This window comes from Acanthopagrus latus, chromosome 2, assembly GCF_904848185.1.
Source record: "Acanthopagrus latus isolate v.2019 chromosome 2, fAcaLat1.1, whole genome shotgun sequence".
NCBI classification, from domain to species: Eukaryota; Metazoa; Chordata; class Actinopteri; order Spariformes; family Sparidae; genus Acanthopagrus; species Acanthopagrus latus.
Window position 1 is genome coordinate 4,681,359 of NC_051040.1, and position 576,716 is coordinate 5,258,074.

The 576,716-nt window shown below is 42.1% G+C and overlaps 4 protein-coding genes and 1 long non-coding RNA gene across 10 annotated transcripts; 2 read left to right on the top strand and 3 right to left on the bottom strand.

Moving 5' to 3' along the window:
- Positions 1 to 90,513: 90,513 nt before the first annotated feature.
- Positions 90,514 to 142,511, bottom strand: LOC119006131. Its single transcript, XR_005070677.1, has 3 exons — positions 142,284 to 142,511; positions 138,715 to 138,830; positions 90,514 to 90,838 (listed from the first exon to the last, which is right to left on the bottom strand). It is a non-coding gene; the product is annotated as an uncharacterized LOC119006131 (long non-coding RNA).
- Positions 142,512 to 163,697: 21,186 nt separating this feature from the next.
- On the bottom strand, positions 163,698 to 404,838 carry nectin1b (nectin cell adhesion molecule 1b). Of its 4 annotated transcripts, XM_037122980.1 has the most exons (12): positions 404,747 to 404,838; positions 404,237 to 404,355; positions 403,820 to 403,927; positions 331,068 to 332,189; positions 276,705 to 277,076; positions 274,784 to 275,083; positions 273,386 to 273,503; positions 267,174 to 267,325; positions 204,568 to 204,715; positions 194,639 to 194,732; positions 187,021 to 187,122; positions 163,698 to 165,985 (listed from the first exon to the last, which is right to left on the bottom strand). In XM_037122980.1, the coding sequence occupies exons 4-12, from the start codon at positions 331,117 to 331,119 to the stop codon at positions 165,746 to 165,748; spliced, it is 1,578 nt and encodes a 525-aa protein (XP_036978875.1). In that variant the 5' UTR covers positions 331,120 to 332,189; positions 403,820 to 403,927; positions 404,237 to 404,355; positions 404,747 to 404,838; the 3' UTR covers positions 163,698 to 165,745. The 4 variants fall into 4 exon arrangements, with proteins under 4 accessions (XP_036978875.1, XP_036978904.1, XP_036978885.1 ...); XM_037123009.1 differs by lacking the exons at positions 163,698 to 165,985; positions 187,021 to 187,122; positions 194,639 to 194,732 and adding an exon at positions 202,834 to 203,038; XM_037122990.1 differs by lacking the exons at positions 163,698 to 165,985; positions 187,021 to 187,122; positions 194,639 to 194,732; positions 204,568 to 204,715 and adding an exon at positions 247,791 to 252,717.
- Positions 404,839 to 405,349: 511 nt separating this feature from the next.
- ttc36 (tetratricopeptide repeat domain 36) lies at positions 405,350 to 407,948 on the top strand. The gene is made up of 3 exons (XM_037123022.1): positions 405,350 to 405,466; positions 405,701 to 405,889; positions 407,621 to 407,948. The coding sequence occupies exons 1-3, from the start codon at positions 405,361 to 405,363 to the stop codon at positions 407,887 to 407,889; spliced, it is 564 nt and encodes a 187-aa protein (XP_036978917.1). The 5' UTR covers positions 405,350 to 405,360; the 3' UTR covers positions 407,890 to 407,948.
- A 142-nt stretch (positions 407,949 to 408,090) lies between these two features.
- Positions 408,091 to 413,925, bottom strand: LOC119033199 (F-box only protein 40). Its single transcript, XM_037122965.1, has 5 exons — positions 413,841 to 413,925; positions 413,492 to 413,527; positions 411,115 to 412,989; positions 408,808 to 408,951; positions 408,091 to 408,237 (listed from the first exon to the last, which is right to left on the bottom strand). The coding sequence occupies exons 2-5, from the start codon at positions 413,492 to 413,494 to the stop codon at positions 408,175 to 408,177; spliced, it is 2,085 nt and encodes a 694-aa protein (XP_036978860.1). The 5' UTR covers positions 413,495 to 413,527; positions 413,841 to 413,925; the 3' UTR covers positions 408,091 to 408,174.
- A 47,561-nt stretch (positions 413,926 to 461,486) lies between these two features.
- Positions 461,487 to 566,250, top strand: cntn5 (contactin 5). Of its 3 annotated transcripts, XM_037082599.1 has the most exons (25): positions 461,487 to 461,635; positions 462,453 to 462,894; positions 492,194 to 492,313; positions 505,441 to 505,647; positions 511,337 to 511,460; positions 511,580 to 511,755; positions 520,776 to 520,871; positions 524,715 to 524,918; positions 530,684 to 530,786; positions 537,009 to 537,190; positions 540,136 to 540,272; positions 540,440 to 540,569; positions 543,928 to 544,072; positions 548,566 to 548,693; positions 549,100 to 549,299; positions 551,361 to 551,481; positions 553,201 to 553,359; positions 555,807 to 555,956; positions 556,959 to 557,029; positions 562,860 to 563,094; positions 563,196 to 563,305; positions 563,435 to 563,621; positions 563,793 to 563,905; positions 564,570 to 564,738; positions 565,335 to 566,250. In XM_037082599.1, the coding sequence occupies exons 3-25, from the start codon at positions 492,259 to 492,261 to the stop codon at positions 565,436 to 565,438; spliced, it is 3,306 nt and encodes a 1,101-aa protein (XP_036938494.1). In that variant the 5' UTR covers positions 461,487 to 461,635; positions 462,453 to 462,894; positions 492,194 to 492,258; the 3' UTR covers positions 565,439 to 566,250. The 3 variants fall into 3 exon arrangements, with proteins under 3 accessions (XP_036938494.1, XP_036938503.1, XP_036938512.1); XM_037082608.1 differs by lacking the exon at positions 461,487 to 461,635 and having other exon boundaries at positions 462,131 to 462,894; positions 549,100 to 549,287; XM_037082617.1 differs by lacking the exon at positions 461,487 to 461,635 and having other exon boundaries at positions 462,131 to 462,894; positions 549,100 to 549,275.
- The last annotated feature ends 10,466 nt before the right edge of the window (positions 566,251 to 576,716 follow it).

Sequence of the window (576,716 nt, forward strand, 5' to 3'; positions counted from 1 at the left end):
GTCATATTATTGTCAGTTTTTTTCAGGGTAGCTATGTGCAGTATGACATCATAATGATAATGACCTGACATTAAAGCTCAGGCCCATAAACTCTTAATCTGTGCTTTGTAAATCTCAGTATCAGTGCAGCCTGTTCAAAGCGAATACAACTCCACACCACAGAAGCAGATCAAGCCTTCAGGCTCCAAACATGACAGCAAAGCAGGAGGTTGTGAAGTTGAAGAGACTAAATAAGGCAACATCTACAATCCCCTCAGTTGTTGAAATAAGGATTAATCGCTGTTATGTGTTTTTTTTCCTTGAGGCCAAGCAGCACTAAAGCAGGTTAATTCCTCCTCTGTTTGATCAGAGTCAGTGTGATATAGGGCGGTATCCCATACGGCTTAACGCCAAGAATGAGTTTGATCTGCTAAATCAAAATGCAGGAATGCTATAGGACTGTCTGCCGACACTCTCTGGTGCTTCTGGTAGGGTTTAGATTCCCTCAGCATAGTAGATTTATCTCATAACCTTCTTCATTTTGTCTCACAGTGTCTAATACTATATGAGACACACCACAACAACTGTCTCGACAACCAAGTCAAGGACAACACAGTATATATGCATATGTATGAATGTATGTATGAATGTATGTATGTATTTATGCATAAAGCAGCTGCTGATGAAGATGGTAATGTCGCTGATATTCTCTTGATTACATTATATGTTGGGGGCTTTTGGTCCAGAGGGAATTTATAGGACCAGAAATATAAAGTGACCAAATCTGATCGTGAGGTTTACTTATTAACGTTTCCACGAGGAGGAGAATTGGAAGAAGGCACCTGAAGAGTCATGTGGTCAAAATTACATGCAGATTTTCTGTGTTTCTGTGCTGGATTCTTGCATCTTGCTGGTTGGAAACAGCTTTTTAGGTTAATAAATCATTTATTAACACTTATTACCTCAGAAACAGGTCTCTAAAGCATATTTAAATGGCAATTAGTCATATTTAACTGCCAAGGAATGCATAATAAAGTATGTGTTTATCTGAATAAAGCAACAAAGAAGTAGCAAATGTTTAAAGATGACCAATGAAATTATTAAAGTCAAATACTTGGGTAATAACGAACAATTACAAGAAGCTAATAAAGCTTTTATTAACACTGTTATGTGTCTATAAACTGTTACAAGCGTCACATTATTATTAACACTTCTACAGTCCTAATATCTTAATAATATTATGTTAAGGGCAATTTTACCTGTTAACTAACACTGCAAAAACAACAAACAATACTAAAAGTGATTAAAAGATATACTTAAAATATAGATAGAAATGAAAATACAAACAATAACACACAAGGTGTAACATTGCAGCACTCGTCCAGCACTCGTGTCCAGCTGGACGTTCAGTACGTTGGAGACACTCATAGATTTGTCATGATATAGCTAAATATGTTTTTGTGGTGGAGCTTCAAAGCTTTGATGAATTAAACAACTTACCATGGAAGCAGAATATTGAGTCTGATTTTGGCAACATGGCTGGTTTTTTGGAACAGACTGAGCGTACAGATGGACAACAGAGGAATGGACGGTGAGTGGTCTGTGAAGTTGTTTTTTTTTATATTCAGTATTGTTTGTCATCATAAACATTTGTCACTATCCATTGTAACTGTTTGAATTCAGGCTGACAACAGATGCCGTTCCTAACGAGAAAAACTACAAGCTGTGTTTACCGTCACCTTCAAAGCCGGCGGGGCGGAACGTTTATTTGTTTACACAAGTCCTGTTTGTGTTTGTGGAGCCCACTTCCAAAAAAGCAGGTAAACTAAACTGCCAATCGGTGAGCTGGCAAAACAAAACGCTAAAAAAAAGTAATCTGGGTTTTTAATCAATCAACAACGGTTGTGTGATTATACTCATGAGGATTTGACAAAATTATGAACAACATGAACTCTGGCACACCATGGCATTTCATTCCTCCAGCCTAAAATGCCACTTATGCAAATTTAATTAATACATTTCTCTCCTTTGTCAACAGGCAGCGACTGATGTTTTTGTGAGTTGTCATGGGGACAGATAGACGTACCCATGACAACTCACAAAAACATCAGTCACGTTGAAAGTGTGTGATGATTACATGTTTGCATTGACCGCTGACACCCCTGTTCCCTTTATTTTGTGTCTGTCTCGACATGCTGAGGCTTTGTGAGCTATGTACTAATAATAGTCAAGTATTTATATATATTGTGCTATATCCTGTATCTAAAATGACTGGCATTGCCATCGGCTGGCTGCTCTCACCGCTACGTTAGCAATTTATTAAATCTGAAACATCTGAAAGTCTTATCTACAAGTTTGTGGTGCCTGTGTCATCGGCGCTCTGAATGTCTCACATCCTAATTCACCTCGTTTCCTCCAGGCTGTTCCTCCCTATGTGCCCGACAGAACACTTGAACACTCGTTTGTTTGTGAAAATCTTGATATTCAGGACAACGACATGGCTGGCAAGAATTGGTTTACTGGGGTATATGCTACCTGCTGCTAACTGTAAATGCTATTAGCTAGTTAGCCCAGTTAGCTGTGCAGTTAGAGGTCCAGTGTTGGTGTTTACACTGCTAGCACAGTCTGAGCTTTGGCATTGGACAGGCTGGGGCTAGCTGGTTAGCATGCTAACTTAAGTAGATCGCCCTGGAATCTCATGCATAGATATCAGTACATCAAAACCCTTGTTTCCTTGCATCCTGTTGAAAATTTTAGCAATGTTATCAACTTTGAATGTCAATGTTGAGCGGAGAGGTTCAACCTCGGCTGCTACGTCGTGTCTAAGGTCGGTCCTTTTTACTGGATTAGTGAACAATGTTTCCCCTGACTCTGAAAAACTGCGCATTTAAAAATGCATGAAAATTAAATCGTCTTAATTTTTTGAATCTTTGGAAAATGACCACAGGATGAGCATAATAAAGGTGCGTCTTTGGTTGGAATTAAAAACTCAGAAAAACAAGGTGAGCCCACACAAACCTTGACTCTTTTAAATGAATAATACTTTCACTGAGCATTTTCCTCTGATAAAAAAAAAACCTTCATGTGTCAAGGAAATTTCAGGTCTTTTCTGGTGTCTGTCAGCGAGCTCACAACAGTTGGAAGTACAAATGCTCCACACACCGTAAAACCCATTAACACATTACATGAAGAAGAAGAAGCTGAAGTAAAGGGTCAGTCTGATGAACATGTTTTCTAAGACATGAAGTCAAACAGAGAATTGAATGAGCTTGTTCTGCGTCTCCTTCGGGCATTATAGGAATTACAAACACATTAGTGTAGCGTGTCTGCTGGACATCACTGATCCTATTCACTGCAGTCATTTCTTTCCAAAATGAGGTGTTCAGATCAGGCGACTCTGGAGGCAGGAGGGACTTTTGTTTCCGCAAACATGTATGAACAGACGCTGCTCCTTTCTCTACAAACACACCGGCGTCAGAATCAATATTTACTGAAAGGCCGTATGAGCCATTTTGTGAATTGCGTCTTGTTCTGGTCATCCCTTGCCACTTTTCATTTACCTTCATGGTCCTGTATTATTGAGGACTGAGTCTCATATGGACCCCTGTGGCCTCGGCGTGAAGAGCGCACAGCAGAGGGACACGAGCAGGACACAAATCCCTGAGGGAAGAGAAAAGATCGCCACTCAGACACAGACCTGTTCAAGTCCGCCGTACATGGCTCATGTTATTACCTTCGCCAAGGAGGTTATGTTTCCACCTGTGTCTGTTTGTTTGTTTGCTGATTGGTTTGTCAGCAGGATTACACACACACACACACAAAAAACTACCGAACGGATTTCCATGAAACTTGGATGGAGGACGAGTCTCAGCCCAGAAAAAAAAGACCCCATTAAGTTTTGCTGTGGATCCAGGAATTTAAAATGAAACTGAAGGCAGTGTGTTTGCTGTTAAAACAGTCAGGTAGGGAGGGACTTGTCGAGGATATTGATTAGTGTTTTCCATTAAATGTGAATTAAGCCCCTCGCTATGCAGCCACAATTCAAAGTAGCCAGTGTCTGAGACTGACAACTGCCAATTAGCTGCATGACTAAACGAGCGAGCGGTAACAGACATACAGCAACAAAACTCTGTGAACTACCTCGAAAGTGTCATCAGACTTGGCCGCATTTGGTTCTCAGAGTTTGTGTTCGCTTTTCACTTGGAGCCTGGTACATTTAGCTGCTGTTAGCGGCCACTGTAGCGACAAGTAAAGCCATCTGTTCATCAGGCAAATCAGCAAGTCACAGAGGGTTCAGACAGAGCAGCCGGAGGACATAAGTAGCCATAAATACAAACCCTGATTCACCCAAATCAGAGAACAACTTTAAAAATCTGTGTTTCTGTCCAGCAATCAGTGAGGCCTGACCCCCTGAAAGACCTTGTTACAGTGCCGTCTTTCAGACATGAAATCTGAGCTCGGTGCCACTCGATCACCACTTACAGATTAATAATGATTGATGGGTGGATGACACGATAATAACTGTTGAAATCAGCTGGTTCACGTTTACATAAACACTGGATTAACTGGATTTTGATATGAAAATCCAAATAAATAGATTTTTGGGGGCAGATTTTGTGAATAATGACTGTGGATGAGATTTAAAATGATCAAAGAGGCATGTTTTAATATCTGATAATATCTGAATTGTTCTGCTGTCTGTTGGTTCCCTGTCATAGATCAGGGCTACTGAGTTTGATTATGGATTAGGCGTGATTAAACTGGGTCATGGCGGAGGTGTGCACCCTACTAAGCGCCTTTCTAGTCTGAATTGATCTGACCAAAATGACTGAAAATATGGTTTACAAAAAGGGATAAAAAAGGCACAAACAGCTTAAAAATGAAGTTCAGGACACGTGAAAGATCAATAACCCTCCCTGAAATATAAATCCAGCCGACAGTCCCTCCTGGCATCACTAATGTGCACTCGAGGAGGCCCCCGTCAACAGCACCAAAGAAAATCTACAGATTACAAATAGCTGTGGTTCAAGAGGAGCAATCAGTATGACGACATGTTGCGCTGAGACGCGCGGGGGGCTGATTACCTCCAGTCGGTTCGGTCTGGAAAACTGATGCCAAATCAATTCTTCAAGGTGCTCCTTTCACAAACACGATGCAATGGTTTTACCAATTGGAGGAAATTCATGGAGCTCTTCCAAAGTAAGTATGCTGGCACCTGGCTCCATCTGATAGCTCTGTCAGCGTCTGCAGAGACTGAGAGATGTTTTGTGAGTGTTTTGTTTCAAGGATTTGTCACTGTAAACCCCCCCAAAACATGTCTGATGTTGAAATGAAAGCAAATAGGGAGATTAAAACCAATGACGAGATAATAATCGGATGAAAGTTGACTAAGTAGTTCAAGGAACATGCCGAACAGCTCATTTGTAACAGGATGGAAACATCTGGACAAACCACAGCAGGTTCACGACGGATTAAGACAATTTATAATAAACCTGACGTTCATGCTCGACTAAAAACTGAAAACATTGTGATCATCTGTTTCATTTAGATTGAATGTGTTCAAATGTGTGAAGCCAGAAGTTTGAATGTGTATGTGAGGAAGGTAAACCAACATTAGACATCCTCCACACTCTACTGTATGTACTCCCTAAAACATAACATGACATTTTTGGTGCCTCTGGAAACTTTTGGGAAGGTGTAAAATAAAAACATCTTGGGGTTTAAACGGCAGTTTGGCTTCACAGTGTGAGTCTGTATCGATGGAGACGCTGCAGGGTCCGGCAGAGGTTAAGTGAGAGGGGCTCCGGCTCTTTTGCTGCTAAATGCTCCGCTACGTTCACCAGCTCGCCGCTAACAGCTTCTCGCCTCTGTTGGCAGCTGCAGCAGGTGGTGAATACTCAGTTTTGGGGATCTTTTAATCAGAAGTGCAGTGAGAGTGAAGTGAAACAGTGAAGATGCAGCTGGAATAATGAGCTGAGAGTGATCTCTGTGGGTTTAATCATTTATCTACATATTTAAAGAGCACTTTTACTTCATTTAAAATAAAAGAGCAATAAAACTTTGGGACCTGACAAACGCCTCCTCATCCAGTGGCTAGTAGAATGAAAATCTAAGCTCACTAAAGATAATATTACCCCCATTTTATTATTTTTATTACATCTTGTTGATGCAATTATGAAATAAAGTCGGTGTTGTGTTTGGCTATTGTTAGCTAGCTAATTTACATTTCGTCAAACTTTATTCGGCACACATCAAATGTATCAAACTAGCAAGGAAATTGTTTTACAAAAGTAGGAATTCGATACAGACAACAGTGATGGAGATGATGTTCCGACACATCTCATCACAATATAGAGCTGACACTAAATATAATGTCATGCTGCAGGTTAAGACAAAGGATATTTATGAAACAAGGAAAATGCAAAACTAAACAGTTGAATAAACAAAAAAAGGACAAAGGATGTGGATAACTCGATACTCGAGTTAAGAGTAGAAGTGACTCACATGATTCTCACAGTCTGGAAATTTTCCGTTGTTACCGGTGCAGTCATGGTGAGCTGCTGCTCAGAGGGGCGGCGACTGAACAACTGCAATCCAATTCTGCTCAAACCCCGTGTTTTCTGCCGGAACGACGCATTATGACAGGCTCTCCGTGGACCAGATGACTGATCTCGAAACAACATTTTCTCGTCGGCTGCGTCTGAGAAGCGCTCTGCTGTAGAGGACTGTGATTACTGATTGACAGAAACAACAATTTCCCCTCCGAACCCTGATAGAAACCAGGGCGATTTTCCAAAGTCCAAAGTTTGACTCCTGTGTGCCCACTTTAGACTCCCGTGTATTTTTCAATTTTCTCTGTAGCAAGTAAATATCAGGGGTGTCAAACTGGAAGTGTAAGGGTAACCTGAGGGCACAGTGCTGCTATCTGGCAACACACAGAGCCCAGCGTGACACTGTCTCAGTCCACAGGAGCTGAGGGCTGATTGATGGTAAGAGCCTCTCTCTCGATTGAGGGAAGGAGGAGAAGACCAGAGAGCATCAGGGAGAGGATGGTGGGGGAAAAAAAAAAAGAAAAAAGAAAAGGACAGATATTGAGCGTGAAATGAGCATGGAAGTCTCATTAAAAATCTCCATGTGGCTCGCCGATGTTTAACTTTATGACGGACATTAGATCTCTGCGGTGTGCGGATACATATTGGGGATGGCGACGGTGGCGGCGGGTGGGGGGGGAGACGCACCTCAAGCTAAATCAATTGGACAGGTATGAGATTAGGAGAGGCTGTAGCTCTTCTTGTGTGGGAAAGTTTCCCTGTCAGCCGTCCCCCCGGAGACAGAGGGGGGCAGCATGTGGCCCTGCGTGATACAGGTGGAGGATGTCGGAGGTCCAGTAGCAGGTGACCCAAGCATCCCCCCTCTGCTGCCGCTTGTTTATGTACTGCTCCCTTTTTTATCACACCTCACCACAGGTCTAATTAACAGGCTTTTCAACGGAGTCCAGGGCCCGTCCAACAACAAGGTGAGCTGTGCATTACTCCTCTAACACCAGTAACCAGAGTCCCTCAGACCCCAGCCAATTAATCCTAATATAATTAGAAAGTGGTGAGGTGCAGGGGAGGCGGGGATTCATATCAAAATCAGCAGCTTTCGTCTCCGTCATCACACCTTGCGGTTTTATCTCCTGGAGGCTCTGGTTGGTATGAAACTCACAGATTACTGTTTGCGATTCAATGATACGTCCTCTGTTAAATGATGAACCGGGCTCAGGGACCGCCGAAACCAGCTGTGGATTACGCTATTGACAGCATACCTAAATGTCAGTTTATTCAAGGGCAGATGTTGTGTGTTGTATTAATGTTTTATGTTCTGTTCGCTCACGCTACACATTTTAATCAGTCTCTGTGCAGATCCGACACATCGCCCGGCCATCGTGTAGCGCTCACACAAGGACGACCACAACCTCGACAGTGTTTAGTGTTTAGTGTTAACTTTTGGTAGAGATGGAGCTGGAAGACGCAGACAGACAGTCAGTGTGTTGTGCAGTGGAAAATTATAAAATTCAAAGAGTGGGAGGATGAAATGTTGCGCTCCTGTCATCTAGTTTGCGAGCTGTTTAGATGTAGACAATCTAACAGATGATTATTTTACCGCTTCCTGGTTGATCATCAACTAAAAAAAAGATTATGGATAGTGAGAATCAGGTCATATTTCAAGGTAAAACAACATTTTCAATAAACCTTTATCTTCCCTAAACAACAGCTAACGTTAACATCCTGCCTCCTCCTAGCTTATATTGATTTTGTTACACAATGCAGTAGGAAAGGAGTACATTTATTTTCATATCATTGCACATCTTCACACGTTTACTGAAGCCCGGACGTAATCAAACATTTATGTCAGCAAGGAAGTGGTTGAATGCTAAAGATAGCTAGTCAAATATGTTGTTTTACTTTGAAATAGATCCCTCCAGATCGTCACTGTCCATCATCTTTTCAGTTGCTAATCAATTAGGAATAGGTGAAATGACAATGATTTGTCAGATTCATGATTCATTCAGATTCAGATTAATGGTCTTTAGACGCTACGGTATGTTACCTTCATTTTCGTTTAAAGTTTTTCATGTCATGTTGTGATGCCGCCGTGCTTATTGTCATGTCTGTTGCCCAAAACACGGCTGCAAATGTCCCAGCGTCAGAATAATCCAGGTGCTTTGGAGCTCACAAATGTTGAAACACAGTCTTCAACAGCAGTCTCTCCTTGAGGTTCCTGACATTACAGTATCGTGGACGTGTTGATATTCGTATGAAACCTTCAGACTTAATGTATTGATAGCTGCAGAAATGTCTAATGCCGATTTTTTTTCTTGGCCACTGGGCTGATATCAACGACCATGAAAATAAAAGGAGAATAAAAGAAATCGACAGAAAAGAACTGCCTCATTGTTCCAGTTTTTAGTATTCAATTCAGCTGACGAGCTCTGAATAATAAAAGCCAGCGCATCACTTCCGCTGGTAACGCTACAGAAAGTCTTTCACATTCCCTCTCCTTTATGAAACTGTATCACCAAGTCTGGCCTTTTGTGCAATCAGCGACCTTTTTCTTGTGACACACATTGTGTCAAAGATCGGAGTCATCTCCGGTCGAGAGCTGGAGGAGCTCGATTCAGGAGAACGAAGAAGGTTTCCTCGGAGACGCAGCTGAAAGAAAGAAAGAAAGAAAGAAAGTGTAGACGAGCAGAAAGTCGGTTCTGAAAACACTCCACATTTTATTTCCATCAGACCCGTTAATCCCTCGGACCCACTCTCCACAGATCTATTTGACATGAGCCTGCTCTATTAGTCGGATTTGGAGTCCTGAGCAAGAATTAAATGGAGAATAGGTTTTGAGCAGGCTGGTGGTTTTTATTACTGCTCTCACTCTCAGCAGAGAGCTTCACCCGGCTGCTGGTGACCTGCACTGACTCCAACTGTTTGGGGTCATCTGTAATCTTTTAAATGGTGTTTTTTTTTGTTGTTTTTTTTGTTTTTTTATTCCAAATGTCAAGTGGAATTGATTACCAGAAATAACTGCTGAATGGTTCCAATAGAAATAAAAAGGACACAAATAAAAAAAAAAAAAAAAGAAACAACATTTGACAGGCAGCGAGAAATCTGACCGGCCACATTTACTTACTTTAGTTATTTAGTAAATAAGCTTCTTACAGCGGTGTTAGTGCTTAAAGTGGAGATCAAACTCACATTACCACGGTTTCAACCTCTGTTCACTTAGCTAGAAATTACAGCTGTTACTCCACTGCAGGAGGAAAACACTGTTACTGTTTGCTGACTCTGGGTGGAATCATGCAGTGAAGATGTGATGACACTGTGATATTGTTCTGGTCTCTGTTGTTGAAATGATTGATGCTTTTATTGTTGTTGATCTGCTGTTTTGTTTTGTTCATGTCGATGACTTTGCTCTCGCTTGGCTTTATATATTTATATTTATAATATTAAGATGATTACTTTTTTCCCTCTGGTGCTCCATGTGTGAAACAGAGTAAATATTTTTTTTTTTTCATGTTTTAAGCGTAGTTAAAAAAATTTCGAGCAAAGAGAAAACTTTTTTATTTATTTATTTATTTACATATAAATTTATTTTTCATCTGCTGAGCCGAGTGAGAAATTGTAATTTTCATGTTTCAAGTCGAGTGAAACATTTTTTCTTCATATTTTTCGAGCCAGGTTTTTATTTTTTACTCTGTTTGACACAAGAAAAAAAAAGATTTGGAATTTTTTTCTTAATATGTCCACCTTGCCCATCAGGACTTCTGTACTGATGGGAGTCCAAATTAATAAATAATTGCATAAATTAAAAAACAAGGATACAGTTGATTTTGCATATATGTGTCATATTACAATAATAATAGCTGAATATCAGTTATGAATTACTGAAGCATTGGATGTCACATTCTGTTTCTTTACGATGATGAGTTTTGGTTTTTACCTTATTATCTTTGCTTCATTATGTGAAGACTAAATCACAATTTTTCTTTGAGAAATGAAAACAATAAAATGGTCCATGATTGAACTCCTCATAGATACAGCTAAGAGTATCTCTGCCTGGACCGATAGCTGCTCTGAGTTTTGGATCATTTTTTTTGGATCCTTTCCTTTAGAAACAAAAGCGTTCAGTTCGTTGAATAAGAAAAAAAAAATACAAACCTTCAACTTCACCTGAATAAGACGGTCGCTTGGATTTCAAAGTTCGATAAACATTTTGGTCGGCACAGGACTGTCGAGGTTCCATTTCTGATACAACACTCAAAATATTTTCAGTACTTCTTCATATTGATTTCTTCTGCGCTGCATCACTAACTGAAACTGTTGACACGAGGAAATTCAGAAAGCTTTTTTTTTTTTGCTTTTCAATTGAATTTGTGTCACAACCTAATTATAATGTTAAAACTTGTAAGCCTTTGCAGTTGGTTGATAAATGGTTTGTTAACAGTCAAATTGCTAAAGTTTCATTCACAGTACTGTATATTTTTACCATTTATTAATGATGGTTATTGATTTTAGGAGGTTTTGCTTCATGTGTTGTCATGATAATTGCTGGACTATCAGAATTTTTGATGATTTTCTTGAATGTGAAAATGAAACATTTTCTTTGAGGAACATACACACTATTTTTTCTTTACAATAGCTCATGAAACATTAAGCTGACCTTCAGTATCCTAATATAATGGTCTGAAATTGGTGATACTTTTATCTCCAGAGCAAACGGTACAGTGAATGTGGCTGAGCGTTGAAAGCCGGCTTCTACGCAGCACTTTAACGTTCGATACTCTGCGTCATCAATACATTTTGGACGGCGCAGGTTCAATACATGGCCCCTTCTGCGACATAAAGCTCAATATGAGACAATATTCTTATTTCTTCTTGCTATTGATCTCTGCTGTGCTGCCTGGCACCACTAAGCACTGAACGTGTCGACACGAGAGCGCTCCATCGTTTCAACAACGCGCTCTGCTTGGATTGTTGGACCTGGAGTGAAATTTTACACGAAGCGACTCCGTGTCACGACTTCCACCTTCTCGCTGGGAGCCCTGCAGGTTGCATGATGACACACGGGCGTTGGCGTATTTATAACCGAGGTCAGTGTGTGCTGTCAGCCTGTTCGTGCTGCCGACTTCAGCGCTGCCCTCACCTCCCTGTTGATAACAGCCTTTACAGCTCTGGAGGTGAGGTTTTACACTTCAGCTGCAATCTCAGCTCACTTCAGCCCGTTGTCTCACCTCCCGCCGCCACCAGAGCTGTCACCTACATTTCACTCTCACCAACCCCGTTTCCCCCCGTCCCTCCAAAGCCCGCTGTCCCACAAGCCATTTATCACCCTGTTTGGACAACTCACCCTCCCCCCCCCCACCCTCCCTGTAGCAAAAGCATGATTTCTAATTAAACCCTCTAACTGTGAGGTTAAGAGCCAATTTCATGCACCTTACTCCTGATAAATAGGCAGTGGGCCCTTCCCTCCTTCAGTCCTCTCCCTATCTGTTGTGCACAGGCTATTCCGGCATCACCAGTCTTTAGCCTGCTCCCTTCCTCTGAGTTTCACTTCTCCCAGATAAGTTTCATCAGTAATAACATCTATTATTCATCCTTCTTCAGAAAATGTCATTAATGGTGAGTCAATGGGGGAGCAATGAAGTGAAAAGACACGAGTGTAGACCATTTATTGCTCAAATAATTCTAATGGGCACAATAGGAAGCGTATCAATTCAAACGGCTTCCAAGCACATTTCTGCCAGCTCCAGGGTTTTAAAACAGAAGAACTGTTCTGCAAGAATTCAGATTCTTCTCAACGGATTGTGCTCAAGCATTTATTATTTGGCTCTTATAAGATTCATCGATTCTCTGAGATGGAATGTAAAACTAGACCCCCCCCGCCCCCAAAAAAAAAGAAAAAAGAAAAGCAGCGCCTCATTTTCTAAAAGTGGAAGAATAGGCAGAGGCATTGATTAGGGTCTTTGACGAATAGTCATGCCTGAAGGCTCTGTTGGACCGGGGATTAATTACTATCTTTGCTCAGGAAAAGGAAACATTGATCTGAGTGAGGGAAGAAAAAGAGGATTAATGACAGGCGGCTTTATGTTGATTGAGATTAAGTGAGACAGAAAAAAAAAGTGTCAGATTTGAATGTCTGACACGTCAGAGTGAGATGATTAGGCCTTTCACTCTGAAGACCGCACACGTGGTGGAAACCGAAGATGGATGCTTAACCTGGCATCTCGTACGGTTTAGATCTTTTCAGTATTCCTCAGACATCTTTACGTCGACTTTTGGAGCTGTGAATCCTGATGATCTGAGCACCGTAGACTGACATGCGTTCATGATAGCAATCCATCAATTCATCCCGTCTTTCCAGACGTCGCACTGACAGTGACAAACTGGTTGCTTGCAGTGATGAACCGACAGATTTGTCACGTGAATCTGCAGCTCACCTGCTGCAGAGTGAGTTTCAGCTCATTGTTTGGCTCAACTCTACCGTTGGAGTCCACTCACTGATCTTGTTTTTTTTCGGCTGGCAGGCAGCAGTCTTCAGTGGAAAAGCTCTGCAAACCCACAGCACAACTACCTGCCCGGCAGCAAACAGCGAGAACATGGAGTGAAGAGTAGTTGGTGAACGTAGTGGAGCATTTAGCAGCTGAACAGCCAGGTGCTTCCCTCGGCAGATTATTTTATCTATTTATCTGATTTGCCTGGTGCACAGTTTCTTGCACAGGCTTACCAGAGTTAGCATTATGCTAATTTACCTCTGTATTCCCCCCTGGAAGCTAACAGAGGTGCAACCTTTGGGTACAACAATAACATCGGCAACCTGAACTCCAACAACAATAACAACAAGTATTGAAAACCCTCAACAATGACAACCAGAGTGCATGAGATCAAAATCTGAGTGGAAACAGAGAGAATACTGGACTGAAACTCAGCAGGCGGCCACAAACACGACTTCAGATGGATGATCGCGTTTCTCTGTGACTGCTGGATGTGTAAAATAAGCAACTGTGCAGAGACGGCATGTCAGCGTAAAAGGTGATGGCGTGTGTTAGTGTTGCGCATCACGAATTGTTCCTGCTGCCCAAAGGTGGCAAACACAGACGTCTATGCTACAAGACATCATCCTCAGGACTCTGTGAGAGGAGTTTCACAATTCATCCTGAGGGCGACGTGAAGGCGTGAACCACATTTCATTTAATCGGCAATCCATCAAGGGCTGCAGTCTGGACCAAATGATCGAGGCCAGAGGATGAGAGTGCAAACAAGCCAACAACAAGTCATCATCAGCTGACTCCGGTTATCTTAACCACTTTATTTGGAAGTAAATCTCAAATTTAGTCAACCTGGGGGTTTGTTTTGATCATCTGACAGCTCCTCCGCCTTGTCGGAGATCTCAGAAATGATTTAATTGAGTACAACTTTATCATTACGACAGTGTGATGATGCCATTCATTCATGTCATTCCGTGTCTCTCACACATAGGATCTATAGTATTTCTTCATTTCGATGCAGAATCCTCTCAGCTTCGCTGCGATGGCCACAGCTCCCCACAGAGATCAATAAAATTTAATCTCATCCCATCTCATGAAGATTAAATCTCACAGTCCACTTAGTGCTCACAGAGGTAATTTAGGAACGTACACATGACCCAGCACGATGTATAATTAAAAGAAAAAAGAAAAAAAAAACAATGTTGGTGTAGTATTTCCTTTTAATTCCACATAATAAATGGATTTCATGTTATTTGAGAATTTCTAAGTTTGAACATTCATCGTTCTGAACCAAAAGCAAAAAGTCGACAGAGCGGTAAGGGTATGAAGTCGGCCTGGAGAAGCTGTCAGGTCCTGGATTACCTCAAAAGGTTGTCAGCCAGGTTGTGTTGTTGCTTCATGACAAACGCAGAGTGTGTATTCTTGAATAACACCTCTAAAAGACAAACTGACAAACATCTGCCTCTATCAGTTCAGACTTAATTAAACTTCCATCACAATCAAAGTCTTAACAGAGTAGCTTAACCTCTAATTTCAAATAAGTGCTGTTGCTAAATGTACAGTTATGTATAATTGTGTATTTTTATTTTGAGAGAAAACCTTGTGATCCTCTCTCTGTTTTTCTCCTCTCTGATTCAATAACGTGACCTTAGAAATCATCCTTGAAACCCCTCCAGAGCCCCATTATGTGCTCTAAAACTGGGATGTGTCAGTCTAAAGCTGCAGCTGGTTCTTCCTGCTTCTATAAGTCATCGTCTGAGCTCTCAGCTGTAACAAAAAAAAGAAAAAAAAAAAGGGAAATCCTTTCAGAGCGCTCTGTCATCGGGGGAAAGTGATGAGTCATGCGTAGCAGATAATGATGGAGCCCATTTGGGAGGATAATTTCGAAATCTGTCATCGCGGAAAAAAAAAAAAAAAGAGCGAAAGAGAGGGAAGCTGAACATTCACAGATTTATATTTATAGTGAGATTCTGGTTGCCAAACATTCATTACCATTTTGCGCTGTATGTCCCTTGGATTTCTTTCTTTTTTTTCCACTTTGAAGGAAATGAAATCATATTTATTTTCTCCGCGGCTGTGTAAACGCAAATAAGATGACAAAATAAATTACACTAATAAAAAAAAGAAAGAAAAAAAAAGTGGAATATATTGTAATGGCAAAATAAATGCAGCAGGGAAAAAAAAAAACTGAATCAGCCAGATTGTGTGTTTGAGTGCAAACAGCAGCCATGACAATGCAGAAAACACAGTATTTATAATACAAAAGGGAATGTGCATCAGAAACTTTTGGAAGGTGCTGACCACTGAAAGCAGAACTGAACAAAAAAGAAAGATGGTAAGAATATTTTGTTTTTAACATCCACAATACTATCTTTCTGATGGAATATTTGAGGCCCTTCTTCTTTTATTGCTCTTTGGAAAGACCTTCGATCAGACACTTGACCTCCGTGTTGTCCTCCAAATGAATCACAAGGTTAGAAAAACCTGCACAGTTTAAAGAGGCAGAGAGTCAGAGGGATAATGACCATTTGAGCGGACAGAGCTTAAAAAGGTTCCCTCTCATGATATAATGACCTGCTTTTCAAGAGAAATGTAATCTGCACGTTTGAGGTCTCTTCGGGGTGACATTCACTCCGAAATGTGAAGATTATTAACCCCGTCAGACGCCACACACTTACTGCTGGAATCAGCTCGAGTTCAGCTGGATTTATACCTGATGCGCTGGGTTAAGTGGGATTCCTGCCATAAATATCTACAGTTTTGATGTATAGTTCAGGGCTGGTTTTAAAGGTCAAGCATGAACTTCTGCACTTTAAGCCCAACATGGAGAGTATGTCCTCAGGTCATGCGCCAACACATCCCACTCCATTACAGCAGCTTCAAACACTGACAAAGATGTCGGCTTGAAACTCACAATATACATTTTCTGATGCTACAGGCGTTTGCTCAGTGTTGTGTGGGAAGAATAATCATCCAACGTCAGATCAGGTTCTTTGGGATTATCTTCACTCCTGTTTATCGAGCAGCGATGACCTCTATTTTCAGGCATTTTAGGTACTTTTACGTGTGAAATGTGCTTTAATTCATGAGCGTAACGTTAAAGGAACCAGGAGTGTCTGGTGAGTGCTGAGTCTAGTGGGAGGCTCACGCTCTTTTCTCTATCGCTACTTTACTGATCTTGAACATTGTTTGAAACATTTGGGATAAGAATATATAGCAAAGGTCATTTTTAGATATTTGAATGCAGAATTGTTCATGTAGTATTTATTTAAGTTGGGATTGTTTTGTCAAAGTCAACCACTTAAAAGTTGAATCTGTGCTGGCTGCAAGACATCCATGCGTCAAAAGTACGGTGGTGACTTGCTGCAGGGCCCCTTTAAGCCACATGATGGTTAGAATAAGCCTGTAAAATAAAGAGCGATAAAACACCCCAGGGTTCAAAGAGGTAAATTAAATTAATCAGTGAGGGCAATTTAAAGTTGCCATGCCATGAACATTTACAATTATTTCCATTTCATTACGTGAGGAAGCTTTAATTGAAAGTTCCAACACATAAATGCCTCCACATCAATCTTCCTCTCGTCCTTATATATCAGGAAATAGACTTTGTTAGGGTTTAGAAAGCGGTGTCTAGACTGATGAGACTGTAGCAGGGAGGCAGCATGCGCTCTTGTTATGATGTCACCCAGAAGTCCTATTGACTTGAAGTGTTTGGATTTTACCAGGTGCAAAGCAAATCTCTTGGTTAAAATCATAACAGCCATTTGCCATGTGGCCGACAGTGGCAGTTTGTAGTTTCAATTGAATTTTATCTCAGCAGCCAGCTATTTGCAGATCATTACACAGGGAGTGCAAGCCCTAGATTGCCACTAGAGCGGCGTCGGCCTTGTGCTGGTTTGTTTGCTCGTTCATTTATTTATGCTATTCAAATCTCAACACCGTTGCTGTTCATTTGGGATGCTAACAAACTGGTTCAAGGTTGTTGCAGTGGGACAGAACGAGAGAGAGAGAGTTAGCAGTGCATTCAGTGCCAGCTTGCTTCATTTCTGTGCTGGCAAGCTTTATCACACACCCACACTATGTTGCCATCATATAAAATGTTAATTTGAGAAGTGTAACGTTGTGGGACGACGGCTGAATCACTGCCAAATCATGTAGGGCCAGGACTGAGGCAGGCAAAGGCCAACACCAATGAACTGGAGAGATACACCGCTGCTAGTTTAACTGCCTGAGGCCAGCTGGCCACAACAAAACCTGCTCTGAACACAGATGAATATTTCTACAGTGCTGACAGTCTTCAGCTATTTCTTCACAGGAGCTCTTCAGGGTATTGTCAGCGCACACGTCTCTGAAGCCACATAAGCCCACCGCACGCCGCCTGATACGGGAACAACCGCGACTCAGTCTCCTCACTGGCGGCAAAACAGTCTGAACAATAGCTAATGTGAAGCCGATGTTACATCTTTGTGACACATTTTCCATTTTCAGTTGGCACACCTCCACAGATGTTGAGAGACTGTGTAGCTCCAGCGCTGATGGCCCCGGGGAACATCTGGCACCACCCACGATCTGGATCCGTCCTCATGCAAATGTGTTAGTGGAAGAGAATTACAATCATCAGGAGCCAAAAAAAAAAAAAAGTGCTGACTGCAGGTCCACAGAGGAGACCAAGCTGGTCTTACAGTGGCTTGTCTAACTTAAGGTGACTTTAAACACTGAAGTCAGTGCATCAATGAAGACCAGGTATGTAGCTAACTGAACTACTCTGGAGCATGACCACACTCAGAATTACCACCAAAAAACAAGAAAGGCAAGATTGTAAAGTGGCAAGCTCTTGAACTTGACCGACTTGAACGACACATCCCACCCTTCGGTGGACCTATGGGGCAAATAACACTTTTAAAGTAGCCAAAACTATGGGATTTGGTGACAAAAAGACAAATAACCAACCAAGACACTAAACTGAGACTAAAAAAGAGAAAAGGCCAAAATCTCTGGCTGAGAGGCTTGAAGGCCAGCAGTCCCCACTCCAGAGGCCTCTGTCTTCTGAGGCTGGCACAAGATCTTATAAGTACTTCCTCCCCCGGGCCAGGTCTACCTCACTGAGCAATCAGGGCAGAGCTGGAGATGATGGGCTGGGGAGAAGGGACAAACAGCACCAACACATACAGCCGTAACAGTGAAAGAAATGTTGGCTGCACAATGTAATTCTGTGCTGTTCTGTCGGCCACCAAGCACGAAATCTTCTGTAAAAATGGAGGCCGACTAAACTCATGTTTTGTCCTGTTGCGTTGGTATTTGCTACTCTTAGGAAACAGAAACGATCTCTGTTTCCAAGCCACCAGCAATAATACCATTTGGAAACACTAGGGGAGTAAAAGTTGCCTGTTTCCACTTTGATAACGTCGTCATTAACCACTAGTTTGACATAAAGTAGGTACTGAACCTGTTGCTTTCAGTCTGTACATCTATCCTCCACCCTGACTGTCACATCATTTACATTTCAGCTGGAAATATGAACATCACACTGCTTCAGGCGTTGGCACTAAATATTGCTACCAATCATAAATTGCTAATGTAGACCAGCTGCATATCCTCCATCTGTGTGAAAGTGGTGTTCTCTGAGAGTCTGTTCCTTGCTGTCTTTTGCCATTTGTGGTGCAAATATTTGGCCCATTATCTGGCACCCGGTTCATGCAACAGGCTGATAAAGCTGAATAAAAATCCAATCCACAGATATTTTAATGCATTCAAACCGAGAGACGAACAAGAGGATGATAACACAGACAAATAATTATATGTATTAAAATATTACATCCAGATAAGCGCAAGAGTCGTGTGTGTGTGTGGATCTCACAAGATTATCATAAGCTGTGTTCGCCTGCAGTGTTTAGGGTTGATTAGCACAGCAGCAGTGTAGTCCCACATCACTGTCAGTTACTGTTCATGGTTCCCAGATGATGAATCCTGATCATTCTGGGATTCCCTTAGTGCCACCAGGTGGTTGAGGTGTGTGGTTTTGAGTGAAATGGCTTGATAACCTTTAGAGAGATCGTCATGCAGTTTGATTCAGATAAATCTTCAGAGCCAGTTTTACAATATAGTGGAAGGATGGATGGATGGATGGATAGACAGAAAGAAAGATAGATGGATGGATGGATGGATGGATGGATGGATGGATAGACAGAAAGAAAGATGGATGGATGGATGGAAGTGCGGATGGATGGCTGGATGGATGGAAGGAAAGAAGGAAGGAAGAACGGGATGGATTTCCAAGTCAAAGAAGGTAAGACGGTAAGATGGTCCGGTAGGCCTCATGTTAATCTGGGAACGATGTCATTGTTTGTCATCCACCCATTCAGCTGCCACATGTGATGTGTTGTTGACGTCAGCATGTTACTGTCGTCGCTCTGAACATGTTAGCGTGCTGATGGTAGCACTCACTGTCTGAGGACAAGCTGGAGCTGACTGCGTGGCTGTAGACTCTTCTCGTCTCTTTTACATGATCAACAGAACTTTGTTGTTCTGTTTGTCAACATTAAAGTCATTAGTGACCTCAGTGAAAATGTGACGATGCATCTCAAGGAGGTTTTATGGTTACATTTGTCAAATAGATAGATTGGATAGAATAGTCAATCAATAAACAATTTGTTAGTCTGACTACTAACTAATTGACGTATTTCTCATTGATTTGTGCAGATGAACATCTGATTGGAGCTGCAGGCAGATGGTGCTCAGCTCCTCCTCACCAGCAACAGCTAAAGGGAGAGAGGAGGAGGACGAGGAGGAGGAGGAGGAGGAGGAGGAGGAGAGACGGAACCGAGCCGCGTGTACACTACAAAACAGGGAGTCCTTAACAACCTCCCAGCTGGATAAGACAAATGGTGGGAGTGATCAAGTCGAGTCAACTTTATTTCTAAATCAATTTCAAGAAAAACATCTGTGACAGAGAGCTTCACAGACAATAAACACTGAGGAAAACAAGGACACAGTGTCACAGAGGAGACGCAGAGAGTGAGTGATGCTGCTTCACTCTGCTGTCTGTAGATGTACCATATGCGCCCTAATGGGCACTAGGGGGCAGATTGACTTATCGTGTGTGTGTGTATGAATGAGTGAATAAATGAATGATTATGTGAGCGAATTACTCTGTGGATGCACAAGAGGCCTTACATCAAATAACGGCCGACAGTAAAAGCGGGACGAACAAGAATAAGAGCATCAGTAAGTCCAACAGATGGGGCCAGAGCTTGTGTTCAGGGGTGGAGAAGCCTTGTGTAGCCTTTTGCACATGTGGTTGTGTGTGTGTGTGTTTGCATTTGTGTATGTGAAAGGGGGATGAAATCATATTGGAGCTCACTGGAGAAATAAGTAAATGACAGACTGCAGGCGAGTAGATAAAGCGAAACGAGGGGCCAGCGGCTGATGTTGTGGAGGGAGGAGGCTTGGTTGAGGAGGGCAGTCAGACGGACTCCTGAAGTGCTTCTTGGCACGCCTCAGTGGAAAGAGCCGCCGACAGAAAGCGCTCCATCGCATTGACATTTTGTCATTGAGAGGGTGGTGGACACTGGCCATAATAGCAGACTGCAAACATAGTTTTCTCCACCGCTCACTACACTGGCTTCTCTCAGAAATGTGTGTCTCCCTGAAATGATACGGTGTCCCGCCCACAAACACCGCCAATCCTGTCAGAAAAGCTTACGGACTCAAGACTGACAGGCACGGGATTAGTGCTGAACCAACTGGTCCACTAATTGATCAGAATAAAGTCGATTAACTTAAAAGGAAAATAAATTGATTAATCCTCCGAATGAATTATCAACAAAAGACAAATTCTGGGAATGGACGGCCACGCAGCAGCTCTGCGAGAATGTAATTAGGCACAGTGGTGCTAAGAGCTAATGCTAATGTCGGTATGCAAACACGGTCACGATGAGAATGTTAACAAGCTAAAGTTACGATCGTCATGACACCATGTTCAACAGGTTTGTTTCAAAGCTACTTATTTACCCCGAACATAAAGTACAGCTGACAAATTATAAACCAAAGTGCTGGATAGTTTGAAACTTGCTAGCACGACTTTATCATCGTAAATTCATTAAATCTGGACTATTTTTCAGACATACCAAGCAAATTGCACATTTTTGATATTCTACTTGAGCCCTACAGAGGACACACAGCAATATTCAAGTGTCATCCTTGAAGCTTCAGTTATTCAAACATTTCAGAGCTGCTCTTGAGTCGGAAATGATCTCAAAAGTTGATTAAAACCTCAGTGAGTGGAAGTAAATCGAAATCAGAGCCGTTGAGCAGAGAGAGAGTCGTGTCATCTCGTCAGTCAGCGCTCAGCAGCTCAGTAGAGCTGCAGCAGAACAGACCGTTGGGACGCTCTTTTAAATGCTACAAGCAGAAAAAAAAATCAAGTCACTCTGTAGTCACTCATGAATGTAAATTATCTGCTACGCGCTTCTGGGAATCACATGACCGCTAAATATTTAGTCGCGACTCTTCTCTGCTGTAGGGCTCTGGTCCAAGTCAGCACACTGAAGGGAAACTGTAATACACAGAAATAACCATTACTCAGTTATTCATCACAGTTCAATAATCTCACCACTTCCTTATCTATTACCGTGTGTTTGTACCGGAGTTTGAAAATAGCAATTAGGGGTGGACTAATTACCAGCTTGGCAGATTATCTGATTTCTTTTCTGCATTTTTCCTGAATTTCAAAATCTGTAAGTCTGTGGGTTTTTTTCCCGATTGCCAACAAAATTGATTGATTAAAATTTAGCTACTTTGGCTGTGATGTAGCCACCTCTTGTCTGCGGTCACCACTCTGTGTTCTCACCCAGTTGGGGCTGTTTCAATAACAATGCCAAAAAATGTGTCTGATGCTGTTTAAAATGCTGTTGGCAGTCTCAAATCTATGCGCCAATCTGATATAAGATTTTATTCGAAATGGGACCCTGCAAGTTCCCGGCAGCATCGTGTACACCTGTTCACAACTTAATTTAAAAATGATTTATTACTGCACAAACAGCAACACTAAAGGACTTGTGTAACTTTGAGGATGTACCGACTGATACTGGCCGAAACACAGAGTTCAAGCTATTGGAACTGGTAGTGGAGAGGGAAATATCAGCACATCTAGACTCTCAATGTGCGGCCAACAACTATGTGATTGGTTACACATCATGAGTAACAACCGAGCCAACAATAACTAGTCACTAAAGGTATCAAATAAATATAACAGAGTGAAAGGTGCAATGTTTGTCTCCAAAATGTAGTGGAGTGGAAATATTAAGCAGCAGAAAATGGAAATACTTGGTTGATTCCTAATTGAAATCCATCACAACTTGCTAAGTTGTTCGTAGAAATAAGAAGTAATGAATTCGACAGTATATTCATAGAGAAGCTGCCATCTTCTCTGATCCTCAGTGTAACAAAATACACATGAAGAACTCGTGCATTATGCTCTGCCCACTGAGGTTTAACACGACTAAATTCAGTATTTCTGCCTGAATAAGAGCCCTGCCTCTGTGCAGCCTGTGTCACCTCATTTCATGCATTAAGTGCCAGTAATCTAGTTTTCTATCAAAGTGCCTCTCCAAGTGCTCAGAGGATTGGACTTCCTCCACACGGTGCCTGGAATAAGGGGCTCCTTGTCCCATCAGAAATCTACCACCAAAGGTGAAAATTACTGTGTTCCTGCCGCTTCAGGATTGCAAATGTATTCTTATGCCCCAGGACAGTTTTGTCTGCATTGGTAAGCAGCTTCTGTCTTCCACGGTCAGAAGCAGGAGAAGTGCCCGTGTTCATCAGCAGTGATGCCACACTGACAAACAGCTCGCGGGAGATTTTGTTACAGGGATTATTTGAGACAAAGAAACCGAGGCAAATAACAGCGTCTTATAAAATAACTCGTATTTTATATTTCTGTCAGTGCTGATTTACAGAATGAACACTGAAGGAGCTCTAAGATGAGAGAACAGTGAGGACAATGTCGAACTCTGATATTGTTTGAAGGGCGTCTTGGTCAAAGTTAAAGGGTTAATTAGCTTTGTACCTCGGATGAGATAGAGAGAAATGTTTAGACTCATCCTGGCATTGATTAATTGTCCTAATTGTGTGTTTCTTGTGTTTTGTTTGTAATTTGTGAATAATTAAAGGGGAAGAAACTCATACAGAATACATGAAGAGAGATCTTTAAGTCTATAGCCATCAATTTTACACATTATAGTGTGTTTACAGGTCTTGGGGGAAAAAAGAGGAAGCTGCATGTTATCTGATAAATGACCTCTGATGATGTCACTCAGTGGGTAGGTTGCATTGTGGGTAATGAAGGTGTCAGGTTTGAAAAACAAGAAGCAACATCTCCGGTTTGTTTATGATCATCTGTCAGTAATGAGTGTTACACTCGACCAATGAACTGCTCTTCAAAACCTAATGACTACGTTACCCAGAATAACCACTGAGTGACATCACTGGAAAGCAGTTTATCAGATTGCATGCAGCTTGTTTTGGAGTCACAAAAGGCTTAATGCTAATAATGCTTCATGCTAGTAGCACTCCCCAAGACCTGTAACCACATTCTAATGTGCAAAATTGGTGACACTTCTTCTTAATGTCTTAACGATTTAATGCATAAACGAAACAAAATGAGGAGAATAGTGAAAAATGACCCTTTTAAGTTGCCATAGCTCATAGTTAAATCGTATCTGATTTATAGTTATAAAGCCAAAGACATTTAATTTGAGAAAAAGGCAGCAAATCATTGTGTCTGACAAGCCGGCACCAGTGGAAATTTAACAGTTTTGCTCGGGAAAGTTCAGCTTCTGTTAAAGGTGACATTGTTTGTATGTATATTAGTTTAAACCAGGCATCCAACACACATTTCACAAGCACAGACACATGAACAAACATAACAAGTCTCCATGAATAAATGATCTAAATGAAACATTCATGTGGCAACAACTGAAATCCCCTTAAATGTACCTGTAAAACCTCCCACTTACTGAGCGTCCTCCTGAAATAACTAGCTGCTGTGTTGGTGAGAAAATGCCTGCAGCCATTTGTTCTGCCAGCCGGCGTCTTTGCCACTGAGTGTCACTGTTGCAACACAACACAGCTCTGAGTGCTCACCCTGTGTTTGTCTGAAGAGAGGTGGAGGTGGTGGTGGTGGAGGTGGAGGTGGTGGAGGGAGATAGACAGACAGAGAGAGCGAGAGAGGCAGCTGCTGGGCAGATCATCAGTCTGTCTCTTACTGTAGTCGCCCTCTCTCTCTCCCTCTCCCATGGCTCTGCATGCCCCAGAAACAAGGTAGTTCCATCTAATTGCTCTAATGGCGTCCCATCCTCATTAGACTCTTGACCTTGGCTGTGCGTGATAAGAGTAGGTCAGCGTGGATTAGAAGTGGCCCCCTAGGTCTCCTCCACTCTCCCAGTTACCAGTCAATACCTCCCGACTTAATTCACTTCCCCTGCAAAAACCACAAGTGTTTCCCCATTTGAAGCTGGGCAGCATCGAGAGAGGCGGTCATGTTGTTTTCCTGTCTGTCCACACTGGATGTGTTGATGCTCGCCTTGCACGTGTTACCTCACAGCAGCGACAGCACACGTTGTTCAATAATACATTTTTTAAAGGGTTTTTCATTCTGTTTGGGACAAAAACCAGACAGATAAAAAAAAAAAAAAACCTTCTTTTAAGAATCTGCTCCACTGACAGACTGGCTATGTTATTAGAATTAAGTGAAGAACTATAATCTTTGTGTCACATGTGGCTGTTCTGCGCTGCTCTTGGTGTTGGTTTAATACTCGTTATGTGTTGTCATGTCTCAAATCAGGAGGGAAACCAGATCATCAGACACTCTTATGATTCAGCTGCATCAATAAATCTGCCAGGACAATATTTCGACAGAAATGAGCTTTTGTAGATACATCAGAGCGACGAGTGATATGTTAAAATAAAGTGCAGCACAGACTTGATGAACAAGGTTTGAGGGAATTTAGATAAAAGTGTCCCAATCTAAAAAAAAGAATAAATCAAATTACAAGTCTTGGGATCTTTGGGTGATAATGACGGGAACAACAGACAAACGCAACCATCGTTTCCTATACCTAGCTAAGTGGATTCCGTGCCTTTATTTTGAAAGGCTAACCGGTCGTAAAGGACGTTTGTTATTGATTATGATTATTGATTACTAGACCATGGAAGATATGCAACACAGTGGAGTGGTGGGTCTGTTTGTTAGCTGACCATAATCTTCATCTTCAATCTGCCAGTTATTTTCTAGATTAAGTGAACAATTGTTTTGTTTATAACATGTCTGAAAGGTGAACAATGTGTGTTTGTGCAGTAAATTAATAAACGGGTCCAGTGATACATACCACTGCAATCATAGCCTAAGCTAATTTACAATTCCTGTTCCTAAATGGCACTAAAATTGTTGGTTTTGTCTGATCAGTGGTCCAGAGGCAGAAATATTAGATTCACTATCGCAGACGACAAAGAAAAGCAGCCCAGTCGCAGTACAATGTCAGTATAACGTTACGGTTACCACATACCACAGGTACAGCACGTCTACAGTTGAAATTTATACCAAATGTGGTGCAACATGTTCATGTTATGAGCTTATTAACTGCCTTTCACATTACGAGGGAATAGCTGTGGTGTCATTACGAGCCAACGAGGCTGCGAAACAGCCACCTCCAGTTTGTTGACACCTGAAAACATTTCCAGCCATTTTTGTGGCGAAGTCGAATCATCTCGATCTGTGACTGGGCGACCAAAACAGGTACTTTAAAAACCAAACCGTGATGTTTTCCTAACCCCCCAGCCAAGTGCTTAAACCAAACCCGAGCCTGTCACAGCCTTGTGATGAGAGAGAAATAGAAAATCGACTTAAAAAACATCGAGAACCATTAACTTTTAAGTGAGCTGTTGGTTTGAGTCATGTTTGGCTGTTTCGGCTGTTAGCTGATAAGTTAAATGATTAATTGATAATTAAATCAGTTTCCGACTCATTTTCTTCCAACCAATTAATCAACCAGTGGATGTTACATTACTGCTTACATGACTAGTTTATTGTCTGTGGCCTCTTTTGTTTTAAGCAGTAATAAATTAGACATAAACAGAATCTACATCTTTGCTTTAATGGTACCTTAAACCACAGTTTGTGGAAATCCCTAGAAACTCTGAAATCACTTGGGAATCAGGCTCTCTGGACAGGATATTTGATTGGAGGAGATAAGAGCAGAGGTTTTGAAGAGACGGACCAGAAGAGGACCTCGACACAGAGACAGAACAAAGGGTGGAACAATGGCCGCCTCTTAAATTTGGATTTGGACAAAGCCTCAGACAAGCAGGACATGATTTGTTCTGCCCTGCAAGAAGCAGCATGAATGCCAGATGATGTTTTTTTCCCAGTATTTTGCCACACAAATGCTGAAAAATAAAGACATTTGGGTTTCTGTAATAGGACCGGTCATATGATAAAAGGACAGAAGGAAACGGTGGCTCAGAACCTTGAAGTGCTCGCTGTAATGATCCCCTCGCCGTGGGACATAATATTCACACCTTTTCCAATTCGTGGCTCATCTCGGCTCTAACAGAGTCTGTGTTTGAGGGGGTGGAGGACGGCACAGCGAGAGGAAAAAAAAAAAAAAAAAAAACCTGGCAAACAGACAGAGATAGACAGAAAATGTTGAGATGTAGCCCCTCAAGACAAAATGTAACAAGTACATGAAGAAGACCGCGCTGGAGAATCTCTGCAGGCCAAAACAGCGATAATTTGGTTCCATAAGAACGTTATTAGACTCCGATCCACCTATGAAATTACACTTAGCCCGGCTAAGCTCTCCGGGAGGAACCACTCCCTCGTTCTGCCTCGTCTTCACTGTACCTAGAGGCTGTGTGTGTGTGTGTGTTTGCTCAGGTGCTTGTATGTGTGTACCCTACAGTAGATCACAGTGTCTGTGGCTAAGTATATATGAGAGACGAGCAAAGGCAGTGACACAAAGACAAAGAGGGACTGTGAACTGCATCAAAAGACAACGACAGCACTTTCATCCCTTCAGATTCAGTCCCTCAGACACGGACAGCCCAGAAATCCTCCCAGCACTTCCTGCTTGCAGAAGGACCTCTGCTACCGAGTGCTTTGAGGCTCGAGGTAAACAAGTGTTAATACGCCACCTCTGCGAGAAACTGCAGCTTAATGAAGGATTTACTTCCTATAACCAGCGTTGAAGAGGGACCTGATGATTAAGAATCCTCGTGGCCTTTGGCTATCATTATGTTATGGCTGACCCTTTTCTTCTCGCAGCAACGTTTCCAAAAATCAGCATTAATTAATTAGCTGCGAGCTGCATCCATTCTGCGAAAGCCAAGACGTGATGGGAGAAAAAAACAAAACAAAACACATAGTCATAAAATAATGGGCAAAGCAATTTGAGAGACAATCAGCTGTAAACTTGTCATCTGTGTGCTGAGGTTCCTGCTTCCTGCTGTTCCCGGCGTGGGCACCAGACCCAGAGACTCGGAGGGGGCCAACATGTGCGTGAGTCCGGAGCCAAATACAGCTTTAAGAACAGCTCCTCATTAATGGTTTGAAGTGAAAAGAGTAAAGCGCCGTGTTCTGAACAGACACATTATAAACACAGATATCGCCGCATTTTGAAACATAAAAAATCAAATGTAAGCAAGCAGCACGTTCTGCTAAATGTAGATGAAAGTATTCAATATTTGAACTGCTTGAATTCGTGAACATATTGACTTGAAGCGTAAATAAACAGTTCAGGTTGAGGTTACGCCCATCAACCTAGCTGCCAGAATAAGGCCGTATCCACACGTACCAAAATGATCTTTTTTTCCAAGTGTTCCTCGGCATCGTTTCAAGAATATTTGCGTCCAAACGGATCCATTGAAAATGACTCAACACGCTGTAGTTCATATTCCAGGCCTATAGAAGAAGAAGAAGAAGAAGAGATGGCGCATGCCAAACTGAACACAACAAACTGAACACAACATGAAGAAGACGAAAATTGCTAGTCGGTTTTCTATGATCCTTTTTCGCTCAGTGTATTTGCAGAGGAGCAGAATATTTTGCCAAAGTAACCCTGATAAGCTCAGTATCTTCTGCAACATGAACACAAGCATGTAGTCCGCCATTGTTGTTGTCGTTGTTGTTATGAGATGTCGCGGGGTTAAGAGTTCGAAGGCTAGCGGTCGAGGGGTGAGGCGATGGCGTCATTGATACGCAAATTATGGAGATTTCGATTTCAAAAAAGTGCGTTTACAGGATCCATGTGGACGATCGGCCAAAAACGACGCAAAGCGTTTCCATGTGGATGCCCCCTAAATGTTGGCGATGTTAGGATGTATTGAAACTTTAAATTTCTTTATGTAACAACTTGAGGTTCAATTGGCACCGTGCTCACGACTTGGTTAGGTTAGGGTTAGGGTTTAGGCATGCAAACCACCCTGTTAGGGTTGGGAAAATACTTGTCGCCAACACGTTGAGAAAATGTCCTGACGTCTTTTCAAAAATAATCAGCTTTGTTGCCATTAAAGTTTAACAGCGGATCCCGCTTGGCAGCTTCTCACCTCGCTGTTACGTCACCAGCTCGCACTCATGCAATATATACACAACTCGACACGTGATGTGAGCCTTCACGGAGCTCAGGCTGTCGGCTGTCTCACTTCCGATGAGAGTGAATCCTTTGTGAAGACATGCGGGAAAGAAAAATTGTCAGATATGCTCACGGTCTCGACGGGAATGACTGTATCCTTTTTTTTTTTAAACGTGACTGTAGTTCCCTTGGTTTGCAATACTGTGCAATACTACAATCTTATGTTCATTTATTCATCTCTCCGTCCTCCATTTTCATGCGTTTAACCCGTTCTAGATATTAAATTCGGGAGGACACTCTATAGGAAAGAAATATACATGGAGATGTCAACAATAGAAAGGAGAAGGTCTTCTGTCACATGATAACACATTAATAACAGCATTTCTAAGGACTCGTCATCTGAAGACATTTTGAATATGCTCAGTGACGTGCCAGTCTTTAAATTGTGTTGTTTCACAAACTCCATATTAGATTTAATTTGCATCAGTGCTCTTATTGCCTATCTGTCTTTATTTCTTTGTGTTTTTTTTTGGGGGGGGGGAGACATCTGGAATAAAAAACAAAATGCTTCAACAAACAAGAGACAACGCTGCCTCGACTCATTATATGAAATCAACAGGGAACAAAAACTGTCTGACTAAATTACATCTCAGCAGAAATGACAATGAAAGTCTCAAAACAAACACCAGAAAAAAAAAGAGAGAATTATCACCGCCATCACGCTGCATCAGAGGAGAAGTGAATCCACTCGTTCGGCGCTTTACGGCAACAAACCGTGAAGCAAGATGATGTCCTCGTTCAAAGAAAATCAATTTCAGCTGAAAATGATGGAACTGAAGGATACCTTCAGTTGGGAGATTCTCCATCCTTCATGCTTTCTGTTTCAATCTCTCTTTCTCTGCCGGCGTCAGACTCAGTTTCCATCACATTTTCTTTTCTCTCTCTGGATCTCTCCTCAAATTGCAATGGAGACATTTCCTACCAGCGAGGACTGAAGACAACAATGAGGGTTATTAACGAAAAACGCTCTCCGTTTTAAATCCACCGACTTTCGCATGTTTCGCACATTTTTTCAAGGTTGGCTGTACAAACATTGAAGACTGTTGTCTTGTGTTCAGTCTCACATCACCGGTAAGGCATAAATAAATAAAACTCCATCGTCATCTGCTTCAAGAAGGCAAAAACCTTTTGATACGTTGCAGTTAGGCGGAATATTAATGGCGCAGGGAAACAAACAAGCCTCTGAAACAAGGGAGGAAAGACTAAACCCTAACTGGTTGTTTACGCTGTAATCTGTGTGTGTGTGTGTGTGCAGAGGGGAGATGGACAAACCCAGGGGTCCGTTTATCTAAGCTGACAGAAACAATTTACAGCACTGCCAAATGGGGAGTAAGAGCCCCTCACACACAGAGTGAAGTGGAGGGGAACCAGACACAGAAAGCACAAACTGTGTGGCATTAAGAAAAGACCCAGTAACACTCAGCCGATACTAATAACACCAGAGTGAGGATGAGATCTGGCCCTGATATTCTCCGGCCATGACTGACCCATCCATCCATCCGTCTGTCTATCTATAGCTCCGTCTTTACAGGTGATGTCTCAGCTCCTGTTTGTTAGTCTGCTGGGACGTCTAACAGAAATGTTGGTGGATTTCATCACATTTTGGTGCAAAGTAAGACCACAGGTCAGGGTGATGACCGTTTAGTTGCAGCTCTGGATGTTACTGACATTAAACATGTTCCTCGAGGGCTGGCGATAATTTAGGCCCAAGCGCTGAAGCAAAATCTGGTTAGCATGTTAGCATTTTAAGCACAGAGGTCGGTTCTCGACCTTGGGAGGAGATATAAACTCACAGATCAACACGAAAGCTTTTAACGAGCTCTCAAACTAATCGTTTTGACATAGCGTGATGTCACAACGTCACGGAGTCAAAGGCGAGGCTACTGATGAGGCGTTCTAGGAGCAGTGTTTTCTGTGGGAGACGGGAGCTCCTTCGACCTTCTTAACTTTCAGCGTCTTTTACAAGCAAAAGAGCAAAAATAAAACGTTAAAGGAGAAAAATGAAAAAAAATAATGGCATTACATTAATTTACATGTGATTTACATACATTTTAGAAACTGATGTATACTGATTGCCGTAAGTTGAACTGTAATTATATGTTTTGATATTGTTGATGTTTGCCTGTGTTCTTTTACAGAGACACCAAATTATGAGGATTTTCAGACTTCATGGTGATTTGGATAAAGGGTGCATCCAACACTGAACCTTCAGTGTGAATATCTAAAACAAAAATATTGACGCCTCGGGCCAAAAAACTGTTTGTTTTTATTGGATGATTTCTCGAGGTTGGACAGTGCTTATAGGCTATGGACTTGGCAAACAAACTGGATTCAGCGTGGAGTGAAGAAGTATAAATAAAACGCTGTGATTGCTTTGAGTGTTTCCCGAGAGATCAAGAGTTCACTCCTAACATGTGCACCAAAATAAGGTCTCAGTTAAGAGCAGAATAAAACAGGAACACGTTTAAAGAAGGACGAGCCACTGTCCTTCCAAACAGCCTTTTGATGAAAGCGCATCCTATGATCTGCTAAATAAACGAGCTGTACAGGACTCGGCTTCCAAGAGACGGGTGCACTTACAGTAAAGGCCAGGACCAGCTTCACAGTATAATGAGGGAAAAAAAAACACATGATGCGGTCGCAGCAGATGCTGGCAAAATATGCATGATTAACACCGCGTCTGGTGGCGACAACAGCCAAGAGTACAATGTCAACTTCTCTCATATCTCTCACGGTGTCACTAGCAAACACACCCCCACACACACACACACACTCACACAGACACACAAAGGCAAAGTGAGCACCGCGGCAGCTGATATTAGACGATGTAATACAAAAAAGAGCAGAAAACAACTTAATAAAGACAGACTTTTACATGTTCTCCCCCGTGTCTGTGTGGGCTCCCGGCGGGCGCTCCAGCTTCCTTCCACAGTCCAAAGATATGCGGGTTAATTGGCGACTCCAAACTGCTCGTAGGCGTGAATGCGAGAGTGATGGTTGTTTGTACGTCGGCCTTGTGATGAACTGGAGACCTGTGCAGGGTGGACCCCGCCTCACGCTGAATGTCAGCCGGGATTGGCTCCAGCTCCCCCCCCCCGACACGGGGGCAAGATAAATTACTGAAAACAAACAAGACCGAGCTAAACTAGAATACATTACAGTAGAATAACACAGAATATGTAACAGATATTTGTCCCTGAGTTACGACTACATCTAATAAGCACACAATCATCTGGAAAAGAGTTGGATTGAGACCTCTCCCTCTCTCTTGGATCGATTGTGGGATTGTCCGACCCAAACTAGACATCGCTGATAAACTATAAACAGAGATTCTGTAACCACTACACTATTGTTTCGCTCCTCGAGCAATGTAGCTGTAGTAGAGAAAGTCTGGACACCGTAAGTGGCCGCCATATTGTTTCTGTGCCGTGAAAGCGGAGCCTGAATAAACTGACCCACGCTGTAAAACAAGGCGGCGCTGAACAAACACAAACCACGATCCTGTTCATCGTCTACTTCTCTCCTTCAGTGTCGTTAAAACATATTTCAGCGAACTGTTCAGCTGTGATATGATGCCGTTTTTTACTCCTTTACTGTTTCCTGTTTCAAAATGAACGAGGAGCCAAAACCAAGTAACACAACCCATCAGCGTGTTCGGGGTAGTAAATTCTGGTTGTTGAAGGTTTTCCACCTTTAGAGCAAAACGGACTAGCAGAGCCCTTTTTGTCTGATTTATCTCGTCATGTAGCAATCATTTCTTAAATGTCTGTATTTTGTATTAAGTGATAACTTTACGGTGAAAAAACTTGACTGGTTATTTAAATTAAAAAACCATCCAAATCATCTCATTTAAGAGGCTGAAGCCAGAGAATCATGTTTTGGCAATTAAGCATTAAAGTAGCTGCAGGTAATTTTTCTGTCAGCTGACTAAATCAGAGTAACACATAGTAAAAGAAGTAAGAGTGCAACAGATCAGACAAGAATCCACTGCACCTCTGTTTCAAGTGTCCGCAGAAGAACCAGAGAAATGCTCCTCTCTAAACTAGATTTCAAGAAAGTTTTCTCGTGTTTTCGGCGCCCTCTCCTGCAGTATTTCTCTGAGCGCTAACAAACGGCACTTTGCAGAGTGTGAGCGAGGTCACCGCAGCCGCCGGTTACACTGCTGCGCAGTAATGGAGAGAAAACAAAATGCTGTCGGAGGAGGGCGAAAGGGTCCGTGAGTGGCCTTGTCTTTCTCTACCAGTCTCCAAAGTCTCAAATTAGAGCACATGATTACTCTTTGCTTTCTTAAGACAAAAAACAACACACACACACACACTCTGCCTCACATAGCCGGTCCACTTTCTGTTGCATAATAACCCGCCTGAGGGAGAACCTGGCTGTGGGAGGTAAAGCTCCAGCGTTTGGAGACATCCGATTGAAGAAAAATGCGCACATTTGTACATCCAAACCGGCGCTTTGATGTTAATGTGATTATGAGAACGGCGAGGTAGACGCACTGCATGTCACGTTAATATGTTAATCTAATTATGTTGCTTCAATTAGGGCCAGATTCAGAGCCTCAACGGCGACGTTAAGACGTCAAGCGCTGCAGTTTATCGAGCAGTTTGTGCAGATGTTGATGCCCGTGCCCTGAGTCACATCCATCACGTTGCTTTCCACAAGTTGTGACACTTTGCCCGACAACATGCGGGGCTGTTAACTTTTATAGCCCCTATCTGTATTTACATTCACCCGCCGTGCTGCGAGCCTCAGCAGTGAAGCGTCTCAGGGAAAAGTTGCAGGGGAGGGAAATAATACACCGATGTTATTAGAAGGGGAATGATTGACGTGGTTTGTGTGCCACGGGGCAGCAATTATGTGACGGATCTATTGAATTAAAAAGCGCAGTGTGGATGATTGAGTGAAAATATCAACTTCTACTGCAATGCATTTAAACAGCTTACTGAAATTCTCCTCATAATCAACGCGAGGCTCAAACAATCGTGTGCACATAAACAGTGTAAGACAAAACCCCACTTGATGAGTTTTTTTTTTTTTTTTGGTGAATCAATAAACCTCATGCAAATAAATGAAAGCGCCTATGGAAGAGTCAGTGCATCGCTTCCATTCCTACATCAATAATGGACCGGAGTAGATATCGCAGCCTTTTTAAACCCCCCCTTTTTTTTTTTCCTCTTGGGAAGGCAGTTTCACCATGAATAAATTTAGTCATTCAGATCATGAATATAGAGGGAATATAGAGCGCTAATATGGGAGCAGCTTTGTATGGAAAAAAAAAAAAAAAACCTCCCCTGACAGAATATTGTTGCTGGAGAGGTTTTCTTCAGGAAACTGGAATCACAGACACTTTCAGAGCACAGCTGTATGCTACATGTATACGTTAGACAAACACATTAAAGGTCTATTCATATGTAGATCAAATATTTTATGACATTGTAGAGGAACAACGAACAATCTTTGGATTCAGAAACACGGGCAGTGACGGAGGTTTTAGTCACTCGTGGGCAGCAGATAAAAAGTTGCGCACACAACATCGACATATTGCCATTTAAAGTGTGAGAATACGACCCCGATTCAGAGGTGGATCCATAAACACATGGAGTTACTCTCTGCTAGCTATCCTCGGTTGTAGCTAGCTCCCGGCCTGTTAGCTGTGGAACCAGCGAAAGACTGTTTTCATTTCTTAAAGTTCATGTCTACCAGCTGAAAGCACATGACGTTTTGAGACTTTAAACTCTTGCTGGCACAAAGTGATATTATCAGACAGGACGGCAGGCCGAGGCTAGCTGGTTAGCATGCTAACTTAAGTAGATATCTCTGAAGCGCTATAAGAGGACATATTTGACGTTTCTTCACTAGATTAAGTTACTTAATTTTTTATTATACATATTTTATACTAAGTTCTACGTCCAATATCCTCTGTTAAGTCTTTTCTTGGTCTTTTCTACCACCAGTCTCTTTAGCTCAGTGGTTCTCAAACTGGGGAGCATTTGAGGAACTGACGGGGGGGCGTGGATGATGCTATAGTGTCGGCCTTTATTCCGCTAAACTTCGACTTGAAAGAAGCAGAAGGAACCAGCACTGTAGCTGTTAAATGCCTCACTATGTTCACCAGCTTGGGCGCTTTCCCCCCCGTCTGACTCTGTAGGGTGGACGTTTGGAGTTTTTTTTTTTTTTTTTATCTAAAAACAGCTGCCTGCTGCTTCTGAAAATGAGGCTGTGAGAGCAGTGAGAGTGAACCAAAACAAGTTACATGCCAGACAACTTAACAATGAGCCGCAACTCCCGATGAGGCGAGACGAGCTGCAGGCGCTTTACGATCACTGCGACTGACCTCTTAATCATTGTTTTCATATTTCTCTGGCAAAACAAATTAGTAACAGCGCCTCAGAGACACGGTTACATAACCAGATCAGATTGAAATTAGTACTGGTCAAAAACAAACCTAATGTTATGTAATACTTTTAACCTAATAATAACATAAAACTATATATTGTCTCTATTGGTGTTTTTGTTAATACTTTTAAAGTAACTTTGAATGTGAATATAATGACGAACCAGTCAAACCTTCGTATTTTCGAGGCACTTTTAAGATTTATCGTATTTTCATTTTCGGGTCAAACTAATTTTCAGTGGAGTGTTACGGGCACTTTAGCGATAGCATCAAAATGTCTAATTTTAAAACAGTAAGAAGTCTCGACACAACATGAAACTTTGCTCGTAGCATCACCAGGGTCTCTACACATGAACACCAGCATCGAGAACATTGTTTGTGTACACAGAGTTTACCAAAAAGAAAGTTTTTTAACAACTCACTTTAGCAGTAGCTTGTTCCGCTCGCCGCCGTCCTGCCAGGTGAGAAGTATCGATCTCTGAATGTGACGTAGCATGAAGGACAGTTCAGGTGGAACTACTGTCTTCTGTCTTCATATGATATCCACACGATATCATATGACTTTTCTGGCTTTCAAATTTTAGTATTGTTTCTTATATGAGGCTCCTTTTTCAACTTCAAGGTCGATATTGTTTTTCGCTAATGACAAAACAACAAATTATCAGTGTATTTATATGGAACTAAGTTTTAGATTGATACTGGCAGGACGGCAGCGAGTGGAACAAGCTACTGCTAACGTGAGTTGTTCAAAAACCTTTTTTTTAGTAAACTCTGTGTACACAAACAATGTTCTCAATGCTGGTGTTCATGCGTAGAGACCCTGGTGATACTGCGAGCAAAGTTTCATGTTGTGTCGAGACTTCTTACTGTTTTAAAAATAGAGATTTTGATGCTATCGTAAATCATAATAATTCATCATAATAATTATGCTTTCATACTAAGGTTTGACTCAGGTACATTCACAAAAACAGCCTATGTTGCATTTTGGTAAGAGTTTCGCTTTAAGGAACGTGGTTTGACTTTTTGCAGCGTCTCTCACTTTAAAAGCAAAATTCCAGGAAGTGATGGAGCCTGGCAGGGAAACAATCCCATCCGTAACCCCCTGCAGAAGCACCGGCTGTTGCCTCTACACTTCTGTTGTTGAAAAAAAAAGGATTAAACAAACAAGTTAATCAGTGAGTTTTACAGGTAATGGGTGGTGGATTCCGGTCTAAAGCTAAAGCTAAGCTAACCAGCTGCTGGCTGTAGCGTCACACTTTCATACCTTCGTGTCAGTCTTCTCATCGACCTCTCAGCACCGAGCCAGACAAGGTTTGTAATATTTTCTCTGTGGCCTGCCGACGCTGGCTTGTCGAGCCAAATGCAAATATCAACATAAGTTTATGTTTCTTTAACTGATAAGTTGCATCAGCAGCCTTCATACAGGGATGCATCACTTTTAACAAGGTGCAGTGTATAACAAACCCCCCAGATGATATTGAATCATATATTTTGGTATCAACATAACATGAATGTATCTACTGCAGCTCCACTTCCTAATGATTAATGGACAGATATGTGTTTAGTAATTACATATATCTGTGAGCAGCCTCTGACCTCCGAGTTCAGCCGTCTCAACTGAGTTTAAAAAGGGAAAATCAGTAAATGATGCTCATGAAACAACACAAGCGCTCATCGGCCTTTTGTGGCTCACTGTCTCATGTTATATGCTGAGAGATGCGAGATGAAACATGCAAATGAGCCGTGTCTTTCCCTTTAGCGAGCTCCTCTGACCTTCATCCCACTCACGCCTCATTTTGAACAGGAAACGGTTCATCAGAGGGTTTTTTTTTTTTCTTTCCAAGGGAAAAATAAAATGTGAATGCAGCGACTTTAAAAATAGAGCAGATGGAAAAAAAATAAAAATAAAGAGTGGGGGTTGGGGGGAGAAATCAGCGACCTGGATTCTAGAGAGGATGAAATCCACAATTACTGGTAATTCTCCCATTTAATTACAGCCCACAAAAACATCTTGACAGGAAGCTTGGAAGATCCAGAGCCATTATTGTTTGCTTTGCTGTTTCGGATGAGCCTCAAAGTTCCTCCCTGAGCCTTTAGGTCCCACTCGCTCGTACTGAGATTATCTCCTATGGTTATCGTGTGGGTGCCACTGGCCTGACAGGGTGCGTATAGGAAGGCGAGTATTTAATAAAAGGGTTTCTCTCGGCTCTTCATTTCCATTTTTATAACAAGTCGTCAGCTTTGCCCCATGTAATCAGGGTATTTACGCCGTACAAAAGAAAGGGGAGATTAGAGCATCACAGGACGGGATTATAAAAACCTGAGACCACAAAGACAGCCAATCACTTCCAGAAAATCCCTTAACATCTTCAAGCTTTCATCTGCCATTTCCCTGTTTACTCTCCACAGCCCTTCATCCCTTTGCTTGTCTTCGTCTCTGTAGCTCTCACTCGGCTCTCTCTTCGCCGCCTCTGTTTGTTGCCTTTTAAATTTTTTTTAATTTTTTTTTTCCCCCAAAATGAAACAGCTGTGATTAATAAACTTATAAAACTATATCTGATCCAGTGAGGGAACACAGATAAATATTGTTTACTTGGCGAATACGTGCGTTTTCTGACAGTTCAGTATTCAGTTCAGCTGATTACCGCTAACAAATTGTTCAGAGAAATATAAAGTCACTCCAGACCAACAGAAAGTCAAGGACATAGAGAGAGAGAAAGAGAGAAAAGAGGAAGTTGCAGAGGCAGTGATTGTAAAATGAAAAATTGCCTACAAAAGTACAAACCGGAGAGAGAAGAGAAAACAGCTCCACTGCCCGACTGCATAACCCATCCAGAGGCTAAACAATATCAAGGCAATTTCAGTTCAAATTTAAACTGCCCACTTGTCCCTTTTTTCATGAAGCAGATAGAATCTCAGAGCACAGGCCTCGAGAAAAGGTCACAGATAAGAACCGGTACTCAAATGATACGCGGCATGCCACTCCCTTCTGATTCAAACTCCTCTTTCAGCGAATTGATGTGAGAGAAGAAAAAGACGATTCACTCCGTTAAACCAAAGACAGAACGCACAAATAAAACAGCATGATGTCTTTCCATTTCTGTGATGACGAGTTATCAGAAAGTGACAGGTTCAGATATATTCGTACTGTTTGACTGTGGGATCATTATGAAGGGACAAAAACCTCCTGTTGTCTGAAGGAAGGAAGGAAAGAAGGAAGGAAGCAACAACCTCAGTGGACGTAAGAAAGGGTTGAATGATCTCAGAATAGTTAAGCTAACAGTGGGGAGTGTGGAGGGAAATCGATGAGAGGAGCAGCAAATTCACGCATGATGTGCGCTGAAACCAAATGTTTTACTTTCACAATGAAGGTTTCAAATCTGCATCGACGTGCACACACCGATAGACAAGGTACTTGTCACGTAAACACACAAAGAAAGCAAAAATATTAAAAATGGTCAGAGTTGTAAGGTTTATATCTGTGTGTTAAGGGGTGATGTGGCTGATGTGCACCTCAAAACTGTAACGACAGTAAAAGGACTTCATGAGGGAACCACAGTTCACAGACCTGCAGTTCATTAGCTAGGACGGGTCTCACAGTGTTGACTGCATGACAACAAAGATCACCTGACCATTGATTCGCTCACCAGAAGTTGAGAAGGACTATTTAGACCCTGGTAGGTCAGCACTGCTCAGTCCTGCTTCCAATCTCTCCCAGAGACCATTTTCCCCCAAACCCTTCTACTATCAACAAAAAAGAGCATTTAAACTATTGACAGGACGACTCCAACTGCAAACAAGATCAGTTTCAGCTCTTTCTAGTCTGAAGTCTTCATCCATGGAGGTTTAATATCTGTAAAACACAACCAGGGAGTGAACCAGAATGAATTGCCATCTTTGCATTCAGTATAAACCTATGGTACCACCTGCATGCATAATAGAACGTCAAGGCTAAAGTCATATTATGTATACACAGACTGATGAGACGTGGTTTGCTCTTCAGAGTGAGTGAAGGACCACGCTGACTGCACGGTGGACTCAACAGCTCAGCTAATGACACAAGATGAAGTAGAAGTTACCTGAATGATACTCCAGCTCAACAAGCCCACGAGTTCACTCTTTATTACAGTAAATGGAAGAAAATAAACTAAGTCACTGTTCCAAGAAGATGTAGCCGGATCATACATGATCTTAGCACTGCAGGTCATGCAAAACCCAAACCATTAGCTCTGTCCAGCAGGACAACTACAACAACTACTCAATAATAAACATAGATGTGAAAAATGTACGTTCAAAAATGTTCAATACTTCTTTTCAAAGTGCCTTGGTATATATTTTGGTTGGAAACTATGTTTGTTTAGCTCAAATATCTGATGTCAGCCTGATAGATAAATATCTGCAGATCTTTGATTTATGTTCCAAAGAACACAGAAGGACGGCAGAAGTTGTAAACATGTAAAACGAGGTTGTGCGAAGCTTGTCCCTCTTCATGCTTTAACCCACTTTGCTGCAGTCCGAACTTCGCAGGATGAAGACTGTGCACTTACCGGCTCGGCGTCAGACACAAAGCTTCGCCCGTTCTTTGAGCAACACCTTTGGGTGTGGAATCTTGTTATCGTGTTATTGCTGTGCCAAAAAAAAAAAAAAAAAGAAAAAAAGGAGAGCTTGGCTGAGGAGGATGAGACAAAGGGGGGAGGGGGAGTCATTCTTGGGGTGTGCCTCTGTCTGTGAAACTCAGCAGGACATGCAGGCATCAAACAAAACCAATCACTTTGTAAATGAGATCAGTAGGAAGCTAATAATATATCCGCTCCCGTGTCATTGTTTCAGACAGTCTTCCACCGCGGGAGTCCGCAAACTTTTGTGTCATCTCCTTCCAGTAAACAACAGAAAATACCCGGAGCAAGTCCTCCAAGGAGGCGCTGCCAGGCTGCTGCTGCTGCTGCTGCTGCTGTAGTTTTTGGTTCAGTGCTGACCATGATGGATCGACAGCAGCACAGCCTTTCTCTCGGTCCCCCATGATAAAATTAGGTGAGCGCTGTGGATGGATCTATGGACACTCATCCGTCTGTCACTCGCTGAAAACACAATATCTAGGGCAGCACCAATGAGATTTTACCAACACTTTTTTTCTCTGCCGTATTCAGAAATTTTACTGATTGGCCCAGAAAAAGTGCATCATCATGCGTTGCTGCCTCCACTGATCGCTCTTCTCTCTGTCTCTGTGTCCTTCCCCTGCTGTAACACGAGGTAACACACTTTCAGCTCCTTGCCACATTACTGCTCTGCATCATTTGCAGGGGGCGACATGTGTTTGTTGTCTGTGTTTGTTTTTAAGTGCTTTTTTTTTTTTTTTTCCCCCACAGACCAGCTGCTCTCGCCGTCTCCTCCTGCAGGTTTGTCCTCCCTGTAAGTCACCGGCTGACAATCATTGTTTCCAGAAATACTAACAAACAGCAGCTCGCACGAAGCTGCTGCATGATGACTGTAATCCATCACCTCGCGGCCTCCTCCCGTCTGTCTGCGGCCAACACTCCTCTGAAACTGTGAGCAGTGGCATGAAAAGTGTGCGTCGGGCAGCTTTGACTACCTTTTATTTAGTACAATGTTGAAGTTACAGTTCAGATGTGCCCAGATCTGCAGTCTGATTCTGCTCTCTGCTGAGTATAGCTGCAGCCTTGATGAATCAATTACATAGTTAATGTAAATTGACAATATCTGAACAATACTGTTTGTTGTTTCAGCTAATTTTTTACTGCACTTCCTGCACTTGGTCCTCAGCAACAAACCTGGCAACTGTGAAGTAAATTGCATGAACTGTTGTTGAGATATGGAAGAGACAGACAGACAGACAGACAGACAGGCAGATATTCTTTGTGTCATAGTTAGATAAAGACTGAGGGGCTAATAGGATGACTCCAGGAATACTTTCAGCATTTCAAGGTCTCGGCTCCTCATTGGCATGTAGAACTGTAGAGCGAGACAACATTAATATTGCTTATTGGGCGTGAACACTTCAGCCTCTTGAACAGCAGCGCACGTCTCGTCCTGTGTCTCCTGTCGGAAACAAAGCAGCCCGGTTGGTAAACATACAGTAGGTGTGCTCTCCCGCAGTTTACTGAAAACGACTTTAGTTCTGAACACTAAAGGTCAAATTCTGAAAGCAGCTTCCTCGTGTTGCCTGTTGAAAGCTGCCAACATGCCAATCTTTGACTCTCACTGCTCGATTACACATCTCTGTAACCTCACGTGTGCAACCGAGGAGCGTTTTAGCAGCAGAGCGTCGCGTCGGCCAGATTTTGTTGACTTGCTCAGATTGCATTTTATTTTGTCACTTTCTCTTGATTCGCGCGCTTCAGCCACGGCTGAGTGGGCCTGGCCTGGCTCGATCTGCTCTGTGCAGATTGATGCAGCTGTTGTCTGCTTCCATCAAAAATACATTTGGCACCGAGTTGACAAGCGTCCTCTAGAAGAACCTCGCTCACATAGGAACAGTTTTCTCTCAACTGAGCTACACAGTGTCGAAGGAGGAAAGGATGAGAAGCTCGTGCTCGTGAAGCTGAAACGTTAGCTAGGTTCGTTAGCTTAGCTGGCTAGCCTCTTGTCAACGAGTAGATGCATGTTTCCTTCTGCGCAGTGATGCAGAACGGAAACTGTTTCTACATAAAACTGCTCTGTAGATTATTTTGAGGAACCTGGTCACGATTTCTGAAAAAAGACACACTGCAGTTGTGCTTCTCCACAAGCTGAGCCAATATCTCTAAAACTCTGCAACTCACACCAAAACAGTCTACATGGACAAAAAGCACCACAAGTAAAAGAAAAAATGTGTGTTTTTTTAATTTCGGTGAACTGTCCCTTTAAACAAACTCTGTCGAGATGGCCATTAAAAAGTTCGATCCATGTATTTTGAGGCAGACGATTTTTTCAGACATGAGCCGCGCCTGAAGTCGCTTCTCTCTTTGCTTCGTTACACTTCATTTCATTTCACATGCTGGAACTCGAAGTGTTAAATGTGTGTGTCGGGCTGCAGTGGGACCACGGTGTGTAACGCTCCTTCTGCTCAGGCCACACAATGTGACGCCTCACCTCCTCGTCTGACACGACGGGCATGTAAATGACATTCATCTCAATTTTTCTTCCTATGGAGAGCCATAGTGAGTGTTTATTGTGTAGCTAACAGCGAGAGTGAGCGCTTTCTGTCAGCGTCCTTAAAAGCAAACAGCACATTTCACCTCTCAAGGCACAGAAGGAACCATAACAGCACATGCTTCTCCCTCAGTGAAGACATTCATTTCAGTCATCTGAAGGCAGTGAAGCAACACGCTGCTGTTGAGGGTCATGGAAAGTCAACAGTGAATATATGCCTCATTTATCCCTTTCAGTTAGAGAATATACACAGCGGCACAGTCGCAGCAGCAGGTTACTGTATGTCAGAGTATTAATTTGATGATAAATTTATCCGGGTCTGACACGCGTCTCAATTTGTGACAACGTTACTCAAGGCCATCACTGAAGGCGTCATTCAGTCCGTGTCATCTTGTCCCCAAAATGTCACCGTGTGCACTCTTACAAGGCTGTCTTTGGAAAAATGAAAAGACCGCAGTGGAGGGAGGCGGCTGTGTCACAGTGCTGCATTTGAAGCAGGAAGGGGGGGAGAGAGAGAGAGAGAGAGAGAGGGAGGGAGGTAATGAGCGAAGACAAATGAGGAATTAAAACATGACATCTTCCTCTGCACTCTGATTAAAATAAAGCATTGTTATTTTTTTTGTACTGAGGTTTGTGATTACATCCACATCCTTCCATTGTAAAAGCCAGATGCTCAGTCAGCAGTAAAAACATTTTCCTTTTTTTTTCTCATGGGGGGGGGAGTTGATGATCGCACATGCAAAGACAATCCTGGAGAAAAAAAAAAAAAAAAGAAGAAAAATAAGTATGAGACTATAAGACAATTATTGCTGGCAAACAACTAAAAGCCGTCCTAAATCTGGTGACACTGCTGAAACAGCTGCGGCTCCGTGGAATGAAATAAATTGAATAAGGAGGATCTGCATCGAGCCTCGTTTTTTTTTTTTAATATTTCACTCAAGTTTCCATTTTCATTATGCATTCAATTACATCTGGGGATAAAAATCCTTTAACTATCTCCTCTGACTACAAAACCTTTACCTTTGCTTATAAAGCAGCATTCAGTGGCTCTTCTCCTGATTAAACTGTGTGCACGGATCACTGAATCAGCTGGATTTTCTTATTAATACATTTTTATGGTCCAGTTAATGTAGCATTACTATTAAATATGCATGGTTGAGCCAGGACTGGCTGGGAAAAAAAACAAACAAAAAAAAACTTTCCAACACAGTGACCGCACGATCCAAAGGGGACAATAAACGATTCTGTGAGAACGGTGCAGCAAGTGAGCAAGTTTTGAGAAATGATAAAATCAGCTGAAATCATCAGGATTGTATTTAAAACTCCTCTGTATCTACAAAAAGTTTGCCGATAATAATGCAAGGATAGAGCGGTTTTACATTTTGTGTTGACTGCTTTCCCCGCTCAAGGTTTTAAGACAAACTGCTGGTAAGTCACGATTAAAGCTGCAGATATCAGATCTGAGTTGATCCGGGTGGAGCTGCTGAGCTAACGGTGCTGACTGACTGACTCCAAACGTCTGGCGATCCCGATTAAGGTGATTAAAATATTAATGTGACCGACTTAAACGGTAACTGAGGGATTCCAACGATTGTCTCTGCTAGCTTCAGCCGTCCGTCAGTATTTGAGTGGTATCTAGATACGATTTATGTGGCTGCAGAATGAAGCGATTGTTTATTGAAGGACAGATTCATCACTCTGTTGGTTTTTGCTGTTTTCTTTAAAAATAAAAACATATAGCGGTCTTTCTCTCAGTAGAAATCTCAAGACTCAAGAAGCACATTTACCAACAGTTTGATGTTTGGCTGATAGGGATGAGTAAGTACACTATTATCTGTTTTATTATTTACAAACAACGGTTATTTTCATGATTAATTACTTGATAAAATGTAGTGAAAATGCTCCTCACAGTTTCCCAGAGCTCAAACTGACGTCTCCAGTTCGCCAAACTTACAGTCCGAAACCAAAAACTTCTCGTTTACTTTACATCTAAGAAGCTGGAACCAGAGACTGTTTGACATTTATGCTTGAAAACTGATCCAAATCTATTGTTTTTTTTAAATGATATTCATGGGTCCTACTAATCGAAGAATCCTCGTCCCCGGTTAAAGTCTCTGGATGCTTTGAGGGAACATCGTGGTTGAGGGTCAGGCTGCATCAGTGTTTTTTCAGCCCTACATTGTTGGAACAGTGCAGCTAATCTTGCCGGTCAGCAGGTTGCTGAGTGAGATATCCTGTTTCCTCTCTCTGTAATCCAAAATATGCCTGCACTGCTGATTTCTTCCTGAGAGGAGAGTAAATAGTCTGGTTGTCTCGCTGTTGGCTGCTCGCGACTTCCTGCCTGGTGTTTGCAATGATTAGTAGGTTGGAAGTCGACTGGACGGATGAAGGGATGCAGAGGAATTTCAAAATAAAGGCGCATGTTGAAAAAATGATGATCGATATTTTGACTTTGCATCGATCGCAATGGACAGTCGAGCGTTTAATCGACCAATCAATGTGGATCAGTAGATCACTGCAACTCTACAGCACAAACCAGGTGATACGGTACTCTTTGTATGTCTAAGACACAACAGAGCAGCTGTAACAGAAGACTTCTTCATTGTTGGATTTTATGCAACAAATCCATCCATCAAAATCCCTGGTTTCATTTCCCAAGATGAGAATTTTGCTGGAAATTTTTGAGCTGAGAGAAACACGTGCCTCCTTCGCTCCTGACCTACTTTTACTACAGTACGGATTCCATTTAAAATCCAAAGACCAATTTAATGCTTCCTGCGTATGTAAATGTCATCTACTGCGTTACAGTATAACCCCCATCCAAAAATGTCCTACCACTCAATTAGAAAAGGTCACCTGAACACCATTCCAGGTCTCACTCAGTTTTCATTCAAGCATGTCTCAATTTGGCACTTATACTCTCTCGTCTCGATTTCCCTCAGTATTTACCTTCATAAAAAAAAAAAAAAAAAAAAAGTGCCAAATGTCAGCGGAATAATAATTCCAGCCCAGGAATCGAATGGCAGCGAGGTCAGATTAATACTAGCAGCTACACTCTGAAAATGAAAGGCTTCCCTGCGTTTCTCTGGAAGGAAGATTCTAGAAAGCAGCATTAAATGTTCAGTCAAACCTCAGGGATTTTTTTTTTTTTTTTAGAAATAGTTTTCATTTAAGGCAACATCTGAAGAACAGGCAGTGTTTGAAGCAGCGGTGGGAGCCAGTCGGAGGGGTCATGCACACAGCTGCAGCGAGTCCTCCTCCCCCCCCGAGTATTGAAAGGTTTCAACAATTTGTTTCTCTGAAGCATGCCGACTGCTGCCTTTTGTTAGGGGGAACTGTATGTTGGCTGCTGTATTGATTTCTTCACAGATTGACACATTTGCTTGTTAGATTCTTATTTCGTTTGTGGCATGCTCGCTCAGTCTGCAGCGCCCTGTGTGACAGAGTGACGTGAGTCGGAGGTAGCATGCTCTGGCAGGATCCGTGCTGGCTGAATTGTTTTAGGACTTTGTTCCCTATAGTGATAATAACTTTTTGTTGTTTGTGTGCTGCAAGCTGTGAAACTGTTTATAGGGACCACTGTGTGCTTTTTTTTTTTTTTTTCGCCCGGCTGTGGCTCAGGGGGTAGAGCCAGCATCTTGTTATTGGAAGGTCACGGGTTCGATTCCCCTGGTCTGCATGTCAAAGTGTCCTTGGGCAAAGTACTGAACCCCAAATTGCTCCTGATGTGCTGGTCATGGCAGCAACCACCATCAGTGTATGAATATATGAACTACAGTTAGTCGCTTTGGACCGAAGCGTCTACTAAACACCCTAAATGTAAATGTATTTGCAGCACTCAACAATAAACTGTGGTAGGTGATGTTCCTGGGTTGCTGGCCAACATGACTGGAGCTGAATACTTCAAACACACCGGAAGTGGGCCGATACACAGCAGTAGAGTTGGGTAGGTTGTCAGTTTTGCCCGAACTCAACTGATGATCGAACCGACATTTGTAATTAGGTGGTGAGATCTAGCTGCACCCTGGGATAGCCGATTAGCTCAGCTCCACTGGCGGTGTGGTGCTTATGTCTTGCTACTGAAGGTGGTGCTCATGGTGTCACTGCACCTGAAGTCCACAGGGGAGAACTCTGATCAGCACACAGTGGGTGCAGGTTCTGCTGCGGCTCATCAGCATCACACACTGGTTCTGTAGGCTGCAGTGCGAACGCCTCGTTTTGATCCGCTGCTCCTGTTTGCTCTTAAAAGTTTCCATGTTGTGCCGTCAATAAAAACCCAACTCTCTCCGTGTCTGTTTCAAATTAAAGAGGGATGCGCTGCGATTCATCTCGCACACAAACCCTCACCTGTCACTGAGGGGCTCTGTCTTGCACGGGTGCTGCAGCAGTGATTTAATTCAAGGCACAGACTGACTTTAGTGTAGCATGGCAACATATAGACGCATGTCACACTGTAGACTAATTAACAGATGGATTAAAATAGAGTAGCAGCGCCGCGTCTCCCTCGGTGCTGCAGGAGAACTTGTTAGCGTCACGCTGTATCGAAACTCGATCTTGAGACATTGTCTGGCGCTACAACGGACGGACGTGAAATGCGTGTCAGCTGCAGCGTGCGTGATCATATGTGATTAATCTTTGTCCGTGGTTTTGTTCATCTCATGCGTTTATAAATGGCTCATCAATCACGGGGACGTATTGTGATTCACACTGTGAAAGTTCAGCATGCCGCTGCACAGGAAGTGACAGCAGCTGACGTACCTGGATACGGTCATGATAAATTCTGTTCGATGTGCGATAGCATAAAGTCCACATGAAGTTGGTTGAGGTTGCCATCACGTCTACTTGACTAGATACGAAGTCTGTTATTCCACTTTCCACTTGAATATAACTTTATTAGACAGCGACTCACCAAAGTCAGATCTCTATAAGGTCAAATATAAGATCTATTTTCTGTTCGAACCTCAGCTAATACAAGTCACGTCTTTGTTTTATTCACCTTTCAGCTGTAACACATCCTGCTATAGTCTGCAGGTTCATTATAAATGAGTGCTACATGAGAACTAGTTTGTGTGTGGGAACTTTACTTTAGCGATGGAAATACATGATAACTCAGCTCAGTGCAACCTAATGATCTTCTGCTCCAGCTGTCATACGTAACTGATAATTACGTTTACATTAAATATAATCAGTGGTAATGATGGTGCCTGTTTAATCGCTCTGATCAGTTGTTTTCTTGACATGATAAACACGCGCAAACATAAAACTGTATCTTTAAAGATGCATGTAACTGTCTGAGGCAATATGAGAGTACGTATTAACGCGACACTCTAGTTCATGTAGTTGATGCATATTTTACCGGACAGATTCTTAAAAGTTTAATTAGGCAAAAAAAAAAAAATCTATCAGGCTTTGAAAAGCTCTCACAGATACTTTTTGGATCGTCAATTCAAAGGAGACTCCCTGCAGAACGTCTCATTTTCACGGCGTTCTTGTTGTCATCTGAAGCTCCGATCAGACTGTCATCCCTTCACAGAGAGCAGCTGTATGTATGTAAGTGGAAATGTAGGCTGGTCGATGATTGTAATAATCATTTTTGCCCCTTTTTTTCTAAAAGTATACAATCATTATTCACCAGAACAACCCCATGACCAGGTACTAATGTAAAGTGGATCTTTAACTGTGTGTGTGTGTGTGTTGATGTAGAGAAGCCCGTAAAATTAAAATGAATCACACTTTCTCTTAATTAGTAACAAGGATTTGGCATTTCAGTGGCATTTAGCTTCTGTTATTATTTCTGTTATGTCGACTTCCAGCTGAAAGAAGTTATTGACTTTTCTGCGCGTGTAATCCAGAGATAACATTGAAATTAAGTTATTTTTGGGATGTTAAATGTTATTTTTCTCGAGATTAAAAATTAAATTAAGATTAAATTAGCCGTGAATAACAGGGTCCTGTATATTACACTTCGGTTTGATTATGGAGTCATAACTCTGGGCCGTGAGAGAAAGTGGAGTCCAGAAAAAGGAAGAGTTAAAATATGCAAGAGGATAAAAGTTAAAGGGCCGAAACATAAAACCGCAGTTGTGCGATCTATAAATCGTGAGGTAATGGTTTTTAGTTGTGAGGGCTGGAGATTGTTAATTAGATCATTATCTCACATGAATGGATCCAACCTCATCATGAGAGGCCATTGTTGTTGCTCCTGGAAGTATGTATCGTCAGGTTGGTCACTTTAAAGGGAAGCTCCACCAAATTTGAATCATTTAAGTGTGTTCACTTTGGGAGTATTGCTACTTATGTGGAAAAAAAAAGTAGTAGCAGCAGGTTTTGAAAAGAAAGAAAAAAGGGTGGTATCTCGTTTGGTCATTTGTTTTTAAATCCTTCCATGTTTTTGTTGGCTAACGTTGGGTTCTGGAGTTAAACCAAGAGTAAACGTTGATAAGTTAATTTTAATCCAAACCATCTTTCATACAACCACTTAAATGTTCTTACGAGGCAGTTTCACCATCACACATACACATAGACTGGAGGTCAAACATACAAGTTATTGAAAAGCAATGTGCAGCCACCGTAAGGGCTTAAAATACATTACTTTTTTGTGTGAAACTCGTGTCATGATACCGTTCTGCCATCTAGCGACTTTCCTTTTTGTTTTTTGTATTTGACGGCTATTTGAATTTGACCATTTGACCTTCACATTGTACATTTAAATCACACATGTTGATGGTAATACATTTTTAAAAGGAGAATTTGTTTGTTTATTAACTGAAAATTGAATCGTGGGATGCACAGCTGAACCACAGTATTCTGCTCTCCGTGAGCTGAAATGGGAATTAGTCACATTGGTTACATTATTAGAACAATATCAGTCTTTTTTCCCCACAGCGACTCCGGTCTGTCTTTTTAATATAATTACATTTTTGATAAAACACTTGAAAGGTAGCTGTGCATATTATCAGTAGACTGTTTTTCTTGAATGTGACTGTATTCCTGGAGATTTATGACTCCCACTTTCTCCTTGAAGTCTGTATAATAGTAATTGTGTACAGATTTGCATGTCATCAGCATGTCACTTCCCAAGGAATAATCTCCTGTATGCACGCTGGGATCTGGGCGAGTCTGACAGCTACAGCAAACCCTTCATTATTCACCCCACACATGCGGTTTCATATTTATCTTTGTGTTCCTGCTCTCCTGAAACCCTGCGACGGTCGGACTGGCAGCGTGTGACAGCTAAACACAAGTTTCGCATGTATTTGAGGGCTTGAACGCCTCTGACAGAAATATATTTAGGATGTGATGCAGACTGGAGTTGATGACGAGCGCCTTTTTTCCCCATCAGCAAAGTCAAGCTCATGGAGGATGCTTGAGCATACGCGCAAATTTAGACCGTCAAATAAATCTGATTTGGCTCCTCAGAAACAATCATGTCTACGGCGCTGGAGTCCTGATGCTACACAAACGATGATGGGAACTAGATCAGAGAACTCTGCACCAAACAGCAGGTTCTGCACACAGGAGGAATGATGTCCCACGCTGGAGAACGCACGAAGACAAGTTGAACACACACACACACACACACACACACAGGCTGACAAACAGCGGTTTCCCATTATAATATAGAGGAGGACTTACAGTAATGCAGTGTACATGAAAAGATAAAAAGCCTCGCATGTAAGCCGACATGCTGCACATCACAACTCGGGGAAATACTTTCCATCCACATCCTGTAGAACAGAGCAGTCTGTGTTGTTGCAGAGATGGCTGGGACGACTCGGACAGCTACTTAAAGCACAACGTGTCTCTGATTTTTCGACTCATGCATAATGCTATTATAGAGCATATGTTACATGTAGATTAAGCTCCAATTTAAATTAAGATGCATGTGTTGTGTTTTTCCCTTTTTTTAAACACATCGAGCCTGAACAAATCTGCATCACTGAGGCCACACTAACACAGATACTGACATATTAACAAACAAAGAAAAAAACAACAGAAAACAAAATATATATTTTTTAACATAAATAACGAAGATACAGATCACTTAGATGTTAGCAGGATGCTTCACAGTGTAAGAATCAACGTGTCAGCAATCTCTGTTGGAAAAACTACGTAATGGCGTCACTAAACGACCGCAAACGTATTTTATTCTTGTTGCTGATCAGCTAATGGATCCTCACACAGGTACAGTTCATCAGCAGTTAGCTCATGCAGTATCTGCTGAACCGGTTTACTGGTCTAGCCGGACCAGTTTACAAATGAGAATGAGACTCTGGAACTGGTCTGAGTTCACGCTTGATTTCCAGGCTTTATAAATGGCCGTAGAACAAAACGCTTGACTCGACTGACTGACAGACAGACTTGCAGCCAATTGGTGCGATGAAACGTGTGACAGAGCGGCGAGCTGCTCGAAGTGACAGCAGAACAGTCACAGTGCGAAACACAGACGAGATGTGAACCTGTTGAGTTCCACTAAATCATCATTAACGTCTAGTGTCAAAAGTCTTCAATTAAGATGCTCACTTGTAAACTTCTGTAAGCACTTAATAGTGTCAGAAGTCAGAACAGACTTTTAAATTAGCCCTTTTTGATCTAAGACGAGTGAAGATTCAGCATCTTGGTTTTCTTATTTCTTCAGATTTGTTCAGAAACAGATTTTAGTCCACTCACCATTATCCTCCTTCACACAACCAACCTACTAATGCCTGAAACCCCCTTTGGGTGACTGAACACGTTAATCAAGTGTGTATCAAAACCCACAATAAACCAGGACTGAGGGAGATCGGTCTGAAAGGGATGGGGGTGAAAATCAAACATGCCCAGCTCACAGTTTTGACAAATTCTGGTCAATTTTGTTCCATTCTGATAAAAGCGAATAATTCAGCAGCACCTGGTTAAACCTTTTGGAGTGGTTCCTACAAACGCTCTGGGTTATTATCTTATTTACGGTAATTGGAGGGGACACTTGGGTCAGAGCAGCACGAAGCACTTTTCATGACCTCCAACGCCTCAGTCCCCAATTTACACAACGGTCCAACGGCCAACAAACCGGCAGCCAACATCCACTCCAACAAAACAACATGACGTGCGCCACTAACTGGGCGTTTAATCACTTTGCTGCAGCGGGAATCGTTTTTTTTTTTTTTTTTTTTGTTATCTGCTTTACATTGTCGCAATCTCATCTACAGCAGTCAAGCACTTTTTAAAAAAAAAAGACGAGGGGACTCATTTGGTTCTGTGTTGCGTAACATAAAACAAGAAGCTCAAAGTTAAAACTAAACAGCTGAGCAATTCCTAACCTAATCAACAAAGTAAATTTATCTTAGTCCGATCTAAGTCCATTATCAGCATGAAGCTAACAACAGCTGCTCTGTTGTAATGGAAATCTTAATTACACACATTAATTATGCTGGGATGAATGCAAGAGAAATGATATATAAGCCATTATCATCAAAATCAATTGAACCATGCAAGACATAATGGACTCTTGCACTACATGCAGAAATGTGCTGTACTTTGAGCCGAGTGTGTTTTACATGGAACCCCCGCCGCGCAGACAAAAAGCCGTCTGAAGACTCGGCGCCCGACTTTGTTTCTATCAGTCCTCACCTTCGCCCGTGATGGGATTTTTATCTGGAGGCCTGAGGGAGGGATCTGTTTGAATAGAATCTGGACAGGCCCTGAGATAGCCTGCTATTACCACCACCCAGCACTGCACCAACCATCAATCTCGGCAGGTTTCTCTGTTTACACACAGGACAGCACAACAGTCATGAGTCATTGGTGCTCAGGATGCAGTTAGAGTGAAATGATGTCTCCACACCTCCTCTGCCCATCGCCCGGACGCTCCTAATCAAGCTCTGCAGCGAATGCACTGTCAGCGACGGGAGTATCTCGCAGACATCGCGAGGAAGAGCCGATATCCAGCCAGTTATTACATCCAACATTGTTCCCCCCTGATTGCAATCACATGTCCTGCCTTTGTCTCTCTCGAGCTCCGGGGGCTCAGAGATCTTTGTGATTTGCTGCTTCTTTACAAAGTGTCAGATGCACCGAGTCTGTCTGATTTCCCATTTCTGGCGGCCTTGCCATCCCAATTCATTTTCTTTAACAGCAGAAGATTACTGGTTCTCGACAATGTAACCCTGATGAGACAGGTTAGAGGGTGTGCACCTCCAGGGAGCAATCTGTTGTCCTTTTTTTTTTTTTTTTTTTTTTTTTTTTGGCTTATTTGGACCAAATTGAGACAGTGTGCTCTTGAAAATGCAAGCAGTTCATTCATGAAAACAACATGTTAGAGAGTTAGTTAATTCTGAGACATCTGATGGAAAAATCATGGACGGAAATTGGATTGAAAAAAGAAGAATAAAGTAAAATAACAGATGTCTCCCTGACTCCCAGTCACGCTGGGAGAAACACAGCGATGCACACGGGCACCCCGGCGCCGCATCCCACTGAGCGATAGATTACCATTACTTCGCAGGGAAAGGAAGGAGCGTGTTGCCAGGATTTTAATTAATTTCATTTAACTTATGTTGGGAGTGCCTCGCTGGCTTTGCTGGCAATTCATCATATGACGATCATGTCAGGAATTTGACAATTCACATGGGAACAGAAGGCTGTGTGGGAGACGAGAGCTGAACACAAACATCCGGCTTACATCGCTTCAAACTAAAGACACCGATCAAAACAATCAGATCAGGTTCCTTCTGGTGCCGGATTCTTCTCACTCCCATCTTATGTTTTTATTGTATCCTGGATCTCAAAGTCCGGAGGGAACAATTCCTCGTGTTACATCACAGATCTGGGTCTAATCTTTTATAACCATCTTTATTCCTGACATCAGCAGCGACATCATCCAACTCATCCATCATCCGATTTCAACGACATTTATCTCATCGTCTTATTACCGAGGACACTTCAGGTTTCAACAAAAAACTGTGTGAATGAGGTAAATATCTCAGAGGCTTTAATAAGTATCAATCATATACATATAAACAAGGAAAATATAAATATTAATAGAGGACACAGTACCTGCACTTTCCTTCAGTCCTCATGTCTAATAAAACTGTTCTGTCATATGAACAGGTGCCTTTAAAGTCACCGTGTTGTTCGGATCAAACTCTGTCAGTAGAATAACGAAAAGACTGAAAACAGAAACCTTGAAGCTCTGCAGTGTGCGCTGGGAGTGCACTTTACTCTTTGAGCGGTTTGACTTTGACTGACGTGTATCCAAAGTCACTTTACAGCCACTTCTCCACACACATGTGCTCGTTTGGCTTGACTCACTTTGCCTCAGCGTGTCATCACGGTGCGGCGGGGATTTGCATCTCGATTACAACAGGGCTGCCCTGCTGGAAGCCTTCTGCTGATGACACGCTTGTCTCGAGTCAACGACATTTAAAACTTGACTCTGCGATGCCGCCTGTTGCTAGAAAAAACAGAGACAGAATGACACAAATGGATCGAGAGGAGCAGGAGAGGGCTGCCATCCGTGGCGATGAATCCCATCTGAGGTCATCACAACCTGCTTAGCACCGACTCTGACGGAGATGGTCCGTTTCTGGCGCGACTCAGCACAACTTGGCACAAGTCAGTGTGTTTAGATTGGCAGTGGAAGTAAAAAAAAAAAAAAAAAAAAGCTGTCTGGTTCGATGCAAACGTGCCAATGGAAAATAAATATTATTTATCAAATAAATAAATAATTGCATAAAGAACAGCACATGTTTTGGGAATGCTGTGACAGCAATTTAACAGAGATCTTGTTAATTGGCCACGAGTCTATATTCTGTGAATAGATGCAGACAGACTGAGTGATTAATAAATGTACTCTGATATGTTTCAGGTGGAGTTTTTCTTTGAGCCGACTGACGGTTCAGCAGTGACACGTCAGTATGTTGAATGACAGAGTGAGTGAGCAGCCTGGAGGCTACAGCAGACGTGTGTTGTGGGACTGAAAGGTTTGATTACTGTCTAATCTGCTCAATATGAATTAGAATTCAAATGGGATAATATGAATAATATGAATATCATGGCTTTTAAGATACTTGGTTTCTACTGGCTGGTTCTTCCTACACAGTTACTTAATTCTTTCATTTTATGTTTTTTTTTGTGAGCATACTGAGTAAAATGGGATTCTAGTCTGTTACATTTTTCCTCTGAACTGAGCTAAAATCACACAAATCTTCCTTTTACAAGCTCACCAGAGACGGGCTACACATTTTATCCTTTTTTTCCTTTTTTACACCGCAAACTCGGTTGGAACATCATAATCTTCATCTCTGTGCAGGAGGTTTTGATGCTCTAAATATATCCCATCATGAATGACTTGTGCACATTATGTATCTCGCCTCTCCTAATTGCCGCGGATTGTTCACAGCAGGACGGGGAGTCAAAGCCAGCGCACCACTGCTTTTTTAGATCACGCCAGGAGACAAGACTGCGGCTCATTGTGCAGAGAGGAAAGCAAATCATTCCTAATTATTTTTCAAAACAGAACTGACTCTGAACGTGACGATGTATTTTTAGATATCCACTCACCTTCTTAGGTTTCAGTTAAAATCTCATTTCTGGGTGTAATTAGCAGCGGTCGTGTGCCTTCTTTATTAAAATGACTAGACCTTTGCTATGTATTTTGTTGAGTTGTGCAGTGATCAGTGTTCAAACCCGGAGAAACCTCCAGTTTTATTCGAGGTAATGACGCAGGTTTTATGGTCACTTTAATCTTCCGGACATAAACATCCGATGATAGGTCGGAGAGCGAGGAGCTAAGTGGGTAAACGTGACCAAACGTATCTTGAAAGAAACTTTAAAACATTACCATCATGGACGCGGGAACTCGGAGTGCTGAGGGGCCTGCAGCACCCCCTTAAACCAGGAATAATAAACCCATCAGTTGATGAGCACAGTGTAATGCAGGCCTCGCAGCGGAGAGAACTCCCATGTGGATGAACGGGAAACATCTGTACCGCCACTGCGCTGAATTATCATAAACTACGAGTCTGTTTATCTCCGTCGTTAACATGCGTCTTTAGCGATCCGATAATAAGGGAGCAGCTTCGTCAGCTCACGCCTGGAGTCTCAACATGCATCTCCAGTGACCACAGATCTCTCCTCTGCTCTCTATACGCAAATAATCATACACAACTTTTTTTGTTTTTCTTGGAGTCCAAGAAAGTGTCACAGATGTGCAGAAAGCAGTTTCGAATGCAATTGACTGAAGGCACTTCCAATGATAGCATGAGAAAGAGATCGATCAGCTTCAAAATGACCCAAAGATGATCTTTGTACCAAAGTGGTGTACAGCTTCCATCAACATATGAATAAAAGCAATATTTCCCCTTTTCTAAGGTTGGGGTCACTTTAGGTCATAGTCATACAATTTTAAGTTGAAACAAACAACATTTAGAGCGTTTTCTCTGCTGTTAAACACAGTTTGAGACAACAGGAGGATTAATAAAGTTTCTCCTGACTCAACAGCTCACAAAACTCAGTGATCTTTTTAAGGGAGTCTGGAGGATTCCTCTCCCTCCTCATCTCCTCACTGTAGTATGTTGATGTTCACGTTTTTGCTGTAGCACAAAAAAAAACAAAAAACATTCTCAGTTGACTCAGTTGTTGGAAACTGATGGTAAGTTAAAATGACTTTACAATGTCTGACTAACCTCCAGGACAAAATCACAGGCTGACACCTGAACGAAACTTTAAAAGAATGACGTCATCTGCGAACGCTCCTGCCTGAGTCACAGACTGATTCTCATCAGCGGTCGCGGTTGTTCAACAATGCAGACGAGGCTGATTGAGGAGCCCGTCATGTCAGAAGTTACAAACTGTGTTTAACAGTAACAAATGAACCCTGCCGCCCATTACTCCTCTCCACCTTATCTGCTCCGGTCATGGATTATTTTAATGTGACTGTTGAGCATCTGAATCACATTTATTTTCCTCATCTCGCACAGTTTGGTCTCAAAGTAATTTCCCCCTTTTTGAACCATAAGGCCTTTATTACACACTTGCCATTCCGGCGTGTTATTTATCAGTTTAAGGGTCTGAAGACACATTTAAGATTCAATTCACATTTACAGGAACTGTCACACACTCTACTACTATTCTTCACTTTATGAACTCAGCCAAGCAATTTGAGAGTGCAAAATTGTCTTTCGACGAACGGAATAAACATGAGCGGAGCCATTATCGGGGAAATGTTAGCGCCACGAGTGACACTGAAGCACTTGCTCCTTGATTTGTTGCCATATGACTTTACATTATCGCAAAAGCTGCTGCTCTGTTGTTGACTTAATGCTTCTTGGGAGCATTTTTTTTTTTTTTTTTAAACGTCAACTAATTTATGACAAAGAGATCGTCCCGGTTTGTTGACGCGGCTGTAATGAAGAGCTGTTTTGCTTTAAATCTCCGAATAAATGTTATAATTGGTTTAAAAAGTCCGTAAGTGCTGCTTAATTCTGACATCGCTTCTTCATATATTCAATTTCACTCCAAGTCTGAGAAAAACACAAAGATAATTTGACTTTTAATGGGGCTGCACATGTAAATAAAGGTTAAAGAAAGGTTAAACAAAAGTAATCTAACAAACTTATTATCATCTCACCGGAGAGACGCTCCATTTTACAATGTCCTGTGAATCTGTCACGCGGTGATAGACTAATTTCCCCCCGCTGATTCATTTTTCCCTCCCCTGTTACTATTTTTGAAGGCTGTCCCATCTGGCTGCTCTTCACAACAATATTGCCCAATGAACTTTCATTTCCTCTGTTGTTAAATAGAAATGAATCTGCTCTCCATCACAGGTGGGAGGCACACTTAATTGACTCGTGTTAACATCCTCCCATGCCTTGTACACCTGGTCTCTTTCTATATGCACATTTTATCAACGCGCCTCATTCCAATCGGGTGATTTGACAGTTTACCCACTGATGGACAATCAAATCACATCAACGGTCCGCTGTGGCTTCACATTTGCATGGCAGCTTGAACCATCTGGTTTGGGGGAATGCTTGTGAGCTCCAATAAATGTGTGTGTGTTATGGTACACAGGCTGGGTGTCAGTGTGATTTATAGTTGGTGAAGTGTTGAAGTGAAGTGCCAAAAAAAAAAAAAAAAAAAAAAAAAGGACCACCAAAGCTCCACATCAGGATAAAAAATGAGAGAAGTCTGACTTTAATTTGTCTTTCCAGAGCTCTGAAAATCTGAAGCTGTATAAATGAGAAAGAGAGAGAAAAAAAAAACAACAAAAACCCTGCAACATTCATTTTTGATTGGCTATCTGTATATCACGGGTTTTCAAAATGAACGTCAATTTCATCTCATTTATTGCCTGACAGAACTTAAATTGGATCCCAAAGAGAATAACATGATAGAAATGAAAAACATTTCCATTTTCTACTCTCTCTCTCTCTCTGCCACCTATCATAGCTGTTGATTCTATGAGGAAAGAAGTGTGTGTTTTTTTGTTCTTCTTTTTATTCAAAATCACAGGAACATAGTTGGAAAACTTCTCAAACTGAAATTCAGACGCCTCTCACACAAACGTCATGTGCTCGGCAGTCATTCATGGCTGTTATCGCAAATGTCTGACAACGTCTGAGTCGAGCGGGGGGAAAAAAAAAGGCTCGTCTGGTATGCTCGCGCTGCATACCAAGTGTTTACAATTCTTCTTCTTCACTTTCCCCTCCTGAAAGAATATTCTTACAGCCCGGTGATTCCTCTGGAACGAGCGGCACTTTATGTAGATTCTGAGTAATTTTAATAATCTGTAGTGCAGCGCCATGACAATTACCACACAATGCAAGAAGAGCTGATTTATATTAAAGTATCCCCTTATTTCCTACACAATTAACCTTGGGCTAATGCTAATTTAAGCCTTCAGTGCCCACAAGATACTTCCTGGAAATGATGGGTAAACAGAGGAGGGCCAGGAGCATAAAACTGTAAAGATTCAACACTAAAGTAATATGCATATGCAATTTTTCACAGCCCCTGAGTATAACCATGCTCTGTATTATACATGTCAGGCATGGTGAACAAATGAGCATATGCATTAGTCTATTCCACCCCCACAATGATCTATAATTGGATGTGGATGCAGATATATTCTGGCCTTCATCAGTTTCTGCTAACATCCGTGATACATACTGGGCATCGTATATTCCACATCGACACGACTCTGATTGCTGATGTTTGACTTGTGCATCTGTTCATTACCAGTCAAGCTGGATGACCAAATGACATCTGAAGTTACTCTACGCACTCAAACTCCTCAAATGAGGTTTCATATTATATATTTCCATATATTTTCCTCACGGTCCGTGAACTGATACTGCTAACATGACGACATGCTCATGGGCACTGTAGTCTGCCTTCTTCAAACCCATGTCCATCCCATTTGTGTGCCCTCGCCGAGGGTTCGCCACATTAAATTACAATCCCAAACCTGTTTGCCTCGCGGGGAAGTGGGTTATTGAACCCTTCAACAGCGAGTCTACATCGCTGTGACATGTTGCGTTCATCATGGAAGAATCACCATTTTAATATACGTTCTGTGCGACCGAACTGCTCAAACTAATGCAGATATTTCAACATCCACTTTGCAGGAAAGTAGATTTTTTTGGTCCCATTCTTAACTCGTCAAAAACGATTTGTGATGGCGACCGATCTGACTTACAATCTCAAAGCATCAGTCTTTGATGAGTTGGAACTGAGACTCCAAAAACAACTTACAGAGTGAACCTTAGATATTGTAATAAAAATGTTACTACTACAACTACTACTTCAGAATCGGGAACCAGAATTGCTTTTATAGCAAAGTAAGTTCATGCATATGAGGAATTTGCTGAAGTCTGAAGTTGCAAAACAGCAAACAATACAAAAAATACTGAAACAAAACAAGACAAAACACCAGCACCACGTTTCATTGTATTAAAGATCAAATTTACTTTTCACTCGGGTAGAAAATGTTAGAATGTAAATGTATGTAAGGTTTTAACAAAAACCATGTAGCTTGTATTCATCAAGTTTACAAAAAAACCCCCTGCCACATCTGAAAGATACCGCAACGCAACTGTTGAAAAGGTACAAAAGTTCCTGTTTCGGCTAATAAAGCGGAAGTCTGTCTCGAAGCTCATCGCTGCTCTACACCTTAATGAAAAGCGCAGGACACTGATAGGCTGTACGTAACGGACAGGGTTTTGAGAGGGTCAGAGGTATTTTCCCCAACACTTCATGCGTGATTCTCATACTGAGGGACTCGCAGCATTATTGTGAGAGGCCGGGCTAAAAGTAGTGAACAGTGACTGCGTACTAAACTAATATATACTGCCTCCTGTGAAGTTGCGTAAATCACAGGGGTAATCATTAAGATGGTTAAAGTAGTTCACTGTGTGCTCTGTGATTATCCTCCGAAAACAAACCGTGTGGTGGGCGGATTAATACGGTCCGGTGGTGTTTTTAGATCAGGAGAGAGGGAGAGAGGAAGCAACCTGCAACTCAGGCCTTTGATCATGTGTGATGCTGAGTGTGGTGATTTACTGCACCCACAAACCCTTTGAAGGCCCCCCTGCTGAAGCGGAGGGCCCGGTCAGTCCTCTGAGCTTCCTTTATTTGTGTATTCATCCCACACAAGATGATACTCACGATTCATTAGATTTTGATCTGAAGGACTTTAATGAGATTCAGCAGTATCAGCTGTTCCTGACAAAGAAAGTGCTGAAACTATTGTTCAAATAATTGATCAGTCAATTTACAAAAAAATGACAGATGCTTCACAGGTGGAGTGTTAAGAAAAAAGATTGCGAAAAAAGACAAGAGTGCGTCATCTGGTTCAGCCAATCAGCGACTCATAGCCAAGTCAGCAAACTACTGGCTGGTCAGAGTTTTTTCGATGGGGGAAAGAGAGGATCACCTCATCAATTCATTTGTGAAACAGCAGCGTTAGTACGACTCAAGCCTTAAAATTTGATCTACTGCTGAGCTCACATCTTCGCTGCCAGCTGCAGCAAGTATCCCATGACTTATTGCTTATATCCAGCTACAAAACAAGTCCGAGAAGTCAGCCCTCAGAACAGAAGTAGCGAGAAGTGTTGCTATGAAAGTGATGCAGCCTCTCGTCTTGTCCCATTGGTTTAAACTAGCGGGTTTTCAAAACGTTGCAGATCGGCAAATTGCTAGTTTCAGCTCGTCTTGGAGAAAATCTTTAGGACTGATGAGACTTAAAGAGTGAGAGACTCCGGGCACGATGCAGTTTCAAACAAACACAGGTATTTTACCCAGGAGTCTGGTGCTTGTGTCCCAAGTGGAACCAAAAGTCAGTGTTGACTTGTTTTAATCATGTCCTCAAGTTAAAGGACGTAAAGTAAAGAAAAGTTAAAAATGCTCAATTCCGTTCTATTCCATGTCCACTCTCGATAATAACTGTTATAAACTGGTTGGCAAGACATATATGAACTTTGATTGCATTTCCATGGAGTAATAATCATACAATTTCATCCTCGAGCTGTGGAACTCGGTAATCAACTCGTCAGTGCTTCCCCACAATGAGCAAGCTGCTGCAGGAGAGTGGTGAGTTGTGTTCACTTTTCAGTAGAAATCCGGCAAAGCTAGCAGACGTTTGATGCCTCGAACTATGTTCTGGGTCCCTATTTGTACTGTTGCTGAAGTTTGGTGCTGTTCTGAGCATTATTTGTGGCTTTTTGATGGCGGTTTCTTGGTTGGAGTCATAGACTGCAGTGTATTGTTATCATGTGGTCTTTTCTGAGGTTGCTAAAACAACATAAGCTAGCGGTCGGAAAACATGACCTCTTGAGGGGGTCTCTTGTCATGATGTGTTAGACCACGGATTAAATTTACGCAGGAATATCCCTTTAAAATACCTGTTCTGGTCACCACAGAAAAAGCTGGAGTTGGTTTGCCTTCCTGTGGAAAATAGCTGGTCTTGTTTGACACAAGACCAACTGCAGTTGTTCGTTTGTGGCCTGTAATATCTTCTGTCTCCTGATGTCAAAGTCCCCTCACAATCAAATAATGCGAAGGAGATACGCCACATTTGGTACAAATGTCAACCTGTGGTTGATTATCACAAAACAAGTTATTTATAAAGAAACCAAGCCAACGTGATCGTCTCCATGGTTGTCAAATCACAGCAAATGATCTCTTACTGTACATCCAGACGTTCATTGTTTTTAATAATCAGCGTGATAGCACTAATGACAAAGGCCTCCCACAGGTATGAAAATAGCGAGCAAGGAGCTAAATCAAGGCTGACTGTACCTTTGTGATATTTCAGATTGTCACGTTTTAATGGAACAGCTGCTCTGTTGCGTCATGTGCTAACATGAGTGTCAAGTTATGTTAAATGTTTGAGTTTTGAACGGTGGATTGTGCCTCTCGCAGCCCGGCACGCCGCTTGGTACATGATCTGGGAGATGAGTCATTGATGAGAAGCAGTCTGTATCTTTGAGAGTTTGTTCCCTCAGTGACGCGTTACACAACATCTATTGGCATGTTCCTAATACAAATAAAGATCCAAGGAGTTTGTGGATATTTTGGGGTTTTTTTGGCCAAGAGCGAAACACGAAGTCTACGAGGCATCGTTACTTTCATTATATAACCATGAAACACCTGCAGTTCACCTTCCTCAGAAGTTTGTTCTCTGACTTCGGAGGCACGTTCTCCACAAGGACACGAGTATCGACTTCTCTGTTCTTGGACTTGATAATTACCTTTTATCTCCAGCAGTGGGCTGCACAAGGACCGATTAAAATTAATTTAATTACTATTAAAGTATTACAAGATGTGAGGGCCCTGCTGGGAAAATACCTTTATAACTCTGTTGTCCTTTAACTTGATTAGATTTGATTTATTGAAATTATCAAGTCAGTGATGGATTGCTGAAGAGTCTAAAACCGACCACAGAGCTCAAGTCAGGGCTCTAGTAGAAAAGCATTGGCAGGGTTGAAGTCCTTGTGTGGCGAGACAAAATAACTCAGCACGTTGGTTGTGATGGATAAAACCATTATAGTTGTGTGTTAGCTCATGTTTTATGTGTTAGATTGGATTTTTGTGTTCATACAGTGATTTATTTGCATGCATGTTACAAGGATTGGAGCTTCTGACTGAGAATAGTAAAAGACTAAAGTTAGCAAGTAAAATAAACCGTGATAACTCCAGCACTAAACCAACTCTGTAACAGGATCTCGGTTTTTGATATGGTGACTGAGCATTGGGTCAGCAACCACCTGTTGGTTTTATCACAGGGAGAGAGGATCATTCATAATTAAATTGTGCTTTTTACGATCTTTCCCTATGACATCATAAAGCAGCCTCTAATCAAAATGAAAGACAGAGATAAGGAATGAAGAATACAGATGGAAAACACATACAGCATGTAAACTTGACTCATGATGAGCCGTGTAAAGTTGGTCTATAATCATGAGGCTTAAAGCAAATACACTCATTTTCCATCTGGAAAGAACAGTCATTTCTGAGGCATTTCTTGATCAAAGGTCACATAATTTAGATAATTTGGATTTTGGTCACATGCATCTTGGCTAGACTACAACAGATGTGGTACCAAAACCAGGCACCAACCAAGAAAGTTCTGATGTACTGTTCTGTCTTCTACAGGTTCCTCTGCTTTCTACTTAAGGCACTGTGGTGGTCACATCCTGCCACTTCCAGGCCTCTCACCGGGAACAACTTTAAAAGAAAAGACATCGCACTGTGAAGAGAATAAAGCGACGGGGAAACAGGGCCTCAAGAAAAGGTTGTAAACTATCTGAAAACATCCATCCACTTGAAGAATATGGCCTCTTTTCTTGCATCACCCTTCAGTTAACACAGAAAGCTGTAAGGCTCCTCTTAAGTATCCAACCATTGTTTAAGCTGTGCTTCTTTCCTTTGTGGACGCCTGCAGTGTCTCTGCTTTTTACTTTGAGCAGCTCAAAGCTCTGCAGGCAGATGTATGAGGCCAGTACGAAAGGAACCTGAGAACTGTGAGCATGCTACAGTAAGGGAACGCTCCAAGAAATCATATTTGTGCTTTTCATGCCCTAAGCCTCTTGTCTTTAATCTATCCCACTTGACGCGTAGGTGTGTATGGGTGTGAAATACGCTTTTCCTCCATGGAGAGGATTCCGCATTGTTCTTGCCAACAGGAAGGAGAAAATGTTTGGCAAGATTTGGCACGATTTTTTTTTCTTCTAGAAGCCAAGCACCTACAAAGCAAGCTTCAAAAGGAGGAGAATAAATAGCAGCGTTGCTCCGAGCATTCAGCGGCTTTTGTGCGCACCATGACATCATCATTTCGTGGTTATGAACAATTATGTCAGCCACAATGCAGACGTGAGTAGATGTCACGACCCTTGGATGATTGCGGAGTCTGCAGGGGGTGGGGGGAGCCTTCGGGAACCAGACAGAAGTCGTTACATTGCATTCTCCTCATCAAATACCGCACTTCTCACGAGCGGTGTGCATTCCCCCGGAAACATATACATATACTGTGATTACATGACCCACGTACAATCCATCTCATCAGCTCTGTCCAGTAGAATTGTTTTGTTCGATATGTTAAAATGATGAAACTGCAGTGAAACAGACATAAGGATGGAAACGTGACGCCTCCCACTGAGAACAATAATCCTCTCAGCAGGTAAAATTCTCTCTGTTTAATAATCCTCGTTCTCAGATTAGACCTCTGCTGGAAACATTTAAGAGCGGTGTTCACTGCAGCCCACGCTGGGACATTTTTTCTTTTTTTCTTTTTTTAATTTACAGCCTTGAATTATAAATATCCTGTTATTCATAATGAACAGGTTGAATCTGCGGGGTTGTTTTCGCCTGGGTAAAAAAAAAAGTGCTTGGTGCAGATGAGGGCGACATCCGCTCAGACGGGTTGATGTAGCAGATAAATATAGCAGCGGTAACGAATGTTTGTCTTTTTTCACTCACAGCCGGAGTTAAACCGTCTCCACGCAGGTCAGGTACATGGTCGGGATTATGCTTTCGTTTCAATACTGTATTCCTGTGCAGTCAGCTGATTGTTTGTTGCACTGACGGGTATCGGGGCCCATGTGCACAGACGTTAAAAAACATCCCGCACTAGAAATAAAATCCACTATTGATCCCGCGGAGAGAGAGAGTCCAGAAAAGGGAGACTAAACCTCTGCAGATGTGTCTCTTTGTAGCTGTTTGGCATCTCCTCTGATTGTTTTGTGTCTCTTTGTAGTTCTTTTGTGTTTGACACTGTTTTTGTCTCTCTTGTCATACTGTATCTGTTCTGTGACTCTTTGTAGCCGTTTGTTCTCTCTTTATATTCGTTGTGGGTCTTAGTTTACATTTTGTGTCCCTTTGTGGACATTTTGCGTCAGACTGTCGTCCCTTGTGGTCTCTTTGTTGCCGTTTCATGTCTTTCATATTGAATTTGTCTGCCTGCTGTCAGATTGCCTGTCTTTGCAGACATTTTGCTTCTCTTTGTGGTCATTTTGTGTCTGTCTGTTAGCTCTGTGTCTCCTTGGAGCTAACTTGTGTCTCGCTATATCTGTTTTGTGTCTTTGTTGTCATTTTGCGTCTATTAGTGGTCATTCTGCCTCAGTTTGTCATCACTTTGGATCTCTCTGTAGCAGTTTTTGTGGCTATTTATATTTATCCTTGTTGTCAGTGCTTGTTTGCTTGTCGTCAGTTTATGTGTCTTCGTCGTCCTCTCCATCTGTCCTTCATCCCTTTCTGTCTCTTTGTGGTTAATTTCAGTCTCCTTGTGGTAATTTTGCATCTGTTTGTCATCACTGTGACTCTTTGTAGCTATTTTGCATTTCTTTGTAGTCACATTGACACTTCTGCGTAGTTAATTTCTGTCTCTTTGTGTTTATTGTGTGTCTCTTGTTATATGTTTACTGTGTTTCTGTAAGAGATGTTAACAGTGTTCAGAGAAGCCCTGGCCCTGAGGGTTTGGTGCCCGTCCGGCCCGTCCAGTAATCCATGCCTATTGATGTCCTTATGCAAAGTTTTACAGCGTTAAATATCCTCTACCCATCATTTTTTTTTCTCCTCCACGGCAACTTTATGACAACCTGTGCCCTGACAAATTGGGAAATGTAAACGAAAATTTATGCTGTGAGGTGCGCGCCGAAGAAGCATTCCATGTTCAATTGTAAAGCCATTTAAACTGTCTTTCAGAGTAATAAGTCTCAGTGTTCAGTGCCTGAACAAATGAGATTCACAGTGCTATATTAGATAATGTTAAATGAAATCCATAGATCACGTTAAGTTGCTGCTTCTGTCGGGCTCCCGAGAAGAAAAATCAAATATTCTTTGTGGAATTAATGCTCCTTTGTGGGTAAATCTTTAGAGCATTATTGAGCGTTTGTTTGCCGGCTTTGTGCTGTATCCATTTTTCTAAACACACACAATCCATGTGTGTGAAACACTGAGAGGATGCAGATCGCCTGCAGATAAACCCTCCACAAATGCAACAACCAGCCCGAGCGCAGGGTAAAGGTTGCCTGAAAAATAAACTGGACTGATGAATGGTGGTTATAGCAGGGTGCTGTAATGGTAAACGTACCTACTGCATCATCTGATATCTGACTGTCATCCTTAGCTTTGGACATTTATAATCCAATTTGAACCTCAGCTCTGTGGGTCAGCAGGGGGTGGCTCATATTTCAGTTTGTGTGACCAGTGTGTCTGTTTCAGAGTAAGAAAACTGAATTGTACTTTGTGAAATATATAAATAAATCTCTTGTGTATGCATCAGCATTAATGCTGGAAAGGCTTTAATTTCTTGTCCACTCCCACAGCGGCCAGCGCTCCAATTAAGAGCCATGAATACTGCTGAAATGCCCTTGAGCAAGACACCAAAGGCCTGCCTACTCATTTATTGTAAGTGAGCATAAGTTAAATGAATTACACTGTATGTAAATCAGAAAAAAGCAGGAGCAGGTGATCCGTGCTGAGACATTATAATCAGGAGTCCGCGGTGTGTAGGTGGACGACTTAACGCAAAAGTGCAAAGGTTCCCTCACAAGTGGAGGGAGCCCAGATTTAATGATGACGGAGATACAATTCATGCAACACTAAGAAATATAAATTGGTGGTTTGTGCGCGGAAGGTGTTCAAAGAGGACTTAAAGACAGATGCTCTCATTTACAACTTCATAAAATGTAGAAAAATTATGTTGTCGTGCCAGAAATCTGTGTTAACTGTAAAGTCTTCTTCTTGCCAAATGCAATAAGAAAACTGAATTGAAGGCCATACGTTATAGCTATATAAATTATTATGGCTACAATCGTATTACTTTAACACCAACATTAGGGCGTATATGCATATTTAAAAAGTGTGAATAAACCCACCAAAAAGGAGGATTGGTTGAGTTTTTCTTTGTGTCTTTTTTTCCTGGTGTGTCAACTTCAACATGACAAAAGCAACAGAAAACAGGGATCAGCCGATCATGTACCTCAGACTGCATCTACATGACATTAAACTTGTACAAGTTTTGATGGCATTCTGCATTAAACACAATTGCTGTGACTCAATTCAGGGTCTGCGTCCTTAGGAGGAGCATTTGGAGGCAAATTACGTCACAACGCCGCACGAAGGCTGTCCCAATCCGAAGGCTCCTCCAAACGCTGCCTTCTTTCCCCTGTTTTTGGAGGATGCACCGCTACGATCCTTTGTGGCCTCACATATCCCAAGATTCTTTGCGCGCCTCCAAAAGATGAAAGAAAAAGGGAAAATGGCGACATTGCATGGCACAGATCGTCAATTTCGTGGGCCTGGGAGGCAGAAACCGTGAACTACGGATAAACTATCTGCCGATGAAACCAGGAAATGCTCCAAAGGCTCGCCTTCGAAGACTGCAAAGGCCGGGTCCTTCGAAGGATGCAGACCCTGAATTGAGACACAGTAACTATTTAAGAGAAGGATTTGCACATACGGTACCGAACAGGCAGCTGGCAGTGACCTGGCTCTGACATGGATGCCGATGATAGTAACAGATTCTTTTACTTCGGTCTCTCAACACTGACTGGACGATGTTTCAAATGTTTTCAGACGAAAAATATTGAGGCGCCAATGTCCTGAACACAACAACACGTTACATGACTGCGCTAGAAAGGGGGTGGAAATTAGCGTGTCCTCCCAGGTTCTGTGTTGACATCACAGCCTTTTGCATCGAAGACGAACGGCAGATTTCAGGTGTTGTTGGTGCTGGAAAGGGTTTTCACACAGTGTACTATGCAATTAAGCACATGGCAAAGAGAAGTCAGGCAGCAGCGATCTCTAAACACACAATGGCAGACGGCTATGAAAAGAAACTAGCGCAGAGGGTTGTTGTTGCTGTTTCCCTGCCATGATTATTGTCTGGTACTTGTTAACGATGGTAACCTTTGGCCCCCATCTGCCGCTGAGTGGACAGTGTTTAACGCTCAAGTACTGTAAACACAAATAATGCATGCAGGTATATAAAGAAGGCGGCTCGCACAGCTGCAAATGTGAGCAAGTATATCTTGAGCCTCCGTCTCTTCTGAGTCATGTTGTTTGTTGATGCCCTGTTTTAGAAAGTGTGTTCACAGCTAAAAACGCTCCTGACTGAAGACAACTGACGATTCCTTCGATGAGTCATGAAACACGCTGAGAAGTTTCATACAGACGATGTGATTTCTCTGCAGTTGCCTCTCAGGTCTCTTCGTGCATCCACACATTCAGAACGTCCCCGTGACGGCGTATGTAAAACTCTGTCGGAGCCGGTATGGATTACGCAATGATATCTGGCTCAATCTATGCGGCGGCACAGAATTTTCCTGTCTGTTTTCATCAGCGGTGTCGACGTGATAGGCAAAAGCAAATTTGGCAGGCCGGCTCGGGCAGGGGGCTCAGAGGGGACCGGTTGCAAGGTTAATTGGCAATGGGAATAATTGGCCACTGGGCTCAATTTGTCTGATGGGAGGAATTGGAAACCAATCTTACTGTCTGTTTGGAAGCATTCCATCCAATTCCTCAATGGAGGCATCTTTATCTGATGCTTCCCCGCTTGAGATGCATCCGTCCTCCTCCTGCTCCTCTGATCACACTCGGAGCTGTATATCAGCCACAGATCTGTAAACAACTTGGGGAAAATTCGAACCGCAGCAGTTTTTTTTTTTTTTTTTTTCTTTTTCCAAATCAATATTCTTAAATGTCTCAAATTACCTTTTCTGTGCACAAAGCAAAAATACATTACTGGCAGTGGTTTTATGTAAGATGGAAAAGCACAGAGTAAAACACACTTGAGTCTCCCCACATATATATATTTGTATTACTGTTGTTATGTTACTGTAAACTTCCTGGATAAAAAAGCGCTGGTGCAAAATAAAAATGCAGGAGCACTCTGCCATGAGAAGGAGTGGGTTTGATGCAGCGTCCTTTCAGAGGATCTGTGTGGGTTTCACACTGCAGACCCCCTCACTTCTTGCTGCTTGCTAAGCACAGGCTTGTCTCGAGGGCATGATTTGCCTGCCTCTCTGTTGATGGCTATTTGTATCCACAAAGAGGGGATCAACAGAATCAGCATGTGAAATTGATTTTTCTCTCTGACTACATGTAAATGAACTTTCCAATGATTTCCAACTCAAAGCTGATGATGCAAATTTAATGCTGTTTTGGCCTTGTTTTTTTTTTTTTTTTTTTTTTTCTTACTCTAATTACACTCACACAGCCTAATGTGATGACATGTGTCAGACTGCGTTTCTCCTCGAGATAAAATGGAAATAAAATTAGTCGTGAACGCTTCAGTTGAGAATTTAATTCCGATTCTGTCTGTTTGCAGATACAAATTGACACCTCCATCTTCACTGTTGTTACCTTTGCTGGTGTGATTATCTAACTCCCAATTGTTAAATATTAGAATGATAAACATCAAACAAGGTTTTATCAAATGTTAAATCTTTGGTGCTCAGTGGTTCACATGATATTCATAGTTTTAAACTCTTTATAGGCTCAAGTCAGTTGATGTTATACGACACAGATTGGGACTCCTCAGGGACCCTTGATGGGCTCTCAGGGGATTTCTCAAAGAAATGAGAAGCCGTTCAATATACTCTCTCCTTATCAATCGATTTATGCCATCTTGTATTTTCTCTTTCAATCTAAATGTATATCAAACAAACAAAATACACACTCACACAGATAGCTAAGAGATATTGACAGACGTAAGTAATCATGCATGACCAAACCCTCATCACAAATGTTTAAAAGTTTATATCAGCTAACTTCACAAACTGTCAGTCAAGTCATTTATCTGGTCTGAAAGCATCTTATTGGGATTCCATGGACGAAGTTTCACAGCAGCTTTCTGTCATGCCACACAATCAGGATAAACATTTCAATCACTACTTTTCTTTTCTTCTTCTTTTCTTTCTGCAGTCTGGGAATTTCATAAAGAAGAAGGAAATCTTGGTATTCTACAATGTTTCTGAGACCCACTGACACGACTGTGTACAATCTTTAATCTCTATTTCACCATTAGATTATATTAACATGCCTCTGATTAACTTTGCGTCACCATGTTTGTGGTATTTCAGTGACATAAACCACACAAAGTCGTAATTTAGAGGAAATATTAAGGGGCCCGAAATCCTGCCCTGCGGGATCTCAGTGTCACATACAAAAGTAATGTTTTTCATTAAATCTCTTCACAGATCTCTTTAGAAAGTTACAATTAAGATATATGCTTTCTTTTTTTTATTTATTTTATTTATTTATTTATTTTTATATATAAATAACATCCTATGGGGTAGAGACACATGTTAAGAGAAAAACCTTGTCAAAGGTGAAGAATTGGATAATAAATGTGTGACAGTTATTACACTGTGTGAAATCTTAATTAAGCAAGAAAGGTGAGAGCAGGAACAGAACTGAGAATTAAAAACCAGTCAATGTCATTATCTTTCACAACCAATGTTTTACCAGAGGGGGGGAAAAAAAAAAAAAAAACTCCCTCCTGTCTTAACTTCTGCACATAGCGTTTCATAAAGTTTAATTCCGTGTAGCAGGAATGTATGTTTCTGTGTGTTTTGCTCCATTAATCATCTCGGGATCCTCTCAGATTTATCTGGTGTCCGGGGCTGCACGGAAACCTCACAGTGTGCAAACTTCAATATCCATTGAGGATTAACAGGCTCATTTTCCCGTGGGATGTATGGTCTCTACTATCCCTCTACGCTCTTATCGAGCAGTAAAAGAAGAAGAATTGAGATGCAGCAGCACAGATCAGGAAAAAGAACTAACCGAGCACAGAGGCTGAGAACTACTCACAGCACTCAGGTGGCGTTTCATTTAGTGCCGCACAATAAATCATATTGCAATTATTTTGACGGATACTGCGATTCTAATATGATTCACGGTAAGTGGGAACAATCATTTTTTTGCATAACATTTTTTTTTTTTTTTTTTTTTTTAATATTCACAGTAAACGCTATCAACTTCATGATGATGTGACATTTGTTTGAGGTCTGCACCAAACTATTGTGCTTCTCTTCCACCTCGAGAATAAGATTTGTGGGCCTCTGCAAGCACCACAGAACCTCATTATTATGCAGCTCGTTACACATTTTACCTTAATCAAAAAAAATAAAAATAAAATAAAAAAAAATTGCAGCTTCTTGCAGTTTGGATAGAGCACAATTTCAATTATATTTCCATTAATTTTGTGGGGCTAATTTCATCCACTCGCTGCTCCTTCTTATTCATTCACTCTCTTGTGTTTACATTTATTAGCCCAATTATTGATTACTTAATTTGGCCCAACAGTTGGTGTGATAAGAACCCCTTTATGTATTCGTCTTGTAATAGAAGCCAGCGTACACTGTGTTTTCAGTTCATCGTTACACCTTTAATCAGTCTAATAGTCTAATGTGTTGTTGTGGGTTTGTTGATTTCTCCGTTCGGTGTCGTGTCTGAAGTAACGATGATCTGCATAAACACCACAGCCGTCAAATATGAAGTATATGATCTACATTGTATGAAATGTTTGATATCTAATGAATTTTTATAACCATGATGTTGTTTCAGGACTGACAGTGGAGCTCATTGCTGGACGTGTGCATCAGGACGCTGGAGGCTTCCGTACGTTCTGCATCTTCAACACATAAAAGTATGAACAGCAGCGTAAATTGGCATCAGTATCTTTAACGGGGCGTTGATGTAGAGACACCTTTTGATGAAAAGTGAAAGGTGATTTGCATTTATTGCTGCACTGCAAACTTCCTCGCTAATGATAATTAATTCCAGATATTTATACCACACAGAGAGCTGAAGTCTTTTTCACACGCAGTTGCATTCCTCAAGGCGCTCGCACTTAGATGCATCTGGGGATTTATTTACTCTACTTCCATGATTCAGCTGACGTATGATATCAACTTGGAAGAAATTAATTTAAGATGAAGTTGAAGATGAAAGTCAAGTACGAGACTCCAGGTCCTGTTTTAGTGATTACACATCGTCATTTATTAGACTCCGCAAATTAACTTTTGCACGAACCTCAGCAGCAGAATTCACACGTCTGTTTCGCTGAATATGCCACTTCTAAAAAAGGTAAGAGTGTTAGACGAGAGTTAGGAAACCTTTTTACATCTTAAAAAAAAAAAAAGTAATACGGTGAGAGAAGTCTTAATTTTCTGTCTCTTTGAACACGTTCAGGAGTTCCAACCACTACATTCATTTCAATTTCCCTCAACCTTCTCCGGCTACATTTAGTTTTTAAAGCTAATCCGAATGTGACCGCTGTACATTTAAGTATCAAACCAGAATGAACGAAAGAATCAACCCATCATTAGAAATAGACTGAACATGAGTAACACAAGTTTACAACTTAGAAGAATCGGAGTTAAAACTTGTTCAATGTCGTCCCCCTTGTAGAACAATTTAGTTCATTATGCTGCAGTTGTGGGATGTTCACCTCACTCTGAGTCAACCTTTCATCCAAGAGCTCTGCTAAACAATGCTTCCCTAATCATTAAAGTGGCTAAGCCTGCAGATGAGCTCATCGGGTATAACGCACCCATCACGATAATCATTACTGACAGGACATGCAGCTGCTAATGATCTTCTCTTAATCACACTTAATCAGGTAATAATGATTTTGAGGTGAGAGATGAAGTGCTCGCGCTCCGCTTTCGCCATGGAGAGGCCTTGTTTCACTTGACTGGGTTTGATGTCAGCAGGGGGGCTGGAGGGGGGGGCGGCGCCTCCATATGCTGCATTTTCCTCCACTCACAGGGTCACTTGTTGGGATCGGAGGGAACGGGGATTTATGAGTTAGGTCCTAAAACCTGCCAGGCTGTGAGACCTGAGATCATAAAGGAACGCCGAGAGACAGGCGAGCACAAACTCCGGTTGACTCTGCTGGGAGGAGAAGAGAATTAAGTCCTACACAGACATGATGGTTCCCAGAGACGATGAGGTCTGAACCCAAATGCCAGGATACGTTTTTGGTAAACCACAGATATGTTGGAACTTTCAATTTCTCTCTCATTTTTTGGGGGATTCAGTTTTCTATTTCAAGTCGTGACAACGCTGTGTTTACTGCCTGGTTAAGTGAGGCACAAAAACAACTTGAAGGAGGGAAAGATAATTTCTTGGCTCACCTGGTTCTGTTGCCACGAGCATGGCTGGAAAAAAAATGTCCCCATGTGTTGTTAAAAGTATGCAGCGGTTTCGTGCTTGGCAGTCTTCCAGTTTTGAAAAAAATGTTGTGATGTTTTATTGGAAATATCACATTTTCTTTTTGCCTCTAACGTGGCTGGAAAAAGTCCCAGCGTGTTGTTGAAAATATTCACTGGTTACGTGCTTACAAATGTTGAAACTTGCCTTGAAAATCTTCCGACATCCGTTTTGTTGCCAACAACACGACTGGAAATTGTGCCAGATGTATTACTAAAATTATTCAGTGGTTTCATGCTTACAAATGTAAAAACACTGCCTGACCTGAAAGTTTGCACGTTTTGAAAAAGAACAGCACATTCATTGATTCATTGTTTACTTGATGCAAGTTAAATTCAAAATACACAAATCCAAAATTATGCTAAAAACCTAGTTTCTGTTTATTCTGTATTTGGTGGAAAATAGGAATATTACTAATGCAAAATATATTCATTATTAATCAAAGTCATATAAATTACGAGCTGTGAACATCTTTACGATTGTTTAAAACACCTTGTTATTGTGACACAACAAAATGTTTCTGTAATTATAGAAAAATGGAGACTGTGGTTGTAATTTCTGCCCCTTCATCATAAACCGAATCTTGTTCTCTCTCTCTCTGATTGTTTGCACTCTGTTTGCACTTTTATCACTTCTGGATTTTAATGTTTTATCCTGGCTAGAACCTTAATTTGGTAACTTCAATCAAAACAAAGAGATTCAGTTTAATGAGCAAGCACAGCAGCTCCTATCTGAAATACTGAAACACTGCACGGTGTAAATACAACACTGTGGTTCATGTCTGGTGACCTCTTTATACAGTTTGTAAAAGCAATAATGACATAAATGTACCAACGGTTACTGCAGTCCTGTGACTTCTGACAAATACAAGATGTGTGGTTAGGGTTAGAGAAACTAAATGATGTTTACTGTTTAAACATCACCACGCTTTGACCAGCCCTAATCCTAAACCTGTACCTGGGAGTCTGGAGTCTCTCCCTGTGGAGCAGGCGGGGAAACCTGGACGGGTCGGCGTTCTGAAACACAGACAAACAAGCAGAGCCGAGCTCTCACCTGCGGGCGATGTAGAGGATCCAATTACAGACACAAGTCTTTGTGTGATTTCTGTGTGTTTCCTCCCACAGTCCAAACACTGAACCGTCATACAAATTAAACCAGAGATAAAACGGTTTGGCTGTAACTACTGAGACTCAGCGCCCATTATAGTTGTTTTTTTAACAACTTCTACTTTCCTGTCTTTATGTTTTGTTTTGTTTAGATGTTTCATGTAAAGAGCCAGAAGAAGTCATACTGTTTTGGTTTTTTTTGCAACACAAAAGGCTTATTACTCTTGCTGAGCACTGGCTACTGTAGCAACCGCTGGTAATTATAGGATGATGTCTCGCACAGTTTCTCTACTTTCCCTAAAATAAAAAAAATAAAAAACTGAGTGCATGGCCTGTTGGTAAACTCCTGGGAGAAAACTTTTAATATTTTATCTGTCGCATGTTTAAAATGTAGCACAAGTAGATACAAGTCATTACGTCAGCTAATCGACTCACAATTCAAATAACACACTATAATATGAAGCTAGTAAAATAAAAGAAGTGGTGGTCGTAGCTGACTAACTCCAGCCTGCAGGGACAAACACGAACGTGGAGCAGTTTAGTTTGTAGCTGTGAGCATTTGAAGATACTCTGAGACATCACAATCGGCAATAATATTATATAATATTAATATATAATATAATAATAATAATATATAATGATAAAATGTATTGTTGTCTGGTTAAAATAAATAAACATTTAGCTTTAGCTGTGCAGAACTATAAGACTATCTGAAGATACCCCACTAAATGACATCACAATAACTACAAATACAATACAGTTCAATTGAATATATATATTTCAATACATATGAAGATGATGCCAATTTCAGATATTAGCAGGTATCTACTCATCATCACAGTGTAACATGTAATGACATGGTTTAAATATTTTCACAACGCTGATAAATTGACAGAAATAATCAAAAGTGTTAAAATATTAGAGCTTCATATATGGAAAATATATTTCAGTTGCATAAAGGAAGGTTAAGCCGACCACAGGAGTGTTGAAAGTCAGTATCTTATTTCCAGTTTTTCCATTAGAGTTGATTACAATACATCAGATATTCATACTATAGTACTGAAAGCGAAACTGAGACCTGTTGGATCTGTATTCATAACTCTTCTACACAATGATCCTCGACTCACAGACTAAAATCCAGACTCTTCTTTACACCCTGGTTTAAAAGAAAAAAATAAACGAAATAAAAATCAGAGAGCGGTTATCACGTCTATCAGCCTCTCAGTGGTCACACAGCCCGGCACTGAACCGTGGCCTTTACTAATTGTAAACTCAATGAAGCATTCTTAACAGATGCTGGTGGAACGGCTCCATTAGGCCGTACAGGCGCCTGTCGTCCACATATCAAAGCCATGAAAAGTCAAACTGTCATTATTGCGCGGCTCAAACCGCATCTATCAACCCGCCAATTTAATTCTTATTAAATGCACATTATAAGTGGAGATGGATGGTCTTGGTCGAGTGGAGTTGCTGCTTTGGGAAGACTTTTTTGTTGGACACACACACACACACACACACACACACACACACACACACACACAGGACTCAGCTGTGGGAGAGAAACATATGACTCTCCCAGGACGTTCTGTCTTCATACGGTAGGATGCGGATGTGATACGTACGCTGTATGAATGATTCGGCTAAGATAAGAGCATGGTGATGTCTGCTCCATGAGTTTATATCTCACTGTCTTTACAACTTAGCGATTCAGAGCTACCGTAGATATTTCTACAGAAGAGATGCCCGACAAACTAAAACAACAAACCGAAAACAAAGCTGACCTTCGATCTGCCAGTGGTAGCTTTCTGTCTGCCCACCATTTCCTTTCCATTCCTCTCTTGACCAGAGGTGAGAAGCCCTGCAGTAACTCCTGAAACTGGAGAAGGGTCGGGAGGAATGACTTGGTTTTACACTGGGCACACAGATCATCAAGTTTGGATAAAGTACTTCAACGTAGGTAATCGGGGTCTCTTTGTCTTCCTCATCTCTCTGAGCCGAGATTCCATAACATCGCAGTAGCACCGCGGCTGTTTTTTAAAACGTTCAGCATTTTTAAAGCATTTAGGCCTATAAACAGAAAAATAAAGCCCATAATGTTGCCAGCATTGGAAATATGGAATATTTACAGCTGTGGGATGAGGTTTAAATGGATTAAACAGATAAAAGGTGGTCCAGAGGGTGTGCGGACCCTCTTTGGAGAGCGACTGTGCCGGGGAAAATAAAGCTGTGACGGTCCTGTGTTGCTCTGCCAGCCTGAGTGAGAACAACCACATGTGACACAACAAATAAGCTGTGTGATGCAGAGGTTACACCAAATGACTCCCAGACCACAGTCCCTTATCTCTATGCAGCTTTATTTTTTTTTTTTTAATAAATGAGGGATTAATTATTGCCTCCCAAAAAAAATAAATAAATAAATAAATAAAGAGGAGGAAGCTGCATTCAGCAGATAAATCTACTGTAGTTGTCGGGCCGCTGAGGGTCCTGTGTGAAGAAAAAAAAAGGGGGTGGGGTGTTTTAGCAAAGCAAGCAAAGTAAATAAAATAAGCACAACACAATTTAACTCATATTTCTTTTTTTTTTCTTTAATTAGCAAAACCAAATAGAAGCAATTACTCCTGCAGATTTCTCAACTGGAGAGTGATGAATGTTTTTGCAGTGGTTGTTTGTGTTTAAATGATTAATTGATACACTTTACAAAGTAATTACCATGCAATTATCATTTTCTGTTCCAGCCATCCAAGACAAATCAAACCGATAAAAAACTATTATCTTTGTAATATCCGGGAGATTCTGCGCGGCGCCGTTGGGTCTTTTCTCACGTTCCAGTTTCCATTTCCTGGCGCTGCACGACCCAGAGTTACCTCCAGACGGCCTCCTCGTGATCTGCAGCACCGCCGCTGTTTCAAACAATCATGTGATTGAGACGAGGTGTGTGGCGAGCGTCCCGCGTGTGCGAGTGTAACAACAAGCCAGCTGCTCCTCAGGGATATTACCCCAGACAATCTCCCTTGAATATTCATCAGACGCCATTGCTTAGCACACACAGGTCTGCACACACATATACACAGATGATCATCATATACAACAATGTTCCTCTGATCAAAGAGAGCTCATTATCTCCCTGTCGTGCCGCAGAGTTCTGCTGAAATAACCAATCAGTCGACGCTTTCAGAGTTGGGCTCTCTTTCTGCCTGTCTCAGCACACCGTTTCCTCTGGTAGGCAACACTTTAACCGCGGCACATTTGATTCCCTCTCCTCTCACCAAATGTTGATTCGAGAGTCTGTTCAGTGAGAGCCCTTTGATTGCATTAATGATAAATGAGAAAGCGTGTCTGATTTATCTCTAGTGTACCGTTTGATTCCGCCCCGGTGAAGATTTCTGTCTGATAATCAGCCTCTTGAAATGAACGGTCAAATCGCCCCTCAAGATGTCCCATTTGATATGCGTGGGCTGGCATTAATGCATACGTGATGACAGTCGATTTCTGAGGAGTGAGAATGAGATCTGACCCGGATGATCCACTTTTGGCAGCGCCTGAATGACTGCGATTATCACAGATCAGATTTGTCAATTGACCTCCGCTCTTGTCACACAGACTTGCTGCAGATCCGCTAATGACGACACCCACGGGAAGCAGCTCCAGCCAAACTTTAAAGTTCTTTTCTTGACTTGTTGGAAATAAAGTGACACCAAAAATGGGAAACGGTGGCGTCAACAGTGAGAAATCTCTCAAGAGAGATTTTGTCATGACTTGTGGAGGGGACATTTGATCAGACGGGAGAGGTTTCTTCCCTGAAAACTCAAAGAAGTGGTACTGATGTAGAAACACAAGATAAACAATATTTCAGAGGGTAATTTATGATAGAAAAGGCTGCGGAAGGCATTAAGATGTAAGATCTAAGTCAATCTAAAAAAGTAGCAATGCAACAAGAAAAAAAAAAAATGCTGTTAAAAGTTTTCCTTCACTAGGGGCGTCACAACTGTGTTTCTAAATTGAACATCGATTCAAATTATCTTTCAATTTTTCTTATAATTGGATTCAAAAGGCAGCAGCGACGATCCTCCTGATGCCGCCTTTGGCAAGACGGTTTACTCGAAAAACACAAAAAGTACCCCTATCATTTTAAAGAAGAACTGAACATGCAAAGGACATGAATCCTGTTGTTCTGTTGATCTTTACTAATCCAGACGCAAAAGTCTAAAGCTGTCAGTGCTGGAAAAAGCTCGACTCGTGGAGCTGGAGAATGGTGACACACCTAGTCGCCACCAGAATGCAGTTAAACTACCCTGAATATGTCTGACTGCCTCTTAAGTCATTGAGAAAACATTCAACAGCCACTTTCAAGCCTCATACTTACAATCAGTAAGTGCTGAGTGACACTCCAAAGTAGATTTTGAGTAAATTATAAAGTAAAGCTCTGTGTTTATTAGTGATTGTTAAAGAACAGGTCTGCTTTAAATTGTCATGCCGCTGACCTCATTGTTAAAAGTATTTGGTCGGCACGTATAATCACAGTCTGTGCTGAACTGTAGATGAGGTGTAATTTTTCACTTCATTTATCCACAATCTGTGACACTCACGCTGTGCAGGATCACAGGGGACGACGCCCCCCTCGATAGCAAAGTCGCAAAAAATACATCCCCCTTTGTTAACTCACCATCGCCCCTCTCCTGACTGCAGAGAGGCTGTTTAATTGAACGTGTTAGTCTAGTCGTCGTCCTGACTCATTGATCTTCTGGCTGAGGGATGTGAAAGTTAGAATCTGAAATATCAGGAGCAACTGTGCAGCTGACGCTGACGCTGACGCTGTCCGTGGTGCTGAAGTAGCAGACGGCATCTTTTTCTTTCACCCTCTCTTCTTGTAACCACAGTACTCTATAAATTATGTCCTATTCTGTAAATACTATATAGAGGAGAGCCACCTTCATGATTCAAGTAGGGATGTGTAGTCGTGAGCGGATCATAGAGACGCGCTGCTGCCTGTAGTGTTCCTGCTGACAGTACAGCCCAGAACCAGGCCACCTCCTAACTCTCACCCCGACCATCGAACCAGCCCCTTGTCAGAAATGAACAAATCACCGACGAGGCAGAGTTCACTGAGCAGGTCACCACTCTATCACAGCGCTGATTTGCATCACACAGACAGACAGTCGCTAATGTTCGCATGCATATTTAGTGGCGATTTAGAGTGAGCTGCATGCTGCTGGGCTGTGCAGGGAAACCAAAGCTCCCAGTAAACCCACACAGACAGACAGACAGACACGAGGGAGGGCGCAGACTCCACACAGACAGAGCCAGCAGATCTGAGCCCAACCCGTTTTAAAACTTTAACACCACAGTCGGCTGTCAAGCTGCGTGGAAATCAGCATGCCAGCAGCACAGCAGATCTCTTCTGTCCCACAGAAGGGACATTTTTTTTGTGTCATATTTTATTTTTGCTGCATAGAAACAGATATTGTGCAATCAGAATAAATCAGGAAATCAATATGTGACTGTACGTTATCTCACTAGACGATAGAGGGCTTCACGATCATTTTAATTCACCTCATCCTGAGGGTTTGTTTATATTGCGATCAGTAATATCCTGTATCGTCCCACCTCTCCTACATAATGAAATATTATTAAGTCAGTGTCTGAACTGTGCAGCTGCTAATTTAGATGTTATTTTCATCATTGATAAATCTGCAGATTTGTTCTTGGTCCATAAAATATCAGAAACGTTCAAGTTGTCATGGAGAGCTAAGAGAGGAAGAGAACATTTACATTTATAGAGGCTGGAAGAACATTTTTGTGTAATTTTCTTTGAAAGTTAACTAAAATGATTACTCCATTATCAAAGTTTTTGGTAATTAATGTTGACTAAGTACTGTGATTAATGTTAATTGTAATTAATCCACTAAAGCTGGATGAAAATGGAGTTAAAGCCTTGTTATAAACCATAAAGCACCAGTGTAAACTGCTACTTTAATTAAAAGTGAAGTGTCAGATGAGATGAGACGACTGAAGAACAAATTTGAAGCTCCTCCCCTCAGTCTGTTTTATTTTAAATACCTCTATTTATTAATCATCATTTTCTCTACATTAATCACATTTGACTGAGAGATGGAGTTACGTTACCTTATGGCACAGATGGATGGATTTAACTGAACACAGTAACTACCTCAAACTGTTTATATCGGCTCGTTGTTGATATTTTCTTACTCCCTAATTTAGTTGATAACAATCAGCTGAAGCGGTCTGGATATAAGAAATAAGCACTTGGTCGGAGAGCAGAGAGACTCAAAGTGATGCTCAGCAGACAGATAAGGAGCTCTGGATGAGATATTCACAGACACGTGTACGAGCTGCTGACTCTTTCATCATGTCCACTGGTTGTGTTCATGTTTCTGAACCGCAGGCAGCAGGGCCGCATCCAAAATCCACACTGACCTGGAGTTACATTACTCGGTTAGCTTTTCATCCTGCTCTCGTCTGATCCCGCTCCGCCTGAAACGGCAGCCTTTCCATCATTGTTTATTTGCCTTAATTTAGTTTTATTTTCCCAGTCCAGTCCAGCTAATGATGATTCTCCCAGAAGCCGAGCCCTCCTGGGGTGTTTCAAAGTAATTTGGTTCTACCTGAGGAGACACTCACATGCTTTGCTCAAATGCAGAATCAATATAAATCGACTCTGTGGGGTGGGGTGGGAGGCATGTCTTCAAGTTGATGTTGCAGCCTGGAGATAATATCTTAGGTGGGTTGAAGTGTTCGGACAGTGCTGCCGCGGTCTCCGCCGGGGTTATTGATGACCTCGCGAGGCTCTTTGTCTCTATGTTTATGTCTTATTCATTTTCTCGCTCCCCTCCAAAAGCTCTGGCACCGTCGTTCCATCACTGTGAGAATTTCCCCTCAGTTTCTTTCACTCGGGGCCCATATCAATAACCCGAGATGGATTGAATGAATGCGAGATGTTGCTCCGCATTCAAAAATAACCATTTTTCAAGGCTCCTGTTCGGATCCGGGAGATAGAATATTGATCACAAATGATGCCTTGATTAAAAGTTAACGGTTGCTCGAATGACTTCTGCTAATGAAAACACTGGATGGTCACGTTGGTCGGGTTTCTTGCTCCGCTGCACCACGCAATGACACATTCTCAACCTACATTATCTGCAAATTCACACATATTACTTTGTTGTATGTATGAAGAGTCCTGCAGAACTTTTCAACCATTCATAAGACAAACTGAGAAATAATTTTAAAGCATCTCCCCCTGTAGAAGCAAAAGGTAACAAAAACATTGTGATTCTCATTTCCAGCTGATTATAAACTAATGAAAAAAATAATTATGAATATCTTATTCCATTTCTGCCCCTAAAGCCGACACACCGGCCCTTGAATAATTGATTCATTAACAAGCAGAAATTAAAGCTGCCGTGTGTTTTTATCATAAATGTCAGATCGGCTCCAGCGTAACGCAATCTAGAATTACCGCCTCGCGTTTGTTCCGCCTTCACTTCAGGACTATTTTTTTTAAAAGAGGAGAACAGAGGACTGACAGAGAGCTTCTTCACACTAATGTTAAGCTCAATATCAGCAAAAACTAATCAAATTCCCTCCAGGCCTTCATGTTCTGATCAGTTCATTCTTGAATCCACGTCGACGTTGGCATCAAATTTCAAGATATCCCCTCGAGGTGTTGGTGTTCAAGAGAACGGGACGAACTCGTCCTCCATGTGACCTTTGACCACCAAATTTTACTCTGTTCATCCAAAAATACCTCGAAGGCGTCCTGAGATATTACGTTCAGCAGACTGGTACGGATGAACAACCCAACATCATAACGCCTCCGGTCGAGGCTGACGCTGGCGAGGAGGCGTACCAACACAGGAACCCACTCACAGACATAATTCTCTATAATGGTCAAAAACCCAGCCGGGTACACGTGACATACATTTCATTTTTTCAAATAAAGTTGTTTGATGCTTAATCCTAACTAGTTCTGATGATTTAGTATTTCAGAATGAAGGATTACTTTCTTCTTTCATAGCACAGATTTCAGATTTCCACGAAACTTGAACGGAGGATCGGCCCAGAATAGATCCAATCAGCCTTCACTGTGGGTCCGGATAAAGGGACAGAACCAGGACTTGTTTTCACACTTTCTTGAACATTGCCAGATAAAAGCTTTGACATTTGACAAGGGAATCATGCACAGACCTTGATGGTACTGGTGAATGAGTGTGAATGGGGGCTGCTGGGCCTCAGCAGAGGTATGCACTCTACTGAGTACCATTCATTTTCTGATACTCTGTCTTTACAAATTGGTATTTTTCCACTTGCAATATGCAAAGTGAAGTTTTGAAGCCGCACTCTGTTACAGGATTAGGATTTAATTTGTTTCAGTCTTGAGTTTCTCTCCGTCTCAGTCCGACATCGACTTTGTGTCATGTTGGGTGATCTCGGCTGCATCACATCATCAAAGTGTGTCACGCTGGATCTATATAATTGTTGGTTGTATTTATTTGAACGCCTCATTTGATGACAGCAGACGACACAACGTGATAATTAGCAGCTGCAGATTCTCACTTTTCTGTTTTGAGTTATTGACACATCAACATTGGAGTGTCAGGTTTGAGGGTTTTTTTTCCCCCTCAGAAGCAAAAGAAAAGGCTTCTTTATAGACCTGAGAGTTTTGTACAGATTTGTCAAGAGCGATCAATGTTCGGTACAAGCAGAAATTCATCAGCTGACAGCAGCCTCGATAGTTCAGAGGGCCGTGCAGCCGGACGAGATGTGTGTTTTGAGTAACGAGAGGGCGTGACCCGTCTGCTTCTGTTCTCCCAAAAACATCTGCTTTTAACTATTGATCTGTCTTACATGGTCACGTCCCGACCTTTACAGTGAACCGTCGGCAGGCGGTCTGACTGAGCAACACACAACTTTTCTAACCAGGAAGTCAAACAGTCCTTCAGAAACAGAAAACAGCATTTCGTTTCAAAATAATCAGCTAATGAAACATGATCCTGTCAGAATGTTCTCGGGTGGCTTCGTTCCTGTCGGTGCCTTGCTCAGGTGCACCCGTGCGGAACTTTATAAAAGGATCTCTGTGAGTCACTTTCTCAGCTTTGAACCCTTAGCCTGCAGCGTGTGTGAAATGGTGATCTCCTGGTTGTATGCCCACATTTTCTAACCTTAAGACCTGAGATTTCTAGGATTTTCTGAACTGGCAGGATTTCTCTACTTGGCATGACACACAGCCTCTGGCATCACTGCCAGCTTCTCACAGTAACAAACCACAGAGAGACTCAGAAATTCTACAGGAATTTAGGCTATAAATTGCCTCCTGGCAAAAAAAAAAAAAACATTGTTTCATTCACGATACGAAAAAACATGTAGGAATATCTGCACATATAAAGGTTAATATCCATTCCCTTCGCTTTATGTATTATATGTTAGCCTGAAAATTGGTGTAACCCACACTGGCTTAAAGCTATTTACACTAATCACTGCATTGCAAATGTAATGTAATTAACACGATTATCACTACCACTGTATTTGCTCACTATGTTCACCCACTAGTCACATAATCCAAGAGGGTAAACACATGAGCAGAAAGTTAACTAAAGCATCTCTCAGCTCCAAACAGTTTATTCAGAAATGACTGAAGCTGTAGTTCTGATCTACACCTACACTGTTTGAAGGTTATCTGCCCTCTCACATGCAGCGAAGTAATCTTTGCCGGTTCATTTTTCTGAGCAATCGTCAACGTTTTAGTTCAAAATCCCATTACACGTTAGACTCATTCAACTAGCAGCACACTGGGCCAAATTCAGCCCCTTAACAAACTCATTCCAGCCTGTTGATCATTTCGTTGGCAGGCTAATTAGCCCATTCATTAGTTATGTCTGCTGCTAAGCGCAGGAATGCTGTTATTTCATTAAAAAGTTTATAAAGAGAGTCAAATTGACAAAATACTTCTGAGATTAAAAAGGTGCATTGCTTGTTTCTTGTACTGTTAAACAGTTGTGAAAACTAATGAACAAATCAGAGAAAAAAGAAAAAGAAAAAAAAGAATTAAATCATGAGATTAGGTCAGACATGGGAAATTTTAATGTCTTGGGCACTTTTTTCAAATCCGGCCTCTCTAAATAAAAATTGGTCGAACATACCTGCTCACAGTAGGTATTCATGAAGAAGAAAACTTTCTGGGCTATCAGCAAAAAAAGAGTTTGGTCTGCACCAGGTGTCACCGACCTTTTTGAGACTGAGGACGCCTCAGGGAAGAGACGAGTAATATGGAGGGCAAGTTGTTTCACAAAATAAAGGCAGGCTGACATTAAATAGGAGAGGCTGCATCAGAATCTGTGTGTTGTCAGGAGGAATGTAATACCAGAGAGCATCTCTGTCTGCACAACATGAGTGACTGACAGTCGACTGACGGGGAAGAGCGAGGGCAGATCGTCCTCTGGTTAACTGATCGAGGATGGTGTCGCTCTCGCAGATGGCAAAAAAAGTACAACATGTTAAAATGGGTCGCCCACGCAAAGTATATGTGTGGGAAACACTAAACATTTAAAAGAATATGCGTCTCAGGAAGCAGTCTGAGGTTTAAGGTGACCTGTGGGTTACTCTTATACTCACTGTGGGCATCCAGGTGCCCAGGTGTGTGCTGCTCCGACTGAAAAGTGTCATTAAATAACTTTTGTTGTTTTTGGTGCTATATAAAAAAAACGAACTGAAAATTGAAATCCTTTGACCCCGATTAGTCTTGCATCCATAGGCTACCTCACAAGTACCATTAAAAAGTGATTAAAGTCAACATCTAATATTTACCTCACAAAAAACATCTTAAAGTGTAACCACTGTGAGACAAACGTCTTCTTCTTGGGCTCCGTTTTGGCCATTTCCTGTGGCAAACTGAGCCGAGGTCGCCAAGCTCTTCTCCGCTTTTGGGTTGTACCACATCACGTGTCCCACAAAGAACTGAGACGCTCCCATTTGATTTGTATTGGTGTGAGATTGTGACATGGAAATGGGTGAAAGGATGAGAAAATATGGAGACTTGCCAGGTATGGTTAAATATGCCTGTTCCACACACTCTGCTTTAACTATTCGTGACCTGTATTCAAGTTGTACTTTTAAGAAAAATCTTTTTTGAGGCGGATGATATTTTTCTACCTTTCAGAACAAATACTCAGACCCCCTGAGTGCTTTCAAATACGAGCTTGACAAATTCCCGTTTACAGTGGCGCAACATGTTGTCAATAGTGGAAAGTGTTGATTGATGGGACTGATGCACTCAAAGGCCTCTCAGCACACCCAGCGTGTCGACAGGTGAGGTTAAAGTGCTGTCACTCAGCAGCTCAACTCCCATTACTTATTCACAGCTCCTGTATTTGACTGGTGCAACAGAGAGGCGGATGAGCACAATTAATGGAGCTATCTCTTTCAGGATTAAGCAGTGCGGCACGCCGCGCAGTGTGTACCTTAAGTGGGATTCCCGCTGTATAATATTCCAGCATCCTCAAAACTCGGCTCATGTTATCTCAGTGGAAGAATGCCTGGAGGATAAACAGTTTCTTCTGCCCTTCAGGCGAAGCTTATTTCTCCGCATTTGTTTCAAGATGACTCAGTCAGCACATAGCGCCGCGCCGTCGCAGGACAGTCAGAATTGGTGGGGTAGAAACTCGCCGATATTGCAACAATCACAGGAATGTATGAGCGAGGTGAGATGTAGCCTTGTGTTCACGCTGTTGGTGTGAGATAAGACAAGGCCAATTTCATATTTTTTACCCCGTCGACAGCAGCTGGCAAGTTTTTATTCCCGCTGTATGCTTCGGCTATTACTCATGTGTCAGAAGTGAATTCCACTTGGCAAGATTCACAAACTAACACTTCACTTTGTTTTTTTTATGTTCGGCTTCTTCCAAAATGCCACGCAGTAAAATTGGGGAGAATGCAGATAAACACAAAACCGCTTTTCAACAAACACAAAATTTAAGGTTCCTCGAATGTAAAACAATGATTGTCAAGGCCACGACAAAAAAATGGGAAAGGATACAGAGCGCTTAAAAGAAAAAAAAGGAACTTATTATGATCAACATAAGAACATAAAACCTAAGCTGCATACTGAGGTGTGTATGTTAGCGGCATCGGCGGTGGAACCGTGGACGTCTGCAGGGATGCTGTGGTGAAGGTGTCGGTGGAGTTAACAATAGTTACACAAAATAAAACAGGTGGAGGCGCTGGAGAGAACTGAAGCCCAGTCAGAGGCCGGACGTTTATATCCTCCAGAGATCGGGCCCAGCTGCTCCACATCTGGCTGTCGGTGCAATCAACTTCTTCTGGTCACCTCAGAGCGCGACAGGGAGAGGGTGTCGATAACCAGCCTGCACAAACACTCAGCCAGCAGCAGGGACCGTCACACAACATTTAACAATGGACTGTTGAACCAGATGCAGGGATATAATATTTCTGCTTGATCATTCCATCCCTTTTGTTTTTGTCTCAAGCCTTTGTTGACATTAACGTTGACCTGGGAATGAGACTCAGCAAGCAACTGACCTCTCCAAATGTCTTGCAGCTAAAGATATATTCAGTTTACAACAGGAGGCCCTCAGTAGAGTGCATACCTCCGCCAAGACCCAACAGTGCCCTTGAATTCAATCAGACTTAATCCAGTATCAAATATAACACATTTGAAATCTGCTGGATCCAGATTTTTATTTGGATCCACATCAAATCATACTCACTCAAAGATACCAGCCACATAAAACACCCGATTCTTTTTCCCTCAAAATCCCTGCAAGAAATGCATCTTAAAGAAAGTATGAAAATAATTTGTCTGTTCATCTGGATTCATACCAAACTTTAATGGCATCTATCCCGGACCAAGACCCATCCCGACCAACACAGATAAAGGTGAAACTACATTGTTGGACGTAACAATGTAAAACAAAGAAAATGAGGCTGAAAACGGACTGGCACTCTTTTAAATCGTGTCATTTCATTTTGTCTGAAATGTTTTAATGACATCAGACTCAAGAATTAGAGCCACCGACTGTTCTCACTTCTCATTGCACCCGACTTGAAATACTAATACTGACACGCCTTTAAACCACGCACTACATTTGGAAATGAACCAGACTATCTGCTTAATTAGCGTCTCAGCTCAGTTTTCTTCATTTAAAGTACTTTTTTTTTCCTTTTCTTTCCACTTTGTTAAAGCCCATTTTCTCTGAACAGTGTTGAGGTGGGACTGTTCCCTTTACCACACACTGCCTCACCGTTTGATGAATGCTGACCATAAAGCAATGTCTTACAGTAAACAAGGAACCATTTCATGTTCTTCGTGTCAGGCGGGTTATGCATGAACACGCAGGCTGTATATTCGTCTTGTGTGAATAAAAAGCCTCTCTACAGAATGTTGCTGTATCCTGAAATGTAACTAATTAGTCCCCTGAGAGAAAAGTCCCTTTGCAACCTCTTTTTTTAAAAAAACAAAAACAAAACTTTTATAAATGATAAGATACGATGCGCCTGCATTTGTCCCCAGAGAGTAAAAATTCAGTTGTTGCAGCAGCACAAGGACGGAAATAAATGCAGAAAAAAAAACAAAAAAAACAGACAGTAAAAAATAAATAACCAGGAGGCGAGGTGGAGGGCACGGACCTCCGCCAACGCCGAGAGTCCACTCCTCTATGATATGCAAATATACAAGCACAGCCACTTTATATGTGTGTTTCTAAAACTGCTGGAAATATGGCAAAACATAGCCAAGTCTGGCTGAGCTTCCACAGCTCTCTTTCTTACCGTCTCTGGTGGAGTTTATTGCAGATGATTAACATTTGGATGTGATTTAGAGAAGAACCGGTTGCGTGATATTTGTGTATTTATGCTCTGCGGCTGAACATTAGTTGGAGAAAACAGTTATTATTAAAACTGTGACGACGGTAGAACGCTGTGTGCACGCAGGTGGGGGTGATCATTTTTTTAAATCCTCCTCGGGGCACTGCGCTTGAAAATGGCAAAATTGACAGCCAATCAGCTGATTAACACTCATAAATTATTCTCAACCATCAATATGAATCTCTGATTAATACATTCATTAATGACTACAACCAAAATTACCATAACAAATCAATAGAATGGACTTGCATGTATATTCAAAAGCATTCATTTAAAAAATAATGAGATTGAAAACACACACGTCACCTTACAACATGTACTGAACTAACAAACAAAAGGAAGTGTGTGTGTGCACGTTGATGAAAGTGAAACATAACTTGTGTATCCACCCCGTCATGTGGATCTCGTACAACAGATTATTGGATTTTTCCAGCCTTCCAAGAAATTTAGTTAAAATCCGCCCAGTAGTTTTTCCCCTTATCCTGCTGACAAACAGACAAACAAACCAAAACCTGAAACATGACCCACAAATCAACCCATAAACTATTAATTTAGAGGTTCCTGGGTCTCCAGGGCCTGAAATATAACATCAGAGTTCAACAAACTGAGCTTTGAATCCTACAGAATCCTCTTTTATTGCAAAGTGATACAATGCATTGTGCTCATTTTGCATTGAGACACTGCCGTCTTGTCAAGCCCGTGTAACAGCGTCTCTCGTACACCTGAAAGTAATCTTAACAGCCCTGCACAGCAGATGGGTAAAGCATTTCATTTCCATCTATAATTACCTCCAGGTTGACAGTTGCCAATCCACAGTGTATTGTAAATACAATCTTTGTGCGTGTTGTTTGTGTGGATTGTCGTCCCCGTCGCGGCGGCTGTGGGAGCGCTCCCTGCACCTGTCTCTGCAAGCTCGTCACAGAGCTCGGCAGCTACGGCGTCGCCTCGGCTCACTGACAAGAAAAGAAATCATTTCACATTTGATTAAGTATTTATGAGAGCATCTTTTTTATTTTTTTTCTTTCTATTTTGATCAACGCGTCCCATTTCATGCTGCTGTCGTTTTGTATGTCGGAGATCCTCAAATCGCATCTCTCGTCGACGTTACGGCTCTCCAGTCCCAGCTGATACTCAGGAAATCACGAGTGCGCTCGCTGAATCTCAAACGCAATTGCAATCTAGAGCAAAACGTTATCACGCGCTCTCCATCGTATGTTTCTCTGCATTGTTGCATTCATCAGGGCTGGAGAAATTACCCTCATTGTGGTTAAATGTGATGGAAATGGGAAATCATTAAAAGGCTGTTGTGTTCTCCGGCTCCGCCTCAACGCGAGGAGGTAAATCTCCGCCGAAACGAGGAGTCTTCAGCACGCAACAGCAATTACATGTGTGGGGGAGCAGCTAATAGGCATGCGTGTTGTTTAACTTCCTTTATGGGCGCTGTTGTGGTAGACTGTTGATTGTGTTTCTAATGAGGAATACATTCTGCTCAAGAGAGGCCGAGTTGGCCGAAGCAGACCCAATCTGTGCCACTCAGTCGTGCAGCGAAATCAGCCCCCGAGTGCTGTGATTGTTGACTTGGAGGCCAGCGGGGGGCTCTGCAGGATTACCAGTTCTGCCCGTCTTCTCTTTGAGCCGACCCAGCAGGACCCTGGCAAAACGGTTTGATCCTGAACCCGAACCGCTCATCGCCGCTGATCGGCCCGCGTTCCAGTGACCTCCGAGTAGAATCTCTGCGGTACAGTTGGATTGTGTGTGGGAGCTGTTGGAACGTGTGACGACAGGCCCGGTTTACAGCTGACACGGCGCCGGCCAAACATATCATATTCAACCCTGGCACACATGCTTTGGTTCTAGAGGATGCATAAACATGGGAACATCTTGGTATTTCTGGCACATATCAAAAAGCTGCAGAAATGCAGTCAGAATTGATCTCTTGCGAAGCTTTAAGAGGCATGATTTATTTATGAAATGACAAACTTATCTGAGCAAACTTTTTTTTTTTTTTTTTTATTTCCCCGAGCAGCCTTTTGAGTAAGAGCTTCGTAACAACTGCAGGGTACAAAGGATTAGAGAGCTATACAATCAGGATTCATTTGCAGAGCCCTCATCTAATTATATGTTATTTTTTTGGCGAGAGAGTGGAGCAGAGTGTCTATTTATTAAGACAGAGGAAAAATCACAATAGACAGAAAGGGAATGATCTCTTCAGCGTCACGGAGAAATCACTAAACGAGTTCCTTGAGAGACGAGAGTACTTGTTTAGGGAGTTCAGAACGAAATGAATGATCCTCAAAAAATCAGTCCCGATGACGCTCCATCACATCCGCCTAATCCACTCCTCTATTATCACGCACATAAAGCCCCCGATGTGTGGAATTTATATTTGATGCAACTCCACATTGTTCTCGTGGCTCGGGCTTTTGTTTAAAATATAATTGGTGTTGCAGGTGTTGTTTTTAACTTATTGACTATTGTTTGTCAGATCATTGTATGTTTTGACTATCACCCTGTGTAGCCGAGGATGAGATTTTCATGTATGTTTGCTGATGATTTACTGTGCTGAATTCATCCGTCAGTTATTTTTAATTGCATCAAAAGATCATTCTTGTTATTGTGATTATTTGTTTTCATGCTTGTGACGTGAAAGTCGCCGAGCTTGTTTTATTAAACCCTCTTTGGAAAAGAATCAAAACAAGTGTTTGATGACATCATGAAGTACAGTGGGATTATGGGAGTTGTTTGTCCTCGTTACTAAACATCCAGCATATGGCTGTACTGAGATTCATGGACGATGTGATTGTTCCGTTTCATTCACATTGTGTTTAGTCGTTTTCGTCGTCTTCCCCACTCGGCCTCCGATGCATCATCCAAATCAACCAAATGGAACGGTAACCTTGAATAAAATTAGAGATTCGTCAGGGTTTGAACAACGATGGGAACATTTGGCAGAATGTGAGTACACAACAACATGTTCCAAAACGCTAGACTTTGACATTTCAGCATTAAACTGTCTAAAGAAGAATGTTGGGCTGCAGCTAACAACCTTTCTTTCATTGTGACTCTGATGATTACTTTTTGATTTGAGGAGTAATTGTTTGGTCTTTGAAATTCCAGCGAAAGGCAGAGAGCACCAATCACAATCAAGATGATTGTGATTGTGACGCTTTTTTTTTTTTTCCCCTCAGCCAACAGTCCAAAACTCAAAGATATCAAATTTACAATTATGTAAAAACACAGCAGAGGAAACAGGAAATCCTCCCACTGGAGACGCTGGAACATTTCAGCTTTTAAAAAATTACTTTGATTATTCATCGAATCAACAGCCGAATAATCGACAAATCAATCCATCTGTCGAGTGAACACTTTGTGAAGCAGGGCGTTGTGTTCGTCCTTCGTTGAGAAATCCACAACAATCGTCTCGGCGTCGAGAAAAGCCGAACGCTGATGACAGGACTGCAGTATGTGAATTATCTTTCAAGAGTCAATAACAGAAAAGCCAACATACATAATTCCGTCCTCTGTGTGAGCGGTTGTGATGTGTAGCCTGCAGCTCTGTTGCTCTTCCTGTCTCGGCTGCATGCTGCTGCGTGTCGTCCATTAGCCGAGGAAGCTCCATTGATCATCTGTCCCTGCTGTTTGAATGACATCCTCCACCAACCAGAAGATTACAGCTTCATCTACAGGCCGCTTCTCGCCAAACGACTTTTATGCTGATTCTACGCTTTACTGGATTAGTCTGACACCCAGAGTTTGGAGCTGAAATTATATATTTTTTGAAGATATTTGCTTTTGGGGTTGAATTGTGACTTGACTGATGTTGTCTGAAGACTTTCATGAGGGTTTGACAGCAGACCGACCAGTAAATTGACATTTTTGCTCAGAGCTCAGCTCTGTCTCCTGCAGACGCTCCTAAATGCTGCTCGATCTCACGGTGGTTTTTAAATTTTTATTTTTTTTTTATCGTCACTGTGTAAAAAAGTCCCAGAGATATTCGAGGTCCTTCACTCGAGGCAGCTGCCTTCTCTGCACCACTCGCGGGTGATGTCGTCCATTCGGTTTCACTGGACCGTGAGCTCCTCTGTTGTGCAATGGAGCGGTTTCAAGGTTCATCGAAGGCAGCAGAGATGAAAATCAGCCACTCCAAGTCTGAGTCTGTTTGGTGGAGGGCGGTGACGTGCAGCTGCTCTGGTTAACAGTGCCGATGTTGTCTGCATCAGCTCAGCTAAGCTCATGGATAATATGTTGACTTTAATGTCGCCTTGGTGGACGACTTTCACAGAGCCAAGAGTGACGTAATCAGTATCAGTAAAGTATCCCAGATACGTGTGCGGCCATCTTGCAGCTGGTGACGTTGTTTGGAGCCAGAGTCTGAGCGGTAGGGATCGACCGGTGGAGCCGTGGTATTGAGTTCCTGGATCATACATCTGCCTGCTCAATCGTGAAAAGGGCTCAGCTGTCAATCGCAACAATTCAGCCCCTTGTTGTGGCATCAAATAACTAATTAACAACCTAAAATCACAGCAACCGTCTCTGAGGGACGAATTCATTTGCCTTGTACTTGTGTTTCAGCTTCTCTCCTGAGGCGCTGACTGAACCCAAATGTCCAAACCCTCTGGACCCGCTGACTGAGTTCCCGTGGACTCGGGTCGCACTCGGGTCTCGGTGAACTCCCTCGCCCGTTAATTACAAATCCACAATCCAGCTCACCTGACGCTCTATCGACACTCCGACTACAATGAGCCTCCTCGTAACCTTGTTGTTGTGTTCATCCATCCCCTCCTGTGCTGCGCTTCATGCTGCCTCTGTGCTCACTGCTGTGTGTGACAGAGGGGCCCTCGCTGAAGCCTCCTGGGGTGATTGAATATGTGATTTTTGGAGTGCCAGGATTTGAAAAGAAAGCCTGGGATTCTGTACACTGGATATAAATTCCAGCACCCTCCCCCCGCCCCCTGTGAGCTCGGTTGTTCGGGACATATCCTTACTCTGAACTATTGTGCCAGTAAGGTTGAGAAAATTGCTTTCTAAGAAAGGGATGCTCCTCTATGATGCATTTTGGAGCTATTTTCTTATCCCCCAAGGGCACTATCAGGCTTTTGAGACATATTGGAGAGGTGAATTAAATAAAGCCGGTGTCACGGCACAGTGTTCGGTGTTCTGTAGGTCAGTACCGTCCTGAGGTTCTGTCAGGAAAGCCAATTTGGGGATCGACATCACAGCGTTTAATCAGGTGTGTAATTCCGCGGTTGTCTGTGTGATTGTATTTTGGCTGTTTGCTGCCCTTCCTGTGTTTTTTTCCCCTCTGACACTCTCCCACCCACTCGAGCAGCTTCTGGAAAACTTTGCCTTGACAACCATTTCACCATTTGCACCACGCCGAGCAGGCCTTCGCTGTCTGAGCTCATTGAATTACTGCCTTTGAACTTCAGTGCCTTTGTCTTTTTTTTTTTTTTTCCTCTGCTGCACATCATGCAAAAGCTTTGGTGGGGGAAAAAAAAACCCACAATCCTACAGTCCAGTGAAGCTGCTCTGCTAACGTTCGCTGCTCTGCGTGTCGTTGATTGTTGTCATAATTAATGTGTCTGCTGCGCTTTGCTCAAATACTGCGACTGTTCCTTCTCCTCTCAAGTCAAACATGAAACGAAACAGCGGCGAGCAGCGGGATCTATTTCCAAACGAAGATCGAGCGCGGATGCAAATCGTGCTATTTTTTTGCCAAAGTGCTAATTTATGATTTCTTTCTCTCCAGCTGCCTGATTAACTGACATCCACATACAGTCACATACAGCGACGCTTTAACTACAGCTGTTTGTGATTCCTACACAATAACCATGAAGCCTCCACTGCTGTCAGACTTCAGACTGTACTGAAACACTTGTAACAACAGCTGCAGAGCCGTTCAGTCACACGTTGGATGAAATGACCAACGATGTGATACCGCTGAAATGTTGGACCGATTCACTCGATCAGCTGGGGACATTTTTGAAATGATTAACTGATGAGTCTTTTTCTCCAAACATGGTTTCAGGTTTATATCATTTTAAAATGAAAATCTTTGTTCAGACGAGACACTTGAGACGCTGCTGCTCTGTGCACAGTCCACTTATCCCTGAGATCTCTGTGGATGTTCTTGGCAATGTTTTTCTGTTTCAAGGTACAAGGTAAGTTTATTTTCTCATCAAGATTAAAAAAAAAAAAAAAAAAAAACATAACAAAAAACAGGAAATGTAGGCTGTAGTTCCTTCATGCTTCTCACAAAACAGGGATTCCAATATGAGTCCAAAATTGTTACATTTTTACCAATAAAATACTTGCATTCTTTATCAAAAGTGTAAATTGTATTTGATCAAAACTCAGTCGGTGATGGACATATGAAAGGATCCAGACTTCCAGGCCAGAACCGAGCAGCACTGGAGACTAGTTCCTGTTCCCTAAACCTTCCTTTTCACTCGCTCTACTACAGATTCCCAACAAAACTCTGCCTGAGGCGAAACTGTAAGGTGGTTGGTACGTAACGTACACACTGCGTGACACCGAACATGGACAAACACAAGCAGTCGTTAGTGTTTGTTTGTAGTCTAGTGGCTAATCTGGACGAACAACCAATCAGTATATATTATATATATATATAGACCCATACAGACAGGTTCATTTCCTTTTCACATATACATCTAATTGAAATCATGGAAATACTTCAATCACAATCATATCACGTTTTTGTTCAGATTAAATGCACATTTTGATTACATTTTCAGGAAATTCTGACATAATTTTGATGGCAGGATTTTGTGACGCTGCTGGAAGAACCTGCATGCGCACTGTAGTAACTCATAATTTAAATATCCACAATATCAATGAGGTAATAACACAAACTTGAATGTATTTTTTCCACCACTGAATAAACAAGCTGTAATCAGAGGAAAATAAGCCCCCCAGAACACAGTTTGAAGCCAGAAAAGTGTCAGGGTCCGCCAAATATAAACAAAGTCAAACAGTATGAACCTGCGTCGTCCTTGAAAGGTCAGTTTGTTTATTCAGTTTGTTCGGTCAAGAAAACAGAGAGAGTTTGTTAATTTCACATTTTTATGCATAAACAAAATGAGTCGATGAAGATCTTTATCTTCTGGTTAAAAAATTATTCTCTGAAACTACACAGTGCACGCTAAAGTTTAAACAAAAAGATATATATTGTTATCGCTCATTCCCAACTGTTTAACTGTGAGGGAGTGATCTGTGACACTGAGACACCTGTCAATCAAGCAGACGTCCCAGATCAGGGTTGTTCTTAAGCCTCCGTATCCCCGTAATGGAAAATGTATCACGCCGCTCACGGGAACGTTAGACGAAGCTGCTTCTGAGACTCAAACTTTCCTGAGGAAATATATCGACTGTAATTCAGTCCGCCGCAGAGATGGAGGATTTTTTTCATTTGACGTCAAATACAGTTTTCTTGGAGTCAGCATCTCGCAGCCATTAGAAAAAAAAAATGTGCAGCTGCAGTTGTCACTTGGCTCAGACAGCCGAATCAAAAGTTGTTTTTATCCATTCTTTTCTGAACTTTAAGGCTGACTCTCACCACTGTAATTTACGAGCGGCCTGCCAGGATCGGACAGCTTAATGATTTGCTGTCGTTACAACATTGATTGTCATCAATGATGCAGGAGCGAGTTCACTGAACAATGGGCTCCCTTTTTCTTTTTTTTTTTCCTGACCAACAAGTGGAGGCTGCCGGAGGAAAAGAAACATAAAAACTTCACGGGCGTTTGATGCTGCTACATGACGGCGTGTCCTCGTCAGACTGCAGCGCGAGCACATCGTCTCTGCTCCTCTGAGGCACGAGTGGTCGCACACTTTATCAGAGACGCCACCTGAATTACATTTCGCGCCACCTGTGATTTAAATTAGATCGGAAAAGTTCCAATTGCTTTGCTCTTTTTTTATCTGCTGCCGGCCTTAATGTACGTGATGACTGTTACAATAGTATCTTAGGTTTCATAATGAGGGTACACAACAATCATTAAAGTGTGAGACGTGATTAGTGTGTAAGTGTTCCTCATTCACATTGCGTGCAGACTAAGAGGAGTTTCCATACATTTTTGTTTCCCCCTTGTTCAGTGACTTCCACTTCACCTTTGGTTTTTGGGTCCAACCCTTTTGTTCGTCTATCATTTTAATAGAATCACTTGGTGGCTGAGTGTTTTATTCCATTGAGCGGATTTGTAAATTGTTCAATTTTTCTCAATTTGTGACCCCGTCCTTGAAATTTAGTTTCTGGGGAAACGTAACACCCTCGAATGTGACAAAGACACGTATAAGTTATGAGGCAGAATATTTAACAGTAAATATAAAACTTTATAGTCCAAAATTAAATCAGTGCGCTAGAACAGTGAACTCTGCTGGGAATTCAATAATAATCAGTTAGACCATGGCATTGGCATCATTTTCTGCGTTTATAATCTTAAAAGAAACCAATACAATGTTCCAACATGAATATTCTCGAAGTCAGAAAAGCACAATGAAGACAAACACATGTGGACACTCAACAATCCCAGAAATAAAATCTACTTTAAATCTCGAAACTAAAATGTCAAAAGAAAAAGAAATTGGTTGATTTAAAAGTAAGACTGCTAATTAAAACTGGTGGTTAAATTCAACACTTTGCTCTGTATTAAAAATGAGTAATTTCTTTTCATCTTCATCGCCCAGTCGTATCTGTACGCTCCCAAAGTCCCAAACCGAGCCTGGAAATGTCTGTTCATTAACTTCATCATAGACGTTGTATCAGAATCAGAGTTTGAAACCTAAATATAAGGCGCAGTTACGAGCTTGTTTCCTGATCTTCCAGCAACATTTCATCTTCTTACTTCAAAGACCGGAGCGCTGGTGAAAGAGGACACGAGCTCAGAGTTTTTCCTTTAATGTGGTGTGTGGCTCAAAGCTCCGTGTGACGGAGGTGAAGTTTGAACACGGCGACAAGGGGATGACAAAGGGACACGAGGACAACGGGGCGGCAGCTGAACAGCAAAATAAAGGAGAGCTGTGTGTTCACTTCCTGATGTGTACCTGACAATAATGTGTGTATGTAAACAAACATCATATGGAGGTTTTAGCAGTTTGTAGATTACAGTGTGCACACTTCAATTTGGCCTTCACTACTTTTTCTTATCTTAATTTATGTTGCCAAATAAACTTCTAAAGTAACACCAGCCAGTGAATGGCCCTTAAAATAAGGTTTGTTTCTGTCAAACTGCTGCTTTCAATGTCAAGCGTGAACTTTTATGCAACAGTTGTTGTCACCCCAAAAGGTTTTCCACTAATTATAAAGAATTAAAAGCATGAATGGTTTTGAAGAAGTTGTCCATTAGCGGTTAATTAGATGGATCGCACCAATTAGCTACAATGGATACAGTGTTACATCAAGTGAAAGTAAAAGAGTGGTCTGATTACTGACTCAGAGCCTTTACAGCGTATTTTAGAATCGTAAAAAAACCCTTTCTAATAAGACGACGAACATCATTAGCACAGATACTGCGACTGTAAATAATGAGCGAGACAGATGGTGAGAGAGAGGCTGCAGGTTCTGTCGGGCTCTGCTGCTGCTATAGTAACAGTGACGGGCCAGAGACCTCTCCTTTGTGGATAAATACTGGCCGACGCTTCAAAAAGATGAGTGAGTTTACTTAGTACCCGACAATACATGTCCAATAAATCAACAGCGTGTTTGAGAATAGAGCCGGCACCACGGGGACTCGTCCCACTCACTGCTCCGGGCTGTTCGCACGCAGTGCACTCTGGGTATTCTTGAATGGTATGCCTTCATTGGGATATCAACACAGTCACGAATCACACTGGGAACTCTGAAATCTGCTTTTTAAAATTTTTTTTTCCTTCTGCTTTTGCGATTTGGGGACCGGGGATGAAAAGGAAATCCAACGTTTCACTGTCGGTTCTGTAGTTTTATCTTTCAAGTATTTGATTATTCTCACGATCGCAAACACCATCTCCGGTGCACACTGGAGATAATATTGACCGTTATTCTGAGAGGAACGTCCCCGAGGACAAATCAACTCTTCCTCTGTTGCAGCAAATGGAAAAGTCCTTTAAACTGTTTTCGCTTCGACGCGGTAGAAGTGCCCTCGCGGGACCCGGAGCTGCGGGGCTGAAGGCGGGAGGACTGCATGTTTAGGCCGGGGATCTGATAGAAGGTCAGGATCTGTGGTAGGCCAGTGACGAACACAGATGCTATCAGGACGAGTCTGGAGAGCAGTGATAGTCCTCCATGACTGTGATCTACAGAGTGACAATACTGTCACTCCTCCCTCCACCAGCCGTCCCACCGGAAGACATCCAGCAGCTAATCGATGATGATGTAAACTACATTTCACAGCCTCTCTGCTCGGGTTTACAGCCTCGCGTTTTAATCCAGCTGTGACAATTTACCGAGAGCTTTAACGTATCTCCTTACTGTGTTGGAACCGTTGTTTATCGGCGCTGGAATCGAGCCTGGCTTCTTGCTTTTTCGCTTTGCTGACTGCGGTTTGAATTTGCTTGCAAGACACTTTTTTTCTAACTGAGGCATCGACTTGAACCCGTCCAACTGATCACCTGACGTTGACTTTCAAACTAGAAAAAAAAAAAACATGGTCGTTACTTTACAAAGACTGGTTAATTTCTCCCCAAACTATTCCAACAAAAGCAGGTTCTGAATGAGATAAAAAAAAAAAAGGAACGGGCAGAAGAGGCAGAGCTGTGATTATATTTAATAAGTCTGGTTGCAGTCTGGACGTACAGTCGTATCTGTTGGGGATGCATCAATTCAAAACACGGTTGCTTTTCAGTTCACCAGATGCAGTCTGTTTGTTAAAAGGCTGAATGAAATCGTATTGATGATTGTGTTCCAAAGATATATCTCAAAGTCATCCATTATTTACTCTGTGAAAAACTAGAGGGCAAAGTCAGACTCCCACGCAGTTGACAACACATCCACAAGCACAGTCGATTCTTCTCATATCTTCATATAGACGCAGATATAGATGTGTGCATCTTGTTAATGCTTATTGTCAGTTTTGCGATACTGTTTACTGGTTTAACGCAGCGTTGAACTTTATTCCTTCTTTTTGCATTAATTTCTAACGTCTCTGTTCTGTTTTGTTTGATTCCCTGAGCGTGTTTTCGTTGAGTTTCCACAACAGGCGTTTCGTGATAACAACTCAGCGAGTGAGAGAAGTTTTGGCGCACGAGTTGACGTCATGTGATGCTGACAGATGGCGGCTGAAAGTAAACATCACGGGGTTGATGGCAAGAAACTTTTTTTTTTCCTCCAAAGTCAAGTATTGGAGTTGTTTTGTTGTTTCCTTCCTCGTCACTCTGGAAAACAGCTGTTTTATTTAAACGCTCAGAGTGATGAAATGCTAAACAACTTCTATTAGCGTTCGTGATGCTCCCACAGTCAGACACATGAACACACCGAAGTCGGAAGAACAACCTCCCGACTCCACGACAAGGAGAACACGAACACAGCATCGGGTTTCAAAATAATCCAAAAGTATTCAGATTAAATTACAGTTTTTGTAATCCAATATTTATTATTTAGGAAAACTGCCACGTATTTGTATTCAGTAAATGACCACATGTCAAGGTATTTGACCCCAGCCGGTTATAGGATGTATTCATACTGTCCACTCCTTCATTTATGTCCTAAAAATGACTTGTTTAAACATACAGAAGTGTTTTTTAAATGAGGGGCACGAGGACACTGTTGCTCATGTTGCACACTAACCAGCAATTTCATACACTGTGTGACATAACATTGGTTTTCTATTAATGTCTAAAAAAAAAAAAAAAAAAAAAAAAAAGGCAGGAAACAAGCGTCTTTAAATATTAACAAGCACGAGAGAAGTGGCTCACAGAGTGCACGCTCCTTTGTTCAGGGTGGTCAAATCTCCATTCACATGTGGTGAGTGAGAACCACAACATTTGCATATAAACTACAAAAGAACAACCCCTGCGCCCTTTTTTATTTGTTACCATCAGTACGAAGACCGCGGTGGGGTACAACCTTGCTGAAAGGGAAACATCTGGGTTTAAAGCTTTTCTATTTTTTACTAATTGCCATCATTTGTTCACACTCAAGAAAACAAGCGGAGCCACCTCCCCGCTAAAACTGGACGGCACATGTTACGAGATGTTCACAGTGTGATTCGCATTCTTCCTTTCACTGCGTACAGTTTCCCCGTTGAGGTTTCAAATCAATTAAATGTGTCTCTCACAGGCTTCCTACTCAAACACCCATCAGGAGGAATGCAGTTACACTCTTCATCCGTCCTTGTGTATAAGGACGTGCATGAATAGCAGAAAGAGACGCAGCCTTCTATCGTCTAGCTGCGTTGGCATTTCTCTATTCACCACATGGAATACTTCCATTCGAGAGCTGAATTGCGTGTGAACATATCCTCGCTTCCCATGTTCCCCCAGGCGCTTTTCTCAATGCAAAGCTGGCTTTAGCACCCCGCTGACCTGTGTAGTTCTGCAGGAAGATGCTGTTAGCCCCCGGGAGAAACAAACATGAGAAAAAAATAAAAAAAAACAGTCCCTCTTTCTAACACAGTCTTTAATAGTAATGTGGGCCCTGTGGGTGTGCCTCGTCTCCTCCGAGCTCCAACACAATATCTCCGAAGACCAGCGGCGCCGGATTCACTGGATCGACAGAAGAATAGAGGACCGAAATCCCTCTTTACTCCTGTTAATCCAAAACGTTAAAAAAAAAAAAAAAATCAAGAAATGAAAACAAATTCTCTGGAAAATATACATGTTGTGTGTTGGGAAGCATCGTCTAAATCGTGTCAAGATGAAACAGCATTTGCTCTCTTTACTCATTATTCTCTGTGCTCGGCTGCCCGCGAGCTGCAGCAGGTGTAACAAAGACAAATGACTCAACATCAGACATGTGAGATGTCACAGCGCAGTTCATGAAATCAGTCAACTCAGTTGTCGGGCCCCTATGGCTTCATTAAAATCTGTTTAGTGTGTGTCCAGAGCACAGAGTTCATATTTTTTTTCTATACAGCGGAAGTACGAGAGTGCAGAGTTATCGTCCGTCTCATCAGAGAGGACAGCCACTCCACTTGACTTTGGCCAAGGACACACAGAAGCCGACCGGCGCCACATGGGACATCTGGATTTTCACACTTCTCAACACCCATGTGTAATCGACAGCGACAGCCAGTGAGTGACGGCATCAACCGCGAGTGTGAATACTCAGGTGGACAATGATTCCTCAATCATCTCTGTGGCTGGAACAGATCGGCGTCCTCGCCGCGCGGCATTAATACTTTAGTCACACGAGTCGGAGCGGAGTCCCTTCAGGCGGGATTGTGTCGGTTAAAAACCCCACGTTTACTTTGTTTGTTTTTTCGGGGAGATGGCAGGTTATTTAGAAGACGGGTGACAGCTGCAACGTGATGATAAGGTTTTCATGAAATGGGGGTCCACAGACAATAATTCCCAATAGAGAGCCATCTCTCTTCATATATCAGATGTGAGGGAGGGCAAAACTAGTTACGGATCAAAGTTAGGAGACGTAAATTAAATCTGAAAGAAGTTGGAGAAGAACATCAATATTGCACGTCTCATACTGCTATAAATATAATGCTGATATAAATACATTCCTGTTATACTGCTATAAATATTCAGGCACCAAGTAAAAAAAAAAAATAGAGGAGAAACACTGAAAGCAACAGCTGCTATAACCCTAAATATAACTTTTGGTATAATTCAGTAGTACCTTTTTTAATTTAGTATGTATGTATGTATATATATATATGTGTATGTATATAATATATATATATATATATGTATATATATATGTGTATGTATATAATATATATATATATATATATATATATATATATATATATATATATATATATATATATATATATATATATATATATATATATATATATATACACATACACACACACATATACACACACTCTGCACTGAACAACATTTCAAAATTTTGTGTTGCCTGGAAACTCTTTATTTGTTTAGTTTCCTTGAAGCCGATAAGTTGATGTAAGTACACTCGAAGCTTTGACGAAACTAAAATTGTGGAGCACAATTCAAACGCGATAATTGATGTGATTGTTTGGTCTTATTGCTGCTCCTGCTGAGTTTTCCAGCTGTGACATCGCACAGAGGAGGAATGCTGCACAACTGGCACTCAGAGCAACATTATGTAACTACTTCACTGCAGATTAACAGTTTGAAAATACACGAAATTGTTAAAGAGTGATTGTTGCCTCCGTCGTTACCACCCCCGCGCTCTGAACGCCCACTCTTGCACTTTGTAATTTGGGTGAGTGGAAACTACCTTCAGTGAGACGTGTGTGACTCTTTAAACAAAAAAATTGTTTTCTGGTTGTCCTCCTAAAGAAATCCAGCTGCTCTGCCTCAAGTGGTGCTAAAGTAGCCACTAACTGCTGCTCAATGTCTCTACTGTTAGCTACTTAGCTCACATAGCCATGCAGCTAGCTGACTCTCCTGAACTTGGACTTCCTTGGAGCACAGGGGGAGTGTTGGTTGTTTACACCAATTGCACAGGAGCTTAGGAGCGTTTGACCTCTGGGTGGGGGAGGATTTCCAGACCTGGTATAGAAAAAGCTGGCGGGAAGTGGCACCAAAAACAAGCCTGCAAGTGGACAACAGAACCAGGTTCATGGACCACTACAGACATCATGACACAAAGAGATCCCAGACGACGCAGACGGAGGAAGAGTAAATCTCAGACTGGGTTTTGGGTGTTTGGTGAGATGAGGAGGCCAACATTGAACCAGGGAGGTAAGGTGGGCTGGTTTGTGTTGTTTCACCTGGTTACCAGGTGTCAACTAGCTTGGTTTTATCATTGGACATACATATAACCATGACAACTGCTTGTGTTCAGCTGCCCATATTAAAACAAAAAATGTGGTGTACTTGAGGAGAAGAGAAACTGACAGACTGTCATGCCAAAAAAACAAAACAAAAAACAAACACCCCATCCATTAATTTGGTGACAATGATTCGGACTGTAGCCAACAACTTCCTTTTTAATCTGTTTAAAAAAAAAAATGGAGCTAACCTTCAAGATCAAAGTTTTCCCGTTGTTTCGTCATGTCGGCTGAACTTGAACTGATCCTGATCTACACAAAACCACAAAAAAGTTAGACGGAACACTGCTATTATTGATTGATGAAAAATTAGCATGAGGGTACGTGATTGGGTAGATAAGCACACGTCCTTATTTGTATGCGGCATGTAACAAGGACACATTTAAGACAGACTGAGCCCACTGTGGCAGCTGGGAGCCTGAAAAAAATACAGTTTGTTAACAAATGTCCCCACAAGACGGCTCGTTGAAGTTTGACTCACCTACCTGGCTGAAGTCTGCCTGACAACCTGGGAATGTTAATGCTCCTACGTAATAAATGAAAGGCACACAGGGTGAGAGAATAAACAGGTCCGCGCAGGAGTGCAGGAGACGCATCATTTCAGAAGCATTAAGCGAGACGGGATTCAATTTCGTCTTGCCTGCTGGAGCGTGTCCCTCTCGTCTGTCACTTCCGCTATTTACCAGCACTTTCTGAGCCAAAGGATGCCGTTGTCACATTTTCCCCATCACAGTGCTCCTTCTGTTCCATCACACGCTGGACTCGGTGACATGGTTAAATCAGCATACCTGACACCGATCATTGTCCTGTTGATGGAAGGCGACTCTCCAGCCTTCCGTGCACTGCCGCCAGCCTCTTCCCGTCGCAGGAGACGAACACAGCACCGGGCTTCGGACGACCATGTCAAGCGAAGCCAAAAGGACGACAATCACCGGTAACCTGAACGGTAATTTCAGGAAGCCAAATTTCAAGTTCAGAGTAGTCAGAGTGAAGGTGATTGTCAGCTTGGCCATCTGTTTATCACAGAGCCTGTTATTTTCACACAAGGACAGGTTGGAATGTGGAGACGTGCCCGATGACTTGGTGCTGTGTGATGGTGATGGTGTAGATGATGTAAGTTTGTTTTTTCAATCAAATCCAACCATTAGATCCAATAAAGAAAAAAAAAATGCTCCAGTAATTTAATACTTATTCTATATCGCAGCATACAAGAGCTTGGCATTTGAGCCAATTTCAGCCCGAAAATGAGTAAAAAAAAACAAAAAAAACAACAACTGTTGTACAAAATTTCTCAGAGTGAATCTGAGTCTTATGTGAGTCCAACTCTGGGTTATTGATTTTTTTTCGCACAGCCTGTCGGGAGAGATTATTGTGAAATGATTAAATGAGAAGTATTAGAGGAAATTGAAACCTTTTTCCTTTTTTTTTTCCTTTTTTTTCTTGAGCGTGAAATGTTGTAAACTGTGGTGAGCAGAAAGATTCAGCCAGGGGGGATTATCCTTTTCTGCTTACAGGGGAGACCTTAGTTTGCCATACAGATGGGGAAATAAAACCTTTTTTATGCTACTATACAATAAAGTTGTGATAGTTATTAGATATATGAAGGAAAATGGCCATGAAAGCTACTCTTTTGCTGTAATTATGTGTCGGGATGCATAATAATATCGGCACAACATCGGTATCGGTCGATAAAAAGGCTTTAAAATAGAACTGGCTTGAGTCCCAGAAATTAATACTGCTGCCAAATCTGATAAAACAATAAGATGACACTTTAATTATGCTCACACAGTGCGATCCACTGATAAAGAACTCACTGACAAAGACCTGCTTACTGTGCCCAGTGATTGTTTACATGTTGAAAAGTGTTTTACTGTATGTCTGCACCTGCCTGCGGCCGTCATGATAACAGTACAGATGATAACAGTAATACATTAATCCCAGTGCAAGAGAGACCAGTAGTCAATCTTGAGTTCAGGCCAGAACATTTTTTGCAGAATATTAAGACGTCACAGTGAAGTTGACCTTTGACCTTTTGGATAGAAAATCATCAATTCCAAGTGGACATTTCTTTCCCCTCAAGACGTCAACAGCTTTCTTATCCTGGTGTTAACTTGGTGGGTACATGGTCCCAATCCTGGGTTTAACTTTTGTCAAACAGGGTTACCCCCAATTTCCACTGGATACGTGTCTGCAGCGTTCCGTCTCCTCCACGCCAGCGGAGATGATAGGTTTCACTTCAGTCTATGTGTCAATTTCCAGCAGGTCCGGTGCACTGCGTATCTGCTCCGGCAGTACACGCAGGACTTCTGTTTCTGGCGGATGCCGGAGCATCACGCAGCAATTCAGCTGAATTTAGCATGGAGCAGACAGGAAGTCGAGTGCCAAAATATCAAACAATCTCCAGTTACTTTTCAAAATAAAACCCTCCGTGTTGACACCAGCACACAAATCTCAAAAAAAGAGACAAACACAAGCTCTTCTGCTGATCCTTCGGTCGGGAACACCTTCGTGTTGTTGTTTTCAATGACACAGACCTGCGGTCGCAAGTGATCATGTGATTATTGCAGGAACTCCTCGGCCTCGCAATGCCAGCTGACGACCGTACTTCTTCGTGGCAGACTCAAAACGCAACCGGTGGGGACTGCTGGGCGGCGGAGCAAAACCGGGTATGAGCTGTAACGCAGCGGACACATATCCAGTGGAAATTCGGGGTTAGGGTCCTTAACAACATGGCACGCTGTTAAACTTTTCACAAACTGACTATATTTTCATGAAACAGATGAAGAACAAAGACATTTGAATGTGAAACCTTAAAAACACATATTTCACTCAAAATAAAAATAAAAGGTAGAAAGTGACTTTTTGAGCAGCTGTTTCAAACAATCGCACAAAACTACTTTACTTTTTTTGGAGATACAGCACAGTGCTCATATTGGAGATGGCTGTTTGCTCTGTAGACATGTCCGTGGTGCTGGAGTGCTCTGCTTACAGCTCTCTTGTCAACCACAGACACCTACCGTCACCTGCGCTGTTGTTCTCGATGTGTTCAAGGTCAGTCTGCAGCCTCCTGTGTTACACTATAGTGCGTGACCTCAGATGCCTTTGCTGTTGTATTACCTCCAGCTGGAGAAGGAGGCCTTTACATAACCTGAGCCTTTTTTTGGAACAGCGCGACACGAGTGCACCCAGCAATGCATGAGTGACATTAAGTGAAAGGTATAATGAATGTCTGACCTTGGTTTTTATGAAGGCGAGGGAAGAGTGCACACATAAAAAAAGTACCTTAATTTACCAGACGAGCTGTAAAGGAGGGAGCTGAGAGCAGGAGGACTAACCACTCATTAGGTGAAAGAAAAAGACACTTGTTAGTGAATATACATACGGTATGCTTGTTTCTATTTTAAGTATCAGGCTCATTTTCTGGGCTTGACGAGCTTCAGGGAGGCAGCAGAAATGTGCTGCTGCTCCTCCTCCACTGTCTGAGGTCAGGGGTCCGTTCTGCCGGCCAGCTGCTGGATGAAACGCTGACTGTTTTCTGCTCTTGGCTCCAAAATCTCTATCAGTGAGTGTGTGGCGCTATCACAGTGCTTCACCGAGGTGGAGAGAGCAGATAGGGCCAGTCAGAGGGACTTTAGAGTGGGTTCGCTTCCCTCAGTCAGGAGTGGTGAGCTCGGCCCGACTCAACTCTGTTTACCAAGCTTTGATGTAAATTCTTAATGCGACGTGGAAACACCACCAATCAGACGAGCTTTAAGTTGTAGTTGTGGTGAACAGCTGGATGCATACACATCATCAATACATTTTGAATATATTACATTTATTTCACATCTCTGAAGTAATTTAGCTTCATCCCTACTGAAACATACCGGCGCTGCTCATCTGAATTATTTGACAAATATCAGCGTGTAACAGCTTTACAAGATGAACTCAGAGCAGCGATTGGGATGTGAGATTGCTTTCTTTCACATTAAGTTGACAATAATTAAATGGTCTCCAGATGTAACATCACGGATAGCTATAGTAGAGATGGGACAACTGGAAGCTCGCTCGGTGAGATAAGTCTAACATTCACTTTTTGTGCTGCTAATTAAATGGCATCAGTTGAGATGTGAACGCTTTTTGGCAAATCGACCTGTAGAGATGAAGAAGTCAGAGGCTGCTCAGAGATCCACAGGATGGGTTGGTTATTTCTATGCAGACGAGGCCCTCTCGCTACCCAGTTAATGACACAAGGCCTCAAGCAACAATTAGTTCCACTCAATTTTATTATTCTATTCCCAGAATAGAAGTGAAGTTCCCTTCGAAATGTATTTGCTGTAATTGCATAACAGAATCCATTAAGAAATTTCCATCCACCCTTTAGCTACACCCGCTTATCCTTAATGGTCTCGGAGAGGCGAGAGTCGATCTCAGCAAACTTTGGGGTGATTTTACATCCTGGACGACCAGATTCGCACTCACATTCTCACCTTCAACCGTCAACCTAAATGTTTTTTTTGACTTAAGTAAGAAAGCGTAGAACATGGAGTTGATCGTGAATCTACATATAAGACCTGTATACGACTGCACCCCTCAGCCTCGCCACGTGGCCACTCATGGTATTGCGACAGAAATATCGGAGAACCTGCCCATCCTCAGGAGGTCGCACAACTGGGGTTAACCTGTAAACTAGAAACCCTTCTGGGCGTATGCGCCAGGAGAGAAGTTCCCTTAGATCTTACCTATGGTGAAAACCCACAAAGGTAATGCAGGTTAATCAAGATCCTCTGTCTGCTACTGAACACATTCCTCCTGATCAATCTGGAAAACAGCTGTTGTGTCGATTCATTATGATCCTGATAATAATCTAAAGTGCTCCAGGAAATGTGATACATCTTCTCCAAAATCTGAAAGACTTGATAAAAAAAAACTGTGTTTTAATCCAAGAATGTTCTTATTCCAAATCCTACAAATTGGGAATGCCACATGCAGTCTGGGGCTTTTGGGAGTTTAGATTTCAGTCACCACAATAAAAGCATATTGACTTTTCTACAGTACTTCAGGGAGAGATGGCGGTGACGTTACAGCAGCTGGAGAGTGGCTGCCAGGCTAGAGTTCTGTAGGGACATTTTCCAGCTATGAACATAATCTTTTATGAACCCCAACCCCTGAAGTTTCAACATAAATGACTATGAAGTTCCAACTCGTCTGTCAAGTGCAGCAATGTACTTTGCCGACATTTATTCAGGTGAATGGGATGTAAATTTTCAGTGTATATGTAACATTGTGCTGGAGGTAGCGTCACCTTCTTTCATTGCCTCGGGCTACGTAGAGCAGCACAACGTTTCAGATGGTATTATCTGTCTCGTAGCACACACTCTGCTGGTCTGACTGCATATAAGTGTTTAAAAAATGTCAGTTCTACATACAGTATAGTCTACTTCAACACTGCACTCATTTTAATAGCATGTGCCACCCATAATGCAGCAATTGAACAAAAAAAAAAAAAAAAAAACGAGTGTTGTCGGCTCGCAGGCAGAGGCAAGTGCAAGTAATGGTGAAGGTCAGCGGTTTGACCTGCAGGAGCGTCGGCTTAGTGAAAGGAGAAAACTGCACTGGTGTCTGGAGAGCTGACAGAGGCAGCAAATTGGGGGTGGGGTGGTGGTGGGGGGAAGGTGTGAAATGGAAGTGCTCCTTGTTGGAACTAATTTCCAGAGAGAGCGACTGTTCTCAAAGTGCCAGAGCTTTTCAGCTGACGGCTGATATCACCTGAGAAACGGCTGCAGCAAAACCTCCGCTGCTCTGACAGTATCCATTTTACAGATGCCACTGCAATGTATGGTTCCCCTGCATTTTTTTTTTTTTTTTCCATGTACACTCTTTTTTTGGGGCAACTTTTCTTTTAAATCCCAAATTAAAATAGGCCCAAAGATCTTAACTAACCCCAACATTACCAGATGTCCAGATTGGATAAGTAATATATTATGATATACTGTATTTAAAGCCATCATGAGTATTTATGGGCACAAAGCGTCATTTTTTTTTGTCTTTTATCTTATCACTGTGAGCCACTGAGCTACACGCATAAAGGTTTGAGTGTTTTATCTCCTTCTGTCGGATTTAGCCTCACAATATGTTAATGAGGGCGGCTCAAGTGGACAAGAGCAATGAGGAAGATGCATATCGTATATGGCCAGATTATGAGCCGTGATATGTTAAATTAAAACTGGAACAAATCAAGTAGGAGTCCTTTTGGTGTTCCATTGAATATTAATTAAGGTAATTAACTGAGGTAAATTGCAATTTAGAATGTAATTGGTAGTGAGATGACATTTGAAGTTCAAACAGGACTGAGATGCAGTCACCCCTAACCATATGCTAATGGAATTTCCCTAATCTTTAGCCGCGCTTTTGAACGGATTGGATTTTACTGTCCAATTAGTTTTGACCAAACAACCTCTGGGTCGGCAACGAGAGCGGAACTGAAAAGAGTAGGTTGAAGTATAGGAGGACGTGTTGGCCGGGAGAGCTGCAAGATCGAGCGAGCGAACCCTATATACTAACTGTAATGAAGTACGTCAGCGAGCGAGGGGAAAATTCAGCACAGGGAGCGAACACGCTTGGCTTAGAAATGGGAGCTGAAGGCTTTGTGCTTATACCCACCAGGGGTAAGCTTTGTACTGCTCCCTGATTGAAGAAAAATCATACGGTATGGATCTGTTGCGCTGCCAAAACAAAATGTCTCTCCCTGCGCTCCAAACACAAGATTTTGGGTGAGAGAGGAGAGCCGATTGTCTGTTCTTTCACATATTAAAGTGGTCGCTCTGGAATAAAAGCTGTTTGACACATATAACGTTCTATTTCTGACTAACAAGTGAGAATCAAACAGGTCCTTTTGTAGCTTGTTCCCATCATGAACCTGCAGAAGATACATAATGAATATCATCTGGCAATACCGAGTCTAACAAGTAGCTGTGACACCGTCTAAAGAATAATTTGCAAAGTGCTGAACCTCTCTCCATCCTCGCTTGGGAGTAACTGAGGCTTTTGAGGACGCCACCTGCTACCATTGAAGCTGTTCACCTGTGGAAAAAAACCAAAAACAAAACAGGTGCTTTTGGAGCATTCAACAACTTTCAGAGTCTGTTGTTGCCCCTGGCCAAACTTGTTTGAACTGCCCACATTTGTTTTGACAAAACTTTACAGATGTGTAGTTCAGACAAAAATGAAAATGAAAGTTTGAGGATGGGTGAAGTCTGATTCACGAGTACAGAGTGCTCGTGTAATAACACTGTAATGACTAGTAGTCGTGGATTGGTTTGTCACTCGTCTGTGGTTATCTTTTTCTGTTTATTGTTGTATCCCTGAAGGGTGGTATTCTTTGTTAAACGCTAGAATCTTTATTTTTGATAAGTATTTGAACATACCAAACCCTACCAATAAAATCAAGCTGTTGTAAAATATTGATCTCTTTTGAACTGGAAAATGTGATTGACAGTTGTCAGGACATAAAACCATCATCGTCTGGTGATCATTGAGTCCAACAATGCCACAGCTCCTGCCGCTGAAAAAAAACAAAAAAAGTGTCTTTCTCGAAAATCAAATCAAACATATGGAGACTCGCGGCGTTGAAGTTAGCATCTCATCACATGCTGTTTTTTTTTTGTTTGTTTTTTTACACAGCGCCTCAGCTTTTTAAAAAAAATGACAGTTGTTAAACCTCAGTATTCATCAGTGTTCACTTTATGTGGCAATTTTCAAGCAGCAAATTTGGACCCAAGCAAAAAAAAAAAAAGTTTTTTTGGTCTGAAGAAGATAGCAGTGGCACACAATTCCAAAAAGGCTTGTGAAGAAAAACCATTGAGGAGAAAAATAAAGAAGTACAGGCGATAGTAAACCAGTTATCCATCACGCTGAGCTCAAATCAGCCGGCTCAGCAACGCGTACCACCACCGTACCTGCAGAACCTTCAGAACTCGTCCACAGCCTGTGTGAGCGTCACACTGCTCTGTTCAAGCCTCGCTAATAACATTCATGGAGGTTTGCAGGTCACACTTAAGTGCTACACACAACAGCCACATCGCAAAGTGTCGAAAGCCTTTGACAAGAATCCTTTGACACTTGTGGCACACATTGTATGTCGCATGACAGACAAAACGGCCTTGAAAAGATCAGGTAAGTGCTGCTTGTGTGCAGAGATGACGCACAATAACACTGGGAAAGAGGTCACTGGCACGTCTTTCACTCGTGTCAGATGCTGCAGAAAAAAGGTCATTTTTCATCCCCTAACATAATTAGAATATACTCATATAAGAGTCATCTCGTATATAAATGCAAAGCAAGAGACATGTATTTACAAGAGAGAGTCAAGTCAACAAGTGATAACAGATATATTCACATTAAAGCTGCAAACAATTCAGTTATTTTTTTTTCTATTATTTCTGAAATGCCCAAATTTAAAAGCAATTCCAATGTTTGGAGAGCCTGAAATGTGAAAACTCAAAAGAAAACAAACACTAAAAAAGGAAGAAAAACAGTTTGAGCTATAACAAGTTTGACATTTTTTTTTTTTTTTTTAGAAAATAATCTAAATTGTTGATAAGTTTGTTGTCAAGTCAACACAATTATCTTAGTTCAGGTGTGGAGGAAAAAAAACAAACAGTTTAATCATTGTGATTTTTCTACGATTTGTGAATTCAGTCTTTTATTCTGAATCCATTACATAATAACTAGTGCTACGTCTGTTAGCTCAATGCTAACACATAATGGGAGTTTCCATTAACATGCCAACAGAAGATGGGATATTATCAATCAATCCATATCACTGAACTGCATGTTTGACATAAAACAACTCACTCGGCTACACGCCATCAATTCTGACCATCTACAGGAAGCACAAAGGGTCAAAACTCAATCTCAGAAGACACAATAGGCTACGAAAATACAGCCACCACTAGCTGGATACTGTACAAAACATACCGGGAGAGAAAAGCACATTAACAGTTTATTATCCATTTTCACTTGTTATTCTTATAGTACAAGCTTGTACTGTATGTAGCACGTTGCAACACACATATTGTGATGAATCAAGTGTTGAATCAAGATATAAGCATATTTTCACCACCACTACTTGTGTTCAACATGTTGGGGGCCACAGTGAAAACACAGTGAAAAAAAAAAGCCACATTTGATTAACTTCCGTGACACTTCTCCTTCTCCTTTGTCTTCATCTTTTACGTGACATTTGCACATGGTTGTACTCGGTTCAACTGTTTGGTTGTGTGAGCTGCAGCACACTGCAAACACAAGCCGAACTGTAATTACAGCATGTTACTGCTCCCAGGAGGAGAGAAGCTTCCATCGCCTGGTTCTTCAAAAACATCACTGACCTCGTTTTAAGATTCTCTTTCAGCATTATAGCCACAAGGAGAAGCTGCTGCTGCTTCTGCTGCTGCCAGTCGGAGAGAAAATAAAAAAAAAAAGGTGGATCTTCTGTTTCAGCGCTGCCCGTCTGGACCGGCTGACACTACAGACTTATCGATTCATCCGTTGCAGGCTTGTTCTGACAATTTGCTGATCCAAAAGTGTTTGTGCTGGGGTATTTTTCTCGAATGAATACTTTGGGTCATTTTTATTTTGATACATGAAGCCTTTCTTTTTTTTTGACCAGTGTGTGTGTGTGTGTGTGCGTGCGTGCGCGCGTGTTTGTGTGTGTGGCTCCAGGGGGCTGCACTGTTGGTGGGTCAGTCCATCCCTTCGGTCCAAACTGGAAAATCTCAACCACAACGTAATGGGTTGCCATCGAATTCAGCACAGATATTCATGTTCCCCAGAGGATCAATCATATCTATTTTAGTGATCGCCTGACTTTCCATCTGTCACCGCAGGCAGGTCACATATTCACTGGTACTCAACACCCACAAAATGAACATTTTTTGGCATATGTGATTGTTTATCTGTTGAGGAGAGGCTCGTCTCGGCTGTACGCCAACAGTAAAATACACCTTAGTGAGACAAATAACAAGAGAGTTGATTTGCTGCTCTCTGGCCATACAGGAATGTCTGCTGCCGTACCACCAGACTACAGACCAGCTTCTTCCCTCAGTCTGTGAGTTTCCAAAACTCATCCTCAGCAGTCGGCCTTAACATTTTACTGGACTTATTTTTTGGAATCTGACCCAGTGGCAGGCATTAAGAATAACTAAATACAAGCAGAAATAGCTTCTCTGCTGACAGTCTCATTTGCTTATGTCACTCCTATAGAGGCATCAGTTTCATAACCAGTATAAAGTTCCTTGTTGTATGTTAAAAGGACACTGCACAAGTTGGTCCCCGGTGCTATAAATCTGTTATTGTAATTCATACACTTTTCATGAAAGTCAACAGACACAATATCCAGGTAACCATCCAAAAGTAACACAAATTATGACTAAATACTGAGATGGTTCGTTGAGATAAAGTGCTGCTGGTGCTAAATCTCCAGGTCGGTGCCATTAAATCAGTGCAGGGGAAGAAAGCACAACAAGGTGCCGAAATCAAAGCAGCACCAGTCAAACGTCGACCTCTCTTCCCCGAAGGCAACTTAAAATTCTGTCCGGACATCTACGCTTAAATTGGTACAAGTCTCCAAACTAAAATCACACACAGCATCTCTTATTGGATTTTTTCAAAGGTTGCTTTTTGAAGGTTTTTTTTTTTTTTTTTAAGAAAAACCTTCTTTTGCGACAAATTATCATGCACGTCTGAACAAATGTTCCACCAACCGGTCCGCTCTCGTCTGCGGTGACTCAGCCTATACACAGATCCTACACATAACAGTAATGGCCTGAAATAGAGCCATTAATCTCGAGCATGCTCCAATGCAATAACAAAGACAGAAGTCACACTGTGCGGTTCAAACAGAGAGAGTACATACATCTAAATTTAGAGGTTTTCAGAGATTGAGGCAGACAACAGCTCTGAGATGGAGGAAGTTAAATGAAGCAGCAAATGATGCCGAGGCCACTGATACCATCAAACCCCTGCATGTCCTTGATTATACATTCAATATCACATTGGATGTGTCAGGTGGCTGCAAGGAGCGAAAATCACTCGGCACTCCTTGATTAATCATTAAGCGCATGTAAAGTATTCTTTAAGTGACCTCTTTAAGAGAAATGGCACCTTTCACAGGGAACACAATGGTTCAGATATATCATCTTCGCACTCATCAGATCCAGCAGGCAATCAAAGGCACATACTTGAGAGGGAACAAATGAGAAATAAAGGGCAGCGCTCCAGTTTGACAGGAGAGCCGTCCTTTATTTTCCTTTTGTTTATTCACTACAAGAGGGATTCAGCAGCCCGTACTGAAGCTGTATACGTGAGTTGAGCTCGTTGCTCTTATTTGTATATACTTGCGAGGGCGATGTACAGTTTAATCCATTCATCCGCACGTCTCTGAAAGTGAAATTTCTATTTAAAAAACAGCCTTGAATTTTGTTTATGCCTCCAGTGCGTCAAAGTCTTTTGGCTCAAAGGGGATTTGACCAAGAAGAGAAACCCAGCAGAATGCTTCTTATACTTCACATCATTTTGATGTTTGTTTTATCTAGACTTCAACTATTGTACGTGTGTGTGTGTGTGTGTGTGTGTGTGTGTGTGTGTGTGTTCTTCAGAGTTTTTTTAAGGAGTTTTGGGAATCAAGAGCTTAAGAGCCGACATCGGTCCGAACGCACTGATCCTGAAAACAAAGGTTCGCTCCTGAGATTACCCAACACACAGCATGTCTTCATCTTAAATACGCCAGAAAATTAAATAGCTGAAATAGTTTTGAAACATTTAAACTTTTAATTATCACATCATTTAGAGAAGCAAAACACCAAACTTAAATATGAATAAAGGCAATATTTCCCTTTTCCTAATGTTGGGGTCACTTTAGGAAAAGTTGAAGAAACAACATTTAAGGGGTTTTCTCTGCTGTTAAACACAGTTTAGCATCATTTTTGACTCAATGACAACAGGAGGGTTAAGTGAAATACTTTATATATGTAATTCAAGATAAAATAAATTATTTAAATGAGGCGTCAGTCTGTATTGTCTCCAGACTTCCTCTCTGCAGATGAAACATCCCTCTGTGGAACAACAAGCTTCCCCCTCGACATGAAACACCACAAGCCAAGAAGCTTTCAGCGCTCAGCCTGATTTGAGTTTTTCTGGCGCGCTCAGGTTCGATCATCTCACACTGTGCTGAGTGCTGACACGTATCAGCAAATCTTTGAGCCCTATTTACAGCGATGAATCTTTTTTTTCCCCCATTGCTGGCTCTGGCTGTCATCACTCCTGACTGGTTGTGTGTCTAGAAATCTCATGTTGAAAACCTGTTTACTCGCTATACGAACAGGCACATGTGAGGCATCATGTTGTTGCAGATAACTGAATATATAGGATTTGTATGATGCTATTTTATTGACTCTGTCTTCCACCTTGATATCAGGACTGCTAAATTAATTGAAATATTTAAAAAAAAAACTTGAATATGAAGTATTGTGGTGCCCTGTCCTACAAAACCATCTTGTTTGTTTGGTACAGAACCCCAACAAACGTCACATTATCATGATTTTAATATGTGTTTGTGGTGGAGAAGAAAAATGGGTGGCATTTCATTTTACAGTACATTAATAAGAGGGTATTTTATATCAAATTAGATACAAACAATACACTAATAAGACATAACAAACTGTACTTTGTATCAAATTAGACAACTAGAAATAATGGAATCTTAATCAGACAGTAAACAAGAAAAGTTATACCGTACAGTCTATATAGTCTAATTAGAAATCACACACGATGCCATATCAGATCCAAAATATGCTACTTAGATGCTATTCTACCCTCACTGCCAAATTATGCATTCATTGCTACAAACATCAGCCTATAGCTTAATTAGATGAATGTACTGCCATATTATATCGGGCATGGGCTTTATAATAGTCGGACAAAACACAAAGTTTAGCGTATTGTTTTTGTCAAGTTTATACAAAGTACGAGTTGTTATGTCTTATTAGCGTACTGTAAAAGTGCGATCGAAAAATGTGGTGCAAAAATGATCATTCACACTGATCCTGAACCATGTTGCAATCAGAAAATATGTCAAATAATAATCTGAATATGAATTTCCACCATATCCTGCAGCACTATTTGACAAAACAAGCGATAGAAATGGAGTTAATGTAACCGCTTCCTTGTTTCTTGTGAGTGAAATTTTCAGTAAAAACAACGGAAATCAACAGATCCTGCAGCGCCCGGACCGACAGCACCGCCACCAGCAGCGCCCGGACGAGTCGATAAGAAAATCAATGATGAAAATAATCATTATTTGCCCCCATAAACATAGTTTTATAGCCGACCTCGGTAAAATAAACGCCAGTGAACGTGTGAGGATGTCCGTCTTCGTTTATCACTCTGAGGCACTTACTGCAGTCAGCACGGTCCACACAAGAGCTTTATAGCAAAATAAGCCATTAGGATCCTCTGTGCTGCCGTTATATAGCCTGTCTGTGAGATGAATGATGGGGATTATTCATGGTCCCTTGGAGACGGTCTGAACTGATGACTATTAAGGTGGGACTCATTGACCTCCTCTTGACTGGCAGTGACACAAGAGACCGCCTTGTGTGGGCCAGAGGTCAAATTGGATCAGTGTGAGGTCAGCGCTGACACGGAGTCCTGGACAGGTCCGCTGAGTAATTAGGTGAGGGAGCAAGGCGGGCTGCCTCAGACCGTTAGCCTCCTCTGCTGAATGCCACGGGATTTCAACTTACGCCATCAGTCTTGCCTTACGGGGGCTGTAAGTGAGAATTTTTTGCAGTCGCTCTGTAGCAAAAGAAAAAAAAAAATGGCCATAATATATCTGGAGGGAGTCGATAGAGTTGTTGATAAATACCAATGACTTCATGATTACTTCCCGAGGTGCTGACCTTTCTGCCGCTGAAAACACACACTCTCCGGACCAGTCTGTCTGTTTGGCAAGAGAAACGTCTCGCCCATGGGCATTTTGTGATGCCCCCAGCCCTCCACCTGCCCCCGAGACCCCACATCTCTCGCCCCAGCTGCCTACATGTTCAGCTTCTCCTCCAGACAGTGCTGCACAGACACTCAGTAAATTTACATCCTCACAAAAAACTCTCCATTTAATTTCCTGTTTTTGTGTGTTCGCTTTAGCCGATTAATAATCATGTTGAAGTCAAGGCGGCAGCGGAAGGGTCGGTAAGAAATAGCAGAATTAGGGGTTTAAAGTTGATGAGTTCACAGAGCACTTTCATACAAGGACACCCGCCTGCTGTGTAAGCTGTAACATAAAAAAAAAAACTAAACGCTAACCTTGCTGCTTTTTTTGTCAACACATGGCTTTTCATCGGCTGGCGTGTTACCTTTGTGGTGTGTAGACATTTATCACAGAGATTTATCTTCTAGGCTGATAGAGCTCCTCAAAGCCGGAGCCTCATGACTCTGTTATTATTACCACAGTACTTGGCGCGTTGATGTTACCTTGATACGCAAGACACTTCTCTTGGATCTGCAGTGAGACTGGCTTCACGTCTTTTACAGAAAATGTGAGTTTATAGCCGTCTTTGAGGCAGGCACCCGAGACAGACTATTCATAAACTACGAGACAGTCAGACGACGGAGTACAACATCACCCATAATTCCTAAAGTGTAAGAGAGACATTTGCTGATCAGTAGAGCTCCCTGTTACCATGGAAATATTAACCACAGCCGCAGAAGTCATGTCGGAGAGTGAGTTACTGCTGCCACGATCGATGGTTAGCATAATGTTTACCACAGAGCAACCACAGCTCCGCATCCTGACCCGCTGCTTTTTAAATAAATAAATGGAGGAACACTGTCCAAAAGGGTCGGATTTACTCCTTAACCATTATGTTTTTACTTCACATCAAATGTTTTATGCTCACGATTCATCGAGCAGTTGGTCGACTTAGTTTCCCATGTTTAAAACCCTTTTATGAGGATTTTCTGGAACATCCGTGGAGGGAATGAATGGGGAATTCTCTCCCATTGGTTTGGTCTGTGGAGACCATCGTTTTGAAGTTTTGAGTTTGGCGTTGCAGCCACGGAGGAGGAGGAGGAGGAGGAGGAGGAGGAGGAGGAGGAGGAGACACATTTCTATCTCCCTACCCTGGCTGGTCAATCACAAGGTGCCCTTGATCAAACCCATCTATATTGTTAATTCTGCTCTGAATGAGACCATCATCTGCAAAATGAACTTCATGCTGTAATGAAGGAGAATTGAAAGTAGCGATTGAGACCATAAAGTCTTTAGGAGAATGTTTAGGTGTGAGAGGAAGGGTCTCTACACATACAAACATATTTAATCAATACTTTGATTAATGACTACAAACCTGGAAAACTAATGACATTAACATACACCTCAGTTTTACTTTGTTATTCCTTGCTAATCAGCAAATGCTGGTTTGAACCCAGGCACCCGTTATTAAAGGAGAAGAAAAGGCAGCCGGAAACTTGTAGAAGGAGGTCAGTTCGATCAATACTACAGTTCATTGTGGTTGCTCAACATAAATGTAACAGATTATTCCTGCAGGAACCAGCAGCCCTCTTAGCAACACTAGCTGTTTTTGGAGTATGAAAAACAAGTAAATATTGTGTTTGTTTCGCTGGATCGTAGGTTGGTGAAAGTCAAATTCACAGCCGTCACTTTCACTGCAGGATTCTTGCTTGTTGTGCGCAGCATTGACCTTTGAGTGGCAGCGCTACACATTCAGAGGGGAAAGTTGTCCTGATGAAGGACTGATGGAGTCATTAGTATGCCGACACCTCGGAGCAGATAATAATCTGCTGTCGTCGTCTGTGTCGGCCGCTCGGTGCAGGCTGAGAATACGCAGCATCGTCTCTGTGTTCGACATCCTGAGCTGAGCCTTCACTGGACGCTCTGATATGCTTAGAGGAGCTCATCCAAAATTTCACCACCTCAGCGATGCCAAGTGTGCCGGGGGGGCCGTCCTGAGATGCCCCAGCACAGATATTTGTAAAAATGAACCGGACCTTCACTGACGTGTGCTTCATCACCTGTGTGGGCTGACCAGGGGGTGGAAAGAAAGCAGGTTTTTACCACAGTCATGTTTTAATCATCTCTGCTGGAAGCTCCACACAACAAAACTGATGCATCACTTCCAGCCTGTAATTAGGTGATTTTAGATGAAAAAGAAAATGAGGCGAGACATGTTGTACTTTGACTCGGCCACCTCAGCACAGTTAGGTCAACCAAAGGGTTTGAGATGACGCAGATGCAGTTCTCTCTCCTGTCTGAATGTGAACACGAGGACGCGGCTGAGAATACATGAGCGTCCTTCTGCTGCACAGGGAGAGATCTGGTGACACCCTGAATGTTCTACTTTTCGTGTTTTGGCTGATATTTTATGGACCCTCAAAAAAAGAAAATGAATCTCCATAACAGCCGTAGAGGCAGAACAGCATCCCTGAGCCTGACGGACATCTCTGTCTTGCTCAAGGACACTTCAGCGGAGCAGTTACTCGCCGTTACGGGTGACTCTGTGATCCTCCGATGGTGTTCAGTCTTTTACTACTGCGGCATTTTTGGATAAGATTTGATACAAGATTCAAATAAAAAAAAGACAAGCAGATAGAGCAAAAAACTAGTAAAACTAAACGTCATTTTGCAGACTTCTGTCCAGTCACAGTTCAGCCACGACTGTCGAGAGTGCAACTGCAGAAGTAACCAAAGTACAGAGCTGTCGATAGCCTCTGCAGGGGTCATCGATCTAATAACAAAACTTTAAGAGATGTGACTGAACTGCAACTTCATTCTTAAACTTTACTGCTACTTACAACAACTTGTGTAGCTCTTATAAATAATATGATGCTTCTTTGGAAGGGCAGAGAAAAAAAAAACACTGAGTGAAGTCCAGTATATCACCAATACAGCAACTTACTTGAGTTAAATCAAAATGGATGGAGAAACGGATAAATTAAGGGAAAAACCGTCAAAAATAAAATTGTGATATTAATAACAATTTAAACTGCATGTTAATTACAGAAAACATGTGCTGGGAGATTGTCTGCTGGAGATCCACTTAGTATCTGTCATTCAGAGCTGAGGTCGGATTTAAAAATGATGTGTGTGCACAAAAAAAAAAAAAAACATGCGTTCGCCTTTTCCCGTACAAACTGGTTTGTATAATGGGAGACGGAATTAAGGTTGTTTATCAGTTTCACTAATTGTGTTATTATTTTGCAGCCTGCAGCGGTCAGCACTGTCACTCAGAGGCACATTTATCGAGCTGATTTTAAATGTTCTACAGATTAATCACTGACCATCCTTCAGATGTTTATTAATGACGACTGAGATATTACCCCGATGATGCTTCACAGGTAGCTACGTGTCTGTGTGTGTTTGCATATCGGTTGCACATTCTGATGCCATTGGAGAAACTCGCTGAGAGGAAAAAAAAAAATATATAAATCCCTTGCACAACTTCTTTCCTCTAATGAGATTTAATGAGCGATGGAGCGGCACGAGTATCGATAAGCACACAGATGTCTAAGTTATGGATAAATGAAGCTCATGCATACGCGCCTCTTTCCATAACGACTGAGATTATACAACAGACATGAGAACAGCGTGACAATGCGAGAGTTGTAGTCCCACGGATTATCACCTGAATCTGCAGCGTCACGGAGCCTCGCAGCGTGTTTCAGCTCATTGTTCAGCACACCTTCACTGTTCTGATCCACTCGCACGACTCTCACGGTGAGACAGCCATTTTCTTTTTCCTGAGCAAAAACCTCTTAAAACCCACTCAGCACCAAACAGAAGACAGGCGCAGTGAGCGTCCACCTGGTGAACATGGTGGAGCATTTAGCAGCCGGAGAGAGATTTCCCTCAGGAGCTGTGAGAGACCGAAAAAAATACAGCAAACAGAGAGTGAGTTTGGACTTACATCGCTCAAACTGCCACTTCTGGGAGAGTTTTCATGTTGACATTCTGTATATTTCATACATGCGCTCAGTAAAAGAGATAAAGCCGCTCATGCTGCGACTACAAGTTATTAATTCCTGACTTGCAAACGGGCTGCATTTGCACTCCTGCATGTCAAATCCAGGCGCATCCAGTATTTCTCCAAGTTACCTGAGGCTTAGCAGTTGGATGGGAATGAATCTCCATGGAGCTACTCTATTTAAGTCAGGGATTCACATGCTGATGGCTGTGTTGAGAGCTGGGGGAACGCTGTAAATGGAAACAAAGAGAAGAGAAACACCTCACCTTCCTCGTGTGAAGTGAGGAGGGCGTGATACAGCACGCTGCAGCTGAACACTCATGCGATTATCATTTCTATTCCAGGTGAAGAGCAACTCCACGTCTCAAGACGAATTCCATCAAAAAACACACAGTAATTAGCAGCAGCCGGATGTACTGCAGGATTTCCTCTTATGTCCTGTTTGCTGAAAGCATAATTAAAAAAATGTCCCTTATCAGTGTTGACGTGGAAGTCTTCATTAGGTTTTCAAAATCAGAAAAAGGTCCAGGAAATCCAATTTCCTTCTATAACAAATGATTTGATAAAGTCGTCCATTGGAAACAAAGTAAAGTCGGTTCATTACAGCTTCCCTGAATATATGACATGTTTGATATTGTGATTCAAAAACTTTCTGAGCTAGATTGCAGCAACCAGTGAGACACGGTGATGCCAAGCAACGGTACAGATTCCAGCTCTTCAGGCTAATGTTAGCTAGCATGGTATATCCAGTACATCCAGAAATAAAAAGCCTGTGTTGACCGCGTCCCCACACTCATCCAGACTCGTTTGAGCTTCTGCTTTGTTTTTTTTCCCCACTGCAGCACGAGTTGTTGCACCACGCTAATCTGCACTCTGTTTACATCTGCTTCGCCATGAGATCGTGTGAGTGGGATCATGTTATGCTCCGTCTGGTACGATAACTTCATCTCTAGTGTGTAAAGTGACAGTGCATACTTGAGATCAGAGAGAAGAACATTTGTGTCTGAGTTTCTCCTTTCACTGTTTTGTGCATCCAAATTTATCTTGACAATTTCTTGGATCCTCAGCAACAAGCCTGTCAAGTGTGAGGTGGGTAAGATGAACACTTCCTGAGATATGTGAAGGACATTCAGTCAGAAAGCACTCTAGTTACACAAAACACACTGTATATGCTGTAATATATAATATATGTATTTGTCTCTTTGCTAAAATTGATTCTAGGAATTTTCTGTAAACCTCGACCTTGAACTTAAACATGATTGATTGTTGTGTTTTGCTTTAAGAGAGCAACTTTTGTAACAGTTTGTCTCAGCTCGTACGTTTCTACCTCGGGGCATGTTAATGTAGCTGCACCAGCGATGTCAAAGAGGAGGTGATATGCATGTGTCGGGAAACTTTACTCAGCCTTTTTCATGCCGACTGTCAAACTGTATTGATGCGTGTTTAGAAACCGGCACACAGGGCAGAGAAAAGCCAAAACTATGGACATAATTCAGGGAACATTTTGAAAACTCTTGAACGTGTCAAGGTCGTGAAATCTGACTGTTCACTTTGACTCAAGTGCTGCGCATTTCATCGTGAAGTTTCTTATTCTTATACTTTTCCTACTTTGACAGACCAGCCTTGAGAACACTTCTGCAGGACAATGTACTTGTACAGATTGTGCCTCATCATTTATTTCGAGGGCTATCAGAGAAACATACTTTTATTTTAGCGTCGAGGCAATCCTGGATTTCAGTGTTCATGTAAAAAAAACTCTCACAGCCGCCGTTGCCTTCAAAATGTCTACAGTCTGCATATACGCTATAACATGTATGTCTTTCACCAAGTTGAAAGCAGACGTTTAATTCTACCCAGAGCCAGCCGACTGGTAAATATGCCACTTAAATTCATTAGACATTGGCTCATAAAGAGAGTAATTATTTGGAGTCCTGTGCTTCCATCCGGTTAGCATAAGAGTCAATTAGGGTGAACAACTGAATGTTAACTGGCTCATTAGATGGCGGGAAACAAAGCAAATGTCACATTTCCATAGGAGTGCTGCCACTCTGCACAGTGCAGAGTTAGCAGGCCAGCTTTAAGTAGCTGAGACAATCCACACAGAGAGGATCTATTAACGTGTGTTCAACATCAACACTGCAGCAGCAATTATTTGTTTCCATTACGGAGGGAGAGGTGATTCAATCTGCAGACGTGCTTTTTTCTTTGTGAGAGTTTCATAAAAAACAAAAAAAACAAACTTGTATATCAAATTACCTTAAAATGTACCACACGCAAGCGAGCGAAGATACACATGTACTTAACTTTAGAAGTTAAAATGAGAACTGTTTGCTTTATAGAGGCCACTCTACATGGGTGATCAACAAAATGACTTCAACTGCTGTTTGAATTCAAGTTATTCAAGTCAGAGTCCACAGCGCAGTTTGAGTTTTTGCGTTGACTATCGCTGCCTGTTTGTGTTATAAACAAGTGGCTGTATATGAATAACAGGAAGAAAAAACATGCAGTACAGTTCTGCAACTAATGATTATTTAATTGTGGGTTGATCTATTGGAATATATGTTTTCATTCTGACTATAGTATCAGAAGTAAATGGTCAAAGTTCATTGTCTCATCACTTTAGTTCAACTGAGAGTCCGAATTCCAACATCCTTTAATAATTAACCTCAGCTTTGTTGAGTTGGAACCAACATTTGATTTTGTTTTTATTGGTAAATAAATACCTGAAATAACCTGGTCATTAAAATGAGGCTGCATGATGTGTTAAAAGCATAATGTTGCAATTCTTTTGACAGACGCGACATGAATCGTGATTAATGAGAATGACTGTTTTTTGCATCACAGTTATGATTTCCACAGAAAACAAATCACAATGACGTGACATTTTGTTTGCGGTCTTTATCAGACAAACATGTTTTCTTGCTCACTGAGAGCTGAATCGATAATGTGACACCTGACAATGCTGCGGTAACGTTCACATAAAATATAAACGGCATCCGCATTTGAAACTTGGTTCTGGTTCTGTCCTCGGCCACCTGGTATGATGTGGCGAGGTCAGCTTTTACAGCAGTGCACTGTAATCCGGGTTCTATTTTGTTCATGTATGAAAAATAAAGTAAAATCTGCTGCACCGATGTCACGGTGACTTGAGAGCGTTCCTAAACGTTCCTCAGAATAAAGACCTCGACTCGGTCATCAGCAGGTATTAAAAGGACTCCTCGACAGCCTCCATTGTGCAGTTCTGTATAATATGACTGTTATATCAACTTTCAAAGAAATCATGGAACACACTCATGTCGTGTATGAAAATAATTAAGGTTATCGTGTGAAAATTTGGATCCCTTTGACAAAAATAGGTATTTCCCCCCTGCGACTATCACGCTGATCCAACAGGCTGTGGAGTCTTTCGAGCTGCTCTGAATAGGCCTGAATTCAACAGAGGCGATTGACAGGGCCAGAAGAAGCAAGATCTGATCAGTATCGCAGAAGCAGCAGGTTCACTAGTCTACTCTAAAAAAAGTACACAAAATAATCTCACAAAATGTCTAGAAAGGATATATTTTTATACCACCTCCCTTATTGATCACAAAGATACAGCCACACACCTTCTGAATTCAAGTTTTTGTCTTTCGCTGAGCTGAGACGAAGTCTTCCTTGTTCACTCATCGTCAAACACGCGTCATTCAAGCTCAACAACGACCGCTCGGTCTCCGTTAGTCTTTCCACAATCAGCTACTTGCAAACTGCAGCTAGCAGCAGTAATGATGTCCCCTACAGAGCTACCTTTTTTAATTTCTATGACACCTTAAAACATTGATTTGGGGGCCAGTAATTCACACAGAGAGAAGGCCCACTACCTCCTGTTCAGATATGATCATATTATAAGAACACAAGTGAAGAGAGGAGAAACAACACCACTGTAGAAACTTGTTTATATCCGGTTGTCTGGATGAATTTTTTGTGCTTTGTGTGGATTGTTATCTGTGGCTCAGGATACAACTCAACAAATGACCCGACATCACACTCAGTTACACACCAGGGGGATGGATGATACAGAGCCTGACAGATGTAACAAGCAGACTTTTGGGGGAGGTGATAAAACACAAGAAATAGGAAGAGTCACTCTGGACAACAAAAGAAGCGCATTTCCTCTCAGGGTGGCAGAGAAGTTATCCTCGAGTATGAGGAGCACGGAGCAAAACAGCTTTAATATGAGAGCAAGAGCCGGCAACACAGGACCGCCTCAAAAGGAACAAGAAAGTGAATTCAAAAGCAAAAGGTTACCAAAATACAACAAAAATAAATTATCTCCAAATAAAACCACACTCAGAGATGATGCATCTGGACTCAATCAGGTTTCCTCTCCCTCGTCACCAACACAAGGAGGCTGGAGAGAGTGTGAGGTAAGCGCAGGAGAAATATGATTCAATTTTTATTCTCATCCATCAGCGTATATCCCCATGACTCTACCGAAAGTGTTTTCCTACTGGCAAATGTGGCAGCGCTTCGGTAATAAATCATGAGCAAAAGCTGGGGCACCCAACTCAGCTGACATGATTCTCAACAATTGGATTTCTCTAGCTGCGCATATGTTATCATGGCAGCAGAACCGCGAGGAAAAAGCAGTTCAGCCACCGTTACGGTCCAGGGGGTGGTGCCAACACAACGGAGTCGCAACGATCTCCGTTCTTCTTCCAAATGGAACTTCACGTCTAATATTCGTTTTCCTGTTTCGTGTCATTTTATCGTCAGGAGGTCAAATGAGAGTCACTGTGAACTCAGCTGTACAGACATTGTTGTGATAATGATAGTGATTTTGCATTGTAAGCGCCCAGTGCACTGACAGAATAACGTTTTCACAACAATAACATTCGCGGTCGCCCTCAAAATATCCATTAATAAAAAAGGGATGGATGTATTTCATTCCCCCGCAGACAAAATGTGAAGCTATGTAAATGAAGCCGATGCAAATACAGCAGGCACAAATTGCATATATTCAAACCCTTATCTTCCTTTCAAAATACAGCTAATAAAAACTCTTAAGCGTAACAATTGGACCTGCAAGCAAGGTTAAACATTTGCAGCTGTGCCCTCGGCCTGCACATTCTCATCTCTGTCCAGCAAAATGGCGAGAAGTGCTCAGTGAGAGGAGGCAGACGAGGAGAAAAAAAAAAGAAAAAAAAATGCAGATTAATCACCAGGAATTGGATTTGTGCTTGCCAGAAAAGCATCCTGAAAAAAACCCCCTCCAAAAAAAAAAAAAAACATGTGATGAGATTCACACAGCCGGAAATGAAGCGAGAGAGGGAGAAAAGAAGGGAGTGGGAGAGGAGGTGGGTGTGAACAACAGATACTGTAAGAGTTCTGAAGAGACGGCGAATGATCCACGGGGTGAGATGGAGAGCGCGGGGCCGCGTCACAGTCAGCAATTCACAAACATAACAGCCCTCCAAAGAGCAGGCTGACTATAATTTTCTCTTTTCCTTAAATTTAGTCGTTTGGGTTTGGTTTATTTATGAAAATGTGTGACGCCCATGAACAGTGTTTCAACAAAACACACAGTGTTTGTGGGGGGATTTCCTCTTGATGGAAACCCAGAAATCCTCAGTTGTGATTCCCCCCTCTGCCGTCCCTTCGTGCTTCATCTTGGTTTTTTAAAAAATAGAAAAAAAAATGCAGAGGCCTGTGTGAAGTTTGGAGTTTTTCCTGTCTGTTGAGTGCTCGTGTGCGCGAGCAGATGGGGAGCAAAAGAGTACCGGAGCATGACAATATAATAAGTCTACTAATCATAGCGTCCAGCCAAGCAGACAGTGGAGCCATTGTCACCAGTTACAATCCGGCAAAGAGAGACAAAAACTTTTGATGAGGACGGTCCTCGTGTAGGAATCAACAGGATCAGGGGGACGGAGAGACCACACGCTGACGAACACCAGCCGGGTCGATACTGACGAATGACATCGCTCACAGCACGATAACATCATAACGCTGTAGTGATGGGTTTTACGTTTGGGGTCGGATAGTCAGTGTTGTGAAAAGACCCAAAAAGTTGCAGTAAATACGATAAATTGAGTCAAAGTGAAGGCATCCTGTCAGAATATAACTTTTCCCATAATTAGAGAGTTTGTTTAAATGTGATTGCCAGTAAAATAAACTAAAATAATTAGTTACAAAAGGTATAAAATGAACTAAGATGTAAAATATTTGCCTCCAGTAGTGGAGCAGAAGTACTGAACTATTGTACTGTTACATTCCATCACTGTTAATATAAACATGTCAGATCAGCTCATCAAATCTGATCATCTTATGAAGTCATTTAAGTTTTTTTTTAAGATTCCATTTAATGTAACCAAACCAAAGTGAGTAAAAGTAATAAATGATGAATAATCCAGAGTTTAAGACCTAAAACTGAAGGTTTATCACATCGATTACATACGATCTGTTCAGTGAAGTCACTGCCTTTTTTATATTTAGCTAAGAGTTTATTGTTTATGGTTTATGGTTTACTTTCTGCGTCTAGTTTTTTACCTCTTGTTCTACTTGTAAGCTGCTGGAAATCCAATTTCCTTGTGGGAGTCATTCCAAAAGGATCAATAAAGAGAAGTCCAAGTCTCTCTCTAACTTCACATTGATCAGATGGGCAGAAATAACACCAAATAAATGAAAATGATCTGCTGGATGTGTATAAAAGCTAAACCATAACATCATAAGGTGACAATATGTTGTGTTACACTGTTAAACACTTTTGATGATGAAATGCTGTGAAGTCACTTTGGTGAAATCATATAATGTACCTTCAGTGCTGGTGCAGTTTCAGTAGCTGGTCTTTTATTCTTGTTCATCAGACGGATCCGTCCTGTGTGTTCAGCTCAGACACAGAAACAAGTGAAGCATTTTTCTTCCATAGACCCGATCTGTGTTTGATGTTTTTATCTCATCTGTTCACGCTTTCCACATTTTTCTCCATTCTGTCACATTAATGACATTTTTATTTCCTTCATTTTCAGCGTGAAGCCGATGACACTTCCCATCTCGCAGTGAACGTCTAATGATGCCAACCAGCTCTGACACTGTTAAATATTTTCCTTAGCGATATCAAATATTTGAGGTCACATTAGAAGACTAATGAACTGTCTGAAGGTCTCATTTCTGGCACTTGAAGTGACGCTGAATAAATGAACAGGTATGAAATGTTAAAAACAAAAATACTCCCACTAGAAAAATAAGAATTTTCTTTTTTATTTCCTTAGGAGTCTTTCTTTAAGCTGTGAAAACGGTTTCATAAATACGTTTCCTAATTAGTTTGGTCTCGACCGAAATGAACATTTTAGGTTTTAATCCAACAAACCAATCCAAAACTCAAAGATATTGAATTTAGGACATAAAACTGAGGGAAAATATAAATCTTCTCATTGAAATAAAAAAAATAAATTAAATAAATGAGCAAGTGATTAATCAACTACACAGATCCAGTTTGGACTAATAACTTTGCAAAACTAAAGCAGAGTGAGGCTGCTGCGCTATATTGTAAATTAAATCAAAGATAACGGAGATATAAAAATGTAAATATCAGTTTGTCTGTGCACAGAACTGCAGATACTCTTTAATCTCTATTCAGTACTGAAAAATATCCAATTTCTCTTCAGCTTTTCATTTAATTCTAACTTCCCTGTTTTGGGCGCTTAATTAAGATGCTTGTATGGATGTCAGTGGTTCAGCATCAGTTCAGCACCGAGGACAGCTCCTGAAACACCGCCGCCACACACTCCTGCCAGGGACGGCGGTTTAGAATAGTAAATATAATCGCGATTGCCTCGATGAGGCTTTTGGGAAATGTCCTATGTCAAGAGGATTGTGTGATTAACGTTCACATTTATACTCTGTTCCGCTTCTGTTCAGTCACCTTGAATAGCAGTGTTGCTCTTTGTGTTGTTTTGTTGCAAAGACCTCTTAAAAAACACACATGTAGACTGGATAAGGACATCGCTGTATTTCATCGCGTGAAGCTTTAATTCCTCCACAGAGGTTGTATTCTCCAACAGATGTTATTCAGATACATTTTTCCAATCAGTCAGGAGACACTTTCAAACAGTGTACAGACTTTATCATTAGCAGCTTATGTGAATGAGTATCTCAATCATCCTCCGCCTGGCAAATCTTATCAGTACAAATCCCACATAAGGCTCACAACATTAGAAAAAAAACAAAACATTACAGGATTAATTCCATGTCTGATTTTACAGAACATTACACTGCACATATGCACGCTGTCACCCCTGTCTGAGCCTGAAGGCAGGCAGGCTTACACATATTACAGCAATGGATTAGCCTTATAAGTCAATATCAACACACTGCCTACACTGTTTATGTTTATACATATTATGTATGTAAGATTCTATTTGTATTGTGGCACTAGCTCTTCTTCTTACCTATTTATTATATTGTCTAATTTTCACTATTACTATGTTAATTGTTGTATTGAACTGTCCATTGGCTGCTGTGATGCACAATATTCCCCACTGGGGGACGAATAAAATACATTTCTGATGATTCGTTTTAATGTTGGTGCACTCAATAATACATTTGTATCTAATGTGTGTTTTGTTTTTGTCATGTAGCTACAAAGTGCTGAAGTTTAAAGTGCTTGACAAACTCAAATATTATCAGAGGTACAATGAAAACCATTAATTGATGCAGACTTTTAAACTTAGTTTTCACACATCATACTGCGGCGCTGGCTCTAAAATATGGACGCTGGCAGTGTATTTAAGTTTTTTGTATCAATCACACCAGCTAAGTCTCAGGCACACACTGCAAACATTTAGTCACAGCTGACAGATGTTTGGGCACATGTGGCACCAGGACACCCTGAGCCATGAAAAAAAAAAGCTAAAACACAACCGGTTCTTGGAAAACACGGTGACTTCCTCCGAAACGCCAGTGAAAACGACTCTAGACTAAATATTTTCATAGCTAGCTATTTGTTTTACTGGGGTAACACCTCTGCAAGATGTTCTACTACATCGGCTATTATCGTATAATGATACTGTCATTCTTAATGTCTGTCACGTGGTCAGATTCCTACTTTAAGGGAATGAGGAGGAGAAGAAGAAGAACTAGTTATTTGGATTAAACCCATCCAGAAGGTGGTTAGCAGCCACCGCGCCGTGTATACAGGTTGGATACGTCTATTATTCCATGGCAAGATGACTTGATGTCTCACAGTCTGCGGAGTGAAGCTGCTCTGTAGTCCGATGGTACGGTGTCAAACATTCAGTTTGGTCTCAGAGTGTGATTATCGTCTGCTCTGTACAAGAACAGCCACGAGCCAGTGCGAACAGGCAGACTGCATTGGATTTCCACTCCATTCACCATCCTCCTGCCAACAGCTCCCACTGTTATTGGGATTAGTAACCAGTTAAACTAAACTCGGTGTTGTTATGCTCCACCACCCACTGTATAAGACATACCCACAACCGATGACAAGGGGTATTTACGGTCTCTATGCATATGACATCTTTTTCAGTCCAGCTTATCATCGCCTGCTGTAATGAAGACATCGACTGAGTTAAATATATATGTTTTGTTCTGAAGGTTGTAGCACAACCATTGTAATTAGCTTGACAATGGGGGTTATTTCTGGAGGGACTTATGCTACCATTTCATTCTGGTTTTCTTGACTCCCCTGCTGTGTTTTTCTGCGGCGGTGCAGACTCCTTTCTGAACTTCAATTACTGCGGAATGAAAAGAGAGGGGTCAGAACTACAGGACTTGACAGTTGGATGGTGCAGCTTTAAAGCTTAACTCTCTGTTCGTGGGTTGGTGCTATCGTCTGCGCTATCTGCAAACGAGTGATCTTAGCTTTACGTGGCGCTGCAGAATGACATCACTTGGATCCTTCTCATATCTACAGAAAGCTGTTTGATTAGGGGAATGATAAGCGAGATTAAATCTGCTGTGTTGCAGATTAACCCTCTTCATTCAGAAGAGATGACTTTCCAGTACATCTTGTAATCCACTTCAGACGCATTGCAAAGTTATATTCCCTTTCATCTCTCAGATGCCCTATAGGCCGAGAAATTCTGCACATGGAGAACCTTGAGCCGAACTGAAATCAAAGCTGAAATAAAAAAAAACAGCGGGGCTGCGCAGCCTTTTCCCATGACGTCTCCGAGGACAGGAGATGAGCGATGGCAGCATGTTTATACCACCGACATTTCTATGAAGTTTACAATAACAGTGTCTTAGATACAACAAAACATCTTGGCAGGGGTGGTTCTGTTGCAGTGAGACGGTGAGATACTGTAGCATTAACAATGTAGAAGTGAAATGCAACTGATAATCTATTCACACAATGGCTTTGAGGAAACTACTTGAGAATTCCTTTTGATTTTTCTTCTTTTTTTCAAAATATCTATAAGAACACAACTGAAACGCATCATATGTTGTTTCAACCATTTCAGAATCACAGTGTAAAACTCAGGATGTGTGATTAAAAGTGCCTGATGATGTTTGTGCAGTCAGTCGCCTCAGAACTTGTAAAGTCTTGTGAAGTCTCGTTAAAATCTCACTGGAATATCCGGGATGATTTTCTGGCCTGTGAGCTTCAAAGTATGATGGTTCAGCATTTGATTATTTGATACTTTGGAATCGTCATATTTAAAAAGGAAAAAAAAACAAACAAACAAACAAAAAAGAAATGGTGGAAACAACATGTTCAGGAGTGATTCTGACTTTGTGCTGTCAGGTTTTATGTTACTTAAAGTACATCCCATTAGAAATGAGGTAATGCCTTTGCTGCCAGGGTTTGTAGACCTCAGAGTAACCTGCCTTCGGCTGAAAAAGACTCATCATTTATTAACTTCTACAGTATCCTCCATCAGTCCCATCTCCCCTCCTTGTTTGTTTTTCCAGTTTGTTGTGCAGCGCATGGATGTTGCCCTCCTCTGCCCTTGCGATCAAAGAGCCAAGAGGAAGTCTTTCCCGGTGTCCTCTGCCAATGCATGCACCAGACAGAGGACCTGCATCAGTGGCATCCATCTTCTGCTATAGAAGCAATGAGTGGGAAACCCCATAGTGGCCAAATCACCAGGTGGTCTACCTTGTTCCTTTCCTGCAGGTAACGCTGGTGCCACTCAGACAGTCGACTGTGGCTGAACCCATCCAGACTAAAGGCAAAGGTGTCAGAGCAGCTGGGCTCCCACCTACAGGCCCCAGCAGCTCTGATGTTCAACATCCCCAGCACTGTGGGGAGGAGCACCCACGTCATCACCCTGGGCCCTCTCAGCCTCCCTTCCAGCTGGGATCAGCTCTGGGAGAGCGATGCTGGAACTTTTTGAACTTTAGTCTGACTCAGAAGAGTTCTGGAGTTGATGAAGGTCCCTCCCCCACATTTTACTTTCTCCCTACAAAGCTGAGCTCCTGTAGCACACTGAACAGTGACACACAGGCTGTTTGAGATGTAAACGCACCTTACCATGAGAGGTGTGTGCTCCTGACTATTGGGAAAATATTGTCACTGTTGCTCTGACCATAATTATTATTGGTAGAATCGTACAATACAATAATTGTATGCTGCTGTTGGCACCAGTCAGTCAACTACAGATCAGACAGTAAGTTTAATTCCCTGCTCAGTTCTGAGTCAAGAATTTTTCCCTCTGAACAAATAGTCACCATTTTCTGCGCTTGAATTCAAACAAATAAAAGGGACATGTTTCCCCTCTTGTTCCACTCCTATGAGAGAAGTAAGTGCAGCATTTAACTCTGTTCTAGCTGGAGGTAAGATACAGCAGCTGGAACACATACTCACTGTGCACCACAACATGAGAGAATAATGGTCTTAATCTTCACAAACTACCTCATTAGTATCATCAACCACACAGGGCGAGCAGGACCAAAGCGGCTCCCCGAGGTACGCCAAAAACATTGCCCACACGAAAAGCTCAAAACGTACTGCAGGTGGAAACAAAGGCCTGGGTGACGAACAGACTTTCAAACAAAGCCCTAATGGTAACCTCGTCCCGCCTCTCTCAGTAATGCATTACCTTCCCTAATTAATTCAGAAACAGCATAGGAAATATGATTTCCATCTTTATATAGCATTATGGAGGTGACTTTCTCGCCATTTAAGTTACTATTCGTAATGATGAAGTGCTATAATGGCCACATTATGGAAACAGAAGCAAAATAAACAACAGAGAACGCCCTCAGGGTAATATATATTCAATCGCTTTACTGCCGAATAAGCCGTCTGTTTCCTCGTTGTTGACTTTGCACTCTAAACTGGAGAAGCAGTCTGAGCCGTCGCACGTACTCCTCAGGATGTGTGACAGAGGCCTGCAGAGCTTGCAAAGCAGGTAGCACCGGCTCCTCACAGGCAGAAGAAACAAATAGAATTATTTATGGGTGTAAAATATTTATTTGGGATCTGTCTGTGCCCCCATTGCTAAAATATAACATCGGCGAAAACCCAGAGTGGGCTGGAGCATTTAAAGATTAATCCCTCCTCATTTCACTGCTATAATAATGGTGGATTTGATGGTTGGTGGCAGGAAACAGCCACGAGTAGCCCAATTAAAATGAAGATGCATGTAAATAAGTGAGCGGTGGCAAAGTAACCCAGCCTACGTAGCATCTAAAAATAATAATAATAATATTCACCATTGCTTGACAGCTTTGGTTAAAAAGTCACTTCAGATTACAGCTGTATCATATATTATACAGTGAATTAGAGATGCAGTGCAACAGCCACACTTACTTTGGTTTGGGTGACTCGGGAACAATATTAATGAACTACACTGTGCGAGGCAAAATGGAAATCAGGATGACCTTGTTGTTCAAATACCGCCGAGTAGCAGGAATACAGAGTAAACACTCTCCTCTTCCAGGTTCCAGAGGAGATTTAACAAGAGCTTCATGTTAGCTGCTGAAAAACAAGACGAATCTTAACACCAGCGAGACGTCTGCATCTGCATACTGAAGACTTGGAGCTGCGATTCTTTTGAGTCTGAGTGAACGTGGCAGTGGAAATGTGCGATTCATTTTGAAATGTGCTCTTTAAGAAATTAGCTATTCTTCTTTAAGACGTCGGACGATTCGGCGCGCTGACCTCCGAGTCGAAGCGGCGGCTGCTGTCAGTCATCTCTTGAAAATCAGTTTTTAATGGCAGCTTTACTCGCGGACTGAATGAGCTGAACATCCTTTTATGTATTTTGTTATTTTCTTCTATTCAAAAATGCGTGTGTGTGTGTGTGTGAGTCTGTCACAATGGCAGCCGAGTCACTGCCAAAACTGGTTGAAAGCATCAATATATCACTGCGAATAAAAAAATCCTATTTTTGTGTGTCCAGTGTGATTAAAAAAAAAAATGCTGTCAAATGGCAAAATGTACCCAGAGCCAATATGATATGAAACAGCGGCTGGAAATCCTCCACTCACACAGCAGATCTGATTGTCTCAGCTCTGTATTCACAGCACACACACAGCCGCCCACATTGAGACAAGGTGCAGTCACCAAGGTAGCGATGAGGAGTTCAAATGTGATAAGTTCAAGACTAAAAACAGACCTAATAATAGCAATCCATTAATAGTCCATCACTTTTGTTAGAATGACATGGCTAGGGGGCAGCCTGAGGTAGATGAAGCAGGAGTCCAAGGGAAAATGAAGGAGCAGTTTTATTGTATTTTATCAATTTTTGGTGAGATTTCTTTTGAGTGAGTATGTGTGCTGTCAGCCTGTCGACGTGTCTATTCCCTGAGCTTCAAAGTTTGACACTGTAGTTCCCCCTCTAGTGTCGGCTCTTGAAATACCCCCCAAGTGCAGCAAGAAAATCTGAGTCAGTGGCTGGTGAGGTGGGACATTCATGGGAGACCAGGGTTTGTGTCTCACTTGTGACCAAACATCAGTGGGGATTGTATTTGATTTATGTAACGTAAATTAAATAACTGGACACGTCTGCGAACGTAAGCTACATAACGTTACTTTGACCCAAAGGAGGACAAGGATGTTGTCCTGACCCGAACCGAACCGTGACCGTTTAACAACATTCCAACTGTCATACAGTGAGCACTCTTATTTTGAAAGTCTAACAGGATGTTTACATTTTTTCAGAAGCTTTTGCCCAAAGCGACTTAGATATTCATACAAACATTCATACACTGATGGTGGTGGCTGCCATGCAAGGTGCTGACCAGCACATCAGGAGAACTTTGGGTTTCAGTATCTCGCCCAAGAACACGTCAACATGCAGACCAGGGGAACTGAACCAGCAACCTTCTGATAACAAGCCACTGGCTCTAGCCCTGAGCCACAGCCAGTCATGTTGAATATCACCTATTGTTGCCAACTTGCCCTTTACTTTGAATATCGAAATCGACGGCAGAAAAAGCATCAGAGTTTGAAGAGTACGGACGCTGAATGAGCTGCTGAATTTGACGAGCTGGGAGTGAGAATGTGTTCTGCAAACGGACGACAAAAAAACAATTCACACAGGATCAGAATCTCATCAGAAACTGGGTGCAATAGTGAATCAAAAAACAGAGTAATGATCTTGGGGTTAATAAGATGAATCCGGGGGGACGGCTTCATGTGTAGCCTCTGTACTGGGTCAAGTGATTGCACCTGGAGGGGGTGTTTCTGTTCCACAGAAAGTAGTGTTTGTCCTGTTCTCCCTCTCTCAGGTGAGATCATGTGACCTCTTGGAGTTCTGGGACAGTCAGCCAATTCTAACACAGCAGGTTTATTATGCGAGCACTGTAGAGTTGATATTGGAGGCCTGACATTGTCACCATCAGCAAATATTCACAGAGCTCAGCACAGCAGAGACTGAGAAGTCATGATCATAAACTAAATCCCCATAACCAGAGTAAAAACAGAGCCGGATGCCAACTATAAAGCAGAATCCAAAGTACTGTGACTGTTTCTCAGTAAAGCTCCTCCGACCATTACAGAGAATTTACTATCCAGTGAAATGAGATGTATAAATCTGAACCCGGCACTGAACTTGCTATGCGGCGGCAGGTTAAGGCATGTCAGCTATGCAGCAGATAGTTACACACATTGAAAACCAAACAATTTCATTGCATGCGGCAGAAAATCTCTTCTTCAGAAGTGTGATGACTATCGGTGTATCGTAAGTTTGGCAGCGAGAGCAGCAGCAGTGCATGAGCTCAGCAGTTGAGATGTAATTACGATGTGCAGAATAATAAAGCAGGCTGTCACATAAACCGAGTGCTCTGAGTGGAAATGTTTCTTTAATGTGCAGCTGGATATTTCACGTGTGTGTGCAGAAAATGTGACTCCACACAAAGCCAAAATATTAGCGGGAGGTGATAACTGGGTCGTGATTTGGCTGAGTGCGAAACAATGTTTACATCTGAACAAAGAAAACACAACGCACCTGTTTACAGCGAGCGTCGGATCATCCCCGAAACCGAAGATGGCTCGGGGGAAATATGCTGCAAAACCGACCCAGCCAATAACATCACATGACCGTCCATATTTCACCACTTTATACAACAGTGTGAAAGTTATAATCATGCAAAATGCCAAACAAGCAAGAAAAAGCTCAGCCGCTACAGGAAGAAATTTACAATGCACGCAGCAACCAGGCCACTCGCAACAGGTAGGAACACGCTAGCAGCAGATGCTAAATTTAGCATCGTGTAGTATGCAAACCGAGATGTGACAAGCTGTAATATGCACATTTAATGAACCCAGAGAAAAACAGGCTTAATGGAGTTAAGTCAGACAGAAAAACTTGACTTCAGCACAGTACAAATACATGCCTGTGAAATTAAACCATTGTAGCTAATAGTTTAGCCAGTGCAAAGTGCAGAAATACTCAATCCCTGCGACAACATACATTCAACAATTCTTACAAAATGTTTTATCTATATGTGACATATCTATGTTAATACTGTACAGAGTAAATAAAGAAAGAGAAAAGTGAAGGAAATATTCTTCATTCTTTCAGATTCTTCATCTGGATAAAACAAATATGTGTTGCTATCCATTCATTTGATTATTGTAAACATTGTGCAACAGCATTTTAAACGAATACTGTCATAACTTATCCTAAAGATTTCTTGTATAATCAGGTCTAATTTCTACACAACCCAGTGAAAAATAAGCAGCTGGTGAGGTTAAGAATACCCAAACAAATTTGCTCTGAAGGCCACGCTTCGAAAATTCATAACTGGAGGAGAGCTTCAGGTTTTTGCAAGATCACATGAATTTTACATGTTGTTTCTGAGAAAATCTCCAACATTAACTGGAAAAAAAGGTTCCGACTTAACGGTGAGTTGGCACAAAGTGACCCGTGAGGATCTTCTGTGTCTCAGCAGATAGTAAAAAAAAAAAAAAAAAAAAAAAAAAAAAACCTTTTGGAGGAGCGGTGGGGTCCCTGTAAACACCACTAAACCCAACAGCTGATAAGCTGACAGGAGAGATGGAAGGAAGGTCTCTGAGCTGGTGCAATCTTGATTATCTCCTCCAGAGGCTAAATGACTGACGTGAAGGCATCCGGCTTGTGTAGAAAACCCTACATGAACAGCAACAGTAGCTACAAGAATACTTGGTGAAGTTACAGCAGACTAAACAGACACATAAGACAGCACACATCGAGTCAACTGACAGTGTAGATAGACAAGCTTTTGCTACAGAACATGTTCCATTACGTTTGCCAGCCTGGCTCTACTTGGTTTGACGCGGTGCTGCAGCAGCTTTGCATTTCCATCCGAAGGTGTGTCTGAAAGCAATGACGTGCTTGTCCCGATCGAAGAATTACCGGTAACAAAGTCGCTTGCCTAATTCAGCTACAAACACATTTCATTTACTATGATTTCTTCACAATAAAAGCATCCCATTACTTAGTAATTTAACAGCCTTTAATATGAAGCAGCATCTCATCAACATTGTGTTTTCACCAGTGGTAACGAGACATGAGACGTGAAACAGCTGAAAGTGAACATGATGAAACAGTAAACACAGCAGATGTCTGAGGGAAAAAACAGGACGAGAGAAACTAAAGAGATTCAGTAAGTAGCTACAATAGCACTGCGAGCTGAACATGCAGACTTCTGGAAACATCTTTCTCTCAGGTTTCCTGCAAAAATGTGAGTTAAGTATCGATTTTAGGGGGCGAGACGGTTGCTTCCTAAGGGTTTGCTGCAGATGTGAGACAACCCCGCAGCCCGCTTGGAGGCGGGGCGGCCGTGGCTTGGTCCTGCTCCAGAACAGGTCCATCACTGGCATGGATGCAGTAAAACCAGTGATGGAAAAGCAAACCAGCGCGGCTCAGTTTGACTCGGCGTGGCCAAAAGTGGTAGTGGAAAATGGCATATGTCTAGTGTGTGTCTGTAGTGGCAGAGTGTAGCTTTTGTTTGGTATAATGAGTCATTACCTCTCTCTGTATTCAGATAGGACTGTTTTTTAAAAAAAAGTTACATCACGTTGCTTTAAGGTACATCCAACAACATTAGTGGAACAACCTCCTGCCACCGAGGCCTCATGTAGTAAATTGCTGCAGATGGATGTTGCAGCCTGTGCATACCACTTATAAACAGGCCTATACAACAGGCTTGCTCTCTCTAGCCTCAGAATTATCCAGCCAAGAGGGCAGAACACAGTCAATTAAACACAAATGACCGACAATAAGTAGGCCTGAAGAAAGCTGCGGACACCGCGGCGGGTGCAGAAAACAACATTAGGCTCTGGAGATGAAATGACAGCAGACAACACAGACATGTAAACAGTTTAACCCATTTTACACACGGCCAAGTGCACACAGTCACAAAGGTACGCTGCCAGGCAACACAGCAGATGTACTCACCTGTGTGACGTCATCCTGCGAACCTCGCGCACCGCGAAGTCATCGTTAGCCTGGGCGCTAGCAGCAGTCAGCTCAGTAAAGAACAGGAGCGTCCCAAAAACAGTGGTCACAGCTCACTGGAAGAAGAAGTCAGACAGATAGCTGGGAAATTATTTGTTGTCTACAAATGTCATCATGTATTTTGAACACTGACTTTGGTGTGAACGTATTAGTCATGTATGGTAAATTTCACATACACAGATGTTAATTCACCAAAATGTCCCTTTACCTTCTTGGGTTTCTTGTGTGAATTTAAATAATATATTAAAACTCTGACACTTGAAACTAAAAGAAGAAACAGATATGTTCAGAGAGAGATGTCACTAGTCATTGATTTCAACTCTACAAACTGTTGTGGTACAAATAAATGTTGTAAAAGTCACAGTTTGATTTTGTGTTAAAATATTACTTCAGTAAAAGTAAAAGTTGCCCCGACAAATAAAGTTTCTGATATTAAAATGTAGAAAGAAAATTAATTTTCTGTCAAGAACTGTAAACAACACTAGTAGGCACTTCAATTAAATGTGAATTATGCATAATTTTAAAATTTACATTTATATCCAGGAAAACAACTGATTATCGTCCCGTCCGATGATCAGATCTGATATTGAGTATTTTTCTTATTAGCAGAATCAATGTTTTGCTTTTCTATTGAACTTTGCAGATTACAGTACACCACTCATCAGAGCCAAAATAACGAGTAACTAAAAGGTGAAAGAAATTACAGTACTTGCCTCCAAACTGTAGTGGAGTGGAGGTAAAAAGCAGCAGACATGGAAATACGCAAAAATTGATTAAATGTACTTGGTTATGTTCCTGGAAATAAAACAGGCCCACAAAAATCTGCATAAATTCAATAAAGTTCAATAAAGTTTTATGGAACCATGCAATAAAAATGATGTCCAACATGATTTTAGCCCATTAACAAAGAATAATGATCTATTTTCTTCAAGGTCATGAATAATACAGCCTGGAAGCTCCTGGAAACAATGCAGCCATAAAACACAGTGTCCTCATGTTTGTGTTCACTGCAGGGATTCTGGATTCCTCCTCACATGACTTCAGTTAAACATCATGTTTATCCCATTTACATCATCATTAACGACCCGGCTGCAGCGTCTTTTTTTTAAAAAAAATAATAAAATAAAAACAACACACAAATGAGATTCTAGAAATAAACACATCACAAGAAATTGGCCCTTATTGATCGAGGGGTCGCTCCGTCTGGAGGACATTGCGATACTCTAATAACATTTGCCTTCAGTGGAAATAATGAGCCGGTTCTCCTTCGCAGGACGGCACCATGTGTAAGCCATTAAGCGACCCTTAGCTTCTTCATCCAGCCGGCGTTTGTCAATTTGTTAAGATGACCTTTTTTTTGCCGCATCGCCTGCACCCATTATTTTGCTGTTTCCAGTCCATTCTGCTCGCCTCGTGGTCACTACAATCGTTAAAAGGAAATGACAACAATGACAGCTCTTCATTGCACATTTTTTTCACAGCTACAATGAGTCTCCTTCATTTGTATTAATAATGGCAAATCCCCAGGGGCGCAGACTGTATAATACCTGGGCTAATGTCAGCTGCCGCTACAAAAACATGTCAGTGTGTTTTTCAGGAGGCAGAGTTTTACAATTAGTCTGTTGATTAATCCCAGTGGCATCAGAGAAACAACGAGTATTATTATTATTTTTCTTCATCTGCCATCATTATTTGTCTGTGAAGCCTCCCGACACATTTATTGTGCGTTCACAGATACCCCAGCTCTTTATTCCAGTCGATGTTTGCTTTCAATAAAAGGAGTGATGATGTGCATATATTGCCAAACATGCCCCATAAAAAAATCTGTGTCAGAAACATACACATGTAATATTTATGTTGCATTATATTTTACATGTGCAGCATGATGAATAATAGTATTTCTTTCTTTGTATATTATCCGTGTCCCCTCGGTATGCGTGCATCTTTACTGTAGAGCATTACCAGGGACAAAAGTGTGTTTAGCCCAAACTAGTGCGCCACAAGGGAGCTCTGTATGAATGACTGCTGCTGCCGTGAATGGAGGATGTGACCCCCCTCCTGGCAAAGCGTTACCTTGCAATGCATCCCCTCTTCCTCCCTCCTCCCTCCCACCCCGCCTCCACTCCAGCTGTGTGCTCCCTCGGTCCGTCTGCATCCTGTCTCCTAAGGCTGCGAACCGTCATTAACAGGCAGAGTAAGCTGCGGCCCTTCTCTCTTCTCCCTCCGTGGTTTCACATAAACATAAGCCTCCTATGCCGCCGCCTGGCATTCTTGAAATGTCAGAAGAATTGTCCCAAGGCTTTCCGGCCCGTTAAATTAAGCCAGACATGCAAAACTGAACCTCTAATGAAGTACATTAACCTGGAGCACTCTGTGCCTCCATTCACAGTATTGTGTTGTTTGCTTACAAACCACCATGGGGTGTGGAGTGGGGGGGGAAAAAAAGAGAGGCTGTGGGGTGGAGATACACTTGACAAGCATGTTATTGAGGGAAAAGAGTGTGCAGCGACTTGGTGGCTGGGAAACACTGATGCATCACAGTGTCTCCTTCAAGGATTGAACAGATGAAACGCTTTGTCCAACACCACTGATACGACTGACAGAGAAGAGGAAGGAGCAGAAAAAAATAAATAAAACAGAGCTCTCTCAGGATCACATTTGTCTGGCCGACACTGCCGATGTGCCCACAGACTGCTGGGTCAAAATGAGCTATTGTGTGTCCGGCTTTTTGGAAAGGCTTTAAAAATGCATTCATCCAGTCGTTTTTTGAGATGATTTAGTGTCACTGACTTTCTGTGAGACTCAAAATGGCATTTAAGGTTCGGACTAACACTGAGATCTGTCAACTCTGGATTTCGCCATTTGTGTCACAGGGTTTATTATAAGTGCACTGAGTGCAATTTCACCTGTCTGTTGCACTAAAACAGTCATAATAAGTGAGGGTCTGCAATGCTGATCGATACTAATGACTGAACAATCACTTTAGCCGACCGCTGACCTTTCTAGCTTTCCGTCATCTTCCATTTACAACTGCTCAAAAGGTAAAAGACCGGGGCTAAAAGCAAACGCAGGGCCACAAAAAAGCAAATTAAAATGGATATCTTCAATTAAAGAGGTGGGTGACACAAATTAAGTGTCGTGATTGTTACCCTCTATAATTCTGAATCGATTTAAAACAGGTGGAACTCAACTACAAGGGAGTAGTGCCACCCCTGCACTCCACAGGGCTCACATACTAGAGTGATCTAGTGGTTCATCTTCAAGACAGGCAGGGATCTGGGCACATTTTAGACTGAACAATGATAAAGGTGAGGCTATTTGTAGGGGGTACTGTTACAATTATGACAGAAGGGTAGGGACCCACATGCAGAACTAAAGGTGAGCTTTATTAAACAAAAGCTGAATCCAAAAATGAGTCAAAACGACATAAACACAAAGCAGCAACAAGACAAATAATAACTTTAAGTGCAAATCAATGAAAACACAACAAACTACAAATTAGTACATACCGTGAGGTCAAACACTAGATAGCACTGGAGGATTCTGGGCTGAAACACTGAACACAGGAACGAACTGACAAAGACAAGAGGAGCACAAAGACTATAGACACACACACACACTGACGAGAGGATGAGGTGCAGGTGGGAGTGAGGTGTGGAGAGGACGGGTGAGGGATAGGAACGGAAAAACACTGGAAAGATGGAAATCACACAGCAACACCTGACACATGAGGGCACCATTTCAAAATAGAACAGGAAATATCAGAACAGCAAGAACCAGGATCATGACAGGAAGTTTGGTTGATGTGCAGCTTTTCCCTGGCAGTACACCAGATGTTGTCTATTAGCTGTAGCATGCTAGTAGCTCAGCCAGGTGAGCCAGGTGAGCCAAGCTCACGTAGCGTTGATGTCATCACAGTCAAATATAAATACAACGTTCACACAGCAAATGAAAATAAATATTGAGAGATGCAGATTTTCGCATCGCATTTTCACATCTCACTTCATTATGAGCCGGTTTTTAAGAACATTTGGTTTGTTGTGAACCCGAGAACATGATTAAAAGCAGTTACTGTAGTAGAAAATAACTGAATCATGAAATTGCCAGAGATTCCCAGGCCTACCACGTTAATGTTAATATTTTCTTGCTAACACGAGCTGTCAGAGACTTGATGTCGTCTCAGTTCCTTGTTGTCGACACAGACTGACACAGATAAAGACATCAGGGGACATCAGCAGGCAGCTTGTATATTACAGGTTACGATGCGTTCAGGGTTATTCACTCTGCCAGAATATAAAGTATGATATGTGACATTGTTTAGTATACTGGCCGTGCTACAGGAGAGAAGTGGATGTGTCCTTTCACAGATAGTGAAGCTCTAGTCACACACACACTGACTGAATATATGGATGAATGCAGCTTGGACGGAGGCGAGGAGCCTGGTCAGTCAGAGGTCGGCTATAGCCGAGGGGAGTTTCGTTATAAGTCATGCATCATTGAAATTACATCTGCTATCCTCCATTAACAGTTCAAAGGGCGAATACTGGCTCAGTAGGGTTCAGCTGGTTGTAATGATTATCACTTATTGATTAAATGATGTGATGTTTTTTTAATAATAAAATTGATAATCTGCTTTTTAATCATTTGATAATAAAGCGACAAAAAAAATTATTATTCATTTGAGGATTTTCTTTAGCTCTGACTGCTAACTGTAAGCTACAGTTTGTTGTATGATGCACCACTTTGGTCCAGATTGAAATATACAGACAACTAATGGACTGATTGTGTAATTGAAGACACATTCATGTCCCACTCAGGATGAATTGTGATAAACAATGGACAACTTTTCTTGGCACCACTTGCACTTACAACTGGATCATTTCCATTTTCCTCACTTGCCACTGCCAACAACACGTGAGTTTATCCATCCATTTATGGAACTATAAGGATGTGAAAGCAGATAGAAATGGTGCCGGGCTGCCAGCCTGACTGAATTGTCAGTCAGCCTTGGTTTTCCTGGGAGACTTTGTGCCCAGTGGAAGACAACGTTGTGTGAAAGCAATTAGTTCAAAGAGAAAGCGTCGTTAACGGAACAAATCGAAACGCAGATGGTGTCAATATTCTATGGTGATCAATGCGACCACACTCACAATGACACGTTAAAACAACAAAATGTGTCTGGCAGCAGTTGGGCTTTTCATTTGGCACAACTATTAACTCCAGATTTGAATTTGTCTTATATGTGTATGACTAAATATCTGCTAAACTAATGGCATGCTCATCAGTCTTAGCTGTGATTCTAGCGCACTAGGCTGAGATTGTTAACGAGTTAAACATCACACGTGCTGAACATCGAGCGTACGAGCATTGTGTTCGCAGGCATTGTATCATGGTAATATTATCATTTAGCTGTCACCACCTACATTCGTTATTGTGTTTGCGTCTTCCATCTTTGTTATTTCTTTCTTTCCCACGTTTCACTCAGCAGACATGACGACATGTTCATCCTGTCTCAGAGGGCAGGAAGAGCAGGAGGCCCTGCAGCAGACCTCAAACTTCAACAGACAACTGTAGTTGGCCAGTCAAATGGCTCCAGGAGCAGAATGAGGAGCTGCACAGCGAATCAGTCCTTGACAGCCCCATGTGAGTTAGCCTCGATTGGGAATACTTGGTAGAATTTATTAAGTATCTGCTCCAAACTGCGACTGCTCCAACTTAAAGTGGTGACTGACAAAATGTTGCGGTAATAGGTTCTTAAAGGCAGCCCACGAGGGCTTTCTGTGAACTCGTATGAATCCGTCATATTTTACCCAGTTCCACATTACTGTAAGTCCATGTGGACCACGTTTTCCCTCGTGAGATCAAAACACTTCGCCAATGTGAAGCCCACGACCGTCTTGACATCCAGCTAGTCCACATTATGGCTCACATTGGACATGTTTCACTTTTCTGCATAATCAGAGTGATGTGATAGCAGCACTGTTAAAGTGGAGCTAAAAGCACAAACTGTGCTTTGAATGTTTCAGCCTTTAACAGAGATTTATTTGGTCTAAGTTCCTTTCAGCACACTCACAGTCTCATTGTGTATGCAAAATGACCTTGATGCTAGTAATAATGGCGTTGCAGTGCGACATCATGTTGTGACTTCTGGTGTCTTTCCAAGGTACCAGAATCTATTTCCCTTAAAAAAAAATAGAAAGAAAAAACCTGACGGTGCTTTGAGCTCTTTGTTCCCTGTGAGCTATCAGCTGTAAGTGTTTGCCAATGACTCTGGCTTTGTGAGAGCAGAATCCAATTCTATGGGATCGGATGACAAAAACGAAAATTTGAAAAGATGTTGATGGCTTTTTTTTTTTTTTTTGTATGTGGCCAGGAAGAGACCGTGTCAGAGAAGTAATGAGAAAGGTGACAGCTCAGGAGGTGAGCTAACTGACATTAGTTAACTGGATTGTCACAGTTCTTCAGCGGCAGAACGTGCGAAAAGCAAAAACATTTAGGTGAAAATTGGAATATGGCAGAAGAGTTCAGGATTAACTGAAAGTTTCTACAAAGAACTTTCACTCTGTGCTCCAACTGACCTGGCAGATGTTTCTGGTGAAAAAAAAGAACCATACAAATGTGGGGTAAAATGTAAAATGCTTATTTTTTTACAATCTGAGTGCTGCAGGCAATCCCATCCCTTGTGCCCCCATGTTCAACACTGCAAAAGTGCCCCGATGGTAGATAAAACATTATAAAGTCTCCTCTTAGATGCCCTATGGTAGATAAAACATGCCCCCTAGGGTGCTCTGCCAGTGGAAAAAAGGTGCAGGTCACTAAAAAATATATCACGTCTTCATGTGTACCCCACTATATACACCCTTTTCATGTTTTTGGCCTTGACACAATACAGTATGTGTTTGATTTTGTTTTGGCTGTCCAAGGAGAAAAGTTTCATCAGCGCTGCATCAAATCACAGAACAACTGATTAATATATGCTGCACATTGTGTTCATGGTTTATGTATGTTCCATACTGCAGAACAGAAAAACATGTTCATATAGTTGAAAGCATCTTATTCACTTTTATCCTCCCTGATGATGCGGCGCTCATTAGAAACTTCGACAGGGAATCTTACGGCATCGCTGGAGCTCAATCAGCGATGCTGCGACACACTCAACACTTATACAATATGGTTTAAAATTCATCATATGGCTCCTTGTCCATCACTCTGAAGCTAGCTGTCAGCTAACATAAGTTAGTAATGGGGCCAGCACTGGGATAATTGGCTTCAATTTATTAACTTGATTAATCTGGCTCCTGATGAATTAAGTTTCCATGAGGCTGCTGATGCCGCACGCGTGGTCCAGCTTCACGCAGAGGTTGTCGAAGGGGAGGCTTTGTCAAGACATCACCCACAAGGAGCTCATAAAAGGGGCTGCACAAAGTCCCAGCATCAGTAATCAGATATATTAATATAGATCATTAGCTGTTGGTTTGATTTAATTCGGGCGATTGTAACTTTTGAACTGCCCTTTCATTTCATGTTGTAATGTAAGCTTTTAACAGTCATATTCGCTCTCAATTAGTGTTCATCAGAGTTACCCGCTAACAAAGATGTTCTAGCCCCCTCTCAGCAAGACCTGTTTTGAACTGAGGGCTTTTAATTGAAAATGTGCAGGCACTGAGTCTGTCATTTTATTGTCGGTACGATAGCTGCCATGTTTGAAAGGAGTCGTTCAGATATCTCTGGCAGTTCTCAGTTAACAGCAGAGCACCAGCTGCTGGTGACATTACCCAACACCTTATGTTGTATCGATAAAATATTACTGCCTATAAAAAGCTGATTTCCTCACACTGAGGTGCCTACATGGGACTGCTCTGTCTCTAATAGCCCTGAACACATTTGTTTGTAAGCTTGGCTGCTCGTCCCCTCTGTAAAGACCCGCTTTGTTAAAGCCAGCCATCGTTTTTTTAAATATGACACCATGTCAAATATGTTTTTTTTTTCTAGATGTTCTGCGAGGACCATTAGCAACGATTGAATTGCCATCGTAACATCTTCACGTGCATAGATCATCACATACACACACAGGCAAACTAACTTGAAGAAGTGCAGTGAGCTTGACACAAGCTGCTCTGATCTTCAGCTTCTGCAGGTTGCAGCCACTTTTGTTCAGTGGTAAAAATAGACAATAATGGCGGGCCCTGGACAAAAGGCTTCAACAAAACTGTGATGGACAAATTTTAGACTAGTTGACAGTTCTGGTTGAATAGAATGAGTAAGTCCAGTCACTTAAATCCGGGCCACAAAACCACACTAACTAGAGGTCTAAAGCTGTCATTCTAAACTGGCTGTTCCTCTACAGGCACTGCAGCTGTATGCACCTCCTCCTGGGTTAATGGCTGCACCTCTGTTTGATCCAGCAGCTTTATAGTTCTCTGTAGTGGCTCTCGCTCCTGCCTGGAACGGTCTTTAAGTACTTTCTCGGAAAAAAGGTTTTTACTGGCAGATGTATTAATGACGAAACAAATACAGAGTTTCTGCAATGTGCCTTTACTGAAGAAAGTGCTACTGCTGCTACTGGAGGATCTTCAGTATGAAGGCGCTGATGATGATGACGATGATGATGATGGAGGCGTTATCTGAAAAAAAAAAAAATTATTTCCACATTGTTTCACTCTGTCGTGTGAGCTAGAAGCCGTGTGGTTGATCAGATGTTTATGAATCAAACAAAGCCGCCTCAGTCAGCTCATTGATCAAACCACGCGACCTCCCTGAGCCTCTCACGTAGTAAAACCACAGCGTGACCTGCTGCTGACCCGCATCACCGCCTCCGTAACCACCGTAAACCTGCACCGATCCTTTAACCAGCTCGGTCGAGAGGGCTGACCCAACGTCCATTTATTTCACCGCAGCCTGTCGTACAAAACCAGCAAAACGTTCAAGTTAGTCTCTGTTCTACTGCACAGGAGGGATTTTAATAGAGGTGAAGTATACACATAATTATTAGTAATGGTCCAGTGTTTAAGATTTAAAGCGATTTGAAGGCAGAAATGGAATATGATATTCATAATTATGATTTCAATGATGTATAATCAGCTGAAAAATATGACTGTATCATTCTCGTATCAGACCGACCCTTTCCTATCTACGGGGGGGTGGTATAAAGAAACAATAGTGTCGGCCTTTTGAAAAGAAGACCACACTGTGCTGCAGAGATGACCAGTGAAGTTAGCATGCTAACCAGTAAAACACTCTAAACACTCTTGCTTCTAACTACAGAGAAAAATCTAGATCTTCTGAATTCACTCTCAGGCCGGAAAGTCCAGTGGAGCTGGGCCCCAAAGTCCACAGTGACTCCCTCTTTTATCCAAAGTCCCGGTCCACTCTGCGACTGACTGAGCCATGAGCTCACGTTAGCTCGCTGCAGCCGAGCCAAATTGCTCCACTTGTACGAGTTAAAGACTGGTGCTCTGCTTAAGGGCGCCGTGATGGTATCTATCAGAGGGACGACTGCGAGAGAGATCAGCATTCCTCGCCTCACACCTGGATTCTCTATCTCGAGTGTCAGAAGTCAGAATGAACTGTGGCCCGGAGCTGCTCATGCACCACCGTCCCTTCTGAGGGGATCACCTTCAATAGCTAATAAGAACATTTATGGAGCATTTGAATAAAAAGGCGAGACACTCACACAAAGTCAAATGACGATTAAATTAAATTAAATAACACCACATAACTAAATAAGAATTGCACCGTGACAGGTTTTGGTAATGTAATTATCCGCAGCTGGATAATAGTACTTTTATTCACTTTAATGACACAGTCCTCCCTTTTATGGGCACGTTTCCACTGGGTCTTAGATAAGTTAATTGAAATATAGCGCCGCAGCGATAGCAGCTCTCAGAATTGAAAAATAACCATTCTTAGACATTTGTCAATTATGGCAGGTTTACCACCAGGTCATGTGAAGGTTGATAAACTGCAGCGTGTTTTCTGCATTTATCAGTCGTTCTATTACGTTTCCAGGACAGGAAATTTAAGGTCACAGTAAATGACTGAAGACAGGTGCATTAATAAATGTGCTTCTTCCCATTAGCTCCCGTGAGTCTGCACAGATAAACTGTTATGAAACCTTCATTATGAAATTGAACTCTCATTTCAGTCTCCTTGTGCTCAAGTTGATAAATACCTTTAATAGATTTAATCAACCGCGCCAAATACCATGATCAAGATTTATAGCTAGCTGTCCCAGATAGACGGATACTTCACATGGAGACTTAGAAATCATAAAAAGTATTGAGCCTCTTTTCACTGCTGCTTAATAAGTACCTGATTTTCATATTTTTGCATATTTGGATGAATGCTTTTTTTTTTTTTTTTTTTAATGTCACCTTCAAATAGAGCCATCAGACTTTCACTTTGATGAAAGTCTTTTGTGGAATTGTCAGCTGGAGCCAGAGCTCCTGCAGAGTTTACACAAGGGGGCTGAGATTGGACTTCAGAGTGCTGAGGAAAAGAGATGAGCGACACAGGCAGAGTTAAGGTGAAAAGTTTCACCTGTGTGGTTTGGAAATTTCTTTTCTTGCACAGTTGCTCTCTGGATCGCTTCAGCTCCACAGATGCCAGCAGTCGATGCGGCAAAGTGGTCAGAAGCAAAGAAAATCTGAAAGATGAAAAATGGCACATTTTGCCTACACTGACACCTGTTTCCTTATATGGATCCACTGCAGATGCGGTAATATGCTGCTCGAGTGCATGAAAGCCTGCCACTCTCTGAGTGTAAATGCCACAGTGGAAAATACGATAAATATTCCTTCAAAAACATTCACTCAAGTCGCCTGTTTGTGATTCAGCATGACATTTTCATGACGTCAATTGTACAAATCAATCCCTAGAAAACAGAAGTGGAAAAAAAAGCCATCGGTGATTCAGCAACACATCCACACAATGACACTCAAAACGGCACCAGACAGAATGGACCTTCATCATCCGGTGGCAGTTTGGTCAGGTTCAGCCATTAAAGCTACAGAACTGCAGCGTGTTTAGGAAAACATCGTGGTTTGGGTTAAAGTAACAATCTATCAGCTGCTCCGAGTCCTGGTGTTTCCCTGTGGTACATTACTGTTTGTGCAGCAGCAGCGTAAGCAACATGGCTACCGCTTGCAGCCTGGCTGCATTCCAAAGCATGAAAACAACCATGAGAATCCCAATTTGAAGCTGCAAGTTTATTAATAAGCAGGATATTGTCATTAAGTCAGTTTGTTCCCTACTGATCTATAAGAAAGGGTGCTTGTTTTGAACTTGAGTCTTGAGTCCCAGTGGTGAGGGGAAACACATACTGATAGGGGAGCAGACTTTGACACAACACCAGCGCTCTCCATCAAGTTAATGCCCGTCTGCTGATTCCTGTTTTACTTCAGTTTCTATCACTCCATTGCCTCCTCCATCAGTGGGGCTCTTGGTTGTGCTGTGATTTGACCTTTTTTTTTTTCAGACAAACTGATTAGCGTAGCAGAAGGGAGGTCTAGAAGGGAACTCATCTATATGCAGCCATTACAGCACCAGTGAAATAAAAAAAAAAAAAAAAAAACCTCTTTGTTCCTGCGTTAGGTACATAACCTTAGTTTCAGCCTGCACTGCTGCTTCAGTGTCACCTAACAAGAATAAGAATATGGGTCATGATAAGATGCTCGCATTTGTTGACCTATGTGGGCATTTGTCTGATGAGGACAGGCTGCAGTACAGATACGAAAATTTTGCCGTAAAGAGACAAAATATGCCATCGGCATTAAACACCTCTGCAACGGTGTCAAAACACACATCTTAACCGGTGTAATGCTGTGAATCGTGAGCAAGAGAAAAAAAAAAAAAAAAGCAAGTGCTGAGTGGTGATAATGAGACGCTTGTTTGAATTCACATTAAGATCATAAGCTCTGAGCTGGCTCTATTATTCAGACTGACTCGCAGCCCAATGAGTTAAAGAGTCAGATTAGCTTAAAAACATCTCCCTCTCCAACATCATAAGCAGCTAAGAAAAAGAAGGGTCATCGGTCAGAGTCACAGTGCCCCGATAACAGAGCTAACAAAATATTAATGCTCCTCCACAATGATCATGAGCAATCAATCTTGTTTGTTGTCCCGCTTTCGCACGTACACACCCTCACACACACACACACACACGCTCATAGCTTCAACCTTTTGAAGTGTAATGTATGAAAATTACTTCCTGCGTGATAGCACGCGGCCAGCCTCCCCACACTTCTTATCTCTGGCCGTGTTTTGTTTATCTGCCTCCTCACCGTTGCTCTCCATTTATCAGCTGCTCTGGCATTCCCGTTAAAGCATCCCTGTGGCTCGTCTCTTGGACAATGATGGACACAGGTGGTCAGCGAAAGTGTCCACATGGCTGAGACCAGAGCACTGTCCTGGGGCTCTGGCAGTGGCCTTGAAGGCTTATCATTGCTCCACAGAAGTGCTCTTTCATGCTTTTGATCTTGTGTAAATTAGTTTCTGGCTTTTCCTCCCCGCCACTGTCAAGGAAGAAAAAAAAAAAAAAAAAAAAAATTCCCAGCGGCGATGGGTACGATGGGAAACTTATGTGCCATTTTTCTGCTGCCCTCATGTCTACGTACGTGATCTTAATTGATGAGCTTAAGGAGGGTCGCTTATGAGATAAAACACATCTGGGACCACTTCGAAGGCAGTAACCAGCCCGGTCGCCAGGATATAGTGTTAGTAGTTAGCATTGCTGCAAAACACTGATTTGTAGCAAAAATAGCACATCCTGTTGATGTTATAAGCTTAGTTATTAGGTTACTGTCCCATCAGCAGGTGGAGAGGATGTTCCAGTCACACCTGTACGTATTTTTAATGAAACCTGGAGATATTTCTAGCCTTCTTTTGGAGACAAAAAAAATGTAAATCAGGCAAAAAATTGTCAATCCACAATCACGGCCACCACTATGGGTATTTTAATTCAAAGCAATGCTGGTTTTTAACCCAAGCCAAGTGTGTTGTGTGCCTAAACCTAAGCAGAGCATAAGTGTGGCATTGTTATAAAAGAAATGTTTAACGATTCAACAGAAACAAAAGAAAAGCTGCAATATAAAGAAACATTCGGTTTGAACTTAATCTGTGGTTTAGCAGAATTGTACTTATCTAACATTTATTCTGGTGACTGTGTTTGATTTCATTTCATTTGTGGCCATCCATATTCATTGTAAATCATTGAAGGGTTTTTATCTCCAAGGAAGTGTTGAACACATAAAGTTCAAACAGAGACCTGGTGAGAGACATCTACTTGAATACGATCGTGAAACAAATCCCACAATTGATGAAGGACTCCAGACATCTTCAGGAAACAAGATCACGTCTGGTTTTAAAAGATGAATGTAGAGGAGTCTTTTTAAATCTCAAGTGTCCTAACCTCGTTCTTAACCCATGTTGTCTGTGTACTGCAGTCTTTAAATACCTTCTTTTTCTGCAAATTATATTAAAATGTTCTTGTTATTCTTCTTCTTATTATTTATTTAAATATATGTTGTACAATTTTATTTATTCCTGATGTTTAAAAAGAATTTGTTCTACTGCACTTAATAATATAAAAGAAAGACCCGTCTGTGATGGCTTCACAGCTGATACTGTGTATTTTATATTTACCATCGTCAGTGCCGGGACGATAAATGGTGTTTCACATTCGATCACATTCTGGGCAAATGAACATTTGTGTATTTGTACAGTCTTTGCCTCTCTGCTGCTTTCAGCAATCACCTCATTAGTTCACAGAATATAAATGTGTAATTTACCATAAAATGCTGCCTTGTGTTTTAAAATGCATGCAATTAACTAATTAACAGAAAATAGTCAAAGGGAAAAGCCTAATATTTGGAAAATCACCCCGAGGTAATGCAATTACATTTAAAAAGTGCCGTATAAATGATGCAGTCACCTAATGACACATTAGGTACATGACGCTGCATTAGTTGCTTTTAATAAGAATAATAAAAAAAAAACATTGGTTATTGGTATAAATGTTGATGTTTTTGTTTTACATGATTAAAAAAACATAAACCAGGTAGAAAAATCAAACATGGCAGGGTTTTTAAAAGCTGCATTTTTCAGTCAAAAGGATCAGGATCAACTCGACAATCACAAGAATAAATGTCGACAATCTGTCTTTCTGAACTTTGGTGAAACTTTTCAATTTCAGCTGTTCCTAACAGTGCTCGTGCTCTGGGTAGGTTTGGGAAAGATGATGTTTCGGCTGACCTGGTTCTGTCACCACTCAGGTGGCTGGAAATTGTCCTGACGTCTCCTTAAATATATCTGATGGTTTCACATTTGTTCACAGTTTTGACGCAAACAAATGTCATATTAGCACCACGTGGTGACAGTCAGCTCATACACATGTGAAGTGAACATGATACGACACATTTTGTAGAAATGTCAATATGGTATGTCATATGTTAACTGCAAATGGTAACACCTCATTTGACGGGTCTGCAAATGTGATGGCAAGCATAGATGATAATTACCAAGTACAGATCAGAGAAGATCTTAGCCAGAAACTATTGGACGGTAAGATGGCATAATCAGCAGAAAGTTTCCGGGAAAGCATGTTAAAGAAATAAGCAGCTATTTACTCATTTTTGGAATATTCTTGAATATTATCTTAAATAACATTGGGGCAATTTGTTCAGCAGATTTTGAGGTAAACATTGTGGTAATTTGGGGGGTAATGTAAAAAAAAAAAAGTCAGATAAGTTACTTGGTAACTACCACCGACCTGTAAAATGAAGCTCTACTGTGCAAATCTGAATGTATCCGTGTTTTTGTTTTTTTTTTGGCAGAAACATAAAAATGCCAACATTTCATTCTGCTGATCAACGGAGCTGAGTTAGTCTGACAGATGCTGGACTACATTTTGTGAGATATGCTGTCCGTATCTGGTTCAACGGAGAAAGATTGACAGACTGTCATGATTACCTTTTAAGCAATTGGTAATTGTCAGTGACCCGTGTGATAGCCGAGATAATCAATTCCATTACTGTCTGCGGCTGCGATGAGGAAAAAGCATTGTGTGCCTCTTTGTGTTTCACTGCAGAGGGGTGAGAAACACTTTTTTTTTTTTTTTTTTTTTTTGTGATCCTCGGGGGTAAATTAAATTTCTTGTTGATGAGCCCTTTCTGCACCGACGGGATATTTAACTGTTCTGCTTCTATGCATCCTCCCTCCAGGCCCCCCAATTTTTTATTTTATCTCCTATTCATTATTTGGCTTGTCATATCATATGAATTACCAGACAGGGGAACCACTTTCAAATAATGGGAATCAGTTTGCAAAACTTGAGCCGCAGTATCAATAAACTTCAGCCAGTGTTGGCTCACCAGGACTGCGCTCACAACAATATGTGATTAGGAAAGTAAAGAGGCGTTGCTATAGGGACTGGATATGATGTATAGCGGGAGGAATAATGCTTATTGGTTGTGGCCACTGTGAGGAAAGGGGCCCATCTCCCTCTGCTGAGGAGTGTCACATGGAATTTGTTTCCATTTGTGCAAGGCAGCGGATCAGTCAATTTCATCTTCTGTTTCCCTTCTCTCTTCTATGCATCGCAATGAGCTTAACATAATATTAAAATATGGCAGAGAGCTGATGAGAAAAAACGAGCAGAATGCCCAACCGAGCTGCCGCCCTCACTGTCCGTCCCTGTTTCCCTGCGTCCACCGCCGAGCCGCATCGATTCTGACTGCTGACGTTTCAACAAAAGCAGAAACACATCTACAGTGTGACGCATTAACACCTCCGCCCCGTCCAAACACACACACACACACACACACACACACGAACAGAGCAAAACAGATGCATTTAATATGCCTGTCTGAAAGGTCAAGTGTACAAAGGAAATTGCCTCGGCCAACTTATTGGAGAATGTAATGAGATGGAATTGTTTATGCGGGCACTAAACACTTGTCACAATTGATGCTTTTTCCTTGCTTATTTTAATGCGCAGCAGAAAAATGAGAAATCACTTCAGGTTCCTTTAATAGGCTCCTGGTCGCTCCTGTCTTTCAGTCTGGGCGTCACAGAAATCTCTTTAAAGCCTGTATACACGCTCGGTGCCTGGAGCCCAGGTGTAATTGGTCACAGACATGTTGCAAGTGTGCTGGTAATTCCCTTACAGCATGCCAGAGCTCAGCCTTCCTCATTGCTATGCCACCTCAACTGGGAACTGGGGAACTTGTTAGCAATTTTGTCTATTGCCGTGGTACAGGAGGTGGACAAAATAGCAGAAATGTGTTCAATATTGTACAATCCAATCTAATGCAATAGATCTGCGAAACCCCAGTCTTTGTTGAGCCTATGTGTCATAGAGGTGTTGAATCAGCTCTGCAGTGCAGAACATTTTGAGGCCAACCTTGTGGCGTTGTTGTGTCGGGTTGCATTATACTGCACAGAAACAAAATAATTTGGCGTTTCTTGACACAAAAAACAACCAAGAACCATATTCTCCTGAAAGGCGACCTCTAGTGGTCACACAAGTAATGTCTGTTCGTTCACAGGAGTCAGAAAAAGTGTCTTGTTCTTTAGTGCAACACACACACACACACACACACACACACACACACACTTGCATGTATGACCCATGTTTAAGCATCTGCACTCATTGTTTTATATTTGATATCTGTCATCTGTCACTTCTGTGAAGTGTTAAGATGAGACATATGTGGTGATATCATTATTATTTCATCACCAATCTAGCTGTGTTGTGACAATATCTTCATCCTGTAATTATCACGCTGATATGAGGAGTTGACACGGGCTCGTCATCTTCACATAACTGAAATGTATAAATCACACAACATGTCATTTCTTCAGCCAGGGGTCTTGATCAATTTGCTGATGGTGTGTGGGAAGGACCGGGTGGACTGGAGGAATAAACACCCAGTATCACGTTGGATTCTGCTCTGACCTGGAGCCATTTACAGATAAGAGTACGGTTCACAGATTCAAGTTTTGGGATTAAAAGTGGATTTATTTTCATCCCTTTTTAACCTGACTGGTTCTATAAATATATATGTTATGGTATAAATTGGCATATAAGATATATCTTTCCATAGATTATATTTTTTTTTTCAGTTCATGTCAAGAGATGCTTGCTCTGTATGTTCTTTGACTGCTTCTTCTGTCTGTTGTTAGCTTTGTGCTGTGAGCCAGTGACTCTCTGCAGAGTGCGTGGTGTATATTGCAGTTTTGAGACGAGGTCAGTAACGGCTGGTCGGGCATATAAAGCATCTGGATTTGCCACTGAAGGCCACTGTTTGCACCCCAGCTCACTTTCAGCTGCCTTCACCTGCCCTAACCTTAACGGAGCAGTGTGCCGATTCTACACATCAAAGTCTGTTTAGAGGTGTTTCAGAGCAACGCTGCACATGTGGAAGTCTTAAAGCCGTTTGTGGCTCTGGAGGGAGCGGTGTAAAGTCTGATAAATTGCCTCAAGTGATGTCATTCGAGGCAATGTCAGCTGGGTCTGAAGAATACGAAGCTCGCCGGACCTCTGCAGCCTGCTGCTTACCTCTGCTCGAGGCCAGCAGCTGGAGGCTACACCTTGCATAAACCTGCCACTGAGCTGTTGCATTGCGGGTAATACAAGTGAGAAGAACACATGGAATTAAAAAAAGAGATGATATCTCCGGTTTTGCTGATGCCTGTTTATACCAAAGGCAGGTGACGAAGGTTGTCTTTAGGTTGGCTGATCTGTTGACAGTAGAGCTGTAATTGGTATTTCTAGGGTCTCTGTGTTGCTTGCAATGTGTTAGAAAGGTGCTGAATCTGCTCTACAGTTATTTCCGAGGCTGCAGATTGCAGCAGTGTTGTTGTATCAGATGTTCCTGTAATTGTGTCCAATTATTGCTCTGAAAGCATTTTCTTCAAGCGAGCCACCTGGTTACACCTCCACTCCCTGGGGAATCTGTGAAATAGAGACCTTTGTCTTCGAAAAGAAAGGCCTCTTGGGTATTCACTCTGTAACGTACGGCAGCTAATCTACGCTGAAAAACTCGCTCTGTTCTGACGTTACACTATAATTGGTACTACTGAACTCTGTGTTACTGAGATGTCTGTTACCCAGATATTAGAGAGACAAAGCAAATTAGGGAAGAGCAAAATAGAAGCAGAGCGACGTGTTACATAAAAGTGACACAGCGGATTTGTTCCAGGAGACTTCACCCAATCCAATCAAGTGGGCTTTTCTGGATGAGTTCTCAAGCGAGTCTTGCATCTCTCGGGAGAAAGCTCTCAAGTTAACCTGTCCTTCAGTAATGAGCACATGAGCATTCTTGGTTACGAGTATGATATATTCAGCAAGGCCCTGAACCTTTTACAGCCCACACAGTCACACATATACCACCGTATGTTTTTGACAGAACATTAGAGAGGTGTGATCATGTCACATCGTGTTGTCATGGTGCTGTGTTAATCGCTCATCACCGACACAAACCGTTCCCAGGTCGACACACCAGGTTGTCGCGTTTGTGTCCGTTCAGCAAAGTAAGCAACTGCAAATCCAGATTGTTTTATCACGATTAAATGCTTTTACAAACATCAGCTGTGTGCAGCATCCTTTTGTCGAATCAGGTAAAACTCAGGTCCAAGACGCAGACGTTTGCTGCAGATACTTCACATTATATTGCGCGCTACTCTAACGAGAAGCAGAATGCAGGAACGTGATTGGATAATTGGAAGGTTTGTGTGTTTGTTTTTGTGTGGATTTCAAAGCTTGAGCTCATCGAGCCTGAAGGGCAGACGTGATGTATGTACCACTGCATAATTATAACAACAGGATATAAGAATAGTCTCCCAGATGATGTCTCTCATTATAAAACAGTTTGAAGGCTGGTTAAGTAACCTATACTGAAAACATGTGCCTGACATTTCTCAGCTGTATGGTCACTTTTTTACATTTCTTTGAGAAGTGTAAAATAAAAAGCAACTTTTGTATAACCTATTCCACAGTGACAGTGTGAAATTATTAAACTCCATGTGCATTAGAACACTTCTGCTGTGTAGCTGCTGGTGGTAGCCGAAAAAACAGAATTATCTGATGAATAAAAGGTGGAAGTAGGTTTTCTGTACGAGAGTCAGACATTAAAAAAGTCGATAGCGGATTTCAAATGAAACTTGATAAGAACATAAAACACAAGGGTATTTTATTCTCCACCATGCACCGAATGGAAACCCTCATTAAAAAACAAGATCAAGCTCCCGAGCAACATAGAGATGACTGTGTTTTCACATATTCTTATTATGAAATGTAGAATACGGCAAACACACACACGCACAGAATTTGTTTTGTGTTTCGTCCACTGGCGTTTACAATATTTAATCATCATCAGCGGTTGTGTTTGTTTGTATTCTGCGTTGACTCAGTGGAAAACAACAGAGAGTATCATTTCCAGTAGTTGGTGCATGGTTGCATCAACAGAACATCAGACGTAAACACTCCAGAGACCGCTGCTCATTTCCTGTTTCAAAACAGACAGATTTTTTACAAAAACCACGACCACGATCGTTCCTTGACTTTAATCACACGTTTATTATTGTGACCGTGATGAAAACTTTCCCCTCACTTTGACAAAGTAGTCATTTTTATCCCCGTACCACAATGTGTCACCCTCAGTGGTGGACCTAGGCTGTCTGGGGTGCAGAGGCAGATGAGATTAAAAGGCCACCAGATGCAGAAATACATTTAAGGCAAAACACTTTGCACTTTGCTATTTGAAAAGTGCATTTGTTTCTCTCGCATTCAAGATTCAAGATCAGTTTCATTGTGACTCTACAACACTAGACTGTATAGGTTTAGATATAGAAGGTTGTTAGTGGTGGTCCCTTTTTACTACACAGCAAAACAAACAAACTGATTATTGAATAATCACGTCAGAAGAAGTCAATGTTCATGGTGGAAGCGATCAGGAGTCACGCAGCGGCACCTCCCTGATATCACTGATGCTTCTGGGTGGTTTAAGCGACCCACTGCAGAGCCTTCTGGTCCCGAGCCGTGAAACAAACACGCCGGTTTGTGAGGTTTCCAGTCGGAATACTTTTTATTGTCCCTCCTTAACTGAGCGTGAACTTGGCACGGGAAGGTTAAAATTGTTTTATTACGTGACTCAGATTTAATGTATATATACTAAATCTCTGTAATAAAAACATACAGGGAACTATTAACTGTTAAACCATGTATTGGCATGTGGCACTATATCATGTTTTCTTCACCCTAGAGGGCACTTTCCATGTTTTCTTGCGCGTCGGGCCACCACGGAGGGCACTTTATCATGTTTTACCCTCCGCAGGGGAATCCAGAGGGCAACTTTTGCTGCGTTTTCTTTTTCTTCGAACATGACGGTACAAGGCTGTCAAGTTGTGAGGACTTCAACTACATCAACAGGTGAAGCTGCACACCATCCTGACCTGTCTGCGAGTTCTTTCACCTGACAGAAAATGGCAAATGGACTGTATTAACGTACCACCAAGTCTTCAGGCTCATCAGCTTTACAGCACAGGGCACATTCAGACAATCCTACACTGATGGCAGAGGGCAATTTCTAACCAAAGTGATATTTCTGTGTTCAGTTGTTCAGAAATAGACGGGAGAAGTCAGTGATGGGAATATGGGTCTCAGTATCTTGCCCAAGGGCACGTCAGCAGCTACGACCAGCTCTGCCTCTTGAGCCCAGTGAAGAAGCAGTTTTTATTTTGGTTTGTTGTTTGCAGTTCAGTCCAGCACACATGGCCTTTTCTGCTAAGATACTGAATTCAAAATGCATGTAAAAATAATGAATATTCAACACGTTGGGGAAACGTTGTTTGGACCTAAAGTGTAAGAGCAACCAGCGCAGTCGGTGTTCAGTTCAGATACTCTGAGACTGTTTCATTTTGATCAGCGTCCTCCAATTGCTGTGTAGGTGTTTCTGACAGAGTATTTCTGCTGACTTACCGACTCTCTGATTTCCCACCGAATGAATTCACTTCTGATAAAACTGCCTCAGCACTAACAACTCTCGGCTTTATACTGTATTCCACTATATCAGTCGCTTTAAGTTTTCCCCAGAGGATGATTCAGGATCTCCTTTCATAGCAAACAGTGATCAGTGTTACTGCAGATATCCCACCGCTTCAACAGTTTTTCACCTTTCCAAAAATACTGAACGGCCATGAAGACATTCAGTTTGTGTCTGAAGGATGAGACGTGGGGCTGACACAGGCGGGTCCGGCCGTAATGAATGTGCTCTGAACAAAGATCGCCTAAATGTCAAATTATTTATGCACAAAATAGAACTGAATCATTTAATATGAACACAATCAGAGATGCAATAAAGCAAAGATGGACGATTAAATAACAGATGCAGTCCATGTAAAGGTCAGTGCTTTTCCATTATTTGGCCAGGAAGCAACAGTGTTCTCAACAACAAAGTTGACACTAACAAAAACCTCATTTCCTAATAATGCTACCAGATTAGAGTTTAATTCAAATTCCAACATGTCCTACTTGTAAAAAAAACAACCGTATAGGTCGACGTGAAAGCAGCTTATTACGATACATTTTTACACTACATGTTTTGCCGCGGTCACCGTAATTAGATAAGAAGGAAGTAGGTTAAGTATAAAGTATAAAGTTGCATAAAGTCCTCATAAGGACGAGGTCGGGGATGGACGCAGGCCTTTCACCCAGGAGATTACTGTTGTGTAGTTGAGTTATGTCACTTACATTAAGCTACTGCAGATAGGAGCGCTCGTAACTGAGGTAACTGAGTTATTTCATTGCAAGCATGTGGGCCGTTACGCCTGCAGCTGGTACGATGCAACAGTAATGTTGCTTTGGGATCAACTGTCAGTTGACTTATTCAGTCGCCGGTATATTGTACCAGATGAAGCTAAAAGGGTTATTTTCATCTGTCGTCCCTTGCTAGAGGAAAATAATCAGCTGTACGACGTTATCACTCTGTGAATAAAACCACCAAACAGAAACACACATCATGTGAAAAACAACCACTCTGAAACAGCCGAAAACAAACAATCCTAAATTCATCATTACAAATAACAAAACTACCCGATTGTCCTTCAACCCTGTTTTCAGGCTATAACATTGATATTCAACAGTCCTGCAGTCTCTGACACTTCCTGGCTGCTTTAACTGAGAGGCAGTTTTGCCCAAATTAAATATGGTAGATTAAATATAACATAACAGTCCCCTCAGGAGGAGTTAGCTGTCCTTGAGTCAGCTCCATATTCTCACCATTTACTGTTGTAAACTGTTTAAGAGGCTGTGGCGCTAAATTATGAATGACTTTAAATAATAAACCAACAGTGGCCAAGAACAGAATATTTTCAAATGACAGAAGATTTCACTTTGTAACTTTATTTGACAAGGATGAGAATTTGCTTTGTTATCTATGATTTTCAAGGATTTGTCCCATTCTGTTTGTGTGAGACCAGGTTGTAATACGGTTTAAAAATGTGACAATATCAGTGCATATATACACACATTTGATTATTATTCAGTTAGATGTTTTAATGTCTGGTCTCTAGGTTGTCTTTTGGCTTTTTTTTGTTTTTTTGTTCTATGTATCTGCATGTTTTAGTCCATTAACCTGAACAGCTCACCACAAATATCACATTACTGCAGATAAACGAAAAGCACGTATTTTTTTTAAATGTATTTATTCATTTTTTAATTTACTCCTCCCAGGAAGCTCGTAATTTTATGATAATAGCATCAACCTTTTAATGGAACATGACGTCATGTTTTTATGACTCAAAATATAAAGAGGGGCTTAAATTCTTAATAATTCTAATAAAAATCGGGCCACTGAGAGCTTTGGGTACAAAGGACATTTGAGCACATGGACAGTCTCCTCAGAGGGAAACTGTTGGGCTAGAGGAGGCAAGGCTAGATGAATAACTACAGCATATTAAGGCCAAATTACCTCCTTAAACACAATACTTGGTCATATTCACATGCACGCAAAATGGCATGCTGCCTACAGCCGAGGGACCATCCACATTAGAGCAAATGAGTCTGTTTCAATCCAGCAATTTGCAGGCTAGCAGGACAAAAGGCCTCTCGAAAACAAAGCTAGACTGGAGGTCATGTGACACCCAGGAACCCCCCCCCCAGAAAGCACCATGAGCCTTATCAAGCACCACATAAACACTTCTACCAATGCATTATGGGTACCAGCAGCAAGAAGCACCAGGGAGGTTTTTTTTTTTACTAAATCTCTTTCTTCTTTCTTTCTTCTTCTTCGACCAGCTTTCAGAGGTATAAATGTTTAGATGTGCTATCCACTGAAAGATGCAACATTCTGCAAGCTTAAATGTCTAAAGGGAATTTTTTAAGAAGGATACAAAAATTCAAATTAAGTATATTCAAAGATTTTTATTTTATTATCAAATGCGAGTGTGGAGTTTGAGTCCTGTGTGTGTTTGCCAATATCCATAACCTATGAGACATCACATCTCACTTCATGAATCAGCAGTGCTCATCTCTGTTTTTTTGACAAAATGTTCTGATCATCCTGACGGAGACGCGATAATTAAAGATCCATCCATCCATCCATTATCTGTACATTATATGTACGCCGCTTAATCCTCTGCAGGGTCGCGGGGATAATTAAAGATCACATTTTAATATCCACAACTGCAACACGGGCACTCAGGAAACATTCCTCAACTTGTGTAATAAATGCTCATGGCTGGTCATGAAGTGTTTGGCATGCAGGTCTGACTTTGTCCAGCTCGGCTCCAGGGGGCTCGCTGCAGGCTGCAGGCTGCAGGCTGCAGGCTGCAGGCTGCAGGCTGCACGCTCTCTGGCAGCCAAACTAGATCCTGAGTGGCAACAAATGGGTTCAGCAGATTAAACTGTTTAAATGGAGCAATTAGAGGAGAATAGGTGCGAGTGGTTTAATTTTTCTCAGGATGTATTCTCTTCTGTTTGATTCATTAGCAAGCTAACTAAAGATAAAGAGGCTGTTGGGAGGTATCTCGTTTGTAAACCAGTTAATATGGCTAGAAGCTAATGCTAACTGGTTAGAGGTTAGAGGCTGGTTAGACACTAAAGCTCATCCAAAGATCCAGAGATTGTTCTCAGCAGCTGGTGGAGACCAAACAAAAGCAAAAAGGAGAGTGAATATTGGATATTCATTTGTCAGGTGGATACAAGAATGTCTCTGCTCTGTGTCTGGATGTGTGACAGTCAAATGTTTGTCTACTCGTTAGCATTTGCAACCATAATGAGGTAATATGTTGTTTTGTTTCTTACAATCGTTCTGCTGCCTCCAGGTGGTCACAAAGGAGAAATCAATGGACGCAGATTTAAAGAAACTGAGACAATAGTGACAATAGAATACGAACAACTCAGACATGGGTAGTTTGTGAAGTTTAATGTTAAACTGCATGACTTGTTTTTTTTTTTTCTTTTTTTCCACACACATTAGTAATATTTACATCAAACAGAACTTCAAATAATTAAAAAAAAAAAGAACAGATTAAGTTGTTTCACATCATTTCATGATTCGAGCCTGGGCGACAAAAGAAGAGCTCATGACCCTAATAATGACTCAGGGATTATCCTTCCACAAATGTACAATAACCTTCAAAAGAAATGTGCCTTAGGTCTATATATATGTATATATATATATATATATATTTAAAAAAATAAAAACTAAATGTTACAGTCTTACAAAACACAAAACAACAAGGTCCGAGGGTGAAAAACAGAACATGGCAATCATCTTCAGGACATTCAAAATAATTAAATGCAACTGAAAACATGAGGATTTGACAGTAAAATGGAAACATGTAAATGCCACTTTAAGCACTTTGCTGCAAGTCATCGCACTTACACATAATAATAATATAATTAATTCATTAATAATAATAATAATAATAATAATAATAATAATAGTGATAATAAAGGAAAGGAAGGATCTCATGTATAATAAATGTGTCACAAAAAGACAAAGTAGTGTTTCAGTGTATTTTCGCACAGCAGGTACAGCAATATCAAACTCCTTCAGCGGCGCGAGGCCACTGCTTAAACTAAATGCTAGCACACATATCGAGCCATTGCAAGACAACAAGGTGAGCACAGGAGAAAGTCTCACAAGTTTTACTCTATCCCATTAACCACCGTTAAGAGTAACACTAAATTACCTTCAACACCTCGAGGATTTTTTTTTTTTTCACATTGAGCACAAACACAAGTATTTTCTTCTTTTCTCTATTAGTTTTTTTTTTTCCAAACATACATCTGACATGGCAAAAAATGTGAACTTTCAGTTTATGCAAATGTTTCCGTGTCTACAGGGCTTGTGTGTAGGAGGCAGTATCCTGTAATTGGCTCGTCAAGCACATTAGCTTATGTATGGTTCTGAAATGAACAGTCACAGTGGAAAATGGACTCAGAAAATAAGTGGCGTGCTATCGTATATAACTAAGCATTCTCTACAAAAATACAGTAGCAAGCTATTCTCTTCAGTGTTTCTTACCGTTTCGAAACTCTTTAGGCTATATTAGTACAAATCATAGTCAAAAAAATATTCAAATATGTTAAACGTGTGGGCTGTCCTCGAAAAAGTCTTTCCCTTCAGGAATAAGAAAATTAACTCCAACAACTTAAACACTCTTTAATCATTTTTTTTTTTTTTTTCCCAGGACAACCCAGCTATGTGATTGTCTTCACCAATTGCACCTGCAAAAAGAAACAACTCCTATTGGTTGATAACTCTGCACAAACATAAAGGACCCTCGATGCAATGAGCCTTAAACCAACCTCCACGAGGAACTCAAGATTTCACACACAGATATGGAAAATACAGCACGTGGCAAGCGATAAATGTAAACTGGGAACGTTTCGCATGTTGCCAACTCTGTTTATTTCCCATCAGACAGTTGTAAACGCTGGCATTAACGAATAAAAGAAAAAGGATGAAAAGTGAATGAAACTATATGTCTTTGGCAACTATATAATAATAATAATAATAAAATAATAATAATGATAATAATAATACATGGAGGAATAGAAGAAAGTAGATACTGTCGGATCAAGCCCTTTGTTTTTTTTGTTTTCGTAGCTAATCAGGATAACATTCGCTTTATCTAATAGTCCAAAATATTGAGTCGACCTCCAGAACAGCAATGCTATTAGAAAGAGTAATGAAGGATTCAGTTGAGAGACTGCCAATTCACATCTTTACATAACACTCGGTCATTAACTGTCATTAAAGGGGTAGTCCATGTCATTATAGATTGATAATTAGCTTCACAAATCAAATGGCATTAATTGTTTGTTTTTTTTTGTTTTTTTTTTGTTTTCACCAGAACACACTCGATCACACATACAGTTTAGTATACGACTTTCAAAGAAGCAAGCATATGACTGATGGACGGAAAACAGAAAACAAACAAAAAGAAGCACGTCGCTACAAAAGGTCACTACCACCGTGGGAAATGTAAAAAATAAAAAGCAGACGGAGAGAAAAATAACATCTTGAGTGATACGATTCTGTACACGGCGGTTGGCAAAAAAAATGAAAAAGAAAAAAAAAAAAATCAACATATTCAAAGGTGAGGAGGCGATCAAAAACCAGACAGGATGCGTGGGCGTGTGAGGGGTGAAGGGTACGAGTGGTGGAGGAGGGGAGTCGGTGTCGGCTACGCTAACATCACAAGGTGAGCTGGGTCCTACAAACAGCCTCAGTGTGGAGCAAGCAGTGCACAATACACAGGGGACTCAGGGCCACGAATCACATTTTCATCACGTCGGATGAAAACACGTTTTAATCTTGTAAAATAAAACAGAAAAGGCGAGGTGGGGATGGATGCACATCCGTTCAGCAGAATTTTCCATGAAGCTTTTTTTTTTTTTTCTTTTTTTTTTCCTGTGGCACTATCATGTTGCCTCTTGCAGAGCTAGAAGTTATGTGGCATGTCACACGGATTGCTCCTTGGGGAACTTGAACGGCGCCTGAGGGCCCGGGGCGGGGAAGCTCGTGTTGGAGTACATGGGCTCGGTGGGTGGGTGCTGCTGGTAGGGGTGCTGAGGCAAGAACGTGACGGGAGGGTAGGCTGGGGCAGGCTGAGACTCGGGGAAGTGTTCCATGTTGCAGACGCGCTGGTAGCTCATGTACTCAGCTGGGTTCAACAGCTCTTCTGGACGCCTCCCAGAGTCCTGCGAAAAGGTGGGGGAGACACAAAAGAAGAAGACAGAGGATAATACTGCAGGGTCACACGGCTTCCTTTATCTGAGGAAGGCTGGCTGGACCTGAAATTGAAGTGTCATCACATCAGCACGTTATAGTGCACAACAGAATACAAAGTGGTTTACTGAAAAGACAATATCTGACAGTATCACACTCATATCAGCAGTATGTCTATCAGCCCAGTCGCCAGGATGAATGTTGGTGATGTTTGTATGTGTCATAGCCTACATACTGTATTGGCATCTCTGCCAAACGTCTCAAATAATGTTCACATGACATGTTTATGACCTGACTTTCATATCTTGAGGTGGTGGAGGTACAGGAGGGAATACTGGCATTTTATATCATGATATATTTAAGCAGACCTGGACACATTTCCAGCCGTATTTTTAATTTCCAAAACAACCCAAAACCTGACGTTTTCCTATCCCTAACAAAGTGGTTATTGTCCTTTAACATAACCAGAGCATAAACATATATATATATATATATATATATATAAATATAAAAGCATCTTGTCAGAAGGTGTAACCGAAAAGTGAACCTTCAACATATCTGTGGTTTTCAGAAACACAGACTGCCAACATTTTCTATGGCGATTGGGTTGATTTTTCTACTCATTAATAACATACAAACTCAGATTTAAACATAGATTTAATACATATTCATGCACATCTTCCTCCACGCTGAACAATCGTGATGCCAGAGGGGTCAGTTTAATTAATATCTACTGTATTCATGCTTTTTTAAAAATTGTTATTCAAATACAGTTTGGCCTGTTCTTGTAATATCCTCAGTATTAAGTCAGTTTATTATAATGTGGGATGCAGCCTGTATATATATATATATATATATTCATTTTTTTATGATTTCTTTTATGTTTACAGTAAAGCAGAATTCATTACAGCAGCAGCTGTGGTGTTAAAGATGCATTAAGTGTCTAACCAGCCTCTAACTTTTTACACCGAGGGCTCCATTTCCATGAATCAGAAAGGTGCAGATACAGATGGTGGTGTAACTGCTGTAGGCCAGCTGGAGTTTTTCTTACTAACGACGCTCCGTAGTTGTGAGAGGGGTCGGATACAGATACAGAAAATAGTGGATATTTCAGCCCCCAAATTAAAAAAAACACATGCTTTCCTCTTACATGTGGTGCTTTTTATCCAATCTAGATTGTTTTGGTGTGAGCTGTTGCGGTTTGGAGATGTTGTGCTTCTCTTGAATATAATGGAACTGATGTCAAAGTGGCAAAAAAAAAAAGAAAAGAAAAAAAAAAAGTTGTACATTGATTTTTCTTTCCAAAAATCCTGCCTCAGCTGCTGCAGTTAAGTTTGATGTAGGAACTATTTTCTTTTAACCGAACTGCACCCTCCAACAATATAACTGTGCGGAATGAAGCACGCATCTACTCATTTACAAGAGGCTCGCTGACTAAGCTAGCTGCCACTACAGCACAGTCGAGGACGACTCCATAAATGCTTACATCCCACACTCTCGTCCACGAGTAGACGCACGCCTCCTTCTGCACAGTTATAGGGTTGGTGGGTGAAGCTGATGGACAGAGAACAGCTCCTACATCAAACTGATCCAAACAAGGGCCGAGGATTATCTTGAGGGAACCGGTTCATGATTTTCTGGAAAGACACACTGCTGTTGAGTTTGTTGTTGTTGAAGTGTATTTTTAGTATTTTGAGCAGCACGAGCTGAGTGCCTTCTTGTTCTGTTATATACAAGAGAAAGCAAACATCCATTTGGCAGATATTTCCAAAACCCGCAAAGAAACACTAAAAGCTCTACTAGGTAAGAGGGACAATGTGTCATTTTAATTTTAGGGTGAACTGTCCCTTTGACTGATTTAAATAATTGCGAGGTTTGTCACAGCGCATGATGCTAACTGTCAAAATAGTATCTATCTAAAGTGGCACTCCAGCGATTAAGCGTTCACTTCGCTGCAGCTGGAGCGCTCGCATGAAACAACTGACACAAACAAAACTGCTCCATTCAGCTCGTAGTGATAATCCACGTCTCTGGAAACCACAAGATCCGAAACCACAAGATCCAAAACTTTTTGAAAAGTCGTATTAAAGTGTTTGAAGCCCATCGTGGGGTGCACAGGCTCACCTGCGTATCGAGGGTGTTAATAGGACACTCAGAAACACTGATTACGCTGGACAAGCTGTATGGAGCTATTCGTTTGGTTTTCCCCATCTACTTGTTTATTTGAATGCTGCAATGCTGTTTTGTCATGACGCTCCAGAAACATTGTGTTGACAATGAAAGTTTTCTCCTTCTAATTTTCATATTTACTCCTTCTCCAGACATAATAGTGAGAAGCTTCTCCGCAGCAGACTTTGTAAAATGTTCTCGTTTTCTTTCCTGCCGCCGTCAGTTTGAATCAAAACAACTGCCGCCGTTATTCTGCCCATGTTTGTGTTACATCATGTCGTCTGAAGCACCCATTGTCTCACTGTTTATCTATTGGAATTCAAAACGCTGTGCTTCTAGTGCCACTCGAAACTTGCTTTAAATGGCTTTAAGGCTCTTTAATGGCGCTGTGTTCACTGTGTCCCCCCTGTGTCACCCATTGTGATGCGTAAACTTGTGAATATGGTTACGCAGCTGTAACTCGGAGCTCTGAGTTAGAGTCAATAAGCATGTAGCAAAGTGCCTAGCTTATTTATTTTTCATCCTCCGCTGCTGGTAGTGTAAGTTTTTAATCGAGGCACCGGGACCGGGTGAGGAATGCCAAATGCTGCTGTGCTCTGTGACTGTGTGTGCACATGCTCAGAACACCTGCATAATGTAGATTTAATCCACCGGACCTAGAAGAAATCGTACGTCCCACTTGTGCATGAGAAGCTGACTTGATGATGACTCTTCTTCACTGACAGTCATGCATTTAGCGAATTAACACAATGCACCGGTATCAGTTCTGGGTGAGAGAAGAGTCGAGATCCAAACACCACAGTTGTATGCTGCTATTGAATTTGTATCGACAGACTGCTCCCTGCTCATTCCAACAGAGGAGATGTGATTCAATTATGCAGGAAAGAAGCTACTATTGTGGCAGTGTAAGGTCACCGATCCTGATCTGCACAAACATAACCACGCAGCCCTCACTCAGCCCTAAACTGTTTCATATGTCAGATTCTGGCCTTTTCCAAACATTACAGTCGAGGATGACACACGAGGACTGCTCTGAACGACTGGTTAACATTTCTTTGACTGTGTCTGACATTAGGGTCAGGGTTAAGGACAAGGATTATGAGTGAAACATGATTATGAATGACAGTAATGATGATAACACATGCAAAAAAATAAAATCAAAAAACAAAAACGATGAGAGTGAAAATGGAACTTACGAATATTCGTCAAGCATCTCTACATCTACGACAACGATGATCCCAACTCTGAAAATGTTTTGGCGGGGCAACAAAACCACAAGCAAACTTAAATCTGCCTACAAGTTGATCAGCCAAAGATGAAAATGTGAATGTTTACACCACACAATAAAGCTGTTAAAGGGTGAAACATCGGGAACAAAATAAGGAATTTTTAATTAGCAGGCCGTGAAACAGACGAAAGCGGTGGAAAAGCCGAACGCATGAGATCCAACTTACTAATAAACAGTTCAAATCATTTTGTTGTGTGTGAATGAATGAATGTTTTAGAATTATTCAGGTGCATTTAATGTGTTCATTTGACAGGTTGAACATACCATCACATCAACTCGAGTAAATCTGTGAATTTCTCTGAGTTAGATTTTAGTTTTTAATGTATTTAAATAAAGAATTTGTCACCATACGGACAAAGTCACCTGACTAATGATCCACTATCCACAGAATTTAATAAAAAGGATTTTGGTATCAACCGCAAGCGAGTTGGACTTTAGCCGACTACATACAGTTTCATAGTGTAAAGTTGTGTGATTTGTAAACACACCGATGAGACTGGATTGACTAACAACATGCACTTTGAGTGTCAAAGAAGTGAGGCTGTGATTCAAAGGGACACCGTGAGGGATGAACGTCAAGATAAGCACAGTGAAGACAAAAGTGTGAGAGGCGATCTCGTGTGAAGGTGAATTTGGTGTTTTCACAGCAGAAGACGTGCAAGTAAACCTCTCCTGACACACATGCTGGAAACACAGACAGCAGCGTCTGAAAATCTTATTTGCTTCAGGTCAGCATCAAGAAAAACGTTCTACTCTGTCAGGTTATTCATTTCTCTGCTTTCTGAGGAGTCTTTGGTGATTTCAGGCCAAATTAAAACCAACAGTCTGAGCTGCAGTTCTCCCAACTTATAAGTTTGTCTGAAGACATTTGGGATTCAGACTTGAAACTTAAGCAACCTGATGCTGATGAAAGTCCGATTTCACTTTGAAGAAATGTTCAGTCAGCCCCACCTGTAAGACATATGTCAGCTACAACTGCAACTGACCCTTTAACATGTCAAAACTAGTTATTTAAAACAAAAGTCTGACATTTTGATGAATGCGCTTATTTTCTTGTCGAGAATGTCTTTTATGTAAGAAGCTGGTGCCAGCAGACGATTAGCATAGCTTAGCTGAGGGGGAAACAGAGGGAAACAGCTAGCCCGGCTCCTCCAACAGTAAGCTAAACAAATCTGCCTATTAAGACCTCCCAATCTCACTATTAACACATTTGATCTCTGCTGTTTAGTCCAAAGCTTAACTACAGACATGTTGTCTGTGGCTCCATCATCTCTGGCCGGTCATACGGTCTTGCCCACCAACAAGATGGAGGCCAGGCTGATGACAGTACCAGGGTGGTTTTCTTGCCGGGTTTGGCTGCTGACAGCCTGAGGCTGGGTTTGCAGATTGGACGGAGTTGCTCAAGGCAGAGTGGCACAAGGACATCAGAGGGAAATCCAGAATCTACCCTCTGCATAAAGTATGTTCCACTTTCACCTTAAGCATCAGATACAATTATTCACATGTGTTTTAGTATAAATGTGTGTCCTTCTTTTTATACATCCATAGCAGATTTTGTTGGGGGTTTTTTTTTCGACAGAGCAAGCTAACTGCTATACTCGGCTCAGCTATCTGGCTGCTGCTACCTGTATACACGGCCACATTTATTGGCCAGATAAGAACTGTTCCTTTTTTTTTAAAAGGTGCATATACACTGAAATAAGGGGCTTTTACATCTTGATACAGATGTACTGTATAGCAGACAGACACATGAAACAAAGTGACTTCCTACAGAGAGTTTACAGCACAATGATTCATTTATTAGATACAAAATCGGATGTTAGTGCCTTATTTATTATTGACTAAGTGTGGGTACCTGCTATAGACTGCATGTGTCAGACTTGTGTGGGTGTAATGGAAGGTTCTTTCTATTAGAGGGGCAGGAAGTGGATTATGTCAAACACATGTCCAGAGGGCATTACAGTGCCTGATGGGAGAGCAGCAATAAACTGAAAACACCAATGAGAGTCTGCTGTCAGATTAAAAACTATTTCTGCACAGTGTCGTCACAGTGGCATCAAAGTTGGACCTTTTCACTCTCAGGCTTTAAAGTTCTCCCACCATGTACTTGGCCTTAAATTACCGTCTGTGATATCAAGAAGTTAGAAAAGTTCAGCCTCTTATTTGCATGTTTTGGCTTCTCGCACAAAAGGAATTTTAAAACGTGTTTTTCACTCCTGAATTTCATTAAAATCTGATGCCCTCATGCGCTTGTGTTCCGTTTGGCAACTGCTGTTTGACCTCTAACTTTTTGTTAATCGATACATTTTTTATGACGGTGGTGTATTTCACCGCGGGCTGAGTCTTCAGCTCAAGTCAAGCTGAATGCGTCTGATTCTGTTTCTAAGCATTTCCAGAGTTTCAACATCAAACTCTGGGCGGCAGGCCAAGGATTTTGATGATTAAGGATAACAGCCTATCTGAAGACATACCTACTTTTAAAGGGAGATTTAATACATAGAATGGCATTAATAGAAAGGGATGAGACTTTTTCTACTTTAAGAATTAAAATAGCACTTGGCACAAGGTTTATGTAAAGTTATACTCATCTTATCAGCCTAAATCTCTCATCAATGGATGGATATTGTTTTAAATAATCTCTGCCCGCAGGACGTGAAAAGCAAAACTCCTAGAAAAACAAATTACTGAGCTGCCTTTTCTCATTATGTGGTTGATAGAATTTGCTGGCCACGTAGAAATACACCGTTAAAAATAAAAGTCCTGCATTCAAACTCTTCTAACTATCTATGGGGAGACCCTGTTTTTTTTATTCTACTCCAGTTTTCTGATCTTCAGCCTGTCATTGCTGCAGTCGTAGCGTCTAATCGCGTCTTATCATCGACTCTGTATGTGATCTAGTTGTGCGAAATGTTCGCGCTGTGTTTTGTCCGAACACTCAGTAACATCTGGAGCAGAAATGTATTTTTCCCTTCACAGGAAGTTATACTGCACTGAGACCTGGTCCTGGAGTTTTATCGAGAATTAATTTGGAGTTTATCACTTTTGCCCGTTTTGCACTGAATTAAATTGACCTTAGACAGCACCAAGTGGGGTTTTTAATATAACAGCAGCTCTCCCGGTTTGCCCCATTTAACAATAATTCAGAAAATCTTTGTGTGGTAGTGAAACAAGAGAGACAAGCACATTTTTTTTTTATCCTTTTGAACTGTGAATGAATCACAGATACGGTGTTTGTCAGTTTAAAAGATCATTTTCTGATTCAGTAAAGTCTCAGCTCATCATAAAACCAATATAATATAAGCTTGAGGAGATATGTTTGCTATTATAAAGACTACACAGCCAACGGTCGTGTTAGTGATGCCGTCTCATTAAACGCCCTGTATATTAGCCGCTCTCCTTTCACATAACTGCAAGTGTCAATATGACCAGATTTATTGAGATTTCCATCCTTTTCAGTACCTCTAACTCTAGTTTTTCACCATCTTGGTGTTTGTGACACGTGTTGAGCGAGGCGATGAGTTCAGTGGACTTCAACCCTCTACTGAATAAATGAACAGTAATCTGATAATGCCATGCTGTTCTTCTCTTATATCTACCGTTCTGTGGTATCTGATCATCACTATTGTTGCACCTGTTCTGTTCTTTCAGCTTGATGAACATCCCGACTCCTCAGCACACCATTCGTAGGAAGCAGTTCATACTTTGTTTCTGTGAGTGCTGCCTGGATCGCTGATGATCCAGCGCTTCCTGAGTGATGTGTGATACTTGTCCCAACATTTAGTTAAACAGCGAATGGGACTCGCCGACTCTGTTGGTTTGATTTATTCTCATGATGCTCACTGACAGCTTCAGTAGAAGCAACATCCACCAAAAGAAATCACCTGTCAGAAGATCTGTCAAATGGGGGGAGAAAAAAAAAAAAGAATTTTTAAAGCCTTCATTTGGTTATAATAAGATCCTATTTTCATCCCGTAATAATCTGAATTGATTTCCATTCATTTCCATTGGGAAGCGAAGCATAATGTTATGCAAATGAATGGATATCATAGCCTGCCTGCTTTTGTCACTCTTCCTCTCACTTTCACATCTCTGTCTGCTCGAAAACAACAAAAAGTCCCTGAAAACAATGAAAGATGACATCATCTCGCATTCAGTCCAAATAAACAACAACTGTTACAGGAAATGAACAAGGTGACTTTGACACCATTTGACTACCTAATGTCTGTCCTCAGTCGTGGTGTTTGTTCTGCCAAACAACAGTCTGCAAACATTACCAATCAAACATGAGACCAAACATGCTTCAGGACGTCCGTCAGCTTCCGCAGCGAGAACAGAGACGACGACAGCTTCCAGATTGGTCTATCAAAGATTTGGCAATTATTCAAGCAGCGCGCTCAACAGAAGGCTACAGGTGCTCCGCTCTATATTCTTGTGGCTTTTCTGCTGTGTTTTTTTCTGAGTTTTAAGAAGCCAAGGTGTTAAAAAACCCTCATCAGGGGTCGGATCCATAAAATTGTGAAGTTTCATGTCTAAATGTGTGTGTACACACAAAGACAGAAATACGTATTCTTAACAGATTTATGAGGATGTACGAACACCGGATTCTGTTTTATAAATGTAATTGTTGAAACTGGCGCACATATGTGAGCTTCACAGTTATCCATTAATGAATGCAGAGATGCTCTTAAACACTGTGTGCTGACTGCTCCACCGCTCATTATGCGAAGAAAAAGTACACCTGCGTGTCATCATCAAGGCTCTCCATCAGCATCAGAACAGCTGTCGTTATGCATAACTGTTAGCACGGCTGCAGCTATTTCTGGCGCCCGAACATGTACCTGTGAACCGTCGCCGTGATGTTGTCTCGGAGGCTGTTTAAACAGGGTAGCAAGATGCATCCTGAGTGATCCAATCGCAAGTGGACAGCTCCAAGTACAGGTGTGAATGCCCGCTTGAGGACAGGTTTTAGATCCAATCACTCAGACCGCTGTTCAGCGGAGATCTGGGGCCGCAGGTGACCACATTCTGTAAGCAGTGTGTGCGCACACGGCATAATGGATTACACGCTGTCTGGTTTCCATGTGGTTCACTGTAATGGGAATAACATGTTGGCGCTCTCTTAACCTGCCCAGCAACAGATGTTTGTGAACACGCTGTCTGTTTCAAGAGGATCGAGGAGAAACACGCTGTTTAAAAGCACTGCTTCAACTGATTTCTACATTAACGCTACATTTACAAAAAAAGAACCTTTTAATACGTTAACATGCCAATTTTTTTTTTTTTTTAACAAATGCAGTAAATGGCAACCAAATCAGACAACATCTTTGGTTTCCCAGTGGAGAAAGCAAGGCCCCTTAAAACAAAATCACTCAATTTTGTTGTTGAGTTTGGAGGAACTTTGTAAACTTTGGCAAACTCTGTCTGTATGAATTCCTGACTATTTGGGCCTTCTGGTTGTTTAGGTAAATGTTTTATTTTAGGAAAATATTTCTGATTCATCTAGAGCTCATATTGAAACCGACCTCACAAAGTCCTGCACGAATTTAAGAGAGAAGCTCCAATGTAAATAAATGGAGTGATCAAATTCGTTTACTGGCTATTAATGACTTCTATTGTCTCCCTTGAGTCATCTTCTATCCTCTACCGACCTCCGTTACACGTACACATCATTATGCATCTGCCCAGCTGTCAGTTAAGGCCAAAGATCAGCAATCTTTCACTTCCTGTCAGGTCACATTTCCTCTGTCCCGCTGAAATAAAAGTTTTCGGGATTTCTGTCTAACTTTGAATGTAAAGCAAAAGAGGGCAAAAAGAAATGCATAAATTCAAAACTGAGGGGTTAATCTAAATGAAATCTGGCTCACCTTGAAGTCATTTTTCAGCACCAGTATGTTGGATAGATAGCATAACCTTGAGTAAGTGTAGCCCAAATAAGATTTTCTCATATCTGATAATGTAATAACTCTGTCAAAGCAAACGGATGCCAGAAAAATCAGGCTGTGATTAAAAGCCGGCAGATTTATTTCACTGATTACTTTAAAGTCACTGACTAAAGGTGAACTTAAAAGCCTTTATATTCCTCTCAAACAATAAAAGGAGGATTTTGTCACCCTGGATATGAACTTGTAGTTCAGTCTTTGGCTCGGCAAACAAAGATTTTATTGAACGGTGTAACCTCCTGACTGGAGCGCGTCAGGATGAGGCTTAATGCCGTATTACAAACAGGGAATGTCAACAGGCAATTCCCCGGAGGACTTTCATGTTGAGACACTTCTGCTGCTACAATATCCCATCAATTACAGAGCTGCCGACTGAACACCCTGTATAGCTGACATAAGAATCAAATTGATATTCATTAATTTGTCTGCTCTGTCTCTGAACAGTGTAATCTGATGGTTGAACATGTTCTGAGATCATGTATTAGATTTCAGACAGCCTTTCTGCTGGTGTAAACATGTATTTTTTAGCGTACAGAGCTTGAAGAAATGTTTAATGTTGATTTACCTATCCTCTGTTCTACATTGGTTAAACGGCCTTACTTATTTCACCACCCCTTTGCAATACCAAAAAAGTGCTTAATGTTCTTAAAAAGAGGTTTAAAAACTACCAATAAAACTAGATAATATGTTCTTCTAATTCAATTTTACCTGTTTTAATGATGTCCTTTAAAACATCACCATTTTGAAATGAGGCTCTTCTTCTCCACTCCACTAAAGTTAATGTTCACTTTTACCCTTATTTCATGAAAAATTAAGATAGTGTAATGAAGATTTTTTAAGACCCAAGTCCAGAATAAATTACGTGCTCCTATGGATATTTTTGGAAGACTTTGAAGCTTCCTCCCTCATGGAGCTGCCAAAGATTTAATACCAGAGATAAGTCAGGGGATGGACCGTGTGCACAAGGCTCTGTATTAAAACTATATTACTGCATGCAAGAATATTAAAATCTGATTTTCTTCAGCCTAAAGCGTTGGCAGAAACACATTTCTTCTCCTCGTTACGATGCCGTACTGTGTGTCCGGTCAGCTTGTGAGACAATCTCCGTTCAAAGTGACCAAATTAATGTTGATAAAATCAGGACAGTGCGACTATCGACACTCCAGAGCACTTGTGAGGCTGAATCTACAGTTTGGATAATAAAAGTAACGTTTGTGTAAAGATTTGCTGACACGATATATTCAGTGCAGCCACACCGCTCGCCTCCTAACAAACCTTTGCCAATGAAGCAGCTGTATGATCTGATTCTCATGCAGATTTTCATAAACCGTGCCTCCAATCTAACATTCACCTGTAGCCTCTGACTTTAATTGTTTATTGTCGTCAATCCCCAACCTCTGCTGTGCTGTTCCTGTCTGCTAGAAATTACAATAATGCACCCCTAATTTAGGAAATGATATTGTCTTTTTTTTTGTACTGATATTGACAGTTGACAAATTAGTTTTTAGTTATTAAAATTTAATTTGTTTTCCCTGCGTATAAATGTTGGCAATCAACATTTCTGCAAAGTACAGATATGTTCCAACTTTACATTTATTTAGTTTAGTAATTTAATGATTCATGATGTGAGATGGCCGTGCTTTTGTTCTGATTAGGTCTGTTCACTTGGTGAGGGTTGGGATAACATCATATTTTTAATTGCATACCTATTTTTGACACGCAAATATGTCCCGAGGTCTTGTCAAAAATATCTGTTTTTTGTCGTCACCAACACAGCTGTAAATTGCCCCGAGGTCTCCTTAAAAATATCCAGTGGTGTGACGCTTCCTAGTTAACGGTGCAGTGCTGAACTGCAGTCACTGGCTTGGCAGCTTTCTCACACATAACTTCCCCACTGCTCCCTTCCGAAAGTCACGCACATGTAATGTGGACACATGATATGACACGTTCTGCAGAAATGTCAGTATGGAACACACTCCAGCCCACGACACACTGCAAATGACCTGGCGATCCTACTGTCATCCTGGTGACTGGGCTGTGAAGTGTCACAGTGACTTGAATTCAGGACTCAACATGTCTTCTTCAGTAACATTTAACCAGAATGACAGTCTTTCCCTCACTCTACACAATGTGCATTTTGTTTTCTTAGAGTGCAAATCCCAGCCTATGGCATGATGAATTTGCTGCGGTGTGAGGAATCACAGAGTTTCTGGAGCTGATGAGTGTGTTTGCATCACGTTCTTGTGATTTCTGGCTTCTCAGCTGGTCTAAATTCAAACAGTTTCTCCTGATGCCATCTGCTGCTGCCAGTGACGGAATACTTATGTTTTCTAATGTGGCTTTAAATTCTCACTGCCTGGCGCTTTTACACCTGCAAATATCCTCGGCAGTGAGACCATAATGTGCTTTCCAGATGTTCCGTCCATCTTCTGTCCATCAGTTAAAAAGCTGCTCATTCGATGGTGTATCACACTCGCAGATTTAAAAAAAAAAAACACAAACACCTCATTCAGCTCCCAGATTTCATGTTTTAAGGCTTTATGTGCGGTAATGTTTTTTTTTTTTTTTACATCTACGTTTACTTCCCCGGGATGAAAATGTCTCTAAATGAGCAGAGATTGCTGCTGCACTATTTCAATAACACACACTTTGCATTGCACCTCGGCTTGTTGCAACAATTGCCTGAAGAAAGCCTCCTGAATTGCCTGCAGAATTACACGCCTTTGGAATTGTCATAGAAACCAGTCTCGCTATTCCAGCAACATGGTGATTTGTGCCCTCTTATAAGGCACTTTACTGTACGTGTATAATGACTTTAAATGTTTCAGAGGACCGTATGTGTGTGTGTGTGTGTGTGTGTGTGTGTGTGTGTGTGAAGGGAAGATTTCTTCCGGCTCTCTCCTGCAGGGTTCAGATGAGACATCAGAGCAGCATCTTGGAGATGAGAGCTTGTTTTGCCCTGCTACCAATCAGGGTTGTCAAGAGCTGCACAGTCACTCGAGAAACACATTTTGTTTACGACCGTTCAGGAAAAAAATATTCTCCACTATTTTACAATTTCATTGTTGTTAAGAATCTGCTTAAATTAGAGGGACAGTTCACACCAAAATAAAAAATATATATTTTTTTTTCCTCCTACCTGTAGAACTACTTATCCAACTGGATTTTTGTTTTTGTATGAGTTGCAGGTTTTAGAGATTCAGAGATGTTGCTCTTCTCTCAGATATAATGGAACCAGATAGATTGCAGAACTCAGCATCAGTGTCTCATATTGCTGATCACTCGTGATAATCCACAGTACTTGTTGTGAGCAGTGTCGTGCAGGAAATAGGTTTCTTTACCCCAGCCTCCAACCTTCGACTGTATCACTGTCCAGATGGAGTGAGCTATTTCACATGGATGAAGCTGACTAAGCTAACTAAGCTAGCTAACATTACAGCTCAACTGTGGATGGACGACCATGGATGTATAATCCGACCTGGATACAGTGTTGGATGCTGCTCAGTGGCACTTGAAACCAAAAAATCTCATCTTCCAGGGTATGAAAATACCCAGATCTCCTGTGTTGTATCCGATTTAGCGCCCGGCTAACTTGAATAGAGATAAAATGATGAATGAATGAATGAATTATACTGAGAAGAGTAAATTCTCAGCGTTGTGAAGCTTGATAATAATCTATCCACCATTTTACAGCTGCTTTACAATAGAAGCTTAGCCAGAAATCAATCACTGCCGCAATGCACAAATAAAGGTGGAGTGGTGCCTTTATATTGATAAGTTGTCTTACAGTTTCAGGATGATCAAATGGCCAAGCAAACTTTGTGCCCTTCACTGTTTGTGTCCCGCCTCCTGGAGCGCTCCTCCAACCACACCCGTTGATGACATTTTACCTCGGTATTATTTATGTCGCACACCGTTATTCTCATCTGACAGAGATCATAAAGCACAACGGTGGGCTCTAACAAAAGCGCGGACAGATGATGCCACTGTGCCGCACGTCATATTTCACTGACGTTGCTTTAAAACACGGCTCTGAAGCACAGATGTCTCAGTTTGTTAAATGCCAGTTGCTGCGACTCGGCTCTCCACATGTCTCATCTCTCCCTCCTCCGCTCGCACCTCATGTGGGAAGATGTGACAACTCGCCTGGACTCTTGTTTACTTTGCTTCCCCTTTAATTGTAACTTCATGCATTCCAGATTGTGTGACTTCCTGCCGTGGCTCAGTTTCATTCATCGCCTGTTTTCGATTATCCAACCAGTCCTTTTAGTAGATATCTTCCTAGTTGTTCACTACCTCTTTGCGAGATTGTGTTAATTCACATGACAGACTGGACTTCTTTTTGTATCCTGCCTTTGCCTGCCAATCACCTGCCTCGTCTGCACCGCTGACAGACACTCCTGTATGAACTTCGAGCTTACCAAATTAACTTTGGCTGTGCAGGTGTGGATGCGGTCAGTGATTCTTGCGCTTGAGTCAATTTTTGAGTTCTGGCCATCACTGTTGAATCTGGCCATGATGGACTAAGACGGCAGTAGAGGAGGTGATGAAACTTACAAACTGATAGATGAGAAGAAGGGCACTTTTTTTCACGTATTTCAGTATAAAGAAAACTGTTCCTACACCAAACTGCTCACAACGAGGTCTGTGGATTATCTTGAGTAACTGATGATGATTTTCAATGCAGACACATCAACAGCTGACATCTTCAAAACTCTGCAACTTAGACCAAAACTTTCTAGATGGCTGAACAGCTCGACAGGTAAGAGGAGATATAGATATTTTGGATTTTAGGGTCACCTGTCTCCTTTGAACACACTAAAGCACAGTTACCTTTCCTACCTAGAAATGCAACTGCGTGGAGAGCGATTCAACATTCCTGAGATGTTCATGCAAGAGAAGTCATGCAGCTAAATCTAGCATTTAGAAAGTGTTACATGTTTACAGACTCTATCTCTACACTTTTGTCTACGATCGGGATTCATGCATACAAAGGCTGAGAGACGAGAAGAGGATGGAGTGATACACAACAGAACCTTTCCTCCGTGTTTTTCCTCGCCAGTGAGTCATATTTTACATGACATTTTCAGAAAATAATGGAGCACTTACACGGCTGATCTTATGATCGCTCGCAAGAATTGCAGGCTTGATTTAGGTTTCATTGTGTCTCTGTTGCGCCAAAGAACTGCACGTCTCTTTGAGGAGAGCTATGGAAATAACAGCCTGAAAATATCTCAGCCTCAATCCAACTTTCTGCAGAGCGGCGAGGGCGAAATCAAAAGACGGCCAAGACTGAAGAGGAAGGTAGACAAGGGAACCATGTAGAGCATAATAAAGAGAGGTCTGTGCATGTGAAAGGGGGATGAACGGGGGAGAGGAGTGCATCAGTCTGTGTACCTTGAGGCCAAAGTCTGAGGGGAAAGGCCTATAATGGCATGCGCTAGTGTGAGCTAGGCTGGATGGTTGCATACTCGACAAGATCCCCAGGGCCAGTGTGAGCAGAGCTTCGTGGGCTGGGAGAGGAGGCCAAAGCTGCAGTATCCAGCTCCGCATACTGGACATCACAGTCCTTGTGGCCAGAGTTCTGGAGACAAGAGAGGCGAAAGGTGTGTGAGGAGTGAGGCAGCCAAAAATATGAGAGAGAGAGAGAGAGAGAGTGACAGAAAGAGAGAGAGAGACTGACAGACTGGCTGAAAGAGAGAGAGACAGAGAGAGAGAGAGGCAGATGAAACGAATGAGAAAGTAAATATTGATTGACGATGTGATGGTCATGGGGGATGTTTTGAGTCGGTGAGCAGCGGTGTTAGAGAGGACGGCAAAGAAAAATGTGAAAGCATGGCACATGTAAATAAAGACGTCAGATTACGCCTGAATGTGACAAAGATGGAGACGTGGCTCAGAAAATAACAGTCAGACAGAAAATAATACAAGTCCGAAAATAAAAGGTTAGAGATGAGGAAGGACTTCAGACTTTGTTTACATGCACATAATGACATTTTTTTTTCTATTATTGTGATTCACATAATAGAAGGTGTTTACATGTGATTTCATTCAGTTGATTTCATGTTTGGGTTTATGATGCGTTTCTCAGAAACGATGTCCTGCTCGGAGTCGACGGGCATGAAAAGTGGATTTAAACAGAAACAATCGCTGTAACCAAACAAACCAAACACACGGCGGGCAGTGTTGCAACTCTTATGCTTGGATTACAGTGAACGCGTATCCACACAATCTTTCAGAAGAACTAAAACTACGACAGTCATTTGTGTGCCCCGATCGCTGTATGAATTCTCTGATTCTGGCTGGAAGCCGCAGTTACTGTGCAGCACATGAACGTATTTAGACAACCAGTAAACACACTGATGGAGATGCTGAGAGGCTGGAATTTCTGCGTGCATGTAAACACAGACAGAGACCTTCACTTAACCGGCATCTGACCACAGTGCACAAACACGAGTCCAATGATTGACTGACTGATGAGCAACTGGCCGAGTGGATGATTGAGTAAATGACCTTAATGTGGTAATCAATAAATGACAATGACCTCTTTCAGCGGTGTTTATCAAATTCAAAAATACTTCTCAGATTGTTTTTAGAAAGGAGACTCAAAGGCACAGGGTCAAAAAATATCTGAAAAACACAGCCCAGTCACTTAGAATGAAATGTTGGCGTTGTCTGGTCCAATCCCAGTTCACCTCTTGTCCCCTCCCACTGTCTCCAGCTAACCTCCATGGTAGGGTGTCCTGATTCTTGCTGTCATAGAGGGTGAAGTCTAGGGTTGGATGAGGCACACTTCAAACTGAGAGTTATGAGAAGTCTCTGTAGTTACAATGTGCAATGGTCTTATTCTCTGAAACAGGCATAAAAAAGATTTCTACTAGTCTTCTGATGATACAGCAACATAATGTTGTTAATGCCGAATTGTGCAGAACAATTTTGAAGTATTTCAATGTTGGATTTTCTGTCTTCTGTGGCACATGATGCTCAAAGTTTAACTAAAGTCCAGCAGCACAGTCGCTGAGCACAGGCTGCTAATGCTAATGGCTCTACTGAAGCAGTGCTCATCTTTTGTTGGATTACTTGAACTACTTGTCTGTCACCATCAGATACATAAGTGACCCTGTGATAACGCCAGGATGGCCACAGAAATGCAAGAGAAATCATGTGTCCGGTGGCGTCATCAATGACCAGTGATGTCATACGAGGGTCTTGAAGGGTCGTCACATTAAACTACTACCACTTGTAAGTCTGTTCTGATGGACAAGGGGGCTCTTGATTGTGCCTACAGTTTTGCAAACCATGGATATGTTAAATTTGTATCTTCTAATGTATCATATCTACAGCAGACAATAAATCTGGGGTATTATTTTGCAAGTATTAAGTTTTCATGCACCCTAACAGAGGTTTTTTTTTTTTTGCCCAAACTTAATCAGACCCTAAGCAAAACACTGTCACAACATACCGTTGAAAAGGAATGTAAAGGTTCAACGTATCTGTGGTTTGCAGAAATGTACAGAGCCAACATTTATTCTGGAGACTGGGACTGTGGAAAAAAAGACAGTGTAATGTACGACCGTAAAGACTGAAAGGGGATAAAAGACAAAATAGACAACAAGGAAACAGGACAAAACACACAAGGTTTTGATTTCATTGGCCCCTTTTCTCCTTGAAGGTGAGGATGATTGCCTTTTCAATTTAGTTTGTGAGAAACCGTTAGTTCTGTGTTTACCCCTCTTAGAGACTAACCAAAGGAGGATGAGTAAGAATAAGACTGTATTGATGTTTGAATCACCGACAAACCACGACTGCAGGTGAATTACAGGAATCGAAAGATAATGGACAGATAACCCATTTTGCCTCGCTTTGAGGTGTACAAAAACTCCACTATGTACTTTGCTGCAGATGCGGGGTAATTTTTTATCCCGTGTGTAAAAAGTCCTGCATGAGCAATTCAGTGATTGGATCAAATGGTAATGTTTCTGCTCTTAGTCTGTCTGCTTTGCTCCTGGTAATGGACACTGAGTAAAATAGGGGGAGTTATGACAAAGTAAAGCAGAGCAGAGATGTCAGCTTCTCTGCGTCTCCACAAACAGCATCTCCGGATGGACAGTGGAGGGGATGTGAGGGAGGAAAATGCAATGGAATGATACCTGTTGTCCCCCCATCGCATCGGTGTACCTTAGTTCCACCTGAGGAAGGATTACACAGAAATGATTGAATCTTTTACAGAATCTCCACATCAATAATCTAAATCCACTGCGCAGTCTCCTCCACCGTCGCATATTTCCCCGGCACTCACGTCCTGCGCTCGCTGGGATATTTAAATATCTGGAATATTTGTCATGACCGGAGTGCAATCAGGGGGAAAATTACAGCCACATCGCATTCAAAATTGGCAGATAGTGTTTTGCCCCTAGAGAATCATCATTAGTAACACTCGACGCTCAGCAGTCAATGCATGTCTCTCACAAATAGTGTTTTGAAAACCTCGCTGATACCCTATTCATCTTAAGAGCAGCCCCTAAACTTCAATTTAAGCGGAATGTTACCAGAGATAAGAAATAAATCGGAGAGAAATCTGCCCTCTGTGTGCCAGGATTATCAGACAACATCCGGTTCCTTTGAGCACAGAATTGAAGATGATAGTTTAATATCCTTGAATGACTGCACAAGAAATCAAAATCAATTCATCCGGGGGGAAACACTGATAGTAATTGAGTTATCCCAGGAAGTTTGGTGGGAAAATATAAGTAATTAAAAAAAAAACAAAAAAAAACAAAAAAAAAACCCCACACCATTAAAAGCAAAGCAATAATTTCAAGAAGATGAAAAATTAAGGATGAAGTAAATCGGGAGCAGCAGTGAAGCACAACAGTGACGGAGTGGAGATTCACCAAGTTCAGCCACCGTCATGTACATCAACTTCATATTACAGAAAATACATTTTTACTGAGCGCAGCAGATGGTTCACGGACATGAGGCCGGGGCGAGATCTTCGACAGACAAGCAGAGAAAGAAAACACACCGTACACTGAAACTGAAGCAGATTAATTCAGCTTGTACCTGAGCGGACAGGCTGACGTGTAAGCGAACGTGGCGCTCGTGTTGAGGATGTTAAAATAAGTTTGATAACCATCAAAGACAAGCTGCTGATATTAACTGATATTATGCTGATATAACAGTCAGAAGGTCCAAAACCAGCAGTGCGCCTTCATCAAGCCCATCGTTCCTACTGAAGATCTTTGAAAACTGGAGACAGATATATGGATTTATTTTTAAGGGAAGTTGTGCTGTGGTGGGTAAAGTGAGGACGGTGTATGCAGAAGTGACTCAATGACTCGTCTTAATGAAGGAGCAGCTCACCCAGAGCACCGGCGTGTCTTGCTGATGTGTTTTTAATAGTTTTTGGACAAGAGTGAAGCTCTGTGACGCAGAGGAATAATGAAATAAACTTGAAAGGGCACTCGGATCAGCGCCTGGTGCGTCTGGCTGAAGCACGGGGAGGTGAAACGAGGCGACAGATGGTGAAAGTACTGATTGCAGTGACACCATTACTGCCACATGCTAGCAACAAAGACGTGCACGGTGAATGTTTTCATTTATAGATTCATGAAAAGTTTTGATTGAAGTGATTTTGTATATTATATGTTTGAGATGTTTTTTTTTTCTGGTATTGCAGCACAACCCCTCCTGCCTCTCTCGTCTATATCATTTGACTACGTTGTTTCATCATAAACGTTTGTGAGTGCAGCCGGTTGCTGCGATGTCATTTTGGTGCCACGCTGATGTTCATATTTTTGATATATATCATTAACAACAGGCTTCATCCACACGCGGCTCACCTGCTGGTATGAAAATCAGCTCAGGGATGAAAAACTTAACAACACGCGGTGTGATTTTGAGCGACTTCATAAATAAACTGCTGAGGAGGGACACAACAAATGGGATGTTGAGTTCAAACTTTTCAATTTAAATGCTGTTATTTATTTATTTTTTTTAACTATTGAGAACATTGTTATCTATTCAGTTTATTTATTTTACCACCACACAAAATAAAACTCGACCCCCTTCCCCTTTACAAAGAGCTGAGCCACTGAATGGCAGTGAAGATAACAAAAAGGGGATTTATACATTTTGTATTGTGCCTTTGGTGGATAGTACAGAAATAATCTGCATATACTCTGGTTCAAGGTGAGACCAGACTTATCTTTGGATGTCAGGTTTTTTTTTCTGTTTCTAGCCGAGAGAACTGCTGGAAATGTTGTAACGCGAATCGTAAAATGCCAAATGTCAATAACAGTATAAAACAGAGTGGTTGATAAAATAGCGCATCAGTGCAACCTCCAAAAGTCCTTGAGCACGGAGTCATGGATGTGCACAGAACCTGTGGGCTGATGGGTCCATTATGAAGAGGACACAGTCACACAGATGCTGGTTTTGGTCTTTTTATCCGACTTTTTACCAGAAAGAAAAATATGTTCTTTTCCTGTAAATCTTTAGACTTGAACTCATGATTGTGACTTCAGATGGCTCTGACAGTGTGATTTATGCTGATTAGATATTGAACTGACAAATGTATCTAAACACAGTGAGAGATTTTACAGTGTGTGGAGGCACGAGGTGTGCCGGAGTTAAGATTAACGCCCCCACATGCCGCTGCCATCAGTCTATCTGCAGGACGCACTCTCCTCTTTACACCGACAGCTGGTGTTTGTTTGTTACACAATGCATGACACTTACCTTCATTAGCACTGCCAGTAGTGATGGTAATACCGATTTCGAGCCTATTGTTCCTCCTTGCTACTGTATTGTACGGCTGATTGAGCACATGTAGAAGAATCTGCTCTCACACACAACACGTAAGCGTTCACATGCGCACACACCGCCTCCAAATTCCCCCCAAAAAAAGGAGTTTTATTTTCTTTTAATTAAAAAGCAACTCCAGCCAACACAAATACAGCCCCGTAAAACACTCAAGCAGCTGTTCCACGGAGGGAGGCTCAACCACAGTCAGCAGATGCAAACACTTCATAGTCAACAGTTAACACTCAGGGGGCGATGATGTACTGTTAGAGCATCGCACTGAAATTCCTCTGCACACGGTTGCCATGCAAACACACAAGAAGTCATTACAGCAGATTAGGAGGAGCAGGGTGGAGCGGAGGGGAGGCGGAGGGCAGAGCGGGTGGAGAGCGTTCAGGTCAGAGCACGAAATAGTCCACACACACAAAGAGAGAGAGAGAGAGAAAGAGAGAGAGAGAGAAAAGGTCGGCCGGCCCAGGTTTATATAGGTGAATGGTGCTGATGTAAATGATGAGATAAGGAGCTTAGTCAAAGCTCCCAGTGGATTTACTGGTCAGCTTGTTAGAAAGGCCGCTGTCGACCAGACCAGCAGGGACGGAAAGCAGCTACGTTAAAGATCCTCCGTGACATTCAGGGTGCATTCAGCTGCTGCATTTCATTTATAAATCAATTCTCAAATACCTCCGGGCATAATGGCACAAGAAAGTTCGCCCTTTCACCGGCAATTACCGCCGGCCGAAGGCAGCGTCTGTAGGTGAACCGTTCTTGGAGAAGCTCCTTTGAACCCGCTCGTGGCATCACTACTCACCGGCTTATCAGTGAAGGGGGTCGACTCGGAGGGCGCCATGTCGTAATAAGGAGGCTGGAGAGGAAGCTTCTGCATTTCCTCATCCTTGTCGAGATGAACCACCTACAGGAAACACCGAGAGCTCAGCAAGACTCATAATGAGCTCCAAAACCAGACAGGCCAAACCAGTTGATACTGGGGCCGCTCTGCAAGCCCCACAAAGGTTAACTGAGCAATTATCCAGTAGCTGAACCTTTGTTGCATTATTTCAGAGCTACAACACTCCAGCAGCAGAATGTTATATTGGAAGCTTTTTGACTTTGTTAGCTCAAATTTTCTTTTTTTTTTTTTTATTCTGTGGTAATGAACACAAACAAGAAGTGAAACCTGACAGAGAATACAGCCTGACAGCAGGTTGAACTTTAACCGCTCCGGTGAACTATAAGTGCATCAAAGATGTTTTTGTCAAATTAATAGCTTACATAGCACACAAAGGTATGATGCAAACTTCTGAAATAGTGGAGCAGGAAGAGGTTGCTGTGACTCACAACCAGTGAAGGAAGGAACCGCAGGGATAATTCACACATGAAGGTGACGCGTGATCACAGAACAGATATGCTGCACATTAATTACAGCTTAACAAACTCAGGCTGTCAATATATGGAAAAAGCTCTTTGAAACCACTTGTTTATTAATGTAAAATACTATTTTTCCTCCTCCTATTTATAATAAGAGCCAAACATGAAAATATGAACTATTTTCAGGAGCATCACAGGCTGGACTCCCTGTCTTGTTGTTTACTTTGCAGGTTTCTTTTAATGGTTTGATGTTTCTGAACTGAAATTTGGACTCATCCACCGGCAAAGGTGCCTTTGAAGAGAGATTTTCTTTCAATAGGATCCAAACTGGACTGCAGTCCAGTCTAGACGACAGTCTGAGATGTAGAAATGTTATATTTCAAAAGCAAAGACGACTCTTTAATGTGTCAAATGTTTATTTTACTCTATAACAAAGCAATATGATTATTACAGCCACGATTTCAGTACTGACATTTCCACAACAAGCAGGAAGTCTGTTGACTCTACATCAGATTATATTAAAACAATAATTAGTTTATTAAATATAAATACTAACGCCACTTTTATAATGGACTTTTTTGTGCATGGCTGTGTTTGAATTACTGTGACTTGCATTTTCTAAAAAAGAGGTTGTTACTATCTATTTATCACTACTATTATATTCTTTACTCAGTTTGTTTTGGGTGTTTACTTGCTTCAAAGTTAAAAAGTACGTTATTTTTCTCAAACTGTCCAAACACTTCATTTTAAGGCCCATCTCTTTAAGAGGCCCCTCCTGGGAGAGCCCAGTCTTCCCTGATTGGTCAGCCCTCAGAGGCCTGAGCAGGCCCCGCCCACTGTGTTTCTGCATCAGCTCCACAGATGTTTTTGTAACCATGGCCGTGCCGTGATGTCACAACCTCACAGTTAAAGGCAAAATGTCTGAATACCGGTTGTGTGCTCTCCTCTGTGGATTGAACGTTTTGATACTTTAAATGTAGTTGTACAGCGCTACACCCACGTTATAATGAAAAAGATGTGGAAATCTTACTTTCTGTAATATGAAAGCTTTAAATGTCGATCTAAGAGCCAAAGATTTTACGCTACAGAGGTGACAGAGGGACTTTTTTAAAGGAAATTCAGCAGGAAATTAGGGAGTCATTCATTTCAAAAAGGGAGCAGGGCACATTAGCAGACAAATGAGGGGTGAAGCTGATGGAACCAATCCGATTTCACTATATATCTCAAAACAACATGAGTCACACTGCAAAACTACTCTTAGACAATTTTTGCAACCCAGGGCTCTTCTCTTGAAAGAGAGAGATGGAAAGAAATAAGATGGGAACACCATGACAGCTGTCTTATGTTTTCTTTTTCTTTTTTTTTTTTGCCTCCCACCGTTCAGCAGACTCGTTGGGGGCTAAGTCATATGTCTAAGCCTCTTACTCTAAAATTTAAGGTGCAGCTAATAGGTGTTTTGCAGCATACGAGAGGAGCAGGAGGGGGGTGAAGTGCTCCTCTGTAATTTTCCTTCAACAAGTTGCCAGACTCAAAGTTCCCACACAGCATGTTCCTAATTGATCCATCAGTCTCAATCACAATGCAAAGTTTGATGCTGCTGACAGTCGAGCACCTTTTACAGGGTTTTTATGGTGGTTACATTCACAAGAGGCTCAGGAAACGTTTTACGACTTGAAAGGATCAATTAATTTTCTCATTGCAAATGAACGCTAGAAAAAAAAAAAACTTCACTAGACATTAAACGCCACATCTGCGCGTCGGACAAAAGGGAAAAAGAAATAAAAGTGAATGAAGGAAATCAATGTCACGGAGAACAATGACGTTGTAACGAATGTGAGATTCATAATAGATGTTGAACACTGTTTTTCCTCTGCACACCTCTGCGCTGTTCAGTCGGAGGGATCAAAAGGCTGCCAAATTCTATTTGATCCCCATTTTTCTGACACTGAAAAATGGCTGTTGAATGCCAGTCAATATGCACTTGGTCGGTGTGAGCTTTTCCATTCATATTACATCAAAAAGGTGAAGAATTTAAGAGCTGAGTACCAGAGCGGTGAGCTGAGTACCCGGCTTCACACTCAATTAGCTGGAGGAAACGTTTGTTGGGAGCATAAAGACATCGGGCCCCCTCCCCCGCTGGATGGCGGCTTGTTTGTTTGGCTCGCCGAGTCCATCTCGCAGCAACACACACACGCCGGTCTGTGATGTAACGAGCGCAGATGTTGATACTTTGGCTGCGTTGTCAGTTTTGCTCTGTGCATTGGGCAATAATAAAAAAAAAGCACGGTGCTGCCAATTTTCTTCAGGCCAGCAGAGTCACCTAGCAACTTATCCTGAACTGAAGCCGTAAAATTCCAACTGGTTCAGGTTTCGGTTACTGAGCTGGCTCTTCACCTGCGATCCAAACTTTTTTTTCGTCGAAAGTCGCTGATGTCCAGTGTGATTTAGACTGAGAGGCATGTGGTCAGCAGCAATAATCACAAACTTATCATACCGCGAGGGGTAGAGAATATTTTTTTATGTACACTTAAAGGGAATTATTGAGCCACGTCATTTTATTTCACGTAAAAAATTGACCAGGGTGTCCAACAGTTGCTCTGATTGAGGAGTCCTGGTCTGGTAACTGTGTATCTTCCAGGGTTGGGTAATAAAGATGTACATATAATTGTGATCATGTAAAAAAAAAAAAAATAAATAAAAACAACTCATAAAGAAGTCGTACCTGAGTAAAAGTAGATATTATGCTATGTGTTTAAAAGTCAACCATACAAATAGTACTTGAGTGAAAAGGTGACGATTTTTACCTCCAAAACATGGCGGAGGGAAGTAAATGTACTCAGTTAGCTTTCATCCATCCATCACTGCACACATCAAACTGGAGCTAGGACAGATTTTAAAGACTGTTTTGATTTGAGGAGTTCCTGATTTGAGATTATTATTATGTTTTTTGTGTGAAAAGGTTTTTGGATGTTTAATAGAAAATGTAATATCTGTGGAAATCCAGTTTTTATTTATTTATTTTTTGGTTATACTATTGCAGTATTTTCAGTGAAGCGTTCTGGTGTGTTATCACATAGATCCTGCTCAGTTCATGCCTACCTGTGTTACAGTGATGCTCATCGTTTATGCATCAGTGATTACTGTTTATTCATGCGAACTTCACCCATCGTGTCACGAACCTGCTGTGATGTTTTTTTTCTCTTTTGCTTACTTTTATTTTCGCCGGATGCGGGCTTGCTGAGCGTGCAACTTCTTTTAAAGCAAACTACAGCCATAAAATTGAACACATTAAATCCTGTTAAGTGCCTATTACAGCCTCATTTTTCTACTAATCACCAGTGAGTCCAGCATTAGCTGCCTTGCTCAAGTACTCCTCTGCAGTAGTTGTGTGGGGAGGAGAGCTCATTACTTTTCCTTTCCCTCCATTACTTCCTCTGCCCACATGTCCAGGAGTTTGACCTTGGAGCTGTAAAGAGTATCGTAAAGTTGGATTTAAAATCTCGGCAGCGCTGATACACGGTGGCCAACCGACTCGGCGTTTAGGTGAATCTTCAATTATTCAGATTCTAATAATTCTTTCTCACGCTTTATCTCCTCAATTTTGGAGCAGGCAATTATTTTGTACAGCAGTCCTTCACAACAGTAGAGGTCTCAGCAACCTCACTGTGACCTCCGCAGAGTCGTGTGCACTGGACTCCACCTTTGAAATGCACATACTGTACTGTTATTGCATGTGCTTATTTGTTTTTTTTGCTATAGGCAAATCTACAGCGAGCACACTGGGGAAGGTTGATGCAAAACCAGGAAAGTCTCCCTGAATCCTTTATGCGGCACTGATGCGCTGTTACATAAACAGCCTAATGCAAGACACCGATTACGTTCTCGTGTAAGCTCGACAAAAGAATATTGTTCTGCGCGGCCACCAGCTGATTAAAACTGCTGGTCACACAGGCCAGGAGCCTGTCATCACCGACGCTGTGCGGCAGAGATGGTTCGCGTTTTGAGGTTCTGGTTTGGATTAAGTTGCAGTTCTGTGGTGCTGGTGGTGTCGAGCACAAGTAGACTACAGCACAGCAGCTACCTGAACTCAGCCGCAGAGAGCTTTGTGTCTCCTGTCACCGGGATAAAACATAGGCAGTTAACATTTCTGCAAACCACTGATACATCCACATCTCTACATGTCACAGGCCCGCGTACAGGACCACACTGACGGTTCTACAAAACCTGTCATATCACAGGTAACAGGTAAGGAGGCTGCCAAGCCAGCGACTGCTGTTCACCACTGTAAGTGTGACAGGACTGGATATTCTTTTTAGAAGACCTCAGGACATCTCCAGCTGTGGTTGTGGCAAACAAAAACAGGTATTATATCAAACATATTAACTTGTATCTCTTGTTTTTTGTGCCTTAACTTAACCAGATCATAAGCAAAGCGCTGTTACAACATTAAGTAGAAAATCAAACCTGGAGATAAATGAAGTTGCAACGTATCCCTTGGTTTGCAGAAACATACTTGATGTTGATTAGAGGTTAATGGTACAGATCATTTGTGCACATTGAACACTATACATTCATCTTTATATTATACTCTCCAACATAGATATCAGAAATCAGCATACTTGAATGTTTTATATGAACAGGAAATGATATTATTCTTGTCATGTGAAGGCAATCAACCTGCAGCTTTAGGCTGACACTGCCAATCAAACAGCGGAGAGACAAAGCTGCAGCTGTTTGTTTTTGTTTTTGTTTTAATTTTCAGAGATTTTTCACCAACATCCACAGTTAATTTACATTTTTCCAGCTGTGAGCACCCGCTGAAGTCAACCATGTTTAGTTTCCAAGCAAAGACTTGTTGGACGGTATCAACGGCGAGGTGGATGACCAGATGTTAATCTCTTGATCTTTTAATAACAGGAAATATTGATCATATCATTGCTGTGACAAAAGCAAATTCACGTCCTATTTTTAAACAAAAAAAAACAAAACATGTATACCGCATTTATGTATATCTACATGTGAATCATATCCCTGTCTCATCATTTTAATCCTTTTGTGTTTGATAGAGCCAAAGGTCTTTATTAAATCTGTCGCTGATCACACATCAGGGACGTTTGACCTCTGGAAAGGACGTTCAACCAGGAGACCGGGATTTATGTCCCGTGTAGAAAACACAGCATCAATATGTTTTAAACTTTTCTGGGCGTATGATGACGTTGGATGGACAGTGTGTGCGTAAATACTGCAGAATAGCTGAACAAGTCTGTTTGTTGACGTCAGTCGCTGTAGAACTATTTTTGAACCACACTGGGGTGTTTTTGATTGGACGTTTGAACATCAGTCATTGGGTGTCTCAGTGTTTGCTGTGCTACTCAGACCCGTCTTCGATAGATGTTTGGACGTGCCGACAGCGTTTTCGTCTTCTTTTCACCTGCCAGTGAGTAAATCCACCAGGACGGCGTTACACGCATGCATCCTGCAACCACTCCAGCCTCGGCGTGTTTGTACATCAAAATGGTACTGCCAAGGATTCAACACGGGTCTTTCCAGTTAGTATTTTGCCTCTTTGACCCAGACCAGTGATCTGATTCTCCTCACTAATCCACTCCGTGTTGACATTTCAGTTTGTCTCTGATTCAACAATAAAACCGCCGATTCAAAAACCCCTCTGTGAAACGACATCAGACTTCAAGTGATGCTTTGTAATCCATACGACTCTTCTAATAAGGTCCTAATAGAGTGAAATTAATTATCACAGTATAACACATACAGAGACGATCGTGTCTCAGATCAGACATATGCCGCATATACCCAGTAGGAAACTAAGCAGCTGATTATAACACATATACTCTCTAATATATATATGCTTCAGCACGAGGTCAGTATTTATGCCAAAAATGACCCACTTACAATTATTTTACTTATTAAGAGGGAAATTAATTAGCGCCAGATTGGTAATTATGTTACGTGTTAGTGGCTCTGCTCGGAGAATGAGACATTTCTATATTTAGACGCTCAAGCACTCTCAGCTAATTGTACTGTAACCGGATTGTTGAAGGGAACTGTGTGACAAGCAGCAGAGAAGACGACGAAGAGAAACACTCGCACAGCTTTGTAAGAAGAGACATACTGCGCGTCGCCTCCTGTCATTGAATTGATATTTCAGTGACCTCACAAGTAAAACTACTTTTTCAGGTAGAATAATATGGTTTACATAGCTGCATTAGAATAGAGGTGTCACGATTCTCCAAATCCTTGATTTGATTTAAACATTTTATTTTTTTCTTTTCATACGCTGACAACCTTGTCTTTGTAAGAGTATCGCATCTGGATTCGTCAGATCAACAGATGGTTTTATGCCCCGACTGCTGTCATTTACATTTTTTTTAAAATCTTCTTTTTATTTTCACAACAACAGCTTGAATTTATACTCGTGGCTTTCTGCAGGTCAGGGTTAGACAAGTTAGAATAATATTCCAACAAAGATAAAGTTTCCAGAGATTGAAAAGAAACAGAAAAAAAAAAAAAAACACAGTGGTGATTCAACAAAACCCTAACCCTAACAACAAAAAAATGGAATTTAAGTTGCCAAGTTTGGTTTTGTCAAACGTGTCCCAAGTAAATCCTCCTCCTGAACAAATCAATAAATCATCTCAGACGCTGTCGGACTGTCAGCTGATGGTCCTCGTGCTCACAGTGTCAGAGCAGCTGCAGGCTAACGGTGAGCAAGCTGTGTCGAATTTGAAGTGTTTTTTTTTTTTTTTTTAAATCTTTTTTATTCGTTGTTACTCTGGACAGGCGAGTGTCGGAGCAGGTGAAGAGAAAACTACACTGGAATGAATCACCAACTCTGCTTTTGAGTTTGGTCATTCAGATCGACTTTTGAATTGTAGCTGGAAAAGTAACACCCTTAATTATGAATGTTATGTGACATTTCATTTTCATACACGTCAACTGAATAATGTATATTTATCTTTTGAACAATACGTGGCAGAAGTCAGAGACAGAAATCTGGAAATAATAAAGAGGAGGAGGAGATAAGATAAGAAGTGGGATCTTACCTGGATGTCATCGGATGTCAAGTGTCCCTTCATGTCGCTGTTCTTCTTTTTGGGTGGGGGAGGGGCCGGTTTGTGGGCAGGTGGGAGGTCGGTCCTGTTAAGAGAGTGAAAAGATAACATGACACTCAGCACGGTAAGGGATCGCCACTCTTCACGGCCCTCACCTTCTACAGCACTCTATAATGAGATGTCCTGCCTGCACTTGCCTTTTTCACTCTTTCCTCGGATTTTGATAGACCTCGTGTTGGTGGCTTTGTTGCGGCGGCAGCCATTCCCCCTGCCCTTTCAAAGGCTCTCGCTGGAGAGACACTGTGCTAATGAGAGTGGGCTGTAATTGGACACTGAGGTGAGGAGATGGGGATGGAGGGAGTATAGGGGGCAGGGAGAAGGGCATGTGTGAGTCAAGTCCTCAGGGTGGATCGAGTCTCATCCAGAGTGCCACGCCGACAAACACCCCCGCCTGCTGCGCGCTGACTGTTTGTTTGACATGTCGTCCCGAGCCGTGACTCAGAGAGCTCGGCGGGCGGCTTCTGCTCTCCACTTTTCCCCCGGATCCCTGCTACTAACATGCCCTAATCCCAAGGCGCCCCCCCCCCACCCCCACCGCCCCTCTGTCGACACACCTGGGGAAGAACAAAGCCTCAACAGCTGAACACCTGTCCTCATTTACATGCCGCCATTAAGAGAACAGCAAACAGCTATTTTCTTCAAATCAACAATGAGGTTTTCACTGGCGCTAAAAGGTCCGCTCCGGCACACAGTCGTTCATGTGATAATAAAAAAAAAAAAAAAAGAAAATTAAATCGTAGAACAGGAAAGACAGCCGTAATTGAGAGCTTGATGTTGAACTCTTTTGAAGTGCATCCGGATAATGATTTCAGACAAGGAAGCAGAAGGGCTGTTGCTACGAAATCGTTACAAAGAGAAAACCCCCTTCCCTCAAACATGCTGGCAGTCAGATGTCATCTGCCATCCTCTGACATGATATCAGGAGTGATCAAAGATAATGAAGTGGAGCACAGACACTGAGCTGTGTACCTACACGCATTATCTCCGGCTCCTCCCGCCTCCCATTCGCACTGGTTCACGTCCTTATTGAATAACATGACCTTTCCGCAAGGCCAAGCCGGCGTTTTAATGTGCAGAAAATTTGTGCATGAGTGCACCCCTTAACTCTTCCTTTCACGCTCATTATTTCCAGTCCGTATCACCTTGTCTCCAGACAGGGCTGCCGTGCCACTGCCAGATTCGTGTGGCACCCTCTTCAGCCCGCCTGCAGCACAGAGCCACAGCAAAATTCACAGAGAGGCAGCGTGCAGCACTCTCCCTCAGCTACAATAACCTCTCCCGTCGCAGAGCCTTTGGAAGAGAAGCATCCATTTTCTCTCAGACAGATAATCACGAGTCCTGTGGAAACACGGTCTCGGCTGGTACAGCGGCGTGCTCATTAGAACATATTGTAATCCCTTGCTTTTGACTGAGTGAGAGTCTGATACAGGTGAGGAAAAAAAAAAAAAAGCTGTGAAAGTCAACAAGATAATTTGCTTTCAAAAAATGTATGAGGCAAAATGTAAATGTTCAGCCTCCATCAGCCCTGTACATACACTGGAACACCAAATCATGACATTTCCTTCAATTTGCTGGAACAAACATACCGATGAATACCTCCCGCACTGACCAAACTGACATTTTATTCTAAGAAAATGTGCCTTCAGACCACATTTTTTCTACGATGATTACTGTGTTTTCATCCAAATCTTCATGTAGGGACGGATTTATCCAAGCAGGATGAGGTAATACCATGTTTATGTATGATGCAACATTTGCATTCCAATCCTACTGCATTTTTCAACATACATTTCATCCCATAGGGCCTCTGATTATTGCATCTCATTGCACATTATGTGAGGGAGCCTCTTCAAATAGGTGCTGTGTGGGGCCCCATACACAGAGTGAGTTTATTAAATCTGACCAAACACGAGGAAACTCCCCCGTCTCATGACTTCCACCCCACAGTAACCACTTTCTTCCCTGTCATAGCTCCCTTTCCTGATTGAATTCAGCTCCATTTGTAATCGTGTTACGCACAAGCAGCAGCCTCAGGAGACTGTCAGTGTATAGACTGTCACTACTGGTTGACACTAAAGCAGGAAAACAGGGCGAAAAGCAGCATCGGTGTTTGATGAAGCGGCGTGTGTGCAGAGCGCAGCAAACATACAGTGTGGCTGTGTGTTCAGGAACATGCTCATGTAGCCGGACAAACATACAGTGTGTGTGTGTGTGTGTGTGTGTGTGCTGTGTCCCAGTTCCATACAACTAAAAAACGACTAATCTTTAAAGCATTTTTTTTTTTTTTCCGCTAGCATACAGGACATTCAAATTTTACTGTTCTTTTGTTGGCAGGAGCAGATAAAAATGCTCCAACGTTAAGAAAAACAAACTGTGTTGAGTTAATTATACTCCGTGTTTGTTTGTGGAGATGTCCCTGAAGCGGTCTCGACTTCATCCACAATTTGTTCTCATTTCTTCAGCTGTGAGTATTGAACATCGACAAGCACATTCAGCATGCGTGCTTGACATCTCTGAGTGAACGTGACGGAGGATGCTGGACTCGCTAGGGGTGGGCAGATCGATCAGACTATTGATGGTTTCGATACCAAACTGAGCATTGGTATCGGATCGATACTAGCATGATGGAATCGATATTTTTGGTTTAGTTTCTCTTCTGTAAGTTCAGAAAATCATGTGTATTTCTTCACAGAGTTTGTGTGAGCGCAGCGCTCCTCTCCACCTCTCTCACTCAGGTTCACCTCACAGGTAGCAATTTCTAGAAGTGAAACTTATTTCCAACATTAATTAATGTTGTTTTTCAAAGTGTAACTGGTTGTCAGAGATGTAGTTTTAGCAGAGTGATTAAAATATTATCATATATTCAGTCAGTTGAAATAAATCTTAACTGTTTTACTGGAACTCAAAAATATATACTTATATTTAGATATATAGACTTCCTCAAGTATGAATATGTCAGAACATAATAACTATTTTGTGTATCTGCTGAGGGAACATTAGTTTTCCTATTCAGGCTACATGCAGATAGGTTATAGATTTAATTATGTCAATTCTTATTTTCTTTTTTTTATATTTTACAGTATCAGTATTGCCTTGTAATTACTTGGTACTGGATCGATACCAAAATTTGCAGCATCATCCGCCCCTGGAACTCGCAAATGTTACTGCTCAAGCCTGCTAACACGGTGAAATCACTGCAAGTCTGATGTGCCAAGTAACAAGCAGTCAGATCATCAGAGAAACCAGCTAAAGCAACTCATAGTGACACGTATTTAGTCTCACTTTAGGCGGGAACCCCTAGTGGTCATAGTTATTATTACAGCAGCAAAGGAGGAGGTCAGCTGACGATAAAGAGAGGTAAAGTCTTCATGAGTAGGATGTTGTGGTTTTATTTAACCCGGCACACCAGTGATTTTCACAAGAAAAGACTGTCAGTATCTGTTCTGAGCTGCAGGCGACAGGCTTTTTCGAGCTTTTGCACTTCGCTTCAACAGCAAATCCCCAAATCTTCATCTTGTCAGCCAACTGTGCTTACTCTCATTAAGTTGTAGGTGAAATGTGAAACTTGCTACTTTGCTGCTGGTCCTGCTGCTGCACAGAGTAGATGCCTGCATTTTGTAAAGTCCATCGTATTGTTTGTCGTTTGCACTGATATGCAATGTGTCATTTTAGGACTCACTGGCAAACTATTTAGTCGTTTATGTATGAGGATGAGTTGGGTATAAGTCTGAGAGATGCAAATAAAATACTGTCAGGAATCCATCATCTTGTTGGGAATCTGTGTGTGGGCACAACTATGGAAGGTCAAAACCAAACCAGGCAGTCTGTAAACTGTTTTTCTGGTCCTATTTTTTTCTTCCAAGTAAGTTTGGCCGCTTGTGTTTTTTTTTTCTTTTTCTTTTTTCTCTGTCTGATATTTTTTCTATTATGTCACCACATTGCCAGCAGAAAACTATGTGGGAATTATTATCAGTAAGAACGGCTAGACTTTGAAAAACAGATCCAAGTTGTAAGAGACTTTTCCAAAGAATAAGCAGTTGTTCCAAAGATTTGATGCCAGCTTCGTTGTTTTTTTTTCTTTGTCAAGACGTTCCTGAAGCTGTCTGATCATTGTCTTCATGTGTTTTCATTCATTACAGCGGTGCCCCCCCATTTTCTGAGCAATGAACTGTGCGGAATAAAATGTCTGCTGATTCAAAAATAACTCATTGCATGCATGTGGACACCTCTAAGTCAGCTTCGTTCTGCCACTTCTCCAGCGTGAACACATACATGCTCAGAGCTAACTTTAAAATTACTGTATGGCACTTGAACACAGAATGAGCAGCACATGCAAAATGAGATCCTCACGTGCACGCGCCGAGATAATTGGAGCTGGATGGGAGTGGAGGTGTGAATGCAATTTCTTATTGTTTGAATAAAACATTAGAGAAAGTTTCACAGTAGCAGCAGCAGCCGTTCACGCAGCGGCTGCTTCACAGGTGAATGGATTTTTTTTTTTTTTTTGCCACAATAAGACTGTAGCCTACAACGGCTCTGGCTGAATAATTAAAAGACTGCTTTTCCATTCAGCGCTCGCTTTAAAGCTAAATAAGATTAGCCTGTGATGTTAAATATATATTTATATACAGGCTGCAGTATATATGAGTCTTTCTTCTTGCTTCTCTTGAATGTTGTTGATGAGTACATGCAGCCTCTCGTGGAGCGAGCAGCTGTGGAGACGGGACCTTTTCATTTAGCCCAAATTGCCACTGGGAATAAAAAGATGTTAAGTGCAAGACGGTGTCAGCCCAAATAAAGAGGGAGTAAGGGTTAAAGTGAGGGTTGATCAGCTGTGTGCCATTAAATATGTATCAGTGTTGTTTTCCACGCTTTGCCATATGGTGAGTGAAATATTAATCACATTAGATTTTGGTTTAAAAATTCTGCTTTTTTTTTTTTTTGTTTTTTCTGCCCGGATGCTCTAATTCTCTGGTTTGCACTTAATGTTCGCTCCAACCGTCATTAGTCAGCTGCAGTGCCATGATGCTCATCTCAGCTTGACCACCGCCGCGTGCGTCTCAGCTGCGTGATCACACACAGAGACATCCTCAGAGCCGAGTGTGATGCAGGCACCATGTGGGCGTTGGCTTTGCGGGACGCAGACACTAATGAAAGCTGACAAGCACCACAAGCCCGTGGGGAGCAGAAAGCACTGGGCAGAGAACCATAAGCTACATTCAAGTTTGCACTGTTTCCTACTCAGACATCCACCTTGAAGACCTCGCTCCTCCTCGCTCTGCTGGCTACAAAAGGCTCAGGGCAGCTTAAGGGGAGATTTAAGGGGGATAGCGAGGGGAAAACATAACTAATCCCTAAACTGAGAAGAGTAATCTGTGAGGGAAGATTTACAGCCGAGAAAATGACTTTTACAATGCACTCGCAAGAAAAAAAAATGACCTCTCTATTAGAAATTCTCACAACAATGAGGACGTTTTTCAAGCTGCAGACAATCAGAGTTAAGACGCATCTTGCTTTCTGCCGCATGTGAGGGAGCGTGAAGTGTCGCATCCCCAGAAGCGTTGGGATTAAAGAGCCACCATATGACCACAACCCAGGCTCGTGGAAAAAAAAAACAAAAAAACAAAGTGAAGTGTTTGAGCTGATCTCCGCTGCACTCATTGATTTCTGTTGATCACAATCTTATTTGGCAATTTAAATGCTAATGATACTTTTAATTGCGAGACGGGATAAATGTGATTTGATCTTTAGGAGGCAATTACTTTCATGCTTTGTCTCGCTCCCCAATCTTTTCAAAAGGCGGACAACAATTACTCTGCAGAGCTCAGCTGTTTCTTTTTGCTCGCAAGAGAAGAAAGAGCAAAACAAGAATGAAACAAAATGACTTGTGTTTTTGTTCTTTGACAAGTTTATCAAAAACTATTTTTTTTTTCTGCTGTTGGAGGAAGGCATTCGCTTCTTTGAACATTTAACTTTACAATTGTACACAGACGGTCAGTTTCCAAGCCTTCATCAACACCTCAGGCATTGGATGCTAGATTACACACACTGCTATACAAAAAAAAGGGAAAAAAAAATAAGAAAATAAAGGTGATCGCTATAGACAGTTGCACTGCATGTATAACATTCTGTACAGAGAACCCAAGCACCATTTTTTTTTTACTCATGAACATCAACAGCGAATGATTCGAATTCACAGCCAGTACAATAACAGTCCATGTTGATATGACTCAGAAAAGACAAGAGAGACAAGAAAGAACAATCCTACTTTGGTTACAGCTTAAAGCTAGAAGGTGTCCAACACTGAGTAACCATTTATCACATTTCAAAGGTCTCCACACGGCAACAGTGACAAGCATGGGTGACCGGTTTCTAAATCAAAGGGTTCACAAGAACAGATCGTGTCTCTCCGCGAATCGCTTCTCCCGCTGTCGTCTTTCAAGTCGCGCTATAAAGGAGACGTCTATTTTTATACCTGCAACATCCCCATGTTTTTTTTTTTTTTTTAACTTTGACTTTCACTGTCGAAATTCATCAATAATTTCAAGTGTCCTCCAAAATCACAGTGGCGCTACATTTCAGTCCAGGGAAGAAACCATTTCCAGCCCCCCTCTCTCTCAGGTGGACGCATTTACGCTTGAGAAGAAAAAAAAAAAGTCTTGGAAGTTGTTCATATTTCATCGTCCTTTTCCATTCTGCATGTGATTCTTTTTCAGATACTGTGGTAAATACGGCCAGGAAGTTGGCATCAAAGTGATTTATACCAGCGAGTATTCGCAACTGTGTCAACACCAGCTGCACGTCAGGAGCAGCAGCGAGTGGATTCACTTTGCGAGGGGGAACGGCGCCACGATTGGCAGTGCTTTCCAGCATTTTGGAGGTCATACATCACGCTCGGGCAAAAAGACAGAGCGATGAACACATTATTCTGAGAACATCGCTTTTGACAATGCCCATCTATTTTGATAATCAGTTGACTATTGTGCCAGTGCAGCCTCTAAAGGGCCAGTGATTTATTAGGATTGACCAATTTTGAGTCACATCATGTGCTGCTTTGTGAGGGCAAACAGAGGCGTGACTGGCGGTGCAGTCAGGCATGTTATCAAATGCCCAGGCTTGATTAACGGCTCATCAACATGCAGAATTAAACAGTCTGGCTAAATGCTTCCCCTTTACCCTGACATCAGACACTCATATAAAACTATGAATCTCTCGCAGTGCTCCTCCGTAGTAAAAGGGAAAAAAAAAGAATAATACCCAGACATTCTCTTGCAACTTCACTGCATTCACATATTCAAACATTTCAAAGGAAGTAAACAGTTTTCTTTTTTTTCTTCTTCATAAGACACACGTTTTTGATGACACGCCACAGGAGGACGGACACACATATTCACCTGGACACTTTAAAAAGCTTTTTTTTTTGTTTTTTTTCTGAATCACATTTCACTACATTGAGCAGATGCATGCCGAGCTACGAGTAAGAAACAACAACAACAACAGTAACACAGCACTGACACCACTAAGAACTCTTGTCATGCATATATGACGACAATCATGCACATGAGAGAGGAGTGGGGGAAGAGCAAGAGGTGGAGGAGGAGGGGGGGAGGGGAGGCTGCACAATGTGGTCTGTTAACAAAGACATTATCAGTAGAGTTGTAGCTTATGTAAAACAAAGCCTCTGTAAGCTTACAGTTTTCCCTCCGATTACAAATTTGATATGCGTGTTCAATCTCGTCAAAAAGTGTTCTGCTCTGTCCGAGCTCCCCGGATCTGATAAACTCTGAGTGGAGCTGGATATGTTTTTAGACTGGATATGTATTTAAGACTTTTAATTAAGTCTGATTTATCTTGGCACTGTTTTCTTTTCTTTTTTCTTTTTTTTTTTTGGCAAGCTTAATTTTCATTCATACTTGTTTATCAAACTGCATCGCCGTTGTTTGATGGAGCTGGATGCGTGTTCTTTTTTTTTTTTTTTATTTTGTCATGCACCAAATAGAGACGCTTGAATTTCCACTTCAGACGTCTCAATTTGTCGAGAGCTATCAAAGGACAGATGGAAATTCCTTCAATTCAAAGTGTGTTCAGACGTCAAGTCCAGAGTCTAATGAGTGATCCTGTCGATATGCCGCTCTCAGCGCTCACAATGGTGTGCTCAAGTACGTCACTTGCAGGCCACCATTACATGCAGGCAACAGGATAGAGGATCCAGGAGGACAGGGTTCGGCGGGGGATAGACTGGGGTCAGGTGCCTCTACTTTCCTTGTGGGGGACTCTGGCTTCTCTGGAGCCTGTGTCACACAACTATCAGCAACAGCAGCAACAGCAATGCTGAGGGAGGGGAGTGGGAGACAGAGAGCAGTTACTTTGGCATCAGAGTGAGAAAGAAAGATAGATTAGCAGGGAGGGAGAAAGAGACAGAAAGCAATGGGAGAGGTAAGAGTCTGTGTGCTTCATTTGTCTTAAAAAAAAAAAAAATAAAAAAAGTATTCCTGTGAGGGAGCAGCAGCGCGGCGTCCGGGCCTCCGCTGGGCTCGACGGTGGACCTGCAGAGCGTCGAAGACGAGCGGCAGCCGCCAAAAAAACTGGCACAGCGTCGCGTCGGTGCTTGATGTTAGCATCGCTGATTTGAATATGAAATCAATTACATGATTCTGGAGGGGGGGGGGGGGGCTCTAAAATAAGCATTGTAATCTCATCATGTGCGTTGATTAAAGGCTCATGTGCACCCTCAGCCAGATTCTGCACACCCCCAACCTCTGTTGTTTTGGTGATATTCCCAGGGAGGAAGATAGCCAACCCTTCCACACAGCAGCACCATTCCCACGGGGCTGTGCTGTGCATCTTGAATATCCTGTATAGCCAAGAGCCTCATGGAAACCCTGGCAACCACTGAGTTATCAGTCATGGCCAGGTGTTGTAGACAAAGGCAATTAGCGAGATTCAACTTGAATGCGTGTTCCCTTCTTCGTGTAAAAGAAAAAAAAAAAAAAAACAACAACAAACAAACAGATTTCTTAAAATTCTTCCTGAACAGATGGCGGAGACTTTTATCATCTCCAGAACAACACCAAAATATATTTTAGATTTTCACAGCTCTGTTGACTGTGATTCCCTCAGCTGCATCCTCTGCAACTTCTGTTTTCCCCTCAGTGCACGGGCAGCAGCTGGCGATGTTCAGAATTGTCACGGCCCCCCCGGTTCGCACGGCAGAACAAAATTACCTGGTTGGCCATCGGAGGGTGAGGCAGGAGTAAATAAAGTCAGATACACGATCCGTAAATCTGTCTGCTGCTGCTTAATTTATGCACCTCGAGACGTGCTATTTATTCTCAAACATTCCTAACTGTAATTTTTCAATTAGAACAATCTACAAACACTGAATCTGCACAGCTCAGACTTGAACTCCCACTTCAGCGTCAGATTTGATAGAAGTGGTGAAACTTTCTCAAGATGAGGCTGCAGCACATGCTCCAGCAATCAGTCCTGATTAAAAGTGCGTTAACAGGAAATGGGCACTATAGTCTACATTGCAATTAAGCCGCCGCTTATTAGCTGCCTCTTTAATGATAATTATTGATGCTGCTTGCAACAGAAAACAGAGTTAACTGAAGGAAAACTGCTTTTACCTTTAGTGACCTACAGGAGACGAAGTTATCGGCTCTAAGAATGAATGACAAGGAGGCAGCGACATGTTCTCAGTGCGTTCTTCTGTCTCTGAACACATTACCTCCCGCTAAAAAAGGTGTCTTGCCGGTTTCAAAGTGTTTCTCTCTCTTGGGTTGACAAGAGCGCACACCTAATCTTACCAGCTGTCCAGCCCCCTGCAATATTCTCTGGCAGAGGTACTCGGTACTCACAGGTCATTATCTGTCTCGGTGCGGGTCTTCTGCTGCCGCCGATGGACCATGAAAACAGTAACAGCCACGCCGATGATGAGACCAATGGCGACGACACCTCCAAGGATCCCGATAACACCACCTGGGGGACCCTGCGGCATTGGCTTCTCTGCAGACAAGAGAAGAAAATAACAGTGTCAGGACGGGAGCTCTTTGAGTAATTGACGCTGCTGTGTTGAAGTTAAAGAACAGCGGTGAGGGAAAAGAAACATTAACGTTGTGTGTGTGTGTGTGTGTGTGACTGGCAGGAAAACCTTTCTTAATAAATCACAAAAATCCTGGACATGCTTCAGCAGCTGGTTAGAAATATTTCTAAATGAGAGCAGCGATGCATCCAAAAACAAGACAAAAACAATGGACTATTGTGAACGGCAATTTCTTTTACAAGCCATTTGACATGACATTCGCCAGGCTTGAGGGTTTTTTTTATGTCTTAAAAACACATCCAAACGCTATTTTCAGAGACATTCTTTGAGATGAGACCATTGTCCTGCTCACGCTGGCGCTGCATGAATACCACAGCGTTGTGGTCACTCGGCAGCTGCTGCTGCATTTCTAATGTGCGCTCCATCAACTGTTCGAAAAGGAGCCTCAATTGGCTTGGATTTGACAGTGAACTTAAATGCACTCTTAAGAGCACGACGGAGCCATTATGTTTCAAAGTCCGTGCCAGAAGGAGGTAATGAATGCAGAAAATATATTTCCCAGAGAAAAGATGAGTGCGGTTTCCAAAAGTAAAACAGTTTATCTAATTGTGTCGAGAGCAAAGCACGGAAAAGTTAGTTTACAAACGACTCTCCACTGACACGCCGGGCTGAAGCACGAAACACAAGAGATGTTGCTGATTCTGCGCTCCACGCTCTGCGTTCAACACTCCAGTCTGGTGAATCAGCTCAGCCTATTAAAGGGAGAGTTCACCACAAAATCCAAAATACATATTTGTCCATTTGCCTGCGGTGCTTTTTAGTGATCTAGCTTGTTCTGTGTGTGAGTTGTACAGTTCTGAAGATATCAGCGGCAGGGACGTCTGCCTTTCTTGAATACAGTGGAACAAGGTTGCAAAAATAAAAGTAAACAAATGAAAAACAGAAGGAATCATGCTTGTTTCTCGGATGTAAATATTTGATGTGTCCTCCTTGGCTGAGCTGCACTGTTAGCGAGCTTAGTTACAGATGCAGGCTTCCTTCTGTGCAGTGACACGGAAAGAAAATAGTTACGTCATGAAACTGCTCAAAGCAAGATGTGTGGATTATCTTGATTAAGATCCTCCTGATTTCTGGAGAGAGACCTTCCTGTTGAGTTTTTCAAATGTATTTTTTGGGCGTTTTGAGCTCCACAAGCTGAGCGCCATCGAGTTCCATCACATTCAAGCGAAGGCAGATGTCTCTAAAGCTGATATCTTCTGATGTCCCGCTCTACAACTCAAAACATTATAGATGGATAAATAGGCGGAGCACTGCAGGTAAGAGGAAACAGAGGTGTTTTTTAGGGTGAACTGCTCCTTTGGTTTTAAAAATGAACAGAGACTGCAGAAGAAAACCAAATTTCAAGCCATTCACGCAACCTATTTTCTGCACGCGCTGCACCGGGCTATGATCATCTCCTACACTTAATTTTTGAAAGTGTCCCTGAGAGCCGATCTCTGGAAGTGTCTTTGAGAGTTTCTGAAGTGACTGTCAGAAGCAATCTGTGAGCGGAGAATATCTGAAGCTGGAAGAAGTATTGGAAAATAAATAGTTTTTGATGCCGGCATGTGATTGTTTTAGCTCGATGCATTGCAGGAAAATGTGACGTGCTTTGAAACCACCTCCTCTTCTTTGCGTTAGAGCTCGCCCAATTTCACACTTTTTACACCTGATATTAACAGAGAGTCGTCCTTGTATGAGCTGAGAATACATCAAAATGTAATTCATCTGTCATCAAGCAGACACAAAGCTGAATTACAGCAAGTCACCATGTGAACCTCTTTCACTGAGTCCCAGCTGATGTCAGGTATTACTAAAATAGGACAGCAGTCTCTCATAATGGAGCTTTTTTTTTTCTTCCCTGAAAGCAAACAGCGCCAGCATCTGTTTTCTTCAACAAGGGCAGTTAAAGCTGTCCTTTATAAGACAGGCCAGGGACCAATCAATGGCTGTGAGCCTGTTGTGATGGGATCCCACAAATTCTCACCATCTCCCACTTTGAAAAGGAAAGCCTATCTCCTGCCCTCATGATGTCTCCATTATTATCTGGCCGTCCCTCCCGGTAGTGACAGGACAAGGCCTCCCTCCCAGGAGGCCTCTTCTCAACAGCCCCTGCCTGCTCGCTTGATTCAGTGCCCATAATGATGGATACACAGAGGACCGCTTCACACAGGGCCTCACAATAGCAGGCACGTTAACCCACCTTGTACCCAACACGCGGCGCCTCAAAGTCAGTGTCCATCAGATTGTCGTGTCGCTGCCGCTCTAATTTTGTGTCATCTGATGCTTAAAAGTCACGTCATGTTGAATTTACACACCAAAAGGGAGTAAATAGGTTTTTTTTTTTTTTTTGTGAGCACATACACACTCTCTCTGCTAATGCATTTTAATAAAAAAAGGCGGCAGCTTTGAAGACAGGGTGTAAATGTGATCTTGCCGTAGCATGGCAACAGATAAGCTAGAACTCCTACTGTTGTCGCGCTAATCGCACTACATAGTGAAAGCCAGTGGGCTGAATTTCATGGCCCTAATGCAAATGCCAGACACAATAGTCTGTTGTATAACACTAACACACAGAGGAGTAGACTGGATCCGGATGCAATTTCCCTGTTGTGGAGCCTCAGGCACTCAGCGCGCAGGATTTAGACTGTCACCTCCCAACACATAGAGGTAGTGCGAGCCATCTGGCGTGCAGTCAGAACGCTTTGTCTGCTTCTTATAACGCTGGACCATCATCAAACATTCAAGCTTTCATTTCCATACAAGGGTTTCGCATTAAGGCATCCCAATCACTACAATCTTCACATGTATGCACTGTTTTTTTTTTTTTCTTTTATTGTTTTTGCACAATGATACCCTCGCCGCCGCAGATAGCTCTGAAGTCTGTCGACGGCGCAGCAAAACAATTTGCGAGCTCACAATGTTACCGCCGCGCGAGAACGCTGAGCCAGGATCATTTTATCACAAAAGCAAGAGCTACCCTCTGCAGAAGTCAAGGCCTACAGTAAGTGCAGCAACAACACACCTTCAAATTCAATTAGCCCGAGTAAGATAGTGTAACCGTACCAGATAACTGCTGCTGGATGATTCAATTACTGCAGGGAATGTATTTTCAAGGACATGAATTACTGAGCGTTTGGGAACACGGCGGTGCAACTGTTGATTTAAATTCTATTTAGCACAAAAGTTTCAGTTCATCAGTGGTCGAGTGAAACTAAGTCAATTCACTGAACTTAAATAGGAATTGAGTTCTGCTACATTCTGGAGGCAAACATTGTACTTTTTACTCGACTGCGTTCATTTGATAACTTTGCAACAACAATTTGCAACATCTGCAATCTGCAGCATTTGTTCTGATGATCAGAAAAACGCTGAATATCAGATCTTATACTGGTCAGTTCATGGTGAACGTAAAAGTAGATGTAGAAGAAAATATTGTAATATGTACTCCACTACATTCATTTCAAAGCTTTAGTTGGCTTCAGTGTTTTCTCTCACTTGGCTAGAGGGTCTTAGGTCAGAGGGTGTCACTCACTGTTCAGATCGTAAAGCCCACTGAGGCGACACGTTCAAATTGTTTGTTTCATCGTCTGACTCACCGGATGTAGACTGTTGGTCCAGGCCTGCCACTGGCATTCTCCTCCCTCCCACTACCTGCTATACGTGAAGCAACACCAGCCTCTGAGTCAGCAGCCCACATGCTGGAAATGGTAAGTAACCTGGCTGCCAACTTATAAACCGAGACAAGCTAGCAGCTGTTACCTTCTGGCAGGGTTTAGTCATTTTAAAGCCAGGGTCTGCCCCCCCATGAGCAAATGTTCCACCAAAGCAAGTTCCCCCCAAGACTATTTTGGAGGGACACCACTGCTGCATCCGAGGCTAAACACCAGTTTACTGGTTTTAAGTAACCAGATGATCGATTCAGCTCGACCCCATTCCAGCCTTGACTTCCTCCACCACTGCACTTCATAACATAACATCTCCAAGCCACAACACAAGGATTGTTGATGGCATAAATAAACCCAAAGTATTTTTTAAGGGAACAATTTTTTTAGAAAAAAGGAGCGCTCTGACGGAGCGAGCTCCTGCCGAAACCACTCAAGGTCAAGACCTACTGCAGAATGAGAGGACAGGTGTGGAAACTGGAGTTCAGGTGCCCAGATGTCACCAGAGTTCGGGAAACATTAAGTGAACTTGCGAGCGTGACAGGCGGATGACTGACAAATATTTATGCCCGACCTTGGTTTTGTGCACTGTGGCTCTAATCTTCAGACTCAAATTTCTGTTGTGTTAGTGTTCTCTGATGTCGGCCATGAGTCCTGTGAAAGCAGCGTTCGGAAATCCCCCCGCGCTGCCCACAACAGGCAGGACGACATGAAGAGGGCTTTCTCTCTGTCTGTAGAATAAAATGTTGATTACCAACAGTAAAGGTGATGAGGACAACGTTATTGTACGCAGCAGCTCTCCGACTTCCTGCTTTCACAGCCACCAACAGTGAAAGTAGCAGCGGCACCTTCTGTAATGTCATTAAACTTGGAGAACAGCGAGAACGTGCAGATTGCAGGAAGTAGAGAACCTACCTCGACCCGCTGCACAGCGAGAGGAGTGAAACATAATGAAATGCCTCAGCTGTACTGTTTGTACTGATTTGATTTCAAAATGCATCTAAGTTAAGGTGTGTACGCCCTCTGCCAGGAAATCGCCTCTATTCAACAGGAAGTTATACATGTTATGTTTGTCAAAAGGACCAACTGCAGTTTGTGAGGAACATGTGGCCTTTGTATTGTATACAGGTGGAGATACAACCTGCTGTGCTTGTACTTTGATGGAGCATTTATTTCTGTTCCACACAACAGAGCCTGAATCTATGACTCAGAGTTAGCTGAATAATGCAGAACTTCATGTTGCCGCTAATGATGATAACTTACTTGTATTTAGGTTGTATTTTCATGAATCTATTTTACTTGATGTGGCAACATGCAACTTCTTGTTCCCAGGTGGTTTTGTTTTTTAGCGCTGTTGTTGCAAATACAACTGGACCATTTCCATCCTCCTAAACGTGGCGAATAACGAGGACACGCAGAGCAAAACATTTGTTAATTCAATCGTTAATCTGCAGTACAAATGGATCGCCAGCTAACTGTTCATGTGACACCAAGGTTTACAGGAGGCCGATGTAAATGCAGATGGTTTGAAGACGAAGCAGAAAGTGTCTATTGTCAGTTTAGGTGAATACGCAGAGCTTTCACCTGTACTATATATATATATATATATATACTGTATATATATATATATATATATATATATACTGTATATATATATATATATATATATACTGTATATATATATATATATATATATATATATATATATATATATATATATATATATATATATACTGTATATATATATATATATATATATATATACTGTATATATATATATATATATATATATATATACTGTATATATATATATATATATATATATATATATATATATATATATATATATATATATATATATATATACTGTATATATATATATATATATATATATATATATACTGTATATATATATATATATATATATATATATATATATATACTGTATATATATATATATATATATATATATATATATATATATATATATATATATACAGTATATATATATATATATATATATATATATATATATATATATATATATATATATATATATATATATATATATATATATACAGTATATATATATATATATATATATATACAGTATATATATATATATATATATATATATAGCTTGGTATTGCTCACCTGCTCATCTGCCCACCTGATAAATGTAACATATATTATATATACAACATATTGACTCTTCTTTTTGCTCTGTTTTGGCTCGTAGCATCTACAGCTAACTCATTTGTTTCCATACTTTAACTAGCTGCTAACTGTGTTTGTTGTTTGGTTCTGTGCTGGGAGGTTATATTAAGTGACTTGTAGCCATGCTTAATGATATCTAGAATTAAAACATTCTTAAAAAAACAAATCTCAGGAAAATCATTTAAATTTCCTGTGAGTGGCAAAATGGGCTGCATTTATACTCCACTTTTCTGATCTACTGACTACTCAAAGTGCCCTATAAATGAATGTTGTATAACATTAAAGATGTTGGCTGTAAATTAAATGATCTACATACTTCTTCCACAGCTGCAAGAAGGCAAAACACATGTCGAAAGCCACATAGATTATTGTCTTGGTGACTGCGGTGAGTAGGACCAGCATTTGAAGGAAAACGTGATCAAACCAAAAGAATCACAACACCCTAAACAATAGCTGCTAAGTATAAAATCAACCAACCCGTTGACCTCCACTGAGTAAATGCTGTTGTTCAGATATGTCTTGTAGCTGCTACTGAAAGATTGCTATTGATTTTCAATAAGTGTAATTCACCCATCCATGCGGCGGCTCTCTCTGTGCTGTCAGTCCACTACTGTGGCACATCTGAGCTGACAGACTTGACCTTGGCAGTTTTGTGGCTGCAGCTCCCTCAGAGGTGGCGGCAATCTTCATTCTTGTCACATCTGCTCCCCAGTGTTCACTGAGCTGCACCAGATGCATGAGCTGTTGTTGTTGTTTTTTCTGTGCTGCACAGTATATCCAAACATAGTCGAGGCGCACGGACCCTCCGTCGGCTTTCATCGGCTTTATGGCGTTCGGTTTGTGTCGGCTGGTGGCCCGAGGAGAATCAAATTTCGATTCGATTCGACGATTCATCAAGGCGGAATCATTGGCTGAGTGCGACCACGACCCAGCAGGTTGTTCTGTCTGCTGCAGAGTTCAGACGTGCAACCAGCCAGAAGTCTCATGGGATTTGTGGGGACAGAGTGAATAAGAGCGTTTGCATGTGATTATTACATATTCATTCCTCTGGCAGAGCCTTCAGATTCATATGCATCCTCCCAACAGGGGGTAGTTACTACTTTGAGGAGATCTGGCAACATTTTTTTATGGAGCAACAGCAACTGATCAGCTGAAGCCTGAAAATTGATTACTTCCTCACAGCTGCTTGTGGTCCTTTTGGAATAAATTCGAACTACATGCAGAGTGAAACAGCATTTCGGTGTCTGGACCATCCTAATGTGTGAAAACAGTGTAATCTCGAGCGCCAGCTGTACTCAATAGCCAAAACATGTGGGCTCTAGTGTTACCAGCCTCACATAGAACACGTTAGTCACACATACCATAGCAGGAAGAGTTCAGGTGAGAGGCCAAAGGGTGAGCAGCCTCCAGCTGGAACGGGCTTTGCCCACTCCAAATCCAATCTGTCACAGAATGCAGCAATGCAGGATTTAAATGGAAGCAGGTTTTTCTCAGCTGATTGCTGCCACGTACCTGCTGAGGCCTGGTGCGGTTCATCAAGCACTGGCATCGGGAAGACAATTCGCAGCTTAATGATGTCTTTTAAACGTACAGCCACCCCTGGCTATGTGACAAAAAGACGGTAAAAAGGAAGTGTATCGAAAGCCTGAAACTATAAGGAATCACACTGACGGTATTAAGAGGACATTTGAGTAGTGGTGCTTTGTAAAAATGTTCCAGTCATAAGTCTGATCATATTCCAAGAATGGATGTGGCTCCTGGCGCTCTCCCTCTCTCCCATCAGAAATTGTAATTGCTATCTCCTCCGCAGGGGCCATAATACTTTCCAGCAATACTGGGGAGTTTTCAAGTGGACAGATTGAGAGTCTGGCTACTAACCCACGCCAGCTCCACACCACCAATGCCAGTCTGAGAAGGCCACCTGTTCCAAATACCACAGTGACTGGTTTTCTACCTCGGCTCGCATTCGAGCGGCAGAGTGAAACAGTCAAGGTGTCTAGTTGCTTTTTATCTCTCTATTCATGAGTTGTACAGCTACCTTATGTGGAAGTAAATGCCCAGGCTGTTAGTAATTTATCTGGGGGAGATTTCTTTCTACCCTTTTTCCACATTGGGTAAATGCTGCAGGCCCCAATAAAAAGAAAGAAATGTGGTTTAATGGAGTTCATAAATCTGTATTTCATGCTGCCAACTCCAAGCGGCACATGCTGTTTTGTCTCCCACCCCTCCCCGAGTTGGTAATCTTGTTAAAGTTCAATGTTTCCAGAGCTGTCTCCTCTGGGAGCTGAGGTTCCTGATGTCATCCTCCTTTCCACAGTAGTTTACCCTCTGGAGGGGTCTGCATCCTATTTCACCTGCATTCACACTGACGGTCTGTTTCTGCAGCACCTCTCAGACCCGACATGTCAGAACTGAGACGCTGGAGCAGCCGGAGGCGATGGTGGCAGGAGGATTACGATGGTCTGTGATTGCTGTTCTACAGTGCTCCACAGAGGGCAGCACTTCATTAAGCACAAATTGTTAACACATGGGATGTGTTTATCAAGATAAAATTGGGCCTATTATGGACTTAACTGTTTCAGACCTGCTGGGCGGTGGTCAAAAACACCTGAACACAACATCATAACTGTATTTATTTATTTATTTATTTATTTTTTATCATATTTGTTATTTTGTTTCATCCACATTTTTTTATTTTTCACATCCTCTCGCAGTCAGGGACCAGATTTCGACTAATGGATGGATGTCGCCGCATGGATGAATAAACGCCTGCTGAGCCATTCTGCCTCACTTTATAGCCTCTTCAAATCCTGTGTAAACATTTTGCGACTCAATGGTACGTTAAGGCAATCTGGGGAAGTAATCACGAGCTTCCAATAATAAAAAAAAAAAAAAAAAACAGCACTTAGCATGCCTCCACGCTTAAACAGATGACACTCAGCGTCAGCACGGCGAGCTGGAGATCTCCATGTAACCACGCACACATCGGCTGGAAGCTCCTGGCGCACCGCTGAGTCCGACGGGGGTAGATGAAGCGGCGACAAGCGGCACCAAAGCCCCTGTCAATGAATATGAGATTGCGGGCTGCCAGGCTGATGCTGACGCCGTCGTGAGGTATTACCTCCCGTGACAGCCTAAATAACAACAGTTCTAATTAAAGAATGATTGGAATGGGTGGACCACTGCCTCCTAATGGGGGAATAAACCACAACATCGCTCCAGGAAGTGAATTGCACACATTTATTAACTTCAGGAAGCCGGTGGCGGCTGTCAAGATGTAATAGCTTACTTTTAAAAGCTACATAACTTTTCCATCCATCCTACTCACTGCAGCACTTTAATTAGAAAAAGATATAAACATATAGCAGAATTATATACAGTAGATTGTCCACTAGGCTGCTGTTGTTCTGGTTTATGGCGGGGAGATTTAAGTGTACAGCGGCTCCGAGGGTTGCAGGCTCCTCTCCCGTGCATCATCACTAATCTGAAAACAAGCTTTTGCTCCATAAAAAGAGCCGGGAGTGCAGCGTCGGTGATAGGGCTCCCACTCTGTTGCTCTCCGGCCCCTTTCATGCCCCAGCTGAACTCCTCTACGTGTTGAATGTTAATGTAACGGCTGCTCCCGGCTCTAAACCGAAGGAGCCGACGGGCTTATACAGATCTGCTCCCTCCTCTCCACCTTCTCCTACCTTCTCCTTCCGCGTAAGTAGAATTACTTCTCAGTGTCTCTCCCTGCCAGGCGGCGAGAGGTCACGGCTGTAATTTCCTCCGCGTGGTTAAAAGCTGACAGAGAAAACGGGGCCCAGTCCATCTGGCAATGTTCGAGAGCAGGTTTTCAATTTAGCAACACTCGGGCTGGTGAGTCTGCAGATCCCATCCCGAAGGCCGAGCGCTTTCACTGACCCCCCTCTCTGCTAAGCATGTGTGTGTCATCCCAAGCACACTCAAAATGTATTCAAATAACCTCTGAGAGGTCGAGCATCAGATCTGAAATACAATATATTTATATTCTCAGAGTGGACTCTTTGTGTTCTCTCTGGAAAATTACCATCAATTCTCTCATACCCACCGGCGGGCGTCTGGATTTAAGAGCAGGAATCTCTCTTTCTCTTTTGTTCTCTATATACTGCACAAATCTGAGGAATGAAGTCAAATGTCAAACAAATGAATCAAAACCTCCCGATGAAGATTATATTCTAATAACATCTGGTGATTAAGAATACTTTGTCATCACTCTGACACTTTATAACACCCGTAGATGAATCTCTCGCAGGGTTATTGTCGTCTGCACGGGCACATAAAGTCATGAGGTTCATCATTCACAATCATTGTCTCAGCCCTAATTAGAAATCATCTAAATGTTGAGATTGATCACATGCAAGTGTGTCGCACAATAGGTCCTAAAAAGTTGGTGAATCAACGGTCGTTTCCAGGTATGACTCTGATATAAGAGGAGCTCAGCGACTGAGAGTTATCTCACCTGAGATTGGTATTTTTATACAAAGAGGGGAACGTCTGTCAGAAACACTCCCACCTTCTCACCTTTCAAACCTGTTAATCACAGATGATATTTTCTGAATTCTCTACTCCATCGGCAATACTCGAATGCTCAAATGTCACGGGCTTTGTAACTCCAAAGGAATAATTCAAGAAAAAAAGAAATAATAACAATAATTTAGAGTTGGTGAAGCATTGAGCCAAAACTCAAAATGCACTCCAACTCAGCCCAGTCACCCGAGGAAAAGTTGGCAGTTAATGTTTGTGCAAACCGCTGATCTGTTCAGATCTGAATGTTTCTTTTATGTTCTGAGGCGGATGGGATAGCAGCTAGGTGGAAAAAGCAGCCAAGCCAATGACCCCAGTTCAGGACTGCGTTTCAACATTTCTAATTCAGATTATTTGGAAATCTCTGGACATTTTCCAGCCGTGTTTGTGGCAACAAAACCAGGTATTTTAAGCCAACACGTGACCTTTTTCCTTAACCTGAGCAAAGTGGTTATTGTGCCTAAACCTAAAGTAAGCACTGTTATTCACTTGAAAATGACAGTCAGACTGACTGATGCAGAACAGCCTGCAACCCGGCCTAAGGCCAGTACTTCTTTCCTGCTATTTTGAGGAAAATGAGACCAAGCAGACAAAGCTCCTTGAGAGGTGACCATCTGAGAGATAACCATCTTTTCTGTCTTCATCAGTTTAGAGCAGAGACAGAAATAAACAAACGCCCTCTAACACAGCAGGACCTCTTTGCTGATACTTAAAGTTTCTAAAGTTTATTCTGGATGTTAGAAAAATCTTCCAAATTGGACGTGAGCACATTAAAAAAGTACTGATGCGTAGCCGTGAATAATTCATGTTTTGTGAAATGATGTCTTCCCAGAGCCAATCGGATGTCTCATCCCTGAATTTAGGAACAAAATTGGCATCTTCACAAAAACTGATAAATCTTCTGGAAGCAGCAGCACATCTCCTGCAATGATTCATGATTGGCTGTGATATGACATAGCATCAGTGCTAATAAATACATGATTGTAGATCATATGTCTCCGTTCAGAAGCTTATTTCAGTGCAGAAATACTGCAGATTTTCATCCAGAGAACATAATGTTCTCTTAGAGTCATAGGTGGAAAGTAGCCATTATTATCTTGTGAGAGGCATTTCATCCGCACAGCTAGCACAGTCACACAGACCCCAACATTTGTAGGGGCTTTTGTAATTACATGTAGATTGGTAGTTCTGCTGCTGGTTAATTGGCCCTTAGGTCGCACCGATTATGAGTCATAGAGCTCAGTTGTGCCGTGCTGGTCTCGGTGTGGAAGCTTTTAGGCCAGCGTGACTGAATGTTCTTACATCGCTTGAACGCTTTATGTTTTTACTTCCTGTCCACTATCTGCCCTCAACCGTTTTAACTAATACCAATTGGTGTTTTGTATATTTGAATTTCTATCTTAACTGGTTTGCTTTTGACAGTTTGTTTGAAAAGAGTGACTCCTTCAATTTGATTCCCCGAGTCTCAAATCTACCGACTGTTTAGCGGAACAGGACAGATAAAGTGACGAGATCAAGAAATACGACAGCAGTTTACTCCTGTAAGCCTGTTTGTCTGGAGGCAGATTTATGAGAGGATGCTGCTTTAGTAGAAACAACAATGAACCTCACAACTAATACCTGGTTATGATTACCCATCATGACTTACCAAGCAAATTGTTGTTCTGTGTGCTGCTTGATGGAGACATTGTACAGCCCTGATGTAAGTCACGTTGTGTTTCCAAACTCAAAATGAATTACAAGAAGAAAAGAACTCAGTAAGAGGACTCTGGATGATGTTAAAGCTACAGAAGAACAGTTTTGTTGATCCTAAGGGCACTATACAACTCAACTGTGTGAGTTAAAGAGGGGAACATCTAAAACTATGCTCTCTGCCAAAAAGAAAAACCCAAAAAACAACACTGTGTTCGTTACTGAAGATGAATCAGCACAAGGTCCGAAGTTTCCTGTTTTCTGTTTCTGTTTCTGGGAAGCAAAGTGTCATGTAGCCAGACTTCCACAGTACTGTGTCAGCGTCCACACCGTCACCCTGATACAGAGGAAATAACTGGTTCTGGTTCTGGTATGTTTGTGTTCCTTTAAACCAGATGTGTGACTCAAGTTAAGTCAGAGGTTGTGTTAAGTCAATCTGAGTCATTATGAAGAGAAAAGAAAAGGTATGAGTGCCTGTGTCATTCTGATAGCATTGGCCTTAATAATGACTGAATGTATTATTATTATTATTGATAGTCAGTTAAACATATGTAATAATACAAAATATAATTAAAAAAACAAAACAAAAACGTTATTGAAGCTTCTTTAATTCTCGAGTTCTACTTCAATCAACACTAAATTTATTCATAAAACACGTTTGGCAACAGTTGGCCAAAGTGCTGTACAGTCAGAAGTAGCAGAAAAATATCAAATAAACAATGACGATTCCTTTGAGTTATCATAACTGAAGTCAAGCCGTCCAAATCCAAGTCAGGTCGCTAGTCACCTTATTTTCTGTCAAGTTGCAAGTCATCTAAACGCTTCCACAGCTCTGCTTCGGACCAATCACTATCGACTTAGGCGGCACAATATGCCAGCAGGAGACCAAGATGCAGCAACAAAAGAAAAGTTAACAACTGCTTGTCTACATTCCTGCCAGGTTAGAGTCAGCAAAACGTACCGTTTTCAGCATGTAGGTGGCTAGCTGCGGGGTCGCTGTTTCCCTGAGCTGACAGGATGCTGAATGCAGTAAACACGCAGCCAATGGCAGCATACGTGTGGTGATTCAGACGGGGGGGAATCGTGCTCACGCTCACATACTGTACATCGATCAGACTGAAGTGGAGGAAAAGAAAACATCTTCTCACTTGGTGATTCTGAAAGAAAACCCGAGGCTTGAAGCATCCTATCCATATTAATAATAGAACAATAAGATCAATCAATATGCAGTGAATATAATGGCTGTAAGTGAGCCAGAACAATTACACTGGTAGGCACAGCCTCCCCGCTGCTTGACTGGAATGCAGATTCCACAGACTGGCACTAATGTGCAGTTCATTGTGGTTTATGGAGAGCCAGGTTGCTTTAAGCGCTCCACAATTGGTTGTTTCCGCAGTGCTTGAGATTTCAGGCAAACACTTCTGTGAAGGCGTGATGGCGGTGGGGGCAATCGATGGATGGATGAAATGCTTTCATCCAGGATCCCTCGCTCCCACCGAGGAGGGAGCCGAAGACCAAAACCCAGCATGAGAGCATACTGGATTTTGCAAGTGGAAATAAACCCCTTAAAATTCACCCCGGGGGGAATTCTCAGGATCGCAACAATCCCCACCTCCACTGCTAAGAAAACACCGTTATGACGCCAGTCTGTTATTGTCTCAAAAAGTCAGATCCCCACATGAAGCTGAAATCTGGTCTCGGACATGAGAAAAGCAACACAAGTGTCTCTGACAGGTTCTAACGCTCGAGCAGAGTCCATTAAAACTGTGCTGATGCAGCAAAGAATGACCGCTGGGACGTATGTGACCCTTCACCACAAACCGCAATTTTCTGGTTGTTACGGCCAATGAGGAGGAGAGCTATGTAAGATTTCTGCCACGAGGGTCAGCCAACAAAATCACTGAGCGATCTCAACGGATGATTTAAGTCTCCTTGTATTCATAGTGAAACTGAGACGGAGGTCCACATAGTTGAACATTTTGGAATATTTCTACTCCTCTCTAATGTGCTAGTATGTGGTGGTATGCTGAAATGCACACATATTTTTCAATGACAAACTGCTTTATAAGGTCAGTGGGCTAATTCAAACCTGACCCACCTTTTGAAGTCTGCCTCGGGGTTTTAACGTTAAAAGGAGGAGTCATGTCCTCTTCGTGACTGACAAGAGAGAAAAAAAAAATCTCTCCCCTCACTCGCAGAAGCTGCAGATCTGCTTCAGACCACGTAACAGGGGTGACTATTGTGATTCTGCACGCATACCATCACCCCCTCACCCCAGCCAAGCACAGCGCAGCTCCGAGCACACACTGCTTAGACAGACACCAGAGTTTCAAAGGCATCTCATCGAGCTGCTGAGGCTACTTACTTCCACCGCTAAATACTGCCAGGGAATCTCAAGACTCTGCTGCGGTCACTGAAAATTATCTGTGGTGGGAAATCTGTGAGGGGAAAGAGTACAGGGAGGAGAAGAACAAGAAGAAAAAGATCCTCCAAAGAAATTAAAGTTGTGCAAGTCCTTGGAAACAGAATAAGGGCAGTCAAAGAAAAAAATATTTTTTTGTACAACAACGTTGCAATTACCTTGAGAAGCGTCATATTGAGGATGGGTTTGTACTTGTTTGGATACAAATGCATGTTGCTACAATGCACACAAACCTGACGATACAAAAAACTAACCTTGCCCATTGTACGGGATTGGTTACAGAAAAGCAAAAGCTACCAGGTTTAAACCTTTACACATTCGCCTCCTTTGGACTCAGTTTGTTACTTTTGGAAAACCGCTCGGTTGTGGCAAAACAGAAAGAAGGAGGAAAAAAGGAAAAATATGTCAAAACGGCGCAGTAAAAACATACTTTATTATTCTCCAAGAGCCCAGGGAACACACACACACACACACACACACACACACACACACACACACACACACACACACACACACACACACAGACACACAGTCCCTCCCAGAATCCAAAGCAAACACAGCTAACCTTAACCCTACCTTGACAGCAGCGACACAGTTCAGTTATGTCCATGAAGACTGAATAAAGCTTTAGACGCGTGATGATTCTTCACATCACAGCTTCATATTTCATCTCAAGGTAAAAACATTATGCTTTTTTTCCCCCCTCCTGCTCGTGCACATGGAAAAATGTGAAACACTGGGATATGATTTGAGGACGCTGCATGTATTGTGACTGTCGCGGATTCAAAGTTCATCCAATTCAACCGTGTGACACGCGAAAAAAACAACGACTAATCTTATTTGAAAAATGCATAAATTATTGAATTGTATGCAGTGAAACACTCCAGAGGCTGAAGTTAAAGCTGGCAGAGTGAAGAGCCCCACTTTGTGAGCGGGTGTGTTCAGTCTGGGCTGCTACATGTCTGAAAACTTGTTATGCCCCCGATGCTGCATTAATTACAGATCAGAGTGTCGCCACCAGCCATCGACTCTGTGAGAGGAGATGATAAACACAAATGCAAAGTGGAGCTTTGACTGGTAATTGTGCAGGAATCAGGAGAACCGCTCTGGAGACAAGTCGCTAAACGGTCCCATCCACAAAGTGTTACCATGTGGAGGTTCGCGGCGCCATTTACAACCAAATGTTTCTTTGTTCAGTTCCACTGGAGCTGCAACAGTGTAATTTCAGGGAGGATTGGAAGCGGAGACCCCAGTGGGTAAAACCAGATGCACAGATGATCCAACCAGGCTGGGGGAGTATTCGGTTTTGGGAAGCTGAGGTTCTCAACGCGTTCCTGAAAACAATAATGGCTCCATAAATACTTTTGTTAGACATCTTTTCTCAGTTGTTGTACAGTCTTTCATCTGGGCCTTTTCAGCAGGTTTTACCAGCCTGATTATTTTATTTTCCTGAGGTGAGACGCAACAACGCCTCTGGAAATACTGCACTAATCACAGACTAGTTGCAACCAGATTGAGTGTTACTCAGGCTGTTGTTCTGTTAACTTCTTGTGTGTTAGTGTGTGGTGTTGGCAGTACTCGGTTTGGGATGCTGATCTTCTGTTGGTTAATGGTTGATCTGTTGTGCCACACAGCCACATCTGACATCTCTGTTTAGTTATTTGCTGAACATGACATTTGAAATGAGCTCCCCCTCATGAGCCAATTTAACCACTGGACTATTTTGTGTTTTATAATTTGTACTATTCCCCCTCCTGAAGCAGCCTTAGCTTGCATTTAGCACACAAACACTGCAGCCAGGTAGCCAGAAGGAAATGTCAGCATCGTACATTTTCTGCAAACTACAGATATGTTCAATTTGTATTAAACATATCATATCAACATTTTGAGTCACAAGTCCAGAAAGTCCCACTTTTGACTCAAACCTAATATTCTATATAATACTGTCTTGTAGTTAATGAGACTCCAGGACCTTTTCCAGCCATGTTAGCAGCAACAAATACTGGATATCTTTAATTTGGGAAAATTGCAGGCAAGAAAAACCCCAAATATTTTTGACAAGATGTTATACAATTTCTGGCTGATTTTGCATCAGCCCGAATATGATCTTTTCCTAACCCTAACCATGTGTTTTTTGGGGTTAAACCTTCATGATTATCATCACCTCAAATTGAAAAACGAAGCTAAAGAAATATAAGATCGCAGTCTGTGGTTTGCAGAAACGTGCACTGATAAGCCTTCCTCTGGTTAATGGTTTGGTCCATGCACAGGTGTTCAGACTGATCCCAGAACTCACTGTGAACCTTTGTTCTCTCTGTCATTATGTCCATTATCTCCTCGACTGCCTCTGCTCTCAGTTTGTCTCGAACAGCATCAGCTGAAGCTCTCAGGATTCAACTTCCAAGGATCCATCTTGTCCTTGGACCACTAAAATGACCTTCATGTTAAGTTTGAATACAGTTTCACCTGTACCCCTCTAAATACAACTTCTGCTGCTACCTCAAAACAGCGCAGGAGAATGAAGCATTTTTTCTGCTTAAATGCTCACATTTTTTTTTTTTTTTTTTCACTGAGGCTATGACATGTTTACTCTGATTTTACCTTGGACCAATTTCTTGCATAGTTCTGTTCCTTTGGTAGAAAGGCCTTCTAAGCTTCCATTTACTTCCACTGTAACGGGTCAACGGCTAAAATCCCAAAGAGATACTTCAAACCCTGCACTCTACTTGGAAATATACCAGTAGGAGTCTCCTGCTTGTGCTTTGTGTGAACTAACCCTTTAAAAATCCCCACTGCTCCTTCCTGTTTATACGACTTAAAGAACCATTGACTTTCAGAGTGTAGCTCGATGATTAATCTTAACAACAGAGCGACTGATAGAGAAGCTGCGGTACGATCCAGTTAGGCTCACCGCTCCCCGTCGGCTGATCTCTTTCAGACGACTTGATTGCTCCCCTTGGATTATCTGGTGCGAAAGCATGACCACAACTGCCGGAACCTGCGTGCACGATGTGCATGCAAGTGTGCGCTTTAATTAAAGTTTCAGGAGGACTTGGAAAAGTTTAATTTAGCGACGGCAGGGTGAAAAATTGTCTCGTTTTCTTGTCTTCATTTCTGTGTCGCTTCTTATCTTCCTTTAAGCTCGGCCACTGCACAGGTTATCTCCAAATTACCAACAGAACTCATTTATTCTTCAATTGAATTAGGTCCTGGAGAGAAGGCCCGCACAACCATCTCTCTTTTATAAAACAACCCACCAACAGTGGCTATCCACAGCTACAATGATTAGACCGCAGCATGACCTGGATCAAACACCTCTATCAAAAGCAGCTGCTCAGTCGCTCTGTCCTCTCTCGTTGTCTCTCTAACAATTTTCTCTCCTCTCAGTCGTTCTCTCTTCACCAGTCTTAACTGCAGAAGCATCAGATTTTTGAAGAGCACGTTCCAGGTAAGACAACACACAATGACAGAAATCGTTCATTATACCAGTGTAGAGCCGCCACCGCGGATGTCACCTCAGATTTACCCAAACAGATTTGTAATTACAGTTTTTCCCTCATTGTTCTGAGGCATTTTTAGAAACAGTAGCACATGTTTTCAAAGCAGAAAACAAACCAAAAAGAACACGGGACATTTGGAAAAGTGGAGTGAGTCATGCTCACAGTGTAATTATGCTTTCAAGACTGTTAACGAAATCAAAAAAAAGTTTAAAAAGACAATACTGCGACAAAAACAGCCCACATCAGAAGCAGCGACGAATTCAAAAACAATACTTTTGTTTCAAGACACATCAAACTGTAGTAACCAGCTGTGACAGCATCAGCTGGGGATGTTTTTCCTGCGTGTTTTTGTCATTGTGTCACAATGTGGTCCTGGAGACACCTTTTATAGTAGCAACTACCACAGACAACCATTTGTCTGTCTGTCTGTCTGTCTCTGGACAGATTATTGTCACCACAGTAGCTTCACAGCGGTGCAACATGCAGTCAGGAAGCTTTACAGGTGCAGTTGAGATCCTAATGAATGCCAAGTACCAAGATGGGCGTGATGAGAGGAAGGAGCCCCCGCCACACACATATACACCCTCCTGGAGACACATGTGGTGATGGGAACTACCTGAGCAGCAGTTTTAAGTCTTTGGCCAGGTGTTGAAATATATGTCTGTCTGTCTGTGGACAGGTTTTGTCAACATAATAGCATCAAAACTGTGTAATATGCATTAAATCTTCTTTACAGGTGTGTAGTTGACACCACAATGATCAAAGTGATCACTACTGAGTAGTGATGGGTCGGATGTTGGGTGGTGATGGTCTCTAATTTCAAACCTGAAAACATTCCAACAGGCTTCCGTTTTTACTGTCGTTTGAATCATCAGGTCATAGATCTCTAGGGTCCCCCTCACGAAAAGCCTAGTCTGTTCTGATTGATCAGCTCTCACAGGCCTGAGCAAGCACCGCCCACTTTGTTCCCACATCACCTGTGAACGGCCTCACTGGAGCCAGTCACAGTTTAACTGTGACATCACGACCTCACACAATTCCTGACGGCTCATTAAAGCCCAGTATCTGAACACAGGCTGTTGGCGTGAGTGTTTGTGTTTGTTAATGTTTCTTTTTTTAGCACATTCATATTTAAAAATGACATGGACGTCTTACAACATGGGACCTTTAACACTCGCAGTCCCCCTGCTGGCTTTCTGCGTTACTGACAAGTAACCAACCTGCTGCGTCCCTTTACATCTGACTTCACGCCGCACATCCATCTAAATGCTTTCTATCCTCACGCCCACAGTGAAGGAGCCGACACAGCTGATTTCTGTTAATTGGGACGAAGCCTGAGTGCACCAAAACTTCTTTCAACCATGTTTTCATTTGATCGTTTCCTCAAAAGTAAACAGTGTGAAGAGACAGAGATATGATTGAAAATGATTTCCATGGTTGACGCTGTCATCGCTGGATTTGCAGAAAAAGAAACTGAGAGGAACCCAAAAAAACAGTGGAGGCCAAGGGACAGAACTGAAATCGGGGTTGTGGGAAGTGACATTTTCCTTAACGCTCAGCTCCTCCCTCCAAGCTGCTGTTTATTCTAATTCATACATTTATTAAACGCTGGCTGAGGAACAAGTTCAATGTTTTCTCTAACTGAAAAGCCCGGCGTTAATTATTTCTGATAGGGACTAAATGACCTTGAGAGCTGCTGAAGCTTTGAACTGAAGGAGCAGTTTAGGTGTTTATTTTGTGTGGTAAGTGTCAAAAAAAAGAGAATAGTATAATATTCTCTGAGGCAACCTCCTCACTTCTTTCTACTGAAGCAGAGCTTAATGGTCCTTAATTAATATATCTGTGAGTGCCAGGGGTAAAGGAGCTGCAAATGTGTTTAGTTCCATTTCACTTAAGAAATTGGAATAAATATCTTTAGCTGTTCAACGCTCAACTGTCTTTTTATCTGATTAGCCATTTGTATCATTTAATAGTGCACTATGTTGGCACTGATGCAGTGTTCAATCTGCAAAGTAACTAGGAACTAAAGTTAGCAATAAATGGAGTGAGTAAGAAGTACAATTTTCACCAACAAAATGTATCAGACTGGAAGTATAAAATAGCAGAAAAAATAAGAACCCGAGTACAAACACACAAAATTGTAATTAAATACAATGCTTCAGTAAATGTCCTTAGTTACAGTCCATCACCATGTGAGATGAAACCAGACAGTGCAGACTGAGCAGAAACATCCAAAAAGATGTTTATTCGTACCAGAATTAAAGTTTTTTCCGACGTCTTTCATAGACGCTCTTTCAGCGCTGGCCACTGATGTCATCCTTACAAGGCTGAAGATAAAGTTTGTATTTAAGACATCTTTACAACTTCTCGTGGTTAGAAATTAAAGTTTTTATGACGGCCTGAACCACGGGGCAAACACTCTACCAGGTGAGCCATCCATCAACTTTATTCAGAACCATTTGTTGGTCATGGGACGATCAATAGCCTTTCTGCTGCAGGGAGCAAAATCTGGCTGTCGTAAAAACTCCAGTTTTGACTCACAAGATGTTTTCCTTTGGACGTCTGTAATTGAGGTTGAAAAGATGTGAAATGACCTTGTGCACACTTCCATTCTTGCTCTCACTGGACGTCTCCTCGAAGTCATTGGAGACGTTGAACTACGGTCTTTTCAATATGTTTTGCTCAGTTGTGAAGTCAAAAATCTACAAGCTGACAGAAGCTGAAAAAGCTCCACACGAGCTGCAGCCCTGAGAGATGATTCTCTGTGGGACCGTAATGCAAGCAATCCTTCTCACATCAGTCACTTCAGTCATTGTGATTATAAAAATAAAAAAAATAAAAAAAAAGGTTCTTGGTCTTCCCATATAATTATAACATTAGCGCAGCTCTAATGTAACTTAGTGTGCTAGCCAGTAAAAACTGCGGTTCTTTGCCTCCGCCCACTGTGGTTCAGCCCCGCCAATCATATCGTTACTATCTTGTGAGAGATGTTTGTGTAATTAAAACCCCACTTGGCTGACTGCTCTGTATACGGCATATATTGCTCTACAAATATTGCTTTAGATTTATTCCTACAATGTCTATTGCCTGAGAGACCTCTCGTCTTTGATGATTGCCTCTCTCCCTTCCTCTCCCCTCTCCCCCTGCTCCTACATCTGCTTTCATTTTTCTCTGTGTGTATGACAAACAGCAAAGAAATTCCAAACTGTGGTCGTCGTAAGCCAGCAGCCCCTCCTCCAGCTTTCTCTTGGCAGGATGGCTCGTGTCTCACATTTAATCATGAATGCTTTGCCAGGCAGCTGGGCCTGCAGGGAGATTCAGTGGGGGGAACAGTAGAAACCTGATCCGGTGAGGCAGGCAGCGTACAGTTAAACCTCTTCATAAAGACCCAGGAGCCGGGCCATAACAACACCATCATAATAGTTCCACCAGAAAAAACAACGGGGTCCGACTTGTTCTTGGTCCGTGGCCTCCAATCAGGGGGGAAAAAGTCGCAGAGTAACACAGAAAGTTTTTAAAAAAGCATCAAGAGCACTTTTCATGGCAAATTAATTAAACAGATGGAAAAGGAAACGTCATCCTCTCCGCAGGCTGTCCCCGCATTTTAATTTTTTTTTTTCCATGAAGAATATGACTCTTGTCTAGTGAATGAAAATACAAACACTGCCAAGACATGTGTGATCTATTAAGCTGACCAGATTTAAAGCTCCAGCAGTGGCCGGCCCCACATCACAGTGTCCGACATTCTCATTCACATCCATCCTGTATAATTGCATCCTCAAAGAGAATGCTTTAAGGGAGCAGATAACTGAGTGGCACATGAACCTAATCATTTCTGCCGAGTCTCTCGGGGGCATCGGGAGTGAAAAACTCTTTATCTCACAAGTCTCAAAGGAGAACCTTTCCCTTAATCTCACTCTGGACTCAAAGAGAAGGGCATTATAATGGCGGCCACCAACCTCTCTTCTTTTTAAGTCCCGTCCCTGATGTCAGCCCCATACTAAAGGCTCGACTTTACTCTCCATTGACGTCCTGCCAGTTGTTAAAGCGACTGAAATAGTTAAAAAAAAAGAAAGAAAAAAAGAGAGAGGACACGTAAGTTGAGCCGAGGTGAAACGAGAGAGCAGCTGATTGGCAGAGACACCTGTCAATCATGCAAACATGCCGAAAAAAACTCACATTTCTTCTCCGCACTTAATATCCTCTTAGTTCACCACAGAGGCTCGTGTTATTAAGCGGACTCAACTCCTCATATTCTAACTTCCTTCTGTCAAAAATAAATTCACCCTGAATTGTGAGAGATAATTCGTCTCCAATCGAAGAAAAATGAAGGGAGTCAGAGAGTTTTTGGAAGCATTACTGAGGAACGGAGGCACTTGACTTGGCTCGAGTTCAGGTGTGAGCTCTTTATTCTTCTTGGCTGAGAGAATTAACTACCTGGAGCCTCTGCTGGTTGCCATTTTGTCTTTTTTTTGTAAAATGGATCTAGTGAACATGAGGCATTAACGTGTTAATTACAGCTTTTTATAAAATTGGCACGTATATGCAGGTTTTTTTTAAGTGTAGCTTAACTCGCTGAAAAATAGGCGACTGACTCCTTCCTCTAATTGCCAGGAGATGAGTTAACCTTTCTGTTTTGTATTCTATTGTTGTGTCACATTTCATGTTAAAAACATGCCTGAAAACAGGGAAAAGTTATGTGAGATATTCAGATTTGTACAAAAAGGACCCAAATTCAGGACTCCAGGCAAGCAGAGAGTGGACATTAAAAGCCAGTTTCAATGACAATAAGCTGAAACTAAAAACTAGCAGGCAACAAAAACAAGGAAAATAGCTAGAAGCAAATCAGATAACTAAGGAAATACAAACAATTAGACAGGTAGGAACACATATGTGACACGAAGAGCAAATAATAACAAACTGACAGGTGAAAGAGACAAAGACAGGAAGTGAAATAAAACATCAGTCTGACTGAACTAAAACCCCAAACCATGAGAAGCAGAAGCAGCTCAGAGGTTTAATGACAACTGGACAATGTTCGAGAACTGACTGAATGCACATGAATGGAAAAGTATTTACACCCAAACATCCATAACTTCAATGCTTGTGTCATAGTTTTGGGCAAGAAAAGGGGCGAAAACTAGTGTGTCCACCCTGGTGTCATGTTACCGACACTGCAGACTGGAGCTAGAGCTGAAGTGATATATTTTATGGTCATGAGCATTTGATGCGCTTTGGGAATATATTCTGTGTCATATGTGTAACTGTGTGTTTAATCTGTTTGCAGACATTTTCAACAGAACTGCTTTGGGATTCAAAATCCGTATCCTACCATACCATGTCGTATTCTATCGTATAGTATCGTAAACACAAGACTACTGCAGAGTAATTTAACACCGATTGAACTGGTGAATACTGAAGACAAGAGCCAGATATTAGTGGGTGAAGGTGGATTTCCTCACCCCCGAACAGAGGCTACCTGTTTCATCCTGTTTCTAGCTTTTGTGCTAAGCTAAGCTAACCAGCTACATTAACGTACAGATTTTTTAGTGGTATCGACGTTCTCATCTAACCTTCTCTTAGAAATCAATTACACTTATTTGTGAATCAAATGATGTTTCAAAAATATGTTCTCGCCTTTATTTGACAGAACAGCTTGTCGAAACAGGACCTCACATCATCGGATTGATTGGATTTCTCAAAATTTACAGTCAAACGTTTGTAAAGGACTTTTTTTTTATGGAATAAACTGCTTAATGTGGTGTTGCAGGTATCACTCTGCGGTCAAAACCACCATTTTTTTCCCCGACTGTTATTATCTAAACCAGGTCACAATGTCATCCGAGGTAAGCCCACAACTATTCAAATCAAGCCTTGTCCGGTGAAATTAATAACCACTGCAGGGCTCTGATGTTTGCCTGTCATGACTCATTAGAGACATAAGTAGTAAGCATGTCATTACCCACTCCTACACCACACAGCTGACAAAACTGTTCCACAGGAGAGCTCGCAGCAGACACTGTGTGGGAGCCATGTTGGTCTGGGAAGGCAGGAGGTTTTTGTTTTTTTTTAACTCTCACTCAGCAACGAATGAAAGCCACACCGAAGTATCTGAGAAACACCGAGCCTGAACCTTATTTAAATGTCAGCCTAACAAGCACCATGGCACCGGAGACACAGGCTGCTGTCATTATGAGGGCCCCGGATAATTACAGTGCAGTGTGGAAACTGTGAGACAGAGAACGCAAATAGAATTTCAATAAAATAAGAAAACCTGAGAAGGAGATAAACACGGGGTTGATCAAATAGATGTCTGAAGGGGGGGAAACATGCAGACTGATGAATCAATAATGTAGAGCAGAAGACCTGTTTACATAAAGTGCTACCTGGAGTGTGTGTCATTTGCATCCCAAAGGCCAGGTGATACTGCAACATTTCTTTTTTAAGGCACACTTGCAAATGAGGACGTTGTGTAACTACTATTACACTTTAAAATCTGCAAACATTACAATGAATTACTCACAAGATGAGAGTGCGCAGGCCATTGCAAAGAGAGCAGGTGTTCAAAGACGATTTTTAAAAAAAAGGGTAGCTGAGAGGAGAGTAATTCACAAAGTTCATTCGCTGTGTTTGGATCCACAAGAAGTAAAAAAAAAAAAAAAAGAAGAAGAAGAAGAAAAAGAAGTTGTTGTTGCTGTGGGCATTTGCAAGTTATACTGATAAACAATTCTATGTGAGCGCCTGCGAAGACAACATTAGCTCTGCTGGGGCCTGAAATGGGTAGAAATGGAACATAATTGCGAGAATAAATGTTGGCAAAGCACATTTCTGCAACAGCACATATGAGTTAAAAACTTTATATTGCAACTCTACACTACACTTTGAGATGAATTTTCATTTTGTTTTTTTAGGGTTGTTTGGTCACCACAAATGCAGCTAGAGAGCTAGAGCCCGAAAATATCCAGTTTTGTCACCAAGACGTCTCCTTGAAGGAGGACATGTTCATTTTCAGGTTCATAATTCTATTTTGTGTTACTACTAGAATAGGTTAACAGGCTTTAGCACTAAAAAACACATCAGTTTTCTCATTCTGTCCAGTTCTGCAGGATTCAACACTCTGTTTTAGCTCCTGCCTCTTTAAAACGCCCCCTCCAGAATACTCACTCTGCTCTGATTGGTCAGCTCACACACACCTGAACCAGCACCCCTACCCATGACAGAGCACCTGTGCTAATTCTATTCTCTGTGCTAAACTCGCTGTTATGTATGCTTGACATGGTGACATCGTGTGATGTTTGCAGGTAATAAGCCTTGTTGCCTTTTACTCCAACATTAGAGTCCAAATAAACATATACTAAGAACACGATGACATGTCAATGTCACATCTGCAGTTTGCAGAAAACATTAAGTGCTAAAATGTTATCCTGTGACTGGAATCCATAATAATATTATTATTTTAAAAAGCAGTTCTTGCTGTGGGCATTTGCAAGTTGTAGTGGTGAGACAATTCTATGTGCGTGTCCTTGAAGGCACCATTAGCTCTGCCGGGGCCTGAGAGGCTGTTGCAAGCTCAGAGAAATGCTGAGAAACGAGCTCTGACATCAGTGCAGCACTCAGGGAAATGGTTTAGGGGATCACTAACCTAGAGGCTTGTCAGAATAATCTCATATTTTTTTTCATTTCTTAACCCAAAACAAACATGCATTGTTCCCAAACAGGCACACAGTCAGAATTTCACCCGGTCCTTGTTTGGTTTCTGGTTCCCCTCCATCCACAGCTCTCTAAACAGAGCCTACACGTTGTTTATCTTGCGTCGTGGCAGTTCCAGCCCGGCGAGCAGAGGCACTGACTGACAATGCCAGCAAATTAAGACTTACAAACCTCTCTTTGAAACAAGAGTAAATGTGTTCACGATAGCTCACCGCAGACCCTCTCATCGATCAGCTGGAGCGTCAGGAGGAATGGACAAAATCCAAACCAACTCCTACCCGCTGGTTTCTCTCGTTGCTGCTGCCCACTGACATTCACCCCAAATCCATCAATACTTTGCTGCTGCATGGAAAAAAAATTGGCATTTTTTGAAAGGCAGCCGTTCAACGAAACAAAAACCTCGATGTCGGGCTGATAAAAAAACGACAGCAATCAAAAAGATAATTGTTGTTTTTGAATGGAAAAAAAAAAAGCCAATTATAAAAGAAGTTTGATGCAGTTTTTCTTTTCATCTTCTTTTTTTTTTCTTGGCCAGAAAAATGCCAAATAATGAGAGCAGCTTCTTTTGTTTTGGAGGAATCACTCCACCAGAACATGATCTATGGAGAATAATCATGAGAGAGAATACAGGTGTAATACGGATTCTGTCAAAGCCGAGGCGCCGTCCAATGGGGTCACCTCATCTTGACATATCAACTGGCAGTGGAATCATTATGAAGCACTGCCCCTCGGCTTTTCACCGTGGCCCTTTCACGCCAGATTATAATGTACCCTGCAAACTTTCAATACCTTTGTAGCATCTGCTTTTTGCAGCAAGTCATGAATTCAATAGAGAAAGGTCCCTCTCTAACACAATAGATCACCTGATTGATGGCCATTCCTGAAAGAACTGCCAGAACAAAACAAGACCCTCTACTCCAATTCCCTTAGAGGCGATGAGTTTTGTCGGGTGTCAAAATGAACAAAAAAAAAAGAAAGGAGAAGCTGATTCATTCTGGCCTGAAAATAGATGACAGGAGAGGATTGCTACAACACCGACGGCAGCACAGCACCCGCGGAAAAAAATAAAAGACATCACCTGATGGATGAACAGGCACTTAATTATGAGGTGCGCAAAATCATATCAAGCTCCTCGACAATGAAGCTGCTCAGAGACATTCAGAGAGCCGTCGTCATTCACAGAGGCACATCTGCTCCGCTGTAAGTCCTTCTCAGATAAATAATAGCATACGATTACAGAGGGTGGAAACCATAACAGGAGCAAATGTTATGCAATCTAATATAAAGCTTTGTAATGAATGATGGCTGCAGCATGAAGCTCATTAGGTCCAATTCTGATGAGGGAGCCTTTTTTAAGGGAAAACGTGACGTGTTCACGTGGGAAAGGTCACACTTTCACATGTGAACAAAGACTGTTATGTGTGAGAGGAGAATCATGTCGCACGTGAGCTGAGCTTCTGTCACCTTCAGGATAAACATGTATGTGTTCACACGTGAATTGCACACATTCAAACGTGGATGTGTTGAGGATGTGACACACGAACAATAACATCCTCCAATATCTCACTAACAACAACACTTTAGTAACATCAGGTTAGAGGCCGTCGTGTCAGACTAAAGGAAACGATAGTTAGTCCAAGATGTCTGTTTGGTAGATTTTAGTGATGCAACACAGTCCATTAAAAAAGCACAGTTGAATCATCAGAGAGGTTAGAGTGTTGATTTTTTAACTCTACATCTTTATACGTTATAGTTAAAATGACAGAAACAGACATCCATGCCATGTAAATCAGCCACCAGTCGTCAAGCTGGATGCGTCTACTGTCGTCGGTGCGACCTCAAGGTGTTTTCACATGTGACTGACATTTGCATATGATTTGCTTTTTCTCGCATGTGGTAAAAAGGTATTACAATGTTTACTGCCACTTTTTCTTGATGGCGATTTGTATAAAGTAAAGTTTTTGGTCTGATCAGTGTCCTCGTCTTGATCATCACCATGTTTTTGGCATTTTCAAAGACATTTCATTTTGAATTCTTCGCCTTTTTGTCATAAAATCACATCATTTTTGTGACGAAGGCCATTTTTTTTTTTTTCCCTCAACTGTCCATGTTTCACAGCTTAACAGCTCAAACAGAAAAAAAAACACACCTCTCCATCTGATGTCACATTCCTGAGCAGATACCAAGGCCAGAATTAACGATTCACAACCTAAAAACTGTAATACTCTATTGATAACATGAATAATCACATCCCGGCATCAGATAGGACGTTTGCCTCTGAACTCATATCTAGGAAACGTGTGAATGCTTTTTCTTTATGTCCTTTCTTTCCTTTCATCCAGTTGGTTTTTTTGCTCGTCTCTCTCTGTGAGCCCTGCAGGTATTTTCAGCCTGCCCTGCAGCTCTGTTCATGCGCCGTCACTGCAGTTTGGGCTGTCATTATTTCCTAAGCTGAATAAAGCAGCATGATTTTTATTTTAATTAAAGTATCACCCAGCCTTTAGCGAATACATCTCTGCAAGCTCCTGTTAGAAAAAAGCGCCGAGGACCAAATTAGCCACTCACATACACATTTTTGGGTTTCATGTCACAACTGGTACAAAATAATAAACACACAACTTTTACTTTTGTTTTTTGACCTTTTGGGTGCTCCAGGGCAAGACACTCTACAGTGAGGCTACCTGGTTGAATTGTCTGACCTCTGAGGGGGTTAAAAACAGGTTAAGTGTGTGAAAAACAAGGATAAGGACGCAGGTGAGAGGAGAGGTTTGACCTCTGTCAGTCAGGAAGGATAAGGGATGATGATGGCGACAAGATACGGCAGGAGCGGAAAGTGGTTCTGTCTTGAAACGCAGAAACAAGCACTTTCAGTAAGACGACTGAACCGGTACCACCTACACTAGCATCATATACAGTTAACAGCACTTCATCAGATTCAGCAATTTTAACAAATACTAATAAAAGAGACCTCGCCTCATTCTGCAGTACAACTATTTAACAACAATAAATGTAATTGAGCCCCGTTTTTTAATGTCTCGCAACACCTTGTTTACTGCAGCACTGGAGGGTCTTGTGTTTATGTATCAGGATTATTAGTAGCGTACAGCTGATGCAGCGTTGAATACTGTAGCATATGTTTGCTGTTGTTTGGCCTGTGGGGACGAATAAAGTTTATTGGACTAAACTGTTTTCCTCTCATGGCTGGGAGTTGTAAACGTAGAACCAGTTCCTGGTGTTTTTCTTGTTCGTCAGCGTCGGTGGGATCCCGTAGCTGATACTATCTGGTTGTCTCAGCGATGTAATAAATAGGTTGTAAGGCGTTGGCTCGACATACTGGGCATTATACTTCATTGTTTTCCTGCTGAGTTAGATAAGAAAATTTACGTACACCTCTCTCGCGGCTGTGTGAACTTGAAGCCAGAAAACACAAAAACTGTAAAGAGGGAGGAACAGTCTCCTTCACTTCCTCCCCGTCGGTTTCTGAAGAGCCATGGTGAAGCTAAACAGCTCGCTGTCACTCAGAGAGGCCGTGGAATTAATTATACATAACTTCAAGCCTTAACGGTACAACATGTAACAACTGGGCACTTGTTAAATCCACATAAATGGACATGTCATGTCACCAGAGTACCTGCTAACTGCTGCTAGCTGGAGCTCTCGTTAGCTATTTAGCTCGGTTCAGTGATGCTAGCAGATGGGACTTGAGCTCGGAACACGCTTAGCATGCTAACTTCAGTAGATATCTCTGCAATACAGCAGCTCAAAATGTCAGAAGTATTATTTCTTCACTGAAGTTTAGACAAGTTTTGGGATTTGTTCCATAAAAAAGTATATTTCTGCTTTAATATAATCCAAACAAGACGTATAAAGTTATGAAGATAATCTCGCTCCTGGTGCCGGGATGACGCTGCTCCACCTCTGACGCTGCGTCCAGATCTGTGGTTGCTCCTCGGGGGAAACGCCCTGCGTCGCTGCCTCCAGAGGTAACAAAACAAGGATATTACTTCCTTCGGGGTGATGACAAGACTCCAGGAAGTTACTGTGCCTGGCTGAGACAAACGTCAGCACACAAACCCCACAAAGCCTGTTTGCACTTCATTTTTTTGTGCAAACGAAACAAACAAGACTTAGTGTTGATTAACGAGGTTTAGCACTGCAGGTATGTTGAGTGTGTTGTTTTCAGACGGAGCCAGTTACCCCGGTTTCCTTCTTTATGCTCAGCTAAGCTAACATCCTGCTCGCTGCAGAAACATGAGATATATAAATCTTAAAGCCAAAATGTTGAACTATTTCTTTACTTAATTGGAGCCAGAGGATGTGTACGTCTTAATAATAACTAGAACCAAATCATTTTAATTCTTCTCATATTTGAAGAGGAAATGAAAACAACGTTCATAAATGAAGGCAAAAATGTCCACTAAACTGCAGAGTTTTTTTTTTCTTTTTTCTTTCCATATTTCTTTCCCTTGTCATTTAACCAAACACTGTGATGGTAGATATTCCTCAATAGCTCTCCATCAGACTGTGTGTAATAGCACTCAGTCCCTCCAGACAGAACACTGTGTTTAGAGAGATGTCCTCTGATGACAGTCCTCTGTGGGCGGCCGCCCGGCTCGTTATTCAACATTTACTCACATGTAGAAAAAAAAAAAAAAAAAAAAACTCTACATATACTGTGTTCCAACATGCAGCTCACATCCTGCAGTCAGCTGATAGATGTGTTTTATTGGGGCTTTTCTTTCTTTCTTTTTTTTTTCACTGACATGAGCACATGTAGCGCCACAGTTTGAGGCCTCAGGGTCACTCTCAAGAAAACATCCCTCAACTCTGTCATTGAAATGGCAGAAACAGCACACGGCCCTGCGCTGTTTGTACTCGGAGAAACCTCTCACCGCATAACTCCGGGCTGCACATACTTACAAATTGACGCACAAATATTTTCAATGAGGATGAGCTGGGCACATTTTTGTCTTCTAAAGAATATCATCTTCATTATTAGGACCAGAAAAGGAGTGTTTTTCTTTTTAAAGTACGCCTGACACGGAGAGCAGCGGTGTAACCGGATCCCTGGATGTGTGTTAAGCTCTACGCTGATTCCTTTTAATTTGAGGTTTAAAGTGGAGCTTTGTATCCTTGTGTATTTTTCTCGGTAAGAGCCGCACTGCTCCGAGTCAAGACATTCGAACATTTGCTGAACACCTTCTGTTCAAACAGGAAGCTTTTATTCCTGCAAAGCTATTCATTAGAAGGAGGGAAACTTGTTGGAACAACACGAATGTAATCTCGCTCCCCTTTGACACCATGCGTCATGCAGGAAGTTCTTCTGTCGATACCTGCGTGCACAGTGAGTCATTCTTTTGCTTTTTATCCAGCGTTGAGAAGGTTGCCATCAGGGCCCTGGGACGGATTTTGAAGTAAAGGCACGAAACATTTCCATACATCATTCTACTAATCATACAGGCTCATGAGTTTTATCTCTGTCATGTCACAGATGTAAACAATCAATCCCAGTGAAAACAAATCTCGCAGAAACACAAACCATCAAAGATTTAAATGGGTCGACTTTATGGCAACAAATGCGAAAATCCCGAGCGTCGTGATTATCTAAATATGTTCATGTCATGGTGGAGCACAGCAGCCATAAAAGTGATTTGATTATTGCGTACACAGACGGGGGGCTAATGCAAAGCATGCACAGCAACATGCACATTGCACATGATCAACAAGTAGTGAAAAGGAATCTGAAGCGCCTCCACAGGCCGCGACTTCTGCCAGCTCCTCAGCGAAACAACATTACAAAGCTCTTCAGAACAAGTGATTATCGGCTCGTACGCCTTCATCATCTTCAGGGAGAGATGGACATAAATAAACATGTCATCAGTCAAAGCCAGCATTTAATTATGTTAATACATTTCCCACTTTGATTAGCACATTTAAATCTAAAAAAAAAAAAAATATGTTAAATCCTCAAGGCACATCAACCAGAAAACATAAATTCACTTAAGTACAGTTTGTGCTTGGTAATTATTTATGTTTGCTAAAGTGACTTCCTCCTTGAGCCAAACGGGGTTCTAATGAAGTAGTACGAACTCCCCTGCAACACGGGAGAGATTTGAAAAAAAAAAAAAAAAAAATCACACATTTATCAAAGCCAACAGCAGAAATTCATAAAGTTAGCTCCTTCTGAGACAGCACTGTAGCGTTCTGTGTGAGTTGGTCACATTCCCAACAAAAAACATTAAGTCCTGAAAAATGAAACGAACATTTAAAATCCAATATTCTCACAGAACAACATATACATCTTTCTTGGCTTTTTGACAGTGCAGACACCTCTTGGCTTGTGTGTACCACTTTGTGTGTCTTAAGGAACGTGTGGTATAACTCTCGTTCAGTAAGGATGGAGGCTCAACAGCTATTGTTGTTTTTTAACAGGACACTTGGCCTTAAAACAGCACTTTGTCTCCTCGTACCAGCAGTCTGTACAGGTGAACAATGACTTGAGATGTCTAAGAAAACCTTGCCTGACATGTTACACAGAAACCTCACAGGCTAATTTTCAAACAATCAGATCAACAGCAGGAGAGCGCTCCCACCACCAGCAGAGCCTGATGGTAAAATCAACGTCTCGCCAAAGCAAGTCAGGGGCGGAGAGAAAAGCTTTCAGTTCTCTGCTCTCCTCTGGATGAAGAAACACTCTCCAGCTGTGGTATATATAACCGACGCAAGCAGCATCTACAAGAACCTCTGTCACAGCCGCCATTTTGTTTTCCAACGAGCAGCCGCCTCACTCGCTAAACAACGCTTATTGGTTCAACCGCCGTACATTCGGCCTCAAGCTCAGCTGGAAGCCTACAAAGATAGATTCACGAGATGAAATGATCTCATGAATGCAACAAGATTGTTGCTTTATGCCGACCATATTAATGCCTCTGCACCCCTCTCACATTTCCAGCATCTAAACTAAATCCAGTCCTTGAGCCGACTCTCTCAAATGAAGCATTAAATACCACGGACACATTCGCAGAACAAAGCAGTATCAACCGTGCTGATGTGTGCTCCGTGACTGACCTCAGGTCTGCGTATTGAAACCTGCTGCTGCAGAGAGCCAAACCTCCCGGGGCAACTAATTGGTTGTGACTCGTCATGGCAACCGGCCATGCAACTTCAGGGAAATCAGTCCCGACTGGCTGTTTAAAGGCGGGGGGGGGGTCAGTTAGTTTGTTTGCATTTTTGCATGGATCAGCTTTTCGAAGATGGAGTTGCAAACAGCACTGTAATGTAATCAATGGCTGGCTCTGCATTTGCATTCGGAGCTGATCAGGAGATTTGTTTTTGTTAGCAGCGATTCTGAAAACCTTCAAAGACCAGAGTTTGGGGAGGTCAGAGCCCACAAGTCCGCAGCTACAGATTTCCTGAGACATGAAGCGGAGCAACGTGGAACTTTGGACTCAATTAAATATTCTCTGATGACCTCTGGTGCCCACAGATAATTGAGTGGTTAAGTCAGCCGCCACTGCCGCTACCTGAGTGTGTCCCTCCTGGCGTATAATCAGCCCACTGCTGCCTTTTTCTCCTCTGCCTCCACACTTCTGTCTGCCTCTCTCATTTCTAACAGTGGAAAAATAAAAAAAGAGAACCATTTTAGAGGCTGCTTCTCTTTTAACAACTAATTTCACCTGGCACTTTCCACATGTTTGAGGAGATTCAGCCTATAATTTATATAAATATGTGAAGATATCAGAAGTGAGAAGACCTGCGAAGATGCACGTATCAATGTGGGGAGCTTTATAATCGAGGACACAAAGGTACAGTGAGGCTGATCTCTCGATGATGTGTCCATTTTCTTTTCTGTCATGGCCGTTAAGTAGATAATTTAAATTCTTATCTTGATTAATCTCTTCCTGTCGTTGGGGAATATTTCTCCAATTTCATTCGGACTTTTAGGTCAATTCTGTGGCATCTTGATACCGGGGACACGACACTTCCACGAATTGGACTTGAAAATCCTGCCTGCTGCAGTTTTTTTACAGTTTGAATTTATATTTGACCCTCCAGCATGATTTGTTTGGAGTCTCGCCGCTGTAACCGCTGGACAGTGTAGCCTCGGCCCGCTGCCTCTGCTGATGAGGATTGTTTCTGACAAAGGGTCATTGGCTGTGCATGACGACAGACATGCCTGTATGTGCTGATGGGCTGCCTCCTCTGGCACAGTTAGGCTAAATGTAGACTGGCACTGACACTAATGTACACTGATAAAGCTGTGAGAGTCAATAGTCAGGGAGGAGAGTGTGGGGGTGGGAGACACTGGATTCTTAATTTACCCCATTTGTCCCATTTGTCAGTGGCTGGAACTCGCTGGTAACTGGGTTGATGAGTCATTCCGTGGACGGGAGAGCTCTCCCTGCAGTCAGCGGCTTCGCTGATTTTTAACAGGTGAAGGTTCATTTCATGGCATGCATAATGTCTCGGGGCCAGGGAAATTTTAATTTCGGCCGACATAATGATGCTGAGTGAGACTTGACTCATCCTGTGATGCGTTTTCTCTCCCAGTGAGAGCGGCGGATTCATGCATAATGCTCACCAAGGACAGTGGTAGTAGAGATGTGGGTTTATCCTTCATGCAGACTGTACAGAGACCTAATTGGTGAATAAAAAAAAAAAAACTGTACTGTGCAGGTGGGAGTTACTAACCGCTGCACATTTCGGCCTTCAGGCGGCGTGGGGTCAGCAGCAGGGTCATCAGTCGGGTGGGGGGGGTTCGCCGTTCGCTGAGGTTTTGCTCCTTTAACCCTGGCAAATCTCTTGGTGGTGGAGCAGTTGTGAGGATGTCTCCATACAGACTTCCCTGCAGCTGACCTCCATGTTTGATGGACACCAGTCTCCATCCAACTCCTCTGCTTTCCTCACTGGTCTGCTCTATGGATCTGTACACATCCTGGAGTAGCCGTGGGTGTCTTCTTCCACCGTGGAGATGATGGTGGCTCACCCTCCACCTTTCCAGGAGGGCGCGCCTGATGAAATGAGCGGCCCAGGCAGCACCGTGTCGGGCCGGGGTGATGATCTCTGAACCGTACTGCAGCTGTGTACAGAGGTCGGTCCTTATGTTCCAAACGTTGCCTGAAGAGAGGAGTCGTGTTAAGACCACCAAACTGGATCCCTCTCTAGGCCCGGTGAGATGGATGAGGTGTTTATCAGCTGTGGGTTGGCTGTTGGGCCCGCGGGCTTGCGATATCAGCCAGATACCTCAGGAAGTGGTCATATCTCCATCTGTAGCGCCCCTGGGTCAGTGCGGTCTTGCACCCTGATATGACATGTTGGAGGCTAGCATCGGTCGTATCAGAGGAGGAAGACTCTTCATGAGACACCGAGCGCAGCCGCCCGTGTTCTGGTGATGAAGAGCAGATCATCTCTTTAATCTGCACCACGGAGGAATCCATTAACTGTGAACATGTTTTAACTAATAATTACGCCAATTATTTTTTAACTGAAGCAAAGTGAGATCAATAAAAAAACTGCAGTATTACCTCCTCTTAAGATGATGAAATTAAATGCGCAGTATGTCACTTATCTCAATTAAAAACAAAACAGAAGACATAAGTGGCATGGGATCATGGGAGTTGTTGTCTTTGCTGTTAAACAACCACGATATCCATCTACGGAAATGCTCACGGCCGAGATGATGTTTAAAGTTTATTGAATTTGAACCAAACGTAACCAGGAAACGACATCATAAATCAAAGAACGGATCGAGCTGTACCCGCCACTTGGCACAGGATGTGTATCGTGCCTGCGTGCTCTCACATTAGCGGGTTTATCGCGTCCTTGAAATCTTCTCTTTCTCTCCTGCTGCCACGCCCACTCTCTGGGTAATTGAGGGTTTCAGGGAGGACTGTCAGTCACAATCTGTTTTATCATCCCGCTCCTCCATGAATTAATATTCAAAGAGATTTTAATTTCAGCCGCCGTGAACGGACGGGACTTCACAGCGATTGCACTGAATCAAGGGAAATGTCAACAAGCTGATAATTGCAGCTCGGCCTTCGACAAAGACGCTTTCAAACGGCCTTTTATTTTAAATATGCACAGAGCAGATACCACAGATCAACAAAGGGATGAAGGGTATGCACACTAACTCCCTCTGTGCCCTTCTTAAACCCACACAGACACTCACACACTCTCTCTCTCACACACACAACTTCTTTGACGCTGGGTAAATGGTCACAGGGACAGAGTATTCCCAGCAGGACTTTGTAGATGAGGGTTGTCAGCACTTTTCTCACCAGAGGGTTTAGGCCTTTCGTTCTGCTCCGGGATGGCTGAGTTTAATTGGAGAACGCTAATGCGCAGCTGGATAGCAGAGCTGCTCATGCCATGGCTGGCTCTGAAAATGGGAGGGCGTGAAAGCAAAAAGGCCGGTGTGTGCGAGGGCTGCAGAGGGGTGTGGGTGTGTGTGTGTGTGTGTGTGTGTGTGTGTGTGTTCAGAGCAGCTACCGCAGGCATCCCTGAAGATGCCACCAAATTTATTCATGGGATCCGCGCAGTTTGTTTATGAGCCGTCTCATTTACAAAATAATAGGCAATAATAATTCCAGCAGATTGATCCTGGGTTAATCCAAATAATTGCCAATTCATTATAATTTCACATTTTCTGGAAATAGAATTGACTTGTTCTGTCTATCAGTGGGGTGTAAACTGCATGCCCAATCGATCGGGTTACATGCGAAACATGTCTCCAACACGGGCAAAAACTGAGCAAACAATGCCGGAAAATATTTCTGCACAATGGAAAAACAAATTGGAAAACACATTACCACCTCACTGCAGGATTGTGACACATTTTGAAAATGCTGAGAGAGGACCGTAAAGAATTCGAATGGTAAAAATAACAGGCTGTCAGAGCAAAGTCAATATACAAAAACCGAAAGCTCCATCTGGGGACAAATCATCTTCTTGGGTTGTTACTCTTCCGTAAACAACCGTCTTTCAGTTTGGAGATGATCAATGGAGAGTTTTGCGCTTTATGACTGATTTCAGTATTTCGTGGAGCAAATATCAAAGAAATTAGGATGTGCTGAGATCTGACAGTCTCAGTGAGGCAACAGGAAGGCGAGTCATTGATGTTTACTTTTCTCCGCTCTTTCAAAGAGTTTTACAAAAAAAAGTGAGAAAGATAAAGAATAAATGCCTAAAAGACCTGTTCTAAATTATGTGTAATGGAAAGTCAGTCTGTATGAATCTGTCTGAGAAAAAGACTCATTATTTACCTGATTACCTGATTTCACACAAAACAGTAAAAGATTGGTTACACTAAATATTTTTTTCGTGTTTTGTTAACACGCAGGCTCGAGGAGTAAAGGGATACCTGTAACACATTCACAGATTTATGATTAGAAGCTAAATGTATTCTGTTACAGTTACAAAAAAAAAAAAAAAAGATGTAGCTAGATTACAGATATGTTTAATTATAAATAAATAAATAAACATGATTGACAACATTGAACCATGACCTAACAAATCTCACAGTATTGAAGTCATCTAAAAGGATCATAAAGTTACTTAATTACTTTAATATTGTGACACCTGGATTAGGACGCTGACTACATTTCATAATGGTTATTGTACGTATCTGATAGCATATTTTTGAAGTATCCCTACCAACCCTGCATGTAGAGCTGGAATCGATCTGTGTTTCAGATTTGTTCCAGGCCCGGTCTCACTTCAGTTCTATATCATAGTTATATAGAGCAAGAAAGGTCTGTGCCAGGGAGGTTGGAGTGGTTGGATGGATCAAACACGGGACTTTCACATCCTGGTAAACTCAACATTCAGAGGTTTTTAATGTAGCTTCCATCAAACTTCACAAATCATAATTGTTACGACAGTTAAGTTTATGTCTGACAAACTGTTACCGGCCTGGGGTTTGTGTTCATGACAGAAATTGTGGGGGTGCCAAAGTGCATAAAGGGTCACTTTCTACATAATGTTGCTTAACATTATCTTTTACAAACCAAGTAGTTTAATATTTGTATTATATTTAATATTAAACCAAACTGCTTCTGTTATGTTTATTATGGCTATGGCCAGTTAGGAGTGAGTACGTGTTACGTTCGGCGTGTGATGGTGGTGTCGGTCACTGGCTGCAGCCCATAAAGAGAGAGAGAGAGAGAGAGTAATGCATGGTAAAGGTTTAGGCTCAGTGGACTGTCTTGTTTTAAACAGACTTTGATTACATGTTAGTGCCAGGTCTGTGAGTTCCCAGGGACGGTGCATCACAGAGGAGAACACAGAGGTGACACACACCTGGGAGCTGGGTCAAGTCCCAGCTGTGGTGTCTTTAGTTCAGAAGGAAGAGAAAATGTCCTTGTTGCTGAATAAGTCTGCTGGTAGGTCAGTTCAGACGGTATAAACTTCCATGTGCACGGTGCTCTGCTGTGACAACACGACAAGCAGGCACACTGAGTTCATGGGCATCCCAGACACAGGGTGGCCTTCAGGAGGACACAGAGGGAAATGCAAATAACTCAAAAAGTACCTGTAAAAGTATGTTATAAAAGCTGGACCCTGTCTGGTGTGTATAATTTCATTACTCTTTCTGAGCAGTCTCCAGGCTCAGCGTGTGCCAGGGGGAGCACAGCTCGATTCACAAATTGTATTTTCTGTTATGTAAAGCGCATACACAGGCACCGAGCAAGGCCAGATGGATGGAAAATACCCAATCAGCTCTAAACATAGCAAGAACACTCAGCCAGGTGTCAGCGTTCGGTGTCTCAGAAACAACAGTTGTGACATTCATTTACAATGGTGTTTGTGTCGGTGTGAACACGCAGTCAGCTGCGGCATTGTGAAGCGGAAACAGCTCCTGGTTGAGAGCAGCTTCAGGGAGATGAAAAGAACAGCACGATCTCGTTCTGAGATGTGAATGTGCTTTTTTTTCCTGAGTTCATTTCGCCGCCTCGGTCATGGCAGGAGTATTTCTGCAAATTATGTGCCTTGAGTTTTGGATGGAGGCTCTGAGTGAAACATGTGTCAACTTCAGTCGCGGCACTCAGCCCGAGAGACAAAATCTGAGGAGACAAACCGGGAGATGAAAATGCAGGAAATGGAGTTGGAAGTGACACGAGTTGTTTCAGGACACCTTTGATCAGTTGACCAATGAAAATATCATGAGTGAACGAGGGGGAAATGCAGTCAGCTGAAGTAAGCAGCCTCTCTCCCTGATCATTAACATGGAGCTGCAGTTTGATTTGGAGCCACATCAAGACTCAGGACAGAGCGGCAGTATGGAATCGCTGACATTGAGATGAATAAATGAGGGGATAATAATGTGTTTTGCATAACCCATTCATGTGTCAGGGGCCAGAAACATCCCATTGTTCTGCAGCCATGGCAGAAAACCTCACAGTAAATACACTTGTCTTAAAAAAACTTGGCTTGTCAGTGTTGTGGTTTGAGATCGATCCAGCAACAACTTCCAAACTTCACTCGCGCTGGAGACAGAGAACATACAGTTATACAGACGTTCGTTAGCATCATAGATAAATCTAGAATCGTATTCAGCATTTGATTTGTGTTCTGTTATTAATACTGTTTTAGCCTTAGATAAATTTGCTTGCTTCCTGTTAAGTGGCTTGAAGCATAGCAACGTTTAAGTCTAGTCAGACCGCAGCACTGGTAAATCAACATTGTGTTGCCTATTATAGTAACATATCACTGAGTAAATTGGGGCAGAATCAGAAGCAACATAACATTACAGATGCAGAAAATGCTTATTTCTGATTTCCTGCCAGGGTCCATTAAATTCATATAACAGGATACCTGAGACGAAGCCGTTTGAGTATTAATCAGGGACGGCGCCTGACTGCAGATGCCGCGTAAAGTCTTAATAGTTGATTCTTGCTGGTGAGAGAGACTGTGAACAGTTCACACATCTGACTACTAACAAGTTTCAAAGAATGAAGGATGAGTTGAGCTCACTCACACACACACACACATACACACAAAGTGTGTTGCCATTATAATGAACATGACAGACTTCTTGAAGCGCTGTAGCTTCAGGGACGGAGCTGTCAGTTTGCAGGGTGGATCCACCACTTTGGTTCAGACTGAAATATCTCAAAGACTATCAAATAAAAGTTGGTTCATTCATGTTCCCCTCTGGATGAATGTTTAACTTCTCATCTGGCCATCAAACTTTTACTCTGTCTTTTACTTTGATGTATTACCAAATAGCTGCAGCACAGAGTGCAGGCGGGTTCGAGCTAGGCTAACCTGGAAGTTAGCATCACCCTGGTTCCCTCGGCAAGAAGCCCGTGGGATTTTACAGTTGAATTCTGGATTACTGCTGAAAATAAGCTCTGTGACGAACACAAGTTTATGATACTTCTGTTGAGCAAGATAATCTTCACAGGTGAACACCGCTTTTGTGAGTTTTGATGCATAAATAAGCAATACTACAACAACTAAGTGTCTTACTTCTCTACACAATCTATTTATCCGTCAACAAGTTTGGAATAAAGAAACTCCACCTGCAGAGACTGATTAGACTGAGACTGACAACCTCTGTAGTGTCATTTAGCCTCTTGTTAGCTCTTGTTAGTAAATGCGTTTGAATTTAAATGTCGTCTTTACTGATGTATTTTATGTTGTAGAATCCAGAAAACGTGTGGGCTGTGACACGAGGGAACTGCAGGTGCAAAAATGCAAACTTACTTAATGTTTTTTGGCCTCAATCCTGAGGCTCTCTATTGCCTGTAATATTAGCATGCTAACACATTGGGCTAAGGTAGCTGCTGCTAAATAGAGCTGCTAGCATGCCTGAAGAATCTTGTTGTATCACATTTCAGGGTCTGCGTCCTTGGGAGGATGCATTTGAAGGCCAATTACATCACTAAAGCGGGCAAGGGCTGTCCCAAGGCTCCTCCAAATGCAGCCTTCTTTACCCTGTTTTTGGAGGATGCGGCAGAAATTGTGACATAAGGGTAAAACATCTGGTGATGCAACCAGGAAATGCTCAAAATTCCTGCCTGTCGCATTTAACTACAGCTGACGTGGTTAACAAGGTCTCTCCGAAGGACTCGCCTTCGAAGACTTTAGGCCGGGTCCTTCGAGGATGCAGACCCTGCTCCTCCGTCATGGCGGAGTAAACACTTTATCATTAAAGCTTTGATGACATTTAACATGAAAGTCATTTAGAGCATAATTTACAGTGACACGCTTTATTATGGACAACGTCATGTGACCTCGAACTGTACACAATGAAAACAAGTACAAAAACAAGAGCATCAAATGAAACGTATTTCTAGAAGCCATGAACAATCTGTTTATCCAAAATGAAATAAAAAGTTAATACAAAAGAACAAAACAAACAAACATAAAACTGTGCATGAACACACAAAACAAAGCACTTTACAGTATTAGTGTTTTTTTTACAGGCTGTGACACAGGTCAGGTTGCTGGGTCTTCTGATAACAACGACAAAACCTACTGAGAAACATTTCAGACTGTAGCCTACACAGGAGAGTCCACTGAATATAGGTCATTTGAAGAAATCAGATATTTCCCCCCTTTTTGAATCAGCATGTGCGTGTGTGCAGCTAAAAGCCACCTCGCTGATCAATGAGCCGAGCTCTGCTGCTGTATCCGGCCTAATGAATTGCTCATGCATATACAGTTTGTTCATTAACCATCTAATCACTGCAGTTTAAAGGTATTGGCTGCTTGTGTACTCTCTCAAAGCCATTTGGGTGGATAATGTTTTCCGATCCTTAGCTTGTCAATAGCTCGACAATGCACAGTTGCAAATATTTTCTTTCGGCGCCGGCTACCGTTTGAATCGGAGAAAGAAGTTTGACTCGAATGGCAAAGTGAAGAAACTAATCGACTCGTGGAGCTGCATTGTGTTTGTTGGAGACTTATTCAGTGATCAAGTACAATGCTTGTCTGACTTTATTGGCATGGTAATATGAGAAAAGCCGAAAAAAAAAAACACACACACCAATCTACAATAACATTGTGGCCGCCACAGTTGGATCATTTTCAGTTCTGTCTGTAGTCTCTTCTTCGGCCATCCTCACTAACTTTACTCTGCGTTGGACGGCCTGAGATCACGAGGCGCTTTGACCAACTCGCTTTTGAATTTACGGCCCAAAAGGAACATATTTTAAAACAAAAAAATCCAGCCATATTTCATCCTAAGAGTACTTTGATAGAGGAAATGTAGTAGAATTCCACTGGCGGCTCTGTTAGGAGGGGGGGGAAACTAGATGGCCATGCATGTTAAAAGCCTATGTGCCATCAAAGCCCCTCGGGCTACAAAGGGCTCTTTTAGCAAATGGATGGCAACAGCTGCAAACTCTGGGCTGTTCTTAATGTTCACGGTGCAGATGTCTGCACTTGAGTCCCACAGTCTGAGACAGATCTGTCTGGCTCTACACTGAGCCTCTCTCATCATATCACTGCAGCTTCATTAAGCACTGAACTTAATATCAACATCTGCCTGACAGTTTTTTGCTCTCCAATTAAAGGAGAACCCCAGTAAAAGCTACAGTAATAACCACTGTAGAGACTTGTTATATAACGCACGTTTCCCTTTATCTATCTTGTGTTCGCCTCACATTAACTGATAATCAGTGCATTACATTGCAACCTTTTTACTGTGTCTTATTTCAGTGTTTTGGCAACAGAGGATGTTGAAAAATGAAGCGTTTTCCAAACCACTTTTGAGCGCATTGCTTCAATTTGTATCATCAGGCCCGTCTCGCGTTCAGACACGAAGACTAGAGCGAACAATGGAGGGAACCGTGGCCGCGTCCAAAAGAGAATCATTGTGCATTAGCACCGCAGCCGCCTCTGTAGCCTTTTAATTCGGAAAACTGGAACCGACAGCGAAGAGCCGAGGATTGGATGCTCGAACGCAAAAGACTGTGGCTCTGGCGGATGGCTGGATGCCTGACACTGTCTGCACTTTGAAGATTTGAGAGAGCAACATCTGTACTGAAACGCTGCCCTAACAAGGTCTGGAATTGTTAAAACAGAAGACAAGTTTTATTTGCAGAACAAACCTTTTTGTGTCTTACAGGCTTCACAGGAAGTGATGAAGCTGAAGTTCAAACTCTGGCGACGGGGATACATTAAGAGCCGCGATCACCGAAATCCAACGTGCGGCGGCGAGAAATGCGTTGCAGTCGCGAAACAATATTCAGTCAGGTAACACACATCTATCCAATCAGTGAACTGGGACAGAACAATGTTGACTATTGAACTCATTTAATGCTTAAAACAAATACAAGTTACTTCACTGGGTCATCACAATTGAACAATAGATTTTTTTTTTTTTCATATTTGTAACACCCTCAGAAATATACATTCACATGGCTGCATACAGACAATTTTCTCTCTTTTTGATTTTTCTTTCAATGACATTAAATCGACAAACCGTATGCATCACCCCTTTGTATGACAGTGAAGCCGCTAGTGGCATATTAAAAACGTACCGGAGGAGCATTTTTTAAGGTGGGACTTTGGAAATAAGCTATGCATCAACGTCGTCTAGCCATCATTGAGTCTCTATGTTTGCAGTCAAAATAGGTATATTTTACACGAACGGAGTCCCTACGCAGTTGTCCCTAAATAAATCCCGACTAGAATCTCAACCCTATGTACAGTATTTACAGTGGAATGTTGAACATACTGAATACAAAAAAGTAGATTAGGATGGAATGAAGTTACAGTCAGTATTACAAAATAGAAACTCATAACACCCCGACAACATGAAGACAATGTTTACATCGAACCAGAATACAGGAAACTCCAAATCTGAAAGGTCTGTCTTCCTCCAAACATGTCTGTCTGAGAAGCGAGTGTGGCAGTGGTTTTATAAATGGATGCAGGGGGGAAAAAAAATAAATCAGTGAGATGAAACTTTTAAAAGTTGTGCTTTAAAAAAGGGGGGCAGAGTTGATCCAAAGTTGCATTTTTATTTTTTTTAATTTACAAGTTAAATCTCTTTTCATTTGATTAGTGTTCAATCGTTGTGCTTCGAAAGGTCAGCGTTACGTGACCGAGTTAGGATGTCAACTTTCCAGTAAAAGTTTAAAAAAAAAAAAAAAAAACATGTGCTGTGTCACCATTTAGCCATTATTAAAGGGACAGTACACCAGAAAATCAAAAATACAAAATTTTGTTGTCTTACTTGCGGTGCTGTTTATCCATCTGGATTGTTCTTGTACAAGTTATCTAGTTTTATCTATGTTTCTCAAGCGGCTAGCTTATTAAAGAAACTAAGCTAGCTAATGTTACAGCTCAGCTGTGGAGGACGCTTAGTTTCATTTAATGTTTATGTCCAGCGAAGTCCTGAGCATGAGCCTCTCTTTCATGAGTAGATGCACATTATCTCCGATGTAGTTCAGTGGAAGGAAAACAGCTCTGGCGTGAAACCGCTCACAATGACGTCTGTGGATTATCTCAAGTAGAGACATCGCTGTTGAGTTTTTAAAACATATCTTGTTGGCGCTTTGAGCACCACAAGCTGAGCGCCGTCTCGTTCCATTAGAATCTAATCAGGGAGGACATCGCCACAGCTGCATCTCAAAAACACGATCTAGATGGATAAACAGAGCTTCAAGGAAAAGAAAAATACAAATCCTTGATTTTGGGGTGAACTGTCCCTTTAAATGTTAAAATGGTAATAAATGCAGCTTATAAGAGATCTGTTGCTTTAAACAGAAGTACAGACACATCGTTAGTTTTGTGCTGGAGCGCGTATCCCCGCGGTAACAACTAAAAATTACACTGCAAGAACAATTATCAGTGTGATCTGCAGCCCATGTCACATCTCATTAGTATTCATCACGTTATTCTATGGCATGAATAACTTAAAACGATGGAGCAGCAACTGTTCAGACTACCTCACGTCTCCGGAACTTTTTCATAGGCACTGAATGCAAGAATAAAAGATAAAAACAGGCTTCTCACGCGTTTGTCTCTCTATAATGCCGCGATTATAGTGGGGATTTGAAAAGCTACAGCGAAGCAGTTCGTCGGCAGGTCAATTAGTTTCCCCCCCTCCCTCTCTGAAACGATCCGTTTTAAACCCCCACGTGTTATCCTCCAACCAAAGTGGAAAAAACACCGAACACATACAGAAATAAGGCTGTAGTAGAAAAATTAACTGAGATATGAAATCAACAGACTTTAAATCAGAACATGACATTTTTTTTCCACTTTCTAAATCGTGATTTGTGTCGAAGGTACGATAATAAATTGAGGCTCATGATTAACATGCTCATCTGAAAAAAAAAAAACATACAGTTAGACAAGCATGGACTGTAAAACATTCACGTCTCCGGAGAGAGCTGCTCTCGACGGAGACGCTATTTTTTTTTTCATCATTATTTATAGATATATTTATATACTTCTTATTGTGTGTTAACTGCAATATTGTTGGCTGGGTACTTGTGTGCCCATGAATTCATACCTCTGTCAATACCGACAACACAGACAAAGTGCTGTCTTTTGAGCTGCAAACGAGGACAAACGCACTGGAATTGATACAGAAAAAATAGCAACACACACATCCACTCCAACACAAAAAAACATGCATAAAATAAGGCTTTATATAGTATTTATATCGATCAGAGCCAGTCAGAAATGCTGCTTGTGTCCACGGATTTTAGTCCTTTGCTTCTGTTTTTATCCGATATTTCGCGCTGAAGTTTTTTTTATTTTTTTTATTTCGTTGTTGTTGTCGTTTGAAGTGAATGCATTTGGCTGATTGTGTTATGGACCTCAGAGCTGAGGAGAAAACAAGTAATTTGCTACGCTACAGTAGCATCCACTGGCGCTCGCTAACAGCGATTTTTAAAAAAAAAAAGCCAGATATATTGTAATGCCTTCAGACGGGGTCATTGTATCCTTATTGGCGTGTCCAGATGCCAACATCAGGGGAAGGACAACCGTTCAATCCTTTTTAAAAATCCCCCACAACACAGCTACTGAAATTCATTTTAGAAAGAAAGAAAGAGATGGAACAAAAACATGAAAGCAGCAGGTGACGCATCACACTCCAGCGCGGCCACCATCTCAATTCCCTTTACATCTCACAAATGTTTGTTTTCTCAGTAAATAAAAGCATCAGTTGACATTTTTCCTCCTATCTGTGTCCTTTTGTGTCCATTGGTGACTCCTCATAGCAAACGCTGTTGGCGTGAGCGGGCACGCTTCAGCCAATTTCTTCAGCACATAGTCAACACAAATCAATGAGGAGAGACAGAGTCATCACCAGGAGATCCCCCCCATCGCCCACCGACACTTCTCATCTGACATCCATTTGATAAAAAGGCGTGTGAGAACAAAACACAATTATGAAAACTGAAAACACACACACACACACATAAAAAAACTGGACATTTCATTATAGTGGTAAGATGGAGAGCTCGTACACACAGGCCATTCTGTTCAAGTCAAGAGACAATCATGACATTTCAGAGCATTATTAAAGGTTTCTGTGGACACCGAGACTCACCCGACCTCTTTTTTGTTCTTTTTTTTTTTTTTTTTTGGGACGTGACTGTGATGCACAGCTGAAAAAACAGAAGTTGTCGTGTGTGATACGATTGCAGCCCTTCTCTCTCTCTACCCCCTCCCCCCTGTTTAGTCTGACTCACTGATGTGGCAACACATTTTAATGCGATAGAAATTTAGGAGAAAAAAATTGAAAACACTCGCTTTTAACTGTTATTGCCATGTCCAAATGGCTCAGTAGACCGACTCCCTCTCAGTAAAGAAACTAATCAGGCATATAAACACAGGCGGGGGAGGGTGTCAAGGAATACTAAGCATGTCTTTGGAAACCAGCAATAACATGTCTGCTTTTAACGCTGTAGATATACAAAAATGAATAATCTCATGACCGCTAACCCCAGTAAGAGACAGGAGAAATGATACAGGTCCTGTATTTCTTTTTTTTTTTTTTGTTTTCTTTTCTTTTCTTTCTCTGCAACATTTTGACCACAAAATTACAAACACTTAGAACTCCACCTGTAATTATTCCAAACATTAAACTCTCAATTCTCAGGTCACTTAAAAATCATACAAAAAGACTTTTATAAAAGTAACAAAACGGCAATGATAATGGAAAAATAAAAAGACAAACAAACAAAAAAAAAAACTAAACAAACAAAAACAAATTGCACATCCAGTGTAGGACTTTCACAAATGTGCTCAGCAAAACCTCAACCAGCAGTCTCTTTATACATTTAATACATTTATAACATGAAAAAATACACAAAAGGAATATTACACCAGTATTAATCAACCGATCACCTCGCTGGCCTCGTAGTTCAGTGACAACGAGTCCATGTACATACCTTAGTTTGTATTCTTTGCCCATTCACCTGATGGAACTGATACCAATGCTGTTGTGTTGACAAGTCGATGTTGCTAGCACTTTAAATAGACGCTTGATTTTCTAAATGAGATTAGTTGGATGGGGTCTGATGTGGGGGGTGGGGGAGTCAAGAGGGGAAGGGGGTACTAGGTTGACCAAAAGAGGACTGTGACTGTGAAGGGTGCAGTTTGACGAATGGGAGGGTGGGGGCGTGATGGAGGTGAAGGGTGCAGTGGAATGCAGGTGGGGGACAAAGGGTTGTTTGGTTTGGTTGTTGCATGCCACTACACATACCACTCTTTCTTAGAAATGACAGAGCCGTCGGTTTGAGAGATCATATCATCGGCTATCTCAGGTTCAGGGTCATACTGGAAAGCCAGAGTCCGCTCATCATAATCTCGGCTCTCTCCTTCATCCACAGTGAAATAGGGCCTCTTCAGGTCCTCTTGCTCGCCGTCAAAATCGCGGTCGCTTGCCTCAAACCCTCCGGTGCCTCCGATCTGGGCGGGTTTCTTCTCGTCGTCCGAGTCGTCAGGGTACTGCAGGTTCTTGGGGATGGGAGGGTGGGCGGGCAGGCCGCCGGCCTTGCTGTACCCGTTCCCGAACACGTGTTTCTTGGTGCTGTAGTCTCCTTTGAAGGTGCGCTGGCGGCGGCGCAGGAATATGAAGAGCAGTATGGCAGCCACGCCCAACAGGGCGACTCCACCCACAGCGCCCCCGATGGCGGCGCCTGCATTGTGCTGCTCCTGAGGGATCTCTCGGGTCTGAGTTGTCGGGACGTTAGGGAAGTCTGGGTAGGAAAAGACAGATGGAAGGGAGTGTGTCAGTGCTCTGGTGGGAGGAGGTGCGTTTGTGCAGGTGCAGATTTTTTTTTTTAAGGAAAGATGAAGTAAGGGAGACAAGGACGGAAAAGCAAAGGGGAGAGGAAGGACCCCATGACAACCCCCACCCCAACCCCAACCCCAACCCCACAGGAGCCCTTACCAACAGGCTCAGTCACTGACAGTCACATGCGGTTAGAGAACATGAAATAAACAGCCAACAGCACCATCAAAGAATAGAATGACTGCAGAGACTAGAGTGAGTGAAGCTGTGTCAGCATGCATTAACCATCATCTCTGACCTGTTCGCAGGACGGAGGGAAATAAAACACATGTGATGAACAAACTCTGGAAGAATTCATTCATGTGGGTTTCAGTCAATTCGTGAAACTGTAGATTTCACACAAGCGAACATACTGAATGATACACTGTTGGACAGTCCAGCATAAAATAGTACACCATGACATTACAACCACCTTCATCATCAGTGTAGTGGTAATGAAATGAAAGAGCACTGCCAGAGATGATTATTAGCAGCCAAGCGTACAGAGCCATGATGCATCAAGAGAGCTGATAAACATGAAGCTCTTCTGTTCAGGCGGCGGAGCACACAGCAAAAATAGAAAATGCTTCCAGAGAGAAAAAAAAAAAAACATACAATATTCAGTAAAGACAGCAGAGAGGAGGAAGAGTATTATCAAATGAGTCAAAGATGTGCTGTAATCTAGAACAGAGTGACAAAGACTAATGGTCTGCTGGAGACAAACAGCGACTGAGATGCCAGAGTCTGCATAAAAAAAGATATTTTGTTTGAAATTCAAAACTGCCATGACCGTATCTGGAGCTCGACTGAGCCGTCACATTCATTCCACCATTTTAGAGAGCACGTAGCCTGCCCACAGAAAGATAAACACTGCTCATGACTAACACAGTGGCTGCTTACAGTAAGAGAAAGCGCTGAAAACCATGTCCCTTACATAAGCATCTTCACTTAAAACTAAAAAAAAAAAAAAAAAGAATGTGAAAAAGCTCCTCCGAGCACAGAAACAGAAGAGACTTTTATCTGAAATGTGATCAAAGCCTCGAAGCGAGCAGGTAGCGCTTGTCTAAACCTGCGGAGCAGAGGCGCATTTAACTTCAATGGCAAAACGCTGAATCCTCAACAGAAAGGTGGGGAGAAAAAAAACAACAAAGAGTTACAGCATCTACTAAACAAATGGTGTGGGAGAGGGCCGGAAAAAAGACAACCAAACGGTGAGGAAGAAAGGAGGGAGCTTCCTGTTCACGCAGGGCAAACCACTCACTCTCATGTACAGTATGCAACAAGAGAGGCAGACGAGACAGAAAGTCTCACAAATACCATCCTGCTGATACCATCCTGCTTCCTGTTGGACTGATTCATTACCGTGTGACGCATCGTAATCTGGTAATCACAGATCTGAGCATTGTTTATGGGGCGTCGTCTCAAAGAAGATATCTCAATCTGATAAACACGAGAACTGTAACCGTCGGGATGTGAATCAGCTACATTTATTTAACTGGAACATATGATGTTTTATGGAAATGCACATTTGCATAAATTTACATCGACGAGTGGAATCGTGCCATTACAGCTGCCAAAAGATGCATCGCATCTGAGTGGAATTGGGAGGATTTCACCAACATTGCTCAGTGGATAGAGTGAATTTAATTGCCTACTGTTGGACCAATGGACGAGTTAAACAAAATCTATGCATCGTATTTATATAATGACCTTTTACTGTGTGTGGGGATGAATAATCGAGGTTCTCTGTTTGCACGCATGTGTCAAATGCATGTAATGTTCTCTATTGTCTGAAATTGAATGAACAGATTTTTTTCCCCAAACATCACGTCGTTATAATTCTGTTTCAATATGCAAAAAAATGAGACGTGCAGATGTGTCTGCGTGTCTCAGATAACGCGGCCTCATCAGTACGTCCGGGACATTATTATATCTACAACATGCAATTATGGTTTACAGTGATGTGGAAATCGTCTTTCTGAAATTAGGACCTCATTTACAAACTAACTGATTGTGATTGAGCCAAAATGAAGGTTTATGTCGTTAAGCGATCCCAAAAGTTCCTCGGAGACATTAAGTTCTCTGTGCCGCCTGGCAGTCAGAGTCCAATCACTGCACACAGGAGCAAAAATCTGTGGCGACATCTCATCACGCAGAACAAGAAAAGGACAGATTCACAACATGAGCAGAAAATGATTTTTGGAATCGTTGCCCTAAACTGTTGGATCAGAAGTCGATTAAAACTGCTTTTCAGTGGAAACGATGAATCTCTGCATGACTGTGGTATTAAAAGGATGGTAGCGGGTGAAGTAAAGAAGCCTTCCACTCTCCTTTAATCACAATGGTGCTCTATCAGTCCAAAGCAGAGACCTCCCAAACACAGTCGCTCTCCTCAGCTGCTCTTCCACTGCACCCTTTCTCCCGGCGCCGACTGCAAAGCTCTCCAATTTCTAAAGCGGTGCCGGGCACAGTCTCAAATATCAGCTCAGGTTTTAATCTGACCACCTAATGGGATTATTCAGACACAGGCCTTCATTACACACATGAATGAGAGAGCAGAGCCAGGTCACCCCTGCTCGAGAACACATCCTCCCGACCAAGTCCAAAGAGGGGTGAAAAATCCAGAGGATTGAGGGAGTGGAGAGAAAAGGGAAAATGTTCTCCCGTAATCCTCCCCTCCACCGTTCTCCGCCTTCCTCTGTGAGTCTTCCCTCTCATCAGCCCTTTAATTCAATCTTAATTAGGTGGCTTTTTGCCTCGCACTTCTGAGGGGTGCCAAGACTCAATATTTACCACTCAGAGAGGTGAAAAGACACAACGCGAGACCCTACAAAAACTACAGAATAGTGGCAGTAAAAGATGATGTGGCGAGCTTTCAAAGGAGCTCTCCATCACCTCCATTTCTATAAAGGATCAAGTGACACCACCTCTGAACACCCATAGTTGAAGAATGTCAACACTAAAGATCCAAGAATGCGTCATTGTCCGTAGAGACTATCGACATGAAAGCGGCTGTAAACATTCAGGTATTTTTGTGGCTTTTCTGGAGAGCACATCCAACTCTGAGGAGGCCTTGAAAACAGGAGATGAAGTTTCTAAAGGACTCGTTAAGATGCTTTAGGAGAGGGGAGAGTGGAAAGGGAGGGCTGGACGAGTGTTCAGACGCTTCTCCCTCTGTAATGGAGGTCCTCGAACGGCAGGCAAAGAAGCTCTGAGACACCAGGAAAAGCTCATCAGCTCACTTCAGTGCGAGCGGAGCAACACGCTGCTTTCATTCCGCGACTCAAAGAGGCGCGTCGGCGAGGAGGACTGCCGGTTTCTCACCACGTTATCCAGCAACACTTACCCCCCTTCGCAAGGTCACATCTCAGCACCAACTCCCGTTCAGCCCACTGGCCTCGTGCTCGCGCGGAGATAAGCAAAACGGCAAAAAAGATTCCTCGGTTTTCTACCAACGCGCCACCTTTGTCCTCGCACATGTGAAATCGGAGTGGCCACGGTGAGGACTAATCACATTACAGAACGACTAATAATAAAACACATTTGAAATGGTCGGGTTACGTGGGGGTGTTTGACAGCGCGGAGGAAGGAGGAGGCGTTCCACCAACACGCCATCGCTACCGGCAACACCTGCCAACAGATAGATAAAACAGACCTCAGAGCAGCACAACAGCAGCCCTGATACTGTTCCAGGCAACAAAAGGCTGTGTATATTAACACCACTCTGGAAATATGCAGATAGCGGGGTAACCTTGAGTTGCAACGACTCAAACGTACTATTGAGATTAATAAGGTGCCAACGTGAGCCATGAAAGGCTATAATTCAATCCAGAGAGGCATGATAGATTTATACAGGTGAAGAACAACATGAAATACTGCAGCTGTTTAAACGCTGCTGCTGTGCGGTCCTGTGCTACATTAATCAAACTGTTCTGAACACTTGAGCTGACTGACTTGATTGACAGGATTATTTACTATCTCTGAACAATTTAGTCCCCCCCCATAAAATCTAAATCCTTAACGTCCTGACGAGAGCTTCCCCTCCTGAGTCGTTTGAGTGAAACAGAAGTGAGTCCTCAAAGGTGCTGTTGGTGAGAAAAGTTCATCTCTGAGCCTCAAACTCAGCTCGTCAAGCACTCAGACGGTGGGACTGCAGGTCAGGCTGGTCGCCATCCTGACGCAATGAGATTCTGAAGAGTTGGGAATGAGGCTTGAGTTGAGAAAAAATACTTTTCTTACAAATGGGACCTTGAAGAGAAACACAAGATGAACTGAACTCTTGTTTTAGAGAGCCGAGGAGACAATATAACCAGATGTTACATCATGTCATTACCTCCACCAAGTCTGTTTGTTGGTTAGCTGGTTTGTCAGCATGACACCAAAACTACTGAACGGATTTCCATGAAACTTGGGTGGATGATGGGTCTCTGTCCATAATGCACCCAAGTTAACTTTTTGTGTGAATCCAGGAGTTCTTGTCTTACTTTTATGAACACTGCGAGAACATTCCCAACATTTTTGTTAACTACCCAAGGAATAAAGAGGGGAATAAGATCTCAGTTAAATTAATCTTGAAGCTACGAGCACAATTTGATGCGGATCCAGGTAAAAAATCTGGATCCAGCTGATTAAAATATCTTTTCTTTGATGCTGGATTAGGCTCCATCGAATTAAAGGGGACTACTGGGCTTTGGCAGAGGTATGCGCTCTTCCACAAGTGTCATTCTAGTGTTATGATATGTTATGTATTATGTTGGAGAACGAATTAAAAAAAAAACAAACAAACATTTTCCATAAACAAACTTCTATCATAATTATATTTACAGTAATTACGGTTATATATGCAGGTTGTCTCGTTGCGTGCTCTCTCTCTGAGTCATTCGTGTAGAACAGAAGTGAGTCTTTAAGAGAAACACATGGTGAACTGATTCAAAAAACATGACATCTCGTCGAGGAAATGACACATTGTGCCAGATCTGCGGTTTCAGAAAACAAAACAGGTCTAAAGCAGGGTTTTTTTGTATTTTGGTGCGGAAAAACAAGCAGCAGCGGCGGCAAATGTTCAAAGACACTGAAGCAACAGAGGCTGTAAAGCGAGAGAAACTGTATCACAGCTCAGTCCTGCAGGTACAGTTTCTGGGTGTGCTCCGGTCATGTCTGCACACGAAGTAAAGACGGAGAGAGACAGGTACAAACATTCCTGAGTCTTAGCGCAATCACTTGGACAGGGTGTTATGACAGAGGCTGGGAGAATGAGAGAGGATTTTCAAAGAGTGGTTCAGGGAGTGGTGCTCTAATATGACTAAATGAGGAACAAGCAGCTGACAACAGCGGATGAAAAGAGAAGGAAAGAAGAAAAAAAAAAGAGGGCTACGAGAGTTTGAGGAGTGGCGACAAGGAGGGAGAAGAAAAGAAGATGGAGCGAGCGCCTTTGAGAGGCTGAGGAGTGACAACAGCAAATAAAGAGTGGCGTAATGAGCGAGCGAGGACGGGGACAATCGGAGAAGACGCATTAATTCAGTGATTCCAGCGATCCTCATTACTCCCTTGTCTGAATTTGCCAGTGGTCGTGAAGTCATGGAAATGTAATGCTGCCACAACGAATAAAAGCTCATCTCTGACAGGAATTTAACATGCTGCCGGGGGAGGCAAAGCTCATTCTCGCCCTATCACACACTCTCTTTCCCGTATCTACCATTTTGTTCAGTTTGCCCAAATGTTTTTTTTTTTTTTTTTCCAGCTTTTTAGTTTATTACAGAGTTATCAGAGCAACAAGCTCATCTCATGTGTAGGTTAATGCCACTCTCGCCTTTAAAAAAAAAAAAAAAAAAAAACCCTCCACAGTTGTAAGTGAATTTCGACTCGATCCAAAAAACCCCAGCACATTGACGGTGCAGGATGTGCTGGAGGAGATAAGGGTGTGAAAGGCTGGCACCGACACACTGCTGACATCATGTGTGGCATGTTGGGAACATGCAGCTGCTTGCAGGACAGTCCTGTCAGAGAAACAGAAACAGAGACTGCCTCTTGTTTTTATCTCTCCAGAACAGAAACAGAGAGTAGCATCTGGTATCTATTGGTGACTAGAGCTGCAGCGATTGTTGTTATAGTTGATTGGTTGATCAGCTAAAGAGTAAAAAGGCAAAAGGTTTGTGAAACAATAATTGTCATATTTTTCCATTTTTCTGTCATTTTATAGACCAACCAACTCAACTCAACTGTGAAATTAGGCATTAGTTGCAGCAAACTGGTGACGTAGGATTCACAACATTGGCAGTCGCTGAGTTACAGTTATGGTGGTTTGTAGTTGAAATATACAAAAAGTCAAGTCTATAATGAGAATGCCCAAGAGGACAAATTAGAGCACAGATCCTACGTCAATACTGTGATCGAAGGTCGTGATACCTTCCAGGGAAAAAGGCAGATCCGTGCCCTCGTTGATGTAATATGGTCATTTTGTGCTGGGGGGGGGGGTTGCGATAATCATTTGTAATGCACCTTTAATGAGCAATGAATATTTACAGCGCCATCTAAACACCACTGCTCTTTTACAAATCATGTCTGCTCATGAGGTACCGTTACAAATGCTCCTCGACGTCCTCCCCGCTCGCCTGCATGTTGCTGTGGCGCTAAGTGGGAAGTGCTGTAAGGATGAGTTATCGGGTCAGCAGACATGCAGCAAACAAATCTGCATGTTAGTACGCATTAAGCCAGGAGAGGTCAGGGCGCTGTTTGTTTCCCGCGTCCGACCCTCGGCTCCTCCTTGCTGCCTTTTTTCTCTTGTTGTGTTTTTGTCTCCTTGTTGTTATTTTGGAGCCGTATGTGTAATGAGTGAATCACCGCGCAGCATCAGCAGCAGCAGCAGCAGCAGCTCTGGAGCCAGTGGTCAGACCCTGGGACAGCGTCTGACCTACTTCATCAGGCTCTCAGGGAGGCGTGACAGATCCAACACCACACGAGTGGACGCCGAGGAGGAGGAGGAGGAGGAGGAGGAGGACGGAGGAGCAGAGCTGGGCCGAAGGGGGCTCAGCCAATCCCCCTGCTCCATCTGTCTGCCACATCCCTCTCCTCTGCATATCCTCCGGAGAGCAGAAACAGCAAGCCATGCAGAAACAAATGTTAAGATAAATCACTACGATCTCAGCTGCTCTGCTCTCACGTGCTCTCCCCCGGTGACATTTCCATTTCACTCCCACAGCCGGGCTATCTCTTCTTCTCCAAATAAAACAGACCCCCCTTTCACACACTGAGTATCCCCCCCTCCCCAACCTCCTCCTCCATTTTATGCAAAACAAGCTGCAGCCACAATGTCTTCCCCCTCAGTGCTTTCCCTAGCATAGCGCAACGCAGCAGAGGCTTTATGGGGCGGCCTATGGTGTGCGAGAGAGGGAGCGGCCCATGCTAATGTCTCATTTGGATAATGAGGTGTATTCTTGGCAGGATCTGAGCCGCAAGCAGCCCCCCCCCTCCTGTAGCGAGGATGCGGGGGCTAGAAAGTCGCTCTATGTGCAGATACGAGTCCTTCTAGGTTTGGAGACGCCTGATTGGAAAAGTTCAAGGGTGACTAGAAGCTGGCAGGGGAAAGCAGGAGACCGAGACACTGAAAACTGCTCCTCAACCTGCCTGACAGCATGCATGTACTTGAAGTGAGGGTGTAATGATATACAAGATATACACATGTGGCCTTTGGATCTATGAATAATGCAGACGGGGATGTGAGAGGCGACGGTGCAATATGCTATAGAGCACCAATTGAGACAGACTCCAGTGTGACAGGCGAAGACAAACAAATTTCACATTGCTGGGGGAGCCTCTGCAGCACTGACATCATAATGTCTCTTGTCTCTGTCAGAGAAAAGAAAGCGACAAATGACTGCGTGGAGCGGCTCTGCTGTTAGATGTCAGTAATGTGTGCTGCGACACTTGCTTTATTTCAAGGGTGTTCTCGCCGTGGACTCGCAACTTTTTATCTCACGGAGCGATCGGGCGCTATCGTGTCGAGGAAACCAACAGACCTCGAAGTGACGGTGAGCGTGACGCGTCTGTTCCCCAGCTGATAAAAAAAAAATTAATAAAAAATGAACCATCAGAACTTTCTGCTAGTTTCGGTTTGTCGGTGCTTGCTGTGATCAGCGAGGAGGGAGGGACAGGAAGTGTTGTTTGATGAAACAAACAGGAGAAAGTTTAGAGCAGTTCTGCAGATTAAACGTGCAGCAACTTTAGAAAACAGTTGATTGATTGTAATTTAACATGTCACACTGGCTTCCTTAAGCTCTTAAAAGGTCCAGTGTTGGGGATTTAGTGGCATCTAGCAGCAAGGTGCACATTGCAACCAACTGAACACCCCTCGTCTCAGTCTCCCCCTAGATTGGCAGCTAAAAATGTGAAAAACATGTAGAGAAGCTCTCTAATACCATAGAAGAAGAGCTGCTTCCTCTGATATAAAAAGGATCAGTCTAAGGTAACAAAAACATCTATTCTTAGTTTTGAGTGATTGTAAAATAATCCCAAAATACATTTTAGTGTTTTCAGTTTCTACCAACATTTGGTTTAAACTCCTAAAGAACTACGACTTCCCCAGGAGGTGATCTGAGCAAGATTCAAGCCCACGTTGAGGCTCCTTTAACCTGAGCGTTTTGAACAGAAAGCGCTCCAGGTTTGCTTCGGCCCTTTGCCGTTGTATTTTGGCCCCCTAGGCTTGCCATAGGTGACACTGGGACACTCAGAAAAACACAGACAGAAGCATGGCCGCTAGCAAGGCCTGTGGACAAGGAGTAGTTTGGTCTGAGGAAGAAACCGCGACGCCTCGCCAGATACAGAGTTAGGAACAAATTAATGTCAAAAGTCCTTTAAGAGGACAGAGTTTGGTTAGTTTAAAAAGGACTGTGAAACATCTTCATTTGATCAGGTGGGGGAGGGGGAGAAGGCACGACGGCATCACAGGATCTTCAAACCGTCAACGTCAGCAGCTAATTTCTTTAGAGAGGAGCAGGAAGGAGCCGCGGAGCGATTCTAGACTAATGAGGCCAGCACCTGTCTAAAAGATACATGTCAATGAAACGTGTTATGCTTCCAGTTGAAGTTGCAATAAATACATCTAATCTCAGCTCAGAGAAACTTCTCCTGCTCAGAAATTGAAATTTATGCTGAGAAAGCTTCCTTTGCCAGTGCCAATAACTCGCTGCTGCTTTCCTGCCAAACTGGTGGCAAGCATTTGGAATCATTATATAGACATAACTAATATTCCCGGCAGTGGCCTCATTTGCTTGTATCGGTTATGCGGAGCCAAGAAATATTAAAGTGAGATCGGTTGGTAACGGGGAGGGGGAAAAAAAAAAAAGTCTTACGTAGGTACTTTTGAAAGGATGTCAGCCCCTCTCAGTGCCACCGTGACTCACTGTCCCCACTCATCTTTGCACTGTAGGACTTGGAGGATAGAGGAAGTGACAAGGAGTGAACGCCAGAAGTTGACACAGGCTGTTACATAAAGCCATGTAAACAGCATCCTGCCCTCTCTCCCACCTCTGCCTCTGCACCGCTTCCAGCTTCTGCTTGCCTGGGAGCCCATTTTCTGGAATCCACTTTACCTCCTCACTAAATTTTGAAAAAACCAGACCCACTGAAGCATCTTCTTCAGTCACATGGATACCTTTATTTATTTATATTTCCATTTGACTGTCTATGTTTTATTCATCTCATTTTCACCATGTGTCTACAAATGTATTATTATTTTTTTTTTTCCCCCTCTCCCAACTTCATTTTCTCACACAGGAGAGAACTATTGCCTGTTCAGGCGAGCGTGAACAGATGTCGGCAGCCGTTGCCCAGCGCTTACAGAAAGAACCATCCACGCGCTTTCTGGGTAAATTGAAGCGAGCGCTCTCACTCCATCCAGTTTAACCCGAGTGGGTAAAGCCGCGTAGCGAGGCCGACTGCACCTCTGCTCTCTAAAAGCAGCTCCGGGTGCCACAGCCCCGACAATAGACGGGGATGAAAGTTAGCGCTGCCGGGCCGCATAAGTGGAATCACCGAAAAGGTTCACATACTGGCTGACCCCGAGCTGATCCGATATTATCCTTCACAGCTGATCCGGCTAATGTGGCAGAAATTATGCATTGTCTCTGACTCAGTCCGCTCGCCATCGCACAAAGATTAGCGCTGCTGTGTGGGAGAGTCAAGGTTAAAAAATATCTAATCAAGTTTGAATGATTATTCAAGTGAGTAAACAAATTAATTCTGCGGTGAATGCGCTGCGTCACTAAGAGAAATTTTTCCGACACGTCACATAAGCGTAGACGACCGAGAGGGAGAGAAAACACACAGCTCCTCTCTCAGGGGCGATAATGACATAATTGTAAGGCCGTCGTGACAAACCGGCCATTCATCTCGTCTTGTTATGCGCTGGGAAAGAAATTTAAGACGGCAGCATCGATTTGTTTTGAACACACACAAAAAAAAAAAAGAGCGCGATGGTGGAAAAGCTGATTATCTTAATGAAAGGACCGATTCTGCTCTCTTAAGTTGGGGAGGATTTTTCTGAGGTTTAACCACATTATTCAGCCCTCTTCCTGTGGCTTCGCGAGCTGCAATATTTTTGTTTGCCTGACATTCCTGGTAGACGGTTAAAAAGCTGCAGAGAATGAATCATCGAGAATAACTCTGATTGCGAGGCTGTTTAATTGTCTCTATTTTTTAACGTGGCCTCCGATTCCCGTTAGTAATTAGCTGATTAATCAGATCTGACGACTTGTCAACTTTCCCTCAAGAGATTTCTGACGTGAATGTGAATGAGAGAGGTATTTGCTAAATGGACGCCCATTACACGAGGCTCATCTCTCTCGCTGTGGATCCTCTCCCCCTCCCTCTCCTCCCTCTTCTTCTTTTTTCTCTCAGACTTTCCTCTTTCACCTCTTTTTTTTCTTTTTTTTTTTCCTGAGAGCGAGGATTGATTAAAACAGGAGAGTGGTTCATTAGATTCTGACAAGCGACACCATATCTGCAGAACACATGTCCTTGGAGAAAGCCATCTTAGCCCGTGCGACTTACCGTCGTCGATGCCATCTCCGCGGCAAACACTATCCCCAAACTAATTGAAACAAGGTGCTCGGTGGCCCCCGCTATCTGCCGGGGGTGACAGTTATGCGGCTCCCGCAAATCCGTCCATGAAAACTGAGGAGCTTGATTAAAATGCGCCTTCCTTAAGTGCTCCATCAGTGCTGTCTCCCAGTGTGAGAAAATGGCTTTTCAGTGACACAAACAAGTTGTCACGGACATTTTATCTCCCTGACACTGGAGGCAGGGTTGTCTCCCTGGCAGGTGCATATTGCTGCGTCAATCTGGAAATCAACTTCAAAATGAAAACAAAAAGCGCCACTGCCAAATCCATGTTTAATGCAGCAAGCACAGGCACGTTTGGATACATCTCGGGCCCCGATGGTGACAGAACTGTGCACAATGGTGGTGCGAAGTGCTTGATGGATTGTTTAAGTGTCACATTTGTCATTGCTGTGATGCAGTTCACTGCAGGCTAACACAGGCCTGATTTATTGACGCACAGAACACAGAACTCTGCAGAGAGCCTCGCAAATCCAAAGCCAATAAAATGTGCCCTTTAACAAGGGAAAGAAAAAAAAAAAAGGGAGTAATTATTCATTGTGTGTTGCTCTCGTCCAGAAATGATCAGCGCCGGTCGCTGTGTGAGCCGCTGAACAACCGTACCGCAGCGATCGGCTCGTTCACCTTCCATTTTTCTGCAGAGAACACTTTGCTAGCATTACCGAGGCCCGATGCTGCAGCCTTGAACAGCAGCCAGCAGCCGGCTCTCTCACCTGCCCTGTCTCAGCCGGGCCTGTCTGTGGCACAAAGATGCTCTTTGAAGTTAATGAAGCATCAGCATACTTCTTTACCTCCACCGTCGGGTCATTATGCACAGCCAATGTCAAGGCTGCGCAGAGTACATCAAAGAATTAGAGGAGGGGGGGAAAGCTCTGCCCACCCTCAGGTTCACCTCCACCCGTGTCATCGCAACCGATACAAACTCCGCCACACATTCACGGAGACGTCTCCTCGCCCCGGAGAGATTTCCTTTACACATATCCTCAAAGCTTAATGGTGTTCAGTGGACGTGCGGGAGATTTAGCTGACAAGGCCACAGCGAGACAGGAAGAGGCTAGCATTTCACAACATCAGCAAAGAGCACTGTATGATCCTGCTGTAACGTATCCATGTTGCACACAAGGACAGGACAGCTCCGTCCCTTGTTCCAACACGCCGCCGCACTAAACCGTGCTCGTATTTTTTTCGACAGCTCAACCAGAGCTGTTCGTGAGCTCCTGCAGTTTGACTGGACGCCATGTTGGAGCTCTGAGCTGAAGCTTTCGGAGGAGAGGCTGGCTCCTCTCCCTTTAACTTGTCACTGTTACTATGGGAACTGGCAACATGCTTTCAAAGCTTGTACGGGACCCTTTGGGAGCGTATCCTAAACACAAATTCAGGATTTCTGCCATGGAACAGTATGGAACAACACAACACAACACTCACAACGGCTCACATCCAGACGGCTTATTACTACAGGGGGGACACAAACAGACCATTGAGTGCGCATGTTGCCATGACAGTGCTGAGAAGTAGTCCACATACAAAGAATGGAGTTAGTTCAGCTAAATGCAAAAAAAAGACAATCAAGTTTCAGGTGAACACAGAGTTAATAAGTCTTTGCTCTAACGTGTGATCACAGGTCTCTGGGTGATAAACAGCTTAATTAATGTCGATGAGTGGAGAACATGCAGCGACCAGTGTTTTCACAGCCTTAAAGTCAATCATCACATTTCCTTGAACCTGCTGCCGATTTAAATACAGAAACAAGTGAGGGAAAATTTTTTTAAAAAGCTCAGATTTAAATTGGGCACGCAGACAAATTGAAAGCGAACACGCTCACAGTATGTACCCGCTCTTTGTTCACCTCGCTCACTGTACGGAATTAGACAGACAAATGATGAGAATAAACACGGAGACTATGGGGACAATAGCAGTGCGGTTTGTTAATTTAAGCAATCAATGAAAAGCAGAAATAGAAAATGACTTTGGAGCCTTTGTTTTGCCTTTCCAAAGGGATACAGTACTTTACGCCAAACAGTACAATTTTCATTTCAGCAGGACTGCTCAGTACGAGCTGCTGCAGGGTGATTTCCTGACAGTAGATTACTTCCTCACTTCTTTTCCTGCCTAATAAATAAGGGTAGTTCAAGCTCCTTTTGAGATGTCTATTATCACTCCACTAGCCCTCCCTTACTTTGCATGGGCAGCTTCTCACAATGCAGGTACTGACATCACGTCCTTACAAAGCTGCTTTGTCCTGACCTTACCCAAACACACTGAATGAGAGGAAACAGAAAAGAAAAAAAAAGGAGGTATGCAATGATACAGTAAGGCACAGCTGTTCACTTCACACCAAGCACAGCGTTCCCAGAGACACAACATGAGTCAACATGCAAAGCAATGCAAGTTAGAACACCCCCGCTTCCCAGAAACCGAGCAGCGCAAAGAGTAAAGAAAAAAAAAAAAGTCTTTCCAGTCCGACCAGAGCAAAACTGTCACAGTCTCCCAATACCGCACACACACAGCTGCTCCCAATAGAAGGAGGTTCCCACATTTGTAGGGACATATAGCAAAGTCAGATCTGGTCTGTATATCGCAGCAAAGGGCTTTGAGTGCAAAATATGGTCTCCTATGGATGAGAACCACAGTGCGTGCTTGCCAACAATTTTGTGGAAGGCGAAGGGAACTGATTCAGTTTTGTTCAGCATTTTATTTTCCCCAGAAGACAAAGAGGAGACAAAAGAACGAGCGCAGAGCTTCAAGTACAAGAAAGACGCACACGGGCTGTTTTTCGGAGAAATGTGAGCATGATGCGAGCAAACTCTGATCAATACAGTACCCCCTCACCTCAAACCCCCATTTTCCTTCGTGTTATTTTAGGCGCCGATAATAGACCTGCTTTACACGGCTCCCACACACGGGATGCGTAACAGGGCCGGGTGGGAGGTGGCGGCGGCGGCTGTTGCGTTCTCACAATGTGTGTGCAGCTCTGATAGGCAAACACTAGGGGCTTTTTTTTTTCTCTTTTCCCCTTCATCTAACCTGCCACACGGTGCAGCAGGGAGCCGCACAGCCGGGGGAGGTGGGAACCGCTCGGGAAGCACACGGGCAATCTGCTACAATCAGCTGGTCTGTGAGAGCACATGGACACTGTGTGTTTATTCGGGTGGATGGGGGTCTGACGGGCCCGGGCAACATTTGCAGCGGGGTACTGTATTGACGCAAGCCATGCCGGAGTTACTGAAGAAGACAGAGAAACGGAAAGAACCGGCTTCATCAACCTACCCGTGATGTTGACGTCCACGATGCCCGTGCGAGTCCCGATGCCGTTGGTGGCGTCGCAGACGTACGTGCCGGCGAGGTCGTAGGTCACGGGCCCCTTGAAGAACAGAGTGTTGTTCTTGATCTCCACATTGCTGGGAAGGGAGCCGTTCAAGCTGTGGTGAGAGAAAGAGAGAGAGAGAGAGAGGCAATAATATAGACACCATAAAAAGGCAGAATTACACCAGACCACAGTAGGAGGAAAAAAAATAAAAAATCCTCTCTGAGGAACCGCAAAGCAATTCAAAGTGCATGAAAAATACAGTCTCCAGTGCCAAACAGACCTGGATGTGTGTGTTGGGCTGAGATAAATACCAGGAATATTTGACAGCGATATATTTCAGCCATCATCCATCAAGTGCAAACAAAATTATGAGGACAGGGAATCCCAGCAGGTCCAAACAGGTAAGACATAGCTGATGCCTGAGGACATAGGCTTCTTTGGCATGAGGAATACAAAACAGACAGTGGTGGGAGGAGGTAACGTGGGGGTGGGTGTGTTGGGGGGCACAACTACAGCACGGCTCACATGGCTGAAGTCAGAACTCGGGGGAGCTGTCAAGAAAAGGCAGCTGATCAAGTGATAAATGCAGAATCTACCAAAATGCCGGGCTGTCAATGAGAACCGGAGGCCGTCTCTCTTCCTGCCTGAGGTGTTTGTCTTCATGGTTGGCTATCTCTTCAGCGTCCGGACCCGCTCATGTTGTCCGATCAGGTCAGCACAGTTTGAGGTTGCAGATCATGAGCGCAAAAACAAAACAAAAAAAAAAAAAAAACACCCTCTGCTCTATTATCTGGACAACGATGTTACGTTTCATGACAATTAGCCTCTTCCTGTTAGCTTCCTTCCATCAGCTTTATCAGTATAAACGATCGATGCTGCCAAAAAATAAAAAAGACTCAGTGTATAAATTAATACACCATTTAATGAACCAAAACTTGAATTGTTAATCCCCCTATTGTTTACTTTTCCACTTATTTTATCTATTCATGTGTTCGCCCTGTATTATCTTCTCTTTGTCTCTTCGTGTATTGATCTCCGTAAATGTTCTTTTCCCCATTTCTTTGCGCCTTTTGCTCAGATCCACTCTCTACACTGATGCAGCTTTAAGTGGAGCCACAAACACGACTGCCATAATATTAATTTGCTCTCCGGTCTGATTGCGGTGGAGTGCTGGCTGACGGCGGCAGTTGTGGTTTCTTTCAAACCAAAAAAATGGCTGCGGCGGAGACTCTCCTGTCTCGCTCCTGGGCTCGCTCCCTGCAGACGAGACACTTTGAGATCCGCAGTTGTGCTAGAGCACTGAAAAACAATGTGATGCTCCATTTATTACAGCGAGTGACAAACAAAATGACATTACAGAGAGGCGACGAAATCAGGCCTCACGCTAACAATGGCCACGCATCAAGCACTTGAGCCTCACTAAACGTTTGTTCAACGAGGCTCTTCAGTGAGGCGGGGAACGACACAGCGACGAGCGGTTTGTTAATTATCATATCATAAAAAAGTCTGTTAAAGCAGCTGATCCGTACCCGCTGAGATTCATTTTATAGAGCTGATTTTCAGGATAGTCGTTGCAAAAAGCACAGAGAACTTTTTTTTTTTTCTTTTCTCAGCAATGAAGTGTGCATAGTTCAGAACAAAAGAAATAGCAAGAGCTACGGTCGACGTGTTTCTCAGAGGCCGCGATGGCGACGCGTTCGCTAAACAACCTTCGATACAGCATGTCACGATCCAATAATCAGTTACCTTGTGAGCCTCTATCAAATGCTGAGTTCTGCAAAGCCCAATTGATTTGCTGCAGAAATGAAAGGCTGGCAAACTGCGATTCACCACAGATTCTGCCGCCATGTCTGCATTTGTATGAGACATCAGAACGAGTGTGTGTGTGTGTGTGTGTGTGTGTGTGTGTGTGTGTGTTGAGCCTGAGGGGCAGCAAAATGAAAGGCTAACAAACAGCTTGAGAGCGGTGCAGAGTCTTTGGTGACTGGCTGGCCCTGCTCGTGTGCGTGCACGTACGCGATGCACGTGTACAGATGTGTGCGTGGACAGATGTGGGCGTGCGGGGGGTTCAGCGACGGGACTCAAAGACGCCGTAAATTGACGCACCATCTTGATTTGACTGTAGTCTGCATGTGGAGGCGGCTTTTTAAACGCAGGAAAAAAAAAAAAAACACTGTGCGTGTTTATTGTTATTACATTGTCAACTATAATCAGGTCCCACAATAAAGCAGTTCACACAGCAACAGGCAGCTGATTAGAAGAGATTAGAAAAATTCATTCAAAGGAGAAATTAAGACGTCTGTCTGGACTTCAAACTAACTGAATAAGTGGAAGACGTCATTTAATCAAAGATCCATCTGTTCTGCTGGTCTGAAAGTGTTCTGTCGTTCATCTTCAGCGCCGGCCGGGACGTCTCATCCCGTCTGAGGAGCCGCAGACGACAGGAAGTGCTTACGCTGAATAAGTGGGGCATCAGCCTCGATAGTCCCTGTGGTGGCAGGACTGGCTGCACTACATCCTGCAGCACTAACATTACTGTAGAACCAGGGTACCCAAATGTTTTTCCTTTGGAGGGGCCAAGACTGAAGTGCAATGGTGGGCCACAGGCCAAAAATCAAGCACCTATTGTACTGTACTCTACTGTAAGAGCCCCAAGCTCCCATAATTATCTGACTTCCTGTGCCAGGTGTAAGTCTGCCTGCCATGCAGATTAAAAAAAAATATATACATCATAAATAGAGATCTTAAAGAGCATTTTCACCTCATAATAAAGCTCCATAATTGTAATTATACATTTATTGCTATTTCTGACAGGCAATTTGAACCTTTGAGCCGTGGTCCTTCACAATAAACCCGACTGAAATATGATTTAAAGGGTCAATACATCTGTGATTTTCATCAAATGCTATTGAACAATCTACATATCAACATCGACAACACAATCACGCGTTCACTATAGAAATAAGTGAGCAACCAGGAGTCACGTGGCAGAATACAGTCATGATAGTACTGCCTTTTTTTTTTTTAATTTATGGGATTTCATATCTCTGAGTGACTGAAAAAAATGTACAACCGCGAGATGAAAATTGCTTTTCGGCACAAGAAAAGGAAAAAGAAGTATTGGTCTGAAATCTTAGCACACTGGTAATTGAGTTATTTGTGATAATAAACATCCCCCCCTCCGCTCACCGAGAAATTACTATGTTATGCACTTAAAACAGATTCAGCAAATGAGCATGGAGAGTTGAGAATGCCTTAAAAACAAACAGCAGAGTTCAAACAGGGTCTATTTCAGTTTCAGCTCCCACATTAACCCAGTTTAGGAATATCTGCGGCTTTATGATCTAACAGAGAAATCAAAGACGCTCGGATGCTTTCTTAAAGGATCGTATATACGAGCCAAGACTTTCTCCGCACTTCACACAGCACAAAGGGAAAGTGTGAAGAGTAACACAAATAAAGATGTTATTATTATATATTTTTTTAAATTTTACAAGCAAATACAATAATCCAAATAAATAAAAAAACTTAAAGATATCATCTCACAATAAATACTTGGTAGAATGTAATGAAGTATGGTACTTCTGGTTTACTGGAATATATATATATATATATATATATATATATATATATATATATATATATATATATATAGATATATATATATTCCATGCCACTTAATACCTTTTACTTTTTACTTAAGTGCATGTATTTAACAACATCAGTTAGTTTCACGATTCAGATTATTAATACAGAATGTAAATCAGCTAATTAATGTCATATCCACTGCAGCATTAAAGTGCTGAACACATGAATGCATCAGTAACTATAATCCGATAATGTAATCTACGCTTCTGAAGCCGACCACTGTGCTTAATGAATACTTTTACTTGTTGTACTTTAACTTGAAGGTGCAATACGCAAGAATTGGCCCGATGTCGTAGTGACCCTCTGAACAATCAGGGGCAGAAATATCAGGAAAGGATCCGCTAACTACAGCTGCTGTTAGCTAGTTAGCTCAGTGTGCTATGCAGCTAGTTGTCCTGGTAGCTGACCTCACCTGAACTAAGAGCTCTGTTACTGTGTTATTGTGCTTTGAGCTAACTTCCTGTTCGTCTCTCCACACCTCACTTGCATGACTCTATTTGTTTTTTCTTTGCTGTAGGTATTTGTAAGTTAAAGTTTTCACCGTGAGCAGTGGAATTGGTAGCTTTCCCCGTTCCGCTAGTGAGCAGGAGGAGACAGGACCGCCTCTTGCTGGTCTTCTCTGTTCTGATTGGATAAACTGTGCAGGGATACCACAAAATATTTTCTCTTTCATGCATAAGCCAAACACCAAACACTGTGAGTCGGTGATTACTGTTGGAATAATGAGCTAGTCAATGTATTTATTCGATTACAGCGGCTTTAATTTTTCAACGTTTTAAGCAAAAATTATTACATACTGCACCTTTAAGTGGGATTTTGAATTTCCACACTGTGGTTTTTGCTGCTTTGACTTAAAAGATCGGAGTCCTTCGCTCACCACTAGAAACACCGTAAACATTTGATTGTGCCTGGAAATAATGCGCATCTGTATCTAAGACATTAATATTTATTGGATTTGGGGCGACACCTCTCGTGTGCGCGTGTGTGTGTGTTTGTGGTTAAGTGTGACGCAATCCTGCCGGCCTGTTCCGGATCCTTCCGTCACAGCCTTGCGCTGACCTCCACAGCAGAGCCCAGGGGAACCTTCACAACAGATTTGGCATCTCATTTTCAGTGCAGCAATGGCCGTCCCCTCCTATCTGTCAGCACAGTGCCCTCGTCTTTCCAGATCACATCTCCTCACCCTCCTCCTCCTCCCCTCCTCCTCTCCCTATCTCCCTAAATCTCCCTTTGCTTAAAAAAAAAGGAAAAGAAAACCCAAACCCAGGTCAAATCTCCTCTATCTTCTCTGGCTGCTGTGTGTATATCAGTGTTTCTGCCCTGAGAGCTAAAGCTACCCAGAAGAAAAGGGAAGGAAACTCCCCATGCCTCATTAAAATCCAACAGTGGCCTGTAGAGTAGATACAATGAGGGCACAATGGTCTATTAATCCACATCCACTCAAGTCCAGTGACATATTTCTCAACTCAGCCTTCACTGAGCAATTACAGAACAAATTGCTACATTTATCTCTCAATTTTACCGTATAATACTTTCATTTAAAACGGTGATACGCTCAGGAAATAAAAGTTACTTTGTATTCAAAGAGCCGCGGCGACTTTTCTTTTTTTTTTCTCGTCTTGTCTTAAATTTGCATCTGACATCAAAATGCAGTTTGATCAGCGCAAATTACAGCGAGCAACTCTGCATTCTTGTTGTTTTCCCTCCACGTCTTGGTGCTTCTGCTCGAAACCCGCATCATTTCTGCACGACCAGCTTTCATGTCATTACTCAAAGCAGATCAAACCTCGGGATTATTTGTCGATTCCCGGAGGCCTCGAAACATGCTTGTATCTCTTCTCGCTCGTGTATTTGCAGCGATAGTCTCTGAGGCGGAACCACTGATGTCAGCCCCGCGGTGCGCCGGCCTAATCCACGGGCTCCTACTCCCGCTTTCAGCCTTCAGTCCTCTGTATGTCGGGGACAGACCGCTGCCTTCTGTGCCCTCCAGAGAAACCCAACGGCACTAACAACAAGGCTTTCTTACCTCCTCTACCTGCATGCTGGTCCTCAGACTTCAAAGCAAAAAAAAAAAACAAACAAACCCAAAAGCAAAGCAAATGCTGCTCTGTTTGCGTTTATCTCCCAGTATCTGCAACCATCAGGCAGATAGGGGGTGTGTGCTGCTGCTGTAATAGGCCCATTGTGCTCTGCCGCGGGTCCAAGTCTTATCTTCATTACACATTTCATAAACAAACATATAAACAGAGACACATTTCTGGAGAGGACGAGGGAAGCTGGTGTGTGTGGTTTTTTTAATCTTTGTAGATCACTTCCATGCGTACGCCTTGAAACAAATGTTGTAAAAGAGCGGCCTCCGTTCAATGAGGCCATTCTATAAAATCGCCTTCCTGCACTGAAGCAAAAAACATCTTGTATTTTCTCGGTCAGAAACCCAACGATAGAGAAATAACACGTAGCATTCGCTGACTCGTCTTCTCAGCCTCGAGGGGTGTTTTTTTGTCGGGGGTTTAGGCAGACTCACAGTTTCCACTGGTAGATGGTGACAGGGGGGTTAGCATCGGCCCTGCAGGTCAGCTGAACATTGGGACGGTTCAGGTACCAGTTTCCATCAAAGCCCTCGATTTTCACCTCAGGTTCATCTGCAAGGGAAGAAAGCCGCAGTCAGTACATCACTCCAACACATATTTCAGAATCACCATACTGAACCTCTGCTGAAGCAAGTCAGCTACTGCAAAAAAATACATTTCACACTTTTAAATATGCTCTCAACGTGTAAAAATACTCTAATATGCATCTGACTTTTTGCAGGAAAAAGTATAATTACCGCATTAAAATGGCAACTTTTCCACCTCCTTCATCAGAAATTCTAGAATATATAAAAATGCTAATATCTTTCCTTTCACGAGTTTAAATGCTCTGACTCTCAGCCTGTGTGCACCGCAGGCTTCACGTGTCAACAGCTTTAACAGTTCCTCTTCACGTTACTTTAAATTTGGTTATTAAGGAGGGCTGTACAGAATGTCATTTAATTTTTACTGTCACATTTCATGACATCGTCACTCTAAAAGATGAAAAACAGAATCCCTGAACAGTTCGAATGAAGTGATTTACCGGATTAAATGATGTGTCTAGCAAATGCAGAGACACATTATATGATCATTTCGTTTGCCGTAATAGCTCAAATAAACGTTTGTTATCGCGGTTACATAAATGTAATATACGGTGCTGTTAGACTGCTGCGTTAATACAGCGAGCAGCGAGTGAGACAGCTTCCTGACAGCACTGAACATGTTGCTTTTTGAAATGCTAGGTGACAACAGTGAGTTCTCCAAGTACTGTTCTTCATACTTCCACTCCACTACTGCTGTAAAGTGCAAATATTGAACTACTGAACCTTCAGACAAAAGAAAAAAAAAAACAACAAAAAACAAAACGGTGATTCCAATAATGGCAGATGATCTGCTGCATGGTGCAGTAAATGCAAACGCTTGATACTTTAGATTTTAGCATTATACAGTATAATGTTATAATCAAATCAACATAAAAGCAGTAAACTCCTTCATGCTTTCTGCACAATATGCTTCAGCATTGTTTGACTTTTTCCTCAATAAATCTTTGAGATGTTACGTGAAATACGTGTTTGAGAAAATCAGATGTTTCTCAGTGCGAGGGTCCGGTGCATATCCAGCTGCTCATTCTCTTTCTCATCTCTCACCTTTGATCGACTGAATGCGTCTCTGAGCTGCGTTTGCAGGAGGGCCCTGTTTACTGTAAACTGTGGCGACCGGTTTCCTCTTGCACGGGCAAACAACTTTTTGCAGCATGAGAAGTGAAAACAAGTTCCAACCAAGCTGCTTACTTGGAACCCGAATGGTAAGAATAAAAACAACAGAGCCTTAATGTGGCAGCAGTTCCTTACACTGCACGTTGAGCACCACGCTGTCGGTGATCTTCTCATTCCGGTACGACACGATGCACGTCAGCTTCTGTTTGTGGGTCTCGCGGCTCGGCACCACCACGTAGTTGCTCCGTACCGTCACCGTCCCGTTTTGGTTGCGGGTCTCCTGGAAAGTGGCTTCGCCCTTCAACCTGGTGTCCCACTTGATCACGCTCGGGGGCTTCCCGTTGGCCGATACGCAAGTGGCGACGGTCATCTTGCGTTTCTGGGCCCTGGCCACGATCGTGGGTGTTGTCAAGGTCATACGTGTCATCGGCCGAGCTGCAGAGGAGAAAAGATGATTAGTGAACTGTAAGTAATAAAAGCTCATTAAACAGACATCTTCCATCTCTTTCAACTGCCTAATTTCATTGACTTCACCTACAGTCGGCGCTGAAGTAAATTAAACTGCAGGGACGGGAGATGAAAACAGTGATGTTTCTCAAATCAAGCAAAGTTTCGCTTCTCTCCCTCCTCAAAGCCGAGGCGGTCGTCAAAGCTCTCACAGATGTAGAACCCACTTGCCTACCCAGATGCACAGTCATCCAATTTCGAATCCTTTGTGAGTTGCCAATTAGCAATCTACCCTGTGGAACATCAAAAGGCAGGCTCGAGCTCGAGCGAATGCACAACTGAGTGAGATAGGCCATGAAGAGGCCTCTTTGAACGCTGCCGGTTGGTTATCAGCACACAGGTTCCTGGTGCTCGCTGAGCCGCAGAAGCCTAAAAAGACCTCGGAGCCTCAGTGACACAAAATGGGGACTCAGAGCTGACAAGACGCTCGGCATCAGGGACTACTTAAGCCAAGTGCTTTTTTTTTCCCCTTTTCCTGGGACTAAATGGAAAACACACCAACACTTAATTTCTAATTAGATCTTTAATCAGAGTCAGCCCACAACCTTTTCAAAGCTGCCTCTTTCCAAGATAAACTACGTCTCAGCCACCGCTTCTTTACTGCCACCAGATGAGATTATTCAAGACAAATTACACACTCCCGAAGTGGCCTTATTGATTTACGTCTCACCTGCCATTTTTATTGACTGCTCTCTGCAGCAGTTTCCTTTCATAGAGGCCATACGGGCCAATCTGGAGTTGGTGTTAAAGGACACGCCACCCCAATCATCACATCGTGAACCAGTCAGAAACGCTTTTCACTTCATGGCCGAACATGAGTTCTAGAGGTTCTCTGCGGAGTGAGAGCCTCGTGGACTCAAGCATGACGTGATGGTTGGCGGTGCCGTTTAACCAATCACAGGCCGGGGGTTTGAACTGTAAACAGCGGTGGTGGGAGCAGCAGCTACAGCAAACAGAGACCATCTGGTTTCAGGTGCTCGACAGGAACTCAAACCTACTTTACAACAAAGCCTGTGGCAATGTAACCCTGGAGGAGCAGAGCGTGTTTTCTGTTAGACTTTCACTAAAAATAAAGATGTCTGTTTGGACTCTACGCTAGCCAATTCACCGATTTACTGCTTAAATGATGTTAATACGCAGAATCTGATGGTTTTCTTGGCTCAACAGAGACTTGATTCACTGCAGCACTTCTGCATCGTTTCACATTTTGGGAACTGAAAATGTCATCAATTCAGTTTTGGAAACTGCTTTTGAAAAGGTCGAGCTTTTAAAGTTTGTAAATTCCTGCTTCAACGAGGCAGAAATTAGTTTGAGTCAAAAAATACATTTCAAAAACCTGTACTGTATGTGCAGCTGTTGTTTCCATGGAGATAAATCTGACCTAGATAAAGAAGACGCAAACAAATGGCATGACAACCAGAAGGAAATAGGATTTACATCTGCACAGGGGGCCTCGGTTTTAGCATTAACTTCTGAAATTACACATGCTGTGGATTCAAACGGAATAAATAAATCACAGATAATCCTGCAAACTGCCCATGTTGCTTACCGAACACAGTGAGGTTGACCATGTTCTCCCGGTTTCCCGCGGGAAAGGTGGTGTACTCGCAGATGTAGGCGGCCTCGTCGGACAGCTGCAGGTTGGAGAACACGATGGTGGTGTCCTCCAGCGAGGGGGTGCGGTGACGAACCGCCGCCTGCTTGAAGCTCACCCGCTCCTTGAAGGGCGACAGGACGGACACGCCGAGCGCTGGGTTGGCGATGGCTACGTTCTGTTTGGTGCCGTTGAGGAGCTTCTGCCAGGTGACCTGAGAGATCTTCACCGGCGGGTTGCTGTTGCTGAAAATGCAGCGCAGTTCCACTTGTGAACCCACGAAGCCAGACTTACTGGAGTCCATCTGCACCATCTGTCCGGTGCCACCTGAGAGTTGCAGAAAAGAGAGGAGGGCAAAAAAGATTTAATTACGATTAACAAATGTCCGAGGCCAAACAAAGCTCCCGGTCAATAGCAAGTACATGCGCTGAAAGGCAAGGAGTCAATTCAGTCTGGTAGGTAGTACATGCACGCACAGCACTCGCAGTCAAACTCATGGATTCAGCAGCGCTCTCCAGCTGTCCTACACCACTAAAGTCTGCTCCCCATACATCAGCCCAAAGAGTTGCTACACGCCCATGGTTGCGTGCAAAAGCTTGAGGGGGAGTTATTAACATAATGGGCACATCTATACAACCCTGTCTTTGTCCACGAGGGTACTGTTTCTGATGAGATGGAAGGGCCGAGCGAGAACCAATGCATCACTAATGAATGAGTACAAGGGCAGCAGAGTTGAAGCCAAGTCAACCTCTGCTGTTCTCCCCTCCACCTACCCAGCAACACACCGGCTAGCCCATTGGGATTTTAATTACTTCTTTTACTCACAAATACTTCAATGAGTGCCTGGAGCTCCTATTAAAAGAAACAAGTCCAGGCTAAGCACTCAAACAATGAGAACACACACATTAGCTGTATAAAAAAAACAAACAAAAAAAACAGTGATTACGCCCCTCTCTGTACCGTCTGAGCCCGAGAGGCGTCTGGTGGCAAAAAAAATAAAACCTGTAAACCTCCTGCGGTGCTGTCTAATTCCTGGAATGAGCCGTCCCCTTCAGCTCGATTTTTAGTCGGCGCCCAGAACAATTAACTGATTAACACAAAACCATCCGACAATGACGATCAATTAATCACTTAAGTCAATTTCATAAACATTCGCTCCTTCCAGATTCTCAGAGGGGGAGACGGCTTGCTCCAGTTCTACGTCACTGTGAACGGAGCATCTCTGGGTTCTGGTCAGACAACACAGACGATATAAAGACCAGAGCTGTTTCACACGGTGACAACAATCATCTCATGATAATTCTGACATAATTAGACTGTGATTTGATTCACATTTGGTCGGGATGATCATTTCTGGATTGACAGTTTTCATATCCACTAACACTGGCATATTTTTTTTTCACACCTGGAGGCACCTCCGCCTGTTTTGTCACACATTTTGGATATTGCACTTCGCCATATTGTGATTTGACAATATTTGAATTAGTTTTGCAGGCTGATTACATTTTTCACTGTTCTATGACACTTGATGGACTAAATTGTGACTTGATTCATCAAAAACTATCTACAACACTTCACTCTTTTTATCACTCTTCTTTGTGCCCTTAAATCTGAGTCTTAAGTAACAACAACAGCTTTCAGTTCCAGCTGATCTGGGGTCTGTCATGACTCAAGTCTGAACAGATGTGTCACTGAGCTGCTGCAGGCCACCTGCATCCTGTTGTCTTCCAACTCATCTCTGTTATCTTAGCCTCTGATTTATACTCCTTTCCAGGTGAAGTCTGATGATGTCCCATTTCCTGGTCCGACAACCCCTGGCTGGGCCTGTATTTACAACCAGCCACGGCTATAATTATCTCCTATGGATAGGCGAGGACCCGCAGGAAGAAAGACTGAAATTCCTCCGTTAATCACACTGGGCTCATAAAGCCACCAGTGAATCAAGTCATAAACAGAGAGGAAATATGTTGTGGCCTCAAGTGGAGGACACACACACACACACACACACACACACACACACACACACACACACACACGGCACAAACAGAGTGGCTCTTTAACACTGAGTAACTGCATCAAAATGATGGATAATCGCTGCATTCAGAGATAAAGTCTCCACGGGGGGCTTTAAAAAGTGTAAGAATACATGAGAGAGAGATCCATTTATGTATCCACCCACTGAACATAATATCTGATGTAGTCTATCTCCAGCTATCACAGGCTGTGAGCCTGCATCGTGTCAAACCTTCTAAGCAGCGGCAGCAACTGTTTGCTCTTATACAAACGGTAGGTAGTCGTCTGAAGGACACCGGGGCACAATACCAGCAAGAAGACGAGGAAACAGTTGGCGCAGACTTCGGCTAAAAGAAAATCAAGATGAACAATGTACTTTTCTTTCCATCTTTCATGGCGGGCGCTCGACTCTCGGGTTGAATGGCTCATGCGGGGAAAGCAGCGCATTACGAGAGAAAGGCAATTTCTATCCATTGTTATGTTCTTTCGCTCAAGTACAGCCGCCGCTGCCTGACATCGAATCATATAAAAAAACAAAGTGACAACCTTTTTGAAGTTACTGAGTGCACATCATCTTTCATTTCCGTCTGGCCACATCAGCAAGACTCTCTCTCTATCGAGATTTAAACTTGGGGGATTTGACGATGACAGATTGATTTACTAATACAGTTTGACAGCGAGGACTGGCAACCTTGTCATCCGTGCCTTGAGAAACACCTGTGTCCTTGTGCACCTCGGGGCACTGCTTAACTCCATTTTATCACAGCTTAGATTACCAGGTGTGGCAGCTATAGTATGATATTTTTTTTTCGAAATAGCAAACACAATTTACTGTGTGACAACACCAGTTAAAGTTTAATCTTAAATTGGAAGTGGGGTGGGGGGGATGTGTGTGCTGTAAAAACTCATAAATATCTACCTGGCCAGGCGTCGCCCACTTGAATGCTAAAACAGTGGAGGCTGTGTGGAGAGCTGCAGCCCCCCCTCAGTCTCTCTGGCTCTGCCCTTCCTCTTTGGAGTCTGATGCGACTCACTCTGATTGAACCAAATAAACAGCAGCTCATGCAAAATGGAAACCAGAGGAATAGGCATAATTACAGCCGCAGAGCCCAAATCCCCTCCGTGAAGGACCAGGGGCGCCCGTGGGGACCCCTTTCACTCAAGGGCTGGGAGAGTCCTTGGCTATAGAGCTGTAATTACAGAGTACACCGCAGAGTGGCAAAGCCATTGAACAGCAGAGCTGCATACATGCAAGAGGCACTAAGAAGGTAGATTTTGTGGGGGGTTACGGGAGCCAGTGGTGCAGGAACACAGAGGGGAAACTGGGGAAGAAGGAAATAAAAGATAGGCAAAGTAGTGGAGAGGCAGAGAGGCAGAGGGAGACAAAGAGGGAGGAGGAGCTTTCGGGAGATTTGTAGGTGTGCTGCCGGTTTGATTCTGGACGCTGCTGTTGCTACTTGTGCTGCTGCTGCTTTGTTCTAACACTGACAAGAGGGTGACTGGGGGGACAGTCATGCTCTAATACACCTGAGGCTACACACACACCCTGCCTTGAGAGTTGCCAGTAAAATAACAAAAAAAAAAAAAAAACAGAAGAGGAGCTCTATTTCTAGAGGGAAAACAGAAACAAACAAAGCAGAAAGTATGCTCAAGATGGTAGAAATAAACCAAAAAAAAAGTCAAAACAAAAACAAGAGGGGCTTGGTTCAGACCAGGTGAGCTGACTCGGATCAAGGGGGACATAAGGGGGACTATTGAAACAGCTGCTGTGCCGTCTGGCCCCGCGCTGATAGCATGAGGCGCAATGAGGCCTCGACGCAGAGCGCCGCACCAAACGTTCAACTGTAGTAAGATCTGTTCGGTCAGGCAAGCAAGTGAAAGCATGTGCTTCGTGCCGTTTGCATATGGCGTGTCGGGCACTGTGTGAGGCGCGCTGCAGCAGATAGCAGCCCTCAGTCAGATGATGGACAACATCCAGGAACCTACAGAGCTGCGGGACAGAGAGTTTGTATCATAAATGCTGAATGTGTTTAAATCAATCAGACGTTTTATTACCCGCGTGGGGCAAAACAAACAGAGATATGAAGGAAGGAGGCTCGGTTCTGTTCTGTAACCAATCAAAAATGAATGAGAAACATGACATTAACATTTCATATTTGTTTTGTGTCTCCGCAGAAGAGACAGAACAAAAGCAAATTAAAGTTTTTTTTTTTTTTTTGTTTTTTTTTCTAACACTCGTACATCTGTTCGTCCCCAGATATTCGCCGGCACAATGTAAAACCAGATCTTGCTCTACATATAAAACAATAACAACTCCATAAAACCCTGAATTGAAAACCAGCCTAGGAAGCGTCTTTCCATAAAACAACTGCTGCTTGGCAGCTCATCTCACAGTGGATATGTAGCACTATTGTCTTTTTTTGGTCTTAGCTGAACTGGCCAAAAACCAACAATACTCTCAAAGACAATTACTGGCTCGTTTAGCAGCGCTCGGTCCACACTCATCCAACCAGAATCCGTTTGTGCCTGAGTCAAATAAAGTTCAGAATTATTCACCTCTGGCTGCTGCAATGTGAGCAAGGCAAAGATTAAATAGGACTCAATGCATATTTTAGAGGAGGCACTCATTAATGTCTGCTATTTAAAGCCGCACCAGGCAACTTGGCGCGCTGTCGGTCCCAAACGGCAGCAAAGACGTCGCCGTTTGAAGTTTGGAAAACTTTAAAAACCCAGAAAATGTGTAATGTGATGTCATTAAACTGCACCCTTCCTCGGCCCTAAATGTCGTCTTCTCGGTGGCTTTTAGGGGTGGAGGGACTGAAACAGTTTCCATTCTCACCAGGCTGCAGAGAGGGGGAGAGATTAACTGCTACACTAACATCTAAATCGGGCAAATAGGTCAAATATACGACATCTCCGTTTGTGGGGATCACTCTGCGACTGGAGCGGGCGTATTTTGGTGTGAACTTCTTGCCAGGAGCAGTTTTTTAGAGCTTATCCCATGACGACACATCATCTCCTCCTGCTCGAGACGCTTTGCCTGCTCCATTGTTACTTAAGTGGGATGCTGATAGATAAAACATGGCCTGAGCCATTCGGGATAATGACTGTTTAATGTTGTCCCAGTTCCCACGGCGATGGCACAGGCCTCTGCGCTCCCACTGTTCACGGGCCACACATGGGGTGTTTAGGGGGGATCCAAAGCCTTCCCTCTCTCAGCCCACCCATTAGCTGCATTAGCTAGTTTACTCCCCCGGTGGAACAATCTTCTTTTTTTTTTTTTTGTGAGTCATTGTTTTTAAGCTCAACCGGTGGCATTTTGATTGTGTTATCAACAGAAAGAAGTGCTTTTTTTTTTTTTTTTTTCCCAAAATGCTTTTTAAATGAAATGGTGGCATCGCTCTTGGGAATAACTGGGAGCTATCTCACAGCGCTGAGGGGCTCTAATACATCCGGATAGGGTAATTCATTTAGCGGGAGCTGCCATCGTCTGTGTTTTATGTCGCTTTTTCCGTTGACCACGGGCCATTCAGCATTTTGAGAAGGAGCAGTGTGTGTCAGAGAATTTGTTTTAATCTACACTCAGACACTATTTGATGGTGCTTCAGCCGGGTCTCTTGGGTAAACAGTGGTGTACCTGCCAAAGCAGCTCTCTTTACCCTCTGCCTCCCCGAGCAAACATTCGACTGCAGAGGGAAGCGAAGCCTCGGCCGGAACAGATGGCTAGTAGACCTGTTCCTAATTTTCCACTATCTGGTTCAAATTGGAAATAGTTTTTTGTACAACGCGCTCGCTCGTTGAGGACTGCATAACATCTGCTGCACTGTAAATGTTAATGATTATCAGGAATATTTATTATGTTAGTCAGCTTCCCCAATCTGGGATTTCTCCCATGAAAGGCGCTGTACATTTCCCTTTTAACCGTTCCCTATGGCGGTTTGTTTTCAGGAAGGGGGGGAAACGTAACGGCCGAACGCCTCGGCACAGTAGCCCTGTGTTTTCCACCGGGGGGGTTGTAAAAACTATAACTTGCGGTGGACCGCACGCACCGATTCTCACCTAATGTGGCTGCATCCATCGTTTCTGAGGCAACGCGAGGTTCAGAGCACGAGCCCACGCACACGCGGCCCCCTTGAGCTGCTTTAAGGCGTTTCAAATGTCAAGGGATGCATCAGTTCGCCTGAAACTGAGCTTCTCATCTTATTTCAGCGGGGATAATGATTCATGCTCGAATGAAAGACTGGGAGAACGCAGCCACTCCATTTTGTTATCATACCATTTCAAAGAACCGAACACAGATGACACGCTGGAGTGTGTCATGCCCCGTTTTGCGAGCCTCTTACTATCATCTACGGTTTTTAATATATACAGCGTGTAACAGCGCCTGTGGATATCCTGTAATTAATGCCTTTTTTTCTCTTTTTTTTATTCTGGTCTAATAGAAAAATATGCTGGAAGTAATCTGGGATTTCAGTTGTCTTTGACCGCGGCAATGGCAAATAAAAGCAGGGCCAAAAATAAGGCTTTTGCCCTAGAGAGAAAGGGGGAGGAAAAAAGAGAGCTAGAGGAGGAGGAGAAAGAGAGAGAGAGAGAGAGAGAGAGTGCACGGCATATATAGAGTGTAAACACAGCATCAGAGAGCTCTGACCCTCCTCCCTCCCCCTGCAGCTTAACTAAACAAGGCCACCGCGGTTTCGGTTCCACGACACAAAATAAACAGCCCTGACGTTACCTGACCAGACGGCGAGATGACATCACCCGCGCTGATACTGATACCAGATAGCGAGCGACTGTCAGCAAACAAAAGGCCGGTCACAAGCAAAGGAGGAGGGAGATCTCTGCCTGGTAAATGAGTGACTGTAAGCGTCACAGTTGTGCTTGTTTAACTGAAACTGAGGGAGCAGATCCAGGTACAGCCGGTGTCAAAGGGTGGTATCGTTACAAATGAACTGCTGCGGTGTAAGAGCAAAAAAACAGCTTAATAATAATAATAATACGCTTTATCAGACAGATGTCAAGCCGAGACGCTGGGGAGCACTTACACAGGCCAGACAATTAGTCAACAAAGCATCTCATCCCTCCAGAATGGGCTCAGCCTACACGCTGATGTGCACGGGTTGTTTTTTTTTTCAATAATGCAAAAGTTACCCTGGGCCTTCACAAGAGAGCAGCTGTTGGATGTCTTAATAGGAAAGAGCTGATCAATAAATAAAAAGGGGGCCAAGGGCGCGCTACAAAGTGATGCATTATGGTCTCAGACGGGCCGCGCCCCGTCAGCTGCAGGTATAGGGCCAGGAGCACAGTAGGGAGTTAATGGGGTGGGGTGGGGGTTACGTAAATGTGATGCAGAGGATTTTGGGGAGTTATGGGAGAGGGTAAGCAGCGAGAGTGGCATGTAGCGGGTCAGACATGGTGAGCAGATTAGAGCACTCAGGATATTAAAGTGGGGGCGAGACGATGCTGCCGTCAACACACCTCGCGTGGAAATCTCGGCATTAGCAGCGGGTGTCACGGAGGCTACGTTCACATGTCTCCTGACACGTCACGGTACAATAACATGGCTGCCGGAGCACGGTACCGCTCATGGGGTTAGGTTGCATCGTGGGTAAGGTTCAGAGAGGTTCATACCCGAATTCTTTTTAATGGAACAGCACGAGGAAATTAAATTGGATGTACATTAATTTGACATTTAAAGGTGGGCTGAGGTTCCCCCGTGCTCACCTGCTGCTGAGGGAATCAAATGTAAGCATACGAAGTGCAGATGTACAGACCGTGTCTAAATGGGAACCCAAGACCCTGTTAAAGATCTCACAAGAGGGATCATTTTAACCCAAACCCTGATCTTTCCCCTCGTCCTGACCGAGTCAGACACATCTGAAGCCCGTCTACCTCAACAGTGTGAGGATACGTCACTCACATCGTTTGATGTATTTTGGACTCGGCAAAACGAAAAGCAGCTTGAAGAAATTATTTTTGGCTTTGACATTTTCTACACTCTCAAAAAAATAAAAAAAAAGAAGAAGAAGAAGAAAATCATCTCTCAGTCAACAGAATAATTGGGAATAAAATGAATACTTTTGTCGCAGCCCTTAATTATTGCTGCTTGCTCGCTTAGCTGGCATGATTCAGCGTGAGTGCTCCGTTCTTCAACCACCAACATCTGCAGTGAATATGCATGAAGACAATGAAGCACACGGGATTATCTATGGGACGTATAGGATGGAGGAGGGGGGGGTGAGTCTGCACCGCTGCAGCACCCTATACCTCTGCTAGGCACTCAGCAAATACAGCATGAAACCCACATAGAGTCCTGCCAAAAAGTGCTGAGAAAGAGTCTGGCCCTGGACAACCATGCATGACAAATCCTTCTCTCACACCATCTGTTCCATTGTCCGCAAGTAAAGATAAGTCTTGCATCGAGCGCAAACACTGAATACTTCCATGTGATAATGCCGAGCACTTGTGTCGGATACGTAGTGAAACACGAAGAATTCAAAAATCAAACGGGTGAATAACGGATGATCAATTATTTGGCTGCACGTAAGGAGAGGAACGGACATGCGATGCTCAGTGAGAACACATTGGATGGATGTGAATCCATACAGCCAGTGCAAGGTGACCTTTAAAAATACTCAGTGAGAGCAGAAAATATCGTTTTTGGCATCTGACCTGTGTTGACCTTTACCTGTGGAGTTTCCCCCCCCTTTTTTTTGACAAAGGCCAGCTGATATCTCGCAGGTTTTAGAGGAGGGTGGAAGCCTTCAGGGGACAAACAGGTCCAGTATAAGTATAGTGGGAGGCACTGGTGCATGACCAGCAGCTTATTAAACCAAGAAAATGGAGCGCGCAATCAATATTTGATAAGACTCACTTTTGATTTTTTTCAGACATTTCCACTCTACATTATATTGAAATGGCCTCCATAGATTTCTTGAAAGAAATTAATGCCGTCGATATCATGAATTTTTAACGATGTGTGGAGAGAAACAGCAGAAGTGGCTGTCATCAAAGTGCATCTCTAATTGTGGTTGGGACATAAACAGGACAGCAGGGGCTATGTGCACACAGCTCTGCTTGTTGGTGTGTCGCACGGAGCTATTTTCCCCCAGCATTGCTTGCAAGGGCCATTTATATCGCAGACCCATTAACATATAGGAGAGGGAATTCACACTCCAGCTGGAGTGGGCAGTGGGCTGGAGCCCCAGTCTGCTATCAATTAACAAGCACACTTAGTATGTGTCTGAGTCATGACCATCATGGGACTCTGACAAATGCTGTGCATTTGCTCAAAACAAGTGCTGTCACAATAGCAAATGTTTAGCTGATCACCAGCTCCTGTTTCACATCTGACAACATCGCATGCAAGCTGAGAGCAATAAAATGAACTCACCCCCAGCATCAGCCTAATACTGTAACGAGCCAGTCAGCTGCGCACGTGTATGAGGAATTAAGTACAAATAAACACGATTATGAATTTTGCCCTGCAGTCACATCATTTAGGCATGGATTAGTCTCCTGTTTCCACCACAGGAGGAATGATGTGCACAGTTACTTAAGCTGATAAAGTTAGATATGCTACACTTATTTTAGCCTTGAACATGTTATCTTATCTTGTTATTTAAATCATTTTTCACATTGGTATGACATGGACATATTTAACAGGCACTCCTTGCTGCAGTTTAAGTGAAACACTCGCTGCCTGCTCACCAGAAGTGTTTTTTTTTGTTCGGGATTATTTTGCCCTGAAATCTCTAAACTGGCTTCACGAGGAGCCTGACAGACATGACGGCCGAAGCATCAACATGACGCGTAAACAAATAGAAAAAAAAAGATTGATGCTAACATGTGGCGGAGATGCTACATGGGAAACGTGCAAGCATTTCAGCATAAATGTTGGATTGTGGCCTTTGCCAAACGATCCTTTTTCATGTGTGTTTCAATCATAAACCTCTGAAATCCAGCGGTTCTCGGCAGAACTCCGAGACCAGGGCTGAACCATTTCCTAAACCACGACCACAGCCTATCTTTCCAAGGCGAGCACGGCTCCATGTTCCACATACATATAACCGTTGGAATGCTCACCACATCTCAGGACCATGTTCATATTCTGCTGCATGTGCTTTCCAGCTGTGTGAGAGTATTGTCTTTCCCATCAGCTGCCGAGCTCCAGCGTATACGGTACTTTCTCACAGCTCCGTATGCTTCATACTCCATAAGTGCCTTTCAAGCTCTGCACTGTGTGGGATACATATGAAATATCTCTCCTTATGCATCATTCTGACACCACATCCATCCCCCTGTAACGACTGCTGTATGTCTACTTGTCAGCAGCAAAAAAAAAAAGAACAATGTTAAATTGAGCTACTTTTAAAGACTTAATCGTATCAGAGGGAGCAATTTTCTAGATTGTTGTTTTTCCGGGCATCTTTCATTTTTCATATTGTGACATTACTTCTGATGGGGAACATATGAAATAACAGCACTCAGATGTATGCACGGTTTTCAGCCGGCCTTTTCAAAAGAAAAGCAACTGGCATGGAGACATAAGTGAGGAGCCACAAAGCCACAGCAAGGGGAAGGGAACGGCCTGAAAGCTGAGTCGGGTGGTATGAGTTACTCCAGTCTCTCCGCTGGTCGTTAGATGTCTAACAATGTGTATTGACACAGAGACCCAGGACACCGAAAACCTTTTGGTGCATTCTCAAAGATGCACCGGGCGAGAAAAAACAGAGCGGGCACTTCTGAAATGCGACTGGAAAGGGAAAGAATGGGAGCGGTAATCAATCGGCAGAATCAAAATGACTGAAATGACTCGGGGTTTCTCTCAGTTTCATCTAAAAACATCACAGTGGGTGGGCCGTGGGCTTGGAGAATAAATAAAAGTCAGGAAATGAAGTCAGAGCTTCCTTTTTTCTTCCTTTTTTTCTTTCTCAGTGTAGCTGCTGAATGTCGAGCAGTGGGATTCTACACATTGAGCAGAAGGTGTTGAATACAACTGAGCCCAGTTTACCAGCCACAGCACCGACGATCACTTGCATACATCAACGTTTAAGTTTAAACGTTAATACTAAGTCGCATCCGGATAAGTGGAACAATGGTGACGAGGGCTGCCGGTGATGGAGATAATCGTGCAGTTCAGTGCAATTTCAGCGCAGGCCAAATTGTAACTGTGCGACTGCTGTGTGACTGCCTCACTGACAGCTTGTGCTATTAACTGCAATCAAACCGGCGCCGTAATTACCCCGCGTGTTAAGAGATATTCTGTAGTTAAACTTCACAGCGTGCCAGCTCGGACTCGAAAATGCAGAAGGATGCGCGGTAAAAATGAGGCGGCGAGAACGGCGTCGGGCACAGGCTCTTTGATTGAAACAAAAGTATAGCTGACAAACCCTGATAGTGTATTACTATTGATCACAAGCAGGGAAAGTGAAGCAGGCAGTCACAAGGGAGATTCAACAACTCAATTAGGCCATATTGAAATCCCTGTCACTCACTCAACCGGCGGAGAAATGCTGCGCTTTTTTTTTGGGGGGGGGGAGAGGAAAGTCTGATTAGCATGCCGGGCTCGAACAAGGCGAGGGAACGGGCTCTAAGCGATGGAGCGGAAGTCGACCCAGAGGTTTTTTTTCTGTAGCCACAAACAAACTTCATCCCAGGTGGACTCACTCTCGTGAACGCCCCCACACTTTGACATTAATAACCTTTGAAATGTGCTGACAAGAGTTTAGACTGCTGCTGTAGCTGGGCTCAGAGACACCGAGGTGCAGCCCGGTGGGAGCCCGGGCTGCACGCCGCATGTACAGGCTCTCTCCTCGGGGCTGCAGGACTATTATTTGGAGCTCTCACCCTCGCGTTGGCCTCCTTCACTGTGTCTATACAGCGGGGCTGCTCATTGTTTGACAGGATTGACAAGCTCCCTGGCAGAGCTGATTAAAAGCTTTAAGGTCAGAGAAGTGGGACAGATATCGAGCGAACACCTGTCTCCTCACTGCGAGCCAGTCCCCTACTGGGCGTGGCGCAGGATCAATGGCTCCATTAAGACTCAACGTGGACTCTTTTTTTTTCTTTCTTTTTTTTCCTGACAGTGCTGCTTTGGCTTGCAAAGAACCTTTCACCTGGCTCTTCCTCTTTCTTTCTTTTTTTTTATTTACTTCAATTGAAGCCTTATCTGAGAGGGGGAAGTGTTGTTCTCAGCAGGAGAGGATCATGTTTCTATTCAGCAAGGGGCACGAGCTAACGCCCCCAAAAAAACAAGCCAAAAAAACATCCAGAATCAAATGTAGAGCGACAAGCACACGCTGCAATGTATTTATTTCTTTCCAGCTTCAGACTTAATTTCATCATGGATTTCCACATCCTGGTAAAAATAACTTTGAAGGCCCGGCTGCCCAGTGAAGATTTGCCAAAGGATTATAGATCATTAAAGAGATGTTTGAAGTTCGCTTGAAGCCTCTCCAAATAAGTTACCCCGAATCACAGACTTTATGGTGTCTGGGCCACACGTAGTCTCTCTCTCTCTCTCTCTCTCTCCATCACTGTGACCAGTTTTTCTTTTTCTTGTGAGTGAGGGTCTCGCAAAAACCGCAAGAGCCGGTCACGCTCTCTGGAGTCATAATCCAGAAATAGACATTTCAATTTACCTCAGCCTGACTTTTGGACGATAGTGCATTAAGATACCTGCTCCCGTGGATACCTTACCGATTTCATCCCCTTCTGGTAGGCTTTCCACTCACAGCTTCACAGAGGAGAAAATGTTCTTCTTCTGACATCGTATCGCACAATAAATCTATAAAAATGAAACCTAATACTATAGCTTTAGCCATGGGATAAGACTTCAAGGGGATGGGTGACTTTCACCAAGAAGATATCTGGAACCGTGTCCCGCACACACCACTCATCACTACTTTCATCTCTGGAGCGCTTCCATTTTTCACAGCCTTCTGGATCCCTCCCCACACACACACACACACACACACACACACACACACACACACACACACACACACACACACACACACACACACACACACACACACACACACACACACACACACACACACACACCTAACTGGTCTGTCTCAATATGATTCAGTGGCTGAGCACAGAGGCACATTGTGCTACAGTTTTTTTTTTCTTTTTTTCTTTTTTTATCACATTAATATCACAGTTTGTAATCTTGTTTCTGTTTGTGCTGTGAGAAAATAAAGTAGCTGACAAAACTGACTGCTGTTAATAAAGGCACCGTTTGAAGACGCCTGCCAGACGAGCGCTATCAAAGTGTCGCGCTCGCTTATTTTCACATTTCTCATCCGTCCCACTGAAGGGAATCGTTGCTCCTACGCTCTTATGTCGTCAACGTGTCGTTTTCTTCGCTAATGAGTGCGAATCTCGCAATGAAAATGTTCAACGGGTTCAATTAAAAAAAAAAAAAAAGATGAAATTACGATGAAACACTCCGATGACTGGCTGCAGTGGGTGACTACAAAGACACCCTCACCATTTGAGGTCGTGTACGGACTGGTTAATGACTCGCCACACCAAACAGCCAACCGTTGCTCTGGAGAAGTGTTTCATCACCTTCCGTTTCCACATTTAGATGTCTGATGGAGACGCAGCCCAACAGTGAGGTGAAAGGAGCGAGTTCACACTCCTCCAGTGGTGTTTTTCGAGGAGGTGTGACGCCGGGCCTTCGCAGGAGGAAGAGGGGTAAAGGTGCTGCTGAGGTGTTAGGTCACATCTACATTTGCAGCTGCTCTTTGGCGGCCCCCCTTCCTCATGTGTGCAACCCCCCCTCACCCCCAATTTCGTTATAAGACTTGGCTTTCAAGCCAAAGTCAGACAGACAGGAGGGAGGACGTGATGCAATGTCCTGAAGCGACGGGACCACAGACTCGAAAAATCTTTGAAATTGGTGGGAGATTTTTTTTTTGTATAAAACTTGTAATTTGAATCAAGTGTGCAACACTGACTCAACTGTGTGATACCTGACTGAACTGACCTCACTGTACAATAATCATCTCACTGTCACCACGGCACAACTCTGTGCAATATTTCAATCCAACCAATTCTGCTTTTTTTTTTTTTTTTTTTGCCAATACCACATGCAATTATTCTCCTATCTTATCGGCTCCACGCGACTATTCAACTGTGCAATTACCCTGACACACTGTGGCATGTGAATTATTCTCAATCATCACCTTATTCAGCAGTGCTCAATACCATCTACAATGTAGTTAAAGTGCAGAATGAGACATATACATACATATTTCAATACATACGCAGCTGTCATACATCGTGGCTTCATGCACATTCAAGGTCTTTATTATCACACATTTTCTTGTTGTATTATTTATTCTCTTTTCAATATATTCTCTAACTTCTCTATGTCTTTACATTTCTATTCTATGAAAAGCAATGCAACGTAACTCAGCCTCTCCCTCTGGGATCAATTAAGTATTGAAACTCTGGTCTCGTAAAAGGTATTTAAAGCTTTCAGATCACTGTGACGTCAAAATGAGTTACTGTTATTAAAGCTGCTGTCTTTACAGCTGGAAACTAGCCTCTCCACAATTGTTGGCTCATTTTACAATGCAATGCACCGTCCCTGAGAAATAACCCAAATTAATGAATAAAAACAAATTAATAAAAACAAAATATAACGATTTCCTGTTCTACTATTTTGGCATTTTGGAAAACGTGTGAATAAAACAAACCAAAAAAGGCAAATGATGTGTTTTGTGATTAATACAACCATCAAACGTGTGGATTATCGGCTACCAGTGGAAATTAGAACAATGAGATGTAAATGGCTTCTCATTAGTTAAGGATCACCCCCTCTACCCGGCAGCGTGGAAATTTTCACTGACACCTGGGGAACACTTAGTGCCATCAGGATTATAAATGCCAGTGTTTTCAGTCATTAAGTGTGTGTTGCAGACAAATGGTAGCAGCTTGGGTGGGAATTTCTCATTTTCACCGTGCCCTTCACTGATTGCAAGTGTAACCTGTGAAACCACGCACGCTCACCTGCAATCCCAGCCTCGCCGAGCAGAGCAGCTGGAGAACGAGCAGGAGCGGGCCGAGCGCCGGTGTCTTCGGCAAATTGGCAAAAACGGCATGTGTGCGTTCGAGTTGTGCTGCGGTACACACACACACACACGAGACACACACACACAAGTGTTGTGAATGGATGCTGGAATAAGGCTCGACATATGGGCTAAAGCAGGCCGGAGCAAAATAAAGGGCAGCGAGCTGTGACAGGTGTATTCCTCGCGGGCATAATCCTGTGTTCAATCTTGTTTAACGTTATTTATAATTTCAGACTGTGTTGTGCGTTAATCCGCCATGCATATCAGTGTGGTAATTACAGCTAGTGTTAATTTCAGAATGATGGATATGTTGAGGATGAGAAAAGAAAACAGGACAAATAATCACATTAATCATTTTATCTCGCGACAGCTCTGCAGATACGTACGACAGCCAAAAAAGAGCTGATAGGATAGAAATAAAACAATTAGTAGGCGTGTAGCTCTGCGCGGCCGCGCGGAGCTAGCAGGGGAAGCTAACAGCTCGCCTTTTACCAGGGTAGCGTTTGTCAAAAACTTTACATATTCATTGTGCAACCTCTTCAACCTCTTTTTGACATGGTGCTTCTCTTCACTGTTAATATGAATACAGCTACTCTTCATCCTGAGGATTGTAATAAAAACCTCTTTACAGCCACAAAATAATAATCTGCGCTAACCTCTCACACACTGTCGCTGTCTCGGAAAGAGAACCAAGAAATGACTGACTGATGGAGGCCAGTGGTGGGCTGAAGGATTTCTGAAGAGACTGGACTCAGAAAGCTGCCTTTTTTTTTTTTTTTTATCTCCTCCTCCAGCTCGGCTGCAGCGCGCTCACATGCTGTACGGTGACATGGCCGACCCTTCATACATAATAGATGTGTCGGTGTCCATGGAGCCGTGGATGCTAAAGGGGTTGGTGCAGGGCAGAGACAATGACAGGCATTTCTTTGACAATGTTTTCTCCGGCTGGAGCGCTCTCTGCAGATCTCCAGGGACGCCGTTTACATTAGTCACGCCAATGTGGCGGCCGGCGACGACGACGCCATTTTGTTCAGGCCAACATTCGAAGCCGAATGAACGCCGTCGCTTGTTCTGGTGGGTTTTAAATTCCCTCTCGCTAATGTGAGGCATGTTTTTTTGTTAAACAGAAGCAGTGGAAAACAAACGTTTTATTATCTGTCTGAACAATGGCAGCAAAGAAGGCTAAAGATCATCATTAAAATTCATATCTATAAACCCCTGACTTCCCCCTTGAGCCACTGAGCGTCTTCAGAACAGGAGCAGCTTATTAATATGTCAGCTTATTGTTCCTAATGAAAGTGGATGAACCGACAAACTAGAATTAATTGCAGATGCATTTAGATTTAACTGCGTGTTTTTTTTGTTTTTTTTTTATCATTCCGGCGACGATCAAAGACATTATTTTCCTGGGAGGTGGGAACATTGATGGTATGCTGTAATTAGCAGCGTATTGTATTTCCTATTCCCCAAACACTTAGTTATTTAGCAAATTATCATGCTCACCAAAAATTTAACTATAGTTGTGAAATGCAATTTACTTTATGAAAACAAATGTCCCCCCTTTGTTTTTTTTTAATCCTGTTATTGTTGCAAGAGAAAAAGAAAAACATGAATATATAAAAACAAAACTGTTTAATATTTATACATTCCTTTTCTCGCTACGAGCGGATCTCGCTCGGCTGCACTAAAATGAAACTTGTTGTGACCTAGTTAGAAGAATGCCACATGACGGAGCCGTGCCCGCCCTCTGTCCGCGAGACCGGCCAAGCAGAAACGGCCGTATCGAGCATGATATTTTGCACGGGGGGGCCCTTATCGACAGTTTGTTAGCGGGGGCGGTCAGGTCTGTGTCCTACTCCTTGGCTGATTAGGTGGGTGAAGGACAGACCCCGGCTGCTCCGGCTCGGCGTCGCAGGAGGCTGAGGGCGGCCGCTCTTTGTTAATGTGCTGCCACTCCCCTGCAGGGTGAACAGGCCCGGACAGGCTGAGGTGACGCTCCCCTCTTTCCCACAGCTCAGCCAGCTTGACTTTGCTTGGCTGATGAACTGTGACGGGACACAACTCCAAGGTTGTTTGTGCTGCTTCTTCTTCTTTTTTTTTTTTTTTTTTTGTCTCTTCCACCACCGGGCAGGCCAGTCAGAGCAGGAGTGTGAAACATTGTTGAACTCGGCTGATGGCTCTCAACCTTCATATCAGCTGGCTCGGCTGCACCCGCTGACACACTCCGGTGAGCACCTGAAGGATCCCTACTGTCAGGATGTAAGAGTTGCGGGCCGCACAGCCAGCTGCTTATGTTTCAATACGAGCAGCAGAGCACAAACAACGTCACAAAAAAAAAAAAAAAAACCTGCCTGGACATGATTTACGTTGCACAACTTAAAAAATGAGTCAGTCCTGTTGATCGCAGACATTGCAGGCGTCAAACTCCAGGGAACTCGCTTCACAAGACGATCTAAACAAAGGCTCCTCAGCCAGAGATTGCTCTTCTTTTAAACTTGCTATTCAGATTGCTTCTATAGGCCATTTCTACCTCAGTAGAGAGCCTATCACCGCCATTTATGGGTCTCAAAGCACACTGTGGCACTTTCCGCTGGTAGTTTTGTGATAATTCTCTCTTCAATGCTGAGAGGCGTTACAAAGGGACCTGTGTGCCAGGGAAGGTTGTTATTTTGTGCTTCTCTTTCAACTCTCTGCAAGTCAGAAACATACAGTACCTCCTGTCACAGCACTTCAAGATCTCCTCCACGTTTGGCTGAAATAGAATCCAACGGCAACATAAACGCTTATCCTGCTGGGGTCATAGAGGAGCTGCTACAAAAGCAATCAGAGAGGCCATTGTGCATTTTTTTTTTTTTAACTGGGAGCTCGAAAATCCCACCAAGGGAGAAGCTGCCAAAACCTCTGCATGCTTATTATACAAAGGAGCCTCTCGAAATGGTATGATGAATTCCCGCAAGATGGATTCTTCTTCGTGTTAAGGCACGGAGAACATATTTCTGGCTATGTCAAATATTTTTCTTTTTTGCGAGCTGCCTCTTGGCGAGCAGAATGCAAACTACTGCTTTTGTTGTTCTTGCTTCTCGCTTTCTTTTTTGCAGCGATAACACACCTAGTAGTTACATCCAAGACCCCCGTTCACACACACGGTGTTATTACCGCAATCTAACACAACAGGCAAACTGTAAAAAAAAGTCTGAAAACGCAGCGCTTTTCTTTAAGTCGCCGCCCGTCGCCCGCGGAGACTCTGCTGGAGGCGGGCGCTCGGTCACACGTTCAAGTTCAGCCTTCAGTTAATCCACATGATTACGAGACACGGGCGTTTAAAGGTTAATCACTAACATTACCGCTTCTTCACTTCAAAACAAAGACAGTTACAAATTTCTCTGTGATGGCAGGTTGTTAGAAGTTAAAACTACAGACAGTGAGAAAATTGCAAAGCAAAGCAATTATGTCGCAGTCTACCACTGTACTCAGTAATCATTCCCCTGAAGCTTACAGCTTCATCCCTCAGAGTTACTGTTAACCCCTCTCCAAATACTCCACGACAGGTCTCTACCGGCCCTCCACATCCACCTCACAGGGGTCGGATTTCCTTAAACTTCTCTCAAGTTTTTTTTGCTGTTGTTTATTTGTTAAGAGCTAATTTAGCAGACTCAGCATGTGTGGCTGTCAGGGGATTACCAGTCTAGATGTGCACTGTTTGTTGGTTTCACTACATAAACCAATTACAGAATGAGGCACCATGAGAGAATTAAAAGTTTGATTAGCCTTAGGGTGGATGGCAGCGTAATTGGATTGGATAACAGTGGGACGACTGCTATCTGTGTTACACAAATAAAAAAAAAAAAAGGGGGGGGGGGGGAGACTATGCGTTGGTGCGATAATGTCGGCGCCTGATGCCGGCAGAGAGGCTGCGAACTCAAGTCATCGTCTGTGTTCACACGGAAATCAATACATTTTCAGTAGTTCTGACCAACGGGCAAAATGCAAAAAATATAAAATTAAATCTTTAAAAAAGGCTCTTGAGCTTGTTAAAGGGACAGTTCACCCTGAAATCAGTTTTCCCGTCACGCTATTCATTCATAAAAATAATTTTAGTGTTGCTGAGTTTTAGCGATATCAGCCCTAGACATGTCTGCCTTTTCTGCAATATAATAAACTCTATACTACCATTATTATTACAATCATGCTCCTATAATGTTTTACATCTAGTGCAGTTACAATCACAAGCCTGTCGTCCATGATTTAATGTACCCTTCCTTCTCGACACGTTACTGATGAGTTCCTCAAATGTATATTTAAAGAAACAATCTGGGTGCCATCCAGTTCTGGTATATTTGAGAGAGGGCAGACATTTCTGCAGTAACTCCTATGGGTATAAGGAAAGTTGATTTAGGGGTGAACTGTCCCTTTAAGTCTCTCCTTTTAAACCTGTTACTTTGCTGAGTTTGGTCTGACCAGCACATCATGGTAGCTAACGTCGGCAGGCTTCAGATGGACTTTACAGTGCAGCACATGTCACCGAGTCAGTCTGCTGACTCCATTAGTGTCACCTGTGGTCAACACTCAGCAAATGTTACCCAGCCTCACTTTAACACCTGGTGTTGCCGTCCTCATCAAGTACTTTACAAGACCAGGACGAGCACACGTGGAGCTGGAGAAAGCATTAACTGTCGCTCACTTTGATTTGAAATTCAAAAACATCACACTTTCCATGCAGCTTTGCCTTGTAAATCTCAGCCGCTGCACTGTGAGCTGCCTGGAAAACACAAGTGTCCTCTTCTTTGGTTTCATCATCGCTGCATCGAGTCGACTAGCTCAGCAACAGTTGAAAGCCTGGACTTTGCACTTCACAGCTCTAGTGCACGTGCGACAAGTAGAGGAAACGTGTCACGTCATTAGAGGGGAGCGCCGCCCACTAAAAGTTTGACTGCATCACCGCAGAAATGAAAAATGACTAGAGGGCAAGTGCACATCATGTGTTTATGGTTGAAAAGGCATCTTTTCCCAAACGCCAGAGGGATGCATTAAGTCAAGAATCTCATTTCTAACTCATGAAGTATGAAAGCATTCTGCATTAAATGCTCTGCAGACGATTACCATGCCAAAAAAATAATTATGGCATTTTAATCAACTGGGCTTCTGTGTGTCCCGAAGTGCGGAGCTAGTCTGAAGTCTGGCCAAGTCTGAAGAGTTTTTGAGAGTGTGAACCCAGGCTCTTTAACAAGTGAAGTGTGGGACACGCAGCGCGGCGATGAGCTCAGTTTAGCTCAATGCATGTCACTACAAGTAATAACAATTCCAAAACTGTGCCATGAATTATATAAAGCTGCAGCATTTGGCGTTCAGCCCGCATCTGAGGCAACAATTTGACACAGGCTGAGCTGACATTTCTATTTTGGCCCCGCTGACGGTTAAACTAATCAGACACGTCTCCGTCGAGCACTTGCTCGACACTTTAACTCGTGCCCACATTTCCTCCTTATCATCGCAGCGTGCCATGAACTGAGAATTGATTATTTCTTTTTCTGTTCTTTTCCTGGAGAATTCTCACGATTTGTCTTTGAAGATCTCACGGAGATGCCCCTTGAAGCCGACGCCATCAAAAATATCTTGCACATTAATCCGGACTTTTCAAGAACGGAGAGATTGCCGGGAACACTTGCTCGGTGCACTTTAATTCAGAAATTAGCTGAATATTTAACACGCAGTTCATGATTCAGGGGGAGAGTCATTTAGATTCAGACACCCACGGACAGGATTAAAGTTGGGAGAAATAAGGTTCTAGTCTATTTAGAATTCATTCATTTGACCCGACGCAGCCTGCCTCCGAACCCTCCGCCGCTAATGAATAAAAACAACGGCGGGGATACATTTAAATTCCATCTCGCCTAAAATATTCAATAAGTTCAACGCGGCGCGAGCATGAATAAACTAGCACTTCAGCAGTATTGCGTGTTGAGGTGTGCGTCCGTGTGAGAGGATGCTGAGGCGACATCGTCCTTGGCTGACCTTGCCGAGGCTGTCGCCCTGAGATTTGGCGCCAACATGTTTACAGTGACTATACGGCGCCGCTCTGAGTCATATGGCAGATCCCCGTTGTGGGCCACCAGAGAAAATCCAGACGAACAAAATGCCACCTCTGCTCTAACCCTCCTGTTTTCTTTGAAATATCTGGGGAGGAAAGATCTTTGTATCTAATTCTGATTCCCCACCTCCAGAACGCTGACGTCCACAGGTAACAGTCGACTATTACAGGATGGAATGAAAGAAGGCTGGAGAGTTTTGTAAAGAAAAGGCAGAAAAATAGACACACAGTGGGATGAGAAAAAGAAAAAGACGTGCACTCTCATTCCTCAGAGATCCATTTTTTATAAGGCGGCACTTCCGTTTGTCTCTGTTGTCTGCTTTTTATGTGTTTAGCAAAGTAGCGCGCTCTCTACCTTGTGAATGTGCACCGCCCACTCTGTAAACAATAGAAGTTCCTTATGAGAGGAACGGTGTTTGGCAGAGAGAAAGTGTGGGTGTAGATTGTGCTTCTACAAAGTTGTTCCACAAAGACTTCACAGACAGTTGAAGAGCGCATCTTATCCATTATGATTTCACTTTTTCTATTGAAATCGATGGTTAACAGGTCTGCGGCCAACACTTCTATTAATCGTCAGTTATTTGCTAGATGAATGGCTGCAAGTGAAAAATGTCATTCTGTGTTTTCCAAAAATAAAATAAAATAAAAGGATGTCATCAAACGTCCGGCTTTGTCCACGACTCAAAGCAAAGAAACCAGAAAATATTCACATTTCAATGCAATCGCAGAAAGAAATACACACACGGATTAATCATTATCAAAACATTGGGCAAATCATTTAGGAGTAACAATCAAACGATGCATTGTTGCAAGTCTAATAGTAAATGTGAAAAACACAAGAACCAAAAGGGGAAAGGGAGTCTCTCACTGAGTGCATTTCAGGACAGTGCCGCAGTTTTCCCCTGGTGCTTTCTTAAAAGCTTCCAGAAACCATGTTCTGGGGCTTCTACACTTCCTGACACCTAGAAGGTCACCCAAGGGTGATTTTTTTTTTTTTTCCACGAAGAGGAAACATAAGCTCTTCACCGGGTCCTCTCTTTGAAATCTGTGACTACCACACCCGATGTTACAGAGGCACACATAAGCCTGACTTTTTTATTTTTTTTATTTTTGCACATTTGAAAAGATGAGGAGAATGAAGAGGGGGGGGATGGAGAGAGAGAGAGAGAGAGAAAGAGAGAGAGAGAGAGAGGAACCAGGAGGTAGACGGGGAGGACAGAGAGCAGAGGGAACAGCTGGGGTGCCAGATCAAATGGGAGTGTGAGGGGGAGAGGCTTGTTTTGCCCCTGTGCAGCGATGAGGGGGAGAGCCGAGCGTGTAGTGCATCAAATTTTCATACGAGCATCAGTGCACAGCTTAGAAATGCATTATGGAACCAAAGCAGCAGAAAATATCCTTGAGGAACAGCTGAATAAAAATGTGGCTTATTTATAGACCACGATGGGAGCACAGTCGAATGATTTAATTACGCTAATTAAAAGGACAGTGAAGGGGCCATCAACCAAAATATGTATTTAGATTGTAATATGTGTGAAATTATTCTGGAACGTGGCACATTACGTCCCCGTCTATACCTCCACCTCATCTGTTTCTGTGCACGTATTAACAGTTAATGAGCGAAGAAGAAACCAACAGTTTTTTGGGTTTTATTTTTTTTTCAAATGGGAATTTTTCCTCCAGTGTTTCATGTGGCTTTATCCGTCTATGTTGAGCAAACACGAGCTGGAGAGCCTCCACAGAGAACACTGACGAAATGCTCACACACACACACACACACACAAACCAACATGTCGGGACTGGGAGGGCTGTTGATGGTAAACAGCGCCCTTATTTACAGCTGCGCCCGTGTGGTCCGAGAGGAATCGTGTGAAAATGTGGTGCAGAAGACACACTTCTACTTCTACTGCAGGGAAAACACGTGAAGCAATGCAACTGTAACTACATGCCAGTGTGAAATATCCCTTACACGCTGGACAATAAACCAGCAAACATCTGTTCTTTTATGGAGCCCCTGATTACTGCTGACGTTGGCTAAAGCTACTAGCTGCCATCAGGTAGTTAGTTCAGTTAGCCGTGCAGCTAAAGGCCTTAAGATGACCTTTGGTGCTATTGTGAGGCAGAACCGGCCGGGGCTAGCTGGTTAGCATGCTAACTTCAGTAGATATCTCTGCAACAAAGCAGACAGATGTCTCTGAAATGACGTCACAACTGTTGATATAATAATGTTAGTTTTACCACATCTTACACATTGCAACTGTTCTTTGGTCCTCTGGGTGCTGGATGGTCGGTTGACCTGTGTGATCTGCTGCTTTCTTCTGTTTCCCATTTTTTCTGGCGTGTCCATGACATCATAACATGACACACCAGACAGGAAAAAAAAAAGCAAAGGCAGACTCATCTCACCACAATGGGAAAGGATTCAATTACATTTTCTTTAGCAGGTTAATCCATTTTTAAAAACCCTGAACACAGAGGCACATTTTGGTGTACAAATTGTACAACGGTGGTTTTCAAGGTTTTTGCTGCAACACAGTGCAAAGATCCAGTCTTTCTTACAAAGCGCTGTGTTGCTCGCATGAGTCAAATGGGCTCATTGTTATCATGCTTACCTTGGAAAACCCCCGACTGCTTTCGTTTGCACTTGAGGCATGATAAGAACTTTGCAGGACTGTCCAGTCAAACAGATTTCCACAGTAACAAAAAACATAAATCGACGATCAACAATGAATGAGTCCTTCTCAAATGGTAAAAACATTGAGTTGAAAGTGCTCCGGGTGAACGGAGCAGACTGCAAAACGTAAGATACACAAACAGGCGGAAGGTTAAACTGGCACTTGAAGAGGCTTTTGTCTGCCTTTCTGACAAGGCTGACTTTATCCAACTCCAACGCCGACAGCCTTTTTGACTCCACGCTCACAGAAACATACGCATCAGTCCTCTCCACCAAACAAAGCCAACATGCTAACCACACAGAGCATTTTTACAGATTGCGGCGCACGTCTGAGTGAGCGCTCAGTCATCACTGAGGGAGGGGGAGAGAGAGTTCTGCCTCTGTGAGATACTCGGGGTCTCGTTCGGCGGCGCACCTGGTTTCCAGCCCTGGCACCCGCTTCACAGATGCAGTTAGCAGATGTGCTACTGAGAGAGGAATCGCGTAGCTGTAATGTGGGCGTTAAAAAAAAAAAAAAGAATGAGTAAACAGCCCGCAGGATTCCGATATTCACCAACATAAAACAAGTTTATTAAATTGCAGGCGGGCTGTTTAATAATTCCTGTGCAATAAAACGCGCGAAACAAGCCGCATACGGTGCAGGAACAACACGGCAGCTTTCTCTCCTCTTGTTGTTCAATAAGTCAGAGAGGAGGCAGCCTTTGGTCCAGAGCAGGTCAATAAAGCAATACACCAAAGGCTTCCTGACAGAGGAGACTGTAGAGCTCAGACAATACAATACAATATGATAGATGGAAGATGTAAATAGCTTTTTATTAAGGTCAATAAATTTGATGTAAAAAAATACTAATAATAATGGTTGAACTGTGGATGAGAGCGGAGCGAGCGGCGGCGCAGGCCTCCCAGCAGCAGGCGGCAGAGGGCTGGCTGCTGTGATAAGGCTGTTTCACGGTCTGCGGTGTGAAATTGGGATATTTCAGAATGGTGAGGTAATGGTGTCACAACCGATCCCTCTTTTCAAAAGCGGCGCGATTTTTCGTGGCGAAATTGCCATTAAGCAGGAAATTGAAGGCTGTAAGTGGCACACGGGAGCTCCGCGGAGGTTTCATCTTGAACGTCAGGCGAACCAGAAGCATCCAGGTTGAAGCGACGCAGAAATAACAGCAGCGTGTCTTCGGGGTTTTCAGAAAATGTGCACAGAGCAGGTGTGAGGTACAGATTTGCTCAACCTTTCGAAGCTGAAGGACAGTCATTGTGTTTCCGTCCCACATTGTTCAAATTAAATCTTCAAGTAAAAAACGCTTCCGCAGAATGACTGGATGCAACGAAGTCGCCTTTGGCTCTGTTTCAGCTGCTCTATTTAAAAGCGGCAGACCTTCGTCCCTGATCCTGTTTGTTCCCGGCAGTCGGGTCTGGCATTGACACGGAGGGAGAACCCTCACAGTGTGAGTGGAGTCAGGTGAGAGAGGTAAAGTCAGATGAACACGTGATGTTTCTCGTCTAATTGAATCGGCGCAACACAACTTTGCGGGCTGTCAGATTCAAATGAGAGTAAAAAACTTGTGATGTGACGAACGAACGAGGCGCAGCGTTGATCACACGTCTCGACATCTGGGTTAAAACTGGGTCGGGTTTGGTTTGGGTGGAAAGAGAGCGATTTTTTTTAGAACCCAGGGGAACATGTGAGCATCATTACTACGCACGATGCATTCCTCTGTCTTCTTTTGTGTTTTTTGAACATCAGCAGACACCTAAAAATAACAAATGTACATAATATGGGATCATGTTTTCAGGTATGTGTGTTCCATTGTATCCTTTTTTGTTTGTTGCAGTCTGTTACACGTCGTCCACCCGGGATGATCTGAAGGACAAACAGTCGGCTTACTTCTCAGAGCGAATCAGAAACACAGTCCCGCTGCCCCTCCGTCGTACAACACGTTTGTGACCCTATTTAGCAATGGCAGGGTCCACTTGTGCAAACTCGACCATGCTAATCCCCAGCCTTCACAGAGTCTAAATAACACACTCAATGCTCTTCTCCCAAACTCAAACAAATCCCTAATGGAAACACACACACTATACAAACACTCCCTCCCTTCTCAAATGTACACACACACACACACACACCGGTCCAAACCACCTGAGGGTGAGTTTAACGGCTTTTTCTACATTACTACTCTGTCCGTGGACAGACCGGTTGAACAGCTGATGTCACCCACTCTGCTCCTCGTCCCTTTTTTTTTCCCTCTCCTCTCCTCTCTCTCTCTCTCTCTTTTCGGTCTGGCGCAGACGTGTGGGCGAGCCGGGCGTGGCCGTCTCCGCCGCAGCTTACTCTCTGGCCAGAGTCGCATGTAATTTTCTACACGTTTCTGTAACCACGACATGGCCAATATGAGACGCTTGAAAACCCCAGCGAGCGCAGCTGCCCGGCCCAACGCGCCTCGAGTCTCCGCTTTTGTGCAAACAAGCTTCAAGGTTTGACAGCCACTCGGCGCCCGTTCCCTGCCATTATCCGTGAGGAGCAGTGACACTGAGAGGCTGCGAAAACGCTCTAACCACACATGAAATCCAAACATCTGTACCAAGGATGCTGTGCCTCCACGGGCGATAATAGGGGCTCACTGTGAGGGAAGCAGCGTTTGGTCCTTTGTGTCTATACTGTGTGTTTTTTCTTAGGGCCTCCAAAAGGTGACAGTTTGTTGTCTTCCTTCACTTTTCCACACGCCGACAGTGAACCAGTGTCAAGGTAAATTCGTACAGCTTTGGGATTCATGTGAGGAACATTCACATGGCAACAGCTGAACAACAGCCCTATTCAGAGGGCTGAGCCCCTGGTATTATGAGTAATTGTTTCAACAGTGGCTTACAGACAGTTGGTTTGGCGTTGCAGGTGCAGGCAGGGACTTGTCCTTCCTGTCAGGGCTCAAAACCTGAACTTCCAGGAGACAAGTGTGGGAGGGTGCACAGAACGCAGAGCTGTCATCTGATAAGTGCATATTGTGATTATTTATTTAAAACCCCCAGTGACACTTTGGCAGCGCAGCATTCTTAAGGGGGAAGGGCAAACAAAGAAGCGGATGAATACCCAGGAGACTGCTGGAGGAATCGTTCAGATCTCCCAATGGCTGCGAATTCACTCGGAGGTGGTGACATTACAATCCCCCTCCAACTCAGAGCATCTGCCGCATGCATGGAGACCGCTCACTGCTTTCATGCGGTCGCCGACAGTTCGTGTCTTCTAATTGGTTCGCTAACGGGGGATGCCAGCCGAGGTGCACTCCTCCACCCAACTACTGCTGAACTAGCAGCGTTCTACTTCTGTCCCACGGTGCATCCTCATTTCTGCAGCGCCCGCTCATTGCGCGACTCCTTGTTGATAGATCACATGAATAAATCATCGGAGATTTGAGCGCATCAACCCCGAACACGAGTAACGCTTCCACAAATGAGCCACAGCACGGCTGCAACGACACCAGGCTGACTGTTGTCTCCTGAGGTTCACGTTTACAGCTGCGAGGATTGATCGACTGATCGATCGGTTGATCGAAAGATAATGAAACGTCGCTTTTCAAGCAAAACTGTCAAGCATTTTCCGGTTCTATCTTCTTAAATGGGAGGATTAACACCGCTGCTTTGTCAATTATGATGTTAAATAAAGAGTTCACATTTGTGATGACTGATTAATCAATAAAGTCATCTATCAAACACAAATCCCAAATATTTCCCAGGTCCAGCTTCTGAAAATATATATATATATATATATATATATATATATATATATATTTCTTTTTAATCCGTATCATCTATTCAAACTGAATATTTTTGGGTTTGGGGGCATTATACGAGCAATTTAAGGATGCCTTGGGCTCTGATGCATTTTCTGACATTTTACTAGTTTATCCACTTTTTATCACATAAAAAAGCATTACTAACACATTCATCAAAATTACCCTTTCCCGCAGCCCCTTTTTTTTTTTTTTCATCCTTCAACGAAAACCAACTTAAAAGCAAACTCCTACAAATAACAAACTGATTGCCCCCAAAGTCTCACCGGGGTGCCTTGTTAATGTTAAAGTATATAAACAAGCCAAATTACTTGCACATGAGTATTTCTACACTAATTTCACACAGTTGGGAGACCTGCCAGGTCTTATTAATGCTCCTCTACAGTCTGAGGTGTGGCGGCAGCGTACAGCCCACCCTGAGAATCACCATTTTCTGTGATATTCGGTCCACATATTCAAAACTTGACATTTAAAGCGTCCACAACAAATCCCCGAGTTGTGTTGTCCTGCCTTTCCCTCCGAGAGGCTTTGTGTCAACACAAAAGGTCTCCTCCTCCCGGCTGCCGCCAATCAGGTTCGGCCGAGTTGTCCTGCGAAAGCATGAGCGACGCCGCCTTCGCCCTCAACACAAATTAGAGCTTAATTACTACAGAAATACCCATTCACTATTGTTTTCCTCCAGAGTGCTCCCCTGCGCCTAACCATCTGCATCACTTCAATAATATTTATCACGTTGTGCCGAGCAGCCTCGCTTTCCCACAATGCCTCCTCCTTAATAAGCCCCCCGCACCCAAAAGCATGCTGCGTGTGGATAATTTCCCCCACGTCCATTCCAGTTTATTGTTTCATACAGTGTACAGTGCTACTCTTCCTCTGGGCAAATGTCCTCTTTTCTTACTTCCCGTGGCCCCCAACAATCCCATCATAATGCTTTGCCAACACTCCTGTGTTCCATTAGCGTCTGGCATTCCTCCACTAATTGCATGAAACTAGGTCTGCAACCTCTTTTACTCCCAATCAGCGGGGGGGCAGGAGGGTTCCCTCTCTTGATTATATGCCACAGGAGCAGGGTAACGGCATCGGCGCAGGCTAGACGAGCAGCTCAGGTGGGTGCTGGGGAGGGTTGGGCTCCCCCTTACCTCGCCGTGTCACTCTGTTCGTCGTCAGCTGCGAGGAGCGAAAGGGGAGGGGGGTCGGTTGCAGGGGCGGATTGGTGACGAAGCCAATTATTTTCACCTCTCCGCCGCTCCCTGCCAGCAGACATGTAATCTTAAACGGTCCCAGTGATCCCTGGGCAGGCTTTGAGCCCTTGGAGAATATGGTTTCACAGATGAAGCTGTCACAGGAAACAGCTTGCATTCGGCAGCAGGCTTTTTCAGGCGCTTCTCACCTGTCGCCTATTAAGAGCGCCGTGACCGGAATTTACAATATCCTCGTTTCAAGAAAACACAAAAAAAGAATACATCTTTCTGGCATTTTATCTAAAGGAACTCTGTAATGCCCAATAGTTTTGTTCTTTAAACAAAACGTGTCTATTGAATATAAAGAGGAAGTGTGCGGCAGCATGTGAAGAAGTGGTCGCAGCAGTGAGCCCTCAGAGAGAAAACAGAGTGGAATTTCAGCTCTGCAGCAGAGAATGGCGAGGTGTGGGGAGGGATGCTGTTACAGCTTAAGGATCAGATGATGCAGACCGACAAAAGGCCTGACTACAGAGTCTCCCCGGGTTATTACTATAAATAAACGACAGAAGGCCGGACAAACCAAATTGTTAACTTGCACCCCGAGGAGAAAACTGAGCCCCCTTTTGATGAGTCAGCCTGGTGAGGAGGGACACGAAGGCCAGTTTTCTCAGTATTTCTTTAACAAGTTCACATCGCAGCACGAACTACAGCATCCGGCTCTCCGGTGCATCAGCCCGACAGTGCACAACGTTACACTGAACGTGGTAAATGTCAGGTAGTCGGGTTAATAAAAGCTAATAATTTACTTCTCTGGAGATACCGAGGCTTTTTTTCTCGATAGTGAACTTCTCGGCTGCACACTAAACCAATATCTTTTCTAATGGCGAGTGTGAAGTGCCCTTTTTTTTGAACAGGAATGTGGCCGTGTCATACCCAAGCTGGTGTCTGAAATGCTGCCATTAAACAGAGCAGAGAGCTGTTATTTCTTTATCTGAAAGGAGACAAAACCTCCAGACTCTCCACCAACATCCAAGTGAGAACTAAACAAAAAGGAGTCCTGCTGTCTGTGCTCAGTAAAACCAACCTGTTTTTAGTGAACGCTCCACCACCCCCCTCCTCGCAGTGTCCCTTTAACCCTTTGGATAATGACAGCTTTATAAGCCATCAATGTCTCTGTTGTCTCTTTGAGACTCCAGTTCAAAAGCTCAGTGCTGCTGCTTTACAAATGGTTTTTCGGCAGCGTGCACAGTAAAAGTGGGCGCTGACTATAGCGTTCAACAAATGGACATTACAATTGAATCATCTGAGTCATCCAGAGAGAGGTCCGTTCTTTACAGGGGAGCAGCATCACCTTCACACCTGCGGGGTGTTCCGGTACATGCGGTTCATGTTCACGGCATCGATACGCAGAGCAAGCTGAACTTTCTCGCTCTGTCTTCGCCCCGACAGAGAGTTCACACAAACAGTAATTCCACAGGTCGTATCTGAAGAGAATATAAATGAATGTGTCTACACATGTGTGATATGTCATGTTTACAAAAGTAGTGTCACGTCTCTGGATGGAAATCTAAAAGTTTTATGTCAATTTCCCCCACGTGGTATGCAAAATGCTCTCATGTATCGATATTATTCAAGGTATCTTAGATAGAAATTCCAGTATCATGACAAGTCAGTCACAGACGCATGACAGAAAGTGTTACCACAGCTGACCCCTGGTTCCCTATCTGCTGTTTCTGTTACAGTTCCTCAATTTGCAGCGTGACTTTAGTGTTGGTTTCAGTTGCAGTCAGCTGGGTAGGAGGTGTGGGAGTGAAGTGGTGAAGTCCCACAGTCACAAGATCTCGCAGAAAGGTTATTTCTTTGCAACTTGAGTAAATAGAGGGTCACAGAAGCTAATACACACAAGGAGCACTCAGAGAGCGCATACTTCCTCCAAGGCCACGCAGTCCTGAGATGTTTTCATTCAAACAAGCGCAGAGGTTCTCGAGAAAATAGCACAAATGTTAGAAGCTTATCAACCAAAAATAAATAAATAAATAACTGAGTATAAAAAATGCTTTCAAATCACTGGATTCTGATCAGCATCAATGACGGATGATTGTTTTGTTAACCTGAAGGCTGACCTTTAACTGAGATGAAGTCTGTAAACCCTGAAAGGTTCCAGATCTCCTGCTGACACACATCCAACGAGCAGACACACACACACACACACAGAGACACACACACACACACAAGGGTAACAGCTAACTCTGAGTCTTACACTTGTGTCAACATGTTAGTTCCAGGTGGACAATCAGTCACCTGCGAGTGTGTAACACAGCGTGTCCTCTGCTTTTATCTCCTCTCTCGTCACTGTCGGGTTCAAAGAGGCACATCCTCGCTGAGCCTCCTCAGATCTATAAATACCCTACATTTATTTTTCATTTATTCCACCAGAGGCAAATCAAGGCGAAGCGCTCCTTCTCGCTAATGGATCCTACACAATGAGACTGACTGGACATCAAAGTTGCATAGAAAGAGCTCTGAAATGAGGCCATTAATATAATTCTTCTCTCGCTGGTGCTGGACACAAATTTGGGACACATTGTGCCCGCGAATTTGCGAATTTCTTAGTCGGGCATTCATGTAAAAAATGAAACTTGTCCAAATAGGTATTCTGCAAGACATTCTGTCGACGTGGGAGCCAGAATGACATGAAAACTACGGTTAGAATGTCCTTACAGGGGAGAATAAAGCTTTTACAAGAGACTAATCCTTGAAGATTACAGCCTTCAGCTGATACAGTAACTGCACAACACAACCGATGCAAATCCAAAACCCAGCCTTGACACACCTAAGCAAGAAAGACAACGTTGCAAATGGCAAGCCTGTGTAATCTGACTACAGTTTAATGTATCCACATCCTGACAGCAGATATGACTGCAGATAGGGATGTTTTTTTTTTTTTTTTTTAGATTCAGCACTTTAACAAAGGGCTCCAAAGCAGCCGTTCTCCTCCAAGGCATCAGGGGAAATGGATACAAGGTAAACTGAAACACCATAATGAATATTATCATTACATTTACTCTGAGGCACTTGGCTCTAATGCAGGGCGACGACAATAAGAGAACAGACAATGGTTCGGTTTGTAGCTCTAGGACTCGGGGTTGATGTTACACGTTAGATAAGTTGTAGCAGAATTGTGTCAGGTTCAAGGGAACGGCTCACCCAAAGTTAAAAACACAGACTGTGCGGTCAGCTCCATGCTGATAGAAAGTCAGGTGAGGTTCTGTAAGTCCACAAAAAAAAGGCTCAACCCAAATTAGCCTTTAAAAAGATCATCTCATCTCATTTACACCCTCTCTTAGGCCGAAATTGTTGCTGCAGCTGCTAAGCTAAACGGGTTAGCACACACCCACCAGTCGGAGCAATGCTACGACTGTTTCACTACGGTTATTTCAAATTAATTTGGGATCTTGGAGCTTCAGGAGACTTGGATTGCGCTGCACACGCTGTATGAGGACATTTTATGGTTTTGTCTCCAGCAACTTCGGTATTTAGGAGAAAATGCGGCAACATTGTTTTGCTGTGAAACTCCAGAAATGTTTTGTGGACTTTGAAACCTCACAGGACTTTCCATCAGCATGAGGGCGAGTTGATAATGACTGGAATTTCATTTTTTGGGGCGACTTAAACCAACAAGTTACGGAATTCAAAGCTGAAATGCCATTTTTTTGGTCACCCATTTTGAAATGTACACGAAGAACAACATGTCAGCCAACATACGGGCAAGAAAAACCACCTATGGCTTCAGAGCACATTTCAATCTGCATCCGGCGGTCGCATGATTTCAGTTTCCTATCGAGGGAAATTACAAACATCAAGACCAGGCCAGAGATGTGTCAGGAGCGGTGCCGTAATCTGATTTTGGGTCGGGCCGTTAAGTCAAGTCAAGCCTCCCCTCTATGGAAAACAGCCCTGTCAGGACCTGCGTGGTGGGCCCCCTCTTTGTGTCACTGTCATTTAGCATCTGCACTGGCATGTCAACTAGAAAGCCACCCTCGCACTGGCTGCTAGCCCCCGTATGAGACAGGATGCTGAACAAAGGCCCCGGGATGATAGATGATGTTATACAACAGCCACTGTTTTTTTGTCAGTGAACAGGGTGGGGTGGAGGGGGGGGCTCTCCCTGACGTCTACTGATGGATATGATTCAGAAAATTTGTCAGCGTGTGAGATGAAGCCGTCAGAGGAAGCAGAAAGGCGGGCGAAGAGAACAAGCAACCTCACAATATCAGAAAAACACATCAGGGATCAGGTTAAAGTAATTACCCGTGACATTTTCATTTAAGTGAATCTCTGTTTTGCTGTTCTTTATCATTCGGTTCGTAAATATGAAAAAGAAATCCGAAACGAATCCAACATCTGCCGCTCTAAACGCCACGTCACTCCTGGGAAAACAGAAGCTTAAAGGGTAACACCGTCAATTTCACACATTGAAGTGTGTTTACAGGTGTCGGGAAGTACAACTGCATATGTGAAGAAAACACTCTAAAGCCTTTGTGGCTCGAGAGGAAGATGTATGCAATCTGATAAATGACCTCCTGTGATGTCACTCAGTGGCAAAGTTGCATTGTGGGTCATGTAGGTGTTTGGCCAGGTTGCACTCCAGAAACACTGTTGGATCCATTATGGACCGTTTTAACAACGAATTATCAAAATCAATAAACCAGAAGAAGGGACATCACCACTCTTCTTCCTTCTCAGAACCTACATTTCCCAAAATGCAAATCGCTGCATGCAGTCTATCAGATGACATGCAGCTTCCTCTGCAGCCACAAAAGGCTTTGTGCTAGTTCTTTTGGCGGAGTTGCCCTTTAAGTTTGCAAAAGCACCCAAAAAAACACAGCAACACTTTGTTAGAGATAGCTGAGGCGTTAGCGATGAGCAGCACTGTGACTGAGCTGACGAAGAAAAGGCCAGTGCTCCAACAGATCAACGAAATCAACAGGAAATCCGAGGAAGCAGATGCCACAGAGCCGGACAGGCTGCGTGCTCGCGGAGGGGAGCTGTGGCCACCGCAGCACAAACTGACCGCGACCGTGTGGAGATCAAAACGCAGAGAAAGGAGCGCACTTTTTAACACCTTCCCATCAAGCCTCATCCACTCGCCCCCACCCTGCCACCACCCGACCTATGTGTTTCCGGGTGCTGAACATTAAACTCCTGCGTCCTCTCCGTGAGCTTCAGCACCCAGAGGGTTCATGTGTGAGTCATGGCCACTGGCTGGCCTGATACACAATGACAGACCGGGCCTTGGGCAGACAGAACAAATGCCATCACGCCACACTCGGCTCACAGCGCTGCAGCACAAAACACAGCCATTAGCTATCTAAGTAGGCAGCTGTGTCTTAGGAGACGCATTGGAAAACAGAGAGAACTGGCATTTTACCACACAAATACATCGCTGGGAACTGAGGGGGGAGCGATAAGCATGTAACAGACTGAACAGGAATTTAAACTGCGGCAGGCAACACTGGCGAGGGAAAATTCCACATTGTGTTTTGCGACAATACAAGGCCAACAGACAACCTTGATGTTCTTTACTAGGTATCAACCTTGTTCTCTAATGAGCAGAATATGCCAGAACTATTCGTTTATGATTCACTTTTTTCAAAAAAAGCCCTCTTTTTTTCCCCCTGCTGGTTACCAATGCAAACAAAGTCAATCTGCTGCCAAGAGCCAACATAATAGAAAATCTCACCGGCATATTGATGCACAAGTCTGCCCTTACTCAAACACAATCTGTCACAGGTAATACCCTCTGAGTTACAATGTGAAGGAGAAGGAATAACTAGTTTTTCTTGCAAAAAAGGAGGCTGCGGAGGCAGACCTGGTGCATTGTATAACAACCTCCAAAAAATGAGCACATGCTGAAACTACGCAAAATCAAATGTCACGGAGATGTGACAGAAATCATAATCACAGAAACAAACTGCGAGCTGTTGACACAAAGTAATCACACAGATATCACAAGCTAAAATGAAGGTGTTTTGGAATCCCTCTTTGGTTGTTGTGGTGTTTTGTTGTTGCCAGCTCGCTCGTCTCGGCCCTGACAGACTTCTCAGCGGCTTCAGTCAAAACTGAAATAACTAAATATTTGAAGAGTTTATTTCCAGCCATAAAATGCTTCACTTTTTTATTTATTTATTTATTTATTTATTTTTAAAAATCAACACAAAACCACAAAGCAAAAGTATCAGAATGTAACCTCCCGGAGAAAGATAGGCGAATGGCGATTTGGCAGCTCGGCTCGGAACCCGACCCAAAGTATCAGAATATGACGACCCGGAGACGAGATTCAACAATCTGCCATCTTCATCCAGGGAGTTCAAGTGTGTTGCTTTAGCTATGAGTAAAATGTCATGTCTGGCTGGATGATAAAGCAGTGTTGAAATTATTCAACACATCGTTTTTTTGGGGTTTTTTTTTAAAACCACATGATGGAAGTATTTCAGACTGATCCATCATGCTCTCATGTAGAAAATGGTAATGGATTAAGACTTTTATGAGTTAAACCGCAAGTCAACACTTGAGTTAGAAGATGTGGGTGAAACGCTGATGATGTATCGGGCAGTTTGCCGCAAGTTTGAGGGCAGGGAGGATAAGATTATACATGACATTCAGCTTTAGGCTTTGTTGTTATTTGATAACCGCTGATGAATAAAACACTTTGTAGAGGAGAGAGTCGACAAGTAGGTTTCTGTCCCACTTTGCCTGACTGGGCAAGTAAAAAAAAAAACCATGACCACTGAGCTCATTGAAGACTTTCAGACTCCTCACTTAACTCACTTCCTGCCCAGGCGGCACGACTCGCATGCAAACTTGACATATGGCTGTAAGAAAATCCGCCCGGCTCAGGCTGTACAATAGCTCCTGTTTTTCTTTACGTGCTCACAAACACATACTGCACTCGGTGTGAAAGGCAGAGGTCAAAGTGCAGCAACAAAAGGAAGCCAAGTGTACTTTGAGTGTGACACACCTGGCAACAGCGCGGCAGACCTCGAGATGAGTGTGATTAACCCCCTGGCCTGCTAGCTTTGTTTTCTTCTCCCTGCATCTGCTCCAGTGAAGCAGCGCAGGCTGCAGGAGTTAATGTACCGGTGAAGAAAGCCGGCCAGCTGCGATCTTTGAAGGTCCAGAAGAGAGGATATGGGAATACCATGAGGCTAAGACACTGAGAGGAGGACGGCAGAAGATGGATCCGTCTGTCTTGGATCATCTTCTGCCAGCACTGTTTCAGACAGACAGGGAGACATTTGTGCCAACATGTCAACTGCGGGGGCTGCAGCTTGTAAATAAGACATTAACCTCTGTGTTTACGAAGAGGCAATGTGTTTTTTTCATCGCAAAGTGCTTTTCCATTCTTCTGCAGCACACTGCTCCCGGTGAAGGATGGGCCGGGGTGGTGAGGCAAAGAGTAATAAAGCGTGTCAGTTCCTTTCTGAGGATAAAAATATTAAATCTTTCAGTTTTCAGAGAAGGGGTCCATTTTCATTTTTCACCGCTTCCGCCGCCTCTCAAACTCGACTCGAGAGGCTAAAGAAATGTTTTCTGTCGAGGATATTTGTGCCAGGGAAATCAATCTATTAGCTAGTAAGGGCTGCGATAAGTCGCTTTCTCATTACGTGGAGGGGAGCTGCACACTGATGCTGCAGAGTGCACTCACTCGTGCACACAATGAGGTCAGCACGTGACCCCCCTCCGGCGCCGGGTACAAACACATCCCTTCTGCAGAGCTCTGGGCCAAACGTTAAGGACCATCTGACTGAATCCTTAACATGATGCTGTCCTGACACATCGCGTTGGAAACACACCGCCGTGTGTGTGTGTGTGTGTGTGTGTGTGTGTGTGTGTGTGTGTGTGTGTGTGTGTGTGTGTGTGTGTGTGTGTGTGACATGCTAAAAATACTTCCACACATGCAAGCACACTCTGGAGGACTGGATAGCACAGTGGAACCTCACCGCTGTGTTTGTGTGTCTGCATAAAAGAGAAGCTTGCACGCACACACACACACACACACACACACACACACACACACACACACACACACACACACACACACACACACACACACACACACACACACACACACACACACACTCCATTGTGATGCATGAGTTGCGTCCATGCTGCCTGAGCTCATTCAGTCTCTTGGACATATTCATTTCCTCCAATACTTAAAACATATAATAGAAGGGGGCGGAGCAAATAGCTTCGCACTAATAAATCACAGAGCGAGGCCTCCGCCACAGAAAGGTTACACAGTTCTGAATGGATCCTTTCCATTCATCTCGGTGGGATTTTTCTCTGCTCTGCCGCTGATTTACAGCACATCAACTGGCTCTTGAGTCTTGAAGCCTTGTTGATTCATAGAAGGCTGACAGCCCCCGACAGCCTTCTATAAATATTAATCATAAATCTAAGGGTTGAGATCGTGGTGCTGAATAATCCGAAAGATATAACCAGTGGAGAATGTTAATTAACTAATTCTAATTAATCCTCTGAATAAACTCGTTCAGGAAGTCGCCTCAGCCACCCATGGCGACCACACCTGGCTGAGCCGGGGGGGGAACGATGACGACACGTCCAGTGTGAAAGGAGCTGCATCGAAATGTGTACATTAATTCTGCATGCGGCTTTCGATTTTTAATTAAACCTTTGTTTAACTGGGGAAATCAGCTGAGAACAAAATCTAATTTGCAATAATGACTTGGCATTTTTTTCTTTTCTTTTTTTTTTTTCCCCTTCCATGGAAAACTCAGCCTGCATATTCAGGCAACAAACCTGTGGGAGCGAGCTGAGACGCCTGCAAAGATTGCGAAATAATCGACAATTATGCGGATTCAAATAAACTGGCACTATCATGAAACAGTAATGCCTGTAATCCTTTCCTTATTCATAAACTCTACTTTCTCATCCACCGCATTGGAAATCAGCACCGTCTGCATGAAGACAAGCTAAACAAATGAGTCCACAATGCAGCACAAAGAGCTTACTGGTGCCTGGGAGATCTCACTGCCCATCCTTGAAATGTTTTTTTTTTCTTTTTTAATTCAAAATATAAGACATCCTTTAATGGCAGTTTTCACTGGTTTACCTCTTTAAATGTCTACAGGCCTTTTCAAATTAAAAAAAGAGAAAAAAAAAAAGAAGATTTGTCAGATGAGAACTCTGTTCAAGGTGTGTGGGAAGGTAAACCTCAAAGGTGCATAGATAAGCCTTTTATTCCTGGCTTTTGTTTATCTCGCAGGGAATTTTAAAAAGGAGATCATTCATTATTCAGACTGTATTTGCGGAATACAGACTCTTAGCTGTGCTCAGTTTTGAAGACGCTCTTTGTGTAAATGTTAAATAAACAGACCTTTGCTCCAGGGATTACCTTGGAAAATGCACGACTGTCATTCCCATGCTCAATAGAGATCCTCCACAATGGACCTGCACTATTACACCATCATACAAATAACAGAGTGTTTTGTAGAGCCATCTCTGATGCTAATCCACCCATCACTTCTCCCTTTTTTTATTGGAAAATAATTCCACTCTCGGAGAAAACATAATACCACAGTGGGCATCTTCACAGCCAGCTGTACTTAACATGTTCCTCCTGCTGTGACTGTGAGGATAATTTATTTTGATGTGGCGTTGATTGTGCCTGAAGATGCCGTATTGTGCTCCAGGTTTGTTTGCTTATCTCTGAAAACATCATCTTACAGAGGAAATCGTACATTTCCTGCGTTGGTCCTCGGCAAAAGCCCAGCGACTGACAGCGATGGCTAGTCAAAGGCCAACGTTTTGTTGTTTTGTTTTTGTTGATGGGCTGCGGAGGAATTATGAAAACGAACGCCTCTGTGCAGGCGATGCCGCTGCTGAAAACAGTCAGGACCGGGGGAAATATTGCTGAGTTTACTGGGTGGGATTTCTTTGTTTTGTTGTCCTTTGTAGTCAGAGATCGATGCTGTAAACTCCTAGAGGGCAACGTAAGCCTGCAATCTGTCAATTATTTCCCAAATACTTACTTTTAGAGCAGGTGTAACTCGGGGATTCGCCTGGTTTTCACACTGCATGAGCATATCGCCGGCGTTCGCAATGTGAGAGGAAACACGCCAACAAGCTCAGCGCCCCGATGTGTCTGTGTGCTGCACATTATAATAATCTAGTGAGTACAAACAAGCCGGGTGAGTCAATTATCCCGTACAGTCCAATAAAGCGCACAACTGGAGTGCGTACGCCCGAATAAACACCAATGTCTTAATCTACGTGGTAAGTAGTTGTATTCTCGGATGGCGCCGAGTTTCTGCTCGAAGGATTCTTCAAGCTCAAAGCGTGAAAAGCAGTTGTGGGTATCAAGCATCCCCTGACACTCATTCACCGATGATCAATTTCCCATCCTCCATCCTCCAGCCTGCCCTCACACATCAGCATCAATCCAACACAAGTAAATACAGTGAGTGGCTTAATGCATTTCCTTCTCCAGGGATTCTGCAGACCAAAATGGCATCAGGATGGGGAAAAGAAATAAATATTACGCCGTGCGGGTGGAGTGGATTGTGTTTTGTCGAACAGTGAACGAGCTTTCTTCCCCCCGCTGTCCGTCAAAAAATAAAAAAAAGGCGGGGAAAGAAATTAATTCCAGCCGAGGCTTCTGAGCATAAACAGCTGCGGACACTACTGCAGAAGAGAATCCAGAGCTGGACGATGCTAAAAGTAGCGGTACAGCTCGGTTCACACGGGGAGAGAGGGGGCAGGCGTCCCTTGTTAAACAAATCAAAAAGGCACCACTGCACAGTCAGCATGTGCACTTGAGGAGGGGTAATTAGAGTCCTCCTTCAGCGTGGCCTCCGTTCAAACTGCAATCAGGAGTTTGGCACAACAAGGACTATGGAAATCACTCCAGCTAACTAGGCCCATCCTCAGCGCTCCGTCGTGACATAATCCTTCGAAAAGACAGTTTATTTCTCATCGCTGCAGCGGTTCACGTCAGGCTATAAATGCGTCGGCCCTTTGGCAATGTCAGGAAGGACACACAGAACAACATTCAGTACAGCTTAAAGGGGCGCGTGTAGGCAAAGACAGGCTGGACCAAACTTCACTTCCGCAGCAGAACTTCATACGATTTGATTAATCTCTGCGAGCACATAATCTGGTGTGCGGCCCGCAGAGCGCAGCAGTTCTCACACCACCTCTGCACAGCAGCAGCTGGGTAAGCTGCGGTAGGACGAAGGGTAAGGCAGCAAATACAACACATCCAGCGCTCGACATCGTGACCTTGACTGGAGAGCGAGCTGACAGACGGTCTCTCTGTCTCCTCACACTGCTGAAAAGGGCCCGGTCCAATTACAGGCCCTGGGTACATTGTCTTGTTAACTCCGGCTCCGACTGTACATTTGGGCAGCTCACAGATCAAGCACTCACTGGAGTTTAAATTGACAGCGCTACCTTTTCTGCTGTCACTGCCTCCTGTGTTACTCTGTCACTGTCGGGTGATGGAGGAGAAAAATAAGCTGTCTGAGGCATCTATGCAGATGGTGACGGCATCAAAGTCTGCAGATTCTGACAGCCTTCGTAGGAGGTCTGACTCTTGTTAAGCAATCTGGTACAGAGGAAGAGGAGTTCACCTGCCTCCATGTTTTAGTCTGTCTGCCACGGCACGCTGACTACAGACTGACACACATTACTCGTCACAATAACAACTGCTCAGGCTACAGAATTCGCACAGAGCTCCAACGATTACTCGATTGATTGCCAGCTGTTTTGATGATGGATTCAAATTTCCAGTCATTTTGCAAGGAAACATGTCAAACATCTACTGCTTCCAGCTTCATAAACATGAGAGTTTGCTGCTTTTCTTTCTTATTCATGACAGCTGATAAAGAATCTTTGGGTTTTGGACTGTTGGTTGGACACAAAGGAGCAACATGAGGATGTCACTTTGCACTCTGGGAAATAGTAATTATGAAAATAACAGGCAGATTTATCGATGATGAAAAATGATGTTTTGCTGTTCTTTATCATATAGTCCATAAATGTAATCCATAACGAACCCAACAGCTGCTGCTCTTAACGCCACGTCACTCCTGGGAGAACAGAAAGCGATGCAGCTTAAAGGGTAACACCACCAATTTTACTCATTAAAGTGTCTTTACAGGTGTCGGGGAGGATACTGCAGCATATGTGAAGATAATAGTTTAAAGCCATCTGTGGCTCCAGCTCCATCTATGTCTGTCGAATGAAAACATTGTGCAGTTTAAAGACGTCACATCGGGCTCTCGTAAACTGTGATGGACGGTTCTCATTATTTTCTTCCATTTAAGCAAACAAACCATTTAAGAAAAGATTAACCAATATTGAAATTAATCAATAGTTACTGTCCTAGAGTCGAACAAGCCAGATTTCTTGACTGTGTGACATTAAAAACGTGCCACGTTCAGCATCAGCGCAACAGAATTCAGAGGCTTTTCTCTGATCTTGAAAGCTGAAATGATTGCAGCCCAGTGACACGGACAAGACAGCAGCTGCATTTGATCCAAACTCTGCCGGATTACTAATGAGGTATTGACCTATAAATGGCACTTCAGAAATGACAGCTACCAATATTGACCTTTAAAAGAGGAGTAAATATAAAGAGTGGCTCCCAAAGCTCGATGCTGTGCACGTGCCAGAGGTCAATACCGAGACTCCATTAGAGCTGTTTAAGTAAAACATTCTCCTGGAATAAAATGCCACATTTAGCTATTTGGCCAAATGATCCGGCGGAACCGGCGTGGAATATTTGAATGTTTAAACAACACGCGGGGCAGGGTTGACGCGAGTGCAGCTGACAGACTGAGGAGCGGGAGGCGACCTATCCGTGCAGACCAGAGCTCAGAAATACGCCTGAGTGTTAATTGGAAACACAGCACAACCCGTTTCCTCAGTGAGGCGTGTCATTGGAGAGGAAATAAGCAGGAGCAGCAAAATATACAAAGACGCTCATGAGGGTAGAGAAACACAGCTCGGGACGATCAGAGCCAGCAGATGAGACGACGTTAAACACACATCTGACTGAGGCAACGCTGTAATCTCAACACAGACAAACAGTCCCTGCGTCTAAAAAGTGCGCTCCAAGCAAAAAATTAAACAAGTAATTTGTTCTCCACAGAAAAAAACTTTTATTTCCTCCAAACTCACAAGAAATATATGAGAAAGTTCCATGCAAACTTTCACCATTGTTTTTCCTCTTTTGTCCAGGGTATTCGAGCTTACCGTCATTATTTTCATGTTTGCGGCTAAATTGAGGGATTAACGTGTCCCCTGCCCCTCCGATCCGAACCTCTCAGGGCCCAGAGAATCCATCCTAAAAGCTGATTTTGTGGTTATATGTGTTGACGTTTTTTTGTTTTTTTTTTTTTTTTTCTTTTCACCTGTCAACATACATTTTTTTTTTTTTTTTTTAAAAGTATAGCGAGGACGTGACCGTGCCTGATCCTGATGTATCACACAGGTGTACTGCTGCCAGATGAGTATCTCACTACACAGCTCCGGTGCCCCAATGACTGTCCAACACCCTGCCCCCATTCCCTGACCTCTATTTCCCTGTTGGTCAGTCCACAGTAAATCCGAAAAGCCTCCCAGCATCTCCATGGCGACGGGCCTCAGTCGAGCAGATGGCCTCAGTGTGCCGCGCGGCAATTAAAGAGGGAGCGACGAGCGGGGAAAAGAAAGTGGGTCAGGATCAGGGGGAGCAGGGCCCGGCAACGCGAGGCTGCCTCCGCCTCGGGCCTGCGCACGGACGTACGCACTTGCGCACTCGGGGGTGGAGGGGGGAGAAGCACGCATACACACACACACGAGGGAGTTTGTTCACGCCTCGCCGCACTCCTTCCCGGGTCTTCCCTGCAAAAACAAATACCCGCCCCACGCCGGTCACAAAGCGTCAGCACTGTGAGAATGAAAAGAGGAGTCGGGGCGACGGGGGAAGAGCAGCGCGCGCACAATCTGCCCCCCCGAATCTGGCACACCCGATCTCCTCAACGGTGAGAAGTCAGAGAACCTCCCGCCAGAATTACATGGGCAAATCCCACGACCCAATCAATGGGATTAACCCTTTAAATCCCATATAGCCACATACAGAATCAGCGCCCTGCTATTTGGATTACTTCCACCGGGGCGCCGCTCACTCCGGCAGCTTCTTATTTCATCTTAACCAAAAAATTTCACAAACAGCGGGGATGAAACACACCCTTGGCGATGTGGGGCAAATCCAATCAGTCTCATCCCCCGACTACTTTCATCACATATTGAGCGGGCCTATTGAAACATGGGCTTTCCATTTTAATCTTGACTTGGACCCACTTGCTATAAAAGATCTGATTGAGCTTCTGACTCGCTCATTACTCAAATTAAAAAAAAGGGGGGCTTTAATTAAACTAATTTAGCAGACAATATGATCTTTAGCACATCACGGAGCCTTTAATTTAATTTACTGCTTTATGTGTCATAATATTCTCACAGTGACGCAACAGGCAACACGCCTGTTAGAAGATAGCTTTAATGGAGGGTATTAGTTGGTGTTGGGGGGGTCCACTGGCTTCCCACACTGACACAGAAAAAAAAAAAAGGGGCCTAATGAGCCGGAAAAAATTGAATGAAGTTTTATTTGCACAAGTCCTTTCTTCCAGCGAGCAGCCCCCGATGTGGCCGAGAAACAACTTCAGCCAAGAACACTATTTCAAGGCAAACTAGAGTCACCCCTGGAACATAGCCTCATTCAGGAACAGCACGACCCACTGCAAACTCCCATCCCCCGCAGGCTCTACAACTAAATCTCCAGTTCCCCTGTTCCTCTTTACATCCAGCCTGTTATTTTCCTTTGCAGATTTCCTATTTTTTTCCCCCCCCGAGACTCAGAGAGGAAGGTAAAACTCTTAAACCCATTCTGCAGAACAATTTTGAAACTTGGCGTCCTGAAGGGCACGAGGCTGCGGGCCGTAACAGGGAAGGTATTTTAAGGGTTTTTTGCTGCCGTATTAAACAGCCGCTGTATCAAGTTTCTCATTCGAACATTTGTTCCTCTTTAGCTTCTATTCTCGGTTTCATAATGCTGACAGAGGAGGTACACAGCGCCGGGAACAATTTGCAAGCCCCTGCATCCATCTCAAATAAATATTTACGATGTTTGTGCTCGTTTTGAGCAGAACATATGGTTGAAGTGGGGGAAGAAATCCGACTCGGATACATCAATAACAGGCAGGAAAAAACTAACTGTTCACTCTCACACATCTGTGAGACTGTGAGCTACAGTAAAGTGGGTGTGGGGTCAGTGAGTGGGCGTTCTGGTGGCCACTTATATCTGCATAACTTATCATCATATAAACGTTGTAACTCTTATGTTGTGGCATGTGGGCGGGAGAGGGGAGGGAACCCTTGACCCCCAAAACCTTCTGTTTCCCTGGCCCGGTGTGACATTTGGCATCTTCATGGCTCGCCTGACAAATGCTGTGAACTACAAAATGGCCCTGCGTGGTTCCTTCGCCGGCATCAGAGCCCTTTCCAGATTCCTGACTGGTTAATTCCACTTGCAAACCCGTAGCCAAGCGAGACGTGTGCTGCCAGCAGAGGAAGCTCCCATGTGGAAACCCCTGGTAAAGTTATTCAGCTGGAAGAGGCAAGAAAGAAGTGAGGAGGAAGAGGAGAAGCGAGGTGGGTGAGGGGGTACAGTCGGAATTTTATATGCAGCTATTCTGCATTGGGAATGATTACCTCCGGGGGAAATAGTAAAAAAGTAACCCAGACAACACGTCCACGCCAAGCAGAAGTCAGATCGAGGTCGGCTTAAACAAAGGTTCTCTGCTGCTACCCGTAGCTCAGGCTCATGTTAGGAGCCATGACAGCCGTTCCCCTCACGTAAACGCTGCGTGCTGCTGCTCAAACAGGAATATCGGGTCAAACGAAACGTCATCAGTGAACATTTCATCCAATCCGATAATGGGATCACTCTGTCTCATACTTGGAAAAACTGCTCACCAGGAGAGCGGAGTTTTCTCTCCAAGAATAAGAAATGCAAAACAGCTGCAAATGATTCTGCAAAAACACGGCCGAGCCTGACTGATAGCACATGGAGTCACCGCGCATGTTGGCAGAGGTGCTGCAGTGCTTTAAACTGACTCATTGTTTTCATCATCGATTAATCTGACGATTATTTTTCGTGATTAATTGTTCAGAAAATGTCAAGAAGTTGTTGAAAGAGAGCACAAAGAGACGTCTTCGAAGAGCGTCTTCGGTCCAACGAACAGACCGAAATCCCCAAAACTCTTCAACTGTTTGTCTGTTTTAGCTTTTGAAATGTCAGGACCAAGTGTTTGATGTTTACGCTTGAGAAGTGATGGAAATAATTCATTTCTATATGTACGTTCACGCGACATTGCCACAGTCGAGCCCTTTGTGACATCTCTGCGATATCAAAACAGTGTTCTTACTTCTTCCCATTGCTCTGACCGATGAATCAACTAACCGCTGCAGCTCTGAATTAAAGTTTTCTAATTGTTTGTAGGGGAGGGTCCTCATGAGGGAGAGCAGTCGGTGCCCTACATAATGAATCAGGGATACTGCAGCGGCCCTGTGTGCACTTCTTTGTGACGGGGATCTATTATGTGCACATCTTCTGTTTATGAATATGAGTCCCATGTTCATATGACCTCTCCTGTAAATGTCACAAAAGAAAAGAACAGAAGTGAATGCATGTTATTTTTTCTCATTTTCTCCCTTTTACTGGCATAGGATGAGCTGTATTCAGAAGACGGATGTAGTTATACAGCCTACAGCTTCTATAAGTGCAGTTGCAGTAAGTGCCGACGCAGACTGGAGATGGAGGGATAAACAGAGCCGCCTCTACGCGCTCTGAGGCGGAGGCTGGCGGTCGGATCCACTTGTTTTTCCACACGCATTTATAATCTTCTGGTTGAGCACATGCACAGTTAATGTTAGAAACAAAGAGAGAGGGCATACGGGAAGAGGGCCGGGGCTGTTTGGCTCACCTGACGCTCTGACAACAATGCAACATCGGAGTGAAATTCAGCCAGGCCTGAAACCGGGGAATCAATAGCAGACTACATTAGTTGCTTTGGCATGGACCCTACTAACAAAATGGGAAGGATCAATGCCAAACTGCAGGCCATCTCTCTGTTTATCTTCATCTCTTTCACAGCGACGTCGAACCATGTGTGGCGAACAAAAACAGGCGAGATGGAGATTTTTTTTTTTTTTCCCTTGCCGCTCGTATAGGTTGACCTCAATCTCAGAATAATGACAAGCGCTGACGAAAAAAAAGAAAATATCATGTCAGCTGTGGCGCAGGTGGAAAGAGAGGAGAATTACTCTCAGAAATGTTCGCGTACGAGTGACTGGAATCCTTTTGACGGAGCAATTAGCTTTATAGCGGATCACAGAGGGGGAAGCGACGCAAACGTGAATGAAAGGCGCACACGGGGAGGAATATGACAGACACGGAGCTGACCTGTTATCATCGCATTCTGCCCGTCTGTCTGCGCAGGACGAGGGCACTAAGGAGCTTTGCACCAAGCTGCAGCACACTGGAAGCTTAGCTATATGTCAGGGTGAATAAATAAACCTGTGTTTGTGATTTCTAAGCAGCAGCCCCCCCCCCATATACCACCTCTGCTGCCGCTGTCCCCCACCTCCCTTCCTTCACCCACTCCCATTTACAACTACGCCGTTGCTTTGAAGCACAGTCAGCTCCCGGAGAGATATCAGTGCAGAATATTAAATGAGCGAACACCATCACTCATTAAAAAGGGAAACATTTCATGAAACAAACCCCCTTTTGTATCAAATGCTAACCAAGCCGACTCTCAACAAGCCAAGCCTCGTCCTCAAAGGCAGAGTGCGGAGACAGGGGAGAGAGGAGAGGGGGAGAAGAAGAGAGGGAGAGGCAGGAGGTGTATGTGGGGGCGGGGGGGGTTCACCCAAGTTTGGAGAAAGTAAAAGAGGGTAAAAAATGAGAAAGTTCTGGCAGGAGATCAGCTCCGAGCCTCGTGAAGCCCCCACGTGCTGTGTCACTACGACGGAAATTTCAATAGGACTTTGATTCTGAACATTCCCGTAACGAAAAGCCTGAAACCGCCACTAATTTTTTTTTAGAAATGTTCAATATTTTTTTCACCCGAATGTGTTCTGCAAGCTAATATTCCATTTCAGCTTCACCCCTGGAGGGTATTTATCAGTGGATGGCATGTGCAGTGGCTGAGCTGGGAGGCTTGTAATGGGATTGACAGATATGTTTTTTTTTTTTTCGAAGGCGATGCGGATGTTTTCACTCAGAAGTTTGAGACAGTTTGTGCAAAGATTCAGTGTTTTACTAGTTGACCTGCTGAAGGTCACACATCTAAAAAAAAAAAAAAAGCAGATTTCACAGGGTGGAGAAGACACGTATTCAGCCTGGAGAACTTTGTGTATCGATGCTGAAGAAATATATATATTTTATTATTGTACTGCTTACTTTATGGGTACGGGTGTTCTGCTATGCATGCGCTTGAAGCTACACGAGCTACAGCTGCCCATATGGATAGTGGCTACTTGTGTGGTAATGAATTTGTTAGCTGCATTAAGGGGAAAGTAGCAAAGTCCCATGTCTAATAAATACATTACTTGGCGGTGGATCGGTGCAGAGGCTCGTGTACTTGCAGACACCAATTCCAGCATTTTCAGCAGCGTTTCGGGCATTTCACATACTGATATTGGTATCAGAACAAACCTAGTTCAGCTGTCGGGTGTCAAAAAACGCAAAAAATCCACAACAGCACAACCAATAATGTGCCAATGAAAACACATTTTTTGCTCTGATCATGGATCAGTTTGGTTATCTAGCTGTTTCATATTGGCACAATACTGACATAGTTGTAATAAGACAATATCTGTGTTTTAAAATCAGCTACCAATACGTCGGCCAGGCTCTAAATAAAGTATCTCTTTCAAATGCTTAAAGCAGGGAGAGAGAAATTCTGGAAGACATTATTGGCTTTGAAAAATACATTACACTTAAAATTATTGAACAGTTACATGATATTGCTTCTTAACGGGGGGATAATAAAATGGAGGGAAAGAACGCCATCAGAACGATTTTGCTGTCAGGGAGAAACCTCCATCAAATATTTATTTTTTAGGGCCCATGCTGGCCCCATGCATCATCCGGCTGATATATTGGTCTGACCCAAGACAGTAAGAGGCAGAGCTGCAGGCCAGTTCTTGTCAGGAGACTGCTCGAGTCAGCACAAAATTCAACTGAGTCAAACAGCAGAAGACGTGGCAGCAGCTTCAACCAGTCCATCAAGTTTAAGGATGAATCCCAGGCCACCTCAACCGGTTCATAAAGGAGAGCCGGCGGGTGAAACGCCAGGCGGAGGGAGCGCTCGCTCGGCTTACAGACCAATTTAACAACACCTCAACACTAATCAAGCCAATCAGGCAACAGAAAATGCTCCGCATGCTCCCTCTGACACCACTTAATGGTTTTCCCTGCAGCACTGGTATCAGGTCAACATCGGCTATCATGATAGATTCTGTATTTCCGCCGTACGGGATCCATTTTGCTCTCTTTCTCCTCAGACTCAGCAGCTCGTTCACTGACTGCTTATCAGGACTTCTTTGCTCCTTAATGGAGGCGCATCAGCCCAGCTGCCGGTTGTAAACTGACCTGTTCAGGCAGTCACACGGGGGGGCAGGGAGGAAGGGGTGGGGAGCAGCACCGTTCAGATCTGCTTTGTTTTAAAGGCAGACCAGGAATTATCTTCTCTCTCAATCCCAGATCAGGCTGTGACTAAATGCCCCAGTTGTAAAGCCAGACACAATGAGCAGAGAACAGTGCTCCCATATGGTTACTTTTTTTTTTTTCTTAAAACCGGCGAGGCAGAAAATACAAGACGACTGCACCAGAAAAAAAAATTAAATGATGCATTAAAAAAGGCTGCGTTCCCTTCACACAGAAGGCTCGGAACAAAACACACACAGACGCGGACGCAGCGCCTGTGAAGAGATAAACATGATTTGTCTCAAACCGAAATGACTGATTACAGGTAGTAACTATAGAAACTGAGCACTGCGGGAGAAATAGTGCAAAAGGAACTCTACAAGCTATTGGCAAGCCAAGACGGTGTCACATAAAAGCAGTGCAGACTGTCAGAATCCCTCCAACGTGTGAGATTATTTACTTTTTCTTCAGAGGAGATTTACATCAACCCAGGAAACCATAATAAGCCTCTCCGCAGATCCTGGAACAGCCTTCTGACAAACGGCGAACAGGAATATGGAACAAGTGTAGTCAGGAGCAGAGCAGGAATTTAACCATTTAATCCCTCTGACAAGGCAGGGCTAAACACAGGGAGGAAGACTCGACAGATTAATGCCAAATCAGAAAAAAGCTCAGGGCGAGATCTGATCCCTGTTATTGATTTCCCTTTTTCCCTTACTTGTGCTGATTGTGCGATTTCGAGTTGAAACAGAGAAGAAAATTCAGGGAATTAAAGCATAAAATTGCAGCTGCAGCCGGCCCCATCAAAAAAAGAACAACGTGTTTCCCATCCCGATCCAACATGGAGGCTGCAGGAGAGGACGCCTCAGAGACACTGTACACCAAAATAACAACGCTGCCTGTGACACTGAACTGCGTGTTCTGACAGAAACAAGCTATCTGGTAACTTTAGACAGCCACCGTCTGGGACAAACATTACTTGTGATATTTGACTAAACTTCCCCCTAAAATAGCTCCGTTGAGTGCCGGCGGGTGGGGATCAGATCCAAACCCTTCCGTCACCACAGCTCCTCTCTCAAGGCCCTGAGAAACCCACTCCTCATCGTGAGTAAAATCCCTGCAGAACCAGAGAGGTGAACTTAATTTAACATTCATTTGGTCTTTAATACTATTTGTGCAGTCTTCCGCACGCAGAGAACACTCCATTTTGTCATAACCTTTCCATTATTTAGGTTCAGTGCTCATTGTCATGTTTTATTCATCTATTTTGTGATACGCAGCCTTTATACAGCGACCACGGGGGCCAGAAACGTGCATCGGGAAACCTACAAAAAGGGAAAAACTGAGAATGTGCCTTCTGGTGCATGGAACCAAACTTCAGCTAATTCACAGAAGAAAAAAGACAAATCAGTTGTCTGAGAGCAGCTCCGGAAATTAACGGAGGGGCCACTTTCCATTTCCAGAATCACAGCACACACACACACAAAAAAGGGAAAAAGATGTCTCACACAGTGTTTGGAGGAGGATTTGCTAAAGAGCTGACAGCAGAACCACAATGAGCTAAATGCTCAAAGAGATGAAGTTTGAGTGGCCAAGTGCCTCCATTAGTTCCTGTTGCAAAAAAGCAGAAGCTTAATCTCCTGTCAGCTCCCCTCAAGCTAGTCTCCCAGGACCCGGAGCTCTCTGTCTCCCATCCATCACCTCAGCAGGGACCAAAGGGAGACTCCCCAAAGGAGCGAGGATCAGAGCAATTTGCATTCACACTCCAGACCATCAAGGCCCAACAATCCCGTTGTGACTCCCCCCACACACACACTCTTTTTTCACTATATCACAACTGTCATCCACATGAAATGCAAGAGAGCCACGGAGCAGCAATTACAGTTCCCTTCAAAAGAGAGAAGAAATTAGCAAAGTCAAAATGCTAATTACAGTTTTCCAGTGGGGCTGCAGTATTTGTTCCAGGAGCCATCTGAGGAAAGACTCCCGCTGCCTGTTTCAGTGCTCCACATCAAACACCTGTTAGAACACTATTTATGAACAGGCCCTGTAATTGTCCCCAGACCCCCCGCCTGCTCCGTCAATCAATCAATCAATCCGGCTGAAGTACGTGACATTTCGTACACAAAAGGTAGATTTCCGTGTGCTTCGGAAATGAGTCTGACAAACAGACACACACTGCAGCAGCAGCGCAGCATGCCGCCGTTTTGTCTCGAGTCAAAATGAACTGTTGTGTGTCAGGCTTCGGTGACAAGCCCGTGCATAGAGACCAGACGGTTGGCTGCGCAATTAACCTTAAAGAAGCGGAAACAATGAAGCTGTCCATCAAAACAAAACAGGAAATATCAGCCGAGCTTCACGCCTCGCGAGGGACGGCACGTGAGAATCCAACAGGGGGAATAAACACAAGCCCCTTTTAGATAGAATAGGTGGAACACTTGCAGCAGGGTAAAGGCTGCAATGTGCCGCCTTGTCTGTCTAAAAGGGAGGCGTAATATTCCATCTTTTCCAAAAAGCTGCCACTTGGCCGCCACTGGGGTAGGAGCAAACATGTGACGTGACGTGAAGCACGAAGTTGGACGTGAACAGTGAAGCAAGTCGAATTTGTCTTCAAAATAAGAGCTTTACAGTGTACCCCATTGGAGTTTAGAACTGGGTTCTTAGCAGAGGACTTTTAATTTGAAAGTAGCGACCATTAGCAGTTGATCATCTTGACATCCGCGGATGAAGTGATGGACTGACTGCTGTGATCTGCTGTTTCCTGGTTTTAAAACTCACAACAGTGCACGTCATCGACACCTCCACTCATCTCACACAGTTGCCGGCACATCTGTGGCTCAGATCTACACAGCAGTGGAGGTGGAAATAAGTGTTACCTCCGAGGCATCAAACTGGCGGACCAAAACAGACCGCCAATTTACCGCCTTCAGTCTACGGCCAAATTGGCGGCTTGCTGCCCAGTATAAAAACGGCTACAGTTAAAGGACGGTGGCACACAAACGGATGCAGCTGTGCCGTGATGTCAGCGGAGGAGCTTACTACCAAACAATTCTGAGGACAAAACTCACACAAGAGAGGCTGCAGGAAATGACTGACGGGAGCCGAACAACGGGGGCCTCCAGCAGAGTGATTTTAGCCCACATGCTGCCAAGTTATTACAAAGATTATGATTCGCAGCCACACAATTTCCCTTCCCCCGAATAATAGCTCATTCAAAGTTGAAGCTTGTCCACCATTCAGCGTTCATTTCCCAAATGTTTAATCCAACTAAGATGAGGAATTAGAGCTGGAAAATCTCCTTAGCCCCGCCGCCGAGAGTGATATCTATACGGGCTCGTGCAGCACCAGGACCGCGGGGACGGAGCCAAGCCGTAAACAACCACCTGGTTGCTAACTCGATTCACACTCAATTAAAATATCAGCCTGGAAATACAGGAGAGACCGGGTGCTAATATAAGAAAGCCGGAGCAGAGCTGCCGTTATTATTCACACATCCATTATTCTCAATGTTCCTTTTTTGATAATCTATTTGGCGAGCGGCTCCGAATCATTTCTGTTTATGAATTTGGCACTCTTGTGTTTTTCCTACAAACGGTTATTACAGTGACAAGCACAAATGGCTTCCCATTCCCTAATGGGTAACAGCAACAGGGGCTCGCCTGCTTGTTGCTACTCGCATGTGTTAAAGACCACCCTCCACCCCCCCGCATACACACTCACACACACACACACACACACTTGTTTGTGCTTGGGTAATGAGGGAAGAGTCTGGAACAGGTTGTATATCAATTAGGCCATCAAAAGACGCTGGGCATTTATGGCGACGCCCTTTTAACCTCGAGGTGAAAGACCAAAAAGTCTTGTTTTTTGCATGTCAAAAGAAAATGAGTCCGGGACAACTGCTGGAATAAAACATCATCCCAAGCTCTTCCCTTCGTGAGGCCGTCTGAGGGCATGAATTATGCAGTCACTTTGGGTTTTAAACACAGCAGTTTAGGAAAAAAAAGAAAAAGAGAAACGAGAGCAAAGTGCATTCGTACGACGCCTAATTGGACTTAGAAAAACATCCCCCTCCCAGCTTTACTCGACTGAGACGTTTCCAGGACGCGTTAAGAGCGGCGGCGGAGACATTTTCCACTCCCCGTGTGATTGAACAGCTTCAAAAAGATTTCCACCGTGAATCCCGAGGGAACCAGTTAATCCTGATCTTCTCCACAAGCAAAGGGATCACCTCAATGTAAATCAGACGGGGGCTTTTTGATCAAAGTATTCAATCAGTCTTAAAAACACGTGACGCCACGAGGAGCCTCGCAAGCGAACAAGGTCAACGTCTTGGTTTGTTTCTCGAAGCTCAGATGGGTGGCAGAGGGGGGAGGAGGGGGAGTAACAGCCCAGATGTGACAGAAGGACTCTTTTTTTTTTTTTCTTCCTTTGCTCTTCTCAGACTCACAGCAGCTGAACACTGGACAGGGTGCAGTCTCCGTCAGAGGGGGGCAAAAAAAACAAGGATAGGATCATCACCGGCCCAAACATGATCTGACACATCCTGACCGCACTCGACCCCCCTCGTCCACTCTCCCCTTTTCTGAAAATAGGGCCGCCGGACACAATCTGCTCATCTGGGATGTAAACAAACCAGCAAACTTTTGAGTTAAGCCTCAGAGAAAACACACTCTGAATAATGGATCACACACACACACACACACACACAAACAGGGCTATTGGCTGTTGTTTTTGTTCCCAATTAGAAGGTTGTCAATAAAACCAGACTGATGATGCTCTTTACCCCCGATATCAGTCAGATACACTTACCAAGCACGCGCTTAAATAATTAGGCTCACTGCTCTGGGACGCTTTAATGTCAAATCATCACTCCATTTATCAGCCACACACACACACACACACACACACACACACACACACACACACCTCACCCTTCACCCAACACACACACTCTCTCTCTCTCTCTCTCACACACACCTTTCTATCTCTCCTCATAATCTATTATGCATTCAGGAGGATTTCGCAGAGTGTGACTGTGACCCGGAGACAAATGTCACAACACCCTGAGTCACCCTCTCCCTCTCTCTCTCACACACACACATACAGACACACACACACAATATCATCATTCATTATTAAAAATAATAATAATAATTCTAAATAACAGTAAAAGGCCAGTGGGTTTAAATCCACAGATTAACACAAAAAAATGAAGGATTTGGATGTTATGTCTGGTCACTAAATTCAGATTAGTGGCTGACAGACAGACAGACAGACAGACAGACAGACAGACAGACAGACAGACAGAGGGGGGCTGAGGGAGAACAGGCCCACCACAGGGTCCAGTCATCATGCAGGAGCTCTCTGTGGATCCCGGTCCACATCACAACGAGACACTGGGTTCAAACTTGGGCTCTCTGTCGGGCCCGACACGGTTCGCATATATCGCCATCTGCCTGCTGCCCGAGTAAATTCACTCCTCCCGCAGACAGATGAGTATTCTGCAGCCGTGTGGATGCTTCCACTGAAAACACTTTACACTTCTCACACACACACACACACACACACACACACACACACACACACACATTTGCACGTCTTTGCGGGGAGCCATCGATCCGCACATCCACGCATCAATCAAGTGTCATTGCAAAAACAATCACGCAGCGCACGCACACTGTGTGTTGCGTGTGTTTTTTTTCTTACCTTGGACGTGCAGCGCCAGCAGGAGTATCCACATCCCCACACACATCGCCATGGCTCTCCCCTCAAAAACACAACAAAAAATAAAAACTATCCGGATTTCTTCCTCTGGTGATAACCTGAGAGTGGTCGAACAGAAGGAGGGAGGGGGGCTCTCTCACTCGAGACGACAAACACCGAGCATGTAACTTATTCTTCTTCTTGCAGAGACAAAAAAATCCCACTTCGGCGCCCCCAGAACTAGTCCTCGTCCCTCACTGAGCGGCACCAGCAGCGGCAGCAGGAGACTTTTCGGTGCGCTTCTCCTCCGTGCCAAAGCATCAATTTCACGTCTGGAGGGAGAGTTTTGCCCTGGAAGAGTCTCCCCCCCTCTAGCAGAAAGAAATGAGATCCAGGCGGTGCTGCGGGAGAGCGGGGGTAGTCTTTCAGGCGAGCAGAGGAAGGAGAGTTGTGATCAGAGCGGCTCTACTCGTTTCACCATCCAGCCTTTGTTGCTCCATCCACCGCAGCGGCTGCAGGACTCTCTCTCTCTCTCTCTCTCTCTCCCTCTCTCTCTCTCTCTCTCTCCCTCTCTCTCTCCCTCTCTCTCTCTCCCTCCTTTTCCAGGCGTGTGTATCGGAGGTGAGGTGGGCGGGAGGTCCTCGATCGATGCTGCGCTGGGAAGTTCCCAACTGTCGCGCAGTTGCTCCGGAGGGAAACGTCGCTTTTTTTATTTTCTTAATGCGTGTGATTGCGTGTGTGTGTGTGTGTGTGTGACACAAATAATCTGCCGGCACCGTCCCGCTTTTTTTTTGTCTTAGTTCCCCGTTAAGTTCCCGGTTGTCCCAAGCCGGAGAGATCAGCACACACCAGGCCCCGGTGAAGTTGCTGGAAAGTGCGGGGAATGGTCGGATGCGCTCCCTCCTCTGGTTCTGTGTTTCCTTTTTCCTCTCCTCGCTCCTGTTTTGTGTGGATGAGACACAGTGTAGCTTTATCCCGCTCTGCTCTGCTCTGCTCTGCTCTGCGCACCGCCCCGCTGATCCGCCACCACAGTGTGTGTGTTGCTGACTATCGCTGACGCTTTGGGAGAGAGAGAGAGATCGGGATCGGGTGACGTTGTGCATGAAGGGAGGAGCCTGGATTGTCCTGCAAAAGAAAAAAAGAGGAGAGAAAAAAAAGGAAAAAGCTAAAAAAAAAAAAAAAAAAAACCCATCCCCTGGAAGAAGCGAGCCTGCTGCCTGGTTAGACCCCCCTCTCCAGGAAGTGACTCAAACTTTTTGTTGCGCATCGAAACGTCTCCAGAAAGGACTCCCGGTGTGGCGCAGAGGGTGATAGAGACAAGGAGTATTTTTAGGAGGATGGAGATGGATCCATGAGGAGGAGGAGGAGGGGGGCACACAGGCTGTACAGTCATGCTGAAATGAAACACCACTCATATGTTTGAAATCCCAAAGAAACCTTGAGGACTGATATAGAATCAACTGAAGCTTTGTGGCTTTTTATTTTATTAAAATCAAAAGTTCCTTCAAAGGTTGAGGACGTCGACTGAAAGCCAGTATGACAGTCGGACAAATCAAGTCTAGATTTTTAGTGTGTTTTGTCGTGTCCCGATTAGAAAGGCTGAACACGGTTAAACAAATCAAATTAAATGAAAATTAAATCATCTCATAGAGCCACATAACAAGGTCAGGCGACGAAACACAAGAAAAAGAGCCACATTTATCTGTTGTTGCATCATTAAAGGTGCAATATGTAGGAATGTTAGTTTAAAACATTCAAAAAATAATCAAAATTATGAACAGAAAGTGATAAAATTAGAGTTTTGACCTCATGTATTGTGCTGCTGAGACATATGCTGAAGTTAGCATGCTAACCAGCTAGCCGCGACCCGTCCTGATCTGTAATGCTACTACGATCACCCAGCGAGCTGCACGTCTAACTGAGTAAAGCAGCAAACAGCAGCTACCAGTAGCAGCATTCAGCAGTCACACTGGTGATACGCTGCCCCCTGCTTGTCTGCAGTATGAATTCAAGACTCAACAAGTCTTACATACTGCATCTTTAATTTTCATAGGATTTGTGTATGCGTGAGAAAGCAGCTGTGTTTTTCACATTCAGGGCACGATCATGGACCCCCATCACCCCCCCACACACAGAAACACCCCAAACCACATTCAAACCACAAGTTTAACAAATAAGTCAGGGTGGGGCAGCTGAAGATAAAATATGATCCAAAGAGTCATCCTCGGAGTCATCGTTCCTGCAGTGACACTGGAAAAAATCAATCTTAGAGGGGAAAAATGATTTACAGGAGTAATTTTCTTGGTGTTTAAGTGTATGCTTGTGCATTAGAGGGAGGGAGGAAGGGAGGGAGGGAGGAAGGGAGGGAGGGAGGGAGGGAGGAAGGGAGGGAGGAAGGGAGGGAGGCGGGGGTCTTTTTTACCTCATGTGCCAGCTGTGAGCTGATGCGCCACACCCAGCCCCCTTCTTTTCCTTCCTTCCTTCCTCACTTCCTTCCTCTTCACTTCCTCAGCTGCTCATTCCTCCTGAGGCGACCGGACAGGACCAGGCATGTGAATGAGCTGCCTGTAAACGAATGGCAGGATGAATGTGATAACACTTCCCTCTTGTGGACAGTACTTCTTCAGATAATTAAAACACACCAGGACCGACACGCTTAACGTTTTGCACGGTCGCTTTCTCGATGCAGGTTTTGCATGCCGTCAGAATCCTGTGTTTTGGTCATGATTCACTATCAGCACCACTGAATTACCTGCCGAGCAGCAAGAGGAATCACCTGGTAGGACGAAACAGCAACGGGGCCAATTGGTTATTAGGGTCAGTGTGACACGGCAACATAAATCAAACCCGTATTAAGTGGCAAACCACACGCGCCACACGTTATCATTTATAAGTGAAGGATGCGAAGTTAACCAACAAGCCTACAATCCTGTTGAACACAATAAAGCCAGACTGGTGCATTCTGGGAGCACACCGATAAGCTCCAGGCTTGACATTTTGTTTTGTAAGAAGAAAAACAAAAGGGGACGCTACTTGAAATTCTGTGTGCTTGTTTTCAAAGTAATGGTTTTTACCAAATGGAGTCACTCCAGCTGAACGTACACTGTGTACTCTGCAGCTGAGATGTTTTACTGTCTGTCGGTGAACGCACACAACGGCAGGAGTACATCAACAACTATGAATACAATATACAGTGAATTAATTATTACATTTACACTACATTTTACCATTTGGAAGATAATCACTTCACTTTATAAACCTTTAAAAGGTCAGCGCAGCCGCAGCCCGAGGCTGTTAAGACACAGTGCTGAGACATTATTACTAATGTGTTGATTTAAAAATATAGAGCCAGTGATACTTTACGAGGTGCTGGCTCTCATTGAAGTTTGATGAAGATTGAACATTTGGAGAGCAGGAAGGGAACATCCAATATTTATTAATATTTTTTTTTTTTAATTATGTGCCCTTGAGAAATGCTAGTAAGTTCCCCAGTGGTAGTTGCTCATTGGTCAGCCGCGGTCCCGCTTCGCAGCGAGCATGTAAATCAGTGCAAGTTCAGGATCTCTGCAAACTTCCCTTGACTAATAATATCTAAAATAAAAAAAATAAAAAAAAAGTCCAGGTCTGCCTCTTGACTTTGGTGCATTAACTCCGCTGCCCCTGCCATCGAGCGGCCGCGGCTGTGATTGATTTACAGGCGAGCTGATGAAATTTGATACACTCATTCTGAACTACAGCTCGCGTCGGCGCTCAAGGCGATGCCCGAGCCGGTGAGGAGATTCAGGAACTGCTCTGCATAATGACCATTTAGAGATGCAGGAGTAAAAGTAAAGATGGCTAAATCATGGGGTCGGTTCAATAAAGGTAACAGATGAGAGGTTTTCTGATTAATACATCAACGTCAAAGAAACGGTGATGATGCATTTCTCTGCAGAGAGAAAGCAATTTATGTTTTGATGATGACAGTTTGAGCTAACAGTAGAGGCAGTCGTACACTAGGAGGAACTGGCTTTCAAGCAGGACAAATTATTAGGTTTTAAGTTGCCATAACACCAATTTCAAACATTTTATAACCTGCAACAACTGTCTAGCCCAGCATCACACCAAAGCATGTCACCCACCTGTTGATCCACTGGAGGATACAATTATAGTGCCTCAGTTAGGTGTGAAAAGTGGGTGTGAAAGGTGGTGCAGTACCAGCAGGGGGCGATGATGACAGGAGCAAAGGATGAAACTTAGCATAAAGGCCGATGTAGGAAGATGGATTCGCGATAGATGGATGACTCTAACACAAAGCTTTCACACAGGGTTTATTTCCCTCAAGCACCCGACAATCAGTTGGACTTCTTCCCACCCAAACTCAATTCTTCTCCCAAACCCAGTCAAGTGTTTTACACAAAACTGTGACCATTACCTGAGATGTTTTTCCGCAAGCTTTATTTTGAAAGTCAAATCTTCAAGATCATTACTTTATACCAAAAGTGCTCAATATGATGAATTGCAAATGTCAGAATGAAAAATACATGATGGACTAGAATGTGTGTTCTAAGCTGATGTGATTTACTGGGACAAAGGGATGAATCATCAACTGTGTCATATGATCTTTTCCTCTTATTATAAGACTCACTTCTCTTATTTTGGAAAAACAGCAGAGAATCTAATCTGCTGCAAGCCCAGAAAACTCAATAAACAAAAACAACCTCATCCCCTTACAGTGTGTCTGATATCAATAACTGTGACACAGGGCATGACTCTAATCTGCTTCGGACCCTAAATCTGTCATCACCGCCGGCACTGATGCAAACACTGATTTATAAAACCCGACATCTGTCGTATTGGTGACCCGATGTAAGCTGTCGCAAACTTGCAATTGTGAGCACAAAAATGATGTCAGAACTTTGGCAAAGTGCTGATGAGCGAAAGAGAATCCAGGTTTTCAGCGGTCCAGAATAGCATGAAATCTGCATTGGGCCTGACCCAAGTCTGCCTCCCTGGAGAGCAGACGACTCGTTTGATCCAAAACTGTTAGTTTCTCTGGCCTGAAAAACATGTGATAGAGAAATCTATGTCTCCAGCTCTCCGTGTTTGGTCTGCACAAAGACTGATCTACGGTGTTTAATTATATCTGCGCCGATCCTTCAACATATAAAGATCTCACAAAACATGATCCTCAGTCAGGGAGCAGACTTCATCATGCATGCGGCATTTTAATATTTAGAAAACAACAAAGAGCCCTGCCAGGCCGCTATTAACTGATTCCTCCCAACAGTTAATGATGTGCAATTATATGGCTGCAGAGAAACAACAAAAACAAAAAAAGATCGACCATTTTGAAATAATGACTCAATGCAGTGGAGAGTAATTATTCCACCCAACAGACTTACATTTGTATGTTTTTATGTTCTCAGTCCTGCAACTGAGTGATGTCAGCAGGTAAAACTATGAAAAGTCCTCAAAAACACACCAACACAAGCGTAGAGGAGGGAAGCCAACACTGCGCCACATGAGGCAACTAATCTCCTTCAGAGAGAACGGAGAGGCAGGAAAAGGAAAAAGGTCTTATCAAACGTTTACGGTGTTTTTTTTTTTTGACAGTGTATTATCTCTTGCTTCAAATATCCAATCAAAGGGACAGAAATTGGCTCTCTGGCATTAACAGCGTGCGCGCCAGAATCACTGGAAGGAGAAAAGCCGAAATCTTCGAGAGTTAAACTCTTAGTAGAAAAGGCCAGAGAAAAAAAGACTCTCATCTCTGAAACCTCGGGGAAGGAAAATACCTGCATGGCAACAGTCAGATGAGAATTATAAATATGATGGTTTATGAGGGTTCTAACAGTGGACATAAGGACTTTTAAATATACATATGGATCCGACACCTGTCCTCTGTATGCTTATTGCACTTCAACTCAACCAATATGCAAATGAAAACATCTGGACTCTGCTATGTTTCATGCGAAACACACAGTATATTCTCTGTGTCGTGTTTAATGTCGCTTGCATATTTAATGGAGTCCTGTGAACTGTCCCATACAGGATGAATAATATTGCCATAATGTGAAATGAACTGAATTAAATTCAACCTTTTACAGGCTGCTGTGGTTGTTGCTACGACTCCATTGCGGTGCCTGATTTGAGACAGAAAAATGCAAATATCAAACAGAAAAGCTGATACTGTCAAGGCATCTTTGGTTTCCTGGATGCCTTCAGCATAAGAAACATACTTACACACATACTAGGCAACTGATTAGGTCTAGAAATCCTCTGAAGGCTTGCAGAATATTCTAAATGTGATGTATTAGCCTGGAATTATCAATGAAAACCAGCAAGCTAATAAAAATCAATCAATGTAAACACTGTCATCTATTTCCTCTGTTGATTAATTGAGAATGGTTTGAAATGTTTCCAAAAGCCCATGATGGCATCCTCAAATGTCTTGTTTTGTCCAGAGCACAAAGATATTCAGTTTGCAGTTATCGAAAGACTAAATAACAGAAAATACAGTAACATTTAGGGCAAAATATTCACATTTAAGAAGCCAGAATCAGATACATTAGATTTGTTGTCTTCCACAAGAAATAACCTACAACAATTAATACATTGTTAATGATCGATGGATGTGATTACCTGCATCACGTTGTCGTTACTGATAATAAGTAGATGCAACTGAACTGTGGTTAAAGCAGAGATGTGTTTTCATTGGCCAAGACGAGGATTCTAATGTGTGCGTGACAATAAGAAAAACGCCCTGTGATGATACTACATTCGTTTTCATAAGAGAGGAAACAGGCTTTGTAATAAAAAAAAAAGAAAATATTTTGTAATCATAACAAAAGACCTTGTTACTGTGAGAAAACCTGGTGATTCTTCTTTGTCAAGCCAAACACAATACACACCCAGAGTTCAGGGCTGTGTTTTTTGTTTTTTTTTTCTTTTTCTTTTTTTATTCTAAAACCAAGCCAAAGCACAAAAATGATGGCTGACTAAAGAAATACAGATGATGCACCGCAGCCGTCAGCATTTCAAATTGTGAGCATCGAGCAGGTATTCGGTCTTTTATTTATGAATCCTGATGTGTTTCAGTTACGAGACAAGGAAAGATGATGTACTGGCACATGTGGGTGTATGTGTGTGCGGTTAATGTGTGTGCGAGAGAAAGACTTTGGATAAGTCTTTCCCTTCGGGGAACGTTTAGGGAAAATGTTTCCAACTTAAAGAGGAAATCAATCTCTAATAAAGTAGCAGAAGCCACATCCTGTTATTCACCGACTACAGTAGACGAGTAAACTAGGCGGCTGACAAATGAGTGGATAACAGCCCACAGTGAAGGCTGCTGCACGGGCACGCAGTCAAATCTGCAGGGATACAATTGACCTCTGTCTGCTACCTAGCTGCCACTAATGAATGAGCATTAGCCTTAGCTCATGGGCTGTTTAAGAAAAAGGGAAGTATTGTGGCAGAGAGCTGAGCAGAGAGAAAAGGGGGCTTCTGCTGGCTCCACAGCATATCTGGACACAATATCACATAAATAAAGTGGGAGCTGAATTCTAATCGAGTTTCTTAATTGCCGCGATGCTCGTAACTAATGATTATTTAACACAGGGTGTGTCACGAATCCCTGCTGCTCGCCATCGACAAATGAACAAGTTACTATGACTTTATGTGATTAGTACGCCTGATAGATCATCAATGAATTATTTTTTACTGACGTGTGATGAAGTTTGCTGGATTTGAGTTCAGTTAAACTTTTTTCCCGACCCGTGTGTCTGCTCGTCTTGTCTCAGAGCAGCTCCCGATCTATTTGTTTATGTTTTTTTTTAATCCATATTATTCCTAGTATCCATCATGGGCAGTGTCATAGCCACAGTATCACAGTGTCACTTAAATCGAACGGCTAATCCTCCTTCTTACAGCGATTGATTTGCAGCATCATCCTTCATGAAGTTCTAGGTTCACAACTTCATCATGTCAGCGCTGCTAACACTACTATTATCACTTAGCCCGCTTGTCTGATGCTTCGAAAGCCTTGAATGTGCCAGCGATGATATGTTGTAGTATCAAAATATAGTATCACCCACAGTCGTTACCCTGATAACCTCTCCTGTAACTTCCCCTGTGACCTCCCCAAGAAACTGGCGCCGCTCTGAGAGAGGAAACATATGGGTCAGAAACTTTGAGAGTTTAATGCAACTGCAATCAGTCTTAACCTGATAACACATCAATTAGTGTATGACGTGACTGTGAATTAGCATTTCTTGACTGATGATGAACTAATCACGGGGTTACAGTGACTTGATCGTTTTATTAATGGACAGGGATTCACGATACATCCTCCATTAATTCCTGCATCAAATGATCGTCCATAGTCTTATTATGAAGTGTTACCAACCTAATCATTACTTACTTAAAGATGTGAGTCAAACTGAAGCTGTGAGCCGCCGTGATATGCCCTGTCGGTGTGAATTCTCCCTCCAACATCTCTGATTCTTTACATTCTCCCATTTTTCAAAGCTATTCTGATACATTCACCCACGATTTCTGTGGCTCTCGGCTCCGGCTGAAGCCATGCAGAAGTGTTGTGATTGCATTATCTTTGCAAACTGTGGATCCAACAGCCACATCTCAGCACGGAGGCACTTTTGCAGTGGCAGCAGGATAAAATCTCTGCTCCGAGGATAATGAGATGGATCACATGCGTGGCAGCACTTGCTAAGTTACATGGTTTTAACTATCTATCAATGGGCTCATTTTCAAGCCACTTCAGCCGCCTATAGCTCGGCTGGGCTGTCTCCACTGTGACTGGCTGCCTTGTTAAAATGTGGATGTTGCTGCTCTCACACACATGGAAAATAAATTATCTTTCTGAGGGTGCTATCAGCCCGTCCCTAAATCACTCACGGCTTCGTAATCACAGTACCTTCCTGGTGGCAATAAGCCACATTTATTTCACTCATCAGCGCTAAAAATAGACGAGGTTTCTCTTTAGAGGTTCCTCTAAAGCTGTGGAAGGCAGGTTACTGATGTCCATGTGTGCCAGCCGGCGTTGATTTGCTTTCAATCCCATCAATTCAAATTGTAAATAGAAACTCCCTCATTTGCTAATGGTCGAGCATTCATTCGGATATCTCCTGCTTCGTTATGAAAACCTTTTCATGCCAAAAGCTTTTTCAGTTTTTTTTTTTTTGAATTTTGAAGAATATCCACTTTGCTGAATTGATTGCTGAATGGTGAACGAATTGAATCCAGCTTTTGTGCCAGCATTCAAAGGCACGGTTTAGCACATGCGCTTCACAAATTTTGCAGAAAATGTCCCAGGCATGTCCTGTCTGATAAAAACGCCTAATATAATTGACATCCTTCCTCCTGCTACATAACAAGGATTTGCAGTGCGGGAAAACAAGCCCCAGTGGTGCCGCGAGAATCCTCGTAAGAAAATAAAGAGTCTCCATTACCTCGGCTTGAGGACGCCACGAGAATATTTAAGGACAATTTAAAAGCAGCTACGCCCACAAACCACACCTCTTGACTGTGGTATCCAGAGAGCAAAGAGTCGAAGCAAGGTCAAAAAGTAATGTGGGGGAAAGAAAAAACAAACTTCCACAGCATTGTCAACACACTGTATACGACTACATCAGCAAATTTACACACTAATAACTACAAAAAAAAAAAAAAAAAAAAAAACTCCTTCTGTTAGACTCTGAGGAGGACACCCGAAGGTGACACAGCTGCTCTGCCATTATGTTACTATCAGAGTCTCAGTCCTCCAGTTGGGATGCTTGATGATTCAGCATTAAGTTAACCAAATTACTTGTTTATGTAATTATATTGTCTATCATCTGCTGTGTCACCTACAATACGATCATTAAACCCAACCCCTCGTCGAGCCGATGCTTCCAGAACACTGTGCACCCCCGATGTGCTGTTTGCAGACAACAAATATCAGCTATTACAGTAATAAGAGGGTTTGTTTCCTCTTATGCTTATTACAGACTGAAGTGAGCAAGCACACATGTATGCAAACAGACATGATGAACCAACAACCAGACAATATGTGGGTGATGACAGGAAAAGAGATGGGTTTATAGGAAATGCTGTTTTCCTTGGACTATGTAAATGAATGCAAAGTAAATGTAGAAAAACCAAGATTGGACATTTTGAAATGCTGTCTGCGTCAGGCTCAGGCTATTCCAGACTACTGCCCGAGGCGGGTGATTTCATTACTTTATTTCAAAGGAATACATCATTAGAAGTGTTTTCAGAGAGATACATGCTTTCTGTTGGAGCCTATTAACTTCTATTTATATTTCATGATTTATTTACCAGCAGCTTATTAGCATAAGTTTATTAGGGAGGAGTGACACAAAAGGCCACTGCAGGTCTGGCACTGATGTAAGAAACACTTTAAATAAGCCAGCAGTTCAGATGGGAGAAGAGTCTGAAAAGAACTTTTAAGCCAGTCGCCATCATGCTCCAACCTCTTGGAACAGATGCCTGACACAACATATACCCAGAATTAGTATGTCATTTGCAACATGTCCTAATGACCGTTGGGGAGTACCAGCGACAGGCTAACTGGACCTTTGTCGTGAGCTCACGGTTTGGTTGGGTTTAGGAAAACACTGTAGTTTGGGTTAGAAAATGTACATTGTGGATGTAACCTCAATTACATTACGTGTGGGATGTTACTTAACTACATTAGTAAATTCAAATAAATCACAGTTGAAGTCCTGATCTGGTTTAACTTGACCCTTCATCTTAATGAAGACATTATCCCTCCTCATACTACTTTACCTGATGCCCTCCTTCGCTGCCATGGTAAATATTACAGCCACTAGAGGTCGCTGCCTACCAAGAAACATAAGCATGGGTCAGAATGAACTACTTTGACAGTCCACCAATATGTTGTTTTCACTGATGAGGACAGGCTGGAAACGGTCGCAGTTTGTAACTTACAGATACTTGGTTAAGTTTTCCAGAAGATCTTGGTTTGGGTTAATATAAGCAGGCTATGTTACGTATGTTTTCTAGTGAAGTACAAACGTTACGCATGCCACAGTGAATCAACACTGACTTGTGGTTGCACACAGGACATGACCGATCTCCTGGGTGAAAGTCTGGATGTGTCTCATCCATCCACCTTCCCAAAGCTCCTCCATATGATGACTTTGCCACTCTTTTTTTGTCACATGACACCCTCCTTTGTTCCCGTCACTATTACTACGACCACTAGGGGGAGCCGACATTGAGCTGTTTAACATTTTGATTTGATGTTATTTGAAAGCGACCTGTCCCTCCGCTGCTGTTCAGACTCGTTGTTCTGTGCAGTGGCTGATGACGCCCACCTCATGTGTTTAAACTTTCTTGTAGTGTTTTGATGTCCATGCTGATTTTGGATGTGTGGCCCCCCTCGCACATGATTGGATCCACTTGCTGCACTCCATGTACTGCTTCCTGTCTGACATCCCGTGCACCCTGATTGGAGTGGCACCCGTTCTTGGCCCTCCAATCCAGAGGAGACAATTTGGGGACTGGAAATGACAAATGTCTGGCCAGCTCTACAGTCAGGGCGGCTGATGTCTTCAGCCTGCCAGCTCGCTGCTGTGCCTCTCGTTGTTTTGCCAGACTGTTGTGTCAATTAGTGTTTATTCCTTGTGAACTAGCACTGAGGCACTCCTCAGACTATGTCGGGACTGGGCCAGGCCTATTTTTAAACACACCAATTATTTTTGTTGGGAATCAGATGAAGAAAAAGTTAATTGCAAACTATATCATATAAAATAGAATATATAATTTCCATTTTTAAAGTAAGATTTGTTGTATTTTGGCCATGTTGTGTGCTATTGTTTTGTGAGTGGCTCACATTTTGTTAGTGTTCCTGACCCTGTAATCATGGTCTGTAGTCACATAAATTAAATTAAATTAAATCAAATTTAATTAGAATTAAATAAAAGCAATTCCCTGGTTTAGAAACGTCAGGCTTAGTGGTGCAATTTTGGCTGCTTTTGGTTTTTCTTCCGAGCAAGGTTCGACAGTGACATTTTAATTTCAGTTTTGGTTTCTTTTAAAAATAGTCTTTTGGTTAAAATGCATTCCTTTGATTGATTTAAACAGCATTCTTCAGCCCTTTTTCTCTGAGGTTTGCCTCATTTATTTTCATTCAAAATCTCCTCTTAAATAAATAATTTTATTAATACCAAAATCAAAAACCTGGTTTGATGTTGCTTCACTTCTCCTTCATGAGCCGGGCTGTAACAAGTGAAATGTTCCGTTGTCACCATATGTCAGTGTGGAAATGAATTAATTAAGCATAAAGTATAATCATCATTATCATCATCAGTATGTCTCCCCATGTATTTTCTCCACTTAAGCAAAAGGCAAATAATTGGTGGGTTTTTTCTCACATAAAAGTTATGAAATTCACCCCTTCTGCTGCAGCCGCAGTCTATCCACTGAGACTATAATCGCTATAATTGGATAGGAAATGTTCAGACGTTGATACAATAAATATCCCTGAATAAAACAGTATCATATTATATTCCTAAAACCACAAGTGTATCGTCAAGCAAAGAGTTTGGAGGAGAGCAGACAGATCAAGGAAAACGTTTTCCATAATTATCTTCAGACGGCATGTTTTATACTCTTCTTCCTCGCCACTTTAATGCTTCAATACAGCGAGAAGTGGTCTCTTGGATTAATCACCACTACCCTCAGAGTGGTAGTTTCTAGTCTTTATTTTTGAATATGCACCACTCCTCTCTGCCCCACACCTCTAGTTTTTCTTTTATTGCCTTCATGCAGCTGGAGACTGAGCAGCTTCAAGGGACGGTCTCTACGCAAATCTCCATATACTTTATGCGATAAACTATGCAATTATGTCTGCATTGTGTAGGAATTATATTATCTTATGTTGGCTACATGCGTGTTTAAGTCCACAGACATGTTCTGACATGTTTTGTGTATGCAATTTAAAAACAAAAGGGACTCTGGACATCCATATAGACCAATTTGGTTGTTTCTCAGTTGTTATGTGGTGTAAATGAGCCTCAAAATAGCAACTTATACACCTTTTCATTCTTCACCTGTGGTTGCATTCATTACAACAGTGTACATTTCAGAGCAGCGTTATCGGCTGTAGCTGCCGGACACCATCTCATCGTAACAAAGTCAATCTGCATTGACTCTGTTGTCTCATTTTTGCAACAAGATAATCAAAATAGTTATCAAAATAAATGGGGCATTCCTTTAATCAATCAGTGTAGAATATACAATAAAGACCTGATGTGACTTTTTAGAAGGAGACCGTCTGCTGATTCATTGACATAATAAGTAAGACAGACAATGTCTGCACTCCATGAATACACTTTAATGCTTTTAACAGCGTGGCAGCAGACAGAAAGTGATATCACCGCTTGCGTTCTTGCAGATTTCAATGTAATATTCTGCTCTGCCATCAATATTAACAATTACAAATGCCATCAGATGTGCATCCAAATCCAATCAATAGCTCTTATGTTAAGCTCTCAGGAAATGCACTGCAGGCAGGAGATATATTTTATTCTGTCATTTGAGTGGGATGATTATCTGGAGTTGGTGTTCACAAACTCCGCACAGGAAAAGTTTTAGTGAAGAGTGACTTTTTGCTCCAAAACATTAAAAATGTACTAATGTTGGAGGAAATGTTATAATCCCATAATAGCCTGTATTATATAACCACTTACTTATACATTGGAACATTTTTTATTGCCTCACTGCAAAGAGCAAAATTCAAATGACAAGGCTGTGATTTGAAGTGTTAATCTTAAAAGGATATTCTGATGTAAGTTTAATCCATGGTTGAACACACGGTGACACCGAGTAAGACACGCCCCCCCCCCCCCCCGCCGAGAGATCAAGTTTGCAGACCACTAGTTTACGTAGTTTTAGCAACCTCAGAAATGGTAGCATGGTAACATGATAATGCACGATATGCCTCCAACAAGAGGCCACCGTCAAAAAGCCACAAATAATACTCAGAACAGCACCAAACTTCAGACCACAAAACCATTCGAGGAGCTTCATGGCATAACAACATTCTTTAGCTGCCAGCACACACGTTGTCTGAAGTGGTGCACGCTCTCCTACGCACATTGAAGATGTAAATAATGTCTTCTAGAGACTGCATGGAGGCATTTTATGTTTTTTCAGTTGTTTCTTTCTATATTTCAAAGCAAATCATCAGCTACTTAAGTCATTAAGGAAATTGCTACAGTGCTGTTTTGCTGTGAAGCTCCAGAAATATTTTGTAGACCAGGAGACTTTCCATCAGCATGAAGATAATGACTGAATTTTCATTTTTGGGATGAACTGTTACTTTAAGACATTTTCCACTAATAAGCTGTTTGAGAAAAGGTAAACCAAATGTCCTGTTAAAAAAAAAAAAAAAAAAAAAAAAAGGTTATGATTGGTTGTGGCAGGTGATGGTGGATTGATAAATGATGCATGTTCATGTATTATATAGAATAAAATACAATAAAACAGAAAATTACAAAGATTTAAGTTCTCAGAAAAGTCTGTGGAGTTAAACTGCTGAGCAAGATGCAGAAAAGAAGACCCAAGTGCTGAAAGGAGAGGATTGTATCTGTGAGATCTTTAATTTCAGTCTCGGGCTTCAAAGGCCTGCAGAGAGAAAATGAAAGAGTTGGTGAGTGACCAGTGGGCTATCAGGAAATGGGTGGGCAGTGACACAGGGCTCATCACAGGGACCATTCTGGAGGTGCACACACGACTAAATTACTCCGACTGTCTGAATAAATTTTAGCCGCCGGCAACAGCCAGCTCCATCATTTTATTATGACTAAAATATCTGAAAAATAAGTCACGGAGTCAGATTATCGTTCCTCATCTGCGGTAAAAGCTCAGAGAAATTGAATGATGTAACACATTTAGGTGTGACATTTTTTTTTTTTTTTTGGGTTTGTTTCTCTGAGAGATCAGGAAAACACGTTCCGTCTGACAGAGAGATGGAAAGCTGTTCGTATCAGTGGTACTCCAATGCATCTTGTTTATTTCAGCATTATCACAGAGAGGGGCACGGAAACGGCTCCAGATCAATCCTCTTTAATGCTTATGTGAGAGAAACATCTGGTTTTCAATTAGATATTTAGCAAGCCCCGACAACAGGGGGTTACCTTCAAAGCTTGCGGTTTGTGTCACTGGGCCTGCAGTAATGATGAGGCTAATGTGCCTATCGAACGACACGTGGATCGAGAGCTCAGCCAGCTGCAGTATCTTAAGATAGCTCTTGCGCAGTCTGTTTCTTCTGATAAGAGGCGCAATCTGATTCAAAGAGATCAAGCATGCAGCAGGAATATAAGTCGTCTGACAGGAAATAAGACCCAGTCAAAAGCCACAGATTAATAAATCCACACCCCTCGATCAGAAAAACGTGATGCTGTCATGTTGGTCTCATGTCCCTGTTTGAAACCGGCCTATCTCTGATGCCTTTTTGCCTGCATGAGTTTGAATAATACCCTCTGAGCATGCCAGGGGGTTATCAGCTCTCACCTCCCGGTAACAACCTGTCTTATAAAGTTGTTTTGAGAAAGAGTTTTTTTTTTTTTTTTTCAGCCGAGGTAGCAACATTTGAGAATACGGAGATAGCTGAAATAAATAAAAAAATAAAAAAGAGGATCTGTTTGAGCTGATAAGACTTCAGGATGGTAAAATTGATTGCAGTCTGTTTTCCTCAGCGAAAATGTGGATGTTGCTGATCTAACCAGAATCTCGCAAACAATACAGAAGAAAGGGAAGGATTTCCACTCATAACATCCTGTATCTGTGATAGCCAAATAGCTTAGTTCAAGGGCCACTTTTGGGACGTGATGGGAGCTGTGGGCCAGTTGATAAAACTCAGTTATCACTGCGAGCCTATCGACATTCGCTCTACATGTTTATCCTTGCAGCAACAAAAAAAAAAGATTATGCATTGTAGCTGCGGTTCTATGATCACCGAGGAGACCGTTGAAGGGCTCTACAGGTTTGCAGCAGGACCAGATCAGTGCTGGTTTTGATCCACCGCCTGATCCAACATGGTATTTCTCTCCTGCATGTGTCTGACATGCATGGTGAGGAGAAGTGAGGCGTGTGCCTCTGCTGCTGCCCACACTTCCCCCCCAGGCTTCTAACCTTCTTCTAGGAGGAGCGTACGAGCTGGTGATGATCAGAATGCTGGTGCTCTTCGGCCCGAAGGCTGACGAGCTCTGGCAGCCGATCAAAATATCCCTCTAGCAGCTTCCCCAGGTTGGAGCCTAGGGTATGATTGTAGAAAACAGTACGTGCCAGCTAAATTGCGAAAGTATTCAACCGAAAATATCCTACCCCCCTCCCTTCAGGCCTTTCTACAGAGACACTCCTTCGAAGCACATGAATGTGCACTGCCTGACTACACAGACACTGACTGCCCCATAGTTTTCACTGGCCAGCTGGGAAACTTGTTAACAGCTATTTTGCAATATTCAACAACCATTAGTAGCTTTGTAATGTAATCCATAAATAAACAACTCTGTTAAAAGCCAAGTAAAAAAGCTGTGACAAACATACCTCAGCCTGAAAGGACTACCAGGTGTGATGGTTACCACCTACTGCTGAGTGCTTTGTGCTAGCTGGATCTGGCCTGGCTCAGGGGCTGTGTGCTTTGTGCTAGCTGGATCTGGCCTGGCTCAGGGGCTGTGTGCTTTGTGCTAACTGGGGTGACCTTGTTCAGGGGCTGTGTGCTTTTTGCTAGTGTTACCCGCTAAACAAGGCTATTGCTGCTCCCGTGACTCTGCTGTGACTTGGGGCTGTGTGCTTTGTGCTACTTGGTTAGCGGCTGAACAGCAGTCTGTCCATGCTGCTGCTGCTACTCACACATCTTTTCGCTGTCCTGTGCCACTGAGTTAGTGACCTGCTAAACAACAAGCTCAGAGGCTGTGTGCTATAAGCTGAGCACACTGTCCTCACACTATCATTAACAAAAAAAGAACAAGGCCACTATTGGTAATCACTGCTGTTAAGCTAGTATGTAAATATTCGCTGCATGTTCTCTGCCATTCTTGTGACACTACCAACTTGAGAAACACGTCTGCTAGCCTTGTGGAAGACTACCATCATGAACTACAAGTGCACAGTGCAAAGGCTAGAGTGTGTGCAGGCACATTCCTTTGGGATTCTAAGACATTTTCTACAAATACAGTGAAAAATGCTTCATTGTCAGAACCCTCTCACAGCATCCCATCCTTGAAATACAGTCGCCCATTAAAATGAAGTCATCAGAATGACTTGCATTCGTCCTCCATAGGAGGATCCACCATTACATTTGTTGTAGGAGTTTCTTAGAAGGCAGCCTGACCACAACAACAATGACATTTTTGGTAAATGTAACCATCAGATTATGTTGAACGTTTCAGTAAATCTAGTCCTGCTAAAACTATTTATCTAATCAGTATCTTGTGCAAAACACAGGTTGGATGATTAAGAAGCTTTGCACACAGCGCTTGGTTTATTGATCCAGTGGTATTAATTTAATAAAACAAACGCAGCACCAAATCAAAATCAAGTCCAGTACAATAGCAATGTGAGGGACAAATAAACACCGCATTTTAATGTCACCAGATACGTGCCAAATGTTTTAGCTGCTCAGGTGTTAGATGCTGTGTTTTGCTTTTAGCTTGTTAGCTCACTAGTTTCAGACTGAAGCTCTGACGGCTGCTTAAAATAAACCTTCAATCCAGCTGACAACATCAGCCTTTCCAACACAGTAACCTACATACTCACCCCACGTCACATCACGTTCATGTCAGCCTCCTCCGGCATATGACCCACAAACACGCACACACACACACACACACACACACACACACAGCACTGAGTCCTGTCTGTCTGCTGCCAGTGTAGATCTAATGGCTCATGCAGGACACAGTAAACGAGATCTGCTTCATAGAAAAAAAAACAAACAAAAAACAAACACTGTAAGAGTGGTCTACTTTCTTTTTGTCAATGAAAGCTTTTATCTTTTAAACTACATTTTTTTCTTGACTGTATTCCTCAACAGTATAGCGTGCTGATTATTCACAGCTGGTGTTTAATGATATCGGTACCATCTCGTCATTGTGTAGTTTCACCGCAGGAGAGAAAGGGTTGATGTCAAACATGTTTTGTCATTGTGTTTGTTAACTTCACTAATATAAAGGGTGTTTAGGTCAACTGGGAAGTGTCACAATAGCCACATTCACATTAAATACACCAGGTTGAAATCAACAAGAATTTCCCTTTAACTTTCTCACTCGCTAACAGGACTCCTCCGAACCAGCCAAGAGACAAAAGTCCTGTTGATTATCTTGATAAACAGCATTAGTGTACACATATTTCGATGAACACGGGTGCAGAGATGGGTGACTCAACCTTAAAAGCCTCTCGAGAGGCTGAAAGCCTTTTTAAGTGGGACACCGTGCACTCCACTGGTGAGTAAAACAAACTTTCTGGACCTGTGCGATCAATACAGGCATCCTGCCACCACTGCAGCAATCATTGATTGAATAATGTGCGGAGCATCATGCTGTTTTTCAAACTTGTTACAAAATAAAAGGGCCTTGAATGGCCAGTATCGGAGAAACGAAAGGAAACAGGGTCCGTTTGCTGTATAACTCCGTCTCCTGTTGGAAGACAGATGACCGTGCTGTTCTCGGGGGAATCCTGAAGCATAGCAGCATTTCATCATCCTTTTAAAATACAATGAGGTGTATTGGAACAGACGTGATTAACCAAATACAAGTAATCACCAAGAAGAGAATTTCACTTTTGGAGGTGTAATTTCGGTGCAGACTCTCAGAGCCTTTGAAACTGGCTGAACTAATGGGCTTTAAATCAATGTGCTGTCTGAAAACTACTCTGCAGCCCCTATACCAAGTGATGCTGCATTTGAATTACCATAATGCAAGTGAAAAAAAAAAAAAAAAAAGAAGGAAAAAAACCCTATATATTTATTATATTGTTGTCATGGAAACATTCCAAATAGCCAGTCCCACCAGGCTGCCAGCCGCTGATGGTGTGAGGCTCTTTTTGATGATAAGCTGACCTGACAATATTTTTCTGTGTCCCCATGAAAGTATGAAGAAGCCGCCGCACACTGATTTGATCAAAAAGGATCTCAAACATCATTCCAGCCAGGAACAGTGTCATCTCTAAAAGTCAGACTCAAATTGGCATATTTGCATGATGACCTTTCCGACCAGAGGCACCACAGTCAGAGGACACGTGACTGTGTGCCGTTTTGAATTACAGTAAATAAGAACAATCATATTATGTTAGTAAGAAAGTAATACTGATGCTTTGGGATTGAGATGAGATGCCTGTAAACACATTTGCCTTTGTTAAAGATTATCACTGGATGTAAATAAAGGATAAAGTGGAAAGAGACGTCACAGACTTGCAGCTTGAACTCAAAGTTTGTCAGAGAATGAACGTTAAAAATTCATCAGTATCGACGCCTTCAAAATTGATCTGAGGCAAAAAAGGTTTCTGAGGTAATAAATGCACAGACTGGGCAGCTGCAGCCCAGTTTACAGTCCCACATAGACCATTTCTATTTATGCATCTAATGACTGTTTTTATTCTCAATTAATCTATGGATCTTTAAATGTCCATAAAAGAGTGAAAAATGTCATCACAACTTCCCGCGGCAGAAGTTTATTTTTCTGACTAACAGCCTGGCATCACCAGATGGGGAATGAGAGAACATGTATCTCTTCTTTTTCAGTGCCGTCCACATTAAGCTTTCCATTTACAATCTTAGGCGAGATCGTCAGAGGAAAGACAAAGTCAGGGGTCCCAGCAAATAGAGCGAGAGTCGACCTATAGAGGTGGCGGGGATGGATGGATGGATGGATGGATGGATGGCTGGATGGATGGATGGATGGAATTTCAGCCAGGATAGTGGTGTTTTCGTCCCATGTGTAACTACAAGTCAGCGTTGACTCTTTTTTAACTTACGTAGGTGATCATTTCACAATGTTCATGACAAGTTCATATCATTATTCAGGTTGTCAGAATGACACAGTCATTTTTCATTAGAAGTTCTTGAAGCTTTAAATATAACTTCACTGCAAAACACAGCAGCAGCTCGGAGGTCAGAATTAGCTCGGTCCCTGACATTAGCGTAGGTAACTAGCCTCGTCAAGCCACACTGGAGCAGGGGTTCAGATAAAAACTGAGTAAATCTACCACTTAACCAATGGTATGTGTGTAATTACAACAAATCTGATGATGAAGACGAATGCAAGAACTGACATACTGTACTATGTCTTAAAGCTTAAATTGTGTTACGTGACATTTAAATGTTTTCTAAAAGTGGCGTGCTATTCATTAATGTCACATCCTCATATTTCTCCTCCCCCATCCTCCCCTGATGTATTTAAACATGTGCTTGAGCAAATCAAAGAGTCAGAAAGATGCTGTGTGATTCTGTTTAGTGTAGCTTCACAAAGTGCTGCACAGTTCACCGCATGAGCGCTTCCACGGGTACATACTGTGTGTATGTCTGTGTGTGTGTGTGATGCAGTTTGAAGGAGAGCGAACCTGAGGAATCGAGGAAGGTGATGAGCTGCTGTCAGAGTTAAAGCCGGGGTTTGGGATGTGTCGGCCTCCCTATCTGTTTGGCCACCGGAGCACAGGGCTGTGCTGGTGCTGCGATAACGTGGGACCCACGCATAAAACAGGCTTAGTCTCCTAGAAAAGTTCTTTAATCAGCCTGATGCGCTTAGTGAGCAAAGACTGTGGGAATTGAAGTGAAGAAACTCAGGTCAGATAATGAGACTTACATCTGTAACATAGAGAATGTGATTTCCTAGAATCCAGCAGAGGAAGAAGAAAAGCTCATTATCCTTATCACTTGTCAGAGAGGCGAGATATCGATATTATGCATATTTTGTGAGGCTCTTGTTGGAAAATTAGCTAGATTCTTCTGTTTTTTCACCCCGGTTTGCATTTTATGTGTCCATTTTCACGCATTTCAAATGCATGAGGCCACTGTTTCAATTTGCCTTCTGACTTTATCAATGTACTCTATTTTTTTTTCACCATTTTCATTCATTTCTGAGAAAGCTGACAGTTAATTGAACAGATGGATGATAATCACGTCTGTCGCAAGCCCTCTCTCCCCGGAGACGTCCTCTCCCTCTGGTGGGGAACAGCCCATCCTTCCAAGCAACAAACAAAATAAAATGTGATGGGTGTGTGTGTGGGGGGGGGGATAGGGAAACAGTTTATCAAGCCGCAAAGCAACACATTGCAACATTCAGTAATTATGGCTGACATTAATTAGCACTTAGACTAATCATTGCAACAGTCGAGTGCAGCAATTTCCACATTTTTACTGAAACCTTCTCTTATCTGAGAGAAACTCTTCAGCATGAATGGAGCTCGGTCACAAACCTCTACGTACATTGTCTGTTTTATTCTGTGATCAAAGAGGAAGGCAGAGTCACAGCTGGACTTTTCTCTGTGCGTGACAGGCCACACATTCCTGAACGGGGGAAACTGTCTTTCCACAGAGGTCACAGTGTCGTTCCAGCCACAGAGACAGCGTGCCCCAGAGCTGCCGCAGTGTCTTGCTCAAGGGCACTTCAGAAAATTGCACGCTTGCCCGTCACCGGGTGTTTGAACCTATTTTAGGGATGGCCTTGCAACTTAGTAGTACGGCAGTCGGAGAGGCAATGTCACGGTTGCTGGAGTCGCATCTGCTGTAAACAAAATGCAAATACATCTCATGCGGATGCAATCAGAAGATGAGACTCGTCCAGATGCCAGGATGGGAAGTATAACAGAGGGTCATTCAAACATAATAACTCAGATACCAAGGTTTGCGCTTTGTCTTGATTTATGTCGAATCCAGCAGTTGAACAGAACATACACTTTTTTAAGTAAGACTGGGATTTAAAGGGACAATTCACCCTAAAATGAATATCCGTCCAGATTGTTTTGTTGTGAGTTGCAGATTTTTTTCATGAATAAAATGGAACTACATGGCACTGAGCTTGTGGTGCTCCAAGTGCCAAAAAATACAAAAGGGTAGCTAATTAAGCTAACTAAGCAAGCTAATGTTACATGTTTACATCCCACGTTGTCAGGAGTGCAAGCATCTTGGCACGGTAGGCGGGTGTAGAAAGAAAATAGTGCCGTTGTTGTGAGCTATGTTCTTTCCCTATCAAAGCACATTTACTCATGGACAAAATGATGGACTAAGTAACCCAACTAAGCTAGCTGAAGTTAGTGAGGAGCACAAGTATATCAGCAGTGATATGATAGGCAGGTGTTGTTGGTTGGAAAGAAAACAGTGCCAACATGTAACTGCTCACAAGTTTTTCATATGCATTTCTTTGAGCACCACGAGTCGGGTGCCATCGCTTCCATTATATTTGGCAGACGTCTCCAAAACACTGCAGCTCTCACCATAACAATCCAGATGGCTCGATAGCACAAATGACACAAGTGTTGTGGGTTGTACAGAGTCTGGACCCAAATGCATGACTCAAACAACAGGTTTAACAAAAAATAAGAAATCTTTAATGTTCAAAGTGCAAGGGGGAGGGGTGGTACATAGTCCCGGGATCCAAAACGAGGCTCGTGAAGTCGCCAGTGAAGGTGTCTTGACGTGGCGTCTGCCACGGGGTAATGGCAGCGCTGCAACACGTACTCACACTGAGGGGAAACACAGGAGAGCAGGCTACAGGACGGCAGGGAAGAGGCAAACACGAGATCACGAGGCAAGCACGGCAATCTGATGCGAGGTGGTAGAAACACAGAGGTATAAGCTACACAAGCTAACAACAGGACACAAACGCAAAAACCACAGAGGGGCCAGGATGCAAACAACCACACAGACTGATGAAACGATCCAGCGACGAGTAGGAGGGAATCCGGAGGCTTTATAGAAGAGTTGATTACTGAAGTGGATTCACCTGGCGCTGCCTGTGGAAGGAGACCACGCCCACATGCACACACACAGAACAGACAGGGGGGAGAGACAGGAGGAATAAGACAGACAACACACACACATAAAGGGAGAAGGGAGGGCTGCCATGATGAGGATCATGACAGTAAGGCTATGAGTCTGGCACCGTTAATCAACCAGTCTGACACCGGTGCTGTTGAAACCCAACAACACCACAGGATTTAAAACGCATGTTTTCCAATTGTGTGTCTCCTCTTTTTTTCTTTTCTTTTTGATGAATATTCTTTTTGATTAAATGAAACAAAAAACTTGAAAACTCCTTCTTCAGTTTTTCTTCAAACAAAGTAGCTCAGTCGAGGAAAATTAATTATACCGAAGCAAGTGCTGCTTGTCGCTTTGATTTCGGAGGATTCGAGGCAGACAGGTTGAGGAGTGCCGCTGTAGGCTGAACCGCATTTGACTTCAAAATGACTGCATCACATCCCACAACCTGACACCGTGTTGATCCAGCACTGCATGCACCCCACACAGACTGCAGTGCTTTAAAGAAAGACCCTATACAGGACCTGACTTGGGGAAACTGCCAGAATTTGCTTCATTTCTGAGAAGTTTTGGAAATTATAACCACTGTGGCAGTAGTGTTCTGACTCTGGAAGTGAACCAAATAATCCTCAGCAAGCTGGTCTGAGAAAATCAGAGCCTCCACGGTGTGAAAAGTCATTTTTCATCTGCTCCCATTAACTCATGAAAGATATTGTAATGAAACCCTCAAAGAGAGCTGGGAAACAAAGTGCTTAGTGTCTGCTTTAGCTTTAGAGCTTTGTTTGCCAGTAAAAAACACAGTCAACACCTAAGGCTCCGCACAATGCAAATGCAGCTTAAAATCAATGATGCATGTGTAATGAATTTCCTACATTTGAAATGACTGACTGAGCAATGAGCACTATGTGCATCTGGTGCGAGCGAGGCAGTGCGTTTAAGTCCATTCGAGGCACACAGGTCGTTCGTTTTTATTTATGCAACGGAAAAGAATAATGAAAGAATTACAGACGAGGCAGATTTACACGGGGAGGGAGGCGGAATTGAATATTTTCTGTTGAAATAGCTGCAGTGGAGTCACCACGAGACAGCACAAGACCAGTTAGATCCCAAACGCTGCATTCCCTATTAGCATTATATAAGAGATGTCAAGGCTGGCTTAGCTAACCCTCCCCGTGATGCTACAAGCTACTCATGCATGTTTTACATCCTGTTATGCTGCTGTGAGATTGGGCTGGAGAACCTCTGGAGGCTGCGAAGTGATTCCTCTTGTAGAGGTCAATGCCTTTGCTCTACTTTTTAACATATAAATGATACCATGTACGTAATGACTTGCTTGTTGGTGTGTGTATGTATGTGTGTGTGTGTGTGTGTGTGTACGCCGGTGGTTCAGTGGCTTTTACTTTAAATACTTAGCAAGAGAAGAAGAATGTGCACACCCATCCCGTGTAGGCGCTTCAGTGTGAAACGAGGTGGTATTTTCCCTCCTGTATTCGTACTGAAGGCTTCTCATGCACAGTCTGTGCTGCGTGCCAGTTGCGGTCGTGTCTTGACATGAAAGATGCCTGTAACTGTGAGATTGAGATTACAGGGCTATAGCATATCAGGCAGCAAATGTATAATATGTCATGTGGAATATGAGGCTGTCACTGCACAGGACAGATCACAGTCTGTATATGTGTGTGTTTGTGTGTGTGTGCGTGACTCGGTGGGTCTGTCTGTGCAAATGCATCATCCTTCAGCCCCCCCCAGCAGGCCGACACACCGAGGGGAGCGTCCTCATTTAACTTGTCTTGGTCAAATAAGTGTGAGGAGACACGACGACATCAAAATGTGCGATGAACCGACGACCCGCAGAGTCCGATCCCTTTATTCATGGAGAAATTATTAACGACCTCGTCTGTTTTCGAAGCACATTTCTTATTGTAACCTTTACGTTCCGCGTGGCATTTTGAACACACCGCGAAGCCTCACCGAACGAGAAAAAGCATCAAAATGTCGCCGCGATCACTGTTTGTGTCGCTTGTGAATGAAATGATGCAGCGCGGTGTAGTTTGTTTTCAGGGGTAGCTGTGAACCAAATGTAGGCTGTGTGTCACAGACTTTTTTTTTTTTTTCATATATCCAAGCAATGTCAGGTCTGCCTTAACTAATGCTTCTCAAGCTCCCCCGAGCTACTCATCCCTGGTGTGCACTCGCTGTGGTTAGACGCTCTATTATCTGCAGTCAGAGTGGTCACTTGGAGGCTTTGCTCTTGGCTTCAACTTTGAACCATTTTCTGATCAACAACGCTCTATTTCGGTGCAGTGGAGTGAGGGATTGCACAGTATCTCTGTATAAAACAAACGGGTGCAGCTGCATTGTTGCTGTTAAATATTAAAGACGTTTTGATGGTTGGTTTCTTTTTTCTTTTTCGTTTTTTTTTTTGCTGTTAATTATGTGTGCAAGACTGAGCATAATCCAAATTAAAAATGACTCACAAATGCAGTTAATCTGGTTTTAGGCAGCGCAGCCTCTTTGAATTGATATACATAATTCACCGGACAACTCGAAGTCGTCATATAATTTGATTTTCTGTCACTTGCGGGTCAACTACTCGCCGGTTTAATTCGAGATATGATGGACAACTTATTACAATTTTCACAAAGTGCAGTGTAAGCGGTGTTATTTGTGTAGAAAGTCACGTAATTAAAAATTCAATTTCTGCATACGAAATGACCTGAATGATGCGTTTGATACTCCAGAAGTGAATGTGATCATCTCCTTTTTTTGGCAACAGATTACATCCGAATTAATCAGGTTATTGTAATTCTGCATCATGTAATCCTTCAGCCCACTCATCTCTGCATGTTGGGTTGCATCTGCTGCTGTTGGATATCTCAACACATGAAAGTGAACTGTCTGTCTATTAAAAAAAAAAAAAAAAAAAAATGGACTTCCACGAAAGCGAAAGGCTTTAAATTGAACATTTTTTCACGTCCAGCAAGAAAGGAAATATCTCTTGTGTTGGCTTCAGCTCCGGCTGAGGGGAAGGATCGCACTTAACGTCATGTGTGTGTCCACTGCTCCTCCCCCACAGAGAGCTAAGTAATTTTATGCTCTAATTCTTTCCTTTAAATTAGGCAGGAGGCATAAAATATTAAAAAGGCAGAGATATTTTTGAGAGGTCATGTGATCTACGGCATAAATACTTAACATCCACTTGAAAATGAAACATTTTTATTATGTCATGTGTACAAATAATGTTCGGCTGTAGCTTGATTAAATATGCGAGTAGAATGTAATGTGTTCTTGATCCTTTATTTGCCCGTGAAATAAGATGTGATGCAGCCATAGGATAATCTGCCAACGCGCTTTGCATTAATCTGATTGTAATGCAATACGAAATCCCCCGCCGCGACCGTTTCTGGCGAAAAGCTAATCAAACATTACACACGCACACAAAATTAAGGGTTGATTTATTTATGCATGGCAAATAAATTGACAGATTTCAGAGGCACCTTTGCTGAAGAACATCTCTAAATATGAGGTTTAATAGGTTCCAGTTCGATTTTTGACACTGTTCTATTTTGTATTTTTTTAAAGACCAGTAATGCTGCATTAAAATGATGTTACAGCTGGTTTGACACGAGGGTCTACAGCTACATTAGTGATTCTGTGAGGCTGTCCTTTTGAGCTCAATGCTATCATCATTACGCTAACACGCTCACATTAACATTGTGAATATGATGATGGTTAACAGGAATAATTTGAATCATTGTCAACATCTATCTATCTATCCATCCATCCATCCATCCATCCATCCATCCATCCATCCATCCATCCAGAAAACAACAAGAAACAGTATAAGATTGTAGTCGGCTAACTGCTGCCAAATGCAGATGTTGTTGGCTAGTTAGCTCAGTTAGCCATGCAGTTAGCAAGCCAGACTGGGGGCTTGGATCAGTGGGGAAGTGTTTACTCTGCGACCAGGATGGGCCAGGAGCAGCTGGTTATTATGCTAAAAATTGTTTAACATGCCGTGTAGACGTCAAGAGTGTTAAAACTGTTTTTTATGTTTTCAACCACAAATCTTACATACTGCACCTTTAACAGACAGGTAATGAATGAAAAGAAGAGTACATTTAATAAAATAATAATCATCAAATAGCAAATAATTCAAGTTATGATCTTTACCATAGACTGTAGCAATAATAGAGAAATTAAACATTTGAGGTGCTCTCAGCCAACATGATGAATCCGTTTTGAGTTTCACCGATCGTTGACCTCATTATCTGCATTTACAGCTCACCGTCTTTTGATGTGAAAAGCGTGACATCAGGCATCTCTCTTTGTCGCGTCTCTCACCCTGGTCTGACATGATGCACTTTGATTTAAACTTCATTGGGTATTATAAGCAGCAAGTTACTGGGAATAAATTAATCGCTGTCACATCCACACAATCTCCCCCCTTTTACCTACCGACATTTATGAGTTGTTATTTCTCCCATGTATTAGTAAATTGCGTGCATGCAATTCATTTCCCTCAAGGCACCTTGTCGTTTTTCTCATCTGAGCAGAGCGACTGGGGCAGTCGGCTATATGGGAGATATATTAGTGTCCAGGAGCACAGCGCAGAGAGGGTAGGGCCTATCTCGGTGATTTATTCCAAATCCAAAAGCCCTGCAGGAGCATGTTGTCAATCCCACTGGCATCACCTTAGGGTCACATCAAAGCACTGAGTTGGAAAAAACAGAGACAGTTGTTTACGAATGCAGCCGCCTGTTGTGTTCTTTGTTGGAGATGGGAATTAAAACGCAAATTGGGGGGCTGCTGTTGTGGTATTAAATATGAAGAGGAGGTGACGTGTGTGTGTGTGTGTGTGTGTGTGTGTGTGTGTGTGTGTGTGAAATTTGACTGGCATTTCCTCGGCCCGAGCAACACGCAGCGCTGCGTCGGTATCAATCAATTATGTTGGACTTTTTTCCCGTCGTATTAAAGGGCATTTAGGAGACTTTCTCCGGCAGGCTTCCCGGTGACTTGGCGCGGGGGGCATTTTCACACGTGAAGCGGGGTGTGACTGCAGTTTGATGGTGACCAGTTTACTCAATGTCAGACAGAAACACATATATCATAAAGCAGCAATGCAAAAACAAGATGTTCAGCTCGTCACTAGCGTCACAACATCCTCCTGAATCCTGCAGCCTGCATGCCTGAGTCAGCACATTTCTGCTCCAATGCCATGCAGAGGTCACCACGCTTATTATTCATCACAGACAGAACATAACAGGCTCTCTTTGCTTTCGCTGAATTCACAAGAATTTTATTACTTATTTATTTTTTTTGTGTTCAGATCTCTATTAGAATCTCTTGCTTCAACACAGTGTGATTCATCATCAGAGAATCAGATGTGTCCTCACAGCCCCTCACGTCTGTATGTCCTGGACGTGGTCTCAAGGAACTTGACGTTCCATAAAACTGACTACTAATGCATTTACATTTACATGGAGGGCATTCAGCAGACGCTGTTATCCAAAGCGACTTACAATGAGTACATCTGTCACAAGAGAGACACCACTCTCTGCTTTAACTATTTCATAAGATGTGGAAACAACATGGATGCCACAAAGAAGAAGCCTTGTATTTTATTTCTCAGAGCCTTTAAAGAGCATGCTGATCGCTGTAGTCAGCCGTAGTTTGAACCTTCATATCACGTTTGTCTCTGACTTGTTGCTGCACCGGTACATTAATGATAGTACATAACTGTTCTAGGTGACTCTGATTGGGCAGCAACAAATGTTTACCACTTAATACTACTGGAATACTTATATCTATCCGTTGCGTTAAACCAGCAGCTTCATTTCTATGTGCTATTTGAGTTCGCTGAACACAGCTCTTGGTCGGGGATCCCTGATTAAATGTAGTTGGATGACACAGTGAGGCAGCATGTGACGCGGGGAGGTCGTTGTCATTGTTGAGCAGCCACCATTGCTGAGGAAATTATGTCATTTCAGGCAGAAACGTTCACAGACAAGTTAATGTGTTGCTATTTTTATCCACGTCATGTTTAGTCATGTTCGCTGACTTGCTTCCTCACTCCCTGACGTTTTATTTCACGTTTCCCTGGAGGTTACAGTGGTCGGTGACCAAATGTAATTCACCATTACCAACAATCAAATGTAAGATGTTGTTTTTAGACATTGTAATGTGAGAAATGTGACTGTTCAGGTTGGAAGCACTGTGAAAATCTCTGTGTTGTGTTCACTAGCATTCTTAGTTAACATTACTAGATTTATCTTTGTTTTGTTCTTTTGTTGTTGCTGCTACAAAATAAAGTAATCTACCAGAATAACATCATTTGTATGCATGACCGTTTTGTGCTTTTTCATTACTAACCAAATTAGAGGAAACACGCTCAGATTTTCCAGAATTTATATCTCAACAGGATCTGGTGTAACACCTGAGAGCATCCTCCACTTGTGACCGAATATATTAATTCCCTACTTTCTGAAGTTGTTGATATATTCTGTCTCGGTGTGATGGAAGTGCGGACATTACCCTTCCATTCGCTCCCATATTGTAGTCCCATTGGGAAGCATTCATCCCAGTAAGGTTTATTCATGAGGACAGGCGAGTGTACCGTGCATTATAAATAGAACGGAGCTCTCAGCCGCGCTCAGGATCCGACTGCATCTCGCCGGTCGCTACAGGTCTGTGCTCTGAAAAACAGCAACACTCTGAGCACAGAGTCAAAGCTACTGAGAGATGACTGGATGTGCTTTTGTTAACTTTAGTCTCAATCACAGGGAAATGACACTTGATTTGACAATTTGATTGTCCCCCCCCGTGACACACACACCTCACAGTTGAATCAACAAGCTGTGAGATTCCCTGAAATCATGTTTGCTTTGCTCGCAGATTTATTGACTCACGAGTTCATGTTTCAGCTCCCTTGATTGGGAATATCGTCTGTTCGTGATGATGACACGGAGAGCATTAAGAAAAATAAAATCATCCCGGTTGCTGTTGTAGCATGCAGCACTCCGACAGCACAGCGTTGAGTATAAGTGTCTGCCTTTTCATGCAACTTATCTGCGTCACTCTAATTTCCCTCCGCTGCTGCTGGAAAAAGAGAGGAAAAACATTCAACCGGAATCCAAAGAGAACCGCACTGCTATTCACAAGACCTCTGATTATTGAAATTCTTCCCTGTTTCTCTTTAAATGGCAAAAAAAAAAAGCTGGTTTTAATCTTCGGGCATATTCTATCCAAAACACACGTGTCACCGGGTCCCTCTTTATCTATCAGACCTCTGAAAGACTTCTTTGTGCTGCGCTCTGCGATTTAAATTTTGATACAGAGTCGAACTGATTGCACCACGAGAAACCAAAGGTGATTATCCTGATGGACTAGATATCAGAATGTAGCCCATTATGTGTGGCGAGAAAGGGTTGATTAAAGTGAGATTCCAGTTGAATCTCTCGTTGCCTGACTGCATATTGTCCCGAGGCCTTCTCAGACTTGTGGGAGTAGCAAAGCCACAATTTCATGTTTTGATTCTCTAAACAGCACAATGTATACACTGTGTGCAGTACGACTCGATGAATCCAACATGTCATCATACCCAAACGAATGAATAGGTCGATTTGCCAGTAACTCCTGACACAACAGGTATCACTGTTTCAAAACATCACAATTTGTGCAGCGTAACAGCAACAGAAAGACTGAAGCTCCGTCGTAATTTAATTCAGTTGTGTCTGATCCAATATCTGATTGAGAGTCACCCATAACTGCTTAAACAGAAGCTCATCAGATGTACGATCTGATTTATTTGGACTCTTCAGTAGTTTTTGTGTAATGCTGCTGACAAACCAACAACCTGTTGACTTCTGGTTGAGTTTTTTTTTTAATTTATTTTTTTTATTGTTTAATCAACCATCCACCCCTCCCTCCTGGATACTCCTTTGTCGCACCTCAAGTCGTCTCATCTGGCTTCCTCCTTCGCTGTTGTAATTATTAATATGGCCACTAGAGGTCTTTGCCCAACAATAGACATCAACATTGGCTGTAGTGACCTGTTTGCTTTGTCGACCGATATGTTATGATGAGGACTGGCTGGATGTGTCATAAAAAAAATAAAAAAAACTTCACCATGCCTTCTGGGACTTTGTTGAAGATAACGTTTATTAATTTTACAAATTAACTTCAACTGAAAATGACTAACATTGTGAGATGAGTCATCATTTTGGTAATTCATTCCTGCTTGAAATGCAGAAGCAGCGCTTTGTGTCTGCGACTGGATGCAGTTTAATGTTTTATGGGACAAAAACAAAATGCTTCAGGAAGTTGAGAGAGCAAAAGCTTGTAGTCCTATGAAAACAAAGGACCTGTGGCTTTCATCTTGTGTAGGAGCAGTTGCACATGTCCATGTTTGATCCTTGAACATGTGAAGACATCACACAGACTGTGTAAACAACACGTATAGCAACAGATCTGTGTGTGCATTTCTGACATGAGCGTTACTCTGTGTGGTTTGTTACTTACTTTTTATCACACGATTAGAATGAGACATGAGAATCATTTGAGACAAAATATTTTATGACAGCACAACATATATGGCATACTGTATATCTATTAATTTAGATAATATGATATATTAACACATAGATTTACATAAAATCAAAAAAAACAAATGCACTTTTCATGGTAAGCAGGAGGGAAATGCAATATTAAGTTCTTTAAAATAACTCCCAAATTACCACAACAATTTTTTTTGAAGATTACCCCGTTTTAATAATGTTTTGCTATTCTAAAATAAGTGATTAGACAGAGACTAGTTGAAAATTGAGCTGCAATAACTCACTTTAATTTCATGGCCTACTGCAGAGAAGTTAGACAGAAGCTAGCAGAATATTATCGTGAAATAGTGTCGGGAAAATTTCCAATACGGTTTGAGGTACTTTCAAATAAATTTGAAATACGTTCCCTGGTAATTACAACCTACTAACCATGACATCCCCAGGTCTGTAAAATGAAGTGCTGCCATAAAAAGAACGCAGGAGAACTCTAGATAATAATTTCTAATAAAAATCTGATTAAAGTTCATTATAAATGCTTTCCAACCCTTACAACCGACCCGCTTTGTTGCTGTGCTCATATCCTTTAATTCAGTCTAACCAGTGCTGAATGTGAGCAATTAGGATTATTTGTCTAACCTGCTCCCTGTTTAAAGTATAAAACACTGCAGATAAAATGTTTATGCACGTTATACCATCGGCTATCAGGGTGCATAACATTCTTTTTCACTCCTCCGCCTGAGATAAATAACAGCCAAAATACATTAGTGAGATTTTATATTGTGAGTAATACGGAGGAAGTGCTGCCCCCAGCAATGTCAGAGTAAGTTACAGTCATCCCGAAATAGGTACTGAGGATAGGAGGTGAACATGTCATCCTGACTTAGGTCAAGCCAACAGGAGCTTCGCAGAGAGAACAAAAGCAGCCTAACTGCTTCCCTCAGCCACAGAAAAAAAAACAACATTGTTTCTTGCAGCAGGATATGATTTCAGCTCATGGGCACTGCAGTCAGATCATGATTTCAAATATGTTATCTCCCCAGACCACGATAAAGCAGCACAGGCCATTAATATTTTCACTGACGAGTAAAATGGGTGATGTACTCAGACGTTTTACAATTACTTTTTCTCTTATTGCGAACAAAAGATCGCAGGAATCCAAGTTAAATGATGTCCTCAGTGTTTACAGAGCTCATATGTTTTTATGTTTTTGTTTTTTGGAGGCTGTGTGATTGCATCATAAATCTCCAGACAAGCCACAGCTGACGGTATCATGGAGGTCCACAGTCGAACAGCCAGATCAGACAATAACACCTGAAAACAGTGCTGGCATGTGGAATTTCTTTCCATCGGCTGCTGAGAGAAAACAGAGACAGCTAGTCGGCAAACAACAGGGTGTCATTACGCCGAGGACTCATGGGGGCTGTAGTTGTTGGATGTTGAAGTTGATGTAATGTTTGTTAGAGAGAGGTGGTATTCAAATCTAATCAGCAGGTGCAGACTTTCACAAAGCCACCGCTGTTGGTACATGTTCAGAAACGTTTAAATGTATTTTCATGGTCTGTATGTCTGTATGTCCTCGGGGTATCTGAGTAAACATATAAACTGAAGGACACGTCGTGTGGTCTCTTGCAGCTCGCTATCTGAATTTGTTTATCATGTTGACCGTACAAATAAAGAGGGGCGTCATACTACTACTACTGCTGCTCCACATTCTAAGACGTATACATCAGCGTTCATGGTCAAAATGGTTCAAGGTTGCAGCCTTGTTGCCATGATACTACAATGGATGCCCAAGAAAAATGCAGTTGTATTTCTGTCCATGCTATGAACAGGTTGGATTCTCTCCTATGTTTACATATTCCCAGGCAAAGAATGCATTGAGTAGTTAAAAAAACAGAAGATGAGCCAGACACAACTCACTTTAAAGAATTGTATTTTTTGACACTATGATATTTTGTGGTTCTGGGTGATACTGAGGCTAAGATCGAGGGTTCAGCACAGCAGACCTTGAGATAAACACTGCCCACTCCATCCTCCAACTACCCAGCCAGATCAGTCAGCCCAAACACCACTGCAAGGGATGCTATTGGCCCTGAGGAGGGACGAGGGCCAGGTTAAGAACTAAGTGAACCCAGCTCGGACTCAAGAGCCCCAGTGAGAGAGACAAAAAACATGAGTCAACCATCTTTGATTCAAGAGATGCAAGAATTGGAGGATTTAAAAGGATTCAGGAGGAGCTGAGATCTGGTTTAACATCAATATGTGCTGCCCATGCTACCAAGCTTTAACTTGCTGTTGGCTTTTTAGGACATAACGTTTACCAGGCAATGTTATTATAATTATAATTATTATAATGATAACCTTACTTTAACCGCACAATCTAATCTGTTAGTAAATAGTGTGTGAACAGCACTTAAACAAGGATTGTATCCCAATTGTCCTCTTCCAGTTATCAACCTTACATAGCCACAAACAGACAGATTACCTCATTATCATGCCTCCTGCAAACAGCCATGTTTAAAAAAGATAACTAGTATTCAAACATAAGTGTAATCTTTCTTTCACTGAGTGGTGCTCATACTGCTTTTGTCCATACGGGTCACCAGAATCAACAAACAAATCAAAGTTCCTTGTGAGGAAATAAAGAACAAAGTATATCATAAGGAAGAAATTGAAATGGAAACTGAATGATGTTTACATTCACATTATTCTTGCTGTCAGTACAGCTTCACTCGGTTGCTCTGTTGCCACATACTCTACAGCCTGACCATCAGTATGAACCTTCATATTGCCCTATTCACACTGGAAAAAAAATGGTTATTTCCACATTCCACCTCTTGATTTGATAAGTCAGAAAATCTCTAAATTATTTCCTTCCCATTCCCGGAACACTGAGCCAGGTTCCCTGACAGGCCCTGAGTGTTGGCAGCTCTAATTACCTGGTGTGAAAATAAGATGTGTTAAGACTGAGACAGTAATGTTAGCAGACAACGCTATGGCTCGCAAGCAAACAAGCTGACATCACAAAATCAATCACATTTATTAGGGGAAATCAATTTCCCATGTCTAATAAATTCAGTTGAGACAACAGCGTTGTCGCTTTGTTTAGAAACACAATCAGCTATTACAAACCACTGAGGCTGAGAGCGAAGGACCCCCAACATGGCTGCCACGGGTGTGTTAAATCACCTGACAGACCTCTGCAGAAAAAAGGAAGGAATGCCAACATTACTTTATTCTCCCTGTATACTGTTGTCGAATGTAATCTTCTAGCTGTAAGTTATTCAGCTAGAGAATAACAGCCACATGATAACACAACCTACACCCCCCACCTCCCCTCCCCCTCTCTGACAGCACAGATGCTCAGAAAGGCTGGGACTGGTCATAGAGTGTCACTCACAATCAGTCTCCGAGTGCCAAAGTGCATTCATCCAGAAAATGCCAGATTCCACTCTAATCATTTTTTCTTATTCTATCTCCATCTCTTCATACCTTGGCTATCTCAAATTCTGAAGACAGGCCATTGAAAATCTTGACCTTCAGGATGACAGTTATCACTGCTCTGAGATGTGTGTGTACTGTGACTTTGTGAAGTACAAATCTTGGAACATTGCAGGGTTTACTGAGGCTTGTAACTGTGTCCAACATCTGACTGAAACCTGATGGTTTCACTGAATATATGAATTATGAAAATGGCCGCGTTGTTGTTATTTTTAAGTTTTTGTGAGAGCTTTCTTTCACCATGTCTTGATAAGTTCTTTGTTATATTTCTGTGGTAGTGTTAAAGATCCAGTTTGCAGTATTTACTAGCATCCTGTTGTGAGGTTGCAGATGGCAACCAACTGAACATACCTCACCGTAACCTCCTGTATGGTGGCCGCTGAGAACATGAAAACGTGAAGCGCTCTCTCTAGAGCTGGTGTTTGGTGTGTCTGCTCTGGGCCACTGTAGAAACATGGTGGTGCTACCAACACATCCTCATCCCTAAACAGCCGAATGAAACAATTGCCAGTGACTCCCAAAACAACATAAACGACCATTAATAAAACAGCTGCAGTCACAGGTGTACCGGTATTCATTGTACCCTTTGGTTTGATTTAGTCAAGACAAATACTGAAGGTAAGGTTTAGGAAAACATTGTGTTTCGGCTAAAATACCCATGTTTCTCATGCTACTCCAGTTCCGAAAGTTATGTGTTTTACTTAACTCTCATCATTGGCTTTTGGTTTCACACTGGACCCATGTGCTGTGTGCGTTTAACCCGTCCTCCTCCTTATGCAGACTTTGGTGCCACTTTCCCTGACTTCCTCCTTTGCTACCGTAATAATCACCATAGCTAGTAGTGGTCACCACCTCGATATAAAAAAGGTAATTCTAAGGAAGTAAAAAAACACCTGTTATTTTCAAGTGATTCTACACTATTGACAATGCAATCCAATTCCATTTCTGCTAATAGGTCCCTACAGTCAGGACAGAAACAAGCAGATGAACCGTGACTGCTGAGTGGAAATCATATGTAAAACCATTTGCCATGGTCTGCAAACTTTTCCTCACCAATTCTTAAGAGCAATGATGGCAGTGAAGACATTCCTTACTGTGATTATGGGTATGACAGTGATTCCCCGAGGTATGATGTGCTTGTTCCGACTGCATCAGGATCACTGCAGGACGTCCACAAAGATGTAGTTTTTTTTATGCACAGCTTAGCAGTGCAAGCCTACATGCCATGCAAGTTGTTTTCTGTTTTTTTGTTTTTTTTTCTTTCTTTCCAGTGCTCCTTCAGAAATGGTTGCCATTGCAGCTTGGCAATGATCTCATAAACTAAGGCTGTATTAGCTCATCAGGTGGAACTCCCTGCTGCAGAGAGCCATGCTTTCTTTCTTTGAAATAGAAGGACATTATATGGGATTTCCATGTATTTGCAGGCGAAAATAGATGAGGGACTGTGTGTTAAGTAGTCTTCAGCGGGAGGTAATTTCCCTCTGCAAAATGCATTTAGAATGCATAACACTCCGACCCAAACAGATTGTAGATGATGTCTGCAGCCAGGCGTAACTACGCGAGCCATCCCTTCATGCTTAAATGGGCAGTCAGGCTGCACGATCCTTTGTGTGATGTCTGGAAGTAAGCCTGTAGCAGGTAGAGTGTGCCCAAACCTGCATTGATGATGCTCGTGCATATTTGATGTTAAATATTTGATGGGAAATGTGGGGGCAGGATGGCAAGGATGAAAAGCCACGTCTATGCCTGGAACCCGACATTTGATCAGCATATTAATGCGGAATAGTGATTATACTTTGTCGGCAATACCTCAAGGCCGGACATTTAATGAAAAAAAGAGGCTGACCTTCCAGGCGAGGAGAATCAAGTTTCACCAAAAAATGGAAAGTTCACTATCAGCATTCAATCTTAAAATAAAGTCCTGTTCATTTACATAATTAGAATTTGGATCTCCTAAGGAGTCCATCCATGCACTCCGCTGTTTAGTATTATGTGCTGCAGGATATCGAGAAGGAAAAAAAAAAACTCCACAGAGGACAAGCGAGATGTGTTTTAAAAGGGAGATGAGGCACCATGCAGCAAACACTCATACATGAGTTCAAACCAAAGGAGGCACCTTTCTGTTGAGAGGAGCTGATTTAATGTAGCTGCTGGGCAGGATTTACTGTCTGCGTCGTGCCGTATAGGACTGCTCTGTAATTTACTAGTTCTTATCTACCCATGTAGCACAGGCTGATCTGGGATAATGGCATTGTTTGATGAGGCAGCCGAGAGAGCAGACTGCAGCGTCGTAAGATAATGTACATCCTTCACACGTGCCCCATGTGGAGACTGTTTGACTTTTTTTCTTTTCTTATTCCAGTCGGGGAGCAATAAAGAAGGAAACTGTTTTTTCTTTCTGTTTGTATTCACTGATGATGTAGTTTGGATTATTTAGATTCAGAAACTTAACCCACCAATCACACATTTGAGTGAAAAGGATAAGAAAACATGTATTCCTCTTAACACCCCGAGGGATATTGTGCAGCGTGAGGAAAATCGTGTATTAAACCATAAACAAGGCTGGAATAGTTATTGTGTGTGTGTGTGTGTGTGTGTAAAAAAATATATGTAAATGTGTTTATGCAGAGGGAGTAGCACATGAAGAGAACAGCAGGGAATTGCAGAAGCTTCGTGTTTGCTCTTTTCTGTTGTCAATTTGTGCAGTTTAGCGTACGCCCACCTTTCCAAAGATATAAATGAAATTAATCAATTCCTGAGTGACAGCCATATGGCCGATAAAATAACAAACCGGTGCACAATTCATCATCCCATTAAAAGTGAGCAGAATTCAGGGCCGATGTTGTTTGAGCAAAGTTTTTTTTTTTTATTATGTTAATTAACCCAGTATGTCCGTGATATAACTGGGTCAGCATCTTTGTTTTTTTTTTTTTTTTTCCTCTTTACCATCATTAAAAATACACTGAAGTTTATGGTTAAGAAAACAGTGAACCAGATGAATCATAAACATTATGAAAGAAAAGATCTGCAGATGGGAATGGTAAACAATATGCAGATCATTATCGATCTCTCTGCTGATTTAGATTCAGATGACAGTCTTCTGAGTTGAACTGATAATAGCCGCATGTTATTACACATGTTAAGCCGATGAGGTGAGAACACAGCAGCGCCATTCGGCCACCAGGCGACAGAAACCACAGCAACGCTACTCTTCTCTGAAAAGGAATTATGGCTCATTTCTAACAGTCCTGAGCAGAGCCAGGAACTGAAAATATCACATTGACAGCAGGGTGGGTACTGGTGCGATATAAAAGGAAATTTCTAAACTGGGTACAACATTTCCAATTCCATTCTGTCACTGTTATCATGAATTTGTCATATTTGTGTATCGTGTTCCAATACTCTTTAATCCCTTGTGACAAGGTCTGCAAAATGTACTTTTTTACATTCGCTCTCACTTCTTCAAAGAGGCGCACAGTCGGAGCAAGGAGCACAGACTCTCGTGTATTGACATTAGATGTGGGCCTTTTTTCATTTATAGCTGCATTATTCCTCTCCTGCAGTGCAGCAGAGAGACTATAAGACTTAAAGCCTCAAAACAAATCCTGAGGTTTGTTTTTTCTTTTTCTTTTTGGGTTTGTGTCAGAAATTACCGCTTCTGGAAAGTTTTAGTCTCTACTTAGGGACTGTGTCGGGGAAATCTTTCCATTGACTGTTCCAATTTTTATTCTGCCCTATCTGCCCTGCTCATCCACAGCTGTTTTATGCTTTAAAATGTACCTCTGCTACACTGGGCACCAGCAGAGCTGTCTAGACAGCAGCACAATGCTTAGCAAGCATTTGATTGTACACTGCATATTCTAGTTTTTTTTTTTAAAGAAAATAATAATAAAAACATTTTCTGCTTTGTAAAAACTGCAGGTAAACTAGATTTGTCTCTCATATCAGATCTGTAAGACAGACTGTCTACACTGATCGGCCCAGATCGGATTTGTGTGTCCTGACGTGGGTTGCCGTGGTAACGTAGCATCAGTAACCACAGATGCCGGTGACGCAGTTTTCTATCCGCACTTTTGTCACTCGAGTGACACGAGGACCCTTTGAATCCAACAAGCAGAACTCCCCATGCACAGATCTCCTGAGTGGAAGTCCTGTGCTTGTTTAGCCGTTTCACCGTCCATCCCTGACCTCATCCCTCCAAGGACTTTTCTTTCTCTTTACATCTTCTCCTCAATTCATCCTTTGCTGCTGTAATAATTGCTACAGCTGCAAAAGGTCACTGCGTTTACAGCAAATGTCGTTATCCCTCCTTTCTACACGGTCAGTCTTCTGATGAGGCTCTTACAAACAAGTGCTGGTTCGTTATAGAAACATATAAGGTGAAGATCTGGTGCTGCTTCATTTTTTGTTTCTCTCCACACTTTCTAAAATTACTCTGTGTACAGCAGATATGCTGAAAAACAGACCTGGGCTGGCAGCCTAGAAAAGGACATGGTGGAGTGATGGAGATAAATGAATAATGTCATCATTGTTTCACCATCTGATCACATACGTAAGTTCTGCAGGTGATTTTTCACGTTCTTGTTTTGCCTCTGAATTGTTTTGTTTTTGTAAATGTAGATAAAAAATGGATTGCGCCAAGAGCTGGGGAGGTGTTTCAACCTGCAACACAGGCACAGAGCATCGCTCAGGAATCAGTGTCACATCCAAAGTACTGCATTTCTATACAGCATTTTACAGCGCAGGAGATTTTTCAAGTCTGAAAAGGTGCAAACGGCGTTCACATTTGAGCGGAAAACGCGGGACGTGAAGAAAACAGAAGGGCTTCGGGCTGAAAAGATGAATTTGTTTTATCCTGCAAAGCAAACTGGCTGTGTACTAAGCGAGACGGGATGTGCCCAGATATGTTGTGTGTTTGGGTTCCACTATTCATCACTTCAAACACGTCCCCATCTCACTGCCAATACAGTGCCTCATCCCTGATGCAGCTCAACAGTGTGACTGCCACCAGTGCTCTCAGCCCGGGAGCCAAAGCCAGTGATTTACTATCTAGCTGTATTTTGTCTCACTCGGGTGCACACCGCTAGCCACACTGTTGCCCTGTCACACGCTGCCTTGCCATATTTGTAATTCTGTGTAAAGCGGCACCTGTGAGGTGGTATCTCCTCAGCATTCATCAGAGGAACGCTCTAATCTGCTTCTGCCTCGACTCGGCCTCTGCAACAATGAGAAAGATGAGTGTGATGAGGCAGAACCAATAGAAAATATTTTTCTGCATCTCGCTGATCAGATAAAGTGTTGCAATTACTGCCCGGGGGAAGTTTGCTCTGTGCTTTAAGCTACTGTCGGGGCCTTTTACAACCCCACGAAAGTCGGCCACTGGCCTGAAATGCGACGTTGTTTCACTCAGTGCTGGACCTCAGCACAGAACGGTCCGAACCATTGACAAAATGATAGCTACAATTATCTCTTTTAACACGGCTGAATATCTCATTAGTTTAAGGGTTTGTGAGAAGGTGTTGGTGTGCGTGGCTTCTTACGTTTGCACAACATACAATTACCTAATGGCAGCAGAGGCAGCTTGTTCCCATCTGTCTTTGTTTTGCTTTGTTACATCTCACTGTTTTCATGCAATCGGAAATGTGAATAAAAATACAAATTAATGTATAATGGAGGTTCTGCCACCTATGCCCGCGGGCCAAATGGTCTTTGCAGAGTGCCTCCGACACTCAAAAATGAGGCATATGGTTTTGAAAATGGCATTTTATATTTTCACATGCGCACATTTGTTTAATAGCTTATTTAAGTACAGTCTCTTTCATTCTTTCCTTCAGGGGCCAATTTAGACTTTGGCGAAAAAGCTTCACTAGGCAACTTTTCAGGCTCTGAATGGCAACGGGAAAGGCATATTTGAATAGACTGAACTTGAATATCCAAAAATCCTGAGAGTGAGCTACACACAGCATGCTCTTGTTTACCAACCTGGCCGTTCTGTGATCACCTCAAGCCAAAAGATACCCAACGTACGCAGGAGGCAGCGGATCTGACAGTCGTGGAGTCTGGAGTAATTGCTCCAGGCAACGTTTCTGGATTTCACCTTTTAGTTTTGACTGTTTTTTCCCTGTGCATGGACAGTTCACATACCCTGGATATCTCACATTTCTCAAATGCTATGAAAAAAGGCTCCTCCAATAGACATCAGGACCTGTCTTATCAAAGGCAGAGGTGCTTTTAGTCCACTTTTTACCATGTGGATGTCTGCGCAGTACAGCCGATGTAAAGGATGTGCTTTTTTATGGCTCTGAGTGCTGGAGAGTAACACAAAAATGAGAAAGATCACAGAAGTTGTTGGAGCTGTATAAGAAGAGAGACGGCATAAAAAATGTCCCTCGAGATAATGAAACGTAGATTACGATGGCTCGGTCATGTTCTGAGTTTGCCCAATAAAATGATACCCGAGACTGCTTTGAGACGGACTCCGACGGGGACGAGAAAGAGAGGCAGGCCAAAAACCACCTGGAGAAGGACAGTGAATGATGGAACTGGAAGACTTGAACTGGGAAGAAGCGCATGACAAAGCATCGAGACAGGGTTCATCTGCAGTGTATAATCACATCCCAGCAGCCACGACAATGAGGATAAGTAGGTAAGTGGAGACCACACACTTCTTGTGAAGACATTGTGAGGGCCAGACTTCAGAGAGACGGCACATTATTCCCTGTTATAGCTCTATTTTGTGATTTAGGCGTTTACAGCAGGAGTAAATATAAAGTCTATCTACTGTAGAGTGCAGCTTTATGTGCCTCACACTGCGGTCAGGTTTAATGTGCTGCCATGCTCAGCCATCGACCCGTACAGGTACAGAGTTTATCTGTAGGTTAATATTTCAAGGCCTCTACGCCGAGTACGAACTCAGTCTCACACCTGCCCACTAACAACGTCCAAGATATCATAAAAAGGTTATGAGCTGTTCATGAAAACATCAAGGTAATGAATTAAATTGTGTAATTGGTATCCGAATAATTGAAATGCATATTCAATTTCCAGCCTCAGCACCACCAGGCAAACGCGACTCATCCTGCCCGTGTTTTGAATCATTAATTAAAAAAGTGTGGCAGTAACAGACTGCTCCTCCTCCCCCCCCCCATAATTCGACCTGTGGCGTTTCCACGGAACAGGACAAACAACAAGATAAAGAAGAAGACTGACTGCACCATTCAGGGGGGTTGTGTCAGGTAAAGCTCAGGTCATCTCTCCTTCTACACCGCCAGCCAGATAATTGCTGCTGCAATTCCAGGAACCTCAGAAGCCCGCGACATTTGACACGTGGCTGAAGAAATTAGGGAAAATTACATGCTGAGAAAGTTAGATTCACCACGTCAAACAGAAGGGGGACTTATTCAAGAAGATCTGGCAACCTGCCATCAGTCTGATTGAGCAAGCTGAAGGGTAAATGGTGGAGCAGGTGTCACATGTTCATCCCCTGTAACTTCTGTCATCATTTAAGTGTGATCTTTGTATGTTTGCACGGTCGTCTCTTCTGAAACTCAACTGGAAGTTACACACTAATAAAGGACACACAGTGTCGGTATCCTCCGGTCCTTCTCCCGATTCTACAGTAGCTTTACATTTAGCAAAACTGGGGACGTAAATATGCAGATTTTGGACCATTATTTCCATGATTTCCATGAGCAGCAAAAATCACTTCACATGACTGTGCACTAGATTTGAGTATGCTACTTTTCAATTTATGTGCCAGAGGCAGTTTACACTGCAGATTGAATTCTTTGCGGACTGCTGTCTTAACCGAAGCTGAAATGAAGGCGCCTTGTGTGTGGAGGTGATACAGCTCGTGTGCAGAGATACCCGAAGAGGAGCAACACCCATGGTCTAAAAACATACCAATACACTGACGGATATATATTGACACTTCTGTGCATTTTCGCAGGAGGGCTCAAAGGTTTCTGGCACTTGTTTATAACATGTTTATGTCGAGCATGTTCTCTCAGTCATTAGCATTTTACTGTAAAGACTCCCGCTTTTGTTAAGATTTACAGACTGCAGACAATTTCCAGTTAAGTGCACTGATGCGTGTATATATGAAATGACTGCTGGCTGTTTACCGTGATTTCTGTGATCAGGCGGGTCCTTGAGGAGCTTTCAGAAGTCCAAAAAAAATAAAAGTTTAATAGTTTAAAACACAGAGAAAATCAAGCAAACTCAACATTCAGTCGGTGTGCGCACGGGGGCCCTTGAAGAGCAGACGTTTGAGCAGCCATAATGGATTATTTGCATAGAAATATAGTCATCGAGGTTGTTTGAGAAACCCTATGGCACTTACTGGCATAAACATCCTCTTTATGTTATTGTATAATGCCTGCGTGAACTGCTGCAGATGTCCTTTGAATCTAAAGAGGATGTAAATCTCTATAAATAGAAATGAAGAAACTCTATGAAGACAAAGAACCGATGTGAGTCTGGACTCACCGTGGAGTAAAGTGCCCTTGGACTACCTGAGTAATAACAATGATAGTGGTGAGAGGAAAGCAGTCTTTATGTGGCGAAAAGGTACATTACACAGTGAATGCAGAGTTTTTCAAGGAAAACATTTTGCCCCTGTGGTGAACAGACCATACATGGATTTATTATTTTTTTTTGGAGGATATTTTTTATTTCTTTACAGATTTATAATAACTGTTCTTACAGACAGCACCCACAGTTCCATCCTCTCCTAGAATTGTGTGGGGTGACATTGAAAATATCTTTTTTATCCCAGTGAAAGATTCACAAAGACATTTCATGATGACAGGTTCTGGTACCCACGGGTCAATGCTATTCAGACCACGAGTGGCTTCCCGGGGGTAAAACCAATGCACAATGAACGTAATGGAAAAAAACAGAAAAGGAAAAAACAAAAAAAAACATTCATCCTTGCAAAACGGTATGAGATGACCGCAGCCTGCTGTGCTGCACGCAAGACAAAAGTTGAGGTTCAAAAACACGTCCGAATGTCCTACAGCCGCTGTTGGTTCTCACGAACAAGTCTCTCCATATGCAAAGCTTTCTGTTACCCTTCAGTTTCAATAATTACATCTACACAACGTTAAAGTTCCACAGAACTTCGACAAAAGCAACGAGATGCACAAATTATTCCTCTGCTCAATGACTACATGAAGCTTTCTGATTAACATTTGAGCAAAGCTGTGGATTAAATCTCCTGATTAAAGGAGTAATTTCATTGGTTCAAACGGTCAAATTCAAATGTTAAACCGGCGCCTCTGCACAGCGGAGAGACGGCCCCGCTGTGGGAGCTGACAGTGGACGTGAACAACATGTTTTTGTATAGCTGAAGCTTGCAGCTGTATATTAAACAACCGTCCATCACACACAGGTCGAGTTCAACAAACCCCCTGCTGTTTACGGATAAATCAAACACATTATTTCACATTGTTACAGGAAAAGACTGCTGAAAAAGCAAAACGGCTGCTCTTTACTGCCGAAAAACACATTTTGTAATTTAACCGGTATATCGCACACGGTTGCAAATGCTTAAAAAAACAAAAAAAACAAAAAAAAAAAGACATATGAATGAAACTCACTGTGTTTGGATGTTAATTCAGTTTACATGGCAGAGCTAAACATCTGATGGGCAATTTAAACAAACTTAGGAGGAGCTCACAGGAAGGAGGGAGGAACTATATTCCCTTTAGTTACCTTGTGAAATGTTCCTGGGTCAGCTGCTCCGAAAATGATAAAGGAATCAAAGCGTCACCTCCGTATGCAGAATGTGAGGCAGAGCCTCTTTTTATATTTCCCTCGAAGCTTATATCATTTTTCCAAAATGCTGATGAGCAGCTCCTGCTTTCGCGGTAACAAATGGTGTTGGATATTGAAATGAACACCTCTGTCCTTAAAAAATCTGTTTACTGTATGCTGATGTGGAAGAATCCCAAAAGTGAAATAAATGTATTCTCCGTCTCTCCTTATAACAGAAGTACAGTGGTATTAATGAAGAAAGCGTCTGGTCCCCTCCGTTTGTCCCTTTCAGCAGCAAAATACAAAGAGATGAGATTTTATATTAACGCCAACGAGGTGGTTATGTTTTAGTGGTTAACGTGGTATCTCAAAGAAAACTTGGCAGACTACAGAATTAACTCCGAGGCCCAGTGTCAAAACTAAACTTAAACTGTGAACCTGCTTGTGCTTCAAAATAAGTCCATTTCAAATTGAAGGCTGTGGAAGACTTTTATCCTCTACTCGTATTGAAAATTACAGACATTCTCTGCAAACTAGGGCCACAGCTAATGACACAAATTGATTCATGGCTTAGTAATAAAAATGAAATGTCAAAGAATTGTTGAAGTGCTCATCAAGATTTCTCAGGGCCCAAAGTGACATGTTCCAGTTGTCTATTTTGTCAAACCGAGACTCTTCATTTGCAGCCATGAAGGACAAATAAAACAGCAGCAAAGTCACATTTAAGAAGCTGGAACCAGCAATCGGTGCTTGAAAGAAGACTTCAAAATATTTGTTTTTCAGTCAAAAAAATCAATGAATTGCTGCAGCGCTATTTTAAAAGTTGTACATAACTAGCTTCATAAATGGTCCAAGAAATGTCGACTGACATTACAACAATATTGTTAAGCAAATACTGGATTTAGATGCGTGTCTGGGAACTGGAATCAGTATCAGGGGAGGGGAAAGTATAGATTTCTGTTGGGAACAAAGGGATGCATAAGCGAAACACTGACAAACATGACAATCACTGAGGACTTTTCACTCACTGATCTAAAAGGAATGTTGCCTGTCCATAATTAAGGCCTGCTAGCGAGCCAGGCAAGGTAAAATAGCATTATCTGAACAGCAGCTGTCCAAGGACATTAAACGAAGGGCTGCAAGAGTGTTTAATAATCGCTGCAGCAAGCAACCCAGACTGCCTGAGTGTCTTACAGCTTTATATTCAGCCATGTTTTCAAGCAGTATTTTCCTTCACATCAATACAGACGTTTCCAGAACCACAAATCAGTACATGAAGATTCACAGGATGCAGGAATGACTTCCTGAGAGAGCATTATATACTGTGTATATGTCACTCCGCCATGTTTAAATGAAACTGCATTTGGTTGCATCCCGGTTTACTTGCTAAGTACTGACGTCTGATTCTTTCCTTGGTAATCTTTGTTCCAGATACATTTTTCAATCCTCGAAACATTTCTGCCTTGACAGATTGTCGACATGTTATCCCTTTTTATTTCTCACTCCTCCCACGGGTTTCAGCCAATCTGTACGACAATCAATACAGATTTGCACAAACTTCCACAGTGTTAAACAAGCACGCTCGTACACTTGTACCCACGTTTTGATTAGACGAGCGCGCATTATACCCGAGCAATTCTGCAAAATGTGATTTCATTTCAACGCTAGATGACAAATTGAAGTGGTGGCACTCACACCATCTGCATGACAATCAACAGTTGTCAATCATGCCAATGTTGGTATTTGATGCAGATTCTAAACCTTTTCCTGATATGAACAAATCTAGAGGTTTGCTGCAGAGCTATGACCTCTCTTATTGCCTCCCAGTTTTTCTCTCTTGCAGGGCTTTTACTCTTCAGCAAAACACTCGAGGCTGCGGCTGGTTTTCTCCTCACAGTCACTTCGTTCTGAAGTCACTTTGAAAGACACACTGCATGTATGTTGTTTCTTCTTCCCCTCTTTTGGTTTACCGAGCGTGGGCAGCTCCACTCCAGCTCCTCCTGCAAGCTTACTGTATATAATTGCCTGACTACAGGCGAGTGAGAGTGTGCTGGGTATCTCTGTGGGATGCTCGCGTCAGTATGTTCGCTCTCTCCTCACATCACATCTAACCGCCCTGGCCACGTTCTCTAATATCACTGACATTTGAGGAGGCACACCAAAATGAGTGGCCTGATAACGATTGAATTTCATGCACTCATTAGGTGTGATGATGATGGAAATCATGACGCATTAGTGACACAGGTTTTCTAAGAACTGACTGATCTGTTGGACGATTGTTAACCAAGCTTGGGGAAGAACTCCAGCTGATAGTTAGCTTCATCCGTTAGATTACACGTCAGTCAGTGTATCTCAAAATGTGTCAAAGTATGGACCGAAAATGTTTGTGTTGGAATGATGGATGACCCTCAGATATAATGATTTTCAGCTTTATGTCCTACATTTCCTTGCTTTATAGAGGCAATTTATCAGATTACACGCAGCCTCTGGAGCCACAAAAGGCACTGCTACCATTTTCACATTTGTAAAAGTACTCCCCAAGTATACAGCTGTTGGAGTTACCTGAGATGGGTCAAGTGCTGATGATTTCTAACACAACATACAACATAAGACTGTTACCAAAACAATATAGCCTATCTTTAATGACCATTAGACATACGAGCGCTAGGCATTCTGGAAAATTGCCGTGCACTAGAGTGTAAATAGCTCCAATATGCTGCGTGCAGGACCGGCTGGTTGTTTCCTTATAATAAAAAACTGAACAAATTAAGCCTGGTCAAGGTTTTCCCCCAATCATGATAAGGTTTAGGTGAGGCACACAAGCAGTTTTGGGCACCACCTTAGCAGAATGAATGTAATTGAATAAGACTTTTCCCAGATTTAATGGCTGTATTTAGTTTTCCACAGTCTTTTTTTTTTTTTTTTAGCAAGCTTCATCGTTAAGCGGTTATTTATTTATGATCTGCTTTTTCATCTTTTTGTACATATATATGGTAAAAAATATATGTCCAAATGATTTATTATCAAAAAAAACCCAAAAGAACACCCTCCACAAAATACATGCACATGAGCTTTTAATGAAAGACACTGTTGCTGTCAGTTTTTCCAACTATGCAACTAAGTGAATGGAGACTTGACCACTGAATCTCAGGGTATGTTTGCAAGAACGAGAAATCATTTCAACAGTTAAAGTGAATGAGATGATGTCTTGGTGTGTGAAAGCGCGTTGCTGTCAGGGCTCTTCGATGTGGTTTTCTTGAGTTGTTGGGAGGATTGACCCCCCCGAAGATGAGCGGATGTGTATGTAAACACACATTACTAGTACAAAGAGGTGGCAGCGGCGCACTTCCACTCGCCCTCCCCACCCCGTCTATGGCCCACTGAGCACAAGGCAATTTCTTTTCTTCGTCTTACTTCTCTCAGGTGTACCTGCATGTTTTATTGCCTCGCACTGATATTGCTCAAGGACATAAAAAAAAAAGAGTGCCAGATAAAAAATGAGATCTTGTAGACACTCCGGAAACACGGCACTGTAACATGCTCATTACCCTCTCCCTCAATTTGGTCATGTCAAATATACAAGCACAAGATGATTTAAGACGGAAGAGGGAAAAACACTGAGGGGGAAAGAGATTAAGGTAGACATGTACATTTTAGCAGAACACAGTGGAAATCACCGTGAGCGGCCAAACGCACGAACTTGACGGATGCCTGCGGGGAAGGAGAGTGCTTTGTGCAGCTGCCTTCTCATGGAGCGTTTTCTTAATCAGGGAAATGGTGAGCAACACCAGATTAGCACCTCTGTCAGCAGGACACACCTGAAGCACTCTGTCATAAAACTCAATTAGCACAAAGCAGCGAGTCACGCAACGTTACTGGCATTTAACTTTAAGATGAAAGTGTTCGACTATGTGCGGACCCAGCAACTGCGTATTTGTCTCTGCACCATCTTGGACATGTACAGACATCAAATTGTGCCACGGCGACACAACGCTGACAACGGCAGCTGGAAGTGCCCGAGAATGAAATAGATGAAAATTAGCAAAACATCCAAGTATGCACTTTCATCATAGAAAACACTGCTTTAATCTCAGCAAAGAGGATGTTTATGCTAGCTATGCCTCCAACCACTTTTCATCTTATTAGCTCGGATGGGAAGCGAGATCTGAGAAAAGGCTCTCAAAGGAAGACGACAAAACAGCGCAACATCAAAGGACGGCAGACGACAACTTATTTGACGAATCATCCAGGTAACAGCTCCGAACCGCAGCCGCGTTTCTCAAAGAGAAAGTGGTTTGCATACAAAGCATATGCACTTTCTGACTCCCGTCATAATTATTCCCAGAGTGCATTTCGCTCTGTGGGCTGAGTGACTCGGGCTGGTAAGATCATCATCCGTTTGAGACAAATTCATCCTGGTGACAGGAGACAGCAGAGCCTCCTAAACTTTTTTGATTTGTGTAATACTTTGATGAATTTCCTGTCCTGCGTTTTGGAATAAATGTGCTGAGGGGGAGAAATGTACGGCCAAAGTTAAAGGTGACAGTCTACCGCATTAGAGGAAATGTGCGGAAAAGTGCGGCATCTATTCAAACATTTTGCTTCTTACAGAAATTTATGACATGTATGCATCATTGCGATAGTAAATCTAGATCTTTTCATTTGTTCCTGTCAGCCACCGCACCGTATTTCACGCCGGCAAACTGTGTGTCCCAGGACTTAATCTTTCCTCCACATTTGTCATTCTTTTTAATAAGAATCAGACGTCCACATTGTCTGTTTGACAGACAACCACACAGTATACGTGGCGCTCGCAGGGTGTGAGGATTGAAAGGGAAAGTTAACATTCACAAATGAGGACACACTATTGTTCAAATTTGCAAATTCATCACAAGAGGACTCTGATAAGCTTTCGGGAAAAAAAAATTATATATAAATATATATATAAATATACGACTGAGATAGTACAGGCCCAATAAATGGCTTCTTGGATTTGAAACTATAAAGGGGAAAAAAATGTATTTCACATAACCTTTATCTTTCACTGTCAAGAATGAGACACAGTCAATCCTTTGAAGTGTAAAATTTCCCTTAGAGTGTAAACAACTCTCTCCCATCCATGACGTTTACCTCTCCTCTTTGTGCTTGCAATTTTCTACATGAATAAAGAAGCTGCTCCTTTCTCCCACTGGCTAGACCCTGACTGAAGTGCAATCTGTTATAATATCAACTCAAGCCCCCATTGGCAAGCATCATTAGCCGCCGCTCGTTCTTGCATATTCAGTGCTGGCACCGTCCACGTGGCAAGAGACAGCATTACAATCGATTCTGCACAGTGCAATGATTAGTGCTGCTCACGGTGCGATGCTGTTCTTTACAGTGCATGTTTACCCTTATCTGACTATAACACCCCCCCCCCCCGAAAAAAAACTAAAAAAAACCAAATCAATTATCAACAAAAGGATCGTCTCTGCTTATTATGCGGACTGAACCCAAATCCCCAACTCTTGATTTTCCTCATCGCAAGGTTGTATCCTGTGCTTGTTTCTGACAATTCCTCATAAATTCTTTTCAAAAAGTCTTGCAGGATGTAAGAGAAGAAAGCTGTGGCAGCGTGCAAAAAATGAAATGCCTCTTCCTCTGCCAGTCAGCTTAGTATCCCGATAGCGCTGCTAGCTGTGCACCTGGCACTACACTATACGTAGGGGAGGCTGGCTTAAGATTTCACACACATCCCTGTCATGAAAGATTGAGCATGTGGGAGTCATTGAAATGTATTCATGCTCACAATGTAGAGGAAGCACGGGGCCACAGTAATGGTTGTCAGGGGCTGGTATGCCTCAGTGAACCGAAGACGACATTTTCTGTCTCACTGGCTGCAGGGATGTTTGAGTTATATAACCCTGCAGGAAGCCACAGATGAGAATGTCACATGTGAGCCCTAATAAAATGCTACATTTAGTAACTGTGCCATGAAGAGCCTCGCGCCGTCCAAGTGATTAAATGAAAGCTATGTTTTTGTGTTGCCCCTACGAGAGTTTGAATGTTTTATGCAGCACTACAAGGTAACACTTTAACCCACGTGTCTCGGCTCGCCTTTCTTTGTGGAACGATCATCACTGTTGTGATGCCGTCAAGGATAAAAAAAAAAAATTTAAAAAAAAGGAGACATCCGGGAAATATATAAAAACTGGCCATCTTACTGTAAATATTGCTGGAAACTTGGGCATATTCTGACCTAGAGTGTATTGTTTCGAGACCATAAAAGCCCATCTGAAGTCTGTTTCCCTCCTGGAGCAGCTCAGACAGCCATGTTTGGTTGTGAGTGTTAAAGGGGTCTCAGATAACAGCACATCTTATCTTCTGCAGGATTCACCAATATCACTGCTCAGGTTAGGGTGTCCTTTTCCAGATATGCAAATATCGTGAAAATGAGATGAATGCATTTCTGTACGCTCCAATTACAATAATGAGGTAGAAAGAGGCAAACAATGTCATTGGAAGGGTTGTTGTGCAGCACTGGATAAAGGAAATGGTCTGCCGCCTCACTGAGGGGGAGACGCAACATCGATGTGCATCTGAGTTTGAAAAGATTTCTGTGCAATCGTTTTTCTTTTTAATATTCCCATGAGGATAATTACCATCATTGTACGATGTCCAGGGCAGAAATTCAGTCTGGTGTTTGATGAAACAATGCATAGAGGTAACCTGACCTAACCTTGATCCATTTTAAAGAGAGGGTGCACAAACTACCGCCCGGATCTCAGGGGTACTTGAGGTTAGAATTTAATAGATTTTTTAGCTTTTTGTGAATCAAAGGTCTAAGGGTAGACCGCTGCACAGAATCTTAAGCAGTTCGAGATAAATTTGTGGTTTTCGGATCACTTCAGTTGAACTGACTTTAGTTCCGCAATTAGTCAAACAAGCGTTGTTGAGACTTACCAATTGGTTGATGACACCATGGTTTCCTGCAACAAACAGCTGTCTAGTGTCTTTGCATCTTCTTCCTGATGTCTTATTCCATCACAGGTTCAAGACTGGTTACATTTCACTGCAGCAATGTGGAGAAAGCTCACCACAAACCCACCTCCAAAATGAATAAACTCTACAGTATCCTGACCGTCGAGCAATTCCTTCATAGGTAAGGTCATCATTGTCTTTGCATTTTCTTCCTGATGTCTTACTCACATCTGGATTTGTAACGATCAACAGAACCTCAGTATATGTCCTATGAACTATCCTTTAAAATTATTCAAATTCTTTTAAAACAGCATTATTTCTATCATCCTGGAGGGACTGAGCTAGTGTTAGACAAGTTAGAATAATATTCACTGAAAATAAACATTCCAGAGTACTACCCTTCAGGATTCAACAATAAACAACAAAAGTTGGTTAAAAAAGTTTCTCAAATGTGTCCCAAGTACATTCTCCACCCAAACAAATCAATAAAGGATCTCTGACAAACACAATGAACCCGACATCTCACCAGTCAGTCAGTAACATTCAGTTGGCCGTCTTTGTGTGTGCAGGGTAAGTGTCTCGAACACTGATTTTCAGACATTAGAGCCCAATGCTCCAAAAGTACAGTGAAGCTCTCAGCGTAAACCTGTATTCATATCTGCCCAAATAACCTCTATTGAGGCTATCCGAGTATGTGCTGTCAACCCAATTCCCTGGAAGGTTTTGAAGTTTTTTTTTTTTTTTTTTTATAAGATATAAAGACGATTATCAGCGGTTGCAGCCCAGACAGGGTTTGTAATGCTGTATTTGTGCAGTGTCTGTAGAGTGAGAGGAACAGGAAAGCCCAAGACTGTTTCCCCAACTGCTGACAAGTTTGAGTTCAATTTTGATTGTCTCATTGAAAAGCTGAATGCGAGGGATGTTCCACATACTGACTGTATATAATGTGGACTGAGCTTCCGCGTCTCAGAAGTAAAGCCAATGCAGAAGTACCCTAAAACATTATTTCTATTGGTCAGCAGGGGGTGACTGCACTGGTTTCAAGCAGAGGTCCAGTTGTATGTACACTTATGACCCATCTTTTCCCTTGATTTGTCAGTTTCCAAATTAGTTTATGGTCTCAATCGCTAGTTTCAAGTCTTCTTTAACAAAGCATGATGTTCATTTAGGAATTATGATCCCATATAGAGTAAATTCAATAATGCAGGGGATGCTTTAGAGCGTGGCTGACTTGTGATTGACCGCAGCATGTCTATGGGTTCTCAGTGAGATCCAATCAGGATTTACAATGGCTCGTCCAAATATGCTCACTTCTGACTCCAAGGAAAAGAAAAAAAAAAACCAAGATGGCAACGACCACGGTGCCAAACTCAAGGCTCCAAACCAACAGGTGATGAAATGATGATCTCACACCTGGTCCCAACATAATGTTCAAGGTTAGATGCACCTTGCAGAAAACAGACCACTGACAATAACAGATAAAAGCTTGTTCTTTCAGTAATGTGTGACTCCTCCGACTCTTTCCAATTCCAACCTCCAACAGCAAAAGAACATGAATCTAAATTTATATAAAATGTTTCTACTTGGACATCTCTGACATAGAAAAATGTCTGTGAGCCCCAGTGAGAGATTCTTTATTAGGCTACTTTCTTCAAAGTCTGTAACAGTGTGTGTTATCTCGGTGAGCCTGTAAGTGATATGAATGTCATTTATCACAAGTAATGGTTCTGCAGTTGGCATGAGCTCCGTAATTACTCTTTTGCCATTTTGTGTTAGTCTTTAAAAACTTTTAGAGGGTAAAGTCCAAATGACATAAAACCACTGATGTGAATTTGAAAAGTAGTTAAACAGTGACACATTTAATATGTATTTTCTTTCACTCTGCACTCTTATCTTTTTGGATTCCAACCGATAAGAATGTGAAGCTGAGGTTACAACCTGACAGTCAACTTAAATATTTCGCTGTTTTTATCCACACTGGTTCAACAGTTAAAGATTGGCTTGCCTTTATTTGCACGGCACCGTCACCTCGGCGTGTCACACAGAAAAAAAGTTTATTTTATATAAAGTCTCTGCAGCCAGCGGAGGGGAGCTCGAGTCGATTTCTGAATCTTCCTGTTATTCACATCGCCCGAAACAGTCCGAAGATTAATTGCAATCATGAAGAAGTCTCTCCCAAAAGCAGGAAACCAGAGAGCTGCTGCATGACTCAAACCTGTGATGCCATCAGGCTTAAAAAGCAGAGCTGCTCATTAGAGACACAATTTAAAGTGACTGCAAGAATACTGAGGGCAGTTTGTGGGAATAAGGGAATATTTGATACAATAAAACACTGAAAAACCTGCTGTGTCATATTAGATACCAAGCAGTCACTTCATACAACAAAGCACCCCAGACTGTATTATGAGGTTGTGTACAGATTGAACACAAAGCTGGGTAGGTTTATCTTTTCTTTGTTGAATTGTCAAGTCTCCTGCTGTAAGAATTTACTCCTCGGGAAAAAGTGACAAATAATGAAGTCAAAATGGAATTTGGAGGGGGTTTTTTGTCCTCGGCAGTGAAAAACACATTTGTCTGCGAACTTTCAGGCATCGATGAATGAATCCACACTGATCAGCCTTGTTTTTGTTTTTGGAAACCGTTCACTGGGACAAAATCCAAAGCAAGTACAACCAAATAAATCTAACATGTTTATTCACTGTGAAGACCAAACAAAGGATATCTTCCCATCTTACAATATAATACTTTCCTTATACAAGTCTTCTCTTCCTTTTTTTGTTTTTCTAGCTGTATTCAGGCACTACAGGCTACAATTTCCTGCTAGGTGTGCTGAGGTATAAATTCATTACACTGCTCCAATATTGTACGCGGCACAACTACAACACGATCCAAATCAATGCAATAACTGCTGGTGCTGAGGTCGCACTGATCCCACTCACATTGCCATTGTTCGAAATGCAGTGCAGAGATCAAATAAAAAGGCCAGCCTACTCTGGGAGTCTAAAAGGGCAAATAGCTGAAACTAAAGCTGTATCTGAGAGCAGAGCCTGAAGTGAGACGATTCCCACATGAGACCGCCACAATATGAAATCCATTAGCTTTCAGACTAACTGCTGCACACACACTTGACATGGAATGATGAGGTAACAAAGCACCGCAGTGCAGCATGGAAGACTTTTGGGCTTTTAACTAAAGCATTGGTGATGAAAATGACCTACTTCCTCAACAATATTTCAGTGTTTCCCCACCAGGACGGTTCTCAAGTTATGGCCCTGACACAGCAGGCCAACAGTCAGCCGTCGGCAAGTGTCAGCGTTGGACGCTGCAGGGCCAGACTGAAGCATAAGCAAACTAAGCAGCTGCTTGGGGCCCCCAATCGAGAAAATTTGAACAAATTTAGGTATTGCCCTTCTTCAGCTGGCCATCCTAAAAATGCACCAAAATACTGAAAATCACATTCAGCAAATTCCGAATTTTCCCCTCCCCCATTTGCACCCACTTTCATACAAATAAGGGGTGTGTGTGTGTGTGTGTGTGTGTGTGGGGATCCTTATGCATCTCTGCCCAGGGGGACAGTAGTTTATAATCCATCACTGCATTAACATTTTTGTCAATAATTGTCAAGCACAGGTGACTGTGTAGTGGTGGGAGGGGGGCGCCAAATCAAATTCAACTTAGAGCCCCAAAAGTCTTGGGCTGGCACTGGGGCGCTGACTGTAGTCTTGTGGAGTGTTCAAGCGCAGTTTTTTGGCATAGACACAGGCGACGTGATGTGATGCATCAGCTGGCCTTCATCAACGTTGGTTTTCTGTTGTTGTGGTGTGTCTGGGCATTGCATGGCATTTCTTTAAATGGAAAACATGTTTTCACCATTCTCCCAAATGTAGCGTGATTCTACGGTTGATCTTTTTGGTTGGAGTTTGCTTTGTGATAGACGGATGGTTTGTTTTATTCGTTTACAAGTTCCCAGATGTGTATCGGGTTATTTCTCAATATACTGTTTCAAAATCCAACATCTTCACATCCTCAAAAATCATTGTGATTAAAACTTAACACCGATGGACATTTACAGTTTTTCCTCGTCTGTATCATGTTCGCTTGATGTCGACAATTAAAACGACATGCAAAAGGATCCAGAGGTGAAACAGAAAGTGAAAAAGATTGAACGTGTGATGAATGAATTATGATGATAAAACACAGCCACTTAAATTCATTACTTTAATTTGCGCGTCTGCATCTGACACTCTTCATATCACAGCCAGTGATGCCATAATTACAGAGATGTTGTCATTACAGCACATTCACCGACGATTAAAGTGAAAGAGAGTGGAAATAAATAACCCTTACCCTCTCATCATTTCTATTATGTCATGCAGAGTGAATGAATAACGGGCGAACCACAGGAAAAGGTGAAGTGACACTCACACGGAACAAGTTACTGTAGATTTCACTTAAACCAACTTGTGTGCAAAACTTTCCAACTGATGATTCAACTAAAGTGTCTAAAGCGAAGGACTATTGATTTGTGTTCACCATCCAAACGGATTTAAATCTTTAATTAGCTCGGTGGCATGTGGCCAAATGTAAATTAGACATCTGACTTGTGATTGTGTCAGGATGTTGATGAAAGGTTCCAACATTGGCTTCTGGCGGAAACAGCATTGTCTATGGTGAAAATAAATCTGATTACCGAAACTGAATTGTAGGCAGTTCGTGTGTGTGTGTGTGTGTGCGAGGGAGGGAGAGCGCGAGAGAAAGGAAAGGAGAGAGACCTAAATGCAGTCTAATGCACTAATGCAAATCTAATGCCACTGAAAGCTAATTCATTGCTTATCTTGACTGTAATTTTTTAAAGTTAAGGTACAGAAAATACATTTGATCCAGTCTGGGGTTTAACATCGTCTCAAATAAATCAGGCTTCCAACAAAATAACCTCCTCGCCCATGACTGGCTGCTCCCGTCTTATATTGTTTGTTGTGCTAATATGTTAATTCTGATTGGTTGAGCTGACTAAAGGCTGCTGACTCGCATTTACAAAATGCCACCCATGTGGCAGGAACAAGCCACAGTAGAATAGCTGCAAAAACTGACAGAAAATAGCTCCGGGCTATGATGTGGGAACAAACAACGAGAGGTTACATCTATTTGTAATCCAAAATGTGAATTTGCGAGCGCCTATGTGACATATATTAATTAAGCAATAAATTTGAGTTCATGTGTTTTGTGTTATTATTAGCTCAAACTATGTTTCAGTGCTGGAGGATCATATCTCACACGGTGAAAATGTCAACGCGGCTTTCCACCCAGCGTGGTGACAACACCTGTCGACAAACTGACAAGACACAACCGGCAGATAAATGTTACTGTGACACACTATTAAAGCACTTTCCAAAACTAAGTGTTGTTTTGACATGAAAACAACCCGACCCAGCCGCTCAGCCAATTTAATCAAACCCCAAACCCTCAGAGGCTTAATAAATGTCCCTGCCAAGTTTCATAAATGGGGGATCAATTATAATTGATTTCACAGTCTGATACATTTATTAAAGTGACATTCATCTATTCACATGCTCACCTGTTTTGCCATCAGCCTCAGCTTGCAGTCGCTGAGAGAATGAGTTTGCTATCTCATACTTTATTCAAAGTATCACTATGAGATTTTTCGTTACACTGCACTAATTGCTGCACCACCAAGGTGGATTCAATACATACAGAGCAACACTTCATTTCTCACACCGGCCAGCTGATGAGACGTCTCTATAATTTGGTAACGACGTGATATGTACTGTTGAGTGTGCAACAGGCAGTAAAGAAATGCAATTTCCCTTAAGAGCAGAATAAATTAGTTCCAGGGTGTTACCCCCGTCACATTACGTGACATCCCCCGCAGATGAAACCTGCCACTCAGCAGAGCAGGAGCCCATCAGAGATGATCTCATCTTACAAATGACGTTGCCAACATGCTGGGAGAAGCCATGAGTATAGAGCTGGAAGATGTTCGTTTATTACTTTAATGTCATATCCATGTGTTGAGTCAAAAGAAGGGGTCTGTATGTGCATTTACTCTATTTGTTTCAGTGTGTGAGTATGTACACTTTTGTGTGTGTGGCATACACATAATTATATACATTAATGCAAAAGTCAGTCAGAGGTTTTCTTGCAAAACCCAGCCTCTGATTTGCTCGAATCTGTCATTTTTTGTACGACCAAAGCCTTGACTGTTATGTGATCCTGGCAGTCTGCCGTCTGAATCTCAAGCCTGTTTGCTCTGTCTAGCCCAGTAACACTCTAATATTTGATGCAGAGGATGAGTGACTCAGAGAGGAGTAGCAGGAACGACACCTGAGAGGTTGGTGTGTTTACCGGGGAAAAGACCACCATGTCAAAATCTCAAGTTCCTCAAATTCCGACACTCGGATCCACAAACCTGACTTTACAATCATAATGGATGCTATTTTAATGTGTCGTGATTGAGATCCTGACCCATCAAACATCCTGGAAAATAACAAAGTTAAGTTTTTAACTCTAAATGACATAATTGTATAATCACCATCAGTGAACAGGTTACTGTAGAGGACTGTTACAGTCACTATGTTGCCTTAGTTTGGTTCTGTAACATTGCTTTGTGGGACGTTTCTCTTTATTCAGTTGAGTGAGGGACCTGTGCAGTTATCAGACTGTATGATCAACACGCCCTCCACAATGGTTCAGTTTCCCAATACTGCACCTCTGATACTATCAGATGTGTATCATATACAGAAGTTATTGAAATGTTAAATAAATAAAATGTTTAATTTAAATAAAAATTAGGTTTGTATTGAATTGTGGGTCAAAAATGGTGATACAGACCGAATCGTGACTTTAGTGTTATAGCCCTACAACACAAGGATACAGCCTGAGTCAAGCATAGAACATAACCAATCAGAGGAGGACTAGGGTGGGTCTTGCAAAAAAAGCAGAGGGATCCATAGTGCGTTGTTTAACCTTCTGCCTTGAGCGCTAGTTGTGATGACTGGTCAAAGTGGTCAAAACTTAGGGTTAGCAGTGTAGAAGGTAGTGAAGAGCCAAATACTAAGAAGTATTTGCCCTCTTACGAAGTGGGAGATTAAGCTTTTAAAAATATACGTCATATACATACAACTGAGCACGCCACTCTGATTATGAACCCCCCCAGAATTTTGGCTTGCATGAAGCCCCTGCAGTTGATGACTATTTCTTAATATTTGTCTTGATTATGTGACTACTTAAAGCTGCGCTGTGATCCGTGACACTATTTTCCACGTCAGATGCTAAGATGAATGTGGACGCTTAAGCAGCTCCAAATCAACCTGCCAGTAGCTTCTTTTCTCCAGCAGTGGACTTGATGAAGTAGCCTACTGGTTAATATAACATTCAGTGAAGCCTCAGTGACACATTTCCCAAGATGCATCCCCCCTACATGACACACTGTACAGTGATGTCGCCCTGTTAACCAGTCAGTCAATTAAAACCTGGTATCTGATCATAAATGGTAGAGAGGACTTTCTATTCTTGAAATATAACCGTCTAAGTTATGCTGTTGTTTCTGTGACTCAGTAGGAGTGGATGTACTTCTGCAGGTACGTGACTAGATGTGGTTATCGTTGCGTCCGGTGGGAATTTATTTACAGCTCGTGTTTGCTATCCGCATGTATATTTTCGTGTTGATGCTGTTGCGGCTGTGTCTGCCAACTGTGCATGGTTGAGTGCCAAGCTTTGATGCCTTGTCCTCCATCAGGTGTTTTAATATTTTTCAGGTTGTTTGTGCTGGTGCCGGTAATGTAAAGCTATTATACACTGGTAAATTAACAACTAATATTATGATAATAGCTGCCTTACTTTTGTAATAACACTATTTAAGACTAATGGATGGAGGCCCACCTGATTGTCCTTGTGCCCAGTCATGGTGAGTGGTGGTGGCTGGAGTAGATTAAAGAACCTTCACCCAACCAGAAAAACACTGTGAGAGTCAGACGATGGATTTTCAGTGTTGGAAATCAAATTTGAATCAGGTCTGCTGCACAAGCATTGACTTCCATCACTGATAAACACTGAAATGACAAAAGGCTTGATGAAGAAAAATCAGCAGCTTGAATTCAGAAATATCGAGGGAAACCTGTTTCCAGTCCATCCCTTTAAAACCATTATGAGTAACATGTTGTCGGATTATTTTCTGAGAATCCAGCATAACTAACCATCTGCTCCCATATTTTCTCACCTTGGGTAAACTTTGATATACAGCATATGATTGCTTGATATATAAACAGTGTTTCCATGAAGCAAATTCAAATCAGCGACTCCTACAGATAAGCATGCATTGCCCAAGATTGGAAAACCGGGTTTTCTCATTATCAAAAAGTGAAGTAGAGCACAAGCTGATGCTTCACTGATTTTCTGCTCAGATTTTTTTCAGCTTGACAGTGTACTTTTCTTTGCTGTGCACATGGCAAGTTTTATTTTCTCCACATCCCCAAACAGAGTACACAAGACAACTGTGAAACAGATGGTTATTTCTCCCAGCGATTCTCTGACCTTTGAAAAGTAGACTTGTGACTGGAAGGACTGTGGTTTGAATTCAGAAGCAGATTGGAAAGTGAATAAAAAATTGTCTCGCGTCTCTCCAGAAGTGCTGCCCAGGTGCTCACGAAAGAAAGAAAATTGCCTGCAAACTCCACTGCTGCGCAATGGCAGCTCATGGTTCTGAAACTGTGCAGCTATTTGTGCTATTATTACGAGCAATTCACCTGCCAATTATTATGTCAAGTGGCTGTTTTTTGTAGAAAATGTGAGTAAATAGAGAACAAAAAAATCCACTCAAGAATCTCAAAGTCCATGATTGTCTTTTGAAATGTTCAGTCGGGAAACACAGAGAAATGTCATAAGATTAATAAGCAGGAACTACAACTAATTTGTCACTCCTAAACGACAAAACTGTCTGACAGGCAGTCCCAAAATGACTCATACAAGCGTTTTGCTGATCAGGCAGTCAGAGGTACATTTCTCATCCCAAATGTCTTGGGAGAAAAGAAGAGAATGTGATCATGAACAACAAATTATGGTTAGGCAACCAAAATGGCTCAGTTATGGTTAGGGAAAGACTGCATGGTTAAACCACCTTTCAGTGTTGGTAGGAGACAGGACATCCAACCAGCCACCACAACCTTCCTCTCTTACAGCAAATCCACACCACAGACATATTTCAAGCATTTGGATATTATTTACTGGATTTGAGGTATCCATCATTTCAGCAGATGTGCTTGCAGAATGGATCGTCCTACCTCCGTACCAAGAGAAGAGTGTCTGACTTCAGGGTTAGGGTTTGGAAAAGCTCATGTTTTGGCTTCAAATACCATTTGTTTTAAAACTCACAGACGGTTGCAATATTCCCTGACTGGTGTCTAAATGTACCTTGTTGAAGTGGTCTCATCTAAGTGCCACAACTCTTCTTCCCCTGACAGGAAATTCAGCTCAAATCCATCTGTGTCGTAGAATTTCTGATACAGTGACTATGAAACATACATATTGAAGTCATCTTTGTTTAGCAGAACCCTATAATGCTAAACATTTTTTTTTTCTGGCTACATTGCTGGTGTTAACTACGTCTTTCAGTTTACCTCTTCGACATTTATTGAGCTTACTTGAAAATAAAAACGTGGCTGGCCAATGCTCTGAGCGATGTGGTTCAGAGTGATGTCCAAAAAATGGTGATCGAAAAGTCCAATATCAACATTCAATAATGTTAAATTTCAAGATGAGGCAATCAACAAAACATATATTCTGATGAAGATAGTCTCATATTGGGTAAGCTGGATGAGTGACTATCTGAAAGCTGACTGCGTTGCTCACTCTGTGTCGTAATATGCACAGATGAGCTCTGACATAACAGTTGAACTGAAGACACCAGCAGAGACAGAGTTCATGACATCAGTGGGCTTCGTCTGGACTGCTCCATTCATGAATCTCTCACTCCTGTAAGGTTAATGGTGTGGGACGCTGCACCGCTCTGTTGATTAATTAGAGCTGGACTGAGGTCAGTGCCTCCAACCTTTAGCTGGAACTATAGCTCGTAACAAACAACTGTATTTACATGGGAGCTTTGAGTGGGTGGACAGCTACAGAAAGACCTGAGCCGGATGAAAACGCTGCAGCCTCCAGATATAAATATGATGAGTCACCGAAGAAAGGGACCAGCACATTTGCTGTAAATGTTTTTTCCCTTGTTGTTTATATTAATACCTTGTTGACCTATATTAATGAAACTTGCCTTGGAGCTCTCCATTTTCAAGACCTTGCTCTGAGTGATAAGCCCTTAAAATAGCTGAACGCTAAAACAAGAGAGAAAATTAATAATTTAATGCAGCTTCGGCCAGACAGCAATGAAATGAAGACTTGATGTTGTTATATTGCTGAAGGCGTAAGAGAAGCATCATGTTTTATTCAGTCTCCATGCACTGAACCTCACAGACTGAATCCCTTGAAGTGACCAGAAGCAGGGCCCGGAAAGCTCTGTCTTTGGGCTCCATCACTTGGTCAATATGCATAACTGCAACAACAAAGAAGCCTGCTGGGGTTCTGTGTGATATCCAGAAGCCAAGGTGGTAAACAGCGATGAATATCATCTGTTTCACGGTTGCTACGTTTCCCAACATTGGCCATTTCTTGTAAGCTTTTTGACATTTTCATAGATGGAGGGTGAACACTAAGCATCTTTATGCAAAACAAATTTCACACTCACATACAGCCACACTTAGTCCTCCAGACAATCCAGCCTGACACATTAACCAGCCATTTTTGCACCCGGTGAACTGGCTGACAAGAAGTAATGTACAAACCATACGATATTGCAGCCGATTAGATCTCACACATCACTCCGAGGGACTTTTCATTTTCCAAATGAGTTATCCCGCCTGCACAAATGATGTAGCCGCATGACATCAAGTGTTAAATAAGCTTTGGACCAAGGCTATCCATTCTACTTTGGGGCTGCACTGTAATGTCTGCTCCACCATAAAAAACGTATTTTCTATCCAATGCAGGTAAACGATCTCCAGGGATATTCTCGAGCTCATTTAACTTTCTAATAGAGGACTTTAAAGACATGCAGATGGATTCTCACAAGGACCAGATAGGTCTTTTCAAGTGCATCCTGGCATGAGAACAGTTGACTAAAAAATGCATGAGAAATGTGATGGTAGGCGGAATGCGTGCTTTCCAGGAAAAATGCAAGTGGCACGACAGCATTTTATATTTATTTCCCGCGACTGCTGGTGCAGGTATGATGTCACTGCGGATAACAATTGGTGCTATATTGTTACTTTTTGATTATTCATCTAATTATTATTGACGCCCATCTGTCATACGACTGAAACACAATCGTGAACAACTGCACTAAATTCCTGCAAAGACTCACAGACTGACTGAATATTCAATAGCGCTCGCTCTTTAAACTGACACTGTTTATTTCAGTGTGCCTCGAGTTCTGCACCCGCCAAACGTTACTCTTTCCACCAAAGATACCCTGAATACCATCCAAACGTCAGCTAGTCCTTGCAGCACAGTGGGAGACTCATACTCATGCTTATAAAGCCAGACTGAGCTGTCAGATGAGAGGGGGAAAAACATTGATTCAATAGCTGTATGTGTGCGCACTGTCAATGTGGTGGAGGAAGGATAATACCTGCATTATGCAGAAATTCAGAAATTCAATATCAAAATTGTATTTGCCTCATAAATAGGATGCAGCTGGTATTTTAACTCAAGGGCTCAGTATGGAAAGAAAATAAGTAGAATACAACAGATAATCCACCGTAAAAATATAGTGAGAATATTGCAGTACAACAGAAAATAAAGATAAAGTGTCTTTGAGGCCAAATTTAGAGTCTGAAAGTGAATCTGTGCATTATTTGTTAATATATCCTTTTTTCCCTATTCCTTCATGGATGAATTGTAATGAGAATCCTGTTTGCGACACGGCCTCTAAGTATGATATACTGAATAATCCGCTGCAGGTTCCACACGCAGGTGCATCATCTGAGATCGATGTTAACAACTTATACAAGGTAAGTGCTGCCAGAGAAAGCGCAGTAACTGAGCTCCACACACTCCTCTGTGTTGCTCAGAAGAAGCTGAGGCCGAGCGCTCTGGGTATTCCTTTTCTCTCTGATTTCAGCAGGGCAGTGACTTTTTGAACACATGGTGGCATATCTCTGGTCCCCAGTGGATAAAATTCAGAGGGTTTTCTTCCCTTGGCTTTGAGCTACTTTGGCTTCATCAGGAAGGGCCAGTATTAGTTTGAACTGAAATGTCACGCCTCAGCAGTACAGACCCTTTTCATGCAGCAGGAGCTTCAGCAGACTGTAATGCACGCAGGTGCTGCATTATTGCACCAAAAAAGGGAATAGTCAAATGTTCCCCGACCGTAGGATTTTACACAATACTGCTGGCATAAGCTGTGTGGTCAGATCATGGAGTGGCTCCATGACTCAGCCATGCTTTTTTTTTTTTTTTTCCCAAAGAAACAGCTGTTGGTTTAGCCTTGTTTGGCTGGGACTAAAAATGGATGATTTCCAACAATTGCAAGACTTTGGCCCCTCTCAGACAGAATCAGGGTCGTGCAGCGGGGTGGGAGCGTCACTCAGCGGCCCGTCTGTCTGATGTAATGTCCAGAAGGTGGAGGTAACGTGCGTCAAATCAATTTGCCATCTGCCATTAAACAACAATGGTGAAGCTGTTATGTTTCTCTGCTAGTAGCATGCTCGTAGCATCTGAGGAGTAAATGATTTTATTTGTTGTTCACACTGACAGATTAGAAAATAATGATCAACAACCAGGATTTTGGGCATATTACTACAGTGTTTTTTAAAGTGGTGCACAATGCCAAACGGAGTAAATTCAAGTGAAGCATAATGTTACATGACAAAATGTAAATTAAGTTCCCGTTTTAGCATTTAGCCATGCTAATACGCCTGCATAGCACACCTGGAGGTAACTCGTCCCACTCTGCTTTGATTGGCAGGTCAGTCCTATGCTGTTGTAGGATTATCACACTGATCCTACAGTGATTGTCGGCAACGACAGGTGAGAAATACACACACAGTGACTTTCAATAAATAACCAACAAGCGCGATCATTACGTTAATTGTGTTTTTGGTTACTTGTGCTGCTTGTCTGATGGCAAGCTGATGTGATGGCTGCCACAATGTGAAATGGGGTTGAGTTTCTCAAAAGCAGATTCTGTTTCACAGCCTCTCTTTTTTTCAGCACCCCCCCACAAGCCAAGAGAGTTTCACTACAACTCTTCATACAGACTGCACTGTACACATTGGCACATAAAATGAAGCATTACAGATGGCTTGCAGATATAGAGTTAAGTATGCAACACATTTATCTATATCAGGTAACACTAACATGTCTAATAATATCCTAAACATCAACAGAATAAATCTGTCTAGCACTGCTGTCAGTATTCGTCACTTCAAGTAATCTGGGAGTGACTGCAGCCTCCATGCATGTGATTTGGTGGCCGTCTCACATGCAGACTATAGATTGCACCTTTACATTGTATGGTAACACTGAGTGATTGTGAGTAGCAGCACAGCTGCAGCGTTGTGAGACCGCTCTCCCCTCTCTACCACCACACATACGCACACTGTCCCTCCTAACCCACAATCAAATTCCAACATCTGCAAAGCATTCCCAGCAGGCCTTAAACGTTCCGTTAGCCAGGGGAAATCTATAAGATTGGCTCACCTCACTAGTTTTACTTTTGTTCTCAAGTTTCAGTGTGTTGTTTTCTATCAGCTGGTGAGCGGCGGCACAACACCTCAAAACAAAGCAGCCTGCTCCGCTTTAAATCCCACTGTTTCTGCCCACGTAAAACCATAAATCATCCGTGGTTCGTTATGACAGTTCCGGCCACGCTCCACCACATTACTTTGGGATAACATTACAGTAACATGTCCAGATATCCCAAATCCTAAAATTGCTATTTGGTTTTATTTGTTTTGTTTCTCCTCAGCGCCTCGGTTGATGCAATCATGGTTTTAATCGTGGTTGGTTGGTCGGAAGAGTGAGTGATTGAGTGTGTGTGTGTGAGTGAGTGTGCGTGTGGAAGCCAATTCAGATTTCTGTTGTCGCATCCTTAGAGGCAGAGCTGCTCTTCAGATACCAATCAATCTAGTTTTATGGCCGTTTTATGTCTTGTTCCACACACTATTACAATGTCCTTCAGATTCAGTGTGTTGAACCAACACTCAATGACCACTTTTAGGGAGGAATTTGTCTTTACTGTTGAAAACTGGCTGATATAACCATGTAAGGGCTGTAGCTGAACTGCTGTTGTTCAATTAGAATACAATATGTGCTTTGTATAAGGAATGCATGCGTTGCAATTTTCAACAGTTCAGCCTCAGGGCAACCATAATTTAGTTCAGTTGAGTCAAGGTTTAAATCTATTATCATACACAGTTTTCTTTCTTTTGGACACATATTACAGCAAACTCAGTAAACATCCAGTATGCCTGTATCAGTGCCACTCAGCCCTCTCAACAACTATAACCCACTCTATAAATATAGGAGAGTGGGAAAAACACTTTAACACTGGCCTATTAAACATTACAACAACTTTTAAAACCTACTGTCATTGCGTCAAACACCGTCTCTTCAAAATGCGGTGGTTAGCATCACATCAGTGTCCAAACTCGTCTAATAAATAAGGATAGTGTCATCAGCGTATTTAAGCGTGTAGTTATCAAGGAACAGCGCACACAGCCATTTGTGCACGATGTGAAAAGCACTGGAGAGCTCACACAGTGCCCGGGGTGCCTGTACTGATTGATTTGCGGGTCAGAGGGGCTGCTGTTGACCTTTGTGTGATGGATACGATCTGTCAGAAAAGACTGGTACCATTTAAAAATAAAACGATTGATACTCATCTGTTTCTTTTTTTTTCCTTTAATCAATAGATAAGGCCGAGGGGTGTTTTCAACGCCAAACAAAGATCAACAAAAAGCAGCCGTGCATGAGCTTCGGTGTCTTCTGAATAAGTAAGGACCAGGTGGTCGATGCTGTTAACAGCTCTGTCTCAGTCTCAGACTTGGACAAATAAGAAGTCAGAATTATAGTTCCTGTAAATACGTTGCGTGTGCTTCAGTTTTTACTTGTTGGTGAAGGTTCTCAAGTGCTGTATCGTGGTAAACTTATTTATGCCCTTAGTGACACATTTCCACATTCACCCACAGGAGGTGCCATGTGTTTATAATCAATAGATTCTACCACCAACACAAACTCCTCGTTGGTGTAAAATCCTTCTTGGTAATACATCTGTGATTCTGATTCTGATACATTCACAAAATGCCAAAAAAGCCACTTAATACACAGTAATTGTCATGGCCTTGGTTTTGGGGCAAACTGAATGAAGCGCACACGGCCTGTAGACAAATCCATCAACTGATTTCTGTATTTTCCCCAGATAGCCGTTGCTTACATATTTAGTTTTCTGTGTAGATGAAAATACGACTAATATTCCAGCCTGGAAGCACAGAGTCAGACACTTTTAGCAGCACATAAAGCCATCAGGATGAATGGCTAACATTTCCACCCCGCATGTCTATGGCAAACAAGACAGAGAGCAGTGTGTAGTTATTGTGCTGCAGCACAAAGGGTGTTGCTTAAGGTTCTCTTTAAAAGGAGCACATTGTTTATTTGCTTAACCTCGGGCACCTCTGCAGTTATTCCCCGTCTCTCCACAGAGCGGATTACTTTGTTTTAATCCAGCTCAGAGTGCCCCCGCACAGCATGCGATAGTCCTTCGTCATCATAACAGGCCAGGTATCGACACGCAGGCCCCTGTTTACCTCCATAGGGCAGAGGGATTAGGAGCACAAGCTTTGATGTCAGATTCACAGACAGAAGTGGAGCAAAGCTAAAGCCTCTCAGGGTTATTATGATATCCAAGTCCATTTCTTTACCTGGCGTTATGGAGCAGCAGGAGACCAGAGGAGAAGAGAAGGAATACATGGACGACCAAATGCAGGAGACAGTTTTTCTTTTTTTTTTATTCATCTCATAATAATAAAAATATAAACAAGTATTTCAGTAATTCTCTGGAATGCTTGTAAGATTCAACCAGGAGATTTTATGTTAGCTCGCCTTAACGAAACGTCCATCGTGTCCGCTAAGCAGCTAATGAGTAATAATGTTGTTTCACTCACAATTAGGACTTCAGTAAATGCTCCTCCATTATTTATTCTCTGCTGCTGCAGTCTGATTTAATCTATCTGTTGTCCTTGTAATTGCTCAGAGGAAATACAAAGGATGTGTTCCTTGCTGTATGTAGGTATTAGCTACTCGAGCTGCTACCACTGAGGGTCAGCGTGTTTTGATTACGTCTTAATTTCCCTCTCGGCCTACGGCAGAAGAAGCTCCATCCTCTCAGCTCTTGGTTCTGGAGTCTGTAAACACAGCCAGTGTGTTTTCCTATTGACATAATCACGTTGAGTGCTGCTGATGCAGTGACATTTGCAGTAATAGGAGACTGATAATCCTCACACAATTGCCTCTCCACTTTTGCACTATGAGGGAGGCCATGGGGGGGGAACACTCTGCTTCTGCAGAAAATCTACTGCTTACCAAGTGACCGTGGACATGATAGCCTAGCCCTCACTCTTTAACTCTTATTACCCTGTGGGAAAATGGGAGTCCTGCAGGATCAAACTATCTGTGCTGACGTGGTGAATGGAGAGCGAGAGGCCCAGCAGAAATAAAAGCAGCAAGAGCTCTCTCAAGTGGTAAAAAGAGAAAACTTCTCTCTGCCCAGCAATCAAGAAGCTCTTTTTTTTTTTTTTTTTTTTAATCCTCTTGGATTTTTATCATCCAGGCAAATAACTATACTGTGTAAGGTTTTTAATTGCCTTTTTAAAACCTTGCAGTAATTTGTCTTGATCAGATTTTCTTCTCACGGCTAAATTAAGTCTGAGAATGGCTGTAGAATATAGAATGGCAGCAGTACAGCAGTAGAAGTTTAAATTAGATACTTAAAACCTGCAGCATTAGTCATGCAGGTATCATCAAGGCACATTATTTTCTCGCAAGATGAGTCTTTAAAGTATCACATATCCTGCTGTATACACACACACACACACACACACACTGTGCAATCCTATTATATGAAGCTTGACTTTATGGAGTGAAAGTCAGAATGTATTTATAGCAATGTGGAAATATTGAAATCTTGAGAATCCAGCATGCAATGATTAAAATCAAATCTATAGTTCCACACAGTTATATCCTTGTCATCGACATGATAGCTTCTGAATTCCCAGGCTTATTCCAAATGTTCCAGTAACTGAGTTGTATTAGCGTTTGCCTGACAGGCATAGACTGGCTTGCCTGTGAGCTTCACTGCATTTGGTCTCCCACCTTGAAACCTTCATTGGCAAAAGGCTAATTGATTATCATTATAGTATTTTTCTGGCCCTTTCATGCATCTGCCAGGGGTCTAAATTCTTGTTTCATTACTATGGATTGCTGCTACAAGTTTTCATGCTGACATAATCATAGCTGCACAGTTCTTGCTAATAGAAGAATAATAGGCTATCGCACATGAAAAATACAAGATGGCATCTATGTACCTATTGATATCATGATTTGAGTTTTTGGTTCAGTTGTTTGTAGATTAAATATCCTTTTGTGGCCTGTTTTACTTTCCACTTCCTGCTTTGTCTTTTTCCCCAACCTTTTCTGTATAGACCTGCGTTCATTACTTAATTAGTACCTGTGTTTTTCGTCACTCATTGTTGGTTCGACTTTCGTCTCTCTTATTTATTCCTCACCCTGCATAGCGCCTCTGTATTCCTGCCTGTCTTCCTGCCTGTGTTCCCAGGGCTTCACTGATTTCAGTTTTGAATTGTGGTACTTCATTAGTTTTCAGTTGTGCCCCTCCTCTGCCTCTTCTCCTCTGTTCCCTGCCAGCTTTGGTCTTTGGATTACACATGCCTGGATATTAGATGATGTCACCTGAGCTCTGGGGATATTGGTGAATCATTTGTTTTTTTCAACAACAGTAACAAAAATAAATGAAATACTAAATTAATGTGTTGCAGCCATCTTTATGCTTGAACTTATGTTTGGACAATGGCAGACATCCAAAAGTGGCGGAAATGATGTTTGTCATCAGTTTCTCTGACAGTGAAACATTAGCTAATGACAGTGAATATTGACAATATTTGTTATTTATACAAAATCACTTCTCTGTTTTGTGTCTCTGTATGTCTGGCAGCTTCTCTTGACAACATTTCTTTTTTTTTACCTTCACAGACCAACTGCTGTCTTAGCTAAACTACGGTTATAGAGAATCAGCTGCACTCCACATCAAAAGCTTTTCCTTTGCCTCCAGCCGTATGTGAATAAATAACTTATCTCCCTTTCAAAAGACATGAATTATCAACATATGGCACCACATCTATTTCTCACCGACGCCATAATTTGGCTCGGTTAGTCACATTTTCAAGGCAACTTACCAAACAAGACTGTGTGAGACTGCAAATTCATATTTTTCACCCTAAAGAACGACTGACTTAACTGTAGCTGGGTCAAAACAAACACCAGCCCACATCCATAAGTCAGTCACATCTCTACTGATGTCTCTATTACAAAGAATGGACGCACGTTGAATAATGCATGCTCTCTGTTACTGTAGCTCGTACCCTACAGCATCTCAGAAACATTTTCTGAATGTCTAAGTTGGCATTATACAATGTCCAGCAAAAACACAAAGCCCAGAACTTATTGTTACTGAGAAGTGAATATAAATGTCAGCGAACCGAGGACCATTTCTTAACAAGCATCAGACCTGCCTTATCCGTTTAGAAGTCCCAAAAGCCCATACCTCCACCAGCTCTCTCTTGTTCCAGATCACTGCTGACAGTAATTGGAAACAACTGTAAAAAAGCTTTGAGGTGGAACCATTTTCATCTGCTCACTTTACACACGTTTGCTGGAGATAGTTTGCAGTTATGGGAGCTATGACAAGCTGCAGTGCTTCCATGTTTCGACTGTACCGTTTTGATCAATCTCACCTGTATTCATATCACTTACTTCGCTTTCCCCCTGTGGCGATATCTGTTGTTCCCTGCCACTCTTATCTGCCATTTGTTACATGCAAGAAAGCTCTTCTTCAGACTGTTTTTTTTCTCCAGCTCTGTACTTGTGTCTGTCGTCGTGGAGATCCCCACAGAGCCAGTGCTCTTCATTTCACAACTACAGTTTAAGTACGCACTGATTTTCTCCTGATTCTGAGATGTTTCTCCTGTCATCTGCCATCCAACTTCCAACTTATTGGAAGATTTATTTTATTTTTTCTGCTTTGCTTTTCAAAATACCACCTAAAACGAGCCAAAAACGAGTCCCCCAAAATGTAAAAATTAGTACTGCACAGATTTTCTGTGCATTGTAATAAAACCCTTTTGTTTGTACAATAGATTAACATTGTGTACTGTGAGAACAGTGTTGCCAACACCTCAGGCTCGCTGTGTGTACGCTTAAAATACAACAGTTTACATCAGTGGTACCCAGCTGTTTTCCTCAATCAAGACAATGTCTTTTTGAGTTCCCCCATCACAGCTTGAGATGTGAGCAGTTTAACCAAAGAGAGATCTTTTTCCTCATCAGACTCTTTCATTTGAATAATCTTTTGATTCTGAGGAGATACAGCGACCTGGTATTTCACAGGGAGAAGAAGCAAAGATCAGAGGAAATTGTTCATTGTATAATAATTTAACATCTTTATCCGACCCCGTCACATAGAAACTGTGTCTCTATATTATGAAGTATTTTGATCCAAACAATCATTGTGTATCGTACAATAAGGTAATCACCCCTGACATGCTTCACCACATAAATATTAAGATTGCACTATATATATATATATGGATGTAACTGCTTAATTGGAATTTCACTGGGCTGGTACCAAATCATTATTTATTGACCAAACTGCATCAGTCTTATTTACCCACATTTACATTAAATCAGTTGAGAAGTATGTTGGAGTAACACGTGAGTCGCGGCAATAATTGCTGGAATATCTAATGCAAAAACACAAAGCTGAGCACGGCAACACGTCCAACCTGAGGAAACACCTGGTCCATAAAAAAACGTATCTAAAGCTAACGAGTGCACTGTATTTGATGGCCTGAAAGCCAGCTGATAATATCTTCATTGACATCTTTATGTGATTAATTAGCTCATTGGAGGAGATTTTGTTTGAGATATCTGATAATTGGCTTTTTCACTATCTCAGTTGATGTTATCTAGCGTTAGCCAGAACTGGCTGCGTCTGACACTCTTTACAGACATTACTCCTTAACACGCTAAAACAGTGTGTGGGATTTTTTTAAGTATGTTCAAAACCTTAGTATGAATTGCATACTGTTCATGGGGAAATATTGCAGTATGTAAGCACTGCTGTGGTGACAACAACAACAACATAACAACGTCAGTGTTTCTTCGTCTTTGCTTTTGGCGATGAGATGTTTTTGTTATTAGAGAGAGAGTAAAGAACCAAAAGAAGGTGTTGTTGTGTACGGTTACCTTTAAGGTACAGTAGTGGTTCAAATATGAGCAATACCCAACCCCAGTGCAGGCATGAGATAAATGATGTAGTCACAGCACTGGCCTACTTAAAGCATTCTTGCAAAATGGCATCAGAGAAACCTGCAGTGCCAGTCATCCCAGAAGAAGACAAGCCTCCCATCAGTACATCAACATCTGGAACTCGGCTATTCTGCTCATAGCACCTAAACACATGTCACAAACTGTCAGAGACCAGCCACACTGCTGTGAACCCCAGAACCAGAACAACAAAATGAGGCTGATGTAAACTGCAGAGCCTCAAACTCTCAGACCAAGAAACATTCAGTCACCAAACTGTATCACACTGCATTGAGTTCATGAAATATTTTTCTTACCTTTAGAAGAGCTTATTCTGTATCAATTCACCAAAGTGCGTCAACCTCTGGGTCAGCAAATTCAGCAAAAATCAGAATTTGAGCTGTGATATTTCATCCGGATGTCTCCTGCAAGAGAATCTGGTTATTTTCTGCTGCCAGCAAAGTGCAAGTAAAGCAGTAAATCAAACCTATTGATGGCGAGTCCATGAGTAATTCTCCTGGTACAGTTTGATTGTTCTGGAGGCATCAATGCAACAGCTCAAGAGTGAGACAGAATAGTTTTCCTCCTTCACCGGTGGTCCATATATCTGTCAGCCTTATTCTCAAAGGCTGCCATCATTAGCTGCCTCCAAGTAATAGTTCCACATTGTTTAAGACATGAAACTATATTGAAATCCGTCTAAAGCCTGTCAAGTGGAAATTAATGAGTTGCACCATTCACTGAAGCTTCCCTCTTGCTTTTCAATCTGTCAACAGCAAAACCGCTGCTGGCTATGTAGCTCTGGTTTCTGGCCCCGGTCTGAAGAGTGTTCTCTCAGTTTTATCCATCTGACCTAGAGGTGGAATGAAATAGCAAATATTATACTTTAAGGAAGTTGACTTTTGAGACGCTCACCCAACTCGTCGAGTATTGACACTTTGAGTTGGTAGGTCACCGCTCTGGAGCTTCAGTATATGACCTAAAAAACCTCAAAATTCACTCAGTCTCCATTAGCTAGCAGTGCCTGACGACGGCTCTACTAATAGTCTACTATCTTGGCTGCTGTTGACGGGGCAACATACCTCCTGTTGCTCTTTTTTCACAGACAAAATTAATTCAAACATTTGGTACATTGTTTGACTCTGCCTGTCTAGTTTCTGGATGGAGCACTAGCCCACAATAGTTAAAGACATTTGATGCCTACAAGGTTGTTTATTAGATACAAATGTAAAACACAAACCCACCAGAGTGAACATGAACGTCTCTGCAACAGTTCAAGAGATTTCACTTCCATGTGTCATGTGTCCAACAGACACCAGCCTGTTCAAGATCCAAGATGGTGGATCGCTCCTGTCTTACTCACTTGTTAAATTATGCATGGCGCTCAGTGCTGCCACCTGTGGCTACTAATGATCATTAATTTTCATCAGTCTTTCTGGAAATATGTCCATATTTTCTGCTAAATGATTATCTACTACCTACTGCCCCCAAGGCATCTCCTAATTTTAAATGAACACATATATTTTCTTACTGGAGTTTTCACAGCATGCTAAAGCGTTTTCACTCTTTCGCACTGAGCAGGAATCATCTAATGAACATTTGAGATCATTTTCACTCTGTCTCCATTTTCCCTTCTAACAGCGGCTCTGTGTTTATCCCTGGCCTGCATTTTTGAGTTAACCAAATACAGATGTGCTCAGTGCAGGCGAATCTCAAAGTCCAGATCTGCTTCCACCCCCTTCTTTGATTGGCTGCTGGAAATGGCAGAAGTAAGGGGAGGACGAACTCTCCACCCAGCTGTATTTTAGGTGTCAGGATTTTCTCTTTTTTGCCTGCTTTCTTCACAGATACTGGCAAGATGGCCTCAGCACATGACAGAGCTGTACTCCAAGCTATATTCAACCCCAGCACCCCCTTCGGAGACATCCCTGGCCTGAACCAAGAGGAGGAATTAATTGATGATGGTGAGCGTGTGCCTCCGACTTGATGTGTCTCCACATATCATGTCACAGCTTTTTATGTTTATCATTTCACAGCATATTGAATTTATTTGAACGCGTCCCATTCCTGGAACTAAAAAAAAAACATGACATTTTAATCCAAGTTGATTTCTGGGTGACATTTCTGTGTTTTCCTTGCCACGGTACCTGTCAATTGAGTTTGAGTGCTTTTTCAACCTGTTTATCTCCCCCTGCCAGACAGTGGCTTTGACATGGAGTTGCTGAAGCAAGTGAAAGAGTTGGAGACGCAGGGTGTCTCTGCAGCAGAGGCTGGGGATTTGCAAGCTGCACTTCAACTGTTCAGCCAGGCAATCCAGATCCTGCCTCAGCGAGCCTCAGCCTATAACAACCGGGCACAGACCCTGCGGCTGCAGGGAAACACAGCAGGTACATGCCACAAATTCAATAAGAACCCCTTCCAGACACGGCGGTGTGCCAACATATCAGACTGTCGAGTCTGCGGCCAGCGTGACACCTTATCAGACCTGTGTCCGTCTGATGCACCGTCAACAGTGTTACAGTACAGGCTCTGATTTAGCCCTGCGTTAGTTCTGTCTGTCATAAGAGTGGCAAGGTTGTATGAAATGAACATACATGGAGTTTAGTCATATCTGCCATGCCTTAAGGTTTAAGAATTCCTTGTGTGCTTCAGTGAAATGAACAAACGACAAAATGACAGCTGTAACAGGCTGAAGCCAAAGATCATGTTGTAATATTTTTGTATGTGACCAAGTTGTTATATTTTTCTGCTCGAGTGAGATCACTTCGTCAATCCCACCGTGCACTCAATAACATCATTTTACTTGCTTCAACTCTAAAGTATCTCATATTGGAGTTTCTATTTATAGCTGGTGCGTTTCAATTTGTGTGTTACCTGGTGCCAGTCGTCGTTCAAGCTGACTAACAAGATCTTCTGAATATTGTAGACACATTTCTGCCTAAAAGTCTGAGCACTGCCTGAATCACTGCTGTGTTACAGATGAGCAAATTATGTATGTATGTATTGATAATGTACATGACATAACTGAGACCGCTGCTATACTTATGGTGTGATTAATGAAAAACAGCTGTTGGCTATATACAGTGACGTAATGTAACTAAGTACATTTACTTAAGTACTGTACTTAAGTACTTAAGTACTTACTAAGTACTACTGTACATTTTTTTTAGGTTTTTTATAGTTACATATACTGTTTATTCTTCCACTGGCATCAGATATTAGACTTTATTCTCTACTACATTTATTTAATAACTTTATTTACTGGTTATTTTGAAGATTATATGCTGCATCAGAGCCAACGAAAAAAACAACACAAAAAAATTACTTTGATCATAGAAAAGCTAAATATCTGATCTGACCCATATTACGCAGTATAAACATACATGTAAATATATATATTATCATTTTGTTCCAAAGGACACTTTGTTGCCAGAAAATGACTTGTGATGCTAAATGGTTGTGGAAGTGGTTGCGACGTACATAAGCAAATGAGACCATCAGCTAGAACAATTGGGCATTTCTATAGAATTATTATTGATACTGTGTTTGTTACCAGGTCAGATTTTGGTTTATGCATGTTGGATATAATCACGAGTCCAGTTTGTCAGAATACCCTCACTATGGGATTGCAGGGTCGGGTTGCTTGCTGTCCAGAAGCATCAGTATTTGACAGGTTGGGAATGAAATGCAAAAAAAGAACTTTCTCACGAATTAAGTCATAAAGTAAAGAAATAAAAAATAATGTCTGAGTGCTGAGGATGAATCGAAGTTCTTACAGGACCTTGTAACAGTTTAAAGTACATTTTGTATCATCTACTTTAAGAATATTACTTAGTAATGTTCATATGGATGACTAACTTTTACCAAAGTCATATTTAAGCGCGATATCTTTATTGTTGGGTGCTTTTTTCAACCCTGGTTACAGTCTGATAGTACTGGAAGCACTGTATGTGCATCTTTTATTTGACTGCATTCCCTACAACACTTGGTTGCACAGTGATTCAAATGACAATTCAGACTCCGAGCCCAGACTGAGTGGCCTGTTTAACATAACAAATTGAAAATCAGCCTTCCCAGACATGTGGTTGTCTCACAGTAGTGCTTTCCTCTCCTCTCAGGAGCGCTGGAGGACCTGGACCGAGCCATCTCTCTGAGCGGCGGCAGGGGACGGACAGCCTGCCAGGGGCTGGTGCAGAGAGGCCTTTTACGTCGATTAGCATGCCAGGATGATGAAGCCAGAGCAGATTTTGAGAAAGCAGCTGCACTTGGGAGTGAATTTGCTAGACAGCAGGCTGTGGCTCTTAATCCGTATGCGGCATTGTGCAACAAAATGCTATCGCAGGTGATCAACAAGCTACGCAACCCAGAGATGCAGGAGTTCATCTAGACAGTTTGTTACTTTTACACCTTTTGTGTTTCTTTTTAATAAAATACCTCTGTGTCTTCTTTGGTGTTTTTTTAATTTCACTGACTGTGCTGTGGTAGAATAAATGAGGCCAGCTGCATGTCAGCATACATGTATATTGTCAGTGACACACATACGTGACAGTCCCCTACTTTCCTCAACAAAAGGTCATCTAAATTAGAAACAAAGCTGTCAGTGTTGTCCTCACGAAGCATGCACAGTTGTGTTTAATCACATATGACATGCAGGACATGATCCTGACTTCTGTCATGGTTCCACACAGGCGACGCACTTCAGCTTTTCTCCAGGAGATGTCAGTCTTGTCACACGCTGAAAACAACAGCTAAATTGGAGATTAAATGTTTTTTCACCACAAGAATGAAATAAGACAGAACAAACAACACAGTTCAGCTCAGGATGCCAAACATTTGCAAATGATCTGATATTACAGACATCGTAACAGATAGCTCCTCTCAGACACCATATCATTCTGTGGATTCAGAGTCTTCAGGGGGATTATTGTAGTTTCATCCTCTCTCAATAAAAACTTCTTAGATTAATCCATCTTCTTCTTTTGCGTACTTAGAGGCAAAATGATTTGAGGAGACGCTACAAGAAAATAGCAGTTCAGTAAACCTCATCGAAATCTTCACATATTGAAGTTTATGCCAAATTGAATTCTTCACACATACAGTATCTGTCTGCTGGGCTCCAGCACAGCGTTTCCTTCCTGTTTCTGTGTATGCAGCGGTTTTATCCACTTCACAGTTTTGTGGATGCATATATATCAGGTCTGAGTGATTCTATACATGGCATGGCTCTTGCTGTGGTTCGCCCACTGAGCTGAGGGACCAGGAGCATTTATCTTTTATGCTTTACTTCTGCATATTTGTCTCTGACCTCTCCCAGGCAGGCTAAGGCCACCGGCTGGGTGCGCTCCTCTCTCTGGTAGAAGGAGCAGGTCTTCAGGTGATCTGACATGGAGGGAGTGTTGCTGAAGCTCCATCTGTCCACAGAGGAGAACAGACTGCTGAACTCCCAAACCTGTGAAACACAGAGGCAAAGCTGAAGGAGGTGTAGAAGGCTGCTGTCACGGAATCTATCAAGCATACCGCGGCTATAGCCATGAGGATGTATTCATGTATGATGTCCATGGAAACTGGATCACAGTGTATTTATATCACACAATGTTATTTCTGTATCTATCCATTACAACTTATACAAATGATGCCCTTCATTTGGGAGCAAATACCCAGCTGTCACCACACAGTCCCACCAGCACTTTGTTTCCATGAATGATCACATATCTGTCTTGTTATGGTAGCACGGTGTTTACTGGCAGCCAGGCCTCGGGCCATTCCACATCCCTGATATCATCAGCACGCTCCGTGTCCCATGATCTCTGCAGCACGGAGATATAAAAATACACTGTTGTGCATTTTATGCCACCTATATTAGCTCCAGGGTTTGTTTGTTTGCCTGTCTGCAGGATATCCGACAAACCACTTAACAGATGGGGAAAAGAATTGGTAGAGTGAACCAAAGAGCAACAGCAAGACTGTTTTTTAGATTATGGTAATCAGGCGGTAATTAAGGTTCGAGTTAATTTCTGTGAATCACAAGAAGAAAAAACAACAACAACAAGAAATCCTGGTTTCACATCAAAGGTTTCACCTGCTTAAACAGATTGTCTAGAGAGATTCTTGTTTTTTTTTTTTTTTTTTAAACTGTTTTGTCAACAGCACTTCTAATTTCCATCCACTAATGTGTCACATAAACTATTTGTATGAGCTGTCAAAGATTTTAAATTGTTTTCCTACCTGCTTGGCTGTTCGATGGGATAATTTGACACAAACAGCCAAAGCTCTTAAAAACATTGTGCTGCTGAAACTAAAGCTGCAACAGTTCATTAACTAAAGGTGAACTGCGTAGTTTTGGAAACGAAATTGAGAGACTCAGAAATGTAATATTTACAATACTGATAAGGAAATACAAACTCAAAAATATGTATTATTTCAAGTTGTTCTCCAAGGAAAATACAATCCCAAAACATGGTTTGAAGCTCGAAAGGTGGCAGGGTCCGCCACAAATATACAAAGTAATTCAATATGAATTTTGTTGTCCTTTAATACAGTTTGTGTATTCGCTTTATTCAGTCATGTAAAGAAAGTTTGTTTAAGCATGAAAATCAGTCAATGAAGATTTTTCCCATCAACATGGTGCACTGTTAATCAATAAATTGGGAACTCATCGAGTGATCCTGCACATTCGATGGCATCTCATGCACAGTTTTCCCTACAGAAGCATGAGCTTTAATGGTAATAGCTCAATGGTCATGGGTTTGAGTCAGTTAAAATTCCATCCTCATTGGATTTCAGACAGGATGAGGATAATCTCCCAAAGTCCAGGCAGCTGGAGGCATCCACCATGTTCAGACCACTAGACCACTAGGCGTCCCTGTGGTCTTGTGGTCTGAGCCAGGCAGTCTAAGGTTGAGCTTATGGCTCTAATGTAAACACAGAAACCCCCCTCATAATCACTCCACTGTCTGCTATCAAGGAAAAAAGTAGCACTGGTTGCTTATAAACGACTGTATTTCACTTTGTATCAGCGTATTTTCTGCGTATTAGCGTATTAAAAAAGTCGTTTTTCTTTTTGTAATATTTAACAGAAGAACAAAACCATGTTGCAAAACTAAATGATAGTTTAGCTCAACTGTCTGCTTCTTAAACCATTTCTTGGAAACCAAAGTGAGCAAAGAACACAACATTTTTATTTATTTTTTTTCCCCAAAGCACTTCCTGATGGTGCCAACCCCCCACATGTCACTGGGTTTGATAGGGACACAGAAAAAATGCAGCAAATCCCCGGTGGCTGCTTCACTGGAAACCTATAAACTGTTGCCAACACGGCTGTGATTCAGTTTGTAATATTGTTAGTAAGGACTGTGGAAAGTGTTTTACAATGCAGCAGCTGTCACGCTATGAATGACTGACATTTTCTAATGACAGTAAACAGAATGATGGTGACACCTGGTTTAGAAGTCTGGCCTTGTGTTTACTTCCTCTCTGTGTACAAGGTTGAGATCAAAGGACAGAGTTGACTGGGTTTAATAAACAAATATGTGGGTGTGTGTATATATATATATATATATATATAAGGATAAGGATAGATGGTTCAGGCAATGGAAATCCTTAGGATACTTACTTTCTTTCGACAGCTCCAGGAGCTTCCCTCCTGGGAATGTGTCTTTTCCCACTTGAGAGAAACCATCCCTCTCTCCTGCAACAGCGTGGCACACACCTCTCTCATCAGATGGGAAACCTGCGACAGCTGAGATAATGTAAAGCTGTCCAGGTACGCAGCCACGTGCTGAAGGATCTCCAGGGGCAGGCTGCTCAGGGGATCCAGATTATGTTCAGCATTTCTGTGACAGCCGAAGGTTTTCCCACCTTCACAGAGTGGTGAGGGGACCTCTGGCTGGAGGACGAAGGTGCTGACATCTTGGCAGAATTTGATTGTGCCCTTGTGACCGGCAGGGTGGAACCTCGTCTGTGTGAAAGTGCAGCCGAGGTATTGCAAGGGGCAGCGCTGCTGGAACCAGCCGCTAATCGAGGCCTGTATGTCGGAGTGCACATTCCTGAAATGACAGCGGTATTCGTCACGGCGAAAGAAGTGACCACACATGTAGCTGAAGGCTGAGCTTGTTTTGTTGTGTCTTCTGGTGACGGACTCTGCTTCGACATGTACATAAAGGCTACGAGGTTTGTCTGCGATGACGTCAGCAAGCGAAGCGTCTGTCCTGAACGGAGCAGAGGCGAAGTCGTACGTTTGCGTTCCAGTATCCACGTAAAGACCATCTATCCCCACACTCTCTGAGATGAAGTGGCCTTTCAGTTCCTTTTCTAGGCAACACAGGAGTGTGGCGTCGACCTCGTCACACTTTGGGAGACCCTCGCCTGGCAGGGTCAGATCTGCAGTGTCGACGCTCTTGTGTTTGGTTGCCTTCTTGTTCAAGGGGTCCTTCAGGTGGTGGCGCTTTGCTCGATAGCTTGTAGGAACGTTGAATGTTCGGACGGTTTCAACCTCGATGGGCTCCAGATTCCCGTAAACAAAATCCTTTTCTCTCGGGGTGCATGCTGCAAGTTGGCCAAAGTTAATGAGCATTGCCCCGTTGTGCACCAGGTACATGTTATATTCAGCAATGTTTACCTCCCTGCCTAACCTCTCAAGAACCCCATCTTGCCATGGAGCAAGGCCAGTAGCTCCATTCATGCTCGGAGCAGCAGCAGCATTCCGTTGGCTCAGATGTGAGTCTCTCGTCTCTCCCTGACAGTTTGATGGTTCACACTCTCCCCTTTTCTCTCCACTTTCCTCCATCTTATTCAGGTTTTGGACAGTTTGCTTGCATCCATCCATCTCCTTCTTGAATATTTTCTCCCAGGAGCTGTAGTTCTGAATATTATCGACGTCCCTGCTCTTTGCCAAAGCATCCCTCTCCTCTTGGCTCAGTTGCTCCTCCATCTTTGTGCAACCATTTTCTGTAAATTCACCACAAACTGAAGCGCAGGCTGCTTCTCCTGAAGGATTGTGGCCCCCAGCAGTAACATCCTGACAGGCAGGATCATCCAACATCAGCTCAGGAAAAATGTTCTTCATTTTGATGGATCGAAACAGCAGCTCTTGGTCCCTGAGAGCCATAGCAACATCGAGATTCACTTCAGTTTGAAGGTTTTCTGAAACATTTTTGTAGAAGGTCAGATCAGTTTCTGAGACAGGCCAGCGGTTCCACTCCTGAGAGCAGCAGACCACGCTGGCAGGGCACACCTCCAGGTGTTTGGCCAGCCTGTGGCGCAGCATGCTGAGAGGGCAGCCATAGGTGGCGTTGAGGCAGGGGACCGTCTCATTGGGGCAGAGAAGCTGGTGCTCCTCCAGCTTGCACATATGGAGGACGGCTCCACAGTTCTTACGACAACTGATGATCAAGCACGAGACCGAAATCTGCACCGGGAAGTGACAGTGGACATTGTAACACTTGTCACAATGCTCATGGCGGCCGTCATGTGTCTTTCTGCTCCTCACCTTAACAGGGAAATAACACATCAAAGAAGAGGAGGGAACATTTCAAGGTCCATACTGCAGCTGATTATAAGCTACAAATGCATGTCAGAATCACATTTTATATTAAATCTGCTGATGATGGTGTAATTCTTAAATACAGGTTAGATTATACAATTGAAAAAAATACTCATAAGGTAAAAGTATCTAAAAAAAATGACCGAATTGCAGTAATTTTCATCTGTCTAATAAAGTACACCCACCCTTTTTGCATATCAGTTCATGCCTCATGCAAGTACCAATAAATGAACATTTCCTCACTGATGATCAGTGTGAACTAATCATGAGCAGTCAGAGTGACTTGATAATGTGTTAATGGTGACAATGGGGATCTGTGATAATCCTGCATTAATACATGCGTTAGATCATAATGAGTCATGCAGTAATTATGATTTGCACCCTCAGTATGAAGTGTTGCCACAAATCTTCAGTGCAGATATCAAACAGTGAAAATAAAAGCATTTACCATTCTGGTAGAAGAGCCTTCAATCCAGAATCGCCGCTGGAGGACATGGTCAAATGTTAAAATCATTGCATTTTTATACAGATTGTATGTTTTGTTAATGAACAAGTCTGACTAATATGGATAAAAAACATGAAGATAATGGTGAGGTGTGTCCTGATACACTCACTTTACATCAATAATTGATGCAAGTTCATCTTTTTAAAATACACAGTTAATTGAGAAACATAAATACATTATCATTAGCATGCAAAGAGGAATTTCAGGTAAACAAAAGAGCAACAAACTCAAAACTGCATTTTAGTAAAAAGTAAAAGTGAACAACTGCAGCAGCAACGGTCACATTTCTCACCCTTTGTTCCTCTGAGCCCGTCACCTTGTGTCTGCCGGCACCTCCGAATAACCTCTGCACTGTGTCTGGACAATATAAATGGACACAACAGAGGGGCAGACAGGCCAGTGGGACGGGGCACCATTGTCACACAGCCATTAAGAGGCAAGGTCAAGTTACAGCCCCCACCGCTGCTCCACTGTGAGAGGGTGGTGATAATAGCAGGTAATCCAGGCTCTCAACAGTTTAACTACTGCACGACCTATAACAACAGCCTGTGTACACGTACGCCATCCTATCGAGCTTTTATTCTACCAGGCTGTGTTTGTTTACATGCACAAAATGATAGGAACATGTGCAAATGCTTGATTAGTAATGAAGCACTTTTTGAAATATATTTTCTCTCATTACCAAAGTTGCATTTAGAGTTCAAAAATGAAATGATTGTGAGTATTTGTTTTTCATATAGCTGTTTATTTCTTCATGTATACGGCAAAGTGTAACATGCCGTATGGAGGCTCGTCCTGCTCCACAACCTCCACCAGATGTCACTAACACACTTTCAAAAACTGGAGCGACTCTTTCTCCAGCAGCCGCCCCTGCTGTCAGATAAAACTCAGAAGCAGGATGAGTTGAAGTCTTTGGGGTTACAATGACAGATCAAAAAGGTATTTTTCATGACATGTTTTTCAACAGGAGCTCATTTAAATTCATCTCAAGCCCGTGGACTTGATTATGTCCCGGTTTGAACTGAAAACTGAGGCAGATTTAAGATCCGTGTGTAATTTCTTTTCTAAAGGGAGCTGGAGGGAAACTTAACTTCTTCTCTCTCAACACCTTGTATCATTAACGGGACAAGCTCAAATAGCTGCCCCCTTTAATTAAATCATCCTCAGTGGTGTCACAACACAAACCTCTGCTGCTCCACGACATCAGTGGTGACAGACTCCTATAATGTATGCATGCCATGATTCCAAACATCAAATTATACATAAAAAGCTGCACACCTGCCATTCTGTGCTGTTTCAACATTCATCTCTCTCACCCGCTCGCATAAATACTGTGCTGCATGTGCAACATAATGGAGCGCTGATCCAGTCTAACTAGCTTTAACTAATTACACTCATTTACATTAAAGCTGGCTGAACTCTCGTCCCGTTCGCTCCCCTCATCGCCCCACAGACGCCTCCCAACACTCATTTACCAGTCAGTGTTAAAAAAAAAAAAAGTGCTGGATCCACAGTCTGCATCTGGGAGCCTTCATTGCAACTTTTCTTTTTTTTTTTTTTTTTTTCACCTGGCACAGATTACAATGGACAGCTTATCAGAGGCAGCTGCTTTGCTCTCTATAGGCTCTGCAATCAGCATACATTTCATCAAGAGACACAGAGAGAGAGGCACAGGGAGAGAGGGGGACTCTATGGTAGGAAAAATGGCTGCTATTTCAGTGTCTTGTTGCTATACAACAGCACAGCTGAGCACCGAGGCTTCTCGTGTCCACTCAAATATAGTTAGTATGTATTTCAAAGCGTGAGAATAAGTTCTGTATATCACTGATGCTAATTTTCACAAAATTCGTTGATTCAAACATGAAGCTTTATTGTTGACTGTTGCAGCAGAAGAAGCTTTTTTGGTTCTTTACTTCATTGTTTTCCAGAACTATAGTGTCAGACAGTGTCCAGGTTCTCTAATGTGAAAGATTAAATTCCTATTTATTTGCACTGTCTGGCAGGACAGACCTGAAAGCCCGATGACTCAGTAGCAGACTATATTGTTTCAGTTTTAAAAGCATAATATGACATTTGGAGAAATGCTCATTTACTCCAGCTGACGGTTTGATAAGAGGCTCAACGCAGCGCCCACTGTCCATTAAATGCAGGGCTACAGCTCGCAGCTTGTTCGCTTAGCTGGGCTTAAACACTGGAGACTGAGGGGGAAAATACTGCGACGGGGTTCAAAATTTCCAACAAAATCGAACCTAACAATCCACACAAAGCTCGCTAATTATCACATTATCTCACTGCCGTTTGTTTAATCCGAACGAAAACCAAAGTTCAAAAATAGCCGTCCACAGTTTAAGGGGGTGTTATGTGCACGCAGTTGCCAGGCAACAAGCAGAGACCCCCGTAGTACCTGGTCAAAGTAAAGATAACATAATGAAATATTACTTTGGTGAAAGTGAAAGTCAACGATACAAATAGCCAAGTGTCCAACATTAAATGTACTTGAGTATAAAAAGGAAAAGCACAAATTATACATATCATATTTACATACTGTATATTCTGACTAGATTAGATAATCAGGCTGGTCGATCATCAGATTTGATATTCAGCACTTTCCCGATTATTGGAACCACTCTTAAAAAAAAAAAAAAAAAGTTTTAATCGGAATGCCGATAAAATAGATTCCTTTAAAAATATGATGCTTCAGCTCTGATGCAGTATGCAAGCCGCAAAGTAATTAGTAACTGAGGTTATCAAAGAAAAGCAGTGGAGTAAAAAAGTACAACATTTGTGCACAAATAAAGTCCACAAACCACAAAGTGCTACTGGAGTAAATGTATTTGGTTACATGACATCACTGGTTTCTGTCCGGATGAAATAACAGAGATAAAAATGTGTCAGTGACCTTTAAAGGTAAAGTTTAGTCGATTTTTTGTCACCTTTAGCCAACGAAACTCTTTTGACTTTTATGTTAAACTCAGCCGTCTCCTGGTGGTAGTTTCATATTTACAAGTGTCAACCTTTCTCATTTCACTCTCCTACAAAAGAGTTCCTGATGAATGATCAACAAGCCTTTGTTGGTTGATTACTAGTATTTAGTAGTGGGTGACAGAACAGTGGAACAAACAACAGACTGTTTATGAATCTGGTATATTGACGACGTATGCAGACTTTGTTCTCATAATGGTTTCATCAATAAAAAATCTGATATTCTGACATTTTCTTAAACTTTCAAAGGTGGTTTTCTACTGAAAAAATGTGTCATGATTCACTGACAGATTGGAAAGTAATACAATGTTTAACAGAGCAGAGAAGTCCTATGTAATAAAATTCTTTTGGACGCTCAGTTTGAGCTCTTATGCAACCTGGCAGCACAAAAAGAGGATAATTACAGCTTGTCCATTCTCTGTAGCTCCAAGTTGAGCAATTCTGAGGCTATGGGTTAATGATTCATGCAAGCGCCATGTCATTTAACTCTAAATTAATGTTCTGAAATGTGACTGGACAGCTTTCGATGGCAGAGAAGAAGAAAAAAGTCCAGCTTGATTAATATTCAAGCCATTCAAAAAGCTGCCAGCAGACAGCAGGACTGATTAAAGCCTCACTGGTCTCAAGTTTCATATTGAAGCTTTGCCTTCTTCCATCAACACACCAGCACAGTGCATCCTCGTATGGCCTGCAAAGCTTCCTATATATCTCACCCTATTCTTATTCCCTACTTATTACCATTCCTCTTAAGGATTGGCCCCATTTCTGGATTTCCATCTAGTTTATTATACCTGGCAAAACATATTAATAAGGCCAAACCATTGGTGTGATGGCATGGAGAAAAATGTGCTGCTTCTGAATTTCCAAAGACCTGGAAACTGTGTTGCTGCCGTGTTTATTACAGAGCTCAGCCCAGCAGAGGCCTATAAATAAGTTGCCGACCATTATGGAAATGTGTAATGAAAATGTACCAACTGAAAGCTCAAATGCTGGATGAGTTTGAACTTTAAAGCTAGGAAACCAAAGAGTGCGTGATTAAAACTGATTGCATGTTTTGGCTCTTATGGATTAACATCAATACACTTTTAACCTTTTACAGAGCGCCCATAATGTTATTTAAGAGATGAGTCTTGATGATCACTTCAGGATTATTTGAAGTGTTCTGGGTTGTTCAGTTAGACGATACAGTGATTTAATAGTGTGTTTACTCTTTTTAGGGGAGGAAATGTACCTGCTCCAGCTTCTCCAATGAGAAGTTTGCTGCTTTTTCTTTGTTTTGTTTTCGCTATCAACAGAATATCTCTGAGTTTTGAACTGTTTTTTTGGACAATTTGAAGATGTCAACTTGAGCCTTTATCTCGATGTGCCAGATAGTGTCTTACTAAGGACCATCTGGAGTGGCTGTTTTAGAAACAGTTTGGAAAACAGCCACTGTCAAGCAAATACTCATCAAGTGATTGGACAAACCATCTGTCTGTCAAGGTCTATCATGGGCAAACTTCAACCAATCAGATTAATAGTAAGAAAGCGCTACAGCCAGCGTTTCCAGATGGCAACTCAAATTTGCCCTGAAGCCAGTCGAGAGGAGAATGAAAACATCAAGGGAAGCCTTCTTTCAAGGACACATACTCTCCTCCTCTGATGTAACTGATGCTTTAGCAGCTAGGCTAACCTCTTGAGGAGCCGTCATTGTTGTTTGTAAAATGAACCTCCAGCCGTAACTGCCATTAGTAGTAGGATGCTTACTGGTTGAAACTCTGGGGTTGAACAACATCAAGATGAATTTGCAAGATCACCTGATCTCACACATGGTGCTGCATCACAAGGTAATAGGGCGTAGAGTTGGATTAAACAGTTACAATTAATGGATTGATCAGTAATGAAAATTATGGTTCCACCCGTACAACATATGCATGAAAATGAAAATTGTCGTCTTACATGTGACAACAGCAAGTTTTCCTTCTGTATATACAGGCTTGTTCTCGTTCTCAGAGTCTAACTGTAACACATCTGGAAAAGCTCTTTTTATTGAGCTAAAAAAAAAACCAAAAAAAACTCATTCAACTCATTAAATCCAAACCATTTCCATCAACTTAAGGCACTAAAGTCTCTTTAACCTGACACTGCAAATGAGATCACAGCTGTGGGATACATTTAACAGTATATGCTTGTGGGTGAGTATTATCCTACGAGCCCCTTCTGGACGACATACTGCAGCATATGGTCAGCCAAAAATAGGAGAGAAACTGTAGATCCCCAACTTCACACCTAGTTTTCACTTTCTCATTATACAGCCCTCCCTCCACCGCTCCCATTTAATTAAGAGGTTGTCATACACGTTTCCCTTTAAATCCCTCCGCAGTTCAACTCTCCAGCCTCCTGTCAGACCTGACTTAGTAAAAAAAAAAAAAAAAAAAAAAAAATGAGACGGTTTGCTAAGCCTGACCAATGAACATGCAAATGTTTATGGGCATATCAATTTAGCTTCCAGCCTTTCTGCACCCAATATTCTGCTTTTAATTACAAAGACTAATTAAAAGTACCTTGTAATGAAGTCTGTGTAGGTTCCCCCTCAGGGCAGCATACTTTGTGTCATTTTGCATCATTAATGGAGAATACGCTGAAGAATGACAAAATCTCCAAAATTGTAAATGGGATATTTCACTCCACTTGTTTCTGTAATGTCAGGGGCTAATGACGGCTAAGAGAAGGAGGACACGGTGTGGAGGAGGTCTGCAGCACCAGGTCATTTCATGCCTAGTATACAGCCCTAATAAATGATGGATCATATAAAATTCATGAAAGTAGTAAAAAAGCTTGTTGTGGACAAGTTGAATAATAAAGTGCACTGAAGCCATTTATCAGCGCTGTCCTGTCCCTGCAGGAGGAACTTTTATATGTATAATGTGCACTTTCAAAGTCCTCCTTCACATGTACACTCACATCGCCTCACGTGTGAATCGACACGGTGGTCTGAAAACAGACACGAAAAACACAAAATCTAAACTGTCAATTTTTGACAAACCTCCACATTTTTGGACTCATGTTGCCAGTGTGATGTCCGGTGGGAGCTGCCTGGTCAAGCATGTGTGTGTGCATGTGTGTTAGATTTGTCATCTGCAAGCTTGGCATGTGTCTTTGTTTTTGTTTTTTGTTTCATATCTCTGTCATACAAAAGTCTGGAGAGCAAAAAGCTGTGCTGGCAATCGTATCGAAATGTGGAGGAAAACCGGCCGTCTGATTTTCCGCCCGTGCATGTCCTGCAAGCCCTGTACCGCAGCACTACACTGCAGAAAATGCTTCTGTTACAATATGACATAGTTATAGGTTTTGAGTTTAAGTTTAATTCGAGGGAAAGAAGGAGTCCACAAAAAGCTAACAGAAGCACACGTCTGACATTTATTATCATATACTTAAACCGGTTATTATCATTACTATGGTTTTACCAGGTGTCATTTCAATTCAAATGAATCTGATGTTCCTCCTCCTTTAAGCTTGTGGCTTACACCAGGTTTATTAGAGTGATCAAACTGAATTATACTGTCACTAATTATCCTTTATCACGATGAACATCCCATGCTGGATTCAGATTTCCCAATATTAGCTGATTAATAGCCCGGCCCGACAGACGTAGGGTGCCAGGTACAAAAAGTCAGATCAGGCAGAGTTTTTTGTTAACCCTTGTAGGCTTCAATAGTAGACAACAACTAACATCGTCCCGCTAACCACCTAACAAAGTCTCAAACATTGACCAGTAAGAGCACAGAGTGCTCTTCTGTGCAGAGCTGTAAACGTGGTGAGTGATGTTGTTGATGCTGCGAGGTGTAACTGTTAAATAGTAAATAATAACCTCAGAACTTTGTAGACAATACCATCATTTATTTACACTTTTTTGTTCCTATCAGTCGGCCTGCGGCCTTCATCCCAACTGATACCATGCACACTGTGAAAGAGCGTACAGTCTGTTATGTCTTGTCTCTGCAGAGGAACGGCAAGATGCTTTTTTTTTAACATCGCCTAATCAGACACACTGACCACTGTCACAGACAAACTAACCTCATGTGGTCTGAATCTGCCAGTACATGTTGTCATTTGATTCAGAAGATTCACTTTAAATACCCAGTAAATCAGTAAATTCCTTCAGCTGTCTCACAGTACTGACATGAGCTGCTGCTGTAGGAGTGACCAACTGGAAATGTGTCAGGGTCGGTTTAAATGTTTTATTAGAAATAAATACGAGGTCTGCTGAAAAGCTTGTTTTTGTGAACATGCTGGATTTGGCACTATCTATGCCACACATTCTGTTGTGACCACAGGGGCATCATTATTGAGTGGAGAATTGGCAGCAGAAAAATAATGTCTAAATACTGTATATGACAGAATGATAATGGCTCTGTTTTGGGGGACTGAGTTGCCGCTGTCAGATCTCACAGATTTCAAAGTGTCTTGGTGGCAATGAAAATAGTGTCTCGTTATCTATTCAAGCTGGAAAATAACTTAAGAGACTGTTAGTAATGCTCATTCTGCCAGCACTAAGTAATGTTACCAATCCGTAACAGAGGAAGAAGAAGGATACAGAAATATGCTGATGGTGACGATGTTACTCAAACATCTCCTGAACTTTGGTGCTGTGTGAGAGAGTATCTGCTCACACATCATTTTTCACTTATTTTCTCTCACTCTCTGCTGCTGGCCTGCAATGCATACTTTTATCTGGGACCCACAGAAAGGAAAACACAGCACAATGTCATGCAACAGACATTGATAAAGATAATTTCTTCTCATGTGGTGCAGCTAAAATAGTCTCTGTGTGTCTCTGCTGTTGTGGGGCTGAGTGATAAGAAGCAGACACTGATAAGAGACCTCAGCCAAGCCACAGGATGTCACTCCCACCACTAACCTTGTACTTCCCCAACAAGTTTAGTAATACACCTTAGAGGTGTGTGTGTGTGTGTGTGTGTGTGTGTGTGTGTGTGTGTGTGTGTGTGTGTGTGTGTTGATGTTACACTGGATGCACAAATGATACATGTGTTGCGCTTACAGAATTTTTGTGTTGGTCCCTGCAGTGCATGCTCTACTTTATATTCAGTGGGTATGCATATGCATCATATGGTAAGGTTTCTGTTCCACAGCTCCACAGCAGAACACATTACAAACAAAAAAAAAGATGATAACAGCACAAACCTTTGGCTTGGAAGTTACTATAAAGTCAGGCACACAACTGAATATTGTTAGTTTCACCAAGGTTTTATTCAGGAGTGTCTTTACAGTGACAACTACACACAAACTGACCTAACACAAGTTGAAACTCTGAGGAAATCTTCACAAATCTGATGGCTCATCAGCAGCATCTAGAAGAAAAAAAAAAAAAACATCTGCAAGTAGCACGGACAACAAAAGGAACTGGAGACAGCAGACACCGGAAAGTGATGCACACAGCTGTTACTGCCACGGTTGGTGACTCATTATTGAAGTTTGGTTGGGACATCAAGCGTGTCGGAGTTGATTCAGGCTTGCAACCGCAATGATTTCGTCATTTTCCTCCACTGCGTTCACTCAGCGTTTAAATCCCCAAACTATTACTTTTTGTATCAAACCTATAGAAATCTCCTGTATAAGTTGTTTATGCATCTTGCACATACATTGTATTTGCTAATACTATATAATAATATATAGTGACATAATATTGTGACGTTTATGTTATTATCCACCCCAAGTTTCTGAATATGTTGATGTTATATGTAGATATAGAAGACAGATGTGTGTGTATGTGTGTATATCTGACGTCTACACGGTTGAATATGTTCTTGTTATACACTTATATGTTAACTTACATCTTCATATATGAATTAAATATATAGGTAACATGTATGGTCACACCACATAATATCAAACAAATTATCATAGAAGTATTCTTACTATTTGTACATATACAAATTGTATACATCTAATATTATATACTCAATATATGTATGTATACAAATCGTACAATGGATATATTCATAGATAACATATATGGTCGCTTCACTCACAATAAAGGGACACATGTCACTTATTACATTTCCATATAAGTTTTCATATCGGTGATGTTTAGTTATTCTGTCTGATTGTTTTGTAGTGCATTGAATCACAGAATCTTATGGATTTGTGTTATATTTGAAAGGTAACCATGTTATCCTATGCCGCCTTTACAACCCAAACACAAAGCACTCACAGAAGCAAAGAAGAAGAAGGCAGGGACTGATGGATGGATTGAAAAAGACTTCTTTAAACACTTGTAATGGATGACTAATGATATTGATCCAATCTAATTACAAATACAGGACTAATAGCTCCACTGGAGCTCCACCAAATTAAAGAAAGTGATGGACAGCAACAGCTTGGTGTTTCGGCAGCAAACAACCTCTTTATCTTTGTCTCCAATTGCACAACCCCTGCATTAAAACTTACTCGGCATCTCAAATCAAAGAAACCTTTACGGACTGGTGAGTTTGGAGCTTATTTGACCAATTAAATCTTGACCTGTTTAATATATGCAGACTCTGTATCAAGGGGGGGTTCAGCAAATTGCGCATAGGAAGTAAAAAGGTCTTCGGCATACAGCGAACAGCTCTTTTTCAACTCCAAAAGTCCACACTCAGGACATTCTCAGTAGCACCACATGGATCAGGAATGTATGAAATTTCCTGCTGCGTTGTTCTCCAATTACTGCCATCGATGTTTACCCCTGAACTGGCCCAGACTCTCACAGCATGCCCTCTTGGTCTCGGTCTCACACAGCAACTGCTGCCTGCAGCTCCACTCCAAACGGGGGCGTGACTCAGCTACACAACTCCGGGGGAACTGCCACTCTCATGGTCCATTAGCCCCTTCGTCCCCAGTGGATGAAGAAAAATGTATTCACCACTGGGATGCTGCTGCCATAGACATCTAAATAGCAACTACTCGTCCTTTCCGCTGCGTCCTCTGCGCGTCGGATGACCTCATGACGGGGAAGCGCGGTCATGGTTTAATCAGTGGAGGGGAAAGTAAGTTTATAATCACAGCATGTGAAGATCACGAGGTTGACAGTGATTGTTTTTACTCTGAGATTGTGCTGAAAAATGAAGCGTGGGTTATTCCATGCAAACATAAGTGGCTAAAAAGGTGCATCAACGCTGAGGCACATCAAACTGAATTTTACAACAAAGCACTGCAGTGACTTTCAGACAAGGTTTTGCTGCAGGAGGCGGGTTGATGGCGCTTGGAACCACTGACTATGGAGATGCCGAAGTGGCCGCGTAAAACAGGGGGATTTGTGGATTCATGGAGGAATCCAGAGGGAAATCATGGAGTTGTCTCTGTCAGACAGCCAACTCTGTAGCTCTAAATGGGATGAAGCACAGAGCAAACGCTCAGGTCACTGCTGCAGTATTGATTACCAATGGAAGACGTCTGATTCTCTTTCTCAAGTCTCACTCTTTCACCCCACCACACACACAGGCAAACAGCTAAATCATACGTTGCTCTGGGTTTGAACTCATTTGCTCGTTGGAAATGTTTACGTGCAAGCTGTGAATCTTATCCAGTCAGCAGCATGTATTGTACACAGCGATTGCTTCGGCACCCATTTCCAATTTACAGCGGTGGCGCTTTGCAACGGGCGTTTGTTGAACATACAGTATCATTCATTGGGCAGACATTAAATCTGAAAGCTTGGTGGGGTGTTTATTGAAGTCCTGACCCCGTCCTCCGCTCATTAAATTGATTCATGGATTCAATAAGTGGGGCACAGGCGGCAGGTGTGCATGTTGGTGTGCACACAAAGCTCACAGGCATCCATCAGCCTGATCAGGTATCTTCAGCTGCTCCTCCATGCAGCACTCTCGCAAGACCCCTGCAGATGTTGCTGGCTCTGAGCCCAGCCTGACCTACGGCGAGACTGTATGCAGATGCATGCACACACAGACACACACACACACACACACACACACACACACACACTTACAGAGGCTTGCAGATATACACGAAGACACGAAAAGCACATGCACAAAAAAGGACGTCATAAACATCCTCACGTGCCCAAAGCTTCAGTTTCATTATACTAACTGTGTGTCATTCAGGCTAAATGCCAAATGAGGTTAAACCGTCTTCTGGAAGGAGATCATCCATGTTCCACTGAACATTAACAGCCCGATCCGAAGACTCGCAACTAAAAATAGAAAACTGCGAGACATTTTCAGTCTTCAGCTGACTGATGCCGGTGAGTTTTTTGATGCTTGGTGAAGCCATCAAAGGCGAGCTTGCGTCTCGTATACAATATGTGTGAACAACAAACAGCCCCGAGTGAAATCCCATCTGATCACATCTCAACATCCACAGCCAGGTTGTGCGTACTCGCAAAAAAAAAAAAAAAAAAGAAAAAGAAAAAGGAACCATTTCATTTCAATAACACAGAAAAAGCTGGTACTTTGTTTTCTTAATTTTGATGTCGCTACAAAAGGCACGATACTGGAGAGCGGCTGATTGTAAAATGTCACGATATTCAAAAAGAAAAAAATACATCTGCAGCAGCAGGCTGAGGGAGAACATTAGCATCACAACACATTACTGCTAAACATAGTGATTGTAATCTTCATATAATAAGGTTCAGTCACGAGTTCATTAGAGAGAACATGGTGTAAAAAAACATTTAATGATGAGGAATTAAATGAGAGCCACGGCCTCTCATGGCTCCCTGCAACGACTGACTGACTAATGAAGACGTGTATGAAAACTTGTGTGGCGTTTAAATATTGAAACTTTCTTGCCAGTGGACTCGGTTTACTGTTTACCCGAGGCTCTGACTCACACCTAAGAAAATCAATCAAATCCCATGATTAATGTAAGATTTATACAATGGCAAAACCTTAGTGCTGGTAAAGAAGGATGTGCCTTATTGATATCCAACTTGTTTTGCAGCACCCGCAGTAAAGGATTGTTTGACTGGTTACTATTTCAGTACCACCAAGTTGTGATATAACAAAATCTGTGAGATCGGACAGGGACGCCTCAGTCCACCAAAGTAAGGTCTGCACTCAGTCATCACTCCAGTCAGACAGACTGAGGGGAAAAAAAAAACAGTGCCAAAAAATGAAAACCGTTTGAAAAAATATAAGAGAGTGCAAACATTAGCTGCACCGACATCAACACAAGAATCAGGAGAAGTCTGGACGATAGCTGCATTTGCCATTACTGTTGTTATTGTTGAGTAACTTTTTAGCACTTAGTGTCTTTTTTTAAAATTATTATTTAATCGAGGCTTGATGGAAAATACTGCTAAAGAGCTGTTCCAAGACAATCTAGCTTCTCATTCTTTCTCCTTTAAAAAAAACAAAACAAAAAACAAACAGTCCAGGACGGCAGCCAAAGCCACTAATCACGATGGCAGCTTTATATTATCAAACAGCTAATCCAATCCGCCAATGCAGATCTCACTGATGACTGCAGATTATCTTTGCTTGCTGTGTTTGCTGTTTCTCTTATGCGATATGCTGGCCTGGTAGCTGCTGAGCTTTACTCGCTGTAGCATGTGGTGCTTATATACTTGCTTGCGCTGATGGCTTGTGGGATTGTCCCAAGATCAGCTATTGTGTCGCCTAAGATTTAGATCTCAAACATAAGGAATGGGAAAAAAAAATGAATAACACATCTGGAGATGTTTCTATACAAAGAAACATTGAGCGGTTTTAAGTCTCTAAAGTAAAGTTTATTTATAGCAACAGAACAATATCATCAGATGACATGAAAGCAGATGTTGATCATCTACATGATGAAGCAAATCCAGGTGAGTTCCCTCTGCTATATGTTGGCCCATTCCAGGTCACTGACAGGTCTTTGCCACGCTGCTTAGGGACGGCTACAGACAGGAAAACCTCTCAAACACCTACCGCACCAAAGCTTAAGGCATGAAGCCACAATTAAAGCGGTGTGCACCTTCCCCGGTGTCGTTTGAGCTTCACATCTCTCTCCCCCACCTCTCTGCTCGCCCATGCTGGTGCACCATGGCCAAACGTTGGCACAGAGTCCTGCTCAGAGCTGTGTGCACTCCGCATTACCGGCTCTTTTTACTGGTAGTAAGAGGCGAGGAGCCATTTCATGCTGCTCGCTGTCCCTCCATGCGCCTTCAATGCTGTCACCCCGCATGTTCAAACAACAGCAACCAGTCAACTTCTTTCTTATTATGCAGTATGACTGCTTGTGAACATGAATATATTATTCATACTGACGTGATGAAGTCAGATGCATTCAAATTGTCAGTTGGAGAGGGGAGAGTATCTTCAAATGTGATGTATAATATATGAAATTGAAAATAGAATCCGTACATTTTTTTTCTAGCTCAGCTTCCATGTACCCTATTTCAACATGTGATAATGTGAAGATGGATGCTGAAATCACTTGATATCTAAGTGAGGTGTTGATTGACACTATCGCCACCCACAACAGGAGGGGAAACGCTGGGACTCTCTGGAGAACAGTAAAAAACATGTGCTGGTGAAACGATGGCTCAGGGGAGAAAAAATAGAATTCCATGCAAATACAGATTTGAATCACTTTGTGTGACATGTTCTAATTTAGATTTGCAGATGGTGTGTTGACCTCTTGATTGACAATGGCAACAATTACGGAGGAGTTTCTTGATTTAGAACATGCCTGTGATTTATGTGCACAGTTTTAATTTTGACTCTCTGATGTCCTGGGAGAATGTGCCCGAGCCCAACCAGGACACAATCATAAACCAGCTGGCATGCGAGTCAAGGTACATGGTTAACTTCTGTTAAAATATACACTGTATTGTCCTGAGTTGCAACATGGACACAAACCCAGGAAAACAGCAACAGAAAGCAGCAGGAAATGAAGGAGCTTTGTTGCGGTCCAGAACTGGCAGCTGTTAAAAGACTCCCAGGTCGCCTCGTAGCTTACAGGAGCTCATATCATGCAGAGCCGGTGCGGTCGCCCTGCCCCAAGGATGATGATAATGTGATGGCATTACTCCGCCTACACGCTCCTGGTATTTGAGACACGTTCTGTCTCAGTTAATAGATGAACATCAGTCCCTGACAGCACTGCCAGGTGGGAAATGTTTAACTGTTGTACCAGAGTCTCAAAAAAATCGTATTTCTGGAGCTGGAAAGAAGAAATACAGGAATAATTTTAGACTCGCTTATAAATCAACTATGACACATGGATCCACACTTTAAGTCCATCAGCCTGACAAAGCAAATTTAGGACAGCAAAACTAGAAGCCTGTTTGTCTTCTGCATGAAAACAGTCCTGATTTAAGGTAGTTGAATAAATAACTGGGCTTACTGGTGTAGGATAAACACAACAGAGAGAGTTCAATCTTCACCTCCCAGTTGCTTCAAATGAAATACTTCAGACTACTCGAGCTGCACTGCTTGACACATGTGACACGCTCCACTCTCTACAGTCACCTACCAAACACACCCTCCCAATGAGACAACAACATCCAAAGTGTTCCTCTGCCTGCTCCACCACCACCACCACCACCCAGCATCCACCTCCAGGCTCCAACTGGGGAGTTCAAGATGATTTGCTCATCACTCCCCGACACAGACCCTAGAGGACATACATCATAGTGCGATGCTTCAGGACACTGACTGAGCTGCTGTATTTGATGAGTTTGGAGTGAGAATGTGTTGGATTGGCATCGGAAAGGTCTCGTGAGACACATGATTTATATTCAGCTAACCTGATCAGGTCAGGAAATTAACTGGAATGAGGCAGACTAAAACTAAATGGACGAATTATCCCACATCGTGGCACGTTTCTTACTCATGATTGTACGTCTTAGTGGAACAACATTATCGTACGAATGCGATAATTATTGCACATCTGGCAACACATCCTCCCAGCTCGGAGGAGAGCGGATAACAAAAGGTAGAAGAGAAATGCACACGAGCTCTACATGTGTTTTCACCATTTGCCCAGGATCAGGTTTCCAGCTCCCACCACTGAGGCACTGTGGTCAGAGTCTGACAGGCTGTACCTGCTGAATTCTCTGCGGTGGGTGAAATAAAAATGACAGCTCTTATTGTTGGAAGCTCCATTGTTGGGATAGTGGCAACCTCCCAGGAAAGCACAGGCACATGTGCACAAAAAATGTTGAAATCTAAATCAAAGCATCTATCTGACAGTGTTTTTTTTTTTTTTTTTTGTATCCATTCAGGGCCGGAGAGCTGCATCCTGACACTCGTGCACGACATTTATCATTAAGCATCGCCATGTTTGGCTGCTGGAATGCTGTTTGCTGCGTCTCAGCGGAGCACTTGCTCTAAATTCTGCTCATCTTATCAGAGGCTGACTTTGAACACCTCAGACAGCAGGTGAAAACGTTTAACTGGCAAATTGGATGAAACACTAACCCGAGCCTAACCCGCGATACCTGCTGCTGAATGCTGAAACATTGTTCCTACCAGCTGAGCTTTCCTTTACCTCACGCCGCTCACCGAGGATTTTACAAGCACAAACATTATTTCATGGTGAATTACAGGGACGTGGTGTTGAATATTGTGGTTAAACCGAACCGTGTTTCGAAAATGTTTAACAAACAAGGTCCCACAAACAAAATGATGATCGTGGTGGAAAGATTTTTTTAAGGATAAATAAAAAGATGGAAAATAATAATATTCAGAAATGATGTACTGACAGAACAGGCACAGAGGTGTTGATTGTAGCTTGTGCTTCTCTATTTTTTTGCATTCCCAGTGACAGCGCTTGTTATGTTTTTGTCACACTGTGCAGAAAATTATATTTTACACCTGAATGAACAGTTTAAGTATTTTCAGTATTTAATTATCAGACTGCATCATTTCCCTCTCGTCACTTTCCCCAGGTAACAGTGGGATAACTGTGGAAACTCTTCAATGCAAAACAAAAACAAACCCCACCGATGGAGGAGGAGGATGAAGAAGGTGAAGGTGGGGAGGGATAGAAACAAGAGTGAACCGATGGACATTCACTCGACGAAGATCATTCTGGCTTAGTGTCCAAGTCCAGTCCAAAAAAAAAAAAAAACCCCCCAAAAAACTTAAGGTTTCTTTGTATTGCAACTTCTCATTTCTTTAGGTTCCAGTTTTAGTTTTTCTCTTACATATGTTTTGGTACAAAAACTGAAATGAAACTAAAATGTTAGCTGTTAAAATCACAGTCACAGAGTCAGTTATAGACCACAGAACACACACACACAGACACACACTGACACACACACACACACGAACACACACGAACACACACACACACAGTGATTGATCTCAGACAGAACTAAAACTTTCTTGTGCAGGTGTGCCGTCACCTTTCCACGACCCCGCACACAACTTTCAGAGATCAGAGTTGAAACAGTTTCAGAAACGACCATGAAGGCTCTGTTTACTGACACTTCTACATTCAGAGTGTAAACCTGCTGCAGGTGACAGAACCCTCAGTTCTCTCCATGCTGCAGAACAGGTCTGGGACCAGCAGGTGAAGCTCCTGTGGTGGTCGTGGTCGCCCTCTCAGGTCGCCTTGTTGGTTTATGTTGTTCACATTTTTTTGGAAGCGCCTTTAGTAAATTGCATTCAAAACTACTTTCTGCACATTTGTAATTTATTTATCTGTTTATTATTCATTATTATTTATCTATTTTTTGATAAAAGAAAAAACAAATTGCATTCCTGATGTGCTGGTCAGCGGCTTGCATGGCAGCCACCACCATCAGTGTATGAATGCATTAATTACTGTGAGTCGCTTTGGACGAAAGCGTCTGATAAATGCCCTATACGTAAATGTTGTCCCTCATCAGCTACACACAGTGGTTACATGAAGATGGTAATCTCTTTGACCTGCAACTATTTCTACTAGATCAGTAACTGATCAAACCTGCCTACTTATTGTTACAACTTGGTGTTTCACTCTGCTTATTCATTACACTGAGATCAGGGTTTCTAGGTCAGATTGTGACACTTGGGTTTTTTGCTTCGGGCAGTAGGCAGGCTGCTCGGGGTAGCACTGGTGCTACGATGTAATTGTAACAGCTGCACCAACAGTAAAACCACAGGGGAACACTGGGAGGGGGGTAATTGAAGAGTTCTGCTATGAATTACATGTGAACCTGGGCTGACTTTAAGTCTTCATCTAACCTGATGTACATATAGAGATGTAAAAGAAGGTTTTCATGCTTTCATGATTGACAAGCTAAATGAGCTAACACTCATAAATCGGCTCAAAAATAAAAGTTTGATTCACAAAAAAACCTTTTTTGTCTATACATCACATTTTTAACGCCATGTTTTATTCAGCAGAGATCTGGAAGACTAATCGATGAGAATGTACATTTTGGTTCCGCGAGTTTATCAATATTCATGTTCAGCTGCACGCTCACATTAATTATCTCACAGCCTGAAAAGATAGAAATGCATCTGTTATGTGAAAATGTTTCACTGGCCTGGTTAAATTAATGAACTAATGGTGATAATTAATAACTCAGAAAACAAATTAAGGTACACAATCATTTTGAACTGTGATGAAAACTGAATAGTTGTTTTACATTTAAGGATAATTATACGGATATAACAGTTTAAAAAAAAAGTTTGAGGGGAATGAACATTTATATTCAAAGAAGCAAGTAATTATTCAGAAATATGTTAAAAGATGAAAACCCAAAACTTTGCTGCATTTATGTGCATACATATACGATCAAAGATGTTTAATGTAGAAATTAAATTTTGATTCGTTTTCAGTGAGAGGCGGCTGAGGAAGTGGAAGTCGAGTCGAAAAACGCTGTGAGACTTTTTAAGTGTTTAAATTCAGAATTATTGCATGATTAAAAAATAATCATTTTTTGGTTTTTCCTTCTGCTAAAGAACAAGGTCTTTCCAATCGTGTTAGTTGGGAGCGCTGGAGCAGGAAGGCCTCGGGGTCAGAAGGTTTGAACGCGGAGGAGCTGCCGTTGTTATCGGGGGCTAATATTGTGACTGGCTGCCTGCGAGGAATCCGTCTTTAAATTTACTCTTTAAATGGCATTTTCACAAAATTGCCGTTATTTGCAAAAGATCATTAGTGTTATCTCAGGCCGTCGCCTGGTATTTTATAACAGAATCATGAAAAGCGAACGGGACCTTTTTTGCAGAATCAGTGTGCACAAAGGTTGCCCTCTGACTTAAATGCCTCATTCCTCATCGCTGTAACTGTAACATAAATGTCTGGGTGACCATTATGGTTATTGATGGCTTTGATGGGGGTCATTATACATGCTGTGGGCAGCATATGCTCTTCCAGTGCTCTTGAAAGTCCTGCGGGGATTAAAGAACTCCTTAAAGGACGCGTGTCTAGCCCTCAGTGTTTACACCAGACCAATTATACGCCTCTGTTTTCACAGCAATCACGAGCGAGTGCAATCACATGTGTGTTTTCACTCGATAAATCTAAATGAGGCTTCTCCCATTAGCTTGGAATTCACTCGGCTGAAATGTGCGCGAAGAGAGGACGGAATAACAGAAGGATTGGACCACGTGAGAGGGAATCAGAGGGTGTGTAGCCCATCATAGACGGTGTACAGTGAAATGAAAGAGATCTTCAAACAGTAAAGAAACATGTGCCTTTGTTTCATGCAACAGCTGTGTTACCTCTGCCTCACTGTAACACCTCACTGTCACTGTCAGTGTATTCTGATATCTACCGAATGTTAGTTCTGTATCTTGCTACTCATCAGAAACAGCAGCAGTAATTTGAACTCAGAAGGACTTATGAATCTCATTTCTGAATAATTTGAACAACTACTACTTTGCACCTCATGTAAATACTGCAAATGTCTTGTTTAGTTTATTCGGTCTATCTGACTAGTTTTGTGTCTGTGTAACAAACGTGCTGTCTTGTTTGTGGCTGTGGCTTTAATTGCCCCCCAGGGACAACTAAAGTACTCTTTCTAAAAATATTTTGTAACACCACCATCAGGTTGACATTTTGGCAGCACCTCAACTTTTGGATTGATTGACATAAAAGATCCCCGCAGGATGAATCCGACTGACTTGGATGTTAATTAACTCTTTCTGTTTCTAACCCCATCATCAGATCAGAGAACCAGAAATCGCCGTTTCTTTTATCTTCAAACACATCTTGACTGTGAGCTTAGCGGAGATCTTTACTCTCCTGAGAGCACTCCTCTAATTGAAATCTGCATCTGATTCTTGATCTATATCTTCTATTCCATGGAAACTCGATGAAATGTTAAAAATGGCCTTCAACATGTTAAAGAATTATATATTTATATATTCAACGACTGACTCAAAGCCTCGACTCTTAACGTAGCCTTGGATTTTCTCAATGTCATTTCAATCTGTCTGATGTTACACAATCTGCCTTTTTTTTTTTTTTTTTTCACTGTAAACACCCCGGCACAGGTAATATCATCATCGCCTGACATGGAAACAGAACAGAGTGTTTCACTGGGGATGAAATCTGGTTGTGTTGAAATGTTGGAAGCAACAATATGTCATGAAGCCTGTCAGTCATTACTGGATAATATGTCTGTGTCTACTTTCACGGTTGCTGATTTTCAAACACTTGTTCCATTGGGGGAAATGACATTGCAATTTCAAGCTACATTTATCGCCACTGACTTAAAAAAGCTGTGATGTTGTCATGAGTGATCGCTGTTTAAGCGGAGATTTGCTGACGTGCCACCGGCATCTGTTCCCACTCTTCCTTTCGGAGCAATACCTCCACTTTTGATTGAGGTGTCAGGGGTAAGCAATCCACTGCAGACTAACGGATGGAGCTCGAGTGAAGATTTGGAAGTCCAGCAGGGGAAAAGGAAAAGACAAGTGCAGTCCAAAAGTTTTGAGGTAATGTGCTTTCCCATTACAGCGCGAGCCACATGCAGCTGTTGTTTTAGTATACATTTATTCATAGGCCTCCTCACCAAAACATGGGCTTTATGAAAAAAACATTTTGGGGGGGATTTAATTCACTTTATACTTAAATCTTCCAACAGCAGCTCGACTCTGTTTTTCCTTTCAATTTCAATAGTAACATACAAAGCTGATCCTTCTGTATATCACACTTACAGTCTAAATGAAATATAAATTATTCTTAATTCTCCAAAATCACAGAAAGTTGTCTCCGGTACATCAGCAACATTAACACGGAGGACACAAGGACGAGCATCTTGTATAATTTTGCAGTTAGCATTCATCTTTTAAACACTCATTTTAGCCTCTCTGCAGCACCTCAGACAATGAGATTCATTTATTCATCCATAAACTCATGTAAATTACAACTCACGCTTACATCCAGCACCTTTACAAGAAACAAGATTAAAAAAAAAAAAAATTATAACACACAATAAATGTGGAAACACAAAGGTCAAGCCAACCCTGTAAAGTCCTACCCAAAACAACATGACCACAGCAGTGATATACACACAAACACTATTTGTTTAGGTTACTTATGTGACCTAAATGACTTTCTTTTTCAACTTCACCAGGCCTCCTCCTTTTACTGCTGGTGTAAAAATGACTACAGCCGCTTGAGGTTGCTGCCTAACATGAAATGTAAATATGGGCCATAATAAACTGCTTACACAGTCGCCCAATATGGTGGTTTTTCCTGATGAGCATGGGCTGGAAAATTCAAAGTTTCTGTGACAAATGTTGGCACTTTGGAGGTCAAAGTACTGAAATTGTTTTGTTTTAGGTTATTTTGCAAGCTGCAACCACCAGGGCTGAAAAACAAAGCCAACATGGAAGTGGCAAAAACTGCCATACCTCGAACAAAAGGCGAGTGAATCCCAAGAAGCTGTTACAAAGAAATAATTTGTTAACAGTCCAAAGAAGGGTTTTGGTCTCTTAAGCTAATGTCTGACCATGTTTGAGCCTGCTGCTATCGTGTGGCTGTTTTCTGGCTGGTGAATAAACACGCGCTGTGAACACAGCTAGTTTGTTAGCTTCAGCTAGCTCGGCAGCTTCCAGCTACATGTGCTTTTTTCAGTAACCAGGGTTCATTTGGCCCACACTCCACCTCTTTGCCCATTTTTGATAAACCAGGAGTTGGTGGCTAAAGAAATGAATAACCATTAAAGAAATAAATTAACTTCAGTCAATTAGGCGTTGTAATAACGCGAGAGAGGCACCGTCAGGGCTACAGCAGGCGACTTTAAGCAAGAAAGGACTCGTTTTTTGTTTTTTTTTAGTACAGCTGATCGGTGCAGTGAGGATGTCAGGTGAGACGCCCCGAGGCTTTCCTCACATGTGCTGCCAGCATCTATTTACATTCTCTGCTGCAAGGAACGTGGACTTCCTCTCGGTCCCTGTATAGAGAAGACAACGTGTTGAGGTTTCAGAACTAACACCCACACAGGCCCCCCGGCTCTCTGCTGCTGGGATGGTCTTTCAACTCCTCCAGCCGCCTCCAGTGTCCAGCTTCAGATGGTGATGTGGAAAGGTGTGAGAGCGTTGAGGTTTGTATGCGAGATGCATTGCATCAACCCCCCGGACCCCTCTGCATGTTGAGGACAGGCCATCTTTGATGCCAGAACATAAGTTGATCATCATATAGAGTTACAGAGATACAGCATAGTATCCACGTCTGTATGACCGACTATGATCCGGACTCAAACGTGTCGACTGACTTTCTCCCATAACATCTGAGCACCTACAGAAGGTGATGGTGAAAAAGGATGTGATCCCCTGACCTTTCCCTCTGGTGTCACCACGAGGGTCACGTCTGTGTTTTTTAACAACTTTGGTGTTTGCTTACCTTTTCATGTAGTGCCATCATCGGGTCAGAATTACAGTTCGTATCTGCAAAGAATCAGCTGTACTCCGTGTTTAATGTTAATTAGAACAGTCTGTCTCTCTGTCCCTCATCTCCAGTCACATTCCACGGTCCCCTGGTCCCTTTATTGCCATTTTGTAACCATCCACCAGATGCCCTTGGACTTTCCCCATCGACACAACTCTTCCAACTTCCCTTATCAGCCCTGCAGGTGTTTAAGCAACCCTTTCGGAATCGTTTGCCTCCTCTCAGTTTGACCCTTTCCTGCCTCGTGGTGCTGTAAGCCTTTCCACCTTAATTTTGTTCATAAATCATTGAGCCCGTGCTGTCGGCCTGTTTCTCCCTGCCTTTGGATCCTCTCACCGTCGAGGCAGTTTGGCCACCGTCTTTAGTCTTGGATGCATTATTTGATGAACTAATGTGCTGACCAGGTGGGAATGTTGACCTGTTGCTAGTGCTGACAAAAATAAAATAAAATGTAAATCGAAAGAATACTAATATAATTTTCCTTTTCTTATTTTTTATGACCATCCCTCCAGGAGTGTTCAGATATTTTCTGGCTAGCGCATAAAAAAAATGCTTGAAAAGCTAAAAAGTAAAATGACAAAGCAGCAGATTAAACCGTATTCAGTGAACCTGATAAAGGTTACAGCAAAGAGTTTCTCTCCTCGACACATTGCTCTCACGATGCATTTGAAAGGTAGATCGGGCCAAAACTTCAGTAAAAGTGACCCTGCGAGCCTCACCTCATGGAGGACGCTCTGACCTGCCGCACACAGGTGCACCTAATGTCGTTAACGGCCGCATTTCACACCGGTGTCAGGGTCCTGCTATTTTGCATGCTGGCTTTACAGGGAGCCTGAAATAGAGGGTAACCTTAATTAAGGTTATTAGTTACACCTGTGCTTGTCCTGCTATGACAAGTGAAATTGTCTACAGTTGTAAAACACAAGCCTTAACCATTTCTACACTGATATACTCTCAATCTTGTCTTTTTCAGATGTTCTCTCACATATAACGTCCACCGCGTACAGTATATGTTTTATGTAAGTTGCATTTACTAAGTTAGATGTGTGTCTGTGCTAACACCATCTCCTGGCACAACCACAGCAGAAGTACAGAGATGTAATCGATGTGACTTCTTGTGTTTTATTGAATTTGATGTTGCTTATGTCGGCCATTATTGGTTTACACAGGCATTTGTTTTCTTAATTGCGATATTGAGATAGTGGGAGTCCGGCAAGATTAATTATTTTCTAAAAACGGACGCACAACACCAGGGGGGAGTCTGCATGGTGTAAACACACTTTAAAGTTAGCAGAGAGCCACTTTTGAAGCAGCGCCACTGAACACGAGCTGCGAGAGTTAAAACATATTAAGAAATCCATTAAACAGGCATATATTAGCAATCATAACAGCATGTTTTAACAGTTTGCATGATTTCACAGTACATCAGAGAATTCAGAATAAGTGGGAAATGTTTTTTTAATTTCAGAACGCTTTATCAGCTCTGACCATGCTGCTCAATACTTAATATTTGTGGACCGCTCAAAGTGTTGCCGGACTGAGTGAGAATTTAGTTTTTTATTCTATTTACAAAGACACGATCCGTCCATTTGTCGGCAGCGTGGCAGCTCGCTTGCACTCTGCTGCTTCAGAGTTCAAACAGATGATTGTGACATAAAATTAATCTCCAGAAAAAAACGTGAGCCCAGTTTAAGAGGTTCACTCAGAAAAATACAAATCTACAGGCTTGTAAAAAAAAAAAAAAAAGCATTTTTTCATCACTTGAAAATTTTGCAAAGTCACTGATGTTGGAGCTTACTGAGTTTTAGTTTTAGTAATAATACTATTTTAAATACTTCATCAACAAAATGTAACCTGCTGAATGTGAGCAGTCGAGGATACACGACACACATTTGTAAGATTCTCCAGTCTCATTCCCAACTTGTCAAAAACTGACCCTTGGGATTGTGGGAGGTGTCGGCCACCATCCCAAAGCAAGAGTTTTAAGCTATCCTATTCTTGATGGTGTTGCACTCAAATTTGTCCCAACACACTTCCTTCACGGCATCAAGTACAAAAGCTGCTTACTGAATTCCTTTTACTGTGCTATTCAAATAACATAATAAATAATAATTTCTTTATCGGCTGTTACCACGAAGAATATGTTGGGATGTAACCCCCTACTGCCAACCCTGATGTAATTACACATGTTTTCTCAGTGAGTGAAGTGGATAACAATCGCATTTCTTTCACAATTTAATCACATAACACAGTTACATGTCTTACATGTGCTGTATAGATTTGTAATGTGTTTTTAACGCAGTTATTGAGACCTTTAGAAGTTTTTTTCTTTTTTTTTTTTTCTTTTCCTTTCTAGAATTGCTTTTCTTCGGCAGCAGCTGTGGCTCAGGAGGTTGAGCAGTCGTCCGCTCATCGGAAGGTCGCGGCCGGGTCCTCGCCCTGCGGTCTGCATGCTGCAAGTGTCCTTGGGCGAATCACCGAACCCCAAATTGCTCCTGGCGTCTGTTCCGTTGGTGTGCGAGTGTGCACAGGAATGGTTGTTTGCCGCTGACGTGCAGTTGGTATCCCGCATGATAGCCTCTGCCACCAGGGACTGAATGGGTGAATCAGAACTAGAGTTGTAAAGCACAAGAAAAGTGCTGTAGTAACACAAGAAATCAATCATCAGTCCAGATCGTGCAGTATCTAAAATTACGATGAGCTGAAGGTCTCCTCAACAGGGAATTCTTCATAACAAAACATGTAAATTGACATTCCAGTTTATTCAGGTGGTAACAGATGGTAATATTGAGTGTGTCCCCTTTAATGTGATCTGTTGTCCCTGTTGACTAAATCCTAAGGGATGTTATATTTTGGCACACTGTCAGCACACAAATGTCACGCCTCCTGCAATGATGATAACAAAAATGGGTCATTTGTGTTTGATTGGCGATCATCTTTTGCACGTGGCTGCTGTCGTGGCGTTTTGGACAATGTGGACGAGTCTGCCAGTAAAAAGTGTCCACTTATGCTGAATTCAGGAACAATTTGCTTCCCTCAGTTATAAAAAGAAAAGCTGCAGTTCTCTCTCATTTTAATATTTCTTTAGTGCTTGGAAACTCTTAGTCTAATAACATGATCATGTGTAACTGGCAGAGGCAGCTTCCTGTTCACCTGTTCTTTTGCCCCCTCAGGTAGAGTTTTTGTTATCATTTCCTTATAGAATAAATGATTACTTTTGTCCCGGTCTGGAGTTTTATAGGTTGCTGACCTCCTGTTGGAGCCATGTTTTACCGAGGTCGTAACATAGGCCATATAGTCGGGACACTTTTGCACAGGCTTGATGTATTATTCTTGTGTTGACAATTCAATTTTTGGCAGCTGGAACAGAGCACTGGCTCGCCTTCCTTCACTGCAGCATGAGCGAAAAAAAGGAGTCCATAAACATATTGGTAAATATTATGACATTTGTTCTTCCTGCTAAAAGCTCTTTCAACAGTTGTTAATCATAAAATGCTCTTTTGAAAAGTGATTGAGTGGCAACATTTGAAAAGCGATGGAGGTGTGATGGTTCCCAAGGAGTGGCAGATTTATCCTCCCCCTGCCAACACAACTGAAGCCCTATTTTCTTGTTCAGTGAAGTAGAAGTGGGTGGTTCAGCACTGTTTGCCAATGTAATACCAAACAGATCTTATACAAATGCAATTAGAGCAGTGTTTGGTTCTGTTGTGCATAAAATTGATTGACAATTGGAAAGTAGCATTAGAGAGATGCATTCTGCAATTCTCTGAGCTATTGCTTTCTTTGGAGGAGAAAAGGGAGGTATCCCTACTGCGAAGGTGAAGATTTATCCTCAGAGCTGTAGGGGTATTATGCTGAAAAAATAATCTGAAAGCCCCCGGGGGTATAAGATTTACAGAGCTGCTCGGGCCAAACCAAATATCCAACTTTTGCTCAATTCCCACTGACTCATCTCACCCAAAAGAGCACAAACAGGGAATACCACAATATGATGAATACATGGAGTCACATTTGCACTTTGTACTTTTGCACTTTATAACTCCACACATAACCCGTTTGGGATTCAGGCTAAATGTTGCACTGATTTGTGTATATATATGCCTTAAAGGAAAAGTTTGCCCAAAAAAATATCTTTATCTTGTTACATTGTCCAAGCTGTATGGAGCCAATTCACTTCTGTGTTTTTTTTTGGGTTTTTTTCACATTTGAAACAAGCCCCATCTCATCCAGTTGTTTAGGAGACGGCTGCAGTGTTCTTTTGCTGTTAAAACTCCAGAAATGTTTGGTGGACTACGGGACCTCACCCAACGTTTCATCTGCACTTGGCTGAGTAGATTTATTTGCATCGATAGATGAACTGTTTCTTTAATCACAGAGTTGTTTGTTAGATTGAGTCAGAGTGGTGCCCAGATGCACGTAGATGCATGTAGTGTACGTGAGCGGTCATGTAATTTGTGTTTTTTACATGTGTTTGTATGGACAGATATCATTTCTGAAGCAGTGTTTCAAAGCACCTGAGACTGCGTGGACTAGGACTTCATTTGTAGAACCGAGGAGGACAAGTGTCTCAAATCCTGACTTCAGCATGTTTGAAAATGATCTTCAGCTCTGTTGAGAAAACAATCTCCTGCACGAGTGTGTGCAGAGCGAGTGAAGATGTCTCTGTTCGGAGCACATCGTACACCACTCAATCTACAAAAAAAGCAAGCTGGAGACTTCGAGTATCTTACGATGTTGCCTTGAGAATATCACTTAAGAGTCATGAAGGGCAGAGTACAAGTGAAATATCTGCGGCTGCAGGAGTCAATACTTCCCAAGGTGTTTTAAGAAATCTCATGTATGAATGTATTTGCTGACTCAGACTCTCTGAAAATGAAATCATCTTATCGAACACAAAGTTCAGTGCTACCTGAGGCTGTGGAGACATCGGTGCAGTCGCCTGCTTTTTGCTCATTTGAACATAATCTTTTATCGTGCTGTCGTAGGTGTTTTATTCCTGTATGTTCCTGAGAATATGTTTATTTCGATTCAGTTCAAACTTTATAAAAAATAAATACATATTCTCATGCGTAACACAGAGCAGTCGCTGAACAACGCTCTGCTACTCACACATCCATGTTGCACTTCCAGCACTTCTCACCGCACAATTTGCATTGCGTGAGGCTCGCGGCCCCCCGACAGTCGGCCTCTTTGATGTCGGTCAGCAGCAGGAAGTAACCCACTGATACCTCCATTGATTGCTGTGAACCACAAGCGCACCTCCTGCTGTTCCGTGTTTTCTTTCCCTGCCTTTCTCTCCCAGTTTAATCTCGATATTGATATGTTAGATAAAAACTGTCTAGGCTACAAATAGCAAGAGAGATGCTTTTAGCAGGTGAATGAAAAAGCCCTTCCTGAGTGAATTTGTGTTTGATTTTCAAAGCATTCTTTTTTTTTTTTTTCACCCAAATTTAAATGGGGGGAGAGTGAATCTGTGTTTCTGTAATCTGAAAGCATCAATTTACCGTCGACACTTGTTTGATGCTTTGAGGGCCCTGCTCGTTCTACTGAGGAGGGCTTTTTTTTTTTTTCACCAAGTTATTTTTCATGTCAAATTCATATTAATAAGTTATTAAGCCTTGTCAGAACTTAGACTTCTCTTCCCTCAACAACCTTGAGCTTCATTAACACTGTGAACCTTGGGTATGTTTTTCGTCACGCTTCGTTGACTCCTTCCATCGGCGCCGGGCTCAATTTTTTTATTTTTGTCCCTTTCGAGCTCCAGTTAGAGCTCTCCGTGACTATCCACTGAGAGTTGGACTGAAGTTTGCAATTTGCCTTTTCTCCCCCCCAACAGGTTTGGGGAAAAGTGTTCTGCTCTGATGATTACTTATGCAGCAGTATCAAAGCAGAGGACTTGTCATACGTTATTGACACATCAGTCACACTGTCTGCAAAGGGTGGTAAAATGTGATGAATTATGTTGCTAAAATCCCTTGTTCATTTTCTCACCATGATATTATTGTGGTGGTAGAGCACATACAACTGCTACAAAAACTGATATCAGCATGTGGTGATCACGCGGCCAGCAACGCTCGGCTGTTTCAGCTCAATTTCTCCTCTCAAATGAAGCTGGTGGCCATCCCATTTCCACCAGCGAATTTAGATCCCCTGGTAATGTGAAACTTATCTCAAGTCAAATATTTGCCGGTAGATGCTGTCAAGGAGAGTAAAGAGCCAGGAGATGATGAGAGACAGCTCTCTGCAGGCCTCTCTGTTTGCTCGATACTCATGGGAAGTCCTGATACACACAAGTCAATAACGGAGGAGGCACCGAAGCAGATGTCCGCTCGGTGGACGAGGCTTGCCTGGCCAAAATGTCTTTTACTGAAGAAGTGCTGCCATCTTCAAGCAGTGTATCGCACAAATTAAAATGATATTTCTCATGCAGTGTATTTTAGATAGCAAGCTGTATCTAGCTAGCTGTGAAAAATGTGTCAGGGCAGTTTAAAGATCTGTACTGATATCTGGGAGCAGTGCAAATGCTGTGTGTCACGCACATTTAACCGGGGGATCCATTCATTTAAATGATATTATGAGGATATTAAACTGGTTTTTCTGTTTCCACGCTGGAACACCACAGAGGCTCAGTGTGTTGCTGCCGGCCACAAAATAAATAATGCACACCTGAGCTTTACCTCTTTATATGAGCTGTCACTCAATCAGGTCCACCTGCCTGCTGCACATGGAAGATAACCCTTTCTGTGCCGCTCCTCACACAGCCTGATCCGGTGACGGGTCAGAGCAGACACTGACGACATAATCTGTTTTTTTAACAGTATTCCTGTGGCAAAAAAAATAATTCAGCATTTCATCTTCAATTATCTCTCAAATATCTTGTTCTTGATCGTGTCTCCCCACATCCACTTTTTTAATTCACCTCTTTTGCCTTTTAAGCCCCACTCCACTATGTTTTAGGCGTTTTTTTTTTTTTATTTTTTATTTCACATTTTCCCTGAAACCAGAAAAAAAAATTGCACTCAAACTTGGTGCTGAAATGTGACGACGCGTGACTATCACAGAATCTCGAAGCCAAGGGAGTTTGAGAAGCTGCAGAGGCGTCATCGGCGTGTATGGTGAGTATAAACGAGCGTTTCTCCCTTGAGGATTAAGGCTTTTCTATTTGCACAAGCGTGTGGTGTTCACTCAGTGGTAAATGTACAGTGCGCGTTATAGTTTACTGAAGAATAAACTCTGCAGCTCCTCAGTACTCAAGAAGAACCCATGTTTGAGCAACCGCTATCGCTGTCCATGCTATTGACGTCGATCTTGCAAGAATGGCGATCTGGTTGCCATGGTGAAGGATTACATCTGACTAAACCATGCTGCCGTTGTCTGTTTGGAAGGGATTGTGTTAAAAGTGAAGTAACACCGGCCCGAGCGGGGCTGTAAAGACACATTACGGGAGCAAAGACAGTGACTTTCAGAACACATCCATCTTCACTTGACTGAGTTGTGCTCGAACAATGCTGTTTGCAGACACAATACAATGCCACCATTATATTCTGGTGACTGGGCTGACAAACAATGTCCTTGTTACCGTGAGCTAATGCTAAGGTGTGTGAACTATCCATGACAACCGGGGCACGACTTCTCTTAAACATGATTTATTTGATGAGCGCTGCACAAAACAAACTCTGTTGTGAGGTGGAGGATACGGATGTAGGGCAGAGATTTGAATGAATTTAAGTACCTCTTTTTCATAAATACCCATACCACGACAGTAATTTTCACTCTGAAGTAGTTACTCCAAATACATATGTATGTTATGATGTATGAATAATGGCAGTCACAGAAGGTGCTGCAGACGTGGTATTCATTCAGCAACACGCCGTTGTAAAGAGGAACGCTGAATGAGGACGGGATTAATGCTCTCAAGTCTTTGCTCGCGAGACACAACAGCTCTAAAATGAGCTACAAACCATTTGATGAATCATTCATGCAGTCAGACCAATGCATTTAGCGGCGGAGCACTCTGTCCTTTAAGACCCCCCTGAGGGGGACTTCATTTGTTTAGTTGGCTTTTGCTGAAAAGCTATGATATTCTACAGTAAGAGCTATTTAGGGAGTGGGAAGGCTTACAGCTGTCCAGAGGGTCAGTTCAGGGATATCACTGTGTTAGCGCAGGGTGTTCCTCCATCATCTTTAAAATAAGACAGGACAAGACGATGTGTATGGGAGTATCCACCTTAAAAGAGAGGAGGAGAGGGGAGATATTGATTTATGGCCTCCTGCAGTTTTCCTCCCTCATTCATCATGCTGTCCCTGTGCACACCGCCATCACTCCCCGGTAGGGAGCTTCTCTTCCTCTCTATGCAGCCAGCCACTCATCCTCATGTCTGGGTAACAAGCTCTGCTCAGACCCCCAGCAACCCCCCCCCACCCCCCACCCCCCACCACCTCCATCCCCTCCAACCCCGATTCCTCCCCGCTTTACTGTCACACTCCTACAGCCAGAGACGCACCGTGACAGGATTACTCACAACACGCAAAGGCTCTGAAATATGGCAGAACCAGATATGTGCGGACGAATACCTCCTGTCATAGGCCATCAGACAGCTTTTTAATACCCGGCTCATTAACAGAATGCTCTGTTTGTCAGCTAATTTGTTTCACTTAACATTTGTCTTTGATATTCATAATTAAACGATGGCTTTCAAACAGAATCCCGTCATTCCACCTGATGAATGCGTCCCCGTGAAGATCGCATGTGACCTTTCAGGGATCCGGTCCGACTTCCTGGCACAGAGCCGAGTACACGGAGTCACGAGCCATCGAAACAAGTGTCAGCGCCTTCATTATTCAACAAAACAAAGTGACAATTGCACCTGTGTGATACTGGCTCATCTCATCATGCTGAAGTAGTCTGATGCTAATTAGCACCATTTCTCGCAGTAGGAGGTCTAAATAATTTAATTGCTCAACTTCCTCTCCACGATCCGCAGTGCTGTTTGCTCTGAAAGGATTTATTATTTCCCTCAAATTTTTACGACCTTCTTCATAAAGTCATACACTTTTATTGCATTTTTACTGCTGCATTCATTTAAGAAAACATTTTGTGTTTTATTAATGCATTCAAACACAGGGGTCCACGGAACAAGCCGCTTATGAATATTCAAATCAGGCTTTGCCCTTTAATAAGAAGAAAATGGCACAGCCTTTAGTGGTTTGCCGTCAAGGGTGAAGAAAAAAAAAAAAGAAATGTTTCTTACGGGAATGTTCCGACACTGGGCGACACGCTTTTCTTTGACTTGTTTTCATTGTCGCGGCTCTGTTTTGCATCTGGAAAAGACATCACGATGACATGAAGCGAAGGGCCTGAAAAGTTGTTTTTCCCTCGTGGGTCAGTGAAGAAGACTGGAGCGCCATGTCACGCCGACATTGCCGTTTGAATGCGTTCGTCTTTCGCGGGTGTTGCCAGCGGCTGCGGGGTCGTCTGCCCTTCACCCTCACAAAGGTTTCATGGAGCTTGGCCGCCTCCTTCACCTAACATTACCATTGCTTCTCATCTTCTATGAATATTATCCCGCAGCATAGCAACAGCACATTCTCATTCCATTCCCTTTCCCTTCCTTCAAGGCCCTCACAAAGTCAACCCCAATTTATTCGCCGGGGATGGACTCATCATCACTCTGGCCTGCCTCTCTCTCCAAGCTGCGCTCTGCATAGGGATGGCAGAGCCCGGCTGCTCATTCATATGCAGCTGTTCGTACTGTATTTCATACATCTTGACTCTGAGTCACAATGATCCCTGGTCAGTCAGAGTAAATTAAAAACAGCAGCTGCATTCAGATGAATGGGCCATTAATAATTTAAATGATACCAAAGTGCTAAATGCCTGCAATTCAGCAGAATATCAACCCCTCTGTATCATTCTCTATATCCAGTCATGTAGTAATTGTGCTCTGGGGACAGCATTTTAAAAGGACAGTTCACCCCCAAAATCATAATTCGAACTTTTCCTTTTCCCTTTGAATTGTTTTGGTGTGAGCCGCTGAGTCTTGGAGATACCATCTGTAGAGACTCTGAGTCTCTCGGATCTAATGGAACTAGTTTTCACTCGACTTGTGTTGCTCAAAGCTAAAAACAATACATTTGAACAACTCTACAGCAACATTGCTTCCCAGAATTCAGGACTTTGTTACTCAAGATTATCCACAGGCCTTTTTTTTTTCTCTGCACAGAAGGAGGATGCATGTCCTCATGGAGGCACTGAGTAAAAAGTCAATTCCCACATGATTATCTTGAGTAACCAGCTTATGACTGCTGTTGATTTTTTCCAATGTATTTCTTGAATACTATGAATAATATATTAGAGTGCCATCTAGTTCCATTATATTCCAGAAAAGGCAGACATCGCTACAGTGGATAGCCCCAAAAACTCTGAAACTCAAACCAAAATAAATCTAGATGAAAGCGGTCCAATTTTTTTTCCATTTGAGGGACAAAACTGAAACTCAATAGTTGGTCACCGGCCAAAAAGCAAACATCTATTGTGTTGTGTTGTTTTGAACGTAATGGCTGGCCAACTTTGGCTTGTGGACTCCACATTGTGCAGCCCTGATAGATGAATAAATCATACTCCAGGTATTTATTTTTGATTTTGGGAAGAACTGTCACTTTAAGTGTTGCTTCTACCAAATTATATATATATATATATATATATATATATATATATATATAAAGATCTGACATCCATTGAGCTGAGAGGTTTTGTTGCTCCAGCTGAAATCTTTTGAAATGATATTTTCACAAATATGTGTCACAAATAAATTCCATTCTTATTGAAGCAGGAAAATAAACCAGAAATATATGGATGGGTACATTCTACCTGCAGCGAGTGAAAGATGTGTGTTTGATTTTTTTTGTAATTTGCCCCGTTGAACTGTTTGTTTTGTAGAAAAAAAAATGTGTGTGATTCGCTAATTTGCAGCTGCAGTGGTCTCACCCTAAACAAGCGTTTCATGTTGCCATGTTGAACAGCTCCACCACAGAAAAAACCTCTGTGGCATCACTATGCAGAGAGATGATAGATTACTCATTTACCATTACAACAAGGTTGTTTTTATCTGCTGTGTGAGTGGATGAGTCATATGTATGGAGAAGGATGCAGTTTCTCCCCAGGATCATCATGGTTAGCATAAAAAAATAAGAAATAAATAGTCTCTCATTTTATTTCGCTATCGTCTCATGTTCAGACGGATCTAACTACGTCCATGAATCCTCACCAACAGATAGTAGAAAAAAAAACATGCCAAACATTTTTTTTTTTCTGAAGACTGAATTCTCCCATTCTGTGTCTGTGTAGCTCATTGTTAGCATTGTCACTTTTTTATATTTCAGTCTGAATAGTATCAACCTGGGCCAGCAGCTGCCGCTTTTGGATTTGCTGTGTTGGCTGACTGATTCCAGTGCAGACAGGAGGAGGGTGGGGGGAAAAGGAAAAAAAAAAAAAAAAGCAACCAGATCTTCCCCGAGATTGTACTCACCCACATCATCCTGCCTCCCATTTCGGCGAGTTTTATGTCCTTCAAGAACAATTCTAGTCTGACTAATGAAGCCAGGCTGATTCAGAGGCACCCGGGCTGCACAAATTGAGCACAGCATCCTTTTTATTCCCTCTCCTTCCAGGAACAATGTTCTTGGTGGAATTTACTTTGAGCTTATCTCCGTGCACTAATGAATGACTGGATGCTTTTCTTTGACGGGCTCCTGATGCCAAAATGAATATGTTTGCAATTTCAAAATGAGAATCTTCATTACAGAGGGATAAAATGCCAGCTCCCAAGCCTGCTTCTAATACATGATCTGGTGGTTTTCAGCTCGGGAAAAATCCAAACAGCAACTCGCGTCTAAATGGATCTTATTGTGAGCGAATCCATTTCAAAGGTGTGGTTCATCCTGTCCGTGCCGCGGTTGTCTCTGGGTGATGGAGAGCATGTGTCTGTGGCCACGCGTGCTGTTGAGTGCTCCAGATCACCCGCTGCAGGCGTGACCTTCCCTCTCTTGCTGCTTAACCTAATCAATTATGGTTCAGAACAGAAGCCAAGACAGAGGGGAGACAGAAAGCCCACGACCTTGTCAGAGCCCTGAGGAGACTGTGAATAATTCCCTTTGAGACCCATAAAGAAGGCTTCCATGGCAGGAGGAGAAGAGTAAAGGTAGCGTGTTGAGGAGAAGAGAAGGAAGCCAAACAATAAAATGTGAGGGACAAAGAGAAGCCGCTCGATACAAACCTGAATCAAGGCGGCTATATTTGGGTCTCATGGTGTCAGCCAGTCGTAAACATTTAAACAAGCTGAAGCATTCGGCTTCGACTGCAGCCGACCTCGACCTGCTGTGACACTTGTTTGCGTGTTTACAGGTGCACGTATTCAAAGGCTGCTGTGAAATAAAAAAAGGAAAGAAAACTTGTTCTTCATAAAAAGAAAAAAATAAAGTTGTTGTTTTTTGATGTTAAAGTGCAATTTATACATATTAAATCAAACTATTACACATTTATCTAGTGTATGATATTTAATAATGTTAATTCTTTTTTTCTTTATTTATTTTTTTTTTTACAAAAAAAAAAAAAAACAACAAAAAAGGGGGGAAGCATAACCGCTAACTGCTGATGCTCACTGCAGTTAGCCAGTAGCTCAGTTAGCCATGGAGCTACGTGTCCCTGTTAGCCGTGCAGAGTCTGCCCAGGTCTCGGCGAGGCTCAGCCACCTCCCAGTAAAACACATCCGGACACCATACTGGGACTGAACACAGCCTCGAAGACAGTGCCGCCAATTTGAAGACAACATGTGTGTTTATTTTTTTGTTGTTTTTTTTTTTTTCTTGTTGTTGTTGTTTTTTTTTTTTTTTTTGCCATGAGTTAATGAGGACTTTTCTTAGTTTGAATTCAGATGGTGTACAGTTATATTTTCCCAGTTAGTGAGGAGAATAGATGAGTCGATGATGAGTGTTTTGTTTCCCTGTTAGACTAAGTAGTGAGCTGGCAGCTGCATCTACGGGGGCTGTGAGACCTCTTTGGCTGGGGCTAGCTGGTTAGCATGCTAACTTCCACCAACACAATACATAGTTGTATCTTCACAATTTGTTGATAACTGGTTGTTGTTGTTGTTGTTTAAAATAAAATTCTGGCCTTAGCTTACAAGTTAATCTTTTGGCTCACGTGACAGGACATTTATATTTAGCTGGGCCCAGGTGGGTTCAGATCTAATGGACCTGAATCTGAAGATCTGTTGGATCTCTGCACTACGAAACGCTAATTACTCGACTCCATTCAGGAGGTGTGATTTCCCTTCTCTCGCCAATTAAAGGCCACCCCCGGCTGTGCCAGAGATCTACAGATATTTACAGAGGAGGCTGTGCGACTCTTTCACGTTAATAAGTACAGCGAAATTAGCACCAATTTAGTTTGTATGGATAACCAAGGACAGATTTGACACTCCAATAAACACATAAACACCTTTACTCAATGACGGAAGAAAACATGTTTTTAAATACAGTGAAGTGTTGATGTGAATGCAGCATATGGCAAAGAGGCTCTGCTCCTCAGATAAGTACAATAATTAAAGACTCTACAGCGAGTTGAGTGTCAAGTGACGCGGAAGCTCGTCTGACGATACTTTGCTGACCCTCTCGTCTGAACTGTTTCATCTATTTACCATTTAAACGTGAATACGACCAGTGTCAACAGTGAATACCTGCAGCTGAAGTGTCGAGGATGTCAAACACAGTTTTTCTTCCCGTGAGGGGATGTTGAAAGTTGACTCAAAAATGTGATTTGCATATTGTTCTTTCACTTTGATGATTCGGGCAGAAATATCACCAGGCAAGGTTATGGATTCGAGTTTTATTCAGGCTGCGTCTCGCCGATTCCTTTGCACCGGCGGCAGAAAAGACGAGGCAGCAAGACATTATTTTTTGTCTCCCCACGTTCAGGTGTGGGTACAAAGTTGAAGCGTTGAAGCGAGGTCTTATGGTTACAGTAGGTTGCAATAATGTCTAAGTTTATGGCGTCTAACATGCATCCTCTTGCTGGTGTGTTACCAGCTTGGTACGCTTTGTGTGTGACAGTGGATTTGTTGAGGGGAAGTGCATCTCCCCCGCTGTGTGACAGAGGTACCAGCATGTTGACACAGTCATGCAGAATTCATGCTGCTATGACTTAAATCAGTCATGAAGTGTGCAGAAAAACTCAGTTTGAAGAAAAGAAAATATAAAGTCCCTCTTTAAGCAGCGTTAGCGCGCCGACGTACTGCATTCTTCACAGCAGAGTCGTCCCAGACGGTGAAAAGCTGGTTTCAGCTACGAGCCAGGCTGTAGTCTTTTACAACAGAGTACAGCTGTGTAGCTTACGTTGCAAAACATTTCTAGCAGAAACAATGGAACCCTCCCGTACTCCTCCAGACTTGAGTGTAAGCACTGTAGGGAAGTCTTGCCACTCGACAGCCATCTTGACAGTTCCACAGAGCAGATATTTTTTGGGCTTGCAAGATATGGCCTGTGTCTAAAAGAATGGGGAGAGAGTCATAACTTCACTTCGGTGGTCAGCAAGTTACAAATCAGATGAAAAACACTTAAAAATCTTGGTGACTTTGCCCCTAAATAAAGGTTTAAAAGCTTTCTTCACAGCTTTATGACACCAAGTTCTTGTGGAGCTCAGTCCAGAGTGCCGTGACGTGACACGGCTCATTCCACCAGAGCAGTTGAAGAAATGCGAGTTTAATGTCTGACCTTTGAATAACCTGTCTTGGTAATCCTGTGTATTTTGCGTGATGCGCTCCTCGTCCATGCCTCTGCGCCCTCGCCAAATTGGTTGCAACTGTCTTGAATCTCAACTGGTGTCAGCGCAGCAACACGAATGACTGATTATGTTTCCCAGTTCGGCTGTGATGAAGCAGTCAATTGGCTTTTGTGGGGGAAGAGGCGGGGTATGTCATGCAGCCCGACATTTTTTATTCAAAATGCTTCAAGTAAGGACGTCACTTTGTGATGACAAGTGGGGCTCGGATGGAACACAGTTTTTAAAATGGTCTTAAACTGCGATATCAGACAATTTAATTTAAGAGGACGCTGAGAGGTCAGAGGACATGATTCCAGTGGACGAAAATGCATAATGTGACATCAGGATGAATTTCCTCTCATTTGTTAGTTATTATTTCTTGGTGCAGGACATTGTTAGCATGGACTTAAGTAATCATGCGTTTAAAAATTGGTAAAGACAAAAGTGGTCATTTGTGGACATGTCCCCAGCATCTCCAGAGTGAAAGACACACATGGCTTTAAGTGGTTTGTCTCCTCTCTAACATCTCTGGTGAGAGATACCCAGAAAAGCCAATACTCAGTTGGAGCCCGCAGCGTCTTCACAAGAGGACGTCATTGTTGCACATTAAAACCCAGTTGGTGCCGCTGGTTCTCTGCTTTACTTCTTTATTTCTTCACTCTGACATATGGTGTTGCCCTGGAAGTTATGGCGATAGACTAAAATCCACCATTAGTTTGAATAAGATTAAGGATTTATGTTGATTTGAAGCATTTTGGAAATGTGCTTATTCATTCTGTTTTTTGGTGTAGCTGTTGATTTTTATAATTATTGTTATTATTGTTATTATTATTATTATTATTATTATTATTATTATTATTATTATTATTATTAAGTTGAATAATTGTTTTTTGGGGGGGAAATTAAATGTTGCATATTTAAGATTCAGGTTCAAAATAAAATTCAAAATAATTGATATCGGTTTCTCCTTCCTGATTCTTCACATCAAAACAATATCGATATTTACTACATTTACTTTCATTTACTCCTTCAGAGAACAAGGTTTTCTGAGCATGCAGGCACTTTTCCTGCCATATTTGTTTCACACTCAAGCAGCTGCACACACAGTCACATCTGGAAGCTGCCCAGTGCATCCACAGTGTGCGCTGAGATTAGCATTCATGGCTCCGGGGGAACCATTTTGAGGACACACCAGTGGTTTGTGCGAGAGGAATCGGTTTGGGGATTTCAACCAGCAGCATCTAAAGTCTTAATGCTTTAGCTTACATCACCCAGGTATAACATAATCATCTGTAATGACTGCAGCGCTCTCCTTACTCCTTTCCTGCATCCTTACTTTTATGGCTCTTTAAAAAGCATGGGTGGAATTATATGAGTTTATGTTTTACACAGTACTTATTCATTTGAAATTGTTTTGCTGAAGGGTCGGCTGGTAATGCAACTAAGAGCTATTTCAGCAGCTTGTCTCTGCATGCATTCTTGTCTTTAGAGCAGCTTATTACCTTTCGCTGCTGTATTATAGCCCGGGGAGGGCAGAGTGTTGAGTTAGCATTAGTATAAGACACGTTTCTGGATCCCCTACAGTCAAGTGGGTATTTGAAATCACCAAAGTGTCTTTGGAATAGACAAATGCAATAGCAAATCATCCCGAGTGACGCTGAATATAAAATGTGTTTTCATACACGCGCAAACACAGACACGAGATTTGTTTCCTGATACTGTTTAGCCTCTCTCTGGTGCGATTTCCTGTTTGCTTGATAGTGTCTGCAGGCGAAATGGGACCTGGTTCTGAGTCAGATCTTAACTTGAGAGATTGAGGTGATAAAGTATGCATGTTCCCCTAACAGCCCTGACCAGAAGAGCTGCAAACCAGGCCGAAAGCATTTCATTAGTAAATGTTTCAGGGAGAGGTTGAAGCCTCCCGTCATCAAGCGCTTTTTTTTTCCGAGGCTCCTCCTGCCTAAAATAAAGATACAAAATAAATGTGCCCTTTAGCCAACTGAGCCAGCAGGACAACCTGCTGTCTTTTTATATGTTAATTGCTGAAAGCAGCGAGGAGTATAAGAAGTGAAGCACCTTTTTTCTTTCCATCTGAGTGCTAATAAAAACTTCTGCAGAAGCCCCAGTATTTGAGATTCTGGAAAGCAAAACATCAGCTCTCTGCGAAGGGACACTGAGCTCCAGTGCCTCCTCCGATGAGACATCCCACGAGGTGTGTGGACGAGAAGCATGTTTAGAGAGGAAACCACATATGAATAGTCTGCCATCAGGAACACGACGCACATATGGTGGAATGAATGTGCCGTCTGCTTGATTCAGCAGTCGGTTCACCTGCAGTTTGTCTGGCCTGCACACTGATTCCGGCAGCAGCCGATCCTTGCTTGTTTGTTTCGAACACATCAATCATAGTCACCTCCTAATGACTTATTCATTAACTTCTCCAAAACACACATCTTGATGATGAGACTGGAAGGAGCATGTTTCAAGACACACAGTTGCCGAGTCTGCACTCAGCATTCCGGGGAATTAAAGCCACTATTAATCAATTTTAGCCAAGCTGGAGCAGATCCCAGGCGCATGATTATAAGAGCAAAAGACTGAGGAATGTGCTGTGTGTGTGTGTGTTTGTGTGTGTGGATGTGTGAAACAGAGGGGGTGGAGGGAAGGCAAATTCAAATACTAATGATGCCTTGTAGACCACAAATAAACCATGATAACGGCGCATAGATCGATAGATACTGTACTGCAAAGAGAGATGAAATTTGCCTCCACATTGGGCTGAAAGATTCCCTGATGCTCGCACTGCTTCATATCTGAAATAATTGTTTTCATATTGATCATGGGGCTCTTACGCCACTGTTACATCCACTGGAACTCGCACGAGATGAAAGCATCACTTACACACCCAAAACGCTCGCTAAATGCGATGTGATTGGGAACCATAGGAAGCGTCATGCCTTCAATTTTTTGTCCATCTTATTACTGTGATCAAGCAGGGAATCAAAGAGAAGCTCCAGGATACAGAAAGCCTTTCCTGAGCGTTCCTGCGGGTAGATGATGACAACATGTGTCCAGCTGTCATGCACAGCTGCTGGCCTCTGAAGTGATACCCTGGGTGGGTGCCGGCTGCAAGTGGGTGGTTGCGACATAACTCCTGAGGTGGCCCCATCAATTGGGTTATGACAGCGCTGCAAACCCTGGTAAATATCATCGTGTCCTTGGATTTTGGGGCTGCTGTGCTACTTTTTTTTTTTATTGATCTTACATAATAGAAACATTAAGGCGTCCGTATTTTCTCCTTTTGGCTGAATCCATGTCATTTAGTGTGAAATTGCACAGAGCTCAAGCGAAGCTAAATGACTACATTTGGGGAAACAGCTCTTTTTGGATGAGGACAAGTGATCTCAAAGCAGCAATTATTGCACTTGGTTGTGTATTTTTCTTCACACCCCCCCCCTCCAGGAGAAATTGGTCCTTTGTCTCACTGGTGGCCAAGTGGAATATGTTTTTGTCGTCTGTAGGGACACTATTTTCATTGTTCACACTCTTGGCACGCTGCCAGTTTTTGCATCGCCTTCAGCTCTCAAAAAAGAAAAAAACAGAGCTGAGACAAGTTGACTGATATACTTGTCTCTGTGATACACTGCCTATCACATGACTGGACAAATGGCTGTCACATATTCCTCGGTACGCGCTCGGTTTATCATCTGTGATTCAGAATGGAGTCACAGGTAGAGTGAGTGCTGCTCCTCTCATTAAAGAGGCTCTTGGCTGTGCTGTGACACATGGATAATCCAACAAGGAATCAATCATTACATAGTTACCGAGGTAATAGGTGAGCAAATATGTTTCCTGGTGGCTGTCCTTATTATTCTGGGGCTACCGGGCCCCCGGGAGACAGCGGAGCCAGATGGAATTGAGGTGTTGTCACTACTGAGTGAACAGGTAATGAATTACTCCAGGACAAATGGGCCGCCACATGGGAGATGAGGAATCTTCCCACAAATAGTCGAGGCAGCGGATGAATGGCAGCATCCACTCTTTTGCCTCAACTTCATTCCTCGTATATATATATGCCTTTCTCTTTTCTAAATTGAGCAGGAATCAGTGAATGTAGGAGGTGTTGAATGGCCGGGAGAATGAATGAATAAGGTAAGAGCCCTCTGAGATGGAGGCAAAGGCACAAAACAAATATCTGCCAGCCTGCTTTGGCATTAGAAACCCAACCAGAGCCAACCAACGCAACTCTGACGCAGCTTTTCTCAGAATCGCACGAAATGACATGATACACGATACCGAACCTTTCCAATTATAGAGTCCGGCCTCCCCTCTCTCTTCTTTTTCTGGCTCCTGTTCTTGAAACCAGCTGATTTGTTATGACATTAGAGTAATGGTATTTCTCTGGTGACAGTCATTGCTGAGGGATATGATTACGCCGTGGTAATTATGATTGTTATTTCCAATCACAGCTGAATGGAGTCGGAGTGTGTTATTTCAGCAGCACAGACATCACCAGAGTGACTATCTGCACTAGATGATTCTGATGGGGGCGATTTGAGATACAAGCGTTCTGCTGGCACAAGCGCTGACAAATTCATTCGGTATTTCTGCAGGGAGACGGCAGACAATCTCACATTCTCTGCAGGTGGATCCTACTGGTCGCCAAGGCAGCTGGGTGATTTCGACCACAGTTTTGGGCTTATATCCAATATAAACAACATCTTTGAGTCCGATTCTATTGCATTTGTATGAAATGTTACCACCGATAAACATGAGAAAAATGTACTGAAATGTTTATGTGCTTCAGATGCTTTAAAACATTTTGCAAATGGAATATATTTTTGTCATTTAGAATTTATCAAAAATAACGTAATGATCTTGTGTAAAACCAAACTATCCATCTTTAACTGGTTGGCTGATATTGTCTTGCCTGTCTTGTACACTTGGAGGCAGCATAATCAAATTGTGTGTACAAAACTATATATATATATATATATATATATATATATATATATATATATATATATATATATATATATATATATATATATATATACACACATATATAGTTTTGTACACACAATTTGATATATATATCATACTATTACACACTACACTATTATCATACTATATATATCATACTATTACACAGATTACACAGAAACCCAAGGTGTTATACAAGCTAAGTTCTATAAGGATGATTCTAAAAGTTGATTTGACTTGAACTTGTCTCCGTATTGTTATGTGATGACGTTCATATTTACACTGTTAATTGTTCATACATTACAATGTGGAGTTTTTCCAGCGAGGAGGTATTGTTGTTGTTGTGAAGGCGATGAAGTGTGGGGGAACAGTAAAAGCTGCTAAGGAGTGTTATCTGTCTCCGTCCTGCTGTTTCTTCTCATTAAGAGTGAGTGATCCACCCACCACACCACAAACCCACAGATTGTCCCACAGAACATTCATAGCAGTACTGTTCTCCATCCCGCCGTGATGAAGACTGTATGTGAGGACAGTGTAGCTGTTGTTACCCCTTTTTATGAAACTCAGCGTAACTCATAAGCCACTGGATTTTTTTTGGGATTTTTTTTTTCTTTTTGGCTTGCAGTGATAGACAGATGAATGCATTTCAGCTGTGAATGTATAGACATCAGGAGATCAAAAACCCCTTGCCTCTGCTGGAAAATGATGTCTGGCCTCAGATAGTGACATGTCCTGCTTGGTCTCCTTTATTCATCCACCTTCTCCTGGTCGATAACCTCTGACTCTTCCAGCTAAGGATGCTGAGAGCATTTTTTTTTTTGTTTACCAGAGTTCGTACCAGAGTTATCAGTTTCCAGCGTTCATTCACCTTTTGTCCAGTTGAAATCATCCCAAAGCCGTGATCAACAGGGTCGTTGTGTGCTGCTTGCAACATACTTTTGTCCAAACAGTTGCATGGATCTTTTCGAGCACACTGCACAGTGCGTACCGTCGCAGAGAGCCTCTTTGTGTGCTGGATACATGTAACCGTGGTAACAATCCTTAGATAATTGAATATATATTTATATATAGCATAACACCTCGCTAAGTGAGAGGTAATACTTAATAAGTCATTGAAGTGCTATTGAGGTTATGCCAGAGCTGCCATGGTGACTGTCCTCTATAATCTGTTATGTTTCTCTTCTGGTTCTGTATCATTAGGATGACACTCCCACTCTCATCAACACTCTTGTCGACCCTTTTTCACCGACAAAAAAAAATGTAATTAAAAAAGAATAAGCTGCACAACAATGAGATGATAAATTACGCCAAAAACACAGAAACAGTAGCGATAAAAATAACTGTTAACGTAGGAACTTTTTAAAAGCACAGTCTTTAATCATTTTGCCCCCAGGCCCATCTAACACCAGGTACTGGTACCCATACCTTTGTGTCCAGTGCTTGACAGTAAGATATCTACTGGAAAACAGTTTTGGTGTGATGAAATGAAATCTCACATGCCGTTTGAGCGTACTACTGTCTGGAATTTCAGATGCAGCTGTGGTGTTGGTGTCCTCGATGCCCCGACAGCTCAGCCCTGGTGAGGAGTCCCATTTGATCATGAGGACTGCGACGTTCAGTTGATAAAAAAAAAAAGCTAAAACTGGACCTTGAGTTGGTTCATTTTGATCCCAAATGTCAGAACAAACTGCACTGCTGGAATTCTCGTGGGCCTTTTATGTATTGGTCTAATATACTATTATTCTAAATAATGGCACAAAATATGACATTGGAGCAAATTGGCTTCTGAGACGTTGCTGTTTCCCTGCAGACTTCAGTGGTTTCCTGACGAAAAACAAAAGCATCCATTAGTTTCTCACTGTAGCTGCGTCTTCGACTCCCTGACAGGTTTGATATGTTTAATGAATTCAAACTGTGCTCTGATTTCTGTTGTTTTTTTCATACTCTGTCTTACTTTAAATAGACTTTAAATCTTTCATCCCTCAGTGTGACTTCATGGCGCCACTTGCATGCATAAACACTCCGCCCAGCAGATGTTGGTGCTACCAATAATGAAAAGAATCAGTCGACCAACCAAATTATAATTTACCTCCTCCATCTCTTCAGCATCTGCTGAGCAATAAATATAAATTGTTGAAAATTTGTTAAGCATGTTAATGTAAGTCACCATCTGCACTGCTATACCTTAAAACCTTCCTGACATTTATATGGCAGGAGTCTTACACTCAGCAAATAAAAAACAAAACAAAACAAAAAAAAACACACGTACACTTGCATGCACACACACAAATACAGTGTAAATCTATGGAAATAATGAACTCTCCTAACTCAAGCTTGGACAGAACTATCCCCATCTGCATTAAACCAAAAATTATCTCGTATAAAGCTACTTTCCATGAGATTGCACCCAAAGTGTATGCTCGCTTCCCTGTTTGAATCAAAGTTGTTACAGCAGTGGTGGAGTGGAAAGCGGTGTAGCACAACACAGCCCTCGGAGCGCGTAATGAAGATGAATTAAGACGTTTGTTCGTGGATAGTGCTGTGTTGGCTCGAACGCTGACGATTGCCATCTCCTTAGCCCTTTTCTTGGGAAATTAGGATTCAGTCAGCCACAACATCACACACCACCTTGCAAACCACAGATGTCAGACACTTGCGTCGTTAGAAGTGTGAAAGTGTTCATTCCCACACTGACAGAAGAGAGACAGGCATGAGTGAAGGAGGATTATGTAAAGAAACGGGTTCTGCCAAGCGATATGACTGATCAGACAGGTGTTCCAGCCGTGCTGTTGATTCCTGTAAGAGACTACAGCGCCTCGTGGGACTGGCTGCTGTCAAGTAGTTTGGTTTGCTTGGATCTTAATTATAGAGGAGAACATTTTAAACCCTCATAAGGGACCACCCAGGGGTCAGCCTTTCCAGCTAACATGACCACGTGCTTTCTAAATAAAAGGTTGTGGTGGGGACCGGGAGGACGTTTGTTTCTGATTGTTTCCTACATTGTACCAGCCGCTCACAGATTTTAACTGCCAATATCATATAAAGTTTGGCCCGACATCTCCCAGGGTCCTGTATCCTGCCATTCAGCTCATCCCACCACTTGCCATTTGTTGTCAGGCTCTAATCAAATCCTTTCCTTGCTGCAGAGCGCCGCCTCTCTAATTATATGTCATTGCCGCATTCCCGCCATCAACAACATGTTGTCATTTTCTGCATCTCGGTGGACAGTTTTACTGACAATCAGGGCTACACTTCACTGAACTATATCAGAGCAAGTTGAAGACTTCGTACTTGCTATCATCCCTAGCTGTAATTACAGTAGTTGGCAGTTGGCTAGAAGTCTGAGCGTGCAGAAATGCTCGAGAGAAGAAAGAAAAGCCTTATCAGACGAAGGATAACAGAGGATAAAATTGTGCAGCTCAGTTTTGGAACTTTGTAAAAGTTGGCCAAATGTGTCTTTACTCTAATCTGCACCACCATTGTGTGTTTGACATATAATCAACATGAAGTGAAGTGTTGAGCCCAGTGGTACCATAACTAACCACAAATGAGTTGCAGCGACATCTACAGACCATTCAGATTTAGTTCCTTGTGATAACAGCCTCGCTTTTGTTCCCAATACTTCATGCTCGCAGCTGTCTCAAACCCACGGTACACTCATAACAAAACCAAAGTTTGTGTTTTCGCACAGGCAATATGGCAGATTTGCATATACAAAGAGAATCTGCAAGTAAGCATGCACACACCTGCCAACTCCTTCCTCTTGCCCAGTTAACAAACTTTAGACTTTGGACTTTAGAGGGAATGTTTCTGGTTTCTCTTTAGTTTAATTAAACCTTCCTTATCTTATTTGCACCATAGGTGGATACAACACGAAGATGAATCAACTGCAGGAAAATCCATACAACGAATCCGTTCCTCTAAATGTGCACAGACTGTACCAAGACTGTTGTTGCTGTTGTTTGCACGCTGTAAAGCTCCACATTAGCGTTCACACCACAGAATTATGAGTGTAGATTTAAAACATGCAGCGTTTGAGACACAACAGGCTGTGTTAATGACGGAGGGTTGATTATCAGTATTTGAACTGCTTGTGATTTCTGCCTCACAACTGCTCTGTTAAATAGATGCCACAGAATTACAGATAATATAGTAAAGTGTAAATTCACTGTGTTGGAACAATAACACGGAACAGTTTACCACCACGTTGTTTTAAAGGCAAATCACAAATTGAATACTTCTTTTGAATCTGAAACAATATTCAAGACTAGGCGGCAGAGACCTTAACTGCTAAGCTTAAGCTAACAGGCGTGAGAAAGCATATGCTGCCCACCGAAATATATTTCTCTGTGTATACTACAAGTAAAGCTCTCCAAAACGACATCAGTGCCAACAAGCAAGGCTGCAAAAAGGACCCATAAAATACTGCTTTTAAAAAAAAAAGATGGCATCTAAAAGCTGATAAGAGCTACAAGCAGTGGAATGGATCAATTGTGCGATAGGAAGAGCACTCAGTCATGGGTACTGTTTAATTAATGATGGGGGTTAGAGATAGGCTGTTAGCTCCATATTGTCAGTCAAACACTCACAGCAGAGGGTGGCAATATGAGCTATGTAACGGATATGTGAAACAGAAGGAACTAATCTATACTCTCCAGTCTAGTAGCATTAACACTGTGTTAAGAGGGCAGGGGGGCTGCAGCAAGACGGCACACATGCACTCGTGAATTTATTCCGAATGGGAGAAGATCCGGACGCAATTAATGAAGACATGAAATTAAAATGTGGAGAGATGGTTTTTAATATGCTCCTAAATGTTGAGAGTTTGAGTTCTGCTTTACATTTAGAGCCTGACACGACATCTTTATAATGCCATTTAACAGTACAAACAAGTAATCCTCTAAATGTAAATAACAAAAAAAAAAACCTTTTTTCTACATTTCACCAGAATGTCTCGCTTCACCTCCGTGTTCACCTTTTTTATTTTCTCTAACATCATTCATTGTTCTTCTGCTGCTAAATGAAAATAAGATTGAATGAGAGGCCCCCCCTGAGAGAGACGGCTTTAAATCAAGTAATTTGATGTAGACTATGAATGGAAAAACAAATAACATAAAAAGAAAAAAAGCTGAACAAATCCTCTCAAGCTCCAAACAGAAGTCCTTTCCATCAGCTGGACCTCCCCAATCTCAGTTTTAACACTCAATGGGGTGGCAAAGTGGCCTATTGATTCGTGAAGCCTGTATGGATCTACGGCCAATTGTGACCATCGATAGACACATCTCCTGTCAAGAAATCCTCGAGCAAGGCATTAAATCCCTACTGTTCACCCTCGGACTAATTAAAAATCTGTCCGTTGCTAAATTGTAAAGATAATTTGTCAGGAAACAAAGACGTGATGATTGTTCAAACGGACCCATTATTCTGAATCCCCAACACTCAGAAAAAAAACGTCCCATTGGACCGAAAGCCTATTTGTCTGACAGCCTGTTAACCCGAAAACAAGAAAACAAACGCCTATTGTTCCGAAGTCCCAATCGTCCAAAAAATACACTCCCTGCAGTTTTATTCAGGCTACTGCTGGCTCTGTCCACGGTGCTGAATCGGCAGGGGTTTTGCCCCTTAATAGGTCTTTCTGGCCTCACAACAAATGACATTTCAAGGAAAAATTCCCAATGTCAGAATAAAATCGAAAGGAGTCTCTTGACTTGTTGTAGGCTGATCTAAAAACAGCGATATAACACACTGAGGGGAACATTAACTCCAACCTATCAGAGAATAACATTTGTAGATAAAAAGGGTTAAGGTTATGGTTAGGGTCAGGAACAGATGACTGCACGGACTGTGTGTATTTTCGGAGCCATCTGAACAATGGGTGCTGGTTTTTGGGGTTTGTGTGCTGTAAAATAAATTGGCTTTTGATCCAAGGAGACATTTTTCGGACTTTTGGGGTTTTGTAATGGCCTAATGTGCCGTCGGAACAATAGCACGGCACCTCACTCTGTAACTTTCCTCAGTGGGAACAAAAGAGATTATTAGGTTATCATTCTATTGAGGGAATAATACTAATGTAAAGAGCCGTCTATTAGTGTCAATGACGTCTCCGATTTCTCATTAAAACAACGTAAAGCCCAGCGCCGTGTGATGGATTCCAATAAACAGCCCTGAAATAAATCTAGACACTGGAGGGACGTCGGTAGCCAAGTTAGCGCTCGTGCTAACAAACCTTTATTTTGACTTGTGCTGATGAGACTCTGAAGAATCGCTGCCCTCTTGTGGTCAGAGTAAGTAAACGTAATTTCACTCCACAAGCATCGTAGCAGTGATACTTCTGGTTATTAGCTCCGAAATCAACATCTCGGCATCAACTCTACAGAGATTTAAAAAAGACACAAACATTATTCTACTTTTTTAAGAGCAGTTCGAGGTTGAGCATTTAATTGTTGAATTTAGGCGGGATAAATGTCAGCTGTGACTGGATGCTCGCTGTAAGTGTTTGGTAGTTAATGGATCCAAGCAGGTGTCATATGGAGAACGCGAAAGGTCACATCATATATTTTCGCTGTAACCTTTTGTTTTAGTCACATTACTTGTTTTTGTTACCTGACAGGCTTCTTGGCAGTGCTAGCTGGTGCGATGAACACAGCAGACGACCTGTTCATGTTAATATCACCTTCCCTGATATTACCAGGCTAATATCATAATATCATAAAGCTAATATCAACAGGAACAGAGAAAGTGATATGAGCTTATTTGGAGCACCACCGCTGAAGGAACATTTTATAAATAGAAATATCGAAATTGGGAGAGGTGTAGCTGCTGACCGAGGGCACTGGAAACTCATTATTATACATTTACACAGGCTGCACAGGCTGAGTTTGCTGGAAAAAAAGCTAAATAAAATACATAATCAATTTTAATTACAGGCCACTAGAAAATGCTTAAAACTGGACTCGGCTGCAGAGGACTCTCTGAATGGAAGGCAGCCTCATTACTGAATGAATTGCAGCTGATGTCAAAACAGCAGCCAGCCTTTTTAATTGCACCTTTTTGTGTGGATATGGGACAGAAATACTCCCAACGCAGGAAGATCTGTGTTTATTTATTCGTTTATTTTTTTTATTTTTGTTATTCAACCGAACTTTAACATCCATTTTGCAGCGATGGAACAAGCTGCAAACAAACCGAGCAGGTCCTCAGCAGGGCAGCCTTCCTCAGTTGGCACAAACTGCCGCGATGCCACTCCTCACAACTAACTGAGGGGCCACCTTTTTTCTTCCTCTCCTCTCTCTCTCTCTTCCTCAGCAGCACCAGTGAGACGGGATGCTGCGCTGCAGAGAGAGCCTCAGCCGGCTGCAGCGGTGGAGACTCACTGAGCGGAGACCGAACCAAACCTCCGTCCGCCACGACGCACAGCTCCGGCACAACGCGCCCTGAAGGAGGAGGAGTGGGAGGAGGAGGAGGAGGAGGAGAGGGGGACCAGAGCTGCACACCGAGAGAAACCACCTCCATCCCACTTCTCCCGGTGCTCACTTGAGGATGTACTGTTTACGCTGGCTCGCATAGAGCGACCCGGACTGAGGGGAACCTGGACTTGTTATTCGTAACACTGCTGCCATTCCGCCGCTCGGCTCGTGTGTGTGTGTGTGGAGAGAGAGAGAAAGAGAGAGAGAGACTGGGGGGGGACAGCAGCCGGGATCATCTGGGAGACGAGGAGCACTTTTTTGTTTTGTTTTTTTGTATTTCTGTGAGTATTTTGTTGGATTTGAAGCGTTTCTTGTTCTGTGTGTGTGTGTGTGTGTGTGTGTGTGTGTGTGTGTGTGTGTGTGTGTGTGTGTGTGTGTGTGTGTGTTGTTGTTGTTCTCTGTTCGCTCGGGGTGCGATGCGGCTCCATCTGTGTGTGTCTGTGTGAGTGGACGCAGCTTGTTCAAAGAGACACAAGTTGTGTTGACAAGGCTGCTGGTGATAATCTTGATTAAAAAAAAAAAAAAGGAGCTGGATTTGAGTTTTAGTTATTCTTCCCCCATGTGTGTTGCAGTTAACTTCTCCATCTCTCGCCGAACAGTGAATGGAGTTAAAATGAAGCATGTGGGCGATGGAGCCGCACAAACACCCCGAAAACTGTGATGTGGGAATGAAACATCTCTGCTGGCTTTGCTGCCGTCCTGTTTTTGGGGAGGGGGTGGAAGTGGAAGTTGAAATAATCGTTCCTGGGGTTTTGAGCTCACATTTAAAGCTTGTCCTACCCTGAACCACCCTGAGCAGCCTTGAAACCAGAGCTGCTTCTGAAATACATTCACACTGAAGAGGGTCTGAGGTGTTGCTGCCTTTTGATGGGAGCTCAAAGAGACCTGTGAAATAAAATATTTGGTGAAAGACAGGAGCTCTCCTGCAGGTCCTGTCTTTTTTTGGGGGGGTGCATCATTGGGTTAGCAGAGCAGGAGGTTTCTAACACAGCACTTGCCACACAAGTAGACCCACAGGAATTTATCTAATCAGAGTTATGCAAATTTCCTCCCCAACTCTAATTTTGTGGCTTCGCTGCGGTTGAATGTTCAGTGTGACTATCATCTCTGACTGTGCTGCTGACAGGCGGGTCGGGCTCTGTGGCTCTGGGGGGGTTGGGGATGGGGGGGCTCTTGTTTGATCCTATTGATTTGGCTCTGTGGACTGTGAGGAAGATGTATCATTAAGCCATTATTTAATTAGGAGCTTTATTCCCAATTTTTTCTTGAAGTTTGTGTGACTTTTTTTCTTTTTTTCTTTTTTTTCCTCAATACAGCAATTAGCCGAGCGGTTGGCAGATAGAATAGAGCGTGCCAAAGGAAAGTACAACCTTTTTTGAAGTGTGTCTGCTGTCAGTAAATCCCCCTGCTGCTGCTTTTTTTTTTTTTTTTTTTTTTTTCCTTCAGGTCCATTCAGAGACCTGGGAGAAACATCAGACTATTTTAAGGCAGGCTTTCTAATTTAAAGTCACTAAGTGTGTCACTACAATATTAAAGACTCCTCAAGATTTGAGCCGTGAACCTTTTTGGACCAGTTTCTCCTTTTTCTAAAAATACAGAAACTAGTTGTTTTTTTTTTTGTCTTTTTCCCCTGATGTTTCAGTCGCGACAGAATTTGACACAAATTACGTTCGAATATGGCGTCACTTTTGAAAAACACTGCTGTAGATGTAAGAACATGACATATGTGCATTTTCAACATGTGGCTCAGAGACTTTCACAAGAAAAAGGGGGGAAAAATGGACAGTGAGGGAACAAATGTGATGAGATGAAGACGAATATGTATTTTCCTGTCCTGTGAGTTGTGATGCATGCGGCGGGTCACGACCCCGAGGTTGAGTAACAGTCTATATGTGCGTAAGTGAGAGTGGGATATATGCACAGAGCAAAAGTAGCCTACTCAGTCTTTTTTTTTCTCTTTTTTCTGCTTCAAGCACAATTTTCAGTCACATTCTTTGATGGATTGTGAGTCGAGCGCGTCTATCCTCAACTGTTACGTCACACAGACCCTGAACTGCAGTCGTGTTGGGACCGTTTGCAACATGGAAGCGATCAATATTCAATTTTGCCTAAATGAAGAGAAAGTTCGGGCTTATTCAGCGTAATCATTCGGCTTGTTGTTTTTCTGTCACAAACTGCTCTCTTGAGTTCTTTTCTGATTATTTTTAACTGACCCCCAACTCCTAACTCAGAATCAGCACCGTTGACCAAGACCAGCTGCACTATTTACACTGAAACTGACTCTGGTTTTATTCTGCTTTCAGTGGCAGGAACAAAGACGACACACACCAATTTCACTACGAACACAGGCACCGCAAATAAACGAATTACAGTCTGTGCTTTGATAATACGTAAAAATAGCTAAACGTCTTTTCCTATATGCAGTGATAACTATGTGTCTGAGTCTCACCTGTAAATCAGTCGTAAATTCATGAAACTGACGTCACAGTCTGATGCGGCCATCGTTTCCTGTTAGTGTTATACAGCCTCCATTAAGACTTAATGACGGAAGCCTAACTTGAAGTCATGCTTGTAATTTCAAATGGGCCATAATTTGCCATAATGTTAATCTGGATATATATTTCATGAGACCTAATGTGCTTAAACGATTGTCATCAGCCCGCTCCACCGCTTAGCTGAATTTCCGGAGATCATCTGAAAAATGGACCGATCTCACCGGGGGGGGAGGGTTGGGGGGGAGGGATGCAAAGTCGCCAGACACACTGCTAATCAAACGGAGCTTCACCTGCATAGCAGGGGAATAGATGGAGGAGATGAACAGCTGTGGCTGTTTCACTTGGCACGAATTAGAGGTTACCCCCCCCACACCCTCCTCCTACCTTATCGGATGTAAATCAGTTATTTGCTTGCGATACATGCTTTAAAAATGTTTGCAGATCCACTCGGAGGCAGGTGTGTGAGATGAAATGCAAATTAGCAGATCGGCTAACCTTGATGGAAACGGAATATGTCTTGAAGTTGCAGCTGTCCCCTCCTCTTTAATTTAATGGTTATTGACATGGCCCAACAGACATGTAGTTAGGGTATGGCTAATTGAAAATGACAACTCCGGTGGAGGCAAACCCTCGAGACACTTGGGGGGGAAAAAAAAAAGCATACCAGCAGTGACAAGAGAGAGTCTAGGGATAGAAACTGTCTCAACAAGGCAAAGGCACCCATGGGAGTCCTATTTTCCCTGACAAATCTGAGACTAATAAAGTGAAGATGGGCAAAAAAATGTTCTGCAGATCGCACTTCTTATTCAACATGTATTTTTATATATAATGCGAGCACAGATATTCAAAGACAGTGATATGCTATCACACTGCATAGGCTGTACAAAGAGATTAGAGTCAGTGTATAGAGCACTGTGGATATATTCCTCTACACTGACAAAAGGAAACATTGTGGGGTTTTTTTGTGCATGTGTGTGTCGCATCGGGCATCCTGCAATCTGTAAACAACATGTTTTTCACTGTCCAGAGAATCCAAGTGTGAGTGTAATTCTGTTCTCCAAACACAACAGTGACTAAGAGTGTAGGTCCAGGGCATGTTTGCCTGCTAAAATGTGAGATGACATGCATTTGTTGGATTAAAGAAATTATCTCATGTGAGAAGTGTTGGTGATCCCGACAGTGGAAAAACCCTCTCCCTTGGCCGCCTTCCTATCGAACACTTTGTTTGTGAGGGAGGCCCGCTGGTCTTGCAGAGCCTGGAAGACAAACGTCCCTCAGGGCTCATCTGACAACTTAATTTATATAATTGCTCAGAAGCATCTGCGTAAGAAAGACTGACTTTCGGCGCCCTCCTCCACTTGTCACTGCTATGAATGAGTTGGATTTGATGTCCAATGAGTCAAACAGACAATCTTAAGACACACTGGTGTTGTCATACGAGAGCATGTGCGAACTGCAAAAGTACGCAGTGTTAATCTGATTACTCTTCGTAAGGAAAGTGTCGTATTCCACCCTTCCTTTTCTGTTTGTGCTCTGATCTGGCTGTTGTGATGCAGCCCGCAGATTGCACACTTAATCCTTGCACCATGACAAATGTGTACATATGTTAATAAGTAATGTAATTAACGTGAGTGACATGACGGCATAAACCCATGGCCTTTCTCTCTTCTCCCTTCTGCAGCCCACAGTTCCTTTGGTAGTTAGCTGCTTATCTAAATGGCTGTAATAACTTTTCTGGTATGAGGACACATCCAACAGCCTCAGGTCGGTGAACTGTGCAGTCCCTTTATCTGTTTGTCTTTTGGCTGTCCCCATTGTGTTAACTTTGAGCAAGTTACCTGCAGACCCTGCGGGCTACTGCCTCAAATGGCTGTTTGGGAAATGTTAAAGGTTATTAATTGCAGGTTTGGAATAAGGCTGCGTGTGTTTAAGTATTATTTGAAACAAGAAAACACACTCTTGATTTAAAAAATGTGATATGTATACTTGTTTTCATGTAAGATTTGTTTTTGAGCATTTGCTTGTTAGATAAGTCTGCACAGTTGCACGCCTCACACAAAGAATTTCTTCCCCAGTCACATCCCTCATGTGTTGAGGTAGGTGGTAGTAGTTTTGATTTGTCTTTGGAAGTAGTCTGTCAGTGAAGTGAGCGTTGAGTATTTGTGGAGATGGTATGGAGAGAGTGGTGATGATGGTGATGGTGGGGAATAGCCCGAGGATGGAGTGTTTTTCAGTAGGCAGCTCCTGATTTTATGTGACAGTAAAGGGCCTTATCTTCCAGGGCCATGATGAAGCACAACAGTCTTTGATTTTTTATCTTCCAAACGTCTAACAATCTCATGCTCGAGACAGATTAGCGAGATGAAGGTGTAGAAATGGGTTATGCGGTTTCGTGGGAGTCAAATACAGCCAAATACAGGGTCTAAGGCTATATCTGCATCGTGCTGATAGTACAAAATGAGAGATTACCGACGTACTTTTGACCTTCAGGTTCAAGAAAGTGAAAAAAAATATGATTCGAAGCGAGAGTGAAAATATTATTTGTCCTATGATTTGATGATTTATGAGTCCCTGACAGAAAGGCGGGGGGGGGGGGGGGGGGTTAATGTTTAATCTTTCTGTTGAACTTATGGCAGCAGTGTGTTCTTGTCTCCTTATCTGTGTCCAGTCAGTCTGTTGAAAAAACATCAGGTTGTTTTTTTTATTGCAGTTGTAGAAAGCATCTCACTCACAGCGTTGTTTGTACATTTATTTCTGTTTCTCATTACCTCAGACAGGGGCATTGATCCCCTAAATAATTACTTGGGGGCGTTTTCTTTTTATCCCACTTAAAATTCACTGGAGCCCAAACCTTGACAAGTCATTCTCTGCTTTACCGTTATCTTAATAAGTCAGACCTCCAAGTGTAACTCTGGGCAAGAATCAACCAGTGGAGACGCCACCAAAATCAACAACACCTCACGAGGTCGATGAAATTTCACGTAACATTTGTTATTGCACCCAATTATGTAGAATTACCTTTTTACATTCTGATCTTTAACCCTAATGAAAGTGTCCTCGGGCACCGTTGGTTAACAATCCTGTTTGCTAGCTCATTAAAGTGGAATTGCTTCTCAGCTTCTTGTAAAAAGCACGTCCTAAAACAAATAATATACAATATCCTCGCAGATTATGTTTTCAATAATTTATTGGATCTTAAATCCTTTGTTGTTGCATCATTCATCCTTATTTTATTGGAGTTTTTCATTCCCACCTGCTGTAGTCTATATTTATGCGTTTCTTTGTTACAGAAGTGAGGTTTTAGGTGTGTAAGCACTCTGAGTAACATTTTGTTTGCCTCTTGTGACAGACTGTTAAAAAGGCTTTTCAAAGCTTTTCTTATTTATAAACCACACATGCCATTTAGACTTTAATGCCAAGTCTGTAAGAACCGAAACAGTTTTTGTGTGTGTGTGTGTGTGAACCTATAAAAGTAATCCCTCCCCCCCGAGGTCCAAACACTGTTCGGTACTTCTCAGATGTTTTTTGTGGTTCAGGTCTTCTTAGTGTCCACCGGCTCATGATGAGGATGCACTGCGACATCTCTCGCAACCCAGTGGGCATCTCTGGGATGAAGGTGCCAGTGGTTCTGTACATTAAAAGAGGAGAAGGAATGTTTTGCGGTCACCTCTCTTGCAGCACTAAGTCACGCATCCCGCAGCCTCATGATGAGTTGCTACGTTCCACTCTCATGCCTCCTTTCTCCCGAGAGATGAAATGTGTACGGAGGTATCTGTCAGAATACGACTAACAGGGCTGCCATGCTCAGCTGTACTTGTGCAGTACCTCCCTGCTCGGTGTCTTGTGACAAACACTGGATTTACTCTACCCAAGAGAGCTCGATGTAGTATAGTTTTCTCTGTCTTGTTGCGTTATGTTATGAGATAACGACGCTCGTGTGAGTAATACTGTTAAGTGATTTCACGTCTTCTACCAGTGACTTTCTGATGAAGAGCTTCATCTGATACATTAGCCATACACAAAGCGAACGTGCAGCCTGCAATATTAGCCAGAAAATGGCATTGTGTTCTACAGGAGTGCATCAGTAGACAGAATGCATGCTTTAACAAATGTGGGACTTAATACCGGTAAAATGCCCTCCAGATATTAGGATGGTGTGAAGCTTCATTAGGCATTGGGATAAGACAGAAGCGCTGATGCATTCTGCAGGAAATAAAGCAAAGAAAGCTGCTCTGTGGAGCTGTTAGTCAAAGCCACTATTGGGCACTGAATGCTGATGTTTGGTCTTACACAGTTTAATGATATCAGCTGTCAGCGTGACGTGGGCAGAATCGTGGCTACAGAGTTTTTATTGTTCCAGACAAATAGAGAAATATATCACAATGCTACAAACTGGATGAAAACATTTGTGTGTGAAGTGTTGGTGTGTTCCTTTTATCTCCGGCATTATTTCAACTCGTGCAGTAATTTATTCACATGGTTGACATTTTATTTCTCAAAGTCAAAGTTCAACCTGCCTTTGTAGCATCTCTCAAAAATGATTAGCTCCTAATAAAATGTGAAGATAAGCGCCGGTAAGAGCTTACTGAATTGTCTCATTTTCGGCCCGTAGATCAATACATGTGATAGTTGATATAACGGGAGATTAATGGGTGACGTGACAGCATGGGATGAAGGAACAGTGCTGTTTGAAGAAATGTAAATTCAAATATTGAAATAACAGAAACAGCCATTTAAAAAAACAAACAAACAAGAAAAACATTGCAAACAAACAGGGACATTGCACAGCTGTAGCTGTAGTTATTCAGAAGACTGAATGTCAGCTCTCTTTGTCTTTGATGGGCTTTAAATTGGTCCACAACTGCAGAGTTTCTAATTAATCAGCTACTTATTACAAGTACTAAACGAAGTAGGAGGGTCTGGAACAGAAACAGATGATTCTGCTGTATCTAATTATTTTATGGTCTCACTGGAGACATTGGACTGAGTTTAACCTGCTGTCCAGTTAGCCATCAGTTTCAAGAGGGTGTTGAATTAGCTGACTTCTAAAAGTGTTTAAAATCTATCATGATTTTTAACTGTTGATCAGAGGAATAGTAGGAAACCATTGTCAGAAATACGGTACCACGCTACTCACATACACATGTGTGAACAAAACAGGAGAAACAACTTCAAAGTGCTACTGGAGGTCTAAAACTCCCCAGAGCTTAAAGGTCCCATATTGTACTGTTTGTCATCAATTTCACACAGCTGTCTAAGATCCAGCAGCTCTGTATTCGATATGCATTGCCCCAAACCCGTCTGTGGTTCTGAATTCCAGCTGTCTAAAAGTTGCTCTACAGAGCTCTATTCAGACCAGTCTGTTTCTGTGCCTGCACCTTTAAATGCTAATGAGCTCCATCTGTCAACCCCTACTAGGAGAGCCCTTCCTGCTATGTCACTCTCAGGGAGGGGATGCTCCGTGCGTTAGCTGTAGCATGCATTGTATCGCTATGTCTCACAGAGATTTTTTCGTTCAATCGAACCAGTTTGACCCAGAATGGGACCCAGAAGGAGAGGCTCCTGAAGAAGTACAGACTCTGTGGCTGCAGCAGGACGTTTCAGAATGGTTAGTGTGTATGTATAATGTTAGTTTGCTCTATGTGTTGATAGATTTACTACCGTAAAGCTAATGGCTAACAGCTAGCGAAAGCTGTATTTGTCTCCAACACAGTCTCCAAACTCTTGGACACTGTTAGCATCGTCTCTGTCTCCAGTCTGCACGTGTTTCCAGACTTTTTACTGTGACAGCCACATTCCATCGTAATATTATTAACATTGAACTCACTTCAAACGCTATTGCATCGCGGACCGAAGCGGAGCTAACTAGTTAGCCAGTTTCAAGCTGACTTCACCATACTAGTAGGCAACTATAAATACTATTAAACCGTGGCGACACTTTCCAGTGGCTCGGGTGCAGTTGCTGGGTCTGGTATGGTTGGGACTGATCCTTTTACGAGGGTCAGTGTCGAGGCCGGCCTATGATAATGACTCCTTTCGTCACGTAACGAAAGGAGCATATTCTGAACAGCCTGTTGGAGCACCGTGTTAGCAGTGGGTGGGCTGCAGAGACCATGCAAGAATCACTTGTTTTCCTCATTCTGGGAGTTGGCAAGCTCAGGGAGGACCAGCTTTTATATGTAGAGACCAGAGAAAACATATTATTTATGATATGGGACCTTAATTATTAAATGTGTAAGGGTATATGGGTATAAATATGGGGGATGATTGATAAGTCTACGGCCTCAGACGGAGCCAATTTCAGATAAACTGGCACAACATGGTCACCTCCTGCGTTTACTTAGTGCAGCCGCTGTGGAGCATATAGATCCCTTCTTTTTAGAAGCAAGAGTCTTGGACCTCCAGAAAGTGGCTCACAGCAGCAATAAAATCATCATCACTGTCACAGTGGCGACCAGCAAGCTCCTTCTTCATTTAGAGGAAGAGGTAGTAGTATGAGGGTGTCAGATCAGGTGAATGGGGCGGCCGCCGGACGAGTTCAAATCTGCATTCTTGGACGGCAGCCATCACCCCTGTGGACTTCTGGGCTTTTCTCAGCCAGTGCTGAGTTGCGATTTTGAATAACCCAAAATAGAAACAGTGCAAAAGTTATTAACTTCAAACTTTCTGCATCATCACTCAAAGAGTTGACCTGTACTTGCATGTAACCAGAGTTGTATAACGCAACTCCTTCTCCTTCTCCCTCAGGCCATGAACATATCAACCCCCCTCCATGATGAACCGTCCTGTTTAGATTATTTTAATTAAGTTATTTAAAATAACACCACAATAAATCATTATGAGATGCGGTGTTGTCAAAACAGCCTTGACGAAGAATTAATTTCTTTGTTGATCATGTTTCATTTAAATCGAATATGATCAGCGGATGTTGTGCTGTAATGCATTTTCAATGAGTGAAAACCAATTTTTGAATCTGAGTTTATTGAATTTTTTTTATTACTCATATGATTATCCATGCACCATAATCAAATCTATCTTAAATCGCTACCTATAACTCTGTTCCTTTCTATTAATGATCATAGATTAAAGTGAAACTGAAATACCCGATTTAGCTGCCGATGTTAACCAGCGAGTGTCATCACTGGATCTTCATGGAGGAGATGAAGACACTCGATCAGCGAGGGAGCCAGGCAGCAGAGACCCCATTCAAATAAATTGGATTGAATTGATGAGATCTATACTATATCATTGGCACAAAGATGCCATGGTGACTGGGAGGAATCGCACTGGGAGGGAGCATGTGACACAGAAACCCATAGTTACATCTCGGCGGCTGCTGTGCTCTATTTTCCAGCTGTGACTCCTGAAGAGTGACCACACATTAAACATGTCTGTCTCTGTCACAGCACTGTCACATGTCTCTGAAAACAGTCTGAGAGGATGAAGGGAGGTTGTCTTTTCTTTTTTGTTCTTTTTGTTTTTGTAAAACACCTTTACCTTCACCGGCTTTAATATTACGGTCTATAGTATAGTTACCATAGCAACCCGTGCCTCTTGATTCGAGGAGGAGAAAATCAGGTCACATTATGGCGATGTTGGATTGCGACCTTTTACTTCGCCAACAAATCTAATAGTTGGTTTCCTTCTTTCCGACCTGCCACTCCGTGTGCGTCTCCGCTTCTCACTTTAATTGTCCGCATTCAGTCAGACATCAACATAATGCAAATCATGAATTTTAATCAGGATTAAAAGCATCTTGTAGCATCAAAGCAAGACTCTTAAAAGGGACTTTTGAAAAGACCGTCTGTGCTTTCACATTTTGCACTTGCCTCGTTTCATCAGGGGATATCTCAGAGCTACCTCTGCTGTTTCATTGTTCAGTGGCTTCTGGAGAATACAGATACGTGGGAATATACTGAGTAATATCAGTACACACTAATGATAAAGAGATGATACATATAAATAAATTGCTAACTTGCTGTTACCAGAAAAGCAACTTTGGGCACAAAGACATATAGATAGTTATAATTTAATTTGAGACATAACCATTGAGTTTTGCGGCTTGCCAGTCTTCCATTACATTATTCTGTGAAACAACATTTTGTTCCTTTTTGTTTCATATCCATTCTGATACCTTCAGGATCAGTGCCATTCCCAGTGCAGGGCTGCTTTGCAGAATAAAAGCTCACACGGTGCCGTACCTCAGTGGTCTGGATTCAGTTTGATTCATTTTAAGCAGCCAGACTTTTTTTGTTGTTGTTAGCAGTGTAACATTCATGCATAAGTGGGTGTGTTAACTGCACTGACCTGAACTGTAGAGATCCAACAATGAGCCTTGAGACAGTCCCCTCTTGTGTCAGATCGCATACTCATTAAATCTCAATTTTCAGCCGAGCTCGTTTAAAGTACAATTGTGAGACACACAGAGCCTGCTGTGTGCTGTGAAGTGGGACATATTCCACTGCTTAGCTTCAGATGTTCAAAACTGGCATTGGTGTCTGCATTATAGCTGCAATGATTAGTCAATTAATTGATTAGTCAATCAAAAGAAAATCGCCAGCTGCACAATTTCAATAATCTTTAATAATCTAAATTTCTTTGAGCTAAAATGTCAAACATTTACTTTTTGCAGCTTTTTAAATGAGAATTTGCTGCTTTTCTTTGATACTTATGATAGTATATAAAGAGTATTTAGGTATATCGAGTATCCCCATGTTGTATGATACTCAATATAATTGATAAAGACTCTTTTTCGATTCTTCTAGATGATTAACTGCAATAAAACTATAAAACAAATGAAGAAAAAGGAGTGCACTCGTCTCACATAACTGGACTTGTTTTGTCGCTGTGCCGGTGCTGGAGAAAAGAGCACACTGGACTTCACCTCCCGGTCAGAACGGATGAAGTTACAGGAAGTTGTGACGTTAGCTTGTCTGCCCCAGCTAGCTCGACTTGTTTTTTTTCCATGTGTTTAGTCATGGTAGCTCTAGATGGAGTACCACGATCGGGCTGGCGGTGCCGAGCTAGCTGTGTGAATCTCTCGCCCTCTAGCACATTGATTTGCAGCATATCACTTTGGACCAGCGCATCATACTTTCTCCCCCCCTGGCTAGAAGCAACGTGATGTTTGGCTTCGAGCCCTCCTCAAGCACGGCATCCAGTCGGGGTTCTCAATGTGGTACAGCGTAGCGTCAGAACTACTACTGAACTGAGTCGTAGCATCACACATTTTAACTCACATTTGACTTTGTTGCCTTTCTGGAGGAACTGCTCCCACACTGAGCTCCTTTTATAGCACTCACTTCACGTCTGACCTCAGACTGCTCTGAAAGACTTCAGTGGAAAGCGCGTCTGTATGTAAATTAAACTATAGACTGGACAAAAAACAGTTCTCAGCAGTGGCCTGATCAATGGTTAACTGTTGACATCCCTGGTGTGCGCAGATGTGAAGTAGACGCTTGAAACGTTCTGTATGTAAATGTGATCAAAATGATGCTTTACATACCACACATTCAGTTTTGCCAGGATCCAAACAGCCTCTTTTATTACCTCTGCAGTTAAAAAGACACCGTCTTTGTCTAAAAAGCAGGGCTGAGTCAACACAGACGGATGTACCAGAGGGATATTTCTGGGCTGATGTGTTATTTAGTGTGTGCCAGCCACCGCCTGTAGCAAAACAATGTTTTGTCATTGTGTTAGAGTCAGAATGAATTGATTAATTCCTATATTTTTCTCCAAGGAAAGAAGTAGTCTAAGACCTTGAAAGGATGAGATGCTTTGGGGGGTTTTTGTGCCCTTTGGCAGTCATAGGTGTCATCCTGTAAACATGTTTCATCTGTGGTGAGAAAAAAGGATTTTAATTACAACAATTAGGGGCTGCAAAATGTAATTCATACCAGGCTACATTTCATAGTCTACAAATTAGGGATTTTATTGAGCTTGAGCAGATGGAGCCCCACCAGCTTTTTCAGAACCCAGTAAATTAACCACATTGCTTGACCTGTCTGCCCCCTTCATCTGATACGAGACGTGGAATAAAACAGAGGGTTTAGTCATCTTTTTGAAGGCTTAGGACCCCGACGCACCGAGCTGATAGCAGGCCAAGTCGTGTCACTGGGTCATCGCCGATCATCTAATCGTCTGTTGCCATTGTGCTTTTGAGACGACGCAGTATTACTGACATGCTTATGATGAATGAATACATGAATAATTGAACTTGAAACGTGATGGTTTGGTTTTCAGGCCCTCTGCTGTGTGAGCGTGGGCACATTAAAGCTCCACACAGCTGAGTTGGCTAATTTAAGCTTTCGGGGCTACATGTGGTCTCTGATGCTGTGAGCACTTTCTCAGGTGCTGATTTTTCTTTCGTCTCAAGAGAAAGGTCAGCTGCCCCATTACCTTATTGTCATCTAGATGGATGGCACCGGCTGTGAATTCTTGGGTGACATGGTGTATGTTGAACAATAACAAGAGTTGCTTCATTATTTCTTTTACAGCAGAAAAAAAACAACCCAGAACTAGATGCAGTACCTGATGCTGAGAACAACAAACAGCACGGCCATGCATTCACGTGGAGCCACGATGAATCTGGCTTTATACTGTGAAGCAGGTGCAGGAATGTTAATGTTGTAGTTTCTATTAACAGCATAGAAACATCACAGTTGGTCAGCCATTAACTCCACCAGCATTTGCTCACTAGTTTCTGCACACCTGCTTTCTTTACAACTGTTTTCAGCAGCGTTGGTAATGCGGTAGCCGCCTGCCGACAGGACGTCTTGTGATGTGTAATTTATATTTATTTTCCAACAAAACAAAACTAATTTGTTGTCCAACTTAGATTCAGATAAGGTAGGGTCAAACACTGCCAGTGGTTTTATAGAAAAAGATAGTAAGAACTGTGAGGATTTGTTATGTGTTTTGCTAAACGATGAACTTGTGATGTGGTGTAGATTTAAATCTTCTCATGGGAATTATGGTTATAACACTAAAGAATCTTTTCGCCCGTATGAATTCACTGTCCGTGTTCTCGGCTGCTGTTTGTTTCTGTAATCAACCACATCAGCAAAACTCACAAAATGACTTGCAGTGAATAGAAAGAATGATTGTTGTCAGTCGGCAGTGTGTCCAATAAAGTCATGTCCGGTTTCAGAAACACACAGCTGTGTTTTTGAAGCAAGAGTTTTATCAGAACATGCTACCACTGGAGTGAGAACAGCAATATCAACAGAGGGCGAGCCTCCTGTATATCTCGCTGAAACTAGTAAATATCAAATGTTCAAAGATCTCTGAGGAGAGTTGTGTCAGTCTGAGATGTGGGAGACAGCGCTCATAAATGACAAACAACAGAAGAGTGCTGTGAATCCTCCCAGGGGAACAGTTTGAGCTTAACTCAAGTTTGTGAGCATACACAGAGAGAGAGTAGGCTTTGAAACACAGAGTAGAAAAAAAATCTACAAAATGACAATTTAAATTTGACTAAGACAGGTTTAAGTTGACCGTAAAGTTCTGATCAGGTATACATCTATGTCTGGGCTCTTGTTCTGATTCACAGCGGAATAAAAGGGATTGATGAGATTGAAATGATACTGTTAAAGAAGATGAGAAGTCCAGAGAAGGAGTGTGAACGATCAAAACCAATCAGATGAAAGGTCACTTAATGACAGAAGGTATTAGTGATAAATAGAAAAAAGGCAGCAAAAAAATAACACACACAAACTGACAAAGGCTCAAATATTATCAGCACATGAAGTAAAACCCTTCCCAACAAATCACCAGCTGCTCATGTGATCCGATGAACCGGACTGAAGCGTTCGCCTTGATTAAGCTCAGGTGTTTGGTTATCAGGCTGTTGCTGAAGGCTGAAGGTATTCGAGTGCAGTCGCAGCTCTACAATCTGCTTTTGCCTCGTCACAGATGGGGAGAAATCAGACGTCAGATGGATGACTGCTTATTTTTTGCTCACTCCCAAGACTTTGTGTCTAATCCTTTCACCAGTTAAACATCTGTGACACCTTCTTCTATTCGCCGTGTTCGTCTACCGGCTCACCAGCATCCGCTTTCATTCACTTACCTTCACAGTTTGATTGGTTAATGAAAGATTTAAGGAAAGTTGATAGTGACTGATTTCATCTACTTTCTAGTTAAGGCTGTAGACCTCATTATTTTGAGCACTGCTGTGGTTTTTAGTTTGTTGAATGTCATGCAGTGGCTGCATTCATTGAAATACTGATCCCAAATACTTGCTTTTATCAGGTGTAGCTAATCAACTTTAATTGTGTCAAATGGCCAAAAAGGCCAAAATAAAAACAATGTCTAATGTCTCCTGTGCTCTCTGTAGGCTCGTGTCAATACTATTTAAGCTTGACTAAAAAGGATTTCTTAGAGCAACAACACTTTGTCACTCATTTTTACAATAAAATACTGTGGCAGAGATGGCAGTAAACTGATTTATGTCCATGATTTACTGAACATCGTGCGCAAAATACATTTTTTCTTTAGGTGAATTTCAAACTGTAGCAGCAAAAAAAAAAATGAAACAGAAACGGAACAAAAGCAGAACCCTGATATTTGGCGGGGATGTTTCTGCCTGTGCTCGCATCAAAAAAGGAGAAAACTGAGGAAACACAGTTCCCTCGCCACAATAAAAAGGAGTGGGTTGGGTGTACCAGCATGACTCAGCCACAGTCGGTTCCAGAGAAACTTTTCATCCAAGGCTTATTGATCGGTTTCAAGTTTTCTTTTGTAAATGGCACCCTGAGTGGAGATAAAGACTAGATCCATTTATTCTTATTTGAATATCACATTTCATATCAAGTGAATTATTGTTATATAAAAATGTGCTGGAAAGATGTAATATAGCAAAAGAAAAATTGCTGTCTGAGCATTATTGTATTCTGAAATGAGTTTTGTGCTCGTTACTGTGGCGTGATACAACTCATTATCGCTTTATCAAGAATGTTAGTGCACTGCTGCCTGCCTCCCTGCTTGAAGGGTAATTAAACATTAAACATAAGAGTGTGTCTTTGGGAGTACTACTGCTAATCTTAAAAAAAATGGCTCCAGAGGTTGTGTTGCTAAAATGCATTGTGGGTAATGTAGGCTCCAAGTTTTTATATACTTGGACTGACAAAGGTGATCTCTCTGGTTCTACTGTATGAATGTTGATCATTAATTGCTTCCAAACTGTTTCTAATGAGTATAACAGTGTAATAGCAACGTTAGACGAGTGGACTGCTGTTTCAAAACCTGCCAACTACATTACCCACAATGCAACCCCACTGCCTTACATCAGTAAAGGTAATAAATCACCTTTGTTCCCGTAGATCGTGGTGTGAGCAGCTCAGAATAGAAGTTTTGGACCATGAATTTTTCTGGGATTATTGATTTTTTCAGCTATGATGCTCATGTTCATTTATAATGTATATATACTGTATATGTTGGCAACACATATAAAGCAGGAATACATGTCCACTTGCTTAACTTTACTTGAATTTTGAAGATAACATTTTTGTGCTCAGAGGGGAAACAACGAGATACATAATTATCAGGGCAGTTTTCTAACTCCGACATGATTTCTTGATGGCGTGCGCTCTGCTGGCAGCCACCTCCAGCTCAGCTCATGGCCTCTGCAATTAATCCAACATTACAATGACTCGACATAGTCAGGAAATAAGCAAAACATTGTTTGGGAGAGATGGGGTGAGTAGAAAACTTGTTCATATTTTAAAATATTATGTGTTTGACCATTTGCATATATTTTGAGTGGTTTCCAAAGACTCCATGGTGGAGATGATTGTGTGAATTTGCCGGTGTTACGGCGAGGAAGGTGACATTTGAAAGTGATATTTTGTAATTTGCCTCAGCGGGGATGCTGATTTTGTTTGATTTTGAATATTTCATTTCTCCGTGACACGGATTTGTCCATCTCTTGATAAATACGCAGAATAACAGTTTGCCCTTCCAGTGATCCCGAGCAGCTGCAGAGATGATAAACACTTCTGTGGCTCACTCCTCCTTCACTCCAGGAATGAGTGTCACTCCAGCAGCCCCGGCGTGCATCCTCTCATTGATTCCTGAAACAATGATGGATTTTAACATTGTCAGAAAATGCAGTTCATGATGATATAAGCTTATGAAATGGGCCTCATTTTTACTGCAGTGACTATTCACACAATCAATAATTGGCAGGCCGAGAGGCAAGTTCCACATCATTTAGAAATTCAGAGAGAACTTGTTTCAGAAACTTAACAAGAGAGTAACATTAAAGTGAGAAAGTCTCTGTTCTTGTATTCCGTCTTAACCCATTTTTCAACTCATCTCAGCTCGCCCTGAATTCCTTCACACAGTTTCGTGTGTGCGCCACTTCAAACCATAGCACCTTGCTCGTCTGGCTTTGAAGTGTCTGTGGCTTCTCACATTCAGCCTTCTCTTAGGACAGGCGCATACTTCCTGCACACCTCTTCATCACGACAGTCATCACTGGCTGCACGTGTAATTTTACCACTGTGAAAGCCCGAGCTCCATTCAGGTGTGCTCTGTCTTGTGGCGAAGACAATAATTGCCTGTGCTGCTCTTCCCTTTGGTAATTGTCTTTTGATTGAGGTCATCAGGACAATTAAAACCATTGAGGGGTGAAAAGTGGCAGCGAGAGACTTGAGACAGCTCTGCTAGGTGGTAGAAAAGTGTGAACCAAACGTACAGAAGAGATAATTGCTTGTCGGGAGACCCACTGAAGTCAGGATAGCACACTGCAGAGAACGGCTTTGTCTACACTACTTAATCAGTGTATTAATCATATGCCATTTTTTGAAAAATCTGTTGAAGGTAGCAGGAGGGTGTCATCCGACATCATGGGAGCCTAGTTATCCGTCTGTTAGTGGTGCTATGTCTGAAATGTCTTGAATTAATTTATTCAGACCAGATCAGTTGTTTCACCGCTCCTCCCATTCATTTTTTTTTTTTTTTTTTTTTTTTTGTTATGCTGTGGCGGTGATGATTCCAGGGGTTGCAGAAAGCTGAAACAGTATAATTTGGGGAGAAACACAATCTGACTTCATGCTGCGATGGCCAATCACATCAGGCCGGCTGGTCCATTGTTTGGTTTATTGAAGCGTTTGCACTAAATTTATAAAATGACACAAATATAGCTTCTACTAGAGTGGTTGAAATGTTTTTTTCTTGTGTTTTTACTTGTCATGACACGTTTGGCGTCACGGTGAAACAGATAGTGTTACATAGGGCAGAAAAGACGTGCACAAACATTCAGAAATCCAGCAAAAGTTTCTGTGATGTTGTTTGGTGCCTCAAACAACACTGTGCTGCCAGGAGACGGCGTCAACCGGAGAGGAGAAATACTCTGCAAACACAATGCGGATGGAGGAAGCCTCTCATGAAGATATGTCGCTCTCAAGACGGGAGCTGGAAACTCGTCATTTTCTAGTTGGAGTTCATGGGAAAAAAAAAAAAAAAAATGTTCAATATCAATTTCATGTTGTGACAACATTGTGCTTCGGTGCTGCTCAGCGTTGGTTTAGGCATAAAATCCACTCGGTCAGGGTGAGGAAGAGATGATGTTTTGGCTCCTCTGGTTCTGTCGCCACAAAAACTCAACATCTCGTCAAACATGTCAGGTGCTGTCACGCATCCAGATGCTGAAACATCATGTCAAAGAGCGGTGTCTTAGATGGCAACCACCTCACCCAGTCGTAACACCAACACCATCCCCTCAGGTCATATGGGCATGTAACGTATTGTAGAAAGGTCAATATAGTCAGCATGACATGTCGACGTGAATCTGAACAATTCAGTGTTAAACGCTGGGTCAGAAAAACAATTGGTTGTGGTCAGTATGGCGTAAAATTCTCCTGATGATTTGCATCGCCACAAAGAAATCACGATGCTGTGTCAAACAAGACAGGAGATACGATTTCAGTTGTTTGCTGTGGGGGCCCTTAGCTGTAGGGGCCCTTAGTCCAATCATTCTTAAGAATAAGACACACCATTCAGCCAAGTTTTGTCTAAATCGGGTCAGTAGTTTCTGGGATGTCACTCGTGACGGAGGAGACAGAGACGGATAAACCGTTCAAATAATGAATAGGAAACTGTTTCTGAGCATTCACACATCGCTTGCCTCGACTGTAACCGCCAGCTGAATGTCAGGTGCGAGGACAGTTCGGAAATATACACTTATCTCCTGGAATGCCACATGTCGTGTGTGACAATCACATTTTTTTTTTAAACCTATACAAAACATTCTCTGTGAGTGTGTACCGGCGAAGCGTGGGCAGAGAAAAGTTGTCTCTCCTGCCTCTGTGTGGGAGACGGTGGTGGATTCGCACTAATACATGCTAAATAGTCTGAGGGCGTATGAGTAACATTTGTCAGGGCAGAAGTTTTGTGATTTTGTTGTAGTGATGACTAACTGCAAGGCTACCAAAAATAACCTTAATTGTCTCTGTTACAGACAGTAGCCGCGATCACATTTCTTTACACTTTCACTCCAATTTTAGAGGTTTTGGGACACGATTTGACACAAACTTTCGAGACACCGTTTCCAGCTGAACGGATGGTTGAGCATCAGAAGTAGCAGCAAGCATTTCCATGAATGCACCGATTGAACGCAGCTCGCTGAAGCTTCAGAATTTAGCACTTATGCTTATAGTGTTTACCCCAATTAGATTGCCGATTTAGATAACCATCGGTGAACCTGTTTTAATAGACGTCACCTCTGGAGAATATCAACCCGCTCGCAAAAGTTCACGAAATAGTGATGAAATTCTATCTTAAGGAGTTGTGTACACTCGGAGGAACATATAACTGGGATCTGGACCTTTACCTAACAAACAAAAAGAAAATCCTTTAAAATTCCCCTTTTACTTGAATTACAACCTTACACTGCATTCAGCAATCTTCCATCGTGTGTACGGATAATCTTTCATCACCCCTCTAGGAGTTGCAACCTCCTGCATGCATCACGCCCCGTGTGCAGCCCACACTGCAAACACTGCTGCACTGTCTGAGCCTAAGGACCACAGGCTTTCAGTCAGAAGGTTGTTTGAAGTGAATATATTCAATATTTGATCCATATTTCAGTCAACCAGCAGATAGTAGCCTAAAGCAGAGTACACAGTTTATAACACTGATAACATCTTCTGGTAGTTTTCGCTAGCTGTTACCATGTGGGATGTTTTTTTTTTTTGTGCGGACATAGTTTAAACTGTTGTGTTTCCATAGTTTCCATAGACATGGTAAATACAGCATGAACTAATGAACAATATGTTTCCATTGTAATGGTTATGTTCCATAGCGTTGTGTTTCTAGCTCAAATAGTGCTGGCATTTCTTAACTGCAGTACATGCATTTACTCTTAATGGAGAATTGTTGTGAGTAACTGAAAGGCTGTAAATGAGGGGATGTCATCTCTCTCTTGGATTGCTGATCACCTCCATTGTTCCATTTAAAGATTGTGTGCGTGTAAACCTCATCAGAGACAATAACCCTGATCAGGAGCGTTCACGCTGGACTCGCCGTTACATCTTCCTCATCAATGTCAGACTGTAATTGAGATTATCAAGGGTGTAAATGATTGAACGGGGTCTTTTCGATAACACATAATCACTGATACAAAATGTTATTAGAACTAAAATCATTCTTGAAGAAAAACTCCGCTCCGAAGCAGAATTTACAATATGCCCTTCAGATTATTTTGAACAGCAAACACAGCGCCTCTGTTAGCTGTGAATGTGAACCTCAAGACTTGAATCATGATGTCACCAGGTGACCTTTTTGGAGCTGATCCAGTGAGACTGAATTAATGAATGACGCTGGCGGCTCAGAGGATTTTCATTTTAAATATTGCATCTCAATGAGTTTTACTTGAATGTAGGGCTTTCAGCTGTGATTCAGAGAATGGCCCAGTAAAATCACCACGGGTGCTGTCACAGTGTCCCAGGAGTTGTGTCATTATTCACTGTCTACGAAGCAGCTTCAGGATTTTGCCTGTTAATGACATCATAACTACAGGAGCATCTATTCATATACACATTGCTAAACTGTGGATTAGACAAACGTGTACATGTGTGAGAGGTGAATGTCTCTTTCACCGGCCACCATAATATTCAGCAATAGTCTGTTAAAATTCATGAATAAAATTTAGTTGTGGTGCACATTTAATAGTCATGTTTAAACGTCTCTTTGGGTTGATGGATGTCTTACGCCAGCAGAGCTTGCCAGGTACTTTTTTTTTTAGTGCGTCATCCTTGGCTCAATTAGATCCCTAAAATGTCAAATGAGTGTGCATTATTTTTCCAAGCAGGGAGAGGATTTTCATCCGATCATGGTTGTTTGGTCTGGTCGCTGATTTACTCTGATTCATGCACACACACGGATGTTCAGTTAGTCCTGCTCAGTTGTGCATTTATTTTGTTACGATACATTTATACTGTACAATGCTGCACATCTTTACCATTGATTTTTTTCTCTCCTCACAAATAATATATTTTCAATACGTTATTCATGCAAAAAACCAGCCCTATAAATAGCAGCATGTAAACATGGCATTAAATGTTGAATGAGACATCCCCGTGACACTGCTTAGTGGAAGGGAAGGCAGTTGCAGGAAATAATCTTTAGATTTTACTTTCAGAATTTAGCATGTGCTCTATAGTAGCGGTTTGCATTAATGCAAGACTCCCACAGGCCCGTCTGGTCCCGATGCAGTTTTGAGTGGTGTGGGTATGTTTTAATAGCTGCAGGCGGTGACGTTTAAATGCTGTGGCTGTGATGAAAACATAATGAATGTGCTAACATGGAGATTGTGGGATAGTTAATTGATAGGCTGGATCCGAGTCAGACATGAGCAGAATGATGAGATGATGGAGTCTGTTAAAATCTTTTAAATCTTTCAAGTGGTACTGTAGAACACTGTCATAGGCCTTATAGAGCATGGGTAGAGGCATTATGAAAGTGAGTGTTAGGCTGATCCTGACCGTGCCTGACGCTTTAACTCCCAGCGGATCCAAGAATCAACATGGAGCGTGTGTGGAGCCGAGTCGGGCCGAATGAAGCCTGGTTACTGACTGCAAGTTAGACGGCTTGTGGCTAGCTGTCACACAAAGCATCCATGCTTCATATAATATGATAATTGAATATGATGTATACTAAAGAGTGTGAATTAAAATAAGTATAGAAACAGTAAATATTTGTATGTACCAGGCTGTTAACACCGACTCACTTTCAGAGCCAACCTCCAGTGGCAGTTTGAGAAACTGCAGTTTTTGGCATTTCCATGTTGGCTTTCATTTCTTTAGCCCCTGAGATTGCGGCTTGGTTACAATATAACAACAAACGAATTATGCAACAAATTCCTTTCACATGCAACCATTTGCCTGAAATTAACTTTACAGTAATTTTAATTTGCATTTAATTTTCTGGGAGAGTGATCTGGGCACAGTCAAAGACGTCTGTTGGCCACAGCAGCGGTGAAAATCTCTGTAACATAGAGCAGAATGAAAATGTGAAGCAGTCAGGACCTGATGTGAGATGAACTTGGCGCTGCTCACAGATTGGCTGCCTTGCCTGCGTCTCGACACCTTCGATAGCTATATAAGTGCTGTGTACCTCACCCTCGGGCTGCATGCCATTTCACAACAGATGAGTGACGAGTGTAAGGAAAGGGAACTTGACCAACAGAGGGGGTTGATAAATGACACAAAGTCCTGCCTCAAAGCAAAAGAAGAAAAAAAAATGCATACTATAGCTTTCATTCTATTTTTAAGTAGAACTGTTGTTTCCATTATACTCACACAGCTACTTAGATTCCCAGTATAAGCAAAGGCTCACTGCTGGCTACTGTGTAGTTCCACTGGCACAAATCGATGTAAAGTGCCGGAGGACATGTTGAGTGGTATGTGTGGAAGGAAAGGACAGCATAGAGGTTTACTTCACCCATATTACTTTTTTTTTTTTTTGCCAGATCAAGGACGGAAATGGTGAAAGTCCTATGAAAAGGCCACTTCACAGACACACACCATTATCCCCTGCTGCACCTGCTCACTCCTGTTGAGATGTTAAAGAGTTTGCTATGGCTTTAACATGACTTAGCTAAAGGCTAATCTAGAAAAGATGTCCTATTAACAAAGGGCTTGTTTTGGTCAAAAGGAGTGAAACTGTGATGAGAGTAATCCCCGTATTATCATGTTTTAACTTCATCCTCTTGCACTCGGATTAAAACCTGCCGTGTGTGTAACGAGACTGTGAAGAGCTTAGGAGTTTGTATAGGCTGAGGTACGATGCACACATATCTCTCAGCAATGTTTGCTCTCCTTTTAAATGGAGTCAGTAAGAAATGTTATATATTTAGCTAAAGCATAGCCGTACAGTTTGACTGCCACTGAGGCATATGTAGACATGTGACTGTCAGAACAAATTGTGCCTTTTAAATGTAGGCCATGTTTTTCCAAGGTCATATAAATACAAACATGAGTACAAAGAAACACCCACCCACGTAAAATAACTTCATGTTAAATAAACTCTTGCACAGAAACTAAATATTTACCTTTAGTAATAACTTCATCCGGCCCATAACGTAATAATAAAAGCCTGTTTTGTCTGATATTTATAAGTACAATTGTATATATGGCTTTATAGTAAAATGACAACTCATGTTAGCTTTTGCAAACTGCTATCAAGAGTTCTGCTGTGTGTACAAGCCTTTTAAAATGTTGCACCATCCAAGGCATGATTTGTTAAAAATGCCCTGACAAATACCTTCCACCATGAAAAGTTATCTAACTAATGAGATGAAATTAATTTTGATCTGCCATTATGCAATTTTTCTCCAGCTGTAATTATCTACTCTGACGTCTTATAACACTTTTGATTATGACTAATTACCATTTCAAGCCTTTGTTTATATATATATATATATATATATATATATATATATATATATATATATATATATATATATATATATATATATATATATATATATATATATATATATATATATATATATATATGTCACATAACATTCAGCTCCCTGTAAAAGGAAGCTTGCTTTAACAATGACTAGCATCTGTGTTTTTATGTCGCTGCTCTTACAGCCATGAAGTCAAACAGGTCCGGAGGTTGGCAGAGTAACTGAAAGGGGAAAATGCACTCCAGCCTTTTGTTTGAACATGATGACATGTGCAATTGCTTCTCCCATTTAGAGATGAAAGTGTGTATGTGGGAAGGGGGTAGAGAGAATCCTGTATTGTCCGGGTCCAGCTGCCACTGTGAAATGAAGCTTTTGAAGTAGGTCAAGGTATGTTTGGCGGTGGCTCTTCAAATGAACTGCGCTGCAGTGGCATGTAGAACTTCTGGGTCTGTGACTACCTACAATATAGGCTAATTTATCAATATTCAACAATCCAGTTAATTACTTATTTAGTTGTTAGCAGAGCGAATGTTGATAGGCTTTGTCTTGTACAGTAAGTCTGTAATATACAGTATACCCATGTCGCTGAGTGTTCAAGTCACAATATCCACAAATCAATGAGAGCGCTCAGCGGAGATAAGTGTCTCAGAGAGCAGTGAAGTGCTGTTCACATACTGCTTCTCACACATATTTTTAGGATTATTATTATATTCAATGATTACTAAGGAGAAAGGCCGGTGTTTGCTTCTGCCACCGTGAGTTACTTGCACTGCTTCGGCTAGTGCAGTTACAGATGCAACCACAACTATGGCATGGTACATAATCTTCACTACTATTACTGTAATCACCACATCCTCTCATTAATGCCATGAGCACAAATTACACAGTGGCTGAAAGAGCTTTGTGATCAGGAGAACCAAAAGCATGCACAGCGTAAACCCCCCTCGCTTTATCATTTCATATCAACACACAAATTGACGTTTTTATCAAACGAAATGTGAAAATGTCAAACACACGACCTAAAGCACAAAAAAACTGCACAAATGACAAAAGAAAATGTCTGTTGATCTTTTCTGTCTACCTGATTGCTGTGTTCTGATGCCGCGCTCTACTACGGCGAGGATGCGCTGATTACATTTCTGCTCGCATCCTTACATAGACTAAGCGCCACCTCGCTGGATGCACGAGGCGTATGCTAATTGGAAATGCTGACAAGGTGAGACAAGGGGGTGGAAAAATTATAATTACAATCAGGATCTGGGTAGATCTGGGTGTGACAGTTGTCACCATGGTCTTCACTTGTCTTCGTGACTCAAGCCTCTGTCAAAAAAATAAACAGGTCAGAGTCTTTTATTGTTTAAAGCATGAATATAGAAGCAGAACAGCTGTTGCTTTATTCAGAACAAGTTGGTGAATTTCTCTAATAATAATACACATCGTGTCAGTGATGAGAGCTACCATGAAAAGGCCAATGTTTGTGAGATGGTGTGTCGAACCCCATACTGTGTAATGATGCCTTTATTGGTTTCTTGCGTTATCTGCCCTGAGGAAACACAGCGATGAAACCAAGAAGCGGCATCGCAGCCAGAAGTGACAATGCACAGTGCAGCCACCTCATTTATAAACATCTGCCAAGGTACTGATCACCTGGGCTGAATTGTAGCAGAATCAGCAATCCCCATTTGTATGGTACACACATGGGAAAGGTGTTCGGTACGAAGTCGTTGTGAGGAGTTATTGTGTTGTTATTGTAGAGTACTTCATGGGGGAGCAAACAGAGAAGATTCCTCTTTTGTGGATGCCAGTCTCTGATATATGAATCCTCTCCTGGACCAGCTTCAGTAGACTGCAGGTCTGCACAACAGTCCCTGTGCATTAGTGAAAAGGTTAGAAGAATTGTTACATAATATATATATATATATATATTTATTTTTTTTTTCTAAGATACTCAAATTGGGATAATTGTGTCTATTTAATTGGCGGGGTGTGTAATTGTTATGTCTGTGCTTTACTTGTTGTTTCCTGTCATTTTTCTTGTTTCGTTGGCAGGTGTTCCTGCCTAATTGAGCCATTTTTATTTTTTTTTTTCATGCCATTATGCTCTGAAGCCTATAGCGTCTGTGTGGGCTTGTCTCGTGTAAATCAAGAGACGTTTCTACCAATTTATTTCCCCCTGTATAAAGTATATGGTTGACTGGAAAGTGAAAGCTGAGTCCACGAATGACATGTCTGGCAGAAGCCTGTGAGACGCTGAGCAGTCAAGTAAGGTGAACTTTAGGCTGTCTGAGAGCTGAACAAACTTTATACGATATACACAAGGGACCCATGTTCTCCCAGAACCATAAATACTTGACGGTAGACATGCGAGATCCCAAAACCCAGTTACTGTAAGACAGGTGATTAAATATTAAATATTTTGATCATAACGCATGTTGTCATCGTACTTGCTGTGATCATGACTTCTACTTACTGTAATGCTGCAATATTTTGTATCTTTGGGAATGATATTATATATTATTCAAAACCACTTTGGATATTGACACGTTAATGCTGCTTGATAATGTGATGCTCAGTATTCCCTCTTCTAAGTCATTCATAAGCATCATTCATGTTTAAATTTTAGTTATCTTGGACACCTACAATATGAGCTCTTATGTTTTTATATGTATATGTAACATACCTTTAATTGAATGATGATTTACAGATGATTTGTTGGTATTATTTTGGGTGGAACATTATTTCCAAAATGACCCAAGCTAAACTTGAGAATGTGTGACAGGCACTTGGATTGGAGTGAACGTGGCCTCGGAAGAACTTCTGTCTTCTTCTTTCTGTAAAAAAAAAATAAATAAATAAAAAATACACAGTGGGCCGGAGATAATCAATCAGAGGAGCTTCTGGATTTCTGTAGGAAGAGATGTGATTCAGACTCCAGTTACCGACTGGGGGCTGATGTGGAAGTTGTTCACTCCAACATGTACCCAGGGGTTTGTATGACAGCAGGCTGACCTATGCAGCCGAGGATGAAGTGGAGTGCTGTAAAAAAGGGACAGCGAAGGGCTTCCTTTCCTGGGGTGATTTGTGCTTCTTAATGTATGCAATGGACTTCTTCTCATACTCTATCACACTGCTATTGTATACATTCTATTTTTACGCCGCTGTATGCAAGTGCGATGAAAAGACGGTCACAGTGAGGTGAAGGAGGGTAAGAACCTTTTTTTTTTCCTAAAAGAAGAGCAGTTTTCAGCACCCTGCGCACACAGCTGTCAAAACAGCAGACCTTAAGTGATTTCATTCTTTGCATCGGTGAGCAAAGACAGTGAAAACTAAGAAATAGCTAAATAAAGTGCCACCCCCCCTCCTCATTTTAAATGTGTTAATTTATTTCCAGCTGTAAAGAAAAAGGCTTACATCTACAGAGATGAGTGGCAGATCACATATGGTGAATAGCCTACAAACTGATAGCAGAACAGCTTTTATTATAAGTAAGGTAATGGATCATTGTGTTTGTTTGTCTCCCTTTCTTTCTCCCTGTTTTTTTCCATCTCTAAATAACGGATAGCCTAATTGCTAAGTCACTGGTTGTTTAACCCACAAGTGCAACTGCTGGTGAATTCTGGGAGGATAGGGAGCAAATGAGGCGAGGCGAAGACAAGGAGGCATAAATGATGAATGTGAGACGACTCCTGCTGGATCTGGACATGCATTCCCTCAACCCACCGAGCTGTCTGTGCCGCCGCATTAATGATCTAAATGACAGACAACGTAAACGATGACGAGAGAGCCAGTTGGTGCGATAAGAGAGGGAGAGAAACAAAGGACAGGGAGCGCTGACGCAAAAACATGTTGACTGAGTGAAAATATCAGATACATGGAGAAGCACTGCTGTGGAGATGAATGGCTCTGAGGGAGAATACCAAGGTCAGCTGATCTTACACATCAGAAACCTATTCAGCTAGTATTGATTGAAAATAGAACCGTACTGTATGTAAAGGTTCAGCGTTTTACATACTTTCTGCTGAATATCACCGGTTTGTTCCATTTGTAGTTGTTGTTTTCAGTCCCTCTTAGCATAGAGCCCCACTTGCAGGTAAAATGTGGTTTAACCAGGGTTATGACTCAGTGTGCATGGTTCATTAAAAAACCAAAAAATTATAATCCTGCTGAAATAAAATCAATCACAAGTCAAACCAACCATAATCGTTTAAAACAATTTTTTTTAGTTTGCTCCTTCAGATGTTAGCTAGTTACTTATTTTAGGACACCCTGTTGTGTTTAAATGCTTCTATAGATGACTGTTTTAAAAATAAGGAATAAAACCTATGAAATATCCAGTATCAAATTAATTATAGTATTAGATTATTATTGAGGAATATTATTTAGAGCGGCAACACATTCCTTAGACTGCAAGCCGATGTGGTGTGTTACGTAGGTAACATTGTGAGATTGTCGCTTGGTTTGGTGATGTTGTGTCAGCAAAACTGATGGTTAGATTTAGAAATGTTCATAGTAACTTCAAGCGAGTAATTTCAAATAAGTACGTCATGTCATGTTTGTGGTGTTAGTTATCTAAGCATGCAACATAAGTTTCATACAGAACGTGTTGATTAGGTTAAAGAAAAGATCACGGTTGGGGTTCAAACATTGCGTTGCGTCGCGTAGCGTAAGCGCGCTTTGTAAAATAACGTTGTTAACTACCTGAGTCAACTTTGACTATCGTTTCACATAGGACACATTAATGGCCTCCTGGGTGAAATTCCTGTGTTTAACCAAATCCTTCCTCCCTACACATGCTGTGTCTCAATTCAGGGTTTGCATCCTTCGGAGGATGCATTTGAAGGCCAATTACATCACAACGCCATGCGAAGGCTGCCCCAATTCAAAGGCTCCTCCAAATGCAGCCTTCTTTTCTCTCTTTTTGGAGGATGCACCGCTGCTATCCTTCGTGGCCTCACATATCCCAAGATTCTTTGTTTGCCTGAAAAAAGAAGAAAGAAAGAGAGAAAATAGCGACACGGCTGGCGTAGATTGTCACTTTCGTGGGCCTGGGTGGCAGAAATTGTGACGTAAGTGTAAAGATGGGAACATCTGGTGACGCTACCAGGAAATACTCCAAAGGCTAAACCGTCCCATTTAACCACAGTTGACATGGTCAACCGTCAAAGGTCTCTCTGAAGGACTCGCCTTCGAAAACTGCAAAGGCCGGGTCCTTCGAAGGATGCAGACCCTGACTTGAGACACGGCAAACAGACTTTCTCACTCTTTACACTCTGCCTCCTGACTCCCTCCTCTAGCCCCTTCTTAATGACTCTGGCCACTAGAGGGCAGCACCACTGAAAAATCACCCAGTGTTGGACAGGCTTCGGGGCATATGCGTGTGATAGTCAATAAGCTGAACATGAGACAACATGTCCGTGTGTGTCTGTCAGGAAGATATATATATAGCTTCGAAACTTGAAGGTAGCACTAGAAATTTGGAAATGGCAACAAACTTTTCAAATAAGCTTCGCAAACTCAGAATACTTGCTGTAGTTTAGATGCTTAAAGTCAATGCATATAGTGTGAGTGACAGTTCACTGGCAAATGATTTCAGAGTCTCGTTAGAGCTGTCACATCGTGATTTATTCCATGAAAAGTGTGATTTTTCACAACACTTCTCTCGAATGAGGGGAAATTTTAATAGCTGTGATTGACTGCAGGCAATTAGAAGGGATAGGAATTGTCAACATACAGTCACAACAACATCGCCTATGTAAAATACTTTGAAATAATATTTTGATTGTTATTACATCCTTTGTACCACACATGGTTTGCACTATAAATAAGACGAAGTACACATGCTCAGCTGACTTCACAAGCTTATCTGTGTTTTGCACCAATTACTGCCGAGCAGACACAAACTGCAGCTTTATGTGAAGCTATATTTGCACAGTGAGGTCACAAGAAAAAAACGTCTTAATAGTCTTACATGAAATGGGGGTGTTGGGTGATCTATTAAGGTTCATTCTTATTGTCCGAAAATGGAAACATGTAATTAATTACATCAGCACAGTGGTTTGGATTGACAGCTGTAGAGTCGTACAGTCTGCATCCGGATGAATGTGAGATATATATATATATATATCCTTCCACCAACAGATGTTTTCTCTCTTTGTATGTCTGTAGGCACAGCTTTAATGAAGAAGCAGACCTGCTAACACTCCCGCAGAAAGGGACCCTCTTCAACAAGTATGGGGTCACCATGGAAACCATTTCTCCTCTTGTCTATCATCAGTGGCCTTTCAGGTAAGACATTCAAAAGATGGTCAAATGTAGATGCAGAAAAATAACTAGTCCAGCGTTTTGTTATTTGTGTGGTTACGTACTTAATTCATCCCGAATGTTTCCAACAATGTTCCAACAAGAAAAATGCATAACTTAATGGACTGTGATGACATATTTCATTGCACAACCTGTTAATCACTGTAAATATGGTGGGAAAAAAAGCCAGCAAACACATGGGCTTCCCACTCTATTGTTTTCCATTGCTTGTATTGTTTGATCATAACTTAGATTTTCATATATGTTTTCACTGGTGTTGGTAGGCGGTGTTTAAAGACACCAGTTCACAACGTCATCAAACTCCATCTTTAGCCTTAGTTTTGATTTGAGAGGACATGAGCAGCTGATATTAGTGGAACTGGTTCGCTGTGTGTAAATCTCCTGCATTGACGCTGCAGTTGTAGACGTGTAAGAGCTCAGAGAATCATCACTTATGGATGTGAGAGGAGGTTCTGCATCTTTTCATACTTGGAGAGGATGAATATGCGTCTTTGAAATGATGAATTTTTTGCACTTAAATCTGAGAAGAGGTGAGGATGTCATTGCTCATTAAGCATTCCTTTTCTGAAAGGCTTTAGAGTCTCCGGTATTTGACAGGTTTTTCTACACCGTTGCAGTAAAAGGTCTATGACTGGCTGTATGGCGATAAACAGAAGGAACCTTCAGGAAAATAATCAGTTTCAGCCTCCTGTTGGCAGGACCATGCTCCACCCCGTGAGCTGAATCTTTTGTTAGCACATCTTAACTGTGATTAGAAGTAAGTGCAAAATTTTGAGTTCCAGATTAAGTGTCTCTCTTGGTCAGTCTAGAGCTTGTGTTTGCAAGTCTAATGCATTCTGCCTTTTTAATGGCTCTTTAACCCCCCCGGAGCAGAGTTCATGCACCCTGTAGCTCTCTCCGGGCTTTGTTTCTGGGAGTCAGACACACAACGCCGACCTCGCTCGTCTGCTCGTTAAACCATACTAGAAAATGGAAACAACTGTTTCTTAACTTTTCATCTTTATAAGAGAGGGGCTGGAGTTTCATATATGTATCACGTGTAGGGTATGGCACTTTGGATGAAGAGTACTACAAACACTGTAATAAAACGGTCAAGATCGTACCTTCCTATGAATGCTGCAGGTTTATGGTCTGCTGTATTGTCATCAGGCTTCGCTCCAGTATAGCTGGTAAAGTCTCTTACAAGCGAAAAAACCAGTCTGAAGTGGAATTAGGCTTCTTCATTATTATTCTGGTTCTGTGTAATCTCTAGCATTGCCCTGTTGCTGCTCTGTGAGTCAGTGACTTATATCATGCTGGCCTCAGTGCTCATAGGACTATTTCTGTCACCCATATCGGGCATGTTGCTGTGAATCTCTTCCGTCTGTGAGTCTCCTGGCGTGTAAAAAATGTAATTTTCTCAAGAACAGTTTTGTAGGTAAAAGCGTTAAGATGATGAATACTTTCAATTGTGGTCCGTAAGATGTTTAACATTCACGACGGTGTAAATAGGTGTTTTATTCACATACTTGATATCTAATTTGTTGTACACCGCTGCAGCTTGCACCACTGGGTAGTAATTATATGTGCTTGCAGAGACAACGAACAACAAAGCCATACATAACAGCAAAGCTGTTTCAGGGTGACACCACTTTGTTCTGAGGTAAAGAGCAGTGTAAGGCTTCCACGGTGAGAGATAGGTAGCTGTTTGTAAGAAGGCTGTCAACCTGAACGTCAGTTCAATATTTATTCATATTATGCTGTATACATGTATTCCTCATGTATTCTTTTTCAAAATGTATGCCAATATAAAGACAGGTCTGTGGTCTAATTTGCATAATCACTTGGAGGTTTGTTGAAAGCATTTTAAACAGTTGTCTTTAAAGTGTAAATCTTTCCTCCCCATGGAGTTTGTGAAAGTGAGTCAAAAGAGGTGTGATGGTGAGGCTCTGCCAGCTCAATATGTGTTTCCATCTGAAGAAAGACTTGTTATTTCTGCCTGTGCACGGGTCCAATCACATATATAACATATAGAATCATATATAAATACATTACCTCATTGTGATCCATCCTGTGATCTTTACAGCAGCAGCCGCTGGTGTCGTAGCGCTTCTGTCAAAAGGGGCTAAATCAACAAAAACTAAAAAAGTTCCTTGCAGTCACTTTAACATTTATCTGTGCAGCAATTTATAATCAAACTTCAGAAATTGTTGATGCCACAAAAATCCATATACACAATACCGTCACATTCAACCATCAAACACAACTGAAAACTGAAACCAACAGATTTAAAGATATCTTCACCAGATATGGATGTAATTGAGAAAACATGAAACTGTCAGACTCCATCTTCACCCCGTGTGCTAGTCTCGTGGTGTCATATCTTACGAAGACTCAGTGAGCAGGTCAGAGGACGGTGCGGTGGATATTGGCACACTTAAGAAAATTGCAGTTCTGACAGTTCAGCGTCTGGGCCTTGTGCGGTTTCGTGAAGCACATCAAGGCATTGTGAAGTAAAATGAAATTCCTCAAGGGAAAACAAAAGACACCTTCATTATCTGCCCGTCATATCCCGCGCTGCCACCCTCTCAGAGCTCCAAGTATAAAGAAATGTAAGAACAACTATTTTCATTGTTTGATCAGCATTTTAGATTCTTTTTTTTTCATTCTTATGAAATGGTTTAGACCACATTGTTTGTTAAAATATTCAGTGTCCAAGTCAATCAGATTGAAGAATTACTCAGAGTGATACACAGACTAGATAAAAAGACACTTTTTTAACTGCGATGTCAAATGACTATCGAAAACTTGTCAGACTAACACAAGCACTTAAGAGATCTCTCAGAAATGTCTCATCTGTTGTGAGTGTCCATGTGCTTTATCTGAGATAACAGCAGTGGCCATGGCTACTACTCAAGGTACTGTTTTGCTATTTAATATTGCAAACATCACGAACAGAGAAAAAGGGTAAAGCAAATGGAATATGAACAGGCTCTGATGTGTCAAGGTCTAATGTGGTACTGACAACAAACAGCAACATAGTACTATTGAGTATTAATGTTATGATCGTCATTTTCACCATCTCTGTCCTGGATCTATTTCTAACATTTACACACATGGATTATCTGCTATTTATTTTACTGTATCACAACAACTAAATGTACATTTCAGAGGCACTGTGTTCCTGCAAAGCCCAGTCTGCTCTGATTGGTCAGCTCTCACAGGTCTGAGCAGCAGCTGTTCTGAGGGCATGGCTGAGGACGGCGACTGTGTATTTGTGCTAACACAACCTCAGCGGCTCGTTTAAAGTCACAGTTTGTCAATATGGGCTGTTTGCAATTAGATTGAGCTTTTTTTTTTATATATACTTTTGCAGTATTTGTACAACACCTAGACCTGCTGACAAAGAAATCTTACTTTCTACAGTATGGCACATTTAACCTCAGCATTCCCACTGTAAGTCACTTTAGAAAATGTATCGAAAGGATTAAATAAGGGCATTCACTGTCGCTCCAGCTGCAGTTTTTTTTTGTTTGTTTGTTTGTTTTTTTTCAAATGAACTAAGCTTTGCATTAGAAAAGAAGCTCTTGTAGAGACGCTGGAGGTTATCTTTTATCTGTTTATCAAGACTTTCACTAGTTTATCAAGTTTATAAACAGGGACTTAGTGGCTTGTGCAGTTAATTTGTTTCGGTTGAGTCAATTCTGTCTATTGATTTTCGACCTGAGGATTTGGTTCCACGGTACCTTGAGTGCATATAGTTGACAGAAATTGCTCCGTTTGTTCATTACACGTATCTCAGCCCTCTGCTACTACACTGTCTCCTGTTGTCTTACTGCTTTGCAAAATAATTGCTTCACAGAAAAAAATGGCCAGGCTCTTTCTCAAAGTCCTTATAGGGATTTAGAACGGGATCGATTTGTCCACCTTTACGTTCCTGACTTATGTAGAGAGAAATACTATATGTGACCTTGTCTACTTTTGTCTAGACCAAAATTGTCATTTCAGCCATGGGAGGTAAAAATATCAAGATTGGATCTTGAGGAGCACAAACAAATTAAAATATATTGAGTTTCATGAAATCAGATTCCTGTTTTAGTACACTGTGTATCTGACTGGCATTACGGGAAAGCAAAGACTTCTTGTGGGTGCTGCTCATATTTTAGATTCAGTCAAATATGATAATATGCAAATGTACCTTTAACTGCAAGTCATTAACCTTTCGGCAATGATGACGTCTTAAAAATAAAAATGCCATTTCTCGAACATTCAATTATAGTCACACTGTTTTCACATTAGCATTTTATGCATGACAGATATTACCCAGTGTCTGCTGTTTGTGTCCTGTTTCCAAGCATTGTAGACAAAATACATCTTGCATATGCACTGTAGTTTCTGAAGCGCTCGGGCTCTAAATATGTAACACAAACTTGATGGAACTTGCCATTTAAATTAAGAGTAAAACAGCATGCACTTCCTCCAAGAGGAAATGTTTTCTCTCTCAACACGTACAGTCTGTGTCACTGACCACAGTTAGAATAAAACTATTCTGGTCCAATATATTATCTTTTATTTGATGGAAATTCGAGTAGTCTAGTTTCTCATATTGGCATATTAAGAAACGCATCCCGATGTCGCCAACTTGATGATCACAACACTTCCTGTGAGTATTGCGTTGTGCCATTTTGTCCTTTATATAATTCTGTCCTGCATTTCTACCGCTGTGAAGTCTTGGGTTTGTGTTGAATGAAAGAAGCCAAGAGATAAAACACAGTGCAGACAAATTAAATTTTATGGGCATCACATAAAAACTCTAAAAAGCAAATACACACCATGCATCAATATTGTCTCCAGGCACATTGTTATCTCATAACTAGCTATGACAGGTCTTTACTTTTGTTTGCTTTCTCTGTTCTTTGTCCTCGATTCATTTCTTTCTTTTTTTTTTCTCTTTTTTTTTCTGAGATCATTGCTGTTTGGTTTATCTGAGACTTTTATCAGGTCTCCTGAAGGAGCTTGTGTTCCCTGTCATCATCCATCTACACATTAGCAGTTGCATTGCCTTATCGGTGACCTGAATCAAATTTGTAAAATCATTGTTGCACATTTTGTCTGCAGTGCTGATACCATCATGATATTGATTTTGAAACCAAAAATAGAGAAGAAGGGTTTACACGATGAAGACACTGCACTGTTGAATATTAAGAGCGAGGGAGAGTTTTTTTCCTGAACAGTTACTCCGCCAATGTTGGACCATAGGTAACAAAGCAGTCTATAAAAGTAGTGATTTTCCACTCCAGTCAAAGCAGCGCTGAGAGCTGAGTATGTATGAGTCAGAGATATGTCACATTTTAATAAGAGCGCTGCACTTCAAACTGGTTTTCAATATGCTCATCAGCTGGAGCTGTGAGCAGCCACTCCCAAGGGCGTGATGCGGCCTTTGTTTTATTATGATACTTTTGACATGATGTGCTGTGTAACGGATTATTGACCCACTGTTCGGTCTCAATATTCAGAAAAAGCTCACTTTGAAGACAGCCGTTTTATTTTCCTCTGGACCTGTCCTCTCCACTGCCTCGTCGTTTTTCGCCCCGCAGATATTGAAATCAGTCGAGAGCAGCACAATTAGATCTCTCTGGGGTTTTAAGAGTGGGCTGGACAGGCATGATGTCTGGGGCCATTTCTTTTGTCCTCCCTCCAGTCTCTGATTGAAATACAATGTAGCTTGGGGTGTTAAGTGTAGAATTGTAATTCAGCTGTTCCTCAGGTAACTGTGAGCTTTTTTAAAATACTATAAGTGCGTTGCGGGGAATATAGACGTCTAGTGCTGTATAAGTGATGCATGGAGTCATTTTTCCCCAAGGGCGTGAGAGTCATGCACCAGAAATATGGTTTGCATATGGATAAATGGGTGATTATTTGCATGCACTACGCCGTGCCCGATCCTGCAATGAATTTATCGCTGTGATTGTACACCTTGAAAAGTAAACATTAAAACATGGAGATTTGTTAAAAGTCACACCCACAAGCCACAGAGGCTAACTGCAAATTCTTCCATGTTCCAACATCTCAGCAACCTAAATACTAATAGTGTAGGATACATAGTAGATAATTCTGCAGGTTATTAACTTTGTAAATACAGTCCAAATACACCAACTTTGGGAACTATTTATGGTCCCACCATCAGGGAGTTATGGACTTCCTCCAACTGGCAAGATCGATCCTACGTTGTGACAGCCTCTCCTACACTCACAACTTGAGCCCAGGAACTAGAAAAAAATAAATATAACTGTCAAAAAAAATGAGAAGAAAGTCATTGTTGATTTCTCTAAACACGAGAAGTTGGGCGCAACATTCAAGTCTTGGCAGTTCAACAATATAATAACCACCCAGGGATTTAAAATTGGCATTTCAGAGTACATAAGTACATACAATGAGCCTGTGTGCTCATGCCAAAGATGGTGGAATAGACTCCTGCTAATAACAGCCAATTAGAAAAGTTTGTTGTCATTTGCTTTTGTTATTTTAGTTACAAAAAAAATGCACGTGGCATCTGCTTTTGTGTCATGTCACAGTAGAATTTTGTTGCACCTCCAATATGAGGATTAAAAATAAGTATTTCATCAGTGGAAAGTTGGCTCTTAAATGAAACTGGGCTGTCTATGCAGTAGAAAGATGAAAATATTTTTTTGTAATTGGTGTTGCATGACCACAGAAAAAAAAGGGGCCGAGGTTATACTTTTATTCAAGCAGACTGCACTGCACCACACCAGACCAATGAACACCCACACTGATGGGTGACACAGGTTTTAGCCTGTTGTCTGTTTTGAAACAGGAAACAGTAAGTTGACAGGCTAGTGACAGACATTATAGTATTGCAACAAACAGGATTGTGGTTCATATCTGATCAGCAGTGTCCATTTGAGCAGTATAATTTTAGGTTTTCAGGCTCCTTTTTCACGAGCAGAATTAACATGGTAGCTTCTCCAGGTTCAGAAACTTTCTGCATTGCAGCGAAACAATATGCTAATATGTTTCTGGAAGTATTTTAGGTTTGGCTTCTAGTTTATCAGCACTGCTTAGTGAAGACAGTTTGATTGGAGCTTGATGAGACGCTCCTCTCTCGATCCATGGGAGAGAGAGCAGGGGGCATCTCTGTCTCTCAAACCAAACAATTCACAAGTACAATATGGAGTTGATACCACAACCCAGCAGATAACACATCCTTTCTCATCTGATTCGATTTGACTTATTTTTGTTGGCAGTTTAATATTGTTCATTTGCATAAACTACCAATGTTGTAGTTACACAAAGCTGGTTGGAAAAAAGGTTTGAATTAAGAATGAAAATAATGTCAATGCCCAAACATGCTGGATAAAGTCTTTTCATTAGGAAACTTGACAATATAATACCATACATCATGCGACACCACTGCGTTTCCATCTTGCAAGGTTGAACGAACTTGTCCAATCTCCATAGTCCTCGAGGATCAGGGAAAAAAGACAGGGTTTTAGTCAGTAGTCCGCTGTGATAGGAGGTGAGGTGAGGTTGCATATGATGTATGGATTGTTCTATCTGTAATGATATTCCGCTGAATAAATGGTCTCAAGCATAATCAGCTTCAGTCAATATAATCTCCCTGTGAAGGTCTTCATTAATCTTACAGGCTATGGCTAATCATGTCCGTCTACTTGAGCCCCAGTGAGCGTCTCACCTACTTACTGTATGTTATTCTAATTCATTTTTCACGCCACAGAGGCTGCAGACAAATCCCAAGACTCGCACATTGTCTCCAGTGCTGCTGTGTCAACCCAATGACCTAATACAAGCAGATGAGTTTCTCACTGTTTCCCCAGGTCTCCCCTCTGCTCACTTAAAACATGTCATCCTCTCTTAGCCTCACCCTCACCTCTGTTTTTGGTGTGTCTGCAGCTCCAGTCCCTTGTTTCAAATCCATGTACGTCTCCTCAGTCGGTCACGGTATCTTAGATTTGAACGCCGAATTTATTTACAGAAATGTGATCTCCATTAAGCCCCCACGTGTCTAACACACACATGACAATGAGGACAAGGAAACAGGAACGTTTGGCTTTTTGTTCTTTGCTCAGCTCTAAAATGGCCATTGTGTCCTTCGGTGATGTTATCGTGAAGTTGGTGTGAAGACCTGAAACGATCACCGATGGCATTACGCTAGAACTCCCTGAAATGCAGCAGGTGCAGCCCTTTCAACAACAATGAGCGTCTCTGACTTTGCACCCTCGGAAAGATAGGGATCAGTGGGATAGGCAGGGGTCATTGCTTTTATCAGATGAAGGTGACAGCTGACAAGAGCGAGTGCCTGTCGGCTTCAGTAGTCAAACAAACAAAAGAGACTTTTTTTTCAAGTATGCTGCATTTGTCAAGGTTTAGTCCCAGTTTTATTTTTTTCTTCCAGAGGAAAGAAATTGGACCATTATAACACTGATTTGACAAAATTGCATGCAAAATGTATAGACCATATTGACAAAATGTCCCTGGCAGACCCTCATTCAAGAGAGCGATTTAAAGAAACAGGAATAAAGAGCTATTGCCAGTTAAAGGGTAACTTGGATTTGGGGAATACTACTCTATATATGAAATAATTGGAAGAATGCATAAAATTAAAAAGACAATATGTTAGATGTGTCAGTTTGGATTATTCAAACTCTGTAATTAGTCCAGCAGTTTCAAAGGAGTGTAATGTTAGAAGCCACTGACTGCCATCACCATACATTATAGCACTCTGAGGCTTTCATGTGTAAAATTGGGGGAGTTACCCTTTAATGTCATTGAATTGTATATTCGTAACGCAGTCCATGCACACTGATATGCTTCTCATTTTCATTGTTTTCACTGACAAAACCATGCACGTGCAGCACACTCACGTTATTTAGTTGTTCTGCTAATTTATGAGTAAACAACTGAATGTCAAAAAAAACAAGTTAACAGTTTGTTGAGTCAGGGTGAACCCTGCAGTCAAGATTTGTTATTGGCTTGTTGGTTCCTTTCTTTAGGGACACCTAGATATATCAAGTGCAATCTATTATGTCACCTTCAACTCTCTACAGACAATAACGGGGGATGGAGAAGGTATTCAATGCACCTTTCGATATTATGCAGTACAATTAAGCAGCACCAGAGCAGCCTTCAAAATGACATTTCTGACACTGCGCCAACATAACTGAATATGTCAGAATGGTGACACCAGCCATGTTCGTGTCAAGGAATGTAATTGCTGAAGCGTTCGGATTACTAGGTTCAAATCCTGTGCTGTGTGTTTCTCAGTGTGTCACGCATGCAGAGTGATCAACACTCTGCTGGAATTCTTCTTGGATAGAGAGAAGTTGCTTTAACGCTGCAGGGAGAAGGGCTTGTGCCTTACTGTCATTTTTTATGTGATCCACCTCTCTCTTTGTCCGACTCACTTCTCTCTGCTCGGGATCGCTCGGGGCTGAGACTGTCCAGGTATCTAACAAGTTCGCTTTGATTGAGGGGGCGATAAATGATCGCAGTTAAGCAAGCTTCTTATGTGTCAGGAAAAAAAAAATGTCTGTCTTTTTTGTGTCTTCACAGCGTGGCCACTTTCACAAATAACATAATCATTGCTATCAATCAAGTCAAATGTACTTAGATGTATGTACAACTAGCACTGAGATGATATGACATGTTTACATCTCCCAAGAGAAAATGAGCCTTTCGATGAGCCTTTTGAACCTTGACTGAATTCAAGTCAGTGCAGCTGTCATCTTTTAACAGGATCAACTTATTTTTTTAACAAGCTGTTTCCTTGTCATCACTCAATGGTTTCCTCACCCACACTTCAACTGTCACGGCGAACTGTCAGTCAGAGAGATGCTGGGTCGCGCCAAGTCATCTAACTTATAGATGTACTGTACGTACTGTAACCAACTGGGTAAAATCCAACGTGCTGCTGAGGGGTTAGTCTCACTCAGAAACACCAGCTGTAGCTTCTGTTCTGGAATCTCTCCAGATGTGCACAGCAGCACTGAGCAATGGATGGTTAACAATTAAGCATTCATTTACCATACCTTCATTGATGATGCACATAGCCAAGTATTGTCACCAGGGAGTCGCAGTCTCATTATTGTTTAAGTGACCATAATTGAATTAAACAGGATATAACTTGGATTACATTTATCATGTTCAGTCAATAATCTTGTTACTTCCCTAATTTCCTGCAAAGTGCGACTTCAGCGCTGTGACAAAGGGCCAGTTGGCAGTGGCTGACACTTGAGAATCCTTTTGAATTTCTGTGGAGTAGTTTTGTGTGTCGGCAATGATTCAATCAATAGGCCTCTGTGATGTTTGTGCACTGTAAGAATCTCTTATTATACAACTTTTGATGGCAACATACCTGCGCTAACTTACTGTTATTTTCAAAGATCCTCAAATAAAGGTACTAAGTGATATGGGAGGGGTGAACTGGCGAAACAGATTAATTTAAGAGGTTAAGACCTGACAGTGGATCTGCATTATGGTGTTAAGGACGAAACAAAACAAAACAAGACAATAGCTTTTGCAGTCTGAGAGGTTCATGCTGACAATTCAATTAATCATCAGCAAGCGGGAGGACAATAGGATAAAAAGGCTTCAAACTCGGCAAACTTCTGTTAGATAACGCTCTTTCTAAAGCATGGCTTTTGAGAAATGTCATAAAAATAATTAGATGTTAGGAAACCAATTGTTCAGGGAAAGCTATTGTTCAGTATCTTTATATTTTGAGATTGCAAGTGTGGTGTGTTGATGTTAAACGTAACAAAATATGTTAATTTATCTGCAATTCGTGGTTAATGTTGGATTCACTCAACAGAAAAAATACAAGATTTAGTCTGCTGTTACATTTTGTCTTATCACCTAAAGTTAATATGTTGTTTTACTTTTCTAGCTATCAAAGGAAATAGTGGAGGACTCTGCTGTGTTAAACCAGCCGTGTGCCTCAGCAGCGGGAAACGTACTGTAGTGTTAACCTCAACTGAGCTTATTCCTAGTGAGATACATTATTTAACTGACTACCAACCAACCACTAATTGCTTTGCTTATCAATTTTCAAAGTCACAATACCTTTAATTTCAAATGCAGTTCCATATCCTGCTTCCTCCCCATAATATGTAATACAGTAATTGCTCGCTCTCCATTTGTAGATAGCAGTATTTTTGCAGCTGACAACTCCCCAAGGGCACATAATTATTTCTCAGTTTTGTTCAGTTCTTTCATAGCACTTTATCATGTAGTGCGAAAAATGCTCCCACCCCCAAAACTCTGATTAGACTCTCGCTGAGCTTCAAGCTTCTGCATTTCTCTTTAAGCATTATGTCTGAACAGAAATGGGGTTCAGTATCATCAGCAATTTCAGCTGTTTGTTCCAGCTTTATTGTATAGCGACTCTGGAAAAAAAAAAAAAAGAAAATGTAATGGCGATAAGCTGTCGTGGATTGACTAATTGTTTGTGAGTCGTTACATTTATTGCGTCATAAAAGACAGCACGTTGGCACAATACCCTACATAAAGTGGATTGAATTCTTCAGAAGTACGTAGGAGAAGAGCGCGGTGACGGAAATGACAAGTGACAGCTCTAACTGTAGTTTACATTTCAGAGAGGATGTTATTCTGAACCTCTGAGGGAAGTTGTTTCTCTTCTGCTCTGTTACACTTACCATTTTATTCAATTTGAGACTTCGATGACAGTGAGTTCTGCGATATACAGAGTATCTGTGGTGCCTTGCAAGAAGTGCATGTTTTCACCAAAGGCATACTTGCCTTTAATACGTTGCGTCTAACGGAAGCCTTATGGAAGATGTTCCAGACTGTGTGAGCTCTATTAAGGGTTTTGTTTTAACGTTGGTCTAGAAATAAGGATTAAAAAAAAAGTTTCCACAAAACAAGTTAGGGGCTGTATGAGTAATTTTACTTCTTTTTAATAAGTCTCTTGGTGGTAATTTTGGAAAATGATTGTTCCATTAAGTTGATCTTCAGACTTAAAGAGGAACAGATAAAGGCTCTCTGAGGCTTCAAAGCTCCAAATCTGCACCTTGTTGGCTGACTTTTCTTCAGAAATCTGTTACATCACAGATACTCGGCTTGTGTTTTTCAGCACTATGTTTATTTCCTGCAGACTGTAGGCGTGCCGTCTATGTTTTTTTTTTTTTTTTATTTTGTTTTCACACCTGTTTCATTCAGAGCTGTCTCTGAATCATGACACATCCCTATTCTGCTGGCTTCAGCGGCAGCAAGATTTCTGTCATGTAGAACACTAGTTTGTTGCTGGAATATTCTTTGTACAATAGCATGAGAAAGTGATTTCAGCTTCTCCATCTTAAAGCAGAGGATGACAGTACAGAGAATTTTGTAGATTACGGATGTTACAATAGGCTGTAAAGGCTCAGGATTACATTAATATGAGTTGACGGCTGGACCACTACGTTAAAAGCACAATACTGCAGAGAATGAATAGAAATGGGCCGGTTTATATGTAAGGACAACCCGACCACAAGAATAGTTGTTGTCATTGTACATTTCTGCAAACCATGGACATGTCGAATTTCTATATTTCGTTGAAACGGTATGTTGTGAAAACACTGTGCTTAGGGTTAGGGTTAGGTTTACGACTATTTATTTAGAATTAGTAAAAGATTGTGTCTCAGCTAAGATCATATCACCTGGTTTTGTTGTATCAAAATCAGCAAGAGGAACAGTCGTCTCGTACATGAAAGCCTTGTGTTTGATTCAACCAACCATCCACTCTGTCCTCGATTCTTAATGCTGCTTCACATGACTTCCTCTTTTGCAACCATAGTAATAAGTACAGCCACTTGATGTCACCACCTGACAATAAATGTTAATACGGGTACAGTGGACCTATATGGTTCTGCATTAGCACAAAGTTAGCATTTGCATTTTTTTTTTTTTCTTTTCGCTCCATTTGGAAGTTGATTGTCGTTACTTTTCCTGATATTCATCCAAAACACAATTCTTTGGGTGCAATTTCTGTCTCCTTTGAGACCACTTGTACTGAAAGTCATGACTATATGTGATGCAATTTTTCACTGTGTTTCACCCTTTTTTTTTTCCCCCAGACTTTGCGAGAGCCGTTGCAGCACGGCCTATATCATACGCAGCAGTATTACGAATGAAACCAGACAGCTCGTCAGTGCTCAACTCGCGCAGCAGACCTCGACAACACCACAGTGGTGGGCTGGGCACTCCTGACTGGCCTGCTTTCTCCAGTCACCCCCTGTCAGCCCTGAGTCTGCTCGGCTCTCAGGAGGACTACAGAAGTGAAGGTAAAACTAATGGTGGAGTCAAACCCACAGTTCGTTTGCTCTTGTCTGAAGCAAAATTGAAAAGTTTTGCTTTGGATTTGTTAAAGTTCACATTCACACTTACAAACTGTACATGAAACTCAACCTCACAAATAGCTCATAAATTGTACAATTTCCTTTTGTTTCCGCTGGACATATTTATTTTTTGCTTTTGAGGAGGAATGAGGAGAGAACGCTGAAAATTAATTTCTGTCAGATGTTTTTGCTACTGTGGATGCCTCCTTCTGTGGAGACCATTCACAATATAACATATGGACCGAGATGATGGAAGTGAAGCCAGTGTGGCAATGTCTTAAATGTTCAAGACTCAAGGTTCAAGAACATGCTACTGGTTTCAAAATGAAGTCTGACTGCATGTAAGCTTATGAGAAAATTGACTCACAGTAAACAATTGATTTTGTTTTCTCAGTCACTAGTTTTCCTCAGTACAGAATTGATGATGATTTAGTAAACTATGATGCCATTTAGGATCAAATAGACGATAAAGCAGGATATGCTTTCGGGCGTGGCTGTCCGATGTTGGGTTTGCACTTCATCTGGATTTTCAGAGGAGCCACGTGAGTTCAGTTGTCACTGTCCTCACCCACTGAAACGAACCAGACTAAAACAGGTTTGAATAAACCCTCGTCCAAACATGATTGGTGTGAATGTACTTTGCTATCTCTGCAGCAGTCTGCCATGTCTGGTCACACTCTATGTGTGAAGGCTTTCTGCCTGTTTAGATTTGGTCTGGAAATGAATCTCACCTATCCATCATCACTGTGCATGGTCTGCAGTGACCGGGGTTGTGCCCTTTGTGAAATTGAAGTGGAATCACAGCAATATCCCGCTCTCTCTGTGTTCCTGTCAGTATGGAAGCTATAGATATGACGGATATCTTTGTCAAAAGGAAGATTTAATATCCCAGACACAGCATGGCAACAAGCTGTAATAAATCTACATGGGTCACTTCTTGACTCACGGCACGAATATTTCTAGAGGATACATTGACACTTTAATATAAGATTAATCACATCCTGCTTATTGCATCTGGAGTGCTTAATTAATGGAAATCTGAAGTAGCTGCTGAATTGGCAGAAGGACAGCGCACATTGGGAGTAATTAGTTAATCATGTGAAAATCAGGCAGGAAATAGGAATAACAACCTCCTTTTTCATTTTATTTTCATTTTTTTTTCTCTGTTTCAGTTTATTTTTCCATGTCTTCTTTTGTACTTGTCTGTCTTATCTTTCTGTCCTCCTAACTTTCTGACAGCATTATCACTATGTAGCCATAAAATGACTTACATCTCTATAACCAAGGTGAGAGTAATGCCTCTCTCTATTGTCAGTGGTGACAAGAGCATTATACCACTGGACCGGATTGATGTTCAGTGGATGAAATGGATGGCAAAAAGTAATGCACCTTTCGTGGCTTAAAGGGGATATTGCTTTTTTGGCTCTGTGACTGACAGATGGCCATGGCACCTGAAGTTGAGTGATTTAAACAACTTCTATGTGTGTGTGTGTGTGTGTGTGTGTGTGTGTGTTTGTGTATATTTGTGTTTAAACTACACAGACCATATGTCCTCGAGCACTGAAACCTGGTTTTTGCCTCCAAACCTTTAATGTTTTTAAATGGTCACAAAAATGTTATTATATGAGGTCACAGCTCCGGTAATAAAAAACTAGGTGCCGAAAAAAAAAAAAGAAACAATAATTAACTTTTTCAACTCAGTTTATTAACATGTCTGGACACCTCCGATTGCATTGTCATGCTTTTACCGCAGTTAATTACCTGCAGAAATAAGATGCTTGTACTACAGTTGTCCCTTTATTAACCATATTGACACGAAGCTAATCCACGGATGGTTCCAGCTGTCACCTGAAGCAGAAAGCAGCGTTCTCGTATGGCTACCTGCAGCACACTATATGTAATTAATTGATTTAGATGATACAGGACTGTAAACCAGAACTATGGAGCTGTCAGGCAGGACAACGACATTCTTTTTTTGCTGCTTCTGACTTTGTGCACGGTCACGCTGGATTTAAAATGAAACAATAACTTTCAGGTTAAAGTGCCGGCTGAGGGTGTTTGTGAAAGCCACATCAGAGCCAGCATTGAGCGAGTAGTACCCATTTTTACATCTATCATCTGATTTTAGGCAAAAGAAATTAATTGGAAAATTGAGCCTGAACTGGAGGTCATTATAATGAAAATGCCTCAATATAAAATATGTTGTTCAAAGTAACAATAATAACATGATATAGCAAAAATCAATATGTTGCAAGACTATCTAACAATTCATCACAATATCTGTGTCTCTGTATTCACTCACTGCTTTGCGGCATCATTTTCAGTCAATTTGACAATGAGATGAAGAAACTGTATGAAATGAGCGAGGACGTTCAGCTAGGTGCCTTTGTATCACACACACTGACTGCAACGTGTCCTTGTGTGCTTACCACTCCAGTGTAAAGGAGCCATAAACTGGCAAAAAGACGAAACGCCAGCAGGCAGAATGTGTTTGGCGGACGGATACAATTATGCCTCACTGAAATCATTTCAATGCGTTTGAATTAACTTTACACAGGAGGATGTAGTGACTGTTAAACCGCCAGTGTATCAATAATGATATTGCGAAAGGAAGCAATACAATATATTGCCGTGTCAATATTCTTATACGCGACTGCCTGTAGTACCCACAGACATCAGCCGGCCCAGGATTTTCACTCGCTCTCAGAACCAGAACCCTCATTGTTTCATTTGAAAGAGAGATAATTTGATCGTACATCATGGTCCGCTCCACAAGCTAAACGAGGGGCAGGCGGAGCAGACCAGTGTTGTTGGATGCATGAAAGGATAGATAGACGGAGAGATGTGTGAAGAAAATATAGAGATCTAGAGCCATTTTTAGGATTAGCAACACTGCAAGCACTGAATTGCCTCGCTTTATATGCACAGCAAGGTTTGCGACTTAATATTGATTCATTTTCCTCCACTGATTAGGTTATTATTTCAAAAGCTTTTTATTTCCCTGCAGAATAGTAAATTGCTGACAAAGGGTCGGTGAGATTATACATACCCTGAGAAAAAAAGCAATGATTCTTTTATTGTCATCAGATCAGTCTTAAATAGTGAGGGGTATTTAAAGACTGGCGGCATTGCATTGTTACATTATGTGCTGTATGTTCCAGAAGAAATGTGATGCCAGCCAAATGAAAAAATGCTCCATGAGATGAAACCTGTTTAAACACACGGCATGAATATCAATATACTCCGAGGACTTAAGCTGCTGTGTTGTGGCTTCACGTGAAAAACACAAGAAGCGCATCACGACATGTTTACTGAGTTTACATCTCTGCTGAATTAATCTCACAGAGAAGCAGATTGTCTGAAGAACACACAATTCAGCTTTCAATTGTAAAGTCTGATGCGGTATATATATAGAAAACCCTCTACAGTAAGTGCATCACTCCTGTGTTAACACAGGGCTCGATCAAAGAGAAGGAACAGACGAGAAGTACAACAGGGAACGTCAGGCAGAGGACACTACAGCAGCAGGTATATTGATATGTGGGCGCATGTGTGCCGAGGAGTTCAAATCTTACATACGAGCCGCTTCAAATCACCAACAGGAGCAACTTGATCAAGGAACAGTGTCACTGAAACATTGTCATGCTCGTTTGCATTAAATAGTATTTCACAAATGTAACTTACATACATACAAACATTTGTAATCCAAGCTTCCCAAGAACAAGTTTGTTTAGATATTTCAGACACTGTAATATAAATTAAGGCTTAACTAATTAACTTAACTAATGTAAAGTTAATGATGACAGGCAGTGACCTTTTATGAATTGAAGAAATTAATCAGGGGACAGGTTATGCAAATGAGCTTTGGCTAGAACCCGCTATCGGCAACACTGTCAATTCAATTCAACTTTATTTATATGGCGCCTTGCGTGCAAAATTGCAATACAATACTAGTTATTAAATCCATGTTATTTGCTTATTTAATCACCATCATCATCTGTTTGAACTGTTGCCCTCCGGTAAACGCTACAGTTACATCAAAACACGCACCACAAGATTCATCAACACTTTCTACCCCAAAGCCATCACCGTACTGAACTCAGAACTAAATACACCCCCCGAAACACACGTCAACACTAATATGCAATAATTTAATTTCACAAATGCACTTTACCATCATGGAACATATGAATGAGGAAAATGGATGATAAATGGAAGCATCATTTATTGTATTTTTAGGATATATATCTATTTTATCTACTTTTGTGTAAGCATTTTGAGTCCAGTACTTTGGTGCATCTGAAATATAGTTGTATTTTCGTGCAATGACAAATAAAGTCTCTATCTTAAATCACGTTGGACCTGCTTGGTTGTTTAATCACGTCTGTGTGTTTCCTGTCCTAATGGTATGGTCAGACATCTTTCAATGATATATTTACACTTCTCACAGGGATGTTTTGATGTATATTGATGTTATAAACTGATAGATGCTGACAGTGATTTATTATAGGCCACGTTCTCGCCGTTCGTCTGGGGAGTGACATTATAAATCCTCTTCAAAACGTTACACATTACATATAGAGCCATGCCTATTACTGACCCCTAACAATGCAGCACACCCTTCCAGCCACAAGAACAGCATGAACATTGTTCCTTTGCACGCTAAATATGGAGCACTCAGTGGTAGATTGCAGCATATGCCTTAATTACACTCAAAATGTCAAACTGTACTTTAAACTTGCACTATGCCATGACACGAGCGAACTGTGATGTGGCTTCAGAGCGGGTGGCAGTTTTCTGTTACGGTTATAAACTAAGATTAATGATTCTTAGAATTAAAATCCTCTCAGCTGTGATATATAGTGTACATTTGAAACAAGCTGTTGTTGTCATGTGGACGCCATAGTTTGTCTGTTTTATTACATTCATTTGTGTACTGCAATTGAATTTTAGCACATTAATGCCCATAGATAAGAGAGCTAAGATAAGATAATAAGAACTACCTACATTGAGCTAGAGATGGATCCCTGTTTTGTGGCTAACATTTTAACCATTATGTAATTGTTTTTCTTGTAATTTCTCCTGTACAGCTTGTTTTAAAAGAACAGAAGCCTGACAGAGACAATTAGAATGTTAGTTTATTTAACAATGTTGGAGGACTGACAGAAGAAAAGGAAAGATTGTCTTGTTTAATTTCTGCCCTGACGATAAAAAAAAAAAAAAAGAAAAAAAAATTGTCCTATTTTCAGCAGCAGGGTGGTGAAAACTACTCTACACTAAAAGGTCAGAAATAGATCGGTGAGAAGAAAAGACAAATGGCTGTGTTGGAACAAATGTACTAACATTGTTTTACTAGTGTTTTCACTCATCTAATAACCATATATTACAGTTGTGTTCTCACCTATCAAACAATCAGCCATGTGCTGCAGGATCCCACGCTTGTTAATGTTACTGTCCATTACACTACGGAGCTGTACGTCTTCAATATCTCTTGTTTCCTATAATCTCATGCTCAGAAATACACACTTGCGCCACCCAGACTGAGAGTAATAATAGAGAGTAATTGGACCTTAAAGCAGATGAGCGCTCATGTTGTGATAATTGCAATCATTCTTGTCTTTGTCTCCCTTTGCAGAAAGTGAAGAGTTTGGGCCCGTTTTCATCCAGGAGCCAGACGATGTTATTTTTCCGTTGGATTCTGATGAAAAGAAGGTGGTGATGCACTGTGAAGCACGGGGGAATCCACCGCCCACATACAGGTGTGACATATATTTGTCTCCGTCCTAATTGCAGTCCTAATTTCACAGCTCATTAGCTCGTCTTTCATCAACTACAGAAAAAACAAAAAAAATCTGCTATTCTTCTTATAATTTATCAGTTGGTACATCAATCGGACCGAAGTGGATGCGGAGGCAGATTATCGCTACAGCTTCATCGATGGAAACTTCATTATTACTAATGCGAGTGAGATCACCGACTATGGGAGGTACCAGTGTAAAGCAGAAAACAGCTTTGGGACCGTCCTGAGTCGCGATGCTCTTCTACAGTTTGCATGTGAGTTAACTTTTTATTTATCCATTTAAACATCTTTACATTTCTACAATGATAAATATGATATACTCTTACAGTGTACAGCAGGAGGAATCTCTGTATGTGTTCCAACCTTGGGGGGGGGGGTGACGAACACAACTCCTATGAACCAAATAATTAACTTCAAGCTCTCTGAGTCAAAATAGACCTGTTTGGTTCCGGGGGTAAATAAACACGGCGCTGTCTTCACTGAGGTTGTGTTGCTGAGTTCGGTTCCCACCGGCTCCATCTGATACTGTTGAGTTGCTCTGCTAACAGGGTATGTGCCCTCAAATGCCATGTCTCAATGGTAAATGAGAGCAAAAAGCACATTTCTTCCCCCTGTAATCCCCTGGACTTACTCCAGAACATCATCACAGGCTGAGGCAGCATGCGCAGAGAGGACAGGGGCACTATGCTCCGAGGAAAATGCATTGTTGGTTTTCTCTACAGTTTCCTCGGGAGCAATGACCATAATACCCTTTTTGGCATGTCTACGGGGATATTACCGGCCTCACTCACTGAGCTGTTGCTAGAGAGTAAAGTACACGGTCTCACATGTTATGGGAACTTACAGTTGTTACAGAAATTACTCAGGAAACAAATGGCTATATTAGCCTGAAAGTATGTAGAGAGGGGAACAAAAAGGAATGGAGTTCTGTTTCATAAAAGCACTATTTTCTGCAGGCCAACAGGCCAAGTCTTTTTTTTTTTTTTTTAGTCTTGTCTTTTGTTTGTTCAGTATATTTAAGTGCGAGCACAAAAAGTGAACAGAAGTCAGAAGAAGACCTGTCCTAAATTAAATATAAGCCAGACTGCACTGGCAGGCAGAACTGCCCAGATGGTAAAGCACAGACACACTTGAGAAAAAAAAAAAAAATGCTGCTAGTTTCTGAGGGACAGAAGCTGCACCTCAACCCTCATCTGTCCTCCCGACTGTCCAGATCCTTCCCTCCTCCTCCTCCTCCTCCTCCTCCTCCCCCTCGTCCTCCTCCTCCTCCTCCTCCTCCTCCTCCTCCTCCTCCTCTCTCCGCTCGAGTCTTAAATCTGTTTAAGAAAACAAATGTGTTTGATCTTTTTTTTCTGAAAACTTGAACTTGCCTGAGATGAGCAATGTAACATGTAGGCACTCATGTATTAGTGTAAGATTTAAGCTGAGACATAAGCAGCTATTTTTAGTTTTCCATAGATACTGTGCATTTGCTGGACACTATATTATCCACCAGATTAACATTGCCAGTATGTCAGATTCAAGTCTTTTGCCAAAGTTTCTGTTTGATGGAATCAGTGTGGTGCTTTGCAAGATACTGTCTTTCTTGTACATTTCACTTATTGAAGCTTGAGTTCCTGTGGGAGCCTCTCACTTTCTTATCTGTTTAACTCTGATGACCACAATCGTCCTTCATTCTGTCCCACTTATAGCAAAGTGAATGGTACCAGAGATGTTTCATTAGTGCAAATAATTGCTCTGATTTGGCCCGCTGAATATATTACTGTTTTTACAAGATTTAAAGGATTAAAGCTCAGACCTCATGCTTCTAATAAATTACTTCATATTGAAAGGTATAATATCCCATTTCAACAACTGTCACCTGAGAATCAAACAACTTAAGGAAATAAGTTTCATCCCGTCCCGATATGAATGTTGCTTTAATTCTACATCATTGTTATAGCAATGATGACAGCTTAAGAGCGTGCCTGTGTTGTTTCTGCACAGTTCACATCACATGACACTTTGACTAGGTGAATATTCGAGAATTTACAACTAGTGTGGTAACATATTGCACTGTTGTCATTTCAGTCATTTTGATTAAAAAAGATACATTTCTTTTATAGCCAAGTAAAAAATCCGATGAGAAATCTGAGTCTGAGTCCCCATCGAGACGTCTGTTTAATTTCAAGAGTGGAGGTGAAGTTGTGAGTAGTGTAGGAATCCTCCCCGGTGCAGCCTGGACACTGGTGGAGGTGATGGGATGAAGACGAATGGTCGGAGATCTGGATGTGATGAGGTGGAACTCTGATGAACTCAACCTGGGCACCGGACGTGATAAATTGGAGGTGAATGTGGAGGAGGAACCATTTCACACTGAAATGACAGCTGACAACAGCAGAGAGCAGCACAGCCAGTCGTGTTGCTGCTGTCAGACTTGAAGTTTGGGGTCTGGAGCCACTTAATGTTTGACAGCAACAACATTAAAGGTGGGCGGATCGATCCAGATATCGATGGTATCGATACCAGACTGAGTGTTGGTATCCGATTGATATTAGCATGATGAAATCAATATTTTTCTTGTAGTGTCTCTTCTACAAGTTCAGCATATCACGTGTATTTCTTCACAGAGTTTGTGTGAGCGCAGCGCTCCTCTCCACCTCTCTCACTCAGGTTCACCTCACAGGTAGCAATTTCTAGAAGTGAAACTTATTTCCAGCATTAATTAATGTTGTTTTTCAAAGTGTAATTGGTTGTCAGAGATGTAGTTTTAGCAGAGTGATTAAAATATTATCATATATTCAGCCAGTTGAAATAAATCTTAATTGTTTTACTGGAACTCAAAAATATATACTTATATTTAGATATATAGCCTACCTCAAACCTGAAGTATGATAATGGCAGAATATAATAATCATTTTGTGTATCTGTTGAAGGAACGTTAGTGTTCCTATTCAGGCTACATGCAGATAGGTTATAGATTTCATTATGTCAATTCTTATTTTCTTATTCGGCTAAAATATTGTGTCCTGTGTTTTCTTATTATCATAATCATGATCAGCTAATTGATCAGGAATTTTCAAGTAAAAAGTATCGGTATCAGTATCAGTAACACTTGCCTTGTAATTACTTGGTATTGGATTTGCAGTATCACCCACCCCTGAGCAACACGACTGGCTCATTAAAAAAAAAAAAAAAAAATGTAGTTTTTATTTGGGTAATTGTAGTTGTTCTAAGATGTGTCTTGGCATGAATGTTAAATATGAATGAAGTCATCAAGCATATTAAGGCTTACACAGTGGACATGTCTGGGGAGATGTTCGGTTGATTGGCAGGTGTGTCAGCTGAGATGACGGCCGCTTGTTTATCACACATCAGCGTCACCTAAGCACCTTTACACAAAATTGGATTTTCTGGTTCCGATGGCAGACGGATCAGTCAGTTTCCTGTTGCTGAGGGGCGTGACAGGCTGTAATGTGGAAAGATGCTGCACAGACAGACTGTGCCAGGTTTTCTAAGTATGAAAGAAAAAAAAAGAGCTTATAATCGAGTCAAATTCTTCCATTATTATTCAACTCTTTTTGCCAAATCACAGCATTTCTTGCAGCGCAGCACAGAAGCATATTCCATGTGGCCTGGGGGGGTTTTTTTTGGAGCCACAGCCCTGAAAGTATCACTCGTTGAATAAACATGTGTGACTATCTTACTTCTGCTACTGAGTCAGCAGCAATTCCCACATCTCACCAGCTGTTGTTGTGGTTCAGCCTGAAGAAATGTCCGTAAACATAGTATACACATAGAACCATCATACATTAATAGAAACACTGAATCCATTGTTTGTTCTCTGCGTGGATGCAGTTTGGATGGAAATACTTTAAGATAAAGATACAAAAAGTAAGCGACAGTACACGTGTTAAACTCTCATGATGAATCAATGCAGGATGTGTCATGAATTCACAATGTGCATTCACAGTCTATGCATTAATGCGTTTCATCGATGTGCTTTTCGTCATATTTCTGTGAAAAGCTGAGAAAATACGTGTCTGAAAAAGAAGCGAAATATAATTTGAATCCAGCTAATTTGGATATCATATGCATGCATACCAGCTGTGTGTAAAGTAACTGTGAGTTAGAATTACAGTATTAAATCTGAACGAATCGCATTCAGTGATACAATAGTGACTTCATAATTTGTTAATGGATGGTGAGCAGGGATTTAGGTTAAATCCTGCACTTAATTAATGCATTCAATAATTATGCATAATGCATTAGTTCAGTGTTACTTAAATACACTACAATGAACTTTTAACTGGTTATGAAACAGTCTGAATGTAAAACTAATGACTGCGTTGGATTCCAGCTTGTCAGGGTTGGATAAAGCACACAACTAAAATTATTACAGAGGTCTGAGGAAAGACGCTACAGTGCATATAACCACTTATACTGCTTACATACAAGCAGATATATAATCTTATTGTCTTGCGTCCTGAAACAGCTATGTATAAAAAGAGAAATTGTAATCGAAGAAAATGTTTCCTCTTTCTTTTCGTTAGCCAGTTCAAGCTCTTTACATCAGGAGACAGTGGTGCTCGTGTCACTTTTGTCCACAGGTCCTTATACAGTCAGTGCTTTAAGTTCAAGTTAGGGTTAAATGTGCATCCTCATTATTAAAGTGTTATTGTTTAGACAGTAGGTATCATGAAGAGCTTAACTTGACATTAGAGTTCAGCCTCCTGAACTTCACCGAGCTGTGTTCAGAAAGATGTGTCCCGTCATTTCATCCCATCACCAAATGAGTTTTTTTTTTTTTTCTTTTCATTTCATCAGAGGCTGTTTTGCATATAAAGTGACACATTGGTGTGACTTTGTCTTCATGGGTTTTTTTTTTTGTTTTTGTTTTTTTCCTTGCAGTTCAAATATTCAGCAGCATCAATGTGTAATGTCCCGTTCCCATCCTACATTTCTTTTAAAATGCGACCCCTTCAAAAGGCTAGCCACAGAAACAAAGAGAGGTGCCCTGCAGCTCACATTGGGATGCAGAGCCTTCCCTCTCTCTTTCAGCATAACAAATGGTGGGCATTTATCACTCAGCGTGGAGCTCAACTTCTTCCCTCTCTTTTCATGTTGCCACTGCACAGTTTCATGCACCGACACAGTTGTTGACTACTTTAACTAGTTCTGATATACTGTTGCAATTCTTTTTCCAAATAAGCTGAGTGATTTAAAGAAATAATCACCTGCTTGTATCACTTGGAATAGGTTAAACTAAATTATCCTGTGTACACTGAGACATCACATACAGTCAGCAGGCTCCTTGTTACTGTGGTTTTAAAAGGTGAACATTACTCCCCTAATTACAAACTAGCCGGTATTAATTCAAACGGAGCACGCTAAATGGTCCGCCAAAGGTTGAAATTGCCTGTTCCACTCCGCTATCCCCTCTGGTCCAGAGGGTTGTTAAGTCAAGCTGGTGAACAGAACACAGCCCTGTGTAACGCGGGGAGTCGGGGAAGAGGTAGAACGGACCAGTGCACGAGGAAAGGTTCAGTCAAAGCTTGCCATACTCTATCCGCTGGTCGTATACCGTGCTCCTGCGATGTTTCAGTAGGATGCTTTTTCCCCTCTCTTTGTTTTGAAATTCTGAGCTGCTGAACTCACACTTGGGCTGTTTTTCAGCCGTGACTTTGAAGGCAGCAGGCAGAAAGGAGGCCTCTGATCTTTCTCCCCAAAGAGTTCCTCCCTCTCTCTGCAGACGTGAGTCTGGCTGAGGCTCAGGTATCGAGCCACTCTGAGCAGTACAGTAGTAATGAAATTAATGGGATGCTTTGACTCGAGCACTGGAAGACCCACACGCACGCCCCACTCTAAAATGTTCTACAAATCCGAAATGATCAGTCGTTAATGCCCATTGATTGAATTCCCACTGATCTCGCAATAACTAATTTGCATTGAGCACCTGCTCCTGTGCTTGCTGCAAATTTCATCACTGCATTTCTGGACTTTAAACATTTATATGGACATATGTTGACTCGTAATTTCTGAAGATTCTTTAATGGCCGTGCTGTTTTTACATTATTAAAAAGTCATTAATATTGATTCACTTACATAACTGTGGTTTTGCAAAGGGAAATGATAGGTCATTTGAAGTATCATTAGAACCTCATCTCCTGGTTCCGTAACGTATGAATGCTCCTTACATTCATGTCTCAGTTTTGAAACACCAGCTTAGTCTTTGTCTGTTTGTTTTATATTTGCATGTTTGGTGGATGTCGCTGTGGTGCTTCCGTAATGCACCGCTTGCATGGTAATCATATAGAGCTGTATGTTTATGTAGGTGGCTTTTTCTTCTCCGCTATTTCCGCTAAACATGACTTATTTATTCCCAACAAGCCGTGTTGCTGTGGCCTGAAATATAAAATGTATAATTTCTCCTGTGCCTGGAGATGTTTCCCAGGAAAGACCTCCCCCATTACTGCCTGTTTTCAATGGTTGTAATGGGTACGCCCCAAACTGGATATACTGTGCTGTCGGTGGAATTGTTACCATCCTATATGTGGAGTAGTTGCTTCTATAGAGTATTATGATGGAAATACGCACTCAGAAGGAAATGACATTCACTTAGAGGATGAAGAAGTATGTGAAGAATTGAGTTTTCGCGATATGTAACCTCGTTTGTATCAGTGAAGGGAAAGGGACTTCTACAGAAACACATAGTCAGCACTGGTTTCTGACACTTACACATTGTGTTGTAGATCATATTGTTGTTATATTGTTGTTATTTACCTATTTACTCACATGCTTGTTTCAGTACTTACCCTTACTTTGTCTATAAAGCAAATCTATCGTCCATTTTCTAATTATCCCTCTCAGGTGTGTCGTAAGCTACAGTGGACAGATATTTGGAAGCCATTTTTAAACATTTTAGTAGCCATCTTGCCCCGATCACCAGGTGTTGGACTCACGAAGCCTTAACTATAATTCCATTTGATTATTGTCTTTGCAACTCTTTTTTGCCTCTGTTCAAAATGGCAGAAGAAAGAGGAGACTTCTGGAATAATTGTTAAATAATCATCAAATCCTCTATTTCTCAGAAAACCAGACTGGTCAAAAAAATAAAAAATAAATCAACTATATCCAGAATTAGCATTTTTCTGTTATCATTTTTTCCTCTGACTGAACATACATCTGTCCACTCCAATGAACAACATGCGACACATGACACTGTTTAGATTCCACTTTATTTTGTATGTTTTATTTAAAATGATGATATAATTTACACTGGAATTGTTTTATTGAGCAGTTTTATTAAATGGTAAGACAAAGATCCACTGGAGCTGACAGGTGCTCTTTTAATCACAGAAAAAAATTAAGAAATAGATATGGATTAAAGTAATTCTAACCCCTTATTCATCTGAAAAAAATTGCTTTTTCTGAAAATATGTTTGGCCTGAATCACTTTTTTGCCATTGATGCATGATGTCCACTGCTGTAAACATTTGCAAAACTCAAATCAAAATAACATATATTGAGAGTGATTTATTGATCTGAGGGAGTCATGCATGTTGTTCTTCTGATTCAAAAGGAAACCGAAGACAACAGCAGCTACATTGACAGCAATGTCCGAGTGGTGACACTTGCTGGTGAATCGATAGTGGACATGGTGATAATCAGCGGCTCTCGATCTCTGTGCTCTGGTGGCTCTTGTTGTTAGGGTAAATAAATCAGCACTAGTAACACAGAAAATGGCACAAGATGATTGGATTGGAGTTTAAGTTGCATTAGCAGTCCAAGATAAGTACAATCACAAAATAACAAGTCAGGGATCGATATAAAAACACATCACGATATGGACAAACCAGCAGCCCCCAGTTTGAATAGAGGGAAAATAACATTGAATTGACGGTCCAATCTGTGTGGAAATCAATTCCAGGGAAAAGTTTCAGTCAATCATAGTTGATTTTAGATAACATTGGAAGCCGGAGAAGTTTTCTAAAGTAATTTGCATTTCAGACATTTTACCTTTGTGTGTTCCAAGTTGCACTGATGTGTGAGTGTTCAATGTTGGCTCTGCCTCGTGTATAGCACAGGGAGCGGTCGGCATAGGAGATTGATTTGTGTTGTGGATTGGATGCTTTCAAACCCAGGTTGAATTACTCTCCTGGGTGATTCTACTGAGAAAAAGGTGCAGCATCACACATGAAATATTTAGACTCAATCTTTTGTTTTGAAATTTTTTTTTGTGTACTTTTATCTTCTGATATAAAACGGTTTGAAATAGTTCCGTGACCAAAATAAAATACGGCTCAGTGCTTTAATGAGGAGGAAAAAAGGAGACCACAGTGGTGTTTGGAAAAATAAGGAAATGCATTTTGACAGGAAATTGACTTTGTGCTGCATTTTGAGATGAGGGCCGTGAACTATGATCATTATTAAATGTGCCAGAAATTTAGACGAAATGCAGGTTCCACAAGTACCTCGAAGGCATAATTATCCAACAGTTCCGGGGTAATGGTAAACAGTGCCCCTCAAAGTGATGAAATGAAAGTGGTGGAGACACAGAGACCCGCCCTGGGTCAGCAGCCTGTCGCTTGATTTCCACACTTTGGCTTTGCTTCAGCCAGAAATTAAGCCGGCAGTCTTTTGGTTCTAGAAGGCTGCAGGTCTGGGATTTCAGATGAAACCTGCTTTGTTTTACTGCCACTGGAAAAACAGCCAGGGGGAAACAAAACATGCCACGTTAGTATATTCAACAAAAACGTCAAGGTTTATTTAGAGAAAGTGATATCATATCGGGAATGATTTAATGCACTAATTTATTTAATTCGAGTGCACAGATTCAACACAATTGATACTACCAAACAGCTTGACAGCTCTGCAGATGTTAACTGAGAAAAATATCTAAATTTCAGTCAGCAATAATTCTCTTCTCAAGACACCAGTTCTATAAATGAACAGCTGGAAGTGTATTTAACTCTTCTATAAATAAAAATGTACGTGCTGCAGTCAGCCTTTGGACGACAGAACGCATCACCTCAACACTGCATCTGTGTGACGGCACTGAAAATCAAACCTTCAGGATTCAGCCGCGATCATGGTGAAGGTTAATCACTTTGTAGGAAATGTATTGAACACATGACCAAAACCAAACGAGAGCCATTTGAAATCAAACAACGGACAACACAAAATTCAAGAAGTGTGCTGATGCATGTTGTTCTTTTTTTTTTTAAGTCCTGAATCATGTAATCATATATTTGATGGTTTCGCTGAGAGATTGTCTTTGTGTACTCTCTTCTAGATCTCCGGGCGTTCAGTGGAAAGACCAGAGGTGGCGTTTCTGTGCGTGAGGGCCAAGGTGTGGTGCTCATGTGTGCCCCTCCTCCTCATTCACCAGGTGAGTTTCGACCTTCAGCCGCAGATGTAAGGAACGCTCTGTTCTCCTCGCTGCTTTTAGGACTGTCAATAAACTCATCACTATTCATCACGATCCCTATGACAACAAGCAGTTATTACCGTGCCAAGGTGAAGGATTGTTCCCATTATTTATTTATTTATTGCATTGCGTTTCGATGGTTAGTGTTTTCCTACCCGTCCGCTCTCCTGTCCATCCATCCATGCTGTTCAAATAATGTGATAAGTTACGACGACAGCGGAGCCCGAGCACAGATTCTCAGAGATCAAATTTGCTGGATCATTAGAAATGAAAAAGAAAATGTTATGCAGCCAATTATTCCACATAGAGAGAGCATAGGCACAGCTCTTTAATGGCGTATCTTGAATATTCCTCTCTGCAGTTGTCCCCCCTAATGTAAGCTCTTATGTGAGCCATGAATCATCCAGGCTTTCTGTTTGCATCAGCTCGGTCGTACCGCTGCACTGCACCCATGGGAATGTTTGCCAAGTGCTCTTCAACACCCGCTTCCATTTCTGGCTGCCATTTCCAATGATGCGATAGCGGCCAGACAGTCGGTGACAGTACAGCTGATTTAAAGAGGGACAATTAATGATGAACAATGCTTAAAGACTGACAGATGAAAGTGAGCGGTGTATCTGATTCTCATCCTCGTAGTTGTCCGCTGATCCCGGCACAGCTGTTGCGTTCTGCACGTACAGGTCAGACCCTCTGTACATGCCACTGTTTCCACATGAATGGTTAAAAGTGTGATTGATATAAAAGAATGGAATCAAATGCTGGAGATGATGTTATGGAGTGAGCTCAGCATAATGGAGGTAATGATTTTCTGTCATATAAGGTTTGTTACAGTCTCGCTGCCATAAGCTGTAAAATTGACCCAGGATTCGATCATGATTGAATCATGATGGCATATTGTAAGACCCACATGTTACACTGCTTATATTAGATTGATCAGCCGGATCGATACAGAATATGTTACATAAATATGTTATTAAATCGCTCAGGCGTTAAAGATGCAGTGTAGAACAAAAAGACTTTACGTCAGAAACTGTTAAATAACGTCAACGCTGAGAGTCCAGTGTGGTGTAACTCTGCAGCGAGTAACTGCAATACTTTTGCATTCTTGTTGTTTGTTCTCTGAATGAGGAGGCTAAATTAAATGTGACAGAGGTTGTCAAATCAGCATTTTATGAACCAAAGAGGGGGAACGAATAAGAGAAGACATACATGATCAGCTCTACAAAGTGACGCTTAAAAACCAAATTGCTATCAAAGGTTTTGGAAGCTTTCCTGTTCCCTTTTAACAAAGTGTGACCACAGTGGAGTCCAGAGTTAATTGAGAAGGCAACCTTTGTTCGTGTCATAACAGCCAAAAATGTGATTCCCTCTCAGCGTTCACAGCGTCATTTATCTACACAAACTGTCGTCTTATATTAATCCTACAACACTGAGAAAGATATCCTCGCTTAAGGCAGCTCTGTCTCATATAGATTTTGAGAGTATTGACTTCTTATATATTGGTAAACTTCAGGCCGGCCTCAACAGGCTGTCAAGCCTCTATTTTTGTGCTTATTTCTCATGTTTACATCTTAGGCCCAAATACACAACAGGTATGATTATAATTTATTTCTTCAACATTGTTGACATAAAATGAAAAATGATCTCCAACATCTAAAACAATCTTGTTTTTTTTTTTTTTTGAAATGCCACAGCCATGAAATTTGCTGGTGTGATGAATGCCTGGGTGAGTCAGAGCGTGTCACCATTTGAATTCAGATTGTGTAGGGGGAGTGTTGAACAATGTTTGGGTTGAAGTGGCTGCGGTCGGATCCAAAGACATTAAAGTGCAACTTAAATGAGATAGGTCTCATGACTGAAAATAATTTGGAATCGCTGAGACGTGAAAAAGTTTATTATTTTCCATTTCATGGCTTTGAGCGCTTGGGCTCAGCTTTTATGTGTCTTTGGTAGATAGTGCTTTCCCTTTATGAAGCTAAGGTGTGATGAGATTTGAATAAAAAGTATTGGAACTGGTGTTTTTTTTTTGTTCATTAGTGTCATGTACGCTTAAATACGTTTTCAGAGTACAGTTGCTTACAGTTGAAAGTGATGTGAGCTGCAGCGATGTATCCATGGGTGGCGGAAACTTTTCTGCCATCGTTTTGTTTTGGTGACTCATCCGTTGAGTTCAGATCTTTCAGGCTCGAGCTCCTTTTGTAATGGCAGTTATTCATCAGTTACCAAGATGACATTGATAATGAAAAGAAAAATAAAGCCGTCTCTTTTTTTTCTCAAGAATAGACAGATTATGGACGCAGAATCAAAGAGTTGTGAAGTATTCTAAGGTAACACTGAATAGAATTATTTGTCCCTGAGTCTGATAGTCATTTCTTTTCAATATAATGATGAATGTGGATCTATAGAACTCTGCACAATAGATAGACAGCAAACAGCATGTTGTCAAGTCTGTTTTTGTGTTCATCAGACTCATATTCCATCCATACATCCACATTATTCCCCTTTATCCTATTCAGGTTCACTTTGCAAACTACTTCTGGCTCTTTTACTTTTTGCCTTTTTTTTTTCCTTCCTGCAAACCCACATAATTTGTTCTAAGCAATTGTGTAATCTTTCTTTTTGAACATTTTTCTCTTGTATATCAGCAAGCATTGTGAAGAATACTAAAGACGTGAGCACATCTGTGCTGCCAAGTCTGCACTTTTATCACACACTGTTATTCATGAATAAAATATAAAAAGATTCAACCTAGATGCAAATAGCTTCATAATCTTTCAGAGATTATTAGCCATTCAGTCAGAGAAATCCTTTCACACACACACACCAGAGCTGTCTGGAATCAGTCCACACTGGATTCCCAGTTATCATATGCCAGTTTTACCTTTCTGATGGTATCACCAATTAATTAAAACAACCTCGGTGGAAACAGCAGGCTCATTAAGGCCCCGTTCCATTGTTATTTTTTTCATCTTTAGGGGCCTCAGTATTATTTATCTACGCTTTATATAGAATCACGCTCATTTTATTCTGATGAGCAAGCAGATTATTTGTGCTCCACTATCTTCTTCTTTACATTTCTTTAATTATTATCGAGTAGTAGATATTGAGCAGTGAATAAAGGTGGTGGCAATATCCATGGTGTGTTCAATTACTGCTGGTCTGTTGTTTGACATCGACTGAAACCTGGTAGAAACAGAATATAAAGCACTCTACTGGTAACATGGGACAAACCATAACTTCACTTCAGAGCTTTGCAATACTCAACATGATATATCATATCAGGTGCACTTTCTTTTACGGTGAATAGAGCTGCTCATATGGGCGGTAAATGGGGGAAGCATGGGGCTCAGCTGAGAGGTGAACGATAGCCAAGACGTTAATGTTACAGGAAGTTGCTGTAGTCTAGATGTGAGAGAGGATGACGCAGTTAATGACAAAGACCTTCTGTACGTGTTTACGAGAGAGTGCATGCAAACCTGATGCTATGCTGTGAGAGCAGCAGGTTCAGGGAGGATCTTTTTCAGGGGCACTATCATTTCATTGGGCAGGAACAAGTCAACGATGGAGTGAGACCTGAGAAAACTTTAATGTGTTTGTGTACTTTGCCACAAACTCAGTGAACAAAAAAATAGTACTTCATATCTAATATTCCACAAAGATGTAATAAAGTTGCAGTTTTTGTGTGTCTTTAATAAAAACTACTACTAGATACAGAAATGTATTCATAATGCCAACGATGTAGACACAGGCACAAAAATGTGTGCTGCATATTTCTCATCCGTATGTTCTCTATTACTTTCTCAGAGATCATATACAGCTGGGTGTTCAACGAGTTCCCCTCCTTTGTTGCGGAGGACAGTCGGCGCTTCATCTCCCAGGAGACGGGAAACCTGTACATCTCGAAGGTGCAGCCCTCTGACGTAGGAAGCTACATCTGTCTGGTGAAAAACACGGCGACGAACGCGCGGGTTCTGAGCCCGCCGACACCTCTAACGCTGAAAACCGACGGTGAGCCTCTCAGATTTTGTAGCACCTCCCACACATGATAAGCCCTGATTTGTATGAATTCCCCTCAGCAGACAAGCGTAATGGATATTATTGGATAAACCACACAGAGTCCTTGCAGGGACATCTCTCATTTTATCTGAAAGTATAGAAATGTTTTGATTTGTATTCCTGGTGTTTATTTTGGATGTACTACAGCGCTTCATCCCTCTGAACTTGTTTAGCACAGATGAAAATCTTAAAAGCATGTTTTATATTCTGCTGGTGGATTTTTATTATATTATAATGTGTCCGGAGAAATTATTTGGGGATCAGATAGGTTAATAAAAAAGTTAGGTGGGATTCTACATTCCACTGAGCACTCATGTGAGTGGAGAGCATTATGAATTCCATACGCAGCGTAAATAGATAGTGAGCAATGCTTTAACATTAGTGCGGGGAGCCTTCTTCACTCACAATGTGCTTTAGTGAAACTGGCCATCAGGGAAATCATTTTCCAGCATAAAATTAACTGAATCAATGGCCCTTGCTGTGGATGGGATGCTGCTCTTTTATACTAGCCTCTCAGGAGCCATGCTGTGGAGCTGTTTGTTGGTTTCAGGTGTGGGTTTCACCTACAGGCCTTTTTACATCTGACTACACAGGGAAACGTCCATCACTTCACACACGGGTGCCTGTCATTGTCAAGGTTTTTCAAAGAGCCGCTGAGATTACATCCCCGGTGAAGCTGTGAAAGGGCCTCTGTGCCTCTGGACCAGGTTCGCTCCAAATGTTGCAACACGATTTTCACCTCTTAAGAATTACATTCCATCTAATGTAGCAAGTTCCCTGAGCTCTATTTGCATAATCTCGTATGAAGTGGCCCTCAGAGACATGCATAATACTTAACACATAACCGCGTTGAATTGGTTTGTGTGTCTTATTAACCAGCATGCAGAATAGAGTAAGAGGGGCGTGTGGTCACTCTGCTATTAGTGATTTATTCCTGCTAATGTTATTTTTTCCAGCAATGTGAGTGATGAAAGACGAATGCAGCATCCATACTGTGATAGGTGGTGACATGTGGGCTGAAGGACAGCACTCTCACCTGCAACAAAACAGAACACGGCCAATTCAAATCTCTACAGCTGTAGGTCCGTTATGCCAAAGAATGTCTTGGCAACTCATGCGCTGCAAATCTCTCAGTGTTCAGCAGCCTCCTATATTGCGAATTTCTGTCTAAAATGCCGAAAATTGCATTGGCGCCCCTCACAGCAGACATCCAAATGTGTCCCCCCTCCACCAACCCCCGCTGTGTACACCCCTCAGTCACTGGAATCCAACCAATCAGATACTGCAATCTGTGCCTGAGTAAAAGAGAGTGATTATTACACAGTAGACAGCTCAAGCTGGATCCGTGCACAGCTCACCACTGTCAGCTCCAACCATGAGTCTCTTAATCAAAACAAGCATCTGGGCTCCATTATACCCTGCTGGAAGCCATTGATCGTCAATTCGCAATCCACCTTGAGCAAAGCTGGGCTAAGCACCGACTCTGGACTAATGCACTGATTTTAAACAGGACGTACAGTTCATCAGAACCACACTCACTGTGATTTATCTGTTTGGTGCAAGTAGAAGCAAGTGCAGAATATTATGTTGTGGACAGCAGTAACTTTAAAATGCCTCTGGATCAAAACACATGAAGCGTTTGTTAATCAAAATTAATTATTTACAAGAATTTGATTTTTGCTGTTGAGTTGATAAAAACTGCATATGTCCAAAATAGAACATATGCAGTTTTGTTGTGTTTGCCATCATCTTTTGCTGTTGTTTGTCAGCTATAACAACCCTGTTATGATTAGAGAAACACAAACCGCCGAGAGGTTTTACATCTTACATCCTGGTTTTATTTAAAGTGAAGATATGAGGTTTGATTTTACGTAAGTCATCTTCTAAATGGCAAATCATTAAAACATTTTATAAACATATAAACAACCGCTATAATTCTCAAAGTCAGGGTCATCAAATGTTTATATATATATAGCCAAACCTTAACCTCACAATTACCGTCTTTCTTACCAGTTTCTTTTGTTGTTGTTGTAGTTATTGTTGAACTGGCATCAACGGGCTCAACCGGTCGCTCTCAGCTGCTCGGTCTCTATTCGAACATCCATTCAGGATTACATCCAGTGACTCGGTGTTTGCTTCAGCTTGCAGTCATTATCGATGCTCAGCTGTTCTTGTTGTAATGGCTTTAACCAAAGACTTGCTCGCTTCATTGACTCAGGGCTGGGCTGAGAAGGGATTTTGGCTTTTAGCTTTCCTACTTCACATCTTCCCTGAATATCACAGGAGGCGGATATCTGTGTTGGCTAGCTAGCTACGGTTAGATAGTTGTTAAAGTGTTGAACGTCACTCTACACACAACAAGCGCAAAGACCTGCTGTTTCGTTTTTCTTATGGTGTGCTCACGTTTGAACCAACAGATGTTGCCATTATATCTATGATCCAACTGAGCTGCCCTGCTGTAGTTAAGAAAAATAGGTTACATTAAAAAAAAAAGATCCCAGATGTTTAGGCCCAGCGGGGATTCACTGGTGGTGCGCCTGTCTAAGTGAATAACGGATCATTTGATATGTAAAGAAATATAAAACACTAACGGAATGTGATCCAGAAGATATGTTTGCAGCAATAAACTATGCATTATCCATCTCCGACGATCTCTCCAGTTACTATATTTATAGCAGAGATGTATGCCGTCAGACAGATTGGACTCAGTGTTTGTTTTTACTTGTAGATAAGTAGTGAAGCTTCCAGTTGGACTGCAGTGATGGTGGTGTTATTATTGTCATAAGACATTTTCTCTCTCTGCACTGACAGTTATATCTGTGAAAGATAATGTTTGCTGACACGTGTCTTCCCCATTTGGGAATGTTTTCTGTACTACATTGTAAATCGTTATTAGGACCTTAGGCCCAAAGCTGTATTGTATGTCAACATGATGTTTTATTTTTTTTATAACCATCATGGAGGCATAGGCAAAACATAGCTGTCCTTTACCCTGAATGTACCCATTCTGCTATCAAGAGAACACCAGTTCACAGATTGAACTGTTCTTTAAGCATAATTGGTTAATTGGTAACATACAACAATTATAAATGGGACATTTTAATTGTCTGTATGTAAAATTACTACCTTAACCCCGAGAAGAAAGTCTAATCATCACAAAGCAACAATTAAAGTCACATTATCAGAAATGCTCTGGCATATGTCAGGATGTTGATCATTTTCCTTGTATAAAACATGGCTGCATTGTTGATGCAGTATAGATGGAGGATCAATGCATGAAACCAGTGCAGCTGTCAAGTGTAAAGTGGAGAAAGCGAAAGGGAATGTTAATATATCATAACAGTTTTACTATCGCAGTACGATGCATATTTCCCAAATAAAAAGAGGTAATGATATATATTTTGATATATTTTAAAGGTCTATTAATATGTTAAATCATAAAAACCTTACATTTATTTTTGAAATGATACGTCTTTCTATTTTCTACCCAAAGTTCTCATGCATTAGTGCTTCTGAGAAGCACCTTAAAACGCTGATCTGTCACTGGATCAGAGAGGCAATAACACAAGTACTTTTTCAACGTTATAAGCTGGGAGTCACAGTAAATTTCAGGACTGGCATCAAACTTTGAAATTGGTTTCGCAGAAGAACAAAGCACAACAGAAAAATGTAATTTTTATGTGATTAATAAATGAAACTGGGACATAAAGCATAAAACCTAAACTCCAAATGAGGGCCTGTAATGTTTTAGCACACCACGCCTGGACATTATTTCTTACAATTCTATCAAGTCAAGGCACTGAGACTGAATACGTTATTGAATATACTATGGCATAAGGGAGTGAAATATTGCAAATTCATTATATGTGAAGGGCTGCTTTGGAGCCATAAATGTTGGGAATGAGATTGAAATTGAAAAGTTCTTTGGAACAAATATCATAAAACTCCTTTTCCATTCATAGAGGGACACAATTCAATAACCCCACTCCTTCTTTGTGGCATTCATTTTATCACATAAAAAGTGTCAGGTACGCGTAGGAGGTGTAATTATGGTTTCTCAAATGTCATGACGGTCATTTGTCTTACTGATCGTGTACATTGCAGTGCACACGGAGCAGCAGTGCATATGGTCTGATACATATGTGATATGTATCCGTAGTTGTTGAGGATTCAGAAAAAAAAGGTGCCAGGTGTTGGCGGCGTCCCCGTCAGCGGTGCTCTCATGCCATGATCCAGTGTGCGTTTAACATTCATCTAAAGGCTAACATGCTCATGTAATATTCATGTTGCAAACTCCCATTTAATAAGGCAGATAATAGTAATTAGATCCCAGATGAAGGTGTTTTCCTTTGTAACTCTAAATGTGCTCAATGCCATCTGACATACCGCTCTGGCAAATGGATATAAATGGCCACCCTTACATACAGATGAATAAACAAAGAAACCATGTCCTCTGGCTATGACTGAGAATGGAGGTGTTAGTCATCGCAGCGCTCAACAAGACCGATAACACGTTATCACTCGTGTCCTTCGCAATGTGTTTCTGGTATTGTAGAGTGGATTACTAATTCTTCAGGACAGCAACGCCACTTTTCCCTGTTGTCTTTCGTTGGTAAATCATCTTCCTGGTTTGTTTATATTTATGTGTTCCCCTGGTTTTAGAGCTTTTCTACTATTTCCTGGTCAGCAGACTTTGTTGCTGTGCATGGATGGCAACGTGCCAAACCGCATACCAGTGCAGAATTTGGCTCACAGGACTGCATAATCAAGTTGACTTTGAGTACATATGAATATAAAAAATGTTAAAATATCCTTTGCCATCCCTTCCATCACTCTGTTACTCAGTCAGGTCATAAACCTGTAACATAAATGTGATCTGACACATTTTGTATGCATGTCTGTATAGTATGTGGCCTATTACCTGTACAAGTGTGAATGTATCGTAGGTTTGCTGAAACATTCACTGCCAACATTTTGTCCTCGTACTGGGCTGCTGCTCAGTGATAACATTTTTTTTCAGGACTGAGAAAGCCTTACCAACTGAGGGGCAGCGATGTCACAAGCCAATAGTTCAATAGTGCAAACGCACAATTGATGTAACACAGCAGATAAACATCGGCCACTGCCATTGGTCGATGGTATCTTATTTGCCGATGGCAGTCAACAATGTGAATATCAGCTGATAAAACTGTTCAGCCAATGAATATGTGCATCCCTAGTTTAAACTTCATTCTGAGCTTTTCTATGCTTTTTTGTTGTTGTTGCTGTTGTTGTTGTTGTTGTTGAGATCAAAAATCAAATTATTCAGTTGCTCCTGTATTTGATCTAAATCAGTATTGCCAGCCCCTAATTAATTAACTGTGTGTAAAGTTGAAAGATGTTCCAGATGGTGTGCATAATGTGCAGTCCCACACCTGCACACTGCATGATTTAATATACCATGTGTATTGTGAGAGGCCAATATATCAGGAATCCTCTGGAAATGTATATTTCCTCTTTGTTCTTTTTTATTTTTTCATTAAGTACTTACTTACAGTAAATACTCAGGTACTGCCCCATAAGAAGTGAGAATCCCTATTTCCTTTAAATCACCATCCCCAGTGTCTGTGTAACACACTGCAGGGAAAAGATGAGGATGATGGGAAATGGGGAGTAAGTAGCTGTTCCAGCCTGCTCGGTTCTAATGTCTGCAATTCCTCTTTCTTAACCTTTTCCAGGTGTCATGGGTGAATATGAGCCCAAAATTGAAGTGCATTTCCCCACATCTGTTCTGGCTGCCAAAGGAGTCACTGTCAGGCTGGAGTGCTTCGCTCTGGGGAAGTAAGTAAACAAGGACATATTGCGCAAATATTGGGAGCTGTTTATTACAGCGGGATCATATTAATCAACCAGAAAGTATAACCTGCAGACTATCACTGCTCTGTTCCTGAGAGATCCTTTAGATAACACCCTTTTTTTGTTGTTTTCCTCTCCTCCTTAAATTACATTATTCCATTACCTGAATGGGAACCGTCCGTATCTTGTCTTCAGGCGGGATGTTAAGTGAGTGTAGAGAAGCGCAGCATCGTAGCTCAGCTGTTAGATGGCATGTTAGTGCATGGGGGGAAGACTGAATGGGGAATTCAGCCCTAGGGACCCATGTGTTCTCGTAATTGAGAGCCCTAATGTATCTGTGTTTCCTGGGTGCTTTCAGGGACTGTTATGAATGTGGAAAGCCAAGGTTACGTCTATGAGAAAAATGAATTTGGTAATAGTTCTCTGCCACGAGGGAAAACACACTGTTGACCACAGAGACTAAAATCCTAACCATGCACTACAGTTATTAAAGTTACCATTGCTGTCTTCATGCTTTGCAAAACACTTTCCTGATGATTTAAATCAAAAATGTTTTTGACATTTTTACTGTTTTTTTTTTTTCACTGAAATAATTGTGATGTTAAAGTAAAGTCACCATGAGGCCATTTGTAAAATTTGAGCATTCAGAAGAAAAATAATTACGAGAAACATCTTGAATGTGTTTTTCTGCAAAAAGAAAGATTGAAGTGCTGTTTGGAAATGACAGGAAATCGTTGTCCTCGCGCAACAAAATCTTTTATCATCCCTACTCCATTTTGTTTATAATTATTCAGCATGAATTATTCATTGCTGACTCCCATCTTAAGTGCAAACAGTCTCTAATCTGCGGATGACTAAGGACCTCATAATTGTTTACCTTGATTTTAATTAATTATCCACATTATGCTAAGTCATTTCCTAAACATATAGACACTGCATTATAATCTCATACCCCTAAATTTTTCCCATCAAAGCTAAGCGGGAGTTTTCGGATGCTTGCGGAACAGCCAAACAGCTTGTGTCCTCGCCCTGTGCGTCCCTCGATGAAGTAATTTGTGCTTGATGGCTTTCAGTCAGACAGTGATCCCAGTGACTTACCCTTTTACGTAGAGATGAATGATTTATCGATGCACCCTATTAAGAAATGCCAGTCTTTATATAGTGCTGAAAATGAAGTTAAAATGGGTTTTGTTCTCCTGTTGATCAATATTTATGATGGCACCAGGCTAAGACGGGACAGGAGAGCTCTTTGTGTGTGAATGCCAGAGCTCCTTGATGTGATTGTCTGTTGTGATATTTACCAGTGACAGTACCTTGTGGGCCCCCAGTCAAGGACAAAGAGAACTATAAGACAATGAAAAGGAGAGAGGGAACAACTAAACTTTAAGTTTCACTATTAAGTCACCTAATAACTTTAGTTTATTAATGTGTACAAGACCAATTATCCCTAAAATGAAACCTGTATGTTTGTGTTAGCACCATGTTAGTCATCTCTGGCACACCTTTGGCCGAAAAGGGGCGTCATTAGCCTTTTCCATTAGCACTAATAGGCTTATCACACCTTTTATGTGAACAGGACTTGTGTTCAAACAAATTATGTGTGGCCTGACAAGTGTTTTCCTGGATGACATGAGCGCTGTCAACAGACAAAGACCGAAGTTGCTTAATAAAGGAAAAAAAAAAGTGCATGTTTTAAAGCTAGGGTCTGTAATGTTGTTTAGAAACACATTTTGTTATACTGGGTGAAATGGTCTTTCTATCCTGAGAGTAGTCAATACATTATGTATACAGAAAAAGGAGCCAAAAAAAATCAGACCTCTGTGCCGGCTGCAGGACTGTGATAAAGTTGACCAATCCCTGCTTTTCGGCTGAATAGCACGGATTGGTCAGATGCCTTCATGCCCCAGCTGTCCCTCCCACCTCTGCGCATGCGTGAGTTACGTTTCACTGATTCCGGAAGTATTCAGCACACTCTTCCAGAAGTATGCAGTTGCGAGAGAAGACGTTCATTTGGTTACAATGGCAGAGAAAATGCAGCGCGCATTACTTGTAACAGCTCACCCCGCTAAAAAGGCAAGGAAAAGAAAGCCAGAGGCAGAAAAGGCTGCGACGAAATAGGCTATTGATAAAGAAAGAAGTCGACCAAGTCAACATCAGTGCGGCGTTTTAGCGGTGGAGACAACTGGGGCATGTGAAGGACCTGAAAAGTGATGCAGAGGTTGCTCTCTTTCTGTTGGACAGGTAATTACATGTTTTGTTTTGGGGGGGGGGCGGGTGTTATTTTCATGAAATATATAAGCTTTGCCAACTTGGCTACGTTTGTAGCTCGTATTAGCCCAATGCTAGCGTTAGCTTCTGTGTGTGTTGTTTTTAGCCATGATAATGGTTAATGAGTCGGCCCAGTTTCCACGGTCCTCTGCATTGCGGCTCCGATCCGGTTTTGCACCGCCCTCTGGCAGTCCCCACCGGCTGCGGTTTGAGTCTTCCACGGTGCAGTACGGTAGACAGCTGGCCTCAGGATGTGTGCTGGTGTCAACACGGAGTGTTTTATTTTGAAACGCAACCGGATGTTGTTTGTTATTTCAGCACTTTACTTCCTGTTTGCTCCGCGCTAAATTCAGTTGATTTGCTGCGTCGTGCTCCGGCATTTCCTTCTCCCTGCTGAGTCACACTGCCAGATGCGCGTTCAAGTTTGTGGGGGCGTGGCTTTGGACGGAGCATTGACTGGATGGGGGGGAGGGACTTAGAGGAGGTGCCACTTTTAAATCTTGCTAGCTCTACAGGATTGTAGACCCTAAATTTAACAGTCAGACATGCAAAAATAAAGAGCTCAATTCAGTACTAAATATAAAACTGCTCAGCGTCAACCTCTCCACCAGTAGTTTGCTGTTTGTTAGGCTCACAGCTTACAATCAAACTTTTGGGTTGACATCTATTACAGAAATGTTATGAGTTATTATTGCTTCTGTTACAGTTATATTTTACTGACTTACATGCACATTTATGCTTTCATATCTCGTTAATGATAACACTTTTGGTTACCTACCTGGAAATAACTGATGTTGGCACGATATTGCGGTAATTTGGTCTATTTTCCATATTTTTTAAAAATTAATTAGTACTTATGAATGAATATAGATGATGATACGTTAACCCTACATGTTTAAACATCACAAAATTCCATTTAAACCGCTGCCTTTACAGTCAGATTTATGAGATGCTCTGGAAAAGCGCAGCACTGTAAGCGGCATTAATTTCAAGGGATATTGGAGTATGAAGTTCATTGTAGTTCAAAAAGCCTTGTACATTTGATGGGTTACACATTCTCCCACTCAATTCCACTTAAAATATAATATGTGCTATGCGGTGGATGCTTTCATCCAAATTGCCTTAGAGTAGAGAAGGGTATACTTTTAGTTTCAGTGACCCCAGAGGAATCAAACTCTTGAAACCCTTCTAGTTACTTACCTCGTTGAGCCATACAAGGGGCACAAGGACCACGCTGTCAGCAGCAGCAACACAAAGTGCCTCTTAATGACAATGCATGTTATGCTCGTGCTGTGGTTAATGCTTTTGAAAGACAGTTTGTTTCTGCTCAGATCATGCGAGTAAAATGTGGCTTTGTGTTGCAGGTAATTTCTCCTCAAAAGGTTTAGTGTGGTATTTTCTTAAGGGACAACAAATTGAGAGCCTGTCGAATTAGGAAAACGGTGGGATAATACCGAGATCTTAATGGTCTGAAGCAAACCAATTCTGCAATATATTTTGGTATTTAGATTTAATTTTCAACCTTTATTATGGAACCAGTCCAGAGTAGGGCAAGGCAATTGTGTGGAATCCTAATTAAGATGTAATCTGCAGAGCCTGCCAATGGGCACATTCTTAAATTGAAAACTGGAGCATCTTACATAAACTCTAGTGCGTAACACATTCATGGTGTTAGGGTATGAGATAGTCAGTTTGTACACTTTGATATACAATGCACAGGGTCGGAGCTTCAGAGTTCAGGAGTTAATGCAAACAGATTCTTACAGAAGACGCTGATGGGTAGAGTTTCTTGAGTGTATTCCACTCTCCTGCCCACCCCTCGGTCCTGTGAACACGTACTAGGCCCGGTGCTCATTATTCAGCCTGCAAAGAGAAATCCTGCCATGGACCCAGGATGATTCACCCTCGAGGTCTCTGAGGATTTGCTCTGTTCTCCGGCTAGTCAGGAGTTTAGTCGGCGCAAACGGTCTCCTGCAGATTTCTCCATCAATAACATATAAGAACAGAGCGTTATAACGACTGAATGCTATATTCATGATCCAATCTGTATGCCTGTTGTTGGCATTTGTTGACGTCGTTCTTTCACCCCACAGGGGCATTAAAATGAGAATGCCAAGTGCTAACAAATGGTCCCACATCAGACCACAGATATTTAATTTCACCTCAGGCCACAGATGTTGTCCCTAGGAACCAGACTGTGTGAGAGCATATTTGTTGTTGTTATCTGTGCTACAGACCCTCAACAACCAACATCCAAAACATACAACAACAAAGAAAAATATACTGTATACACTATTTGACTGGATTAACGTACAACTACAATTATCAGAGGGGGCACAGGGCTTTCACAGTGGTCATAAACTGGGCATTTTTGTTGTTGGTGGTGTTGTTTTTGTAATATAATGTTATCACAGTTTAGTTTTGCCAGACTGAGGGAGGTGTCCCTTAACTGAGAATTAACGCCCACTCCTCGGCTAGTCCGAGTAATTATTCAAATTAACAAAATGATGGATAACGAACACAATCATGTAGACTCTACCTGGTCTAAAGCAGTAAAAACACCAAAGAAAAGGCTTTTTGGGATGTAAGCTAAGCAGTGAGCACAGTTATGGAATCACAAATGTTTAATCCCTTGTGCCCAGTTTGAAGGCAATGGAAACATTACAACTTACAGTACGTGTTAATTTAAATGTGCAGTAACATGATATTACAGCGCGGAAGTACAAAAGAAGAGAAGTTGATTTAGACAAGCTTCCCACCCCGATGCCCCCCGCTGGTCGCAGCGCCGCAAACGTGTCATCATAAATTATCATGTATGTTATATTAAGAAACTGATTTGCTTTTCCGTATTTTACATAGAGATCAAAGCTACAGCTGAATTTTTTTTCAGGCTTTCGAGACATTTATTTTCAGTGACAGCGTTTCACACCCTCAGTGCTGTGAGGAATGTTAAACAGAGGCTGTGAGCTAATGAGCTAGCTATTCAAAATCACAATGAGAAAAGAAAAAAGTTTGAACCAGTAGTCCACAAAAAAATATGTAACATGAAACTCCTTTCAAACATGAAAAAAAAAAAAACACAGAAAAAATGCTTTGTTCAATACAAAACATGCTCTGAATCCTAATTTGAGTCCATTGCAGCCAAGAGCATTCCAATGTCCTTGTGAATTTAGAGCAGATAAAAAAAACTCAGGGATGTAACATTTCCATCGTGGCTAAATGATTGATGGGTTCACTGGAGGTTTGCATGGTGTCACATTTCCATCTTTCAGACACCTGTCAAATCCGGTTGTCACACAGGAGCACTGCTGATACTGAGCACATTGTGAGCTACTCTGTCTCTGCATGTGCAAGTCATCTATCATGAGGATCTATAGGACGATCCATGAATAAACAGGGAAAGATGAGATTGCTCGAACACTAATCATAAAAATCTCTCCGGCTCTTGTAATAGCCTGATTTGAATATTGTCCCCGTCCTTCTGAGACCCACCGTCTACTGTGTGGGTCGTTCGGTACAATAAATATATTACAAGTGGTCAAAAGGTGAGTGATTCACATGTAGATCAGAACGAACATTAAATACTCACAGTGGTGCATCAAATCAATGAAAGACTCATCTGTAGGTTGGTTGTTTGGTAAAGCAGGTTTTTATTCAAATGTTCTTTCACAGAAAGATGAGAGGATCTATCAAGGTTATATTTATAGAACACTGTCAAGGTGAAGACACATGGAAATATGTAATTATGTCAGTTATAATTTCAGATTCATTCATGAGATATATGTGTGTGTGTTGTGTGTATATATGTATAAATGTTTTTGTAATCAGTGGTGAATCACATTTTTGCAGCTCACAATATAAACCGTGTGTAAATCCTGCTCGTCCTCTTCTACACTGTATTTGCTGAGTACATAATCCGGCTTCTTTTTCTCCTCACAGTCCCGTGCCAACAATCACATGGAGGAAGATAAATGGCAACATCCCCAAAAAAGCGAGACTTCGGAAGTCTCAGGCCGTGTTAGAAATTCCCAACATTCAGCTGGAGGACTCGGGAACGTACGAATGCAAAGCCGAGAATCCAAGAGGAGGCACTGCTTTCAAAGGACATCTGCAGGTCTACAGTGAGTCTGAAGCATGCTCTCATTCTCTGTTCATGTGTTGTTGAGGGATTGTTTTCAAGGAATAATGGTCCAAACAACTATTAAAATTCTCCAAAAGCCATTTCAGTTCTGCACCGTTTCCAAGGATTTTTCTTGATATAATCTTTCCCAGACACACTATTCTGAAATTCAAGGCTGAAGCCCATCCCTGTGAATTTGCTGAGCAGTCCAAGTACATCCATCGCATATAATCCAAGAGCGATTAATCACCAGCATATTAAATAACCTAATATTGTGTGACCTTTAAGATACGTTGCCAGGACAACTTAAATAGAAGTTTTCGCTCCTATATTAAGACACTGAGAGATTCACAGAGTGAGAAGTCGTGCGGCATTTTATTTCAAAATGTTTTCATTCCAGTGCCCCATTTTATGGACGCTGGCTGTAAGCAAAATTTAAAAGCTTCATATGCCAGCCACAGCCCCGCACTTTGGCCCAACAGCAGTGAACATGACTCTAAGATGTCCGGTGCAAAATAAACATCCCTGAGCGTTTCTGCACCAAGTTCAGTAGCCGAGCCGAGCAAATCCACAGAAAAGCATTTGGCTCTCGGACCTCAAGAACAGACCTTATCCCTTTTTTTTGTAGCACATCTAGGATGCGCATAAAAGTTTCAATATTTTCCCGAAGGCGTGGGCTGTGGAGTGGCACCACTTGTCACTGTCACATCTGGCCAGGGCAACTGCCCCGGGCGCACCATGCTCACAGTCTGGGCATGAAAAGATGGACCGGACTGGAGAAACTCGGACCAAAGCTTCTCGAATGATCTACTAGATCAGTTCTTAGCTTGAATCAGTCATCTATTTGACCAACACTATGTTTGTCACCTAAAAACATTTTTTTATATACAGGTTTGTCATATAAGTTTCAGGACAGACCTCAGTTAAAGAACAATTTCTAATTATCTGAGACACAAGTAAGCGTCCTGAATTACTACCTTTGCCCCTGATCGCGGACTTATCAATGGGTTTGCATGTCCCCCGTTCCTCTCTGTCTGTGCCATGTGCACAGGACCAAGATAATGGACTGCTTCAGCCTTGGTGGGACACATTTCCAAGGCCCTGCACTTCTTGGCAACCTCCATTCTGTTGACATCACAAGGAGAATAGGGAGCCTAATTTGTAGCAGGCTCACGCTAAATGTAATTTACACAGGTCAGCTGGTAGTTTGAACTTCCATTGTGAAGGAGGCTTCCTGACCATAATCATTCAATCAAACGGCACAAAAAAGTATTCTACCGAGGTTGCCATATGCATAGAAAAGCAAAGAACGTGCTCGGCATGTTACTGAAGGAGAGGAGGTTCAATGGCTGTTTTTTTTTTTTTCTCTCCTTTCTGCACACGTTGTACAAGAAATACACGACCACACAATGCGAATTGTTTGGTCCTGACCAGGTGTATCATAGTACACACTAATCTGGATACTTTTGTATTTATTACCTTTTATATTTGATTAAATAAACAAAACAACAATGAAACAAAACATGTCGGAAATCTGTGTCGACGCTTTGGCAATAGGCATGCCAGCATCAGTTTTCCTTTTCTGCACTTGAAACTGCACACACCGACTAATTTGTGCTAATTAATCACATTAGCCACGTGCTAATATCATGTCATTATCCCTAACTATTTAACTTGTCCTTAGACATTTAGGCTACACAAATGGGGTTTTAATTGTTGCTCTTGTGTGTTATTATAGTATAGTTATATATACTTTCAAAATTAAATGTCAAAAAAATTGACTACCCCTTGGTGACCCGCATTTATAAATGTCTAAATTGAGTGTAAACAACACATAAAGAAGATTAAGATGAAGGTGACCCAGTAAAAGGTCCTTGTGAAATGTATATTCTTATAAATGTACAAGAATTGAAAAATGCACAACCACAAACAGCATGAGACCCAGTCGACTGAAAAAAAGCCCACAAGATGAAAAGAGAGTGCATGCAGCCTATACGGTGCCCAGATCTCGCGTAGTGACAGAGATTCTTTGTAGCATGTAGAGCTGGACAGGATCTGCAGACAGAGCCTTGGAAACTCATCAAGTAGGCTCCAGTAAAAAAAAAAGAAAGAAAGAAAAAGAAGCTTCATGGTTACGCACCCCCGGGAAAGGCACTTGCCTAGTTTGCCTATGCCAGGAGCCAGCCATGCAACAGAAGGAGGGAGAAGCAGAATGTGTGCAACTCAGTGCAGCTCTCCACTGGATTTTCTGTCAATTCGGTCCAAACAATCTCAATTATTAAAGATGTCATCAAACTTATTGATTGGGTTGCTCCTGTTTAATAAATGTTTGTCTGGTTGGTGATGTGTGTTGGTCTCGAGGTGAGCTGGTGTACAGAGTTTGCCCATGTGAATACCTAACCCCCTCGCTGTAGAAAACCTGTAGTGTAAAAAAAAAACAAAAAACCTTGGATGTTTAGTACGGTGCACCATTTTAACCTTTAGCCTCTACAGAGAGAATCTCTATAGAATAGGTTTGCACTTTCATTTCATTGTAGTTCTTCGGGGTTGAGGTGCATGCAACACTTATACTGTAGATAAAGAAATGTACATGTGATGGTCATCGATAATTTTCAGATTGTGATTTTCTGCTCCAACTGTTGTGAAACATTTGTCAAAAGATTGTAAATACCACCAGATTACAGTTAAATTAAATTAGAAATAACATAATAAATACCATATGGTGTAACTACTGTCTTTCATTTGTCATTGTAGCTTAAGGTATTACAAACAAGTTGTTCAGTATATTACTAAATCCACGTGAATAAAACCTCCAACTGCGTGTTAACATCCCACGAATGATTCATCTCCTATAAGCACAGGTGACCACACTTGTGCCTTGTGTGCTTTTCAAGGATATATTACTTATTCTAAAAAACTTTTCTTTTTTTTTTTTCTATCTCCAAGCCCTCCCTCAGTGGGTCAGAATGATTAATGATACTCAGATGGATAGTGGAGAGAAGCTCCAGTGGGAGTGCAAGGCCACTGGGAGGCCCAGGCCCACCTATCGTTGGCTTCGTAATGGTTTGCCCTTGACGTCCCAGGTACCTACCTCACTACACAGTACCGCTCTCCTTTTGTTGATTGCACAATGGAACATCTGAATTATTCCAGTGAAACTGCATGTCCACTATATGCAGCATTATACTGTGTAGTATATCTATATTCACATATGATGTTCCTTTACATTTTTTTTTTTCCCTTGTTCCAGGGTCGAGTTGAAATACTGAATGGAGAAGTGACCATTCACAAGGTGCAGCAGGCGGACTCGGGGATGTACCAGTGTGTCGCAGAAAATAAATACGGAGCCATCTACTCGAATGCTGAGCTCAAGATTTTAGGTAATTTTATTTATGCTAAAAAAATGTACAGAACACGACATTGAGAAAAAGGGGTTGTGTAAAATCTACACTCAAGTCTTTGTGAATTTTGAACATTAAGATAATATTTAATACAGGGGACAGAATAACCAATTTGAAGTGCATTACTTTTAGGTTCACTTTGAAATTTGCATTAATCTTATACGTAACATGTGAATTTCTGCATTAATTTAACTGAGTCAGTTATTTAATTTATTCACATTGATTCAACACAATGGAAAAACTTTGCATTATATTAGACACTCTACATTGAATTCATGTAACAAAATTAGATGGAGAGCCCACATGTAATTAAAATGCCTCAAGTCACTGCTTTAGGTCAAATTGGTTTTTTTTTTGGTTTTTTTCACGTGTGTCAAGTGCATGTCTCCATACGCTGAAAAAAAAATGGATTGCGGGCCAAGTGCAGGCATCTGAATGAGGCACTAGATGATAGGTAAGGGAGATTGAAATGCAAGCGGGGAACGCTGAACTGTGAGATGTGTTGATTGCCAATCAATGGTCCCTGATTTAAGCCCTGCAGTGGACGGCATGAATAAAAGAAGGACCCTTATGGTTATATTCAATGAGGTGTCTGCACGCATCAAGTTGAGGGGAATGTGGTACGGTTCTGCGGGGTTCTGAGGAGAATGGAAAGCAGTGACTTGTAGGTATAGATTTATACTAATGGAAGCAAACAGTGGCAGAGAGACATCAGTGGTTTCTTTAATGGAGTTTAATGACTCCATTAGGGTCTTATCTCCACTCTATCGCCTGTTATCAAAGCACAGCCCGCATCACAATCACCATTACTTATGAAAATATGGACCTTTCATCAGGTATTCATTAGCTGACGTTTGCTGTCATCATTTGATAATCAGTGATCAATACTTCGATTTGAACACTGTGAAAAGTTTTCTTTATTTTGAAGTTTTTGTTTCGTCTTTTGTACAAAAGGAAAAACATGAACTTGGAAATGAAAGGACAGTAAAAGCCAAAGAATCTGTGCTCTTCAGACTTCAGGCTGCAGGCTACAAACGTCGCAGCCATACTGAACGGCTGTCCACTGTTCTGTGTTGATGCACTATTTTCTCCTTGTCATCTTCCATACTGGGACGCATCTGGTGACACCCATTCCCCTTTCGTGTTTCCCCGAGGGACAGTTTGATTTACTGTCTGAGTGGCATGCCCTTTTTTGAAGGGGATTCTGTGGCATTTCAAAAAATCTCACGGCAAATGGGCACATTGTTGTTGTTTTTTTTTATGGAAAATCTATGAAACATTTGTCCCTAAACCATCAGAGGAGTAAAATCTACTGCTAAGTTGATGTAAATTCAGTGTGTATTTTCTAGAAGAATTACAAAGTTCTGGATTTTAATGAGCTTTATCTGAGCTGACGAGGAGGTGGGTTTCCAAATCCTTAGAGTCACAGTCACAATGATGATGTTTGGGAGCTGGTGATGAATGTTTTCATAACCATAACCCCCAGGCATCTCTTCCCAGTGACCTGTGCTCTGAGGAGATGTCCACAAGCAAACACTATCAGGACAGATTACACGGCTAATAACAGCCTGCAGATGAGCGATCACTGGGGCTACACGGGGGCAGTGTCTGCCCTCACGCATGTGATCTTGTCCCAGATCCAGCTCTTCTGGGAGGGTGGCGAGTGAGGCAATAAGGGTACCGGGCTGCCACCAGCTGCAGGCCCTGCTCTTATTTTGATTAAAACAAATACGCACAGCAACTGCTCTGTTTTCTGCTGCTTTTCGTATCTAGAGGGACCTGTGCCACTCAGGCAACTACTCAGGCTCAAAGACACAAGTGTTAGCGGGAGAGGGGTCAGCCTGTAGCTACAGATGGGATTGAGTTGTCATTGCGTGTAATGTCACCTAGAAAGCATCATTCAGGATTTGAATAATCACAGCTGACAAAGCCTCGCAGCCTGTAGATGGCCTTGATGCGCAATGCAGCTGCATACCAGTACCCCATCAACTAGGAGCCCGGAGCCTTATTTAGACCATTACTGCTTAATTCATACTCTTGAGTAAGCCATGATTGTTTTAATTGTTTCTTTGATGTATTTATTGTTCATTCATGCGTCCAGGTTAAACATGGGTTGAAAACAATTTTTCATACAACCAGCACAAATCATCCAACCATGTCGTCATTAACACGATGACAGTTACTTAGTAATTTTGCCGCACAACACGATGCATATTTATGTATTTGTTGTGGATACTGAATTAGCACAGCATTAAAACTGAGTATGCGACATTATACAGTTTATAAAGGCATGTAAAAAATGATTATTTGTAATACTTCATGTGGAAAATCTAGTTATTACTTTGAAACAGATTTTGATCATGATGTGTCAGTCTGAACCCTCTAGCACGTTCAAAATAATTACTTTGAAATGCCACAGTTGAAGAGGTGTAACGACTACGATTACGTTTATAATTCTGTTGCATCTTAGTAACCGCATAATGAGTAAACTGCATTGAGAAAAGTTTGGGTTTTTTTTTTACCACTAGGAGGCAGAAGGACTTGGAAAACAAGCTCACAGAAATAAGCTAGTTAAGTCGTGCTGGCGAACAGATGCCACTCGCACATTCTCTCAGTCCCCGCGGTGTCTTATTCCACTGAGCAGGTAGCACGCAATTAGCTAGTGGTAGGAAACAGCTGCTCACAGTTTTATACATGGCAGCATGGTTTTAGTTTGTTTTCGTTTTCGCTTTTCTTTTATCACATAAGGTCAGCACATCTTCAGACACAGGATGGAACGACATTTTAGAAAAGAAGAAGAGAGAAGGAGCAGTTCCTTGATATAGTGTTGTAACTGAAGCATCATTGTCACATTTTAAAGTGCACTACAGGGCAAAGTTACTGATATCCACACGTTAACATCCTTACATACATACAGTAGTGTAGACTTATATACATATTGCAGCTACATATACCTGAAATACTTCTATTCACATTAATCATTTGGTCATTTTTGCAGACAAAAAGTGATAAAATACATGAATTTAAAAAATGTACGTCCCTTTTATGGACATCCTCGACTTTTAGCCAAGAACATTAGTAGTTTTAGTTTTGGTAAGTGTCTTTTGCAAATAAAACAAAATGAATTGTTCTCACTAGAAGCCCTGCAATTGTATCAGTAGTCATTTGATTCAGTGTTTGACCTACAGATCAATGATTGAACACTCATAAAAATAAACTAGTTTATCAGGACTGTGGGTTTTCCTGTGATATGCCTGCTTAAAAGTCTTTCTTTGTTTCTTTTTTTTTTCTTTTTTTTTAAATGCATCTTAAAATGTTGTGCGTCTGTCTTACGCAGCGTCAGCACCTGTCTTTGTCCACAATCCCGTACGGGTCATTGCGACACTTGGAAAAGACGTGTCGCTTGAATGCAAACCCAGAGCGTCGCCCAAGCCCCGGATAACATGGAAGAGAGCAGACAGAAGGATACAGCCCAGCAGAAGGTACAGCAGCTCTCTCAAAGCACCGAGTTTCACTCTCAAAGAGAAGTTTTACATACAGCACCGGTTGTGTCACCTTTAGTGCACTAGCATTTGACTTGATAGAAATACACTGTGTAAGAAAATTCACCATTTATATGCAGCTTGTGAGAGTCCCGAGGCTGATAGGGATCCAGCAAGGACACACCAGTGCAAAGATGAGCAAGTGGCTCCTCAAACTACTCCATAGATTTTCTTCTTCTTCTTCTTCTTCTTCTTCTTCTTCTTCTTCTTCTTCTTCTTCTTCTTCTTCTTCTTCTTCTGTTAAACCAGCTTTAATCAATAAAAACTACAATGCCTCTTCCCAGTATTGCCTTCATTTGGCCATAATTTCACCATCAGGAAATATATTCAGTGATATAATTGTCACTTTATCCAGCCGCAGTATGTGCTGTGCATCCCACCATTTTATAAATGTATGATTGTTTTGATAAAATACCCTGACAGTAATGTCTATTTAGGACTAATTCAGTGGACTGGATATCTGACGTACATCATCACATCGTTGCCATAAAGCTTTTGCCTGCAACGTTGTCTGCTGTGATCTAATATAAGCCGGGGTATTAAAGAGATAGATAGACGCATCGAGGGAGCTGGTATAGCAGTTTTCTACAGTTTGACAAATCTTTGTAATTGCACATTATATCATCATAACATCCAAGCCTCTGCACAGGTACAATTTGTATTATTGAAAAGTAAGAGAAAAGTGTAAAACTCTCAGGAGAAGAGAAAATTATAACGTGCCTTGAAATATCTCTGAAGTAATGATCCGCCTCAGGCTCTTAGCTGTGCATCTAAAACAGCGATACGTTGGAGGGTGTGTTTTCATTGTCTGGAGTGAAACCAATAAAATCTTTATACTTTTTTTAGAAGAAGAATTCATTTTTGCTGTTATCAGGGGGATGGATGGTGCACGTTTTCTTTGCAGGTAGTGGTGGATTAACTCGAGCCTGTTTTTTTTTTATATAAATACTACGCACAGTTTAGTGAAGAAGAAGAATGTTGCTGAAGAAAGTTAATTGCCGTGTTTAAATTATGTATAAAAGCCATGAAAGTTTTGTCTCCCTCAATATTTTTATATTGTTTTTCCTTCAACTTTCCATGGAATAAATGCGAGTTTTATCATTCTAGTTCAGGCCCGTGAGGACTTGTATACATGTCTAGTTGTAACACATCAGAGTTTCATTACTGTTACTGAAATTAAGTGTCACTACTAAAATAAAACACCTCGGGTGCTGGCAAAGCTCCGGAGACTCGTCGTCAACCCCACCTCCTTCTCAGGGATGCTGACAATTTGGACCGCACAATTGCATTTGGAATTCACATGCAGTTTGATGTATCATCTTTTATGAGAAACATCTCTCAGTTGCACCTAGAGGGGGGCTGAGCAGGGCGAGGGGCCATCAATCAAACTGAGCGACGCTGCTGAAATTATCAGTCACTGCTGAGCATCCCAAGTTTTGAATGAGTGAAGAGGAGCTTCTTTTTTTTTCTTATCCTCTAAGATTCAGCAGTCTGCTCAACAGCCTCGCAGCAAGGGCAACCAGTTGATAATCAGATCCTCGGTGCTCCGCTCCTTCAAACAGGCAGCGACAAATCTCCGCGCCTCTAACAGGTGGATGGAAATACAATATTCAGGAGTTTGTTTAACACTGCAATTTCGGAGGTTGTTTGCAAATCTGCGAAATATTTCATTTTTCCATTAAGAGAAAAATGGTTTCTCTGAGGTTATTTTGGACATCTGTTTTTTTTTTTTTCCTACAAAGGAGCCAGCTTCTGTAGAGCTGATGGATGGGGATAAGTTTGTGAGCGTGTTGCCCTAAAATGTTGATTAATGACCCGGGCCTGTCTGGATCTGATAAAGCCTTTGAGGTATTTGTCAAACCCTTTCAAATCTATTTTTCCAGTGTTGTTGGCGGACACCACGGGGAGATTCATACCTTTTCAAACACCATCATCTAGGTTTTTTTTATTCTTATTTTTATCTTCACACAAAGTCATTTCTTAAGAGAGCAGAAAATTGTTCACAAAAAAATATTGGCAAAGAAGTTTGTTGATCTCCCTCCTCAGAGTAATGTATCATTAAGTGCCGGCATTATAAATGTTATGTAGTCCTTTTCTCTTTATAATCTCAAGGATGTCTACAGTTAGTGTAAGTTTATCACAGATTCCTCTTAAACTGCCATAAACGCTGCTTTTATGAAATATAAATCCAATTAGACATTCTAATAGGATGTTTTTTTTTTCACAATTTAACGGTACTACAGTGAACAAATGAACTGGATAACAGTGTGTGTTAAGGGGGGTCACCGCTGAACCGGAGATCAGCCTTGTGAGAGGGGTGATTATTATCTGGAGGAGCAGGAATAAACTAGAGGAGCCTGGCGTTTTCAGGTCTCGGCCAGGGTGACACCTGAAAGGATTCCTGTCATTACCTATAGTAAAGTGTAAAGAGTTTATGGATGGAAACAACGTTCCATTCTTGGGAGAACAGAGGGAGGAATCGAAGCAGCTTCACGTTTATCTAGCATTGACAGCTGTGCTGACTTAATGAAGGTTTGTAATTAACATGGATTTCCACTAATGTTCCCAGCTTTTGTCTCTTAAATACAAAGTATTAATCCCATTAGTTTGAAAGTATGTGGCGCACTCAATTGAAATCCACATACTCTTTGTGTCAGCGTAATTATGATTTTTTTAATATACATATTGTGAAATATTTAATAAATGTGTTATTGGTTACTGATTCCATATGTGTTGCAGTCTGTTTGGTTTCCCCTCACAACCCTCACCTCAGATTCAGCTCTATATGTTCAAATGCTAAAGGTTTGTGATCCTCTAATGTCTCCTTTATTTCCTAAAGCTTGAAAGTGATTTGCATACTCTGCACACCCAACAGTCCGGATCTTGTCCTTTCTGCCTCAGTGTCCTTGTCGGATGTGAATTTCCTCCCTAATTTGAAAAATGTCTCCTGGCTGCAGATTGCTTCTCAATTGTCTTACGTGTGGCGAGATTTGGTCACGCCTTCGTGACTTTCTCTGTGCCAATTTCGATCACCTTGCCCGTGATGAAAGAGCTTAGTGTTGTAAATATAAATGCCAAACAATATGAATTGAATTAAAAGACGGCGATGCCTCACAGCCTCTCGTCACTTCAATTGTTCGATTTGGGATGAAATTGATTCTCTAATAAAACAAAATAAAATGTTCATCCCCACCGCTGTAGGCAAGGCTGAAATCATATGTAATATAAATATTTGTATAATTTGAATAAAGGGAGGTGTGTACTGGACACTCAGCAGCAGCTCAACGTTATACACATTACTATACCTTGTACGTGATTCCTGCTCTGAGGCCATCTGCTCACACACCTGCTACCAGTGTTGTTACATCCTATACTATCTGATGTCGAGCACTTCATTTTCGAAGACGTTATTTACAAGTCAGAGTGAAACGTTAATACCATATTGCAAGTGTCCTTCAGCTGGATAAGGGGCTGCTTATGAATGCAGGTGTGGTGTTGTTTTTTTCCTCTCTATTACCCATGTTTCCCGGGAGGACAGCTCGGTGATATGCACATCTCGGTTTGACAGCTTTTGGCTTTGGATTCATTGAGCGGCGCAATATTTAGTGTTTTGTCAGGTGGATTTTCATGATGAATGCAACATTAGATTTATGGAAATATTGTTCCCGTGGAGGGACAAGAATCGTGGCATCTGTTTTTTACTTCACGCTGTGTATTGTTCTCCGCAGAAGTTTCCCTTTAATATTTTTAAATTGTGCTGTAATTACTCCAGTAGGCAGCCTATTGTGTTCCAGATCAAGATGAAGTGCATCTTTGTACCCAAACTGAAAGTCAAAAGGAAAACTATGTTCCTTTGTTCTTGACATCAGCACTTTGGTTCTTTACTGAAAATTCGTCCCCATTACCTTAATCTCTATCTTTAACAGCATCTTTGTTTTAATCCTGCTAAAGATAGGGCTACTTAGTGCTATCTGAAAATCAGGTTCATTATCACATTTAAATTGTTGATTGATCTTTTACTGAATGGGGTTTATTTTGTTCTGTTCCCTAGTTGAAGGTTGCACAACAAATACAATCACTGCTCTTGCCTCAGCATCCTCTGGTCCTCTGAGCTTTTTCCCCCCCAACACAAACAACTTACTGTCAGGCGCTTTTTGTCCTTCAGTTCAGCAATAATAACTCGCTAACTGTAAACACAATTTGTACTTCATAATTTTTTTTTTTTTGCTGTAGTAATCTCTAGTGGATGATTATTTAAAGAATATCCGAGCAGTTTGTTTTAACTTTTCTTTCTCTCGTCTCAAGTGATTATTGCTATTCTTGTAGTGCTGACATAACCACGAACATATAACCTCATCCCTGAACTTGTAGTGCAACTGTTGGTACGTGAATTTGCTTCTCATGCCAGTATTGATTTTTGTGTCGTCTCGCAGGATTATGTTGTTACGGAACAACACTCTGAGAATTGTTAACTCCAGCCGAGCAGATGAGGGGAACTACGTGTGCCGAGCAGAGAACCAGTTGGGCTCGGCGGAGATGACTGCCGTGCTGTGGGTAAAAGGTAAGTGATGCCCTCGGGGCCTTTATTTTCTGCCAAATTAGCACAAGTCGGCCACCAGTAAACAGTCCCCAATGTCAACCCCCCCTCCCCAACACCGCCACCTTTGCTCGGGTGCCAGGAAATTTATTGTGCTTGCTCAACCGTGAACCAAGGGCTTTCACATTCAAGAATCATATTACAAGGACACACTCTAACACTGTAAAGGCTTCTGTCTCATAGAAGCACTGCACACAGCCTAGATCCGAGCCAAGCGGGATATTTATCTGACAAAGGTGAGTGTTCATGCCTGAGTCGGGGGTTGGGTTCTGACGCTTTGCTCTGGCAGTGATGTCACAGTCAAATGCAGCTGCTTGACGCTAGCTCTGGGTTAGCCTGAGGTGACAGTGTAGCAGCTTTGTGCTTCCAGACGCCATGCGTGTGGAGCTCAGCCCGAGCAGAGTGGAGGTGACGGTGGGTGAGAGTGTGGTGCTGAGCTGCAAGGCGACGCATGACACCTCCCTGGACGTGGCGTTCCAGTGGTTCTTCAACCAGAGACCAATCAACTTTCAGCAGGATGGCGTCCACTTTGAATACATCCAAACAGTAAGAGCAAGAGTAAGAGCAAAAGTAAGACTAAGAGTAAATCTACCATATTGGCTATCTATCTATCTATCTATCTATCTATCTATCTATCTATCTATCTATCTATCTATCTATCTATCTATCTATCTATCTATCTATCTATCTATCTAGTATTTCTGTTTGTGTAATTGTTCAGTATAAGTGTGAACAATTTATGTATTTATTTTTATTATTTTATTGACTCCCTGATTCATTTTTGTTCATCTTCCTCATCAACCCGTTTAAGCTAAAACGACTTTGTTGTTTCATTTTTTATTTATTTTTTATGTGTCTCACTGCACCAAAACACTTGTTATAACTGCATTAAGAATCAATTTCGCCAAAAGGTCAGACAGCGTCACGTATCATCAAAGACCTGCATCGAATCACATAATTATGTGTATCAGAGTCTAGTTTATTGTTCTGAATTGAAGCCAGGAAATTGTATCTCTTTGTGGAAATGAAAAGACAAATAGAGACCAACTCACGCTGACTTTGAAAGGTAATAAGGGTGGAAACAAAGTCAAAATGAAGCAAATGAATTTGAAATATAATGAAGAAGAATATCATCCTGAAATTGAAACTTTGATATGGCGACTTTTTCCGGATCTTAATGGACATTGCTGCTTTTGTAGACGTGTAACACGCATTGCCTTTGTCTCTCTTATCAGCCAGGGGGCCTCTTGAAGCCAATTTATACCAATTACTTATTTTTGTTTGGCATCAGTCATCCAGCAAAAGTCAACAGATACCGTGTCAAGGACTCTCTCATGAAGACATATACATTCTCCCAGCAAAAACAAAACACACACAAAAAAAGAGGCATTAACCTTTGCCTCCCTTCAACATCAAGGTCTCTTTGTAACGCTGCCATTTCTCCTTCACCTTTGAACTTTTCTTTTTGCTTGAACAATTCAGACCTCCATGTTTTACTTGTGTTTCATTACCAGTTTTTAATTTTCTCCCAGGTTGACTGTATTTGATGTACACTATATGCATTGTTCATACAGATATACCACACTGTTTCTATGTATGTGTATGAGTATTCTGTTAAGTTACAGAAACCAATGGAAAATAAAAGGTCACAGCTGGATCACATTATAATGCTAAATATCACCTAATTACACATGCATCATTATGTGGTTAACTAGAGGGTCCAGTGTGTATGACGGCAGAATCTAATTGGATTTTTGGGAGAAATTAAATGTAATATTCAGAATGATGTTTTCTGCTCTTCGACTGAATCTTTGTGTTTTCATCACCTCAGCGAGAGCCTTTTAAATTGACTGAGGGAGCAGGGCCATGTTTCTACAGAAAGGACAAACCAAACACCGGCTCTAGAGAGGGGCCTTTCATGTTATTCATGATGAGGGGTGTTCAGTTGGTCGCAGTCTGCAAACACACCACAAGACGCCACCACGCACTTTAAGTGTAATCATAAAAAAAAAGTCAATTCAACTTGAGATATTGCTCTTGTTATCTTGGGCACTAAACAGTTTAATGCCTGTTTTTGCATAAAGTTTCAACGAGATTAATTTAGTTTGATGTGTTAACAAAGCAACTTCTCACATCTCCCTCCTTTGTTATATAAAGAAAAAAATCATTAGTGTCTGAACCATAAAATGAAGTTAGAGAGTTGGGAATCCTGTTTATGCTACTATTCCTTTATCAACAGTGGATGTTAAAATCGCATCTGCCCTGATGTGTCCTCTGCTACAACCCGTGCTCTGGAGAGAAAGTATTTGCAGTGACAATCCTTTACAGGCACAACAGATTCCTGGCTGATGCATGGTCTGTAATTTTAATCAGGTTTTGCGCTAAACAGCTGCCTGTAGACCTTGAATTATTCCCAGTCTCGCCTTAGGCATTTCTCATTTCAGCAGAGAGAAAATACAGCTATAGCTGAAGAATGCAGCAGCAAGCGAGCACCTGAATTAAACAGGAATCTCTCAAGCCACATGAGCCTTTACAAGATGTAAAGGAATCACACTTTTTTGTAGGAAGCACATTTAGGCTCACTTAATACCTAGCTTCTTTTATTCCTCTTTCTTTTTTCCCCAATTGCAGCAGTCTTCCACTGTGGATCTGATGATTAGGAGCATCTTGCTGAAGCATGCTGGGAAGTATGGGTGCCGGGCCCAGACCAGCGCTGACACTGTGCTGGCAGAGGCTGAACTTCTTGTGAGAGGTGAGCTTAATGTCTGTCAGTATACCGATACACTGTGACATAGTGTACATTTGAACTGAACATAATACACGTGTTTTATCATATTGAAGAATACTTGGGAAGTTTAGAGAATAGTACAGTCGGTAGGTGTTTTTTTTTTTTTTCTTGAGCTGTGAAATTATGTTAACACTTTCTGTGAATTGAGGAAATTAGCTCCTGAAAGTGATTCGCTCTTCATGGAGACAATCAAACCATAACTATTCCCACATTATTACCTCCATTTGACTGATCTTGACAAATGTTTTTTATAGTCACTGTGATTCAGACGGTTTGTCTGTATGAACAAGTTTAATAAGTGCTGTTAAACTAATTGTATTAAATGTCTTGTGATCAGAAGAATAAGATCTGAGTACTTCTTCCACCTTTGCATGGCAGGAAATTTGAGAAAGCCCTGTCATCCAACCAACACTGAACTGAGCTCTGTTCGGCTTAATGATTGTGTGTAGCAGTGCTGATGATAAAAGACTCACTATGCCAATGAATGATGCTTATAAGTTAAATTGTGATGGAAAATGAGTCGCTGAAGTTTTTGTTTTGAGTGTTAGATTATCATTATAAAACAGCAGCAGAAGACACTTTATCTTTTTGGGATATATTTTTTTTCCATATCATTTAATAGGATAAATCTTTATCATAAAGATATTGGTAGTAATATAAAGTATTGTGACACTGCAGAACTTTTGTCTCCCCCGTTGCAGTGAGAGAAATAACACAAACACTGTCGACGTGCTCACGGCGCCACAGGCTCGTCCACACGCCCTGAGGTCGCTACACCCTTCAGCTCCGGCTCTTGTTAATGTAAAACGCATTGATACTGCGAAATAGAGAGCAAGACTAAATCAGCAGTGTATGAACTGGTTTGGCAATAGCTTGGATGTATCAGAGGCAGGTTTATCTTCAGCCATATCGCCCATCTCCAAAGTATTTAATGATTGTCATTTAACATCAAGCACTAATACAGGGGAGGATTTATGCCATGGCGTCGGGCGCACTAAAAACACGGTGCCGTTCCCATAGTGGCTCAAAATGCATCTTAATGTCCTGAAATGCAAATGCACCTTTCAGTGCCACCTTCTAATGGGCACTTTTTGGGGACACACTACATTGGTTTTCATTGAGTGTACCAGCTGCCAGCTTTTGGTTTACAGCTGTTCCCCCTCGAGTCCTTAGACGTTTGCTGCACTTGCAGATTACATTTACTTCTGAAGACTGAGGTAAACATATGTTCAGCTGTATTAAAACACAGGAAGGTCTACTACACAGTCATGCTCAGCAGAACTGGCAAACTGCCTCCAAAACCCCAGAAAAGAAAGCTTCAATATCCCTTAATCAGCATGAAATCCTTGGCAGCAGATCAGTGTCAGCCAAATTCCTGGTTCAGTTTAGTATGCTGTTTTTTCTTGTCTGTTGTTTGTTTGCGCAGGGCTTACAACAGCGTATTAATGTCGTCGCCATATGCGTACAGCTGCACATCCTTCTTAATGCTTGCATGGATGCATCCATTAGAGTAGCTAATAGCAACAACGTGTGAAGAAGACATCACAATATGGACAAACTTAGAGTTGATATAAATAGCAACACAGATTGTTTTTGGTTCCTCCCTTGTGTCCTGACATGTCTAGAGAATTGATGGTTCAAACTGGTAATTTAATCTCTGTCTCCTCACCCTCTTTCCACCAGGTCCTCCTGGACCCCCTGGAGTGGTGATAGTGGAGGAGATCAGCGATACCACAGCCACCTTGTCCTGGTCTCGCGGTCTGGACAACCACAGCCCTATCAGCACCTATAATTTACAGGCCCGCAGCCCATTTTCATTAGGCTGGCAAACTGTCAAAACAGGTAATCAATAAGGCGCAAACTGCAGCATCTAGATCAGTGAGGTTAATGTTGGGCTGTACACAAAGGCCTTAATCCTGCCCAAAGTCAAGTCGGGAGATGGTGAATCAGCCCAATTTAGAGCAAGGGGACTGCTTTAAGAGACAAAATTACTTGTACTTAATCTAATCAGCCTTTGAAATCTCATCTATAAAGTCATGGATCAAATGTCTTTTACTGCTGTCAAACCAGACACGAACATCCACTAACATCTTTTTTTTCTCTGGAAACGGGAACAATCTGCATTCAGTTGCACGTCAGACGCAGCAGTCGCAGGTGTGTGTCTGCTCCAGCTCCATTCTGATGTGATGGAAACATTGGTGGACATGCTAATTTATGACCCTTTTTCGACACGTTAAAGTTAAGAAGACTTGTAAAGTGATACTGAAGCTAAAGATGGTCTTAATGTCAGCATCTGATCCATGCTGGCATTTTCAACCCTCAATATAGATGAGAAAGAAGTGAGATGTCTCACTCCTTAGCTACTTCCAATTATCAGCTCTGGAAAAAAGTGTTGAAAACGAGTGTCTAAAACATAATGTTACTGATTAAGACTTTAATAAATCAGTAAATGATGAAAATTCTAGGTTTACTCCACAAAAAAAAAACGACCTTATCATACTGTATCTCTGACCAGGACTTTGGTCTCAGATGCCTTTTTAAGACGTTGAAATTCATTTCTACTTCCAGCCGTCCTTGTATTGTCTGATCTTGGCTGTTTTTCAAAAGAACTTAGCGAAAAAGTAATTTGAGCCCGTATCAAATGCCATTGCCTTGAATTTTATTCGGTGTCATGTCATCATGGAGTGGGAAATTAACCTTTTGGGCTTGAATTATAACACTTATCCATGTTCATTTGGTGTAAACGCAACGTTCACCGCCTTAAAATGAATTAGCTGCCTCTTTTTCTGTACCTTGACAGAAAAACCATCAATTACTATTACTTAGCGTTAAAGGATGAGGGCTTGCAGAGCATTGTGTGTAATCCGTCTTAATATGCGGTGTGATAATAATAGCCGAGTTTAAGGTGTGATAATGATTCATCCCCACAGATGTATAAATCATACTTTGTGTACACTCCCCTCCCATCATGTCTGTTCAACCGCATTTAATTCGATAAAGCACAATTAGGACTCTGTGATGTATCGTCAGTGTTGAACTTGTTCAGATTAGCATAAAGGGGATTGGGCTTTCGGCTCCCACTCCTTACAAACACAGTTATCAGCTGGTGTTTGAAGAGCAGCTTGCTTGACGGAGTGGTCTCATTGTGAGCTGCTCCGGACGATAAGGATGTAAGCTCCGCTGCTCGACTGGATGCTGCCTTAGTTAGCACAAAGAGACCCCCCTGGTTCATTTGTGACACGGATATGCTTTCAGTCAATGTTTGTTTGTTGATGCAGGGTCAATATTGACAGAGCTTGATTATAGCAGCCCTATGGCAACTAGATTAGGTGTGTTACCTGCTTGTAATTCAATCCACAATATGTTCATAAAACTTGACTTCTATCTCTCTCAGGATGTGATTTATAATTACTCAGCTCTCTGAGTCTCTGTAGATACTATGAACGTTGATTGGGAACAGCTTCCCCCTCCGTAATGAGTTGCATCTTAAAATTTGCTCCAAAGCTGCTGGAAGGACGCGTTTTTCAAAACAACATAATATACCAGATTCTAAGTAAATTGCATATCGTCACCACCTGGTGCTAAAAAAAAAAAAAAAAAAAAAAGAATGGCAAGTCACAGCTGCTCTGGAGGGGACGTGTAATACTGTGCAGTCCATAAGAACTAAGACAATGACGTGTTTTTGTTTGTCTTTGTTTTTTTGGCTCTGTACTCCAGCTTACTGGATTTAAACTGGAACAATGGCTACGAGGTTCAAGTGTCAACTTGCAGCTTTTACACACAGATACCCACAAATTTGGGGACCAGAAAGTAATTAAACGAGTTTGCACAAAAGTCCTCATATTTAATCTATATAATCCCTTGCAGTTAATGACTGTCTGCAGGCTACAGACATCAGCACATGCTCAGTGTCCTGCCTGCCCTTAGGCAACGGAAAGATATAGTCCCATAAATGTAAATGTAATATGTTAGCATTCTGGGTTATATTGTGTCAATTAAACATTGTTATGGCAATATATATTCACCTTGTAATTACATATCAAACTGATATGCAGAGTTGATGTAGGCTGACTGCTTTGTCTGTACGTTAAGGATCGTTCTTTTGAGAGACTTTGTATTTAAAGGGCTATAAGTCCTACACTCTCCACTCAATATGGATCTATACACTCCTAAACACCCTAAAGCTGAACAGTTGTCCTCAAAGAAGTGTACGTTTTAAAATCCCCTAACAATCTGTACAGAAGTGCTCATGTGGCCCTTGTCTTGATTAACAACACTCTTGTGTGCAGACCCCGACCCGGTGACAGGGGACATGGAGTCAGCCATGGCTGTGGAGCTCAACCCCTGGGTGGAGTACGAGTTCAGAGTGGTGGCAAGCAATGCGATCGGGACAGGAGATCCCAGCGCACCATCAAGAGGAGTTAGGACTAAAGAAGCAGGTAAATCCTCAGAGCTGTCACAGCTGGATTTACTATACACTTCATTCAAGTCCCATTTTTGACAGACATAATCACCCAGTCCAGGAACTTGTTATATAATATACTGACTGCAAATTCCAGCTGATGATTTATTGTAGCTAGAGAGCTCACAGTGGCTGTTGCCTCCACATGGCACTTCACGACTGTATTATAGTGCCATTGTTAATATACTCTATTTTAATTGGGCAAGAAGTTGAAAATAAGCTGCTTATATGAATTTCAACAAGTTTAGTGTTTCCGCTAAAGCAGCCAGTCCCTTAATGGCCTGAGGCAGAGACGGCAGAATACACTGTTTATGGTGGGCAGAAATTGACTGAGACAGGCTGGATGAAGCGCGCCGCTTCACTAACTGCTCGTTTCTCGTCTATAAAATGCAATAATTACAAAGGTCGTCGGTCATTTGACAGTACCTTATTTAATCTGTCCTATCTCTTCAGCATAATTAACAGACTAATTACTGTATCTGCACACAGTCGTGATAATCCATCCCTAAAGTTATAATCCGTGATCCAAATGTCAGCATAGGGGTGCAAAATTCAAATTACAGCAGTGGAAGCTACTATCACTCTCAGTTTTATTGACAGTTATTTTAATGCATGCACAAATAACACTGAACTATAACTATACACTGTTAATGTTTTCTTATGTCATTCAAAGTCAATTTACTTCAGTTATATTTTGAACACATAATGAAAACAGTGTTTTGTTTGCAGTTATGATCTTTTGACTCACAGTACATATACATTTTTAATCATCATGACACATTATTCACACGTTGTATTTTTATTTTATAAGGAAATTAGAGATAACTTTTGATAAATGTGGCTTAAATGTAGGGGCTTTTAAAAATGTGTACTACAACCTGAAAAGTACATTTTTGTATTCTTCCTCAGTTTTCAGAACACATTGAAGTGAGTTTTTGTGCGTTGGGTCATTGATGTTTAACCTTTCTGTTTCAAACAGTCCCATCGGTGGCACCAGCAAACGTTAGTGGAGGGAATGGCCGCAGGCATGAACTGGTCATCTCGTGGGAGGTAGGTCCGCTGCCAAACTGCTTCAGCCACACAACATGCAGAAATGTGCAAAAACACAAATGTCACCGTGGGTCGGGGGGTTCAGTAGAGCAGAGTAAGATTTTTTTGAATACGCAGGAGTTCAAGGAAGATTTTATTCAGTCTTCTCTCACGCAAAGATAATGTTTGCAGTTTCCTGTTTTATCTACGGATGTCGCCAACATGACATTCAAACTGTGGAATGTTTCCAAACCTCTTAGCAGGGATATAACGATGACATACTGTAGATCTAATGAAAATAAATATATCTACATGCTGTATCAGATTGCATTTATACTTTCATTACAATTCTGACATCAATAATGCTCAAGTCAGTGGGTCAGTATTTCAAGAGCTAAAGATGCTTGTTTTGAATAGTCTTTGAACAGCCTTTGTTTTTTTATGTTTGTTATATTTTATTCAGATTATTTCTCAGGGACTGTGCACATTAATAAACATTACTGTAAATATGCCAGACTGAGCCATGAGGATAGTTTTCATCTGAAGTCCCTTCTCAGGTGAAAAATGTGTTGCATTATCTTAACAGAACCATCTAAAACACAACCTTTAACCTTTTTATCCCAATAAATACGTTTCAAGTTCTCAGAGGAGATGCTCCGATATAAGTTGCTCTTTAGTAGGAAGGAAATAGAAATGTGTTTTTCTTCTTGTGCACCTCTGAAACAAAGCAGTGCAGCATTTAAAATCCTGGACATGAAACAGTTCCGGTTTGGATTATACGTCATTAAAAATGAAAAAGATACCTGTCACCTGTAAATATCCACCTTTCAATGTTAGAAAGTCTAACATTAAAGTTACAGGAATTCATCATCACTCATTATTCGGGATTCTTTTTAACCTGCTGCTTGAGAATCAGTGTTGTGAGCCAAGAAAAAAACAAATACACCAACTGAAACAAGGGTGACTTCAAACATCCGCGCCGAAACCACAGCTTCGCCTGTGTTCCCTCTGGAATTCGACTGTCACTAAGTAATAAATCCAGCATGTGAATGTGACTTAATAATCATGTAGAGGCTGCTGCTACTGCATGTAGCAATCATTAAAAACCTTCACTTTTTGTTGCCTGGGAATACTTGTCAGACATTATTAAGGGGGATAAAGCACCGTTAATGGACGAGGCTAGTTCCTTGTGGTTCCTCAGCTTGAAGGAAACGGTCTAATGATTTTAAGATATACAGATGATTGCATTACTTTACAGTCAGTTGCATTCACTGGAGGTGAGATATGATGAGTCGCTGCGGTTTTTCTCAGCGTGTACTGGGGACCTGTGTTTGCCTGCTGTCCTATTCCCAGCGCCATCAAAGTGGGATCTAATTAAAACATAGAGGAAAGTTTCTGCAGCGCGAGTGACACGATGATGAGAGGAGTCTGGAGATGTTCCTAAAATGTAGGAAGACGGTTGTAGTGAGGGATTTGCTGGAGTATTTAAAGAACAGTGTAGAGCATAGGAAGCTGACATCTGAGCTCAGACAAGTACTAGCCTTTGATAAAAATCTTTTACATTTTCACTCTCTGTTCTGTCTCAGAGAAAATCCTACAGTGCACAGGAAGTGATTCATTTTGGGAAGTGAACGGTATATTGTGATTGGGCAGAAGAAGATTTGATACTTGAAATTTAACAGAGTAGTTATTTGTTTGCAGGGATTATAGTTTTCTCTTTTTTTAGACTTCAATGAAAAACAAAAAACAAAAATGGATTATTTGCATCACATTTCCAAACATTGACAGGTGTTCTTCACTCGGATTTTTATCATCATAGCTCTATCCTAAGTATGTCAGCTCAAAAACATGAATTATTTGTCAACCCCAAATAAATCCCAGAACCGACCAAAAGTAACTCCTCAAAGAAAACAAAAGTGATCAAATGGAGAAAGATTCCATACATAATAGTTCATAAATAGTGTATAAAGTAAAAGTCATGGAGGTCAAATTCCAAAGTAAATGTTAAACAAGCAACTTTCTAAATTGCATTTAACGCAGCCTGGTGTTTGAGATTCAAGCTGCAGTTTAATTAAAATAGTTACTGTATGCTGTGATTTAATTTGGCTTTAGTCAGCGTTCCCTCGCAAGTCTTAATGTGTTGCTGAATGATTGCTCTAAAGTCAGAGTAGCATGTCGGCACTTCCTTGATACAGTATCGAGCTAAAAAAGGGGCGCGCACTCAGTTGTTTAATCCTGTACCCTGTTTTCTACTGTAGCCATCCTTTTCAGCAGCACATCTGAAGAGCCAAAGGTTAAAGAAAAATACCCAGGTGCGGATGCACCCAACTCCCAGGAAGCTGTGACCCTTCTTATAGAAAAAGGCAATAAAGATGCACATTAAATCCAGTGGGGTAACACAAAGGTGGAGGTTGTAGTCTTGTGGGGGCTCAGGTGAGCGTCCATCATTAAGATAAAGTGACCTTTTTCACTTTTTGAAAGGGAAGACGTGGGAGACCCATCTGATGCAGTATCCACATGCTTTTCTTTGACTTGAAATACTGACTATATATAATAACTGTTGGCAGATTTCAACATTATCTGTGGATGTAGTTTACAGGGTTTTCATTCAAGATTTGAAGATATTGCTCTTCGGGCTTTATCAGATGCCGCTTGTATACACACCATTCAAAGTCGGCCCCTCTCCCCCCTGCTTGAGATCGAGGAAGAGAGCAGCAGCGGCCGAGCAAGCCAGACTGAATGAATAGTGGGAGCAGCATTAGCATAAACAAAGAAGTGAATCACAGAAATAAAAGATAATTTTCTGATTGTTTCACACTGGTTCTAAAGCACAAATAAACAAGACCACATCTCCTTGTATCCCTGCAGGAAGGTGCCTTATTGTTGGATTTTTTTTTTTTTTGTAAAAAGCTGCTGAAAAGAACGCTGTCGTCTCTGCTCTGTGTGTGTGTGTGTGTGTGTGTGTGTGTGTGTGTGTGTGTGTTGCTGAGCCCCGCCCTCAGTCAAACAGATACACTGACTTGCAGCACTTCATGGCAGACTGAGAGCAAATAAAGGAGACAGACAATATAAACTGGCCACTATGTCTAGAGTCCTGACCTCTCGCTGAGCAACACACAATTCTATCATGTCATATGCTTATTGTGATTGAGAAGGATTACTTTAGTATGACTGTATAGATCCTGCTGCATAACTTTAAAGAGCTTGAGTCCAAGTGTTGTTAGTTGTGCAGAACGTCATTACAAGCAGGGCAAAAACTCCAACTTTACAATTAATAAAAGCACAACCCCAGGATCACAGTTCATTGCATTTTAAACAGGGTTTGACTTCATTCTGTTAGAAATTTGTTTAAACACCCAGGGTCTTACCATCTGAGGGCACAACTTGGTCGCAATTGCCCATTTTGCTGACAAAGCTTAAACGAGGCCAGCTGGGCCGTGTACTACACAGAGCTGCATCAGCCGGGGCGAGTGATTAAGGTGTTGTGAATTGTAAATGCGGTCCCACCAGAGAGGCCCGATGATGATTAACCTTGAATCTCAGGAGTCGTTCCCAATAAATCCTGCAATGTTTATGAATATCTGTTTGTAATCTCAATCTTGACAATGGTTGTACAAAATGTAATAAATCTCACACCAAGTAAAGAGGATATTAGTCTGAACTGTTTCCAAGTGGACAGCTTGGCTCTCAGCCAGTTTCAGGGCACAGCATGTGCAGAATTACTATGAGCAATGCTGAGAATTTGCAATTGAGATCAGTTGAAGGATATATTAACAGGGGAACGGTGAACAGATGTGGAAGCAACTGACAGTTATTCTTGTAGTTATTAAGTATGGGAACCCAACTGCCACTGGGAGGATAACCTTCACATGAGGAGAAGTGCCCCTCAGTGGCACATTATGGGGGATAATGTCCATTCCAGATGGGATGGTGTTTGGTGGAGACCATTTCCTATTTATAACTCAAGTGTCATTAGTGTAGCAAGTATAACACAATGACAACCTCCTTACAACATTAGGGATATATACAGGACCCCATGTTGGACGAACAATCGAGGGACACTTGAAGTTACACAAACCCATAATTGGCACTTGGTTAAAAATGAAACCCTAATAAAGAGTTATTTCAATTCATGCAAGAATTCAAGTAATTACAAAAAAAGTGGTTGTAAGTGAAACAGATTCTTACCCAGAATGCTCGAGGGTTCTCTCGATGAGACTCAAGAAACTGTATATCAGCAGCCTTTCAGTTACAAACCTCGCTGATTGAAAAGATTTGTTTCTTCAAGTGCCTCAGCATGAAAGTGAGTGTGAACATTATTTAGTCTGCTCATTTATTTTGATTCATTTTTGCAATCAGATCAATTCTGCACAAGTGCGTGGGGCACAATAGTGAGCCATTAAAGGATTCCTCCAAAAAAGATGTTTCTTCTCTGCCCATTGTGAGGTTCAGTAACTGGTCGCCCATCAATAAGCCTGTCGGTTTATCACGGGACAGTGCTGAGACGCTCCACTTTGTGCAGTGTCCTCCTTTTGGTATGTGGCATTTTAAGTCGTTTTAGTTTTGCCCTATTTCTTCTCGTCTCTGGAAATAAATCAGGACTTTGTCAGTGATCAATGGCGATGGATATTAAAAGAGACGGAGCAGGAATGTTAGCCCCTTTTTGGCAGTCTGGGCATGCGAACGCGTGGCAGTTCTGCCTCTCCAATCATGTGTGGAGAGTTGTCAGAGCTGGACGGCCATGGTGGGCAGGGTTATTAAGCAGGATGAATGACTAAACAGTCTCTGCAGCTTCATTCAGCCGTCTCATTAGAGTCGACGGTGAGAGACTGCTCTTTCTCGAGGAGCCATTGGGAGGGCCATTAGTGTTGCCCCTACAGTCCTCGTCACTAAGCCCAGCAGGCACCACAATTTCATCCGCAAGACTTACCTCAGTTGTATCAGCCTTCTTACTGTGTCCACACTTCTCTGTGAAGATATCAATTCCCAAACCCGCAAGTGTTCCTAGACTTAACTAGCTAATTTGTTCATGCTGTTTTTTTTAAAGACCCACATTCCTTGGCATCTCTTTGAAAGCATCGCCAGCTCCGATAATAACTTTGATGGAAGCTAATTCATTTTCACTGATCATCCCTGTAATTAGGCAGTCGTGGTGATTGGTCGTCGACTCAAATGTGAACCACATCTCTATCCACCGCGAATCCCTCTGTAGACTGGATGGCTAATTTGGGTGGTGCCCACAGGGTACAATATTACTTTGAAGCCTATGCAAATCAACACATTACGGCACCAGCAGCATTTGTTGCCAAGAACAGGTGTACAGGTGTTTGTCATTTATTAAATTTAGCCAAAGATTTAATCCGTGCAGCTCACATTTTAATTAAATTCTAGCTCACTTAATAAATTGGCATTTGATTTGATTAAGCACGGAGCAGCTGTGGAAGACAGCTCTCAGTTTCACCACTTCAGGAAATCCGCAGATAAGTATTAAGGCCGGCACACAAAACCCGTGTCCCAAAAATCCTCCTGTCAGACATGGAAAGATAAATAGCTACATAATGGGCACAACTGAGCCAGATATGATTTGTTTCCATTACCCGAGACTGACTGCATCTTTATTAACACTGGCAGACAGTTACAGTAGATTGCTAGCTGGTTATATGGGACTGCCATAGAGGGATATGTTTTCTGTTCAATGAGAGCCTTGCTTGCTCAGAAGAAGCTGTTCAAATGAGGTAAATGTGCAAATAATGCACCTTCAGTCACGGAGCTGAAGTGCTGGAAAGCCAGTGCGCACTTAATCTCAGTAAAAGACACTCCATGATTGCTTCTCTCTCTCCTATGTTTTCAGCCAGTTTCGGAGGAGTTCCAAAATGGCGAGGGCTTCGGGTATATTGTTGCATTTCGTGCCAATGGAACCAGAGGCTGGAAGGAGAAGATGGTCACTTCAGCCGACTCCACGACATACAAATACAGAGACGAGACGTTCCCTCCACTTACTCCCTTTGAAGTGAAGGTCGGAGTGTACAACAACAAGGGAGATGGGCCGTTCAGCAAAGTTGTCATCATCCACTCGGCTGAGGGAGGTGAGTTGGTGTTTGTGGTGGCTTGTTTTTGTGAAGAGCAGAGGGGGGTAGTTTTCACGACTGTAAGGCTGTCAACATTTTGACTTTGTTTCCTTTCACAGAGCCGAGAGAAGCACCGACTGATGTGAAAGCTCACAGCATTTCTTCGTCGGAAATCAGGGTCACTTGGAAACCACCCAATCCTGGCCCCGGAAGACCAAGAGGATATGAGGTGCTCATAAATTATTTGCCTGATCTCATACATTTACATAAAGTCTCTCGACATTGTCTGCATGCACGCTGTAAATGTGTGCATCAGAGTCGAGATTGAGAACAGCAGTTTTTCGTAACTGTTTAACAGGTCAGCTACTGGAAAGACATGGAGCAGGAAGAGTCGGGACAAAAACAAAGAACTGTGAGGAATGAAACGTCCATGGTCCTGACAGGACTAGAGGGCAACAGTATGTATCTCATCACAGTAAAAGGCTTCAACAGCATCGGCCAGGGTCCTGCCACTGCTGCTGTCACAGCCAAGACCAGGAAAGCCCGTGAGTACAGCGCTGACACTAATCATGTTATGCTAAATATAGTATGGAGGCTACCTGTTAAGTTCGCCCTAAATCCCCTTATAAAAAGTGTAGTAATTGACCTAGTTGGTTGAAAAAGCTGTTTGAAAGTCCTTTTGAATTTGGACCCAGAGTGTCGCATTCTGTCCTCAGCTCCCGCTCATCCTCCGTCCAACCTCATGTGGATTCAAGAAGGCAATAACGTATCGCTGAGCTGGGACCCAGTGAAGGCAAAAGACAATGAATCTGATGTCATTGGATACATGGTAATGATCACTTTCTCAACTTCTTTCATTTCATAGCATTAAAGGATCATGTTTTTTTTGTATATTTCCAATCCTATTTTCCCGTGTTTATGTGTCTGTGTGACTGGGGGACAACATTTGTTGTCCGTGAAAAGGGCCGAAAGGTAAATCCCTGTGTTAAATGTGAAAATATCGGGAGAGGAGTGAGAGGTAGGGCAGAGACATCAGAGAAGCAGGGGGATGGTAAATACAGCCAGAAGAGAGCCAGAAAATTTCTCACAAATAACACTGAGAATCAAAGGGCTTATTCAGCCAAAGCAGAGCTGGTGATGTTTTAAATTCTCAAACCAAGATGGTTTTGGTGAGTTAAATATAATTTTTATTAAATTACTGTTTCTGCAAATGGAGTCTGATTCTGAATTCTTCAACAAAAAGGTTCATCTTTATCCCATAATGTTGTTGGACACTAAGAAGAACAATTTGAGTGAGTGATAAAACATTGCTATAGATTAAAGAGTGTTTTTGTTTTACTGTCAGTTTGGTTTTGATGAACTTATCCGAAATTAAACTAGCATCCAACTGTGCATTTGCCTGCGCGCTGTCTTGTAACTTTGACAGCTTTGTACTTACAAAGTAGCACTTCGTTTGTACTGTTGATTAAAATGGGAGCGTTCCTTGCCTGCAGGTGTTACTCAAACAGGAGGGCAGAGGCCACAACCAGGTGACGAGGACCATCAACCCCTCCACCATGCTCTCACTGCCAGAAGGAGGCACCTATATCATTGAGGTGCGCGCCCTCAGCGAAGGGGGAGAGGGAGCGGTCAGCTCCCAAGTTCGATTGGTCACCTCCTCCGGTAAGCTCGTTAGTTTCCTCCCCTCTCAGCCGCACACTCCATTACATGACCTCTGAAAGACGATCTCTATGCACAGGCTGTTTTCTCTTTGTAGCAATCTTATGTTCTCCCTTAATTGAGTCGCCACAGCTGTTGTGCGAGCCAAGTTTTCTTAGGCTAATACTGTTTTAATTACCTCGCCCACACAAGCCTTCCTACTCTTGCACAGCCAATTAACTTCTGAGCAACAGGACGAACTGAAAGTTTGCAGCCCTGCGTGTGACGTGACCGGCCAGCTTCTCAGGGCGATGGATTTCTGTTTTCTTCCTCGTTTCCTTCCCTTCCTTGTTTTCCTTATTTCGTCCAAGTGCCAAACTCCATTCATTAAAAAGATCAATGGAGCTATCTAGCATTGAAAATGTATGCACTTCAGACATTTGGTTTACCATCTTTACTTTCATCAGTATTAACTCTCTCTCTCCTGAAGTGCTGTATCTTATATATTATACATAAGGCAGCCGGACTTGTTCCAGCCTCTACAATACAGCACTTAAAATTACCATGGCATGGATGACCTGAGAGCCTTCATCAATAACCCTCTCTCCTCCGTCTCTTAGGTGTTCGAGCAAAAAGCAACCAGTGCTCAGTGCACCGCCTGCCGCAGAGTCTAACATGGACAGCACTGCTCCTGGTTCTTCTGGTGCCTTCAGCTTCCTGGTGAGGCCACTGTGCCATCGTCATTGTCATGAAGGGAGCCACCGGTCTTCTGCTCCCTTATTCCCTCTGACTGCCTGCTTGCTTTGGCCTTACCCATCCCAGCGGGCCGGAGGCCTGCCAAAGGGGGGTTTAGTCTGCCAGTTAACATGCAGCTCTTCACAGTTCATCCTTTTATGTTCCCTGTTTCTTTCAGAGGCCCTGGACATTTTATTTGCGCATTTCTTTCCAACCTGACGGTAGTGTTGTACTGTAGTGTACATTGTGTGGAGAGATTAATCATTTATTTTAACATCATGCGTTCCTCTCATTGACTGGCATCTAACCACCTCCAGACGGCTCCTACAGCTCTGGGACTCTACAGAGCGTGAACAATTCCTCGAAAGCTGCTGTGGTAGTAATACAGGGATCAGCCGGCCTGTTTCTTTTCATTACTTATCTGCATCAATTTACCCCTTGGCTGCCTAACAAGCAATGCAGCAGAAGCTCAGTAGAGATAAGTGCATTGTTTTCTTATTCACACATTGAGAAGAAAAAAAAGTTTTTTATGGAACCGAGAATCTTACTATTTCCAAGACTTGCTTTTTTGTACATTGTGTTACCTTTAGAGAAAAAAAAAACACATTGTTGTGTGTCAGCTATGTCAAACTCTCTGTTTTTGGTAGTGGTAAAGCAACGCTTGGTGATACAGTTTGTTGACTGTTGGATGTATGGAAGTAGGAAACAGGTACTTACCTGTAGTGCCCAAACACTAGACAAAGACAACTCTGTAAGGACTCTTGGTATCAGTACAAATAAATGTGATGTATATTTTTTAAATGCTTGTTGTTTGTAATTTCTAACTGCTATAAATAACAATGGATGAATTGATTGATGTTTTACAATGAACTCATTAATCATGTTCCCTGCAGAGAATGTTTCTCAAAGCCAAAGGTGACATCTGCAAAAAAGATATTGAGTATACAGCAAATAAAATAAAAGCATCACATTTTCATGTTTGAGAATGTGGAGACAGAAAATGTTTGAGTGACATTTTATGATAACTATCATTAATGAATCATACATTTGTAGTTAATTAAACGTTAGTCGATAGTTAATTGACCATTTATTAAGAAGTTGTAAAGGTTCATAAACATCAGTTGCAACTTAACAATAAACAGTTGCTTGATAAAATGGTTTATCAAGTATTACATTGTTTGTTAACAGTCAAATAACTATATATCAACTACAAATGTACCTTCTATTAATGATGTATTGGCTTTAATAAAGTATTAACCAATGTTTGCCATTTTAGTTCTATAAATAGAAAACATGGTGGGGTTGATCCTAAACTGATACTAGTGTTGGAAATACCTCCAATACTGCTCAAAATGCTGGAATCGCTATCGGTGGGTACACAAGTTTATACACAGACCAGCTACTACATGATTTATTTCTTAAAAATGGGACCCTGCTCCTTACATGCAGTATCCCATATAGTACCCAGAATTCATTCGGATTGGTAGCTGGTCTCGGCTGATACCCAAAGTTAGGTATCAGGATCCGTATTGACAAGAAAATGGTATAGCTATATCTCTCCTTAACAGGGATTGAATATTGTTGATATTTTTTTTCTTTTTTTTGCTTACAAATCAACTTGACCTGAAAAATATAATTAAAATACAAATTCACAATGGTGCTTTCGCTCTGAATTGCATCTAAGTTTGTAAGATGTCGCTGGTCAAACAGTTCAGTCAGACAGTTCTGCACTTCAAACACACCACACCTCACGAGTTATCCAAAGTGTGGGTTGATTGAATTCCACACACGTGGCATTAAAGGCCACAAAACTTTGTGTGATAAAAGAAGCATTGTGGAGCCAAATGTGGTAACATCAAGAGTATCTCTCCCTCCTCTCTGGCTCCTCTCTTGCCTTGTCTGCACTAAAAGCTTATCTCTCACTGGGCAGAATTCCAGCAGAATTTGCCTCAAGTGTAATTAATGTTAGAATGGAGATCTGAAGTCCTAAAGCCTTGTTTGCATGAGCAGACCTTTTTCGCTCGTTGTGCCTCCAGCTCCCTGGACTCTCCATTACAGAGTCAGAGTAACCTGGCTCACCCGCTCAGGTTCAGACAAGGGTACCAGCTCACCCACAAGAGATAGGACCACACAGCAAAACAGAGGACGAACACTGCTCCAAGCAACGTCTATCCCGTGGATACTCCTCTTCTCTCAGACCTCTGTGTTTTGGTTACATTCACAAGGGGAGGATGGTGAGGTGGGTCTCCTCGTTCTAACTTGTACATCATTTCCGTCTGTAGTGCAAAGCATTAAGCTGTTTAATGTGGATGGAGAGGGTTTTTGCGGTGCTTTTAGCCTGTTCAATGACGTCGGCTCAAACACATGCCTCCACACAAGTGCTAATGTACCGACCTTTAATTATTCATGCAGCACCTGTCTGTGTTGGCGCATCTGATTTATGATAATGGATTATGTATCCTGCAAGGGGACCCATTTGGTTCGGAGAGCCAGAAGCTATAGTGTCAGCAATTAAAACATGAACTCCCCTTAGGTTAATGTCAGTGTGTGTGTGTGTGTGTGTGTGTGTGTGTGTGTGTGTGTGTGTGTGTGTGTGCGCACGTGAGTGTGTGCCATTATTTACTGTACTTTTTAGTTGTCTACAGTATGTTATGTTGATGATTTCAGAGCTAATGTTTATTACTTGAGATCAACATCAACGTCCGTTTTACAGTTTAGATTTCCAGACTTGCAAGTTAAATTTTCTGAAACCAGCTGCTATAAATCACTGTTTGCTCTGAAATGTTCTTTTATTTTTTACTTTTTACTGATTTAAATATAGAGGTTGTCATATTTACTGTCATTTTCTGTTTGTATTAATCCACTGTTTGAATGGCTCACTTTTTCTCTTGCTTGTGTGTGATTTTGAAGACAAAGAGTCAGAACAGTACAGGTTTTAGGTCCAAAGGGGCCAGAGTTTAAACTTAAAACATTGATCAAAAATAGACTAATATTATAAACAGAATGTGAAGAGAGAATTTTGTTGACATTGTACTAAAAACACTTATGTACTTTGCTGCAGAGACATCTTAAGTTATCATGCTAACCAGCTAGCTGCAGCCGCAGCCCCTGTTTTAAAATGGTACCTCAAGAGCAGCCAGTAGACGTACACAAGTTCTAGGATACTTATTTTAATAAGTAAACACAATGAACTCACAAAATGGGTGAGGAAAAAATGTTTACATGGTTGTTTTACGTATTTTCTTCGTACACCTTCTTTTAGCGAACTAAGACATGGCTGAGTTATCTCAGTAATTCAACGAGAAACATTCTACATTCGAATGTAACATGGTTTATCTTTCCACTAACACCTCCGGTTTGGTCAAAATAAATCCTCTAATCACATAATCAAGTATTTTGCAAGCACTAACCGACACTTTACCTGCTCTTGCTCCTCTCCTCCTTCACGCCTCTCCGGTCCTCACCAGTCATGTCCTGGTCAGCGCCGGTGAAAAATCACCTACATGCCGTATCAGCTGTCAGCGATGTTGCCTGTGATGAGTCCTCGGCTAACCCAGCTAATTAGCTAATGGCAGCTAGTCGCTACAGCTAAAGATAGCTAGCAATTGTAGTAGTTTTGGTGCTTCCCCTCTATATCCTTGGAGCTATATTGAATTCTAGCCACATCTTACACATTGCCCCTTTACAGAGTCACACTTCACTGGAATTGAATTAACCTCTCTCCTTGATAGGGTTAGCAACACACATAATCTAACAGCAACCCTGAAGCTGAGGGATTCAACATCGCTGCTCCAAGGACACTTCCACAGGAGTGACACCCAAGGACATATGCACCACTTTATGTATCGTCTACTGTGATTGCAACCAATATATTATTTTGAGTTTACATTTTGGCAAAGATGGCAAGGTAGTGTAAAGTTTCCCTCCTCTCTTTCCTCTTCACGCTGACAGCCCTCCCTCTGAAACTGTAAAAACACAAGAACAGTGACCCATCTGCACCGAAACAAAAGCCTCAAATATGCCACCCCAGCAAGTATCAGTTAATACTACTTCTGTCTTCATCCATGCCCACATGTCCTTTAGCCTCCTAAAGTCAAGTATTAAATTGTCTCAGTGGCGTCGTCGCTGGAGTATCTGCTCCGTGATTGAGAGCTGAGCTGTGACTTTGCTTTTCATGCGGGTCAAAGTTTAACACTCATCCTGAAATTGCCAGAAGAGTAGAGCCCTTCAACAGATGCTGCTGCTACAGTAAGAGGAAAAACTGTAATATCATACTGTAAGAGACTGTCTGTGCGACATGTCATTTTCTGTGTTGCGTTTGATGGCTCTGCTTGCACAGTAAGTAAGTTGCAAGAACTGGTTTATTTCAACGGCTGATACTGTTAAATGAGACCATGATGATGATCGGTTCAAATGGGGGTGAAAAAAATAAGATGATGATAAAATGGTGTAATAATGACGGCGTGTGTGTCTCCATGTGTGTTTTTTTTTCGGGACCACACACAGTTTCCAATGAATTAAAAACCATAATTGTGGTTTCCCCCTAATTCAATTTAAGCTGCGATGTTTCTCAATAAGCTTTAATTAAGTGTTCTCAATCTATAATTCTCTACCAATGTATGTCTGGTTAATAGTTAATCTTTTAGTTTAATTAAAAGCTTGTGTGTGATGTGAGACCTTCTGTGATAATGAAACACTCTCCAGATAGATGATTTCTGAACCATCGAATAAGATATCAACTTATGAGTTATTTCCCATCTTAGCTAAAGACATTTTGTAGTTTTCTATAAATGTAAAAATATAAGTCTTGGGACTTCTAGTACCGCTGGCTAATTTGTGTTTGCAGTTGGAGGTTTTGGTTTTTTTTTTATGTTTGGATTTTCGGCCTGTTGTCCCCAAGCAGCAGCAGAGATGGCAGAGAATGAGAATCAGGGAAGTGAGCCATGTTCTGTTGAAGACTGTGAACAGCGGGATTAAAGGAGCAGCTTTGCAGGGAGAGTCAACATCCAGTATTGTATTGCACTAGTCCAGTAATTATTGAAGTTATAATTGAAGTTGTCTTTTGACCTCTAAAGCCAGCTGTGCTGTCAGGAAGCCTCGGTGCACTCTGTGTTCCTCGGTTGAGCTTGGCCAGACATAAAGAATTCATGCCTTCTTCTGTGTCTGTTTACAGTCCTCTCATTGAACCAGCAGCAACTTATTCATCAGCCTGTAATTCTACCATTTTGTCCAAGGACGCTACATTAAAACCAGGACACAGCAATGGAGACGGAGCCCCGGTCATTCCAATGACAGCTGCTCAGTTGCACATGAAGTCAAAATGGCACAACTAGCCACCGTTTTGGAAAGTCTTTTTTTCAAAATGTTGACGTATGGGAAGTCTTTGCAGGCTCCGGTGCGTCACGTGATGTTGTGATTTCACTGTTTGGCCTCTTTGAATGTTGGCTTCAAAGCCTGCCGCTCTTTCTGGGAGCCATTTGCCACACAGATATCACTTGGTTGGCCAGTCCATTCAACACTTCAGTTACCAGTTCATGGTCTCTTTCTTCAGACATCTTGATGACTGTTAACACTATTTCACATGTTTGAAAGAAAAGAAAGAACTACATCATTTACAACTGTATTAGTGAGATGCTTCTTTACAGCATCATGTGAGGATTGTTTTAGTAGCTCCAGGAATTCACAAAAAAAATGTTCATCAAACATGCAGCATTTGAAACTAAACTTAGATCCACATGTTGCAGACTTCGGTTCCTTTTTTTTTTTTTTTAAACAAATGCTCTCGCCTTGTTTGATGGCAGATGGTGTATTAGAGGGAAACTTCTTAAGATACACTAATTTGATATACTGTGAACTCTCCCTCACAAGAAATTAAAGTAGAAGTGCCCTGCTGAGAAGCCTCATTAGGGAGACACATTTAAGAGTAAATCTGAGAAGAAAAAAGACAAATCCTGTTGATTAAACTTTCCACCCCTTGTAGATCAGCCCTTGTGTTTTTCTGCTCCCGAACGTTTGCCAAATATAAAACTGAAATGGAGTAATGGGATGCATTGTACAGCTCTACTTTATCAGAGCTCTATCTCTACTGAAGTGAATCTTGACATACTTTCAACCACAAACTGAATATTATAAGGCTCAGAAAGCGTAGTTATTGTAAGGCATGTGTTATGCTGTAAGATGAATACTGAACTAAAATGTGACTTTTCTGAGCCACATTTCTAACAGCCAATATTTCCAAAATGCCGCTCCAAAGAAATCAACATTTTAATTCAAGAATTTCCACTGCAGCTGCAAAGCCTCTCAGGAAGTAAAAGTCACATTCGGTGATTTGTTGATACAGATGTTGGAGCCCGGCCAACCCCCTGCAGATTGGCGAAGGTGCTGATTCAATTTGGAGTTCCAAGCTACTTTTCTCTAGACCCATTGTGTGTGGAAATATAATAGGACAGATTTGTAAATCTGGGGATAATCTAAGTGCGATGTATAGAGGAGGATGAGGGCTGCATAGGGAGATTTAAAGGTTAAGAGAGAGAGCAGTCATCTCAGTGCAGACCTCTGCCAAGACCTTATAATCCCCCCAGTTAACTGCCTTCACAGTCAGTAATGTACCATGTAGATATCAGAACAGTCATATGAAGGTGACCAAATTTTCCCTTGTCGGCGGCACAGCAGTGGAGGTCATGGGGTCACGCTAATCAAAAGGTTTTCTCACGGCGGAAGAAGATAGTGATAAACCAAGAAACAACTGTACATTTCGTTTTGTTGCAACCTTTCTTTAGGTTCAGTTTTTCTATTTTATATTCTGACAATGATGTTCTGTTCAGGTTGACGCACTTGGTTAGGGTCAGGAAAACATTGTGTTTTTGTCGCATAAGGTTTTGTCGGGACACAAACACGGCTGGGAGTTTGTCTCGATATTGTGTTAAAATATCTAGTGATTGTAATGTGTATAAATGTGGAAACGCCAGCTAGAACAGTGGTCTCTGGCTTGGCCACTGTCTTGCCAAGCTGGACCACAAACCGTCATATGCTAGTAATGTGAATGTGACATGTAAAAATGTTGGTATGTCGCATATGACATGTAACAAAAGTCCACATAAAGCCAAATATCTATCATCTATAAGCTAAACGGTGTAAATTAGAGACATTTGCATGGGAGTAAGATCATGTAATTAATGCAAGTTACCAGAGGTCCCCAAGTAATACCAGTCCAGTGTGAAAATAGAATAGAAAGTCATCAGCTCACTATTAACAAGCATGAATGTGTCCAGGCCGTCCATCACACAGAGCTGACTGCACTGCAACTGCTCTTAAGGTCACGACTCCAGTAATACATAAATTTATCAGCTTGTTAACTGGTGGGAGGTGGTGATAAAGCTAGCTCAGTGTGAGTTTCCCTTAATCACTGCAAACTTTTGACTTCTGGGACAGAGCAAAGTGTTTAAGCTTTAAAGTTCATCTACCCAACTTTTGGAAACTACACTTGTACTTCTCATTTATTATTCTTGGCCAGAGAAAATAGTATTTTGTGTATGCTGTTTGGACTGGTGCTGCTGCGGGTTGTTAGAATATATTTTTTGTTTTATCACTGGTTCATGGGTTTGCTTAAATCCATTGTAGAGTTTAACTCTGAAAAATGTGTGGCCTGACTTTGACTGGCACAGCAGCATCAAAATCTGACAGATTAACAAAATTCCAAAATTATTGGAGAAATGCAGCTGGGGCTGATGGGAGCTCAACCATGTGCTAAGAGGGGTTTTGGGGGGTCACATACATGATTTTAAATGTTCGATTTAATGTCTAATGCTTTAAAAAGAAGGAAATGAGATGATGAAATGATCCATCAATCAAAAACAAAAGACGTAGTATCATGATGTCTTGAAGTAACATTGGATCATAAGAGTTTGTTGCCTTCATGTCAGACTAGAATGGCACTCAGTCGAGCGCATACCTCCATCCCCAATTCTACTCATTCATAGATACCAGCCACCTAAATACAGCTCATTTTTTACATCAAGATCTATGTGTTGTTCCCCGAGAGATGCAGGGAAAATGTTGAAAAATGTCTTGTCTCACAATGTTAAACAGAGTGCGTGAACATTCTCATTCCGTTCCTTTATCCGGATCTGCAGCAAAAGTTAATGGGGTCTATTCTGAGCTGAAAACCATCCTCCATCCAAGTTTTGTGAAAATCTTTTATGTTGTTTCTTTGTGTAATCGTGGTGACAAACCAAAGACAAACCAACTGGCAACAGTGAAAACATAACCTCCCTAACAGAGGTAACAACCACCCTTTCTGGGAAAAATGCTCCCCGCTCTCTGATGTATCATCGGATCTTCACCCAGAAGTTATGGCAGCAGGCGACTAGATTAAAAAAACACCACAAGCCTGATGGAATTATGGATTTTGGACCCAACAAAATCTCTTTGTGTCATCATGTCATAACAGTGTCATGTGTTGGAAACTTGTATGTTGAAGTAAACGTGTAACGCTGTGATCCATCTATCCACCCTATTTCAAGACACTGGACCATCTTATTTTAAGGTAACAATAAGTGACATGATGTTGCTTTAAATAACCACTCAGAACTTTAACATATGTGCCAAATTTTGTAGTTGTTCATCCTGTGAGTCTCAAATAAAGTGTGAAGAAGAGGACACAGTTATTTCATTGCAGGTTTTTTTTTTTTTTTTTTAATTCTTAGCTCAGATTTCTTAAATGGAAGCGACAGCAAAACTTTCCATTTGGAGCACAGAAAATGTGAGAGGGCTGAGCATCTGTGAAGAAAACACCCAAGTAAATCACCAGAATGTCACACCCCGGAGTTTTTGACATTTGTCACCAGTCTGAATGTCAGCAAATGCTGGGTGCAGATGGTCACGTCTAATTGTGTCTACGTGTCCTGGTGGATTTAGGCATCTCAAAACAGAATAACATGCTGTTACAGCCACTTTCACTTTTATTTACTTTTCAAAGGTGACCATTTCCCTGCTGAAAGTGAAATTCACCCTTAATGGTTCACCTGTGAGCTGCTGTAAGTTGACATGACGATACACATTTGTCAGCGGTGTCCTGTAGTCTACAAATTACACCAAATCAGTCCAGCTACACAGTTCCCTTTGTCTTGATTATATTCAGTATTTTTTTTTTTACATCTTAATAACGACTGGATCTGAAGGTAATACCCAATGTTTTATTCATTGCCTTTAGATTCAGATGAATCAAAGTCTCATCAGGTCCTTTAATGCACTGGCTCTTCCCGGATTGAACTGTTCTGACCTGTCGCTAAGACTCTGCTGCAGCCCCACACCCTCCTTTTTCCATGGAGGGAGGAGAGAAAGGTAAACGCTGGGTTTATCCTTGGTCTAGAGCCCGGCTGTGCAAGGGAGCATCCAGTTCATCGCTTGGCCTTTTACAGCTTCATTGCCTACTTTACAGTAAAGCCAGGTGCAGCGAACCTTTCATGGTGCTGACATATTACCTGATTTAAAGATTCCCTGGGTGGTAGGCCACAGTAAAACCTGGATCAGTTGAGGCAATCTGAGGGTTCCTTCAAAGTGAAACTAAGTAATAAAACAGTAAAGAGGCCACACTCCCCTCGTCTCAATGCTGCTTTCAGCCGTTCTTCTCCAAGTTTAAATTGGCTGGATTATCGGAAAGCCCCATATTTGCCAATGTCAGACTGCAGTGAAAGAGACCTAATCATTTCCATGACGGACAGAAAAAAAAAAAAAGTTGAAGCAGTTTCACTTTGGCGTCACAGAAGTTGTGCTCTTATTTTAGCTCTGCTGAAATGTGCCTGATTTTTCAGACAGCATATGCAGTTTGCAAAGTAACAACAGCTGTGTTGTTTCAATACTCATTTACTTAAATAGCAACTGTGTGACTGTCATGTCATGAAGAGCATTTCAAATAATTCAGTGAAACATCCTTTGTTTCATGATGCATGAAATGAAAATGTATTATCGAGCACACTGTGTGGAATGTATAGCGCATAAACCACTCATTAAATGTGATCTCAGTTAAAGAACAGAAGGAACAGCAACAGTGTGTGTTCACTCAATTCACAGTGATTTCAATTAGCTACTCACTCCCTTAGAGCTATAGGATTTGTTGTGAAGAGATGAATAAGCCGATTGTGTTATGTGATTCAGAAGGACTGTAAACACTTACAAGATGGAAACGATTCCATTAAAATGATGAAAAAAAAGGCTGTATGTATTTGCATAAAGTTTTATGATATAGAGCTTAAAATGCAAAAACAACCAGATTATCAGACAATTTTTCTGCTTTTTTTTTTTTTTTTTTTTCAGCCCACATCACGTTATTGTACCAAAGTGGCAGATCTCAAAGGTCTCTTGTGGGACGTGTGAAATATCCAACTGATGGTGTTGCTTGTCCACACTGAGCTTTGTTTGATTTGCAGCAGAACATGAAATACGCCTATGATGCACAACATTTCATAGATAAAGACAGTACATTATTATTATTCAATCAGTTTGAACTGAAACGGATTACAAATAATTACAGAAAAGCTCATGCTTACCTCTTGTCTATTGTCTATTGTTTAAGTATAGTTTATAGGGTTATAGGTTAGGGTCCTTTTTCCTTTCAGTAATGCAGCTGCTTGTGTTGTATGTGTGTGTATGTGTGTGTGTCACAAATAATACCATGGGATAAAAACCTGGACCTATTATCAGTTAAAAAATGACAATGAAGGATGCAAGATGAAGAACAAACACATGCAAAGGAGAATGATACACTTGCTAACAGCTGTGTCGCCCTGATCGCTCACCTGGTTAAGCGTTCGCCTCATGCACGGAGGACGAGTCCTCAGTAGCAGCCTTGGCTTGATTCCAGCCTGTGGGTCTTCGCTGCATGTCTTCCTGTCTCTCCTCCGGCATTTCTTGTTTGACTCTCTAGCTGACCAGTCTCAAAAAAGGTCAAAAACTCCCAAAAGTAATCTCGGGAAAAAAAAACAAAAAAAATAACCTGTACTGATAAACAAGACTGAATTAGAATTTACAGAAGTTACCTATTTATTAGATTTGTTTTCTGGCCAGCTAAACCCTTTGAAGAGATGTACAGAGAATTAATGCCATGGAATTTTGTTTTATAATCTAGTTTGACAGTCAGTGATAACAAAAAAAAACATAAAAAATTAACAAAGTTTGCTGACATGAGCTTGCTGTTCATGGATATTATCTACCTGTGCAGTAAAACAATCTGTTAATTTGCACACAGGTGTGCAGGACGCTGCTCAGAA

Excerpts from the sequence above, each read along its gene's own strand:
- nectin1b (XM_037122980.1), bottom strand. The coding sequence starts at position 331,119 with ATGGCGATGTGTGTGGGGATGTGGATACTCCTGCTGGCGCTGCACGTC. Across the intron at positions 273,504-274,783 it reads CGTGGTGCTCAACGTGCAGT|ATGAACCTGAGGTGAAAATC; the intron begins GTAAGGAACTGC and ends CTTCCCTTGCAG. Across the intron at positions 194,733-204,567 it reads ACCGAGACAGATAATGACCT|GACCGACCTCCCACCTGCCC; the intron begins GTGAGTACCGAG and ends CTCTCTTAACAG.
- ttc36 (XM_037123022.1), top strand. The coding sequence starts at position 405,361 with ATGGCCTCAGCACATGACAGAGCTGTACTCCAAGCTATATTCAACCCC. Across the intron at positions 405,467-405,700 it reads GGAGGAATTAATTGATGATG|ACAGTGGCTTTGACATGGAG; the intron begins GTGAGCGTGTGC and ends TCCCCCTGCCAG. Across the intron at positions 405,890-407,620 it reads GCTGCAGGGAAACACAGCAG|GAGCGCTGGAGGACCTGGAC; the intron begins GTACATGCCACA and ends CTCTCCTCTCAG.
- LOC119033199 (XM_037122965.1), bottom strand. Across the intron at positions 408,952-411,114 it reads CCTGGAGCTGTCGAAAGAAA|GTTTGGGAGTTCAGCAGTCT; the intron begins GTAAGTATCCTA and ends TGTGTTTCACAG. Across the intron at positions 408,238-408,807 it reads CCTTAGCCTGCCTGGGAGAG|CGTGTGACAAGACTGACATC; the intron begins GTCAGAGACAAA and ends TGTTGTTTTCAG.
- cntn5 (XM_037082599.1), top strand. The coding sequence starts at position 492,259 with ATGGGGTCACCATGGAAACCATTTCTCCTCTTGTCTATCATCAGTGGC. Across the intron at positions 511,756-520,775 it reads TGCTCTTCTACAGTTTGCAT|ATCTCCGGGCGTTCAGTGGA; the intron begins GTGAGTTAACTT and ends ACTCTCTTCTAG. Across the intron at positions 544,073-548,565 it reads AGGATACAGCCCAGCAGAAG|GATTATGTTGTTACGGAACA; the intron begins GTACAGCAGCTC and ends GTCGTCTCGCAG.